The sequence below is a fragment of the Puma concolor genome, chromosome D2 (genome assembly GCF_028749965.1).
Source record: "Puma concolor isolate L17-30 chromosome D2, mPumCon1.1.hap2, whole genome shotgun sequence".
In the NCBI taxonomy this organism is placed as follows: Eukaryota; Metazoa; Chordata; class Mammalia; order Carnivora; family Felidae; genus Puma; species Puma concolor.
In genome coordinates, this window is record NC_141677.1 from 61,041,164 (window position 1) to 61,549,432 (window position 508,269).

At 45.8% G+C, this 508,269-nt stretch overlaps 12 protein-coding genes, 4 long non-coding RNA genes, 1 other non-coding gene and 3 pseudogenes across 40 annotated transcripts in view; 8 read left to right on the top strand and 12 right to left on the bottom strand.

Annotated features, from left to right (window-relative positions):
• Positions 1-20,368: 20,368 nt before the first annotated feature.
• Positions 20,369-28,416, bottom strand: POLL (DNA polymerase lambda). Of its 2 annotated transcripts, none has more exons than XM_086680688.1 (9): positions 28,358-28,416; positions 27,398-27,559; positions 26,596-26,890; positions 26,246-26,408; positions 25,569-25,886; positions 24,629-24,802; positions 23,946-24,074; positions 21,721-21,889; positions 20,369-21,276 (listed from the first exon to the last, which is right to left on the bottom strand). In XM_086680688.1, the coding sequence occupies exons 2-9, from the start codon at positions 27,507-27,509 to the stop codon at positions 20,912-20,914; spliced, it is 1,725 nt and encodes a 574-aa protein (XP_086536814.1). In that variant the 5' UTR covers positions 27,510-27,559; positions 28,358-28,416; the 3' UTR covers positions 20,369-20,911. The 2 variants fall into 2 exon arrangements, with proteins under 2 accessions (XP_086536814.1, XP_025773719.1); XM_025917934.2 differs by having other exon boundaries at positions 27,398-27,531; positions 28,358-28,412.
• A 26-nt stretch (positions 28,417-28,442) lies between these two features.
• Positions 28,443-58,626, top strand: DPCD (deleted in primary ciliary dyskinesia homolog (mouse)). 5 transcript variants are annotated; one of them, XR_015241795.1, is made up of 8 exons: positions 28,443-28,590; positions 33,750-33,830; positions 38,415-38,539; positions 38,873-39,006; positions 45,546-45,648; positions 46,039-46,129; positions 46,436-46,633; positions 55,962-58,626. XR_015241795.1 is itself a non-coding variant. In XM_086680690.1 (7 exons), exons 1-7 carry the CDS (start codon positions 28,527-28,529, stop codon positions 56,024-56,026), a joined length of 663 nt encoding a protein of 220 aa, XP_086536816.1. In that variant the 5' UTR covers positions 28,443-28,526; the 3' UTR covers positions 56,027-56,632. The 5 variants fall into 5 exon arrangements, 3 of the variants coding, with proteins under 3 accessions (XP_086536816.1, XP_086536817.1, XP_025774173.1); XR_015241796.1 differs by lacking the exon at positions 55,962-58,626 and adding an exon at positions 51,343-53,113; XM_086680690.1 differs by lacking the exon at positions 46,436-46,633 and having other exon boundaries at positions 55,962-56,632.
• Positions 46,956-128,292, bottom strand: FBXW4 (F-box and WD repeat domain containing 4). 6 transcript variants are annotated; one of them, XM_086680687.1, is made up of 13 exons: positions 127,375-128,288; positions 109,040-109,135; positions 105,975-106,160; positions 105,379-105,511; positions 100,403-100,497; positions 59,377-59,443; positions 58,070-58,138; positions 56,750-56,764; positions 54,591-54,596; positions 48,977-49,113; positions 48,355-48,495; positions 47,799-47,940; positions 46,956-47,661 (listed from the first exon to the last, which is right to left on the bottom strand). In XM_086680687.1, exons 1-13 carry the CDS (start codon positions 128,172-128,174, stop codon positions 47,542-47,544), a joined length of 2,007 nt encoding a protein of 668 aa, XP_086536813.1. In that variant the 5' UTR covers positions 128,175-128,288; the 3' UTR covers positions 46,956-47,541. The 6 variants fall into 6 exon arrangements, with proteins under 6 accessions (XP_086536813.1, XP_025774172.2, XP_086536812.1 ...); XM_025918387.2 differs by lacking the exons at positions 48,977-49,113; positions 54,591-54,596; positions 56,750-56,764; positions 58,070-58,138 and having other exon boundaries at positions 59,378-59,443; positions 127,375-128,283; XM_086680686.1 differs by lacking the exons at positions 48,977-49,113; positions 54,591-54,596; positions 56,750-56,764; positions 58,070-58,138 and having other exon boundaries at positions 59,378-59,443; positions 127,751-127,848.
• On the top strand, positions 127,372-141,299 carry LOC147576126 (uncharacterized). The gene is made up of 2 exons (XR_015241797.1): positions 127,372-127,508; positions 136,959-141,299. It is a non-coding gene; the product is annotated as an uncharacterized LOC147576126 (long non-coding RNA).
• A 43,237-nt stretch (positions 141,300-184,536) lies between these two features.
• Positions 184,537-190,445, bottom strand: FGF8 (fibroblast growth factor 8). Of its 2 annotated transcripts, none has more exons than XM_086681309.1 (5): positions 190,377-190,445; positions 190,235-190,271; positions 189,199-189,346; positions 185,893-185,999; positions 184,537-185,045 (listed from the first exon to the last, which is right to left on the bottom strand). In XM_086681309.1, exons 1-5 carry the CDS (start codon positions 190,406-190,408, stop codon positions 184,755-184,757), a joined length of 615 nt encoding a protein of 204 aa, XP_086537435.1. In that variant the 5' UTR covers positions 190,409-190,445; the 3' UTR covers positions 184,537-184,754. The 2 variants fall into 2 exon arrangements, with proteins under 2 accessions (XP_086537435.1, XP_086537434.1); XM_086681308.1 differs by having other exon boundaries at positions 189,199-189,379.
• Positions 184,823-188,386, top strand: LOC147576128 (uncharacterized). The gene is made up of 3 exons (XR_015242012.1): positions 184,823-185,142; positions 185,927-185,974; positions 188,000-188,386. It is a non-coding gene; the product is annotated as an uncharacterized LOC147576128 (long non-coding RNA).
• Positions 190,446-195,803: 5,358 nt separating the features above from the next.
• Positions 195,804-197,897, bottom strand: NPM3 (nucleophosmin/nucleoplasmin 3). The gene is made up of 6 exons (XM_086680693.1): positions 197,742-197,897; positions 197,357-197,442; positions 196,984-197,103; positions 196,768-196,861; positions 196,273-196,390; positions 195,804-196,175 (listed from the first exon to the last, which is right to left on the bottom strand). Exons 1-5 carry the CDS (start codon positions 197,857-197,859, stop codon positions 196,278-196,280), a joined length of 531 nt encoding a protein of 176 aa, XP_086536819.1. The 5' UTR covers positions 197,860-197,897; the 3' UTR covers positions 195,804-196,175; positions 196,273-196,277.
• A 1,055-nt stretch (positions 197,898-198,952) lies between these two features.
• Positions 198,953-228,513, bottom strand: OGA (O-GlcNAcase). Its single transcript, XM_086680692.1, has 16 exons — positions 227,877-228,513; positions 223,965-224,016; positions 223,187-223,284; positions 221,426-221,556; positions 219,762-219,933; positions 217,333-217,431; positions 216,205-216,489; positions 213,816-213,974; positions 212,735-213,348; positions 211,838-212,012; positions 208,339-208,424; positions 207,266-207,370; positions 206,489-206,574; positions 206,016-206,208; positions 203,611-203,770; positions 198,953-201,055 (listed from the first exon to the last, which is right to left on the bottom strand). Exons 1-16 carry the CDS (start codon positions 228,073-228,075, stop codon positions 200,919-200,921), a joined length of 2,751 nt encoding a protein of 916 aa, XP_086536818.1. The 5' UTR covers positions 228,076-228,513; the 3' UTR covers positions 198,953-200,918.
• A 5,287-nt stretch (positions 228,514-233,800) lies between these two features.
• Positions 233,801-252,151, bottom strand: KCNIP2 (potassium voltage-gated channel interacting protein 2). Of its 6 annotated transcripts, none has more exons than XM_025918329.2 (10): positions 251,809-252,150; positions 238,634-238,729; positions 237,673-237,726; positions 236,895-237,019; positions 236,416-236,485; positions 236,187-236,257; positions 235,948-236,055; positions 235,659-235,763; positions 235,463-235,525; positions 233,801-235,163 (listed from the first exon to the last, which is right to left on the bottom strand). In XM_025918329.2, exons 1-10 carry the CDS (start codon positions 251,879-251,881, stop codon positions 235,116-235,118), a joined length of 813 nt encoding a protein of 270 aa, XP_025774114.1. In that variant the 5' UTR covers positions 251,882-252,150; the 3' UTR covers positions 233,801-235,115. The 6 variants fall into 6 exon arrangements, with proteins under 6 accessions (XP_025774114.1, XP_086536824.1, XP_025774115.1 ...); XM_086680698.1 differs by having other exon boundaries at positions 235,645-235,763; XM_025918330.2 differs by lacking the exon at positions 237,673-237,726 and having other exon boundaries at positions 251,809-252,151.
• Positions 252,152-253,768: 1,617 nt separating this feature from the next.
• On the bottom strand, positions 253,769-429,869 carry ARMH3 (armadillo like helical domain containing 3). 2 transcript variants are annotated; one of them, XM_086680694.1, is made up of 26 exons: positions 429,739-429,869; positions 415,984-416,096; positions 413,507-413,563; positions 413,216-413,362; positions 410,324-410,431; positions 406,483-406,575; positions 405,420-405,494; positions 405,214-405,300; positions 400,496-400,552; positions 399,371-399,414; positions 397,806-397,866; positions 395,223-395,269; positions 394,620-394,695; positions 392,938-393,031; positions 389,500-389,601; positions 385,751-385,809; positions 382,776-382,841; positions 381,823-381,892; positions 380,688-380,748; positions 375,240-375,328; positions 359,824-359,906; positions 358,521-358,647; positions 346,416-346,491; positions 290,036-290,114; positions 257,740-257,856; positions 253,769-255,490 (listed from the first exon to the last, which is right to left on the bottom strand). In XM_086680694.1, exons 2-26 carry the CDS (start codon positions 416,083-416,085, stop codon positions 255,398-255,400), a joined length of 2,070 nt encoding a protein of 689 aa, XP_086536820.1. In that variant the 5' UTR covers positions 416,086-416,096; positions 429,739-429,869; the 3' UTR covers positions 253,769-255,397. The 2 variants fall into 2 exon arrangements, with proteins under 2 accessions (XP_086536820.1, XP_086536821.1); XM_086680695.1 differs by lacking the exons at positions 253,769-255,490; positions 257,740-257,856; positions 290,036-290,114; positions 429,739-429,869 and adding an exon at positions 349,442-349,522.
• LOC147576129 (uncharacterized) lies at positions 263,166-264,698 on the top strand. The gene is made up of 2 exons (XR_015241798.1): positions 263,166-263,252; positions 264,424-264,698. It is a non-coding gene; the product is annotated as an uncharacterized LOC147576129 (long non-coding RNA).
• LOC147576130 (uncharacterized) lies at positions 266,007-277,646 on the bottom strand. The gene is made up of 2 exons (XR_015241799.1): positions 270,723-277,646; positions 266,007-270,485 (listed from the first exon to the last, which is right to left on the bottom strand). It is a non-coding gene; the product is annotated as an uncharacterized LOC147576130 (long non-coding RNA).
• On the bottom strand, positions 276,656-276,762 carry LOC112854924 (U6 spliceosomal RNA). Its single transcript, XR_003222997.1, has one exon. It is a non-coding gene; the product is annotated as a U6 spliceosomal RNA (small nuclear RNA).
• On the bottom strand, positions 277,878-278,820 carry LOC147576131 (small ribosomal subunit protein uS14 pseudogene; annotated as a pseudogene).
• LOC112854470 (cytochrome c oxidase assembly protein COX20, mitochondrial pseudogene) lies at positions 333,863-334,152 on the top strand (annotated as a pseudogene).
• On the bottom strand, positions 360,374-361,621 carry LOC112854694 (10 kDa heat shock protein, mitochondrial pseudogene; annotated as a pseudogene).
• Positions 429,870-433,329: 3,460 nt separating the features above from the next.
• Positions 433,330-436,064, top strand: HPS6 (HPS6 biogenesis of lysosomal organelles complex 2 subunit 3). The gene has a single exon (XM_086680699.1). The coding sequence runs from the start codon at positions 433,520-433,522 to the stop codon at positions 435,926-435,928; it is 2,409 nt and encodes an 802-aa protein (XP_086536825.1). The 5' UTR covers positions 433,330-433,519; the 3' UTR covers positions 435,929-436,064.
• A 27,546-nt stretch (positions 436,065-463,610) lies between these two features.
• LDB1 (LIM domain binding 1) lies at positions 463,611-476,099 on the bottom strand. 3 transcript variants are annotated; one of them, XM_086680701.1, is made up of 11 exons: positions 475,837-476,099; positions 467,572-467,674; positions 467,405-467,449; positions 467,210-467,285; positions 467,005-467,107; positions 466,659-466,831; positions 466,050-466,172; positions 465,734-465,817; positions 465,518-465,641; positions 465,171-465,313; positions 463,611-464,432 (listed from the first exon to the last, which is right to left on the bottom strand). In XM_086680701.1, the coding sequence occupies exons 1-11, from the start codon at positions 475,859-475,861 to the stop codon at positions 464,202-464,204; spliced, it is 1,230 nt and encodes a 409-aa protein (XP_086536827.1). In that variant the 5' UTR covers positions 475,862-476,099; the 3' UTR covers positions 463,611-464,201. The 3 variants fall into 3 exon arrangements, with proteins under 3 accessions (XP_086536827.1, XP_086536826.1, XP_086536828.1); XM_086680700.1 differs by having other exon boundaries at positions 465,165-465,313; XM_086680702.1 differs by lacking the exon at positions 475,837-476,099 and adding an exon at positions 470,234-470,365 and having other exon boundaries at positions 465,165-465,313.
• A 12,306-nt stretch (positions 476,100-488,405) lies between these two features.
• On the top strand, positions 488,406-502,941 carry PPRC1 (PPARG related coactivator 1). 4 transcript variants are annotated; one of them, XM_025918045.2, is made up of 14 exons: positions 488,407-488,611; positions 492,325-492,513; positions 493,058-493,204; positions 493,325-493,426; positions 493,541-496,442; positions 496,765-496,818; positions 497,651-497,708; positions 498,484-498,554; positions 499,505-500,228; positions 501,425-501,580; positions 501,694-501,760; positions 501,879-502,000; positions 502,249-502,400; positions 502,687-502,941. In XM_025918045.2, the coding sequence occupies exons 1-14, from the start codon at positions 488,459-488,461 to the stop codon at positions 502,788-502,790; spliced, it is 5,001 nt and encodes a 1,666-aa protein (XP_025773830.2). In that variant the 5' UTR covers positions 488,407-488,458; the 3' UTR covers positions 502,791-502,941. The 4 variants fall into 4 exon arrangements, with proteins under 4 accessions (XP_025773832.2, XP_025773830.2, XP_086536829.1 ...); XM_086680703.1 differs by having other exon boundaries at positions 493,325-493,417; XM_086680704.1 differs by having other exon boundaries at positions 488,407-488,593.
• Positions 502,942-504,547: 1,606 nt separating this feature from the next.
• The window catches only part of NOLC1 (nucleolar and coiled-body phosphoprotein 1), a 9,311-nt gene continuing 5,589 nt past the window's right edge, over positions 504,548-508,269 (top strand). The window contains exons 1-5 of one of the 2 annotated variants that reach the window (XM_086680707.1): positions 504,548-504,737; positions 506,914-506,969; positions 507,082-507,221; positions 507,324-507,451; positions 508,105-508,269. The exon at positions 508,105-508,269 is cut by the window's right edge and continues 1 nt beyond it. In XM_086680707.1, coding sequence (XP_086536833.1) covers positions 504,618-504,737; positions 506,914-506,969; positions 507,082-507,221; positions 507,324-507,451; positions 508,105-508,269 — 609 coding nt within the window. In that variant the 5' untranslated portion in view covers positions 504,548-504,617. Of the gene's footprint in view, positions 504,738-506,913; positions 506,970-507,078; positions 507,222-507,323; positions 507,452-508,104 lie in introns of both variants that reach the window. The other variant, XM_086680706.1, reaches the window with a different exon arrangement.

A 508,269-nucleotide genomic window follows, 5' to 3' on the forward strand; every position in this document is an offset into this window, starting at 1 on the left:
GCTGGCTCTCTCAGCTCCTGGTTGGCTATGTGTGTATTTAAGGATCAGTGCAGTAAATGGCATTATAAAGCGTCCCTTCCCCTCTATCCTTTTCTCCTCTTGGACACTGAAGGAAAAGACCAACAAGGAGGGTTAGACCTTTGGGTACCAAGGAAACTAACACCTTCCCAAATCACTCAAGCCCATTCAGACTGTTCTGAGCGACGTTCGTTGGACTTCAGCTATGGGGCAGGCCTGCCTGACGAGTGTGAGCTTCCCTGAGAGCTTTTGATTGGCTCAGCCCTCTGTTCTCTAGACTCCTAAGTACTGACTGCTTTGACTTCTGTGGTTATGTTATGGTGATATGTAGTCGAGGTACCAATATGTTCACAACCTAGGATCATGGTAAAATAGTGTGTTCTGGTTTTTTTTTTTTTTTTTAACTGTTCAGAAAAAAAAAAGTAACTTAAATTACAAATATAAGATTAAAGTGAGTTTTCTAAGTGTCTTGTCTCTTTGCCCCAACATCAAGAGGACAATGAGTTTCGATATACAAATTGAGGGCATGCACAGATACCTTTTAAGATAATCTGATGTGAGAAAACAACATTTAGAGAAGTCAGGGCCAAATGGTGTGAATAATTATGGGACCCCTGGCAGACAGTGTTCCAAAGTGATACCTAATTTGGGAACTGGTCACCATGGCCTCAGCCTGCCCCATCCCAGCCTGAGCCTAGAACTTAGGTTTTCCTCTGCCTCCTTAGTGGGTGAGAGGACAGGTTTCCCCTGCATCCCCTTCAATCAGTTTCAGGAGAGGTGAGCTCACATTCAGGAGCAATTTCCAGAGAAACTCCCAACAAACTACAAAAAGGAAGGGAGTGGGGCAGAGTGCTTGGCTGTCTCAGTCGGTAGACGATGCAACTCTTGTTCTTGGGGTTTTAAGTTCAGGCCCTACGTTGGGTTTAGAGATTACTTAAAATCTAAAAAAAAATTTTTTTTTGAGAGAGTGTGTACATGAGGAGGGAGAGAAGAGGAAGAGAGACAATCCCAAGCAGGCTCAGCACCACCCAGCACAGAGCCCAACATGGGACACGATCTCACGACCGGAAGCATTGGCCATCTGGGGCAAAACTGCTTCTCCAGGTGAACCCATCCCTCTCTCTCCTTAAACAAAACCTCGGGGGGAGAAAAAGAAAATCTTGGGAGAAGGGTACAAGGTTATAAGCATGATGGACTCTACTCCCTCTTGCTTTACATTTGGGAGCTTTTAGAGGTCGTGCTCCTCCCTGTTTGACTAGACTCCCTGGATCTGTCAGCCTGTGATCTCAGTGCTTATACCTAGACTGAGACTGTGCTCCTGAGAGCTCTCTCAGACTGTTAGATATCAGGGCCCCAAGTGCAGAACTACACTGCTAGAACTGGAGACACGTCAGAGCCTCAGGTGCACCGGCATTTTGCAGGCGGGGAACCTGAGCAGCAAAAGGGGCCTCCTCACATTGCCTGAGACCACACTGGAGTTTCCTGCCGAACTACTAAGGACAGGGAGGGAGGAGCCCACAGAGACCAGGCCACTGGTCAGTTGTCACCAGCTAGGTTCCTGAGCCCAAAAGTGAGCAGAGGCTGGGCCTGGATTTTATGGGTCTCACCTTCAAACCAGTGTCAAGAAGGTTGGGGTCTTGTAGGGCATGCCCTTGGAAGACTCAGCGCTGAAGTCACTGTGTCCTAGAGCGAGACTGGGCTTGGAATCCCTCTCCCTTTGAAACCTAGAGCTGCCCCACCATCAGCAATGACTAAGGGAGGAGACCTCTCTTCCCCCTGATTGGCTCTTGCCAATTAAGAGCATTTTATTAGGCTGCTAATTAAAGGCACTTCGTTAGCAGCGGGAGAGGCCGGGTGGGTGCCTGGTGAGATGGAGCTGAAGCCAGGAGAAATTGTTTTCCTCCCCCCCGTGGAAGCCGAGCCTCTCAGGGAACCCTCTCAGTCCCCCAACGTTTCCTGCTGCGCCTGCCACACCCCTTGCTTTCAATTAGCAGCTCTGAGGGGAGTGAGGTCATTACCAAGCCCAGGTGGAGAGCTTCCCCTGCCTAAGGACACATGAGGCCCTCAGGTACTGTGCCAGTCTGTCCGGGCACCTTGTTTGGAGTGAGCCAGGGAAGGAGAGGCTAGGCCGCCCCAGGGCTTGTGTTCTCCCCAGTAACAAACGGCCCACACCAAGGCTATTGCTAGTGGTCACCTGGTGAACAGGATGACCGGTAGCTTGGTCACATGGTGTGAGTCTCCACGCCCCCTTACTCACCAAAGGCTCACTATGTTATTAGCAAGTGTAACCTTCCTACCGGTCACTTTGCAGGAGCTGCACCCACATAGACCCAGAGTGGGTCCGGGACGAGGAAGGGCTGATGGGTTTACAATCCCAGCCACACAGACCCTGAGAGGACTCTAGTCCTGAGCTCATCACACAGCTGAGGCACTTCCCCTGCGTGGTCCAAGTGAGCCTAGGCAAGCCCTCCAGCCTGGCTCTGACTTGGCACATGGGGGCTGGCATGCAGGGTCAAAGTTAGCCCCTCTCCAGAACCCTCCCTGTCCCGCCTTGCTGCCCTCTTCACCCCCTCACTTAACTGCAGAATTAGCACCAGCCCAGACTGGGAGGGCAGATTTATGGCTAGGCCTGCCTCCCTCCATTTAACCCAAGGCCGGCCCTGGCTCCAGACACTAAATTAGATTTTTGACAATTAGAGAGACTAATGGGCACATAGCCATCCCCAGAGCCAGATATCCAGCAAGGCCGTCCTTTAATATCCACCACTGCCCAGCCAGCTCCTCCTGGCCGACCTCCTCTCTTCCCAGGTGGGCATTTCTCTCCCAGGCCCTGTACCCCTCTGCCCGGGCTCTGTGTGCACCACTGAGGTTCCTCTGGTTCCTTCTCCCTTGATTTTCTTACCCCTCCCTCCTTCCCACCACTTGCCCCGTGCCAGCTCTATTCTGGGGCTCTGTCCCTCCCATCTCTCCATCTCCGCTTTCACCAGGGCCCATCCCTCTGCAATCTTTCCATCTGTGCCTAGTGGACTGCAAGCCCCTTGAGGGCAGGTGTTTGTGCCCTATCCGTATCCTACATGCTCAGCCACCAGCGGGTGCTTTAGTAAATGTTTCCTGAACCTGCCTCCCGCCCTCCTCCCCCTGAGCTCCTAGACCTCCAAGGCCACCCACCCTGCCCTCCTGGCCCCAGTCCCAGCCCTGCTTCTGGCCCGGCTCTGCCCCAGCACAGGCTGGAGCCCCCTTCCCTGCCGCCCCTCAGCTCTGGCCAGTCTTGGGCTGGGCGGGTAATGAGATTGCAGTAAGTGGTGTTGGGGGGGGGAAGCTGCTCACATTCACTCAGGCAGACTCATAGCTCTGTCAGGCTGATTGGTCCTGAGTGGAGACGCAAACGGCCCCCCACGGACACGCTGAGATTGGTTATAAAATTACAAGCATTTGTTCTGCTGTCAGTGGCCTTCCCTCCCTCCCCTCTGCCTGCCTGCCTGGGCTCCTCCTTGCCTGCCCCCCCCCCCGCCCTATCTCCCCTGGGGTCAGCCCACACACCCTGAGGGACCCTGGCCAGGGGCCACCACAGCAGATGAGGCTGAGGCCACCAAGCTCCCCATCTAGGCAGGCCTTCTTGCCTTGACCCCAGGATGGTCAAGCTTAGGCTGGCCCCAGAGTGACCTGACCCTGTGCTCAATGTTTCCTATTCCCTGAGAGTGCAGATGGGGGCCCAGGGCAAATAGGCCTTGGAATCCAGATGCTCAGACCCCAAGTATGGGAAGACGTCCTGAGGCCAGGCATCCCAGACAGCTGGTGCCCACAACTCCTGAGGTGGCCCTGGGTAAGGGTAGGGGGTGTGTGGAGGGCGTAGTCAGAGGCCTTCCCTCCTGAAGATCACTGGGAGGAATCCACCTCTTTTCCCTTCGTGTGGCCAGTCCCCTGCCCGGTACCCTGACCCCATATAAGGACAAATCAGCCCTCAGGATAGTACCCCCCCACCCCAGTCCCTGATACCTGGGACAGACCTAAGATCCAGTATGGCCCACTAGATGCCCCAGTGTTGTTACCCTATACCAGGTGAGTCCTCTTGGCCTGGCCCCTGCACTCACCCTCTAGGGCCAAGGATCAATGACCATGAGCCCAATTACTCCCCAAGCTGGTATGCCTTGAAATTCTATTTTGTGCTCTGGTGATACTCCCGGAGAGATACCTGCTCCTCACTGGCCTTGCTCACTTACCTGCCCAGTCCCTCTCGTGCCTCTTCCACCCTCCATCGTCCAATAACCTTGGCTTCCTTCCACCCTCAATCCTCCAACAAGGCCCCAGCCCCTGGCCCTTGCCTGGCCCCTCAGGGCCTCACTATCTGCCTTCCTGTCTGTCACTATCCTGTCAGGAGGCATCAGGACATCCTATAGCCAGCTACGGAGTGCTGCAGAGGGGGATGGTTCCCTAGCTTGGACGAGGGAGCTTTTCGGGGCAATGTGTCCTGGCTGCCGGCTACAAGGTGCCTTCCTGCCATCCGTCATTCATTCTCAGCCCGGAATGTATTTGCTGTAATTACATCTTTAATTAGGGTGGTGACGGCTCATTGTTCACCAACAATGATGGATCAGATCCTCCTGCTTGCCATCCTCCCTCTGTCCAGCACCATCCAGGTCAGCTCTCCCCCAGCTCAGGTGGGGAAGAATGCAAGAACTTGCTCTCATCTCACTGAGGCCCATGAGCTCCATTCCAGTAGTGATTATGTCCTTTTAGACCCCTGGGGATTCCCAAAGGACTGCTTAGACTCTGATCCCTCCACCCAGGGCTCTCTTCAAAAAGGCAATGCCACCGGGTGTCTCCTTGGTCCAAACTGGCCAGGGAGGAGGTGCTCTGTTGCCCCTCTCCATCCCCAGGCTGGGCCCTGAGCCACCCATTCCTCATCCACATTCTGGCAAGCACAGAAAACCTTCCAACTCTAAGCTGTGGGACATGGGTGGGCATTCCTATCTCCAAGCTCTCCTGTGCATTAACCAGGTCTCCAACCAAGGCCTCCACTGCCACATGCTTACACTCACCAAGACCATGGGTTCAGGCCCAAGTCTGCACATGGTGGATGTTCGATGACTCAAATGAATGGATCAGTGAGGGGAGATGTGTTCTGGGAGGATGGGGCCTAGAGATCCTCATTGGAGGCCATGGGCTGCTTGAAGCCCAGGCTTCACAGAGGGGCCAGGATGGGCAGTTAAGGCCCAGGACTCTTGAGGAGGCCTTGTGGGGGTAAGAACCCTAATCTGGGTTAAAATTCCAGCCTGGCACCTTCTGGCTATTATATGACATTGGGTGAGTTCCCTAACCTATGTCTCAGTTCACTCTATAAAATGGAGATAAAAGCAGTGCCCTATTTCATAAGATGGCTGCAATTTCATTGAGATACTGCACATAGAGTCCAGGCTAAGGTGGTAGCAGCTGCAGAGAACTCATTTCTGTTGTGGCACCAGGAGCTAGGAGGTAACCTCCATCTTGGTTTGGGGAAGGCCTCTCCTACTCCAGGCACTGTTGGGCACAGTGAGCAGGGCTGAGATAGGGTTGGTGTAAGGCGCACAGTAGTTGCTCAGGACGTGCTTGCTGATACAAATTGGCCAACCTCCTTTCAGAACTACAGGGCCTTTCCCCAGTGTGGTCAGAATCTGGTCAGAGTAGGGGTCCTGCTGAGAGAGGCCACCGTGCCCTGGCCTGATACAGAAGGAGGGGCTGGAAGGGAGATCCTGGGGGCCTAGAAGGGGAGCCTAGCCTGTACCTTATCTTTAACGGTGCTGAGCTTCAGGGAGGGGAGAGGAGGGAGGGGAGACAGATGGAATCCACCCTCTGCCCCTTCTACCTTCCAGCTCTAAAATTCTATGACTTCCCTCCCTCTGTGGGGCCTTGTCTTCTTCCACAGAGCCTCCCTACTCCCAGGGGTGGCCCCCTCTGCAGTCCCTCTTCCCCAGTGACCCTCTCCACCCTGTAGGGACCCCCCCCCCCCAGGCTAACTCCAAGGCACAGGCAGGAACGATGAGCCGTACCTAGCGGTAAGTATGCGCAACATTACATATGTATATTGGAGAGTAAATAACCCCAAAAAGCGCCTTGTAAATAGACTCCGAGTTTATCCTTTATTAATGAGGCACCGAGTGCCCTGCTGTTTTAGAGCAGCGAGACTTTCATAATATCAAAACCTAAATTACACTTGCGTCTCTCATCCCAGAGACGAGCATCTTTAGGCTCTGTTTGCAGAGTGAGTAAGCAGGGATCCCTCCCTGCCTGCCTGGGATTTGTTGACACCTTTCTCCTGGTTGGAGGGAGGGTGGATGATGTGCACCCACACTGGAGTCCTCAGAGGGCTCTGTGTCTGAGGCTTCGCGGTCCAGTGGGTGAGGGCCACCAGGAATGCCGGCCTTCATTCTGTGTACAGAGTTTACAAGATCGAGGGGTAGCCTCAGGCTCTGGGGTTCAGAGGCCTGGGATGAGGCAGTGGACACTTAATGGCAGGCCCCGTGGCCAACTTACTCCCCGTCTCTCAGCTTCAGTTTCCCCATGTGTAAAAAGGGGACGGCATCTTCTTCATAGGCTGGTTGTGAGGAGTCAGTTAATGGGTCAGAGGTGGGGGTCCGTGCATAGTAGGTGCTTGGTAAATGTGAGCTGTGGTGGTGGTGGTGTAGACCCAATTCGCTCCCTTCTTTAGAAGAGGACACCATTGTCTCCTCTTCATTTCCTGGATCAGACCACGTGTGGGGCCACAGAGCTCCAGCCGCATCCTGGCACCAAGGGCCTGTGCTGAGAGGGCATACCAGGGTCACCCCAGCATGATCAAGATGTGACCTACCATTGCCCCCCAGCCCTGCGCTCAGCCGGGGCAAGGAGCCTGCACCGTCTTGGCCCCTGTGGTGGCCCAGGTCCAAGGCCCCTCTCAGGCCGCTTGGGGATTGTGCCCACCAGATGCCAGGCCTGAGCCAAGCCAGGCTAGGTCGGCAGGTGGACAGGCAGGCGCTGTGTGGGCAGGATTTACAGCCTGGCCGGCCAGGCTCCTGGTGCTCTGGTGGGCGTCATGTCGAATCTGTCCCATTATATGGACAGTTGAGTTTAATAGTCATTGTGTGCTTGCTCAGAGCCCAGCAAACATCACGGGGCGACACCCCCTCCATGCGAGCCGCCCGTTCCCCAGCCACACGGCCCATCCGTACAGTAAATTAAAAATATGAATCACTTCTCCCCACTGCCTCCCCAAACGCTCATCTTGTCAGCCTCTATGTTGCCTTCATTTGTATTACCTTAATTTAATGTTAATTATGGTCTTCATTTACAAGGAACAAGCGAGCCCTGCTCTGCCAGGGGACCTTGCCCCCACCCTCTCCCCCTCAGCCCAGGAGGGAGAGGCTGGGGGAGAAGGGGAATTTGGGGGGCTACAAAAGAGTGAAGAAAGGAGTTAGGGGGGTGGGTGGGAGATGAGATCGGGTCCATCAGTGGCTGGTGGCCACTCAGGGAGGGACTAGGAAGACTCCCCACCTCCACATACCCTGTCTTCAATCATTTATTCATTCAACAGCTATTTATTGAGCACCTAATATGTGCCAGACAACTAGGGACTAGCAAGATTGGGGAAGGAGATGTCTCCCTCCCTGATAAGGGCTAATGGCGTCCCCTACACCATCCTGAAGTGAATATGCCAAAAGGCAGCATCAGGAACACATTATCCATGCCCCAGGTGAGCTGGTACCTGAGCCAGCCAGGGGGCATAGGATATGGGCAAGAGATGTTCTCGCCCTTCCAAACTCACCTCTTGGCTACCAGTGCCATGCCTACCCCAAACTGCTTCGCACCCTTTTCAGACAGGAAGTTCTTTCTGGAGTCTTTCCTGAATCCCTCTTGCTGCAAATCAGCCTAGGCTCAGAGCCTGAGTAGAGCCAGGAGTGGAAGGGTGTCTCCCCGGCTACACTGTCTCTGGAGGGTTGGAAGGAAAGCATCATGAGGACCACCACCCATCATCCCACCATCCACCATCCCACCACCAAACATCACCTCCATCACCCCAGGACCCCCACCATCCAGCCCCGCAGACTTGTCCAAAGTCCTTGGGTCTGAGAAGTCTGGGAGGCCTCAGAGCAACCATGTGGCTGTCCCTGCACTGCCACACTCTGTCAATAGGACACACAGTCACACACAAGCCTGTAGAGCCTGCAAGGGGCTCAGTAAATGTTGGTGGCTGATGTCACACATGTGCACACAGGGAGCTGGCAGAGGGCCACCTGCACTCAAGCTGCCATTAACCACGAACCAGCCCCTCCCCCCAGCACATGTCTCCTCAACTGGGGAAGAGGATCTCCAGCTGGGAATAGCTGCTTGACAGATGAGGCTGTTCTGAGTGTGTGTCTGCATGTGTGTCCGTCTCTGGGGAGCTTTGATCCACACATAGGGGCATGTGTCCCTCCAGGTTCGGTGTGCCCGTTTGTATGTGCAAGAGCGTGTGTCCAGCAGGACCACAAGCATGTGTGCGCGCCTGTGCTCATGCACACGACACCCCGCCCGCCCCCCGCCCCCCGCGTCCGCCCCGCCTGTCAACGGCGCTGATGACATTGGCGCAGAGGAAAGTGATGACAAATGCCCGTTATCAGCGAACGAGGCCGATGACAAATGGGCGGGCGCCCGAGCAGCCCCATTACGCTGTAATAACAGAAGATGGATGGCCTGGCGCCCCCCCACCCCCACCCTTACCCCCTGCGCCGGTAACGGGAGCCGATCTGGCTCCGCCCGCCCGGGAGGGAGCCATGCTACCCGCCTGGCCGCCAATCACGAAGGGCCCGAGCCGCCCAGGCCTAGGAGCCAGGAGCCCACGCGGCCGCCCGCGGCGGAGGAACAAAGCGGCGAGCTCAGCGGGAGCGCTAGGCGCACTGGGCAGGCCTGCCGGCGGCCAGGACACGCAGCTGTGCACACACATGGTCCGCACACGCGCCAGCCGCCTGTGTCCTTGCACAGTGCACCTGCAGCTCCTGTCCAGGCACAACCCCCACCTCACAGGACCAGAGACGCATGTTTTTGTGCCATGCATGGGCATACATCTGCCATCCAAATCTGGGTGCATACCCACCAACATAAATCCATGCACCTGTGGTTAGTACACACGCCTACAAAAACAACACTTACCTCCGTGCACATGTATGCCCCCAACATGCCTGTACATCCATGGATATGGAGGTATGTGTACACATAAGCAGAAATGCTTGTTTGTGGACACAACCCCTACATACAAGCTCTGCGCACACAATTCAGGGTTTCCAGACACACACACACACACACACAGCTGTAACAACAAATATTAACTGAGCCCCTACATGTCAGCTAGGTACTGTGGAATTTACAATGATGAATATGACATCATCCCTGTCTTCCAGAATTCTAAGTCTATGAGAGGCAGCAGACAAATGGCTATGAATGAAGGCAGAAGATGATTTGTGCTTTGACCCAAGTACTTAGTTGTGACGTGAGATCTCCAACAGAAAAATCAGAAAAGTTTTCCTGGAGGAGGTGGCTAAAGGAAGAATGATTTCTCAAAAGGAATTGAATTCTGTTTAAAAAAAAAAAAAAGGTATGAAAATGGGAACCTGTAGGGAGTGTTTGGGGCCGAGGAGTCTAAGGGGCCAGGAGTGCAGGCAAATGGCACTGGGTGAGTGTCAGCGAGAAGTGAGGAGACTTGTCATCACATAGACAAGAGTCAGGAGGCTGCAGTTGGGAAGAGCCTGGAGGCTAGAGGGCCAGCAAGGAGCCCGAGGCAGGTCCACATGAGGGACCTGTGAGGCCTAAGTCAGCACCAGACATAGAAAAGGGGAAGGCAGGGGCACCTGGCTGGCCTGGTCAGAAGAGAATGTGACTCTCAATCTCTGGATTTTGAGTTTGAGCCCCACGTTGAGTAAAGCGATTACCGAAAAAAAAAAAAAGAGAGAAAACCAAGAGGTCAATGAATGGGAAAGGGCCAGCCAGGGACAATTTTACAGGCATATGAACAGTGCAGTCCCAGGGGGCCCTGCATTTAGAAGGGCCCCGTGCTTGGTTTAATGCTGTCTTGAAATTCTTTATAATTTTATAATAAGGAGTCTGAATTTTCATTTGGCCATGGGGCCCCAAAATTATGTAGCCAGTGCTGGAGCCAGGCTGATCAAGTAAGACAGTATAAGAAGCAAGTTTGATATGTGAGAGTCTGGATGTGGATTGAGGGGCTGAGGTGATGGGTAATGATTAGTGTCTCTATCCCCAGAAGTTGGTGCCTTGCATCTGCCTCTGCTCATGCTTGGTTCTGCTCCCCGGGGAATCCACTCACTGCCAGACACCACAGACATACCTATTCTGTGTACTCCCTTCGCTAGACTATAAGCTCCCCAGTGCTGCCCCTATGTCCCCAGGTCACCGCACATGATTGCCACTCAATACCTGTTTGTTGAAGGAATAAGCAATAGCGTGAATGAACGAGCACACACAAGTCCATATATGTACACCCACCGGGAGTCTGGTCCCCAACATGAGGGGTACATGCAGGCCCATTCCCCATTGCCACCACCCAATACTTCCTCCAGGGTTGTTCTGTTACCCTGTGTCTACTCTGGGGAAAGAATGCCCTTGCCTCAGTGGCCTCCTCACTGGGTGTCTCCTTTGCAAACAAAGCAGGGCAGGAGTTCAGGATGAGCTGATGGGGCAGGAGCCCAGGATCCTGTAGTGACCGGGAGGGAAGACGCTATGATGTGGAGCCAGAGGACGTGAATTCAAATTTCAGTTCCTCTCTCTGCTGACTATGCTTCTGAGCTCCAACTTCTTCATCCACAAAATGGGACTATAAGGTGGAAAAACATTTATATAGGCACCTTGATGCCAACAGAGATTATTAGGGGAGATTTTTCTATCAGGTCAGGTATTGAGAGAATTACTTCCTTCCTTTCAACTCTGGGGTTCCTGAGGTGTCAAAAATAGACTGGGGACCCAGAGGATGACCCAGGTGACCTCAAATAGGAGGAGGGGAGTGGCCAGACTGGGAGAAGAAGGCTTTGGTCCACTATCAATAGGAACCAGATGTGGTGCCTGGGTGGCTCAGTCAGTTAAGCGTCCGACTTCGGCTCAGGTATGATTTCGCGGTTTGTGAGTTCGAGCCCCGAGTTGGGCTCTGTGCTGACAGCTCGGAGCCTGGAGCCTGCTTCTGATTCTGTGTCTCCTCTCTGCCCCTCCCCCACTTGTGCTCTGTCTCTCTATCAGAAATAAATAAATGTATAAAAAATTAAAAAAAAAAAAAAAAAGGAACCAGATGACCTAGGAATTGAGACACGGACGGGCCCCTGCTTCCCCAGCCCACCTGCAAGCAGGGACACAGGCCGAATATGAGGTGTCCCCAGGACTGAAGTAAACACCCTCCCTTTGGGTAGCTTGGAGTGAGGGGAGGCAGAGGACATGGGCCAAGGGAGGGAGCTAGGTGGAGGTGGTGGAGTAGAGGGCACCCCCTCCCTATTTTCTGCACTTTCTCCCTATTTCTCTCCCTGGGAGAGAAAGGCAGGTGCCCTGCCTTCTGCCTGACAGGAACTGACCTGCTAACTTTAGCTTCCCAACCTGTGACCTACTCCTGTCTACAGAATAGGGGGAGTGGGAAGTATTTCCCGGACAGGGCACCTGTCTCCTTCACCCTCATATGACCCATTTTGGGTCTCTCTAGTACGTTGAGGTCCCTCCTCCCCTTTTCCTGTTTCAGCTGTGTTAACTGTCACCTTTCAGACCCATCAAGAGGCCCTGGGGAAAACCCCAGCAAGGAGACTGCAGTGAGAGGCACCAGGATTAGAGAGAAAATGACGGCTAATGGGCCTCGTCCCTCCTCCCTTACCAGTTCACGTTTTCTGTCGCGTTATTGACCCGTCATTAGTTATCCGTCCAAGGTCGCTAGGCCTGGCCCAGCTATAAATCATGGCGGCTGGAGGGGGCCTACAGGCAGAGCGACGGTTCCGGGATGCAGCGGAGAGCTCGGCCCCCAGCACAGCCCAGAGGAGTCACAGATTGCCCAAGAGCTGGGAGAGCTTCCGCTGAGAGGTTAGGCCCCTCTTCCTACCCACCCTAGCCACCCTCCTCCCCCCCCCCTCCACTCGCCCTTTCCATTTGCTTTCCCCAGCGTCACCTCTCCCTCCATCGCTCTTTTCTCCTCTCCTCTTTTTCTATTTCCTCTCAAAGCTCAGCTACAAGGTTGGGGAGGGATGGGGAGGGTACTGGTTCCCTCTTACTGGTCGTCTCACCCCACCTGGTCTCCCAGTTTATAGCTTCCAGTAGCAAGGACAGAACTCACCCAGGGGGAAACTGAGGCACAGAATCCTGACCAGAGGTGAGTCTGGGAAAAGGGTCCCCAGCATACCACATTAAGGTAACCAGTCCAGGATCCTGCTCCCTGCCGGGTGATGCAGAGGGTCTACCCACCCATGGAGGGGCACTAACCCACATCCCCCAAGGCATCCTCTGGAGGAGGAGGGAGGGGCTGCGTAGCGGCAGCGCATTCCGGACCCTTCCAGCCCCAACCTCCTACTCCCCTTCCCCGACCTGGGAGAGAAGCTCCACTAGGCGGTTCCTCCCCGTACCTGGCGCACTCTCTGCCACACCCCCATCCCGGCCTTCGCACACCGCAGGGCCGCTTCGCCCGTCCTCTTCGTCGGTCCTCGCGCGCCCTCTGCTGGCCTGTTCCGGGAAGTGCGCCCGTCGACCTCAATACCTGTCCCATCCCTCCCCCTATACACCTGGCAGTAGCGGCCCAGCCCACCCCAAGGCTCCGCCCTCATGATACCCATTTTTGGCGACCCCCCTGTCCCTGAAGATGACCCCTGGAGCATTCCTGTGTCTCGCCATCCCTGTGCGTCGGAGCAGCCCTTCCCTTTCCAGATCCCAGAGAGGCTTGATTGTCTGTTCCTATCGGGTAGAGGGAGTGAGGTCCAGAAAGATAGAACTTGAAACATGGAGAAGAGAGCTTTCCTCTTGCCTATGGAGCCAGGCTCTGGAGGGATATCTGTGGTCTGAGTCTGTACTTCACAGTAAAAACTGAAGCTGCATAGTTGCATAGTATAGATTGGGCAGCAAGTAGGGCTTCTCTAGGGCATCTTCCTGGAACCTTCCTCCTTTACTTGATTCTGCAGCTTCTGTACGCACTTGGGTGGTGGAAGGCTAGGGAGGCCCTCAAGGTGGGGGTGGGGAACCTTGGCTCTCAGAAGCTCTGAGGTGGGGGCTGCAGTCCTTGGCCCCTTAGGTGAGAAACGAGCTGCCCAGCGCTCCAGGACTGTTCTCCATCAGGGAGAAGAAGGGCATGGCCTCTGAGGCCTTCTCTCCTCAGGTCAGACACTAAGGGTGCCAGGCTTTCTCCCCATTAGGCAGCTTGAGGGGAAGAGGAACAGGCTGGGGGGGTGATTCCTTTCCAACGGGTATGTGGTCTAGCAGGTAGGTAGGGTAGCCTGACCAGAGGCCCTTGTCAAACTGGCCCCAAAGTGCTCCCAAAGTCCATTGAGTCCAAAGTCACAGTGATGAGAGAGGATTTCTCAGGGGAAATCTGGAGCTGGGGGAAGGTGGTGTCTCAGGCCAGTCTAGGCACCCATCAAGCCCTGTGTGGAGCCCATGTGGAATCAAATCAGGCATGTGTGGGGCTGACAGGTAGAGATCAGGTATGTGCATGGACATGTGTGGGGACCACGTGTCAGGAATGTATAGGGATATATGTGAGCTATAGAGCCAGAACCCCTGCTTCTAGCAGGGTTAGAGCTTAGAGTCTATGTCCCCCATACCACTGGTTCTGGAGGTTAGAGGTCAGGAGCTCCCATCTCAGGGCAAGTGGGCATTTGCTGATTCAGAACTCCAGGTTTCAGGGCCATGGGCTATGACTGTCAGCATCAGTATTAGGAACCCTCCACATACTGAAAACTTAGGTCTCTTTGCTTTAGATACGTGGGAGAAGGAGAGAGAGGGAGGGAGGGAGGGAGAGAGAGAGAGAGAGAGAGAGAGATTAGAAAGCCCAGTGAGATCCAGCTACAGCCATTCCCAGAAAGGAGCTCAGGAAACCGAGGTGCAGAGGAGCCTCTCTGCTCCTCCCCCACTCACACTCTGTCTCTCTCTCTCTTTATCAAAAATAAATAAACATTAAAAACAAAACCAAAAAACTCTGGGATGGGAAGGGAATCTCTGTCTGCAATTGCACTGAATTAGCCTGCCCCTACCCACATCTTGGAAGGCTTTGCCTGAGCAAATTCCATAGAAGTTCCTCCTGTCAAGGACCCTTTGCTATGAGAGGTGAATCCCTGCTCCTCATAACCCTGGGGTTCAGGCTCCACCTTGCAAGAGTCACAAATTTAAATGTTTGCAAGGGTTGGATCCCAGGTAAAGCAATAGGGAGATGTGATGACTTTGGCAGCTGGGGAGCAGCTCCAGTCAATTGTTGATATGTGGGAACATGGGGGGAGAGAAATGGCATTGGGATAGAGACCCAGACCTCTTCCAACTTTATCTCCCTCCTTCCCATCATAGGAGTCTCCTAAGACACCCTTCCCCTAAGTCTGTGTATTAGCTTTCTATTGCTGCATAACAGATTTTCACAAATTTAGCCCCTAAAAACAAAATCCATTCATTAATGGTCTCAGCTCTTTAGGCTGGAAGTGCAGGAAGACTCAGCTGAATTTCCTGCTTCCAGTCCCACACAGCCCAAATCAAGGTGTTGGCCCAGGCCGAGTCCTCACCTGGAAGCTCTGGGGAAGATCAGCTTCTTTTTTTTTTATTATTTTTTTTTAATGTTCATTGATTTTTGAGACAGGGAGAGATAGAGCGTGAGCAGGGGAGGAGCAGAGAGAGAGGGAGACACAGAATCCATAACAGGCTCCAGGCTCTGAGCTGTCAGCACAGAGCCCCACGTGGGGCTCGAACCCATGAACCATGAGATCGTGACCTGAGCTGAAGTCGGATGCCAACAGACTGAGCCACCCAGGCGCCCCGGGGGGAGATCAGCTTCTATGCTCATTCTCACTGTTGGCAGAATTCAGTGCCTTGTGGTTATAGGACTAAGGTCCCCTTTCCTTGCTGGCTGTCAGCTAAAGGCTACTCTAAGTTTCTCCACGACTCTCCCTGGTCCTTGCACGCAGCCCCCTCCATCTTCAGAACCAGCAAAGGTGTGTTGACTCCTCATGCTTGGACTCTCTTTGACTGCCCCTTTCTACTAGCCAGAGAAAACTCTGCTTTTAAAGGTCTCATGGGCTTAGCCAAGGCTCACCCAGATCATCTCCCTTTTGCCATATAAGGTAATATTACCACGGGGGGAATAATACCTCGTCATAATTGAAGGCTCCACCCACCCTCAAAAGGGAGAGGGTAAAGGTCACTGAGGTCTTCCTTAGAATCCTGCCCACCACACCCAGCCTCCAGAGGGGGTGAAAGCATCCCTCACTCCTGGTCCCAACCCCGCGTGACACCCTGGGCTAGTCACCACCCATCTCTGCTTCTCAGTTTCCTCATCTGTACAATAGGGCAAGGAGCTGAATACAATCTAAAGCCCTCCCAGAGCCCCACTGAGAAGAGCAGGCCTGCATTCCCCTCCAGGCAACCCTGCTGCAGGGTTTGGGAAAGGGCCTCACCGAGGAAGAGCAGTAGCTGGGGCAATCACACGGCCCAGCCAAGGTACCCAGTTTCAGAGTGCCAGCCGCCCAGCCGTCCTAGGCTGTAGGGAAGTGGAGGCGCCACTTCTGCTGGTCAGAGACCAGAGGCCGGGTCCCACTGGAGTCTGCCCAGGGCAAGGTGGCCTGCACCTAGTCAGCAGGGGTGTGGGGCCAAGGCCAGGTCAGACGGGCAGCGGAGCCTTCTCCTCCCCCCACCTCTCAACTGGAGCTAGCCTTCAAAATCCATCTCCCAAATCCATCCTGTTTTCCCTCTTCCAGGCCTCTGGGTCTCCAAAGGGGCCTCTCAGAGTCTTCCGGCCCCTCCTCGCAGGGGGGAGTCGATCTTCATTCACACCCTGGACACTCTGGGCTGTTCCTGCGCAGGAACCAGCAGGGGGCCTCAGGAGCCCCTCATCTGAGAGTCCCAGTCAATCACCCTGAATCTCCCCCTCCCACCTCCCCACGGTAACAGAGGCACCTCTTCTCCCAGGCTCTCCTCCCCCCACTCCCCAGGCTGCGCTTTCTTTTCTGCTTTCTTTTCGGGGGTCCCCACCCCCTCAGGCTCCCACTAAGGCCTGGCCACGGGGCTGGAAGGAGCCCTGCTCAACTCCATCCAAGCGCGGGAGCTGGGTGAGAGGCGGGGAAATGAATATTAATTTATCATGATTAGGCAAATCCGGCAGGGAGAGCCGATTCCGGAGGAGGCTAAAAAGATGAATTTCAGCAATAAAATTAAATAAGGACGGACGGGCAGCCCCTCCTCCCTCCCGCTTTGCTGATCTCTCTCTTTCTTACAATTTATGAGGCCAATTATGAAGATGAGGTTGGAAGTTCCTGGAACTTCACTAAATGCAAACGGCGGTCCCTGCTGTTCCCATCAAATTAATTAACCGCGCGCTATTGATGGCCGCTCAAGGCTGACGCAGGCGGCCCGCCCTGCGGCCGCCTCCACGGACACGAGGACCCAGAGTCCAGAGCCAGCCAGGGCCCCATCACGTTCTGCAGTCCCTGCCGGGCACTACAGGGGACTCCGCGGACCGCCCTTCCAGCCCCCAGGCCCTGCCTGAGCCCTTGACAACACAGGGGCGTGCTAGGGAGGGAGGTCTACATCACTGCGCACACCCACACACACGTGGGGCTGCCCACACACATACAGATACAAAATCCCGAACTCGTAGTACACAAACATGGGCCCAGAATGCACATTAGACACTCAGGCGAATGAACATGGAGTCGAACAGCCTGGGGCTCAGCTTCTGCACTGACTCCCAGTGTGTTCCCCTGGGGCTTGTCGAGGCCCCGGTTCAGACAATGGGGATGAAGCCTGGCCCAGAGTCCAGGTCAGCTTTGGGTCTTCGGCCCTGAGGACCCCCCTGTTCCAGGGCTCAGAAGCAGGGCTGCCCAGTGGCTCATGGATTCTGGAAAACTAGCTGGCTGGTGCCTGGAATGAAGGGCAGAATGGACATGGGGCTAAAGGTCTTGGGGCTGAGCCCAAGGCTTAGAGTAGCTCCCGAGTGTCTGCAGAGTCTGGGTAGCAGCAGGTGCCCCAACAGCTATAGCTTCCATGTGAGGCTCATCTCTGAGATGGTGGGAGGGGCTGAAAGGGGCTCTCCTGTTGGAGTGAAGAAAGGGAGTGAGGCCAGTGTCTTCTCCATGTTCTGGTCCCTAGTCCTGGCAAAAGGCAGCCCATCCCATTTAAAGGGACAGGAATCCCATAACTATCTTGGAGAAGCAAAACAAAGGGCCTGGGTTCTCCATTCCCAGCCCTTGATACCTGGAGGGTAGGACATGGCTGGACTTGCCCACCTTGTCATGTCCACTTCAGGCCAGGAGGCTCTTGGCCCTGTGCCCACACCTGCACCACCCCCCCCCCCCCCCACCATGAGCATCCAGAACCCAGGAGGAGAATTTGGCCTTATCTTGTTCCACTTTCAGTGCAAGTCTGGGACCAAGGCCAATGTCATCCCACCCAGGCCCTGGGAAAAGATAGGGCTCCCAGCGTGGTGGGGTTGGGACAGAGCAGCCCAGAGAGATCTGTATTTGGGGCACAAAATGTCAGAGGGAAACGGAAATTAAGGAAGGCCCACACTGAGCAGGTGGCAGCCAATTGGAGAGGGCTGGGGCCCAGGGCTTTGCCTGCCATCTGACCCTCCCCACCTCCAGGCATGTGAGGCTCCCACCCTTCCCCACACCCCAGCTGCGCTTGCAGGGGCCTCCTGTGCCTCACGGCAGGTCCTTCCACTCACTAGAAAGGGAGAGGCCAAGACACGCCCAGTCTACTGACTCTCTATATTGTTGCGGTAACAAATCACCACACACTCAGTGACTTTGAACAACACAGTTATCACCACACAGCACTCCTGTTAAGGAGTCTGAGGCAGGTCTCACCAGAAAAAAGTTGAGGTGTTTCCAGGTCTGTGTTCCATTATGGAGGCTCTAGAGTAGAGTAGACTCTGTCTTCTCACCTCTTCCAGTGTCCAGAGGCTGCCCACATCCCTTGACTAGTGCCCCTCTATCTTCAAAGTCGGAAACATCACATCTCTCTGACCTTCCTTCTGTTGTTACATCTCTCTGTGTAGGTTTTCTGCTAAGGACTCATAATTAGATTGGGCCCACAGGATCATCTCTTCTCAAAATCTTTAATCATATCTGCAATGTCTTTTGCCAAGTAAGATAACATACTCGCAGGTTCTAAGTTTTAGGATGTAGACATCTTTAGGGGACTGTTATTCTGCCTACTGTACATGTGATCTGGCCAGGAACAACTCTGGCTCTGAGACAGAGTGACGACAGCTGGGATAGGGGTGAGAAGCAGGCTTGTGGGCCCTTCTCCTCCTCTTTGGGACCAGATGGTGATTGGGTGGTAGTTTTGGGGTACTCAGTTGCTAGACAGGATGCCAGTTCCCACCAGGGCTCCAAAATTCAGTCTCCCTTTCCGGCAGAATGGGGCACTGGGCTGTAAGCCTACCCAGAAACCAAGTTCAGGCTCTGAAGTACCTGGGGATCCTTCTAATACACTTTTTGCTTAGCTTGGACTCGGAAAACCAGCCCCTCCTCCAAACTGAGCAGCCTTTCTCCAGATAGAAACACTTCCCTCAGCTTTTCTCCCAGGCTCCTGTGTCAGACTGAGTGGCCAAGAGGATACCACCTCCAGAATGGGTCTCTCAGGAGGGTGTGGGTGCTCTTCTTTCTTTCCCAATTTCCTGTTGTCCTTGCCAGGAGGTGGGCCAAGGAGTTGACTTGGTTTGAAGGTAATCTTTGGAATTCTGAATCTCTTGGGAGGAGGTTGAGGGGCCAGGTCCCTGTTTTCAGACACAGAAGGCAGCACTATCCTTCTCTGTAGTTCTGGGGATTTTCTGTGTATGGGAAGTGGTTAATTGGCCAAGTCACCCAGTGACCCACTGGTTCCCTCTTGCAGCCCTGGAGGCCCTATTACTGTGGGCCCGGACAGGATGCCAGGGCATTTATGTGGGAAGCAAAAGGAGAGAAGCAACTTCCACATTTGGACCTGGACACTCCAGGCTTTGGGTTTCTGCCAGCTCTGACCCTTGCTGGGAATGATGGCAGACATTGGGGGCCTAGTTCAGAGTAGACCTGGCAGAGCTTGCAAGCAGGGTCCAGAAGCAGCCTAAGGGGCCAGGAATTTGCCTGGCGTATTCATTCCGGGCCCCAGTCAGCCACACCTCCCTGGGAATAGAAGCTCCAAGGGACTCACCCCTCACGGAGGCTTCTAGGCCTTTGACGTGGCTGTCTCTGGTTGGTACTAAGCTGTGAAAAGGGTTCCCAGACTCCATGAGCTTTAGATTCCTTCCCCAGCATGCCCCGTGCAGGTGGGGCCCCAGGGCTTGGGCTTGAGTTCTGAACTAGAGTCAGGATCCCTATGCCAGGATGCTGGCATCCCCTGACCGAAATCAGGCCAACAAAGGCCAGCTCTGAGACTCTGCAAGTTACTGACAGAGACACAGGACGTAGTACCTGCCCCCCCAGCCCTGCCTCCCAGCCAGCACACTCAGGCTTGCGCCCATCTCTTCAGCTTCCAAACCCCCCATGCCAGGAGGCCTCTCCAGGCCCCTTGCTGCTCCTCCCAACACAGCCACCTCCTCCAGCCCTGTGCACATTATTCTTCATAGTTGGTATGTCCAAACCTTCTTCCCCACCCCACCACTCCCCTCACCAAACTCTCCATCCTGCGAGGTCCAACCTCCAAGTGCCATCCTGGTCCCACCAGCTGGACTTGCTCCTATCCCCTCTATCAAACTGACCCCTTAGCCCGACTCCCAGTCCTCCACCAGCCTTGGCATACAGCATCGTCTCTAGAGTAGGCTCTTTAGTTTTCCCCAAACAGGCAGGCTATTTCCCTGCCAGCCTTCCCCTCCCCTCCACGCAACCTCATCTGACTGCCTCAGCACTGCTGGTAGCACAAGTCACCAGTTCCTAGTAAGTCTTGTCACCTTTGTTTATGTCCTGATAGCCTGTTCTAGGGCAGGGCCCACAAGAGATGCTAATGCGGAGACAGGCACTCCTAATGCCTGACTCCATGAATTCTCCCTTTTACCCGTCCATCTCTGCCCCCCTTCTGAGCTCAGGAGTGGACTTAAGCCAGCCCTTCTGGAGAGCAGTTAACTTGCCTTTCTGGGCTCCCATTTGGCTCCCATCTCCATCCCTGCCCGGGTTGAAGGCAGGCAGGGACTGCAGCAGTTCACAGACACCAAGCAGGCTGAATGTCAAGTGCACTTTACTGGGCCCCTGGGCCTTCAAATGCGATCCTCCCCAAGCCTGGTCACCCCGTCCCCACACCTCCAGCTGCACAGGAAGCGGGCTAGGGGGAGGGAGGACATGTGAAACGGCTTGTTCTCTTGCTCCAAAGGGTCTTAGGTGATGCTCAGCTACAGCTGCTTGCCCCTCCCCTGCAGCCCCCATCCTGCCCCCAGCAGAGAGACCCTCCTTGGGCAGGGAAGTGGGGGTGTCTGGGCCTTCAGCACAGGAAACTGGCTTCACACCAGCAGCTGTTCTTGCTTAAAATGAGGCGGGGGGGGGGGGAGGGAGGGGAGGGGGCGTGTCCAGAACTCCACCAGAGGCAGTGGTGAGGCAGAAGGCCAGCAGTCTGCTCTTGTTGAGGAGAGGGCTGGACAGAACGTGGGAGCCAGGCTGGCCCTTTCCCTCAGGCCCAGGCTGTTGAAGTAGTGAGGTTCAGCCCACTAAGGCTGGAGACAAGCACTGGATGGCCAGGTGGGGCAGTCCCCCTTCCCCCCAGCCACAGGTCACCAGTCCCGCTCGGCTGGCTCTCGGTAGGGTAGGCCTAAGAGCCTGAAGACATCCTTCTCAGTGGGAGTGGGCAGCACTCGGCCAGGCCCCACCTTGCGGCCTCGGCTGTCCCGGACCACAGCGGTGCTGAGGGCATGCTCCGACAAGCTCATGCTCTTGGTCTTGGCCAGAGCCCGCATGGAGCGGTTGAAGTGGGCAGAGCCAGTGAAGTAGAGCAGGGCGCAGGCAAACTCGCTGTAGGGCACAACGATGATGTCCAGTCGTCGGTGCCGCCGCCCCGGCCCTGGGAGCTGGCACACACCCAAGTACTTCTGCTGCTGGCCGTTCTCCTCCTGGCTCACCAGGTCATCCGTCAGGAACCCTGGCGCAACATGGGAAGGCTGCTGGGAGGGCAGGGAGCCAGGCTTGGGCTGCCCCGTCCTCCCAGGTCTCTCCTGTTCATCCCTGGGTCCTCCATTCCCTGCGCGTGAATTTCTTTGCTGGGCAACCTTGCCCTCTCTGCACCTGCCTCCTTAAAACACGCATGGCCATTCCTCCCCATGTCCCCTGCAGTGTCACAGAAAGGTGAGATCAAGCAATTAACCTGCGGGCAGTATTGAGCACCTATTACTAAGTGGAGGGGTGGTGGACTGTTTCATCTCTGCCCTGAACTGGCTCTGGCCACAAGAGAGAGGTGGCACTCTCACGAAGCCACCTTCCCCTGCTTCCTGCCAAGAGCTTGCAACTCTGAGGCCCTCCCTCCTGGGGGTCGGCTAGCCTCGCCCTGCCTGGAGCCAACCTGCTCACCCAGAGATGGAGCTTATACCTTGCTGCCGAAGGCTGTCAAGGAGGCGATTGAAGACGCCCTGGTGAGACCGGCCATCCGGGTGAGTGAGCAGCACATCCACATCACCACAAGTTGCCTTCCCGCGTCGGTAAGAACCACATGCCACACACAGCAGCCCAGGGGTGAAGGCCTGAGCTGATTCCCGGACCTGAGAAAGAGCAGAGGGGCAGGGGGGAGGGCCTGTGGGCCTCAAGCCCTGCAAGGAGTTCGTCCCCCTTGACAGCACAAGAGCCTTCCCCGACCCAGGAGCCCACACTTCCGGCTTATGCCCCGAACCAATCCCTGGTCGCATCACACGAGCCTGAGGGAAAGACTAAAGGAGGAGATGTCAGAGATCTACCCTGGGGAATGGCAGTTCTCCAGCTTCCCTAGGACAGAAGAGAAAACCTCGTGCTCATACCACCAGAGGCGGCCTGAAGAGGGATCTAAGAGGTGTATGCTCTGATTCTGAGGAAAGACACTGATCTTTCCTCCTGGAGCTCTTTAAAAGCGGAGAGACACCCCTTCTCTTGGCCTCGGCCCCAAACCCTATGCCTGGGTATGTCTGCTTAGGACAAAGGGCCAGGTGCCTGGAAGCCCTCCAAGGCCTGGTATGGATTTGGAGCTTAGAGCAGAGTGTGAGTTGGGGCTTGAGGCTTCATCAGGTGGCTAGCGGGGTGCCCCAGGCTGAGGCCTGGGGGGAAATGGAGCCTAGAAATGCAACCGCACCTGTAGTAAAGAAAAAGAAAGAAAGCAAAGAGGGAGGCAATTCTGAGCCAATACTCACACCCTTACTTGGAGGAATGGGCTCGGTGCAGAGGGAATCAAGACAGGGGGGCTGTCAGCTGAAGGATCAACCCTCACTGAGAGGAATAAGCCCATTAGCCTCCACCCCAGAGACACTGAAGCCTTTCATATGCAGATGACCTCCACGCCTCTACCCCAGGACACTGAGATTTCTGGGGCCCTGGATACTCCAGCCAGGACACCTCAATTCTCCTGACAGGCATGGCTCTGCTAATCCTCTCAGTCCCTTCTTGAGCCTCCCAAGAGGATGGGAGGAGACCTAGGATGAGTAATCCCATCAAAAACTCCTAAAGCTGGAGCCCTTAAGTGGGGGGAGCAGGCCAGGTGGGAAGCCACTGCGTTCGAATGGGTTGGGGGCTGGAAGCTCACTGGGACATTCTCTGTGCCTGGACACCGTGGCTGAGTGACGGCGTCATTACTAGCACCAAGGTCTGGTGATGGGTGGACAAAAGGGCCTGTCCATCTATCTTGCGCCAGTCTCATAGTCCCGTGGCCTAGTGGCCTGGAGTGGAGCTGGAGGCTAATTTTAACTAAAGTGGGCCAGGGTCTCCACAGAGTCCTACCTGATCAGAATCTGACTCCAAAGTAGCAAACCTTGCCCACAGCAACCACCCCATAATCCTGAAGCTGACTGAACAAATGATATATCTAATCCTAAATACACCCTAGTCTCTCTCTAATCTAGGTTTTATACGAATTTACTCTCTAATCCAACGCTAAACCAAACCCTAATGTTGGCCAAATCTTATTTCTAGGACAATGACAAATCTTAACTAAAAGCATCCAATGTTAAGAAAACCCTACTCTTAATTCGGGCCTAACCTTAACTCAACCTAGCTTTTCTCTAACCCCAAAGCTAACTGTACTGGCACTGTGCTTCTACACCAACTTTAACCCACACCCTGAACCAGTCTCAGGTTGGTGGGGGAGCCTTCAGAAGGCCCTTACCTCTGGAAAGAGATAAAAAAAAAACCAACTTTGTACATTTGTACAAATTTTGGAGAGAAAAGAGTCTATAGTTTTCATCGGGTTCTCAGAAAAGTTTGTAAATCAAAAAACATTAAGTACCTCTGCCCTGACCCAGACCTGGCCCAGTTCAAACCCCAATATCCTCAAGTAGTTCTGACCATATTCCACCTCTAATCCAGCCCAAACGTTAACCCAGTCCTAACATCATTCTAGCATCTCTGCCCATGTTCACTCTACCCTAATCCAGAGACCTGGTGTTGCAGCCCTTCCCTACCAAAGCCACCCTCCCCTCCAGCTTCAGTCTCAACTTGCTCTTTCCTCACTGGTCCCAACCTCTGCTGTTCCACAGCTTCTTCTGACTTCCCGGCTGAGGGATCAGGTGTTCCTGACTTTCAGCCAGGCCATGAGCTTATAGCAAGGCTCCTCACTGCTCTGGGGCACCTGCTTACTGTCTGTTCAATCTCTGCAGCCTCCTCCCTGGGTATGCGTTCCAGAAAGTCATCATAATGCTTCAGGCCAATGGTCTGCTGGGTAGTCAGGGAGGCCTGGCTGCGGATGTCTTCTAGGGTCCGGAAACCCTGGAAAAAAGAAGCCAGATGAAGAGGCTGTGAGCAGCCAGGACCAATGGAGAGGCAGTGAGTGAGCACATACACAAGGCTACCATCACCCCCAAACTCCAAGGAAGGTTTGAGGTAGGACCAACCCCAGGAGTGGTTGGGTCTCTAATCAGTGGGACTCAAGAAAGGTAGGGAGCACAGGAGACACACCCCAATCCAGCCCTGCCACAACCCTAAAATAATGGTTCATGAATCCATCGGTCTGGGGGATTCCGGGCATGGCCAGATTGGGGAACCATTGATCTGGATACTCAGCCCTGAGTCCTGCTCTTCTCAGGAAGGCCCTTGCTGGTCTGGGAGACAGAGAAACATACTTCTTATCTCTGCCTACACAACAGATTAATGCCTCAAGGCTACCAAGCAACAGGGCAGTTCTGGAAGCCAGGAGACCTAATCCCCTTGAAAAGTGGTCTCACTATAGTCTGGGTTCATTCCCATCAGAGTACAGGGTATGAGAACTGTGGGGCAGGACCTCTGAGAAAGAGCAAAACTGAAGTAGGTGCAGGGACAGGTACCTGCTGGTACCACATCTGGGCAGTCTTAGCTCCAGCTCCCCAGATGTTGGAGAAGAGCTCCAAGACAGGCACGCTCTCACTGATATGGTCCAACTTCCGCAGATGCCCGCTTTCCAGGATCTCTACGATTTTCTCGGCCATCCGCTTTCCAATCCCGGGGATACTGAAGGCTTCCTGGGGAGGAGGAGGCAGAGGTAGAAAAGAAGAATGAGAAGATGGCAGGTGCGGAGCCAGTGGTAGGCTAGCAGACTCCTTCAGCAGGTATCTGAGTGAAGGCCAACCTGGCTAGTTGGCAACTGATGGCTGTGTAAAGCCTGGGCACAACTGAAGATGAGAAGTTAGGATAGAATGGGCTGGGAAACTTGTCTTTTGGTTCTCAGAGGGATGGAGGCGAGCACAGGAAGTAGAGAAAAGGCAGTAGTGACGATCCTAGTCACCATTGCCCTCGCAACAGTGAGGGCAGACATTTACTGAGGTCTGACTGCGTATCGGGCCTTACTGCACGACAGCGAGCATCTCATTTGGTCCTCATGGGAACACCTGAGTTTCTCACTCTTCTTACTTAGTTCCTTTTCCTTGCTCTAAGGGTTTAAGTAACTTGCCTGGAATCACACAGCGAATGATGGGAACCAGAATTCAAACTCTGGTCTGTTGGCCTCCGGAGTCTAAACTTTTTAAAAACTATTTACTATGGAAAAAATTCCAAAATAGAACAGTACAATGAGCCCCCAAGTACCTGTCAGCAACTTCTGTAATTATCAAGATTTTGTCAATCTGCTTTCATCCATATCCCCATTTTCTTTTGTGGAAGTCTCAGACATCATAAAATCTTAAGCATTCCACCCAATCCCCCTTGTGACTGGTGCCACCACCAACCTCTGGCCGGTAAACAGAAGGCCCCCCCCATCTCCCCGCATACCCTGCACTGGCCCCCGGGTACCTGGTAGGAGGTGACAGGCTTGTGGAAGCTCTTGAGGGCATTGATGGCCTTGGCATAGCCCAGGGCCCTCCACTTGTCTCCCTGAACATTGTAGGCTTTGGCCAGCACTTCCAGCTTCTCTGTGATGTGGGGGTTGTGGTTAGTTGTCTTCTGGCTCGAAGGCTGTGCACAGACCCACTTATCCAGGCCCTCAGGGGCTGGGCTTGGTTCATCATCTCCCTCAAGGGGTGTGGGGTAGTGGCCACTGATAAGGGCTTCCAGATCAGCTGCGCTAACCTGGTTCTCTTCCCCATCACTGGTTTCATCATCAGAGCCAGGCTTGAGGGGGAAAGAGATGAGACAATAAGTTCACGCCCCCCAAAGAGCTCCTCAAAGGTGGGGGCTGAGCCTCCTAGTCAGACCCAGGGATGAGTCAGACCTGCACCTCCTTAAGTGTGGGGCCATGTTCCACCTGGCTTCCCCCAGTGCCCAGTCCTAGAATTCCCAGTGGTATGTGGTAGATGTGGCCTGGCCAAATGCAGACATGGTGGATGTTGGGAAGAGCCAAATGGCCTCATAAGAAAGAGGTCCTTCCTCTTTCAGGGGTCTAGGACTTTCTGAACCACCACCAGGCCCTGCCTGTTTATGTGACCTAGTTCCCAGGGGAAGGGAGCTGTGAGGGCTGGGAGGCTCCTGACCTGGGCTTGGGTGCTCAGGGCCTCTTCTGCCCTCTGGGGAGGAGACACAGGCCTCGTGGGAGGAGAGGGAGGAGAGAGGGCTGTCCTGAGCAGAGCCTCATGGGCTCCAGGAGGAGCAGAAAAGTCTTGGTCTGCCTTGCTGACGTGTGGTTGGTCCGGGTACCTGCAGGGATGGTGATGGCAAGTTAAGATCCCAAAGGTCTGGCCCTACCTCTGCTCCTAATACTCTACTTTGAGATCTTGGTTTTCTAATGTGTCCGATTAAGACAATGAAAGTTATTTTGAATAGCCCAAGAGGAGAGCTCAGGATGCTGCCAGAAAACACTGAGGAAAGACTGGAGCCAACCCACCTGTTAGGGATATAGATGCTGAATCCTGCCGTGTCCACCAGCCTCCTCTCCTGCAGGCACAGGCTTAGCCAGGTGGACTTCACCAGCTGAGCGCCCTGGGGCAGCCGGGGCAGTCGAAGGAGGCGGAGGGCTCGCTCACAGTCCATGCCTTCATCCACCACAATGTGAGTGACGCCTGGGGCCTGGGCAGTGCATATCTGGCCACCGTGCTGGATAATCTGCTTCTCAAAGAGCTCTGCCCGGGCTCGCCCAATGCCACTGGGCACAACATGGGCCCGCAGGGAGCTCAGCCATTCTGTGTAAGGGACATCCAGATGCCTATTGTCAGATATGATAACTGTCATATATGTCATAACTGTCAGATATGATCCGAATGAACCTTTTACAGTCCTGTGCCCCCAAACAATCATTTTTCTTCCATCTAGACAGCCAGCCTTCTGGGGAATTCTGTCACAAACATACAGTTAATTTTCCCACGGACCATCACTTGATGTAAGGGGCAAGGATTTTGATATGTCCTGTTCCCTCATGTAATCTAGAACAGTGTCTAGCACACTGTAGGTATCCTATATATCACTTCATTTATTTATTCTTTCAACAAGTATTAACAGACACCTACTATTAATAGACAGAGCAAGTAGCCTGTCAAAGACTGGGGCCCAAGCCTTGTGCAAGGGAGATACAAACCAACCTGTAGTCCGTGGGTGGGCAGAATCAGCTCTAATATCCGAGTCTAGACATGAGCAACATAGGAATCCTAAGGGTTCAAGTACATGAGGGTTCTGAGGGTGAGTCTGCTCACCTCCTGCTTCTCCATCTTCTTGCTTGGGAATCTTTGCAAGTGCTTTTGATGATGGATCGGCGTGAATTTTCTTCCGCTTGGGAAATGCCTTCAAGATGCCCCTGGGGTCCATTGAGGAATGGCCGGATCCTGGCCTTTAGGTTTTAGATTTGATCAGGGCAACTATCACGTGGAAACCCAGAACTGAGGTTACCCAACCCTTTGCCTATGGAGGTGGTGTCTCTAATGACCAGGGTTTGGGGGCAGTAGCCCAGTTCCTTGGGGTATCTCAAACCCAACTGAACTTTAGCAGTGTAGCCTAGCACTCACCAGCCTTTCAATGTCAGAGTACTGGGGAAAATAAAGGGAAGGATGGGACTATTAAGGAACTTCTGAGTGGTACAAAATGATATTCCTCGGAGGGGTTGCTCTAAAGATTCAGCGCAGTGTCTGCCCTGCTGCATCCCACTTTGAAAGGGCTCTACCAACAGGAGATGCTAGGCTAGGAAATGGAGCTACATCTTTACTTGGGCTCCCAAGAGGATTGACGGACTGGGGGGAATCTGCATATAAACCCCACATGATCTTTCTCTACCCCATCACAGACCCGCATAGGAAACCCTGGGAGAGCAGGGTGTTAGGGAGGCGGGGGAACGCCCTACACCTGCCCTGGTCGCGGACCTCCCGTCACGGGGGTGCTCAGCCCCGCAGGTGCGGGGAGACAGGGCAAGGCAGCAGCAGGTGTGGGGCGCCTTCCGAGACTAGAGGAGTCGCGGCCTCACAGCTGGGGGTGGAGACGACAGGCAGCTGTGGGGCACCCGCCGCGAGCGCAGCTGGCGCGCGCCAGGCACTCCCAGCTGGAGGCCAGAGGAGGGCTGGAGTGTCCGCACCCTGACCTAAGGATCCCTGCCCATTGCAGTGATTCGGTCCCAGGTGGGGTCAACTTCAGGCCCCGCGGGTGGGCTGGAGTAAACCACTTACCAGGGCAGCCAATGAGAGCGGACGAAGGGCGTGGTGGGTGGGAAGTCGGGGGCCGGAGGGGTGGGGGGAAGGGTAAATGCTCAGAACATCTTCCGGGTCAGCCGGAAGTGACCGTAGGAGGAATGGTTGCCATGGCAGCGGCCGGGGCGCTTGGCTGGGCGCAGGGAAGATGGCGGTAACCGGTTGGTTGGAGAGTCTCCGGACCGCCGAGAAGACGGCGCTGCTGCAGGACGGTAACTCGAGACCCCTCACGAGCTCCCTAGTCCTTTTCCCCCAGGGTCCAGCCCTCCGCGCTGGCACCTCCGCGAAGGGCCTCAGAGCCTGGGACGCTCGAGCTGGAAGGGCCGCGGCCGCCAGACAGGCCCAGTCCCTCATTGGCAGATGAGGAAACTGAGGCCCAAAGAGATGACGTGACTGGAACACGCGTCTCTGGACACCTCCTAGTTTCCTCTACACCACTTCGCCCAGCTCTGAATTCTGTTACTAATAAATAAGTTCCTTCACATTCGTTATGGCATTTGCTCCCTGCAGCTGCCCGAGAGGCTGTTAATTTTCCACCCCATTTTGTAGAAGAGGAAGCTGAAATCCAAGAGTGTTTTAGACCAGCCCTAGCCCTCCCCACCCCGTCCAGTCAGCGCGGGTTCTGTTACTGAACGCAGCCTGGCGTCAGGAAGAGGCGGGAGACCTAGGATCTACTTACCACTCTGCCGTTAAATCACAGCCTCTTTACTTGCTTGGACCTCGTTTTCCTTCTCTGTAAAATGAGCTGGATGGGCTACCTCTGAGGTCCTTTTCAGCTGTAATATGTTTGTAAGTGAACTTCTAAATGTTTTTTCTGTAGCGAAAACAGAGCGAGGGCCCCAGGACTGTGCCTGAAAAAGGTGGGCATAGGGGTATGGAGTCTTGACTTTCTCTCACCCTAGGATTGGCGGATATAGGACCCCCAGTGCTTCAGAGCCCTTTCCTGGACCCACTTGGCAGCCAGAATGAATTGGATCTGAATTTTTGTAGCTTTTAGGATACCAGTAGAGGCGCACATCTGTAGGCAGAGGCCAATCAGGGAAGCATGTAAATTAACATCACCTGCTCATTTGCTCGTTCATTCACGCAGCATTTAGGGAGGCTTTTACTATGTGCTGAGGTATGTACTAGAGCAGAGAGGGGAAAAAATGTAAATAAATGAGAGTGTGTGTTAAATAGAAGTTGGAATCTTTTATAAAGTGCTATGAGAGCACAAAGGGGGGAATGATCGTTTCTTTGAAAGAAGACCTGACAGAAGAGGTGATGTTAATACGTCCTAAAGAATTAATATGTGTTTGCTAAGTGGAGAAGAGGGGATGGCTGTACCAGGAGGAATGACTCACATGTAAAGAAAGGTGTGGCAGTGTGAGAGTATATGCCTCATTAATAGGGGAATGACAAAACATTCAGGGAGGCCGAAGCACTCACCCAGTCAGAACGACCCACCCCCCCCCCCCCCACACTTTGTCAGGTGCTAGGATGCAAGGGTGAATAAAAGTGCTCTTTTCTCAAGGAGCAGTGAGGAGAAATGGTGGGGCATGAAGAGGGAATTTAGATAAATTGGAGTATGTTGTGATAGATCTCCTATGCCGAGCTAAAGATTTTGGACATTATTTCATACAGCAGTGGTTTTGGTTTTATTTTAAAAACTAGATATGGGGCGCCCGGGTGGTTCAGTTGGTGAAGTGTCCAACTTCGGCTTAAGTCATGATCTCACGGTTTGTGGGTTCGAGCCCCCGGTTGGGCTCTGTGCTGATGGCTGAGAGCCTGGAGGCTGCTTCAGATTCTGTGTCTCCCTCTCTCTCTCTGCCCCAACCCCCCCCCCATGCTGTGTGTGTGTCTCTCTCTGTCTCAAAAAAAAATAAACAGATAACATAGATTTTACCATTTTAACCATGTTTAAGGATACAGTTCTGTGGCATGAAGTATATTCATATTATGGTACAGTCATCCATCCATCCATCTTTAGAACTTTTTCATCTTCTTCAACTGAAACTCTGTACCTGCCAAAAACGAATTCCCCCATTCCACTCCCACTTGTTGCTTCCACTTGTTTAGCTATTGTGAATATTACTACTGTGAACATGGGTATACAAATACTTGTTTGAGTATCTGCTTTCACTTCCTTTGGTCACAGGACAGTATCTAAACAAATATTTCATCATCTAGGATTTTGTTTTTTTGTTAGTAGCATCACAGAAAAGTACAGATAATTATATAATCTTTGGGTAAGGGAGGATATTCTAAGCACAACTCCTGGGTAGTAACCACAAAGGAAAAAAACAGTTGACTATAATAAAAATTAAACAATCGTTTGGGAACACCCACTTTATTTTTTTTTTTTAATTTTTTTAACGTTTTTTTTTTTTTTTTATTTTTTTTTTATTTTTTTTCAACGTTTTTTATTTATTTTTGGGACAGAGAGAGACAGAGCATGAACGGGGGAGGGGCAGAGAGAGAGGGAGACACAGAATCGGAAACAGGCTCCAGGCTCCGAGCCATCAGCCCAGAGCCTGACGCGGGGCTCGAACTCACGGACCGCGAGATCGTGACCTGGCTGAAGTCGGACGCTTAACCGACTGCGCCACCCAGGCGCCCCTACGTTTATTTATTTTTGAGACAGAGCATGAACAGGGGAGGAGCAGAGAGAGAGGGAGACACAGAACCTGAAACCGGCTTCAGGCTCTGAGGTGTCAGCACAGAGCCCGACGCGGGGCTCGAACCCACGGACCATGAGATCATGACCTGAGCCGAAGTTGGACGCTTAACCGACTGCGCCACCCAGGCGCCCCTACGTTTATTTATTTTTGAGACAGAGCATGAACAGGGGAGGAGCAGAGAGAGAGGGAGACACAGAACCTGAAACCGGCTTCAGGCTCTGAGGTGTCAGCACAGAGCCCGACGCGGGGCTCGAACCCACGGACCATGAGATCATGACCTGAGCCGAAGTTGGACGCTTAACCGACCAAGCCACCCAGGCGCCCCTGGGAACACCCACTTTAAACAAAGTTAAGGGGCGCCTGGGTGGCTCAGTCGGTTGAGCGTCCGACTTCAGCTCAGGTCACGATCTTGCGGTCTGTGAGTTCGAGCCCCGCGTCAGGCTCTGGGGCTGGTGGCTCAGAGCCTGGAGCCTGCTTCCGATTCTGTGTCTCCCTCTCTCTCTGCCCCTCCCCCGTTCATGCTCTGTCTCTCTCTGTCTCAAAAATAAATAAATGTTAAAAAAAAAATTTAAACAAAGTTAAAAAGCAATTGAAACAGAATATTTGCAACATATATGATTCAGGGTTAATATAAAGTTCAATCAGATCAGTAAAAAAAGATGAATACCCAAATAAAATAAGCTAAGACCTAAACAGGTAATTCACTAGAAACGACCAATAAACCCTTGGAACAGTGTTCAACCTTAAAAATATTTAAAGCTATGCGCATTTTCCTAGTATGTTACTAGAGCATGGATTTTGGCCTCAAATGAGCTTAAGTCCAGGTCTGTCATTTCACAGCTTTATGAGATTGGACAAGGTGTATGACCCTTTTGCCTCAATTTTCCTCATTTATGAAACACATAGTGGGGGCACATAGGGTCACTGTGAGAATCAAATGCGATGAAACATGTAAAGTGCTGGCCACTAGTAAGCACTGCACCCTGCCTGGACTCAAGATGGACTCCAGGGGGAGAAGAGGGTCAGGCCACACCCTCAGCTACTCACAGGCAGCACCTTGTACCCCACTCCTGACAGGAAAACCCTTTCCAGCTCTATGAGCCATCCAGATGATTGAGGGCACTATAATCTTAGGGGCATGCTAAGAGGCTCTGCAAATATGGGGGTGAGTTTCCCCAGAATACAAGTTAGGAGTGACTTAAGGGAACTGTGTCCAGAGGAGTGAATTAGATGGGAAAGGGCTTGGGAGATCAGATAGTGACTCCTTTAGCTGCTCAAGGTCCCTGGGGCTCCTATTCATCAAGTGTAGGTTGGGTACCTGTCCCCTGTTATTAGGCTCACTAAGGAACCTACTTCTATCAGCTTATGACTATTATATAGGTGGAAGAGTTGGGCTAGGAGACTCTCCTGGATTCTTGAATTCTTTTTTTTTTTTTTTAATGTTTGTTTATTTTGAGAGAGAGAATGAGAATGTGAGTGGGAGAGGAGCAGAGAGAGAAGGAGACAGAGGATCTGAAGTGGGCTCCCTGCTGACAGCAGAGAGCCCTCACGTGGGGCTCAAATTCATGAACCTCGAGATCATGGACCTGAGCTGAAGTTGGATGCTTAACCGACTTAGCCACCCAGGCACCCATGGATTCTTGCATTCTTTCAATGAAAGTTGAATCAGTGTTCATTTATTCTTTCAATTAATATTTAGTTGAGCTCCTGGTATATCCCAGGTACTATGCTTGATGTTAGGGAAACCATAGGCAAGAGGGATGAAACCTATCTGATAGAGACAGGCAGTAATCAAAGAATCACACAAATGTAAATCATAACCAAGGTAAATACCGTGAAGAAAACATATAAGGACTAACATTATGTGGCTGTGTGCTAGGAATGGCCTAGAGATGTGTAGAAGGCAGAGCAATGGCATGGCTAGAAGGAGTGCTTGGTCAGGAAATCCACTTAAATATTCTGAGCACATAGGCTTGGTTTTTTTTTGTTTGTTTTTATTTTTTTTTAATGTTTATTTATTTTGAGGGAGAGAGAGAGACAGAGTGTGAACAGGGCTGGGTCAGAGAGAGAGGGAGATACAGAATCTGAAGAAGGCTCCAGGCTCCAAGCCGACAGCACAGAGCCCGATGCGGGGCTCGAACTCGTGAACCACGAGATCATGACCTGAGCCAAAGTTAGATGCTTAACCAACTGAGCCACCCAGGCGCCCCCACATAGGCTTGGTTTTAAGAACTGAGGAGAAAAAGATAAATGTGGCACTGTTCCTGGGGAGACAGGATGCTTTTTTTTAAAAAGTATACTATGTGATAAATACTCCACTATGGATATGAATAGAATACTAGGGAGGCACAAACAAATAAGGAAGTGATGCATTTTGCCAAGGTGGCTGAAGACTTCCCAGTGGAGTGACATTTGAGTTGGATTTTGAAGGCTGAAGAGTTCAACAGATGAAAAGAAGGATGGAGCTTTGCTGGTAGAGGGAACAGCAGAGCAAAGACACGTTCAGAGAAAGCCGCGGAAAGGAAATACATCCCCATACATGTCTTAAAGTAATGGTGGGCAATGGTTGGCAAGGAGTTCATGGAGCTCTGGAAGGGTTTCTCATGTCCAAGCCCAAGGCTGTTGGTGTTTCCCAGGTAGATCCCTTGATGTGCAAGGTGCAAGGCAAGAAGCGGCTTGGGGGTAAGCGACTCTCTCTACTTTGTGCATAGGGAGAAGGAAGGTGCACTATTTGTTCCCAGATGGAAAGGAAATGGCCGAAGAATACGATGAGAAGTCAGGCGAACTACTTGGTAAGTGACAAGGGCTCCCAGTGGGCCCTCAGGAACACTTGGGGTGACCTAGCACAGGTAAACACTTCCAACCTGAGGCAAGATTGTACCTGAGAATGATGTGATGTCAGGGCTGGACACCAGAGGTGGAGTGGGTGTCTGCTGGACTAGTAAACTCCACCTGACCCCCAGACAAATGAGAGCATAAGTCTCCTGTAGGGAAACTGTCGGTGAGAACTATATAGGGAAGACAGAACCGGAAGTGAGCCTTTTATAGGCTGAGTGAGTAGAGGTAAGGGTAGGCTTTAACTGTAGTTGTTTTGTTTGTTTGTTTTCTGAAGCCACATCAGGAGCAAGCCAGCATCAGAGGCAGCAGCTACTCATGTGGCCACAGAGGTGGCACTGTGAAATCTGACCCTTACCTTGGAGAATGCCTGAATCAAAAGGGGTTGGGAGTTGAAATGGGGATTTTGCAGCATTGTTGTTTTCATTCCTGCAACTCTTTTCCTCTAAGACTAGGCTCACGAATAGGGGCTCCAGCTCAGATTTCTGGGAGGTATTTGATTTGTTCATCCTCTGTGCCCAGGTATGCACATCAGCATTAACTGACTTCCCAGAGCTAGGTAGCTGCTTCTTTGACCCAGGGCCTGAGGCTGTCAGCAGAGGGAGTTGGTCTCTTTATTAAGTTCCACCTGAAATGCTAAGACCAGTGATGGAATCATGGGTTGGGTTATTTTATTGACTTTAATTTCTTCCTGGGCCTGATCGACAGGTAGTATCGACAAGGGAATTTCGTTTTCCCTTTTTCTGACAGCTCATAAATGTTGAGAACCGACAACATGGATTACACTGGTTTGCATTTTCTTAGTCTCCAGTCTTAAAATGTGTGTCCTGCGCATGTTCAGTCACAGAGTGAAGTGTTGATCCCTCCTTATTATGAGCTGCTTGGGCTCCAGTCCCAATTGGTTTAGTCTGGTGCTATTAAAAATCTTGATGTGTTTAGCATATGACACTGATTTGGTGGAAACCAATACAGTAGTAATATCCTTACAATGCATTGTAATTTATAGCGCTCCCAGGGGGTGACAGCCTTGGAATGCCTAACAGGGGCGAGCTTATGAAAGCAGAGGTCACGTGGGCTAACCACCACCATTGCCAGGCCAGAGACTAGCTGGAGTTACTCTCCCCCAGCCCCCGGCACCTCCTCTCTCTGCTACTCAGAGCAAATAAAACAGCTGTAGCTGCTGTGGCCATAAAAACAGGCAAACAAATAACCCCAGGCCTCTTAGTTGTGCTTGGACGTGAAGTTAAAATGAAAAACAAGTTTAGGTGCCTTCATCTGTAGCATCCCACGTTAACCTGTCACTTCTCCTCTTGGCGGGTAGGGAATAGACAGTGGCCTACAAACTCCTTTTTTCTTAAAAGCAGAAATGGAGATTGAGAGGAGAACGTTGTTTGGCTGAAGTTGACCTAATAATGGTATTAATACCATAACTTTTATTGGGCACCCTGCTAAGTGCTTTACGTGAGTTATCTCACTGAATCATCCTCATGACCACCTGATGAGGTGTGCGCTGTTGTCCTCTTTTACAGTCAGAAAAAAACGGAGCCTCTAAGAGGTTAAGCACCTTGCTCAGAATTCCATAGTTGGTTAGTTTCTGGGTTAGGATTTAAGCCTGAGTCTGCCTGGTTAAGAGCCCATGCTTTAATCCACAATAACATAGTATTGGGAGTTGAGGATGTTTAATCCTGCTTTCTTTCCTTCTTACTAAATTTTGTTTTCCCCGGAATGACCGGAGTAGGGGCTGGTAGGAGCAGAACAGAGATGGACAGACGGGAACACCCCATTCAAACCACTGGGCCCTTTTTGAACAGCCGATCCTTTTCTTACCCATCTCCAACCACTCCACCTTACCCCTGCCAGCTGCAAAATACTGTTTATTATTCATTTTTAAGTATAAACAATCTCAGGGCCTGAACTAACATCAGCTTGAGCACTCTATGAAGTAAAATATGGACAGGGTTATTATAGCCATAAATGGGAATTGTTTCCATTTTTCCAGCTAACTATACAAATTTGATAATTGGATAAGCTGGTTTTCTGTTAGAAGAATGCAGAAAGTAATTTGCCAATAGCGCATCTGTGTAGGATAGAGTTCTTCCAGTCAGTGTTAATAAGCATAGTAGTGTCATATTTTTTTCAACCCTCTCAATGCTATTCATTCCCACCCCGCACAATGCGTGCTGTATGTAGTCATAGAGGAAAAACCTGAAGGGCCCCATAACAATGATCGGAACATCAAACCAGCCCCAGAAGAACACAGCATGTCCAGGGGGGCAGAGGCTGAAGGGCAGGCCATCCCCCAGCGATTACATTTGGATTACCGGCTTAATCTGCTTTGGTATTTGACCGCCAGCCTAACCACCCCAGGCTGCATTTGGAGGATATTGAGCACTTTCATCCCCAAGCACTTCACCGGCTTTATAAATGACCCACTCGATTCCCTTCAGCCTCCTCAGGGATGGGACGTGGCAGCTGTTTAATAGCCACAGAGCAATGTTGCAGTGTTTTAGGGCAGAAAAGAAGAATCCTGCATCCAGTTTAAGCTGCAGGGAGTATTTAGGAAAGGGGAATGTAATTATCCATATTGGAAGCGGGCCAAAGCTTGGAGCTTTGGGGAAAGAGGCCTTTAGGACCTCTACTTTCCAGCCCACCTGAAAGATGGGGCTCCCTTTCAGCAGTCTAGGACATCAGCCTGCTTCCTGCTGATTTAAGAAAAAGCCCCCAGGCACTGCCTCCTTCATCTATTCCCTATCAGACCCTGTAGGGTCATTGACAGTCTCCTTTCCAAGGACTGGCCCTGGCTCAGCTGGGAAGATAGTTGCACACACTAGTTTGAGTTTAACGTATAATCAAATCAGAGTGACAGCAGGTGGAAACAGTCCTCTGTTGCCGCAGGAACTGTCCTTGAGTTCAGGAACAAAGACAGGACAAGAAAGATGAGACAAAGTGTGTATTTGCACGTGTGCATTCATGCCCATGTACATGGGGAAAATAACAAGGACTCCACCAAAACTGTTCATTGGCTCTTGTCTCATAAAGGAATGAGTAGGAAGACCTTCTTCTACATTCTAGCAAAGAATTTAATCCCAAGGTGTCTTTAAAAAAAAAAGAAAGAAGAAAACGGTGAGACAGCCAGAAGGCTGGTTTCCAGTTAAGCGATGTATTACATGAATAGATTTGGATACACTCCCGGTCACAGCCCATTCACTTAAGAGAGTAGAAGTATTTGTGGGAAAAAAAAAAAAAAAAAGTTGCCTATAAAGCATATTTCCAAGTTTTACTCTTCCTTATTAATTTTCATTATAAACTTGGAAATGTGTTTCTAGGGAGAATTTTTGGCCCTAAGACGTAATAAAATCACACTGCAGAATGCAGCAGACCTTATAAAAGCACATATTCAAGGGAAAATTCTAATTTTACAGCACACTTTTGTGTTCAGCTTGCGTGCCTTACTTGGAGCAGGGAGGGTGTTTGGGTTTGGCACGGCCGCTCAAAAGGTCTCAAACCCATCCTGAGAATCAAGACGGCAGGTCTCACCACCCCCCAGTCCAGAAACAGGAGCGGACAGGAGTAACTTCGGCAGAAAATCAGGGACTTTTTGAGTTGTTTAGCTCCATACGACGCTTCAGGAAGCCTGCTGGCCTTTAGTGCCACTTAAGCTGGCCAAGGACCCCGGTGCAGCAGGAAGGGGAAGGAGCCCCTGCGTTAGAGCTCGGGAAGGCACCCCTGCAGGGATGGGCTCAGGGGCTACACCATGACGACATGGATGAGTGGGCTTCCTGAAAGTCCTGGCAGGGGGCTTCAGGTAATGTCCACCAAGCTAGTCTTTTCACTTATGATATCCATACCGTATGCGCCTTACTTGGAAGAAAAAAAAAAAAACACTTATGTAAATAGGTGGGTTGTGAAACAAGGTAAAATAGAAATGATTGATTGCATTATAAAAGGGTGATCCTGCTCTCCAAAAGATTTCACATTAGATCTTCTGTAAATAATGCATTTAAAATATGGCACGTGCCTAAAATTTTGTTTAAATACAACTTGGGCTGTTGTTGTAAGCCAGGTATACCTGAAATGAGTGAATTTCTATATTGGACTTTCTGAATCAGGAGACAAATCTGTCAGCTTTCACCCTCTTAATTTTTCCTTTGCACATTTGTAGAGGGAAAAAGTACGTCTCAACTCACACTTCTTGGGATCCAAATGTTCCCCGTTACCAGTAGCTACTCTTTTCTTAACCTGCACATCCCTCCCTTACTTGAAATCGCACCTGGAGGATTCTTAACTCCACTTAGCTCCTTTCAGAGCTTTGTTTCAATCCCTTTCGTTTGGGTATCCATGATGGGGGATTTCCGAGTTATCCAAAGCTGACATGCTCTACTGAGTAGTTGGGAGGTCCTGCCTGGGTGTGCAAAGCTGGTGTAAAGGCCTGTCATGCCCACTTTTATCCTCTACCAGTTATCTAATATGAGGTCAATGATTCAGCGGGTAAGAGCGGTCCCTTCCTTCCCTGTAATCCCATTGCTTCCTTCTCTCCTCAGTGAGAAAGTGGCGTGTGAAAAGTGCCCTGGGAGCCCTGGGCCAGTGGCAGATTGAGGTGGGAGAGCCAGCACTCCCAGGAGCAGGGAGCCTGGGGCCTGAATTCATCAAGGAAAACAATGCCAACGTATGTCTATCTGTCAGGTGTCTTGGGGAGGCTGGGGTGGGAGTGGGCTGCTGGCTCTTGAAGGCAAACACCATGTCTTCACCTTCTTGTCTCCAGTGTACCCACCTGGACGCAGCCCTCTAGAAGTGTTTGCTTGAATGAAGTCCCAAAGGGTTTTGGTTTGGTCATCCCAGGAAGAGGGCTCCAGGCCTGGAATGTCACACAGTGGCAGCATCAGAAGGGAGCTATGGAGAGGAGAGGAGGGTCTCCTGTTGTGTGCCCTGGGTAGAGCAGGGAGCCATCCCTTCCCACCCTCTCCAAGAGCCGTCTTTAAGTTGGATTTGTCTTGTGCAGCCCATCTTCATGCGCAAGGACACCAAGATGAATTTCCAGTGGCGGATTCGAAACCTCCCCTACCCTAAGGATGTCTACAGTGTCTGTGTGAACCACAAAGAGCGCTGCATCGTTGTCAGAACCACCAACAAAAAGTAAGTGGCCTCAGGAGCCTGCCTTGTGTATGAGCACAAGGTGGGGAGGGGTTTGACCTTGGGTTAGGGCTCCGACTGCTCCCTACCCCAGAGGGAGAACAGCCTCCTCTTCCAGCTCTGAGGGAGGGAGGTGGGCTGCACTGAAGCCCTGAAGGTGCTGAAAGCTGAAGGGGTTCCTTTCTGCAGGAGCAGCTCAAATAAAGTAATCAGCTTCATCAGGGCAGGGAAATTTGAGCAAAAAATGTCTGGTCTGGTACCTGGCACGTACTGGGGTTGAGGAGGGGGTGAGGGAATCACCTGGCTGTTAACTTGTGATCTTAGGTGGTTCTGCTATAAGATTATTAACCTTGACCTCCTGGCTGGATCCAATCCTTGGTGCACTTGGCCTGGTGACAGACATCACTGTCGGGGCTATCAGGGAGCCATAGCTTGGAAGGCACACCCATCTGAGGTGGCAGTTACAGGACTTCAAAGGACTAGTCTGGGGCAGCACACCTTATCCCTCACGGGATTGAGAGGCAGTAGGCAGGTACTTTGGCCTCCTGGAAGTCTCTTATATTCTGCTTTAGAAGGGGTACTCAACTTCCCTTTGTTTTTCTCAGTGTGTTCTGGTGGGAGGGTGGGGGGCAGGTAGGTAAAATGTGGGGTTGAGGGGACAGAAGGTGGCCAAGAAGGAGATTTGATTCAGGCAGGGCTGCTTCTGGGTTGACCATCTTGGAAATGCAATGATACTGTTTAGATTTCCAGAGCTCTGAGTGGTCACAGGAGCAGAGCCCTATAATGGTTTGGTCTTGCCCTGGTCCAGAGGGATTGCAGTATAGGAACAACTCCCACGAAATACATTTGGGGCATTAAATTGGAGGGTTTTACGAGTTACTGGTCCACAGACTGTGAAGCCACCCAGCACGCCTCATGGGTGGCTAAGCTTAGGCCACTGGTGCCACCATCCATCCATCCACTGCTTCACATGCATAAGGAGGACCCAGCTCTTTGTCCTTCTCCTCAGGTGGTGTGGTGCCAACCTCCCCTCCCATCTCCCTCAGGTCTGTAAGGCCCATGGGGAACTAGCAAAGCTCCCAGGCTCCCCCAGTGCAGCCGTGGGTCTGCCCTCCGCTTCTGACCCCCATACCCTCTCACTGTGGCAGGGTTAAGGGGATGGGGAAGGGGTGGAGATGAATGAATTAATTTCAAGATTATTGCTCTACATGCAGCCAGCAGCCCCTGCAGTGGGCCTTGTCTATAAATATAAAGTCATAATAATAAGGGTTTGCGTTTATAAAGCACTTTGAAGCCCTCAGATAAAAGGCAGTTTGTTCCCGTTATTGTTCTCATCATTAACGGGAGTCGGTGCCTAAAGTGGAATTTAGCAATTTCAGACAACAGAGAAATTGCCTTTAGGAAAACAAACTCCGTGCTTCAGCAAGCATTCCCTGGCGTAAGGGGCCCTGGGTCCAAACTGGGAACAAAAGTGCTTCTGATAGCACTTGAATCTGCAGCCTAGCAGTTTGTGGAGCTGGCTGCTGCCTCCCTTTTGTCCCCCAGAGGTCACTGTCGAATACAGATATCAGGCAGAAATGTGATTACCCGGGAGTGAGAGAGGAGAGGCTAGCTAGCTCACCAAAAAATTCATCTGCGGGCAGTTCCGCTGGGTCCCATCTGCTACACAGATCCAGCCGTAGGTGGCGCTGTTGGCCAGGAGCAACATGGCTAGAAGCCCGCTCCTGTGCTCAAGGCAGTGGGGAGACATTTTTGAACTGATGGGTGAGGCCAGGTGGGATGGGAGTAGTGCCCCGAGAGGGGCAGGGGTTGGGGAGAGAAGTATGTGAGTGCCCACTTGGGAGCCCGCACTGAGCCTCTGGTCCAGCTGCCCTGCCTGGTTCAGACTAGTCTTCCTCAGGTCCTTCTGCCCGAGGTAGGAGAGAAAGGCTGCTAAATCTTTAACTGGCTCTTTCTTGAGTCTAGTGGCATTTTCATCTACCAGGAGCAGTAATGTGTCTTATATCTTTACTACCACTGATTGGACTCAGTGGCTGTTCTTTTGAGCAGGATACTCTCAGCTTTTTCAGGATACTTTAAAAATATGTTTTCTGGGGCTCCTGGGTGGCTCAGTTGGTTAAGCTTGATTTCGGCTCAAGTCTGATCTCATGGTTCTTGGGTTTGAGTCCCTCATCGAGCTCTGCAGTGACTGTGCGGAAACTGCTTGGGATTCTCTGTCTCCCTCTATCTCTGCCCTCCCCCACTCTTGATCTCTGTCTCTGTCTCTCTCTCTCAAAAATAAATAAATTTTTAAAAAGAGATAATTTTAAAAAGTCTTTTTTTTGATCATCACACCATCTGGTGTTGGGCAGGATACATATTTTTATTCTTGTGTTATATGTTAATAACTATATCACTGCGTCTATAAAGTCAGCATGATGAACTGACTTGCAAAGGGAAAGTTGGTGACTGGATGCCCACCCAGGCATCTGCAGTTTCCACCACACTGTGGCATTTCTGATTTGCTGCCTTCTTTCTCCTGCTGGTTCTGTGCCTGCCCCAGTTCTAATACTCAGGAATGTAGTTCCTACTAAAAATCAGAGTTCCTTTGTCCATACCTGCCTTGTCCCTGAAGTACTGGGTTGGCCACTTTTCTGGAAAGAATTGATTCCAGTATATCATGTCCTTGGCCTCAGGTATTAGTGAGGGGTGAATCAAGGAAGAAAGAAAGTGCTTTTCCAGAATCCCAGTGTGGCACTGCCTATTCCTGATAAGAGTGTTTATGCAGAAAGAAGATTCTTAGCCTCAGCCTTGAAGCTGGCAGCTATAAGTGTAATGAACTAGGGCACTGGAGTGGGAAAACATTGGCTTAAATCTGGTCTCTGCCACGTACTAACTATAGTATTTTGGGCAAGGTTTTCTCATGTATCACAGGAGAATACTCCTGCCTGCCTCACAGATTGCTTGGGCAATTTGATGAAATCATACGTAGACAAACTTCCAGCACAGTGGCCAGCCCGAAGCATGTCTTCAGCAATTCTTTGGGAATTGGGACTTGGCTGATTGGACATTGGTGATGCTAACACGGTGGGAGGTGTTAATAGGCATCACTAGAAAAAAAGGGATTCCATGGTCAAATAAATTCAGGAAACTGAATCAAACAAGTTTCTCTTTGGTAGGACTTCCGACAGGCTTAGTAAGGTGAATGTGCATCGTGAGTCTAGGAAGGGCTGCTTCAGGCAGGGATGACTGGTTTGCCTGGAGCTGTGATGTTTAAGAAAGAAGGAAGGTTTGCCTGCTGATTTTCTAAGGGCTGGACTGGCTTGAGGCTCCTGTGGGCCACCCTGGCGAAGCCTGTGTGCCTGTGGGCACGGCCCGTATGGCTGTTCACAGCAAAGCCTGCTTCTACTTTCCGCCTCTCTTCAGAGTCTCTTCCTAAAGGCCTGGCATCTTGTGCCCTCTCTCAGTTCCCTGCAAGGGAGAATAGGTTGGGAAAAGACTGGAAGTTGGGAAAGGGATACAGTAGGAGAGTGGTGGGGTACCATAGGTCATTTCTGAAATAGCCAAAATGAAGGAGCCATCCTTTCAGCTCAGGGTTGAGAGAGGTAGAGTTGTCCTGTTCTTGTCCTTTCACTTAAAGTTCATCTGGTTCAGTGACTAAAGTTCATTCAGCTCCTTTATTTGAGGAAGGAATTTTCAGGAAGAAAGTAGGGCCCAGAAGTTAAGGGGCCTGCCTAGGGTCACAGGCTGGGACCAGGCGCTATCGTGAGAGCCTTTGCTTCCCCGTGTCTTTGGAACACTTTTGACATTCAGAAAGGAGAGCTACTGTGTTACAGTGCCCAGAGGACGTGCAGAGTGGTTGAGGCCCAGAGGAGTCCATCCTTGGACAGAGCGAGGAATCTAGCCCAGGGGGTCTGTTTCTTCTGGAGAGGATGTGGAGAGAGGGAGGGTCAGGAGGTTTGGGGAATCATCGCTTGTAATAAGGGCTTCTTCGTGTACCAGTTTTGTGACTCTGGCAAGATACCTAACTGTCCGTATCTCAGTTTTCTCTTCTGTAAAAGAGCATAATAAAAGCGATCAGCCTGAGAGAGTTGTTTTGAGGATTCAGTGTGTATAGAGCAGTGTGTATCTGGGCTTATTCTGGCCCAGAATAAGCATTTACAAATGTCACTTTTCATCGTGTGACTGAGACTAAAAACAGTAATGGGAGATGGGAACAGGGAGTGTCATGTGTCCTCCGAAACCCCAGGAACCACTGTGCTGTAAGGGTTTAGCTTTCAGGCAGGGATAGGGCCTTCTTTCTTCTTCCTCCTCAAATCCCCAGCTCACAGCTTAAGGCCTGGGGCACAGTTGATGCCTGAGACATGTTTGCTCCCTCCCTAGGGCTGCCTGAGGCTGAGCATTCTGACTTTTCCAGAAGCACAGTGGGTCCCTCTCTAGTCCAGGTACTGATGAGAAAGTCAAGTGTGGTTCCTTTCAAGGCAAACCCCCAAGGCCAGGGAATGGGGGCGAGAGGGGGACGGGCTGCCCCGAGGAAAGAAAGCGGATGCCCTGAACCTCCTTGAACACTGCCCGGCAGGGGCCTCTGTGGAAAGCTGTGTAACCTCAGCCAGTAAACTAAATGCTCAAGACCAAGCTGAGCCTCCAAACCTCTCTGCCTCCATGCCCTGGCCTCATGGTGAAAGGTGGGGAGGTAGACAGAGAGGAGGCAAGCCACGCACCTCAAGTTTCCTTTGATCTTGTCATTGTCACCATTGAGGCCAAGCTGCCTGGGTTTCTTTTTTCAGTCTCGATGTCCCAGCCTGGGGAATGTGCCCCTCTGTCCCCGGCCCCCCCTGGCACAGGACAGGTGGGCAGAAAGGATGTCCCCGTGCCCTGCACAGTAAGGCCTTATACAGGCCCTGCGTGTGCTTGGGCTGCTGCTCCCCCAGTTCTGTTTCTTGTGTATATTTGCAGGGAAGATGTTAACACTTCCTAACAAGCCTTTGTGTTCATCTAATCTCTGCTGTTTAACCTTTGACTCCTCCCTATTATCAGTGTCTGCCACCTTTGCTGGCCAGCCCAAGGGCCCCAGGAAGAGCCCTTAGCCCGGGCTGGCTAGGCAGAGGATGAGGCAGCATTCCACCCCAGTTTGCAGGCAGATGGATCGCCTTTCCCTGGGGCAGAGCTTTGGAAAATAAAGCAAACTTGTGGTGCCATTAGGATCCCCCAGCCCCCACTCCTTTTGAACTGTCAGCCGTTAAGTAAACATTCTTTTCCTGCCGTGGGTCCCAGCACCTTGGCGGGAGCAGAGGACCCGGGAGGAGGGCCCCCCACCCCGGCCCCCAGAGCCTCGGCTAAACTCTGAGGGATTTGGGCAGGAGAGCAGGACAGAAGTGCACATTGATGTCAACTCTCTGAGTCCCTGGGGCATCGGGGCTTTTGAAGTGGACTCGGGGTAGCTGTCACCACAAGGGCCAGGCCCCTCGGAAGTATTAAAAGCCCCATCCTCTCCAGGCCCCTCACTTGTTTGTCTGTACCTGCGGGCAGCACTGCCCTTCCCGGCCCACACGGCCACTGCAGCAGCGGTGATGCCTGGGCGACGGGTATGACAGCCACTGCCGGGGTCTCGACTACACTTCCATTGAGGAAAAGGCCACACAGGCCTGTTACTAATGATGAGGTGCTCTGGTGTAATAAGCACCCATGCAGGAGGGAGGAACTTTAATCCTGACTCCACTGACCACTGGCTCTGAAGCCAGGCCAGACAGTTCACCCTTCTGAGCCCGAGTTTCCTCTTCAGTAAAGAAGGTCAAATTTCCTGTAAAACAAAGTCCAGTTGTACACATTATGGGCTAGATGTTGTTCTCTGGGTTTTTTGGTTTTGTTTGTTTTTACTGAAAGGGATCATTAGTCTCCGGGCTGACACCTGCAGATGATAGGGACCGTGTGTGAAAACGGAGGAGGGGGGGTCTCAGGGCCAGCAAAGTAGTCCAAGTGCCAGAGATCCAGCTTCTGAGATGAGTCACATGATTTGTCCTCTTCGATGTCTCCTTGTCCATATACTTCTCTCTTAGAGTCAGGCCAGCAGGGCCTTCAAGACCGCAAAAGAGGAAAAAGTAGCTGAGGCTCTCAGTGGAAGTCCCATGTGAATGGCAACTGTTGGTCCCAGCTTTGGGCCACATCTCTAGATATACTTATTCTGTCCCTTGTTACCATACATGTTCCCATGTTCTTGGGGTGCAGAGGAGGCCTGGCCTGCCCTGCCCGAGCTGTGTATTACAGGAGGCTTCTTCTGCGTATGTTTGGGAGTCCTGAGCCTGAAGCATGGGTGACTCTAATCCCTGGTCCGATCAAGGAACCATGACGGGTCCTGCTTTTAAGCTGCTGGCCTGGCCAGAGGCCTTTCATTCTTTTCTGTCTAGGGCCACTAAGCTCTAACATACCGGTGTCCTGACTGGCTTCCCTCCTTCCTCTGTGGCTCTGTGGAAGAACTGTGTAGAAACTGCACCAGAGGTGCCTGCTGCCCAGTTGTTGGGGGTCACCTTGCCAGATGTGCCCATGACCTCTTGGTGTTTCCACAGGTACTACAAGAAGTTCTCCATTCCTGACCTAGATAGACACCAGCTACCTCTGGATGAGTCCTCGCTGAGCTTTGCTCATGCCAACTGCACGCTGATCATCTCTGTAAGATTCACTCAGACTTCTTGGCCCCTGCATCCTTTTTTTCCCTGCCCACTTCCCTTCCCATAGGGGCCCCCCGTTCCATCCCAACCCCTGGAGTGTGCTTGTTAGAGTACAGGCACCTCTACTTCAATGTGGGGAGAATGGGGGTGGGGGCGCTCAGGGAGGGTCTGAGCTTGTAAATCATAGCTGGAAGAGGACAGAGGGTGATGTGGAGGGGTGGAAATCACAGGACTGGGTGGGGTTTTGGTGGTAGGCTCCTCTCCAGCCACGTGACCTTGAACAAAGCCTTCAACCCTATAGGCATCAGTTTCCTCATTTTCAAATAAAGACATCAGAGCAGGTCCCCCCAACCCCGAGGGGGGATGTGACTGAATTATGTTCCGTCCACAGTACCAGAAGCCAAAGGAGATCCTGGTGGCTGAGGCAGAGCTTCAGAAGGAGCTAAAGAAAGTGAAGACAGCCCACAGCAGTGATGGGGACTGTAAGACCCAGTAGCAGCTCCCCCCAGGCCTACACCTCGGGGGCATGGAGGGGGTGAGACTTTTCCTGATGGCCCATGAGACTTCGAGGCTTGGGCCTTTCTGGTGCAAGAAAGCTCCTTGCAGGAGCTATCCAGCCTCTGTGAGAACTGGGCCTTGGGGCGCTCTTAGCCCCCACATCATGGTCTTATCTCCTAAGTAAAGTCATTCTGAGTCATTGCGGGTAGACTGCCCTCTTGTCCACCTCTCCATGCTCCTGTCACCAAGAAGGGTGCTGGTGATGACATTCCCTTCTCTTCTATCCTTAGGGACCTCCAACATTAAAAGCCTTTCGCATAAAGGGAGGCATGAGTCTTAGATGGAGCAGAGGTGGGGGAAGCTCAGAGTTGACACAAACAGATTGGGGAAGATGCCCGCTCGGCGCTGCTGGGCTCAGAGGAAGACTGGGCTGGAAGAGACCCTGTGCCACCTTAGCTTGCAGAAGTGGCCCAGATGAATTCCCTAAGGTAAGAGTGAGTGAGGGAGAAGTTTTAAAATACAGTAACCTTGGAAACAGGCCAGAATGAGGGTTGTAGCAGTGCAAAGAGTGGGTGTGTGTTGGAATAGGGTGCTGATGGATGGGTATGTCCCCCAGCCATACCTGACAGGTGACATCCTCCCCACCACTGGGGCCAAAGGGGTGAGTAGTACTGAGAGGTTTTCCTGAAGGAAAGAAACGAGCCACGAGACAGGTCTTCCCTTTCCCCAGCATGCCCATCCCTAAGTTTGAATGTGTTCTTCCCTCTTTTGGGGCTTCCCAGGACTCCCCAGCCAGAGAGGAACCAGATCTGTGACCAATCAAGCTTTATTTTTACAAAAATGAACATTGTAGCATGTCCCAGCAGCCAGCCTGCAATTGGGCTGGCTCAGCGCTCACTCAACCCTCTTCAGTTTCAAAGTGGGACCAGGCCACAGTGTCCCAGGACTGAGCCCCAAGAGCTCAGTCAAGGGGAGGGGCCTGAGTGAGGAGGTGGGGGCCGGTGCCAGAGCAGGATAGTGGCAGCCTCACCCCTCCTTCCGACGACGGGGCAGAAAGGGACCAGCTGGAGCACCTCACCTCCCTCAGAGCTGTCACGGCTCTAAGAAAGGGCGAGGGGCACGGGGGGGCCCATCCAGGCCAGATCCTTGCTCTGGCCACCCGAGAAGCAAGGGCCGGCCGGGTTCAGCCATTCTCTCAAAGCAGTAGATCCCTGCTCTCCAGCTAGGTCCTGGGAGATAATGCCAAATTTCTGAGAGTCGGCAGCCTTTACCTTACGTTGCCCAAGATAGGTCTAGGAGCACAGGCACGGCGGGGGAGGAGGTATCACTGCACCCTCCAGGCAGGAGAGGTCCCTGAGTAGCTGGCTTCCCTGCCCCACAGGCTGGGGTGGCCCTGTCACGGGTTTTGAAAGTCCAGGACGTGGAGGTTGTAAGACAGCGCAGCATAGAGATGCTTGGTGGTGAAGCGCAGGCAGTACACGGGACTGCTGAGCGGGGTCGAGGTCAAGGGGAAGGCCTGCAGGGAGGGAAGGTACAGGAATGGCAAGCGCGTCCCGAGGCGGAGAGGGGGAGAGCCCTACCCCAAGGTTCCCAGGCACAGCCCCTAACAGGGAGTCCTGGCATCCTGGAACAAAGGCTGGGCAGTGCTCTTACGTGTAGGCAGGCCCGCTGGCGCCGGTCCCACAGCCGCACGACACCGTAGTAGGAGGAACCGGTAGCCAGCAGGTGGTTCCCATCTGTCTGCAGGCAGTACAGGGTGCTGTCGTGGGGTTCCTCCCACTCCATGACGCACTTTCTGTCCAGGAAGAGGCAGTCAGAGGGAAGCGCAGGGGTGCCCTCTACCCCCATTTCCCCAAGGGTCTTAGAAATCCATTCTGGCTGGGAGACAGAAGCTGAATCAGCAAACTCTTTTGAAAAATAGACTTAATGGGGGAAAGCCTCCTCTGTATAGGTCCCCAGGCCAGATCATGCCCTCATCATCCCAGGACTTGGGCAGCAGGTAACTAAGGCAGGGAGAACGCTGATGACTCCCAGGCTCTTAATCATGGCCTGTAGCTTAGGGTCTCCCAGGCCAGGGCTGCCAAGCTAGGAGTCTCAGCTTGATCTGACCTTGCTGGCTGCTCCTACTGGCCTCCACCTGTCCCTTCTCCCGGGGGCTCACCCAGAGGGAGGGCCGGGACTGCGTCCCACCTCCTGCCTAGACACTCACCGGACGCTGGCTCGGAGGTCCCAGTAGCGAACGTAGGTGTCATAGCCACAGGACAGAAGTGTGGAAGGGGACTCATACATGACATCCAACACCCCAGCTCCTGGGGGGAAGTCACTGCCCAGGTGCATCATGAGCTGCCCACTGGGGAGAGAGCGGAGGGTAGAGGATGAGCGGCCGTCCCCTCCCCTTCGCCCCCACATCTGCTTTTAACCCAGTGGCATCAGTCCCTGAGGAAATGCAGCTCTCGCTCCTGAGCTAAAATCAGGCTCCCTTAGGAAAGGGCCAAGGGAGGAAATGCCTGGGGTGCCCACTGTCACCCCAGTGCCTGCCCCTCCCCCAGCTAAAGGCCTCAGCCCAGCAGCTCCTGATCACACCTGCTCGCTGCCTGGCTGCCGCTCCTCAGGAGGAAGAATGGGCCTGGCTGAGGGGCCAGCCCCCCTTCCGTGCACACACACACACTCGGTTACTTTATACTTCTTGATCCTGCAGGTCAGGCGGTTCTGAGCTGCCTGAGTCCAATGCCTTAATTCCCGCCTGTAATCTGGGGCTCAAACCTCATTGGGGATAAAGACCACACAAAGGGAGAAGGGGAGTCCCAGGAGATGTTAAAACAAGTAAACACCTTTGTGTCTGGGGAGAGAAATCGCTGAGAAAGCAGCTTAGCGGGCTGGTCCCTGGTGTTCCTGGCCCGGCTGGCCCCCAGCCCGCGGCTAGCACGCCTGTGTGATCACAGCCCCCAGCCTGCTGGGCTCCAGCATGCTCCCCCACCCTCGCCCCTCCCGGTGGCCGAGAGCAGATTACCGAGAAGAACAATTTCTTTGTGACTGTGTAATTCCCTCCGTGACCGCGGCAGTGGGCAGACCCCTCGCCCTGATGCCAGACCCCTAGCAACCATGTAGGGGGGCCTTCTGGCCCTAGCAACCACCCCTCAACATCAAGTGCACCCGCTAATCCCTGTGGCTAGGGAACGGGTAGAAGCAGTGAGTTTCTGCCGAACGACAGAGGGGAATGAAGAAGAGGGGCACCCTCCAGGCCCTATCCCTCAGTTTCACCCAAGAGATACTAGGCTCCCTTGCATGCATGACAAGAGAAACAAGGCCCTGAGCACTTCCCAGGGACACCCAGGTAAGAGGCCCTGGGGGGGGGGGGGGGCGGGGAGGAGGACGTCGTGGTCTCACAAGCAGTGTTCACCAAAGGGCTGAGGCAGACGCTGTCAGCCATGTGTGTGAAAGCGGACTTCAGCTCCAGGCCTCTCGGCTCACACAGACTCTGACCCTCAACCTCCCTTCTCCTCAGTGGAGCCACCATCTTCCCTAGAGGCTGAACAAATAAAGGAGGAGGCTGGGGGTTCCTTTCTGCCCGGTTTGCCTTGCCCCTTGAGCCCTGGGCAGCGAGGGGACCTCCAGCAAAGGGCACTGTGGCAGTCAGAATCCTTGCCCCCAGCCTCCTCAGGGAGGTCTTCCTCTTACGGTCTAGACTACATCAGCCTCTGCGTTGGGGAACCCTGAGAGGGATCAGGCAGAAAGCCACTGCCCAAAGATCCCAGTCTCGTATGGATCACTGACCTTGGCTCCCAGGAAGGGCCTGCCTTCCCAGATGGGCCACCAGCTAGGATTTACCCACCCTGGGCAGGCCAGAGCCCTCCCACCCCTGCACCTCTCTTTTGAAGGTACTTCTGGACATTTGTACACACCGGGTGGGGGCTGTTTTGCTCCACAGTTCTCCCTCCTTCCAGATTTGGGGGCCCTGCCCCTTCCATTAGTGAGGCCTTCAGGAATGACTGAGGAGCTCTCCCCTTTAATCTGTAGAAGTAATTTCATGTTTGTTTGAAACAGAAGATGAAAGGCAGTGGGGGCTGGGGGCCTGAAGCCCAGCGTGGCTCTGCCTGCCTACCCCTGGTCCCAGGGTTTAGAAGGAAAGAAAGGTGGGCATCCATGGACCGGGCAGGGTCAGCAGGATCAGGACCAGAAACATCAGGGCAATCAATACCCAGTTCAGATTGCCACCCTGGGCCCCCTGCCCCAGCATTCAAGCCACCACTGGAAAGCACCATGCCAGTGTCTGCAGTAAACAACCCTGCTTTCTCGAGGAGACGCCAGGGCCGGAGTGAGCACCAACCCCTGGAGGCCAGGACAAGTCCCGAAAGCCCCTAGTCGGCCAGCCCAGCCTGGCCAGGGACGGAGGAGTTTCTTTCTGCTGCTGCGCTGTTCTCCGATTCTCTGAAATGGCCACACACACTTTAAATGGCCCAATAAAAAGATACAATTTCTTTTGCCTCTGGGCCTGGGACCCTCAAGACTCTGTTGTGCAGTGCCCGTGAGGTTAAGTTCAGAGCATAAACTGACACACCAGGCTCTGGGAAATGGCCCGTCTCTTCAAATAGCAGCCCAGCAGTGCCATAGGAGCCCTGCTGGGGCTTTGATTCGGGAAAACAAACAGAAATGGCACCGTGGGCCCTTCGTGGCCCCCACCCTAAGACCAATTTAACTAGAAAACTCTAGCTCAACAGCGCCTGTGAAGGGAGCAAGATCAGCCTGACAATAGCCCCAAACTTTGGGGGAAAGGGGGACAAAACAAGCTGTCTCCTCAGCCCCTCCTCTTGGGCTCCTTTTCTTACTGCAAGTGTGTTCTTGTAAAAAACGATTAGATTGTAATTTGTATAACATGGTGACCCCCAAATTCAGACGTTTCACCCCTTTTCTCTGGAAAGAATGTCAAGAATGCTTCTCGGCCTCTCACGGTGGGGGGCGGGAGGGGGGTGCAGAGCCTTGGCTATCACACAACTTGTGTGGGAACAGGACTGCCCCTCAGAGCCCTGGGCCAAGACAGGAGCAAGGGCCGGCTCTGTCACTCCAGAGGGCCAGACAAAAAGTCCATTCCCTTCCAACTCCTGCGCACAAAGCCTGGGCCTCCAGGAGCCGCTGGGGTGGGGGGCTCCACACCCCAGCCTCCCCCGAGCCCGACTCCAGCAATTCTCTCTCCACCCAGGGAAAGATAAAGACAGATGGGGCCACCCCTGTGAGCCTAAGAAGGAGGGCAGGCCTGGGGCGGACAGCCGAAAGGAGACATGGCCCTGAGGCCAGGCTGTGTGCAGCATTCCCTGGGAGCCCCCCGAGTGCCTGGGCAGAAGGAGCAAGCAGAGGGTGGCCTCATCCCAGGGACCCTTGAAGGGGGTGATCAGATGAGGAAACCAGGGCTCCCTGGCCCAACCCACCATGCTGCACTGTGATTCTGTCTAGAGGGAAGAAGGGGCCTAGGGAGGAGCTTCCTGACAGAAGGAAATTTAGTAAGACCCTGACTCCTCCACCACCATCTTTGTAGGGACAGCTCACTGGAGGTAGATGCTGACCCTGAAGGCCCCGATGTCCCAGCAGGGAGAGCCCCCACCCCCACCCCCCTTAGTCTGGGCCCTGCTGAGCCAGAGTCCTCTGGTCCCATCCTCCACCTGCCTCCCTCCCTGTGCTCCCAACACAAGCCACAGCCCACAGAGAGCCCTGTGCTAAAGGGCCCTGAGATATGAGAAGCTGTATCCATCCACCTCCCAGCCTGCACCTAAGAATGCCTGTGACCCCCACACCATTTTACAGCCACCGTTAACACACTGGGTACCTGGGGATGTTCCCTGGAGATCCTGGGGGTTTTTGTTCCTACATCTGTCCCGGGTGTGCGGCCCCAAAAATGCAACAGTGGCTTTCAGGGGAGGGAAAGGATGGGAGAGTGACAGTCCACCTTCCCACATCGGCTCCCATGGGGACAGAGGGCCTGAAGGTATAAGCTGGGCTGAACACGGTCAGAGAACGGGAGGCTTTTCCTCCTTCCCACCCTCCCCTCTCTCTTCCTTTCTTTGAGCAACAGCCATTTAATGAGCTCCTTCTGTATACAAGGCATTGTGCCAAGCAGGAACTATGGGGACATGTCAGATCCAACTTTGAAGGAACGATCCCTGTTCTCAAGGGGTTTTCCACCCAGTGAAGGAGGGAGTCTGTCATGTATCCAGCTATCAGTATGAGGGGTGACTGAGTCAGTTCCAGAGGAGAAATGAAAGTTTTTTATAAAAGGACAGATAAGGGAACATTTCAGCCTGTGGTATGGAGTGATTCCTCAGTGAGTGACAGGAGCAGCAGGAGGGCCGAGGCGAAGGGCCAGGGTAGAGCCGGGGCACCCGGCCTGTGTTTTCACCTGGCAGGCACTCCGATATGCCCAGGATCTGGCTTCCAGACCATGGTGGCCTTTGGGTGCGTACTGCTCAGCTGGTCTGAGCTCCGGGAGGGGCAGGGAGGCGCTGTCCTGGTCCAGCGCTCAGGTGGGGAGGGTGGGAATGGAGGAGGCACATAGGTCCCAAATGTAACCACAGGGTGGCAGAGACCAGGAGAAGCCCATGGATGCTTCGCCTGCCTCAGCCCCATCAGGTGAGAGGGAAGGGCCCTGCCCGAGCACACAGCCGCTCGCGTGCATGTGTGTGCGCGTGCACAGCCCCCGGCGCCCGCCCGCGCACACGTGTTCAGACACAATGGCTCAAAGGCCAGGCAGCCGGGCAGCCCACTTTGTACTGCTAACAAGGGGACCGTAATTACAGGAAGGGGCAGCCGGGCAGATAAAAGGATACAAAATTTCAACATCTGTTGCCATAAAGGGATAAGGAGAAGTGAAACGCAAAGTATCAGTTTGGTGTCAGCAGGCAGAGAGCCAATTTCAAAGAGTTCAGGGGGACAGAGGGGACAAGAAAGAAAAAGGAAAGGGGGGAGAAAGAAAAGAAAGAGAAAGAAATTACAGGGTTCCTTAAAGAGGTAAAGAAAAAAGAAAATGAAAAAATCTGTCAGTAATACTTTCAAAGGAGAAGGCAGGTACTTTAAAGAGGGCAGTTCCCGTAATCACCCTGACTGAGGGCCACCTACCCCCCCCCCCCACCCCGGGGGTGGAGGTGGAGGCAGGGGCAGAGACAAAGCCACACCTGGGCCAGATGGGCACTACTGGTGCCCTCAGAGTGGCCCAGTCTGTGCTCAGGACACCGATGCCTTCTGCAGACAGCTAGAAAGGGCTGCAGCCAGGCCCCCCTCCCCCTTCTAAATGCCACTAGATGCTCTGATGCGCATCTCCTGTGCTCAGCCTGGGGTCCCAAGAGAAGTTCCTGGCACATGGTGACTGACAGGGCAGCCCTAGGAGCGCTTGAAGGGTTACCAACTCCAGCCACAGGAGCTAGGATCAGGGAGGGCTTTGTGGCAGAGGTGCTGTTTACACGGAAGAGTAGGCAGGACAGAGGGGGGGTAGGTAATCCGGGCACCATGGCAGCCAGAGCAAAGGCTCCAGGGGAAGATAGAGGGCCCCTGTCAGAATGTGTGAGAAGCCTACCTGCCCTACCTTTGGTGAGAGAGAGGATGTTCGGGGGTTTAGGATAGAAACGGAGGAGGAATGGGGAACCAGGGAGGACTCTGGCCAGAAGGAGAGATAAGGGATGTGCGCAGGGGCACACGCATGATCACACGCATACAGGGCAGCACAGAGCCTAGCTGAGGACTCGAACCCTCAGCACCCTAGGCGTAGCCAGGTCCAGAGCCCACCCCTAGCCCCTTCCCTGCCCGGTGGTCCTGAGGCTGGCTCAGGGCTATGGCTGGACCCACTAGGATATGTCCAGGTCTGGGATCACGGGCCTCTCCATCCTGATGCTAGACCCAGCTCAGATGCCCTTGGCAGAAACATACAGCCCATAGCAAGAACAAGCCTAGGGAGGAGGGGTGTATAAGATGTCAGGTCAGGCAGACCTCCCAGGCCTCTCGGCAGCTGCGAGGAACGCCCCGCACAGACAACACCTTCCCCGGGACCCAGCCGAGGTTTCTGCTCAAATGCACGCAGAGTACCAGGCTCAGAAACAGGATGGCTTTGGCCTAGTACCTCAGGCCTTGATGGGATCACAGGGCCTAGCGAAGGTTACTTCAGGGATCGGCTGTTGACACTATCTGTCAAGATGGAGCCCCTGGAGCCGGCACCTGGGCCCAAAGACCACCTACCCTTGGAAGCAGGAACACTCTGGCACCTCCAAGTTGGGTCAAGAACTCCATCTTTCTCTCTGCCTGGTTTAGACAGGTTAGAAATTCCCTGTCCTTGGGCCCGGCCCACGGTTCCCAACTCCAGGAGAAAGAAAGGCAGAGAAGAAAGGAGAGGGACGGTCAAGCTCCTTGCTGTCTAGACGATGGCTGTATGCCATGGCTGCCCTCGAACCCGTGTGCTCCAGCCCGCACCTCCCTCTCCCTAACTCGTAGGGAGAACAGAGTCCAGAGGGGTCTTGATGAAAGGAAGGGCTGAGGGAGCCCGGGTAACTCTGAAGGGGTCCCCAGGCACTGTGGGAAGCAGCCTAAGCTCCCAGATAGCGGGGACCTGAGAGGCAGCAGGAAGCAGACGTGCGGAGCAGGGCACCTCCACCTCCCAGCTGTGTCCCAGCCCCCGCCATCATCCTGAGGGCGGCCCCAGAGGGGGGTTGCTCGGAGCACTCCTTCCCCCGCCCAAGTCACAGCACACACATAAAAGAGAAAATCCCGGTGCTCCTCAGGTTTCAGTGGTGACAGGTTAAAAGCAAAGAATCCCCCCAGCCCCGCACAGCGCCCCGCCACCTAGTCCTGCGGGCGGTGCTGCCCCACCTTCCAGATTGGCCTGTCAGTCAGGCTTTGGCGTTATTGAAAGATCAAACTCTGTCCTGCCTGTTCATTACCTTAATCCTATTTTCTACATGGCTTTATTATCTGCTTGGGCTTCTCTGGGAAAGACAGCTACAGACAGTCACCCTGTCCATCCACTTCCTCCCACCAAAAGCAGATGCCTCCACCGGGGCATCTCTCCTCCGAGCCCCGCACCACTCAGTCCTCCGGGCTCCCCTGGGAACCAGAGGGCTATGGAAACGCAGCCGGCTCCTCTCAGTGGCGAGGAGGGGCGTCTGTGCGCCAGTGAGAAGGCAAAGCCACATGGTGCCCAGGGCGGCCCTGCCACAGGCTGTCCAGGGGATGCAGTGGCGGCTTCTCATCTGGCTCCGGTCAGGATCCCGGCCGCAGCCATCCTGTGCCTATGATCACTCGGGTTCTTCCCGGGTTCTGTAAAGACCCAGTGTTTGGGGTTAGTGACGACTAACCCCATAAGAGAGGGCCGTTCAAGGAGTTGGTGGCTTAGAACTACATCCCGGCCATAAATCTGTGCCCAGGAGTAGCCCCACCAAGGAAACCCCAGGCAGAAGAGGCCCTCAAAGGTTACTCAGCTTTTGACACAAAGCCGGGCCACGGTGGTGCACCCACCCCACCCCGGGCGCAGGCCAGTGAGGTCGCCAGGCACGAGGTCCGGCTACAGGATGAAAACGGACTTTTCGGCAGAAACACCTGTCTTGTGACCTGCAGCCTTACTTCCTGTCATGGGCCTTCTCTAGGCCATGAGGTCAGCAGGACCACTCCGCCCCCAGTGGTCACAAGGCCACAGGTATTTGGAGAATCTCTAAGGTACTACTATGGAAGGCAGCCGCAGGGGAGGAAAAAGAAAGGGAGGGGGACAGGCACCGTATGGGCTCTTGTATAAAACAATTGGTTTCATACTAGTTCTGTTAAGTACAGATCATTAAATCTCATTTACAGATGTGGAAACCGAGGCTCAGAGTGCCCCCCACCCATATCACAGAGCTAAGAAGCGGCAGAGTTAGTTCGAGAACCCAAGTCTGTCTGACCACACAGCCTGTGTGCCCTCCGTAGCTCCTCACAGCCTCCCATCACACACCAGAGGAGGGGTTCCTTGGCCTCAGCCCCACGCAGAAGCAAGAAGTTTGCCGGTGGCAGGAGTTTGGCAGGGGAGTCACGGGAACGACATTCACAGACTGCAGGCGCTCCAACGTCCCAGAGGCTACAGGACAAAGGATCCCTTGGAAGTTTTAGCTGAGCTGTGCCGACAACAGTAGGATGTGACCATCAGCTACACTAACAAAAGCAAAAGATCTAGAATAAGGAGGGGATAGCACCTGCCACTCATCATCTCACACCCGGCACGTTCAGTACTCGGTTACGAACATCCCATTTCAAGAGGGATCCAACCAGATAAATGCAAGAAACTTTCAGGTGAGAATGGTCCTAAAACGAGTGTGAGACCCACACAGTAGGGTCACCCTCCCAGCTATTCCTCATTTACTTTCTTGCTGACCCAAATCTCATTCTGTGCCCACCACTCCCATCCTCCTTGCCACTATGCACGTGGGGGAAGCTGGGCTCTTCCCCAGACCCAGGTCAATCTTGACTGGTGATTCCATTTCCCTTGCCACGGTTTGGTTCAGGGTGAGTAACGGAATACACTTTTGGCTCACTCAATATGAGGAGTCTGCTTGGGGGCTCCTATAAAAGGACTCCCCATCTTAAAAAGAGACCCAGGTAGGGACAAGTCCTCTTCCTTCCTTTCTCCCTCTGGGTATTTTGCCTCATGAGCAGGTAGAGCTTTTGTGAACAAGCCTGAGGATAAGGGCAAAACCCACGTTGACAGAGGGGGCAAAGCGGAAAGCTGAGAAGATGGGCCCTCAGCCTCTCACTGAGCTACTGCACCCGTCAATCCTGGAACCAGCGAAGCTTCCAGCTCCTGGGGACTCCTTGTCACTTACGATAATAATAATCTCTTTATTGTTGGAGCCACTTTGAAGTAGGCCCTCAATACTTCCAGCCAAAAGCACCCTAACTGATGTACTATGTGTATAAGCAACAGCAGAAGGGCCTCAGACTTTCGGCCTGATAAAGAGAAGACACTGGAGAAACAGGACCAAAGATTTCAGATATTTAAAGCCCTGTCTTCGGAGGCAAGGTTCAACTTGCTTCTTGCCTAGAATCATAGCTCCTGGAAGCAGGTCAACTCTCGATGAAGGACAGGTGTGATAACTCTCAGGGCTCTCCAAAGATGTAATGTGGTGTCTGGGAGAGTTGTGAGTTTCCTATCCCTGTGGTTGGATGACCGTTAAGAGAATGGTGTAGAAAAAACCATATTTAACTAAAACAGCTCACGTGTTAAAAAAGAAAAAACCTTTTGGAAAGACTGACAATACAATGGATTTTTCAGGGGGCAAAAAGATGGGTACCACTTTCCTGGGGATACAGAGAGGAAAGGAGACATGCTAGAGTCACTGAGGCAGGAGACAGACAAGAACAGAACATCCTCGCTGCTGCTGTAGATCGCGGTGCTGAACCAGAGCACGGGACCTGGGGCCAGGTGCAGACGGTCTTAGACTTGACCCCACAAGCACAATTGACAAAAAAAAAAAAATAATAATTTGGACGCCATCAAAATGTAAAACTTTGGTCTTTTATCCTGTTAAGAGGATAAAAAGACAAGCTCCAGACTTAAAGATAGAGGCAAACCACATATCTGAAAAAGGATTCATTTCTAGAATATATAAAGAACTCCCCAAACTCACCAGTGAAAAAGCAAACTGTTCAATTAGAAAATCGCCAAAAGACATGAGCAGAGATTCCACCAAAGAGAACATACAGAAGGCAAATACACACACGAAAAGATGTCATTGGCTATTAAGGAAATTCAAATTAAAGCCACGAGATACCACACCTCTTAGAATAGCTAAGACAAGAAAGAGCAGCAATTCCAAATGCTGTCAAGGATGGGAAGAAACTACATCTCTCATACCCTGGAGTTGGATTATAAAATGGTAAATATATTCACAATAGTTTGACAGGTAAAAAATTAAACACACACTTACCAAATGACCTGGCACTTGGACTCTGGGGCATTTATCCCAGAGAAATGAAAACATGTGTCCACACAAAAGATTATATGCAAATGTTCATGAGAGCTTAATTTGCAATAGTCAAAAAATTGAACATAACCCAAATGCCCTTCAGTGGGTGAATGCTGTTCAGTGGGAGAGAACTTTGGGGCGTCCACACCAGGGAATACTACTGAGCAATAAAAAGGAAGGCGCCATTGATACATAGGACGAGTGCTATGGCTCTCATGAGAACTATGCTGGGTTAACGGGGGTGGGGACCAAATCACAAAAGGTATTCCACTTATATAACACCTCCAAGCTGCCAGAAGTAAAGAGGTGGAAAACACGTAAGTGGCTGCGAGAGGTTAGAGACGAGGGAGTTTAAGAGGGCAGGGGAGGAAGATGGTGTGGCTGTACGTGGGCAAGTGGGGAATCCGCCAGTTCTGTATCCTAACTGTTGTAGTAGTTACGTGAATCTACACATGGGATAAAATTGCAAAGAACCACACACACACACACACACACACACACACACACACACACACACAGAAATGAGTGCAATCTGAATAAAGGTCTGTGGATTATACCAATGTCAATTTCCTGGTTCTGATTATAATATAATATAATATAATATAATATAATATAATATAATATAACATAATATAATATAGAAATTACTTATAAATAATTGATATCAAATTTATATTTATTATATTATCTAACGTAACACAGGTACCTTGCTGTCCTATTTTTGGAACTTCCTATGAATCTCTAATTATTTCAAAATAAAAAGCTTAAAAAAATCCAACGGAATGGTAGACAATCTGATGGGAACGTGTCAAGCTTACCAAGGCAGAGAGTTGTGAATAAAACCTGGACGTATTTTAACTGTTCTGTGTAATTCTTTTTATGGCTCTGTAGGCCGCTTCCCAAAGTTCTTTATTTTAGAAAAATCATCTCCAAGGATAGATGGGATTTTATGTAGCCACATAATCGGGCACTCCTCAGAGAAAAAGTATCGTAAATCCAAATTGTTGTTACCCTGATTTCTAAGGGAAATTACTGACCTATTATAAATTACTTCCAACAGTCTCCTCAGGCTAACTCTAACGACGCCAGGAGAGAGCACGCACCTTGCAAGCTGCCAGTGAGTCGGGCCACTGGGTTCTTCCCAGCCTCCCCCTGGACCACTTGGTGGCCCACTGGAGCCCGGGCTGGCCCAGCCAGCTCTGTGCTTTGCCTCCCTGGCTGCTCTAGCCGCACCCCATAGGAAGCCGTGGTGGCTCAGGAATCTCTTACCTGTTGAGGTCCCAGATTCTTAGGGGTGAGAAGTGCCCACAACAGGCCGTCCCTGTCACAAAAGAGCTGCCAAACAAAAGGAGAGTGGAGTCAGGGCTGGCTTGTCAGAGCCTGTGGCAGAAGGGGGATCACGGAGGTGAGACAGGATGAGAGAAATGGCTACGGGGCCATCGGAGAGGCCGAGGCCGCAGGGAGACGACCGGAAGAGTGCTGAGGGCTACGACCTCCCAGGGGCCCCCAGGTTTCAGGACGGCTGAGCTCGCCACTCAGAAGGGTCTCGTGGTCTCTGCCCACCAGGAAAGCACCTCTCCAGACGTGCAGCCCTCAGGTCAAGACAGAGCACGCTTGCCGGGCTGCAGAAATGGTCTCCTGGGAACAGGCTGCCGGGTGCCGGAAGGGGATGCCCTGGTCAGAGGTAAGGGCGATGGGGGGCACGACTGACAGTTTTAAGAGCTGGGGGGCACCTGTAATGTGCAAGCGCAGGGCGGATACGATGGCACCACACTGACCAGAGGGAACCATCAAAAGCGAGTTACACATGAGAAGACGAGATGGGTAACGTGCTGGGATGTGAGGGTGCAGAGAGAGTGGAGGCCCAGGCTGCTGGGGCTGCCGTGGAGTGGGACGGCGGGCAGGCAGGCAGTTTAGAGGACAAGGACACACCCCATTTCCCAGAGGATCTCTTAAATCCCTAGAAAGTTCAACACGTGCCATCTGCAGAGTTTCATTTTAGGTGGAGGCCCCAGGCTGGCAGGCAGGTTCCGCACGGTGAGCCAGGCCGGCCGGAGCACCGGGACTGGAACTGGGACCTACGTGCCAGACCCCACCTTTGTGGGGGACTTGCTGGTGGGGGTGAGGGAGGGAGGCCTGCAGGAAGCCTGGCTAAAAAAACCTAACCATGAGCAAGAGAGTCAAAAATGATTGTGTCACTCGGGAGCCCTGGGGCAGGGAAGGGCAGGTCCCTACATGTCTGGAGCTGGGGGGTGGGGGGAGCAGACAGATTAATGACACCTTAGCAGTGTGGGGCAGCAGCCCATCCTCCCTGGCCCTGCCCAGCACCTGTGGCTCTCTCGTCCCAAGCGGGTCAGTGGGGGGACAGATTTCTGTAGAGAGGGCTCTGAAGAAGCCAGGGGCTTTGGCTGCGGGAGGCAGCCTGCCGGTCGCCGATGGGGGAGAGATCGGGGCAGGCGTTGGCCGACCCACCGATTTACAATAAAAATGGCAGAGCAGGTGTCTGCTTTTTGACTCCAGGCTGATTAAAAAGGCCACACGAGCCACCCTGGGGCTTCCATGCCTCAAGCCAAGAGTTTCTTAGGGACATGCTCCATCATCCCAGCCTCCTCTCGACCCACTAGAGTGCCAGCAACCACTCACCCGGAATGGTGTGCCAAAACAGCCACTCCATCATGACCCAAGGGACTCCCAGCCTGGAAATCGGCCACTGGACACTGAAGCCCCAAGCTACAAAGCCAGGAGGTGCTGTCCTCACCTCCCTCCCCTCAACATTTTTCTCTGGAGGGTAATCCATTAATAACTGGTAAAGCCAATTACCTTGGGTTGGAAACATAATAGCCACTTGGAAAGCATTCAAGCAGGCAATTGGGCTCTTCAGACTTTCGAGGAGCGCGGGCCAGGTGAGGCGCGCCAGCATGGACGCAGACATCTCTCAAGGAGGCCTCGGATGGGCCACAGGTGTGACTCAGTGAGCAAGTAAGTCAAGAGGGAGGGAGATGGGAGGAAGCATCTGGAGCACCTCCCAGAAGGCTGGGGCGGGGCTGCCAACACCTGCTCCAGGGACTCCCGTCCTCCATTCCTGCCCCCCTGTCACCAGTCCCACCAGGAGGACTGCCTCTCACCTCCGTACCCCACGAAGGCCTTTCATGATTGTCTGGACACGACGCCCAGAAACGTTTCTTTCCAAAAGCTGCCCCCTTCCCTTGCCCAACTATGCAGTGCAGGGAGGAGGAGGGGGAAGGAGAGAGACACCCCCCCCAGCACGTACGAGGACCTAAGAGAATAATCAAATTGAACACTCAGTACGGACCCTGTAAGCAACGGTCAAGCAGCTTTGGAGCCAGGTCCTGCTGGGCACACACACCAGGACGCACACCCCGACCGTGGGGACTGCCAGGACTCGGGGTGAAGCTGGCTGCGGGCACGGCACCGCACACCTTGCACTGTTCCTCCCTATACGCGGCCACACTTGCTCCCCACCTCACCCCTCAGCTCCCGTGGACTTCAGAAAGCAGAAGGCAAGAGCCACAGACCAGCCATGTTCAAGGTCAGAAGATTAAAAGGCGTGCCCGAATGCAGGACACACCTGGTGCAGGGGTGGGAGGAGATGGAACTCACTGTCCCGGGACACCCAAAGGATGCCTCACATGACACAGCAAGTTCCCAATGGAAGCGATTATTCCCACTGCACAGAAAGGGAAATGAGGTGACGGCCAAACTTCTACAAGTTTTCAGGAACTCCTTCAGCATACTCGCCCGCTTCCCGGGAGCCCCACCAGAAAAGGTGCTCCAAATGGAGGCCGGTGGGGTGGGGGATATGCACCCCAGGAGGCCTCCCGCCCCCACGAGCTCAGCCTCCACCACGCCGTCTCGCCCACACGTAGTGCCATCCCGCGCCACGCGTGCCAGCCCGCCGTCGTCCTGCACCAGATCTCCCCATGCCCTCCCTGTGCCGGGCCCTGTGCCACGCGGGCCAAAGGTTCTCCTGGAATGCTCGGAGATGCCCTCGGCGAACACGGGTACCACCCCGCCAGGGGCGCCTCCGAAGCGATGACTCAGAGTCTAACGCATTAAAAGGTCTTTGCTACAATCTCCGCTTAGAGTCTGCGGTCACTGAAAAAGCCAGCTCTCCCCAGAAAGAAAAGAAAATGCAAATGGCTTTTGCCCTCACTCCCTCTCTTTCTCGGGGGTATCCTAGGGATGGGGAAGGCAAACCTGTGAATAGACAGAGGCAGAAGCTGCTGGCTCCTCAGGTGACATGACCACCCTTCCTCCAGGTCCCTACCACACTTGATCTTGTCCTTGGGACAAAGGGTATTTGGGGGGTTATTTCCCCATCTTCCCTTTGAGATCATGGACCATATGGGGACTCCTGTGTCCTCTGGTGCCCAGCACAGCACCTGGCCCGAAAGAGGTACTCGGCACAAGTCTGTGGCACCAGACTGCAAGGGCCTTCCAAGCTCATAGCCAACCAGGCTGGGGAATCTAGTCATGTGGGCTATGAAGGGGGTCCCTCTGCTTCTTAAAGAAATAATTCCCAAATCACTGGACTGAATGACACACGACACAGTCATACATCGTTGGTTGGCAGTGGAATCCCTCATAAGCACCACAACCAGATAATAGATGAGAAGTACCAACAGTACCTACAAATTAATAACACACACACACACACACACACACACACACACCCTCTTGCACAAGTACACACCCACGCTCTCAGCTTGAGGGTCTAAGAGGCATTCTGACTCTATAAACTCTGCTCTTTTTGGATGAGAAAGCCCTGATCAGAAGCTAGCCCTCTCCAATTTCTCATCTTGCCCCCAGACCTTGTCCAGGTTCCCAACCTACCTTCCTGGCCCCCTGGTCTGAGCTCAAGCAAACCTGGCACCACAGAGATCATCATCAGGCCCAAGAAGCAGACGTGGGAGCCCCATATCAGAGAGAGACGCCAGGAGAATTAGGGGTTCAGGTGCTCAAGTTGAGGAACAGAAAATAACAAGAAAAAGATGAGAGGAGAAAGGGAGGAAGGAAAATTATTCAGGCATGAGCAGGGTGAAAAATAGAGTCCTGCTGCCTCTACCTTCATTCAGGCCCTCTTAATTACATCAGTCATTTATTGAACACTTACTATGTGCCAGGTGCTGAGGAAGGGTTTCACAAACATCATCCCATCTAATCACTGGAACTCTGCGCAGGTACCACTTTCCCTATTTTACAGATGGGAAAACTGAGGCACCCTGCTCTGGCTCCCACAGGGAGAACTAGTAGGGCTGGAATTTGAACCTACCCTTGCCCAGTACGTTCTCTCCCCAGCACCTCGTACAGTGCCTGACACACACTGAAAACTCCAACCCTTGTTGAGTGAACAAATGGACAACCGAACAAATGGCCCCACCCGGGAGAAGAAAGGAGAGTCTGAGTGGCTCTGAGGAGGCAGCACAAGTGGCGTGCTTAGCAGCTGTGCCCCGCGGCTGGCCTGGAGCCACCCAGCTGGCCCAGGCCCCAGCCGCCTCCGAGCCGGGGCTGACACACTTTGGCAAGGGAGGCCACCAGAGCTGTCACATCATTCACCAACATGCCCATCAAGTGTATTCAGTTCTCTTCAACCCGCATTGGCATTTTAATTACTGTTGGGTAAACTAATTTGTACAAATGAAGGCCGGGCTGCCTAATAGAATATGCAAGCTCTCTGACCTCTGACAGGCACTGACACGAGATACAAAGGCCGCCGAGGAAGGCTTTTTATCTGAGCCTTATTACTCTCTATTACTCCAATTAGTCAGGCTCCACTGCTCCTAATTGGAGGAAAAATTGCAATTAAATCAATTTTTGATGGGCTGCAAGTGGGCTCCCGAACCGCCCTGCTTGTGAAACACTGATATTATAGCAGCAAAGGTCACAGGCCTCATCGGCACCTGGGGGCCCCCGATTTCCCTTGGCCCCCTCCTAAAATGCCTCGAGGAAACCCCTGCCCCTCCACCGGCTTGGCCGGCAAGGGTGGAAAGGAGGGAGTCATTAGAACATGTCAGGTCTCATTGCTGCGGCCGCCATCTGCTAACCTGTGCCACTGACATCATTACGGCGGCTAAGTCCCGAAGCTTGAGTGCAGTGCGAAGGTCACACAAACTCACTCGCTGAGGGGAGGCCAGGAGCAGTAGTGCAGGGACAGCATGGTGAGGGAGGGACCAGTGGGGTGGGAACAGGAGGTCAGCAGAAGTCGGGAAGGGGACAGACACAGGCTGGGGTAGGTGAAAGTATAAGGCAGCCAGTTCCCAAGGTCCAGCCCACAGGGCACCCCAGGCCACCCAAGGGGAAGGGAAATATATGTGTCTGGGAAGGAAAAAAAAAAAAGAGGCCAAGAAATCTTGTTTTCTCTCCAGCAAACATCCCACACTGCAGTTGGGGACACGTCCTCCTGAATGCAGACCAGAAAGCTGAGGGTCACATCAGTGATGGAGCAGGAGCCCTCTGTGGGGCCTACCATCCACGGCAGCACCTGCCCATGAAGGCTGGGGGGCGCCCGAAACTAAAGCTGTACGGTCGGGAAGGGGGAGGGAAAGACAACATTGTTCATCAAACCAAAGGATAAGGAGACCGAGGTGCCTAGCCGAAGCTTGAAGGAGTGAAGTTTAAAGCAAAGAAAAAGAAGATCCAGTTCACAGAGCAACTGGCATACCGTCACCTCAAAGAAATGGTGCAGACAGAAAATATAAATTCAAAAGAACTTTAGCCAGCTTCGTGGATGATTGAACCAAAATGGGTTAACAAAGAAAGGAGGCCTTCAAGGGGTCAAGACCAAAAATATGTTAAATAAATGATGGCTCATCGGCTTAATGGAATATTACACAGTCATCTAAAATAATGCTCCCAAAGTACAAGCAACAGTCTTAGGATACTATTAGAAGAAAAAAAGTCGAGAACAAACAGCCTTGTACAACTATTTTTTGAAAGCCTGGAGATAGAAAAGGAAAGCGTGGGGGGCGCCTGGGTGGCGCAGTCGGTTAAGCGTCCGACTTCAGCCAGGTCACGATCTCGCGGTCCGTGAGTTCGAGCCCCGCGTCGGGCTCTGGGCTGATGGCTCGGAGCCTGGAGCCTGTTTCCGATTCTGTGTCTCCCTCTCTCTCTGCCCCTCCCCCGTTCATGCTCTGTCTCTCTCTGTCCCAAAAATAAAAAATAAAAAATAAAAAAAAAAAAAAAAAAAAAAAAAAACGTTGAAAAGGAAAGCGTGGAAAGAAACATACTAAGACACTGAAAGTGATTATGTCTGGGCAGTAATTAGCAATTCTTTCTTTTAAATTTGATTTTTCAGGGGTGCCTGGATGGCTCAGTTCGTTGAGCATTAGACTCTTGGTTTTGGCTCAGGTCACGATCCCAGGGTCGTGGGATCGAGCCCCCACCATGCTGGGCTCTCTGCAAAAAATTTTATTTTCCAATCTTCTTTAATAAGCAGGTTCCACTTTTTACAGGGAAAAACATTATTTATGCCTTTTAAGGGAAAACACAACATAACCAGACACTCCTGTCTACAGACCCATGGCCAAGAACAGGTGGACCCAACAGTGAACCTCCTGCTAGAGCAGGTGTCAGTCACGGTGGCCCTGACACACCTCGGACTGAAGCTTTGGGACTGACCAGTAGCCCAAGGTTAGTCAGGAAGCCCAGATCAGAAGTGAGGGCCTCCCCTGGCCTCTTTATCCCAACTACGTACTGGTGAACAGGGAGCAAGACCAACTCCTGACTCCCACAGCTGGCAGAGGCCTGGAACACCCCCCTCAGTCTCTCTCTCTCTCACACACACACACACACACACACACACACACACACACCCCAAACCTCTCTGAGCTCACGTGCATTGGGACAGGATGGTGCCAGTGGCCACCTAGAAGGTCAGGTTCTAGACAGAGCACCCAGAGGCTGGGCTCCAGTGTTCACACTCCCACTGCCATTCTAACAAACTCCAACAAAGCAAGTTTGCCGCTGCGCCATGGATGAGTGCAGTCCAACAGCTGGGAAATGCCTCCCATCTTTCATATTCAATTTTATTCAAAAACTTGCCGCCAATGGTAAAAGCTCAGTCTGACCAAGGATGTATGATCCTGGCCCAGGTGACAGAAAAGGAACTCACTCCACTCAATAAGTAGACTTAGAAACGCGAACAATGGAAGGACAGAATTAACGACAGAGGAAAAATTAAGGATACCAAAAACAAGAACTCACTGTACAATCTGAGTTTAACAAGATGTGCTGGGGGCTGCAGGGAGAAGAGCTTCGATGCTCTACTTTCCATCTGCACGGCCTCTAAACACAAGAGCTGCCCCATCCGATCGTGAGAGGAAGAAATGGCAATGTGCTCCAGCGCAAAAGGAAAAGTCGGCTGGGTCAGACTTACTGAGAAACAACGACATAATACACCGCTGTGTGTCTGACAAGAGGCATTGGAAAAGAAGAGATCAAGACGGCCATTATTTGGAGACAATATAACTGTCTGAGAAAATCCAAAAGACTGAACTAAAAGTTATCACAACGGGGGTGCCTGGGCGGCTCAGGTGGTTAAGTGTCTGACTTCGGCTCAGGTCATGATCTCACAGGTCATGAGTTCGAGCCCCGCGCCAGGCTCTGAGCTGACAGCTCAAAGCCTGGATCCTGCTTCAGATTCTGTGTCTCCCTCTCTCTCTGCACCTCCCCCACTTGCACTCCGACTCTCTCAAAAATAGACAAACATTTTTAAAAAAAATTTTTTAAGTTATCACAACGAATACTGGGGTTAGCATGCCCTGTGCAATAGGGAAATGGAGTGCGGCCTTAGGGGTCCTGGTTCTACCACCTCATTAGTATGTGATCTTGGATATTATTTTACCTCTCTAAAACCCAGTTTCTTTCTCTGTAAAATAGAAACAATTAGGGGCGCCTGGGTGGCTCAGTTGGTTAAGCGTCCAACTTCGACTCAGGTCATGATCTCACGGTTTGTGGGTTCGAGCCCCATGTCAGGCTCTGTGCTGACAGCTCAGAGCCTGGAGCCTGCTTTGGATTCTGTGTCTCCCTCTCTCTCTGCCCCTTTCCCACTCACACTCTGTTTCTATCTCTCAAAAATAAAGAAAAATGTTAAAAAAATGTTGTTAAATAGAAATGATTAAGATACCTAAGCATAGACTTGTTGTAAACATTACAATGTTTACAGATGTTTGCTATTATTACATACCAGCCATCACCAACCGAAATGTAACCAGAGATCCATTCACACAAAAATTAGAAAACCGTAAAATAGCCAAGGATAAACCTAACAAAAAACACCACCAACGAAAGGCAAGACAGGCCCATATGAAAAAACAAAAACAAAACAAAACTATCAAGGTTTACTAAAGGACATAGAATTGCTGAATAAAGTAGAAAGATCTACGGTGTTCCTGGATAGGAAGTGTCAAAATCATAAAACTGTTACTTCTCCCTTAATTAATCCATAAATTCACTATAGTCCCATCCAAACAAGATTTTTTAATCAATTGATTCTAAAATTCATCTGGAAGTGGAAATGTACAAGAATAACCAAGAAATATTTTTACAAGAACAATAGAAGTTTGGGGGTTTTTAAAAAGATTTTATTCTTAAATAACCTCTATACTCAATGCGGGGCTCAGACCCACAACCCTGAGATCAAGAGTCGCATGAGCCACTGACTGAGCCAGCCAGGCGCCCCAAGAAGAAAGTTGTTCTACCAGGTACCAAACGTACTCTAAAGCTGCAGTATGATGTTTGTGCTAGAACAAATAGATCAATGGATTAGAATAAAGAATCCAAAGCCATACCTATATATTCGTAAGGAATTAGAAAATCCTAAACGTGACTTTTAAAGGCAGCAGATTAAGTGCGAACCAGTCATTAAAGGGTAGAGACACCACAGGATACACGTTTGGAAACAATACCAAACTCGGGGCACCCGGCTGGTTCAGTTGGTGATGCGTCCAACTCTTGATTTCTGTTCAGGTCATAATCTCACAGTTCAGGAAATCGAGTCCCACATTGGGCTTTGTGCTGACAGCCCAGAGCCTGCTTGGGATTCTCTCTCTCCCTCTCTCTCTCTCTACCTGTCCCCTGCTCTTACACATGCTTTCTCTCTCTCAAAAATAAATAAACATTAAAAATAACAACAACAACAAAAAAACTAGAGCACTACCTCAGAGCAGACCTCAATTCCACTCGGATGAAGGAGGTAAACATTTTTCAAAACTACATGAAAGACCACAGAAGTATCACAAGGAAAGGCAGGAAGATGCTTTTACCATCTTGGAGTGGGAAAGACATTCTTCAGATGAAACCATAAAGGTAAAGATGACAGAACTTCTCCCCAAACAGCCAAACGTCCACACGACAGAAGATGCTGTAAACATCAGCTGAAAGGAATTACCAAGTATTCATAACAGTCAAAATGTTCATACCCAGAACATATAAAGAAATCTTATAAATCACCAGAACAGGTAGATTAATGAGCAAAAATCTTTAAGAAATTATTTATGGAAAAAATACACATGGCCAAGAAAACATGACAAAATGTTAAACCTCCGAGTAACCAAAGAATTACGAGTTAGACCAACGACAAACGTTGCTACATACACTTAGCACTTCCTGCCATTCACTGAGGACCGGGTACTGTTGCAAGCACATTATATGTATATATTTGTTCATTTAACCCTTAAAACATTCCTATGTATTTGATGATAGTTTTCCAGATAAAATAATAGGAATTAAATTTTTAAAGCATCACCATCTTTCAGAATACACATCGAAATATGTATTTCTATGCTTGATGTTTGCTTCAGAAAACTAAGGAAGGGAGAGTGTGGGGAGTACTGAAGAAGCAGGAGTGGCCAAGAGTTGGAAATTATTGTACTTCTGTATATTTTGAAATTTTCCATAAGAAAAAGTGTCTTTTTGAAAAAGTTTTTTTCACAGTTACTATGAGGTAAGAACTACCAGTACCATTCCCCTTTCACAGGTGAGAAAATTAAAGAACAGAGGGGATCCGTGATGCACCAAGGTCACACTACTAGCATGTGGGGGGCTCATAACTTGACCCCAGCCAGGTGGGCCCGAGTCCAGCTCATACTATAGTCACTCTTCTATAACCACTCCCCAAATGAGGTAATTTTTTACCCAAGAGAGAAGCAAAAATTTTCTTTAAAAACAACAACAACATGGGGCGCCTGGGTGGCTCAGTCGGTTAAGCGGCCAACTTCGGCTCAGGTCATGATCTCGCGGTCCGTGAGTTCGAGCTCCGTGTCGGGCTGTGTGCTGACCGCTCAGAGCCTGGAGCCTGTTTCAGATTCTGTGTCTCCCTCTCTCTCTGACCCTCCCCCGTTCATGCTCTGTCTCTCTCTGTCTCAAAAATAAATAAATATTAAAAAAAAAATTTAAAAACAACAACAAAAACCTCTTCTTACCTACTACAGACAAGTCTAAGAGGAAATAGGTACTTGTACCCATCGTTCGTGGGTATCTATATACCAACACTGTCCTAACTGGAGGGCAATGTGGCGGCATCTAAGAACTTTTACATGCACTTACCCCTCAATCCAGCAAGTCTTTCTGAAGATCTTTCCTAGAAAAACCCCTAACCATGTGCACAAACAGGCAAGTACACAGGTGTTGTCTCAGGCATTGTTTATAATAACAAACCACGAGGAACCACCCAAGCGTCCATCAATAGCAGGATGTGCTATGGGGCACGCATATTAGTGTGAACTAGAATGCGGCCGTGAGAATGTGCTAAAGTTGTGTGTTCTCCCAGCAAAGGCCCAGTGAACCACATGGACAGAGGAAGAATTCAAGTTGTAGAACAAATGCATGATGAGCCCAAAACAAAGTAAAACTCGATGTGTGTGTGCGTGTGTCCATACACACATACATACATATACCATTAAATTATATGATCTATTTGCTCCAAATAAAAGATGTGGAGAGACACATACCAGACTTCCTATAAAAAGGAGTGGGGGGGGGGGGGATGGGCTACTGGAAACCGAAGGGGACTTTTTATTTTATGTTTTATGTATTTTAGTGTTTGAACTTTTTACAACCAGAACACATTTCTCTATTACTTATGTAAAAACAAAACAAAAGAGAAAATGAGAAATTAAAAGGAAGATGGTAGTAAGAATATTCATTTTCAAGTTGCCTGGAAGATGGGAGGTCTATCGGTGGCACACTGAATTCTGAGCAACTCCGCATTTGCCACAAACTGCAGTCAGTGTCTCTTGGCCCCATCCCGGACCTGGCTGGCACCCTCTGACCCAGACCTTTCACCTGGAGGCCTTCTGAGCAGTTAAGTCCTGGGAACAGTTTGCCTATGAGAATTTCATAATTTCACCCCTGCTCTTATAGAACCTTTCCTCTAAACTCCTGCATCCTGACCACTCTCTCTATAAAGAAGTCAATGACAAGCTTCTGCACTCCACTGGGGGCCCATCAGAGGCCAAGGCCATGGCTGACCCCCCAGCAGTGCCCTGCATGGAGTAGGTACTCAAATAACTGTTGCTGCTATGACCAGCTAAGCCTAAAGCACACAATAGATGTCCGATTTCAAAACATATCACTTTTTCCTTTTAGGCGGCCCATTTTGGCATCAAGGTAGTGGTTAGGCCCAAGGCCTGGGCTACCAGGCTGCTAATGCCTTCTTCTGGACATGGGTGGCCCACATGGTCTGGTGATCATGGGGGAGACTGAGGCCAGACCAGATCTGGTGTTTGTTCGGGTTTGCTGAGGAACATGAGTGGCTGGCATTTGAAGAGGGGCATGAGGTGGGAGGACGATGAGAACCATTAGGATGAACAGGGGCTCCACAGACAGGAGAGCAGAGCTTGCCCAGAGACTGCACAGATATGCCGGACATAAACTCAACATGTTTATTTTAAAATCTGATTCTTTCTAAACATACCCACATTAACAAGCCACAGAAGGCCCTTGAAACTCAGAGCTGATCCAGATATTGGCAGGCGCATTAAGTGTTTATAACACCAACAGAGAAGAAGAGAAGGTCAGGTCAAAGAGAAACCTATGTGACCTATGATCCTAAGACCTTCTATCCCCATTCACTGTCATATTTAGGCCCAGCAATGGAGTCCCTAAGAAATTGACGTGGATCTTATTTTTATTCTCAATGTTCCACAAGCACGAATGAGAGGCAGTCTTTTTCATGTGACAAACATCAAAGCACAATTAAGACCTTCTCAGGTTCTTTCTGATAAAACAAAGGTCAGGGAAGCCCATACACACAACCCACCACAGGACCGTGTGGCCTTTCCTCATCCAGTGGCTTCATAACTCTAGCAAGGCTTAAAGAGAGGCCCTAATGATCCACCAATGAAAGAGTCCCACAGTGACATCCAGCAAACTAAAACCAGAGAGGCAGAGGGTGTTAATGTCGACCTTGGATTCACTGCCACCAACCACATCCCTGGACCTCTTGCCTTTCATCAAAACAAGACAGGAGTGGGGCACTTGGGTGGCTCAGTCAGCTGAGTGTCTGACTTCGGCTCAGGTCATGATCTTGCAGTTCATGGGTTCAAGCCCTGCATCGGGCTCTGTGCTGAGCTCAGAGCCTGCTTTGGATCCTCCGTTCCCTCTCTCTCTGCCCCTCCCCCACTCAAATAAATACATACATACATACATACATACAAGATAGGAGAAGGAGAGGTGAAACTCTAAACTCCTCAGCCTTGTCTGATTGCTGTGGCACATTCCACCATTACCCTGAAGGCTACCGGGCAGGGGTGGGTGGAGTTGAGGAGAAGGAAGGGGGTGTCATGCAGATTGACAGGTCAGTAGGGCCTGCTATGCATCATAAATTATGCACAGCAAGGCTTCAGAAGTAGGACTCATGACAAGAGGAAAGGAGAGGACGAGGTGTCTGTGTGCACAGCAGGCAGAGACTCTCCCTCAAGAAAGAAGGGCTCCCTTACAGAGGAGGGCCAGGAGCAGACCTTGGTGTGCAAAGCCAACCAGTGACTCGTGTCCATTCCTTCCCCGTGACAGGAGACAAGGGCCCCGGAGTCCTCTCTTTTGCCATACAGACTGAGGCTTACATTATGGGGGGAAGTGAATAATCAGAGTGAGAGACAGTAGAAAAGTAAGGGCACCAAAGTCCCTTCCTGCAAGACTTCCACTACAGGGCTTTCCAGGAAAGTGAAGTTCCAAGGAACCTCCCTGTTCCCAGCTTAGCTAGCAGCACCAGGCATGTTGACCTGAACTTTGCTCCTCCCCAAGATTCCCTGCCCTCTTGACAATGGCACTAAGGAGGGAAGAGGCAGGAGTCTGTCTTCCATTCTATTCCGTGAGGTAAACTGTACTCCTTGAGGGTCATTCGGGCCTCCTGCTAGTTGTTTCTGTCTGGAGGAGGCTTGGCCAGGTCAGGCCTGTGCCATCCCAGGACCTGGCTCTAGACTCTCTCTGCCCCATTGGCTGAGCCGCTCACTGTTCGTGTGTCCAACCTCATGTGTCTGTAGCCGGGTCCTTCCTCCTGTGCAGGTCACTTTAGGAAAGTGGTTTTTGTAAGGACACCATTAACAGCTAGAAAGGAGGAATCGCTCATCAGAAGACCAGTAATAATGTGAGGAAGAGGAGGTAAGAGGCTCCAGTTTGACAGTTCTCTCCATATTCTGACTTTAAGAGCCGGTAGCCAAGGCTGTGAGCTCAGTCACTACCCACATACTGATGCCATTCACACAGACACTTCGGGGCTGGATGTCACAGCATAGTTTGGCCTTTATGAAACTAGTAGACACCTATTGTTTGTCAGCCCTACAACCTCCTTCCACACGTATGATTCCTGAGCGACTTCCCATGTTCTTACACACTCTCCCTCCTCAGCCACCCTTAACGGATCAAGGGGCGGGCAACTAACCCAAGCTGGGCCAAGGAGTCTCTGAGCTGGGATTTTTGGAAGCCAGTCACTCACCATGAACTTAAACTAGGAGTCGTTAAATTCAGGGGCTCTTGGCAGCCTCCAGAATAAGCTGGTAAGCTAGGGAGAAGAAAGGAGTGGAAGTCCAGGAAGAAACAAAGCCAAGCACCCCAAAAGGATAAAGTTCTGGCAGCACTGTGGCCCCTGGGTCTAGCTACTCCTGAGGCCCCTGTATCTGTGCTCCCCTGGGGCTTGGCTGTTCAGCCTTACCCTTGGATTTCATGAACCAAACATTCCCAGTTTTATTTAAGTTAGTGTGTATTTTATTTCTGTTGCTTACAACCAATCGGTCCTGACCCCGCCATAGCCTCTGTTCCGTAGCTGCCAGCTTCTCCCCCATTTGAATGCTCTTCACTGACAGATGCGCAACAGGCTTTGCCAGGCACCTACTGGACACCTTGAGGCCTGGCTGAGGATACCTCAGCCGCGAAATCAAGAGCTGGTGTGTCTACGAGGAGAGCAGATGGAACAGGGCAGCACAGGCTGGCCAGCAACTTCAACAGGGGCTGAAGTGCTCTCTTCCCCCAAGGTCCGAGGAGAGGGCCAGGGAAAAAAATCTACTCTCCCCCTCCCAGCAACGGGGAGGGAGGCAGGCCGGACAAAAGCACATAATAAGGGTGCCTGGCTGGCTCAGTCAAATAGAGCCTGCTGCTCTTGACCTCCGGGTCATGAGTTCAAACCCCATGTTGTACATAGAACTTACTAAAAACCAAACAAAAAAACAAAACAGATAATAAAGGTGTGCTTGAGGGACTGGATTATCCAAGGAGAGCACAAGTTCGGCCAGAAGACACCTCTGACGGGACAGCGCCTGGGACCCCTGGAATGCCAGCTCCCTCGGGGTGGCCATTTAGAGATGTGATCCCAGCACCCATCTGACCTGAATTAAAGAAGCACCCAGAACAATTGGTAAGACGGAGATAAGGACGTGGAAGTTAATTCTACTATTTTCTCTTTGTGTTTGAGAGTTTTCAGAATTAAACATTTGAAAATACACACACACACGTAAAACTTTATAACCCCAAGCAACCCCTTTGCTGCAGTTCCTTTTATCATTCCCCCCCCCCCAACCCCGACTCAAAACTAACAGCCCCCAAACCCAGTGGAAAAAACTCCAGCCGGATGAGCAAACTCAAATATCCCACTGCTGGACCCCTTTGAGTGACACACAAAACAGTGGAGGAACCAAGCGGGAAATGCACACATAGCGGGCAAAAGTTTCTTTTTCTTCAAAAGCTAAGACCAGAAATAAAACAATGGCATGCATACCTCAAGCAGTCCCCCAAAAACCTCACACTCTCTTTAATGAACCTGGACCTAGGTCAGAAAACCATATAAAGTCATAAATCGGAAACTAGGTATGAAGAAACCAAGGCCCAATCACGGAAAACCACATTCTGGAGCGTAAAATAATAAACGAGATCATCGGATATGTAAAAACTCTACAAACACATCACTATATATTATGTAAATAGACACCTGTGTGTGGGCTTGTACATACCTATACATACATACAAAAAAATCTGAAGCAAAACAGGACGTGTATTTGAGCTTCATGTTCCTCTGAAGATGCATCTCCTTACAGGCAGCCACCATGTGGAGCCCATCACAGTGAGCAGCCCCCCATTCCTTCTGCTCTCCGAGCTCTTCCACACCCTCCCCAAGACCCCCAAAATCTAACCAGCCCTTGTTCTCCATAAAACCTCACCTCCACGCTCCTGCTCAGGACTTTGTCAACAGCCCTCACCTCCCCACTGCCAGCCTGTAGGCACCAAATTCTACCTCCTAAGGCCCCTTGGTAGGCAAATAACTTGGCATATTTGTTTTCTGGGAAAAGTCAACCCCACGATGTTTAATTTCACCTCTTTGGAACATTGGAATCATGTTCCAATAATAATAATCATGAGCCACAGGGAAGCGCCGAAGCCAGGGCAGTACCTGACTCCATGCCATGCCCACCATCAGCGCCACCAGGCCCTCCTTGAAGTACCAAGATGTGGGGCAGGGCAGCGTGTGGTACCTATGCTACCTGTGATCTGTGGCTACACACGTGTATCCGCACCTGTAAATCACCAAATTATCAACTTCAAAAGTCTACCGCCCTCCCCACCATCTTCCCCAGATGAGATCACCTGGTCTTTCTACCTTGTGTTTCTCATCAGAAATCGGGGGTGGGGGAGGTTGCCAACTGGAGACTTCTGCCATAAGCTACATCAGCCAAGTTAGATACCAAGAAAGCACGTGCCAAGCCACTGATTTCTTTCCTGCTGAGTCTCCACACCTCTCCCGGCCCCCACCCAAGCAACATGGGGAAGAACACGGTGATTAGCATGTCTATCCATCACTCCCCCCAGCCCATCCCTAGCCCAGGGCCAGCAGATGGCTGCTAGCCATTCAGCCCTCAGTTGCCTACTGTCCAGGGCGGAAAGCTATGCTATGGCTCAACTCCCAGGTGCTGGTATTTGGCTCCTGGGAGGAGAGAGAACATGGGCCCAGTCACAGCCTTGGGAAGAGGTGCATGCCCAGCTGGGTTGTCTTAGCCTTGCCACCCTTTGCTGAGAAGGAACACGTAAGCACACACATGCACACACACAGCCTGTGTTTGCTCCCTTTGGTAAGGGGGCACCCACGGTGCCACACACATACACAGATCCCCCCACTGCCACTACTTGATGTTTCCACTCCTGATGAGGACAGGAGAGCAGGTCCATGGACACATTCCTGTCCCACACACTATACCCCGCCACACAACCTGGGTAAGCACTGTGCCTGCAGGAGTCTCTACCCAGTCTTGTGGGGCAGTTGTGATTTTTAGCCAGCCCAGGTGTTAAGCCCCTGCCATTTTTCATCCCCCCTTTGGCCTGTGTTCCTCCCTCTGCCCTCCCACGGTAAGCGCTTTCAGGCCACACAATGAGTAGGAGGAGGAGAGACACTTCTATTGAGGAAGGCGTTTTGTTGTTTCATCCCAAGGTGGGGGCAGGGATAGGGAAGGGGGGGTCCCACAAAATTTCTAATAAGCAGTTTCTCTCCTCAAAGCTAAAATGATTTTCTTTAATTGCTTGGTGGGAACAGTTTATCATGGGGGTCTCTGCCCTCCCCCCACCCCAAAGCCTAATTGACTTACTGAAGTTTAACAGGGGCTTTCACCTGGAGAGACTGCAATTACTCCCCCCATCCCACATTCGTACCTGGGCTCTCCCCACAGGGGGCCTTTGTTCCCCCTAAATACAGCAGTGACACAAATGTCCTCAGCAGCAGGGGAACACAGGGAAGTGGTAATTTTCAGCCCAACGCAATTAGCTGAGGGCTTTTCAGCCTTCCCAGTGAATGGTAGGGAAACTTCGGCATGTGGGAATGGTGAGCCAGGCTGCTCTGTGCACGTCAAACAAAAGAGGCCTCTGAATCGGGCCCCATGGTGAGCTAGACCAGAGCTGGTGGGGGCAGCTGGGACTGGGGCCTGGATGAGGGACCTACACCATCACCTACCCAATCTGAGTCTTCCAGTCAGAGCCAGTGGCCCCAGATAGCTTTCTAGGAGGTGGAGGCAAGCAAGACGATACTGTTGGCCTTTACCTAGCACCAAGGACCTGTGTTTATGATGCAAAGAACAGGGAAAGGGTGGTAGACTGAGCTGGGCAGGAATGAGGAAGGCTGGAGGGCTACAGTGCTGTGTCCGTCTGTCTCCAAAGGGCCCGGGGCTGGAGCTCACATTTCAGTTTGGGCCTTCATGGACACCTCTGAGTAAGGGAGCTTTAGGGAAAGAGACTCTCCTGGGGCCAAGACAGGGGGACTCATGGCTCTTCAGACACTTAGGTCTATTGGTGCTGCCACAGCAGCCCCTACCACCCAGCTAAGCAGAGGAAGCACAGCCCCTCTGCTCGGGGCTGGCTTTGAGGCTAGAGAGGCACAAAATGAAGGCAGCCCAGGGCTTATCTGGGGTCAGCGCTGAGGTGTCCCAAGGCCAGAAATGTGGGCTCCAGCAGTGGAAATGACCACCCGGCCAGCAGCAGCAAGGCCTGCAGGCCTCTCATGACCAGCCCTTCAGAGAGCCTTGATCTGGAGCCAGGAGAGAAAGAAGCAGTTCTTGAAAGAGTGAAAAAATGAGAACCAGAAACAGAAAGGCTGGTTGACAGATGAGCTGTGCCTGGGTGAGAGAGACAATGAGGAGGTGAGGCTGTTGCCAGGTGAGAATGCCCAGAACACAGGCCAGGGCAGGCACCAAGGCAGGCATCGTTGTGGCACGTGGGAAGGTCCAGGAGCTGGGACGCGGGAGGCCAGCGTTCAGTGCCAGCTTGGCTGCTCACAGGCCGGCTCACCTCCAGCAAGCCTGCAACCTCCCGGGACCTCACATTTCTTGTCTGTAAAAGGAGGTTTGCTACCTTTTTTAAAAAAGCAACAGAAAACGTGTGAAGTAGCATCCCTGATAGATTTATAAAACAGGAAATGGGGCAGCGGGTGGGAGGGCTATTCATTTAAGAAGTAGGGGATAGGGGGAGCCCTGTCCCTGTGGCCTCTAAACGTTCTGCCTTGGACTCAGACCTTCAGAGCCCTGCCTACACACCCCAGAAGCAGATCCTCTCCAGGACTCTACTCCACTACTAATACTGCAACCCAGTGGGACCCGGGACCGGTGAAGACGAACGAGGCTGAACCACCCACAGCACACACCTTTCTGTGCAGCCCTGCCTCCGGGCTGCACTCCCAATGCAGAGCATGCCGGCATGGACCACCGTCGCCATACATAATGGAGTCTGAGAGCCCAGGTGAACTCTATTCAGGGGCAGCCACAGCTGGGGGCAGTTGGGACAGTTTAGCGGATGGCTTATAGGGTATGGTCGGGTCAGATGTTGTGCGTGTTTATCCAACATCAAGATCTAGCCCCCAGTGCTATTACAGTGTCATGCTATGGTCACCCTGCTCCTCCACTGGTCTGGGCTGGTAGGAACTAGTATTCCCACCCTCAGGCCCTGCAGCAAAGGTTCAAAGTGATTCTCTACAGAAGAGTCTACAAAGTAAAGGGTGGTTAGTCCAAACACCCAGAGTTCAGAGACATGAACGCAGACCTTCCCATTACACCCCACCACTCCTCAAAGAGCCTCTTCCCTCTGGGAGCAGTCCAGACCAACAGCAGGGGACAATCAACCTTGTTGCTCAGAACAGCTGGCTTGGCCCCAGCCACATCTGGCCTCGATTCTGTCTTGCCATCTTCTCCTGCACGTTCCCCTGTCCTGTGCCCCACCTACATGGGCCCCCCTCTCCCCACAGAGGGGAGCTCTTGCTCTGGGACTCGCCGGCCCTTTCATCGAACAATGCCTCGCTTGGGCAATTCCTGAAATGGAGGCAGCAACAGGAAGCCTCGTTCCTTCAACAAGCACCTGAAGGCACCTAAGCCAGCCCTGTGCTACAGGTGCCAGGGTGTTCAGGAAAAACAACTCACACGGGCCTGCCTGCCTTTAGGCAGCTTAAGGTCTGGCCAGAGAGTGAGGTCTTCAATTAACATTACAAAAAAAAATTAGAAGCAATTCAAGACCATCAACAAGTTCTAATTCCAAATGTGAGTGAGATCCCCACGGGCTGCAAAGGCAGACAGTGTAGCACTTAAAAGTCATGAGCTCTGGGAGCGCTTGGGTGGCTCTGTTGGTTGAGTGTCAGTCTCCTGATATTACCTCAGGTCATGATCTCATGGTTCGTGAGATCGAGCCCCTTGTCAGGCTCTGTGGACAGTGCGGAGCCTACTTAGGATTCTCTCTCTCTCTCCCCCTCGCCCGCTCACATTCCCTCTCTCTCTCAAAAACAAATAAATAAACTTTCTTAAACAAAAGTATGAACTCTGGAATCTGATGCCAGGGCTCAAACCCTGATTGCCTCGATTACCAGATTTGACTTGGGCATGTTAATTAAGCTCTCTTGGGCCTCGTTTCCTTCTTTGTAAACTGACGCTGGTGATAGTAACAGTCTGGGGGGTTCAATGAGCTATAAAGTGTCCAGCGCATTTAGCTGGCATCACCATCATCACTGGCTGGGCAAGAGAGTGCACTAAGGACTCCTGAACAAGAAATGGCCTGTAAGGGGAAACTCCGTCACTCCCCTCCCAAAGCACCAAGAACTAGGTAAGACGAGAGACCGTGGATTCCCTATCCCTATTCTGCAGACTACTTCAGAAAGTTGCTGTCAGTGCTGATGACAGACAGGACAAATTTAACCTGGCCAGGGCCACAGGAGATCTTGAGCCAACCAGGAGCCCTAAAGGGACAGACTGGAATTTGTGCCCCCTCAAACTGACCACAGTCCCCTTCATCCTCTCCCGCCCCTCATTCTACCATCAGCCTGCTGGCTGGAATGCGGGGGCCCCTGTGCCAGAAGGCCCAGGCCAGGCAGGAGGCTGGGAGGCACAGGTGGTTCTCAGAGGAGATCCCTGGGCTCCAGAAATCAGTTCCCCCACAGGCGTAACAAAGCTGGGGCTTGTTGTTGGTCAAGGCGCCTTTGCTTGCCTGGGCTGCGGCCCAGACGGTGAGGCGGCTGGGGCAGGCCAGGGGACGCAGAGCTGGGGAGGCAGCGGCCAGCCCTTTTGGCACCAGCTTCCTCCTTCCCCGGGTTTCTCACTTTGTTCAGCATAGCAACCCAAAGGAGGCTGGGGAAAGCACTTTTCACTACCCAGCAAATAAAGCCACAGGGAAAGGGAAAAGGATGAAAGGTTCGGGGGTTTTAAATTTTGGTTTTGGGGTATTTAGTTGGTTTGAAAAAATAATAAAAGGAAGTTGCTTCTGCAATCCAATTAATTTCAAACCCAGGATTCAGATCATTAACAGCCAACAGCGATCCCACCACACCTAGCATTATCATCCCTCTTCTGAGACTTCGAGTCCCAGTGGATCTAGCGTTGGGTCCCAAGAGGCCTCGAGGGGCGTTTTTTACCTCTTGGTTGGGGGTGCTTAGGGAGGAGGTACAGTATGGCCTCAGTCCCACCACAAAACCCCCTGGGTCCACACAGAGCCATGCTGTCCTGCCAGTCACAAACATGCATGGCTTTCAAACAGAGCCCTGACACCAGGGGCTGCCAGAACCCACTCGTTCCCAAGAATCACACCCTCCTGGCCACAGGCTTAGGCAAGGCCCCTACAATGTGTGCAGGAGATGCCAGTGACCGTAGCCCGTTTCCTTGCTATCTCTAGGATTGGAGTCTCACCGACAGGTCATTCAGCCTCTGTTAGCTCCCTTCCACTGGGCCTCCGAACACGGACTCTAGACCTTCCCTGGCCCAGCCACCTTAGAGCGTGAGGGGAAGGACTATTCTCATGGCTGTCTGGCCTAGGAGAGGTTTTCACCTCGCCTCTCAGGAGACACCGGCCCCGGGAGCCCTTCCCGAAGCAGCGCCTTCACAGCCCACCTACTTCCTCAGGTTTAGTCCAACCCACTCACGCCACACCCCTACTGCTTGCTTTGAGACAGGGATTTTCTGGTGGTGTGTTTTTGTCATGCATTTTTGGAATTACAAACTATAAAAAGCATGGATTTTTCTTTTGGGAAAAACATTAGGATACCAGGAAGCTGCTTTGATTACAAGTTTCCTGTCTTTCTCACTAAGCCACTTGGGATGGGATACCAATCTTCTAGAAGAATGAAAGGCAGCATCACAAGTTTGCAGACACAGCTGACAGTAGTGTGGGCTCCTAAATGACTGGCTGGGTGGCCCCCTCACTTGAGGCTTTCATTGCTACACTGTGCCTGTGCCAAGTACCGAACCCTGTTAGCTGCTGACTGGAAATACCCTCAAGTCAAAGGTCTCTAGAGAAAACCAGCCTCCCCCACCCCCCCAACCCAGCATTCCACTCCCTCCATTGAAAAGCCAAGGAGTTTCCACCCTGATGATAAACTGCTCAGAAGCCTCGGTCGGCTGCAACCTGCCCAGGCCTCGGCCCTCTGCCAACCGGACAGCTCCCGCCACCTTCTCTGTGCAGGTTCTGCGTTCTCCCATGCGCCCACAACCACCTGCTGTGACCTGCTTGAGAAGCACACGGCTCCTTCCAGAAAGCATTTCCTTGCTCGCTGCCACCAATAGGAGGAGAATTCACAGAAGAACTTCAAGAAGCCTGGGCAAAAGATAAGCTAGAGGAAGGATGGAGCTTCAGGATACAAGGTGACTGCCAGAAACTCACTGACCCTCCCAGCCCCTCCTCCAGGCTCCAGGGGAAAGAAAACAGAGGAAGCCAGTGGCTTTAAGAATCCACGTAAGAATCACTTATGCTGAGGTGCCTTTTTGAGGCGATGGGGTCCCAGGAGAAGCAATGACATCAACAAAAAGCAATGAGAGCAAAAGGCAGAGGATCCCACAGGTATCACTTCAGGAGAGGTTGTTCTCGCGTGGCCAGGAAACACACCCAGAGACCAAGGAATCTGCCTGCCATCCTGACACACCCTTTCAGACACAGACTCAGAGACAGGTGACAGACACACACAGAGCTGGGAACGCAAGGGCACAGAGTTGTGCCTGCCAATAAAAAAAATCAGCTCTGGCTACCTCTCACTCAGCTAATGGCGATAAGGTGCCAACCGCTTCCTCCAATCATCCCTTCTCCTCCTTTTTGGGAAGTGGAAAGTGCACAGAGGGATACCTTTCCCTCTGTGGGAGGGGCAGAAAGGGGGGGTGGGCAGGAGAGGGAAATAGCACCTCCTACAGGTGCTCAGTGAGCTCCAAAGTCTCAGGTTCACCCAAAAGGCAGAGAGGTCCCAAGCCTCTGAATGAAGGGATCGGGCCTCCATTAGGAATTAGGTCTATCAGTTCCAGGAAACAGGTTATGTACTCAAGTCCCAGGAACCTCAGGGAAGCCGAGCTAAGCAGAGACTCGTGGCAAAAGCAAAGGATGGTTTGGGAGAAAGCGAAACCTCCAGGCCTTTCATGCAATCACGATAAATGAGATTTTTGTACTTCTGCTCTTGGTACGCCAGCCAAGGAGAAAACTCCCGTGACAAAATGGGATCTTCTCTCAGCTTCCCTGAGAACACTGAACACAAGATAATCTAAGTGATGAGGCAAAACCTAGACTAGTCACTTCTTTGAGCCAGTAGTCCAGACCGGGGTTCTTTTGGGATGGATCATCCTCTGGACAGGAGCCCTGGGGCAGCAGGGGCAGCAGCAGGGAAAAGGTGTCAGAACTGCAAAGCCAAGCTCACCTGACGGAGTCAGGTAATCCCCCATGGACAGAACCAGCTGCCTTCTGCCTGGACAGAAGCACATGCACTTCACCAGGCCCAGTGAAAGGCCAGCCTGCCCCAGCCCTTCCCTGGCAGCAAAGGGGACAGTCTTGTGCATCCTGGAAACAGCGGTGTAAGACCACCGCACCAGAATTCCACTGTTCTGGACTTCTAATTCAAAAGTTAAAATAGTCAAGCATCAGGTCTCCCAGGAAGGCAGGATTTCTAGTCAACATTTTTCTGATCATTCCAAATTTCTCAGTCAGTTCTACCAGGGCCTTTTCACTTCTTTACGGTCACAGAATGAGGGAGGCCTCTAAGCACCTTCCTGCCATCTACCTCTCCCTTCTACCTTGCTCCAGACTTGGCTTTAAATCCTTGGGTACTCCACGAAGTCACCAAGAGCAATTCCTGCCTCTTCCCCCAACCTCAACCCAATTATACTTTTAAAGGGAGAAAAGCCGCCTGGGGATCCCCAGAGAGGCCTACTGCACTCGTCCCCCTCTTGTAATGAAGCTTCATAATGAAATGCCCTGCACTCCAGTTAGTAAGAAATGCTCATTGTCTCCAGCTGAACACCCCCTATAGATAGATCTAATTTGTTTCCATGTTTCTACCTCTTTCCTCCATCGAGTTTGCATTTAAAGGTTATGATCTGTTGTACCCTCCTGGCCAGGCACTGGCAGGAAAGCCTGGGGAGGCAGGGAGAGGGGATGGTATTTCCTACAACCTTGGAGTCCCAGCCTGACCATCCCTGACACCCCTTCCCTCCGTTATCACACCCATTCACATCAGCTCTGTCTCTTTTAGGCTCTTTAGGAGATGTCCACAAAATGGAAGAGAAGGGAGGGGAGAAACAGCGTTTGGAAAAGTTAAAGGGAAAGAACAGTAAAAGGAAAAAGGAAGGGGTGGGTATTGCCGGGAGTGCCTATTTCTCCATGAAAGAAATGTTCTCTGCCACATGGTGGCCCAAAGTAGGAGCTGCCCCTTACTGGTGGCCCCTCTGGGACTCAGGCCCCTCGAAGGCCTTGGAGTTCCAGCTTCTTTCCCCTCGTCAGGTCTGGCAGTGGCACTGGCACCAGTCCCCGGGACAGTCTGAAGGGCGCCAACAGCAGCACAGAGGAGACGCTGTGCTCAGGGAACCTGGGCGGGAGGCCTCCCCAGGGCCACCTCATCTCAGGGGCCAGCCCACATCTCTGCCTTCTGATCTGCATGGAAAGTGAGGACACAGTCCCTTTCTAAAAACCCCAATTCCTCAGTGGAAGGCCTCTAGCGCCACATCAGATGCCAGGGCCATGGGCTGGCCATGGTGGGGGTTGGGGCATGTCCTCCGTCACTGGCTCCTCGACTCAGAGGTACCCCTGCGCTTCCCCTTCCCCAGAAGGAGAGCAGGCCACATCAAGGCTGATGCTCCCAGAGCCTCCTCTCCCAGAGGCATGCGTACACATCTTGCCTCTCAGCAAGACCAGGAGCTCAGAACGGGTAAAGACCCTTTCCCCCAACCCCTGATGCAGTGAGGTGAATGGTAAAGACAGAAGACATCCTGTCAGACAGTCCCCAGTAGTTGTACCTATGAGGGGCCCCAGTTCTCCTCACTGGGGAAAATGCCTCCCATCCTGTCCCAAGGTTCTCGGGACTCCTCCCTCCAGTGCTGGAGAGGAACATTTGAGATTTGCAGATGTTCCCCCAGACACTTTGCCTCTTTTCTGGCTGGTCCTGTTCGCTCCTGACCCTTATCAATCGCTAGGTAGTCGTCCACGGCAGACTTGTGCTCTCCCAGCGTGCCCCCTGCCTGCCCCCACCTCCCCAAACCCCTGCAGACAGGGCCCCGCCCTGACTCCCCAAGGCTCACAATCTGTGCTTCTGCCAGACTCAGTCACAAGGGGGGTGTAACTCGTTTCAAGCTGGCAGCCCTACATGGTAGAACTAACTGCCCCCCTCAAGGGGCGGGGGGGGGGGGGGGCAGGCAAGCGTGTGCCCAAACATCCCAAGGTGCTCTTGTTTTCTAGGCACCCCATGGTGGTCTGTGACAGACGCATGGATGGGGGGACCCTCTGCCAGCTAGAGTTGGCATCTCACCCTACCTCTCAAATCTGCCACTTGCCTCCAGGGCCGAAGACCCTCCAAGAAGAAGAGCCCCTGCAAGACAAAGACCTGCGCCCCCCCCCCCCCCCCCAGCCTGGCCTCTCGGCCCGACACAGGCCCGCATTAAAATCAACACTCCGTGAACACACAAAACTGACAGGGCAGAGGGGGAGCACACATCAGATACAAAGATCGGGCTCTCGGGAGACGCGGCCTGTTGGTCTCCCATGTTAGCTCCAAGCCACTAAGCGCAGGGTGGGAAATAACGCCATCACGGTGGCCAAAGCTCCCGCCTGGGCTCCGAAGCCCGGCAACCTTTTCACAGGGAAGATGCCTCTGCCTAGAAAAAAAAAAAAAAAAAAAGCGAGCATTGTGTGGGGACCATTAATGCATGCGCCTCTGCACATTCCTTCGAGAAGCAGGAGCACACTAGTCCCTGAGCCCCCGGCCCTGTGCCCCAGCGATTGTACAGGCCTGGAACACACTGCACATGCCACCTGGTCCTTCCCCCCAGGCCCCCGGCTCTGTGAGCGGTGGGAAGGGGCCCGCCAAACACCCTGGCTTCATTGTGCCCCAGAAAGAGGGGACTAATTACTCGCCTACACTCTGGAGCGCCCAGGGAGAAAACAGAGGCCAGTGGGGTGGAGAGGGTGGGAAATGGGGGTGGGGGGCTTGAAGAAGGGAGAGAGAAAGCCACAGGATACATTTCAAAGTTTCTCTAGCAATTTGGGGGTGGGGGAAAGAAAGCCTGGTCCTGATGTGAAATCATACAGAGGTCAGGGCTGGGTCTCCCACCCTTGTGAGAAAGTGGTGAATCAGGGACGGTTTATCAAACGATCATTTTTTTCTTTTGAAACCGGGAGGCAGCAGCCTGGACAATTCTGCAGATGTGCTTGATGAGTTAGGGACAAAAATGGCCCTTCTCTGCCCCCCTCCTCCCCTCCTTCTATAAGGGCTCCCCTCGGGGGTTGCTTCTCCCTCCACTGCCTCCCAGGCCCTCCCCTCCCTTCTTCAGTGGTCAGCTGAGACCCCCACCCACTGCTTGCTTTTGTACTCTTGGCCTTTGGACATACTGACAGGGGCCTTTATGAGACCCCAATCAAGACCCCCGTGTCACAGGTACCTAGTAGAGACACCAGACCTTTTCAAACAAGGGACAACAAGGAAAATCGGCGGGCCCATTGTCTCTCCTCTGTGCTAAGTGAGATGAAAGGGACCCGCGGCCCCCTCCCCACAGCCCGCCTGCCAATCACCTCTAGTTATTAAGGTCACAATGTGTAAATTCTTTTGACCTGCACCTAATCAAAGATTCACCGGCCCTTTCAAATCCGAATGGGGAGGAGGGGAGAGATTCCCTCCCATAAACCCAGCAAACTCTCCCTCAATAAAATTTCTCTCTCTGATTCCTTCTCTGCTTCCCATCTCCACCCCCTCGCTTCTCCTCACTCCGCCCTCCTCACCACTAGCTTCAAACACAAATGACAAGCCCCATGGAATTACTACCCCCAAAGAACCTGAGAAGGATTTGAAAGTTTCTATTTAATTCCCTTGAAAGAAAAAGATTTCAGACAGGCAGAGTTGCCCAAGCAAGCCCAGAACCTGGGCAGCCCCGGCGGCCCTGATGCCAGATTGCTCCAAATGGCAGAGTAGTCGGCTGGCTTCTTACTTTCTCCTCAATCGGCCTCTCTCTCTGCCCTGAACACCATTATACATGGAGCAAACAACATGGGAGAAAACCAGAAAGGACACCCCCTCACTTTGTCACTTAGGTCCTCTAGCTCAGCTGCTGACCCTCCAAAACCCAACTGGGGCTGGGTGGTTCTGTGAGCTGAGGGGAAAATTACCAAGCCCACAGTAGGCCACCCTCAAGGAAAACATCCATGGGGTAGAACAACAGAGAACAGAACAAGAGCCAGAGGATAGAACTTGAGAGAAAACAAAACTTGGCATTTACCGTGCTTTGAAAAGTACGAAGTGCTTCAATCCAGCAAGGAAAAGAAAATGCTTGCAAATCTCTGTGCATCAATATCAAGGCTGTGCACTTTTACCCTACGTATCTTGTCTACCACATCAAATGGGGAGGATCAATTCATGTACGTAAGTTGTCCACCACCCACTTTTACCGAATGCGCGACTCTCTCTCAGCTCCTACTTTTCCTGCCTCTCTGATGGTACCTTTGGCCTCTTGATTTCTCCTGGCCCAGCTGTCTTGATTTCTGAGCTTTCCTTTGGTGCTAATCCCTCGTGGTATTTCAGCTGTTGTCTCCATGCTGATGCCTTCCACGTCTCCAGCCCATGTCTGAGCTCCAAGGCCACCATCCCTGGCTGTCGCTGGTCACAGCTACCTGACTTGTCCCATTACTGCCTCAGACCCACATGTCTAAGACAGAACTCAGTTTGGTCAAAACCAGGCCTTCTTGGGGCGCCTGGGTGTCTCAGTCGGTTAGGTGTCTGACTTCAGCTCAGGTCATGATCTGACAGTTTGTGAGTTCAAGCCCCATCGGGCTCTGTGCTGACAGCTCAGAGCCTGGAGCCTGCTTCAGATTCTGTGTCTCCCTCTCTCTCTGCCCCTCCCCTGCTCATGCTCTGTCTCTGTCTCTCAAAAATAAACATTAAAAATTAAAAAAACAAAACAGGCCTTCATTTATCAGGCAGGCTCAGAGAGGAACTCATGTGGGTCCCTTCCCTCTCCACCACGTGCAGTTGTGACCACTGAGCTCTTCCTAAATCCAAGGCTGTCTTCCTACTCTCCCTTCGAGCCCAGACTCCTCACTTACAAACCATACTCCTGGAAAAGTATCCAAAGAGCATCAGTCTCTCCCCATCCAAAGAATCCCATGTACCGTTCAACCACATTAATCCTGTAACTGCTTTAATCTGGTCACAAGTCTTCCAAGGGTGACCTTCCATCTTCAGGTTAAAGTCAGACTGCTCCTCAAAGCCCCCCAAACCGCACCCCAAATGTCCCCTCCAGACTCACTGCCCACCACTCCTTTACAAACCCCAAGCCAGCCAGCCAGCCAGATTGGTCTGCTCTGAACCCCCAAGCTTACACTGAGCTTCCCCATTCCTTACCCTCCCTTTGCTCCACTAGTCCAGTGCCTCAAGTTCCCCTCTGCAGTGTAAACAGAGCCACCCTTAAGTCCCACTTCAAATTCCATGCCACCCAGAAAGCTCCCCTAGTTCAACTAGAAGACTACTACTGCTTTTCCCAATTTCCTGTTAATAATCCTGGCAGATGATGGCACTCACACTGCATGTACCCAGGAATAAATTGTTGTCTGAGTACACGCGCTGTTGTCCCTACTGGACTATAAGCTCCTGGGTAGTAAAAAAGGTCTCTTGGGCTTCATGCTTCCCATGTGACCTTGCACACAGCAGCATTCTCGAAACATCCATAAGGCAGGCACTCAGAGATGTGCATTACACAGAAAAACCGTTCTGATATACTACTTTTTTTTAAATGCCAATATTTTAGCTTCTTTCCCCACAAAAGGTCCCAAGCATGAAACCATGTTTAATGCTGCAAATGTAAAGAAGGATCTTTGCAGGGTGATGGAAATATTCTAACCTGAACTGTGGTGATGGGTGTACAACTCTGTATATTGACCAAAATCATGGAATTGTATACTTCGATTGAATGTTAAAATGGACAAATTTTATGGCATGTAAATTATACTTAAAACTTTAAAAAAAAAAGGGGCGCCTGGGTGGCGCAGTCGGTTGAGCGTCCGACTTCAGCCAGGTCACGATCTCGCGGTCCGTGAGTTCGAGCCCCGCGTCAGGCTCTGGGCTGATGGCTCAGAGCCTGGAGCCTGTTTCCGATTCTGTGTCTCCCACTCTCTCTCTGCCCCTCCCCCGTTCATGCTCTGTCTCTCTCTGTCCCAAAAATAAATAAACGTTGAAGAAAAAAATTAAAAAAAAAAATTTAAAAAAAAAAGCTGTATTAATTTGAGATAGAGCGTGCACCTGTGCACACAAGCGGGGAAGGGGCAGACAGAGAGGGAGACATAGAATCCGAAGCAGGCTCCAGGCTCTGAGCTGTCAGCACAGAGCCCGATGCAGGGCTCGAACCCACGAACCACGACATCATGACCCGAGTTGAAGTTGGATGCTTAACCGACTGAGCCACCCAGGTGCCCCAATATGGCCGTTTAAAATAAAAAACTAAATGTAGGTCTATGAACCCTTAATTTAAATAACTATATAAAGAAAAAAAAAGATTCTGTCTATAGATGCCGGATACTGAAATTGACATTTAAATGCACTTTACGTTTTTGCTCATTATAAAAAACTTAAATGCCAGAAAAAAATGTCAGCACAAATCCATTACATAAGAAATTAGTCTGAAGCCCTAGTCAAATAACTATTGTATTATTTTGTGACCTTGTTTTCATTTAATAATAGGTCATGACATCTTTTGGGGTCAATAAACATATCTATATCATCCTTTCAATGGCTACGTGGTCTTCTATTGAGTGAATGTACCATAAGATACTTAACCAGACCCCTATTAATGGACATTTATGTGTCCTTAATGTTAGTCTTTACACATGCATCTTGCACACTTGTCTGGCTGTTGCCTTAAGATAAATTCCTAGATGTGGAATTTGTGTGTCAAAAGGTTTTCATGGTTTTATTTGGGCAGTCACTGCCAAACTAATGAAGTTTTAAAACTCTAACTTTCCCTCTTATTCCTGGATCCACCCTTACCCGCCTGCAAAGGATTTTCCTGGCCACAGACCTCTAACAAGTGGAAGAATCCTTTGAATAATCTGTATTTTTTTTCCTGTTAATTTTTTATTTTTATTCTCAACCACAGCTCACCCTGGATATTAAGGAGATTCAAGCTGGCTGGGAAAGTAGGGTGTTTCAAACACATTAACTCATGTGTCCCTCTCTCTTGGCCATATGTAACAGATCTCACCCATGTCCAGCTGACCTTTCTCTTGGGTCATTCACCATAGGACCCTAGCCCAATCCCTCACTTGATCTCCTATTTAAGCCTAAGTAAGAAGGGGCCCAGCCTTGGCCAGGACAGCTAAAGATATGACCTCAACAGGCAGAAAGTTAACAGGAGGAAAAGAAGCACCTGCATGAGAGTCCTCAGGAAATAGACAGGAGGTCACATGCTCTGAGCTGGATCCTCTCCATAGCCTCTGAAGGCTACGGTGCAGCAAGTTCAGGGTGAGGAGCACGTGCTAAGCGGTGGCTGATTAAATCTAGAAGCATCCTATAGGGGGACTGTGCTCCCGAGACTCCAGAGTTTTGCCCAGGTACCACAGGACTGACCCAGGGCAAGACAAGCTAATCTCGCTTTCAAAATCCCCTAACCAATGAAGAAGGGACAGAGGAACACTCATGGTGGCCACAGCAGAAAGGGTACATTTCACTTTACCCAACAGAGCTCAACTTTTCCTTCCCTATCTGTTCAGCCAGTGTTTGTAACATGTGCAAGAGAGCCACACAGAAAGGAGGGGAAGCAACCTCAAAGTTGCACAGTGTCTCTACTACTGGGGCATATTTGTACTTGAAAAGCTCTTGCCTCTGGCCTCTCTTTGTGACTTCCTGTCTAGCTCAGCTCCTAGAAAAAAGCCAGTCTGAAGCTTCCCACCTGACCAATTAATTGCTCTGCCAGCATAATGAAAGTCATGCTCATTCCCTGCCTATCCCCACCTCCACCATCGCCAAAGTATCCAGAGGCAACTAGACATTAAGTGTCTCCAGCCTAGAAGCAGAAAGCCACACCTCTCTAGATGGGACAGATGAAGCATAGGAAATCAAGAGAGAAAAAAGGCCCAGTGACCGCACATTATACTTCATCAAGCTTACTAACCCCAGGGACCCCACGTTATACTTCGTCAAGTGTACTCACAGTGTAAAGAGGGCCAGAGAAAGCAGAAGCTGAAGAGCCTTGGCTTTAACGCCTTCTCAAAGTAAGCAAGCTCCTGCCTTCAAGATGCGTGTTCTTCAGCCCGCACATTTCCACGGCTCCAGTCCCCAGGAACAGTGTGCACGTTGTCTGAAGTGCACCAACTTTAGATGGGGCTGCTGTTTCCAACCTGCTGTGAAAACCAAATACTATACCATGACCACCATGACCATTGCTCTAAAAGCTGGATTAGGACTTGGCTGTAGGAAGGAGCAGAGTTGCAGACAGCAGCATAAGCTGAGCAAGAACAGACGAGTCTGAACACAAGAACATGGAAAGGATATATGTATGTGTACCTATTTGGGGAGGGGAGCGGGTCATAGCAAAATAGGATTTATAATTATTTTAATCTCCTACAAGTTTCTCTCTCCTGACTTGAGATTCTCTTTTGCAATTAAGACTCTGCTCAAGATTTTGGATGTTATCACATCCAACTGGCACTCCATCTGCGCCCCCTGTACTTTTTTGTGCACCATTCAGGTTTTAAATTTGCATTGGAAACTATGAAAAAGGAAAGCTTCTGCAGAAAGCAATTTCCTGGGCCAGCAGCTTTTGGACTAATATTCCCTTTGCAATTACCATGGCTTCTTCATGCACATACTCCCCTCCCACCGCCCTCCTCCTTCCTCCACTTTTCCCTCTCTTGCCAGCACCTTCGGTCTGAGCCAAGCCAATCCGACAAGGTACCACAGACCAGGTCACCAACTACCCCTTACGAAAGTGCCCTGGTCAGAAAAAGGAGCATTAACAAGTGGGAAAGAGGGCAAGGATCTTGAGGAGTCAGCTTAACAGAGCACCCCAGGGGTGTGGGGGTTTCATCGGTAGCACACAGGCATAGCACTCTTACACAAGACAGGAAAGAAAACCCCAAAAGTTCACAATCTGAAACTTTGAGAGAATCCTGTTCAAGAAACCGCTAGAGAGACGCAAGGATTAGATGTCGAGTCCACACTGCCAAAGTTCCCTCAGTGTCCATGTGAAGGAAGAGCCGAATATATCAGTTGGCTTGCTGAGGCATAAAGCATCTGTTAGTGTTGTCATATGTAAAAGCTCTAGTCAGCACAGCAAATTTAGAGTCAAAGTCAACACAGGCCTTCTAAGCATCTTTACAGGCCGTTCCTCAGATCAGTGGTGGCAACATATTCCACTGCTGCCATATACATCGGGGTCTCTTCTTTTTCTGATGGTGTGAGGAAAATGTCCCAGTTCTTAGGTCCCCAGCTCCTAACCCCCCAATGGAAGTACTAGAATAAAGGAACTGACACACAAAAACGGTCATGAGCAGCAGAAATCCTGTTCTCGGGTGGGTCTTAATCCCACGACCAAGTAGGGCCATGTGGGACTGTCCTGAACTCGGAGAAGGAAGGAAATACAGCGGATACTGTGGACTGCCAGCTGGAGAGCCCAGGAACAGGACTCTGGTAGATGGAAAGGTGGTGAGGGAGAGAGGGACACCTTTTCAAAAAATGTGGTTTAAAATGAAAAGGAAAGCAAGGAACTTAAGACTTGACTCCAAACTGAATACCAAAATCTGCCCCAAATGGCCTGAGAGCCACCTACTTACAGGAGGATGGGGTGATCCTTCCCCCTGACTTGACCCTCCTCCCCCAGTACACAAACATACATTATGCTACTGATCCGGCCACATCCCATCAATGCCTTTTTCACCTGGGCCCAGTACAAACCCTACCCCACCCCCTAATCTGCTTACAAGTATAAGTACCATTGGCCTAAGAAACTAAAAGCACAGAGATTTCATGAAGGTGCCTCTTTTGACTGATCTGAGTGTTACAGCTAACAGGTGGGGAAATCTTCTTAAATATACGAGTATTATCATGACAGGGCCATTGGAACGGATCAGTGCCATAAGTCAGACAGGGCTGGAAGTTTCCGCCCCACCATCAGGTTCCTCTTTAGCCTTGACAGATCAAACTCAAGCCGAAGCAGGCTACAGAGATCAGTTCAGTGTCCGAGCCAAAGGTCTTCACAGTGAGGGACCAAAGCTGCCCTGGCTGGGCCTCTGCCGGCCCGTGTCCCAGATTAATCACCACCAGGCGGGGCCCGGACACCAGCCTGCAATCTGAGCCCAGCAGCACCTGCACAGGGGTCGCCCCTGCTCCTCCCGCACTCCTCTTGGGCAGGACTCCAGGCATGAGGGTGTCCACCTGTTGACGAGGTTACCTGGAACAGGAGGACAAGACACTCGACTATCTTGAATCCTGCAAATAAGTCACGGATGGTTTGAGTGGATTCGTGAAGGAAGGAGCAAAGATACGGCGACTCAAGCAAGAAGGTCAGGGCTCCAAGGGAAAGAGGATTCTCAGCCTCTGAACAGAAGGAAAGACACCCAATGCCCCTCTTGACACTGTCTAGAGAGGGACTCCAGCTGGCGAGCAGCAGCTATGAACTAAGGAGATGCTTTGGGGTGTTTGGGACACATTCTCATCATCTACACATCAACAGGATGCTGATAGGGAGGACAGAGACCAGAGCAGGGATGTCTTTTCAAAACACCCTCAAATGCTGCCAGATATACCAGTATGAAAGGAAGCTTAGAAACCACTCACTCTGGCCGCACCTGGGTGGCTCAGTCGGTTAAGCATTGACTTCGGCTCGGGTCATGATCTCACAGTTTGTGGGTTCGAGCCCCACAACAGGCTCTGTGCAGACAGCTCAGAGCCTGCAGCCTGCTTCAGATTCTGTGTCTCCCTCTCTGTCTCTGCCCCTCCCCCGCTCATACTCTGTCTCCTTCTCTCTCAAAAATAACATTAAAAAAAAAATTAAGAAAAAAACTCACTCCGTTGAGAGTGTAGAAGAGCTTCCTTCCTCTGAATGCCAAAACCTTGGAGAACAGGTCTCAGACGGTCTCCTAAATCAGTAAGCTATTTCAAATGTGTACACTCAGAGCTAACAACTACATACGGTATCTGTCTGTGCTAGAATGCACTTTTTAGGAGCAAAGGGCCCTATTATAAATTCTTCTCAGATGGCAATCTCTTTTATATTGTTGCTTCTCTGAGGAGGAAGTATTCTGGACGCGCGGGCATGCGCGCCCGCACACACATACACACACACAGACACACACACACACAGACACACACACACACAGACACACACACACAGACACACACACACAGACACACACATCAAAAGGAGGAAGATAAGCATGAAGATCTGTATCTTAGAACCATCTGTCCCAGGCCCTAACTTGTGATAGAAGGAGAAAGCACTTATGGGTGCACCCTTTCCCACACACCCTGTGGCCCCAGGGAAGGAAGGGGAAGGAGGGGTCAGGGTCAGATTGAAGTGTGTCCCTTGAAAGAGCAGAAGAAAGCACAGGTCAGACCAGAGGAGAAAGAGCTCCTCCACAGCACCTTCAGCTCAGAAGGAACACCCACATCCTGACTGTTACACCTTGTTCCTCCAGAGCTCCATCTCCAGGAATTCCCTTTGAACTCCGGCTGCAGCCCAGTTAGGACAGAGCAGTGGCTACAATTACACACTTGCGGGGGGGGGGGGGGGGGGGGGGAGACAGAGGAGGAGGGGGTGCATGTGACAGGCCATGAAAGGTCCCAGCCTATAAAACAGACTGGAAAACAAACCCTTAATTTAAATGTTAATGAAAGTGCTGTGGAGACATCAGAGGCTTCCCGGCTGCTCAGAGAACAGCTACACCAACTACAGAATTTATGGCTCCCCTTCACCCTCCCGCCTCCCTCTCTGCCTCATCACCCACTAAAGTTTAAAGAGTATTAAAAAAAAAAAAAAACAACTAATTTTAACATTAACTCCGTGCTTCCACCTTGGGATGTGATTGCTAAATTATCTGTTGGCAGAACAGTGATCAAAGGCGGAAAAAACACAGGCACGCTGCGCGCACAGCCCGGAGAAGTCAGCTGTGGCTGAGGCAGGGAGAGGACATGGTCTCTTCCTGATGAGGGAGGACTAGAAGAAACAGCGGTACAGGCGGGGACCCGAGCCAGGAGGGGCAGGCAGCGGGAGAAAGGGAGGAAGACCTGCCCCTCCGATGTGCTGTGCCCCCAGCTGAGGTCACACAGTGCTGTCTAGTTCACTGTTGCTTCCCCAGGGTCCAGCACATAACAGTGCTTAGGTATGTAGACAGAGAGAGAGAGAGAGAGAGAGAGAGAGAGAGAGATAGGGAGGGAGAGGGACAGAGACAGAGAGATGGAGAAACAAAGAAGTTAACGGAGACTGAGGGACGGAAATGTATCCCTGTCAGGACAGGTAGGGTCTCAATGCACGACTCTGCACCTGCAGTATCCCATCTTCTGCAGTAGCCTCTGTTTCTATTTGTGGTGTTTTATTTAAATCAGCTCTTGACAACTGAGCCAACCTTGCTGGCCAGGGAAGCAGTGGCTCCCACACACAGGTCCCGGGCCAGCCAGGGCTGGTTGGGTTGCTGGTCTCAGGCCAGCAGCTCAGCACATGAGCCTCCCTGTGCCCGTCCTGCCCTGGGTAGTGGCAGAAATCCAGGGTCTTGAGGAAGTGAAACCCACCCCTGTGGCATCTCATCTTTGCTACTGATGGATACACTCGCACCCGCCAGAGAGGCTTGGCTCGGCACGGGCAGTGAACTCTGTGCGGCACCCGCCACCCTAGAGATTCAGCAGGACTAGACTCCGATTCAACTGGATCCCTACACTGATCCTTTTCCAACTTACAGTCATTTCAGGCTGGACCAGGGGACCCATCTAGTATTACGCAGAGCTTCCTCCTTTCTCCAGGTGTCACACCTCCTGTTCCAGCCAGCCCCTGGCCCCTCCCTGGTGTCTTTGTGCCTCTGACTCTCTCATCCAGGACCACCACATGCAGGAGGCTCCCTCTTGTGTGCTCCGAGCCTGGCAAAGGAGGACACTGAGCCGTTCCTTGCTTAGGGAAGGTCTCTTTTTCCTAGACAGGCCCCAGAGGAAGCTTCCCCCTGCCCCGGTCCTGGGAAGGCAGGATGCAAAGATCAAGTCGGCCACAGGCCAAGCCACAACGTAAAGCAAGACAGTCAGCCAGCCATCAGAGTCTTTCTTCAGGTTATCAAGATTAGGAATCCTCTTCACAACCCAGCTCTCCATCGCCAACCAGAAAAGGCAAAATTCAGAGAGACAACCTTTACTTTTGACTCATCTTCCCCTAAAAGCTCTGTTATGAAGTCTAGGGCCAAAGGATTGCTGAGCCACTGGCAACCAAAAGAATCCAAACTGAAAGTTGGCTGTCTCTTTTTCCAATCTTTCAAACCTCTCGGTCAGAGAAAACGCCAGATGCAATTACTTTTCACTAAAGAAAGGTGTATTTCAACAGGCTGGTGAATATGCGTTTACCACACACACAACACACAGTAAACCCTGTAGCCACTGGAACAAACACCCTGCTCTCCCCAGAAACCCACCCTCTCCCCGAACAGTACACAGTGATTGCTTTCCTTCCAGACTCTGCCTCACCTCTGGGAGAAATGAAGCAAGAGGGGGCCGCTCTTCCATCAAAACCCCCCAGAGGCCTCAACTCACTTTACAAATTTGAATCGGTACATTTCATGCAGACTTGGACTATTCCCCCAAAAAACAAACAGGCCACCACAGTGAGCAAAGTTACACAAAATTATATTGTATATTTAATAACACAGCAAAGTCAATTTTCTACACCTATACCACTCATATATTTCCCCAATGACAGAAACACGAGAGAAGGGATTAAAACCCAAGTGTCCTGGGAAGCCTTCCTGACCACACTCACTCACACGATAGCAAGTGTTGTTGGGAGATGGGGAAAGGATTCTGCGCAACACCTCCTTTCTCCTGGAGGGCAATAAAGATGGTGTCTGCAGAGGAAGGGGGAGCTGTGGGCTCCTTACTCTTCCCCTAGCAGGCAAACAGGACAAGTGGGTCTCTGGATTCATTTCACCACTAGGGTCCCACCCCCGCTGTGCAAACCGAAGTTCGACGAGCGCTCACACTCCTGGGATGGTACAAGCACTCATGGCTGCCTGATTGAGCCCAGGCCTCGAGGACGTAGGGCCTTCCCCCACCCTTCCACCTCAACTCGGGCCTCGAGGAAGAGCGAATGTTCTTCAGGCCCCAAGAGCCTTTCAAGGGCCACAACTTCCGTCCACCGTGCCGGTGGATGAAGGCACAGCAGCGACCTGGGGCCTGCCTTGTGGCCATCCCTCCGCACCACAGTACGGGCCACAGGCTGGGGGCCTGAGCACCAACTGCCACCTCTTCTGCCCCATGCCACGTGTGCCCTGAGTCCGCCTTCCCTGGGCCTCAATTTCTCCCTCTGTGGGGGAGGGGCGTGGTGGTACCCCCTTCCCCCTCAACCGGAGATGGCTGAGTTTTGAGCACTTAGTATCAGCTGGGAGCCATTACAGCAACACGCCCATCTCATCTCACCTCACCGCGCCGCGCCCCCCCCCCCCCCCCCCCCCCCCCACGGAGTAGGATCCTCACAGGAGCTTCCACATACCAAGTTCAGTCATTACACAGGGAGTGAGGAAGGAAAGAAGGAAGGGATAGAAAGTCAGAGGGAAGGAAATGGAGTCTTCAACAGTTCTGTATTTCCTCACTCTTGAGTGTTTGCCAACTTTATTCAGCTGGAAATAGTTTCCTTTTGGAAATAATTTTTAAGTGGCAACAAAACTTATTGCACATTTTTAAAACTCTGCGTTTCTGTGTTACTCATGGAAAAGTGCTCAGAATCCAACGTGACCTGGGGAGGTTGTTTGTGAGATCCTCAGTCATACCCAGACATATACCCTCCCACCGCAGGTGAGCCTCCCACAGCCCTTCTCTCACTCATCAAAAGCTCCAGGCTGGGCCTCCGCTACAGGAGGGCTTCACCTGTAAGTCATGAATCTTAAAAACAGGATTATTGGCGTCAGGGCAAGAAGACGGGTAGGAGGGCACACAAGAGGTAGAGAAAAAGGTCCTTGTCTGCCACCCTCCTGTGGAGACTACTGGTTTTCCTTCTGTGGTTTTGAGTACCTAAACACAGCTTTAAGCACATATCTGGTATTAAATATCACCCTCCATGGCTGTTTATGGATCAAGAACTCAAGGTCATGGAAGGAAGGAAAGGTGACATGTGGACATGGGACGGAATACCTGCTTTCTCCCAGCAGGAGCACCTCAAATAAAGCCGGAGGCTTGAGGCTTCCTGCTTCCTGCTACAAGTGTCTAAGCACACACATAAGGAAAGAAGGCAGCCAGCCCCAGCATCTAGATAAATACGACGCAAAGCTCTCACAAATGGTTTTCAACAGAAGAAAGAGATTGAGAAAAGGGATGCGGCGGGTCTCCTAACCATTCATGTGTCTTCTAGAGAGAGGTACAAGGGAGCAGTGAGAGACTGGGACATCGTCGGGTAACCCAGGGACACCTGACCCAGAGGACAGCTGCTGCCCACCTCCACTCATGTTCTTCATGAGAAGTTCATGGTCACATCCTATTAGTGGCCACACTTGTGACCATACTCATACATACCAACGACCATACTCAACAGAGAAGGTGGCAGGGAGGGGAAGAGAAGACAGCGAGGACAGAAACACTATGGGGGGGGGGGGAAGGAAAGAGATTCCTGCAGAGTTCCTACCTCAAGAAGACTGCTGAGGAGGAGGGGAACTCCAGGAGGGCCAGGAGAAGCCCCCGGCAAAGCTGGAGATGTGAGAAACAGCAACTAAAGCCTTGAAACAAAGGCTTTCCCCAAGAGGAGAGATTCTGGTTGCCATAAGGAGATAGCCCTTCTGGCTTTGCAGAGCATTTTCTTACTCATTATTTCAGGTCATCTTCACAATAATCTAGTAAAGCCTATAAAGGAAACTGTATTCTCATTTAATAGTTGGGGAAACAGGCTCAGAGAAGGGCATGGCTTCCCGAGGCTACCCTGCTGGTGGTGGGAAAGCAGAACCCCAGTGTTCCAGCACAGACCCCAAGGCTAGGAGGCAGTGTCTCCCCAGACTGGGAAAATGGATGAGCTCATTGAAAGGTTCAAACTCATGGACGCAGGGAGAAGAAATGGATCTAATAATAGGATGAAACATCCCTATCCCAGTACTTTTCAGGGTAAAAGAAAATGGGGTAGAGAGAACAGCAGCATATACCATGGCCCTCTAGTAAAGACAGAGCCCCAAGTGCAAACTATTTTCAAAGAGTCAAGCTGGGGAAGAGGTCATCTCAAACAACTATGGTCCAGTTGGTAGTGAGTGAGCGTCACCCTAGGGCCAAGGCAGGACACCAAGAGGACAAGAAGCCTCTGAAGGAGAATGAGAAAACAAAAGACCCAGGTTTTCACTGAAGATGAAGCATATCAAGGACTCGGCAAAGGTCCTGGCACAGGGCGAATGGCGAATGCTCAGCAGCAGCTAGTAGTGCGGGCTGTGGTAGATTAATGCTAGTACTGTCAGAAAGCTAAGTCCTTCCTCAAAGCCAGTCTGCAGGTTGTGGCCAAAACAAAACTCCATTTACTGTATTCGAAAATGCTTCTTAATGACGGGCTAGACTCTGTCCTCAACCTCTTTCACAGACACGATCTTCAACTGTTAAAGTGAACACGTGCTTCAACACGTGCTCTACTGTGAAAGGGTAGCCTACCACATTCCAGAGAGGTGGCCGGAGTAGAGGACTAAGGGATGGGGTGCTGAGAGGGCCTGGCCGTGTTCTTTGGCCTAAATCTCCAGCCCTGAAGGGTTTCCCCTCTACCACCGGCCCCACCCCAGCTCTCCCTAGTCCAAAGCCAGCAGAAGTCCACAGGACAGTCACCAGCCCATCTGCCACCTCCCACAGGTCCCTTCAGTCCTCACACATACCCAGCCCACAGGCCCCCAAGCCTGACCAACTGGCTTTCAAACGGGCAGCAGTGGAAAGAAACTGCGGAGAGGACAGTGCTCAACAGCTCTGTTCTCCGCCCTCCGCTCCCACACACTTAGGCCTCTCTACTCCCTGCTGGTCTTGCCTTCCCGCTTTCCTAGGATTGCTAGAATGATTTGTTCTGAACAGCGACAGGTTTATAGGTTAGCCGACACCTCCGCTCTGTGGAATTTTAATTAACTTCTCTCATCGTCAATATGCTAAGGAACGGGGTCTCCATTCTCTGGGGTCAGCAGTGTGTTTCAGGTCCTGCTATATCAGCCGTCAAATTGAAGAATTAATGACGTGGCTAATCGGCTCTAATTCTTTAGAAAGAAAAAAAATTTGAAAGGGAGTTGCAGAAGGGGGCAGGAGGAGGGGTGCAGGCTCCGTGGAGTAAGGAGGAGGAGGCTGAAGGGGGCTGAGCAAGGTGGGGAACCCACTCTCTCATAAAACGAGCGACAGACTTAAACCCAGGGCAGAAGAGTGGCAGCCCCCCAGCTTTCCCACTGCTCGTTAGGTGGGGAGTGAGGGACGAAGGCAGTGAGGGGGAAGACCCTAGAAAAACAAACCGTCTGACGGAGCAGGTGCAGGAGAGAGTCTATGTACCCTGCTGGGGAGGAGAGCCTTGGTTCAAGAAAGCCTGGAAAGCAGAAGTCAGGATGCAAAGCTCACTCACTTAGAGGTGAAGCCACAGAAATACAGACAGGCCAAGGGGGAAGGTAAGGCTACCACCAAAAATTTGGCATGTCTGCTATGATGCTCAATCTACCCCACATACATGTCTCTGGATGAGGGCCCAATTGGACATGGGCCCCACGCCTCTCCGGATGACTCAGCTCTGTAAGCGATACTCTAGAAGACATTTTCCAAGGGGAACAAACCACAGATGTGGGTTGTGAGAGCAGGTTGGCCGGTGTGGTCACTTCCCAGGAGTGCTAACAGGCCTCTGCTTTGGAAGCGACTCCAGAGAGCATATGCTCCAGAAGGGGCACTCTTGTAACAACTGGAGTCAGTTACATTTTAACAGTATCTTTTCCTTCACCGTTTCTGGGGTAGACGCCCAGGAAGTTAGCCCCTGGGATGTTGTCTCCACCTCACACATATATGATGTGAGCCACACACCTTAGGTCTCTGGAGGATTTTCAAAATCTCCAGGAGAGAGGCTTAAAGCAACCTGGAATATGCAGGTGGACGAGCTTTCTAGCCCACCCAACCTCATAAAATAAAAGCATTATTATACAGGACAAAACCATATCCAAAAACGTCTCCCTTACCTGAGTAATGGGCTGATAGCAATGGACCAGACTCGGTCTTCGGTCTGGATGGTGTGTAAGCACTGCCCCAGCCGGCCTGATGCCAAAGGCCATACCTGGAAACAGCAGAAGAGATGCTCTCGTCAGCATTGCCTGGGATTGGGACGTGGGGTGAGCATCCCCAGGGCGGTGGGGAAGTGGAGAATCCTCTCTGTCCTGCAGACACAGAGCTCAACGTATGAGCGGAGGGGCTTCCCCAGCCTCCGGCTCGCCTACCTGACTCCCAGGCAGAACCGCCCTCCTCAACATCCACTTGAGAGCTCTCTTCACCACCCAATTTTATAGCAGGGAATCAGGAGCTCCACACTCCAGCTGAGACGTGACGAAGCCGGGTGAGCAGGTGCGGCTTGCCTCTCTCAACAACCTCCTCATGCTGGTGGGTTTTCCTCTTTCCTATCTCTCACCCAGATTTTCCTTTGGGAGGTAGGGAGAAGGAGGATGATCAAGGCACAGTATGGGGGAACAAAGACAGAATTACAGCAGAATTAAGAGAGAGGAGCAGAAAGGAAGACACAAGAGAAGGGGAGAACGGAGGAAGAAGAGAGGCTTCAAGGCACGAAGGTGGTATGTTCTTGTTTGTTTGTTGATAATGCCCAGGATCCAGTGCTATTCATGTCGGCAGGGAATTTAGCACCTAGTGTCACCAAAAGTAGCAGAAAAGCTTAACTCTTTTAAGCTTCCATATCTCCTACAGGTTAAAAATATTGCTTGGAGCACATTATCTGGTCCCTATCAGTCAGGAATGTACATTAGCAGCCACTCCGGGCTTAACTCTAATCAACACTCAGGGAGCCCTCTCAGCAGCCAGTGCATTTAGAAATCTCCCATTAAGCACAAGGCCCCCCTCACCTCACCCAACCCTAGATGACACAGTCAGGGAAATAAGCCTCTAACCAAACAGAAAGGAAGCCTCAAATGTACAGGGCTGTCCCAGACAGCAGCCAAGGAGGGATCCTGGGGCAGCCAGATGGATCAATGACCTCTCAAGGTCCCTGCCGTGCTATAAGGGGAACACACAAAAGCCAGTCAGGACCTTAGATGGAAGAACTTTCAGGAAACATTCCTTGAATTTAAGGGGCAGGTGATGGAGTGGGGGTGGTCTTGCCTTCTTGGGGTCACATGACATGTCTTCCCCATAAAAGGAGAAAGTGTTTTCGATCTTGTGTATGTATAAAAGGTATATATGAGTTACTTCCAACACAGGGAAAAGAAAATAAACTTAAGAAGATTCTGAACAAGGAGGGGCAGAAAACAAAAGTGAATACCACGACTTTCCTGGAGTGCCATGATTCTGGCTTACTCTTCTGGATCTACAATCAGGCCCCTTTGCTAGTAACTAGAGGCGTTTCTACTGTCTTCTTTCAGATAGTCCAGGCCTGGAAGAGTGGTTTGCCTTTCCTCAGATGCGAACTCCCCAGGAGGCGGGTTGGAAGGTGAGGAGACACTAAGGACTCTGATTACAACATCTATGGGGACAACTCCAGTCCTGGACTCACCAGTGCCACCCCCTCCCCCCGGGACGGGCTGGTGGATTCCAACACCGTACAAACCACAGAACAAGGTTCCTGGCCTCCGGGAGGCATGTTGCCAATTCTGAGCGGATGTTGGGAAAGCCACAAACCCGAGTGTCATGATGCCTGAGGGACAGGAGTTGACAACAATATGCTGATCACACTTTCACCCTCAGTGGTCAAATCCAAAACAAACCCTTCCCTGGAAAAGACATATCTCAGCGGAGGTGGGCATTTACATAGTCCTTTTAAGAAGCAGTTGACAATATGTATCAGGACCCTTAAAATGCCCGAAGCCTTACACTCAGTAATTCTCTTGCTGAGATTCTATCCTAAGAAAATAATTCTAAAACAAAGAGAAGCCTGTGTGGTAAAAATATTCCCTGCAGCCTATGGTTGCAGAAAGAGCACGCATGGGCTTTGGAATCAGACCCATTTGGGTTTGAACCCAGTTGTTACTTATCCTCTCTGATCTTAGGGATATTTCAGGACTTCGTAGCCTCAGTTTCCTCGTGTGTAGAATGGGAAATAATACCTATCTTTTGAGGGCTACAGAAATGTCAAGATATGTATAAAGCACCTGGCACAGTAATAGCACAGTGTTTGGAAGGTATTAGGCACCCAACAATGGTGGTTCTTATTACTTATTAAGCCATTAAAGATGACACAAATAATTTGTAATAATAATAGGAAACTTTATAAAATAGATACAGTAGGGTATATTGGCTATCCACAATATATTACAAGCATAATTATGTAGGGATAAAATTAACCTAAAGGATAAACGGAGAAAATGAACAAATGTAAAGGGCTTAGCATTGTGCCTGGTTACAGTGTATACAGTTACAAAACAAACAAGCAAATCTATGCGTTGAAAAATAACTAAAAGAAGAAAAAGAAAAAACAAACCCAAGTTCAAATGTTCCCTCCTTCATAAATTCTCCCCTTTCAAGGCAGATGTGATCTCTCCACCCCTGAACTCTCTGGCCCTAGAGGCTTACACTTGACAGACCTGGCCACTTGCGCTCAGCTTCACAGCCACTGCACACATGTTTCAGCCCCCCCTTAAAAAGAGGGGCAGTCTCTTCCTTACCTTTGAAAAACCCTACTGCCTTGTACACTAAGCCTTGCATACAGTTGGCACTTAAAAGAATGAATGAAAGAACAGAGAAATAAGGGGCAATGAAAGAATGGTCAGAACCAGCCCAGGCCCACGAAGAATATTCCTACATTCCTATCACATCTCAGGATGGGGCTGGCCTCACTAAAGCCCAGAGGGGCAATCCAAACAGAGTCTCAATAAGCTTGAAAGTAGGGTTGGCAGGGGCGGGGAGGGGCAGGGAGAGGAAGAATCTGAGCAACCGCTAACTCAGAACTCAGAAGTCTTACGAAGAAAATGTTTTAGTTCCTTTCACCCCAATAAAACAATCTCTTTCCTAAAACACAGTAGCTATTTGGGGGAACTCCCAACAAACAGGCTATAGATCTTTACAGGCAAACATGAGTTTGCCTAAGTTCTTGCATAGGTTTGGGCATATTAGAAGCAGCTACAGAACTGCAGAAGCCACCGAAAAGCCGTGGAAACCTGGCTAGAAAAGACTGGCTGTGGGTAGTGTGCAAATGGGTCAGGAAGACGAAGGCGGCTAGAGGCAGAGACAACCACATGGTGGGAACAGAAGCAGCATCCAGAAGTCTGAAAAGATGAGCGGGCCCAGAAGTCACCAGGGAGCCCGTAGACAGCCGACCAGTTTTCTGGAGGTGAAGAACCCGGGGGGAGAATTCCGTCACTGTCTTAAAAGAAATCCTCAAAAGGAATACGATGTGCTGCAGTGACAATTTTAGAATTTAGAAAGTACCTGTTTTAACGCTTAAAAAAAATCGAATCCACTAAATGGGGTTGCGTTAGTACTTCAAACATGAAACAAATCCAATATCCCAAATAAAGATGCTGTCCCTGACTAGAATAGCAGCCCATCCCCCTGAATTGCCACCTGCGGTCATAAAGCTTAGTTTATGCTGCTCTGGGTATCAGACCACAGAGAAGAGACTAGAAGAGACGTCACTGAGAAGGAGGAGCCAGGGGAAGCTCGAAGCCATGACAGGAAGATGCCAGGAGATGGGAATAGTTAGGCCACATGTGCCAAAAAGATTTTTATGCAAATTTATTTCTGAGGCATACAGCAAGTTAAGGCCAGTGTCTTTTCAAGGAATGGTAAAACGACAGCGACCAATCAGAACCCTGAAGTAAGGATAGGGTGGACGGAATGGGAAACAGGCAATAGGAACTTCAGTTTCCGAGTTGGTTCAAAGGTTTTCTGGATTTTTCTCAGGCTTCCTGTGCTGGTGTGCATGTCTCTCTGACAGAATGCAAAGTGTTAGGAAGAAAATAGCCAAGGGAGGAGAAGCTTCCGTAAATAGAAAGGAACATACGTAGCCCTTCTTTTTATATCAATTGGTGGCATGTATATAGGAAGGAGTAATCACCAGAGGGTACGTGGAGTCAGAAAAGCTAGTGAATAAAAAGTGCCACTGCCCTCTCCTGAGACCCTCCCTAGGTGTCTCAGAGGCCCGTTTGCTGACACGAACAGGCATTTTGCTCCTGTTGGTGCTATGATCTCCAGATGCTGAGAGGAAACAGGCGAGTAAGATACTACCAGGCCTCCTGCACCTCAGCTTAATTGTCAGCAGAGTTCCCACAGCAGCCCCAAAGGACCAGGCGTGTGCGGGCCCTGCCTGGGGCTGCGGGACACAGGGATGGAGACAGAAGTTCTTCTCTGTGTCATGGGTGGAGGCCTGTTTGACCCAAACGTGGGTGAGTGGAGTCCATAAAGCAGAGGTCACACTACTTCTCAACCTCATTCTGTTTTGCCTTGGCAGAAGTCTGACCGTAGACCAGGCAGTTTGGCAATGACGCACCAAAAACGCCTTTCTCTCCTCGTCTTTCTACTGCTTACTGACCACATCACTCTCCAGAGAAGCAGTAAAAACACATTTTAATTATCAGCCTGATTGCTTATAAACAAGGTGGTGAAAAATTAACCTCCCTAAACAGAAAGCAAGCAAAAGGAGGGAGATTTTAAAATAAAATATTGGGGTCAGAACTCAACCCACAAACTTGAGGAAATTCAGCTCAGGGAGGAAAAGCTGGCCAGGCCCTCTGTTTTTGAGTTCACGCCACATTTCAAGTGAGTGGCAAGCTTCCCAGCCACTGTCCACTCCTTTCTCAGGCCAGCTGGCAGGGATGTAGCCTGGCATGGCCAGCCGCATGCCAGAGGCACATAAGTGAGTCCTTTATCGTGTTGTCCCCCTGCTGCCCCCACCCAATGCCCTCAGCCAATCCCAAGACTCAAGGCCCTATCCACCCTCTCCCACCCCACTCCCTATAGACAGGAGGGAATAACAGTACCTAAGGGGGACACCACTCACCTTGGCCGTCCTGTCCCTGGAGCCGCTCACGATGATGCCCCCTCTGCAATCCACACAGTTCACCTCCTGTTCATGAGCCGAGTACTTGACAGTGAAGGTGCTATGAATCTTATGAACACCAATCTTCCCATCTCTAGGAGAGAAATAAGGAGCCCATTCCCAATAACCAATTATTCTCTCTGTCGGAAGAGAACAAAGCTACGGAAGCAGCCCGAGTCTCTAGTGATGTCCAAATCTGCTAAGTTTTAGGCAACTCAGCTCAAAATAAGGTGCTGAGCTTCGAGATAACTTTACTTCCTCAGTACACTTGGGGCTGAACAGAGCTGAGAGACAAAACAAATTTCCCCCTCGAGAGTATCAAAACCAGCTTCACTTTTCATTAAAGGCTCTTCCTGTTTTCCTTCTCTGGCTAACCCTATTAAGTGCCTTTGGTAAATCTCTCTGCTTCAAATGGAAAAAAAAAAAAAACAACACTCCCTCTTCTTATGGTCTCCCTCCTCATCCCTTTGGAGTTGAGACAGAAAAGTGAGAGGCAGGAAGGCAGAAGTTCCCTGAAGAATGCTAAGAAAGAAGGAGGAGAACTCTGCGGCACTTACCCTCCTGCACTGATAATATGCGAGTTGGCCAGCACAAAGTGGCAAACGTCCTCATCATGCCCAGCAAAGACTCCCAGGGGCCGACGGTTCAAGCTGGCACCATCTGGGCGGAACTGATAGGCCAGGATGAAATTAGCCTGGGATATGTACAGAGAATCACCTTCTAGCTGCATCCAGGGCATCTGACTGCAGAGATATAAAACACAATTTAAAGATCATCAAGATACAGCATGAAAAGTTGACTCCAATCTTTAGAGAGGCTGACCGATTCTCAACATAGAGAGAATAACCTGCACTTTACCCCCCTCCTCTCCTTTAAAATTACCTCCCCGTAGGCTACCCTCAGACAACTAGAGAGACTGAGCTTTGTAGTAACCTAATCTTCTCTGGACTTTCTAAAACAGAGTCAGAATTAAACGACCAATTAAATATCACTTTTAATGGGAAAATGGTCAAGACCTGAATTACTGGCAACTTAGATTTCTTTTGGGTAGGTAGAGCCCAGCGACTATAATGACTGGGGCATGGACAGGGTCAAAAACAAATCTCTACCCAGAGAAAGTGATTTTCTTTCATTACACATCCTCACTGATTTGAAGTGTTAAGTGATAAGTTTCGAGGTTCCAAGACTCCCATACATACCTCTTTCCCAACAGAGCAGATGGAGAAAAGAGAAGAGTGAGCCCTGAGAAGCCCCATTCCCTTATCCCGCTAGAGCAAAGGGGCCATTTATAAGTGAAAGGAATAAAGCCATTTAGGAAAGGATGCTAATGTACTGGTTACATATCCAGCTCCACACAGGGGATATCTCCGTTTTGGTATTAGAGGGTAAGTGGGGCAATGGAAAAACGGCTTCGCAGCAGTCTGCTACAGTTCGGGGGTTATGGAGAAATAGTCAGCTCTCCCAGGCAGCAGATAAGAGAACTCCACAAGTAGTTAAAGATTCCCTCCACAATCCAGCAAAAGGAAGAAAGCTTAGAAGCCACAGGCCAGTCCCATGGCACAGAGTGAGCCTCAAGAAGAAAGAAGACTCTGCCAGACCCCAGGCTCTCTGGTGGGGACTAAGCCCCTTCCCCAAGGCAGACATCCCAGCAGCCTGTCCTACTCTTTGGAGTAGTTCTGGAGCTACCAGGTCCCAAGCAAGGCATAGGGACGGCTGATTCATCCCCATTTACAGAGACACCATCTCCCACTGCCAAGCCTGTCTGAGCAAACTGGGCTGTGTTTCTTCCCCAGACTCCTTAATACAAGCGTCATGGGAATGTGGAAAAGTTCTGCAAATTGACTTGACGGGCCATTAAATGCAGCTTGGACTTTGTAGTAGCTGAGTTTCTGCTCAGGAGGTTTTTACAAGTGTGTGCATATATTATATAGAACATGTGTTGAGTAGGTAGCGATGCCTACATTCTCACTCATTATGCACTTCCCTCTTCAACATCCCCTTGCACGAGTTTGTGGCACACTCAAGTAGGGAGCAAACAGAAGGGGTTGGAATGCATGTGTTTAGAGCCATCTGGTAAACAGCCATTTGCCGAGGACAAGAAACCAGGTTCATGCCAGGTGAACGGTGGAGAATCCCGGGGCAGCCTGGTAACGGCTTTGTGTGTTTATTTGCCAAACTGCTTTGAAACCAGCCCCAAAAAAGACGTCAGGGACAAAACCTTGATAGAGAAATAAACTCTACTTTCTGATATTAAAAGGCAAAAGCGGGAAGCAGAGAGTACAGTTTTTCATCATAAAAATCTGTCTTTCTCCCTAGTAGTTTCTCTACAGTCACCACCATGACCAGTACCCCCGCATAATTCACAGCCACCACCAGCCATGAAAACAGCAGGAACTGGACACAAGCAAGAGAGAAGGGGTCATCAGATGAAGAAGCCCGTCAGCATCTCTCAGCACAAGCACAGGTCAACCTGGAATGAGGAACCACGATGCTCCTTAACCATTCCGACCAATCATCGAGGAGCACTTGCTTGGCAGGGAGTCAGATGATAACTATGAAATAATGTGGCATCAATGAAGCATAAGATTTGTGGCATTAGCAGTCCAAAGCCACTGTCTAAATTTCCTAGCAGTTCTGAGTTCTATCTCCCGTAACATCTACAGCCAAGCCTTTAGATCCTATTTTGCCTTCTTAATAAAGTAGGGGAGAGGGCTAACAGACACCAGGAGTGAAGCGTAACTCTGTAGAGTAGATTTAAAGAAAAATAATTATAAAACAAGATGGGTTGAAATACTGGCTTCATTTAACTCTTTTGATGAGGTAAGTTAATAGGGGTTACCTCTGAGTGGTTGCATTACACGTAAGTTTTATTTTCTTCTTTAAACTTTTCTATTTTTTCAAATCTCTAGAATAAACATTTGTTATTTTTATAATCATAAACGTGTGGAATTTGTTTAAATAAAGCACATTTGATGGCAATTCTTACCAATGTGAAAAAAATTGTCCCTCTGATGCCTGCTTTGTGATGTTTAAAGGATCACCAGTGCCACACCACCCAAGACAGGCACATTTACACTCTAGCTAAGACCAGATATTTTACTTCCCAGCATGCTTTTCTGTCCCAGGTAGCTTTGAAAGAGTCAAGGAGTACCTGGGTGGCTCACTCGGTTGAGCATCTGACTTTGGCTCAGGTCATGATCTCACAGGTCATGAGTTCGAGCCCTGCATCAGGCTCTCGGCTGTCAGCGCAGAGCCCACTTTGGATCCTCTGTCCCCGCTCCCCCCCCCCCCCCCCCGCCCTTGCCCCACTCACGCTCTCTCTTTTAAACATGAATAAACAATGGGGCGCCTGGGTGGCGCAGTCGGTTAAGCGTCCGACTTCAGCCAGGTCACGATCTCGCGGTCCGTGAGCTCGAGCCCCGCGTCGGGCTCTGGGCTGATGGCTCAGAGCCTGGAGCCTGTTTCCGATTCTGTGTCTCCCTCTCTCTGCCCCTCCCCCGTTCATGCTCTGTCTCTCTCTGTCCCAAAAAATAAATAAACGTTGAAAAAAAAATTTAAAAAAATAAATAAATAAACATGAATAAACATTAAATTAAAAAAAAAGAATCAAGAGGCTACTTACCTGCATCTCCACTTCAGCAGAATCCCCTCTCGGCAGCGCCCCAACCTCCAGTTCTGAGACACCTTCACCCGTTCCTTCACTGGGACATTGGCCATCCTGTGTGCAGACAGAACAGATAATCCAGTCACTACAACTCATTGCCAACCAGAGAAAATTCCATAGGCTTATGAGGTAGAACTTGGGAGTATCTGGAATATATCTAGATATAAGTGACAGGGTTAGAACATGAGAAAGGATTAACTTTTCTCTCTCCACACTGGGATAACCAAGAAAGCCAAGGAGAAGAGCCTGTCCTTTACAGTGTCTATAGTGATGCCCAAGCGATCTAATGGAGACAGGATAACAGTGCTGGAACTACTGGCTATCCATAAGGAAAAAAGTAAACTCTGACTCCTACCTCACACCATACAGAAAAATTAATTCAAAATAGATTTAAACATGAAATCTAAAACTATACAGCTGATAGAGGAAAATATATCAAGATATTTCTGCAACTTGGGGCCTGGGAAAAGGTCTCTTAAGACACAGAAAGCAATAGCATACAAGAAAACTCTAATGAATGAGACTTTATCAAAATTTAAAATTTTTGCTTACCACAATGAATATACACACCACATTCTGGGGAAAAATGTTCACAAAATATATATCTGACAAAGGGCTTATATCCAGAAAATACTAAGAAATTATAAATACATATGTATAACTGTATACATATGTATATGTATATATTGTATATGCATTTATATATGTATATATAATTATACACACACACACATAAATATATATATATGCATATATATTTTTTGAAGGCCAGTAAGGAACTCTCCTACAATCTTGGTGGCAAAGCAAAATGGTAGAGCCATCATGGAAAAATGTCTGACAGTTTATTATAAATCCAAACATATACCTACTCTATGACCTAGCAAATACCCAGGAGAAAGCATACATCCACAAAAAGACTTGCACAAGAATGTTCACAGGAACTTTAGTAGTAAGAGCCCAAAGTTGAAAACAGCCCAGGCAGCCATCAGAAGAATGGCCAAACACCCCATGATGTATATTCATACAATGGAATGCTACCCAGCAATAAAAAGGAAAGTACTATTGATATACACAGTAATGTGGGTGAATCTCAAAAGCTGAATGAAAGCAACCTTACACAAAAGAGTTCATGTTGTATGATTCCATTTATGTGAAGGATATTGAGAAGGATTATTATTATGTGAAGAATATTGTGAAGCATTATTAAGAAGGATAACTAATCTATGGTGGAAGAATCAGAATAGTGATTACCACTGGGAACCCTACCACTGGGAAGGGGACTGACTGGGAAGAAACATGTAGAAACTTTCTGGAGCAACATTCTGTGTCTAAATCTTAAAGGGATTTGGGTTACACAGGTGTATATGCATTTGTCGAAAAATGCATCAAATAGGAAAAAAAATGCCCCAAATGATACACTTAAGATTAAAGTTTGAGCATTTTGCTGTATATAATATTAAGTTTATTTATTTATTTTGAGAGAGAGAGAAAGAGAGCACGTGAACAGGGGAGTGGCAGAGAGAGAGGAAAAGAGAGAATCCAAGCAGGCTACGCACCGTCACGCTCTGCACTGTCAGCATGGAGCCCGATGTGGAACTTGAACTTACGAAACTCAATGAGACCATGACCTGACCCGAAGTCAAACGCTTAACTGACTGAGCCACCCAGGAGCCCCTGTATATAAACCCATAAACTAATATATATACCAGTCAATTGTATGCATGCATACTGTAGTGTTTACAGGTGGAATGTACTGATATCTGCAATTCACTTTGAAATGCATGATAACACAAATACACTAAAATGTTCATTGTAGAATCTAGGTCGTGGGCATATAAGTGTCTGTGGAATAATTCATTCAACTTTGCTGTTTTAAATTTTTCATTTAAGAAAATGTTAGGGGTGTCAGTAGTACTTTCTGGGTGAGGAAAATAGAGCAGTCAGGAATACGAGAGCACATTAGCGTAGGAATGGTGTAGTCTGTGACTGGGTTGGAGTGGTAGGGGGATAGGGAGAAGAGCTCAAAGCCACTCTGAAAGTAAACTTTGGGACAGAATTCTGAAATTGTGGGCAAGAATTTGAAAATTTCATTTTAGGGGGCGCCTGGGTAGCTCAGTCGCTTAAGTGTCTGACTCTTGATTTCAGTTCAGGTCATGATCTCATGGTTCGTGGGATCAAGCCCTATGTGGGGCTCTGCACTGGCAGCATGCAGCCTGTTTGGGACTCTCTCTCTCTCTCTCTCTTTCTGCCCCTCCCTCACTCTCTAAACAAACAAGCATTTTTTTAAAAGAAAATTTTATTTTAGGCCCCTACAGCTCCCCTGTGTTTCCTTGGCCTGCTCCACTGGACAGTACAGGGTACACTGCTTGGGACACGGAGTGGTAACTACCAGGTGTATGGAGAAAAGAAGAGAGAAACATGCATTTCCTCCCGTCTCTGCTATGCCTTCACACTGACTACCCTTTACCAAAAGGCAGCCGTGAAGTCCTGCTTACAAGATTATGACAAATACAGATTAAAAAGGATAATTTTGGTAGGCAGAAAGAGAAGATACCTAATCCGTTTCTGGATAAATAATACTCTATCTACCTCCTGATCTCATCTCATTTGTTCATTTGTATAAACTAATTGTTTTTGATTAACAAAATGATACATCCACAGGGTAAAAAAAAAATGCCAATAGACTGATAGATACTGTAGATGCATTTATATTGGTATGTATTTATACATATACCCAGTTTTTAATTTAAAAAAATAGTAAACTATTTTACTCATTGCTTTCTTCACTTAACAATACATCTCAGGAAGCATTCCATATCAATACATTAAGATCCATCTCATTCTCTTTAACAGCTGCATGGAATTCTATTGTGTAACTCAATCATCATTTGACCAGTCCTTTACTGATTCACATTTAAAGGGCTTCCAGACTTTAGCTATTATAAATACTGCTGTTATAAATGTCCTTATATCTCTATTTAGGTGTGAGAACCCCAAGCAGGCTCCACGCTGCCAGCGTAGAGCCCAACATGGGGCTCGAACAGAGGAACTGTGAGACCATGACCTGAGCCCAAACCAAGAGTCAGACACCCAAACTACTGAGCCACCCAGGTGCCCCGATATTTTTATTTCAGACCTTACTATGGAAAATCTTTCAGCATAGTAAATACAGTTTAGTTAATCCCATTGAACACTATTTTAAAAATGATTTAGAATGTTTCAATCTCTCTGGATCATAATTCCAAAGATAATTTATTTAACAAACATTTAATGTGGCGTTTATGATGTGCCAGGAACTGTTTTCATTTACCTAATGCTTTATGCATAGTAAGTATCAATAAGCATTTGTTGATAAAGCAATTGTACTTCCTGTATTCTATCCAATTAGAAGACGTCGGGGGGAAAAAAAAAAAGATGACATTGGAAATAAGCAATAAGCAAACTGGCTGATACTGCAATTTAAATACAGAAAGCCAGAAATGACCCAAACTGATATAAACCAATATATAACAAACAAAGTAAAGTTTTAAAGTAAGGAAAGAAATCTCTACTTCATCAGTGCTATTGGGTTTGTATACCATGTTCCCAACCTATGAGAAAGAAGGAGGAGGAATATACATGCCTAGAAAGAACATGGGAAGTATATACTCTAAAATAGTTAACTGTGGGTAGCCAACTTCGGGTGTTTTATTTTCTTTGCGTTTTTACATATTTTCCAATTTTTCTACAATGTAATATTTTGGTGAACAAGAAAATACCCATTAAAATAATAATGCTGGTGATAAAACTGGAAATCAATAGATTAAAAAAACTGATTTAGATTCTTACATCTCATAAATAATATAATAAATCCTTGCAAAATGAAAGTGAATTTAAAAAATTTTTTTTCAACGTTTATTTATTTTTGGGACAGAGAGAGACAGAGCATGAACGGGGGAGGAGCAGAGAGAGAGGGAGACACAGAATCGGAAACAGGCTCCAGGCTCTGAGCCATCAGCCCAGAGCCTGATGCGGGGCTCGAACTCACGGACCGCGAGATCGTGACCTGGCTGAAGTCGGACGCTTAACCGACTGCGCCACCCAGGCGCCCCTGAAAGTGAATTTAAAATAGCTTTTCGGGGCTCCTGGGTGGCATAGTCAATTAAACTTCCAACTTTGGCTCAGGTCATGATCTCACCATTCATGGGTTCCAGCCCCACATCAGGCTCTGTGCTGACAGCTCAGAGTCTGAAGCCTGCTTCGGATTCTGTGTCTCCCTCTCTCTCTCTGCCCCTCCCTTGCTCACGCGCACGCACTCTCTCTCTCTCTCTCTCTCTCTCTCTCAAGAATAAACATTAAAAAAAATTTAATAAAAAATAAAAGTTTTTTAACTGGAAGATTTTAAAGTGTTTAAATTTTATTTGTATTTACTTATTTTATTATTTACTTATTATTTTTTGAGAGAGAGACAGAGCGTGAACAGAGGAGGGGCAGAGAGAGAGAGAGAGAGAGAGAGAGAGAGAGAATCCAAAGCAGGCTCCAGGCTCTCAGAGGTCAGCTCAGAGCCTCATGATGAGGGGCTTGAACCCACGAACTGTGACATCATGACCTGAGCGAACTTGGAAGCTTAACCAACTGGGCCACCCAGGCGCCCCTAAAGTGTTTAAATTTTAAATACTATCCCAAGTGGGGCACCTGGGTGGCTCAGTGGGTTAAGCGTCTGACTCTTGATTTTGGCTCAGGTCATGATCTCATCATTTGTGAGCGTCTGACAGCCCAGAGCCTGCTTGGGATTCTCTCTCTCCCTCTCTCTGCCCCTCCCTTGCTCATATTCTCTTTCTCTCTCTCTTTTCTCTCTCTCTCTCTCTCTCCCCCCCTCCCTCCCTCCCTCATTCTCTCAAAATAAATAAATAAACTTAAAAAAATCAACACTGGGGTGCCTGGGTGGCTCAGTTGGTTAAGTATCCAACTTCAGCTCGGGTCATGACTGGCGGTTCGTGAGTTCAAGCCCAGTGTCGGGCTCTGTGCCAACAGTTCAGAGCCCGGAGCCTGCTTCAGATTCTGTCTCCCCCCGTTCTCTCTCTGCCCCTCCCCCACTCATGCTCTGTCTCTCAAAAATGAATAAATGTTAAAAAATAAATACATACATACATACATGCTGAGCAGAATGTTAAAGAGTTTAAAATGAAAACAACAGAGTATGGGAATATTAACAATTAATACTATAGGTACAAGTTGTACCTCTAAAACTTTTAAGGGGCAGATAAAGATTTACTGGAATTACATCCTGTCTCTAATACCCTGTCAACCATACCCAACAGCAGGTAAGAACAATCACATGGGGTCCATGTGACGAAACACTGGGGAAACATCCCACAACATTAACACATACACGCATATTAAACTAATTATTAAAGTGCCACTGCACATTTATTATTACATGGAAAAACCAGAAACTGGCTTTGGTTTGATAGAAAGGTTTGGGTTTGGTTATATATTGCTAGTAGCACACTGGTACAGTCTTTCAGAAAGGAATTCTGTCGAGAAAAATTGTTAAATGACAGCTTCTGACCCAGCATTCCTGCTTTGAGCACTAAATCACAAAGAAATAACTCAAAAGAAAAATATATTTTTACAAAGATATTTATAGTTGTGGCTATATATTTGAGCTAAAACCTGGAAATAGCCCAAATGTTTGTCTGTGGGGGAGACCAGTATACTAATGCAATGGAATATATTGCCACTAGAAATGACAAATGTGGGGACTGCAAAACATTTTGGAAATGACTATAGCAAGCAATGGTAATTTTAAAGCTAAGTCAAATTTATAAAGGTAGAGGTGAAGAGACACTACAGAAAATTATGTCTCTATAAACAACATGTCAGAAGAGGTAAATAGATGGTACTTTGGATATATATATATATATATATATATATATATATCACATAATATATTTCTGTATCTGTCTCTCACATAATTGTTGATAGTTAGGTCTCTCAATTTACCTTTAACTAAAGAGTAGAATAAATGAAGTTGTGGGAAAAGCTCAAAAGGCACACTTAGGAAACTAAGATCTAAATCCCAGTTCTGCCTGTTACTAATTATAAAATTCTGGTTACTTAACTTCTCTAATGGTCAATATCTTCCCCCAAGAAATGAGGATAGTATTTCTTACAATTGTTGTTTTATTTATTTTTTTTACAATTGTGGTTTTAAAATGACAACTAAAACAAAGTACAGTTGGTCAATTCTTTAAGGATAAGTATATGTAGTAGTTAATATCGATTAATGGTGTCTTCCCTGAAGCTAATTCAATAATCATTTATTTTTCTTCTAAATAATTTAATTACAACTATTAGAAATTGTTCTTCTAATGTCAAACATTAGTCCTCTTTCAGGCTGAATGATTAGGGTTTGGGTGTACACACGTTAAAGCTAAAATGTATTACTGAATTTGTCCATTGGGTGAATTCAGTCCCTGGTTTCTCACATTGCTAGAGAGCAACCCACACCACCAGGTGGATGAAGCACTAAGGAAAGTAAAAGACAGTTAATAGGATGGACCAAAAGAACTTAACTCTTAATGAGAAAGATTAGATTCCCTGTCAAATCTTATCTGCAAATCCCTCCCAGATATAAAAGAAGACATCCTGTGTAGTTAACCTCTCCTCTTGAGTTAGGTCTAATTTAATACGTGGAAGTGAAACCAAAAATTGAATATTCTGGATCATAGCAGGAAGGAGGCAAGGAGGAAAGAATCAATATATTTCCTGAACTGGGTTAAGGACAACACTTCTCTCTCTAGTCACTTAACTACCATTTAGTGACACTTTACTAAGGGTCAAAGCACTGCCCTGGGGGCCTGATCACAGCAGCAAGAAACTTTCAAAGTTGAACTTTAGAAGCTGCTACCAAAAGGCAGGTGCAGATGTCCTCTCCCACAACGAAAGCCATAATCACAGTACTTGGCTCTGGCCCTTCAAATCAAATTTGACTTTTTTAAGCCACTCCTTTTGGCTTTGACTTGAGAAATAGTACCACTTTGTTGAAAGCCGCTTAACAACTCAGCTTTTTCATCCCTTTTGTGCATTCCATCATCTTTGATGGTTAGTTTCCCTAGCTGGTGGCAGGATCATATGTATATTCTTATTAGCACCTGAGAAATCAGAAGGAATAAAAAAAATCTTCCTCTGAAAACAGGTACCCCTCCCTCCCTGTGGGACCTGTCACAGTCCAGTCAAAGGGGTCGGCGGAACTAGGCAGCAGATGTGCCTGAGAAGACAAGAGCAGGTGCCCCTTGGAATTCTAGAAGGACCCTTGTTCCCCTCTTTGAAATGCTCTCTGGTTGGCTGTTTCTCCAACACCTTGCTAGTGTAAAGTGGGGGTGCTCCCCCCAAAACGATTAGTGCCCTGTAAATAAACCTCTCACGGGGCTGTTAACACTCAGGGGAAGCTCTAACCGGCCTGTGGGCCTGGTGGAACTTCCATTTTCCTAGCCCTCCTTCTCTTGCCTCAGGCTCATTTCCCACTTGTGCCCCCTCCCTCTCAGCTTTCCGGCAGGCACCATTATAGTTTGACTGCATTCCTGGGCGCATGACCTATTTTAAACAAAAACAACACAACACGCACCCATGGTAAGCTATCAGGCCCCTTAAAATCTTGGCAACAAGTTGAGTCCAGAGGGACAGAAATTAATCTAGGCAGTTATCTGGAGTCCACTTTCATCTCACCTCTCCTCCTTCACACCCCAAACTCAAAGCAAATAAATAAACCTAGTCTGAATAAAAATGCCTTGGGGTGAGGGAGGGGGAAGTGTGGGGATATCAGAGAGGTCTTAAACCTGCACGGTCTCGAAGATCAGTAAACTCCTGGATCACAACTCAGTTTCCCTCCCTGCCCCATCCTGCAGTTTGGTTCCCTTTGAGACGCCACGGATGCTGCCGCCCTCATGACTGGCACGACTTCCGTAAGCACAACTACCTGCTGATTTGGGAATTGGGGAGAGAAGGGGACCTGTCCACAAATGTAGAGCAAGGCCATCTCGGGGTGCACTGGGCTCAGGAGGGGAGACAGGGCTGTGCAAAATGATGCTCGGGGCTTGCACTTTTAACACTGTCTCTTGATTTATTTGATTTTGCTTTCCAGGAAGATTTTTTGCCTGCTGTATTGCGTATACCTCCAAGTTCTTCTACCAATACTAAGAATTTGCCTTTAATATACACGTCTGTCTGTCTTTCTTTCTCTTTCTTTCTTTCCTTCTTTCTTTCTCTTTTTCTTTCTTTCTAAAAACATAGTCCACTTTATTCTTCTTAAGCCACAGTATATCATCTTTGGTTGTACAAACATCACTTGTTACAGTCTTGCCAACAGATCCCAGCTGGGGAGGGGGCAGTTAATCCACTGCCAAGACTCCTGAGGGGTCCCTTTAAAATGGTAACACCCAGGATAGCACGCTAACACTGAGGGCAAGGGTGGTAGTACATCTGGCAGTGTACAAGAATTTAAACAGCCCAAGACAAGAAACTTCTAGCTCTTCATTTATACTTGCGTTAGACTAAATCCTCCAATGGCCTCAAAAACAGAGGTCTATCATTAAGATTTTTAAAAAATCAAAGAAAAATCATTATACCATATTAAACTGGTTACCCTTCTGGCCAGGAAACAGGGGAACAGCCCCGACACCCAGGGTGGAGTGAGATTGTTCCCTACAATGAGCACAGGACCATGCACGAGGAAAGCAAAGAGCAGACCCCACCAGTCCCTTGAAAGGCCTCCAAATGTCAACTCACCTTATTCATTCAACCTCACCTCCCATTGTCCCACACCATGCAAGTGAACTCCAGCCAAGTCCATCTCTTCTACCTTCGTTCCTACACCCACACCTTCTCCTATATTGCCGGCACCAGCCTACCTTGTCCCTGCCAAACGCTTGCCTCCTTCTTCTGGGCACCAGCTTACACCTCTACTTCCCTGAGTCCTGGAAACTGTCCTCTCCCCCCCTTGTGAACCCCCAGACTGAACCCCCAATACCCTAAACTGAGGCACTGTTAACTTTTTTCAGCTGTATGTCTTGTTTGGCCAATACGGTCATAAATTCTACAGGATCAAGTCTTAACCTCTTAGCACTTCTAAAGGTACATCCCAACCAGCACACTGCAGAGCAGTGGTATACCAGCAACCCTGAATAACTGTGCTATCAAACTTCAATTTATAGAATTCACTTTCATTCAACGCAAGATCCACACTTTCATGAAGATTGCTGTCAGACCAACCACTGAGCCACAATGTGGCCCATGACCCCATCTGCTGCAAATAAGATGAAGACTGTGTGTTTGGAGGAACGTATATGAACTTCACCTCAAAGGATATAAGAGAACAAGGTCAGGGCAGTAAATAGTTCACCAAACAGTAACACACCAGATGGTAAATAAGTAAATGCACAGGTTTTTCAACTTTCTAAAACTTGTTTTACAAAAAAAATTACCTTTTAATCCTTTAACGTACTACCAAAAATTCTCACAGCATACAAATGTCTTGGACACAAAAGGGGAGAACCCTGGGCCTAGCGTGATTGGTATTCTGATAGATACTGCTTAGGCATTGCTTACGTTAGTTCTCAAAAGTACAATTCTCCCTTTGGTAAGTCACACTCTCAACAATACCCGTAGCTTTTCAGGAGCCTGGACATGCTACCTTCTAGCTCCAAAGGCCCTTTGTAAAATGTATAATATACCACACCTTCAGGAATGCAACCAGAGCCCCCAAATTCTTATGCTAGAGAGGCTTGAAGGAAGGAACTTGAGCAGATAAATTACCTTAATGTGGTACCACATGTCAAAGCTGTCCAAAGAAGTTTCAGAAGCACTAGGCATAACACTAATTCATAACCCTGAGCAGAGGATTTAGGAATGTGTTCACACTCACATTCATTTCCTCCTACTATTGGTCAAGTTCTGTATTTGACCATGTATGCTTTCCAAGATGTTAAGAGATATTAAGCAGGTAGCAAAATTTTATGATCAAAACGCTTTAGACAACACTGACCGAAACAAAATTAAACAGGTCTCTCTATCACAGGACTTCTCAGTGCCTTTAATCTACCAGTGGGCACTGTGAACCCCTAAGAGAAGGGATGTGGAGCATAGCATTTCCTGCACTCATTTCATCACAGAATCAGTTTTTCAAGAATCCCGCAGCACAACTTTCAGAAAGGCTGACCTAGCAGTTTCTGAGAAAAAACAACAGCAAGAAAGATGCCACTATTTTTTGTGAACAGGCCGTCCTCTCAGTGAGTCATGAATTAGGCACTAGCAGCTTCACAAGTGGACTTTGTTCTCATACCTTGAGAATGACTTTTCCCTGGGCTCTCCATCTGAAATGTAAGGAATAATTACACTGCTCTGCTTCTCGGGGTTGTTTTTTATTGTTTTTAATCTTGCAACTGTGTTCCATATTAATCACTAAAACAGGTTCCCAGCCCAAGTAGCCAGGCTTGAAAATCCCTGGTGCCCTTCCAGCCTGGATGAAGGGATGGAAAGAACATGAACCAGACACCACCCAGCAAGTTTTTACATCTCTAGTTTCTAGGCCATTATGATAAAGTCAAACTACAGCCAAGATAATGGATAAATGAGAGGTTCTTCTTTAGTAACTCACATCTAGACAGAGGCCCCTCTTAATGCACACACAGCACCCGTATCTGACTCTCGACCCACCTTTTCAATCATGGACTTCCTGAAAAAAAAAAATTCAAAGCAACATGGGAGGTCAAAGCTGGAGCTACAGGAAAGAAAGAAAAAGATGTACTGGAAGAGGACTATTTCCCTTTCTCTGCAGGGAAAGAACCCATTACGAGCTAGTGAACAGGGGGAAATACCATTCTTTTTGGTGAAAAAGCTTTCCAGGAAAAGTATCTCAACATATTTACTATAAAACAATTTAATTTCCCTGTCCCATCACCTGCCACCCCATCCCCATTCCCCCCAAAAAGCCCACAGATTGTGGATTTCCTCTCATTCTTGGCAGAGTTACCAGAAGAAATATAATACCCCCTTCGGACTGCTCCCAACAGCTGCTAGAACAAGATGGGGAGCTGGGGGTAACCTTCCTAAGCTGCCTCTAAAAATGACCATTCCCCCTGCCAAACCATGCAGCCAGTGAACATAAGACCTCTCTTTCTCTACTTTCTTAAAGCCAAGACCCCAAACGCCGCAGTGTCCCCTAGTCAAAAATACTTGCCTCCACCCATCTGATCCCCTCAACTTGACTATAAGCTGAAACTTCTACAGTCAGCCACCACTCTGTTTCTTCCCTAACAGGCATTTTCTTGAAATAATTCTCTACTTCACAGGACTAGTATCCTTTATTTGTTTGCTTAACCCACCAATTTCCAAGTTTGGATTTTTACCAAATTCCAATTTGGTGTAATTTCCTTGTCTCTGTTCACCTCCCCAGTACCACATGCCTTGTACACACACACACACACACACACACACACACGCCCCTCCTTTCAGGTCAAGAGCCTTGCAAAACAAAAGTCTAGGAACAAATTCAGCAATGACTACACTGTATCCCAGCCCTTTTGCCCTACCCCAACATCATCACACACTAAATGTGCTTCGGTTCTGTTAGAAAAGCCCCAACACCAGGCAGCAGAGAGACTTCCAGTTAGTCTTCGGCCTCTCAGCTGAGACCACCAACAAAGAAGTTCATGAATGTCAACTGGGGGCAGAGGCAATATCTCTCTCTGCCGAGGAGAAACTGGATGGAGCCTCCAGCATCATTCCCCAAAGGTGACAGCCGGGGTTGAGTGAAGACCGTGAAAACTGTACAAGAGCTGGAGGAGAAAATATAATGTAAGGAATGATTTGGAATCAGGGGCAGAAGAAGGCGGAGGGATGAACTGGCTGACCCCAAATGTCTTTTCCATCTCTAACTCCTATGATTCTTTGACCTCCAATTTTGTGCTGCAGACAAGGAATGGAAAGTCAACAGACGTGGTGATGTTTTGAAAGAGCCTGGCAGTCTGCTCTTGTCATTTAGTGGCCTTTGCATGTATTTTTTAAGGTGTCTCTAAGCCCTGTCTTCATTTCACAGTTGTCACCTTTCTCAGCAATTTGAGCTCATGTCAAATACCAAAAAAGAAGGAGAAGAAGAAAGAATGTACTGGCAATTAATTGTGGGCTAAAGAGGGGCAGGCCCATTGGGTGGCCCAGACTTCCAGGGAGGGCAATGTGGATGGTTTGGATATAATGAAGAACTGACTCAAAGTTGAGACAAGGCAGCTAAACACTAACAAGAGGTAAATTCTTTCTCCAGATAGTCTCATCCTCCGCTTTAGATACAGCTCAGGCGTTCACATGATTCAGGATTCATGAACATATTCTTAATTAGTACAACCACCTTGTTTCAGAGTTCCATCTGAATCCTGTTCAAATCTAAACAAGACTGCTGAACAGAAAGGACAACCAAATCTTTGGATTCTCAACCTCACCTGATGGTTGATGTACCTGAGATAAATTCTGGAACTTAGCAAAAATGTGTTCCTGTGGATCAAAGTGAAGGATATGCCAATTTTCACTGAAAATTCAATACTTGGCTTTGTCCTCATTTTTTCCAACAGTTGACCTCATCTTAAATTTTCAAAATGTACTGGTCTTAAGAAGAGTCTGCCTAAATACTCCCTGTTCTATCGTTATGACTCGTAAACAGAACTAATCCAATGCCAGGGTCAACCCAGAGTTAAGGTTGTCACACAAAGGTAATTTTACACCAAACACTCCAAAATGTTTTTTTTCAAAGACCTGTACGCTTCCTCAGTAACCTCATTGTCAGTTTGATTTCAGCAGCTCACAACCTTTACCTAAGGTGAAGGTACCAGACACAGAAAATTCAAAGTATGATGTATTGAAATATTTTCTGAGATCGCATTCCAATAGGAATTGCTCATCTTAGAAACGGTGAAGACTTTGGGTTTCTCCGTGTTTCTGCCTTGAATGCTAGAAAATTCATCCCCTACTATTCCAGTTTTACAAGACTGTAAAGGATACAAGCAGCTCTATATTCTCAAAGTCTTGGAGGAAAAGACCTTCCATTCTTCCAGTTTGCATTTGGAGATGCTAACTGTACTAAGCCTGCTTCCACAGGTGTATTGTTTTATTTATGTTAAAAAGCACGTAAACTGAACTCGACTTTTATTGACTCAACAAAACCATCAAATATAAGGCCTTTTCAAAACGACTACAGTTAAATACATCCACCTATGAAACTTTTCAGTCAACTAGAGAACAAGTAAGGGACGCCCCTTCCTAGGCAAGGCAGAAAGGTGAAGGAGAAAGCCTAAGCTACTTTAAGTTGCTAATTGTTTTCTGAAAATCGCTGTTTAGACCTTAAATGTAACCAGGCAGCAATGCCTTCTCCAGGTCAGAGTTAGGAAAGGAAACTTTATGCTTTCTGGGCCAAAAAAATGCTCTTAGGTGCAATCATTTTAAAACAAACAAACACACTCTGCTTATCTGTGTCCATCTCCCCACTCTGGACGTTAATCATCACTGAAATAGATACCCCGTTCCCCAGCCTCAAAGAGCTCCAAGCCTGCAAGACCCTGGCTGAGGAATGAATATACATGCCAGGGCAAACGCCTCAGAGCCTCACTTCCTAAACACCTATTGTTCATTCTAGGCAATTCTACCACAAGCAAATGCAAGAGAGCACCCAGGCATTGCTCAAAGGATATTTAAAATGAAATTCAAGTTTGAAAACATACTGGACTTAATTTGGGAGGAATTAAGATTGGCAAAAGTATTTTTAAAACCCCCACAGATGTACATACACAGGTATATTTTATTCTTTCTGTTCTCGGCTCGTTAACATTTTCACTATTCGAACTTGCAGACAGTACCTCTGCTCGTCCACCTGTCATATAGTCTGTCTACTTCTTGCTTTCAACCTTCATTATAAACTGACAGGGTTAAATTTCACTGTTTTGTTCGTGAAGACTAAACTAAGTTAGTTTTCCTCCTACTCTTCAGGGAAAATTTAAAAGATTCCTATATGAAACATTTCCTTTATTTTTATATTGAAGATCTTTCTATTCCCCCAGGCTTCATAAAACCTTCAAACGAAACTGATTTTAAACCAGATGACTGACTCAAACTGTCTTTGTGCTCACTTTTTTTTTAAAAAGCTCAGGATCCCTACCCATGTTCACTGTTTGGGCAAGAGGCCTAAAGGGAAGCAAATTATTTGTTTGTGGTTTTAAAGTGACCAGAATGCCTTCAAGCACAAGTATAAGACCATTAACAAATCACAAGGAACCAAAGCAGTTCATCTTACTCAACAAAGCTATGATCAGGTTAGGAACAGCCAAACTGAATGGGACTTGCCCTGGGCCGGAAGGTCAGTAAACCTTAGCAGTTTGTGTTTCTGACCATCAAGAGGCTCTCCAGCAGGGAGTGCAGACCCTAGGCCCACAGGTTGTGCTGTCATGCTTCCAAAAACATTCCGGACAGGTGACAGAAACTAAGCTGTGTGTGTGTGTGTGTGTGTGTGTGTGTGTGTGTGTGTGTGTTTCCCCCCACTTCCTGTCTGTAAGCAGCACCGCCAATTCAAACCATCTCCACTTTTGCTATATACAGACTGATGAGAGGAGAAACCAGGCAAGTAAAAAGTTCCATTTTACGACAATTTCTCGAGTGCCTACTGTGTGCCGAACACTGCTCGTGCTTACACATGAGTACGTTTAAGCCTCATTTTACTGGGTAGGCCATTCCTGTTCTTAGAGATGATAAAACTCAGGCCGGTGAGTTTGTGTAACGTGTGAGAAAATGAAGTTTCGTGTTGTGCTCATAGAAATATCCCACTGTCCAGTCTGCAGTTAATTAGCCCAAACCATCAACTATAGTCCTGCCACTATCCAAGCAGCCATAGTCTCTTTATACTTTGGGCCCAGGCTCCCTGATGCCCTACGAGGACTGGGCTGTGTGCTGTCTCCCTCCAGGGATGACAACCACCTCTCTTGGTGGCTTATCACGCCTCTGCAGCTGTCCAGAAACAGACCACACTGGTAAACATTCTCTCCACCTGCTGTAACCCACATAACTTCTTCCCTCAACTCAGAAAACACGAGCGGTGACCCTGCTCTTTATCAAGTCTGTGGTAAAACAACTTCCCTAGAATGTCGGAGATACCTCATCCCAGGACACAGGCAAGAAATCAAAACACACATGGCTAATAAATAATAAAGCCATATTACTTGACAGTCTCAAAGCAATTTATACTACAAACTCATTTCATTTTGTTGTTAGTGCTTACAAATGAACACTCATTCTCATAATCTCTCTTTAGACCATTTGAAAAAGAAGGAAAACTGAACATCAATTCTTTCATTCATTCATTTAATCTCTCTAAGGAAAGAAAGCTAAGCTTTGCCTTAGCTGGCTTGGGTTCCCTTAAAGGTCAACTGATAATTTTTTTGAAAGAATTCTTCTTTTTTTTTAAATATTTTTAAATGTTTATTTATTTTTGAGAGAGAGAGAGCGAGATGGGGAGGGGCAGAGAGAGAGGGAGACACAGAATCTGAAGCAGGCTCCAGGCTGTCAGCACAGAGCCTGACACAGGGCCCAAACCTACAAACAGTGAGATCATGATCTGAGCCAAAGGCGGACGCTTAACTGACTGAGCCACCCAGGTGCACCGAAAGAATTTTTCTTATAAGAAACAAAGCTACAAGACCGCATGCCAAAAAATCCCAAAGAATCATTATCATCATACTAGATAACCAATTTGACAACTGGATAACCAGACAAAATCATACTAGAATAAAAGTTAAGCAAAATGATCAGGTTCAAAATTTACAAGAGATTATAGTAATCTTATACATCATTAATAATACCCAGTTGGAAAACATACTGGAAAAGAGACTGCATTCACAAAAAAAAAAAAAAAATGCATAACACATTTAAGAATACTTAGGAATAAATTTAACAATAGATATATAGGAACTTTACATTGAAAACCACAGAAACTTTTGAAGAGGCACAGAATTTTTTTGCTGGGGAGTTGGCTGGGAGTGGAGACATGACACACATTTAAAAAAAAAAAAAATCCAACAAGGAGGGGTGCCTGGGTGGCTATTTCAGTTAAGTGTCTGACTCTTGATTTCAGCTCAGGTCATGGTCTCACAGTTGGTGAGTTTGAGCCCCACATCAGGCTCTGTGCTGACAGCATGGAGCCTGCTAGGGATTCTCTCTCCCTCTCTGCCCCTGCCCTGAGTGCTCTCTCTCTCTCTCTCTCTCTCTCTCTCTCTCTCTCTTAAAATAAATAAATAAACAAACAAACAAGTTTTTAAAAATCCAACAAGGATAATATAACCTTAACAGATATGAGACTCTACCAAAAAGCAACAATATTACAATAGTATGAGATGGAAAAATATATCTGTGGAATAAAATGGAGTTCAGATGTACATACACACACACACACACACACACACACACACACACACACACACACTTAATAATTGGCAACATAAGCTTTCTAAAACAAAGGGAAGGAGCATTATTTAACAAAAAGTATAGTAACAACTAGGCAGTTGTTTCGGGAGAAAAAAAAAGTTGAATTCACCCTTGCCCCTAAACAAAACTGATATTGATGGAAGTGTTAACTATTTTTAAAAATCAAATTGTAAGAAAGCCAGCAGAATATCAAAATGATTTATCTGGTCTGTGGAAAAATTGTAAATTTCTCAGCTTTGGGGTAAAAGAAGAAAAAAAAATCACAAAAGACTGAAAGATTCTGATATACTGAAGTGTAAAACTTCTATACACTAAGATAGTAAAGTAAAAAGGACTGGGGAAAATATTTGCATCAAAGATGACAGATGAGAGCCTAGGATCTATGACCCACAGGATTCCAAATTTATGAGAAAAACATCAAGACCCCAATAATAAATGGGCAAAGACTAGGTACAGACAATCTCACAGGTGAAACAAACACATGGGAAAATATTTATTGGGGTCAGTGGTTAAAAAAAAAAAGCAAAATCATAAAACAACAAAACTTTGAGACACCATCGTATGCCCACTAAAATAGCAGAGTTTTTAAATTTTCACATGAAATTGGTTAATCCTTCTTTGCTGGTGCCGCTGTAACTTGGTACAATTTTACAAACCATAACCTTTGATCCATGAAGCCAATCTTGAGCGACATATGTATGGTATGTAACATATGTCAGTAAAGCTATCACCCAAAAATGCTTTATTCATTATCTATAATAGCAAAAAGCTGGACACATCATGAAAGTTTAATATTAGAGGAATGTTTTTAATCTCCGTTTTGGTAGAGTCCACAAACATTTATTATGCACCTATTTTGTCAGGATCAGTAAGACAGCAACTGAGGGATGGGTGGGGGGTTATGCAACTGAAAAGTCATTTTAAATCATGAGTAGTTGTCTAAGGTGGTGGTATTATAGCTCTTTATGTTTTAAAAACTTTCTTTAATGTTGTTATACTGTTTCATAATTACCGTTTTGGAAACCCATATTGGATGCAGTTAGGTGCAGTCTGAAAGCTTTTACTCACCCAATGCTATATATTTTCTTCCCTTCCTACTTAATAGCTCAGGTGGTTCAAAGTTTTCCACGCACAGGTCTCAGATCCCACCCAAAACAGGTCAAAATGCAATACCAAACAAACCTTCGTATACCACCTACACCTAATCCAGTCCCCTGCCATAAGCAGGCACCCCTTTTTGTGTGTTCTGCCTGTATCAAGCCATAAACTATGGGTGACACTTGGACCAGGGGCCTTGTCAGGTCTGAGCCCTTTTCTCCACATTCGATTCCATCCGAGCCCTGCAGCCCAACAACCTTCAGAAGAGGGTGAGCGGATGAACGTCCGTCCACAAAAACGTTCTGACAGACCACATGGCGGACATGGGTCCTACACCTGGACCAGAGGAGGCGTGCGAAGCCTCAGGCCAGCTCGGCTCGTGGGGAGCTGAGGAACCAGGACAGTCACCCTCTTAGAGGGAAGACACGATTACAAGCTGAAGGCAGTGCTTAAGACGGGCTAATTGTGAGAAGCCGCCCAGGGAGGGTGCCGACTGAGGGATGCTCACGGGAGGCTTCTCGGATGGGGGCCTCCGACAGGAGAGGGGCTCTTGGGGAGGGGTCCGGGCACAGGCCGGGTCCGGGCCTCGGGCGGCGTTCGGGGTGCGACACAGCCCCGGCCGACCAGGCCGCGGCGCCCCGCCCTTTCCCGGGACGCCGGCCGGCCCGGGGCGGGGAGCGGGCGGGCGAGCGGGCGCTTACAGGTCGGTGCCGAGCCGCGTGAAGCCGGAGTTGAGCGAGGCCCGGGCTATCCGGCGCCAGAGCAGGTCGCAGCTGGTGAAGCGCCGCAGCCAGCGGCACACCTGCGCCAGGCGGCCGAGGGCCCGCATGTCCAGGTAGGAGCAGATGAGCAGCAGCAGCTCCTCCGGCAGGCGCAAGAGCGCGGGCCCCGCAGCGGGGCGGCCGGCCGGCTCCCGGGCCGCCGCCTCCTCCTCGGTCGCCGCCGCCATGGCCTCCCCCGCCGCCCCAGCCCCCGCGATGCAGCCCCAAGCCTGACCCCCTCGTCCCTGTGTTCTCCCCGGCCTGGCGTCCTCCCGCCGCCCAGGCCTGACCCTCCATTCCTCCTTCTTGCCATCACCTCTTCCTCTGGCCTCCTTCCCCGCCCCTGCGCTCCCCGCATCTCCGCGTACGATCCTTCTCTCCCTTTCCTCCACGCTTCCGCAGCCCTCTCCTTCCTCCCCCGGGCCTGCGCTAGCTCCCGCCTCGGCCCCCAGCCCCGCTGCCTCCTTCGCCTTCTGCGGCCCCGGATTCCCTTCCGCCCCGCTTCCTCTTCCGCCTTGCCCCGCTCCCGCTTTTCCCTTCCCCTTCCCCTTCCTTCGCTTCCCCCTCGCGACCCTCCCTTCCTGCAGTTTCCTCGCCTCCCCGCCCTCGCCCTCGCCGGGCCCGCAGTTCCCGGGCGGCCCCGGGTGGCCCTGGCTGCCCATGAGCGGCCGCGGGCCCGGCCCGACGCAGAGCCGAGCCGGAGCCGCCGCCGCAGCCGCCCCGGGAGGAGGCGACACCATGTCGGACCGGGTCACATGGGGGCGGCGCGGGCCGAGGCCTGGACCCGCCCCTCACACCCGCGGCCCGTGGAGCCGCTGCGGGGTGCGGGCCGGCCCAGGGAGCAGACCCCCTCCCCCATCGGCCTGGCCGCCGGGAGCGCTGGGTGGAAGCACATGCATCCACTCGTCTGGCATGTGAGGCCCTCCAAGGGCCAGCGAAGGCCCCAAGAAGAGCTTCCGCCTTCCACGAATCTGCCTGTTTGGAGCCTCTGCCCTCAAGAAGCATCCATTTGGGTGGCCTCCCCTCCCTGGGAGCCATCCTCTTCCTTGAGCCATGCCTCCTTTCCACAGGCCACCTGCCACTGCCCCTGCCCCGTGAAACCGTAGCCCTGGAACTTGGCACTTTCCTTAGCCCTGGTCCTCCTGTAGGGTAGGAACCGGGTCCTGATAGTGAGTTGGGATTTTAGATCCTGAGTCCATAACTCCCCAGCCATGTTATCAGGAAATAGCAAAGCTAGGGCTTCTTACTAGTCACCACAAAAGTGCAAGTGGATTCTGCCAAGGTCACCCAGGAGTCCTTCTCCCACACCACCCACTCTTGTGGGTGAATTCCATTCACAAGGGCACCAACCTGAAGGGAGAGCTAAGAAAAACCGACTAAAGTCTGGAAATGCTCTCTGACATGACCCACGCTAGTCACGTGTGGCTATTGGGCATTTAAAATGTGGCTAGTCCAAATTGAGGTGTGGGGTATGAAATAGACACCAGATTTTGAAGACTTCTAGGAGAACAAGAATGAATTATCTCGATATTTTTATATTACATGTTGAACTGACGACATTTTTGACACATTGGGTAAATAAAATGTATTTTAATGTAACTAGGTAACTTAAAATTATGCATGTGACTTGCATTTGTGGCCCCAATTGTTTTTCTTTCCTCTTTTTTTAAATTTTTTTTTTAATTTTTTTTTTTCAACGTTTATCTACCTTTGGGACAGAGAGAGACAGAGCATGAACGGGGGAGGGGCAGAGAGAGAGAGGGAGATACAGAATCGGAAACAGGCTCCAGGCTCTGAGCCATCAGCCCAGAGCCCGACGCGGGGCTCGAACTCACGGACCGCGAGATCGTGACCTGGCTGAAGTCGGACGCTTAACCGACTGCGCCACCCAGGCGCCCCTTAAATTTTTTTTTTAATGTTTATTTATTTTTGAAGGAGAGAGAGGCAGAGCAGGAGCAGGGGGAGAGCAGAGTAAGAGAGAGACACAGAATCCGAAACAGGCTCCAGGCTCTGAGTTGTCCACACAGAGGGGGCTCGAACCCACAAACTATGAGATCATGACCTGAGCCGAAGATGGAGGCTTAACCAACCGAGCCACCCAAGTGCACCCCCCCCCCAATTGTTTTTCTATAGCACAGCACTGGGCTAGGCAGCCAAGATTTGGGAGGGAGGAAGATGACTATCCCTGTATATCCTGTACCCCAAATCCTGTTTCATTTTGTATTTACGTCTTAAGACCCATTTTCAGGGAGCAAGAATGAATGAGAAATCATTCAATTATTCAATACCTAGGATAGCCAAGGGAGACCTAGGAAAGCTACTACATTGCATTATGGTGCTGCAGAAGCATCATGTAACAAGGTCAGACCGGAATCTGGCTCTGCCCTAGAATTACTTTTTGATCTTAGCAAAACAACAACAAAAAACCCCACCTATCTTGGCCTTTTAGTGTTCTCAGTTTATAGTGGAGATAATGCCTCTGCCTTACTTTCGAGGGATAAATGAGATGATCCCTGTAAAATGCTTTGAACTCCTCTAAGAAAATTCTCAATAATAGTTACAGGTCAAATCCTGTTACAAAAAAAAATACCCTTACAAAAAAAAAAAAAAAAATACAACAAAGGCTTTGTGTTGAAAAGATTCCCAAACTCCAACCAGTGGTTTACTTCATAAAAGAAATATTTGATATGACGTTTCAGTACAACTAAGGAATTTAGACCATCTCTTAAAGATCATTATAGAGAAATTTATTTATTCACAGGTTAGAAGGCTATTGAGGTAGGAATGCTGCAAATTGAGGTAATGACATCAACTCAACATTTATTGATTTTGCTACATTTGTGTACTGTGAGCCACTGTGGAAGGAAGACCCAGATGAATACAGCATATGGTTCCTACATTTTGTGTTCAGAATTGTGTTAGACGTGTTTGTAACTTCTTACTCTTTAACTATTTTTTAACCATTCCTCTGTAAAGCTGAGAGTTTTTCCACATGACCTAGTTTTTATGGGAGTATTAAAGGCACAAAAAATTATTTCATTAACCCAACATAAGTCAGTGTTAAAATCCACCCTCACACAAACGTAACTTACTCTTCACCCTATGTTACCTTTATTGATGGAAAAATTAAACTATCACTTAAAAACATTAAGTCACCCTCTTTCACATGCAAGCTAGAGATCAAGTGAGCTGTTTGAACTGGAATTTATGGTGTAATGATTTACCATACATACATACATATATACATAAAAGCCAAAGTTACTCAGTATGGAGAAAGGCAAAGCGAAAATGGGAAATGGGCATATAATCTGTTATGTGGTGGTAATGTGTACCCCTAAAATCCTGAGCATGAAAAAACAAGAAACAAAAAAACAAAAAACTATAGTCTTTTTTTTTTTTAATTTTTTTTTCAACGTTTATTTATTTTTGGGACAGAGAGAGACAGAGCATGAACGGGGGAGGGGCAGAGAGAGAGGGAGACACAGAATCGGAAGCAGGCTCCAGGCTCTGAGCCATCGGCCCAGAGCCTGACGCGGGGCTCGAACTCACGGACCGCGAGATCGTGACCTGGCTGAAGTCGGACGCTTAACCGACTGCGCCACCCAGGCGCCCCCAAAAAACTATAGTCTTAACTCAGAGAGGTAGCTAGATGTTTTATTCTCAAAATTTTGGGGCAGTGCGGGGGGGTACTGAATACTTTTTAAAAAATCAACTATGGCTGAAAGATGGGTTTATAATGAAAGTAAATGAGTGTGGAGCCTATTTAGGATTCTCTCTCTCTCTCTCTCTCTCTCTCTCTCTCTCTGTCTCTCTCTCTGTCTCTCTCTCTCTCTGTGCCCCTATGTGTGCATGCTCTCTCTCTCTCGCTCTTGCTCTCTCACTCTCTCTCTCTAAAAAATAAAAAAAAATAAAGAGGATTTTTAAGATACAAATCTCTTTGTGTATGTCCATGTAAGTGACGTGCACAGTAGCAATTATTGCTGTGATAGGTAGAACATAACGTATGCTTAGGTTTGTAAAAACACTAGAATTGTGTGTTCTGTCCATTCTCATACACATAGGTAGCAGTTTCAGACAGGAGCCCATGTACCCACTGGTGAAGCACTCAGAGCCCCAATCTTTAACTTTAGGAGTGAGCAAATTTAACAGGGAAATTAATCTGAGATGAATTAGAGAGAAAGAGATTATTTTGTGAATGACAGTTTTCAATGTCAAACACTGGCTCAGATGCTCACCATTATTCCTGTTTAATAAGAGCTTATATTTATTAAACACTATTTATCAAGCACTATTATAAGAGCTTTCAATGTATTGTCTTATTCCTATCAACAGTCACATGAGGAAGATGCTATGAACCCAGTTTTTTGCAGGAGATGAGACTAAGGCCTGTGGTCACATGGTTCCTAAGTGCCAGTCTACCCCCAAAGCTATACTCTGAACCATGCCTATGCCATACACAGCAGAAAATGAAATAAGGCATTGAATTCAGGGTCCTCTAAGATCCCTTGCAACTGATAAAGACACACTTAATAATATTATACTTTACCTCAGACCATCAAGCAGTTCTGGTTTCTAAGTAAAAACTGCTTCTAAGCATTAAAGTAGCTCCTTTCATATCTTCATTATTTTTTTTATTTAAATAATTTTTTAAGTTTACTTATTTTGAGAGAGAGCACAAGAAGTGGAGGGGCAGAGAGAGAGAGAGAATCTCAAGCAGGCTCTGCAGGGTCAGCATAGAGCCTGATGTGGGGCATGAACCCACAAAACTGTGAGATCATCACCTGAGCCAAAATCAAGAGTAGGATGCTTAACCAACTGAGCCACCCAGGCACCCCTCGGTTATTTTTTAAGAGTTCACTATGTGGACCAACAACCTCTTAGTGATATTCATAGTCTTTCTGCAAAACTTCAAAGGGATTTGTAGGAACTAATCTATCCTGCAAAAAGAACATTTAACCAAAGTTTAATAATTTGCTTCATTTTCTTCTGTTAAATATAAGTAATGATGTATGTATGGCATATATTACAGGAGCCTTTTTTGTAAATTTATCCTTATTTGTAAATTTGCAAACAGATTTTGTGAAGTGATGTTAATAATGGTTATTTCTATGCCATATGATCTAGTAATTCCACTAGGTATTTACCCAAAGGAAACAAAACACTAATTTGAAAAGATATATGTATCCCTATGTTTATTTCACCATTATTTACAGTAGCCAAGATATGGAAACAACCTGAGTGTCCATCAATAGATGAAGAAATAAGGAAGATGTGGTATATGTACACACACACACACACACACACACACACACACAAAAACACACAGAGGAATATTATGTAGTCATAAAAAAGGATGAGATGATACCATTTGCAACACCATGGGTGGACCTAGAGGGTATTATGCTAAGTGAAATAAGACTGAGGAAGACAAATACCGTATGATTTCACTCTGAAATCTGAAAAACAAATGAATAAACAAAAAGTAGAATCAGACCTATAAATACAGAGAACAAACTGGTAGTTGCCAGAGGGGAGTGGGGAGGGAGTTGGGCAAAATGGGTGAAGGAGAGTGGGAGACACAGGAATGTGGTAAGTCGCAGGAATAAAAGGCACAGCATAGAGAATATAGCCAATGACATTGGAATAGCGCTGTATGATGACAGATGGTAGCAACAATTGTGTGAGCATAGCACAACGTACAAAGAAGTCAAATCAGTATGTTGTACACCCAAAATTAATGTAACATTATGTGTCAAAAAGTTTTTTGGAAAAATAATGGTTATTTCTAGGTAATAGAATCTTTGGATTTTACTTTGTACTTCTTTGTAGTTCTTGATTTTTTAATAAGAAGCACATATCACCTTTACAAAATCAACAGAGTCTCTCAAAAAGAACAATCACATTGCCATGAGTCCAAACACATCATGCAAAAAGAAAGTTGGGGATTTGAAGCCTAGATTATTGCCAGAGTTTTTAACTAGCCACCTAAGTTTCATTAAACTTTATTTATTCCACTTAAAAATGTGTATCATGTACAAGTGAAAGGACAAATTAGAGTATTAGAAATAAGAGGCCTAACAGTGAATACTATATCTAGAAACATGTGAACATCTCATAAATAGAAGAGTGGAGCCTAAAGTTTTGTTTTCAGGAATCATATATCGTGTTGGTAGGTTTGTATTCTGCTATCATGTTAGACATACCACCAAGATCTTCTGGTTTTTTTATGAATCCACTGTCTTTGTCATATTCAAAGATAAAATGTTTTTATTTCACATGAAACAATTTAAAGCACTGTTTAAAAATAGGGGCGCCAGTCGGTTAAGCATCCGACTCCGGCTCAGGTCATGATCTTGAGGTTCGTGAGTTCAAGCCTCACATTGGGCTGTGTGCTGACAGCTCAGAGCCTGTAGCCCATTTCGGAATCTGCGTCCCCCTCTCTCTCTGCCCCTCCCCCGCTCATGCTTTGTCTCTCTCTCCTTCAAAAATAAATAAACATTTAAAAACATTTTTTAAATAGTTACTTTATGGAAAAAAAAAACAGAAGGAAATATGACCAAATGTTAGAAATGGATGCCTATGAGAGGCAGAATCATGGATAGTTCTTTTTGCCGTTGCTTTACACTTTTCTGCATCTTCTAAGTTTTTTGCAGTGAACATGTATTATAGAAATAATCAGTTTTTTAAAAATCCTAGTTTATACCTAAATGTAAGAAATAATTAAATTAGTTCATTTAATATTTTTAGAAATTTTTTTAATGTTTACTTAGTTTTGAGAGAGAGTGAGTGAGTGAGTAAGTGAGTGAGAGAAGGGTAGAAAGAGAGAGACACAGAATCCAAAGCGGGGTCCAGGCACTGAGCTGTCAGCACAGAGCCCGACACAAGGCTTGAACTCAGAAACGGCGAGATCATGACCTCAGCGGAAGTTAGATGCTTAACCTACTGAGCCACCTAGGCGCCCCCATTTTAATATTTTAATATTAGTTCATTTTAATACTAAAGTTCATTTTACACATCACTCATGCAGAAGAATTCCTAATAATTTGTTTATACTTCACCTTTACCAAGGCAAAGCATAACTCTAACCCACACCCACTCCTAAAGTGAGGGCTGCACATAGGGATTCCATCTAAAGAGTACAATATGGAAAGGCAGGGGAGAGTAACTTTACAGTGGAGAAAGCTGACAAACACTATTTCAGCCAGGTGATCAAGGTCAACATCAACAGTGATCAGTCATGTTGATAGTAGTTACCCTTGATATATCTTGATGAAAATGGTACTTTACCTCTGTGGCCTTCCTCCCCAAAACCTATAATCCCAGTCTAATAATGAAAAAAAAAAATCAGACAAATTCCAATTGACAGACGTTCTACAAAATACCTGACCAGTGCTCCTCAAAAATGTCAAGACCATCAAAAATAAGGGATGTCCGAGAGATTGTCACAGCCAGGAGGAGCCAAAGGAGACATGACAACTAGATGTAATGTGCTATCCTGGAGGAAAAAAAAAAAAAAGAGGACATTAGGTAAAAACTAAGGAATTCTGATCAGCCCATTAATTGTTACAAATGCACAACACTACTGTAAGATGTTGATAATGGGAACATACAGGAACTCTCTCTACTGGCATCACAATTTTTCTGTAAATCTAAATCTGTTCTACAATATAAAACGGGGTTTTTTTTTTAGTTCATTTTAGCCTTTTGTGACTCTTACAGAAAATCTTTGCAAAAATCATAATGCATGTGAAGGCAGTGTGTTTCCTGAGTTATAGAGACTCGTGATAGGAAATGCTATCCTGTCACCACAAATGCAAAGAAAGGTGGCTCACTTGGTTAAGCATCTGACTCTTCATTTTTGCTTAGGTCATGATCTCACAGTTTGGGAGTTCAAGCCCCGTGCAGGGCTTTGCACTGACATCAGAGCCTACTTGGGATCACCACCCCCCCCCCCCCACCGCCTCTCTCTCTGCCCCTTCCCTGCTTGCATGCTCTCCCTCTCTCAAAATAAACTTTGTTTAAAAAAAAAAAAAAAGAAAAACTAATGTCCCATAGGTTATCTCAAACAAAAACCTCTAGTCACCCAAATTAATAGCTGTACCAGGATTCATTTTCCAGAAGAAAAGATGTCATTCCAAGATACTGTCCTGACTTTACATTGCGAGAAAATAGCCATTGGCAAGCACCAATTTTTATAGAAATAATATATATGAATTGAAATATATAGAATGTAGGGGGCACCTGGGTGGCTCAATTGGTTGAGTGTCCAACCCTTGATTTCAGCTCAGGTCATGATCCCAGGGTCATGAGATGGAGCCCTGTGGGGCTCCACATTGAGGATAGAGCCTGCTTAAGATTCTCTCTCTCTCTCTCTCTCTCTCTCTCTCTCTCTCTCTCTCTCTCTCCTTCCCTCTGCCCCTCTCTCCCACTCCCACACCCTCCCTCTCGCTCTCAAATTTAATAAATAAGGGGCACCTGAGTGGTTCAGTGGGTTAAGCATCCAACTTCAGAACTTGTGATTTTTCTGATCTCTGTCAGCAGGAAGACTCATTTGGCAAAAGTGGAAGATGGAAGATATAAACCTTGAAGATGAAGGAAACCACAAAAACCTTGTGAAATTTTCATGATCAACTAGGGATTTTTTAAATAAATATACACTTACAAACACATATGCATACAAACATACACAGACAAATAAAAATAAGGTCATCATTAAGATAGAATACATACAAACATGATCTTAGGAGTTCTCTTCCAGTAAAAGAGTGATAGTTAAGCTCTAGAAAAAAAATTAACTTAAGTATCTTCAGTACTTCTAGAAGAAAGTGCCAGGTCAAATATAAAATTCTTGGGGTGCCTGGGTGGCTCAGTCTGACTTTGACTCAGGTCATGATCTCACGGTCTGTGAGTTTGAGCCCCGCGTGGGGCTCTGTGCTGACAGCTCAGAGCCTGGAGCCTGCTTTGGGTTCTGTGTCTCCCTCTCCTCTGCCCCTTGCCTGTTCATGCTCTGTCTCTCTGTCTCTCAAAAATAAATAAACATTTTTTTTTAATTTTAAAGAAAAGTTAAAATAAAATTCTTATATCTGATTCTATAATTATTTCTATTTAAGAACACCTAACATCAAGCAAATTTTTTCATCTGAGACATTCATTACACTGAATGAAACCACAGGATATAATTTATTTATCTTGTCCTAGGTTTGGGGTCTGTTGAAAATGAGAAAAACACAAAAAGTAACTTTTCTGGAGTACCATTCAATTGCATTATTTTGAACAGATGGTGGGTTGTGTTCAGTTGCTAAATATGAACAAAGTTTGGATGTGAATGGAATAAGGATAGGTCTTCTTTAATTTTTTTGGCTTTTACTTTAGTAAAAAAAAAATGCGTATATACACACCCATACTCATATGCTACTAAACAGCAGTTATGACCTTTGTACCAACGTACTGTTCTTTGAAAACCTGTGTCACTGCTTCTTAAAAATTATGTATTCTATATAATGTGCCTTTTCTCCTTTCTATAGCAGCTGTTTCAAACACAAATGCAGAGATGAATGAGGAAAATCCCCTACATTTAAAATCCACCATGGCGAGAAAAGCAGGAAGAGGGCCAAGCTAGCCCCTGGGGATTTTCCCAGGTTCAGTAGATTGACCTGGAAACAAGGAGTACAGATTGAGCTCTTCTTCCTTGAGCGGCACAAGCACTGGTCAGAGAAGTTTCCAAACACATGGAGCTTAGTGAGACCACCTGCTCCTAACACAGGACAATGGCTACTAGACCACCAACTCTGTTGCTTCGAGTCAACACCAGCTCTCCTTTACAACAGATGACAGGCTTTCTGCCAGAGGAGTCTGCCGGTGAAACAGCGAGCAAAGAGAGGCTAAACTTTACATGTGCGATAGAAGCTCATAAATTAGGAACCAAATGGACAGATGAAAAAAACTGAAATTGAACAAGGTCGGACAGTAGAAGCAAACAATACTCACATGGATATCAGCTCCGGCAAGGCAGAGCTAAGAGTTCAAATCCTCACTTGACAAGGGCTTGAGACTCCAAATGCCATGGAGGCCCCAATATGCGGAGAGAAATTTTTGCCCAGGTTCTCATGCATGCCGTCAGCATGACCAGTCTCAGTGGAGGTGTGGCACAACCCAGGGGATCTAATCTATAACCTCCCAAGATCTTCATCTCTTAGACGACTCAACAATAGGAAAGGAGTCGCAACAGTCAGGCCCCATAGCTTGCTTTGCCCTCCCCAAAGAACTGAGGTCAACTAGAAGTTCCAATTTCCCTGAAGTCATGTATGAGATAGCATGTCAAATTGGTTTTCAATTAAAAGTATATAAGAAAATGTTTAATATATTTCGTAGGTTAAGGGAATTAAAGTTAATACCAGCTGCTGGAAGGAAATTCTCAATACAGAATCCTACGTTAACCCATATAGGAAAGTCAATGAAAAATGGAATTTTAAATTTTTAAGCAGGTAGGTCATGACACAGTCCAGGAGGGATCCATGATGAGACTGAGAGGAAATAATTCAAAAAATAATTCAAAGTCTTGGCACCACATAACTGCCATAATTCTGCTTGTTTGTTTGTTTTTTTGAAAACTATAAACCCATATCCCTTTGGGTAATTTTTTCAGTTTTTAAATGTTTAGAAAACAAAATTTTAAAACTTGTTCAAGAGCCCTCCGGGTTACAATTCAGTCACTTATTTACGGTACCTAGGATAGAGTCACAGACACAACCTGTGAGGAAAGAAGCCACGATTAGAGAATAGAAGCGTTTGGAACAAATGTATTCCAAACTGTTTAAATAAACCATGGAACACCTGTAGAATAGGATACTAAACAACTGTGAGAAAGAATGAGGAAGACCATGCGCACTGCTATAGAACAATCTCTAATATACATTAAGGGGAAAAGCAAGCTACAGAAGAGTGTATATCATACGTTGCCATTTGCAGGGGAAACTACATGTGTGTGCTTTGACTTTTGTACGCCAAAGATCTCTGGAGAGATACACAAAAACCTAGCACCAAGGTCTGCTTCTAAGAAGGGGAACCGGGTGCCATGCTATTTTATACCTTTTGAATTTTTAACTATTAACTATTTGTTATGTATCATCTATCAAATAACAAGCTTTACCTTTAAAAAAGGGGCACTCTTAAAAAAGTGAAAGAGCATTTTCAAGCATGTTTTGGGCAAATGGGAGAGGCCAAAATGAAAGAAATTGCCATTATTTTGCAATAGAGAGCTATAGTTGACAAGCGCGGGGGGGGTGGGGGGAATGTGCAATCTGTTCACTGGGATGTCAGAAGATAGATCAAAACGAATACCCAGACTGTGAAAATATGGTTAATTACTGACAGAAGGAAAAACCATAAAGTCCATCCCATTGCATTTAAGTGAGCAGTGATACGTCAAAGAAAAGGGACTAAATAGGAAGAAAATACTGGAGTTCAACCAAAAATATAAAGAGAAAGAAAATATAAAGAGCAAGAAAATCATTTGTGAAACACAGTTTCAGAATGTTGTAATATCACAGTAAAATGTATAAAGAAATTTTCAAATGAACTCTGTCAGATCCTGAAATCAGTAAAACAATTTCACTTTCTTAAAATACTTCCACAAACACACCCCTAAAGCACACACACATTCAGACACATGCTGAAAGCAGCCTGTGGGACCATTAGGACAATTCTGGACTTTATGGCTATTTCTTTTTTACGGGTCATTCTTTGCATTTTTACTGCCCTAAATTTACCTCTTAAGTCACAGCAATGCAGATTGAGCTTGCTTTCTTCTTTAGTTTTGTTTCCAACCAAATCTTTTGTACATTTCTGGAATTTAAGCCACCTCAGTTACCGCTACTTATCTATAACACCATTGCTTTGAGGGATTAAAGCAGGTTTCTTGTAATACACTTAGATCAAGAGTTATCTGAGTTGAGAAGAATATCCTGTTTGAGTTGGGGATGGGGACTCTTTTTTTATTTTTATTTTTTATTTATTTTTTTTGATCTTGAGTTGTTTTGATTTCCCCTGAGAGCCGTAATCTTCAGCAAGTGATATTTTTTAAAAAGCCCCCAACACACCACAAAACATTCCAAGTGATTTTAACTCCTGAATGAGGTTGGGCTACCTGAGTGATTCTCTCTCTTCTCTTCTTTGGCAGAAAGGATTAGAAACCTCCACAGAACTTGCTCTCTATTAAAGTGGAGTGCTGTGCATTCATTGGCAAGAGGTGAATTGTTTTCAGATTACATGTGAAAGAGTGTGTGTGTTTCTTTCCCACATCAAAGACTTGGATGGAGGCAGTTCTGAGTATTGCCAGGGATGCAAGAATTGGTGCTAAAGTGATTAACAAAATTGCTTTCCTGCAAAAGAAGCACAAAACATTACCTAGGGATTAGAGGAGGAGAGGGCAAGATTAAAGGTGATGTTGAATTTTGGGTGGAATATCTTATCCATCTTTTTCAAATCATGCTTCAAGGATTCTGCAGCCCCTCCTCGGGGAAACCTGAGCAAATCAAGGGCTTGCTTTCTCAAATTTTGTACACAGGGGCTCCGACAGGGTAAAATTAAAACTACTAACATAAGCAGTACTCACTCGTGACCTCCACATCTTCATCTCACACTACAAATATATTTGGATTTGGGATGGATTTTACTCAGCACACACCAACGACTCCGGTGATCAAAGATTCTTTCATTTGTAATTGGTACGTGTATCCACCTGTTGGATTTAAACGATAGTGTTTTGTAGAGTTTCTGGAGTTGTCTGGTTTTAGCAAATCTTGACCTGATTAGTAGAGCATCCCTTGTAAAACCTACTTTCCCAGTGAAATCTCCATCTAGCCAAAATGTGAAAAAAACCAAACCAAAATAATAATAATAATAGGACCTATATTCCAAATAGTGAAGGAAAGATAATAATCATGCAGTAAACCTCACAATTACTAGTTTAGGAAATTATTTTAAAGGGTATCTCTAAAATGCCCTGTGACATTCTTTGTCATGTAGCATTTTTTGATCTATTCTAAAAACTGAATTTAGGCCACCCTTCCTCCAAGAAGTCCTCCTGACTTTGGTCTCCTAATCAGAGACAGGCAGAAACATATAGGTACATGTAACTGTTCCAGTGTGAATAAACTTTTCTTCCTCTTTGCTTTCTTCCTTTAAAACATTAAGTCCCCAGAAGGAACAACACACATATCTGGATAGGTGGGGAAAACGTAAAGTTGAGTGCAATTGCAAAATAAATAAATTCGAAGCAATGCATACAGTATGATGCCATTCATGAGAAAAGTTAACACAAAAAAACAGTATCTTAACTCTTGAGAGAACATATGTATGTATAGAAAAGTACAAAAAAGAGAAAAGAATTATCAATCTTAAACTCATGCTGGTGGCTGCCTCTGGGAAGGAAGGTGGGAAATGAGATTGGGGTCGTGGTTAAAGAAAATTTTAGCAACATCTATAACATATATTTCTTTTAAAGGGAAAAAATCCCATTAAGCTAAGATGATTCACTTAGGCATAGTTAGGGGATGTGAACAGTCATTGAAATTGTTACCTAAACACACAGCAGAGGTTTGAGATCTCATCTTTGTCCTCTTCTGTTTTTTTGGTTTTCTTGGTCAGACACAAGTTATGTCTCACTTCCTTTACAACAATAAAACCTGTTCCAGATTGATTAAATAATTCAGAAGAGTTGTTATCTTCTCTTTTCCCACAATAACATCATCCTCGCAAATTTACGTGCCATGGTGATGGAACTTGATCTCTGCAGGTGTTCTGTAAAGAGGGTGACACACTGTGAGTCCTCAGTAAAGAGAATAAATAAATGAATAGATAAATAAGCACAATTTGCTTGCCACCCCGCAAGCAAGAGTTTGTGGGTGTTTTCATTTTGAAAAGTTGTTTCTCAAGGTTGCCTGTGTGACTTCTTCGCTTTCAGGAACGTGTTGAGAACAATCATTTTTTATCTGTCTTTCCCTCGGGGTCCCGTAAGGTCACTGGACATAAGATAGCTGTGAAATTTGACATTGTTCCAATTTAAATGCTTTACTCCAGCAAGTGCAAGACTGTGGGCGCGTCGGTGCGGGGATTGCCACGGCCAGGCCGGTGCTGAGACTCGCCAGCCCTCCAGGCTTCAAAGCCTGCCATCCTTGATCTCACTAAAGAATGTTTTTGAATTCTGTGTCCATCTAGTGGTTGCCTGCAAAGATCTACTTGGCTTTTTCTTTCTTCCTTTTCTTTCACACTTGATCAGTGAGATTCTGTTTGTGATGGGGGTTTTGCCCCCCTTGGTCTTTAATTCTTTCACAGGTGGTTTCAAAGTGTCTATCCTCAGCCACTGCTTTCTATAAACAAGCAGGAATTCATGAACCCCAGTTACTGATGGCTCTCCTCACAGAGCAATTCTTCTCTCACTTTGAAAATGAACTGTTTTGTGGACAGTAAAGTACAGTTCTTTTTCACAGATGAGATTAGAGACTGGAGGGGAGACTAAAGGGAGGGGAGGTTTTTTCTTTTCCTTTTTTTTTTTTTTTTTTTTAACTGGAGAGTCTTTTCATTGTAACTTATTTTAGCAAATGCAAGAACTTTACTTATTTTACACTCAGTTGCAACTTAGTGAAGGGTGCTGGCAATTGCTGATTTCCTCATCGATCCCATCGTCTCCAGCATCCCAAGTATAAGGGTAGGAGTTGAAGATCCGGTGGTTATAGGAGCTAATATGGTTGCACATCCAAGGAATCAAATGATCTCAGTTCCATTGGAGAATTCTGATGTGCCACAAGGGTGGCCATATCTAGCATCACTTCCTCCCCTCTGTGGGCTGAAAAGTCTGTCCCCGAGCCTCAGTTCCTCTGCTTTGAGGTTTTAGATGTAGTTCAGTGCTTATCTGTAGCAGCCATTGGTCATAATGGTTTTCACATGGATCCTGAAAGTTGGGGAGCTCATGGATTTATACTATTCTGAATTTTGTGAAAAAAAAATAATGGAGGCCAAGTTTCCCAACACATTAACAGTGAAAGAGCATATGTGTGTCTTGGGCCACCCTGGCCTCTAGGAAGATGGGGACACACACTGAATTAAAGTCACTGCCTTCATTCCAGCTCAAATTAAAACAACAGATATTTTTAATATTTTAAAATACTCTTTCTCTTTATAAATGTAACACACTTTATTAGAATCAATTAAAAAGACATAAATTGTGTTTACCCGAAATTGCTTATAATAGCAAAAAACTGCAATTAAACAACCTAAATGTCCATCGATGGGCAACCAGCTAAGTAAACCATAACATGACCATCTCTGGAATAATATCTCATCACTTAAAAGTGTGAAACTGGGAGCACCTGGGTGGCTCAGTCAGTTAAACATCCAACTCTTGATTTTCGCTCAGGTCATGGTCTCAGGGTTGTGGGACTTAGCCCCACATCAGGCTCCACACTGAGCATGAAGCTTGCTTGGGATTCTCATTCATTCTCTCTCTCTCCCTCTCTCTCTCTCTCTCTCTCTCTCTCCCCACACACACACACACATTCTGCCCCTCTTCCCAGCTCATCTGTGTGCTCTCTCTAAAAGAAAAAAAATAAATGGGGCGCCTGGGTGGCTCAGTCGGTTAAGTCTCCAGCTCTTGGTTTCAATTCAAGTCATGATGTCACGGTTCATGAATTCGAGCCCCACATCGGGCTCTGTGCTGACAGCACAGTGCCTGCTTGAGATTCTCTGTCTCACTCTCTCTTTATTCCCTTCCCTAGCACTCTCTCTCTCTCTCTCTCTCTCTCTCTCAAAGTAAATAAACTTTAAAAAATCCAAGTTATTTAAAAAAATGAAAAATTAAATTAAAAATAAGTAAATAATATAAAATTATTAAAAAGTCAAAATAAAAAATAAAAAAGTGAAACTGGAAAGGAGTGACATGGAAACATATCTACGAATGATGGTGAGTGAAAACAAAAGTTGACAAATTATATTACAAAAATGATATGTATAAAACAATCCTATATACACGTCAGGTACATGTACATATGGGATTGAGGGAGGTGATCTAAGGGGACTTTAACTATATCCGTATATTTTACTTTTTTACAAGAAGATGTATGTATGTAATCCTCATGTACTTAAAAATAATTTTTAAATGATTTTAAAAACCAAATAGAAAATAACTAAAAAGAAAATAAATAAAATCACCTTTAATCTGCTACCCAGCCTTCCATATAGTCTTTTGTATATATAATTTTCTAAAAATTGTTTTATTGTGGTACTATATACATACAGTAAAATTTACTGTCTTAACCATTTTTAAGTGTGCAGTTCAATGCCGTTGACTACATTCAAATTGTTGTGCAATCATCACCACCATCCATCTCCAGAACTTTTCCATCTCCCAAACTGGAACTCTGTCCCCATTTCCCCCTCCCCCAGCCTCTGGCAACCACTGTTCTACTTTCTGTCACTATGTATTGACTACTCAGGTCCCTCATATAAGTGGAACCATACAGTATCTGTCCTTTTGTATCTGGTTTATTTCACTTAGCATATAACGTCTTCAAGGTTCATCTGTGTTGTAGCATAGGTCAGAATTTCATTTCTTTTAAAGGCTGGAAATTTCCACTGTATGTATACAGCACATTTTGTTTATTCATTCAGCCATCAGTGGACACTTAGTTTATTTCCACCTTTTGGCTATTACAAACAATGCTGCCATAAACACTTGTGTACAAATAGCTGTACAAAATAGTGTACAAAAAGCTGTGAGTCCCTGCTTTCAGTTCTTTCGTGTATATACCCAAAAGTGGGATTGCGGGATCAAATGGTAATTCTATATTTAATTTTTGGAGAGGCCTCTGTACTGTTTCCCACATTTGGCTGCACCATTTTGTATTCCCACCAGCAGTGCATTAGGGTTCCAATTCCTCCACATCTCACCAACGTTTGTTTTCTGGTTTGTTTGTTTATTTGTTTGTTAATCATAGCCATCCTAATAGGTGTGAAGTGATTATGTACTTTTAAAAATTAAAAGCTGGCCTCAACTGTAGCTTAATATAACCCTGACATTTTCCTATACCATTAAATATCCTTCAACAATATCATTTTAATGCCTGCATAGCCTTCCACTGAGTAAGATGTACCTTAATTTACTCAACCAATTCCCTATTCCTGGAAACTGAAGTGTTTCCAAGTTTTTGGTATTATAGAGAATGCTCCATATTCACATTCTTGACTTTGTTTTAAAGTTGCTTATAAATTCCTAACAGTCATAGAGCATATACTTTTTTAAGCTTTGAAGATCAACATCCAATTTAAAATTCAATTAAAAAGAGGGATTGGAGGACAGAAAGAATTGCCACACTGCTACACACTTAAAGACCCCAAGCAAACTACTACTTAATCAGTTGAGAAATTCACTCACACAATGTAAAGAGTGGGTATTGTCTGTTAGCCCTCCAGCAATTCGCCTTTCACCATTGACCTACATCGAAACCTTCTGCTTAGAAAAAGAATGTAGAAGCCTCTCACTTGGAAGGCTTGGCTCAGTGGTACTTGGGTGCTACAAGAGTCTGTGTGTGAGCACTTTCATCACTGGAGTCCACTACTGGATCCAGGACCGATCTGAATCTCTTTGACTCTGCTCCTTACTGAAATATGATGCTCTCTCTGGGGTGGCAATTGCAGAAGTGTTTAAGAGTACCCAGGACTAACACAACGGAGAAAGTAAGTTCAAGAGGAAGAATCACCCAGGAATGCATGACAAGGTGGTAGCTTTCTCCCTCCTGAACCGCCCAGTTAGTAGTTGGCACAGCCTAGGCCCCCAGAGCCTTGGGCAAACTTAAGTTATGTCACTCTGCTACTCAGAGACCTCTGCCACCCACAGGCTTTGTAGTCAATCTAAAGCTCTTCGCCTGGCACTCAATACTCTGGTTTCCCAGGACCTCTCTCCATCCTTATTGCCCCAGCACGAATTCTTCCATTCCACCCAGACTGACTATTTGCTACCCCAAGTGGTTCACCATGTGAAAAGACCTTTGGACTTAGGAGTGAGACAATCTGGGGGCGCCTGGGTGGCTCAGTCAGTTAAGCATCCGAGTTCAGCTCAGGTCATGATCTGGCGGTTCATGGGTTCAAGCCCTGAGTCATGCTCTGTGCTGACAGCTCAGAGCCTGGAGTCTGCTTCAGATTCTGTGTCTCCCTCTCTCTCTGCTCCTCCCCTACTCACACTCTGTTTCTCTCTCTCTCAAAAAATGAGTAAACATTAAAAAAAAAAAAAAAAAAAGTGAGACAATCTGGATTTGAACGCTGGCTCTGCCATTTCCTTAGTAGGTGACCTTGGGTGAAATACTTGACCTTGTTGAGCCTCAGTTTCTCATCTGCAAAATGGGGAGGACAAAGCCTCATTTGCTGTATGATCGTGTATATGTTAAACAGGACAACAGCATGTAAAAGAAGTTCATACAATGCAGAGTGTGTAGTGAGTGTTTGATAGGTGACATGAATGTCTTGTTTTTCCTGGACTCTGAGCTTTCACTCTTACCTGCTCTCTTTCTAGAAAAATTCCCCCTCATATGAATCCCACCCAGCCATCAAAACAAACTCATGTTTTGGCCCCCTCGAAAGCTCTCCCCTGAAAATCCTTAGCACTCTCCAACTAGACTATTCAATTGGCAGTAGTCTAGACTGGCTGGTATTGGCCCCACTTCTCACCATGTCCTTCTTCTCCAGATAGCCTGTCAAAGGACAAAAACCATGCCTACTACCCACCCCTTCCTCCCTACCCCACTTTTGTCCCTCTGCATCAAGAACGTTTTACACAGAGTAGATGGTAAATAAATAGTTGTTGACTGACCCTTTTCACTTCCCCTGACCTTCATGACCTGCCTGTATCAGTATGTCCGTGTCAGTCCTTCTAAATGGATTCTCCCCTGACCCAATTTTCAGGGAGCACAGATTCCAATTTTGCCCCAATAATAATCATAATTAATGTAGAGCACTTCCTTGCGTACATTAGCCTATAAAGTCAACAGAATGGATATTCTTGTTATTATTATCCCTATGTCTTAGAGATTCAGAGAGGTCAAGCGATTTGTCCCAAAGCCACAAAGCTAGTGTATGGCAAAACTAAAACTAAACACAGATCTACTGATTGCAAAGCTCGTGCTCTTGGCCTCACATAATAAAACCTCTCTGTATACTTATTTTGCTTAAGTTTACTTATTTATTTTGAGAGAGAGCACACACATGCGCGCACACACACACGAGTGGGGAAGAGGCACAGAGAGAGGGAGAGAGACAGAGAATCCCAGGCAGTCTCCATGCTGCCAGCGCAGAGCCTGACATGGGGCTCAATATAACAACTGTGAGATCACGACCTGAACCAAAACCAAGAGTCAGATGTTCAACCGAATGAGCCACCCAGGCAACCCCGTCTCTCCATATTTAACTGTTAATGAATATTGGTCCCTCTGTGAAATAGTATTATCATGGAATTTTAGGCCCTTGCCTAAGAAAAAAATGGTGGTGTTCTTGGCTAACTTCTTTATTGTTTGCAGAGGCATGGAAGAAATGCACATGATATGCCAGTTCTCAGTGAAACGTTCCAGGTAAGAACCTGTGTAAATTATTTCCTTGGGACCCAGAAGGAAAGCTGGGCTTTGATGGGAAGGCATCTTTTCCACTATACCTTAATTAATGGCAACTCAGAGCATCTCTCCTTGAAATGGTTCCCTCACTATCCTTCTGATCTTCTTAAGTGACCTTCTGCCCACACCCCTCAAGGCTCAGGGCTTCTGCTCCAAGGCCTTGGCTCTGGCTCCCAGAAGTTCCTGCAATCACCCTCCATGAATTAGGGCTCCTCCAGCAAAGGGCACAACTCGTTAACAACAGCTCCAGGACATCATAGGTGATCCTGATTAGAAGCGATGCTAAGAGATCCTAGCACTACACGGTCCTCCAGCACACCAGCAGCGTCCCCAGTTATGCATCTCATCGGCTGACAGCTCAGCGGACATTCTTTAAATTTAGGGAAGATATGAACCATCTGTGGTTCACCTGCAACCCAAAGCAGATCCGTGTCTCTCAGCTACCTCTGTCACTGAGTAAGCAACAACTTAGCATCTAGAGTGTTAATCTACCTGTTATCCCAGTAAAAACAAAACAAAACAAAAACCCTGGAAGCCACATAAATCTTGACTTAACTGTTACCCCAGATTCTGTTGGTAATAGTTGCTTAAACTCTTTCAGCAAGTTCCTCTTTCTTCCTTATCCCACCTTGGACACTTGGGCACTAAAGTCAATTGGCTGAGCTGCCTCCAGAATTGTTCAATATACATTGATTGAGAACAATTCTCCATGTACCTTGCTAGGCACTGGGGGATGCAAAGAGGAGGGGTGACTAGAGAGTCTTCTCATGTTTTTCTCAACTCAGTTTCCACCACGAGCCTCACTTTCTCCCAACCAGTAAGACTCACATCCTCAACAGACCCCTAGTTTTACAGGGACTGTTCACATTCTCCATCTTGTTTTCTGAGATAAACACTGGCATGGACATGAGCACAGCAATGGCTTGATTATGCTCTAATTACTCTGGGCCAAAAGCAGGAGTTAGGTCTCAATTCACATGCTCTCTGGTAGACTGTCACATGGGACCCCAGGCATAATATGCCTTCATCTTTACTCACATAGCTTGGTGAAGCCCTCTCTCCCTTTCTCACACTGCTGTAGCCACCGGTTTTCCCACACCCACCATTCTGTCTCAAACACTAAGAGTTCAAACACTGCTCCTCCAAAGATCTTAACCTTGAGACTTAGACATTGTCCCTTGTTCCTCAACAGCACCTCCTCCCTCCCTAGCTGCTATTCAAATGAATAAACAAATATTTATAGAGTGAGGAAGAGGGGGGAGGTGGGGAGGGGACAGCTGTGATTACTGACCCATCCTGCCCCAGCCTTCCCTCACTCAGAGTGTCTTTGGGAACGAGCTCAAAATGGAAGTTAAGAAGATAAATTCTAGTTTCTTGTGCTCTCCTGAAGACCAGCAATGAGCAATTCAGATTTGAAATGTTAAAAAAAAAAACATTTACAATAGCATCCAAAAAAACCAAATACCAGCTATAAATCTAACCAATCATGAACAGGGTCTACATCTAGAAAACTATACAACACCAATGAAAGAAATAAAAGGCTTAGATAAATGGAAAGAGAGTCTGTGGATAAGGTCAGTATACAAAAGTCAATTGCTTGCATAGCCCAGCAATAAACAAGTGGAATCTGAAATTTTGAAAAAGATACCATTTCAAAGTCTTCTTTCTCAGAGTCATGTGTTGAGGCGATAAGCAGTTTCAACTTGACTATGTCCTTTAGTCAGAAGTCCTGGGGTTCCTGAGACCTTCCATGTAGTGGCCCAGATGTCACCTTCAGCTTGAAGTCCAAGCTGTCCTGTGATTCTGACCATTGCCGGATTCCTCTGACGCACTGTTGTTTGTTGGGTTCTTTTTTTTTTTTTCCTCGAAGCCTCTTTCGTTTAGGCAGCCACACTTTCACCAGAGGTTTCCATTCCTCATTTTCAAACCTCCCCACCGCTCTTGCTTCCAGCTGGTTACCGAGCTTTGGTCTGCCACTTCCAAAGGCATCTCCAACCCTGAGCAAGTCTCGCTGCCTTGGGTCCAGTTTCCCAGCTGTCGTCTGGCTTCTCTGTTCTTCGTTCCTCTTTACCTCCAACTCCTTCCGTGCGCTTCCCCAGGGTACAGGTCAGTCTTTCGGGAGTGTACTTACCACGTTAAATCATTTTCTCTGAAACAAATATTTGCATATGCAAGCCCCACATTTGCCATATGGTTTTCCCTACTTCCCACCCAGAGGAACTCTCAATCTCATATATATTTGGGGAAATGAAGTCTTCCCCAGATGGTCTCTCCAAAGCAAGGTCAGGGTTTTTGCATTCCTTCAAAGGTTCTGGGCAGAGGTTAGAATGACGCATGTTTTCTTGGTCCCGTCAGCAGCAATCGCCGCACCTGATAGTGAGACATAACCTGACTCTTGCGTAGCTAAAAACACACCAGAGTTTGAGGGAGATGTTGAACCATAAACTCTATCCCCACAAGGAAGGGCAAGAAACCTGCCCAGTTGCTCAAATAATTTCAAACCAAATCCCCTAAGAATTCTTCCACGGGGAGAGAAAAAGAGCATGAATATTAGAAAGATGGTGAACCAGGTGTGCCGAAAAGGTTTCTTAGTTGTTCTTAGCTCTGGAAGGGGGTGGGGCAGCCCCACATCTCTACTGGGAAACATATTTCCCCTTTTAAATCAGGAAAGAAAAAAAACAACAACATAACCCCAAATAGAGAATGTTTTCTTTTGTAACTGGAAGCAAACATCGCTGATGGCTTTAACAGCTGCCTGCCAACATGGCCTGAGAAGCAGGCAAGCTCAAACATTTTTTGAGATCAACACATGTACAGACATACAGTATATTAGGTCAAATTATAAATCCAGGAATAAAAGAACAAATAAACAAGTTTCAGCTTTCTCTAGGCTTCTGCGTCCAACACCAGCTAAACTAGACTCTGAGGCAGAGAAATCTAGATTCCAAGAAGGCTGGTCTCCCAGGAGTTCAAGTCAAACCTCCCTCTGGTAGGAAAAGAAGGTGCCGTTGTAGATTAACTGGCTGACGGCTGACCAGGTCCAGGCCGACCGCCCTGCCTAGCCCAGGCTTCCTCGTGTCGGCCAGCAGATTCTGAGGATGTGTGGCGGGTTAACTATAGACCTGCCATTGACTTGATCTTTGACCCCAGTAAATCATTTAATATGCCATGTGCCTTTGTCCATATGTTAATGTTTGGTGTAATTTGGATGAGAATTCCAGCAAGTATAGGGGTGCCACCCATTAGGGCTAAATCTTTCCCTTTAGAGTTTCTAGGAAGAACCTCCTGGACAGCTGCATTGCAGAGAGCCAAGGTATCTGGACGGACTAAATTGAAATGCCTACAGATGGTGAGACTGGCATTGCCTTAATTGTGGCTGACAAGTAGAAGAACAAATTTGTTCTTTGGTTATCAAAACAGACACAAGGGGCAAGAAATCCACCAGAGTAGAGTAGGTGCAAGAATACTGGATTATTTCGTGATCCTACCACTCTGCTAGCCAGGTGACCTTGAGCAAATCACTTAGGCCAAGGTTGTTCAGACATTAGTTGGTCATGAAATCAATGGGAATCACTTCTCAGCCTTTTGGCTAAGATCAAGTGCATTATCTATGAAATAAATGTAGGAACTACACATTTTCTAATGAAGTCAAGTTGAATAGAGGAGAAAAATATCAGTGCTTAGTCTACACTAAGTATAGGCACTATTGCATATTTGTGTGGATGTGTGTTTCCTGGGGTCATGATGAACACTAAATTTCCCACTGTGGGTAACAAACAAAAAAGTTTTCCAGCCCACAACCTAGGATTGTGAACACAGGGTTTTGATTGCCCATCTATTGAGTGGAAATTTTAGACATATATATGTATATATATATATATATATATATATATACACACATGCATATTCATATTCACATATGTATATAATGAGCACCACAGTATGTCAGGCACAGAGGCATATGACATAAACAGGCACAGCAAGGCCCTGTCCTCATGGAGCCTCAGCTAGCAGGGGAGCCAGTCATAAAATAATTATATAATTATTTAACTACCATGCATGAGAAGACCCTACAAAGGGAACAACAGTGTCAGTCCTACCTCAAAGACTTCCGTGAGGACCAAAGGAGAGAGCAGTGGAAACACTTCATAAACCATAGTATTATTCAAATAGGGTGTATTCTTATTTAAAACACTGAATATAAACATGACCTAAAGATGAGCTTAGTTTCCCTCATGCATCCATTCGATGACTAGCTGAACACTGCTCAGAGCCAGACACTGTTCTAGGTTCTGAGGACACAACAGTAAGTAAGACAGGACCACTGCCCTGGGAAGGTTCCCTTTCAGAGAGACAGACAGACAATAAACACATAAACTGGTAAAGTCAAGAGCGGTAAAGTGGAGCAGAGGAGTAGAGAACAATGGAAGTGGGGAGGTATTTTAGACAGGAAAGCAGTGCTCTCTGCGGGGGTGACAACCAGATCCAAATAAAGTGACCTTGGATGCATCACCGAACACTTCAAGACTCGGTTTTATTCATCTGCTAAATAAGGCTACTTATGCCCATCTCCTAGGACTTCCTTGAGGATTAAATGAGATAAAGAATGCAAGGCCTCCGGGACAGTGCAAGCATGAATAGGCACTTAACATTTGCCCAATTGCTGAGTGTCTGCTGGTCTATTATTCAAGGTACTAGGAATATGTTTAGAACGATATAGAACGACAAGAAGGAACAAGCAGGCCTACTATTTTCAGACCAGGCTGCACAAATCCCTCAAAAGGAGTAATTATTATATTCAACTCTGTGTCAGTTGGGTCCTCCAGGAAGTGGGTGCTGAGACACAGTGAGGTGTGCAAGCCAGCTGAGGGGGTGGGGATGGTGGTAAAGCCTGGAAGGATAAAAGAAAAGCCAGATTGGGCAAGAAAAGATTCTGGAGGAAAGACTGCTGGTTAAGAGGAGTCCTACATGGGCAGAAATGGCCAGGCCCCGGCACCCCCACCACGTTCAGTCATTAGCAAGGGTTGCCTATGAAGAGCATGGGCGTGGCCCAGAAGGGCAGCCACATGGCAAGTTCTTCTTTGAAGGGAGATTGGAATGGTATGCCGCCACAGCTGCCACAAACTCCCAGCCTCAAACTGGGAATCCTGTAGACTTTTTGCGGTCAACACAACAGTGCTTTCTTGGGAGAGGAAAATACAATTTACTCTGACTTGGGGAAGCTTCACAGAGGAAAAGCACTCCGAGGGCCAGAGAGGCCTAGTCCTGATTTTATGATATTCTGTATCTGTTAGGATGTCTTTGGCCACATGCCAACTCAAAATGGGTTGAGCAATAAAGAACCTTTATAATCTCCTATAAGAAGTCTGGAGGAAGGAGGGCCCAGGGTTGTTTAATTTAAAATTCAGTGATGGCGGGGTGCCTGGGTGGCGCAGTCGGTTAAGCGTCCGACTTCAGCCAGGTCACGATCTCGCGGTCCGTGAGTTCGAGCCCCGCGTCGGGCTCTGGGCTGATGGCTCAGAGCCTGGAGCCTGTTTCCGATTCTGTGTCTCCCTCTCTCTCTGCCCCTCGCCCGTTCATGCTCTGTCTCTCTCTGTCCCAAAAATAAAATAAAAACGTTGAAAAAAAAAATTTTAAATTCAGTGATGTCATCATTGTGCATCTACCCTCCTGTGCATCTCCTTTTTATCAATGAAGAAACTTCTCAAAAGCCCACCAGCAGACATGCCCTCATATCCCACTGGCCAGAATCAGACCACATATCCACAGATATACAAGTCACCAGTAAGACCAATGAGATCGGTCATGACTGGTGGGCCTGCAGGCCTGGGATGACGAGATTAATAAAGTCCTTTTTACTTTTATTCTTAATATGTGACTTTATATACATATATACATACATATGCTAGCTATATTAAAATATAATTCCATACTGACTTGTGACATTTTTGAACTGAAAAAAAAGTGTTGATCATCAAGTTTTTAAAAATTGTGGTAGAACACACATAACATAAAATTGACCATCTTCACCATTTTCAATTGTACAGAGAGTGGCATTAAATTCATTCTCATTGTTGTGATACCAATACCACCATCCATCCACTTAACTCTTCATCTTACAAAACTGAAACTCTATACCTATTAAGCAATAACTCCCCATTCTTCTTTCCCCCAGCCCCTGGCAATCAGCATTCTAATTTCTTCTGTCTCTACGTATTTGACTGCTCTAGATATCTCATATAAGTGGAGTCATACAATGTTTGTCCTTCTGTGTTTGGCTTATTTCGCTCAGCATAATGTCCTCAAGGTTCATCCATATTGTAGCATGTGTCAGAATTCCCTTCCTTTTTTTTTTTTTTTAACGTTTATTTATTTTTGAGACAGAGAGAGACAGAGCATGAACGGGGGAGGGTCAGAGAGAGGGAGACACAGAATCTGAAACAGGCTCCAGGTTCTGAGCTGTCAGCACAGAGCCTGACGCAGGGCTCGAACTCACGGACCGCGAGATCATGACCTGAGCCGAAGTCGGCCGTTTAACTGACTGAGCCACCCAGGCACCCCAGAATTCCCTTCGTTTTTAAGGCTAACAACATTCCATTAAAAGTATATACCACATTTGGTTCTTCCATCTTTTGGCTATTGCAAATAATGCTGCTATGAACGTGGGTGTATAAATATCTTCTTGAGACCCTGGATCCAATTCTTATGGGTATATACCCAGAAGGAGAATTGTTGGATCAAATGGTAAGTCTTTTTTTTTTTTTTTTTTTTTTTTTTTGAGGAACTGCCATACTGTTTTCCATGTTAGCTGCACCATTTTGCATTCCCACCCACAATGCACAAGGGCTCCAATTTCTTCACGTCCACACCAACACTTGTTATTTCCTTGTTTGGGGGGTTTTAGGTGTTTTTATATAGTATCCATCCTAAGAGTTGTAAGGTAGTATCCTACTGTGGTTTTGATTTGCTTTTCCCTAACAATTAGTAACATTGAGCATCTTTCACGTGTTTATTGGCCATTTGCAGATCTTTGGAAAGCTGTCTATTCAAGTCCTTTCCCCAGTTTTTTACTGGGTCGTTTTTTATTGCTATTGAGTTGTAGAAGTTATAGAAGTTCTTTATATATGTCAGATAGTAACGCCTTATCAGATATATGATTTGCAAATATTTACCAGTCTCTGACCTTTTTTAAGTTAAAAGCTCAGTCTATGGAGCCCACTGCTTAGATTCAAATCCTAGTTGTGCCACTTATTAGTCTGGGGGGAAGGGTAAACAATCACACAACATCCAGGGTCTGCCAACAAGAAAGAAAGGGGCAATGGCAGTTAAGTATCGACCAGCACAGCAGAGTCCATTACACAGCAGTAGATGTCAAAGGCTGGTAGGTGTGAGTGGGGCTTATTTCAGTTTTCGAACCAAGAAGGATAAATGTCAAGTTATAACAGAAGATAGTATTTCATTGAGCGCTGACTGTGCCAAGGCCACACCAAGTCCTTTACATGCCATTTCAGTTACTCATTCACAAGTATTCGATGAAAGCCTAATATGAACCAGTGACTGCTGAGTAAAAAACAAAATAAAACAAGAAACCAGACATTGTGCCTGCCCTCAAGGAATTTATAGACTTTGGTCAAAGAATCAAACAACTTACAATGATGCTAAGCGTTACAAAGGATGGGTCCACGGTTCCAGGGAAACTGAGCTGGTCAGGTAGGTCAGGGAAGACTTCTCTAGAAACAGAGCAAACGCAGCTTGAGTTGAGGTAAGAAAAGGTAGGCGTGAAGAGCTGGATGTTACAGACTCATCAGCTCTGTGAGGTAGGTACAACTCTCATCCCCACTGGAATGGAAGCTCTGAGAGTATAGGGCCACGTCTATCTTATTCACCAATATCTCTATTGCCTAGAACACGGCCTGACACAAAACGGTTCTCAGGAAACGTTTGTCGAATGAATGTATCCTCATGTTACAGATAAAGAACTCGAGTCTCAGAGAGGGCAAGTAACTTAGCCACAGTCGCAGCGCTTAGTAAGTGGCAGAGCTCAGTGTGAGGCCAGGCAGCAGGCTCTGTAGCTTGAGCTTTTGACGTTTTAAAAAGTCACCTTAACACTACATGTTAACTAACTTGGATTTAAAAAAAAAAAAAAAGTCACGTTAAAAAAAAAAAAAAAGATGAAGTAAAAAGACTTAAGCCCATCATCCCAGGCCTGTAGCAGGTATAAGCCTTCTCTTCCGTGGCCTCCAACTTGCTAGTATGGCCCGTCACACATCGTGTTGTAGTTGCTCTCACACATGACTGTCTACCTCCCTCCTTCCCAGATCCAGTCTTCTTCCCTCCAAGTAACAGTAACCTGTGAGCTACCTCAGGGACTGAATCTACACACAGTGCACTACTTGAGGGGGCAGGCGCCGCGTTCAGCAGACCTGTGGACCAAGCCTGCTTCTGCCGCTTACCAGTTCCCTTTCTAAGCAACGGAAGTTGCTCACTCTGTAAAATGGAGACGATAATAGGACCCACACCTCTCAAAGCTGTTGGAAGAATTCATTGAGATAACGCCCATAAAGCACGTAGAATGGTGCTGAGCCCAAAGTAAGAACGCAATCAAAGTTTGCCAATACTCTACACTGGAAAAAAATAAAACCAACATCGACACCATCCCACACTCAACTGGAAGAAAAATTACGTGGTGTTTTTTTTTCTAGGGCAGGGATGGATAGGCAGGCTTCAGCTACTTGGCTTTTCCTCGTTCCAAATGCACTACTGGCAGCATGAGGCACGGTCTCGTGTGGAAGGAAGGGATTGGCCAGCAAGGGGGTGACCCAAGAGGGTCCCAGAATCCCCAAGTTACTTTCCCCTCCCCAGCCCCGAGGGGCCGTGCTGCTTCTGCTCGGGCCCCCGCCAATCCTCCACCTCTTCCTTTCTGGTTTCCCATCCCTCCCTCCCCACTCCAAACCCTGGGAAAAAAAATGAAGAAAAGCACACCAACCAAGAAGTCTTTTCACTTCATTGTGTTTTCCAGCTAGACCTGAACAGACAGCGATCAATTCAACGCTCTCTCACCCTCCCTCCTCTCTCCTTCTCTCTTCTCTTGTCCTCTTTGTGTTCTTTTCCTCTGAGACTGTGTCTTCAGGCTTAGGAAAACGCAGTTACCTCCCCACCGCATGAGGATACCAGAAGCATCGGTTGCCAGTAGCAAACACAACATGATTATAACGGGTCTCCATGGCCCTCAGCGCTTAGAAAGGCAGAGAAGCAGGGGATCCCGCACGGAATCTCGGAGAAATGCCTCAGTTTGATGGCTTCTCTCCCACCCCAGGCTCAGCTGCAACGAGTCACACAGAAAACCTCAATCTCCCTCTTCCTCTGGCCAAGAACCTTCTGAAGTCCACCCCATCCCAGACATGGAGTTTGCATTCCGAGTTTGAGTAAACCTGGCCAGTTGGACTTGGAATCAACGAGGATGAAGAAAGAATACACCTTTTCCATTTTCAAAGCTGCCTAGTGGGATTTTGTTTTTTTCCAACAGGGTAACTCCAAATTGGCAGGACTTTCAAAGCTACAAGTTTCCATGTCCCCAGCCCTCACTGAAGAAAAATTTCCTGGTTAGGTTGGCATGTGCAAAGGTTCGGGGTGTGCAAGTGAGAAACATTTAACAAATAGTTAAACCTGAGCTATGAATCAAATTAGTCTAAACAAGATTCTCCCCATCCCCATGCTGTACTAGTTACCCTGCTTAATTCCTATCTCGAACTTATATTAAAAAATAACTACTATTTATCAAGCGCCCAGTAAGTACCAGGAACTGAGCTAAGTATTTTATTTACTTATATTGACTCATTTTATCTTCCCAACTACGTAAGATAGGAGTTATTTACTGTTTCCTCTCTGAAGCAGAGACAAGGGGCGCCTGGGTGGCTTAGTCAGTTAAGTGTCCGACTTTGGCTCAGGTCATGATCTCACAGTTCGTGGGTTTGAGCCCCAGGTCAGGCTCTGTGCTGACAGCTCAGAGCCTGGAGCCTGCTTCGGATTCCATGTCTCCATCTCTCAATCTCTCTCTGTCTCTCTCTCTGTCTCTCTCTCTCTCTCTCTCTCTCTCTCAAAAATAAATAAACATTAAAAAAACTTTTTTTAAATAAAAAAGAAGAGACAAGTAATGTCCCCAAAGTCACGCACTTAATAAGTGCCAGGACCAGAGTTCAGATCTCATCCCCAACACAATAACATGGATGAATCTCAAAATCACTGCAGAGTGAAAGAAAGAGCACCTACTGTATGAATCCCTGTACATAAAATTATAGAACATGCAAACCCATCTATGGTGATAGAAAGCAGACCAGCGTTTGCCTGGGGATGGGGTAGAGGGAAAGATGAATTACAAAGAGGAGTAGGTTGTTTTGAATTGTAGCAAATCTTATTTCTGGCTTCATAGGTGACATGATTCTCATATTTGCTTCTTCATTCAATCTGTTGCAATAAATGCAACAACCTGAATGCAATGAATGAAGCTTTTCCAGAAGCTTCACATTCTGTAGCTTCTGGAAAATTCCACTATATTATGTGTGAGAGAATGAGAGTGAAAAAAACAGTATCTTAGTATAATATTATTATGAAAATAGTTTGACCCCTGAAAGGATCTTGGGGACTCACAGAGGTCCCCAGGCCATGCTTTGAAAATTGCTGATTTAAAGTGCTTAGAACTGGGGTGCCTGAGTGGCTCATTCAGGTAAGCATCTGACGCTTGATCTCAGCTTGGGGCTTGATCTCGGGGTTGTGAGTTCAGGCCCCACACTGGGCTCCATGCTGGGCATGGAGCCTTCTTAAAAATAAATAGATAGATAGATAGATAGATAGATAGATAGATAGATAGATAGATAGCTCACTCGCTCAGAACCAAAAACTATTCATCCCGGTTTCAATGTTACCACCTCCATTATTTTACCTCTCCTACCCAACACCTTGTGAAATCCTGAGAAACAGAGGAAGAAACTGGGGCGTAGAGGAGCATCAGATGGAAGGTTGTACTGATAACTCTCCTTCAAAGTTCTTTCCAAACCTGTGCATCTCTGACATGGGATATTTTTCTTTTAAACAAAATCAAGAGAGGGGCACCTGGGTGGCTCAGTCATTTGAGCATCCAAATCTTGATCTCAGCTCAGGCCATGATGTCACAGTTCATGAGATCGAGCCCCACATCAGGCTCTGAGCTGGTGGTGCTGAGCCTGCTTGGAATCCTCTCTCTCTCTCTCTCTCTCTCTCTCTCTCTCTCTCTGTCCCTCCCCTGCTTTCACTCTCTCTCTCTCTCAAAATAAATAAATAAACTTAAAAATTTTTAAACAAAATCAAGAGAACCAAAGGTACAGCAGGACCTAAATGCACAGGACCAGGGGACTAAAGCACAACAGTGGAAACATCTCAGTTTCTTTGTGACCCCCTCCCAGAAAGAGGAACGGCTGTCTCCTCTCATGGCCTTGCTCTGGTTCATCCCATAGTGGATGTCACAGGAAGAACCTGGGGCCCTGAAGAAATTTCAGACAGATCTGAGCTCTCACCTGTTCCCTAAACAAGTACCTGCCCAGTCTGAGCCCAGCTCTTGCCTGAACCCTCAATTCAGATAAAAACTCTGCCCTGGAATGGTGCAGCAAGCAGGGGCGGGGGGGGGGGAGGGGGGGGGTGGGAGGCGGGCATAAGTTTAGGAATGAATCAATCAGGGTGTGAATATTGTTTCTCCTTCCAACAGGCTATATAATCTTGAGTAACTTATGGAACTTTGCTGAACTTCAGCTTCCTCATCTGTAGACGGAAATCATCTTAACTTTCTGAAAGGATTACTATACAGACTCAGTGAGATACTAATGGACAAATCCCAGCTGAGTACCTGGCACCTAACAGAGGCTCACTCTTAGTGACTGTTACATTTTTACAGAAACGCAAAGGGCAAGATGGAAATATCACAGATTCTAACATAAGACACGCCTGGGTTTGAATCCTAACCACTCCGATTTGGGGCAATCATTTCACCCACCTTGCAGAGTTAGTGTGAGGGCTGCCTGAAATAATGTCTATAAATTGCCTGGCATCTATCCCATGCCCTTTAGATAGTCACTGTTATTATTTTGAGGCATTTGCAGCTGTGGCTACAAGGTCACTATTTCCCGGGGAGAACTGCTCACCCTCAGGGATAGCCACTTGTGGTCCAGCCCTTGGTATTCCTGGGGACAGGTTAGGATATCTGGCTCTCCATCAGGCCCGATGGGCCTTTTCCAAGTGAGTTAACCCAGTCCTCACTTGGCATCTCCCTTCTCCTAAATATCCCAACAGGGGACTTTGCACAGAGGCCATAATAGGAGAGTTAACATCTAGAGCAACTGTTCCCAAGTCAGAGGGAGAATAGACACTGCATGTAAAGTTTATTTATTTATTTTGTGGTGGGGAGGGGCAGAGGGAGAGAGAGAGATTCCCAAGCAAGCTCCTTGCTGCCAGCACAAAGCCCCATGCAAGGCTCGAACTCATGAACCGAGAGATCATTACCTGAACCCATACCTGAACCCAAACCAAGAGTTGGACGCTTAACCAACTGCGCCAGCCAGGTGCCCAACACTGCATGTAAAAACCACCCCACACAGGGGAGAGGCTGCCCAGAGCCCTGGAGTCAAACTTGGATTCAAATCCTGGCTCTACTACTTCTTTATTAACTGCAAGATCTAGGGCAAATTACTTAGCCTTGTTGTAAGGCCAGTTTCTCACCTGTAATTGAGAATAATGGTAGTAGAAAAGTGTAAGCAGCACTTAGCATGGCACACATAGGAAACATCAACACATTTTATCTATCATCATCACTTCTATTACCGTTACAGCAGGATTCCATCCTTTTAACAATCACGCATGCGTAGCTCACATTCCCACCCAGACACTGAGATCAGGGAGCAGCAGCATGGCAATGGAAGAAAATGCCTGTTTTCACTTTTATGTACTTTCAAGTTTCTTTAGCAAGTACCAGTGACTAGAATAGCACGGAAAACTTAACATAGAGGAGAAGGAGTAGGAGAAGTTTTAAAACAAACAGAGCTCACCCACATCGCAAAGTACCGGCCCCAGGCCTCAAAGGGCGGTGCCAGGTGACGGCGCGCGCCTGCGCGAAAACAGGCGATGGCGCTAGGGAATCCCGGGAGGCCCGACCAATCAGAAGGCGTTCCGGTGAGCCCGGTCTTTCTATTGCTAGGAGGCTCCTGTACCCTGAGAGGCACGCGGCAGGACTTGGCGCGGTGCCGGCAGAGCCTGCGCAGTGAGGCTCTTGCTTGAGGCGAGGCCGGAAAAGAGTTGGGAAAATCGGAAGGGAACAGGAGAAGAGTAGAGCTGGGAAAAGGGTGGGAGGTGAGCAAAGACAGGGCGACAGCATAGAGGCAGCCTCTGCAAGTAGAGAGAAAGGATGCGTCTTGGAGCGCGGGGAGGAGGGGAAGGTATGAAGGAAAGATCACAGAGGTGACTGGTGCTTCGGTGACCTGGGGGCAGGGGTCTCCTACTCTCCTCTCCAGTGCGCAATTGAAAAGGATAGGAGTGATTACTTAACGTTTAATCCTGTAAGGGAGGCCTAGTAACCTAGCTCATAGTGCCACGGTCGTTAAGTGACGGAGCTGAATTTCATCCTCAGATCTGACTCCTAGATCCTTGGCTGTCTGCTGTGAGAAGAGCCCAAGGACGCTCCAACTGCACGCACTTAACACAGGATACCATGAGAGAAAAGACGGGAAGAGGAAAAGCGCAGGGAGGTGACGGAAGGAGAGAGCTGATATGGAAAAGAAGTGAAGAGTTTGCAAATGGGAGGGAGAAAAAAGGAGAAGAGACTAAAAAGGGATGGGGTTGGGGCACCTGGGTGGCTCAGTCGGTTAAGGGTCAGACTTCGGCTGAGGTCATGATCTCAAGGTTCGTGGGATCGAGCCCGGCATCTGTCTCTGTGCTGACAGCTTGGAGCCTGGAGCCTGCTTTGGATTCTGCATCTCCCTCTCTCTCTGTTCCTCCTCTGCTGTCACTCTGTCTCTCTCTCTCTCTCTCAAAAATAAATAAAGATTAAAAAAAAAATTTTTTTAAGGGATGGGATGTGAGGAGGAAAGAGAAGGGTGAAGGGGCAGCAACAGGGAAGGAGAGGAGAAGAAAAGATGGAACCATGACTGAGCATGGGCTTAAGCCAGAGGAAGGCGGGGAGGGGATGAAGGTGGTCCTGGAAGAGTCAAAATCACCTGGAGCATAATCCTAAAAGCTGAAGGAACAAGGGTTGGAGTTTGGTAGGTATTTATGCTTTGTTTTCTCTTGCTGTGAAAGCGTGGAGCCTGGGGATGCTTGCCTATTGACCTGGCAACTGGCTAGTCAACTCAGCAAGAGACTCTGATGGAGGCAAGTTGGAAGTGAGGTCAGACTCCTTCTGACCTGTGCTGTGGGGGTCTCTAAGCTGCAGCTGGGTTGCCATGTTCATTATTAGTGCACCGAATGGGCTCACCCAGTATACTATTCAAGAGTCATCAACAGTTTGATCTGAAATTTACCCTTCAGACCATGTTGTGGTTTGTGGGTTTTTTGGTTAAAGAGAGAGAGAGAGAGATTTTGTTACTAAGGTAATGATTTCAAAAAGTCTTTATCTCCTTTTTTCCTCTAAAGATCTGAGCAGATCTGGGGCGCCTGGGTGGCTCAGTCAGTTAAGCATCCAACTTCAGCTCAGGTCATGATCTAATAGTTCATGAGTTCCAGCCCCATGTCTGTGCTGACAGCTCAAAACCTGGAGAATGTCTCTCTCCTCTCTCTCTCTCTCTCTCTCTCTCTCTCTCTCTCTGCCTCTCCCCTGCTTGTGCTCTGTCTCTGCCTCTCTCTCTCACTCAAAAATAAATAAAAACATTAATTTTTGTTTAATCTGAACATATCCTGTGTTTGATCTTAAACATTTTAGACTAAGGGGTGCCTAGTTGGCTTAGTCGGTTAAGCGTCCGACTTCAGCTCAGGTCATGATCTCATGGTTTGTAAGTTCAAGCCCCACGTTGGGCTCTGTGCTGACAGCTCAGAGCCGGGAGCCTACTTTGGATTCTGTGTCTCCCTTTCTCTCTCTGCCCCTTCCCTGCTCATGCTCTTTCTCTCTCTGTCTCTCAAAAATAAGTAAATGTTTTTAAAAAAAGTTTTAAACATTGTAAACTAATAAGGACAGGTTTTTCTTTCCCTTCATGGGTTTTTGTTGGTGCTCTGGGGTTCAATCTCTTGAAGGGAAGGTCTTGGAGGAAGGGAACGTAGCACAGAGGCAGGAACGATGGAATATTACTCAGCAATAAAAAGAAATGAAGCACTGTTACATGCTACAAGGATGAACTTTGAAAACATTATGTTAAGTGAAAGAAGCCAGTCACAAAATACTATACATTGTGTAATTCCATTTGTATAAAACGTCCAGCAAAATTCAGAGACAGAAAACAGATCAGTGGTTTGGGGGGCTGGGGGAGCATTTTGGGGGCTGAGGACGACTGCTAAAGGGAATGGAGTTTCTTTTTAGGGAGATAAAATGTTCCAAAATTGATTGTGGTGATGGTGCACAACTCAGAATACACTGAAAACTATTGAATTGTACAACATTTTCGATGAATTGTATAGAAAGTGAACTATACCTCAATAAAGTTGTGAAAGAAAGAAGGAAAGAAAGGGAGGTGAGGGAGAGAGGGAGGCAGGGAGAGAAGGAAGCTGTGAAGAAGGGAAGGAAGGAAGGAGTGAGCAAAGAAACGGAGGTGAAAAAGATTGTGTCTAACTTAAGGGGCATAGAATGGATCTGTGTGGTTGGCATTTAAGGAAGTAGTGAAGAGTAAAACTAAGACCAAAGAACACAGGGCCTAGAACTTCATGTCAGAGTTTAAACATGATCGTACAGCTCCAAACTATTAGAGTAGCCACTAGCCATATGCAGCTACTGAGCACTTAAAATGTGGCTAGTCCAAATTGAGATGTACTGTGGGTAGAAAATACACACCAGATTTTGAAAACTTAGTATGAGAAAAAAGGAATGTAAAATTTCATTAACTTTTCTATTGATCGCATGTTGAAATGAGAATATTTTTTATATTGGGTTAAATAAATTATTAGTCTTACTTTCTAAAATAACTTTGTTAGGGGCACCTAGGCAGCTCAGTCAGTTGAGCATGCAACTCTTGATTTTGGCTCAGGTCCTGAGCCCAGTGTTGTCGAGCATGGAGCCTGCTTGAGATTCTCTCTCTCTCCCCCTCTTCCCCTCTCCCCTACTTGAACATGCACCCGTGCTCTCTCTCAAGTAGAAAAAGGTAATAATAAAAAATCAAGCAAAATAACTTGGCTACTAGAAAATTGTAAATTACATATGCGACTCCCATTATATTTCTATTGGACAGAGCTGTTATAGATTAGTGGGTAGCCACTGAGAGTTCTTGAATCAGCACAGGGGTTGGCAAATGTTTTCTGTAAAAGGCCAGATGGTAAATATTTTCAGACTTGAGGGCCATACAATCTCTGTAGCAACTACTCGACTCTGCTGTTGTAGGATGAAAACAGCTAAGGACAACGCGTAAACAAACAAGCAAAGCTGTATTCCAACGCAACTTAATTTATGGATGCTGAAATTTGAATCCCGCATACCTTTCACATGTCATAAAATATTCTTCTTCTCTTTATTTTTTTCCCCAGTCACTTGAAAACGTAAAAAACATTCTTAGTTTGTGAGCCCTACAAAATCAGGCAGTGAAAGAGATTCAGCCCATGGGCCATAGTTTGCCAACCCCCGATTAAAGAGTTCAGCTAGTCTCTGAAAATCTCTTGCAACCACCCGCAGCATTGGTAGTCTCCCCACACACAGGCGCACAGTGCTTGGAAAATTCCTTCTCTGCAAACAGCATGGATTCACATAACATTTGATCTGGAAGGGACAGTAGGGATCATATGCTCCTACCTTCTTATGTTACATTTGAGGAAACTGAGTCTCAAAGAGGTAAACTCACATAAACAAGGTCACGTTGCAGTGAAGAGGTTCCAAATAATAGGAGTAAGTGCAAGACTATCAGGCAGCAGCTGGCAAAAAAGGAAGGGTCTAAGGTCAGACTGTGTACCTAGGCCCCACTCAGGGACTCTAAATTCTAGTTTTCCATCCATCCATTCACCAGTTCTCCCATTCATCACTTATTTCTTGAGACGGCATGGGTGCCGGGCCCCGTGCGAGGCTCTGAGGAACCAGACATTAATTTGGTCAGTGACCTTGAGGTGCTCAGTATAGAGAAAGATATTTTAAAACGTATATACTGGGGTGGGGGAGGGAACAGATTTCCTGGAAGGAGAGGAAAAAGGACCTCTGAGGAGGTGTAGCCCAAGCAATGATCAGAAGGACAAGTAGGAATTAGCCAAGTAAAGGAGAAGGTGGGAAGAATATCTCCTATGCAAAGACCTGAAACAGAGTGCCCAAAATGTTTAGGGAACTATAAGCAGATCCCGGGCATGGAGCATTAAGTAGGAAGTGGAAGTGGGGGAAGGGAGCCTGGAGATCAGTGGGACCCAGAATAGGAAGATCCTCTGTTTGAAGTTAAGATACTTGGTCTTGATCACATTAGGTGGTGAGGAGACACAGAGAGGTTTTAAACAGTGAAGTAAGACAGATTGAGTTTTAGAAAACTCACACTGGCAGTTTGCCAGGCAGAGCGGAGAGAAGATTCCATGTGGAGGGAATGGCCTGAGGGAAGGCCTGGATACATACAAGACCTGGTAACAGCGAGTGATCTGGTGTGACTCAAGCAAGCAGTACATGACAAGGAGTGAGAAGAGAGAAACTGAGGAAAGGACTCTGTGCAGATGGTAGAGGGTCTTCAAATCCCAGCTGAGGAGTTTGGCTTTGATTTGATTCTTCAGGTACAGACATTGGTAAGAACCCATGGGAGTAAGTTGGAAGGTAGAACACAGACTTAAGGTCAAGTCGTTTTAGCTCTGCCATTTATTAGTTAAACCTCCATTTCCTCAGAGGTACAATGGAGGTGATAAAGTAATGAGAATTGAGCGACATAACTTGTAAAAAGTGCTTATCACTGTTTAAGAGCCTGATACACAATGAGCACTCAAAATATTAGCTCTGAAACCCACATGGAACGCATCACATGAAAGGGCTCCCCGTTCCTCCCTGAAGGAGGAGACTCGGCTAGGAGAACACTCTGGGGACGGATGCCCCTGACCTTTTATTTTTTAACTTGAGCTAACTTTCCCTTTTTTTTTTTTTTTTCCACGTGGAAAAATCACTGTGAGACCACAAGTCCCCACATTTTGGGGTAGTTTTCTTTAAGAAGCTCAGAGGAACTCATGCACCCGACTCTGGTCTTGTGCGTAGCTTTTTCCAAAGTAGGGCCCAGAAAGCCAGCAGCTCGGCTTGAGAGTGCTGAGCATTCTCCCACGGACCCTGTGACAACCTTTGCATTCCTCTAGCCCTCCCAATGATCATTATCTGTTAATGAATCATTATCTGATTATCTGTTAATTTCATATTCATTTTTACACTGTATGTGCAGTGTATATATATATAGATATTATATATATGATATATATAACACTGTATTGCAGTGCTATATATATCATATATATAATATATACCTAATATGTGATAAAGGAAAAATATGTTATGTATATGTTTATAAGTACATAGAACAGCTCTTAAGAACCTGGTAACCGGTCTTCTCCAGGATAAGGAATGGTGTGCATTGGGGCGAGACTTACTCTTTTGTGCCTTCTGAAGAACCATGTATGTGTATTATCTATTTAAACAAATCCAATGAATTTTTAAAATTCAAAAGAGCATCTCTGTTTTTCTGTAATAGAGGTATACCAGGTCCACTGTTGCTTTAGCCTCAAGTTTTGCTTTCCAGTGCCTTGCTCTGTAGTCCAAAGCTGGAACAGTGAATGAGAGGGTGACAATCTTGGTTTCCATCCCCCACTGCAGGGGTCAGAATCCTTCTGTGACCCAGGCCTCCCAGCTGGGGAATGGGGAGAGTGGCACTTGCCACATTCTCCACAGGAGTAGCATTGAGAACTAGCTATCTGTTGGTAAAGGATTTCAGGATCTGGGAATGAAAGAGAATATATTAACACAAAATACTCCTGCTTTTTAACCCCACATAGTTCTAGAGAAATCTAATATAAAGGCTTCAGATCCACTTACAGTTGCTGCACTAAAGATGAATGTTAATTAGTGACATTGACAATTGTCATTTTCTTTGTAAACCTACTTGATGGCTGGGAGCTGCAGGAATCTTTGCTATATGAGCCTTCTCTCTTTGAACAACAAAGTCTCAGGCTGACCTACCTGAAACAGACAGGAAACCTGCCCACCTCAATTACAGGTCTCAGCTGAGAGGCAGTGTTTGGTGTCCACACAGTCTATCTAGACAGCATTTGCCTAACCAGGTCCAGTGACTGCGGCTTATCTTTTAATGAGGTTCTCCATTCCATTCCTTCTCTCTCTAGTGCCCTCATCTAGAGTGAAATGCACAGAAGGCATTTAACAAATAATGGCTGAACTAATGGCGGGCTGACTTCAAGAGCACCCTCACTTTATAGACAGGAAAACAGAGTCACAAAGAAATGCAGTGCCTTGCATGAGTTCCATGATATAAGGGACCATTGGTTCAGGCAGGAGTCCCAGTTCAATCCCTAAAGCTCCTCTCTTCCACTCCCTGAACAGAGGATGCCTGAGAAGCTCCTGTATTTCCATCTTCACAGTCAGGGAAACAGGAGAAGCAGCTGTGTGACCAGCCCTGGGTCCAGACAACCCGAGGAAATGGCGAAGCCACCATCCCTCCCCAGATCTGTTCCCCCCATCTGTAAAATAACGGCATGGCAGGATAACCTCTCAGGTCCCTCTGCATTCACCAGCCACCTTGGACGGCCCCTTCCTCCAAGTTGTATTTCTTGAATTCTTTGAGTTTCCCAAGAGTTTCAAGGGGGCGCTGTGAAGCTGGCTACTCGCAGCCAGTGGGCTCTTCCTTCCCTGGAGCTGCCTGAGTGCTTGGTCTCCCTGCTGGTAACCAAGCCCTTGTCTGCCTTTCGAGCAACCCGGCCCTTTCTTATTGTTGCTGTCTGTTTCCATTTGCTCCTTTTATTCTCCGGGTTTTCCTTGACTCTGATGTTTTTCCCCCTGCTGCACAACAAGCCCTTCTGATCTCTGTGAAAGGCAAACCCGTGTCATTCTTCCAAATCATCATTGTATGACATGTTTTTATATCAGCCGGACAAAGGAGCTATTTGATCAGGGGGTATGGTGTGTGATTGTAAGAAATTCAGCTAGTCGGTGGCAACCATTGTTCCCCAAGCGGCTCCCTGACCCCATTCTGTTCCAGGAAAAACTCCCTGAGAGTGGCCTCTATTCATGGAGTAACACCAGTCCCCAGCCGCGCTCCAGGAGCATGCTCAATTCCTAGCGGTGTCACCGATAGCTGCCCGCAGCCACTCTTTAACTCTTTCATCAGCATTAGGTTTCCAACCCCACAGCTGTTATCACGGCCGCAAGCTCAGGGGGTTAGAGATATAGGCATGCTCTCTGCTCTCCCTCTTATCTTGGAGAAATTCAACCTTCCTTTGAAATGGTCATTTGGAAATTACCCGTCTGCTGCTTTCAGCGCAGCAGGCCTGGCTAGCATGCCCTGCCCTCCTCAGTTTTCCCCTGAGGACAGCCTCCCCGCCTCTGCCAACTCTCAGCCCCTGCTGCTCCGGGGCCTGCGTCCCGGTATGTAGACTAGTGGCCCCTCGAGGTGGTTTCAGATTGGCATCTCAGGTGGAACTATGGGGCCCCTCACCTTGACCCCCAAATCTTGGGCAGATTGCCCATTGGTCCCCCCAAAGATGAGGGAATACTTCCACACGCTAACAAACGTTACCTGCTTAGTTTTCCCTTCCTTTCCTTCTAGTACACATGGGGTCCCTACACGTGTAGGGTCTTGAGTTGGGTATTGCAGGAGGGACAGAATTGTATTAAAATTGGCCATTGGCCCTAGAAACTCAATGCATTAGAAGAAATGAGACAGGTGGATATGTCTCCGAAGAAACATCCATAGCATTCCCTCAGCTTTAACCCTGTGCCATTAAAACAGTATGAGGGAGGGGCGCCTGGGTGGCGCAGTCGGTTAAGCGTCCGACTTCAGCCAGGTCAGGATCTCGCGGTCCGTGAGTTCGAGCCCCGCGTCGGGCTCTGGGCTGATGGCTCAGAGCCTGGAGCCTGTTTCCGATTCTGTGTCTCCCTCTCTCTCTGCCCCTCCCCCGTTCATGCTCTGTCTCTCTCTGTCCCAAAAATAAATAAACGTTGAAAAAAAAAATTAAAAAAAAAAAAAACAAACAACAGTATGAGGGATACCCAAACCATTCTGGCCTGTTTAGCACATCAGCCATCCAGATGGCAGGAGTACTCAAAACCATGCACAGTTGTGAGCTATATATACCTTTCTACAGGCCCAGCCTGCCCTGAGTGTGTGCATCTTAGCATTATACATCTACAGAACAGCCCTGAAAACACCAGAAGATTCTGGGAAATGTCTTAAAACCTAATAGCTTTGGGGTTTTCCTTATTGTCGCTGCAATCATTTTACAGACACTAGAAATGGAGGGCCCGGTTTGCGGTCACCCAGGGGCTGAGCAAGCACGCCAATCTGGGGCCTGTTGTTCATTTCTCCCCCGGTTCATCTTTTAATTCATTAAGTTCCGCTTTTGTCCAAAAAGCTGGCAACAGATTAGACTGTTACCGTTTCTCTGTGACTACTATCAGGGAATCAAGGACCTCAAAGCCAATGAAAATGCCAACTCAAGAATCTAAAATCCTAAATGAGGTTCAGTCTCTGCCTTGTCCCCCGTCGGTGTTTCTTTGCCTTGAGTCAAACGAACGTCTCCTCCAGCAAGAGAATCTTAGCCTGGCTCCTCCACCTCAGTTCCTCTTTGGCCCCCAGGGAACATCCATGGTGCAATAGCTACAATATTAACAGCTATATGTATGGTGACCAAATAATTTATCGCCCAAGTACTAATTCATGTAACAACATGGATGCACCTTGAAAACATTATGCTAAGTAAAAGAAGCTGACACAAAAGACCACATAGCATATGAATCCAGACACGTGAAACGTCTAGAAAAGGTAAATCCATGGGGAAAGGAGATTAGTAGTTTCCAGGGTCTGGGAGGAGGGAGGGTACGGAGAGTGACTGCTAATGGGGATGATGAAAATGTTCTGGAATTAGATAGTGGTGATGATTGCACGTCTTTGTCAATATACTGAAAACCACTGAATTGTACACTTTAAAGGGGAAATTTTTGTGGTGTGTGAATCTCAACAAAAAAGAAAAAAGAAGGGGAAAATACCACCTAAAAAAGAAAGTTTGTCATCCAAGCCAGGATCAAGACACTTTTGAGGTATTAATAATTACTCTGGGAAATGTGTATAAACAAGGACATATACGGGCGCCTGGGTGGCTCAGTCGGTTAAGCGTCCGACATCATCAGCTCAAGTCATAATCTCATGGTTTGTGAGTTCGAGCCCCACACCGGACTCACTACTGTCAGTACAGAGTCTGCTGCAGATCCTCTGTCTCCCTCTCTCTCTGCCCCTTCCCTGCTCTCTCTCACTCTCGCTCTCTCTCAAAAATAAATAAACATTTAAAAAAAAATTTTTTTTAACAAGGACATATGGCCTAGATTCTACCCAGGCAAGAATTCTGCGGCCACTAGTGCCTCCAGGAACCATGCGGACTTGTGTTCTCAGCTCCTAAATCCCCCAAGCCATTTGAGATTCTATTTGTTCTTGAATGTACCTCTTCTTTTGTAATGAGCTTTAAAAGTTTGCTCGGTGACATCACACCTCTTCCTCCTCACCTGAGATTTATCCATTCATCCGTTCATTCACTAATCAGCTACGAGGTACCTATGACGCCAGGCAGTCAGGATAGGGGCTGAGGAACATAGACAAAGAAGTCAAATTTCTTTCCCTCCAGGAGGTCACTTTCTACTGAGAAGGGTGACATTCAAGTCAAAGGAAGTGCATTTGAGATAGAAGAATGTACTGGGTACCAGGAGGCCCAAAGAAGGCGAAAGTTAGCCCTTCCTGAAGCTGGGATTTTCTAGACGCCCACCCACTGCTTGGCTTGCCAGACGGACTGTGATGGGGCCTACTTCTGACCCCACTGGAGGAAAGAGGAATGTCTTCTTTGTCTTTGGTTTTCCTCCCCCATTCACCATGGTCCCCGCCGTTCAGTGGTCTCTCACGTCCAGCACACATTGGGGTACCACCACTAGGGGTCTGGAGCTTCTTTCCCACGGGTGACCTGTACTCCAGCTCAGACTCCCACTCTCTGGTTGTCACTGGATCTTTCCTTCCTAAGTACATTGTGTTTCTTGCCCATTTTTCTGTCCACTCATGAGGGCTTATAAGGTTAAACCCCTTGACCAAGGTCACGCAGCTGGTTAGTAACAAAAGCCAGACTAGAACCCACGTTCAGTCCTCGAAGTGAAGTCCTTTCGGGCTTCCATCAGGGGGTTTTATTTTTCTAACAGAGTGCCCATAACTTGAAGAGGGAAACTCCAATCAATCCTAAATCGGTTTTTTGTTTTGTTTTGTTTTCTAATTTTTTGCTTTAGCCGTCAGCCTCGGCCAGTAGCGGGAGCAGTCATAAGTAAATGATTAGTGACCCCCCCAAGGGTGCGTGTCACAGTCTCGGCACAAACATCGGGCTGGAACTTCTGATCCCTTACAGCCGTCTGTGTAACCCCAGTCCCTATGCCGTGCAGCTCAGAACCCACATTCCAGTGGTGTTTCTCACTAGGCAGGAGGGAAATGGGAGTCAGTTCCCCTTAATACAGTAGAAGTTCGGGGCGCCTGGGTGGCGCAGTCGGTTAAGCATCCGGCTTCAGCCAGGTCACGATCTCGCGGTCCGTGAGTTCGAGCCCCGCGTCGGGCTCTGGGCTGATGGCTCAGAGCCTGGAGCCTGTTTCCGATTCTGTGTCTCCCTCTCTCTCTGCCCCTCGCCCGTTCATGCTCTGTCTCTCTCTGTCCCAAAAATAAATAAAAACGTGGAAAAAAAAAATTTAAAAAAAAAAAAAATACAGTAGAAGTTCACACCTGGAGGGGTCAGAGGCAGAAAAGCTTCAAAGTTAAGAACTTGGGTTTTAAAGGCCAGCAGATCTGGATTTAAATCCTGGCTACGTAACTGGAAGGAGAATGGTCCTTCAGTTTCTCCGGCTGTAAAATGAGAATAACCACTCATTTAGGGGATAAGATCCTCACAGGGATAACAGCTACCGCAGCGTAGTGTCATGAGGGTGAAATGACATGAGGCATATCAAGGACTTCGCATGGTCCCTGGTAGATAGTGAACACTAAATAACGCCAGCTAGTGTTATTACTGTCCTTTCTAACACCGCCTCTGGTCTTCAAAGGGTCCCAAACTCTGGAGATTGTTGGTCAAGTATCCTCAGAGCATGCCTGCTGCCCTCTTGTCTGCCCCATAATGGCAAGACCGAGCACTAAGGCAAGCAGATGGGACTTCATTCATTCATTCATTCATTCATTCACCAAAACTAATGAAGCACCTAGTATATTCCAAAACCACATGAAGAATTATCATCCTCAATAAGTAGTTATAACAGTGTTATACACGCAGGATTGTCCGGAAGAGACAATTCTAGGTTTTGAAGGGTATGTAGGAGTTCGCCTAGGTAAACAGTATGCGAAAAGGCAAATGCATGGAAGGGCATGAAGTATTTGAGAAACGGTAAAAAGATCTGTTATTGCTAGATTCTCCCACCAACGTGGAAGGAGAGAAGCTTGGGAACTTGTGGCCAAATTGGGAAGGGCCTCGTGTGCCTGGCTGAGGAATTTGAATTTTAGCCAGTGGCCATCGGGCAAGAGTGGGGACTTTTTAGCATGCAGGTGACTCGAAACAGTCTTTGGCTTGGTTTAGAAATTTTTGTTCTGGCTGCTCTGTAGTGGAAAGAGTGCAAAACGAGTCCCAATCTTTGGGGCAGGGAAGGTGATCCTGACCCACCAGAAAGGAGGGAAGTACGGCTGCCACCCTGGCCCCAGGAGACAGGCCTGTTTCCCTCCGCTCTTCTACGAGATTTGACTTCAGCCAAATTTCACACAGGTTCTGAGGGGCTCACAAAAAAGAGAATTCTTTTCTTTAGCAGAACAGGACTGAGGTGAATTCCCCTCAAAGTTTTTGTTGTCGGCAGTAGTCAAAACGGGTACTGACCTTGGAGTCTAGACACTGGAATGTTCCCTCTAACTCCTGACGAGTGCCGAGTGCTGGCCGTTGGCCGTGTGACCTTGGGCCAGGGGGTCTCTGTTCCTCAGGGCTTCCTCCCTCCCACCAGGTGGGAACTCTTCCCTCTTAGAAATTCCCTAGCACCATGCTGGTACCTGTTTAGTTCACTTTTTCCATTTCATTCTGTTCTGCATTATTAGTCATGGGTGTGCTTTGCAGAGTGGAAAGACTAGAGTCTACAGATCTGGCTTCCAATCCTGGCTCAGCCATGTGCCAGCTGTGTGGCTCAGAGACATTCTTTTACCCTGCCGAACCCTCGTGTCCTCCTCTGTAAATCTGGAATGAACGCCAGAGAGTCGTTAGGTCGATAGAAGGAATAATTGAAATAAAGGATGTAAACACAGTGCCTGAAACATAAAGCACTCACTAAAGAATATTTACGTGAACATACTACAGACACACACACACACACATACACACTGTGGTCTTGATACTTAAGCACTTAGCTTAAAACATTTATGAGTATGGACTCAGAATCGATATTGATATTGCCTTTATGCCTTGATTTTCTTACGTTTAAAAGGTAATGATGCTATCGGACTCAACCGCACTGAATACTTGGAATAAAATTGGAAAGCACACCCATTTGTAGTTGCCTATTTGACGTCCAACCGTCATTTGTATCTATAGTTTCTCTCACGAGAGTGTAAACTCCCTGGGAACAGGAACAAAACCACTGCTCTCTCTGTGAATGAGAAGTGGAGGGGAGCCCAGGGCTTGGTACATGGCAGTGGAGAGAATCATTTTTAAGCCCCTAGAGTCGGTGCCCAAGCCAGAAGGTACCATCTACACAGCCCACCAGCCGTTCTCAGTCGCCACCTTCTGCTGACTGCACAGGCTCGAGCATCGGCATCACAAAAGTTGACTTCTTAGCCTGAGCCCCAGTCACTAGTGGCAGCCAGAAGCCAGGCCTTGAGATGGCCAGGTGTTGAGGAATTGAGCAGGGACCAGCAAGGGTCTCCCTCTACCTGCGGGGCAGAACCAGTCCTCGGTGCCCCGGGTGCCGGCCCCAGGGGATAGTCGTCAGGGAAGTCGTCAGGGGGATAGTCGTCAGCCTCTGGCTAAGCTCCTGGCCTTAGCATGGCAAAGGTACTCCTTCTCGGAGTCCAAAGCTGCCTCCCACTCCGCAGGACCACAGGGGGTCCCACACCTAAACAATGTCCCAGACTCTGGGACTCAGCCCAACTGCCTTACCTTGGCCTAGGTTGGCTTACTTCCAAGGATTCTCCGAAACGGAGCGTTCTGCTGGATTGGGACTCGAAGTCAGCCTTCAGAACCACACCAGGGCAGACTCGTAGGAGTAGCTCAGCTAAGCGGCTTATTTGCGTGGAAGACCTGGGGGCTCCCCCACCGGAGGTCGTGGAGCTGGGAGGTAGGAACAGACGTTTCCCTGTTGGCTCCCAGAATACCTGTGGTGCCTTCTAACCTGGAGGGAGGGGGTTGGGCTTCAGATAATCCACCCGGCCTGGTGCAAGGCTTGTTCCTCAGGGCTGTCTAGGCAAAGGGGACAAGGACTTCTTCAAATAACAATAATAGCATTTATTGAGCGCTTCCTCTGTGCCCAGCACTTTCTAAATACTTTGTATGTGTTACCCTTGGCCCCCCACCTCTAAGTAGGCACTCTTATGCGTCCTATTTTACAAATGAAGAGGCGTCAACCCCAGAGAAGCGAATCACTTTCACATGGTCACGGGATCCAAGCTAGAGAGAGGACGACTCACAGCACTTCCTTTGTCTCGTACCATGACCTGAAGAAGAGTTTATTTTTGAAATAACTAGGGTTCTTGGGCTCTGATGAGGAAGTTCATGACTGCGGAGTGTGGTGTGGCAGAAGTTGCTCTAAGACTTCAGAGTCCAAAAGCCCTGGGCTCAGATCCTAGGTCAACCACTAAACAGCTCTATCACTTGGAGCAAATTGCTTATGTTTTTAGCCCGAGTCTCCCCATCTGTGAAATGGGGCCAGTAGCGCCCACCTTGCAGGGCTGTCGCGAGGCTTAGAAATAACATATGCGGCCCGCCTGGCACCTGCTGGGTGCTTGACAAATGGTAACCATGGCTATGACCCTCCCGTGCCTTGGGTGTGCTGGCAGCCCTGTGGCGGACCCATCCGGCGGCCCACTGGAGTAAGTGGAAGCAGCTGGGAGGGGGTGGGGGGAAGAGGGGAAGGGAGAGGCAGCTTGAGTGACTGCAGGCCAGCCCTGAGGGCCTCGCAGGGGATATTGGCCCTAGCCACAGGTGCACCAATTACTCTCCCCTCACGCAGCCTGGGGGTGCACTTCCCCCTCGCTTTCCCACTCGGCTCGGCCCTGACCTCTGGTTCTGCAGAAGGGCAGTGGCAGCTCCAGAGCACCAGTCCGCTGGCTGGTCGTTTGTCTTCAGGTTTCACGGCCTCCCTGAGGCTCCCACTGCTTTGCAAGTTTTCCCTCCCTTTCCCAGCCACTTCCCAGTTAGCCTGGGAGCCTCTCAGTGGTAGCTCGGGTTTCATTCCTGGGAGCTTTGTTCCGAATGGAAGTTTCTGGTTGGGATAATCCCTGGGTGTGAGTGGTCAGTGCAGGAAGAGACGGGAGCCTCTCTGAGAGGCTGTGGGAACAGCCTCGCTGGTCCAGGTGCTCTGAGGAGGGAGTGGGTTTCACCGCTCCTCTTGGAGGCACCTTCCCCCGCGGTGGGGCCCAGGGGGGTGGCCCTGGACAGCAGGTCTGCAGCCCACACAGCCCTGCCTCTCTGGGGGGTCCCTGCCAGCATCGTCCCCTGGGTGCCTGAGAGAACCCTGAAGGACTCAGACCCTCCAGCGCCTTCCCCACCTGCCCCAGTTGAAATGTCAGACTCGAAGGACGAAATTGAGAGGATGCCAATCCCTGCGCTGACCCAAGCAAATATTGTCTACGTCTAGTTTATGAAATAGACTTCTACGCAGGGTTTCCTCAGGAAATTAGGTTCTGCTGCTCAACTTTTTTTTTTTTTTCCCCCTGAAACAAATAATCTGGTTCAAACCTTTTACCTTCTAGATGAGGAAATGAAGGTTCAGGGAAGAAGAATTTCCCTGAGGATTCCACAGCTGCTCCTCTTGATTCATCTTCTCCGGGGTCGCTTTCATGATCCAGTCATGGGTACGCGGCGCTAACCCACGCATTGCCCACGCCACGTGGTATGGCGGCAGGGGGTTTACTCGTCTGTGAACTCCAAGGCAAGGGGTGCAGCCTGAAGGCGGGACCTTGCCTCGTCTACCCCTTCATCTCCAGCAACTCTGCCCTCAGTGTGCACTGAACCGAGTCGGGACTGAGCTGAGCTGAACTCCACCGGGAGCAGCCCAGGGTCCCTGCTCCCACCCGGCTGCCTCTAAGCCAGCATGGCCTCACGTCTGAGCAGTGTGCCCCCCTCGGCCCCGGACCTCTCTTTCCTCACGCACCCCGTGCTCCTCCTCTGCTTCAGCCTTTCCCACACTTCATCGGCACTGACGGGCGAACCGTGGCCATCTGCACTGGAAAGGAAGCTTCAGGACTCGCGAGTCTATCTGACTTGCTCACCGTTGCTTCATAATACTTGCTTCGATGGCTGGCACAGAGTGGGTGCCCGGGAAGCTTGGCACGAATCAGTGCAAGGCCCCCGGGAGAGGAAAGGCTTGGCATTGGCTGGGAGGAAAGAGGTGAAGCCTCGAATATCGATTCTCCCCGTTCTCTCTGCTCCTCCTTCCTTCCATTCTTCCAACTCCAGACAGTGCAGACAACTGTCTCCCCAGCCCCTGCTTTGGGGGTTGGGAGAGGGGAGGCAAGGCTGGGTCTGGGCAGCAGGGTGGTTAAGACACACACTGGCCTCTAGGACTGAGCTGGAAGACCATCCCCCTTTCGGGACACCACCACACCTCCCCTCTCAGCAATCCCAGGCCTTCAGGGGCTCAGGCCTTTGGCTGGCATGTCCACCTGGAAAAGTGAGCAGGAGCAGACAAGGTTAGGCCTTCTGTGCATGAAGGGCCTTGCCACTCATCTCTGGCTTCCTGGCTACCTTGGGCCTTTGAGTCGCTAGAGATGTTTTCCCAGGAAAATAGCCTCCCTGGAGACTCTGCCTTTCTCCTGTCCTCATGGTGCCTCCTGGATGACATCACTGGACAAACCCAGGCTTTCGGGGACCTCACTCCACCGGCCCAACCCCTTTCCCAGAGTCCCTCCCCACAGTAGCCACCACTCGTTAGGAACCGTAGTTAAGGCACTCTGCTAGACAGCTCACCCGGCTCGTAAACCCTCACCCGTATGACAACTCTGTAAAGGGGAGTATGTGGCCCATTTTGCAGGTGAGGAAGTTGAGGGTTAGAGAAGTGAGGTGACTTACAGTTTACACAGTTAGGGAGCACCAGAGCCAGGATTCAGGATTAGTTCTGTCTGACTCCAAAGCCCTGACTCCTAACATCACACTGAGCCGCCGCATCTGATTTCTGGTTGCTGCTGCTGTAGCCATTTTACTGAATTCCTTCTCCGATTTGGTTAGGCCTGGCTGGGAGGGGGAGGGATGGGCACATCAGTGTCAGAGCAAATTCCAGGGGTGTTGGGAGAGTAAGAGAAGATTCCTTTTCCCTTCTCTCTACCTGCCCCCCAGGTGTGATGGAAGTGCCCCCACACAGAGACCTGCCCCGGATGCTGTTCCCTCCCTTCTTCACACCGGTGCACAATCCTGTCTTACCGAAGGCTTAGGCTCTGACCCTGTTCCCCTTGTCCCTCTCAGCACAAACCTCTGGCTTTTGGTCACAGCTCATCTCATCTTCCAGCTACCAGTCATGCCTCACTTAGGAGCACCCTTCGAAGCCACCTCTCCGTCCCCAGGGATGCTAGCACCTCTACCCAGAACCCCCCCCCGCTTCCCCCACCAGAGAGGATCAGGCCTGGCTTAATGGAAGGGGCTGGAACTTGAGCCCAAGATGGAGAAGTCAGCCCAAACCCTCGGAAGCCAAAGACCCAGCATCCTACTGACCCAGCCTCTCCTATCGGAACTGAGATCGGGCAGGTCCTACATGGTGTATTACCCATGATGAATGTTTTATGGGCTTGTTCTTCATTCCTGAGAGCTGCGGGAGGCAGGGAGGGGAGGGTGCGCAGAAAGCCCAGGGAGAGACTAGGCAGGACAGTGAGGCAGGAGGGCGTGCAGTAACCCAGCATAGGTTGTGATGGGACAGGGCGAATTGCTCTGTGAGGAAAGATTTAGCAAGAGTTGGTGATGTTTGTCAAGTTGAAATGTTAAATGTCGGAGACTGGAAACAAGGAGGAGGCCAAGAAGGCAGAGGTTTTGAGCCCAAGTGTTTGGAAGCTGTGTGCCTGTGGGCAGACAGGGACAGCTGGAATTTGGTGTTGGCCCTGGCCACTCCCACTCTTGAAAGTCACTGGCTGGTTCTCCAGGCAGTTGGCTTTGGTCTCAGGGCCTGGTGCCCCGGCTCCTCGAGGGCTTGCCATTCTGCCACTCCCAGGCCCTGGGCCCAGGCATTTTCTGGTTCTCTGGACCCAAGGTAGTGGAAGGCTGCAAAGCACGGAGAGCTCTGTCCAGGCTCCTCTTTGCCTCCTCAAAGCAGAATCCAGTTCTGGCCCCCTGTTCTGAGTACCTCCAGCCAGGCCCCAAACTAGAGCCCAGCTGATTCTTCACGACTGGGGGCCTTAATCCCCCAGTACCAAAGCTTCAGACCTTGGTTGGCATAAGAGAATGCCTGACTCTCCTCTTCACCACGTGCTCCCTCCAACCACAGCCCAGGAAGGAAGGGAGAAGAAACACAGCTCCCAGACTGATTCAGCGGCCTGAGCTTGCTTCACTGAGAGAGGGGTTGCAGGGGGTGAGGTTGGCGGGGTTTGGGTTGGGGGGGGGGGGGCAGTGACGGACTGCAGGACTGAGCCCGAGCCCTTCTTAACATTTGCCAGCCAGTAGGAGGAGCCCACGCATGAGGGTCAGCTCTGCGGCCTGCCCAGATGGACAGTTAGTTCTTGAGGGTCAGCAAGAGATCCAGATGGGGAAGCAGGGCAACCAAAAGCACCTTACTGGCACCACCCTCCACAGTTCCATGGGACTTGGGGTTCCTCCGGAGTTCCTGCCAGCTCCCCATCTGTCTTGCTACCACTTACTCCTCCTCTCTTCTCTGCTCTCTGGCTCTTAATTCCCCTTCACTCTCCTTTGAAGTCCCCTGGTTGCTGTGGAAAGTCAGTGGCAGGGAAGGAAGCAGAATTTGGGGGAGGTTCTGATATGTCCATCCCAACAGGCCCTGCTTAGATGCTCATTTGTCCAGGCTTTGGAAACAGGTACTGCAGCTTGAGAAAATTGAGAGTGAGCCTGGCTCAGACAGCCTTGGACCTCCTTTTAATAAGACTGTGCATGTCAGGATGAGCTCCAAGGGTCATCTATCATAGGACCATCCTCAAGCCTCCCCGACCTTCAGGCATTTCAAGACTGACTCAGCTCTGGATACAGAGGACCCCCAACCTTCCGTGTCCACTCAATAGCCCCTCAGTCTGCTCTCATTCTATCAGTTGATCGCTTCCACCAACATTTACCAAAAACCCACGACGTGCCAGGCACTGGTTCTGGCACTGGATAGTAAGCAATTCAAAGTCTCTGCTCTCTTGGGAGGGACAGACAGAACAAAAGCAAGTATATGAAAAACAAGATAATATCAGGGGCACCTGGGTGGCTCAGTCGGCTAAGCATCTGACTCTTGATTTTGGCTCAGGTCATGATCTCACGGTTCGTGAGATTGAGTTTCTCATCGGGCTCCACACTGACAGTGAGGAGCCTATTTGGGATTCTCTCTCTCCCTCTCTCTCTCTCTCTCTCTCTGTCCCTCCCCTGCTAGTGTTCTCTCTAAATACATACATACATAAATACATAAAAACTTATTTAAAAAGATAATATCAGATAGTGATAAGGGTAATAAAGCAGAGAGTGACAGCAGAGATCTACAGAATGAGCACTCAGCCCTGCAAGATCTAGAGGAAAGGCACTGCAGGCAGAGGAAACAACATGTGCAAAGGCTCTGGGGCAGATGAGAGCGTGGCTCGCTTGAAAAGCTGGAAGGAGGTGTGGCCTAAGTGCCACGGAGAAGAGGGAAAGTGGTTAAGCCCTAAGGTTATATAGGCAGCAGGGGTCAGAGCGTGCAGGGGACTGTGCGGGCCATGGAAAGGAGTCTGAGTTCAACTCTAGATAAGGTGGAGTAACACGATCAGATTTGTGTTTTGGAAATTCTGGCTGCTGAGCACAGAAAGCATAGTCAGGGGATATGAGAGGAACCAGGGAGAGCAGTTAGGGGCTGATTCCCATAAGTCAGACAAGAGCTAGTGACGGCTTAGAGCAGGGTGGTCGGGTAGAGAAGTCAAAGAGTAGGCGGACTGGAGTTGAGTTAGGTTCTGGAGTAGAGGCAGCAGGATGAGAGGCAGGGGGAGGCTGACAGAAGAGCCCAGAAGATTCCCAGGTGAAACCACCCTATTGTTGGCTACTCGCTCTCGGCCCTGGGGTCGGTCAGGGGTAGGGCACTTAAAGCTTCGGGCCCAGACATTATCTTTGTGCTACATCATCAGGACACCACACCGTATTGGTTTTCCTCGCACGAGCCTCATGGGCCACACATGCTCGATCTCCTCGGCTGACTCCCCCCACCCCCTGACCTCTCCATGTTTGGAGTGTGCCAGGGTCAGGCTTGGGGCTCCTCTCTTCTCTAGCTCTGCTCACCCCCCAGAGGAACCCATTCCATCTCCTGCTTTAAAAAACACCTGGGTGCTGAATACTCCCAAAGTTGTATCTTCACACTAGACGTCTCCCCCGCTCTCCAGACTCATCTCCATTTGAGTGTTTACTTAGTCAGCAGAGATGTAACATATCCAAAACCAAACTGCTCTTCCCCTCAAAATCTGCCCCTTCTGGAATCTTCTCTGTGTCAGCAAATGGCCCCTCCATCCTTTCAGTGGTTCAGACCAGAAACCCTGGAAACCCCCTCAGCCCATCTCTCTCACAGCCCACGTTCAAACCCATCAGCAAATCTTGTCATCCCCACTTGCAAAAACTGCCCCAAATCCCAATCCCTTCTCCCTGCCTCCAGTCCGCTATCCTCTCTCACCTAAATTACTGCGGTGACTTCATAACTGGTCTCCCTTGCCCCCGAGCTGTCTGTCCTCTGCATAGCTGCAAAGTCATCTTGTTAAAACTTCATTCAGAGCCTGTCACCCTATTGCTCAAACCACCCCCCCCCACCCCCGCGATGGTCTGCTGGCTCATTCAGAATCAAAACTAAAGTCTTTTCAACGGCCCCATGTGGTCATCGGCCCTCCACTACCACCCCTTCCATTTCTCTGGCCTCACCTCAGCTTCTAGCCTTCTCCATGCCCCCTCCCCACCACACACACCCGTATCCTCCCTACTTTGCCCCGACTTCACTGGCCTCTTTCCTCCTCCCCTAATGCAGAAATATTTGCACCTGCTGTTCCCTCCGCCCGGATGGCCCCTGGATGGCCCCTCCCCCACCTCCCCAGTGCCTGAATGCCTTACCTTGGTCAGGTGTCTGCTCAAACATGAAGATTTGAATGAGGCCTTCTCTGAGCACCCTATTTAAAATTGCTACTCCCCTACCCTACCTTTCACACTCATTTCCTTCTCTGCATTTTCCCCCATATGGCTCTCAGTGTCTCCTATACTATATACTCTTTGCTCTGTCCCCCTACCCTGCTAGAATATGAGCTCCTTAAGGACAGGGGCTTTTGTCTCCTTTCCTGCTTGTCCCTCTACCCACAATGGAGCCCAGCCGCCAATAGACAACTGAATAAATATCAAATGAATGAATGAATGGAATTAGGAAAAGACCTACAATCCTCAAGAGGCAGCCTGGGTCTGGAAATTGATACCTGGTTTCTAGTACAGGCTTTGGCCCTTGTTATGTGGTTTTCGGGCCCTATGTTGTCTGTCTATAGATGATGGGGGAACTCCTGAGGTCCTTTGCTGCGGCAGCATTCTAGAATGATGCTTGGCCATGAGACTGGAGGAGAAGGTAGGGTTGGACAGAACCCCGAGGAGAGAGCCCTCACTCATGCTTTCTCATCCAGGCTTGGGTGGAGTCTTCGCTGACCTTGAAATGAAAGGTAAGGTTCTGGTTTGGAGTTGGCAGGGTTCTGGGAGGCTCAGGTAAGAGAGAAATGGGTGAGCGGGTCCAGCCCCACCTGCTGGGTGGGGACAAGTGGAGGCCTGCCCACTAGGCTTGCCTCCTCCTCATGGGGAGTTGGTCCCTGTGAGGGTCTCATGGACAGTACTGCTATTAAAAAAAAAAAAAAGGAGAGGAGGGATCGGAATGAGGTAAGAACTAAGGAGAAAGGACTGGAGAGGGCCTTCCGTGTGGGTCACCTGGGCCTGCACACAGGTCCTGAGTGAGTCCTGGGAGGTCAAGCCTCGTGCAGACCTCAGGCAGGCCCCAGGGCCCTCACAGCCAGCACCCACTCTAAGAGCAGCAGACCTTTTGGCCGAGAAGAGCCCAGTTCTCCTCCCTTTTCTGGGCCTTGCAACAGCTCCCTGCTTGTTTTCCCCGAAATAAATGGACTGAGCATATTGGGCCGGCAATAACCCCTTGAAATCAGTTGTTATCACAGTTAACAACCAGTTTGGCTTCAGTTCAGGCTGTTAACTATCAAACCACTAAGTGCCGGTAATGATTGATTCTTGGCCAGTTGCAGCTTGAGTGGGCTGTAAAACCCCATTAGCGAGGGCTCTGTGGAGGCAGCAGGGCAAACATAAACAAGGTGGTGGGTGCTCCAGCCCAGCCTAGCCACACCACTCTGGGCTCCACTCCCATGGGTCCCTGGCCTGGGCTCCTGCTGGAAGTCAACCCCTTCCCAAAGGCCCAGGAAGCCTCAAGGAGCATATCCCCACCTCCTGTCCACCTCTACACCCCTCCATCCCCCACCCCCAGTCATCTCTCGCCTCTCTGTAAAGCAGGTCTGGCTCTCTGGACAGCTCACCTCTTCTCCCTCCAGCAACCACGGCACACTTCACCTAACACCCTGGCGTACTCAGGCATCCCCAACCTGGGGGCTTCAGGAGTGGCTTTGGCCTAGCCAGTGACCAGCCTTGGCCCAGCCTGGCCCCACTTTGTGGCCAGGATCCCAGGCAGCGAGAGCCTGACATCCCACCCCCACCCCAGACTCCCTCCTACCCTATGGCTTCCCCCAGGAATTGCTCTCAAACAAATGAAATGTGGGCAATTACTGGGCTGGGGGCTGGACAGGCGGCCGTGCAGATGAAAGCGTTTCCTGGACGGTCTCTTCATTTGCATGGCATCAGAAGCTGCTCAGAAGGTGTGACTTTTCCCACAGTGAGACCCTAGTTCCTTGCACAATAAAGCCAGGCTGCTCACCCAGAATTAATTAAAGGGGGAGGGGAGGGGATGGAGCAGAGGAGGAGGCACTAAGAACTGGGGGAGCAGGAAGAGAGATGTCTAGAGCCCCTCCCCACATCCCAGGTGTCTATGCGCCAGAAGACACCTACTCTATCCAGAGCCTCTTGCCCCCATAGCAAGCCAGACAAGGTGGCACGGACAGAGCCCAGGGCATCCCCAACCTCTCTACCCCAAGGCCCTCGAACTCCTGGTCCACCTGGATGGCCTGGCACTGGAACTTGCAGCTTCAACTCCGAGAGGCCCACGTGGTTAGGAAGCCTTGGGGTGCCCTCCCCCCACCCAATGGAAGTGCCAAGGAACAGAGGCCCAGAGGGAAGAGGCTTCTGGATTGGGCCAATGACTGGACCATGGGACCAGTCCAAGGACACTGTCGAAGAAGGCAGCAGAAACAGCCAGAATGGGAGGCCTCAGTTATGAAGACTGGGTGAGCTCTGCCCTCAGGAGACCTACCGCCTCTGGGCTTGGACTCTCCCTCGATGTGGCATGATGCCCATCTCACAAGTCCACACACACACACACACACACACACACACACACGCACGCACACACACACACCTCTCCGCCCACTGCAGGCCAGCCCCCGTGTCCCCACCATGACCTGCTCTGCCACTGCCATGGCACGGCCTGGTCCTCCTCCTTCCACAGCTGTCTTCCCTCTCAGGCCAGTCCTCCTGACCTATGAGCTGCTGCCTGGTCCTCCAGGCCAGAGTCTGCATCCTGCTCTCCCCCCACGAATTTTCCCCTCCGGTCCGGCCCAGTTCCTCTCCCCCGAGGCCCCATCTCTCCAGGGTCTGCGCTCCTCCTACGACTGTGGTCTCTGGGCCCTTTGGCAGCACCTGAGCTCAGCACCTTCTGCTCTCAGCTCTCGAACCAGAATCCTCAAAAGTCAACACCTGCTCCACGTTGTGACTGTCAACACCAGTCTTGGTGGTCTCCCCTCCAACGTACCCTCCACCTTGGGCCCTGGCAACTGCTCTTTTCTTTCATTCTCTGGAGGCTGCTCCTCAGAAAGAGCCAGCTCTGGCATCTCCAACCTGTCTCCCGCACAGACCTAGGCACACACACAGAGGCACTTTTTAACAACTCACGGAATCCACGAACGCAGTTCTGGTCCTAGCAGAGCCATCATTTCTGCCCCAGAGGTGGCGGGGGAAGTGATGGTAGTGACTCCTGTTAAGAGCTAGGAGGTCCATGTACGAGAGCTCCCAGGACCAGCTAAGCAAGTGCCTCTTCTTGCCCCCTTCCCTGCTTCTGTCCTATCCGGAGAGCACCTCTGTGACAATGATGCGGGCGCGGGACCTAAGTCAGGCTGGAAGGAAGCTACAGTCAGAACTGGGGTCTGATTTGCCTCATCTCTCATCTGCCAGGGCAGCTGGGGGAGGGGGTGGAAGCTGACCACTGGCAGGACTTACTCTCCAACACACGTTTTTAATACCCAAGTTAAATAAATATTCCAGTCATTTAATAACAACTAACACACATCCACCCCCCCCCCCCACTGACACCCACTCTTAAAAGACCTGCCCTAGGTCCCCAACCTCCCCTCCCTCCCCACACCCGAGGGGTGAGGTAGAGTCACTGGCCGCCTGGCCAGCTTGTCCTACAGGTGCTGGGAGCACCTCTGCTGGGCTAGAAAAGCCCCCCCCACTCTGGGTGAACCCCGGCCGGAATCCCAGTCTAGGCCGCTGCCGGGCCTTCCTGAAAGTTAAGAAGACAGACACCACAGCCAAGTGGAATACAAAAATAGAGCCTCTCTTTTGTTTAAAAAAAAAAACAAAACAAAACAAAACAACAACAAAAAGCCCAACAGCAAACAATTATCAACAGCTAGCACCCGGGGCTCCCCCAGCTCCTCCCCAGCCTTCAGCAGCGCAGACCTCGCTGGAGGTTCTCTGTGCTCGCGCAAGATGAGCCGCTCCGCGCCGGCGGCGGGGAGGGGCCGGCGGCGCCTACCGGGGCTCGGGGGCCCAAGTCCTCTGGCTGCCGCGCAGGCTGCGCGTGAACGGCGGGTAGTTGAGGAACTCGAAGCGCAGGCTCTGCTCCGTGGTGTGATGGCCTCGGGGCAGCCGCTTCATGAAGTGGACCTCGCGCTGGTGCTGCCGCGTCTTGGAGCCCTTGCGCGGCCGGCCCTTGCGGGTGAAGGCCATGTACCAGCCTTCGTACTTGGCGTTCTGCAGGGCCGTGTAGTTGTTCTCCAGCACGATCTCCGTGAAGACACAATCCTTGCCCTTGCCGTTGCTCTGCAGGTGGGGGGTGGGGAGGGGGCAGACGCGGCGTTACTGGGCTCTGGCCGGAGCTCCCCAGCAGAGGCAGAGGGCAGGCGGCCCCAGACAGCAGGTGGGCACCCCAGCAGATGGCAGGGTGGGCACGAGCTGCAGCCCCACCCCCGCCCGGGCACCCGCTCTCTAATCCCTCACAAGCCGCAGCCCACCCGGCAACTTCCTGTCCTCCTGGGCAGCAGTGACACATGGTTGTCTCCGGAGGGGCCGGGCCCCAACACAGAGGGGCAGAGAGGGGGCCCAGACCCTGCCTGCCCTGGCCTCCTGCCCACCAGTCTGGCCGAGCTGCTGGCACCAGTTTCCCCAGCTGCCCCCCCTCAGCCCCTCAGGACCCCAGGGGCCCCAGGGCAGCCACCCCATGGGGGAGGGGAGACCTGCGGGGAGACTCGGAGCCCCAATCCCCAGAAGCCCAGGAAGCAGGGAACTCGAGGCTGGAGAAGAGCCGTGACTAATGGGGCCATTTCAGAGCTAGGCCGAGGGGCTGGGCCTGCGGCTTACTGAACATTCCAAATGCTGGTACCATGTAATTGGACATAATAGCAAAGCAATTTGGCGATTTGTTAAAAAGATATATGGAATTTACCAACCCCCCCGCCAGCCCCTACCCTAGCCTTCCTTCTTCCTCCTTTGCCTTTATAGCTTTTCATCTCTCAAGCAGTTTCCTTCTCTCTCACCTCCCCCCCCCCCCAATCATTAGGTAACCCCAAGGTGGCCCTGGGTCTCTCTGCCCACCTTGTTGGGCTCTGGCTCTGCCAGCCCAGCTACTCCCCAGGCCCTGGGGGGCCCTCCCTTCCTTCTGGGGCCTCACCTTGGCAATCAGCTTCCCCTTCTTATTCATGCAGATGTAGAGGCCTGTCTCAGCTCCTCGGACTCGAACCCGGCTGCCAAAGGTATCTGTCTCCACAATGAGCTTTGCTGTCAGGGAAGGTGGGGGGATGGTTATTGGAAGCTCCCTGACCCCCACTGTACCACATCGTCACCCCAGCTGACCCACAGACCTGTCACATCCCCCCAGCAACTGCTCCAAGAGCAGGTATCCAAGATGTGGGCTCCGGCCCCAGCCCAGCTGCCAATATGCTGTGCAACTTTGCGAAAGATCAAGTCTCCTTTCTGGGCCCCAGGACCCTCACTTGGATTTACATAAGGGGGTGGATAAGATCATGGAGTACAAACGGTTCTGCAGAGAGATCTTGGGGCCATCAAACTGAAAAGACTCTCTTTTAGAACCAGATAGTATTGACTTTTATGTCAAGGCTTCATGACTAGAGCTCCACTCTTATCAAAGATCTCGGGGGATCCTTCAAAGTCAAAATATTATGTGTCCATGCCTCACATATCACTACAAACTTCTGGGGGTACAACAGTGACATCAGCTGGGAGGCCAAACATTAAAGCATCTCTCCTGTTTCTGGCCCCTCAGGTTCTAACTCACAGCCTTCACGACCCCCTCACCCCACCCCTGCTCTGCTGAGAAGATGACCGCTCTCCCTACACACACGGCCCATACATAGCCAGCTGCTCTCCCAGAACCTCAGACTCCAGCTGGGAGGATTCTGCTCTTCTCCACGCTTCCCAGTCACCACTGTCCCCAGCCCCAGTGTCCAGAAATCAATGACTCAAATAGTCTTTTCTCTTTCAACCTCCATCACAGCTGGGCTTCTCACCCCAGTGACCAAACACTTACTGCGGGTGAGGAGGCGAGGAAAGCAGGCATGCTTGCCTCTCCGTCTGGAAAGCCCTGAGACAGGGAGCTGAATTCTGTGCCTTCTTCCCCTGCCCCCTCCCCTTAGACAGCCAACTTGCCACAGAAGTCCTGGTCCCCGTCTACTCTTTGTGTAACTCCTCCCTTTGAGGCTGTCCCCAAGAAGGGAATGAGGGCTGACTTAGCTGCTGGGGATAGGACAGAAGAGGCTGGGTCTCCTATCCTCTCTACTGCGGAGCCCAGAATTTTCCCTGCTTGAGAAGGCAGTTCTGGGACTCCCAGAGCTGCCTCCCAGCCTGCCCTAAGAAGGCAGCACCTTTTTTGTCCTCAAAACTAAACTGACTAGAGGTCAGTGAGGCAGCCCTCATTGCCCAGCCTGTGACTACCCCACCCCTTCGCAGAAGCACAGAGCGGGGACCCAGTGGCCAACTCCCCAGTCTGGCTCCGAGTCAGCCAGGGAAATGCAGCTGTCACCTCCCCTCCCACCCACCTCCTCTTGGACCCAGCCGGTCTGCTCATCCCTCTCCTGATCTGCCTTCCAGAGCAAGGAGTGGCTGCTGTTAAGGGCCAGGAAGGACACTAGCTGGAGAAGGGGCAAGAGGACTCTGGCCAAATGGGGCAGACAGGGATGGAACAATCCCTCGGTTCCTTCCTGGGACCCATAAGGAAGCAACTAGGACTTCTCTGCTATTCTCCCCCAGACTCATACTGTGCTGGCTATACACCCTAAGCCTCTCTGCTCTTGGGCCCTCCAGTTCCCACCCCTGCCTGGCAGGCAGGGACCAGGGAACCTGGAAAGCTTCCTACATTTGTAAGGACAGAAGTGGGCATGAGACTTCTGAGGTCTGAAGATGAGTTCACCCACGGCCAGCTTAGCCTCTTCTTCCGTCCCCAAAACCCAAGGATGCTGGACCATTTGCTCCAGTGGAGCAAACCCAGGAGGAGCTAAGCATTCGTTCCCTTTCCTTGGAAGCTGAGAGGAGAAGCCAGCAGCCAGTTCGGAGGGACAGAGGGACAAAGGGACGGCAGGCTGGCCCTGCCAGCGCAGCGGGGGAGCTCGGCCACCGGGCAGGCCGCCCCCCACCCCCACCACGGAGAGCCCCCACTCCCCTTCCTGGATGGATCTGGGGAGCTGGGGCTGCAAGTTTACAGCGGCTTTCCCGACCGGGCTTTTGGAAAGCTTAACATTTTCAAACCTATTCTTCCACCCCAGTGACAGATTTATCCCGGGAAAATTATGTCTCCTTCTCCAGCTTTGAAGGGAAGTCAGCTACGTCGATGCAGAAAAAATGCAGTGAGACATACTCGATCCCCCAAACTGGCTGGAGAAGAGGAGAAAGTATTCAGGAAATGTTAAAAAAGGTGAAAGTAAGAAGAGTTTTAATCGCTCTGCCAGACGCGGGGGTCTCTCCAGAGATTCATAGAGAACAATCTTGAACCTCTTTTTTAACATTTACAGACTTGCAACTCCTTTCAAACTCCACATCTGAAAAAAGGCTCGTTCTTTTTCTGTTTTATATCATTCTTCATTTTTCTTCTTAGCTCTTAAAATGCCTCACCTTTTTATTACATTTTAATAGAGTCTTCCCCTCTCCTTTCATGCTTGTTTAACTTGGTCATTATTTAAAGGTTTTTAAACTCACAATAATCGCTCTCTAAAAACAACACCAGCCGCCCAGAGGGCTTGCTTTTCTCTTGGTACATCCAGCACTCTAGAAATTGGCCTTGTTTCAAGGCAGGAATATTGAATGTTTTAGAAATCAATCAGTCCTCAGTCTCTCTGACCCGCAGTAGCTCCCTGGACTCACCACCCCACGGACAGCCAGGAGCCCAGCTCTGACCACCACCTGGGTTCCTGGGTCAGTGGAGTGGAGAGGGCCCCTTCCCAAGCCTAGTCCCCATGTGCCATTGGCCCTTCTGATCAAAATATTTAAAGGTTCATGGCATACCCCCTCCAAGTTGTAAGTTTTGGGGGGGTTTTGCTCCCTTCTCTTTCCCAACTCTCTCCTTTTGTGGGCCCTGGCGACATATCCTCTTTCAAGAGCTTCCCTTAAACCTGAGGCCCCCTCCCGCTGAACCCTCTTGCCTCCACCTGCAGTTGGGGAGGGGTGTGTGAATGGGGGAGGTGGAAAGGGAGACTCCTGGATTCATTCATCTGCTGGGCAGGGAAGGGGCACCTGTGGGCCAAGTACTCCCCGAGGTCCCTTCGCTGGCCCTCTTTTCTCCCGCTGACCCCAAGATGCTTTTTTTTTTTTTTTTTTTTTTTTTTTTTTTTTTGGCCTTAACTCCTTCCCTACAAGCCTCCTGCCGGTGCAGATGGGGCTGGCAGGTCCAGTCACAGCAGGCCAGCCAGGGAAAGGGGGGGTATGTTCTACAAGCTACCTTTACCCTGCCCAGTGCCGGTGGCCTTACCGAAGGGGTCCCCGTCCTCTGCCATGGCGTTGATGCGCTTGTTGGCCAGGACCTGCACGTGCTTCCCGCTGGTGCGGCTGTAGAGCTGGTAGGTCCGGATAAGGCGGCGGCTGAGCTGATCCGTCACCAGGCTCTGCTCCCTCACATGCTGTGTAAAATTAGGTGAGGACTGAACAGTTACCTTTAGGAAATTGAAAAATACACAACACGCCATTATAATGCTACTCTGCCCAGGGGCCCAAGTGGCCCCCATCGCCCTGCACGCCCCTCCACTGCCCCAGGCAGCCGGCAGGGGCTGGGGGATCCCCCCAACATGCCAGCTCAGGCCACGACACCCCACCCAGGAAAATAGGGCAGCCTCAGCCTAACATCGACGAGCCCGGAACGATCTGGACCTACCTGTTGGGAAACACCCTGGGACTCCCGGCCAGCTCCGCACAGGGAAGCAAGCTCCCTGCCCAGCGCAGCCCCCCTCACCCCGCCCCCCTCACCCCGCCTTCCTAGAAAAGCAGGGCGCTTGTAAGTAGGGAGGCAGCGCTGCCCGACCCCTGACATTTATAAAGACAAATTTACGGAGCAAATGTTGAGAGCGCAGAGAGCCTAGGCACCTGATCTTTCGGCCAGACCCGCCACAAGTGTCCCCAGAGAGCCGCGGAAGAGTCCCTGCGGCAGTCACCGGGACTTCTGACAACGAATGCTCCCGGGCCCCAGCTCCCCCCTTACTCGGCAGCCAGGTGTGGCTGGCCCTAGAGTTCCCCCCATCCACCCCAACCTGGCTAGAATGCACCGGAGACGGCGCTGGACTCCGAAACCTTGCGTTCGAGTCTCACTGCACACTAGCTGTGTGACCTGAGGCAGGGCACTCCCTCTCTGTTCCCTAGCTCCCTCCTCGGGGAAGTTCGGGGCTGGGTTTCTAAGGTTCCTTCCAGCCCTGCAGCGCTGGCCGCAGGCTCGGTCCAAGGGCCCCTGCCCGAACTTGCCAATCGGCGGCCCCCGCCGGCCCGCCCGGGCCCCGCCGCCGCGCAGTGCGCCTTACCTGGGCTTGGAGGCAGAGAACCAGCAAGTGCAACAGCCTGTGGGAGACAAAAGCGGGCGGGAGAGAGAGAGGGCGCGGGGTGAGCGGAGAGGGCGCGGCGGCGCGGGCCGGGCGGGGACGCGGGGGCGGCGGCCGTACTCACAGGCAGCTCAGCGCCGAGCGGGGGCTGCCCATGGCGCGCGGCCCGGGGAGCACCGAGAGCCCCGGCGGGATCACGCCGGCCCGCGGGCGGCCGCGAGGGACGAGCCGAGGGCGGCGGCGGCCGACCAAGGCTGGGGCGCGGGAGGCGGGCGGCGGTCCGGCCGCGGCTCTGCGGGTCCCGTGGAATGTCGAGCTCGCCGCGCCACGCCGTGCCGCGCCGCGCCGAGTCGCTCTGCCGCCGCTGCCGGAGCCGGTGGCCGCTGGCTGCTCAGGAGCCGGAGCGGGCGGGAGGGTAACGGGCCGGCAGGGTGGGTGGGTAGGTGGGAAGGGAGGGGGAGGGGTGAGGGCGGGGGGCGCCGCACCGGGCGCGAGGGGGGAGCGCGGGGCGGGCGGCCGGAGCCCGCAGCCCCCGGCTGGGAGCTGGGGCCCGGACGCAGCCCGGGGCGGGGGCGGGGCGGACCGGGGCGGGGCGGCCGGCGGGTCTGGGATTGGGGGTCTGGGCTAGGGGAGGGGTCTGGGGACCGCGGGAGGGGCGGGGGCGGCCGGCGGGGGGCGCCTCCCCCCATCCCGGGCCTGACCCCCTCGCGCGCCCTGGGGGTCTGGACCCGTGGGGATGGGGGACGCCTCGGGCTGGGGTTTCCCGGACCGCGGGGTGCGCCGGGGTGGGAGAGTGCCGGGTCTCCACGGTGAGCCCCGTTGGCTTTACGCCTCAGTCTAGGCGGCAGGTCTCCGAGCCACCTACTGTGTGCTTCGGCCGCGTGTGCCCCCTGGAAGTGGCCTCTGACGTGGGAGTGAATGGCTGTGCGCTCGGCTCTCGGGTAGTGCGTGCGTGTGCGACGGCGACCCGACCTCCCCACCAGCTTTCTGCTGAGTAACCCTTCCTGCCGGTTTCTGGTCTCTCCTGTCTCGTCCGGTCTCCAAGAAGACCCTGAGAGCGAGAAGAGTCCCCTCCCCCATTATCACCATCACCCCTGCCTCCGTCCCACATACACTAGCCTGAAGTAGCCACCTACGTGGGAGAGGAGCCCAGAGATCCCTGGAAGGACCCATAGTTGCTGCTGCTCTCCCAGAGCCGCAGGCGGAGGGGGGCAAAAATAACTTCTGTCCCCAGCTTTTCCTGGGGAAGAGACTTAGATCCAGGCCGCCTAGCCTTTCCCTCTCAAGGTCTCATTATTTGTGCACTTAGGCATTTACACACCTACTGTGTACTAGACATGGACTGGTGTTTTGTGTCAAATGTGAGGGGCTCGGTGCAGGGAGAGGGGAAACCAAAGGAGGTAGGGACTTGTCTAAGCTTCTCCCAGCCCCTCATTGCTTCCCCCAAGGGGCTTCTGGAACCCCTGAGCCATGGTGCTTCCTTAGGAGCAGCTTGGGTGGGCAGAGATGCCCTGGGACAGATACTTCTGAGGAGCAGGTGGAACCACTGATGCCCTACACAGCTGCTGCATCCACCTATGACCTCCCCTGCCCCACTGCCCCCACCTTATGTCCTTGGGGTTGGACTGGAGCGGTTGGGGTGGTGCCAGGAAGCCATTAGGCCAGAAGCAGTACACAGCACAGCCAAGTTCTACCTACCTCCCCTTTCTCTGTGCCCCACCTGTCCCTGTGCCCCACCTTTTCCCACTTCCCAGCCATAATAACACTGAGCAATGCATAGATAGGAAAACAGAGTACTTGTCCCAAGACCTCATCCTCCCTCAGAGAAGGAGACTCCTTGAGCCTACGTGTTACCCACCTCCAGGAGTCTGCTCACTCTGCCAGTTCTTGCACACACAGACCTCCAGACAAGGATCATGTCTTTTAGACCAGAACTTGCAGCTCATGGCACAGAGCTGGGCAAGGTTGTTCTGCAGTTGGTATTTGATGAATGAATAATGAAGAAATTGGCCGAGCATTTAGACCTCAGCTCATGAGTGGCTTCCCCAGGAAGACTTGGCTTTTCTCTCCCCACTACCCGCCCCCCCCCCAACAGATTATAATCACCACTATTTATTGAGCACTTGTATTTGCTAAAGGCTGGACTGGCACTGTCTCCTCTCAACTAAGAGGTGAGCCCATTAGAAGGGAGACAGGTGACAGCCCAAACCAGCCCTTTTCCTTACTATGCTCTTCTGCCTTAGAGCCCTGCAGGCCACTTGCTGAGTGTCTACCTCCCCAGATGCACTGCTTCAAACAGGCGGGATGCTCACCATTTTAACTTCATGCCCTGCACACAGTAGGCCCTTGAAAATGGGGTGTGTGTGTGCGCGTGCGCACACGCATGAATGAACAAGTGAATGGAGAGATGGAGAGCAGAGGGTGGGAAGGGCCTTCTCCCTACCAGGGACCCAGCCCTCTGAAAATAGTCTGATGAGAACAGCATAGAACAGCACTCAGGCAGGGGTCATGGCAGTCCAGCCCACCCTTAGTGTGCATAGTCTTGGAGCCACAACCAGAGTCACTCTGGGCACCTGCCCTTCTCTGGATAGAGGCCAGAGTATCTGACTCAGGATCCAACTCTGGTTCTGGAGCTCCCAGAAGGTTCTGAAGGCCTTGAGCTGAACTTCAATGATCTTAGCTCACTCTCCTCCCTCCCCCAGAGGAGATGGGCATCCTAGAACCTTAAAGTGGGAGGTCAAGGTTTTAGTACTACACTTTAACCTCTATCAAGGGGCCTCTCTGTAGGAAAGAATTCCTTTGCAATTGGACAACTTTCTCCCAAACTAGAACGCTCATCAGTTTGGGAGATTCTTCGCATCTCCCCAAAAGTCTATGGCTTGGGGCAGGGGTGGGAAGGGGAGCAGATGGGGACACCCTCACATTGGGTGCCAGGTACTGCTCCATCAGCCCTTTGAGTGACAGATGCAAATATTCTGCCGGGGCCCCAGCAGGCCGCTCTGTCCCTCCCTCACTCGCTTGCTCGCTTCCCGGCCAGCTCGCTCCTTCCTTTATCTTATCAAAGCCCCGTAATTACAATTGCTATTTTGTTTCCTCGAATCTGCAATCAGAGCTCCTTGGCCCTGATGAGGGAGCGCCTGTCAACCTGATCGCTGAGTGACAGCCGGGCCACCTTTCCTGGCCACCCCCACACTCCGCAAACACAAACATACACACACACACACACACACACACACACACACACACACCCTCGCCTCCTGCAAACACAAACACACACTCCTTGCCAACACAAACAGCCCCTCTCCGCAAACACGCCCTCGCGGGGACCCAAACACACACCTTCAGCCTCTTTCCAAACGCATCCCTCGCCCCAGGCCCACCCTGGGCCCCTCAAATCCACACCAGCCGGCGCGGGCTGCCTGGATTGAAGTTTGCTCCTACTCGCGCCTCCTGCGCCCGGCGTTCAAAGCGCCGCGGACTCTCCACCGACTGTTCAAATGCAAATCGCCGAGACTGCGTTAAGCACTTCGGACCCCGCCAGGGAGTCGTCTCCCCTCGCACCCCAAATAACAAGGCTGCCCATCCTCCAGTGGTCTGCAAACCGCGGATGTACGCCTTCATCCCTCGGCGCTCCGAGGCCAAAGTGAATTGGCAGTGCTCCTACTGTGCGCTGAGCTGGCAGAAGGGGCATCGAGGAGAGGCGGGAGCGGGGAGGGAGAAAAAACAATCCCCAGCTCTGTCCGCGGGGTGCACTTTTGGGCCAGGAAACTCCTGGAAGAAGGGGGAAGGTGTGGATTGGGTCCCCACTGCGGGCAGGAGCGTGCTAGGCGCCGGCCTGGGCTGCACGGAGACCCACGCAGGAAACAGTCAAGGCTTACAGTGAGCGCTCACTAGCTTCGCAGGGGGTAAATATCGGGACGGGGCCACACGCAGGGGGTAGAGGGGTTGACTGGGGAGGCTTCCCCTAGAGATGACTTCTCTGCGCTCAGCCGGTCTCCTGAGTCTCCAACCAAGCACATGCTGAGGACTCTGGAGGTTATAGGCGAGAGGAGGAAGGGAAGGGCTCTAACAGGACCTCTTCTAGCGAATCAGTCAAAGAACGAGTGAAGTCAGCCTCAGTGACTTACTCCTCGCTTTCTGCCTAAACTTAGGCGGCCCAGACCACTCACCTAGCCCCCTGCGAGGCGGCGTGGGGAGCCGCACGGCCACAGGTGGTTTCAACCTCGCCCACCAGAGGGCGCCAGCTGCATCCCCCGCCCCCCCCCCCCCCCCCCCCCCACGACCACAGAAAGGTGAATGGTCTCGAGCCTGACTTCCCCCACCACGCTACGCTGGTTCCTGATGGAAGCACCTCAGTCGTCCTGGAGAGGAGAAAGGGGCCTACGACCCTGACCACTGCAACCCAGAGAGAAATCATCTTCTTTTATCCTTAACTTGAAGAAAAAGGGAGGTTAGAGCTTGAACCTCAGCTTCTCACCAGGAGGGGTGGGGAAACCTACTCCAAGGATGTGTTGAAGCAGGGATGCTTTTCCGTGTTGTGGGACGCTCTCTCCAAAGTTTACCTTACCTGCCCCAATACCAGCCCCTTCGGGTTATCTAGAGATCCCTCCCACTTGTTCACTCATTTGCCCAGCAGCCAGGGTGGGAGGGAGTGGGCCTGGCCCCACCATCCCACCAGGCACTGTACTCTGTCCATCCTCAGCATGTCTGGCCCCAGGCTGTCTCAGGAGTTAACCGTTTGTTTGTTTGTATGTTTGTTTGTTTGTTTGTTTGTGGGACATTGAAATACTGCCCCCCTCCCACATCAACACAGCTGCTGAACTGCTGACCTCAGAGTTGGTCACATACACACTAATGCTCACACCAGGTACTTCCCTTTCTCTTCCTGGCATAGCAGCACCCACACCCCAGAACACCTGATTACAGGCACCAGAGATTCCCCACACCAGGCGGTGTGCTGGGGGTCAGGAACCCCTTAGCCCAGGAGGTTGAATCCCAGGGGACCCTCTCTGCCCCCATATGCCAGGCCACCCGGATTCTGGTTTCCCTGTCACCCAATCTGGCCAGTCCCCTCCATCTGGCCCCTGGAATCAGGTTTCTAAGGGCCCAGACCAGCTCAGAGACAGCCTGCAAGACTGGAAGGAGGAGCAAAGACTAGCCTCTGCCTTTCCCCTCACAGGCCCTGTCAGGGCCTGAGCCCCCTCATGGGGCTAGGGATGCACATTCCTTGGACTGCTTAAGCCCCTTTATCTGCCCCCTGCCCATCAGCCTGAGTGCTGACAGAGGCCCGGGCCCCTTGTTTGGATGCTGATAACCTCCTGGGATGGCCCTCCCCCACCTGTAGGGACTGAGAATGGGCTTGGTGTTGGGAGGTCCTCTTTTAGTAAGGCAGTTGGGGCCCAGGCCTTGCCTGGCCCCTGGGGTCCTAGGGATAGCAGGATCCCACATTTCCTCACCCTCCCCAGGCCCAGGGCCACCCTCGGTGCTGCCACAGTGCCACCTGGTGGCCCCTAGGGGAATGCCAACCCAGCAGGTAAAGAAGCCACACAAATGAGTTGCAAAAAAACCTCCACATCACTTTATTACAGCCTTTATCCAAAAATGTAAAAAGTATTAAAAATGTGTAGTCCTGAGCTTCAGATGCTGACCTCCAATCTCACAGGCAAGTGGGGAGACAGGGTCAGGAGAGAAGTTCAGAGTTCCTCCCACTCCTGGAGAAAAGGGAAGCCCCAGATATGGCATAAGATTAGAGAAACACCAGGGCCCTTATGAAGAATAGGACCACCCTCTCTCCAAGCACCAGCCCAAGACCCCACCCACCCACCCATCCATCCCTCCTCTTCAACGGAGAAGACACATTTAAATCTCTTGAAACTTGTACAGGAACATAGTGCATGGCACACGTAGCAGGCAGCTAGCTGACCTGAGGGAGAGCAAACAAGGGGTCAACATCAAGGCCGTGTTCACGTGCTCCTCCTGCCCCATCCCAGACCTTGCTGGACACCCCTCTCCCCACTCACCAAGGCTAGGGCCTGCCCCTCTGCTTCTTGGCAGGTAGGATGGGGCACAACTCAGCTTCCTCCTCCTCACTCCCTTCTTCACTCTCTTCTTCCTCAGAAACGTCATTGCTTATAGTAACTGGTAGATACATAAGCAGTAAAAGAGGAGGAGGTTAAAGCCAGACCCCCTTCATACCACATGTCATTTATTCATGCCCTGTGGTGCCAGGGATCCTGATCTCCCAGAGCTTATGGTCTAGGTGGGAAGAACTTCAGATACTAAATGAGAGATGACAAAGAGCCAAAGAAGACCACGTTAGTGCAGGTGGAGAAGCTGAGACAGGTTTCATGCAGGAGGTAGGCTTAAGTAGGACAAAAAGTGGAGGATACATCACACATAGTCTGTATGGAAGCTCCACTAGGAGATAAGGATAGGATGGGGCAGGAGTGTAGAGGGCGGCGGTGGGAAGAGAAACTCGATGGCAGAACCCACTAGACAAAGGAGAAGACTCTCACCAATCTGGTGCCTCCCAGTGATGCGCACAGGGCCAGAACCTGACTTCAGGCGGAAGGTTACAGGTGGCTGGAGCTGGAAGTCATCCAAACTGAGCTGGAAGAAAGACAAGGATGAAGGCCTGGCCCACCCCATTTTGTGTCCTTGGGTCCTCAATTCCTAACAACCACCACTATCACTACCGCCACCACCACCTCAACATATGCCTGAGAACTCACCATGGGTTGGCAGGACAACTTGAGATTGGCCACAGGGACTGCAATCTCCTGATGGTCATGATTCCTGGCAACGACTTCTACCACATTACACTCATCTTTGGCCCCCTCGGTGAGGCAGAGCTGGGAAGAGTACACAGAACCCTGGGGTCTCCCCAAGCAAGGATTGACACCACAATCCTTGTGGAGGCATCGACCCTATAATTTGCCCCACCCCAGTGATCCCTGGATCACTCAGCCAGGAAAGCTGCCCATGTGGGAGTTAGGCAGAGGAGCGAACTCCCAGTAAAGGGATTGGGGGTGGCGGTTGGAGGCCCCCCCGAGTTGCCTGCTCAGGTCCAGCGATTCACCACCACCACCTTTCCCCGCCCCTCACCATGGTCAACGCCAGCACATGCTCCGATTCATCCTCTTCCTCTACCTTGAAGGTGAAAGAGCGGGTGTGGCCGGAGAGCTCACAGCCTGGAAGAGGGAACAGTGTGAACGTGCCTGAGTGTGCGTGGGGGGCGTTCCACCAAACCTCTGTCACGTGCAGCCATGGTGTGACCGGCCATTTACGCACCCACTTCTCAGGAACACCAGGGGCGCTCTGTCCTGGGCTCCGCCCGGCACATCTGGGACAGCGGTCGCGCCACCCCCTCCCGCTTGGTCTGCCGCGCACCGGGCCCCCTCCGCCTCAACCCACGTCGTGTACTCATCTGCATTCCTGTTCTGCCCCTGACCGCCCTAGCACCACCCTCTTCCCCTCTTTTCCTCAATACCGAAGAAAAAACTGTCCATAGTGACCGGAGCCGGGACCCGCAGACCCCCGACCCCCCCGGCCCGGACTCGGCTCTCCTGACTCAGGAACGCTAAAGCGGCGGCGGCGCCGGCGGCCATGCTGCTAGGGCCGTCTGGAAGCTCCGCCCCCCGACACGTATAAAGCGAGGGACTCGCAGCGTGTTCCGGCCCCGCCCATTAAAGGAGCCGCTGGCACTTGAGAGAGGAGGGACGAGGCGCGACCGGACCTAGGGCTTTCTCCCCCGGGGGCCGGTGGCCTCTGGTCGAATCTGTGTGTCGGGACTGCATGGAAGGGTCAGAGAAGCATGGATTTCTTAATGTTAATGTCCTTCCGCACTTCCATGACCACGGCTCTCTGAGGGCGGCTCCTGCCTCCATTTTCTCTAGCTCCTCGCACCCTCTGCTGTCTCCACTCCCCCAATCCAGGGCAAGTTTTCGTCAAAGGGAGAATACAAAAACAGAAACCTTTCCAATTCCCCTAGTAAAGGCGAGTTTCAAGGCAGCGTTTTCCTCATAAAAGCAAAGGAAATACGCTACTTGCCTTGCCTTTCCTCCAAGAGAGCCGAGGCTCCTGAAGGAAGACTTTTTACCCATGGGTTTATTTTCTACTGGAACCATGGAACCACTCGGCCCTCTTTCCAATATGCGTCTATGCTTCCTGCTCTTAACGACCAGAGAAGTTCACTATCTAGAAGGCTTCTCTTTATTGAGCTTAATATGCTGGTTGGAGGCCGGCGCTTGCTAGGAAAGGATGTTAGCTTCAATGTGCAGATAGCGGCTACTTCTGGCAGACGTACTTTGAAGCTTATAATTGCAGCCCAGAACACCCTTCCACCATTAGTATGTCCCATAATTTGGGCAACTCCCCCACCCCCACCTCTCACCTTTTGACCAATCAGGCAAAGTGTGTTCCTTATCCTACTAGATGGGAGGGAACGCATTCAAACTAGCGGCCCTAACTCCCACCCAGGATATAACTGTGGGAGGAGGGTGGCTTGGCCGAGAACTAGTCTTCCTTTTTTACCTTGCCATGAAGAAAATCTGGAAGGAAGTTTTTTACTGGAGACGGGAATAGGAAGGTGCATCCCCCAACGTGAACGGCTATGGAAGATGCTTGTGAGACATGAAAGGCATGAGAAAAGGTACAGAGCAGAAACAGGAAGTAGGTTTACACAGTACACCACCACACACATTCACTTCAAGTTTTATTTTGCCTCTTGCATGGTCTTCAGATAGTTTTACAGTTCGTTTTCTACAGGAACTGAGCTGTGATCTGAACAATCAATGAAATGTCATTCCAACCTTAATAAATATTCATAACCATAGAAGAGAGCATAGCACTTTACCATCCTAGAATGATGAAGGTACAGGCCTGGACATCTGTTTCATGGTTAGCATCTGTGACCAGACCAGCCAAAATGATTATTATAAGCCAAGATAAAACCACAAGCAAACTTGCTAAAAATCCTGATTCCATAGATTGACACTGAAATCCTCCAAATAAATGCTAGAATTGTCCACTAGAGTACAAAATGTACTTAAAGAGAAAACCAAGTGACTTTAAACTGTTTTATACAGCATCTTGTAGAGCTCTTCCCTTCCCCTTAGCCTTCTTAGGTCTTCTATCAGTTAAAGGTTTCTACCCTAAAAATAAAGAGGCCTCCTTCCTCCTCTCCATTCATCTTACCAACTCAGTGCCCACTCACAGGCCCTGGTTGAAAGTCACTAGGTACCACTAGGCACAATGCTTTAAGATTCAAAGCCCAAACTGATGGAATTTCTTCCTGAAGGAAGATGCCTTTTCCTTGCCCCTCCCACCTCAGCTCGAAGTAAAACAGCTGATAACAAAACTGCAGGGAAGCAAGATAACAAAATACTGTTAGGAATCCATGATGAAAAAAATGAATCCTGCAGAGATTACCTGTTAACCTCATGCTCAGAACCCCTAAAAACACCAAATCTAAATTAAAATACATGAAGCTTTCAGAATCTGGTTAAAGGAAAAAGAAAAGGGTAACCTTAAGTCATTGGTTAAAGTGTGCTCATTTTTTTAAAAAAATTAGATACAAACATGCAATTAAAGACTCTGATTTAATAAAACCAGTTGTAACAGATCTTGAAATTAAAGGACAACTGATCTCCGGGCCAATGGGACCAGTAAGTCCCTGAACCCTACTTGATGTCAAAACTAACATTTCACATGCTGACCTGCATTGAGGTTAATTTCCAGAAGTGACTGCACTTTGCAAGACTGAGTCCCATGAAATTAGACTCTCATACCCAAAGTGGTCATGGCCTAGCCCTAGGTGGGAGGCACTTTAAAAACAATAAAACTTCTTTAAAAAAAAAAAAAAAAAAAAGACAAAAGTAAAGAAAATCCATCTTCCACTGATTTACATTATTCAAAGTGCCATCCTGAACCACACACCCTTTCATTTTCAAAAGGAAAAAAATTACAAAAACAGTGAACACAAAGGATACTCAGGTTACAGCTAGTTTATATACAAAAAAATTTACAAGTCTGCCATTTTTAGGCTTTTGCCACAAACAAATGCACATTTGTCCCTACAAAGCACAACATGCCTGAACCAATGGTCACTACAAGAGACAACTGGCCATGGCTTTACAAAGAGCAGAAAAACTGCCCCAAATTAAAATCATTTACTCAGCTTAAACTATGCCACAACCATCCCACTTGGAATCTCTACCCTGAAGCCTCTGAAACCCACTAAATCTTTCTCATCTCTGCCATGTCTCCAAAGAATGAAAGACATTTTTCATCCAATAAATCAAGGAGGATGACAAATGATTCTAATTACTCTTAGGTGAGAAATGCAACCACGCTGGATGCAGAACACAGTGCTGACTACATTTATTGAAGACCCCCTCCCTATAAGCCCATGTAAGAGGTCTTGGCACCTAACACAAGCCCCACAAAGGAGGCCCACATCTGTTTCAGACAGGATTTGCATCAACACAACCTTCCAACCAGTGAGTAATCTCAAAGTGTGATGGGTGAGTTTTACATAGTCTTCGTTTCCAATCCAAATTGGCTGATTAATTTTGCCATTCCAGAGGCTGAACTGTATGAAGACCCCAACCACCACCGACCAAGTGAAGTTCAGAGACTTTCGGACAGTTCATAGTGCCAACAAATTTCACAGGCTCCGACCAAGTATAACCACATCCTTTGGAAATCCTTCCATTTTTGCAATTTCAAAACAGCCTAACTTGCTGTAAAATTCCAGAATTCTTTTATCATCTGGTCTCACTTCACAGAAAGCCCCCCGGGAGCCTAGAAATAAAACAAATATTCAAAATGTAAATGTCAACTGGAATTATGGATAGGAGTTGTCATGAATCTTTAATATATTTCAAATAGGTGACAGTAGGAGCTTATCTATACCAGTCCCTAAATTTCATACCACAATTTTTAAAATTCATATGAATATTCAATGAATATTAGTATTCATCAATACTGAATACTGCAGCGGCAACTATCTTAAATGATGGATATGTTAACTAGCTTGAATGTGGTAATTACAATTATTTCAAATCATCAAACTGTACACCTTAAATATATACAGTTCTTAATTCTCAAAAATACCTCCATTAAAAAAACTCAGTGAAGCCATTTGCAACTACGTGGATGGAATTGGAGGGTATTATGCTAAGTGAAATTAGCCAGTCAGAGAAAGACAAAAATCATATGACTTCACTCATATGAGGACTTTAAGAGACAAAACAGATGAACATAAGGGAAGGGAAACAAAAATAATATAAAAACAGGGAGGGGGACAAAACAAAAGAGACTCATAAATATGGAGAACAAACTTAGGGATACTGGAGGTGTTGTGGGAGGGGGAATGGGCTAAATGGGTATCTACTCCTGAAATCATTGTTTACACTATATGCTACCTAATTTGGATGTAAATTTTAAAAAATAAAAAAATTAAATTAAAAAAATAAATAAAAATAATAAGTATTATAATAAATAATAAAATAATAAAAATAAAAATAAAAATAAAATATTACTGGCAAATAAAAAAAAATTCAGTGAAACTCTTCCCCAGAAAATCTTTTGGGGAAGAGGATGTAAGAAACCTCAATGCAAAAAATACCTCTGTTTAATGTTTTAATACAAAGTACCTTTGAAGAGCCCACAGGGCAAAGGCCATTCCAGTTTATGTCACAAGCCAATATAACCAGAATATGTTGTACATTCTAAGACATACCTCCTATACCTGCATGATTCAGTTCTAAGCACAACACTAAGAATTATCCTATCTTCAAAGAGTTGTTTAAATTATTCCACAAGAGGGATACCACTGACTCAAATGATACAAAGATGTAACAGTTAAGTGCACTCCCAAGTAACAACAACCCTCTAAAGAGGTCTCAAACAAGCTGCCCATTTTTGTACTGTCCAAGGGCTAAAAATAGTTTTTTACATTTTTTAAAGGCTGTGTAAAAAAAAAAAAAGTATGTAGGAGCAACTGGTTGGCTCAATACGTACAGCATGCGACTCTTGATCTTAGGGTCGTTAGTTTAAGCCCCACAATGGGCACAGAGCTTACCCTAAAAAAAATAAATTAGGAGCACCTGGGTGACTCAGTCGGTTGAGCATCTGGCTCTTGATCTGAGCTCAGGTCATGATCTGTTTCTGACTTCAAGCCCTGAGTCAAGCTCTGTGCTGACAACACGGATACTGCTTTGGATTCTCTCTCCCTCTCTCTGTGCCCCACCCCCATGCTTGCACTCTCCCTCTAAATAAATAAACATTAAAAAAATTAATGTATGGTGGGGGGCACCTGGGTGGCTTAGTCAGCTGAGTGTGTTTGACTTCGGCTCAGGTCACGATCTCACAGTTTGTGGGTTCGAGCCCCGCATGGGGGTCTGTGCTGATACCTCAGAGCCTGGAGCCTGCTTTGCATTCTGTCTCACCCCCGCCCCACCACTCCTCCCCTGCTCACACTCTGACTCTCTAAAAATTTTTTTCAAAAAAAATTAATGTATGGAACTTAATTTAAAAAAGAATATGTAATTAAAATCTGTATGTGGCCACTGGAGTGTATTTATTACCTAGACATTTATAGAAAAAATTTTCATACCACGAATATAAAGCAAAATTATTTCTGTAGGCTGAGTTTAGAGAACACTCAAAACAATTTGTCAACTTGGGGCACCTGTGTGGCTTAGTCGGTGAAGCGTCCAACTCTATTTCAGCTCAGGTGATAATCTCAGTTTTTGACATACAGCCCCAGGTCGGTCTCCACACTGAGAGTACGGAGCCTGCTTGGGATCCTCTCTCCCTCTCTCTCTCTCTCTCTCTCTACCCCTAACCCGCTCACTTGTATGCTCTCTCAAAATAAACTTTTAAAAAAAGGCAACTCTGCATTCCTTTTTTTTTTTTTTAAAGTAGGCTTCATACCCAGTGTGGAGCCCAGCACTGGGCTTGAATTCACAATCCTAGGATCAAGACCTGAGCTGAGATCAAGAGTTGGACGCTTAACTGACAGAGCCACCCAGGAGCCCATCAACTGTGTATTCCTAAATGAAGCTTCTTTTGAGGGTTCATTTAATTTCCAATTATCACAGTGAGTCTCCTGGCAAAATAAATTTAACCTCATGTATTCACTTCTCATTTAAATGGGGCTCAAAATAAGCATTCATAGTATAAAAGATCAACATTTTCCAATGATTAATATACATGCAATTCTTATACCACTAATTATTCAGAAGCCAAACCATACATGGTAGGGAAGGGAATGCGAGTTCAGCGTAATTCATTTCTTTCTATCCTGTCTCCACCTAGCCCAAACACCAGCAACTACACAAATATGTACTCACCATTAGCCTTCAGTGAAGACAGGAGGCAAGCCATCATGCTTTTGGCTACACTCGGGTCAGTTACTTTTTTATGAATATCCATCTTTATCAGAGAAGGGAAGTTGGCAAGGAAAGTTTCTGGCAACACTTCCTGCTCTTCATGGAAACTCAACATTATTTTCTGTAAAAATTTGAAAGAATCTCTTGATTTTCAGTAACTCATTATACATCTATATCCCAACTACAGAAACCAGCAATAGGAAAAGGAAAGCAACATTCAGTAACTCTTCCAGTCATTATGTACTTATCACATAAAGAATTAATTAGCTTATAATTCTAGCCGAAGCATTTTCACTTTTAAAACCATTTGTCTGAATGTAATGTGGTATTCTGAATTCGATCCTGGAACAGAAAAGGACATTAATGGATAAACAAGTGAATAAAGTGTGGAGTTTATAGTACTGCACCAAAGCTGGTTTCTTAAGACTTGGACAAATGTAAAAAATGGGTGAGGGGTAATAGAGAAATTTTGTATTATCTTTGTTAAATCTAAAAATATTCAAAATTAAAAAAAAAATTTAAGTTTGTATTGCTTACACAAAAATGTAAATGTAAAAGAGGTTACAGTAGACCCACTGGTCATTCTTTGTATGTTCCTATGCTAAAAACTGTAATTGTCAAATATAAAACAGTAATGCATCAACAGCTCAATCACCAGCACACTGTAGTTAATATCTATGTAATTACAAGTAAGTGAGGCTACTCCACATCAGCCTCTTATTACACAGCCATCTGGCTAGAGGAGAAGGTAAAAAATAGGAATAAACTCTAGAGAGAATATCAGTAAACTGGTATGGGAGAGAGAAGAATTTCAGAAAAGGCTAAAAGGAACAACATGGAAGAAAAAAGCCATGTCACAAATGAAAGAGTCCAAATATATCTCTACAAGTATTTATTGGGCATAAACATTATCAAGAAGGAACTGTTGTTTTTTTTTTTAATTTTTTTTTTTTTTTCAACGTTTATTTATTTTTGGGACAGAGAGAGACAGAGCATGAATGGGGGAGGGGCAGAGAGAGAGGGAGACACAGAATCGGAAACAGGCTCCAGGCTCTGAGCCATCAGCCCAGAGCCCGATGCGGGGCTCGAACTCATGGACTGCGAGATCGTGACCTGGCTGAAGTCGGACGCTTAACCGACTGCGCCACCCAGGCGCCCCAAGAAGGAACTGTTTTTTTAAATGCATATGCTAAAATAAAATGCATATGCTGATGCATAGATCAAAATAATCATAAATTATATACGAAAAATTCACTGAAGTTGGGACAGGGCAGACATATGACAAGAAGTACTCCTATCTGCAAACAGACTCTCAGGGCAGCTCACCTCTATTATTTTTTTTATTACAATGAGAAATACATTACTGAGAAGGCAAGTGAGCCCCCTACAACCAAGCAAATGAAAGATTTTAATTAACTTGCCCTGAGTACCCAAAGAAGAGACCATTTAAGTTTGGGTACTTCACAACAGGGTAGGCCAAAAAAAAAAGGTTCTTTAGTTGTCTATATTCTGTTTTTACTTGAGAAGTATTATAACAATGTTTCCAAATAAAAAAAAACTCCTAATGCTGAGGAAACAATGGAATATGTCACGCTTAAGAATAAGTAATGGGGTGCCTGGGTAGCTCAGTTGGTTAAACGTCCAACTTTGGCTCAGGTCACGATCTCACGGCTCGTGAGTTCAAGTCCTGCACTGGACTTTGTGCTGACAGCTCAGAGCCTGGAGCCTGCTTCGAATTCTGTGTCTCCCTCTCTCTCTGTCCCTCCCCTGCTCACACTCACTCTCTCTTTCAAAATTAAACATTAAAAAAAAAAAAAAAAAAAGAATAACTAATAAAAGGGGTGCCTGGGTGGCATAGTCAGTTAAGCATTTGACTCGATCTCGGCTCAGGTCACGATCTCACAGTTCGGGAGTTCGAGCCTCACATAGGGCTCTGCGGATAGCACAGAACCTGCTTGGGATTCTGTCTCTCCTTCCCTCTGCCCCGCTCCCACTTGTGCTATCTCTCAAAATAAATAAAACTGAAAAATTAAAAAAAAAAAAGTAAGAATTCTTTTCTGTAGAGAATTTAGAAAGCAATGACATTTTTTTGACAGCATGAGAGAGCATGCACACACAAAACTGGAGGAGGAACAGAGGGATAGAGAGAATCTTAAGCAGGCTCCATACTCAGTGTGGAGCCTGACAAGGGGCTGGATCCCACAACTTTGGGACCATGACCTGAGGTGAAATCAAGAGCTGGACACTCAATTGACTAAGCCACCCAAGCGCCTATTGAAAGTACTGAAATTTTAAGATATCTCTGCTTACTTTACCTTAGTAAGTACTTTAAAACTACTGTAGTATAATTCTAAACCTGCTATTACCTCAGCCTCGGAGAGTTCTTTGTCACCATTTGGCTTGGTATACTTCTCCTGCATGAAGGGGATCCAGGAAATTTTACATTTTTTAATGAAGGGGGTCACATCTACAGTGCCCAAGGCATAACCACATATGCCATCTTCGTCTTCTAGGACAAAACAGTAATCCAGGCTAAGGGAAAGCAGCCCTCCTACTAACCTGCTCAGAAGAAAAGAGGGTAGAATGAGTTTTTAACCCCAAATTTTAGACTTCAGTGACGTTAAGGCCTTAACGTACTTGAATGGCAACCTACAGAAACTACATTGTAGTTTAAGAAAAAAACCAAAAAATACACACGTGTAAATATTCACATTTAATTGTAACTAAAGTGGAATTTCTAGAAAACTTTATTTCTAGCCATCACCTCCCCTTAACCTGATAAACGTGGCTATGAAATGTTACTCCCAAATCCAACAAATCCAAACACTTCATCACATACTTGTCTCCAATAAGGTCAGGCTGACTTTGAAAAGGTAAACCCACTCCATCGTCATACATTTCTCTGCAAATCTTGTACACGGAAGCCTGAAAATATAATCTAGTTAAGCAACACATCAAGAAAAATCGCAACAGAAATTAACAATAGGACTCAGTGAGTCAGACTGGACTTCTAGGACAGAGTAACAAAATGCCTGGCCTGTCATAAATATCCCCTCTGCTTTAATATTTATTCATTGAATCATACTTGTAAAATCAGTAGAAAACAGTATGGTATAGTAAACACTGAGAATTGTTTCAAAGGAGATGGTTTTAGGCAGTTAAGAAGTAGATTCAAAATGCTGCAAACTATGCTGCTGAGCCTCTCAGTTTTGTATACATCCAAAAATTTTTAAACATGTTAATGGTCTTTAAACAGGCTTGCTGTTTCCTGTAGCTGTCAACAGCGGGTAGATACTTCACAACTGGGAATTATAAAATACTAATATATTAGAGAAAATCAGCCAAGGACCATACCACTTGGACACACCCTAATACCTTTCAGCTGATTTTCATAGAGGAGGACTTACTTAAGGGATTTAGCTCAAAATGTTTATGAGTCTAACGTCCTTATTAGATTCTCCCTTAAATATTAACCCTCACGTGTTCAATGTTTCAGTTAACTTTCTCCACCTAAAGTTCCTATTTGAAAGTACCGAACAGATTCTCTTAACAAGGGAGTTCAAAGGAAACTTGTGAGCACCATAACCATATACCAAGTTGGTAGGTAGACAATTACCTCATCTTTAGGAAAATATGGTCTGATAGTATAAACTTTGGAGGTAGGAGTCAGTGGGGGTGGTTGAAAAAAGAGATCATTTGCCCCATCAATTGGCAGCAAACGCTGTGGGAAGAAACAAAAGGAGATGGATTAGTGTTGGGAAGAGATCCATTTCTTTAAATGGGTGTGCACTGCAGATTACCAACTTAACATTAACTGGCTACTGCAGGCAGACCTAAAGAAGAGGGGTGTACTATGCTTTACTAAAACAAACACCTCTTTGCTGGGGAAAGGGGGTGCTTCTGAATAGAAATTACCCAAACGGAGTTACATAGCTTTAGTGGCATATTAATGGGGATTTAAACTTATAGTAAAAAAATAAATAAAAAATAAAAAATCTATTCCAGTATCACAAATCTACTTTTTTTAAACCAATCTCATATAGACCATCTCTGTACTAAAAGATGGCAGAACAGAATGTCAGGAGGAGAGGTTTGGTCTGAAGAGGGTTATCTGTCCAGGAGACGCTTTATCCCCAAAGCAATGCGCTTCAGTTTGCTGTGCGCAGCAGAGCACCTGTTGGGGGGAGAAAAGTAGAGCACCTGAAAAGTCCATGAACAAATTCCAATCCAAAAGTTTCTTATTTTGTTCAAATTTTCATTCACAGACTGTTCTTTCAAATATAAGTTTTAGTTGTAAAATAATCGGGAAAGTATCCAAAAGCCCTTTCACCATTCACTTGCATAATTATTCATCCTTTTTGCTCATGGAGTTTCCACTGGCAGACAAGCATGCGCGCATTGTGCATTGCGGGCGCAGATTAAAATGGTGTGCGACCTGCAAAGAAACAATGTGAAGTGTATACCTAGAGCCGCTGCGCTTCGCAGGCGCGGGGGGAATTGGCAGCATCTCCTTCAGAAATTACTGTGAAAGAGGAGGAAAATTTGATTTAAAATCCAGCTATGTAACTAAATTGAATTTGGGACTAGAAAGCCTTCGGCAGACCAATCCTTCCAGCCATCTGATGCGCAACATAAGGTTTCTCATAAAACAAAGAAAATGTCAATTCAGTTGTGAATTCATATTGATACCTGGAACTCTCCTGCTAGACCACCTCTAAAGGCCCAGGGTTCTTGGTCTCCAATTAAGAACTGTGCTGAAGAATGACTACGACACCCTGTTGAGATCAGATCCAAGCGGAGAACGTTACGAGAAAGGGGATTTCCTGGGGTCTCAAACGTCCAACAAACTAACAAACACTTTGTGGAAATAACTCTCTAACAATAATAATCCAGGGTTTCAGGACAAGGCTGTGATAATAGTTTTTTTAAATTTGTGATAGAATTTCAATACTGATGTTTTTTCCTTTGATTCATGAATAATCACTTTAAGAGTTCTACTCTTTAATTATTGGAAGAAAAGCCAGTCTCAAGTTTGTCTGGGCCAAATCTGTAATATTCCCTAGATACAGCTATAAAAATCAAGCCAGCTGTTTGCTCTGTAGTAAAATCACAGTAATTATGAAAGTGAAATGAATGAGATAGATAATGAGACATTTTATTATCACAGCCCATGAAGGAATTAAACCTGTCTGAAGTCACATTTTACATTATGAGGAAGGGTACAGGAAGGGAAAAAGGGGAAGGGGAGGATTAATCTTGTCAGAAAACTAAGGTCAACGGAATAAACAAAAGAAATTGTTCAGTAAGTAAGTTGACATCAAAACACAATGAAAACTTTATTTTTTCTAACAAGGACGATCCAATTTAGACTTGGCTAATAGTAATGGTAGTCGGACAAATTCTGAGCACTAAGGAGAGTCGACTGATGCTCCTAATTTATCCACAGCTAAGACATACTTTTCTTAAAAGTATGGTAGTATCTGGCTCCTCTGATTGACGATTATAATTTTTGCAGTGCACCGAACACAGGCATGGAGTAACAGGGTTTGAGGTCCAGAAGTCAGCATTAAGATTACCACGTAACCAACTTCAGAGGCAATAAAGGAAGCTAACAAGAAATAGTTAAAAGCAAATATTTGGAGGCCAAATCAAAATCACCTGCCTAGTCTTCTGACAAGATAAAGCAGCGCAATATAGTTCTTTTCCATTGGAAGACAGCATTCTACCTCCTGTTCAAGTTAACAGTCTCATCAGTACAATATATAGTGTGCTAGTCAGACAGTCCCAAAGCAAACCAATTTTTTTGTTCACAATTCAGGCCCATTAAGAGATTATATCCAAGTTTGTCATTTTTTAGGGGTAGGGGTATTTTAAGAAAACATACATAATATGTAGATTTGTAAAATAAATATGAAATAGGGTCAAAATTTAGGCTAAGAGAACCTGCCCCATTCCATAGGTCAGTGTAAATTTACACTGCAGGAAAAAACTATACTCTCAAACTTTAAGATCAGCCAATTTCCCCTACCCCCCACTTTGAGACTACAACATAACTAGCACTTCCAACTATTACAATAAAAAGCTGCATGTACGAAGAGCTGTATAAATGAAAACATGGTTAATGCCTCAGTCGCTGCGCAAACGTGACTTCAGTTCATGCCTACTGCCCTTAAAACTGAGCTACCTCACAGATAGACCTTTCAATTTAAACTAATTAATCATGACGCGCTGTGAACATCTGCCGCTGTCCATCCAATAGTAGTAGACACTTGTGCTGAGGATTCTCCCATCTGTACACAATGGGGAAGAAGATAATAGAAGTCGTTAGTAATCAAAAGTACTGCATAGCCACATTCTTTAAAGGACTGAATGCCAGCTGGACTGGAGAGAGGAGGAAAACAAAGGGCTCTAAGCAGTAACTCCCTGATATCACTACAGATCTATGAAAATACTCTACTTGTCGTGAGCTTTTTCTGAAGCTATGTGCATGCCAAGATAATTATTTAAAATTTCTAAGATGCTCTGAACTTGAGATGTACAATAGCTACCTACACAATTTGGGAAAGCTGCTCCTGTAATTGCACAGTACAGAAGTAAAATCTGAGAGTAAACAAATACTGTACATAATCAAAAATTAAATTTTTAATAATTCTTGAATTACAAGAGGAGTATCAAATGTTTTAAATGATACTTTCCCAAGCCCAAGAAACCAGATTTCAGGTTGGAAACTTAAGATTTAAATCCCTGTGAGAAATTATAACCCCTTGGCCAGAAGCCTGGAAAGCAAATGCTGTCATCCAATAACCAATGTAGAGGTATTTCCTGAGCCTAAAGGCAGATATCTATCACAGAAAAGAGGTGTCTTGGAGCCTTTTAACAATAGGTCAAAATTCTCTCTTCTAGGGGTGCCTGGATGGCTCAGTCAGTTAAGGGTCCAACTCTTGGTTTCAGCTCAGGTCATGATCTCACGTTCATGAGTTCGAGCCCTGCACACTGGGCTGCGTGCTGACAGTGCAGAGCCTGCTTAGGATTTTCTCTCTCCCTCTCTCTCTGCCTGTCTCCTGTCCTTGTGCACACAAGTGCGTACATGCTTGCTCTCAAAATAAAATAAACGTAAAAAAAATTCTTCTATCTGTTGGGCTATACATATATATACAGAAACCCAAAGTTCTATATTTTCAAATTAACAGAGACTCTACATTTGGCTGATAATTAGCTGTGTCCCAGGAAAGCTATCATTAATATTTAAGAGTCCAAAAGTATGTAGGCAGAAAGTGAGAAATCTCACTGTTACTACTCCTTAATCTCAGCTCACAGTATTTCACATATCTATTTCACAAACAAGACCAGGTAACCCATCACAGTGTTTGTGACTACTATGAAAACTATGACATGTCAGTCAGCCTTGCTGCCTGCTGTGTGCTGTATGTACATCCATTACATATTCCTTATAGCTGGATTGAAAACCTGGAAATGAAATGAGGTCCCTGGAGAAACTTGGCCATGCTGGTGCTTTTTACCAAGTTTGAGATTTTCCAAAAAAATCAATTTTGAAAAGAAACATACATAAGTTAATTTAATGAAGGAGTTTTTAAGGGATTGCAATTTTCATCCCCTGCTAAAACCAATTACTTGGTAGAGGAATAAAGAAAAAGCCATGTGAAATAACACCAAGTAGCACCAGAATAGCCTTATCACTAAAGCTCGCATGCGCACAGGGCTGGGAGGATGGCTTCCTCTTGCCAGGCCCTTTAGGTCATTTCAGCAATTGTTCTGTTAAACACAGCATTAACGTTATCAAGACCCAGCAAGCAGCAGAGAGCTTACACAGTCACAATTCATAGTGTCTCATCTCCAAATCGGATAAAAGTGGTATACAGGATTCCATCCAGGAAGCATTCAGTCAGAGCAAGTTAAAGTCAGTACTTTCTAACACATTTTCAAGATATTTATGTTGAATTAGCCCAAGGGAGAAAAATCAATGTGCTTGATGTATTTACTGAGACTTGCACCTCAAGTCAGCCAACAACGGCTGTACCTTTGAAAGAAATCTAAGCAAAGAATTTAAACACAGTTGGAATTTCACCAATTCCCTAAATATTTTTCTCCCTGTGGGATAATCTTTTTTTTTCTTCATTTTTAAGGGACAATATATCTGAGGAAAAGAGATTATTCCTGGTGTACCTACCTAACCACTGTACAAAAGACTTCACCATAGACATTATACTCTTGATATCCCAAACATAGGAGTACATGTCATAAAGGATTGTCCTGTTGGCACAATTGGAGAGTCGAGTGAACATTCCCATCACCAGTCCACACATCTCCTCAAACTTGGCTGCTCGTGACCGCCATTCTTCAATCTATTGAGGATCAATAAAAATATGACTCAAAAACTGCAAACATAACAAAATAAACTGCTTATATTTTCAGGTCCCTGCAATTTATCCTAAACATTAAAGGATCACTGGGCTTAAACTCTTTATTTTATTTATTTATTTTTTAAAATTTACATCCAAATTAGGTAGCATATAGTGAAACAATTATTTCAGGAGTAGATTCCTTAATGCTCCTTACCCATTTAGCCCATCCCCCCCCCCACAACCCCTCCAGTAACCCTCAGTTTGTCCTCCATATTTATGAGTCTCTTCTGTTTTGCCCTCCTCCCTGTTTTTATATTATTTTTGTTTCCCTTCCGTTATGTTCATCTGTTTTGTCTCTTAAAGTCCTCATGAGTGAAGTCATATGACTTTTGTCTTTCTCTAATTTCACTTAGCATAATACCCTCCAGTTCCATCCACATAGTTGCAAATGTGGGCTTAAACTCTTTAGACAAGCAATAACAGTCTGTGTCTCCCCAAACTGACAAGTATTTCTGAAATAATCAACTGTGCCTTTCCTTCATTTTTCACTATAAGGTCAAACTATGGAACTCTATGTACCGGAATCCAAAACCACTTTCAAAGCATATTCTAAGATGTGGTCAATTTTCTGCTAGTTACCAATATATTCATTTAAGATGTCATATCATCAGCATGGGGATGCACCCAGGCTAGAGAAGCAGATATAAATCAAGCATACTCACTTTTTCAGAGTCTTTTCCTTTGCAATTGACACTGACAACACTGCTATTTGCTCGAAGCCACTGGAATTCCCGTAACATCTGCGCTCCTTTGGGTCCATGCTCATAAGGAAGGTAGAACAGGTCAGCAAGCAACTGCAAATCCTCCAAAGTCACTGGTTCCACAGTATACAGAGGCTTTTCATTGGGACCTGGCACAAACTGTTCCTTGTTTGTCTGTTCATCAGTCTGCATGGGGGCAATATCACTAATGCAATCTTCCTGCATAGACATCTCTGGGGATTTTGATTCAGCTATGCTCTCTTTATCTGTGTCCATTGGTTTCAATTCCTCAGCCATTTTAGCTTCAACAATTTCAGTGAGTATTTGATTGTCATTCTTGTGGTCTGTTTCTTCTTGTTTTTCTACTACCATGTCCATGGGTTCCTCATCTGGCTGTTTCTTTTCTTCTTCCTTGGTCAGAGCTGTAGGTTCACCACTCAAGGCTGCTCCCTGGCTCATAATGGGCTCCTGATAAACTGTTGTGACTACAGTTGTGGCATTTAAAGAGGGTGCTGCAACTAAGGGAGTCCCATCAACTACACTTGCTTTAGCTCCACTGTGTGCAACTTGCCTACCTACAAAAACAAATTGCCACAAAGATAATCAGAATTAGAAACAGAACAAATCAGATCTAGAGAAATGTTTTCTTATTGTATCTCTAACCTCAATTTGAGATTCCAAATATTAAGCCCTGAGAAAAGTGCAATCCCTCTAAACCCCAGGGAGGTAGGGAGGGAAGAGAAGAGAAAAGAAACAAATGATAAACATCCCCTAAATATGCCAACATGTATTATCTTCTCTTCTGAAGATCTAGATGTAAAAATAATTATTCCAGAAAAAACATTTTTAAAACAAATTAGCATTCCATCATGATAAAAGCTACCTCAGACCAAAAGTTAAGATTTTAAAAACCTTATTTCTCTAGATCCCTTCCCAAATTTTACTTTGTTTTACGGGCCTATGGTAGGAACATCAAAATGTTCTTTACTTTACGATTCAACCATGTGACCCAAACCCCCTTACAACAAAGGGCCAAACTCACTGCTATACTGATGAGGTACACCAAACTCCTGCAACCACTCTGTTAAAGCTAACTTTAGAGCCATCTGTGGACTATAGAGCACATCAGTTTCAATATCTTCATCACTGCCTTCATTTTCTAACTTTATCTGGATCGATACAGTACTGTCTTCACTGTCAGCTGCAAAAAAAAAAACAAAAACAAAAACAAAAAAAAACAGAAACACAAAAAACAGTTTTGATTACAAAAGCCTCCTGAAAAGTGAGAGGAATAAATGCAAAACACCAGTTGTTACAGTACAACTAGAGAAACAAGGAACAGGAACATGAACAAACCTTAAACATAAAAACACAAACACAACCAAGACCCTTAACTGAACCACTTCACCTATAAGTCATCTAAATGCATTGCTAAATGTAGGGGCACCTGGGTGGCTCGGTTGGTTAAGGGTCTAGACTTCGGCTCAGGTCATCATCTCATGGTTCCTGAGTTCAAGCCCTACATCGGGCTCTGCATTGACAGTGTGGAGCCTACTTGGGATATTCTCTCTCTCTCTCTCTCCCTCTCTCTCTCTCTGCCCCTCTGACATCACACGCTCCCTCCCTGAAAATAAATACCCCCCCCAAAAAAATTGTAAATGCATTGCTTAATGTAAAATCGCAAATGAAATACAAAACACTAATTTCAGGGGCTTCTGGGTGGCTCAGTTGGTTGAGGATCTGACTCGATTTCAGCTCCAATCACGATCCCAGGGTCGTGGGATCGAGCCTAGCCTCAGGCTCTGCACTGAGCATGGAGTCTGCTTAAGATGCATCATTCTCTCTCTCTCCCTCCGCCCCTCTCCCCCATTTGCATTCTCTCTCTAAAAAAAATCAAATAAATAAATTTTGAAAATAAAAAATTTTTAAAGCCACTAATTTTAGAATCACTGGAAAAGTCAGTCATAAATGTTCAGAGTGCCAATCGTTGGGAATGTGAAGTTAAAGGCATATGATTTCCATAAAGATAACATTCCCTACCCTTGAGGGGCTTATAAATTAATGGGAAAATCATTACGAAAACATACAAGCAAATTAGTAAGTATATTGAGGGGGAAAAAGAAAAACCAATAGAGAACCCACATATTAAGCACAGATAATAAATAAGCACATAATGAAACTCTAAACCAGCATAGTGTTAGAGAAAATGAAGTCTGAACTCTGGCTTAGTATCCAAAACCTTCTACTCTTAGCTTTCCTTCATATTTCCCTGCACATGGCCCAGTTTGGCTACCACTCAATGTGCTTCATGCTCTGCCTTAAAAGCGGTAGGAGGTAGATGCCACGTACCCAGAGGGAACTGAGACTATATTTTGTTGGTTTTTTTTTTAATTCAAGGGGGTGATCCACAATGATTGAGCCTTAAAGGGAGGCATTAATCCAATAAACAGAACTAGAAGGAGTACAGAACTGAGAAAGAGAACACAACTATATGACTACATACCATACCCAAGTACCATGATGTGACATTCCCATACCCCCAAATGAGCCCAAATTCAGATAACTTCAAATTTTCAACGTCCAGCGCTTTTATCTCTCGTCCACCAACCCTTTCATGCCCGGCACCTCTACTCATACTGTGATACTCGTAAGTATCCTCTCCTCTAGGAAATGGTTTCTTAGCACTTTTGCTTAGCAGAAATAATCATTCCCTCCTCTGTGTTCCCACAGCACTTTGTAAACAATTTCCTCAGCATTTATCAAACAACAGCACAGTCACCTATATGCTTTATCCAAAACCAAACCATGTTCTTCAAAAGCGGGGACTACTTTATTCTTTGCATCTTTAGTGCCAGGAAGGTGCACTTGCCAAATCTTACTAAGTGTTTAAATATAATGAATAAACAACTAGCCAGCATTCTTACTTAGAAACTCAACTGGGAATTTTTCATGAATAAAAAATCAGTAAGCCAATGTCTAAAATGACAACACAGAATATGTTCCATTAATATAAGCTGAAATCTAAATGATATATGAAGTAATTCAGGTAACAGCTAGTGATCTAAAATACCCCATTTAATAAAAATCACCAGAAAACATAAATTGATTGGGAATAATCCCAGGAATAACAGGAACACTAAAAAACTACTTTGTCTAGTGCTCCGATTTCAAAGTCACATTTTAAAAGTAAAGAACTGGGGGGGGGGGGGGGGGGGGGAAGCAAAGAACTGAGGCCAAGAAGTTATTAAGTAGTTTGTCCAAAGCCACTCAGCCCTCTGATCCCTCCTTCTCTCACATATACACCTCACTCATAGGACTAAACAACATACTTCAAAAAATCTCTTAAATTATGATGACAAACCTGCACTTGACAATAGCTCTAGTTAACCCCAGGTCTCCCCGCAAGGTCAAGGATTAAGCAGTCTACTTACTCATCACTACATCTTTTCTCACTCCATTCATGTTTGATTTGTACCAAGTGGCAAGGGTGTGGATAGCAACATAGTTGGCTTCAAATTCACAATTTGGATTAGTAAGGACTCCTTTTAACCGTGGGATGAGTTCTGTGGATCTTCCTTTGTATGGGCCCAGAAATAGTCTCTTCTGATCATAATCATTAGCATGAATGTTATCCCAGATTACTGGAGCTCTCTTAATAATCTTAGAAACCTCTTCAATAGACTCCACTGGAATTTCTTTAGAAACAACTTTCGGACCTAGAAATAATGACAACCATTTGTTAAAAGACCCTCAAACATGATTCTTCAAAATATACTGAATTCAATTTTTTATTGTATTTTGTTATTTATGTACTTTCTGACAATTTTTCTTTTCAAAGTAACACAGCAACATGTCTTTTTGAGTGTTCAGTTTTACCCAACCCCTCCCCAATATTTCCTCAGGTCAGATTTCTAGAAATGGAATTAGTAGTAAAAAGATATGGATATTTAAGGTTTGGGCAGGCTTCCTCAAACTGGTATGTTATAAGGAACAAATTGTTGGGGTGCCTGAGGGGCTCAGTTAGTTAAGCATCCAACTTTGACTCAGGTCATGATCTCAAGGTTCAGGAGTTCCAGCCCCACACCGGACTCTGTGCTGACAGCTCAGAGCCTGGAGTCTGCTTCAGATTCTGTCTCTGTCTCTCTCTCTCTGTCCCTCCCCTGCTCACCTCTGTCCGTGTCTCAAAAATAAATAAACATAAAAAAAAATTTAATGTAAACAATTTTTTCCATTATAATACAGCTTGTTGATTAATAACTGTTAATTCGGCAGGATAGCTTTCATTTTATAAAACACTCTCCCCCTATGGCTGAGATCAATACTCTTTAGCCCAGTTCCCTACACATCTATTATTTATCAGCAACTGATACTCAGATTCACTGCAAAATCCTTAAAGATGTTTTTTATACTAAATGAAGAATGTATACTTCATAAAAGGGAATTTTAACAACAAAGTTTTCTGGTTAAAGTTGTTTTCAAAAAGTATCCAATTAACCAGAAAAACCAATTTCTAAGTTCTAGTTAACTAAAGTTTTACTGTATAAATCTTAAAGACTTACCTGTCCAAAGCACCTCAATTCCAGGGAGAAGCTTTTCACCCACAGTCCTTAAATAAGGAGACTGAGACACATTTGGGTAACAGAAAGTGCCACAATATTCTGAATGTAAAAAGGAAAATTAAGTAAAATAGTTAGGAGTGAAATGGTCACGAGTTTTTAAATGGGGGGAAAAAATGTCTACCAATTCTAAATTCTTTTCATACAAATGATAAAGAGCTTCCAAGTCGTATCTCAAAGGAATTAAACTCAAGTGGATAGTTCATTAAAGAATCAATTAAAAATAAAGAAAAATAAGAATCAATTCATAAAATCTGATACTCTTCCCCCAATAATACATATCAATCCTTATAATCCTACAGTCATTAGAAATACAAGTTTACTAAAGAAATAATTAGAATGTTTAGTATTTTCTACATACTTTGAATTGGCTACATTTCTCTTACAATTAGAGGCCAAACAAAATGAATTGACAATATCATAACAGACAAAATGCAGTATTATGTGCCATGTTATTAAGACTCAACTGCAACTAAATAGTAATTTGCAGCTTCTGCACTGCAAAGAAAACAATCAGCAAAACTAAAAGGGAACCAATGGAATGGGAAAAGATATTTGCAAATGACATACCAAATAGTTAGTATCCAAACTCTATAAAGAACTTAACAAACTCAACACCCAAAAAACAAACAATCCAGTGAAGAAGAAATGGGCAAAAGACATGAATAGACACTCTTCCAAAGAAGACACCCAGATAAACAGACACCTGAAAAAAATGCTCACCACCACTCATTATCAGGGAAACAGAAATCAAAACCACAATGAGATAGCACTTCACACCTGTCAGAATGGCTAAAATTAACTTAGGCAACAACAGATGTTGGTGAGGATGCAGAGAAAGAGGAACCCTTTTGCACTGCTGGTGGGAATGCAAACTGGTGCAGCCACTCTGGACTACAGTATGGAGGTTCCCCCCAAAATTAAAAATATAACTACCCTACAACTCAGCAATTACACTACTAGGTATTTATCCAAAGGATACAGATGTGCTGTTTCGAAGGGGTACATGCACCCCAATGTTTATAGCAGCGCTATTAACAACAGCCAAAGTATAGAAAGAGCCCAAATGTCCATCGACAGATGAATGGATAGTGGCACACATAAACATACATACATGCATACATACATACATACATACATACATACAATGGAGTATTACTCGGCAATCAAAAATGAAATCTTACCATTTGCAACAACGTGGATGGAACTAGAATGTATTATGCTAAGCGAAATTAGAGAAAAATACCGTATGACTTCACTCATACGTGGAATTTAAGATACGAAACAGATGAATATAAGGGAAGGGAAGCAAAAATAATATAAAAACAGGGAGGGGGACAAAACCTAAGAGATTCTTAAATATAGAGAACAAATTGAGGGTTGCTGGAGGCGTTGTAGGTAGGGAGATGGGCTAAATGGGCAAGGGGCATTAAGGAAGACACTTGTTGGAATGAGTACTGGGTGTTATATGTAGGGGATGAATCACTGGATTCTACTCCTGAAATCATTATTTGCACGATATGCTAACTAACTTGATGTAAATTAAAAAATAATAATAATAAAGCATAATTTTAAATTTAAAACAAGTAAACATTTCAGAAAACATTAAAAAATAACAAATAGTAATTTGCAATGAATTAAGTAATTCCCAATATAATCTTATTAAACATTATTTGAGTACTCCTGTTATATCAGACCTCTGAGATAAGGTTCATGGCTCACAGGATTCTCAGACATATACACAAAGTTAAATAATTCAGACAAAATTTCTTAGAACAAATTTATTTATCTCTTCCTGAAAAAGAAGGGGAAATTCCTTATAAGCCTAATTTTGAGAGGCAACTAAGAGAGGCTAATACATTATCAATGGAAGGAACCAGGGAGGCAAGGTGAGAGAGGAAAAGTGGGGCGGGGGGGCGGGGGGGGCGTTATTTAGCAAGTTTTCTATGCTGAGTCCTGGAATTCCAGAAGAGCCCAGATGGAAGTAGGAGGCGTGAAAAAAGATACAGATATGCATAGGCAAAAAAAAGGAACAAGTAGGAGGAAATGAGAAGTGACTAAGTTAAAAGCAATGTAAATTTGTTTTCTAGTTTTACATTTGATAATACTATCCTTCCTTTAATCCTGAAAATGTAAAGTTCATACACTTCCAGTACTAAAAAATACATGAAATCTTTTGCCTGTTCAGTTGCCATTTATTAGTCCCTAAAATTTCTCAAGTGTAGGACCTTGAGAAATGTCTTCTAGAAAAAGAATTCCTACTTTTATACACCAAAGGGAGAGAGGACAACACAATAAAGGCCGTATATAGTTCTTTGAAAATGATGTATTTCAAGAAGTCTAGTTAAATATAAAGCTATTATATACAATACCTGTGGGACAGAAGAGGAAAGTTTCTGGCTCTCCTAGGTATTGATAAATTTCATTTGTAATGGAGACCTGGGCATGAGCAAAAGAACTGAATACCTCTTTGTCTGCTGCACACATATTATGGTCAATATCATCAAAAAGCAAGGCAAATGACCTGCACCCAAACTGAGAAACCTAGGAAAAGCAGGGGGGGGAAAAAAAGATGATTCAGCGGCTCTTTTTAAGTAAATAAACACCTGGCTGGATCAGTCCGTAAAACATGCAACTCTTGATCTCAGGGTCATGACTTCAAGCTCCACACTGGGCACAGAGCTTACATAAAAAATAGGATTAAAAATATTAATGTAGACACTTAATAGCTCTATCTAAAAGTCAAACATTTTTCTTAGTAGAATGTTCAAAGCCACACCAATTTTTTTTACATTTTCTATGTTAAACAGCTAGACAAGTTGGAACCCATTTTTCATTTGAGTTTGAATGCAGTATGTTCCAACAAAGCTTCAACGATATTGCCTATCCCTACCTCCCTGGCTGCTGATTATAGAAGACCAGACAGACAGAAAAACAGAAATAGTAAGTGAACTCAAGAGATGAAAAACCTAGGCTTGTTCTAGTCCCAAAGACACACTGATCCTAATTAATCTCTGCACATAAACCTAACTAGTCCATAAATCAGAAGGAACATAGTATTTGATCAGATAGGGAGACAACCTCTTAAAAAGCATATTCATGGAAATTAAACCTCCTTATTAAATTTTTTACCATCTTAATGCCATCAATAATATAAACCTTTGCCTAAAGAAACACGCAAACATATATATGTATTATGTATCAGCAAATTTACTTTACCAGAAAAAATGTGCAGCTTTTATGTTATGCAGAATTTAGATTCCAATCAGGCTTACCAATAGCTTATTTGTTTACCTAGTCTGTTTTCCTTCTGATCTTTGGAAACCAGTCAACCATATGGAGACTGGATTATACCTCTTGTCCATATTAACATATTACATGTAAAGGCACTTACATCTAACAGGTAACACCCTGTTTCTATTAACCTCAATCACAAATTCAGTCAAGTACCCAATAATATACAGAGCTTCTCAAAATGCGATTCTGGACAACCTGAATTTTTAAAAATTTTTTTTTCTTTTTTTTTGAGAAAGAAAGGGAAAGAGCGGTATCACATGCACAGGGGAGGGACGGAGGGAAAGAGAGAGAGAGAATCTTAAGAAGGATCAGGCCAACTGCGGAGCCTGACTCAGGGCTCAATCTCACAACTGTGAGATCATGGCCTCAGGCACCCAGGCACCCCTGGACAACCTGAATTCTAAAGTAAGTCCCCACTCCCAAGTCTGTATTTCCACCCCAAGTCAGTTTAAGAATCTCTGGAAATGAACCCTATTAGCAACTTTTTAAGCATCACTTCTAAGCATTTCTTCTACAGCAGTTCTTATGCAAACCAAAGCCTGAGAAGCACTGGTACCTCCAGTAAAGCTCTCTTGACTCATGTTAGAAAATATCCTCTATCAAAAGCATGAAGGTAAAAAAATTGTACAGAAGCAAAGAAGTATAAATTTGGCGTCCTTTTAACATTATTAAAAGCAACTCAGAAAACTTTGTTTCCGGTATACCAAATCAGGGGGAAATAATGAAAAAGTAAAGCTACCTGGTCCAGTTTGCGTTTCAATGTAGATACTTCCTTGGGGTTAGAAAAAGTAATATCCAATCCAGGTGAGATAGCATAGATGAACTCTATCTCATATTCTCGTGCAGCAGAGATGAGTGTCATAAGTTGCTCTGAAGAAGAGAGTCCACGTTTTTAGAATGTAGCACAGAAAACTAAAAGAACCTTCACCTTTCAACTAAAGACAAGAGGTCATTTTCTCCAATTTACGATAGGTCAAGAAAGGAAAAATCCCTGAAATTTTACATGTTGGTCATGTCCAAGGTGATAAGTCATACAAAATGCCACAAACCTCATGTGGCTTAATGTCACCCTAAAATCAATAAAGCATTCTCTTTCTTTCATTGCCATTTCTCAGAAATATTGAATTAAGCATTACTTCTCTTACTGAACATAAGCCATTTTTATTTCCTACATTGTTTGAGATGTATGGTTTTATTTTTTGCAGTCTCTGAACTGCAATTCTTATATAAAAAAATCTACATATAACTACTTTATAATTTGGAAGAAAAGAAAAATGTGTTCTTAACAACCAGGGTTAAGTGACAGCCTTAACAATCCTTGTCTTTATAACTACAGAAAATACTCATTACAAATCTGAAGTTTTAAAAATGTGACAATTTTCCTAAGTAAAACTAAATTCTATTCTATACACCACTAGACCTATCTTTACATAACTTTCAGTGGTATCTCAAGATAGTCATTTGACTATATTTTGATTATTGATCACATAAAATTTCATTACCAGCACCCAAAAAATAATTAGGTTGAACACACACTTAAATTATATAGAGTAGTAAACAAAAACACTAGATGGAGATGGGATACATTTTAATTGCTTCTTTGTAATTTAAGAAAACTTTCTGCTTTCAGTGTTTTGGCTGCACTCTATAACCAAGTTATCTTATTAGCTACGTACGTGTACCATTTTAATTCCAAGTATGAAATGTTTCCCCGTTTGTAAGTCCCCAAAGAAAAGCACCACTTGTCTAATTTATAAGGAGGTTCTGTTATGTCCTACTCTATTTACTATGTATTTACTATGTATTTACTATGTATTTACTATGTATTTACTATGTATTTACGTATTTAACTTAACATTAAGAACACACATAACAAGGATAGTTTGTGATGGCTTTTCACTTCAGTATAAGCCTAGACTAGGGTGAGGTCTTTATTTTAAATAAAGACAAAACCAAGTAATCAAGTGATCAAGACCAAGCCATTCTTGAGTCTGAAGCAAAAGGACCAGTAATACTGATCCTGTCTTTACTTAAAATTTTGGTATCTTGTTCATGGATTTTTTTTTTTTTTTTTGCATTAATCTTGGTTTAAAACTTGCATAAGATACTATTTATCTTCATCACTGATTTTTTTTGGAGTCCCTTACTTAAACTTTGTACCCAAGGCAGGCATCTCACTTGCCCTGCCCCAGGCCTAGTCCTGCTTTAGTACCTCTTTGTTCAATGGCCCACTGTTTAGACCACTGACAGAAGTTAAACAGTATAATTTATGATTACAGAACAGGTGGGAGTCAGACTGCCATAACCATGAATCACACCATGGCCGGCCAACATGAGTACTTCTTTCAATCCACACTAACTCACACAGAATTTACCAGATAATAAAAATGGAAACGACCTACAAAGAGAAAATGAAATATTTAATAAAATTCTTATAATGTACATTACAGCTCTTTTCTTCCCATATTCTGAATTTATGGATTAAAAAGAAAAAGATTACCAGCTTCTTCCACTGAATACATCTCTCGCCAAAACATCCTATGTTTGTAGTCATCTTTTGGGGCATACAAGTATGTATTTAATTCCCATTTCTGGAGCCTTAAGGGGAAAGAAAATTACATATGTATAAATAGGCAACATGTAAAGGCTGTAAATCCCAAATTTTTCCTTTCCTTGGAGCATCTCCATCTCTTTTTTTTTTTTTTTTTTTAATTTTTTTTTTTCCCAACGTTTATTTATTTTTGGGACAGAGAGAGACAGAGCATGAACGGGGGAGGGGCAGAGAGAGAGGGAGACACAGAATCGGAAACAGGCTCCAGGCTCTGAGCCATCAGCCCAGAGCCCGACGCAGGGCTCGAACTCACGGACCGCGAGATCGTGACCTGGCTGAAGTCGGACGCTTAACCGACTGCGCCACCCAGGCGCCCCCATCTCCATCTCTTAAAAAGCTAGTAATATTCTGGGACAACAGCTTTTAACCTTTTTGTAATCTAGCGGAATTGTAAAAAATTAAAATATTATAAGGAATGCCAACAAATTAAAGTCTTAAATAAAAACAATAGCTCTGAATGACACAGATAAAGCCCAAAACCTATTCAGCTTCCCCAGAAACTTTGAAAACCCCTGGCCTAGGTGAAGGAAAGGTAAAAGACCAAGGTCAAATAACTTCTGCAACTGAGAAATCATCAAAATTCATATGGCCTATTCAGTGTTAGTTTATCTTCAAATAAAAGGAAATATTGATGGTTTAAGACTACTTCACAAAGTAAAAAATTTACCTTCTAAAGAGTTCTTTTCTCTGTTCCATAACCCAAGGTCTTCCATAAAATCCTAGATTCAAAGTAAGAATGAAATTATTTTCAAGTTTCAAAATGTGGTAAACAATTTATTGACAAAAGCAGATTACAAAACATACAATATAATCCCATTCTGAAAAAAAGTGTGTACAATATATCCAAAGGATATTTAGTAAAATATTAAGATGTCTTTGGGGAAAAAAAAAAAACTCATTAAGGTGTCTCTGGATAGTGATATCAGAAAATGACTTTTATTCCCCTTTTATTTAGGTAAATTTTCTTATTTTTCTACCATTAACACTTATTACTTATGCAATATTTAAAAAAAATTTTTTAATGTTTATTTTTGAGAGAGACAGAACATGAGCAGAGGAGGGGCACAGAGAGAGGGAGACAGGCATCCCAAAACCTAACTTTAAAAAAACTTTTTAAAAATAATCTCCACACCCAATGCCATGCTGGAACTTATGACCCAGAGATCAAGAGTTAGATGCTCTGACTGGGCCAGCCAAGTACCCCTAAACCTAACTTTCTTTCTTTCTTTTTTTTTTTTTTCAATGTTTATTTTTGAGAGACAGAGGCAGAGAGAAAGGGAGACTGAGGATCCCAAGCAGGTTCCAGGCTCCGAGCTGTCAGCAGAGCCTGCACTGGGCTCAAACTCACCAACCAAACCCTGAAATCATGACCTGAGCAGACTGAGCTACCCAGGTACCCCTAAACCTAACTTTTTAAAAGATCTCAATCTTACAATAGAGGAAGGGGAAGCAAAGTAATCCCAAACCACTAATAATAACAATTACTACTTGAGAGAGGAATTGAATTGCCTTTAGAGTGGGAGATTTAAAAAAAAAGTAGGGAAAAAAACAGGAACAGAATTAGGAAAGAATCTGACTGAACCAATTTTATGATCGCCTTATTTTTTTTTAAAGTTCCTGATACAATAAAAGGGACCAAAAATGCCTTAAACTATATTCACAGCAAACTCAACAGTGGAACTGGCCCAAAAAGGAAACTCTTGAGGAGTCTCAATTCCAGAGCAAAGGTTTGAACAACTGGAAATCAAGAATGTGACTTGCTCCACTGTCCCAGAAGGGAGGTAAATCACTAGTAGTGCATAATGCAGGAAACAAACCAGCAGAGGAATGACTTCAGTCCTGATATAAGCACCAAACTGGTACTTCCAGCTCCACTGTGTGCGAATCACACCTTATAGCTTGCCTAACCTTTATTTTCCACCCGTCTCGGTCTAATCACCTGCAAGAGAGAAGGACAGGGGCGCCTGGGTGGCTCAGGTCATGATCTCGCGGTCTGTGAGTTCGAGCCCCGCGTCAGGCTCTGTGCTGACAGCTCAGAGCCTGGAGCTGCTTCGGATTCTGTGTCTCCCTCTCTCTCTGCCCCTCCCCTGCTCATGCTCTGTCTCTGTCTCAAAAATAAACATTTAAAAAAAATTAAAAAAAAAAAAGAGAGAGAGAAGAACAGCCCCTCAGGAGTACCATGAAGATGGTTAACATATTATGAACATAAAATGCTATTCTCTCTCACACACACACACACGCAGAAAAAACACAGTCTACTTAAGACTACCTAAAACTGACATTTCTGTAAGGTATTAAACTCGTCTCTAGACACGATGGTTATTCTGCACAGCAAACATGGACAAAGACAACAAAACAAAAACTCATTGCATACTATGTATGAAACTGCAGCACTTTCCATCAATAATTCAGTTACCTTCTTACAAGTAATTTAGGGGCACTTGGATGGCTTAGCGGGTTAAGCGTCAGACTCTGGCTCAGGTCATGATGTCCTGGTTCGTGGTTTCAAACCACCCTGTGCTGACAGCTCAGAGCCTGAAGCCTGCTTCAGATTGTGTGTCTCCTCCTCTCTCTGCCCCTCCCCCGTGCACGCTTTCTCTCTCAAATAAACATTTAAAGAATTAAAAAAATTTTTTAACATTAGGTAAATTTTATACGTCTTTACTGCTTTCCTACAACATTTAGCATTATCATTTTTCTCTCCAAGGAATAGGCATTAAACACTCCTTTAGAGTTGCTTCAATGTATAAAAGAAACATTTTTATCTTCAGAAGCCCTAACTTTGCTCTGAGTCAGGTTCATGGTTTTGGTTAACTGGCACCACAAAGAGGAAGCAGTGCTATTATGCAAGTTACAACCAACAAAGACTTGTGAGGGAAAGAAAAATTTTAAAAAGGAATCCTGCCAATCCCTACGTTATTTCCTTTCTTCATTCATTTTAGGAATACCAACTTAGGAGTACTTAAAAAAAAATCAGGTGCTCAGTCACCAAAAAAATACAGAGAGATATGGAGGGAGGAGGAACAATAGATAACAGACAACTCTATTCTCTGAGTAGTTCCCTTTCAATACTATTCTGAAAAAACAAACCAACTTAAACCACAAGCTTTTCTCCATAATTACTGAAGATGTAATAGACAAAATTTCTTTAACCTTACTCTCGTCTAGCTCTAAAATTTCTATATCCTCCAGCACTCTTCAACCCTCCACCCAAAGATCCCTGATGACAAAAGACTTTTTCTAGAATCTCCATGCACGCAAACAAGCCCAATTAAATACACCAACAGATTAAGTCACACAGAGCAATCATGTTTCCACAAACATGGACTCCAAATACATAAGTAGCTTTCCATTCTGTCTTCCCCCCAAATTCTACAAGACCTTTAACTCTGCAGAACTGTTTCACTCCTTACTGTAGCTACATAGTAGTCTGTTTTCTCCTCCAATTAATTTATCTAAAATACCACAACCACGACCCACCCTTCAAATAAACACTCTTTGTAGGCTGACAACACTAGAAAAGCTGAAGCTCTCAACGTATAGGGAAAACCTTTCTACTTCTCCATACCTTTTTGGTCTTTTGTAACAACTAATTCTTATACAGTGTTACTCCCATGCATCCCATTACATACAGGAAAGAACTAATAAAGCAAACAACTAGGAAACTCTAAGTAGGCCAAAAGACTTCAGAAAATTAAAATATATGCTGTACTCAAGGAAACAGCAATAAGGCAACTGACTCATGCTTCCACAGAATACTTGGTCGAATATTCACTATATTCATAAACTGCGATACAATCTTCAGGTCATTTTCCCCAACGACAAAAATAAATAATCAAATTAAATAATTAAATAAATCCTGCATTCTTTTTAAATGGGAAGTGAGAAAGTCAAAAAAAACATTTTAAACCTCTTCTGCAGCTCCTAAATTAAAATTCTGTACCCCTGATAATATCTAAGTCAAAGCTTCATCTCCTAGAGCCAAAGCACAGCAGCTGGCAAAGGACAATTTTGTAGGCTGCAAGAGAATCTTCAAAGGGTGGGGGGCAGGGACTGACTACAAAAAAAAAAAAAAAAAAAAAAAAAAAATCTAAGCAAACGGGAATTTGTAAAATCATAGCTCCACTGTGCTTCTCTTCGCTCCCGGAGTACAACAAGCACATCCGTGTGGATGTTATTTTCCCCCCCACGGCTGAGGACAGCAGGACTATACACGTTTTTCCATTTGAACATAGACCACCCTACGGAACAAGATCCCAAAGTACAAAGACTTGTAACTCAGAGCCTAACACTAGGCTCCTTACTACCGCCTCCGCAGGAGCCAGGCCTGGCTCCAGCCCAAGGCGGGTGGGGTCAGGCATGTTAATAGCCAGAGGGGAATTCAACGCTGCATAACAACGTGAGAGAAGACTTGCCCACCATCTCGCCTCTCCCCTCTCCAAAACAGGATCAAGTTTCAGGACCCAAAGAGTGACACCTTTTTAGAGCCTCCTAAAGTATCCCCCACACGAGCAGAGAATGTTACTGGGACGGAACGGGAAGGAGGACGTTCTCGCCCAGCCCGCGCCAGAGCGCTCACCTTCCACTACGCCACATAGGAACCTCCGAGCTCCTCCTGCCGCCCCAGCCACCGCTGCTCCCCCGGCCCCGGCTGGGTTGTCTTCTCCGGGGGCCGGAGCTGCTGGCGGCTCCAACGATGCCCCCGCGGAAGCAGCAGGGTTGGAGTTCAGCTCGCTCTCCCGCTCCTCCAGCGCCGCCTGGCTCTCCTTCTGCACCATCCTCCTGCCCCCGGCCGCCGCCACCTCTGCAGGTCCTCCTCGGCCTCCGTCCGTTGGGCCGCCGGCCCGGAGCCCTGGAAAGGGCCTCGGCTCCAAGCGCGCGCCCTTCGTGCTCCTTCCCCTCCCCCTCTGCCCTTCCCCCTCCCTTCCGCAGGGACCCGAATGCCCGGATGAGAAGGGCGGCGGCACCGGCGCGAGCCCTTTGTCAGCCGCTGCCTCAGCCTAAGCTGGGGAGCCGGAAGCCCAAGCGGAGGGCGAGGCCGCGACCTCTCGTTCTCTGGAGGCAGATAGCCAAACCTCCTTTTCTTGGTCGCAGTTAGCTTCTGCTGCTTCCCGATAATCTTAGCTCTTCCGCTGTTCCCCCTCAAAGCCCCCTAGGTCTCCACCACCGCTGCTTCTACCGCCCGCTTCCTGTTTATCCGCACTGCGCCTGCGCTGGAGACCGGCTCAGACCGGTCCCCTCAGCCCGACTCCCCCGCCTTCTTTTGGGCCAGCCTATTGCGCTTCATTCGATAGGGGGAAATAGAACAGAGGAGAAGCGAAAAGCGAGAGATAATGAGGGCGATGGAATGTACCATTTGTGCTCACCACCCTCTAGGACAAAGCAGGCGCCCTGGAACGGACCATTACCCCTTCTGAAGAAGGGGAGTATGGGAGGAGGCTGCAACCGGTTGAGGCAATGGGGAAGGGGGATGAAAAAGAGAGGTGTTTACTCTTTCAATGCGCAAGCGCGGGAACGAAGCCTCTAGTTCTTAAAGAGATACGAAGAAACTGACCTATTTTCTATTGAGATTCTTCTAATAGGTTGGCTCATTACATCACCCTGACCCAGGATCGGTTCTGTGAAGATAACATTCCAAGGAGCTCAGCTCACCCCTCTGCCTTGAATCATTTTCCCCAACCCCCAGTTTGGCGCTAATCCCTTTAAAAATTAAGTCTTTCGTTCATTCCTTCGTTCAGCAGACACTAATTGAGCTTGCCACTTGCTGGGCTCTTGGGTCACTATGAGCTCACAGTATGGCGATGGAGACAAGCAAGTACATACACAATGCCCGCACGGTGTGCCCAAATGTTACGGGACCCCAGAGGAGGGACTGACTTAATCCTCCTTTGGAGAGAGGTGGCAGCCATGGTTTCGCTTTTTGAGCTGGAACGTAAAGGATGAGTAGGAGCTAGAGTAGGGGAGAAGCAAAGAAAGAGAGCACTCCAGGCTTATGGAACAGAGTACAAGTGTAGCAAGGGTTGAAAAGGCCTGGCATCTTTGGGAATGGAGAATGTGAACTGTGTTTAAGGGAGAACTGAGATCCCTTGGGCCTTAGCATAAATATCATTTCCTTAAGGAATCCTTCCCGGGGCCCTAGATGGGCTTAGGTCCTCTTGCTGTTGTTTGTGCTCAGAGTTCCCTGTAGCCCTGTCATTAGGCGCTGTTTACATTTACGTCGGTTGAGAGATCTGTCTCAGCTTGCGAAGTGTGTGAAATGAGCAGCTCACGCTCATTCTGATCATGAAGACTTACTTAGTATCGTCCGTTTTACATTTTGGTCTCATATTCAACTCCTTCAGCGGTAGCCCAACTTAGCTCTCATAGTCCCTCTTCTTTTTAGTCCTAGAGCATTGAGATGGGGGTTACAGGCAAACATTTTCTTAGATATCCTTGGAGGATCTGGGGTTATCATTCCAGCTGACCCCAGCCCTTGGTCTCATGACACTTTCCCCTTTGCCTCATGCGGTGGCAACTGCTATCAAGTCAGCCACAGTTTCATCTACTGTTCTGACTCTGGGGTCCACGGCCCAGGCAAGATCCACTTTCCAGATCTGCACCTCTCAAACTTGAAGGGAAGTTCTTGCTACACATCTCTACCCTCTAGTACCTACAACAGGAACCAGAGGTTCGTAGGCCTATGGTAAATACCTCTGGAATGAATGAGATACATTCATTCATTTTAAATTCTCAGTTTAAATTCTGGTTAGAGAAACACACAATAGCAAATTCAGTACATACACAGGGACTCAATTTGTAATAAGTGCTATAAAGGGAGGAAATCTAATGATGTGATAGAGTAACCACAGCAAGGAAAGGCTACTCCAGATAGAAGAATAAGTAGCAATCTATGAGTGAATCATGATAGTGGCTTGGCCTAGGGAATAGCCGTGGAAACGTAGAGCTGTGGTGCATCTTTGGTGGTGGCAGTAGAATAGAGGGAGGGGGCAGCTGCCCCAGTTGGTAGAGCCTGGGAGTTCTGAGAGTTCGAGTGCCATGTTGGACATAGAGATTACTTTTTAAAAATAAAAAAATAAAGGAGTAGAGGAAGAGGAAGAAATGAAGACTACTAAATTTTATTACTTCTTAAAATATTTTTGATGTTTATTTATTTTTTTTTTAATTTTTTTTTTTCAACGTTTATTTATTTTTAGGACAGAGAGAGACAGAGCATGAACGGGGGAGGGGCAGAGAGAGAGGGAGACACAGAATCGGAAACAGGCTCCAGGCTCTGAGCCATCAGCCCAGAGCCCGACGCGGGGCTCGAACTCCCAGACTGCGAGATCGTGACCTGGCTGAAGTCGGACGCTTAACCGACTGCGCCACCCAGGCGCCCCTTGATGTTTATTTTTGAGCAAGATAGAGGGACAGAGTGTGAGCAGGGGAGGGACAGAGAGAGACATACACAGATAATCCACAGCAGGCTCCAGGCTCTGAGCTGTCAGCACACAGCTCGACGCTGGGCTCAAATACGAACCGTGAGATCACAACCTGAGCCAAAGTCAGATGCTTAACCAACCAAGCCACCCAGGTGCCCCAAGACTACTAAATTTTAACCTGAGCAACTAGGTAGATGGCGTCATTTATTGAGCTGGGGAAGACTGAGAAAACATGAATCAAAGTTCTATTTTGAACATGTTAAGTTTGATCACTACAGGTCCATATGAATATGTCAAGTAGGCAGTTGAAGATATGGATCTTGAAGCTCAGAAGAGAATTCTGGGGATATAAACTTAGGAGTTATCTGCATATAAATGGCATTTAAAGCCATGGGACTGGATGTGATTTGGAGAAGAGACTCAGGTCTGAGCTATGGGGCTCAACGTTTAGAATTCCAGTTGAGAAGGATGAGTTTGTAAGAGAGTGCTAAGAAGCAGTGGCCAAAAAGGTAAGAGGAAAATCAGAAGAGTATGAAATACTGGAAGGCATGAAAGAAGTGGTTTTTTATTTATTTATTTATTCTTGAGACAGAGAGAGAGCATGAGTGGGGGAGGGACAGAGAGAGGGAGAGACACAGAATCCAAAGCAGGCTCCAGGATCTGAGCTGTCAGCACAGAGCCCGGTGCGGGACTCAAACACACAAACCGCAAGATCATGACCTGAGCCAGAAGTCAGACTTTAACCAACTGAACCACCCAGGCGCCCCAAGAAAGGAGTGTTTTGAGATGGAGCAGTTGACAACATTCAGAATCCAACCAGCGGCCAGGAAAAAAAAGATCAGACTGCCAACCTACTGATTTTTTTTTCTGAACCCATTTATGTGTCTTGGCTCTGGGACACTTCTCACCTCACTCAACCACAGACTTCAGCTTCCTTTAAACTTGAATCTACCTGGGGCACCTGGATGTCTCAGTCGGTTAAGTGTCTGACGTCGGCTCAAGTCATGATCTCATGGTTCGTGAATTCAAGGCCGGCATCAAGCTCTGTGCTGACAGCTCGGACCCTGGAGCCTGCTTCAGATTCTGTCTCTGTCTCTCTGCCCCTCCCCTACTCGCTCTCTGTCTCTGTCTCTCAAATATAAAAAATAAAACATTAAAAAAAAAATTTTTTTTAAAACTTGAATCTACCCTAAAACATAGAGACCATCTCTATACCTAAGCGAGATATGTACACACACTCACCATACTCATTCATCCAATCATACAATCATTTACACAATTGTTGAATATCTATTATATGCTAGGCCTCAAGGATAGGATCATCAGTGGGGCAAGAAAACCTAGTCCTGGCTCTCAAAGAGCCCTCAGGAGTTTGTATCAAATAAGACAAATAATCACTCAAATAAATATATGATAACAAACTGAGAAGTGCCATGAAGGAAAAGTGTAGGGTCCCACAAGAGCCTGTCACAGTGTCGCTTTGTTTAGACTGTGTGTGATATGGATAGCATCCAAATCTTTACTATATTCCAAAGCTTTACTATATCCCAAAGCCACCCTGGACAGAGACTTGGGAGACTGGGTCTAGTCTCAATCCTCCTATAAACTCACTAGGTGACCTTGAGCATGTCCTCTCCCCTCTTTGGGCTTTTTTCCTTTCCTGTATAATGGAAAGCTAGACCATAGGTTCTTAACTTCAGGTCCATGGTCGGACTTCAGGGATACAAAAATGTGTGGAAAAGTGTACATGTTTTTTTTTTCTTCTGGAAGTAGGCCCACAACTTTTATCAGATCTTTTGGAGGGGCTGTGACCCAAAGAAATCCAAGGACTTATGAAGCAAATAGTCGAGGGAGAATGTGAGCAGGAAACACAGATGACAAAATGATGGGATTCTGGAAGTAAGTTTCCCTTTCTTGAACACCATATTCCTCCCTTTACCTTGTCAATGTGTACAGTGATGGAAGGCCTGATCCCCCTTCTATGGAAGGTGAAGCTTAGTCACCACATACTGGTGCCCCAGCAAAAGGATAGGTGGAACCTACCACTGGTGGCCCCTCTCCAGAAAGAGAGCAAGGCCACCATTCCACACAAGAAGTCTCTACTCCCTTTGTGTCACTTGCTCCATGGTGACCTGGGTCCACCCCATATGGTCCCTCATCATTCTTGGCTGGAGTATAAACACAAACATATGTCCATATTGGAGGCAAGGTTAGGATGTTTACACAAAGGAACTTTCATTAGAAACTAAAGGGAACCCCCCCTCAAAAGAAAGCACACTGACAGGCACCTAGGTGGCTCAGTCAGTTAAGTATCCAACTCTTGATTTCATCTCAGGTCATGATCTCACAGTTTGTGGGATCCAGCCCCACATCGAGCTCCACACTGACAGTCCAGAGCCTGCTTGGGATTCTCTCTCTCCCTCTCTCTCTGCCTCTCCCCTGCTCGCTCATTCCCTCTCTCTCTCTCTCTCTCTCTCAAAATAAATAAAAACTTTAAAATGTTTAAAAAATAAAAAATTTAAAAGAAAAGTCATTTTGAGATTAACTAAGATGACTAAATTAGAAATTCTTTTTTTTTTCAGTTTATTTATTTTGAGAGAGAGAGAGCGTAAGCAGGAGAGGGACAGGGAGAGAGAGAATCCCAAGCAGCCTCTGCACTGTCAGCACAGAGTCCGACATGGGGTTCGATCTCACGTACCCCAAGATCATGACTTGAGCCGAAATCAAGAGTCAGGTGCTTAACTGACTGAGGCACCCAGGCACCCCTGTAAATTAGAAATTCTTGATTCCACTTGTAAGAATGTCTAGCCAAAAGACAGCTGGCTTGGCATAGTCTTCACGACATTAATATCCTGTCTCTTGTCTCCTCTAAGGAGATGGGAGAGAGATTCACATGGGGACCTCTCTGAGGTCACGTGAGTTTCCAACACTTCCAGAACCTGTATCTCAATTTTCTGCCAAGGGTTGGCCATACTATGGGAAAGAGAGGTACTTTCTTTGGGACCTAAAAGACTACAGGTGCAGGGGTTAGGGTTGTGAGGTATGTATGGAGTGGGAGGGACAAAAAGGCAGAGACAGCAGCCTGTGCATAGCCATTGTGTTTTATTGGATCTGGTATATTTTTTATTTTACAAAATATACAGAGGAGCCAAAAATGCAAAGCAGTCAACAGTGTTCTGATGGGAAAGGGGCCCCCCTTAGGGCCCTAACCCTCAGATCCTGACTGACTGGGAGAGTGAGCTAAATGGAACGAGCAAGTATATTAAAGGGTGGCAGCATGGCAAGAGTGGTCCCTGCCTTCTAGGTGTGTTCAGGGGCATCTCTGGGTAGACTGAATAGAACAAGAGGACACCCTAAGTAGGAACTGAGGAGGTTATGTGGGGGGTTAGAATAGAGCCTGGGTAGACCAAAGATTCTAGTGAATGCCCCCACACTGGTTTCAGATGTTATACATGCCTCCCTCCTTCCCCTTTCTTCTAAGGCATCCACTGACTCACTCCATGCCTCCAAGTCTAGAATAAATGGCAAATAAAAACTTAAGTGGCAGCCATCAGAGAGGGTAGGCTGAAACTTTGGCAGGTATCAGCTGGGACGTCTCCCACCCATATTCCCCTGCTGCTGCTACCACCCACGCAAACAGGAAGGAAGGAAAGGAAGGAATTCCAGGGATGAGCCAGACATCAAGATCCTAAGCTCTCCTGGGATACTGAGGAGAGTATGGAAATTTCTGGGGCATTTCCTAGGAGACAGAGTCTTCTGGAGAGCCTAGAAACTCATGTTATGATAGCCTGGGGTGGCAGACCTATGGAGCTTAGACCTATAGTCTGGCATGCCTGAGGTGTTACAATCTCCAGGCCTTTCTGCACTCTATCCCAGCCACCTGTGACCTAAACACCCAGCTCAGGCCTAAGATTTCTGCCTTTACATTCTTGTCCCCCTCTACAAGGCTCTCAAAGGCCCTGGTCTAACAGGCTAGTCAGTGCCATTGACAGAGTAGCCTCTCTGAGAAGGAAATCTTAGAGGAAATGCATATGAGATCAGAGATAGGGGAAGCACCATAGCAGGAGACATTTTGTCTAGTGTTGTAGTTTCTAGAGTAGGGATGGAAGGTGGAGAACCACTTATTTCCTATTAGCAGGGGCACCCTCAGCACTGAGTGTTAGGCAGGAAGGGGGTGGGAGCTGTTGGGAGTTGGGAACACTCCACAGGTACACTCTGCCCACTCCCTGGCCCCTTTAGCTCCAGCAGTCTGGAACACTGAATCCCCAGGCTCTTGGATTCCTACAGCCCCCAGGGCAGGGCTAGAATGAGGACAGACCTGGGAAGAGAAGGGTGAGTTCCACCTGGACTAGAGCTAGAGCATGGTCCCCCCAGGACAACTGACCCCCTCTCCTGGGGAGCTAGATGACATTGTCAAAGAGTTGCATGGACCTCATGATGTTCTCGTCCTGTAGCCATGATGTGAGAGAAGCAGATTGGAGAGAGAGAGAAATAAAAAGAGCTTATCAGAGACACAGAGAGGGACATTCATTCTGAAATGGGAACATTCAGAGACAGAGGCAGCAAGGAAGGAGACACCCAGAGAGACTTGTAGGGAGGGGCAGGCCTCCCTGAGTTGTGAAGGAATAGGACTCAGGAGTGTGGGCAAGTTAGGGAGATGATAATCTGCCCAAAGGAGCTTTCTCCTACATCACTGAATCGGACCCTGAGTCCAGACCAGGGAAGTATGGAGCGCAGGGACTTGTACCTTCTGGCAGGACTCAATGAATTCCTCAATGGTCACCACGCCATCCTTGTTCCTGTCCATCTTCTGCAAAAAGATAGTCAGAGAGAAGAGAAGGGATGACAGGAGAGAGGCAGGCAGAACTCAGGTAAGTTCTCTGCTGGGACCTTGCCTCCTTCCCTTGACTCCAGGACCCTCCAGCCTACCCAGTCCCAGGCACCTGGAAGAAGCTCTCCACATGCTCCCTTGGGGCCTCCTCTCGGAGCGCAGGATACGTATACTTGCCCATCATATCATAGATGGATTTCATGATATCAAGCATTTCCTGTTAGGCAAGAGAGAAAAGGATCCCTCCTCAGAGCCTCCAGCCTCCAAACCAGGAAGACTAGAGCCTAGGGCAGACCTCACCCCTTGCTGGTGATGCACGTGTGGGTCACATTTTCCTCCTAAGGGCTCTTTGAACCTCCCCTCACACATAGAAGCTCTCCAACTCTTCAGTCTCCCCACACCTCCTTGGTGATGCAGCCATCCTTGTTGAGGTCATACAGATTGAAGGCCCAGTTTAGCCTGTCATCTATGGTTCCCCGAAGAATCACCGACAAACCAGCCACGAAGTCCTGGGAAGGAGAGAGGAGGGAACTGGTTCTTCAGATACCCTTAACCCAATCCCCTCTCTGGGTTTGGCCTGTGGATCTTGGCCCTGATGCTCCAGGAAACAGGCCTCCCTGACCCACCTCCTCCAGCTCACCTCGAAACTGACAGAGCCATCATGGTTGGTGTCAAAGGCATTGAAGAGGAAAGTGGCATATGTGCTGGAGTCTGTAGGGTAAGCGTGGATAAGTTTGGCTTTCAGACAGGAGAGGACTTCCTACCCCACACCCCTCTTTATCATTTGGCATTCCTAGCCCCTCCAGAACCCTCTCCCCAACTCAGCCTAGAGATGGACAGCTGCTTCCTCTCAGGCCTTGTCCCCTCACCTCCTTGAGGAAAGAACTGAGAGTAAATCTGCTTGAAGTTCTCCTCGTTGACAATTCCGCTGGGACATTCCTGGGGGGCGGAAGGGGGGTTAGAAACCAGACTGAGAGCAGAAACAAAACCCCCTTCCACTCACCACCACCTACTCTATGCCAGAGACTCCCAGAGAAGGAAAATCTTCCTGTCTCCAGGGAGCTCACCATGTAGTTCTCTTAAGGAAGGCAAGACTTCTCTTCAGCGCACAAGTTTAAAAAAACAGAACTAACCAGACGGCCAGTCTACAGGCTCCGCCTCGTCTCAAATCTGCTAGAGCTTCCTGCTAGAAGTTTGGTCAGCGGGGACGCGGGGACGAGGGGCCGCTCCACCTCCCCTTCCTTCTCTTACCCCTATAAGCACCCAGGCCAATCCTTCGGGGAAGTTTCGGATAGGCCCCGCCCCCTTGCCCCACCCCTCACCCTGTCTGGCCTGGCTCTGTACTCACATTCTTGAACCCCCGGTACAGGACCTGCAACTCTTTACGTGTGAACTTGGTTTGCTCCTGCAGCTGCTCCAGACCCTCTGGCCGGTGACACACGGTGGACAATTCAAACTCATCCTCCACGCTGTCTGCGGGGGGGTGGGAGGGGACGAGGGGGGAGGGGACAGCCGCGCCTCAGGCCCAGCCTCCAGGACCCCGCTTCAAAACCATCCTCCCCATCTCCAACGCCAGAGACCAGCCTGCCAGTTCCCTTGGACCCCGGTCCGAGGACATCAAGGCAAGGAGAGAAGACGCTGGTCAGCTTCCAAGTCTATCAGTTGTCCGGGCCCATGGGCAGGCCTGGCCCCACAGCCAGGGGTCCGACTCATCGCTGCCCTGGGCCCTTGATCCCTGGTTGAAGGAGAAGGCCCCCCAGCCCCATCTTCGTCCCAGAAAGGGAAGAGTAGAAAAAAAGGGTTCAAGAGGAAGCGTCTGAGGGTCCAGGCTCCGGACCTTCCCTGACCCACTCAGATCCATGGAGCCCCACACTTGCCCCGCCCAGATCCTTTTCTCCAGCCAAGCCCCACCTATCCCAGCCATGCTCCAGCCATGCCCCGCCCAGCCCCAGCCAAGCCCATCCAGACCCCACCCCTACCCTGCTCCCAGTAAACCTTAGCGAAGGCCACATCCCTGGCCCCATCTCAGTCCTGCCCCAGCTCCCAACATCCAGTCCCCAGGCAAGTACCCCCACCCCACGCTCTCCAAGGCACCCGCCACCGCCCCCACCAGGACAGTAAGTCACCTGGGTCCAGCGGGCGGGGTCTGTGGGGGCGGAGGGAGGCTGGGACTGCTAATGCTGAAGGGAGCGAACTGTCACCGAGAAAGTGGAAGACCCGGCCAACTGCAGACACACACCTCGCCCCTCACACTCAACAGCAAATCTCACAGACCTGCGTGTTACAGTGCACACACCCCAGCCCCGTGCACAGTGGCACACATAACGAACAAGCACAAACACACACGAAACAGACCCTACACACATATGCTTGGGGGACTCACGCCTGTCCTTTTCCTGAAGCTAGCCCCATGTGGAATCAAACACAATGACACTCTCAAAAACTACAAAGTGGGCCTCTGTGGCTTGCAACATTCAGTATGATCCCTTGAGACGGGCAAGGCCCAACTGAGGAAACAGGCCTGGAGAGAAAGCGAGGCCACTCAACTGGGGACCAGGCTGGGACTAGAAAGCCCAAGTATCCTGGCACCTGGAGGAAGGCGGGCTCCATCCTCTGCACCTGCATCCATCCAGTCGGGGCAAGGGCAACTTGCATCTCGAGGCCCAAAACATGCCCAGGGCAGGGTGGGCGGCCACAGCCGCAGACACTAACCTAGTTAAGCCACGACAGACCTCGCAGCAGTCTGGTTTCGCCCGGCCACATTGGCCATACCCACACAGTCTCAGGTCTCAGCCCTGCCACACTGGCCACGCCCAAACACCCGGGGCTCACTCGTTTTTGCTGACCAGTGAGGCCCACAGGCACTTGGGCCCCGCCCCCAAAACTGGCCACGCCCACACATTCCACAGGCTCCGGGTTCTATAGCTACACCCTCCTCACACTCGGGCCAACCAGCGCCCACCCCCACCCCCCAAGCCACATTGGTCACGCCCACACACACACTCACACTAGCTGGCCCGCGCGGGTCACACAGGTCACACCCCAACACAGACAACCCGCCCCCGGAAGCACAGGAGAGGCACTTGCTTTCACTGACTGAGGGCAGGGCTTGGGGCCCGCAGCAAGGCAGCAGCTTGAGGAACCGCTGCTTCAGCGCTTTTTTAGTGGGCCCTGGAGGGTGGCCTGGGAAGAGAGAAGACCCCAGGAAGGCACATTAACCCCCACTGTCCCTCCGATCCCCTCCCCACCATCACAAATCAACCTGACGGGAAGCCGGTGTTGGGAGAGGACGGGAGGAGGAGAATGGTGAGAGTAGCTGGGGCTGGGTTAGGGAAGCCCAGTGGGGTTCACAGGCATATAAAGTCCACTCAGACACCTTGCATAATGGGACACAGCCGGGGACCGTGAGGCCACCGAGGGGAGATGGCATTGGCCTTGGTGCCTGCTGACCCAGTGCCCTTGGCTCCAGTGCTATAGCTGGACCTCTGAGGGTGATGTCCAACCCAAGGACTGCCTAAGTAGGAACACCTGTCTCTGCCTCTCTCTCACACACACACAGTGACAAACGTGTATAGTGACACACAGGATGATAAATCACAGTGATGGAGGCCATACAGCGACAGCTTGATACCCAGGAACACACTCAAAACCAATGGCCTAATTTTTTAAAGTTTTATTTATTTAATCTCTATACCCAATATGGGGTTTGAATTCACAACCCCGAGATCAAGGGTCACACACTTTTTCAACTGAGCCAGCCAGGCACCCCCCACAATGGCCTAATTAAGCAGGCCCCAACACATGCACACACACACAGGTACACACACACACACACACTTTGACACAGTACTCCTTAATACAAATATATACAGATGTGGCCTAGGAAAAACATGACACATACATATGAAGACCCACATTGGCCATTTTCCATGCAGCATGAACAAACCATACAAGAATACATGGGACAGCATGACACGGTGTGTTAAGGACACTACAAACACTGTGCCACTATAACATGACACATATCAAGGTCACCAGGACATATAATCATATATTGTGACTTAGGTACCCATGGCACCCCAGATACCTAAGACTGCACCTCACCAATAGAACCCATGTTTGTTCTGCCTACCTTTCCTTCCTATAACCCCTCATTTCAGGGCACTTAGAATCTCCCTGTCAGGGGAACAGAGTTCCTCATCAGCTAACCCACCCACTCTAAAAGTGTGTCCCCTCCCAGTCCTTTCGTATGGCTTGCTCTTTGAAGGTGACATGATAGCAAACTTTGAAGCAATAACAGACCTTCCAGATGAGCATTTTGGTGTAATGTGGGGCTATCCAGAGCCGATGACCACAGTTCCTCTCACTTCCCCTTATTTACACCCCTGTCCTACAGTGCCAATTGCACCCTAGGGAGAGACTCCACGTTCTTGTGCCTGTCTCCTGGCTGCACCCACCTCCAGACTCCAGAGCCAGAGCTCACAGAGACCTAGCACACTGCTTGAAACTGGCCTCAGTCCATTCCTGGAGGGGCCCAATTTCCTTGGGTTGTAGGTTCCTAGGGCACCCGACATCCCACGCAGGCCCCGCCTCCCCTCAGGCAGGCTCCGCCCTTCAGGAAAAGGCTCTGCTCCCAGAGGGTAATTGAAGTCCATGCCTTCCCCTCCAATACGTCCTTTCTCCCCCTCCCCCTCAGAGCTATTGAGAGGTAGGAGGGAGACGGGAGGGAGAGGTAGGAGGGTGGGCCGAGTCGGGATCGATGGCGGCCTGGCCCCCCGCCCAGGGCTCCATTAGCCCGGACTTTGGTTTCCCGAAGCCGGATTGTGCCTGGGGCCTCCGGTGGTGTAGTCGCAGCTGGACTGGTAAGGGCTGGGGGGGGGGGGGGGGGGCGGGAACACGACACCACCCCCACCCCCGCCTCTCCCAACCTCCAGCTGTTCACACATCCACTTCCCTCCCTGGTCCTCCCAGGAATCATTCTCCTCTGCCTTCAGCCTACAGGACACCTGGGTTTCCTGGATGACCCTCTTCCCATCAAATAGTCTAAAGGGGATGGATGGCAAGTCAGAGCCAAACTGACTTCATCTTTTCAGGATTGGATGAGCCCCTGCTCCCCACTCCACTCCGATAAATGTAGCAAAGGATGGAGGGTGGGTTAGGGGATTCCTGCTCTTACTGAACCCCTGAGTAGGCAATTCATTGGCCCTTCCACGTTTCCAGTTCTCTTCACATCTTTGCAGTTCTCCCTGGTGTCTACCCTATAGCCCTCCTATCATGGTTCTTGCCTACTTTCCTGTCCCTTGTGGAACTGGAGAACAGCCATGCTATAGAGCTGCACAGTTATTGGTGTGAAGAGGAGGGAGAGGCCAAACCTCTCTGGGGGAGGCAGAACCTGCTCTCCTCTCTACCTCCAATATCATTCTCCCCACTAGACTTTGGGGTGGGGTGGAGAATTCCCAATGCCTAGGCCTTGAAGATCCTGAGAGAAACTGGGAGTGGCAAGGGGGCTTGGGAAGCAAGGTCCCTGATCTGTTCCACCCCTCACCCTCCTGCCAGAGCTGATTATAAATGTCTCATTCCCAGTGTTCCCACTCCTACCCCTCCAGAACCCACCCCCATCCCAAGCCTTGACTATGGAGCTGGTATTTTCTCAGGGAACTCTGGGAACAGCCATACACACAATCTAGTACCCAAAGAGGCCCAACTGCACAACCAGTCCCCCTCAGGCAGTCATATCCACATCTCACAAAGCCACACACCCGGTCCCTCTACACATTAAATCACATCCTTGTCACATGCAAAGGCTCATACAGTCACACACTTTATCCTTTTTCACATAGAGGAACACACAGTCACACCCCCTGTATCTCTCACACAGAGTCCACATACACCACACTCTGTAACCTACACCTGCAAGGATGGAGGTGTGGAGAGTCACACACATCTTCAGGGCCATTGTGGATCCCTGGCCCCAAAGGGATACCCCAGAAGTCTGATGTTACCTCAGGATCCCTCAAACCTCCTTCCTCTACTCTAGATAGCCCTGCCTGTCTCCAGACCTCTCCTCATGCTCCGAATGGATTCCCCTCATCTCCATACCTTAGTCCTCCCATGCTGTGCTCCTCTCACCACCCCCCCGCACCCCCCCCCCCCCCGCCAAACACCCTAGCCCCCGGCCCTCTCTCTTCACTTCCCTCAGACATCCAGCCCCCAGATCCCCTCCTCACCTCCCTCAGACACTCTTCCCCCCACCCACTCCTTGAATTTCCCTCTTTACCTCTCTCAGATGTCCTGTCCCCCAAGCACCCCTCCTCACCTCCCCTAGATGCCCTGTCCCATTACTAACATGCTCACCCGTGACCCCAGTCATAAAATCAGAGTAAGCCCCTCCCCAGCGCCGCTCAGGCCAGCAGCCCAGACACACCCAGACACCTGGGTTACCTTCCAAGGAGACAGGCTCGAAAAGGCCAAACTGCTCCAGGACCTTGACAAACAGAGCGAGGACCACGAGCACAGCCACCATCTCCAGCCCTTCCAGGTTCATGGTGGGCCTGGGGCATGGCCCCCACCAGCTGAGGGTCAGACACACTGGAAGCTCTCCTCACACCACCTCCCCCTCAGGCTCCCCGGGCAGGAGTAAGAGGACCGCCTGCAGCCTCCCTCACCCTCCCCTCCCAGGATCTCCTCCCTCTCCCGCCCCCTCACCCCGCCTCTGCCCCGCAAGCCTCCCAGTCACAGCCTTTTCCTCTTCGCGGGGCCACTTCAGCCTACAGACCAGCATCTCCTCAGGAGCCTTTGGCGTGAAGGATATGGGACAAAACAGGCCAGGCCGTAAGAGGAAGGCAGCGACCTGCCTCTGTCCCTGAGGACAGCTTCCCCCAGACACCTTGTGGCTACTCTGTGCCAAAGGGAGGGGGTAGAGGGAGGAGCTGTGCTTAGGGAGAGGGCAGGGAAGGGCAGTGTGTGTGTGTGTGTGTGTGTGTGTGTGTGTGTGTGTGAGAGAGAGAGAGAGAGAGAGAGAGAGAGAGAGAGAGAGAGAGAGAGACTATGAGCTACACGTGTATAAGGAATAGATATATGAGTCAGAAATTATAAGTGTCTGGGCATTTTCTTGTGTGTATTCCCGTGTCTGACTATATAGAGAGTATGTGTTTCTCCTCTTATGTGTGTCTCTGTGTGTGGTTTGCACATGATTGCGTATGTGTCTATTAGGTGTGTGTCTTGTGTATGGGAGTAAGTGACCTGGGTGTCCATAGTATGTGTGTGTGAGTGCACTGGCGTATGTCTGAGTGTGTGGGGGGCATGAAGTGTATGGGTTTCAGCAGGGCTGCGGGATAGAGGTCTGAAGACTGGTAGTATAGCTGTGTCCTATAATTAGGAGTATGGGTCTACGGTGATTGCATAATTGTATCTGCACGGAGCTGTATGAGAATATAAGCTGGGAGAAGGCAGTGACCTCCCCAGTCAGGAGGACACCACCAACATCGATCGCGGTTGTCATAGAGACAGTGAGGCGGGAAGCACTCTCTTTCCACAGCCCACGGACAGGGAAACTGAGGCCCAGGGGAGGGAGGATTAGGTCCAATAGCCGGGGCAGGAAAAAGGCTGCTTAGCCTTATCATGACCCTCTGGGGAGGGGACTTATGGTGGCTGCCTTTGGGATCCACTGATTCAAGTTCTTTGGAAGAGGAGAGACTGAGCTCCTCCCTTCCTCTCAGCCAGGATCTGCCAAAGCCTTGCCTGCTCCTGAACTGTTACTGGGCTGATGGAGAAGAATGATGGAGAGTAGGAGGGAAATCTGAATCCTCCAAGGGAGCCATCCACCCTCACCCCCTAGAGCATTCCTGGAGCCTCTCCCCCATCTTCCCAGCTCCTTCCCATTGCTGCTGTTGCTGCTGCTGCTGCTGGCTGTGTGTCTGTGTGTGGGTGTGGGTGTGCACATGTGTAGGGGTGGGGAGAGGCCTGCAGAGCCAGTGAACCAGAAGACAACTACTGCCATAGCTGGCTGACATTGATTGAGCACTCACTGTGTGCTAGATAATATGCTATGTGCTTACAGACATGGTCACAGTTTTTAAGATTTTATTTTTTAAGTAGTATCTACACCCAACGTGGGGCTCGAACCTATAACCCAGAGATCAAGAGTCACACGCTCCACTGGCTGAGTGAGCCAGGTGACCCCAGACATGATCATATTTAATTTTCACAGTAAACCTATGAAGGAAGTACCATTATCCCCACATTGCAGGGAGTGAAACTAAGGCAAGAGGAGGTTAAGAAAATCACCAAGATCAGTAAGTGTCAGAGTGTTAGTTTTAACCCAGTCTGACCCTGAGCCTGTGCTCTAAACCATCACACTACGCTGGCTCTTGTTAGACAGCTTGCCCACTCAGGAGGCCTCGTTTAGGGAGACTGACTCCAGAGGGAGCCCTCTCCTTTGTCCAGCTCTGGGATGAACGTGTCTCAGCCCAATAGTGGTGTAGGAGTCCCCCTGTCAGGCTGTCCCTGCCACTTCATTTGAGGATCACTGCTCTGCAGTTCCACATGGCCACCACTGGGGGTCAGGCATCCACCTTACTCCGTATCTAACCCTTCCCTAACCCTTACCCCATCCCACAACAACCTGGGAAGGTGGGAAAGGATGGGAAGAAGGGTATGCCACTGGCAGGCTTGGTCCTCTGCTTGCCGCTCCACCCCCTCCTCCAGGAAGAAGTCAACTTGGGGACTGCTTTTGGTTTCCCATACCCTAGAAGTTACAGATAAACAGATGAAACCAGCAAATATCTCCCTATTACTGTCCAAATTCCACATCTGGCATTTAATTCCCTCTACCCTCATCAGCAGATACCCTTTCCAACCATTTTGGCCTCTTCACTGTCCCCCAAACACACCAAACTAGGTGCCATTTCTGTACCTTTGCTCCTGTTATGAATGCCCTCCTTTCTGTTCTCCTTCTGTTCTACAGTTCTCGCCTAACAGGACTTCCAGGCCTCAGCAGAATTTCTAGTGAACTCACTGTTGGGCCCTCAAAACTTAGCACCTAATTCTGTAATGTTATTAAATGGGAAAAGTAAAAGGAGACAGCATAGCATGGTATGTAATAGTGAGGGCCAGGGTGCCAGATTCCCTGGGTTCAAATCCCGGATTTGTCAGTTACAATTAACTGGGCAAGTTCTTAACCTCTATGTGCCTCTGTTTCCCACCTCATATGGTTGCTGGAAGGAGTAAATGAATTAATACATGGAAAGCTGTTAGAATAATTCCTGGCACAGAGTAACTGTGGAAGTGTTTTCTACCATTGTTAACAACATGACATCTCCCGCGCCCCTTACATTTCTATAGCTCTCAATTAACAAAGCATTTCCACAAACATTGTTATCTTGATGGCTTCTCATGACAACTCCATGAAGTAGGTGGAGTGAATAGTATTGTGCCCATTTCATTGATGAGGTAAAGGAGGCCCAAATAAAGGGATTTGAGAGAAAGGGATTTGCTCGAGGTCACCTAGCTAAGATGAGAGGTTGCATATTTGAACCCAGATCTTTCTGGATCAGTCCTGTTTCCTCAACTAGATTCCAAGCTCCTAAAGGGCAAAGAGTTTAAAAATTGGATTTATATAGGAGCGCCTGGGTGGCTCAGTCGGTTAAAATTGGACTTATATAAATTGAATGACAGGTTCTGATCTGGTGCTTGTGGAACAAAGGTGAACTAAACAGGGGCTTCTATTGGGTAGGGAGAGAAAGCCCACTAAGAGAACCTTAAGGCTTCTATTCATTCATAAAATATTTATGTGCTTACTATGTGGTAGGAACTGTTACAGGCAGGCCATGAAATGAGCTATAAAAGCTCATTTAGGAGCACCTGGGTGGCTCATTTGGTTAAGCATCCAACTCTTGGTTTTGGCTCAGGTCATGATATCACAGTTTTGTGAGTTCAAGCCCTGCATTGAGCTCTATGCTGACTGCGTGGAGCCCGCTTGGGATTTTCTCTCTCTCTCTCTCTCTCTCTCTCTCTCTCTCTCTCTCTCTCTGCCCCTCTCCCACTCATGCTGTCTCTGTCTGTCTCAAAAATAAACTTTAAAATGCATTTCCTTAATGACAAAACAAACAAAAAGCTCATTTAACTGTAAAAGCTCTCTAACTGGAAGGCCAGGAAAAACTTGGAGAGGTTATTTTTTGAGCTGGTTCTTAAAAGATGGCAGGGCACCCAGGTGGCTTAGTTGGTTGAGTGTCCAACTTCGGCTCAGGTCATGACCTCATGATCTCTCATGAGTTTGAGCCCCACATTGGGCTTGCTGCTGTCAGCATAGAGCCCACTTCAAATTCTCTGTCCCACTCCCACCCGTCCCCTGCTTATGTTCTGTCTCAAAAAAAAAAAAAAAAAAAAAGATGGCGAAATGTCAACAGTCTACCCTAACAAAGGGGTCAACATTTAGTGAGCACATTTTGTGTCCTGGATACTTTACGTATATCGTCTCACTTAGGCCTTATAATAAAAATGAAAAATGAAAATATTACTCCTGTGTTTACAGCTGACATGGTCAGAGTGAGTAGCAGTATGCCCATTTTTGCAGATGAAAGAATTGAGGCTAAGGGAAATAATTTTCCCAAGATAAAACAGATGGTGAAGGATGGATCAAGACTTGAACCAGGACCAATGATCTACCAGTCTGCCCTTCCAATGCGTGTGGGGATGCCAAGGAACCTTGGATGACTGTAGCTTAGTTAGTGCCGGGGGAACCATAAGTGATAAGACCAATGGTCAGATTCCATGGAGCCTTGAACACCAAGCCAAACTATCTGGAAGGAAAGAGGCAGCACAGCCACATCTCTGGCTCTCTGATGCTGATTCACAGATGGAGAGACTGACAACCTTGCACCCAATTGCCCTGTCTCTACACCCTCCTCTTCTCTCTCTCATCCCCACCCTTAACCTTCAGAGACCTCGACCCAGCCTCACAGGGACTCAAGGTCCTAACAGGCCTCTGGTGGGAGGGTCTGTAAGAAGTGAAACAGTGAGTTGTTTTCCAGGCTCTCCCTTCTCCCCACTCAGCAACCTCTCAAGTCCCGGGGCCCTATGAGAGACTCGTCCAGATCTGTCCTCCCTAAGCATCCTGGTGTCACTTAGCTCTTCACTCAAGGGAGTGAAGTCTTAATGGAAGCACTTTAGGCAGAGTGAGAGCTCAAAGGTACACTATCTTAAAACATTAGGTAGGCCCTCCCTAAATCCCTCAAACCTCACTGCAGAGATACTCCTATCATTTAGTTGTCTGTCTCTCACCCTTGGAACCTGGAATAATACTGCTTTATGAAGGGACCCACCCTATGTAGCTGTCCCACTTTCATCTGTCCATGATCCCCCAGTGAAGACCCCAGCCAGTGAAGACTGCAGAGTTCTTCTCTCGGTCCCCCAGCCCCACTCCATCCCCAGCCCCGCCAGAAGACACAGCAGCCCCCAGTTGCACTAGGTGATTAATGACTTCCCTAGGCCTTGGGGCTATTTTGGGGCCTGGAAGTCATGCCTGCTATGATTGAGAGCTGGTCCTGCCGGGCTCCAGCCATCTGTCACTGGAGACAGGTCCAAGAAGGGGGCTTGAGGGACACAGGCTCCCCAAGAGACTTCCAAGCATGGCTCTGGCTTAGCCCCATCTCCCTGCCTTCCTGGGAACACATGGCAAGGAGAGGCCAGCCTATACTCCAGGGGCTCAAGAGGATACCATGGAGAGAGCCAGAGAACTACAGATCCCAGAATGCCATGGGGTGAGGCTGTTTTGGTCTCTCCAGGCCAGGTAGTGAGGTGATGCGAGGTTCTGTGGGCCTTGCCCAGGCAGCCTTAAGGAAACTCAAGTGGAAGTGTGTGTAAATCTCAGCAGTGCCATGATATGATATTCACAATCCACATGTCATAAACTCCACACATCCCACACCAAGGTACAAGCTTGTGAAGACTATACAACTAACTTAGTGTGACTCAGGAACCCCCTACCCAACTCTAAAGCGTAGAACCCCAGGCACATGCCATTTCAGTGTCATAGAATCCCAGTGATATGCAACCCCAAGCATGCACAGTTCCAGTAGTCACAACCCCAGTAATGTATAACCCGGTTCATACAAACTCCCAGGGATAGACAAAACGGTGACATACAGTCCTTATGCCACACAAGTCTATTCATCCCATCATTCATGAACTCACTAGCTGAGTTCATGTTGGTCCAGTCTCGCCTCAGCATTTTTTCCTTTTGGACGCTGACCCCAGTCATCTTAAGATCCCATTAAATTAAGCAATTCAATAAGCCCTTTCCCTGCTCCCCTGCAAGTTTCCTCCTTTTATCCCTTTACATCCACTTGCTTGAGGCCCCCTCCTCTGCCCTCAGTGAGAAGTCCTGCCTCATCCTCCACCATCGTGAAGGACCATGATGCCCCCTACCCTTTCCTCTTTGAAGACCCCTATCTTCCACCTTCTCTGTAGGAGACTCTATTCCTAGCTCTACTTTGTCAGGGATCTTGCCCTTTAAACGCTTTCCATTGAGGGATCCAGCTCCCTCCATCTCTGTGAAGGGCCCTTCCCTTTCCCACCTCTGTAAGGCTCTTATCCCACTTCACTCACTTTTTTTGAAGGGTCCAGGCCCTTCCTCCCTTCCTCCCTTCCTCATACCTGGCGACAGCGACCCAGTCACTAGCTGGTAGAGGGATCGTGCTGCTTGCCCCAACGGGCTCCGGCACCTGCGGGGGCATCGGTTCATGGTTCGGCTGAGAGTGCACTGGCCAAGCTCCTCCCCCAAGGCCTGGGGCAGTCAGGTCTCCGCCTCCACCCGAGTGGGCCCTGCGTGGGCGGCGCGGGAGGGCCGGACCCGCAGGACCAGAACCAGAATCTCGGACAACGGAGTCTTCTTCTGCTTCCTGTTTCCTCCGGGCCGCAGGAGGGGAACTTCCCCTATCCCCACCATCTGAAGCTCCCGTCCTCAAAGTTTCTAGACTGGGCGGGGCGGGGGTGGGGGTGGGGGTTGGAATGGGAGGAGTCCTCACAGCCAGCACCGGGAATGTTTTCTGATATTCTGGTGGGGAGGCACCCACAGGTTTTGAAAAAGGAGATGGGGAAGGGGATAATGAACCTGATACTTTACTGCCCCTCTTCAGCCCTTTCTTCTCTGCCGGTAGCAACCTCCTCCTACCAATTTGGCACTGAGAAGCAAGTGGGGGGGGGGGGGTGGGGGGGAAGTAAGAGGACATAGTTGTCATGGCAACTTCTCACACTTCCATACTTCCTGGACCAATGGGAGAGAGAGCTGGAGGAAGGAGGAGGAACTGGACCGCGTATTGGGATGGCAAAGAAGAGGCGGCTCCGAATCCCTTTCTCTCATAACTTTCTGTTTTGTGTCCCTTTGTCTTGCTCCAGTGGGTTCCCAGATTCTACCATCATATGTTGGTTGCCAGCCAAATGCATGAAGGAGAAGCTCCCCTCCCCTCAGTCTCAGCCCTGACCCTTTCCAGGACTCATCTCCATCGGGTTGTATCCAAAATAAACCCTTCCAGGACCCACTGATGCCTTCAAACCACCGGGACAGCCTACAGGAGAGACTTAGTTCCACTCCTCCGACTGGGATCCTGTCTTTTTGGCTGAAAATTCTACATTTATGAGACAAAAGTCACGTTCGAACTCCGTGCAAATTTTGCCACTAGATTTGGCCGCGACATCCCCTTTCGGAATCAACTACGCAAGCATGGCTGCTCTAAGACCACACGAGGGCGCCCTAGACTTGGGAAAGATATTTTATGGCCAGAGGGACCCGAGTTCAGGCCTTGGCCAGATTCCAGCTGTCTCCTCACTGTCCCCAGTCCTTTCTTTGCCTCCGGCTTGGACAGGACTGCCACGGATTGCTGCCTTTTCGCACCACGCTGCACTTCCAAACAGACCTGCCAGGCTTGGAAGACCACAGGGGGTAGATCTGGGTCGGCTTGGGGCTCAAATTCTCCCCACCCCCAAAAATCTCCCCCAGCTTTTGAGTCCAGGGGAGTGGGGAAGAAAAGTGATCGGGGGTACCCAGGATGCCCTGAGGTATGACTTAAAGACTCCCTCTCTGTCAGCCTGATGGACCAGAAAGATACGAGCCAAAGACTACCCCCATGTCCATCCCAGGAATCCCGACTGCACAGGGAAGGAACTTTGGGCACAAGGGTGGCCCCATGGTACCTCCGCCCCGACCGCTCTTCAGCACCGCGGACAACGACTCCCCTTTTGGCTTCCCCTCACGCGTTTCAGAGCGTCCCAGCCTCTTGTCTCTTGCTGTAAGACAAGCCCTCCTCTGAAAGGAGATCTCCTGGTAGTGCTATTTCTATTTTCCAAGTCCTGTGTGGAGCTCTCTAGATCGAGGTTGCTGCTGCCGAAGAACACCATTCTTGATGCTTGTCAACATTGGACCTATTTTTCCTCGCGAGGTAGGCAGGCAGGAAGTAGTATTCTCCATTTTAGAGATGAGAAAACTAAGACCCAGAGACCAAAAGTAATAGAAAGCCCATTTCTGCACCTTCCAATACAAGTGCTTCCCCACCTTCACTCAATCTCTGATTTAAACAGCCAAGTGGGGAGGGGATGATTCCACTAAAAGAGAGAATCAATTAAAGCAGAAGCAAACACTGACTAATGTGATGCTAATGAGTGCCCTGGGGCCTTACTACTAGCAAGGATCCTGAGTTGGTGAGAACACAGTTCAAAGCAGAGCTGGACCTTTGGATTCCATCCCAGGCGGAGCCACATCTAGGGCACACCTGGAGCCTACTTGAGAGGAAGGGCCCTCCCTTCTAGGAGTCTCAGCATAGGAACTAGGATTTCCCCAGGGTCAATGAGTAGGGGAGACACTTTCTCAAGGCATTAGATCCTAGTTCTCTTCCCCACCGCCAAGTGTTAACCTCACTCCCCTCTGGACAGACAAGGATCATGGGCTCCTTCCACCTTCCCAGCTTGTTTCTGACAAGGAGACAGTCTCCCTCCTCCCTTTCACTGTTGGAGTTCCTGGGCAGGCTGCACAATGAGACAGAAAACACACACACACATGGAAATGTACACAAGGTGACACAGGCCCCCACACAAACACGTGGGTCTGCCTACCAAACCCAGGAATATGTGCGGGCACAGATGTACTCCCCACTGTGGGAGAGAGAGCATGCCTGGGCAGCAAAGTGGTTTGGGGAGGCTACACAGCACCTTCCAGGTCAAGAGCTTCTAACTCTGGGTCTGGAGTGGAAGCAAGAGGGGGTGTTTTCCTTCAAGACTGGGTGAAGTTCTGGGAGGGTTGTTGAAGATTTAAGGAGCTTCAGTTGAAAGAATGATCTGAGTACTTTTGCAGGGGGCAGGGCGGTGACCAAACACTAACCAAAGCCTCCCCGCAAGGGCCAGGTGCTGTTCCTGGGAGCCAGGCTGGGCGGCTGGACACTGAAGTCTCTCCTTGGGTCCACCTGGTCAGTTTGTGAAAAAGTTGGGGGGAAAGTGGTGGGCAGTAAAGGCCTCCTTCTGCACCGGGAACCCAGAGAGGCAGCAAGGGTAAGACACATCATAGACACTCGCAGATATTGCCACATGAAAGTACACAATCAGCACGAAAGGCCAAATATAATGTGCATAGTCTCACAATCACAAAGCACAATACAATCTACTTTAACAAATGCTTGCCCCAGGAGGTTCAGAGTCATAAGTCTTACAAAGAGACATACACCATGAAGTGAAGTCCTGACCATTCTGATAGTCTCACACAGAATCGCACACTCCAAGCACAGAATTGCACGTAAAACAGAGGCACATGGTCAAAACAACTTCATTTATACAGGGTCCTAACACAACGTCACTCAAACATCTGATAAGATCATACAATCGCACAGCCAACAAAATCACACTCACCCTGTCACCAAGCCTAGGGCACATGGCAACCAGCTGAAGGAGACCGTGCGTGCAGGCACACACATATACACACACAGGCACACACAAAGAATGACAGGCGCTCACGCACGTAACACCTCCCACTCCAGACACTCTCCTAGCTTTGTGTCACACACGCCCACACCTGCTGCTTCTCCCCACCTGCCCGCTAGTCCCCCCCCCCCAACCCCCAGGGGACCCAAGGCTCTGAACCCCCAGTGTCCTGCTGCCCAGAACAGCCTGGAGGGTGCCTGGGAATGGGGCAGAGTGTGAGCAAGGGCCTGGCCAGGGTCAGATAGGGTCTGGGGTTGGAATCTACCCTCCCTCCTGCAACCCCTGAGTCCCTGACTCACCTGTGAGCTGGTCATAGGATCCGTCCAGGTCTCGGGAATCGGACAAACTCTCCTTGCGGCCCTGGCCCCGCATGGCCCCCGGCGCCCCCGTCCCGTCCCGCTTGGGCCGTGGGAGGGGGCGCCGGGTAGCCAAAATAGGGTGCTCACACGGCGCCCCCTGGCGGCGTTGCACGCTGCCTGGGCTGGGGCTGAGTCTGGAATGGGCTGGGGTCCCGCCTGGGGTCCTGGGGCAGGAGCGGGAGGTTTGGGCAGTAGGTGAGCGCAGAGCCGGAGGCAGAGCCGAGCTAAGCACAGAGCTGGAGCCAAGCCGCCTCTCTCCTCCCGCCCCCTCCCCGCGGCTGTCACCGCCGCCTCCCCCCTTTGGCGCTGCCGGGATTGGCTCCCCCTACCCCCGCCCCCTCCTCTTAGCAGCTTGGGGGAGGATCCCGGTGAAAGGGTGAGCTGGGAAGGGCGGGGAGGGAGACTGGTTCTCCAGCAACATTACCCCCTAAACCTGGAGCTGTGGGTCCTGATGGTGGAAGATGGAGCAGGGCCCGAAAGGCCCCGCTGTAAGGAAACCCCTGCTCCAACCTTCAGGCACTCTTTCCCCCACCATCAGTACGGGCCAGGGGAAGTCTGTAAGTGCCCTGTCTGGGTCAGTCTCCACGTCAGCCCCTATTTTTTATGTTCTCCTCCCATGTATGGGTCTCTGTGGACCCCTGCCAGTGCCCGCTTTGCTCGGAGGGGGTTAGGGACTAAAAGCAAAGGTCAACCCAGCCTCTATCAGGCTCATCTCAGGTTAAAGGTTTCACATAAAGACTCCAACCCTCACCCACTGCAGAACCCGGTCTCTGGGCCCCATTCACTGTGAGGGTGCCTTCTTCTGGGATCTAATGACCCCCATTGGCCCACTGGAAAGAACAGGAAAACAGGCCGGTTTTTCAAGACTTTTCTGGTTCTTTTGTTCCCCCCCCCCCTTTCAACTTTGCTGCCCTTCTCTTGTCACCTGCCCTGTCCTAGATTCCTTCTGTTTTCCAAATCTGAAGAGTGACTGAAGGGTGTGGGGACCCAGGTGAGGATACAGCGTGGGTAAGAAATGCCTTTGTTATTAGGCTTCCTTCCCTTAGAAGGATAAGCTCCTTTTCTGAAGCCGGGGGCCATCACAGAGCTGGGCTGCCTCCAGCTTCCAGGAACTGAGTGACTAAGCCTATTTGACCTTTTCCAGGCTCGTTACTGGACTCCTAGCCCAAGAGCCCCCAACCCACCAGAAGGAAGAAGGGACAGTGTCTAGTGGGTCTGGGTGGTGTGGTGGCAGTGTCCCGTGTATCCTCCTCTCTGCCCAATGGCTCCTCTGGAGGGATGACCTACTGAGACTGAAAGCTTCAGCTAAAGTGACCCCAGCACGTTTAATGTCTTCAATCGGATTTAATTTCCAAGCACTTGATTCAATTAACTCAGCAGGAATTGTGGTAGGAGTTCAGGCGTGAGAGGGGGATAAGCAGCTAAAAGAAGGATGGTCTTTGGGAGCAATGCCCTGCTTCTAGCTCTCTCCTGCTCTGGAGGGTCCTCCGGAGGACATAGCATAGCTGCTGGGGCATGGACAGACATGGGCAGCTCCTTTTGTGGTTGAATTCTAGGAGATGATGGGATTCCCATTTGGAGTTCTTAGAACAGGTATATGTAAATGGGCCAAGAGATGGGCTTCTACAATGGAAGACAAGGAGTCCTTCACTACTGCTTCATGCCCTTGTTCATTTCATAGGCAAGGAATCCATAAACAATGAAGGCAAGGGAGGCTACACCTGTCTGAACCTAAGTGGCTTCTACTAGAGCCAGGAGACTTAGGAGGAGAGTGAGGATAGGTAAGGGTCCCCTAGCCAAATGGGAGCAGCACCTGGGAGATCACCTTAACCCCGTCTTTGGGAAATGAGTTCTGAGTTAACAGAGATGAAGAAAAACAAACAAAAGACACTAAAAAGACTCCCATACAAATCAGTTTTTAATAACTCCAACTCGCTACCAGCTTCCAGCTTCAACTCCTCTGGGGTTTATCACTGTGGAGAACACTAAATGCCCCAGGCTGAGCTACCCATCTAGTGATCAGATGACCCAGCCCCTGATCTCTTAGGAATCTGCATCTATACATGGCAGCATGCTGGTGGATCCTCTGGAACTAGTGCACATCTGCTCAATGTTGGAGCCAGAACTCTGTGCCCAGGGAAGGCAAGTATCCTAAAGAGATTTGAAGCTAAGTGGAATAGCAGCCAGGGAGGTCCCAGACCTGCTGTCACTGCTGGTTTCATGCCCTTACTCCCAGAGTCTTCTTATGGTGCTTGTGTCCTGCCAGCCTGAGAGCTTTAGAAAGTGCTTTAGAAGGTGGGAGTGGGGGGGGGGGGGAGGGGAATCTCAGACCAGCAGCTACTTTGAAGGCAGCTGTGGGGTAGGGAAAGCCTACAGAAGTTCCATGGAGTCTGTCCAGAGGAGGAACCATGGGCCAACTTCCCAAAGGCCAGGAGACTGGCCTGTGGCTCCACCCAGAATAGACAGAATGGCCTCTCCATGATGCGCACCTGGCCCCTTTCAGATGGAGGGCACCCTGCCCCCCAGCAAGTTCTCTCCCTTCCAGGCACCAGACCACAGCAGGAACAGATTCCTCCCTAGAGGAAATTCTTAGGCAGGCTGGATGTAAACAACAGCCGGGTGAGGGGGTGGAACACGTGGAGGGGAGCTCAGCAGAGGCAGGAGAGGCTCCCAGAGGAGAAGGTGACTGGGGAGGTGGGGAGGCTGCTGGAAAGGGAACCAGCAAAGTAGGCACCTGAGGGCTGCAGAAAACCTGTCAATGTTTATTTCACACACACACCCTAAAGACAGTTTAAACCAGATTGAAAATTAAAAGCTCAGGTTGTGACCCTATAGTGCTGAGGAGTCAACGGGTTGGAAGGCAGGGGAAAGCTAACAGGCACTCTTGGTGCCAAGAATCAAATCCAGAAAGTGGTGGCTGGACAGCAGGGCATTGGGCAGATTCTAATCTCCAGTCTCCCAGATGGAGAAGGTAGAAAAAGGTCTTCAATTCCCACCCTACCTTGAGCTGAGCTAAGGGTCCTCACAACTGGACAGTGCACCATCAGGGGCAGGGGACACAGATTTCAAGCTCAGCTCAGTTCCAGGCCCAAAGAAAGCAGAACTGGCTCCATCTACATCTGAGAGTTAGTCTGTTTTCAGAAGCCTCGGACAGCCACTGATCCTCAGGATGCTGGCCTCACCCTAAGACTTGCCCCAACAACCCCTGAAAATCAGTCAGCAGCCACAACTTGTAATCTCAATTGAAAATGTGAGGGGTTGTCCAGCTTCCATGCTGGAAGTCCCCACATTCTTGAAGGCTTCTCCCTGTGCCCCCCCGCAATCCCTCCCCAAATAAGATTCTATTATCCCTGGTTTGCCCCTCCTGGCCCCTGCTGTCCAAGCTCCACTGAAGCGTGGCCTTCACCGAGAGAACTCGGTATCTGTGTAATTCTCCAACCTAGGGGACGGCCCCTCTCCCCTCAGTCCCCCTCCAGCCCGGGAGCCTCATGGGTAAGGGCAGTCAGCAGCTGCTCAGATTCGTGTGGCCTCAGGAGATAGTGGAGAACTCCTTGAGCAGGACTTCCTGGCTGAGTGTGTGGAAGGCCAGATTTCTCCTGACGTTGGTGCTAATGGATCGAACCTGGGAAAGGGTGGGGGAAGGTAAGAGGGCACAGGCAGAGAGAAAACAAGGAGAGAGTTGGTTACAAACAACAGAGGGCAGTGCCTGAGGGACAAGGCCGAGATGCAATGCTAGAAGTTTCTCTCTTAGGAAATGAACCCTTAACAGCTATCATCCCTGCAGGCAAGTGAGCAAATAGTTCAGTGATAAGCTGATAAGCGGAAGAAAAGCAGGGCTGAGAGGCAGATGTGAGAAGAGTACATGTGGGCACCTGAAGAGGCAGAAGTAAGCACAGACAGGGAAGGAGGGTGAGGGCAGGCCTTTGTCCTTGCCTCGGCCATGCAGTGGGAGACTGGTCTGGTCAGTGGTCTGATAGAGGAGGAGAAAATGAGGCCAGGGAATGCATTTCTGATCTCCTCACTCTCTCTATTTATCTACTTTCCTGGGTTGGAAAGAACACCTGGAGACACAGCCCCTGTCTGGCATAGAGGGCAGGAGTACGATCCAGAGGCCAACGAAGAGGAGCAGGTCATACAGCTTGCGAGTCCCAGGCTTGGAAGCAGGACCCAGGTTTCTCAACTCTGAGTCCAGAACTCTTTCCATACCACAGAGAAGCCCCCTGCTTTAAAGGAAAGTCTGGGGCATATCCCTGTTGTGTCCCCACTACTCCCTTCATGCTTTCTCCCCATAGATGGAGAGCCTTGCAGGAAGTGTTGCCTCTGTCAGTGGGGGAAAGGACTGTGGAGAAGGGGTCAAAGGGCCAAACTCTCTACTCTGACTGGGTTCTGGGAGGAATCCAGCACACTCTGGAAGGAGTGCTGTTCATGGGCAACAGAAGTGAATGTTGTTTAAGAGACAAAGTGGGAGAAGGAGGAGAAAAAGCATGTGTATCTATCCTGGGCCCCAAAGACCAGGGAACTTTCCTTCAATTTCTGCTTAGCTATGGGAAACATAATGAAGTCATCAGGCAGGAGGCAGAGGCAAGGGCAGCACGGCAAACAGCGGGCGGCTCAAGCTCATTACCTCCAAGCCCAACTAGACCCTCTTTGCTCCCTGGTGCTAGAGGTAGAGATATAAGGAGAACTGAGTCAGGTAGAGGCTAGTACCAAGAGAGCTCCCCTAACTCCTCCACAATCTTTTCCTCTCCAATTACTTACTCTTTGTGAAGTCTGGGCCCCCAGTAATCCCCCCACAACAACTTAAAGACTTGCCATAAATATACTTGACCCCATAAACATACTCGACTCTGCTATCTCTTTATATCACTTGTTTCCCTGCTCCCAACTCACTCACTTCCAGAGCAGATCTCCCTCACCCTGGGGAAGTCCAAAATCTCAGGAATCTCATGTCAGGGTCAGAGCAGGGCTGTGTTCAGCATAAGACAGATAATCTACAACCCAGCACCTTCATCATAAACTTGGCATAGGGAAGTAAAAGCTGGGCTGAGGTGAGTTCTGTCCCAGCAGTGCGAGGGCTGAGGCTATGGGAAGAAGTATAGCGTGCTCTGGTCTCAACTCACAGCCACGACATTCGTGTACACCCAGGCTGGAGGGGCGGGGGGGGGGGGTGGGGGGACGCGGCAGGATTGAGATTGGCAGGCTTCGCTCTTCCTGAGAGCAGCTCTAAGCACAGGGCAGCAGAGAGACGATCAACGGGGAGAGCCCAGTTCTGTGGCAGGGCTGACTGGGAGACTAGTAGGAGGCAGAGCAAATGCTCACTGACTCCAGGTGGCCAGGGGTAGGGGCTGCAGGAGGCTGAGTGACAGGAAAGGGGGGCGTGGGGTGAGGAGTGAAGACTGGAGAACTAGATCGGGAGGGCACTCAGACCAGGAGCCAGTTAGGAATTTAGGAAGAAGTGATTGCATAAGGAGGAGAAGAATCAATGACTCTCATTAGCTGCTGGAAGACAGGATACGGGGTAATGAGCCAGAGCTGCCACTGGGAACACACGTCAAACCCCAGGCCCAGCTGGAGCTGTGCAAGGGCCGTCTCCATGGCTGCAGAAGAGAGATGGGCAATGCTGCCTCAGGCTTCTCACACTTCCCCACCTGGCACCAGTACCCTGGGGAATATCTTCTCTCACTGCCTGGTCCTGGGCTGCTTCAGGAGACAATTCGCACACCCAATCCCAGCAGACTCCTCGAGTCTTATTTCATCAGCCTTTGGCAAACTGTGGTTGTTTCCTTAGATGCCCACCTGCACAGTACAATGCACCGGCTGGGAAAGGGCCCTCAGGAGACACAGGCAGAGGTGGAGGCGGGACAGACTCACCAGCTCCTTGAAGAAGGCAGCTTCCTTGTGCTGCTCCGAATAGCGCTCATACTGGTCCAGGCCATCCTGCAGCTTCAGTGTGAGAGTGTCATAGTTGGCTCGTACTACCTCCAGCACCTGCAGGAGGTCAAAGGCCAGGCAGGGCTTAGGCCATTCAAACCCTAGGTCACTTGGTCCCCAGGCCCCTCTTGCTGCCCTGCTGGGTTGGATTCAAGCTGGGGCAACACCTCCAAGAGACCATGCTTACTACTTATCACCCAGAAAAAAAGCCTGGTCACAGAGCAATTCCTCAGGTTTCTGGGACCATTTTCTAACCTCTTCTATTCCTGGCTTTTCCTGACCCATCCAGCCTGGACACCAGGGCTGTTTACTCTGGGTATGGTAAAAGAGCACGAGAAGAGGTGACAGAAGAGTGAGTGTCTGAGCTCAGCAACATCCCCAAACCATAAATGTGTTCTCAGCCATATCCTGCAGCTTTCTTTGGCTAGGCTGTCACAGTTGCTGAGTAAGATTTTGCCAATATCTCCTTCCTTTTCCCTTTCTGGGAACCACATTTCTTCAGTCCCGGGATGTTCCTCAGCACCATCTGCCGCTTGTTTTCATCTCTCAGTGCCAACTGTCTTCCTATCCACTGCCTGGATCGAACTTTTGGGCCTCCCAGCCTTGTGATGTAGGGGACACTTTCTTGACTAAGCTAGAGCTAAGCGCATGTTTTGTTCTGATGAGGGGTCTCTCCCCTTTCTCTTACTTTCTATGGGGGTGGGGTGGATTCAGACCTCCACGGACTCCAGGAATCTTGGATCTCAGTGCTTCCAAAGGAAGTTCTGGTAGGACTTCAGTTGATAAGACCATGAATCAAAGCCAAGGACAACCAGGGGGAAAGGCACACCATTTAAGTTAGAAAGGAGCTGGGCAGAAAGGAGAGACCAGGAGATGGAATGACTGTTCACTGTGGTAATCTGGGTGGTAGCTATTTTGCAACTTGACCTGACAGAAGTCTATGACATCATGAAGAGCTCCCAGCTCAGTAAGGAGCTTGGGAGGAATGAGTGAGGCTTAATTCTTTTTTATTTATTTATTTATTTATTTATTTATTTATTTATTTATTTATTTATTTATTTATTTTGAGAGAGAGAGAGACAGAGAGAGACACAGAGAGAGAGAGAGAGAATCCTAAGCAGGCTCTGTGTTGTCAACACAGAGCCCAACTTGGGGCTTGATCTCCCAAACAGTGAGATCATGACCTGAGCTTAGATCAAAAGTCGGATGCTTAACCAACTGAGCCACGCTGGTGCCCCAAGACTTAATTTTAACAGAAGGTAGGGGAGGGTGAAGAGACTAAGCTAGAATCAGGACTGGTCAGAGGGACTGAGGATGGCCTCCTGAGGGGGACAAAAGTACCTCTGGGCAGTTCTCACCAATTCAATCTTGTGCCAGGGCACATGTCACTTGGTAGAAAACACTTCTGCCTGCCAACAAATTCTGAGGGGAGAGTACAGATGGAGAACACAAGGAGGGCTTGTGTCCTCAAGTTTGGTGGGGGGACGGACAGCTAGGGCAAACGTCTAGCCTAGGCTCCAGGCTCAGTGTCCTTCCCTCCAGACACCCAGCTCCCCAAGGTCACTCTGCCTGGCTGTGTCCCACATACCCTAGTAGGGGCTGGCTCCTTTGCTTCTAATTCCATTTATCAGCTCTGTCAGCAGGAGGACCAGTACTCAGCAATGGCTGTCACTCACAAAGTAATCCAGCCCTCTCATGCATGTGGGCTGTGCTTGTAGCTAAAATACCTATAGACAAGGTCTTGGCTCAGAAGTGAATGGCTCAAAACCCCATAAAAAGCAAAACTCCAAGATGGAACTGGGCCCCCAGGAACCAGGCGGAACAGAGTATTACATGCTTTCTCTAACCCTGAACTCTGGGCAGCCTCAGCAATGCCTATGAGCCAGTATCCTGGGCTCAGTCTTCCCTAAGGGGTATCAGGTAAGACAAATACTATGCTAAAGCGAATTTTGAGAAGGTGCAGCCTGTCAGAGATGCTACATCCTGAGAGCCTCAGGCCTCAGGCAATGCTGCCTTGATCCCTGGGCTTTCTCCCCTTGCCATGGCCAAGTGGAAGGTCTAAAAACAGATATTTTTCATTCCCAACAAAGTTGGCTTTTGGCAGAAGAACTCAGTTCTGTTTCTGAAAGGAAGGCAAAACAGAGAAGGCCTTGGAGCTATCAGCTCCTTGGAAGGAAACCAAAGGCCTGGCTGGACTCCGTGCATGATCTCAGCTCTCCTCTTGTCCAGACCTTACTTCCTTTCTTTCTTTTTTATTCAAGGCAAGCTGCCCTTCAGTTCACCCATCCTCTGCCATCTCCTGCCCTCATCACCTCTCTTAGATTTCCAAGAGAAGAAGATATTCTAAGTTCAAGTCTGGACTCCAGTCCATTTGGGACTTTGGAACATTAGGGCTACTTCCTATTCTGTGACTTCGCTTTCTGGAGCTTCAGACATTAGGAACATGTCCCATTTGGGCCTCACACTCCACACTGGCCTGGGACGTGGCAGAGGGCAGCAATGAGGCAGAAGACAATCTCCAAGACTGCTTCTGTCTAAAGACCTTAGGTTTTACAATTTGCAGCTTCAGTCTCTGGCTCCTGGCCATTCCAAAGGTACCTCCTAGGCTGAGGTCTCTCCCCAATCCATCAGGTAACAGTCTATTTCCCAAGTGCAAGCCCACTTTCTTTCATCAGCTGCTGGGCTTGTGGGCTTCCTAGAACCATGTCCACCACTTTAGCTCCAGGCAGGTTCAAAGTCAGAAAAGCACTGATAAGCCACATGTTCTCTAAGGAGTCCTTACACCCCCACATATGGCCCTCAGTAGACAGGAGCCTGGGTGCTGGCAAGGGACCTAATAGAGAACTGAACTGGGAATCTCACTCTTACTATGGATCTCAATTTACCTAATGAGCCTCAACCCGTCTCTCTATAAAATAGAATTTGAACTCACCTTCCTAAAAGGACATGGAATAAACATTTTGATTCCTGAAAGTAACATAACAACTGACAGAAACACTGTCATCCCAGTAGCTATACAGCTACCTAGACAGCTCCTGGGATTCCAGAATAACTGTCTTCACAGCCCAGGAAGTACTTACCTATTTTGAACTAACCCAAAGAGCCTATGTGCATAAATAATTCTTCACCACAAAGGAACATCTTCTGGATTTAAGTGGAAGACACAAACGGCCTCAGTTTCAAAGATTCTATGCCCTCTTCTTTGCCTTGAAACACTTTGCCTCAGGTGAGAGAAGAACAGATTGGGGACTGGGGTGTGAACCTAAACCCCTCCCCTGGAGTCTCTGGAGGAAAAGCACCTGACATAGGCTTTAAGGTCGGAGAGACATTTTGGTCCCAGATCAACCACTAGCAAGCTATGTAAACTGATACACATCACTTAATCTCTTTGAGCCTCAGTTTTCTTATCCTATCTATACTATAACTGTATAAAGCTCATATACGGATGACATGAGATGACTGTCCAGTGTCTTGCACACAAGGAATAGTCAGTAAGTGCTTACTAATTTTACAATGAAAAGTTATTTCTGGTGACAATAGGCATTTGGTAGTTCTTATCCCCAGATAGTTCTAACCATAAACCAGGAGCTACGGCCTTGCACATCTTTATTCAGATTCTGGTGAAGAAGAAACCTAATTTCTCTATTCCATATGAAGCAGGCTTTCCATAATGACCCCACTATCCTGAGTGTAACAGGTAATGTATCAGCCAAAAGTCAGGGAATGTCCAGTATCCACTGCTTAACAGTCCTGGTGTGGTGCAAGGGGATACAGGTTATATTAAAGAAAAACTGAGCAGAGATGCCCACAGAGGCCAGTTTTGCATAACACAGGTTGTGAAGCTCTTGGCCATATCAGGATCAGGAAGGAGAGAGATCCCAGTGCACAAAGTTAGTTCAAAATTGATGAGGTTTTAGACATACATACATACCCTTCTCCAAGCATGTACAATAGGCATTCCCTAAAGACTATTCAGTAGCCTGTGCCCCATATTTTTAGCAGAGCCTTTGAAATGGGAAATAACTTCTGGCCTAAAGACAGCAGCAAAGGAGAATCACCAATGGAAAAGTTCTTGCAAATGGCTCTCCTATCTAGATGTCAGAGGGCTTTGCCTTGTGCCTGAAAAATTGCTTAGTCTCAAATCTCTGATGGACTTAATTCCCAGAAGGAGAATTAGCAGACAACTAAGTAATAGGATATGACCTGACAGCAAACTTGTATTCACTGCTTTCTCAATTTGAACTGACATCTACAGTATAACCTATTTGGGGAGAGTATGTAAGGCTGCCACCAGCCCACTTCCAGCCAGGGCAACATGCAGGCCTTCCCTAAAGCCAGGCTGCCAAATGAGGATGAAACCACAAATAGAGAACAGAGAAACTATTCTCTCCAAATAGAGAAACTTAGAGACTTTTTATAGAATAGGAAATAAACATGGAACCTATCAAGATTGCAGTGGGATATAACAGAAAGAGGCTACAGAAGGGTGCCTGGGTGGCTCAGTCAGGTAAGTATCCGATGCTCGATTTCAGCTCAGGTCATGACCTCACCATTTGTTGAGTTTCAGCTCTGCACAGGGCTTTGCTCTGACAGTGTGGAGACTGCTTGGGATTCTCTCTCCCTCTCTCTCTGCTCCTCCCATGCTCTCTCTCAAAATAAATAAGCTTAAAAAAAAAAAAAAAAGGTGTTTTGTTTTGTTGAAGAAAGAGGCTACAGAATTATAGAAACCTAGGGTCAAATCTTGGCATCATCATTTAGTACTTATAGGACCTTGACCTAAGCTTTAGGTTCTTCATCTTAAAATAGTCATCATCATACTATTTTCTTAGAATATTATGAAGATTAGAGATAATATATAAAATAAACACAAAAATATAAATGATAGGATCTCACCAATAGAAGAATGAAGGCTATTGAGACGGAAACAAAACAAGAAATGGAAATAGAAAATACTTGATGTAGGGGTATCTGGGTGGCTCAGTCAGTTAAGCGTCAGACTCCTGATCTCAGCTCAGGTCATGATCTCATGGTTAGTAGGATCAAGCCCTGCTCTGTGCTCACAGCACAAAGCTGCTTGGGATTCTCTCTCTCTCTCTCTCTCTCTCTCTCTCTCTCTCTCTCTCTGCCCCTCTACTGCTTGTACTCTCACGTATGTGCGTGCGCTCTCTCTCTCTCTCAAAATAAATAAACTTTTGAAAAAAAATTAAAAAAAAAGAAAAAATACTTGATGTATTTAAATAAGATGAATGCGGTGGCTGAAGGGCAGCTGGGAGGTCTGGCATCATCATTAATATGTAAGAATAGTGATATGGAAGGCAACCTTACCTCTTTTTGCCAATGTTACCATGGTGACAGAACCATAGAAATAACAGTTCTGGAAGGAACCTTTGAAATCACCTACCTAATCCATGGCCCTCATTTCACAGATGAAGAAACAGATGTCGAGAAAGATTGTAAGTTATCCAAAAACACAAAGCAGGGATTAGACAACAGAATTTTCTGACTCCCAATCCAATGTTCTTCCTGTATTGGCAGGCTAGTTTAACCTGAGGCACATTCCTTAGTTTACAGGCTAAACTTAATCTTTCACAGAGCATTCAAGGAATTCAAAGCTCACTCCTAAGAAGTGGGAAGCATGATCTGTGGAGAGCTGTAACCTGGAGAAAAGCTTGGCTTGATGTTTAAATTTTCATTATTACCAGGTCCCTCAGGGCTCCAGGGCATGTCAATTTCCACCAATAGAAGCCAAAGATCCTGCTCAGCCTTGTTGTAGTTGGGTGTCAACCACCACCAAAACTGTACAGACCACTCCAAACTCATTATCAGCAAAATCGAGATTTGGTTGCTATTTTAATTACTTAGTACTCATTGAGAAGCTTGAAATACAAAGGTCTTTAATCTTCAACTGGACATCTTTATTATTTTTTGTAAAGTTTATCTATTTATTTTGAGAGAGAGAGAGCACACGCACAAGCAGGGGAGGGAAGAGAGAGAGAGAAAGAATCCCAAGCTCACAGAGTGGAGCCCAATGCAGGACTCAAATTCACAAACCACGAGATCATGACCTGAGTCAAAATCAAGAGTTGGATTACCCAGGGGCCTTTTCACTGGGCTTCTTTGGCAGCAGCCGTCAGGAGGTCTCCAGGCTTGGGGTGGCTGGAGATGAATGCCTCCTACCGTGTGACCTTTTTTTTTAAAGTAAACTCTATATCCAACATGGGGGTTGAACTCATGACCCCAAGATCAAGAGTTGCAGGCTCCACTTACTGAGCCAGCCAGGCATCCCAGAATACACTCTGCAATGAATGCTCATACCTCAAGGCCAACCTTCCATTCTCTGAGAGTGTAACCACTCTGTTCCCACTTCCATGTCTTCTGCTTTAACCCTGCCAAACCCCCTAATCATAGGAAAATTAATCTCTGGGTGATAATTAATCTCTGGATGATTTGAAACAGATAAAGTAATTATAAGGACGAAAGATGATAAAGGCTTTTTAGAGGATTTTCATGATAATCTCCATCTATCTCTCCCACTGGGCTCTGGCCATTTCCTCTATTTCAGATGTTTATTCACTAGTTAGAGAATATGATTTTTTTTGTCTCCATTTTTTTTCCCCCACAAAGCAGGAAAAGACAGCTTGAGAGATCCAAGCTCTGAAGCCACAAACATGAGCATCACCACCCATAAGCCTGCATATTGCCTTTGCTTCTCTCTCCCATCCGTTAGAGGGAGTTGACCAGGTACTGCTTATTATATGAGCTGACGATGGAGAAGTAATGAAAGAACCACAAGCCACTGGGAAATGAAGTTCATCCTTCACAATGGCTCCAGACTTAGGACAAACCTATCTTGGTGCTCAGAGAACCAAGAAGGTCTGAATAAAAAGGTTTGCTCTCCATGCCACCTCTCTAAACTGTTCCCTGCTCCACTGTAATGTCTTATCTCTAAAGAAATGGTGCTGAGCAGAGTAGGTCTTCAACAACACTCAGCGGCAAATGGGCTGCTAGAGCAGAGAGCAACTGCCAAGTAGCTGCAGACAGTTTTTTAGTTTTATTTATTTATTTTGAGAGAGAGAGAGAGAGAACACATGCATGTGCTCGCACTAGCAGAGGAAGGGCAGAGAGAGAGAATCCCAAGTAGGCTCCACGCTCAGCACTGAGCCCGATGGGGTGGGGAGAGGGGGACTTGATCCCACAACCAATTGTGAGATCATGACCTGAGCTAAAATCAAGAGTTGGGCACCTAACCAACTGAGCCACCCAGGCCCCCCTGCAGGCAATTTTTATGATAGATGCAGACTGAGCTCTCTCTCTCATTGTCTATGGAAGAACAACACAGTCAAACACAGTACTTCTCAGCCAGGCAGGCTGAAACCTTTCTCCTTCTACTCAGTAAATTTCCTCAAACTCAACGGAAGATACCCTTTCCTCAAAAAATGAGAATGACTGACTCAAGGCATTGCCTAACTCCCTTTTCTGAATTTGTCATAGGGCTGTAATGCTCTGTAAATTTTGGCAAGAGACTGAAAAGAAATCGGAGGTCACATCCTTCATTTTTCTCTGGAAGGAGCTAATCTAGCCTCCCATCCTTCCCCTACTTTCTCCAAACCAGACTTTCCCCAGAACTGATGACATGTCTCCCAATGAGGGACAACACTCTCTTCTCCCAGAAGCAATAAAAATCTGTCCCTAACCTTGCAATTTCACCAGTGTAAGGACAACCCACAGAGGCACTCTTACAGTTAAGCGGTGCTCTGCTCAGGTGTTGGACTGCATGGAAGTGGAATTCTGATAATAAAGAAGCAAAAAGACAATTCTTCCTCCTCCATAATCCACATTTAGTCTTCAAAATCAAGGCTAGCTAAGCAAGAAGCACTGCATAGATGTTCTCCAAGTAAAGACCTTGGTGGGTCACTACTGGATCTAGTTGTGCTTAGGCCCTGAAAAAGAGTTTCAACCAACAGCTAATAATTTTTAAAATAACATAGTTAGAAGTATGGCTCTATTTCACTCATATGTGGAATTTAAGAAACAAAACAAGAAACCACAGAAAAAGAAAAGAGACAAACCACAAAACAGACTCTTAACTAGAGAGAACAAACGAGTGGTTACCAGAGGGATGGGCGGATAGGTGAAGGAGATTAAAGAGTGCACTTATCTTTTTATTATTATTTATTATTGCTATATTTAAATGTTTATTTTTGAGAGAGAGAGAGAGAGAGCCAGAGCATGAGCGGGGGAGAGGCAGAAAGAGAGGGAGACACAGAATCTGAAACAGGCTCCAGGCTCTGAGCTGTCAGCAGCACAGAGCCCGACGTGGGGCTTGAACCCACAAACCACAAGATCGTGACCTAAGCCGAAGTTAGGCACTTAACCAACTGAGTCACCCAGGCGCCCCAAAGAGTGTGCTTATCTTGATGAGCACTGAGTCATGTATGGAATTGTTGGATCACTATATTATACACCTGAAACTAACATAACACTGTATGTTAATTTAAAAGAGTATGGCTCTAGAGTCAGCCTGCCTGGACTCATCCTAGGTCTACCACTTACTAGCAGGGTAGAGCTGGGTGAGTTTCAGTTTCCTCAACTGTAAAATGCGAGTTATAATAATGTTCTTTAGAGAGAGCTAGTTGTGCAGATTGAATAAGGCAACAGATACAAAGCGCCAAGCATACTTCTTGATACACAGAGAGTGCTTCATTATTATTATTCTCTTTCATTTTAATGTAACTCCACAAATAACTGCTTTTTAGAACCTGAAATTCCAAGGCTTGCCATAAATTAGCAAACTCTTTCCTCCCCCGCTTTCTGGAAGGGATGTGTCTTCTACAGGCTCCTCAAAGAGGGATTTCCTATGGTGGAAAGAACACACTGCTGTAGAGTTCATGCATTAGTAGATGCAGACAAGTAGGGTGGCAGGCCCTCTCCTGGAGAAACAAACATGCTACTACCACCACTGATTTCTTATGGAAACTGTGTCACAGCAGAATTCTTAGCACCCTGGAGGAAGAGACCCAGGGTTACATTATAGATTTTCCACAATGCCTAACAGAGTCCTAAGAAGCAGTGAAACATTCAACACGCCTGTGGACTAATTTAGTAGCACTCAGGCCCAACCAAAAAGGAAAGGAATTTCTCAAGGTCACATGGTAAGATTAGAGTCAGGCCATCACAGTACACCCAGCGCTCTTTTCAGTATTCGCATAGGGTTTCTAAAGCCCTCAGAGCCGAGTCCTGCCTTTAAGGAGCTAATAAGCAAAATGGGGACTCAAGATAAACCACAGTGGAAGGACACATCCACAGACATAAGCACATACTGGGTGGAGCCAGCAGTGCTAAGTGTGATTTGGAATCAGCTACATATCTGAACAGAGATTGAGTGGCCTGGTTGAAACAGTGTCACACCTTTTAAAAGAGGGAAAATAAGTTATCCAAGATCTCTTCTATTTTGTCCACCCTTCCTCCACTTTATATCACTGCCACCAGTTAATTCTAAGTACAAAATTGTCCACCAGTGTAGTAGGGCCCCTGAGACAGCAGCCGCAGCAAGGGCCATTAGCTCTGATAGGTCTGTGACTGGCACTGACAGCTTAGGCTCCGTCAGGTCCCATCACGTGAGGGACAGACTGCTCAGGTTCAACCTTGATGCTGAGAAAATAAGTCCTGCACAAAAGATGGGCCAAAGGTTAAAAGGGTAGGAAAGAGTGTCACTTTACTTCCCAATCATACAATCTACAATTTCAATTTCTCAGAAATCAGGTTTGATCCATTCTAGAATGTCCTTTCGAGGTGTGTTCAATTTAGCAATGGATTTCAACTGCACAAATTCAGCTCAACTGTGCAGGGTACTCATTAGATAACTGTCCAAAACAATCTAGGCAGATACACACTGTGATCTTTGAATAGCCAGGTTCAAAGTCTTGCTGAGTTATTTTTGGCACTTCTTTGCATACAGTAACTAAAAGATTTGCACCTCAGAAGATGAGAAGAAACAATTAGGTTCAGGGGCTCCAAGACTAACTGGTACCCAGAGAGGACAGGGTTTACTTCCTTCAGACACTGCCTGCTTGAACTCTTCTTATACAAGACAAAGCTTGTCCATCTAAACATGGCCAAAAAGGAACAGAGTGATCAAGCACCCAGTTAAAAGGACAAAATACCAGCTACACAAGAGCTTCATGTTTCAATTCTCCATGCTGTTTTGAGAGATTTGAGGGTGAGCCTGTGTAAATGATCAGTGTAAGGCTGGGATCTGGGCCCAAGAATAGAAGGGAAAAATGGGGAAAGGGAAGAGATAACTTTTAGTGTATTGTATTAAAAATAATATTAAAATGCTTACTATATATATTGTTTCCAATATCTATTCAAGACTCTCCCCTCCAGTGACTGACAGAGGAGGAAGGAGGAGAATGAAGTAAAATGGGACAATATATATGAATAGTTAATGCAAGGGAAGGTTCTCTGAAAAGTGAGTGAAATTTTAAAAAATCAGCTGAGTAACTCTGGGTATATTGTAATTTTTAAAAGTAGTTCAGGACTTCCACTTCCAGTTACGATGGAGTAACTGAGAACTGTGAAAGATATAACTCTTCAGACACTGGATAACAGGAAGTGTAGGACAGGTATGTGGAGAGATTAAGGTGAGCATGAAGGTCTTGCTAGGCTAAACAGACACACTGGATTTCAGGAGGGAGAGGCGACTAGAACTTGTAGGCGGACTACCAGAGGAGGCAATGAGGCAAAGAAAAGAGCTTCAGAAATCTGCATAGTGTTCCTACTGAATCTGTTGCTAATACTAAGGATCACGTATATAGGGTAAAATTCAATCAGATCAGAATAAAAAAAGACTGAGAATCCGCAAGCTTGCACCACTGAGAGGTGTTTGAATTTTGACCGACCAGAATCAAAAGCACCTGTGGAACACCTAGGGCATTCAGGGAGACCCCAGAGCAGTCACACCTCAGTAGAACTAAACTAGCCCTGGAGTAAAGGCTATTCTGAACCTATTCAAAGGAAGATTAAAAAGAAGTTCCATGTATGAGTTTGGTCAAAAGGTACAAACTTCCAGTTATAAAATAAGTACCGGTGATATAATGTACAATATGTTGACTATAGTTGACATGGCTGTATGGCATATTTGAAAGTTGTTAAGAGTGAATCCTAAGAGTTCTCGTCACAAGGAAAAAAAACATTTTTGCCCTTTCTTAGGTACCTATATGAGATGGATGTTGACTAAACTTATTGTGGTAATCATTTCATAATATATGTAAGTCATGTCATTATGCTATAACCTTAAAACTTAGTGCACAGCAATTGTATCTCAATAAAACTCGGGAGGCAGGGTAGATGGAGATCATGACCAAAAAAAAGGAAGTTTCAAGTGGATCATTCTATTCCAGAAAGAATTTACCTGTCTTCCTGAACAAAGTCCAACACTGTTTAATAAAGACAACAAAATCTAGCACTCAACTACCTAACATTCACAATGCCCAGTATCCAATAAAAAATTGCCAGAAATGTAAAAAAAACAGGAAAATGTGACTCATAGCCAAAATAAACAGACCCAGAAATGAGATACCAGAATTAAAAACAAGGACATTTAAAGAGCTATTATAAATATGTTCAAGTATTTTAGAACATCCACAAACATAATAAGGAGCAAAATGGAAGATATAATGCACACCATAATAAAACCACTGAAAATTCGTGTGAGAGAATATTAAAAGCAGGCAGAGGGGGGAAAATAGATACAGAAGAAAAAAAAAGAATTCACATTTCTTAACAGAAACCCTATACAAACCAGAAAACAATAAAATGCTATCTGTGCCTCCCCAAAATTTACTGTTAACCTAGAATGCTATATCCAGAACACATCCTTCAGAAATGAGGGTGAAATAAAGACCTTTTCAAGCAAACAATATGAGGGAATGTATTGCCAACAGTCCTGCACTACAAGAGATGTTAAAAGAAGTCCTTTTGGCAGAAGGAAAATTACATTATCTGGATCTATAAAAGGAATGAAGGAATGGTAAACACATTGATAAACATAAAATATTTTTATCTGCATTTAAAAATGAGGAAAAAGAGGGGCGCCTGGGTGGCTCCATCAGCTGAGCGTCCGACTTCAGCTCTGGTCATGAATCTCACGGTCTGTGAGTTCGAGCCCCGCATTGGGCTCTGTGCTGACAGCTCAGAGCCTGGAGCCTGCTTCAGATTCTGTGTCTCCCTCTCTCTCTGACCCTCCCCCATTCATGCTCTGTCTCTCTCTGCCTCAAAAATAAATAAACATTAAAAAAATGAGGAAAAAGATAACTGACTCTTTAAAGCAAAAAATAATAGTAATGTGGGAATTTCCATGTCTGTGTGGGCTCCCCCATATACCTAATGTCCACCGTTAAACTTGGTTTTCTTCTCCTGTTTAAATAAAAATAATAATAGGGGCACCTGGGTGTCTTAGTCGGTTACGCATCCGACTTCAGTTCAGGTCATGAACTTGTGGTCTGTGAGTTCGAGCCCCAGGTTGGGTTCTATGCTGACAACTTGGAGCCCAAAGCCTGCTTCGGACCTGTGTCTCCCTCCCTCTCTGCCCCTCCCCTGTTTCTCTCTGTCTCTCAAAAATAAATTAACGTTAAAATGTTTTTTTCTTAAATAATAATAGCAATGTATTGTGAAATGTATAAAACCTAGAAGAAGGGGCGCCTGGGTGGCGCAGTCGGTTAAGCGTCCGACTTCAGCCAGGTCACGATCTCGCGGTCCGTGAGTTCGAGCCCCGCGTCAGGCTCTGGGCTGATGGCTCAGAGCCTGGAGCCTGTTTCCGACTCTGTGTCTCCCTCTCTCTCTGACCCTCCCCCGTTCATGCTCTGTCTCTCTCTCTGTCCCAAAAATAAATAAACGTTGAAAAAAAAAATTTTTTTTAAAACCTAGAAGAAAAATGTATGACAACACTAGTACAAAGGACAGGAGGGGACAAATAGAAATACATGATTGCAAGGTTATTACATGCTACATGAAATCATAGGACATTATTTTGAAGGTAAATTGTGATAGGTTAAAAAGCAACCACTAAAAAAATAAAATGAAGAGGTATAGCTAAAAAAGTCAATAGTGGACATAAAATGTAATACTAAAAGATATCCAGTTAATCCAAAAGAAGGCAGAACATAAAAAAATGAATAAAGAACAGGTGGGAGGAAAAGAAGAAAAAAAAAACCAATACAGGAGATTTTAACACAGCTATATTGACATATAAATTAAGTGTAACACTTCAATTAAAAGACAAAGATTGTCAGACTAGACCTAAAATTAAGACGCAACTATGGGTTGTCTAAAAGAAATTCACCTAGAGGCACCTGGGTGGTTCAGTCAGTTAAGCATCCAACTTTAGCTCAGGTCATGATCTCCAGTTCATGAGTTCAAGCCCCGTGTCAGGCTCTGTGCTAACAGCTCAGAGCCTGGAGCCTGCTTTGGATTCTGTGTCTCCCTCTCTCTCTGCCCCTCTGCCACTCACACTCTGTTTCCCTCTCTCTCTTCTCTCTCTCTTTCTCTCTCTCTCTCTCTCAAAAATAAAGAAACTTAAAAAAATTTTTTTTTAAATAAAAGAAATTCACCTAAGTTCAGCTCAGGTCATGATCTCACAGTTCCATGAGTTCAAGCCCCACATCAGGCTCCGCACCCTCAGTTCAGGGCCTGGCTGGGATTCTTGATCTCTCTTAAAATAATAAACTTAAAATAAAATAAATTCACCTAAAATATAAAGACACAGATAGGCTGAAAGTGAAAAGATAGACAAAAATATGCTTCTGAAGACACGAATTAAAGTAGAATTGCTATACTAACATGTGAAAAAGGAGACTTCAAAACAAGGAATATTATCAGGAGTAAAGAGAGAAATTTTGTAATGATAAAGGGGTCAGTTAATTACAGATATATATATGTGTATATATATATATATATATATATATATATACACACACACACATACACACACATACACCTAATAAGACAGTTTCAAAATTCTGGATGAAGCATAACTGACAGAACAAAAGGAAGAAATAGAAAAGTCTACTATTACAGCTGTAAGTTTCAATACTCCTCATAACTGATAAAACGATTAGACTGAAAATCAGTGAGGACAGAAGATTTAAACATTACCAACCAAACTGACCTAAAGTCATTTATAGAACATTCTATTCAATAACAGCAAAGTATACATTCTTTTAAAATGCACACAGAATTGGGGAGCCTGAGTGGCTCAGTCGGTTGAGTACCTAACTCTTGATTTCAGCTCAAGTCATGATTCCAGGGTTGTGAGATCAAGCCCTGAATCTGGCTCTGTGCTGAACATAGAGACTGCTTAAGATTCTCTCTCTCTCTCTCTCTCTCTCTCTCTCTGTCTCTCTCCCTCTGCCCCTCTCCCCGACATGTGCACAATCTCTCTCAAAAATAAAAAAATGCACACAGGAACATTTAACAACATAGAGCATATGCTAGACCATAAAACAAATCTCAATAAATTTAGAAGGACTGAAATCAATCACATGGAGTATATTTTCTGTCTACCAAAGGATTAAGTAAGAAATTAATAACAGAGGGGCACCCGGGGGGCTCAGTGGGTTGAGCAACCGACTTTGGCTCAGGTCATAATCTTGAAGTCAGTCAGTTTGAGCCCTGCATCTGGCTCTGTGATGACAGCTCAGAGGCTGGAGACTGCTTCAGATTCTGTGTCTCCCTCCCTCTCTAACCCTGCCCCGCTCACGCTCGGTCTCTGTCTCTCAAAAATAAACATTAAAAAAAGTATATTAAAAATAAGAAATCAGTAACAGAAATTTATCTGGAAAATCCCCAAGGGGAACCTGGGTAGCTCAGTCGGTTAAGGGACCGACTCTTGGTTATTATGGTTCAGGTTGTGATCTCAAGGCCATGAGATAGAGCACCAAATCTGGCTCCCCACTGAGCATGGAGCCCGCTTGGGATTTTCTCTGTCTCTCTGCCCTTTCCCTACTCGTGTGCATGTGTACTCTCTCTTTCTCTCTCTCTCAAAATAAATAAAAATTAAAAAAAAAAAACAACAAACATCCCCAGGGGCACCTGGGTGGTTCAGTGAGTTAAGCATCCGACTTCGGCTCAGGTCATGATCTCCCAGTTTGCAATTTCAAACCCCGCATCAGGCTCTCTGCTGTCAGCACAGAACTCATTTCGGATCCTCTGTTACCCTTTCTCTTTGTCCCTCCCCCACTGGCTCTCTGTCTCTCTCTCTAAAAAATAAATAAACATTAAAAAGAAAAAAATCCCCTGGGGCGCCTGAGTAGCTCAGTCAGTTAAGCCTCCTACTTCGGCTCAGGTCACAGGTCACGATCTTATGGTTTGTGAGTTCGGGCCCCATGTCGGACTCTGTGCTGATGCCTTGGAGCCTGGAGCCTGTTTCAGATTCTGTGTCTCCCTCTCTCTCTGCCCCTCCCAGCTCACAATCTGTCCCTGTCTCAAAAATAAATAAACATTAAAAAAAATTTTTTTAATTAAAAAAAAAAATCCCCAAATAGGGGCACCTGGGTGGCTCAGTTGGTTAAGTGTCTGACTTTGGCTCAGGTCATAATCTCACAGTTTGTGAGTTTGAGTCCTGCATCAGACTCTGCTGTCAGTGCAGAACCCATTTTGGATCCTCTGTCTCCCTCCCTTCTCTGCCCCTTCCCGGCTCTTGTGCCCTGTCTCTCTCTCTCTCTCTCTATCAAAAATAAAAGAACATTAAAAAAAAAAAATCCCCAAATAATAGAAACAAAACAACACATTTCTATTTTTTTTATTTAATTTATTTTTATTTGTTTTGAGAGAGAGACAGCATGAGTGGAGAAGGGGCAGAGAGAGAAGGTGACAGAGAAACCCAAGCAGACTCCACAGTGTCAGCATGGAGCATGATGCCAGGCTCGAACTCATGAACTGTAAGATCATGACTGAGCTGAAGTCAGACGCTCAACCAACTGAGCCACCTAGGTCTCCCAAAACAACATATTTCTAAATATCACTAAAGATATGAGAAAATACTGTGAAGTGAATGAAAATGAAAACACAACTAACCAACATTTGTAGGATGTTGCTAACAGAGGGGAAATTTATAGCACTAAATTTTTATATTAGAAAATAAGATGGGTGCCTGGGTGGCTCAGTTGGTTAAGCATCTGACTCTTGGTTTCAGCTCATGTCACGATCTCACAGTTTCATGAGCTCAAGCCCTGCATGGTCTGTGCACTGTCAGTGAGGAGCCTGCATGGGTTTCTCCCTCTCTTTCTGTCCCTCCCCACTCACACTATCTCTCAAAATAAATAAACTTAAAAAAAGAAAAAAAAAGAATTAAAATTAGTTATCTAAGTTTCTACCTTAAGAAATTAGAAAAAGAAGAGCAAATTAAACCAAAGCAAACAGAAGGAAATAACAAAGATAATCATGTAAATCAAACAAATAGAAAACACAAAAATAACAGAAAATGAATGAAACTAAAAACTAATTCTCTGGAAAGATTAATAAAATTTTTGATAAACCTACAGCCAGACTGGTCAGGAATAGGAGAGGAAACATACACATTATTCATCATGAATGATAAATCTTACAGGCATTTAAAAGAAAAAAGGATAGGGGCGCCTGGGTGGCTCAGGTGGTTAAGCATTGACTCTTGATCTCAGCTTGGGTCATGAACTCATGGTTCAGGAGTTTCAGCCCCACATGGGGCTCTGCACTGACAACATGGAGCCTGCTTTGTATTCTCTGTCTCCCTCTCTCTGCTCCTTCCCCACTTGGATGCTCTCACTGTCTCTCTCAAAAATAAATAAAATAAACATTAAAAAAAAAAAGAAAAAAGGATATACATGAACAAATTTTACCAATAAATTTAACAATCCATATTCCTGAAGACACAAATTACTAAAACTGGCCCAAGAACAAGTAGGAGACTTGACTATTCCTAAGTCTATTAAAAAAGCTGAATTAATTAAAATGCTTCCCACAGAAGTATACTGATATATGCAATTTTACTTTGAAACGCATAAAAAAATAAAATAGATTGATGGAGCGCCATCCTATGGATCAGATATGTGAAAAAATATGGTAAATGACAGAATCTAGGTGGTTTTATCAGTATTTGCTATGTAATTTTTCATCTTTACTATATGTTTGAAATTTTTCATAATAAAATTTTAGGTAAAAAATTCTTCTCGCAGGGGTGCCTAGGGTGGCTCAGTCAGTTGAACATCTGACTCTTAACTTCGGCTCAGGTCATGGTCTCTTGGTTCATGGGGTGGAGCTCCACATTGGGGTCTGTGCTGACAGCGTGGAGCCTGCTTGGGATTCTCTCTCTCTCCCTCTCTCTCTGCCCCTCCCCTGCTCTCTTTCTCAAAATAAATAAATAAACTTAACAAAAACATTCTTGGGGCACTTGGGGCACTGAACTTTAGCTCAGGTCATGATCTCATGGTTCGAGAGTTCGAGCCCCACAATGGTCTCTATGCTGACAGCTTGAGCCTGAAGTTTGCTTCAGATTCTGTGTCTCCCTCTGTGTCTCTGCCCCTCCCCAACTTGCACTCTGTCTCTCTCACTCTCAAAAATTGAATGAACATTAAAAAAAATTTTTTTTAATTAAAAAAAAATTCTTCACAAGGAAAACTCTAGGCCTGGATGCCCTCAATGGTTAATTCTATTAATCATTAAGCAAGAAATAATACCAATCCTACATAAACTTTTTTTTTCCCTACACAAACTCATTTTTAAAAAATGGAGAAAGAAAAAATAAAATAAAATAAAATAAAATAAAATAAAATAAAATAAAATAAAAATAGAGAAAGGAAGGAATATGCTCCTGTGGTAGGGTCTCCTCCCTATTGAAAAAAAAGAAAAGGAAAAGGAAAAAAAAAAAAAAACACCTCAAGGCAACCTAGTTATACGCAAACATGATAACATCCCATGATAACGCAAACATGACCTTGTAACATGAGACCACTTAATCGTATGTTACCATATATGGGAGATAAAAAAGTAAAAAATACATTAAGAAAACTAAAAAATACATTAAAAACTATGCCACGTGACATTCGGGGCTCAGTTCTTCAGGTAGGAACCCAACTGAGCAGTGCCAGCAGGAATAAAGTTACTTCCTGGAAAGAAAAGCCTCAGTGTCACAACTCTCTGTGAGAGAATCCTGCTACACCCCAACTTATTTTATAGGGTAACATTACTCTAGTATTAAAACCAAACAAAGACATCACAAGAAAACTATGGACCTAACATCCCTCATAAACACTGATGCAAAAATAATCTACAAAATATTAGCAATTCAAGTTCTGTAACACATAAAATAAATACTATTATCATGATCAAGAGGGGTTTATCCCAGGAATGTAAGGTTAAGTTTGTATTAAAAATCAATCACTGTAATTCTATATCAGAATAAAGAGAAAATCCATGGGCGCCTGGCTGGCTGGTGGTAGAGAATACAACTCTTGATCTTGGGGTTCTAGAGTCAATGCAATTCCAATCAAAATTTTAGCAGGCTTTTTCTGTAGAAATGGACAAGCTCATCTTTTTTTTTTTTTTTTTTTTTTTTTAATGTTTTTATTTTTGAAGGAGAGAGAGACAGAGCATGAGCCAGGGAGGAGCAGAGAGAGAGGGAGACACAGAATTCGAAGCAGGCTCCAGGCTCTGAGCTGCCAACACAGAGCCCGACGCGGGGCTCGAACTCACGAGTTGTGAGATCATGACCTGAGCCGAAGTCAGACACTCAACCGACTGAGCCACCCAGGCGCCCAGATGAGCTCATCTTTAAATGGAAGGGCAAAGGACCCTAGAATATCTAAAACAACTTTTTTCTAGTAAAAATATGGAATGCGTCCTGAATTTGCGTGTCATCTTTGCGGAGGGGCTGTGCTAATCTTCTCTGTATCGTTCCAATTTTAGCATGTGTGCTGCCAAAGCAAGCACAAAACAAGTTTTAAAAAGAACAAAATTAAAGGACTAATATTACCCGACTTTAAGATTTACTACAGACTTACAATAATCTAAACAATATAGGGCATAAATTTAGACATGCAGACCAAAGGAACAGAACCCACATATATATGGTCAATTGATTTTTTACAAATGTGCCAAGGCACTTCAATAGGAGAGAGAACAGTCTTTTCAACAACAACGGTGGAACAACTGGATATGTGAGGTAGGGGGTGGAGGGGGGTAGAATGAACATTTACTCATCACACACCATACAAAAGAATCAATGTAAAAAAAAGGCAGAGGAGTGCCTGGCTGTCTCAGTCAGTAGAGCATGTGACTCTTGATCTTGGGGTCTTGAGTTTGAGCCCCACATTGAACATAGAGATTATTTTTTAAAAAAATAACGTGAAATGGGTCATGGAACTAAATGTGAAAGCTAGAAGTATAAAACTTACAGAGGAAAATATAGGTGAAAAATTTCACAGCTAGGAGTAGGCAAAGATTTACTAAATAAAACACAGAAGCACAAATCATTACAAAAAGATTAATAAATTTATCTTCATGAATGTTGAATTAAATTAAAATTAGTTGTTATTAGGGGAGCCTGGGTGGCTCAGTAAGTTAAGCATCCAACTCTTGATTTTGGCTCAGGTCACGATCTCACACTTGGCGTGTTTGAGCCCCACATCTGGCTCTGTGCTCACAATGTGGATCCCAGTGCTTGGGATTCTCTTTCTCCCTCTCTCCCTGCCACTCTCCTGCTTGTGTTTGCTCTCTCATTCTCTCTCTCAAAATAAAGAAACTTTAAGTAAGTACTAACTAACTAACTAGATATAGATAGGTCTTCATTAAAATGTCTGGACTATAAAAAACATCATTAATGGGGCGCCTGGGTGGCGCAGTCGGTTAAGCGTCCGACTTCAGCCAGGTCACGATCTCGCGGTCCGGGAGTTCAAGCCCCGCGTCGGACTCTGGGCTGATGGCTCAGAGCCTGGAGCCTGTTTCCGATTCTGTGTCTCCCTCTCTCTCTGCCCCTCCCCCGTTCATGCTCTGTCTCTCTCTGTCGCAAAAATAAATAAATGTTGAAAAAAAAATTAAAAAAAAAAAACATCATTAAGACAATGCAAAAGGCAAGCCATAGACTAGGAGAAAATATTCACAATAAATATATATGACAAAGAACTTGCATCCAGAATACACAAAAACTCTTAAATAACACACACACAAGACAAATGAACGGATTTTCAAATTCAAGTATTTATTTACTTTGAGAAAGAGAGTGTGTGCACCATGGGGGAGGGACGGAGAGGGGGAGAGAATCCCAAGCAGGCTCTGTGCTGTCAGTGCACAGACTCACACCGGGCAGGCTTGATCTCACTAACCGTGTGGGATCATGACTTGAGCCAAAATCAAGAGTCTGACACTTTAACTAACTGGGCCACCGAGGCACCCACCGATTTTTAAAACAAGCAAATAGTCTGGACACTTCACAAAAGATATATAATGGCCAGTAAGCAAATGACAACTGCTCAACATCACTTGTCATAATGCAAAATAAAATTGATAGTAAGTTAGTTGTTTTTTTTAAGAACCATAACTGAAGTATTTTTATTTTATGTAAAATGAGTTAGCATTAAGCTAGGTCTCTTAGATATCCACCATCAGGTAGGTATCTTGGATGACCCATTCAAGGAGGTTCACTTAATCCAACTTAATGAAGCCTATATCCTTTGTGCACTGATGAAAATACAGCCGGCACATATCGAGGCTGTGTTTCTGGATCAGACCATGTGGGTTTGAACAGAACAAGAACCCTGGCCAAATTTCCTCAAATGGCTCTAGGAGAGCTGCTGGTGACCCATTTTGGATGTGACACATCTTGCATGCGACAAGGCAAAACACAATACTAATTTTTTAAATTGTAATGTATGTAATATAATGAGAACACTGCATACCCATAGAATAAGTAAAATTAAAAAGACAATTCCAAGTGTGACAAGAATATGGAGTGGCTAAAACTCTTACTCATTGTCAGTTGGAATGAAAAATGGTACAACATTTTTGAAAACGGTTTGGCATTTTTTAAAAAAGATCTTTACTGAGATATAATTTATATGCCATAAGATTAACTCATTTAAAGTATACAATTCGATGCTTAAAAATTTTTTTAATGTTTATTTTTGAGAGAGAGATAGAGACAGGGCATGAGCAGGAGAGGGGCAGAGAGAGAGGGAGACACAGAATCCAAAGCAGGCTCCAGGCTCTGAGCTGTGGGCACAGAGCCCAACACAGGGCTCGAACTCACGAACAGCGAGATCATGACCTGAGCCGAAGTCAGATAATCCAACGACTGAGTCACCCAGGCGCCCCTTAATACTTTTAGTGTATTCACATGGTTGTACAACTATCACTATGATCTAAACTTAGAACATTTTCATCAGCCCTTCAAAAAATCTTGTACCCATTAGCAGCCATTCCCCATTCTGTTTCCCAACCCTAGCCATGGGTAACCACTAATGTATTTTCTGTCTTTATAGATGTGTCTATTCTGGACATTTCAAATAAATGGAATCCTTTGGGTCTTTGCGTGTGGCTTCTTTCACTTAGCATATGTTTTCAAGAGTCATCCATATTGCAGCATGTATCAGTACTCTATTCTGTTTTATGGAGGAGTAATACTCCATTATATGGATGTATCACATTTTTTAATCTATTCAGTTGCTAATGGACATTTAGGTTGTTTCTAGTTTTTAGTTATTATGAATAATGCTACTATAAACACTTGTGTACAAGTCTTTGAGTGGACATATTTTCATTTCTCTTTCAGTAAATACCTAAGAGTGTCATAATATAGATGAATCTCAGACACAAAAGAGCACACAGAAAAGACACTGGTGGTTGATTAGGGCCCAGACTCATGGTTAAGACTGACCACAAAGGAGAACTTTTTGCAGGGATGGAAATGTTCTACATGTTGTGGGGGTGGGGGTGGGGTGGATAGTGGATATATGTATTTGCATGATATATATCATGTCAAGTATACCTCAATAAAGTTTTTAAAAATTCAGTAAATCATGACTAGATTAAAAACAAAAAAGATGGGGGCACCTGGGTGGCTCAGTTGGTTGAGGGCCCAACTCTTGATTTCAGCTCAGGTCACGATCCTAGGGTTGTGGGATCGAGCCCCACATCAGGCTCCACACTGAGGGTGGAGCCTGCTTAAGATTCTCCCTCTCTCGGGGTGCCTGGGTGGCGCAGTCGGTTAAGCGTCCGACTTCAGCCAGGTCACGATCTCGCGGTCCGTGAGTTCGAGCCCCGCGTCGGGCTCTGGGCTGATGGCTCAGAGCCTGGAGCCTGTTTCTGATTCTGTGTCTGCCTCTCTCTCTGCCCCTCCCCCGTTCATGCTCTGTCTCTCTCTGTCCCCAAAATAAATAAACGTTGAAAAAAAAAATTTAAAAGATTCTCCCTCTCTCTTTCTCTCTCTCTCCCTCTTCTGCCCTTCTCTCCCATTTGTATGCTCTCTTTCTCTTAAAGATTTTAATTAAAAAAAAAGACGTACAACTATGGCAGTAAGCTTATGTCTTTTTTTGGTATTACTATTCCATTTTTGGTTGGGGCAAGAATGATTCAGACTGATGGCAAGTAACTAAGTTAGGAATTCTCAGTATTTTGACAATGCCAAGGATTCTCCTCATTGTGCTCCTCCTTTCCACTCCTCCCTCCACTCCTTGAAATCCTCCCTGACAAATTCAATGGACTCTGGGCAAGGGTACCTGTGTGGCTTGATTTCAACTCTTGATTTCTGACTCTTGATTTTGGCTCAAGTCATGATTTCAGGGGCCCTGTGTCGGGCTCTGTGCTGTATGTGGAGTTTGCCTAGGATTTTCTCTCTCCCTCTTTCTGCCCCTTCTCTATGCTCTTCCCCCCTACAAATAAAAATAGACAGATAGATAGACAGACAGATGGGCTCTGGGTGGCAATCAACAGTGTCTGGAATACTTTTCAAGTGGACACTAGCTATATGAGGTTTTTATAAGTGGCTGTACTTACCTGGACCTTCTGACAAACTCAATAATTTGCCAAGCTTGGGGGTTTATAGGGTCCTTCCTGTCTTTACCAATCTAATGAAGGTTCTGATTTTTGCCTTTTTAGTGAAACTGAGGCAAAGATAAAGATATGAAATGATCATGGCTCTCCTTGTGGAAACTCATTCTAAATAAGGGTCACTGGCCAACATTTATGGATTCCTGAGGCAATATTTCTCTAGGGTACAAGGAGACCAGGGAGGTTTTATCTGTCCTTAGGTTTATACAGGGTCAAGTGGGGCTGCTGCAAGCATGCCGCATACATCAGCTGAGTGAGGTCTACACAGGCAAAGGTCTAACCAAGAAGTAGTGATACTGATTCTTACACTGTGAAGTCTTCAAGGCAGGCACAATCTTTGCATTTTTATAGCCCCTGGCTTGGCACATAGCAGATACTTCCATACTTGTTGCACCGAAGGAAATTACTCTGGGGAACTTGAGGCTAGGGTACATATTCCTTGTCTTATTGCTCTAACCAAAGACACTCAAAATCAGAGAATTCTTAGACCAAAGGAGGTTCTTGAGGGTTTCCTTGAGAGGCAAGGATTGGTTGTTTTTTAAAACACTTTAGCTCAAAGTGGCTGAAAAAAAGAAAACAAGCCAACAGCCCAGGAACTAGAACAAATAACAGCCTGGTAACAAAAATCACAGGCTCTGTTGAGTGAGCACTTCTCCCTCTACTGTGTGCTTACAGTGACTTTCTATCCAGGATAACCTGGATATCTCTCCGGGGCACAATTATCCAATATAATTGTTTGGAAACAAGGATCCAAAAGGTGAACAAATCTCTTAGGCTAAAAAAGATGATGCCTTTTAAAAGGTAACTGTTTCCTCTATACAGCTACCTTGCATATAATACGTAGAAGTTTCTCCCCTTTTTTTTCTATTTTCATCTCCTATACTTCAGGATTAAACTCAATTTCAAAACCAATATAAGTTGGCCAATTCTCCCAGTCCGTCCATGTCTTTCAAGCCTGCTACCAAAGGGCTTTCCACTTCCCTGAGATTTATTGATCTGACAGACTGGCTCTGCCCTTCAGCAAGGTGGATCAGATAATGAACCTCACAGTGGTGATTAGTGAGAGGCCATCAGCTGGTTAAAGGAGTGGTGACAGTGACTTTCTTTAATTTCCCTGGGCAGTTGCCCCCACCTCCCTGACTTTATTTGGCTGAAGCCCTAGACAGCCCTTGTAACGCTTTTCTTTGCACTAATTACAGATCCAGTGTGCCCAGTGCCCAGGCCCTTTCCCTCCACAAGCAAGGCACGCAATCACGCTAAGAGGCAGCCAAGGAAATGAAGGTGGGGCGAATCATGACACACAAATATTGCATCAGGCGTTCTCCTTCTCTGTGGCTTATTATAGGCAGGCCACTCCCCCCCGCTCAACCCAAGAGGCAAGTGTCTCTGTCCTCCCCACCTGAGGTGTCTTTCTTTGGAAACATTATCACGGAGGGAGAGAGAAAACATCATCTCTGCTCCTAACTCACGAGCACTGTGACATGGGGTCTCTGCCTCCCTGCCAGGACTCACGGATCTATCCCTCCCTAAAAGACAGAATTCTTTACCAGAAATCCTAGTTGTGAGCTATCCACAGTTTCTCTTCTAGTTGAGTGGGTCATTTTTAAGACTGCAACCTCCTTTGTGCAGTTATCACTGCGAAAAGTCAAAGTACTGTTATGGTACCCAGCAAAAACATTTACCGTTAGCACAACTTAGAAGAGGTAAGTTTGCATGGCAACACTTGAGGCCTCTGATGTTACCACAGTGGCAAACTGTGCTCTTTCTAGCACACCTTATAGAGTTTTGAGCTACCTCCTGAGGAAAGGGTTGCAGTGGAAATAAAAGTTCCCGGAAGATCTATTTGGGAGGAAAGAGGTGACCAAAAAACAAACCAAAGGGGGAAGTCTTACTTGTACACTCTCATTTAATAATTGGAATAAAGGATCCTTCTTAGATTAAACCAAGAAAGCAAGGGCTGCTGTCCCCTGTAACCTCTGGAAAAGCCGACAAATACTGCAATTCCTACAAGCTCCAACACTATTCCTCTATTCGCTGCCAATGAAGCTTCAGTGGCAGTGAAGCCTGACTGAGGAAGACCAGAAGTTCATGTAATGCACATTTCACAATTCATATTTAATTGGAGAAAATGCTGTCAGTGGCAGAGATGAATAATAAGCTGAGCTCTTCACCAGTGACCTCTGCATTCATCTAGCTTGGCTGTGGGACATTAATTTTGAAAGTCTTTGTTTTGTTGTTGTTTTAACAAAATGGAACTACTACTTTAAAAACAATTAAAATTCAGTATGCTTTTAGATTTTGACCCATATAAATATATTGTCTATTACAAAAAAATCTTTTTATTTTTTTTAAGTCGCCTTTGGTCTGTGGAAAAGCTTTATTTCTCACAGTAACTTTGCTGACATGCTTGATGGAATAAAGAGACTCTTTCCTCATTTATAAAGTTATCATACTGTGCCAGAAGCCTCTACTCAGGCATTTCTGTCTGGCTGACAGGCAAACTCTCCAGGCCCCTGTTCAGTACTTTCTTTCCTCAACTGAACGGTCTCTTCCCAAACCAGGGCCTTTTCCCACCCCCCCAGGGATGAGCCCTATTATCTGCACTGTCTCTGCTTCTCCCCCCACCTTCCTTCAGAATACCTGGCAAGCTCAAGCTGTCACACATGCCTTGGCCTGATGAAGTGGAAGGAGCTCAGACTTCAGTGTCAGACAGACTTATGTTCACATTATGGCTTTGCACTAACAGCTGTGTGACCATGGACAAATTACTTAGCCTCATTAGCATCCTCATCTATAAGAGAGCTGTACCTATCCCAAATAGTTGATACAACAATGAAGCAAATAACCTATATAAAAGTGCCCAGCTCAAGCCTACTAGCTTTTCCTTTCCTTTTATCTATTTGTGTCCTCTTAAAATCCAAGAGGACTCCCCTTTCTCTGGCAGTGAAGCCCACCTCCTGGTCCAAGTGAGACCACGGCCATCCTGGCAGCACATCATCAGCTTATCCTCTTATCTGGACTTTCTTAAGATGCCCTATATAACATAAAGTTGATTTCCGAGGTTAAGCAGCTTGTAAGAAAATCCTTCTTCCACTGACTCTGTCTTTCCTGTTTTAGTGAATCCAGTTAACAAACAACCCATATTGAACTTTTTTTCTGCCAAACAGGTCAACATTCAGCTGGAGTCTAAGCAAAGGCAACAAGGAAGGCAAGGTCTCTGACAGCCAATGCTGTGTCCCATGTTTGCACTCAATAAGAGTTCACACAGCAACCATCACTCAGGGTTATAGAGAGGCAGTGCAAAACTACAGGCTGTTGTGGAAAAACAACAGGAAACTGAGTCATGGCTATCATCATAGGAATCCTAAACCTTAGGTCTCCAGCAGGTGTCTCTGTCAAGGCTGCTTTCCATGGTGGTTAAGGCCCTACTCTAAGATGAAAAAACATCACAGGGACTCTCAGAGTGGAATATTCAGAGATCTCAACTGTCCCAGGGAGAACTTTCTATCAGTGGCTCTCATGGGAAAAGTGAGCTACACTCACTCCCTGCTCAGAAAGTCCTGCCTCACAACTTTACAGCCTGCTTCTCCCAATGCTCCTCAACAACTAGTAATGTGCTAGAGCTGGCTCATACATAAACCGTGAGATCATGACCTGAGCCAAGGTCGATGCTCAACCGACTGAGCCCCCGCCGGCACCCCAAGATTTCACTAGGATTTCTCAATGCCTAGCATTTATTTGTAGTGGCTCTTATCTTAGGATCAGGAGAAAATCAAAAAGGTTTAGAAAGATTACTAATAGGTATACTAGCTTCCAATGTAACCTTCAGATGTGAAGCATCTCTTTTCCCTAATTTACTTTAATCTAATCCTATAAATAAGTTATATTCTTTGCTTTGTCACAATACTTTTAAAGATATCTCTTGCAATATACAATATTATTCGTGCCTCCTCTGAGTCCAAAATCCAAAGCCCACAGTGAGAGTGGAGACTTAAAGAGATAATGGGAGGTAAAACTCCATAAAATTCCGAAAGTAGAAAACTTAAGAATCTGGTTACATTGTCCTATGGTCCTGTGACATATGGGGATGCCAGCAGACCACCTTGCTTATCCTCCTGGAAAATTGCTAAGCCTCCCTGTAGAGAAATGTCTGGTAGTCTCCTCAGCCACTTGGATGAAAGGAACACCAGCTTCAAGAAAGGTTTGCCCACTCGGAAAAACAAAGTAGAATAGTGGTTGCCAGGGGTGAGGAGGAGGTGGGAAAGGAAGTTGTTCAATGGATAGGGGTTTCGTTTTGCAAGATGAAAAAGTTCTAGAGATCGACAGTGCAATGATGCACACATATCAACACTGGTGTACTGTACACTTAAATGGTTAAGATGGTAAATTTTGTTATGTACTTTTTACCATTTTTTTTAAAAGCTTGGTTTGCTCATTAGGCCTTATCACATGCCTAGCACTGAGGCTGGCTCATACTAGGCCTTTGATTAACACTTATGAATTGAATCAAAGGCAGTACAATTAGGTCAGGGAGGAGAGTCAGTACATTGTGGGTTATGGGGTCTGTGATGACAACTGAAATGACAGAATTGTATTTCTAAGTCATCCAGCCTCTGGATATCCTGTGATCCAAGGACAAGGGTTACAGAAACTCTGGTACTCTTCTCCTTTCTTTCTGTCCTTTTCAGGTCCTCGCTTTGAGTACATTTTACAATCTCTGCCTCTCTATTGACCCAATTTGTATCCCTGCTCTTTCAAGGCTCAACTCAATTCTTCTCTCCTCCATATGGCCTTTCCTGACCACCACAACCTGCAAAGGTCTTCCTCTAACAGGAGTTCACAGATCCCACTGCTAGTACTGGTCAGCTATCGATAAGCTGTGTTAAGCCATCTCTTGAACTTATTCCATCCTTTGAGAACAAAGGCCCTTTATCACACTTCTCTATTCCTCAAATGCCTAGCATAATCTGAAGCACAGAGCAGGTGCTAAATGCTAAAATACTGATAGGTGAATGAAGGCTGAAGAAAGCAAGGGTGGGGCAACCATTTATTTGCTTTCCCATGGGATATTTCAAAGTCACAAAATTGGTCATGAATGTGACTAAAAGCTTAAGGAATCAGGCACTCAGAGAAGGTTTTGACTTGAATCCTAAATTGTGACTACGTACTCTAGATATTCAGAGCTCTAGAGAATCTTCCGTAAAATTCTACCATGAAGTCCTTCCTCTCTTGTCTATTAGGAAATCAGAGCTGATATAAATCAATATGTCACAGCATTTGTAAACCAAAACAAATACTGAATAGCTTAAAAAGAGCTCAAGATCCTCAATGGGCATTTTCAAAGGTCTGATGGCATCAGGAACAAGGAAAGTATAAGGTACTTACTACTAAAGGAACTATGCCAGTGATTCTTAAAATTTGGAGGGCGGTGGGGAGATGTCAAAGACTGGTTAAGAATTTTAAGAAAGATGGACTTTTTTTTTTTTTAAAGATTTAATTAAAAAAAAAACTTTTTTTTTTTTTTAATTTTTTTTCAACGTTTATTTATTTTTGGGACAGAGAGAGACAGAGCATGAACGGGGGAGGGGCAGAGAGAGAGGGAGACACAGAATCGGAAACAGGCTCCAGGCTCCGAGCCATCAGCCCAGAGCCTGACGCAGGGCTCGAACTCACGGACCGCGAGATTGCGACCTGGCTGAAGTCAGACGCTCAACCGACTGCGCTACCCAGGCGCCCCCCCAAAAAAAAACTTTTAAAAGTAATCTCTACACATGGGGCTCGAACCTATAATCCCCAAGATCAAGAGTCACACATTCCACCAACTGAGCCAGCCAGACACCCCAAAATGGACCCTCTTTAAGAAAAAAAAAAAAAAAAAAACGGGGCACCTGGGTGGCTCAGTTGGTTGAGCGTCTTACTTCGGCTCAGGTCATGATCTCATGGTCTGAGTCTGAGCTCCACATTGGGCTCGCTACTGTCAGCCTGTCAGCGCAGAACCCACTTTGGATCCCCTGTCCCCCTCTCTACTATTTCCACGTTTGAGCTCTCCCAGAAATAAACAGATATTTAAAAAAAAAAAAAAAGTACATATATAGAGAGAGAAAGTAAAACAGTGGTTACAGGGGTGGGGGGAGGAGAAACGGGCAGATGGTGTTTAATGGGCATGGGGTTTCAGTATGAAATGATGAAAAAGTTCTGGAGGTGGACGGTGGTGATGGCTGCACAAAGATGTGAATGTACTTAGTGCCACTGAACTCTACACTTAAAAATGGTTAAAATGGTAAATTTTACGTATATTTTATCATATACATGAAAAGGAGTCAAAACGAACAAGCTTCACCATCAACCTTGGACAAATGTGACATGTGTATAAAGTTATAACAATGCATGCAGTTTATCACACTAGATAATGAACAACTATTCTGTCACACTGAGGGTACTGACTGATTAAAAAGCTCGGCCCTCCATGAAGCCAATGAGAAGTAACAGAAAAATGTCATGTATCTTCTGGAAATCTGAAAAGAAGCTCCAGTGTCAGAAAATGGGCTTTGTTCAGTAAGCAATAATGAATTTACAAATATCAGTTTGAAATGCCTCAAACAGAGGCTGGAATGTGTCTGGATGCTGTCGGAACTCAAAAATTCACAAATCTCTTGCCAGAAGAAGATGGCAGGCTGGGCAGGCAGATCTATCAAAGAGACTTCTCTTGTCTGCTGTCTTACTAAGTGCTATAAATTCCAGTTAACACCTATCCATAGTCTTCAGGGTTTCTTTTTTTTTTTTTTAGGGGTACTTTATTTATTTATTTATTTACTTACTTACTTACTGTTTATTTATTTTTGATAGAACACAAGGGGGGAGAAGAAGAGAGAGAGGGAGAGACAGAATCTGAAGCAGGCTCCAGGCTCTGAGCTGTCAGCACAGAGCCTGACATGGAGCTCGAACTCACAAACCATGAGATGACGACCTGAGCTGAAGTCGGTCGCCCAACCGACTGAGCCACCCAGGTGGCCCCTAGGAGTGCTTTAGAATCTACTTGGGGATTAATTTCCTGCTTTTTTTCTCTCTACTTAGTTTGCTGCTAACAACTACAGGGCCCAAATGGATCCCATAGCCAGCTCTTTGGGAAGCTGTGAATACACTTAACATTAAGTGATAGTAGCCATTTATATGTTCAGAAGTGGAGGGGGAGAAGTGCTCCAACACATGTTGGAGATTAACAAGGCGGTCAAATACTTCTAATCTGATAGTGCTAAGAATAAAACCAAGTGCACCCTAATGCTGTCATTTAGAGCCCTTCAAAGTCAGCTAGGGAAGAGAAGCAACAACTATTTTAAGGGCAGTTTTGAAAAGGGTCCTAGAATAGCAACACCCTTCCCCCACTCCCAAAGTGAAAAGGATTGCTAAGAGAGCTAGTGTACAAAACTCTGTGACAGCAAGGACTACACTTAGATTATTCACCATGGATCCTCACTATACAGCACCACACCTTGCAAACGGCAGGCATGTAATTACTTGTTCACTAAGTAAATCTTTCAGAGCCGTTATCTCTTCTCCATTCTTGAATAGGACTGTGTACTCTCCCTCCCCACAGAAATCACCTCATCTCTGGCTTGTGGACTCTTTCTGAGAGGCACTTTCATCACTTCATTTAACTTTGAGAGAAGTTGGAGGAGGGTGAGGACACGTGCTTGCTAATCATCCTTTTCCAGATTGCCTCGTGCGCCAGAATGGATTTTTATTATTGGTCTGTGGCTGCTACTGCTGTAGAAAGATTTCAGCCTGACCTTCCCAAGCTGCTGGGGAATGAATACTGCACGTGGCTGACAGGGAAAATGTGCCTTCCTTTTTTCTTTTCTTTTTTTTTTTTTTAAAGCTTTTAGACTAACCAGAGCTCACTGTGGTAGGAAAGTCACCCTTTCTCTTATTATACAAAACTCAGGATGTTGAATTCTTTTGCATAAAAATGATATAGTAAAACCAATCTGAACTGGTCCAACAGGGAAAAGGTAGCATCTTGAAGTACCTCACAGAAAGCAGTGGCATCAAAGAACAGGACTTGGGGAAAAAAGAAAATGAAAGCTATTTACAAAAGCAGTTTAAATAAGAGGATGGATTCTCACAGCTGGCCTCACAAAAGAGAACAAATATGTCAAAGGGAACAACAGACTAATAGAATCCTATCCATCTGGCTGAGGAAAGAGCCACTGGTGAGAATACTGAGAGGCCTGTTAGGGACAAGGCTTGCCTGGTGCCTCACTGAGCTGGCTGAATAGCTTTTAGGAACACTGGAACACTCGCTCATACCACTGCTGGTTGGCTCTTCTAGCAAAAGATTCAGAGAAGGGTTTCACCGATATACTGGCAAAAAAGGGAGAGCATATTTTATTGGTTTGGAACTTATACCTTTACTCTCGACTCATGACTACCCCGGCCCTCCAGCTGGGGAGTCAGGTAGGAAAGAAAGGAGACTGTGTAAATGGGATGTCTCAGTTGGTGCTTTTAAAAACAGAACTCAAGAGTCTCATTCTGAAACATCAAGTTCAATCCCATGCCACGCTAAAGCCCCATCTGTACTTTTATATAATGCAGAGCCGAGTGCAGGCACTTAGGGAGAAGGGGAAATCAGGCCAGACTCAAGGAAAACAAACACATAATGCTATCTGCATCTCCAACTCAGTCCATACCACAGAAAAACCTGCTCAGAAATAACTGCTCAAGGCAAATAGAACTCAATTACTAAGGAAAATCTGCCCCAATGAGGGCTCATATTTTAACAAGCCAAATAGCATCAAATTAAGCTGAACTCAGGGTTTTTCTAATTGGCAGTTTTATCCATTTCTAAGTTCTCATTTCTTATTTTTAAAAATAAAAATGACTCTCTGCCTAAAATTAAAAAAAGAAATGCCTATCACCCACTCTAAAATAATAATTCACCGAATTTTCACCTACATATCTTCTATACAATTAATGAACCCCTTACATGGCACAAAAGCAGAAGCCAGCACTCTATTTAAAGTACTATCAACAAATCCCTTACTAATTGCTCTTAGCAGCCTGGCTCCTGCCACCAGATGCTCAGTCACAGAATACCTCTGCTATCAAAGAGAGGACAACTGCTTGATCCCTGCCACCAACTCTGGGGAGGGTTGTGGCTTACCTGCTCCTCTGACAGTTGGGATATGTGATTCACAGCAGCATAGGATTCAATTTTGGGGTTAAAGTGATTGATGATGGCCCTGAAAAAAAGAATTAACATTAATATGGCATCAGATGGAAGAAGCAGATAAATAAGTTAAAAATAAGTACCAAGTACCCTCTGGTTTAGAGTGTGAGTACGTGGGAGTGATTGTCAGAGAGTAACTATCTTTTTATTGACCATGAGGTCACATGGTGGGGAACGGATAACTCTGAAATGAGAAGTGTTTACAACTTATTAAAGAGGAGAATCAAGTATCTCTGTTCTGCAAATGAACCAGGGGGAAAATCTCATAACCAAACAAAAAACAAAACCAAGCCTCCTTCAGGCAAGAAACAAGACCCAGGGGGCTCTCCACTAGGGGGCCCTGATGTTTCAGTCAGAAAGAAAAGTAGTTTTCTCTGCTCTGACTTAGGAGAACAGGGCACTTGGTAAAGCTGGACCAACATGTAGGCTAAATACAATCTCTGAAGAAGCTGAGCTTTATCAAAGCCTAGAATCAACCTTCATACTTGTTAGTTAATAATTTCAAACCATAATGTTATTTCCAGCCATTCAAAATCTGAGTGTCATTTTCAAACACTTCCTTTCCATCACCTTCACATTCAAGGTCACCAAGTCTTATCAAATATAGTTCTTAAAAATCTCTGAAATCTGGGGGCGCCTGGGAGGCTCAGTCGGTTGAGTGTCCGACTCTTGATTTCAGCTCAAGTCATGATCCCAGGGTCGTGGGATTACGACCCACATTGGGGCCCCATATGGGGCTCCACACTGAGCATGGAGTTTGCTTAAGATTCTCTCCCCCTGCCCCTCTCTCCCCCATGAGTGCTCTCTCTTAAAAAAAAAAAAAAAAAAGTCTGCCATCTGAAATAAATAAAGTTCCATGAAACCAATACTTCGGTGTATATACAGGTCCTTGTCACTTCTTATCTCGTGTAGCAGAAAAAGCACAGGTTTCAGATCAGAGTTTAGCATAAGTCCAAATTGATACAAAAATGATTAAATAAATGGGAAGAGATGAATCTTTCTTTCTTTTTTTTTTTAGAGACACAGCATGAGCAGGGGAGAGGGGCAGGAGAAGAGGGGGAGGGAGAGAGACACAGAGAGAGAATCTTTTTTTTTTTTTTTTTTTTTTTAATATATGAAATTTATTGTCAAATTGGTTTCCATACAACACCCAGTGCTCATCCCAAAAGGTGCCCTCCTCAATACCCATCACCCACCCTCCCCTCCCTCCCACCCCCCATCAACCCTCAGTTTGTTCTCGGTTTTTAACAGTCTCTTATGCTTTGGCTCTCTCCCACTCTAACCTCTTTTTTTTTTTTTTTTCCCTTCCCCTCCCCCATGGGTTTCTGTTAAGTTTCTCAGGATCCACATAAGAGTGAAACCATATGGTATCTGTCTTTCCAGAGAGAGAATCTTAAGCAGGCTCCACACTTAGCACAGAGCCCGACACAGGGTTCGATCCCACAACCCTGGGATCGTGACCCGAGACAAATCTTTCTAACAGAACAATTTCAAATAGTATGTGTGGATACTCTCCCCTTTAGGAGTTGGAGTTAGGTTCCCATTCCCACTGAGAGTAGGCTAGACTTAGTGACTTATTTCCAAAGAATAAAATAGAGTAGTAAGAGAGGAAAATGGTAACTTTACAGTAAAGAATCTTGGAAAATACTGTATTATTAGCCAAGTGAAGACGGTGAACATTCATGTGGCATGAATCTAGTATTCACGTAACCTTTGGTATGATCTTTTGAGAAGGGCACTTTGCTTCTGTTATATACTTCCAAAATCCATAACCTCAATCTAATCATGAGAAAAACATGAGATAAAACCAGGCTGGGGGCATTCTACAGAATACCTGGCCAGTACTCCTTAAGACTGTCAAGGTCATGAAAAACTATACTTGAGGAATTGTCACAGACCAGAGGATCTTGAGAAGACATGACAACTAAATGCAACATGATACCCTAAACAGGACCCTGGAACAGAAAGAGAATATTAATGGATAAACTGGTGAAATCCAAATAAAATACGGAGCTTAGTTAACAGTAATGTACCATTGGCAGTTTCTTAGTGTTGAATAAATGTACCATGGTAATGGAAGATGCAGGAAACCTGGTTAAGGAGCATGTAAGAACTCTATGTATTATCTTTGTACTTTTTCTATAATTCTAAAATTATTCCAAAATAAAAACTTTATTAAAATTTGTGTGCATGTGCACCTGCACATGCATGTGAATGTATGGTAGCACAATTGAAATCAATATATTCTTTTAATATAATTTACTGATAGTATAAAATTCTTGAACCATTTAATCTAATATGGGTAATGAAAGTATAAGCCAAAGCTTAAATAAAAAAAATCATGGTTTGGCCATTTGTTATTTTGGGTTTTTGGGATGCTATATGTCTCAGAGGAAAAAAAGTGGGAATAACACCTACCTTAGCACTTAGTACAGTACCCAGGAATAGTACATTGTAGGCATAAAATAAATGTTTGTCGAAAGAGTGACTAAATCTTAAGAGGATTCTTGCAACATTTATATAATAAAGCAATGTCAAACATCTACCACAGTGCCTGGCACACAGCTGGTACTCAATAAATATTCAATGAATGAATACATCAAACAGGACAGTAATGGGTCAGGAACAGAGTAAAATTCTGGTAACTTGTTTTTCCAGAGACTACCAAAAAGGGTAGAGATGTTATGTGCAAGTTAAGGTTGTAGCTTGGTCTAAATACAAAGTGGGAAAGAATTTGGACCAAGTAGGGGTCAAATAATTTTCTCATCCAGAAGGTGAAATTTTGAGGATATTGGCAGGGATGACAACAGTCCAGGAGCAGAAAAGGAAAACCAGGAGCCTAAATGCAATGAGAAGACAAGGGAGGAGGTTTAGAGAAGAATTGAGAATCCCACCAAACCTAGCAGCAGTACCAAGTTAAAGTTAATCCAGTGTAGAGTGTGATCATAGGGTCTAGCATCCAAGAGCTAGGATTAAGAAAATAAAACAAGGATTAAGAAAATAAAACACGGTAACCAAATCAATCTACTGATAAATCTTAGTTATTTTAGGAAAAAGAATTTGAATTCTGTAAATACATTCATTTCACGGTTTTATAGTGGTCTTTTTTTTTCTTCAGGTTTTCCTTAAATTTCTCAGTAAAATTTTTTTGAAAAAAATGTTTAAAAAAAACCTGACTCAACTGAACTAACTAGGGTTGTTTGTTTTTGTTTGCCTAGGTTTGGAGAACAGAGAACTCCAAAGTATTCTAGTGTCCGTCTGGGTGGGAGAGTAGCAGCCATGGGGGCCCAGTTGGCAACCCAATGAAGCTGGTAAGGTCTGGACAATGAAATAATCCCTGGGAATGAAACTGATGGGGATGCTGTAATTCTGTTCCCTTTCTACCTAAGGAATTCTCTCACTAGGAAAGAAAGTAAGGAAAAAGAAAAGAAGGAAAAGAGGAAGGAGAAAGGGAAAGAAGGAAGAAGAAGACAGGGGAGGAAAGGGATAGAGGGGAAGTGGGAGGAAGGGAAGAGAAAGGGAATGAGGGAGAGAAACGAAAAACCTGGAAGGCATTCTCAAAATGTATACTTATTTCCTTCCCTTCCCAAAGTTATACCCGTCAAGTGTCAGCTGGGTCTATGCATGGTCTGTATCATCAGGGCATATGTGCTGATATTGTCTGAGCAAACTCATCCTGAGGGTATGACAGATATGCCACTTTGGAAATTTGGAATGAGGATAAGATCATCCTCCAACCTCCCCATGACACTGCCATCCCAGAGCCTCAGATCTCAGCAGGCAATTAAAGCCTCTCACCAGGCATGGGGAGGGACTATTTAGAAACCTGAGAGAAGGGGAACCTGGGTGGCTCAACCAGTTAAGTGCCTGACTTCCGGCTCAGGCCATGATCTCATGGTTCATGAGTTGAGTGCCACATCAGGTTCTGCACTGACAGCATGGAGCCTGCTTGGGATTCTCTCTCTGCCCCTGTCTCGCTCACTCACTCTCTCTCTCTCTCAAAATAAATAAAAACTTAAAAAAGAAACAAACAAAAAACCTGAGAGGTGGAACAGTGTAAATTCAGTTAGCAGTCTCCAAGCCAGTAAACCACAAAGGGCATAGAGTACATATCTCTGCTTTACTTTTTTTGCTGTCTCTTTGAGACAGTTACCTGTAAAATCTGAGTACTAATCTGATCTACTGGAGATGCCAGGCGCAGGGCACTAAGCCTAAGAGGTAAGAAAAATAGTCTGACACTGGCTGTTCTCTTTCCAGGCTCTTTAGCAAGGAATTTCAGAGAGGGCTTGGAAACTTCCTATTAAAGTTCTCAGGACTTCATACTGCTGAAATGGAAATTTCTTCTGAGATAGCAAAGAGATGACAAAACACTGAAACCAGGCTAAGTCCGCCCACACTGAGTGACACATGCCTCTGCAGTAACTGAAATACTTAGCTTCTCCTTCTCCAGCAAGTTTGCAGCCTACTAGGGCTCACCTGGATTGTGATTCCACACTGCCCCACCTGGCCAGGTCCTAGAATAGGATTTATGCCTGAGCAGTTCTCAGTGGTAGAAAGATGAGGTACTACATTTATAAGTGAGGAGCCTCTCTTTTCTTTAGGCTTCCCTTCCCACCAGTATCATCTCCAAAGGGATTTAATACTATCTCCTCTGAACATTTTTTGGTGGGGAGGTGGCGGGGGGGGGGGGGGGGGAGGGTCTTCTGATACATTCTAACAGTAGCTTTCTCATTTTACTGACCAAAACCTAACAGATAGCAATTGTCTAATGCTTAAGTCTAAAATTTGAGTGTTCCAGAAAGAAGATATGGCAATTCCTCTCTGTCTCCTTCTTCTTCCCTCTCTGCCTCCCTCCACCATGTAAAGGCACAAGGCAGAAAGCAGCTGTGAGCAAACCAGGAAAAAAGTCCTCACCAGAAACTGACCCTTGCGGAACCTTGATCTGGTACTTTTGGCCTCCAGAACTGTGAGAAAACAAACATCTGCTTTTTAAGCTACCTGGTCTATGATATTTTGTTATGGCCATTGAGAAGACTGTACATGGATATCTACTCTCCACTGGACCCTGGCATTCGGGCAAAGCAGACTCCAAGCCAGAGTCAATCTTTAGCAAAGTAGTAGAGTAGATAAAGTCTGCTTCTCATTCTGCAGGTTACTTCCTCTCTCTGAAGCCTTCATATTGTGGGTTATTATTTCCTTCTCTTCTAGAAGAGGATCCTGAGGTTCCTGTGTGACAAAGTTCCAGTCACAAAAGCCACACATGTAGCTACATGGATTACCAGTTTCCCAGGCAGAGTGAGCTGGGCCCTTTAGCCTTTACTAAGTGAGAAACACAGACTTCAATAAAGAAAGATCTTTTTAGGGGTGTCTGAGTGGCCTGTACCATAGAGAAGGCACACACAGACTGAAGACATACAGTGTCTGAAAAAACAGTAGGTTAGGCCATACATGGCCAAGAAAGAGATGTTCATTTTTCCTTTCATTTGCATCTTGAGATTGATTTTCATCTAATCACAGCCTTTCAGGTATTTAAACAAAACCAATCTTATGCCAGCTAAAAGTTTTTATGCTGAAAAGTATTTAAAAATTTTTTTTAATGTTTATTTATTTTTGAGACAGAGAGAGGCTGAGCATGAATGGGGGAGGGTCAGAGAGAGAGGGAGACACAGAATCTGAAGCAGGCTCCAGGCTCTGAGCTGTCAACGCAGGGTTTGAACTCACGGACAGTGAGATCATGACCTGAGCCGAAGTCGGACGCTTAACCAACTAAGTCACCCAGGCGCCCCATATGCGGAAAAGTATTTTAGAAAAGAGGACTTGAAAGGAAGAAGAGGAGCATGAAGAGGAAGGTTTGAGTGGGCAAAGAATGAGAAAACATAGCCATTATGAAAAAATTAACATATGACAAAGATGACCAAAAAAGATGTCCCTTTGACATAGTGGCAAGACAAATGGGAAAAGAATAGTCTATTCAAGAAATAGTGCTAGCAGAACTGGATATCTACATGCAAAAGACTGAAGTTGGCCCCCAACTCCACACCAAATACAAAAATTAACATAGAAAAGATCACAGATCTAAATGTATGATCTAAAAACTACAAAAACCTTAGAAGAACACATAAATCTTTGTGACCTTGGGTTAAGCAACAATTTCTTGGGATACCAAAAGTGGAAGTGAAAAAACAAAAACTAGCTCAAGTTTAAAAATTTTTGTGCCATACATGAAACCATCAAGAAAGTGAAAAGACAACTCATAGGATGGGAGAAAATCTTGGCGAATCATACATCTGGCAAGAAACCTCAATGAAATACCATTTCACACCAACTAAAATGGCAATAATCAAAAAACCAGTAATAAGTGTTGGCAAGGACATGAAAAAATTAGAACTCTCATATATTGCCGGTGGGATTGTAAAATGGTACGGCTACTTTAGTGGTTTGGCAGTTCCTCAAATATTAATGCATAGAATTACCATATGACCCATTCTCTATACTGACAAGAATGAAGACATTATGTCTACACAAATTTGTACACAAATGTTCACAGTAGCATTATTCATAATAGCCAAAACACAGAAACAACCCAGATGTCCATTAACTGAAGAATGGATAAACAAAATGTGGTATAGCTGTAATAGAATATTATTCAGCCATAAAAAGGAATGAAGTACTGATCAATGCTACAACATGGACTAACCTTAGAAACATTATGTTAAATGAAAGAAGCCAGACACAAAAGGCCACATATTGTAGGATTCCTTTTTTTCTTTTTAATATTTTTCCTTCAAAGCTTATTCATTTATTTAGAGACAGAGTGCATGCATGCGAGCAGGGGAGGGGCAGAGAGAGAGGGAGAGAGAGAACCCCAAGCAGGCTCTGTGCTGCCAGCGCAGAGCCTGATGCAGGGCTTGATCTCACAACCACAAGATCATGACCTGAGCCAAGAGCAAGAGTCGGATGTCTAACCAACTGAGCCACCCAGGTACCCCTGTATGATTCCATTTATAGGAAAGGTACAGAAGAGGCAAGTTTATGAAGACAGAAAATAAATTAGTGGTTATTTTGGGCTGAGGGTAGGGTTAGAGGAAGAATGGGGGCTGTCTGCTAATGGGTATGGAGTACCTTTGTGGTAGGAACAAAATATTCTAAAATTAGATTGTAGGGATTATTTTAAAATAACGAGTCGTATATGTTAAATGGGTGAGTTGTAATACATATGAATAAAGTTGTTTTTAAGATTAAGGCCACCTTGACTCCAGCAGTTCTTAAGTAAGCCGCTTTCCCCAGGAACCAAGTCTACACAGAATTCACAGATCCCAAGGTGTTTCACTCACCAAGATAACTTTCCTAGAGCTCACATACGCTAGTGCTGGTGGCGGGAGGAAAAGGAGCTCACTGAGTCACTGACTAGTTTGCACATTACAAAGCAGAGAGAGTTTGAAGAACTTCTGTAGAAGCCTCTGTGGTGGGTGCAGTGCCACATGAAGTAGAAGAGATGTGAGTGAGACTGGCAGTGGAAGTCACATGTGCAAGAGAGGACCAACTCTCCTGAGAGATAAGAAGAGTTCAACTCCTGGTAATATGCTTGAGATCTTTATTTTATTCTTAAGTTTTAAATGTTTGTTTATTTTTGAGAGAGAGAGGGAGGAGGAGGGGGGCAGAGAGAGGGAGGGAGACACAGAATCTGAAGCAGGCTCCAGGCTCTGAGCCGTCAGCACAAAGCCCGACACAGGGCTTGAACTCACGAACCATGAGATGACCTGAGCAGAAGTTGGATGCTCAACTGATTGAGCCACCCAGGCACCCCTCAATAACTTTAGATTAAAAGGCCTGCATTTGGCAAATGTCAACTTTTGGCTACTGAACAAAAAATTCCCTGGAATAAAACTTTGGGGGTAGACTGGTAGGGAAGAAGGAAGGCTCTCTTATTCTCAACACTCTTGAACACTTTTTTTTTTTTTTTTTTTAATGGCTGGAGCTGCCCACATTACTCAGAGACAGCCATCCATCCAGGACTAGCAAGAAAATTTAAAGAAATAAGTCCCAAGGAAAGGGAAAGGAATCTGGAAGTAGAACTTTGTGGGGAAAGGGAATATAATTTCTAACCAAACCCCCAGCTTTATTCAAACTGGAACTAAATGCTCTATGAGAGCAGGGTCCAAATTTATGTTACTCACCACTATATTTCAAAACTTTAGCAAAATGCCTGGTGTACTGGGAGATTCAATTTTTAAAAATGAATGAATAAATCAAAGTCTAAGAAGGTTTTTGTTCAGTCTTACCACAAGTAAGGAGGTCTGTGATCACCAGCTACTCTCAAAAAGTATGAAAATAACAATAACAATGTTTTATGCCCATCCCAAGAGAAAAGGTGACTTGGACATGAACAGCTGTCCTTCAAAGAAGGAACAAAAGTCATCACTGAAGACAGTAAAGCTTTCTCTTCCTCTTAAATCATACCGGGAGGTCAGAGAAAAGCTCTCTGGCAATCCTTATTAAAGTAATCTAATATCTTCTGAAAGTAAGCCTAGGTTTTTGTCTGGGGTAGCGGAGTAGGAAAGGAGCAGGGGAGTGTGTTATACTCTGTTACTGGGTCTCCTAATGCCACTGAATTAGGAAGTCCCAAAGAGGAAAGGCAAAAGAGACAGTGTCATAGTAATGGGAAATTGCTAAAGTCAGCCAGAGAGAGATAGCTCTGCACTCAAAGCACCTTTAAAGGCAAGAATCTGGGCCACCCTCTAATGCAATTGCCAACTTCTGACTGTCAAAGACAGGGGTCACTTATACAAACTGAAGCAAAAGGAAGCGGACAGATGGAACAGCAAGGCTGAGCCACAAACTGGCTAGGGATTTCTTGCTCCATTTTTAACTTATTCTCTCTGACTCATGGTTCTGCAAAGCAGCTTTCTTTTCCCTAGTACTGGGTGGATGATGGCTGAGACACATAGTTAATGCCCAGCTTACTCAAGAAATGCACAGGAATGTTACCTTAACCATGAAGGCAATGTAGCTTAAGAGAAAATGTAAATTCTTTCTCATATCCAGAGGGAATCTAAAGCAAATCCTCCAAAGATGCAAATTCTCACAATCCCAGCTATCTCCCATAGCATCTGAGGGTCTTTTATGAAACAATAGATAAATCACAGTTTCAACCAGAAGCCCAGAACATGGTGACTGTTTCCTTACTGAGATATTTGAAGCAAGCAGCCTACCTCTAAAAGCTGCTATGTAAATCCTTCAAGCAGAAAGGAGAAAAACAGACAAAGGTTGCTTACAGGAAAAGTTTCCGTAGCTCTCATTCCAAGGAAGGAGGAAACATAACTGGTATACTCAAGATGGTACACACTGAGAATATTCTTAGAAGTTTCACTCTAAAATTATTCCTATAAGGCTACTAGATATATATTAAAGAGTCTGAACATGGGTGCATATCTGAAGCCTGATAAAAATAAATTTGGATCTCAAGCCTCAACATCATAAGAACTATAGTCTTGTATTTTCAAATACTTGCTAAACATGTACATCTGGATGTCATGCTTTTACTTACATGGTTTTCTTCACAGGGAATGCTATTTTTCTTTACGCCTAAAAAGCGTAAGTCTTATTTTTCCCTTGACGGCCCAGTTAAAATACCACTGCTTCTATGAACAACATGGTATATATGAAATGAAAAGCAAGGCTTTAGAGGCAGTAGACCCAAGTTAAACATCCTGGTTCTTCCACTTCTAGGTTGTATGACCTTGGGCAAGAGACCATATTCTCTAGTACCAGTTTCTCCATTTGGTTGGATTTCCTTTCCAAAGTTTTCCTCTGTGTTTTCCTATATAACATCTAGCCTGACCTAAAGGGAACTTTTCTTTTTCCCCACAAGTAGCTTCCCCTTACCTAGACCTAAAAGAGCAGTCCAGTGATCTATACTACAGAGCATATTCTCAGATATCTGGGATTAAAGACAAGAAAACTATATAATTGCTTCTACCTGGGAAATCTTCATATAGGTAAATGGCTGGCTTCTGAGAAGGGGTAAAGGTAGGACTGAATAGTATGAGGCAGCAGATAAAATAGTTCATCTGAGGTTGAGTTATTTAATTTTTTTTAAGTTTATTTATTTTTAAGTAATCTCTACCCAAGGTGGGGCTCGAACTCACAACCCCGAGATCAAGTGTCATACACTCCTCCAACTGAGCCAGCCAGGCACCCCGAGATATTTAATTTTAAACTATCATTTCTTTTCACCTTCAGAATTGTCTCCCATACTCCCATTTCATGCAGTAATAAGCTTCCTTCTTCATGGAGTCAACGAATCTTCAGCCCATCCCGTTCAACAGCAACAAAAAAACTCAATTTCCCTTGATGCCTGTTAACAGCAGTGCATTACAAGCCTCAGAGACTCTGCTGATTAACATTAAGCAAAATAAAATCTAAAGTAAGAATACCTACTAACCTTTTCACTTTGAAACTATATAGTCTAAACTTCAGCAACTGACCCTTTAAAATTTTTTTTTTTTCAACGTTTATTTATTTTTGGGACAGAGAGAGACAGAGCATGAACGGGGGAGGGGCAGGGGCAGGGAGAGAGGGAGACACAGAATCGGAAACAGGCTCCAAGCTCTGAGCCATCAGCCCAGAGCCCAACGCGGGGCTCGAACTCACGGACCGCGAGATCGTGACCTGGCTGAAGTCGGCCGCTTAACCGACTGCGCCACCCAGGCGCCCCTAGCAACTGACCCTTTAGAGTGTTCCTTTAACTCATCTCCTATGTACTAGGCTTTAACCCTTTCATGTCTATCCCCTTTCTTATACCGCTGTTCCTGGGGCCATTCTTTTCAGGACCAGAGACACAAACGTGGGTTCATTTCAACCTTACCAAAGAAGGCATTTTGGCAACCACCAAGAAGGATGAGCTACTACTGGTCACTGCACCGAGTTGCTTACTTTACCCAGTGATCCAACTACATAAACTGGCCCTCTTAATTACTAAGGAGAACTTGACTTATTTGTGTACACAAGTTTATTAGTTGAAGGGAGTGGAACAAGAAATGTGTATCATTGACTACAGCATAGTAATCCTGATATTTCAACTTAGGGAATGATTTGGGTCAACATTTCTCTTGATTTCTAGGTGAAAAACAAGTGACATACAAGGTAAGTTATTCACCTACTGGACTACATTTTCATCCAGCCTCTGCACTGAACAAGTGAACATTCACAATTCATTAACTGGAGGGAAACAAGAAAGAGTTAATGTGTATGAAATGTATGTGCACGTGGCCTGAGGGGCAGCTGCCTCATTTTCTGAAGCTGTGTGCATGACTATGCATTTTGGCAGTTTGGGCTTTCTACCTTGATGCATGACTTTACCCAATGTAGATTTCCACCTCATCACCTGCTGGAAATTAAGCAATTGGTTATAGCTACTTTGCTTGAAAAATGAGCTAATTTCTACTTACTGTGGCCCCAAACCATAGATTTAAGCCAAGTAAAATGCCATGGGCTGTACACTTTGGCTAAATTATCTCCTCTAGCTCTGTTGTAAGAGAGGAATGGAATTCTTTCCTGCTTTAGATACCAGCCTGACATTTTTCCAGTTTCTACAATCACAATGAATGTAAATGGAGAAGAACGAACCATAGGAGTTGAAGGAACCACAAAAGTAAAATGAACCATCTACATTTCCATAAAAGACATCACTTAATCCATTCCCCTTAGGAATGTCTACTGTTTATTAAACCTTTCTCTCAATAAATGAACAGAGGCTCCAAAACTTTCTGAGGGATAGAACACCTACAAGATTAGCTAATCTCTGCTCAGATCCCATTACTCTGTGCTTCATATTCCTTTATACTGTCTCTAGCTGCAGGCCAGGAGTTGCTGGCAGAGTTCCTGGGGATACAGAATGCAAACCCTGATAGAAGTTACAAATACTTTAGCCCTGGATTTCCTATGTTGAGAGGCAAGGCCCCTCTACATTCTCAGAAACATCTAGTAAATATAAGGAAACAAAATAGGCCATGTGAAAGGTCTATTAGATTTTCTATCTCACTTCAGGACATAAGAAAATCCTAATATGTACCTGGGAAGGCTTCTGAGGCAGTGGGAATCAGCTTAAAACTCCAAGAAGTGATCTAATGTTAATTAACGGTGAAAGTTCCAATCCCTTGAACGTGACTCAAGAACTTTTAAAAACCAGGCATGAGCCAAAAACCTGAAATATTTTAATTACACATCATTTCCATTAGCCCAGTTAATCAATTACAAGATATTTAACTTTTCTTTTTAAAGATTTTATTTTTAACTAATCTCTACACCCAACATGGGGCCTAAACTCACGACTCTGAGATCGAGTCACATGCTCCACCCACTGAGCCAGCCAGGTGCCTCAAAAGATATTTAACTTTTAATTTTAAGCACAGGGGAGGAGGGAGCAGGAAGACAAAGGAAAAAAAATCAGCAATTGACTAACTTAAGCTTCTTTTTCTATCACATCAAAAAACAGAGGGAAATTGTTTTCGTGGATCACATGCTAGACAGGAGAGGGAAATTTTCTGTGGATCCCATACTAATTAGAGAAAAAGACACACACGGAACCCTAACTAAGTTAGAAGAGTCGTGCATAGACCTCAGTGACGGGGAAGGAGGATCGGGGATCTCATGCGGACAGAGGAGGAAGAAGGCTGTCAAGATTTCTGAGTGGTCCAGTGTGGGCCATATGGACACCATACTAGAAAGGAGTGGTCCTGATGTTTGTGCACAGGAGAGAGGGGATGGTGGCCATATGGATCACATACTGGTTTTCAAGTACTCCAAGTAAAGAATGAAATTAAAAGACATGGAAAGAGGTTTATGTTCCATCCCAGGGGGACCTTTTAGAACTCCTCAGGAAAGGCAATCAGCAAGTCTGCCAAAGTAATTAAGCAAGCGAACATTTACCATAAAGCCCACATCAGTTAAGTGAACAGAGATGAATCTTATTACAGTGCACTGTCAGCTCTGAGCCTGCAGGTGCTAACCACTGAAACACCATGTTACTTGGCCCTGTCTGTTTGCCTGCCCACTGTGAAGGAGAGCTTTGCCTTTCTTGGCTGAAAAAGCAGGCTGCTTTCACTGGCTCTGGCAGTGACTTAAGTTGCCTTCGGAGAGGCCCTAGCACAAGTGGTTTCCCATTAAGAAGCAGGGGTGTGAAGAGTCGGGGCAGGAGATGGGACTGGCTCAAGAAAGAAGCCCTGTGAGAGAGGACAGGTATGAGAGAAAGCAAGGGAGCTGGGTAGCAGTCCGGTTGTAAGGTAAGGAGAATGAGATCGTTTAATAAATCAAGAAGAGAAGAATAAACAAGCTGCTCAAAGTATTCAGCCGTTCTTCTTAAGTGGAGTTGACAGTATCTCTCTCAATGAAAAGAGAAAAAGTTAAAATGTCACTGCAAAATACTTTCTCCACAGGAAAAGGAATGCTACTAAGGAACACTGCTTTTGCAATGTTAACGGCAGCCTTAAAATCAGCTTTACTCTGAGTTAACTCCATAGGTAAAGAGCCAGATTTTCTCAACAACCTAGCCAGGTTCTGTTATTGAACAAAATTCACTGTTTGCTAGAGGAAATGAGTATTTACCAATTATCCTAAGATTTACAAATGGCACCTGGTACATCTTTTAGCCCTATTTCTTTCTGCAAATAATTGTGAGAGTCAAAACGAAAGCCCCCGAGCTGACTAAATGCAGCCTCCTATGTCAGAGACCCAGATAGCTTCTCTTCAACAGAAACCTCATGGGAAGAAGGCTCCTAAAAGTACCTGTGAGGACAAATTCAAAAACCATATAACATTTTCAAAACTCATCAAAGGCCATGTGTCTGTCACTCAAAAGGAGTGGATAAGAGTGGACAGCTAAGTAGGTAAGGCTCCTGTGTTCAGAAACCAATAAATCTCTAATTCATTATGGAGAGGAGGTCTGAAAGACATTGCTGGGAGACAGGTATGACCAGCCAACTGAGGAAACGAGAGGTAATGGGCTTGAACTGAAATTGACGGAGATCTCAAAGCACCTGAGCAGGCACTCCCAGGCTTGAGCTTCTCTCTAGGCCCAGGACAAGAGCAAACAAAGAGCTGTGGTAAAAAATTATTTGCAACCTTACTTTCTACCACAGCTCTTTGTTTGCAACAGGGCCTGTGGCTTCCTTACATTCAAAGGCAGTGGGAGGCAGGAGGAGGAGGGGAGACTAGAGGACTACTACCCAGACCCAAGCAGCGCTACCCAGGAGAGGACTTAATGGGAGGATAAATTTGGGGCCTGATTCTTTGACAGCACCTCCAGTAATAGCTAGTAAAGCAGTGAGAGCCAGGGTGAGAGCCAGCTCCAAACATTCATCATAATAGTGCAATGAGTTGACGGTCTTTGGGGGAGAGTCTATGAAATTCCAGAGTAAGAAAATGAAGCCCGCGTGGAGAGGGTGAGGCGGTTGGCTCTGGCAGATTGTCTCTACAGGAGGCTGGGTATAATTGTTTTATGTTCACAAAGAAGTTATTAGCTGCTTTCTCTCTAATACACCAGAAATAGTGCTAAGATTTTCCCCCTCCTGAAAAGGTGACACTACCAAAAGGAGAATTTTAGTTTGAAAGTGATTAGAGGGGCACCTGGGTGGCTCAGTCGGTTAAGCCTCCAACTTCGGCTCAGGTCATGACCTCACATTTTGTGGGCTCGGGCCCCGTGTCGGACTCTGTGCTGACAGCTCGAAGCCTGGAGTGTGCCTCGGATTCTGTGTCTCCCTCTCTCTCTCTGCCCCTCCTCTGCTCACACTCTGTGTCTGTGTCTCTCAAAAAGTAAATTAATGTCACAAAAAAATTTTTTTTAAAGTGATGAGAATTTTGTTTACCCTATATGCAACATTTTATTTTTTAATTTTTATTACGTTTTTCTTTAAAGTTTATTTATTTATCTTGGCGGGGGGGGGGGGCGGGCAGGAGGCAGAGAGAGAGGGAGTGAGACAGAATCCCAAGCAGGCTCTGCACTGTCAGCACAGAGCCCTATGCAGGGCTCAAACTCATGAACCATGAGATCATGGCCTGAGCCAAAATCAAGAGTCACACACTCAATGAACTGAGCCATTCAGGTACCCCATACATGCACCATTTTAGAAAGAAAATTCTATTTACTCTTCCCTTAGCTGTCAAACTGACTGCTTTCCCACATAGTGAAGGACCACTCTGTCCCTAGAAGAAAAGTCTACAGTATCTGAAGCTAAGGGTCTGCTAGCATAGTCTGTGACTCAGTAGTTCAGTTTGTTTGACAAACAGTTAAATACCCACTACATGCAGATGCTATGCTAGGCAGTGGGGGAGGTGAATGAAATTTGATTCCAGATAGCAAGGGATTTACGGACTAGTGGGAAGACACATACTACAGACAGATAATTTAATTACAATGTGCTAAGGGCTAGACAGACAAAGAGCAAACAAAATGTCTCATGGGAGCACTGAGGAGGGATATTCTGCCCAACTTGGGGGCTTAGGAAAGGCATCTTAAAGGAGATGGTGCATGAAGGGAGCCTTGAAATATTAATTTAATCAGGCAGGTAAAGGTGAGAAGATCCTGGTACATTTTCTTATAGGATCAGAGACTCATACCCAATTTTTACTAAATCAGACTAGAGAAACCTTACTAGATAAGTTACATTACGTTCATGCATTCAAAAAATATCCAGCCAATTTTTTCCGGAACACCAAAGAGAAAAGTTATAGATTCTTTTCCTAGGGCCGTGTTTTAAATCTTTTCCAGCAGGATATCTTTGTGAAAGTCATGAGACCTTTGCCTGCCAGGGTCCTGTTTGCACGGTTTTTGCTCAGTGCTGACTCAAAGACGCTCATGGCAATGGGCTATGGCAGGCTCTGTACCTCCTCTTCACTAAATTAAATGTAAACACAAAGCAACTAAGCTGAAGGCAGGCCTTTCAGTGTCACGTGGGAGTGAATGGATCTCAGCTGCGTGTGCCCACCCTCAACAGGGTGTCAGTCTCCAGCTGGTGATGCAGCTGCTTCACTTAAAGCCACACTGAAGCCTCTATTCTCTCATCTCCACCAAACCATACTGAAGGGACTAAATGGCTCTGCTTTGCAGCTGCCTGTTAATTATAGCAGCTTCCTCAGCTCTCTTTTGGCTTATAAGACATTAATATACATTTGGGAAGGTCCTCTGTAAGAAACACACAAGAGAACTTTTAGCCTTATGAAGAGCTTGAAAAAACACCTTACTGCCAAGGGCAGCAGGCATCCAAACACCTAAAACAGTGGCATGTGAAACAGCATCAGAACACACAGATTCCTTCAGCAGGTCCTCTGTTTTACATAAAGAACAGCAGCCCATCACTCAGTGAGAGGATTTTTTAAGGCATCCTTAAAATCATCTTTAAAATTCAGTGAATCTGCAACATAAAAATAGCATTAATTGCCTTGACTTGTTACTTAAAAAAAAAGGAAGAAAAACAATGCATAATGCTATCAATAATTCATTTCAAAGTGGCTTTAGTTGTCTCAAAGCCCCATTTCATATAATTAAAACCTTTTGGCTGTCCTATTGTTACCCTGGAGGGAACTAGAAGTCAGTAAATTCTATGGTGTTGGGATAAACAATTCAGCTCATCATTGAGAAAGGGGTCCATCTCTCTTGGCAACAATTCAAAACATACTTCCTGGCTATACCAGGTCAGTTCAGGGGCTGGTAAGACTGTATTTCCTGTTGTCTATTAGGATCTGAAGCAGGCTTTTATAACAGGGCTACACAGATGCAACTGGGGAGCACAATCAGAGGGACAGCCTTATAAGCACTTCTTAGGCATCTCAATATCCATTTCCTAGCTTAGGACCCTCAGGTCAGCTGATAATTCTGGGAGAAAATGGTGGCAATATAAGTCCTTGGAAGATGGAACCATTCATTCCAGGCATCCCTTCACTCACTCAACCAGTATTTATTGTACCATACTGTACTTTGCTAGGGGCAGAGATTATAGAAGAAAAGCATGGTCTCTGTCTTAGGAGCTCACCATCTAGTGATGGACATACATGTAAACGGCCTTACCACAGTGTGATAACTGCTCTGAGAAATAAATGTACAAAGTCCTGTGGCAATGCAGGTATGAATCATTCGGCCTCAAAGAAGCTTTCAAGGAAGGTGACATCTAGGCTTAGTTTTGAAGCATAAATAAGATTTTGTTAGATAAAAAGAAGAATGGGAAGACATTCTAGGTAAAAGCACAGGCACTGTGCAAAGGCACAGAGGTATGGAATTTGAGACTCTGTGACTATGTCTAATTTGGCCAGATCTTAAGATACATGGGACAGTGATAGTAAACAGAGCCAGAAAGGTAGGCTAGGGTCAAGGTGTCATGTGAAGGAGTTTGGACATGATCTGATCCCTATCAATGATGGGGAATCACATAAGATATAAAATCTGGTGATTTTTCATAGGCATCCGGGTGGCTTAGTTGGTTAAGCATCCGACTTCGGCTCAGGTCGTGATCTCACGGTTCATTATGTTCAAGTCCTACGTCAGACTCTGTGCTGACAGCTCAGAGCCTGCAGCCTGCTTCAGATTCTGTGTCTCCCTCTCTCTCTGCCTCTCCCCACCCCCCCCGACTCTGTCTCTCTCTCCTTCAAAAATAAATAAACATTAAAAAATTTTTTTTAATCTGGTGATTTTTTCTAATAAAATATTTCAGATATTTAAAAAGGTGCAGAAAAGAATATAGTGAATGTTTGTGTACCCTATATCCAACTTAAAAAGCATTATAATTACCTTTCAAAACTTCCATGTACCTCTTCTTCATTGTATATGGTCTCTCTCTTGCCAGAGATAAACACTCAGCTGATTTTGATACTTATCATTCTTATACACTGCTTTACTCTTTTACTAAATATGAATGTGTCTCTAAATAACATTTTTTTTGTGTTTTTAAACATTATGTGCATATTATCATACATGCTGCAATTTACTTTTTTATTCAATATTATATTTGAGATTTTTATTCCTTTGGGAAGCTCTAATCCATTCTCAGTGTTGTATAATATTTAATTGTGCAAATATACCACAATCCATTCTGTTGATGGAAATGAAATGTAGGTGGCTCCCAATTTTCATGGTATTAAAACAGTACTTAATAGGGGAGCCTGAGTCGGGTTCAGCCAGTTAAACGTCTGACTCTGGATTTTGGCTCAGACCATGATCTCACAGTGGTGAGATCGAGCCCCACGTTGGGCTCTGTGCTGGGCATGGAGCCTGCTTGAGACTGTCTCTTTCCCTCTCCCTCCCCTCCCCTGCTCAAGCTCTTTCTCAAAACAAAATAATAAGTGTTTTTATTTATATACCCTTGAGATCATTTGGGAAAGTTCCTCAAGGAACAATATCTAGGAATGAAATTACTGTGTCATAAGGTTTGGGTAAGTTGGACTTTACCAGATATTATCAAACTGCCTTCAAAGTGATGGTACCAATATACACTCCCAAGAGCAGTGTCAAGACACGCACTTCTGAAATTGAAGTCTGCTGAATGAATAAAATGAATAGTGGCTGCTATGAGGGAAAGACTAGGAGCAGAGAGAATAGTTAGGATGCTCTTGTTATGAGGACTTGAACTAAAATGGTGGTTGTATAAATGGAGAAGAATTTACTTGAGAAATATTTAGGAGTAAAGGTGAAAGAACCTACTGACCGGGTGAAGGAGAGAGAAGACACTAAAGCAAACTTAATATTTTTACTTAAAAATTTTTTTAATGTTTATTTTTAAGAGAGAGACAGAGCATGAGTGGGGCAGGGTCAGAGAGAGAGAGGGAGACACAGAATCTGAAGCAAGCTACAGGCTCCAAGCTATCAGCACAGAGCCCGACGCAGGGCTCGAACTCACAAACCATGAGATCATGACCTGAGCTGCAGTGGGACGCTTAACTGACTAAGCCACCCAGGCACCCAAGATTTTTACTTTAGGCAAATGACCAGATGATGATACCATTGAGATGATAAATGTAGGAGATGGCTCTTAAATTGTGGAGGGAAGGCAATAAGGCATATTCTTTGGAATGTCAAGTTTGAGGTATTTGTGAAATCTCTGGGTAGGGTATGAAGTTCAAGAGGCAAGACCATGCTGGTAGTAAAAACTATGAAGCTTGTTTACCCAGGGAGCTACCATAAATCAGATATCCAGGCTCAAAAAGGTTAAGAAAAAAAATAAATAAATAAAGAGAACAGCACTTTCTCTACTACTTAACACTGGTTTCTCTATTCCAGGAAAAAAAGTCAATTTATATGCCCCATGATACAAGGTAGGTACCCTCCCCTTAAATTAATTCTATATCTGAATTTCCACCTGTCTAGACTAAACCCTTCAGCTTAAGGTAGAACAAGCAGGGATGAAAGAAGACAGCTTCATAACATTAGACCTCAAAGAGCTACCAAGCTGTGCTTTAAATGTTATTACCAAAGGGGAGACAACCTGACATCCTGTTTGACAAAGAAGAAAAGGTTTAGCTCCTTTGAGTGTATCCTACTCAGATACACTTGAGCATTTCTATAATTTGCTCTGTTTTGAACTCCTTGCTCTTCCCGATCTATGGGGAAGTGCTTTTCAAGCAAGAAGGAAGTATTTAGTAAGAAGTTATGATGAATACTTCATTCTCTGCCTGATTTCACAAAGTGTAAATAGAAGCTCAGGAAATGGGATAATAGTTGTGGACCAGTAGTTTCATCCATAGGATACAGGAACAGTTGGCAATCTGTTATACCACTAGTATCAGCCTTGTTTTTCAGCAATAACTGACCTTGGAAAATGCAGGATTGAAAACCTGGAGTTATATTCTAATAAAACAATGTTCAATGTTGGTCTATTTTTACAAAAAAAGTAGAGCTACAGAGTGGCTACAGAAGCCAGGTTAAAATGCCACATACATTTCAAACCCTAAGGTGAGTAAGGAGTCAAGTGTCCCCACTCCTTGCCCTACAGTCTGAGGATGAGTGTTAGTCAACCCATCATGTCTAGAACTGTTCTCGAAGATTCACATGTAGCTATTTAGTACTTGAAATGTGGTTAATGCAACTGAGGAACTGAATTTTTATTTTAATTAATTTAAAAGAAAAAAAAAACTAAAGCAGGATAAAATATTATTCCATTAAATACAACGTTGTTTAGGAAGGACTACATTTCACTTTAACCATTGTATTGTATAAAATATTATTGCTGTTATTACAGTGCATGTGTGCTGTTTCTAGTACTACAAATAAACTCATTAACAGGGTGCCTGGGTGGCCCAGTTGGTTAAGTGTCTGACTCCTGATTTCGGCTCAGGTCATGATCTCATGGTCGTGGGATCAAGCCCCACACCAGGCTCTGCACTGGCCATGTAGCATGCTTGAGATTTTCTCTCTCCCTTTCCCTCTGCCCCTTCCCTGCTCACTTGTGTGCACACATGCTCTGCACTCTTTCTCTAAAAAATAATAACAATAAAAACAGTTTTAAAAAAAACCACATTACCAATCTGGTTGATGTCAATGGACTGATTCAGTTCAAATGACTTACTATGTATGGATTTCACAATGTAATGTATTTATTTACTTTATGCAGACAGCATGAGTTACAGCAGAGTTCCTTTACCTAAGCACTACTGATATTTGGGGCTGGGTAATTTGTTGTGGGGGACTGTCCTGAGCACTGTAGAATGTTGAGCAGCATCTCTGGTCTCTACCTACCAGACACGAGTAAGCACTCCCCTACTTCCCCAAGTTGTGAATACTAAAACATGCCAAATATCCCATGGAAGGCAAAATCGTAACAGTTGAGAACCACTGAGTTACAGTGATACCATAAAATCAGAATTGGCAATTACAGTAATATATTTATCTTTTTGAAATTATAATTAGATTATATTTCTAGTTTTAAGAAGCAAACAGAAATAGATTTTTAAGTTTAAAACGAAGGCAGGGGTGCCTGCATGCCTTAGTCGATTAAGCAACAGACTCTGGATTTCAGCTCAGGTCATGATCTCACAGTTTGTGGGTTCGAGCCCCATGTCAGGCTCTGGGCTGGCAGTGTGGAGCCTGCTTGGGATTCTCGCTTTCCTCCTCTCTCTGCCCCGCCCCTGCTCACACTCTCTCTTTCTCAAAATAAATGAACAGTTTTAAAAAATAAATAAAATAAAATAATGAAATAAAGTGAAGGCATACTACTGATTCAGAATTGAGTGGAGATACAAATGACAGTACTGTATTGGAACACTAAAAAAAAAGAGAGAGAGAGACTGGAAAAAGGTATATTGCTAGTTTCATGATCAACAGCAAATGCAATTTGCTTCAGCAAGGCAAAATGAAAAACCTGTTTGTTGTGTAAAAACCCTTTTCAAGATAATGAAGGAAACACTATTAAGAAATGTTGGCAAATGTATATAAAGTGAGTAAGAAATTTCTTCTTAACATTAGAACAGTAAAAATGAATGAATAGGGGCTCCTGGATGGCTCAGTTGGTAGAGCATGTGACTCTTGATCTAAGGGTTGTGAGTTCAAGCCCCATGTTGGGTGGAAAGACTGCTTTAAACAATAAACTTCAGATATTGAAAAAAATAAAGAATAAAATAAAATAAAATCTTAAAAAAAACCATACATACATACACAAACACACACACACACACACACAGTGTGTGTGTGTATACACATATATGTGTATATATATATACACATATACATATACATGTAATAACTAATGAATCAACAAAATAGGTTGTCTGAAATCAGAATTTCCAACAAAAGGGGCACCTGGGTGGCTTACTCGGTTAGGTGTCGGACTTTGACTTAGGTCACAATCTCATGTTTTGTGAGTTTGAGTCCCATGTCAGGCTCTCTGCTGTCAGTGCAGAGCCCACTTCAGATACTGTCTCCCTCTCTTTCTGCCTCTCCCCACTCTCACTCTCTCTCTCTCTCAAAAATAAATAAACATCTTAAATAAATAGATAAATATCCAACAAAAAATTTTAATGATTTTTAATAGGATCTGAGCTTGTATTTTTGGTCACTATACCATTTTTTAGATGGAAGTATGGTAAAAGAAATTACTATTTCAGCTATGGATATTCTCTCAGAAAATTATGAGGAGAAGACTAAAAAAAGAACCACTTTATAAAAAGTGAAAGATCTTCAAATTAAACCATCAATTTGCCTGTAGCATATAAGACATTTCTAATGATATCAAGGGTCAGGTGATTCAAATGTAAATGAAAAGTATTAACAAGAAAAAAAAATACAAGTACTTTTCTTTAGATTTGGATGATATTGCTCAATTAATACTCTGGGTATACTTTGTCTCAAAAGACTTGCAAACATACAAAGAAATTTTGTCAATTTGCAGACTGAAAACCTGAACTCATGTCATCGATATTTTTTATCTTCTACATCTGTCAATGAAGAATTGGACTAAATTTTTTTTTAAGATTTTTAAAGTAATCTTTACACCAAACATGGGGCTCAAACCTACAACCCTGAGATCAAGAGTCACATGCTCCACCGACTAAGCCAGGCAGGCACCCCAAATCTGACTATATTAAAAAAAAAATTCTATCACATGTATGGTGCTCCAGCTATATGGTCCAGCACTTATGGTCTTTTTTTTAAAAAGTTTGTCTGTTTATTTATTTATAGAATGTGAGCAGGGGAGGTGCAGAGGCAGAGAGAGAGAGAGAGAGAGAGAGAGAGAGAGAGAAAGAGAGAGAGAGAGAAAATCCCAAGCAGGTTCCACACTGCCAGTGCAGAGCCTGATTCTGGGCTCTATCCTACCACCACGAGATCATGACCTGAGTTGAAATCGAGAGTCAGACATTCAATCAACTGAGCCATGCAGGTGCCCCTACTGTCATTTTTAAACAAAACTGAAATTTCCACTCTGCTTCATTCTACTGTATGGTACAAATTAAAAATATGTGTGCAGTTTTCTAAACCAGATTCTGTAAATGTCATGGATACAGTACTAAAATCATTTAGTATATACCTGCAAAAACTATGAACATTACCAGTTTATGGAACAGCTGAGAGAATTTAAAGACAATGTAATGATCACGAATTCTTTGCCAGTGCTCATTGGTTCAGGTGAGGTTTACAAAAAATTTACTATACTGTTATTTTCAACTCAAAATCTTCCTAAAGGAATGCCTTCAAGTATTCAATAATTAAAAACTAAAAAAAAAAAATTTTAACGTTTATTCATTTTTGAGAGACAAAGAGAGACAGAGCGTAAGTGGAGGAGGGGCAGGGAGAGAGGGAGACACAGATTCCGAAGCAGGCTCCAGGCTCCCAGCTGTCAGCACAGAGTCCCGTGCAGGGCTTGAACCCATGAACCATGAGATCATGACCTGAGCTAAAGTCAGACGCTTAACCAACTAAGCCACTCAGGTGCCCCCAAAACTTTTCTTTTAATTAATGAGTTAAAATTGAAACTTCAAGAAAAGGAAAAGCTTATTGTGTGACCTACCTGGCCAGGTATTTACGTTAAAATTGAAGCTTTCCATAGTATCATTAACACATTTTTCTAATGTGAATCAATATGGATTTTTTTTAAGTTTATTTATTTATTTTGAGAGAGAGAGGACATGCATGCATGCATGCACATGCGAGCGGGGAAGGGGCAGAGAGAGAGAGGGAGAAAGAATCCCAAGCAGGCCCCACGCTTTCAGCATGGAGCCATGAACCATCAGACCATCACCTGAACCAAAACAAAGACTAGGATCCTTAACTGACTGAGCCACCCAGGTGCCTCTATACGGAGTGGATTCTAATTGTAACTGACAGCACTAACTAGCTTCACACACTACAAGAAAATTTTGGAAAATGCTTTGTTGATACTGATAAATGTACAATTTCCTTAACTATTTATGCCATACCTCTTTGATTTTGATATTAACACAGAGTTAGCAAGTTTCCTTAATCTGGACAGATGTAGCTTAGAAGTTAAATAAATTCTAAAAAAGATGAACCAGATTTATCAATGTGGATGCAAATGTTAAAGGGGAATGATTTTTAGGTACTCAATACAGTTATTGGAAAACTTTTAGGTATGTATGGAACAACTTGGGTATATGACTCTTACTTTTTCAAATGTAAATTCTATGAAATCTAAATATAGATCAAATATTTCCAATGAAAATATATCATCTAAATTGAAATGTGTAAGTGTAAAATATCTACCTAACTTCAAAGACTTTAAATATATAAAATATACTGAGAGTACGAAATATCTCAGTAACCATTTATTTTTTATTTTTTATTTTTTTAACGTTTATTTATTTTTGAGACAGAGAGAGACAGAGCATGAACGGGGGAGGGGCAGAGAGAGAGGGAGACACAGAATCGGAAACAGGCTCCAGGCTCTGGGCCATCAGCCCAGAGCCCAACGCGGGGCTCGAACTCACAGACCGCGAGATCGTGACCTGAGCTGAAGTCGGACGCTTAACCGACTGCGCCACCCAGGCGCCCCCCAGTAACCATTTTTTATATTAATTATAGGTTGCAACAATAATTTTGGGGTATGCTGGGTAAACAACATTATTAAAATTAATTTCACCTGTTGGAAAATAAAGCTATACACAGCTTATAATATACTTATACTAGACAAGCTGTGTAGACCTTGCTGCAAATGTTTCCCATCTTACTGGTCTACTGGCTCTTTCTGTGGTCTATACTTCAATGTAAAAAATCATTACAGGGATGGGCACCTGGGTGGCTCAGTCGGTTGAGCAACCAACTTCGGCTCAGGTCATGATCTCATGGTTTGTGGGTTCTAGCCCTGAGTCAGGCTCTGTGCTGACAGCTTGCCCAGAGCCTGGAGCCTGCTTCAGATTCTGTCTCCTTCTCTCTCTGCCCCTCCCCTGCTCATGCTCTGTCTCTCAAAAATAAATAAATGTTAAAAAAAAAAAAAAAGTTTTTTTTAAATCATTACAGGGAATGCAAACTGGTGCAGCCACTCTGGAAAACAGTATGGAGGTTCCTCAAAAAATTAAAAATAGAACTACCCTATGACCCAGCAACTGAACTACTAGGTATTTATCCAAGGGATACAGATGTGCAGTTTCGAAGGGGCACATGCACTCCAATGTTTACAGCAGCATTATCGACAATAGCCAAAGTATGAAAAGAGCCCAAATGGCCATTGATAGATGAATGGATAAAGAAGATGTGGTATCTATACACAATGAGTATTACTCAGCAATCAAAAAGAATGAAATCTTGACATATGCAACTATGTGGATGGAACTAAAGAGTATGATGCTAAGCAAAATTAATCAGAGAAAAACAAGTATCATATGACTTCACTTATATGAGGAAGCTAAGATACAAAACAGATGAACATAAGGGGAAGGAAGCAAAAATAATATAAAAACAGGGAGGAAGACAAAACATAAGAGACTCTTAAATATAGAAAACAAACAGAGGGTTGCTGGAGGGGTTGCAAGAGGGGGGATGAGCTAAATGGGTAAAGGGCATTAAGGAAGACACTTGTTGGGATGAGCACTGCGTGTTATACATAGGGGATGAATCACTGAATCTACTACTGAAATCACTGGTGCACTGTATGCTAACTTAGATGTAAATTTAAAAATAAATTAATTTAAAAAAGACGATATGGTATACACACACACACACACACACACACACACACACACACACACACACACACTGGAATATTACTCGGTGATCAAAAAGAATGAAGTCTTGCAATCTGCAACAACATAGATGGAACCAGAGTGTATTGTGCTAAGTGAAATAAATCAGTCAGAGAAAGACAAATATCATATGATATCTGGTGAAGGAAAAAGAAGATAAAAACAGAGAGAGAGGCAAACCATAAGAGACTCTTAAATATAGAGAACAAACTGAGGTTGCTGGAGGGGAGATAGGTAGGGGGATGGGCTAAATGGTTAATGGGCATTAAGGAGGGTACTTGTTGGGATGAGCACTGGGTGTTACATGTAAGTGATGAATCACTAAATTCTACTCCTGAAACCAGTATCACACTATATGTTAACTAACTGGAATTTAAATTAAAAAAAAAATCATTATAATAATGGGGTCCTGGAAAATTAAAAACACTAAAGGTTGAAATTCCCTTCAAAATGTTTAGTCTTTAGTGAATAAAGAAATGATGTATTTGATAGATTGCTGCTGATACTAACAGGAAGAATTAAAACTGAACTGAGGGGCACCTGGGTGGCTTAGTCAGTTAAGCGTCCGACTTTGGCTCAGGTCATGATCTCATGGTTTGTTGGGTTCGTGAGTTCAAGCGCTGTACTGGGCTCTGTGCAACAGCACGGAGCCTGCTTTGGATTCTCTGTCTCTCTTGCTCTCTGCTGCTCTCTCTCAAAAATAAATAAACATTTGGGGCGCCTGGGTGGCGCAGTCGGTTAAGCGTCTGACTTCAGCCAGGTCACGATCTCGCGGTCCGTGAGTTCGAGCCCCGCGTTGGTCTCTGGGCTGATGGCTCGGAGCCTGGAGCCTGTTTCCGATTCTGTGTCTCCCTCTCTCTCTGCCCCTCCCCCGTTCATGCTCTGTCTCTCTCTGTCCCAAAAATAAATAAAAACGTTGAGAAAAAAAAAAATTTAAAAAAAAATAAATAAACATTAAAAAAAAAAGAAAAGAAAAGAAAATGTTAAAAAAAAAAAAAAACTGAACTGAGCATCATCTCTGGAATTTACTACCAAGGGAAAACAACCTCACTAAACTCACTCATTTTAGCAGGTGTTTTTTTGTTGTTGTTGTTTTTAACGTTTATTTATGAGAGACAGAGCATGAGTGGAAGAGGGGCAGAGAGAGAGGGAGAGGAGACACAGAATCCAAAGAAGGCTCCAAGCTCTCAGCTATTAGCACAAAGCCCGATGTGGGGCTCGAACCCATGAACCGTGAGATCATGATGTGAGCTGAAGTTGGACGCTTAGCTGCCTGAGCCACCCAGGTGCCCCTTCTAGCAGCTTTTTGTAAAGTCCATCAGGTTTTCTACTTGGACAGACATGTGGCTGGAGGGTGAAGACAATTTATCTCTTTCTTTCCAATCTAAATGCCTTATGTTTCTTTTTTTGGCTAGAACCTCCAACACAATGATGAATAGAGTGGTGAGAGCAGACATCCCCACTTGGTTCCTAACCTTAGGCAAAAAGCATTCAGTCTTTCACCATTAAGTATGATCGCTACACCAGACTTCAAGCTGTATTACAAAGCTGTAATCATCAAGACAGTATGGTACTGGCACAAAAACAGACACTCAGATCAATGGAACAGAATAGAGAACCCAGAAATGGACCCACAAACATATGGCTAACTAATCTTTGACAAAGCAGGAAAGAATATCCAATGGAATAAAGACAGTCTCTTTAGCAAGTGGTGCTGGGAAAACTGCACAACATGGAGGAAGATGAACCTGGACCACTTTCTTACACCATACACAAAAATAAACTCAAAATGGATGAAAGACCTAAATGTAAGACAGGAAGCCATCAAAATCTTCAAGGAGAACACAGGCAAAAACCTCTTTGACCTTGGCCGCAGCAACTGCTTACTTAACACATCTCCAGAGGCAAGGGAAACAAAAGCAAAAATGAACTATTGGGACCTCATCAAAATAAAAAGCTTCAGCAAAGGAAACAATCAGCAAAACTAAAAGGCAACCAATGGAATGGGAGACATATCAGATAAAGGGTTAGTATCCAAATTTGCAAACAACATATCAGATAAAGGGTTAGTATCCAAAACCTATAAAGAACTTATCAAACTCAACACCCAAAAAACAAATAATCCAGTGAAGAAATGGGTAAAAGACATGAATAGACACTTCTCCAAAAGAGACATGCAGATGGCCAACCGACACATGAAAAAATGTTCAACGTCACTCATCATCAGGGAAATGTAAGTCAAAACCACAATGAGATACCATCTCATACCTATCAGAATGGCTAACATTAACAATTCAGGAAACAACAGATGTTGGCAAGGATGCAGAGAAAGAGGATCTCTCATGCATTGCTGATAGGAATGCAAACTGGTGCAGCCACGCAGGAAAACAGTATGGAGGTTCCTCAAAAAATGAAAAACAGAACTACCCTATGACCCAGCAATTGCACTACTAGGTATTTATCCAAGGGAATGCTGTTTCGAAGGGACACATGCACCCCAATGTTTATAGCAATACTATCAACAATAGCCAAAGTATGGAAAGAGCCCAAATGTCCATCAATGGATGAATGGATAAAGAAGATGTGGTGTGTGTGTGTATATATATATATATATATATATATATACACACACACACACACACATACATACATACAATGGAGTATTACTCGGCAATAACAAAGAATGAAATCTGGCCATTTGCAGCTACGTGGATGGAACTAGAGGGTATTATGCTAAGCGAAATTAGTCAGAGAAAGACAAATATATGACTTTGCTCATATGAGGAGTTTAAGATACAAAACAGATGAACATAAAGGAAGGGAAGCAAAAATAATACAAAAACAGTGAGGGGGACAAAACATAAGAGACTCTTAAATATGGAGAACAAACAGAGGGTTACTGCAGGGGTCGTGGGAGGAGGGATGGGCTAAATGGGTAAGGGGCATTAAGGAATCTACTCCTGAAATCATTGTTGGCCTATACGCTAACTTGGATGTAAGTTAAAAAAAAAAAATAAATTAAATTAAAAAAAAAAAGTATGATTGCTCTAGGTTTTTCATAGATGTTCTTTATCAGGTTAAGGAAGTTCTCTTCACTTGCTAGTATGCTGAGAATTTTGAATCAGGGTTAGATGTCAGATTCTGTATTTCCCAAATGACTATAAACAAACAAAAATCCCAAAACAGAACATACTTCTACATGTAAATATTATTTCTGGAAGCGTACTCAAGAGGTGGGGAAAGGGGTTTCTTTTATCTAGGATAAAGCCCTTGCTTGAAAGATCAGACAGAAGGAAGAACATCAGTCTCAACCAAAGTCAATGGCCCCTAGACTCTAGTGGGTAAATGTGCTCAATACTCCTGTTTGGTTTAGTGCTGAGAGTGGCCTCTTCCTTCCTGGAGTGACCTTCATGACTGCACAGGAGAGAGGGAATGCTTCAGAAACTCTCCAGAAGCAAATAATGGATGGTAAGCAGTAGTCTGTCATCTCTTGGAGCTTTTCAAATGAAACACAGCTACCCTGGTCACATTCTATCTCAGGTACAACGTGATTGTACCTGGGCCTTCAGATGTTCTTCCAGAGTCTTAACTGCCATGCCATCCCCCCTATGAAGTTTTGTCATGTGGTACTATCTACTAATGCAGGTCAGGAGGCAAAGGCACAGAGATGGTTCACAGGAAACACATTATAAGTAATCACGGACTGGGGCGCCTGGGTGGCGCAGTCGGTTGGGCGTCCGACTTCAGCCAGGTCACGATCTCGCGGTCCGGGAGTTCGAGCCCCGCGTCAGGCTCTGGGCTGATGGCTCAGAGCCTGGAGCCTGTTTCCGATTCTGTGTCTCCCTCTCTCTCTGCCCCTCCCCCGTTCATGCTCTGTCTCTCTCTGTCCCAAAAATAAATAAACGTTGAAAAAAAAATTAAAAAAAAAAAAATAAGTAATCACGGACTAATTAAGAGTTGGCCGAAATAGACCTGCATTTCCCGCCTGGATGGAGTGCTGTGTATCTACTATTGTACCGTCAGTAAATTACCCCTTAAGTCCCTTTTGGACAGAAAGGGCATAAAAATGCAGTATTAAGGCATGATACACTGCTGCCATAAGCTTTATCTCATAAGGTTTCATTTATCCAGTCAAAAATTGTATATGTTGTCTTACGATTTCTTTCCCTACTAAAAGCTTTCCTTTGTTACAAGGTTACAACTTTTTAAAATCGCTACTTGCTACACCCTGCAAGTACTGGTGAACATGCCAAGTCAGAATAAGAATATGCTACTTGATATAGATGGTGATTTGAGAAAGTCCTATTTCTGATTAAATTAGTTTATTTCAACCCTAAGCAATATGATTAGAGTTCTGCTCCAATAGCAGACTTCATCTAGTGTATCTGCATTATTTATCACACTAGGAGGAGAAGAAGGGACAGATTTTAAAAAATAGGGATACAAATCAATATGAGGTTTTCCACAGATGCAGTCCTGGTGGGGGAGCACAGCAGCCCCTTCAGGTCCAGTGCTGAAAATCATTTAGCTGAAAACACTGAAAGACCCAGCGATGTTGGCTCAACAAGTCACTCCGGGAATCAGCAGCTTGCTAAATGTAATCTGCCTGCTCTCGGCCAGAATGATGGCCACACATCGGCTCGGGGGTAGTCAGCATCTTAGCACACTAAGCTGCAGCCACATAGCTGTACTGAGTATTACTGCTATAAGTAGCGCAGTAAGTCTACCACCATATAATTTCTGCCACTATATAATTTCCCCCACTGGACTATTTTTAGGGACAGTGAATAGATTATCAAATAGTCTGGCATTCAGGGAGGTGCTCCAAGTTGGACATGAGAAGCAAGCACGATAAACACAGTTCAGATCACTGGAGACATGGGGGAAAGAGAGGAAAGAGGCATAGCCATTATCAGCAATGGCTCAGCATTTGTGGTTCACCTATCCCTGGGTCCCTGACATTGTACAAACCTGTTTTACAAAACTCATAGCATGACAAAGCTTCTTGCTCCAGTCCAAAAGCAGAGAGGCGTGGAAGTTGTCTCGGAGATTAGCTCTGGGACAGAAATATCTCTGGGCACTATGTAGGTCTAATAACAATTCCACAGTGGGAGGGCCCAGACAGAGCAAGTAAACAAAACCTAAAACTAAATCCACACAACCTCAAATAATTGGATTCAACTCATAAATTGGGCAAATGATCCTCTTGTCTATGTCTCATGGCTATCAACAAGGTCCAAGAGCTCCTTATCTATGATTTCTTTTTCAAAACAATCTTATCAGGGCACATGTTTAATTATGCTAACATCCAAGGAAAACCAGCACAACCCACCCTCCCTCTGCTTCCACTCAAAAATGAATAAAAACTCTTGGAATTTGGAAGCAACATGAAGAAAATCCAAGTCCTCTAATTGTAGCTCCTGTTACTCAAATTGTTTTCAATAAGTTGCCACATGAAAAGTATGGCAGCAATGGTCAAAAGCTAAGTTTCCTACCCTTCCTTGTGAAGACATCTTTTTTCTAATTAAAAACAATTTTTTTTAATATTTATCTACTTTTGAGAGAGAGACAGAGAGACAGAGAGAGAGCAAGCATGAGCGGGGGAGAGGGAAGAGAGAGAGGGAGACACGGAATCTGAAGCAGGCAGGCTGCAGGCTCCAGGCTCTGAGCCTGAACTGCAAGATCATGACCTGAGTTGAAGTCCTACACTTAACCGACTAAGCCACCCAGGTGCCCTTTTTTTTTTTTTTCTAATTTTTAAACTAAGGTATAATTTGCATACAGTAAAATTTACCCTTTTTAATGTCTGATCTACAAGTCTTGAAAAATGCATACAGTCATGTAATCAAACACCACAATCAAGATACAGAACAATTTCATCACCCAAAAAGTTCCTCTGTGCCCTTGGTCCCAACCCTAGCCCCTGGCTGATCTGAATTTTGTCCCTACAATTTTGCCATTTCCAGAAAGTCATATATATGGAATCATACACTATGTAGACTTTTTTTCTTTTTTTAAGATTTTATTTTCAACTAATCTCTACACCCAATATGGGGCTCAAATGATCTCAGGCTCACAACCCTGAGATCCAGAGTCCCAAGCTCCACTGACTGAGCCAGCCAGGGCTCTGCTATGTAGCCTTTTGAGTCAAGTTTCTTTCATACTGTATAAAGCAACTGAATTCATACACGTTGCTGTATGTATCAGTAGTTCTTTCCTTTTTATTGCTAAGTAGTATTTCATTATATGGGTAGACAAGTTTATTTATTTAATCCCTAGTAGAGGGTCATTTGGGTCATTTCCAGTGTCCACAGAATGTGTGGATAAAGCCACTGCAAACATGTGTTCAATCCAAGTTTTCATTTCACTTGCGTTAAGTACCTAGGAGTGGACTGCTGGAAGATCTACTTTTGAAAACATCTCCCTGGGGGCACCCGAGTGGCTCAGCTCTTGATTTTGGCTCAGGTCATGATCTCATGGTTCATGAGACACAGCCTGCATCGGGCTCTGCAGTGACAGCAACAGAGCAGAGGCTGCTTGGGATTCTCTCTCCCCTCTTCTCTCTCTGCCCCACCTCCCCACTAGTTCATGTGCATCGCCCACGCTTTCTCTCTCTCAAAATAAATAAAACTTAAAAAAAAAAAAAAAACCTGCCTGGTTCTATGCATGTCATTTCTACAAAGCAGATATGCATTTTCCCGATAGAATAACTGTGATGCTTCTCTTCCGGGTCCATCTATATCATTTCTCCGCCCTCCTGGGTACAGGAAATATCTCCAAATCAGGACCACTTACAAACTTCATTAACAGTGTTTATACTTTCAGCCCTGGATCATTAATAAAAATGTTAAATATGCCTGATTTCCTCACTGGCCCCCTGCAGCAGCCTAGGGAACAAACTCTTTCTACCCCCACACACTAGCATTTAGCTTTACACTTGGTTTACACCATACATTGCATCAGTAGCTTCTCCTCTATATTCTTAATCACTTTTCAATTGAGCCAAGAATCTTCAGTATATCACCTTTAATAATTACAGGGAAACCAAGCAGAGCTCTTCCTGACTCGTTTGCAGTTAGTGCACTTTCTGCAAGTCACAGATACAGACAAGGATCGGTAGAGAGCACACAAAATTTGAGGTCTTACTCTTTAATACCAGCCTAAAAGCTACACAGGGCTTCGTTCTTCCTAAGATAGTATCCCATCCCAAAAACAATCTTTCAAGTATATGCTGTATTAATTAAACTAGAGAAGAGGAAAAAAAAAATGTCAGCATAATTAACATACAAAGCAACAGTATGGCCTAATTAATCACCATGAAGAGCAATCGAATAAAATACTATGCATTTTTATGGAGCAATTTAATCTGGCAAGTAATTAATCACAGAAACACTAAGCAAAACAAATGGATTTCCCTTTAAGGAAGTCGCATTTATCATCTGTAATGTATCTCAAACTCTAATTTGTTATCCTGACTCAAAATTATCCAGGAGACAATGAATTGTCAGCCTTAGTAGAACACTGATTTCTGAAGAAAAAGAACACCGAGCTTTTCAAATCAAATTACAGTCCCTTGAACACCCAAAGAGCCAAGGGTTATGGAGCTGAGGTACATGTCAATAGGCATGGAGGTCTTAACCACAAGAGTTCTAAATCTAGGTCAGTTTAGTGAAATCCATAAATAATTGCTAAATGACTCATGAAAAGAAAACAGCACTAGGAGTGACAATTGTGGGTCACAGATATTACCAAAACCCAAGGAGAAGATCCTCAATAATTGACAACAGGGGCAAAGAGAGCTTCTGATTTCAGAATAAGCAAAGGGTAGAAGGGAATGCACGTATCACTGTAGTGAAACTTAGCTCAAAGAAACCTTTATTCCATCCTTCTCTCCTCTCCCTCCTTTCTTCATTCCTTCTTTAAACAATGACCCATTTTCCCTAGGCCCCAACAGCTTCACCAGTCTGAAGAATACCAACAGGCTGATAATTCTGAATGCCTTCAATTTTCAAAGACAAAGTGATATACACTAGCTAAGGAGGTATAAGAAAGTTATCTTCTTATCTCCTCCTTCCCAGCCACCCTCTCTGCTTGGCCATATTTGAGACCAGAAGAACTGCCCTTTTCTTTGCAAAGGAAGCTCACGGCACTTTAAGTCCTTCCCTTAATATTCCCATTTCTAGCTTTTTTTTTTTATTTACTAGTCTTGAAGGGCTCTCTTTCTCTCTCTTTTTTTTTAAGCAAACTCCTATAAGTTAAAGCACGTGACAGAGTCCCAGGCATCTGCTGGCTGTATCAAAATGGTTTTCTCTTTACTGACCTGCTTGACCTCCAATGATGGATCCCATGAAACATTCAACACTTATTCAACTGTACAGAGAAAGTCATGCTTTTCACACTTCACCCTGACTATGCTCACAACTTGAGAAAAGCTGTTGTAGACACCCTATTTGGCCTAGGGCATTTTCCTCTAGATTTTAATCCTTACCCTCCTCTCCAAACCTTTTTGCTCTATTATCCCTGGCTTGCACCTATGACCTGTTTCTGAACTCTTTCACTCTGGCCTTCAGTCCATTTCTCTTTTGGAGAGTCTGACTGGCACTTTTGTTCAGTGATTCTCTGAAATGTGGTCTCTGGATTGTTCTATGGGTTCCCTCCCAACAGTAAATGAATTAATATTCATCAGCCCAACAGTAAAGGAATTAATATTATTCCCAGCCCATTCCACATCAGGCCCAGCCAGTATCCTGAATACCCACTTGTCTAAAAGAGCAGAACTCTGTTTATAGATCTATGTTCAACAGATATTCAATGAACACAGGCACTGTGTTATGGAGTTAGACATGGATGCTGCCTGCCTTCAAAGAGCTCACAGCCTAGTAAAAAAGATACACAAATAGTTATTACTGTAGGATGGATAGACCTGGCTCTAAAAGCAATGATCAACGTGTACTATTTCAGGAGGTAAGCTGACAAGCTGGGGAAGGACATCTAAGGCAGGGAGGAAACGTGTGTGTGTGTGTGTGTGTGTGTGTGTGTGTAGGGTCTGGAGTAGGAAACTGTTTGTCCAGACAACTATAAGTGTCATTGTTTTGTCCAGAGAACTCTATGTGGTCTGGCATAGCTGTGGTGAAGACACAGAGTCCAGAAAGCATATTAAGAATGGAACTATGGGGTGCCTGGGTGGCTCAGTCAATTGAGCATTGACTTCAGCTCAGGTCATGATCTTGCAGTTTGTGGGTTCTGTGCTGACAGCTCAAAGCCTGGAGCCCGCTTTGGATTCTCTCTCTCTCTCTCTCTCTCTCTCTCTCTGCCCCCCCCCACTTGTGCTTGCTTGCTCTCTCGCTCTCAAAAATAAATAAACTTAAAAACATTTTTTTAAAAAGAATGGAACTGTATGCCATGCTACAGAGATTAAATTTTATTCTGCAGGTATTAAGGGAGCCAGTGAAGGGAATGAACACAGGAAAGAGCAAGAGAAAGAAAGAAGCACAGAAGATAACAAGTAAGACTAGAAGGTTAGAGAATCCAACTGATAAAGAAATGGGGAGAGGGGCGCCTGGGTGGCGCAGTCGGTTAAGCGTCCGACTTCAGCCAGGTCACGATCTCGCGGTCCGGGAGTTCGAGCCCCGCGTCAGGCTCTGGGCTGATGGCTCAGAGCCTGGAGCCTGTTTCCGATTCTGTGTCTCCCTCTCTCTCTGCCCCTCCCCCGTTCATGCTCTGTCTCTCTCTGTCCCAAAAATAAATAAACGTTGAAAAAAAAAATTAAAAAAAAAAAAAAAGAAATGGGGAGAATAAACTGTGTTATATTTACAAAATAAAATACTACTCAGCAATAAAAAGGAATGAACTACATATACTAGATCTTTGCACACCCATGTTCATAGCAGCATTATTCATAACAGCCAAAATGTGGAAACAACCCAAATGTCCACCAACAGATAAATAAACAGAATGCAGTTTATACATACAATGAAATGTTATTTAGCCTTAAAAAGGAAGAGAATCCTTTCATATGATCCAACATGAATGAACTTTGAGGTCATTATGCTAAGTGACATAAATCAGTCACAAAAAGACAAATACTGTGTTGATTCCACATATATGAGATATCTAAAGTAGTCAAATTCATAGAAACAGAAAGTAGAATGGTGGTTGCCAGGGACATGGAGGAGGGGAAATGGGGGGGGGGGCCTGTTTTTTTAAATGGGTATAAAGTAGATGAAAAAGCCTTAGAGATCTATTGTAGAACAATGTGAAAACACTTAATGCTACTAAACTCTATACCTAAAAACACTTAAGATTGTAAATTTTATATCTTTTTTTTACCAGAGTTCAAAACTGTTTAAATTTGGGGGGCCCTGGCTGGCTTGAGCAAGCGACTCTTGATCTCAGGGTTGTGAGTTTGAGCCCTATGTTGGGTGGAGAGATTACTTCAATAAATAAAACTTAAAAAAATAATAAAAATGTTTATATTTTTAAAAAAGGAATGAAATAATATGCACAACAAAGTGGATGAATTTCAAAAACTTATTGAGTGTGAGAAGAGAGTCACAAAAGAGGATTTTCTATATGATTCTGTTTACATGAAATTCAAAAACAGGAAAAACTAATTTATGGTGAAAGAAGTCAGAAAAGTGCACAATTCTGGGGAAAAGGAGAGTCACGAGGCACTTTCTGGAGCAATGGGAAGGCTCTAGGTCTTGAACTGGATGGTATTACAGAGGTATATACATACGTAAAAAGCTGTCCAATTACACACCTACGATTTTGCACATTTTACTATATGTATAATTAAAATAGAAAGGTTTTCAGTGAGTTGGTAACATTCTATTGATTAGCGTGAGTGGCTCACAGATATTCATTTTAGGATCAAGCTTTATTACAAATACACATTAATATAGTACTTTTTAGAACTTATCAAATAGTTCACATTTTTCAAGTAGGAAATTAATTCCGATTAAATGGGCAAAGGAACAGTCTTTAATCCATCCCTATCTGAATCCCAGTTAGAAAATTATCCCATAAGGAAGATGATGCACAGTCAAAACCCTAGTCAGAAATCTTTCACTCCCTTCTACCCAGACTGAGTTCCAACTACAGGTAAGCAATCCTGCTGCCTTTTCAAGGATGTCACCAACATGAATAAAGGAAAGGGGAGATCAATGAGAACCACTGTCTCTGGAACTTCCTTGAGATCGAGAATTTTCATTAGATGAAAATAATGTCAAATGAGAGAGAAATTAATGTTTTTTGGTGTTCAGGGCAGTGAAAATACATTATTGCACCCTGTGTTTGACATCCCCCTCACATGTTATTGGTTTTAAAAGAAATTATATGGAAACCAATTAGAACAAAAAATCTCATTAAACCTCTTACAATAGAAGCCCACTTTGCTAGAGCATGCACAATATCTGGGCCCCAGGGAGAAATGCATAATCGAGGTAAAATTAATCAAAACCTACACATAAAAAGAACAGCAAGAGACAGTTTAAGAAGAAAATCTTTCTTCAGTGTTAGAAATTCCTGAAGTCTGATCACTGAGTGCATAATTCTGCTTATTATTATCTTCCACTCTGTAACACTATATATGTAATTAGGCTGATATCACAGTAAAATGACAGTAAAATGCAGACACAATTCATTTAACAATTAATGTACTGAAGCTAAAAATTCTTACCATGTCATTAATTGCCTGCTTAAAACGCTGCCTCAGTTTCAGTTTTAGATGATCACACACCTTCTTTAAGAACCCAGGGGAAAGGCAATGCACAAGGCACGGCTTGTTTAGAGGAGAAATAGCAGGCAGCAGTGAGTTTCCTTCTCTCCCTATGGACCCCAACTCAGAAGAGCCTTTACTGTGACCACCAAGCTTACCAAGCTTACTACTAATTAAAAGAGAAAACAGTAAAGAGCATCTTCTTTCTCAGTAAAGCTCTCCCACAACCCTCACTCCAAACCGCCTCTTCAATGTTCTGTTAGGTTTTAATTTCTCAATATAATAAGAACTAACACTTGCAACAATCTTTTTTTCCTTCTTTTTTTTTCTTTTTTATGTTATTATTTTTTAATTTATTTCAACTGGTAAATTCCCTCTTGGGGTTTTGGGAGAGTAGGAGGACAGAGGAAGACTTGAACCATTCTATGAAGATTGTTGTCTCTGATTTTTCTATAAAAGGATTTTATTTTTCTAGTCTGGCCCTGGCTGATGATTCCCCACCCACAGTTTTTTCTTCACAAATTTATTCTTTACAAAGAGCTTTGCAGTTGATTCTTAAGGAGGTTTTTTTTTTTCCCCCAGTTTTTGAGGCCATTTTATATAATAGCAGCAAGCCAAAACCCAAAAAGGAGAGAAAATATTCCCAAATCATCCACCAAATCAGTAGCAGAGTCAGGATTAGATCAAAGCATCTGGACAAAAATTTAGAAGGCATAGTTATCAAATGTGCTGATGATACAAAGCTGCAAAAGAAAACCAATACACAGTATGACATCATCAGGACTCAAAAAATATCCTGATAAACTAGAATGATGAGCTGCAATGAACAAGATATATTTAATAAGGATAAAGAGTGGAGCGCCTGGGTGGCTCAGCTGATTAAGTGTCTGACTCCTGATTTTGGCTCAGGTCATGATCTTGTGGTTCGTGGGCTCAGCCCTGTGTCGGGCTCTGCGCTGACAGCAGAGAGCCTGCTTGGGATTGTCTCTCTCTCTCTCTCTGCCCCTTCCCTGCTTGCTCTCGCTCTCTCAAAATAAATAAAGTTAAAACAATATAGTAAGGATAAAGAGTTTCATTTAGGTTAAAGAAAAGTTCAGGGGTGCCTGGGTGGCTCAGTTGGTTAAATGTCCAACTCTTGATTTCGGCTCAGGTCATGATCTCACTGTCTGAGATGGGCGTGGAGCCTGTTTAAGATTTTCACTATCGGGGCGCCTGGGTGGCTCAGTCGGTTAAGTGTCCGACTTCGGCTCAGGTCATGATCTCACGGTTTGTGAGTTCGAGCCCCACGTCGGGCTCTGTGCTGACAGCTCAGAGCCTGGAGCCAGCTTTGGATTCTGTGTCTCCTTCTCTCTCTGCCCCTCCCCAACTTGTGCTCTATGTCTCTCAAAAGATAAATAAATGTAAAAAAAATTTTTTTAAATATATATCTAAAGGACAATCACAGTATGCCAGATATTTTAAAAACCATGACAAACGAATAACAACTGAAGGAAGAAAGGATAGTACAGAAAGGCAGTAGTATACATCTTAGCCCTTTGAAGAAGTTAATATATAGAAGACAGAGTACATTTTTTGGTGTTACATCTAAAGGTTCAGGTTATAAAGAGGAAGATTCCAACATGAGGAAAAGATTCTCATCATTTTTACAAAGATTTTGTTTTTTTAAGTGATCTCTACACCCAAAGTTGGACTCGAACTTACAACCCCAAGATCACAAGTCACATGCTCCACCAACTGAGCCAGCTAGATGCCCTACGATTCTCATTATTTAAAAAACTGAATAGTCTATATCCTAAAGTATTAAGCACTATTTTCACTAAGTATTCAAGGAGAGGCAGGCTGTGACCCCAATAAGTGAGATTTCTGCTTTGGGAAGCAGACCAGAGTAGATGGCCTCTTCAGTTCTTTTAGCTTTTAAGGTTCTGTGATCCTGGCACCACTAATCTGTAAGATCAAAGTCCCATAGAAAAGACGAAGTATGGTATGCGGTATCTGGTATAAATCTGAGAATTTAATTAGAGTGATCACGCTCCTACGGAGCCCAAAACACTCCTCTTTTTGTTCACAATAATCCAAAGAAAACTAAAATTTCACCTACTGAAGAGAAGCCTGTTGGCTGACCAGGATGATATATTGTTACCCAATTGTAATAGGTTCTAGAACCCACTAACAGATTAACAATCTACTGTGTTCTACGGAGTTAGAATATCTGAGTTATATGACCAGAGTTCCAGCCCAATTTTTCGGAAAGAAAAATGGAGAGGGAAAATTAAGGGATAAGGTAAAGAACTGCCCACAATTTTAAAAGACTTTTTTAAGTGCCCTAGATGTTGGATGGAAAAAGGAAAGGAATTAAGGATCTAAATTATGCCTATTGATCCCATTTGTGGCTAGGATTTATAGAAGTTACAATTAGAAACCAGCATTTGTGAGGAGCACCTGGGTGGCTCAGTCAAACATCTGACTTCGGCCCAGGTCATGATCTCACGGTTCATGAGTTCAAACCCTGTGTTGGGCTCTGTGCTGACAGCTCAGAGTCTGGAGTTTGCTTTGGATTCTGTGCCTCCCTCTCTCTCTGTCCCTCCCTCACTAGTATTCTGTCTTTCTCTCTCTCAAAAATAAATAAAAACATTAAAAAAAATTTTTAAAAACCCCAGCATTTGTGAACTAAGTCATGATTAAGTGTCTATACTTCCTACCTAGTGAGAGTTCCTTTTCAAGAAGAAAAAAAAAAAATCAACCTTTTCTCAAGTGAAAATGAAACTTTTTGTCTTACCTTGGGATCAATGACAATTAGGGAGCAGCACATCCCTAAAGGACCAAGGACAGTTGTACCAGCAGAAGCAGGCCATCTCCAGAGAGCCAGAGAAGGAGAAGAGCTGGCTGGGAAAGAGCAAAGGCCCAGGAGTGACAGATAGGCTTTGGACTGCTATAGACTCTAGCCCCTTCCCAACCCTCTGACCCAATTATCTAATGAATCAACTGGAAATACCTTTCTTCCTGACCTACTAAAACAGCAGTAATTCTAGGTCATCTTGACTGCCCCTCTGGTTCTCAACTCCTAGCATTTAGAAACAGATGTAAAGACAAGGAAGCAGTGACAGAAACAGAATAAAGAAATGTTCCTAAGACCAGAGGCTTCTAAAGAAAGGATCTCAAGTCTATCTCACACAAATATACCACCCTTTCGCTTACTCATTCTTTCTCTCTCTGAATCTCTCTCTTCCCAGGTTTTTGATGCTTACGTAATAAGAAACTGGAAAAGGCACAGGGTAGGATCTGCTGATTAAAAGACTAGCAGAATAAAGGACATATGTCAGATGGCTCATCTCCGAGAGCCATAAAAAAGTTAATGCTAAGTTTAAAAACCTAAAGTTAATTTACCACACCACAGAATTATAGGAAAGGAGATCCAATTAATTACCGGTGGCACAAGCGCAAACAACAGGACTTTGCTGTGTATATACACATTTAGAGAAACAGAATGTTGAAGGACTGTGGACCTAAAAAGAGGAGAGAATCTGTTCTCCTACCACGTGGGGGCCATTCACTCACACACCTGGGACCAAGGGCTAGAACACTCTGGAAGAAACTGCCAATTTCACCTACAACTGTCTGCTCAGAATCAAGCCCTTTCAACTTACCTCAAGGCCCAGGACTCTTAATTACCTCTAGTCACCCAGAAACAGCTACTCTAGTATTACTGGCTCAGTCACAAAAACAGTCCCTCCAAACCACCTCCAAAATGTTCAAGTTAAGTACTTGCCATAATTCATTAAGAAAGAGAAAAATAGGGGGGCGCCTGGGTGGCGCAGTCGGTTAAGCGTCCGACTTCAGCCAGGTCACGATCTCGTGGTCCGTGAGTTGGAGCCCCGCGTCAGGCTCTGGGCTGATGGCTCAGAGCCTGGAGCCTGTTTCCGATTCTGTGTCTCCCTCTCTCTCTGCCCCTCCCCCGTTCATGCTCTGTCTCTCTCTGTCCCAAAAATAAATAAACGTTTGGAAAAAAAAAAATTTAAAAAAAAAAAAAAAAAAGAAAGAGAAAAATAGGGTCACCTGGGTGGCTCAGTCAGTTAAGCATCCAACTTCAGCTAGGTCATGATCTCACAGTTTGTGGGTTTGAGCCCCATGTCAGGCTCTGTGCTGACAGTTTGGAACGTGCTTTGGCTCCTCTGTCTCCTTCCCTCTCTGCCGCTCTGCAGCTCGCACTCTCTGTCTCTCTCTCTCAAAATTAAATAAACATGAAGGAAGGAAGGAAGGAAGGAAGGAAGGAAGGAAGGAAGGAAGGAAGGAAGGAAGGAAGGAAAATATCGTGGCGCCTGGGTGGCTCATCTGTTAAGAATCCAGTTTTCAATCTCAGCTCAGGTCATGATCTCAAGGTTTGTGGGTTCAAGCCCCATGTCAGGCTCTGCGCTAATAGAGCAAAGCCTGCTTGGGGTTCTGTCTCTCCCTTTCTCTACCCTTCTCTCTCTCTCTCTCTCTCTCTCAAAATAAATAAACTTTTTTAAAAAAGAAGAAAAAAAAAGAAAGAGAAAAACATCAATGTAATTAACAAGCAAAAAGACTAATTGTTTTCCAAAAGAGCATTCAAAATAAGGTCACCAGACATGTATAAGATCTCTTCCAACTAACTCACCATTTACAAGGTTCCTTAAGTTGGCTATTCACATTCCTATAAAACCCAGTGTTGACAAAAGTTGAGGCCCCACACCTGGGAGGCCTCAATTGACACTCTCAGAGCATGCACCTGGGGCCCACTAAGGAGGTCCTGTTTTACAGTCCAAGAGCTTGATTCAGGACAGAGGGCTGAGCTCAAGGTTGGCTTCTTTTCTCCTAGGAGTCATATGCCAGAAATAGTCCCTTATCTGAGTGAATAAAAACAGCCCACAATTAGCAGCCCCTACCTTGGTGGGAGAAAATGAGATGCAAAAGATGGAGCACAGGACAAGATGATTTTCCACAAATCAACACTGACTCCAGACATAAATGAACACACCTTCATCCATTCCACATCAAACTACTGTGTCCTTCTCTCAAAATTACATTTACCAATTAGTGCTATTCCTTTTGCACCATACTCTTTATTTGTTACAAAGCTCAACATGCAAGCATCAAGAGACAGTGAGCTCAATACATTTTGAGCCGTAGGCTATCAGCTCACCGAAGAATGGAGCAGGATCTAGAATGCTGTGTTTAACACCCACCTGTGACAGAATCTCTTAACAAAATGTATCTAAACTCTAAACAGACTATTTCCCCATTCTCACCTAGTCTTAGCTCCAGACATGATAAAGTAAATAAAATTAGGGTCCTGTTTCTAATGCATCCTTACTTCCTCAGGAAATACATGAAATTCTCCTTTTTAGTGTGCTTTTGGCAAATAAAGTTCACTGAAGTGAGTGTTGCATGTGTATGTTATTTAGAGCTACAGAAGAGTTATGTTTCTGTATCTCACTGGAATTTAGTATAATCTAAACAGTTTGTGATTCCAATAAGATGTTTATGTATATGGTAAACCCTACAGCAACCACTAACGAAGTAAGTAAAAGAAACAGTGAAAAAAATCGTTAAAGAAATCAAAGTGCTACATTGAAAAATATTTACTTAATGCAAAAGAAGGCAGTTAAGAAGGTGCAGAGAAAAGGCACCTGGGTGGCTCAGTTTGTTGAGTGTCCAACTCTTAATTTTGGCTCAGGTCATAATCCTAGGGCCATGGGATGGAGCCTGCTTAGAATTCTCTCTTTCTCCCTTTCTCTCTCTCTCTCTCTCTCTCTCTCTCTCTCCCCTCCTGCTTCTCCCCCACTCATGCTCTCTCTAAAATAAAAGTTTTTTTTAATTAAAAAAAAAAAGTTGGGGCACCTGGGTGGCTCAGTCAGTTAAGCGCTGGACTTTGGCTCTGGTCATGATCTCACAGCTCGTGAGTTGGAGTCCTCCATCAGGCTCTGTGCTGACAGCTGACAGCTCAGAGCCTGGAGCCTGATTCGGATTCTGTGTCTCCCTCTCTCTCTGCCCCTCCCCCACTCACACTCTCCCTCTCTCTCTCTCCCTCAAATATAAACAAACATTTAAAAAAATAAAAACAAAGGTACAGAGGAACACAAATTCATGAAACACACAGCAAACTAGAAATGAAATGGCAGACATAGTTCAATTATATCAACAACAACACTAAATGTGAGTGGAATAAATAACCCAATCAAAAGGCAGAGACTGTCAGACTAAAGTAAACAAGATCCAACTATATGCTATCCACCAGAGACACATTTTAGATTCAAAGATACAAATAGGATGAAAGTAAAAGAATGAAAAAAGGTATGTCATGACAGAAATAAAAGCTGAGGCAATTCAACAATAAAAATTGGGTACTAGAGCCCATGGCCACCACACCACTGCCTGGCAAACCAGCAAAGCGGAAGCCCTTTAAGCTCCTAGGAATTTTAGATGTGGAAAACATTCCCTATGCATGGGATTCAATATTATATGGTTCATTAGGATCTTCTGTGGCTGGCCTTGGGCATTTTAGTAGAATTAGAAGATCATGTGATGTTGGAGTAGGAAGATTTATCTTGGTGGCTTTAGGAAGCTGGTTCCATTTTAAGTATAATTATGCAAGGCTAAAAATCGAAAAAAGAATTGCCAGAGAAGGAACTAAAAATAAGATTTTATATGAAAGTACCCACCTTGATCCTGAAAGAAAACAAACCAACAGCAACAGCAGAAATCAAGCAGTCTCAAGCACAGAAAACCCAAGTACAACTCACTGGAGTCAGTGTGAACAAAACTGAGGTCAATTCTATTAAACCTGGTATGTACCATAAGGCTTTTAGTGAAGTAAATAATGTTATGTGTTAGTTATAAATAAAATAAAAACCTAATAAAAATTGGGAGACTTTAATACCCATTCCTTAATAATGGCTAGAACAACTAGGCAGAAGATCAACAAAGAAACAGAAAACTTGACCACCACTAAAAATCAGTTAAACCTAACAGACATCTAGAAAAGAGTACACTCAACAACAGCAGAATAGATATTTTCCTCAAGGACATATGGAACATTTTCCAGGATAGATAATATGCTAGGCCATAAAATAAACCTCAAAAATTTAAAATGACAGAAATAATACAAGATATATTCTCTGATCAAATTTCTTTTTGTTGTTCATTTTTAATTTCATTCTATTGGGGTCAGAGAATATACCTTGTATTATTTTTTTTTTTTTATTTATTTACTTTGAGAGAGAGAGAGAACATGAGGGAAGGGCAGAGAGGGATGGAGACAGAGTCTCAAGCAGGCTCCACACTCAGCACAGAGGTCAATGGGGAGCTCAAGCCTATGACCCTGAGTTCATAACCCAAGTTGAAATCAAGAGTCAGATGCTTAACCAACTGAGCTACCCAGGCATCCCCACCCTACATTATTTCTACCACGTAAAATTTGAGCATAACATATAGACGTGTTGTATAGACTTGTCAATCATTATATTGTACACCTGAAACTAATGTAACATTGAGGGTTTTTTTTTTTATGACGTTTAAGCCTAAAATAAGCAGAAGGAAGAAAATAATAAAGAGTAGAAATTAATGAAATAAGGAATAGAAAAACAAAAAAGAAAACCAATAAAACCAAAAGCTGGTTCTTTGAAAAGATAAACAAAAGTGACAAACCTTTTAGTTAGACTGATAAAAGAGAAGAAATTCAAATTCCTAGAATCAGAAATGAAAGAATATTACTACTCACCTTACAGAAACACTAAAGTATTATAAAGTACCATTATAAACAACTGTATGCCAATAAATTAGACAACTTAGATGAAATGGACAAATTCTTAGGAAGACACAAATACGGAAACTAGGGGCGCCTGGGTGGCTCAGTCAGTTAAAGAACTGGCTCTTGATTTCCGCTCAGGTCATGATGTCACAGTTTGTGAGTTTGAAACCCACATTGGGCTCTGTGCTGACACTGCAGAATCTGCACGGGATTCTCTCTCTGCCCCTCTCCTGCTCAACTCTTTCTCTCTCTCTCAAAATCAATAAATAAACATTAAAATATTTTTCAAAAAACAAGAAAAAAAACCCAAAATTATTGAAACTAACTCAAAAAGAAACAGGCAATCTGAACATACCTATAAAACAAGCAAAAAGATTTAATTACTATTTTTAAAAAACTACCTGTGATTACAAGTCCAGGCTCTGATGGCTTCATGGATGAACTATACCAAAGATTTAAAGAATCTCTAAATCCTTTAAAGTCTTCTAAAAAAAAACTGAAGAGAGGGACCATTTCCCCAACTCATTCTATGAGGCCACCATTACCTTGGTGTCAAAACCAGACAAAGACCACAAGGAAAGAGAACTACAGAGCAATCTCTCTGACGAATGTGGGTACAAAAATTCAGCAAATACTAGCAATCTGAATCCAGCAACATATAAAAAGAATTATACATCTTAACCAAGTGGACTTTATCCCAGGAATGCAAGCCTGGTTTAACATGTGAAAATCAATGTATATAGTTGTATCAATAGAATAAGAAACAAATCATCTCAATAGACACAGAAAAAGCATCTGACAAAACCCAATACCTTTTTATGACAAAAAAAAAACAAAAACAAAAACAAAAAAAAACAACCACTCAATAAACTAGGAATAGAAGGGAATTTTGTCAACTTACAAATAAAGGGTATCTAAAAAAAAAATCCACAGCCGAATGTTTTTAATAAATTAAAATGTAAGAAAAAATTAAAATATCTATAATCCCTCCAATCAGACATTAGAACACATTGATTAGTATCTTTGCAGTTATAAGCATATTCCTTTTGGGCACATTCTCTTTAACCACATTAATGGGAAGAAGGAACTGTTAAAATAGTAAAGCCAAAGTTTCTTGGTCAAATATCTCCTCAAAGGGCTGGAAGTGAGGGAAAACATAAACTCTCCCTGTCCAAACTATTTTCCCAATGATGATGCCAAGATACAGACTGACAACCTAAGTTCCAATGGGGCCCCTGATGTCAGGTTGTAAATGGTATCATTCTATATTTCTGGTCCCTTCTAAGTCCACATGAGTAAAGCCAAGAGAAATGAATACAGTTGGATATGGAAGGGGGTTGCTTGTCTAGAATGAAGTCCCATGCAGATCATTAGAACCAAGGTTGGTAAGACCTCCAGACTTGCACCTTAAGAACAACTTTTTAAGAAGATGATAACAATGAACACTTATATAGCACTGATGGTATGCTAGGCACTATTCCAAGTGCTTTACATATATTGTCATTTAATCATCTCAACAACGACCCCCATTCCATGAGGAAAAGCAAAGAGTGGTTAAAGAATTTGTCCAAAGTAAGTGGTAGAGCTTAGACTCAAACTCAGACAACTTAACTCTTAAGAGACCCTACTCTTAATCACTATGTTATGCCACCTCTAAACAAGCAGAGGAATGAGCAAACCTAAAACACAAAACACAACAGATGCATACAGAAAAAAATGTGGAGTCTCCATTTCTGTGCTTACAAGTTAATTCAGCCTGATTCAAATTAAGAAATCATAACTATGTTATATCAAAAAAGCAAAGTGGGTGCTGGGTAGACTCCATACCCACATGCAAAAAAATGAAGTTGGACCCTTACCTTGCACCATATACAAAACTTCCCTCAAAATGTATCAAAGACCTAAATGTAACAGCTAAAACTATAAAACTCTTAGAAGGAAACATGGGAAAGCTGCAGGACTTGAATTAGCTATGATTGCTTGGATATAACACCAAAAGCATGGTCAATAAAAGAAAAAAACAATCAGCTGGACTTCATCAAAATTAAAAACTTTTGTGCATCAAAGGACATGATCAACAGAATGAAAAGGCAATCCATGGGAAAAAATATTTGCAAACCATATACCTCATAAGAGATTGGTATCCAGAATATATAAAGAATTCCTAAAACTCAACAACAAAAAACCCAAACAACCCAATTTAAAAATTGGTAAAGGATAGGAATAGACATTTCTCCAAAGAAGATAGACAAATAGCCTATAAGCACATGTAAAGATCACCAATACTACCAGTCATTAGGGAAATGCAAGCCAAAACTGCAATTCAATACTACTACTTCACATCCATTAGGAAAGCTATTATCAAAAAATAGAGGGCCAGGGTTCCTGGGTGGCTCAGTCAATTAAGCCCTGACTTCAGCTCAGGTCATGATCCCACAGTTTGTGTGTTTGAGGCCAGCGTCGGGCTCTATGCTGACAGCTCAGAGCCTGGAGCCTGCTTTGGATTCTGTGTCTCCCTCTCTCTCTGCCCCTTGCCCACTTACACTCAGTCTCTGTCTCTGTCTCTGTCTCCCTCTCCCTCTCTCAAAAACAAACAAACATTAAAAAAAAAATACACAAGCATCTGCATTGCTCAGTTGATTAAGCATTCAACTCTTGATTTCAGCTCAGGTCATGATCTCAGGATTTGTGGGATTCAGCCCCACACTGGGCCCCACAGCAGGGGACAGACTGACAGTCTCCTCTCCCTCTGTCCCTCCCCATTTCATGCTCCCTTGTTCACTCACCCACTCTCCCTCTCCCCCCTCTCTACCCCTCCCCCAACATGTGTGTGCATGTGTGCACACGCACACTCTCTCACAAAATAAATCAATTTTTTTAAGTTGATTTATTCTGAAAGAGAGAGAGAAAGCACACACACGCACACAAGAGGGGGAGGGGCAGAGAGAGGGAGCGACAGAACCCAATCAGGATCCACTGCCAGCGTAGAGCCTAAAGTGGGGCCCAAACCCATGAACCATGAGATCATGGCCTGAGCCAAGATGAGATCAAGGGTCAGATGTCTAACGGGCTAAGCCACCCAGGTGACCCAATAAATATTAAAAAAATAAAAAAATAAAAAATAAAAAATAAAAAAATAATAATAATAGAAAATAATAAGGGTTGGCGATGATACGGAGAAATTGGAACCCTTAGGCATTGTTGGTGGGAATGTAAAATGGTACAGCTACTGTAGAAAAGCGTTATGGTGATTCCCCCCAAAATTAAATTACCATAGAGCGATTCTACTTCTGGGTAGAAGAAAAGAAGAAAAAGCTAGGGCACCTGGTAGGCTTAGTCAGTTAAAGCCTCGGACTCTTGATTTCATGGTCTCACAGTTTGTGAGTTCAAGCCCTGTGTAAAGCTCTGTGCTGACAGCATGGAACCTGCTTAGGATTCTCTCTCTCTCTGCCCCTCCCCTGCTCTCTCTTTCAAAATAAGTAAATAAACTTTAAAAACAATAAAATAAACCTAAACACTAAAAAAAGAAGAAAAAGCAGGTTCTCAAATAATTGTACACCAACGTTCATAAAAGCATTATTCACAATGGCCAAAGAGTAGAAGCAAAGGGTGCATCGATGGATAAGTGGGTAAATAAAATGTGGTATACATACAATGGAATATTATTCAGTCTTTAAAAAAAATAGGAAGGAGGAGCTCCTGGCTGGCTCAGTCAGTGGAGCATGTGACTCTTGATCTTAGGGTTTTGAGTTTGAGCCCCACATTGAGTACAGAGATAACTTAAGAAAAAAAAGGAAAAAAGGATATTCTGATACATAACACAACACAGAACCTTGAGGACATTATGCTAAGTAAAATAAGTTGGTTATAAAAGCGCAAATATTGCTTAATTTCTCTTATATAAAGTTCCTATAGTAGTCAAACTCATAGACACAGAAAGCAGAATGGTGACTGCCAGGGGCTGAGGGGAGGAGGGAACGAGTTACTGTTTCAGTTTCAATTGAAGAATATGAAAGAGATGGCTCATAGTGATAGTTGCACAACAATGTGGGCTTACTTAATGCCACAGAAACGTAGACTTAAAAATAGTTAAAATGGTAAATTTTATGTTATGTATATTTTCTTGAAATTTTCCTTTAAAAAGGCAAAGTGGAAAAAGACCCCAAAGAAATTTCAGATTGAGGTAAGGAGGGGTTTGATACACTAAAGTCGCACTTACCTAAAATCACAGCAGCCCCAAATAGTAATCTTAATATTTCGTTACAAATATCTGAATCTGCTCAACAAAGACTTCCTTACCGCATTGCAGTTCACCAAGCCCAGCTATGACCTAATGCAAAACCTCACTTGGCAACACAAACCGAGTTAGGGCAAAACAGATGATTAACCACATGGGATTCAGTGTTGGGTTTTTTATTTCTAGCTGTAGTCTTAAGAGATTAGGGAACAGCAACTATTAGAATAATATGTAATACTCCCAGTCACTGGGGAAACGATATTATAGCAGCCTCATTTTGGTGCTTTGTTTTAATCTGCATAATGCTTTTCATTCTCTGTAATGGGGGATCAGCAGGGTCTGATTAACACAAGAAAGGTCATTACTGATCAATTCTAACCCAGGCGATAATGCAAGCCTGCCGGTCTGCCACTTCTGAGCAGACAACTGGACTAGAAGCTTATTTTCATGTACTTCTTGCTACTCAAGAGTCATCAACCAAACTTGCTTTTGTTGAAAAAAAAAAAAAAAAAAAAGAGTCATCAGCCCAGTGCCTCTGCTCCTATCATTTGATTGCTTCGGTCCATATATACTTTTCATTAGACTAACTTGCATCCTTCAGCTGAAGTGCTTTGTGTCAAACCGTTCTTCCCCTCAACTCATCAGTACCCTTTCTGATAAAAGAACTGTGACTAAGGCAAATTCTGTAGCTCAAACAGGGTCATGGGCAAGAGGATTTGGGGGGACTCTGCCTGGCTGAGCGAGACCTTACATTCCCTTTCCAACCCTAACTCTGGACATCAACAGTGAATGTGCTCTCCCTGATTACTGCCTGAGGTCTTTTTTCCCATGACATTCAGAATTCTATATGCAGCCTGCTCCAAAGGGTGTTATGCTCAATGAACCCCCCTATCTAGAGACGGCTGAGAGCTATTCTTGTTCCCTAGCCTCCCTAGCACAGTGTACATTTAAAGCTTTCCTCCTCCTCCTCCTTTTTTTTTTTTTTTTTTGGAGGGAACATTTTTTAGGGTGAAGGAAAACAGCTACATAAGCACATAAGCAGGAAGTAGGGGGAGGACGGCTTCAGCATTGAAACAAAAAGATCATGGAGCAAACAGAGGGAGGAGAGGCAAACTCACAAGGTGAACAATTATGAGACTTACAAAGAAATGCAATAAATTCTCATTCCAAACCCCAAGCTTGTTACTAACCACAGTAATATCTAAAAAGTCATTCTTGGGGTGCCTGGGTGGCTCAGTCGGTTGAGCCTCCGACTTCAGTTCAGGTCATGATCTCACGGTTCTTGAGTTCGAGCCCCGCGTCGGGCTCTGTGCTGACAGCTCAGAGCCTGGAGCCTGTTTCAGATTCTGTGTCTCCCTCTCTCTGACCCTCCCCCATTCATGCTCTGTCTGTCTCTGTCTCAAAAATAAATAAACATTAAAAAAAAAAAATTAAAAAGTCATTCTTGCCAGTCCTGGAAGCCTAATGGATAAAAGGTCATCATCAAAGAAAAACTAAACTTTAGGTTAATGCATTCCAAATAAAAGAAAAATATAATATATTAATCATTGAGTTAAAACTTTATCCACCTTAAGAAAATTACAGATCAGAAGAAAAACCTATTTGCAGTGATTCAGCCACTATTTCTGTGAGCAACCAGAGAATAGGATTGTGAACTTGGTGCTAATAAAATGCTAATTAAGTGAAAAGCATTAAGATGTTAACTTGAATAGATTCATTAAAGGGCTTCAAATTACTTACCTTGAAAGTTGGTTAGATGAAGGTCAGATTTTAGTCTCACATTTTTCTTTTTCTCTTTTGGCTAATTAGGTTAATAGTCAGCAGACCTCATCCTAAAGTATATGACCTCACTGGGGTAATCTGCTAAGTGGTGGCAGGAAATATTTAGCATAGGTGTCTCCAAGCAGAACTTCCCAAATGCCTTCCTTCCAGTCCTGTACGTGGCCCCTCAGACTATTTTTCCTTTGTGGCCCAGCTGATGCGTGAAGGCATTTGAAGTAACAATTACACAAAGTGGATTTTCTTTTCAAAGTGGTATTTTAAAGATGGAGCAATAATATTTTATTTTCTTGAGGCAAAGCAAAGAACAACCTGCCCATGGAAAGGAACAAACACAGGGCTCTGTATGTTAATGACCTCAGGTGTTCTTTTTTTTTTTTTTTTTTTCCAACGTTTATTTATTTTTGGGACAGAGAGAGACAGAGCATGAACGAGGGAGGGGCAGAGAGAGAGGGAGACACAGAATCGGAAACAGGCTCCAGGCTCTGAGCCATCAGCCCAGAGCCTGACGCGGGGCTCGAACTCACGGACCGCGAGATCGTGACCTGGCTGAAGTCGGACGCTTAACCGACTGCGCCACCCAGGCGCCCCTGACCTCAGGTGTTCTAACAAAGTCAGTAGTTTCTCAAAAATACTAATTTGAAAAGATATATGCACTCCTATGTTTCCTGCAGCATTATTTACGTTGGCCAAGATACAGAAGCAACCCAAGTGTCCTTCAAGAGATAAAGGGATAAATTTGTGGTATATACACAAATACACTCTCACACAATGGAATATTACTCAGCCATAAAAAAGAATGGAATCTTGTCATTGGCAACAACATAGATGAACCTAGAGGATATTATGCTAAGTGAAATAAGTCAGAGAAAGACAAATACCATATGATTTCACTTACATATGAAATCTAAAAAACAAAACCAAAAAGCAAATAAACAAAAATAGACTAATAAATACAGACAACACACTGGTGGTTGCCAGATGGGTGGGGTTGGGGGATTGATGGTATAGGTGAAGGAGATTAAGAGGTACAAATGTCCAGTTATAAAATAAGTAAGTCACGAGGATGAAAAGTACAGCACAGGCAATACAATCAATAATACTATAATAGCTTTGCATGGTAACAGACGATAACTACACTTATCATGGTGAGCCCTGCACCATGAACAGAACTGTCAAATCACTATGTCGTATACCTGAAACTGATACAACATTGTATGTCAACTATAATTCAATTCAAAAAATAGCAGTTTCTAAGCAGCTGCATTTTAAGAATCTCTCTGAAGGATCAAACAGGAAGAGAGAGACAAATTGTTTAAACACAAATAACTCTGACAATTAAAGAACTAGCATGACTAAGCCACGAAAGACAAGTGAAAAGCAAACAGACTGACACTTGAGCAAATTTAGGCCTCCAAGCATGTGGAGGCAATTTTAATTTTCACTGTCACAATCTAAACTCCAAAGAACAGAAAAGTCTGCAGACTTGCTTTTCACCTGCTGGTAAGATACTATGTTAATGTTGCTGTTAGATGTATTGCATTCCAGAAGATCTCAAAGACATAACTTGTAGTTGTCATCAACCGCCAAACCTGTTTGAGACCCTCTCAACTGTTAGATGTCTGAAAATTTCACATGCAGCCCAAACCCTTCCCCTGGTTATCAAAGAACATACTACAGGAGAGGTGGCTAAGAGTTCATTCACTCTTCCTTAGAAATCCCTTCCAGGTATGGGATCAGCACAAACAATCTTTATGACAACAGAAGTAAATGTTACACACTATCATAGTTTTACTGCTAAGCCTTTATATACCCTTGATAATAAACTTGGTGGCCAATAGTTAAACATCCCACAGTATCCTTGGGAGACCCAAGGGGCCAATTTTCTGACACGTGTTGGGCTCCATGCTGATAGCAGGGAGCCTGCTTGGGATTCTTTCTCCCTCTCTCTCTACCCCTCCCTCACTTGCATGCAGATGTCCATGCACATGCTCTCTCTTAAAAAAATAAACTTAAGGGGCGCCTGGGTGGCTCAGTCGGTTAAGAGTCCGACTTCGGCTCAGGTCATGATCTCGCAGTCTGTGAGTTCGAGCCCCAGATTGGGCTCTGTGCTGACAGCTCGGAGCCTGGAGCCTGCTTCCAATTCTGAGTCTCCCTGTCTCTCTGCCCCTCCCTCGCTCATGCTCTGTCTCACTCTCTCTCTCTCTCTGTAAAAAATAAACATTAAAAAATAATAATAATAATAAACTCAAAAAAAAAGTCTGCCCACAAAAAAAAAAAAAGCAAAACATCTTTTAAGGTTGTTAACATCTTAACTTTTTATACAAGGGACAAATGAAGACATACTCAGGAAACATTCTAAGGAAGGCTCAAAATGCTAGACCTAAAAACAGTATGCAATTCCTCAAAAAATTAAACACAGAATTATCACATGATCCACCAATTCCACCCCTAAATATATTCCCAGAAGAAGTGAAAGCAGGGACTGGAGGGACTGTACACCCATGTACAAACAACTAAAAGGTGGAAGCAACCCACTTGGGATTTCATCAGTAGATGAATGGATAAACAAAATGTGGCATATACATGCAATTGGAATATTATTCAGCCTTAAAAAGGAAGGAAATTCTGACACTTGCTACAACGGAGAAGAATCTTAAATATATTATGCTCAGTGAAATGGCCAGTATCTTAAAAGTTGACAAAGTGCTCTCACATACATTACATAATTCTCACAACTATTTCCCTGTGAAACGTGACCTCCATTTTGCAGATAGTAGAAAGAGGTCCAGAGAAGATAAGTAACTTGCTCAAGGTCACACATTAAGTGGTAGCCACAAAAATTTTAAATCCAGTTTCTCTAATTCAAATTTCCATGCTCCTTTCAATACATCATACTGAGTTTTCTGTTTACCTCCATGGCAACTCTATAGGACCATTACCGTACAGAAGAGCGAGCCCTGGAGCACCAGGCCGGCTCTGCTGGTGGAGTGTATGGCTCTTGATCTCAGGATTGGGAGATCGAGACCCAAGTTGGGTGCAGAGATTTCTTAAACATAAAGAACTTCCAGAAGAAAGAGCCCTGAGTCCTGGACTTGGGAGTTAAAGGACTTATGATTCTCAGCTTTGCCAAATAACAACTGTGGGACTTTCTGCAATTCACAATATCTTTGAGACTCAGTTTCCTCATTGGAAAGAGTGTATTTTTAAAAGTTTATAATATACTCTTTAGAGTTTGAATATCGAAGAAGAAGACAGTATATAAAAGAGCACAAAGTTTAGCACTTGGTAAGTGAAAATAAATGTCAGAAAGAAAAAAAAGTAAACTTTAGCTGGCTTAGCATCACCAGTATTTTGCCCTAATCTGGCCTTAGTGATAAGTGACATCCAAACGCATTTTTCCTGTATTCTCTTGAGAAAAATGACTGGATCCTTGATACTTCTGACATATACTCCCAAGTGAAATTCATTAGCAACAGTGAAAATGATGTAACTATTCTCTGCAGCAAGTTCATCAAGGAAATGTGAGGAATGAAAGTCAAGGTATAGGCCTGACAGACACTTGCAAAGAAAAGAAAGAGGTCATGGTTATAGGCATCTGCTCAAAGTTCAGCCCAATGCTTTCTGGGCTATTCAGAAAAGCACAGGCCAAAAGCTTCAATCAGCTATTTGACGGCCCTTGGGAAGAATAAGGACAGTGGCCAAGCCAGAAGCCACTGAAAGGGAAAGCAACAAAGTAGAAGATAAAGCAAGCATAAAGGAATGTGATCAAGGAAACAGGGCCCAGATGAAAAGGAGCTGCCTGGAAAGCCTAAGTAAATACATGAATAAATAAACACAACATAAATTATACTGGTATGAACTTCATACTCTAGCCCAGAATCTGGAGCTTCTTTCAAACACCCACATTTGTCATACTGCCCTTGGGTCACAAAGGGATATTTGGGAGAAGACAGTTTGTAATTCCTGATTCTTACAGAAAATCACATTTATCATAAGCCCTCACTACAGTATCTGGTTTATTTGCTAGGTACGGATATGCATTTGTGAGATTTATAAAACTGTGTTTGCGGCAAAATGTCTCTGGGGTCAGGTAAGGCAGATCAACCTTCAGTGCAATCTTGTTAGCACATCTCACCCCCATGCCCCCTCATTCCAGCTCTCCCAACACACACATTTCACACTTTTCCTTTTGTTCCCAGACGTGCCAAATACTGCTGTAAATCACTAAGGGACATTTTACCTTTAAAAAAGGGAAAGAGAGAGAGAGGAAAAAAGAATAGAAAAGAAAGATACAGAAATAAACACTAAATCCCAGCTCTGTCACATATAAGAATTTATACCAAGTTGTAGACGTGCATTACTATTGCTGGGAATGTCTGGCAAGGCTTACATCTGGAGCTAAATCAAGTTTCCCCATCTGTTGGGTTTGCCTCTTCTACTTAGTGTTAATTTTTCAATTGTTTGCAAGAACAATTTAATAAATGTTGAGAAAATGGGAAATGATAGGCACAAAGGGAGTGAGGAATGTAAGGAAAGTGAGCTTGAGATTTCATGATACATACTGAAAGCACATTCTCTCCATTTACAAACAGCTCAATCCTATGAGTATGTGGTATTTCCTCAAGACCCTAAACCAAATTCCATGCCTGAATCAATTTTATCCAATACATATAGCACTCTGTAATTGCCTTGCTGTTTCATAAGGAAACTAAAATAACTTAGCCCCATGAGCTCCATTTGCCTCTGTTTACCACAAATAGAAAGAGCCATGTAAAGCAAAACGTCAAAGTTCCAGATCCCCATGAGTCATTCACTGAACTCATGGAGGATGGCAAAAAAAATTTTTCAGAGAAAATGGCCTATACACAGAAAACACTTTGGCAACAGCGATGCTTGAAAAGGGCTTGCAACCGTCTCTTGGTAAGAAAATTCATAGTACAGCACTGTGAGTTATTTCAATATGACAATATGAAAGTCTCACGCATTCCTGCTTTTCTTGATCAAGTACGACATTTCTTCCACTCCTACAGGCATCAGGGTTTAAAATAGCAGTGGTGTTCAACACACTCCACTCAGAAAGGTACAATAAACCTCAAGATGAGCCAAGGAGCTCTGAGAGGGGTAAATTCTCATTCCTTACCTGATATTAACCAATGCATGCGTCACCTTGCTAGCTGCTTCTTTCCATTGGCCTGCATTGGTAGAAAGCCTCAGAACTGTAAGGAAGAAAAGAACAAAGATCTGTCAGATTCCTGGTACAAAATACAAATATGAGGGATAAAGACACATCTCAGAAGAATACTATTAGAATAACCAAACGGAGTCTATACCAAGGTTCTGATTAAACATCCTCATCTCAGAGAAAAATATAAGGGCTTATTCTCAACTATCTTCACCAGGATTTTTTTCTTCTCCAAATTTTTTTCACTTTCTATCAAAATACTCCTCTTCTACACTGGGTTCCCCTCCATCTACTCCCTACCAACAGGTTTCCATACTTGGTTTTTACATTCGTTTAAAATATACACCGAGGTGGTAATATGAGGCTAACCTGGCTGCCACAGTTATCATTTCCATATTTGCTGGGGCTGATTCAATGGAAGTGGCTGGCTGATTAAGTATCCCCTCCTGCTCCATACATATCTTTCTCCCAAAGGTCTAAGCTGGGTCAAACAGAACAAATAATCTTGCTAGATAGAGGATGGTCATGTTTCAAACAAGGAGTAACCTGTTTGGGGCGCCTGGGTGGCTCAGTTGGTTAAGTGTCTGACTTCAGCTCAGGTCATGATCTCACCGTTCAGGAGTTCAAGCCCCGCGTGGGGCTCTGTGTTGACAGCTCAGAGCCTGGAGCCAGAACTCTCTCTGACCCTCCACTGCTCATGCTCTCTCTCTCTCTCTCTCAAAAATAAATAAACCTTCAAAAAAAAATTAAAAAAAAAAAGACGTAACCTGTCTTAGCTCTTCTGATTTAACTGTGTGACCTGCAACATGAATCAACAGGAATATTCTTCCCTTTCTGACCAGATTCTATCTCTTTTCCACACTTACCAATAGGAGGAAAGACGATGGAAATATAGAACATCCTCTATCATGCTGAACTTCAGGACCATACAGTACAGTACTGATATAATTTTAGAAAAGAGACAAACCAGCACAACTGCACCTTGAAAGAGCAAGCACATGGTGGGCACTCCACGTACATGTGTTTAATGAAGGAATAGCTAATAAGAGCTAAAGTTTACTATGTGTCAAGAAGTGAACCAACTTAGGTTATATGCAATATAGCAAAGAGATGAGGAAAACGGAGACTCAGAGGAGCCAATTGATCTAAGTACATTCACTTGTATGTAACCAAGTTAGAGTTCAAACCTGGAGGGTATGACTCTAGGGCATGTGTGTATAGTGAGTGGTTATGAGTATTAACCCTGAAGCTAACTGTCAAAAGTCCAGTTCCAGCCCCTGCCATTTATGAGACAATTATAGCAATACTTACAGGGAAGAATTATTGTGAAAATTAAATGTTAATATATATAAAGCCTTAGATCAGTGCCTGGCACATAGTAAATGTTATAAGTATTAGCTATTATTATTTAAATAAACTGCCTCCCAAACAAATGAATGAATATATCTGAGATTTTCCCAAAAGAATGAAAGAGGAGCCTAACAACATTAAGAAATATGTAATCAATTTGCCCAGGAACTTTGTTTTTTTTTTTTTAAAGATTTATTTATTTTTGAGAGAGAGAGCACAAGTGGGGAAGGGGCAGAGAAGGGGGGACAGAAGATCCAAAGCAGACTGTGTGCTTCAGCAAGACCGATGCAGGGCTCAGACTCACGAATCATGAGATCATGACCTGAGCTGGTCAGATGCTCAACCAACTGAGCCACCCAGGCGCCCCAGCACAGGAACTTGATACCTGAGTACCATCACTACCTACTCCTGCCCAAGATTCCAGCAAGGAGAGCAGCAGATCTATCGGAGGGAAGGCCTATGGCTGTAGCAGGGAAAGGAAACTCATCTTGCTGCTCTGCATCTGTTCCAGCAATACCTCATTTTTATAAATTCATGCAATTTTATGAAAGAGAATATGGAAGCCTTAATAAAACATATTATCAGAACACTGATTTTCTAATTTACAAGATTTGGTGCAGGGGAAGTTGGTATAGTTCCAAGTTAAAGCTCCTCAGTCTGAAATCCAGTTTCACCCAGTGTACATGCAAATTTATTCATGTAATGAACACAACTGTTACAGCAAGTCAGACGTATCTTTTCCAACTCAACTGTGGAACTAATGAGATAGCTTTGCTTTTCACGAGATCCTCTACTAGATCATAGATTCTCTGATGGTGGGGACCAAAACATATATGGAACTGAGCTGAATCTTCTGCTCTTTATTTCAGAGAGGTATTTAACTCTGTACATGGATTATTTCTCTGTAACATTCTGTCAGCTCTGTTCCTTAGTGAACAAGCGCCAGATGACATCATCAATGCATTTCCTTTGGAAATGCCACAGGCTTTTATATTCTTTTCTAAGTTACCAAATTTAAACACAAAATTATTTCAAAATGCCCTAAAAGCCTCAAGCTAAGGTAATCATTTATGTTGTAAATTATGGTTCACAAAAATAACATATTACACAGTCATTTTAAAAAGAGACGTTAAGTAATAGTAAAAACTGGAAACAACCATAATTTCCATGAAAAGAATAAATAAACTAAACCCACACTATACAAAAAAAAAGAGAGAAAGACTTAAGAGAATTACAAAAGAAGGAAAATATTTTATGACATATAGTTTTAAAAAACATAAAATAGAAGGACAACATGATTACTACTATGTAAAACTATGCATATATGTAGGCTAATATGTAACTATGAAAACAATGGTAGTAGTAGAAAAAAGAGATTGTAAAAGTTTTTAGTTTTTCCATCTTGCTTTTTCTTAAGTATTTGTAATAATCTTTTTTAATAAAAAAAAAAGTTCAAAATATGGTATCATTCATTCACGGTTCAGAGCAGCTCCTGTGGAGGGCCTTCCTATTCAGTGGACTTCACTGCAGAAAATTATCATAGGAATATTAAGTGTGTGCTTTTATCAAAAATGTTTCAGTGAGCCTTCCTCTTCTAGCATGACAGGAGAACAAGACATAATCTACCCTCCTACCTTAAATAACAAAACAGTAGATGAAATATATGAAACAACAATCACCAGACACTGGACAACAGACATACAGAACTGTGATCCCTGAAGAAAAAAAAAAAAACAACAAGGTGAGCCCCACTATTACCCCAGCTTCCTGCATGGAGAAGTTTTCTAGCCTGTGGGGCAGGGAGGAGGAACCTAAAAAGAATCCATAAGTCATGCCAAGCTGAGGACATAGAGATCAACATTTGGAGAGGCCAAGACACCTAGAATTTGTGGGTGAGAGTACTATAGAAGAGGGAGTTTGACAGAGAGCTCTGGAGGTCTACAGAAGGGTCCTCTTACACCTTTAACTGAATATTGATCCACATACATGGAAGAGGAAAATACTCAAGGCTGGGCACAAAGAACCAGTGGAAAGAAAAAGAAATTGTAAAGCTCATGGAGGGTACCACAAATAAAATAATTTGTCTTACCACCACTCATACATGGGTTGTCAGACAGAATCTGCAGATGAGTACTGCATTAGTAATGGAGCCAAATTAGTCCATATGAAAGATTGCTCTCAACCGCCCCTGACAACCCTTAAATGCAAACCTAAAAGGATAAAACTGATTCCACATAACGCAACCCCACTCTAAATTTTTTTTAACGTTTATTCATTTTTGAGAGATGGAGAGAGACAGAGCATGAGTGGGGGAGGGTCAAGAGAAAGAGGGAGACACAGAATCTGAAGCAAGCTCCAGGCTCCAAGATGTCAGCGCAGAGGCCGACGCAGGGCTCAAACCCATGAACCACGAGATCATGACCTGAGCTGAGGTCGCACGCTTAACTGACTGAGCCATTCAGGCGCGCCAAAACAAGCCCATTCTAAAACAAAGGTTAACATTATATAAAAATACGTCACAAAATCTAGCACTCATAACATTAAAATCACAATGTTCAAAATCCAATTTTAAAATGACCGGGCATTCAAAGAAACAGAAAAACATAAACCATAAAGAGAAAAATCAGTTAATAGAAATAGATCTAAACATGAAGAAAAATAGCAGAATTAGCAGAAAAGGACATTAAAACAACTATTGTAAATATGCTCCATATTCTCAGGAAAATTGAGGAAAATACAAATACAATGAGGAAAGTAATGGACATATTAAAAAGAAGTCCAAACAGAACTTTTAAGGAAGAAATAAACCTTGTGGAATGCAAACTACACTGGAAAAAATGAACTAAGATTACTGAGATTAATGGCATATTTAAAAAATACAGAAGAGGCATCTAAATTGGGAAGGAAGAAGTAAAGCTATCACTATTTGCAGAGACATGATACTATATACAGAAACACTAAAGACTCCACCAAAAAACTACTAGAACCAATACATAAGTTCAGTACAGTAGCAAGATACAAAATTAATATACAGAAATATGCTGTTTTCATACACTAATAACTAACAATCAGAAATAGAAATTAAGAAAACAATCTCATTTACAATTGCATCAAAAAGAATAAAATACCTAGGAATAAATTTAACTTAGGAGGTAAAAGACCTGTACTCTAAGAACGCTAAGACACTGATGAAAGAAACTGAAGAGGACACAAATAAATGGAAAGATATACCATGCTCATGGACTGGAAGAATTAAATCTATTAAAATGTCCATACTACCCAAAGCCATCTACAGATTCAATGCAATCCCTATCCAAATACCAACAGCATTTTTCACAGAAATAGAACAAATAATCATAAAATTTGTATGGAACCACTAAAGACCCTGAATAGCCAAAGCAATCTTGAGAAAGAAGAGCAAACCTGGAGGTATACTGCCCCCCAGATTTCAACTTTTACTACAAAGCTACAGTGACCAAAACAGCATGGTACTAGCACAAAACAGAGACACAGATCAATGAAACAGAGTAGAGAACTCAGAAATAAATTGACGTCTATATGGTCAATTAATCTACGACAATGGAGGCAAAATATACAATGGAGAAGAGACAGTCTCTTTAATAAACGGTGTTGGGAAAACTGGATAGCTAAATGCAAGAAAGAAGAAAGAAAGAGAAAGAAAGAAAGAAAGAAAGAAAGAAAGAAAGAAAGAAAGAAAGAAAGAAAGAAAGAAAGAAAGAAAGAAAGAAAGAAAGAAAGAAAGAAACTGGACCATTTCCTTACACCATACACAATAAACTCAAAATGGATTCAAGACCAAAATGGAACACCCAAAACCATAAACCTCCTAAAAGAAAATATAGGCAGTATTGATTGGAAGAACAAATATTGCTAAAATGTTGATACTACCCAAAGCAAGATACATATTCAATGAAATCCCTATCAAAATAACACCAGCATTCTTCACAGAGCTAGAACAAACAATCCTAAAATTTGTATGGAACCAGAAAAGACGCCAAATAGCCAAAGCAGTCCTGAAAAAGAAAACACAATCTGGAAGCATCACAATTCCAGACTTCAAGCTGTACTACAAAGCTGTAATCATCAAGACAGTACGGTACTGGCACAAAAACAGATAGATAGATCAATAGAACAGAATAGGGAACCAAGAAATGGACCTACAAACGTATGGCCAACTAATCTTTGACAAAGCAGGAAAGAATATCCAATGGAAAAAAGACAATCTCTTCACCAAAAGGTATTGGGAAAACTGGACAAGCAGAAAAATGAACCTGGACCACTTTCTTACATCATACACAAAAATAAACTCAAAATGGATGAAAGACCTAAACGTAAGAAAGGAAGCCATCAAAATCCTAGAGGAGAAAAAAGGCAAAAAACTTCTTTGACCTCAGCTGCAGCAATTTCTTACTTGACATGTTTCCAAAAGCAAGGGAAATAAAAGCAAAAATGAACTATTGGGACCTCATCAAGATAAAAAGCTTCTGCACAGCAAAGGAAACAGTCAACAAAACTAAAAGGCAACCGACAGAAAGGAAGAAGATATTTGCAAATGACATATCTGAGAAAGGGTTAGTATCAAAAATCTATAAAGAACTTACCAAACTCAACACCTGAAAAATGAATAATCCAGTGAAGAAATGGGCAGAAGATATGAATAGATATTCTTCCAAAGAAGACATCCAAATGGCTAACAGACACATGAAAAGATGCTCAACACCACTCATCATCAGGGAAATATACATCAAAACTACATTGAAATACCACCTCACACCAGTCAGAGTGGCTAAAATTAACAACTCAGGAACAACAGATATTGGCAAGGATATGAAGAAAGGGAAACCCTCTTGCATTGCTGGTGGGAATGCAACTGGTACAGCCACTCTGGAAAACAGTGTGGAGGTTCCTCAAAAAATTAAACATTGAATTACCCTATGACCCAGCAATAGCACTAATAGGAATTTATCCAAAGGATACAGGAGTGCTAATTCAAAGGGGCACATATACCCCGAGGCTTACAGCAGCACTATCAACAATAGTCAAATTATGGAAAGAGACCAAGCGTCCAGCAACTGGTAAATGAATAAGGAGATGTGATACACACACACACACACACACACACACACACACACACACACACACACACAGGAATACTACTTGGCAATGAAAAAGAATGAAATCTTGCCATTTGCAATGTGGATGGAACTGGAGGGTATTATGCTAAGTGAAATAATTCAGCCAGAGAAAGACAGGTATCATATGTTTTCCCTCATATGCAGAAGTTGAGAAACTTAACAAAGACCATGGGGGAAGGGAAAGAAAAAAATATATATAGTTACAAACAGAGAGGGCTGCAAACCATAGGAGACTTTTATTTTTTCAACGTTTTTTTTTTTTTTTTTAATTTATTTTTGGGACAGAGAGAGACAGAGCATGAACGGGGGAGGGGCAGAGAGAGAGGGAGACACAGAATCGGAAACAGGCTCCAGGCTCCGAGCCATCAGCCCAGAGCCTGACGCGGGGCTCGAACTCACGGACCGCGAGATCGTGACCTGGCTGAAGTCGGATGCTTAACCGACTGCGCCACCCAGGTGCCCCCATAGGAGACTTTTAAATACAGAGAACAAACTGAGGGTGGAAGGGAGTGGGGGGGGTGGGGGGCAGGGCAAATGGGTGATGGGCATTGAGGAGGGCACTTGTTGGGATGAGCACTGGGTGTTTTATGCAAGTGATGAATCATGGGAATGTACTCCTGAAGGCAAGAGCACATTGTATACATACAATGTATGTTAACTAACTTGACAATAAATTATATATAAAAATTTTTTTAATAAATAAATAAAACCCACATAAGTGATAAAGGACTAGTAGGCAAAATATACAAAGAAATCTCACATCTCAAAAATAAAAAAACAACCAATTCTCCTTATAGAAGAACTCTAGGGGGGGCTAGGTGGCTGAGTCGGTTAAGCATTCGACTTCGGCCCAGGTCACAATCTCATGGTTCACAAGTTTGAGCCTGGCCTCGGGTTCTGTGCTGACAGCTCAGAGCCTGGAGCCTGCTTCAGATTCTGGGTCTCCCTCTCTCTCTACCCCTTCCCCACTTGCACTCTTTCCCTCTGTCAAAAATAAAAAAACATTAAAAAAAAATTTTTTTAAAGAACTCTAAATAATTTATGGAGATACTCTCTCCCCCCAAGGAGGTGGAGCTTAACCTCCCCACAGCTAATACCAACTGTAGTGCTAACTGCATTTACTGACTTGCTTCCAAAAAAAAGAGTACAGAAAGGGAGGAAAAACCACAACTATGCACCAGAGAAACTTTGCAAACACTACCCTAACCAAGTGATAAAGGTTAATATCACCAGTGGTAAGTCATGTTGATAATATACACCCAAATGTAATGAAAAGACCACTCTGACTTTGTGGCATTCTTCCTCAAAACCTAGAACCCCAGTCCAACCCTGAGTAAATCATGAGACAAACCTAAATTGAGGAAGATTCTCCTCAAAACTGTCAAGGTCATGAAAAACAAGGAAACACCAAGAAACTATCAGACAAGAAGAGACTAAAGAGACATTAGGACTAAATGTAACATGGATGGAATCCTGGAATGCAAAAGGGACATTAGAGGAAAAATTAGAATCCAAATAAAGTCTAGGGTTTAGTGTGTGTGTGTGTATGTGTGTGTGTGTGTGTGTGTGTGTTAAGAAAACACATATCATAAAACTTACCATCTTAACCATTTTTAAATGTATTGTTCAATAGTGTTAAGTATACTTACATTGTTACAAAACAGGTCTCCAGAACCTTTTTATCTTGAAGAACTGAAGCTCTATACCTATTAAACAACTCCTTTTGCACCCTCCCCCATCCCTTGGTAACCACCATTCTTTTTTTTTTTTTTTTCAAGTTTACTGATTTATTTTGAAACACAGAGAAAGAACGTGGGAGGAAGAAGGGTAGAGAGAGGGAGAGAGAGAGAATTTCAAGCAGGCTCTGGGCTGTCAGCACAGAGCCCAATGTGGGGCTTGAACCCACGAATCGTGAGATCATGACCTGAGCCTAGATCCAGAGTCAGATGCTCAACCGACTGAGCCACCCAGGTGCCCCTCTACTTTCTGTATCTATGAATTTGACTACCTTAGATATCTCAAGTAAGTGGGAGCATACAGTATTGTCCTTTTGTGACTGGCTGGTTTCACTTAGCATGATGTTCTCAATGCTCATCCACACTGTAGAATGTAACAGATTTCTTTCCTTTTTAAGGGTGCACAGTATTCCATTAAATGTATATGCCACATTTTATTTATCCATTCATCCATTAATGGATGTCTGGGTTGCTTTTATCTCTTGGCTATGGTGACTAGTGCTGCTATGAACATGGGTATGCAATGTTTTTTTAAATGGACAAAAGATCTTCAAAACTAAAGAATATGGCAAAAAGAAACAGGAAAGATGATCAACCTCATTATTCATTAGGGAAATGCAAATTAAAACCATAAAGAGATATTGCCACACACCTGTAAGAAGCCAAAAACAACCAACCAAACAGACAAACCAGTACTGATTAGGATATGGAATGACTGTAACTCTTGCATACTGCTGAGGGGAATGTAAAATAGGTCATCTCTTTGGAAAACAGTTTGGTGTTTTCTTTATAAGAAACATATACTTGGGGCCTGGGTGGCTCAGTCGGTGGAGCGTCCAACTTCAGCTCAGGTCATGATCTCACTGCTCGTGAGTGAGCCCTGCGTTGGGCTCTGTGCTGACAGCTCAGAGTCTGGAGCCTGCTTCGGATTCTGTGTCTCCCTCTCTATGCCCCTCCCCTGCTTGCACTCTGTCTCTCTCTCAAAAACAAATAAACATTAAAAAATTAAAAAAAAAAAAAAAGTCAGGATGCCCAACCAACTGGGTTGAGCACCCCATTTAAAAAAAAAAAAGAAACATATACTTAACCATGATAGCCAAAAATCCATTCAGAGGTATGTCACCAAGTGAAATAAAAGCTTGTGTTCATATAAAACCCTGTACAATAATGTTTACAGGAGCTTTATTCATAATCGCTAAAATCTGGAACCTCTCAATGTCCTTCAACCTAGAAATGGATAAATCAAGCTGGCATAGTCTTACAATGGGATTTATTCTATGATAAAAAGGAATAAACTACTTATATATGCATCAACATAGATGAATTTCAAATGAATTACTGTGTAAAAGAAGCCAGACCCAAAAGACTATATGACCTCATCTTTGGGGTTTTTTTGAAAGAGCAAAACTATGAAAAAAAAACAAAAAACCCCACAAAACTCTGGAGTCAGGGAACAGGTTAGTGGCTACTACAGGTTTAGGATGAGTGAAGGAGCTGACCTCACAAGAGCACAAGAGAACTTTCTGGGATGATGACACTCTTTCACTTCTTCATTTTTTTGTGATAATTATACTTCCACACAGTTGTCAAAACTCAGAACTATACATTAAAAAGGGTGCATTTTACTATATATGGAAGTATACCTTTAAAAACCTGACTTAAAAAACTAAATGTTTTTTCATCATACTTTACATAAAATGGAAAGCACTGAAACATGCTCTGTTGTATTTCATTTAGTGAAATTTCTCATCTTCCTATTTGCGCTCACCTGGTTAACATTTTAATTCCCTTGTCAGATGTGAGCATGCCCAGATATCTCCTATTATCTTGTTGCTGTAGCTACAAAGGCTTACCTCATTTGACTGTGCACATGGCCCAGCTGAGTAGGTATGTCAGGCTTCTATAAAATATCTCCCCCACTCCAACTCTCCTTCCTTTCCTCACTGAAAGACATCTTTATTCATCTATTAATGGTTGCTAAGACCTCTGGGGTAGCTTTTCACCCTCAGAAAATTCCAAATTCTTGAAAACAAGGATATAGATAAAGCTGGGCGGACGCAAACCCCACAAGGAACACTGAGCACATTTGACAATAGGAAGTCTGCTAGAGGGTTCTCATAGAACACTTAATAGCTCCTAAAAAAAAAAAAAAAGACCATGTGTCTTGATGTGACAACTGGAACTTGCTATCCTCAGGGGAACTGACCTGATGCTAAAGCTGTTATTCTGAGAATAAGAGAGGAGAAACAGAAAACACCTGGTCCTTGCAAACACTGAGCAATGGATCACACCTTTCTGGAGTTGTCATTCCTTAGAATTCTTGCCAGGTGAAATAATCTTCCTATTGTTTAAGGTAGTTTAAGTCAGTTTTTGATACTTGCAGTTGAAAACATCCTACTGATACAAGGCCTTACTTCCACTGCCAAAGATATCACAGCAAAGCTATACACGCCTCTCAAAAGTTTTCCTCTACTGCTCTAAAAAATAAAATATATTACAAAAAATTTTGCTCCTCCTGGGCAATCCTTCTTTTCTACTGTTTGCTTCTACTCTTTCTCCTAGTACTTGTTCCAAATCCCCTCTAGTTTTCTCAAGATATGAGAGTTTTCACAAATAGTCTCAACAAAAGGGATAAAGCAAACCAATCTGTAGTGACAGGAAGCAGATGGGTGGTTGCACGGAGACAGAAAGCAAGGGATAAGGGTGGTAAGAGGTGGCAGGAGGGACATACAGGGATATAGGGAAACTTTTGGTAAATGACAGATATGTTCATTATCTTGTTTTTTCCTTTTTTTTTTTTTTAATGTTTATTTATTTTTTGAGAGAGAGACAGACATAGAGTGCAAGAGGGGAAGGGGCAGAGAAAAAGGGAGACACAGAATATAAAGCAGGCTCCAGGCTCTGAGCTGTCAGCACAGGGCGCGATGCAGGGCTCAAACTCATGAACCGCAAGATCATGACCTGAGCCAAAGTTGGACGTTTAACCGCCTGAGGCATCCAGGTGCCCCAGAGATGTTCATTATCTTGATTGTAGTGATAGCTTCAAGTACATATATGTATGTCAAAACTCATCAAATATTGTATACTTTCAACACGTGCAGTTTATTATATATCAATTCTACCTTAATAAAGCTAGTAAATTAGGTTTTTGAGTTTTTTTTTAAATAGCTCTAGTGAAGGGCTTTCTGCTTCTGTGCAATCTATAGAAACCTTTCCTAACCTTTCCAACTCCAGGTAGGTCTGACTAGACTCTTCACTCAAATTGACAGGGATACAAGTCCTCTTTCAGAAATAAGTTATATTTACTATGGCCGCAGAGTAAATTTTCATTGAGCCAATCACCAAAAGGTTTGCAAGAGCGATTTTTATCTAATGCCCACTTCCTCTTGTATGTTATGCTAAAAATACATAGGTACATTAAAACTCTTTAAAATCCTGTACCTTCTCAAATCACACAATGTTCCTTTGGGATTCAAGCTCTTCTATTTATGCTGTCAATTTCCACCCACTCTTTCACTCCCATCTCACTAACAGTCACTAAATCCACAGGCCTCCCTATTCTCTCTCCCTCTCTCTCTCTCTCATAAACATAAGGGCTACAGGGCTGCTAACCAGCTTTCTACTGCAATCAGCTTTGAGTGCCTAAAAGCAAAGAACTGCACATACAACTTCCTATTTACTGAGAAGAGAAGACTTCTGTATTTCTATGCCAAGCAGGGCACCAAGCAACCAGAAGAAAATCTTTGATAGTTTTTTTTCCTCTTACATGCCAAAAACCACAGCTGACAGAGAGAGGAGAACAAAAAGAAAAGACAGCTTACCCATAGAGTAGAGGTTGTCAAAGCTCTGGTGCATGCGGATAATCTCGTAGTAGAGTTCATCATAGCTGCTGGGAGTGGGCAGGAATGTGTCACCGTATGTGATAAACATATTAAACAGGTTCACAATCTAAAAAAGAAGCAAAAGCCCATACACAGGCATCAAGCTATGAAGACCAGAATGGTATTATCAGTAATATGCTGTAGTCAGTTCTTACTGGCTCGTAAGAACAAGAACTGACTGTTACATTTTCAGAAATTTTGTGAGCTGGTTGTTTAACAAAGCCATTATTAAAAATTAACATATAAACTTACATTTCAATAAATTATATTAAAATGAAGGTAATACTCAAACTCACAACTTCCTAATTACTTTCTATCTTTTAGTATTATGTTCTTGAGATTCATTTACAACTCTTATACCTGTGTGGTAGGACTATCATAGAATGGTGTATCATTGATCATCTCCCCAACTCTGCATTCAACAATGTCACATAGTTAGCTTGAAATTGGCCATGGTGAGAGTAGTTTTACCACAGAAATCCACAAATGCTACAAAAATCAGGGCTTCCTCCCCACCCACATGTTAAACATTTATGAACACCCTGGATAATATCCTAAAAAGATAGTCAAAAGGCACAATGACCTCCTTCTACCCCAAATAACTAGTCTGATAAACAGGAATATGTAATGTTCCTCTGAAACCAAGTACAGCCATGATGGAACCACTCATCTGGCTGGGACACCTCTCCAGGCTTTGCTCTGTACCAACACAGAGACTACAGCAGTCTAGTAGTCTCTCACCTGGGACCAAGGTTCACAGAGACTGACCCATACCTGCCCCTGCCAGACAATATACTCTCATGAAAAAGAGTCTCAAGTTTTCCAAAGACATAGGTGAGAGTGGGAAGAGTGGGGAGCACCAGTCTAGAAAGTCTAACCCAAAAGGAAAATAAAGGCCTGGCTCCGCCAGTGGCTCAGTCCCCATAATACCAGCTCCTATTTCAAACTGGCCCATCTCGATTTTAGGATGTGGCTTCAGAAAAAAGGAAAAAAATTTTTTTTTAATTTAAGTACAGTTGACACACATTACATTAGTTTCAGGTGTATAATACAGGGATTCAACAAGTCTATATGTTGTGCTGTGCTCACTGCAAGTGTAGTGACCACCTGTCACCATGTAACACTATTACAACACCAACGACTATACTCCCTATACTGTACCTTTTATCTCCATGACTTAATCTTTCCATAACTAGAAGCCCGTATCTCCCATTCCCCTTAAGAAATATTTTTTGTTACTCACCATAAGGGCTAATGTAAAAATGTTGTGTTTGGCCAAAAGTACGGTCTCATTTGACATAAGGAACTTCAGCAAATTTATCAAGGCTTAAAAAAAAAAAAATCAACAAGCTATTCAAAGAATAATCAATAAAGTTAAATGAAAGCAATGAAAATACACTTAATTCTAAGAAATCCAAATAGGTCTAGAATGAGTAAGTCACAGCTACCAAGAACTTTTTAAAAACAGGTAAGGTAGGGGTGCTTGGGTGGCTCAGTTGGTTAAGCATCTGAATCTTGGTTTCTGTTCAGGTCATGATCTCATGATTCATGAAATCAAACCCCATGTCAGGCTCTATGCTGACAGCACAGAGCCTGCTTTTGATTTTCTCTCTCCTCTCTCTGCCTCTCACCTGCTCATACACACATACTCTCTCAAAATAAATAAATAAACTTTAATGAAATAAATAAAAGCAGGTAAGGGAGATATATTTGAAGCAAGCACTGATCTTCCCAAGCACATATCTGCTTATCTGCCCATAGAAGGTTTCTAAAAATCTACTTCTTTGTGCCACTTTTTTTTTTTGGATACCATTAATTTATTATAAAACAGAAACATGAAAATTATTTACATGATGAAATATTTAACAACTTTAATGGCAGCTTCACTTGATGCCATTTCAAAAATGATTTTTTTTCAGTCTACATACTTTCCAAGAACGTTACCATCTCTAAATAAGAAATAATCCTTGTCATCTAGAACTACTTTAGTGCCTCCACATTCTGAAAGAACTTAGTCTCCAACTTCCTAGTTGGATCTCTAACTAGTTGAATCTCTCCAGCCTTCCCTTTAGAGCCGGATCTAACAGCTACCACTGTTGCTTGTAATACTTCTCCTGGAGATTGTTCTGGAAGTATAATGCTTCCATTGGTTACAGCTTTGGTTGCCCTCCTTTCAACTAAAACTCAAAGGGAAGGAAACTTTCTAAAGGCCTGTCCTGCTGCGACTCCGGGCACCGCAGTGTGTACTCTGCTCTGGAGCTGCCACGTCTCAAGGAGACCCACAGTCCCACCTCTTCGTGCAACTTCTTAAATAGCAAGTAAGCTTGCAAATCTGACTATAAAAAGGACATCTTAGTATTCCAGATTTACTTACCACATTTGCTCAATTTATAGATTAAAATGAAGATCCCCCTCTCACCCTACGTGGCTAGCATGTCACGTCACTAAGTTTTAGTTATACATTTGTTTCAAACACCATGGTTAAGAGGGACATCTTTCAATTCTAACTGGTCACCAGAAATGCCAACGATATTGGACTTCAGCTCTAGACAGGAAAACAGCTCATGAAGAGAAAAAAAAAAAGCCCTTAACTATTCAAACAAAAGTACAACTTGCTCTGTCCTCTCTCAACCATGACAACATTTACCTAAAAGGTCCCCTTTCTGTCTGGTAATTCTTAATGAGGATTAAAACCCAAGCAACCTCAGCTAAAAGACTGACTGTTAAGTCTCTAGCTTAACATGTAGGTATAAAGACATTTTTGCAAATAAATATTAAGCATAAATCACCAGTCGCCTTGTACTTTTTCACCCGTAATCACGAAATAAATCCTACTTCTGTGCCCATCATGACTACTGTCCCTGTACCTACCTCCCCTACCTGATGGGAAACCTTACAGAAGGAGCTCAGCAGCTGCAAGCAATCGGCGGTCCTTCTGTCTTCTCCCCCTCAAGCCTCTCTACTCCCACAGATATAAAAAAAAGGCTTGACCTCTCCTTTTCTAAGACCATACCTGCTTCTTTGCCAGCAAAGAAGTCCATTCTCCCATGCTGTCTGAGCTTTGTGTGAAGTTTACTACCCCTCGAGAAAAGATATTAGCTTTGATTTGAAACAGCAGGCAATGATGAGTAGGAGTAAGACTCTCCAGACACTTGCCACCTGCCACACAACACCCCTTACTCTCAACCTCTGAAATCACAGGTACAGTAAAGAAACAGCAGGCAAGGAAAAGTACAAGAGCCTGTCTACGTTCTGTTTCTAAAGCCTGAATCTTCCCCTCAAATAGCAAAAAAGCCTTGCTAGAGATGAAGGTGATAGGCATCCTCATTTATGAACTCTTCACCCTTACACTGACTCCAGTTCTCGGAGATTTCATAATGTAAAGGCAAATGACAGGCAGGTGGCCCTTTTGATGTTGTCTGTTAACAAGCAATCTGTTGGACTAGACCCAAAAAAAGCTCCATAGGAGCCCATTCTAGATCACACAACCTGCTTAACTCCTACCAGGAGCTCAGAGAATGAAGGGGTCTAGCTGAAATCCACATAAAAATGACTAAGCTAGCCCAAACATCTATCTTCAATGAAGATCATCTTGCTGAGTTATTTAAGGATTGCCCACACCACTCCCTACCCCCAGAGCTCGGACAAGCCCTGTTTATGGATAAATAACCTGACAATCAGACTCTATAAATTCACAAGAGACAAGAGAAAAAGATGGGTAGAGCACCTGGCACTCTACAAAACATAATGGTTGGAGAGAGACAAAGCAGCTTTTGCACACATCCAATCAACGAGGACTTTTGTCCCCAACACACACAGCAAAAAGATGCAGCCTCAGCAGTGGTTATGTGGTAATTAAGGGGCAGAAAACCTGGAGAAAAGGAAGTGGGAACAATGATTTATTGCTTCTCTGCTGGACTACAGCTAGTCTTGATCTCTGGGATTCAGAGCCAGGGATGACAAAGTGATAAATACAAGGGGAGGAAGAGAGCAATTCTGCCACAGACCAAGAGGCACCCTGTGTTCCAACTACCACAGACATCAGTGGAGCCAAACAGCACTGAGAAGGAGAATCCAGCACTGCGATACTGTCAGCACCAGGGAGAACCCGCATTCTACCCCTGATAATTCAAGCAGACCCCGACCTGCCCCCACATCCCAAAAAGGCCAGGGTCTTCTCACCTGGAGGTAGTCATTCTCTAGAGGAAATTTAATAGGCAGAGAAAATGAACAAAGCAACCTTAAAATTGGCTCCCACAAACCTCTGACATCAGGGACCACAATTCCTCAAGAGGGGATGCCCCAACCTCCCGTGGAATAGTGCTTTCTTTCTCCTTCATCATCGCCCTGACTTTGCACTCACTCTGTCAACTGTGTGGTGTCCCCTACAACACACACATAGTGTGCTATCCTCTGACCTGATGTGGTGGGAGTTCTAAGTCTGTGAGGTTTCTTTTTTTTTTTTTTTTTTTTAAATGTTTTTATTTCTTTTTGAGACAGAGAGAGACAGAGCATGAGCAGGGGAGGGGCAGAGAGAAAGGGAGACACAGAATCTGAAGCAGGCTCCAGACTCCCAAGCTGTCAGCCCAGAGCCTGACGCAGGGCTCGAACTCACAGACTGTGAGATCATGACCTGAGCTGAAGTCAGACGCTTAACCGACTGAGCTGCCCAGGCGCCCCTGTGAGCTTTCAATATAGTTGATTTTTGGAACTAGAAAGGACCCTGGAGATCATGAATCCAGTTCCCTTGTTTTTGGATAAGAAAACACTTCCTCCCCTCCCCACCCACCCACCCCAAGGAGCTGGTGACTAAGCTGGGACTAAGACCTGGTCTGCGGTTTAGTGTTCTTTCTGCCATTCCATTAAAATTAAATAAAGGTGGATTAAATAAACTCCAAATGGAGTTTTATGTTAAAGGAAAATACACTTACCTATAAATGGTATGCTTAGATTTGCTGACTACACTGTTCCCAACACTTCTCTAGACTCTAGTTTATAACTTTCTCTACCTACTCGCTATTCCAGGTTATTTTCACATTTTTGGTCCACTTTTTCTCTTGGTCCTGAGGTACTTATTAGAGTACAGGTGTTTAATACCTCATTATTACCTCTCTACTGTCCATTTGCAACACTAAGACTCCCAAGCAGCTTCTCTCAGCATCAAACGCCTTAGCAGGACCTCTGTATCTGCTCTCAATTGTTCTCTACAGCTCACCTCTCACACACCTCTATCCCCTCTTCTCTGTTTCTGCTTCCTTTGTAGTATCTTGAAAAAGAAAGAAAGAGAAAGAAAGAAAGAAAGAAAGAAAGAAAGAAAGAAAGAAAGAAAGAAAGAAAGAGACGGAAAGACGGAAAGAAGGAAGGAAGCCAGCATGCAGGGGGACAGAAGGGGAAGGAGAAAGAGAGAGAGGAAAGGGAGAAACATCACTAACTGTCAACTAAAACTGTGCCTATACCCCTCACTCCTCACTCAGCTCTGCCCCCTTTAAAATTAAATACTGAACATGGAATGTGATTGGATCTGGATTTTAAAGGGAGCCAAGATCCCCTTTCTTTATGCAAAATCAGAACAGAAACAAAACAAAAACACTGGTATAAATAATTAGCAGCCAGGCTCATTCATAAGCTGTTATGGTATAGAGTTATGCACAGGATTTAACTGCAGACCAAAGAAGAGAATAGCTTGATGTCAGCCAGGGACAAGTTCAAGGACAGTAGAGAACTGGCACTCGGGATCTCAGTGCCAACACATAAGTAGCACAGAGCTCATGCTGGCTGGCTCCTGGTTCACCACTCTTCACACACATACACATATTTTTAGAAAACTGCCCTTTATATCTATCCACTTGTCTACTTGGTGTCGTCTGGGCACATGACCAGCCAAACTGTTCCACAGACAGTCACAGAAGTAGCAGTACATAGAGAGAAGAGTTAAGATAACTATAAAAGATAAGGGGTTGGTTGTATAAACATAGCGTTGTTAATTAGTCTTTGTAAGAGTTTGGTATCAAGTACATGTTGTAGTCATTGTGGAGATAAGAGGGGAAGGATGTACTTAAAAAAAAATCTAACCTTTTAGTTTATCATGTTTCCATCTTTTTAAGGTTTTTATTTATTTATTTTGAGAGAGAGAGGGACAGCAGGGGAGGGGCAGAAAGAGAGGAAGACAGAATCCCAAGCAGGCTCCGTGCTGTCAGCACAGAGCCCAACGTGGGGCTTGAACCCGTGAACCATGAGATCATGACCTGAGCTGAAACCAAGAGTCAGATACTCAACCAACTGAGTCACCCAGGTGCCCCCATGTTTCCATTTTTTAAATAAATAGTTTTTGACGGGGGAGAAGAGACTACACCACTCTTCCTTACCAAAGACTTGACCCTTAGTCTAAGATATTTCCAAAGAAGAAGGGCCCACATTATAATAACTCAACACTGTGTAAATAGTTTTGCCCATTTGAAGAGCAATGGTTGTTCATCCCCACAAAACAGAAGGGCACAGCTTTTGGATGCAAAGTGAAAAAAGTCAGTCACAAAAAGATAAATACTAAATGATTCAATTTATATGAGGTACCCAGGTTGGGCAATTTACGGAGACAGAAGGTAGAATGGTGGTTGCCAGGAGTGGGGGAGGGAGAAATATAGAGTTATTATTTAATGGGTACAGAGAGTTTCAGTTTGGGAAGATGAAAAAAATTCTGGAGATGGAAGGTGGAGATGTTTGCAACAATGATGTGAATGTACTTAATGCCACTGAATCATACACTTAAAAATGGTAAATTTTATGTTATGTATGTTTTACTAATTAAAAGCAAATAAAAGGTCAATGTTTTTCTTTCCACCAACACAAGCATGAGCCCTACAAACACCCATCAAAACTTTCTATGTACTCAGCATAAGGGACCAGCCACACTTTACATCACAATACATATATATAGTATGGAGTACCCAGCCAAGCATGCAAAGATGTTTCCTCTTGGATGGGTTAAAGAAAAAGAGCCAAATATACACAATCAACAGAGAACCATGGACTCTTGGGCAGGAATGAAAAGTCAAAATGAATCCTGAGTAGCCTTCAAGATAACACTATGGCAGTCTCCAGAATAATGATCAAAGTTCACAATCAAAGCTACCAATGCACTTAAGTACCAATAATATTCTAGGAAATCCTCAGGAATCCTGGATTAGACTCCTAATCTTTGCTAACACTACAAAAGGAGGATCCAGATACCTGGCTCCAAAAACTCTTAACCTACACAGAGTGGAAAAATAGAGAAGTTACGTCAGTGAAATACTTGAGGTATTATATTACACATCCTATATGTTTTAGCTGTAGGGAAATGGGTGCTCCATACACACTTGTTTCTTCATTGGAAAGTCTTTTCCACCAGGCACTTTGAAAACTTTGTTTCTGGGCTCTTTTTCAGGAACTACAAATTGGCTGCAACTGCTGCCTCTTTTAACTCTACTAGAGGGGCCTGTCAGTCTCACACTTAGTTTTGGCCCAAGCTCCCTCCCTTGGGGAGTCTTGTGCATCAAGTATGGCAAAGGGGAATGAAGTTCTGACTTCTGTATGAGACACATGTGGAATATAGGAGAGTGTACAGGTTCTGGGACTATCCACCTGAGAATCCTGCCACTGCACACAGGCCTCTCCCACCCCACAAGGAACCTGGTTTGCAGAGCTGCTCCTAACATTAATGTACCCCACATAATGAGGACTTGCCCAGATTTTTCCCTAAACTGCTTTGAATTCAAGGAGAGAGTAGCAGCAAACTGTGTTGTCATGTAGAAGAGTAGAATGAATAATGGATACGGGAACTTCTCCAGGACTACAACCTGTCCCCCACATTAAGGTAAACCAGGTGCAGAGAACAAGCCAACTACAGGAAGACACAATTAAGTGGTAGCTCAGATGCCTGCCTCAGAGAAGCAGAGGGGAGGTTTAATCACAAAACCAAGTGAATGAGATTTAAATAATATTAAAAACAGGAAGGAGACAGAGAGCCTCTAGCAGAGTACAAATAAATGTCTCAAAAGAATCAGGTCAGAGAGCTCTCTGCCCGTTTGAATAGCTTAAACATACTATGAGAAAAAAAGAGATAGAAAGCAAAGACAAGACTCAACGAGGCCCTTATTTTCTGGCCTGGCCTGGAGTTAGGATGAGACTCCACAGATCCAAATCAAACCAGGTTCATTTGGGGAAATGGGTAATTTCACAGTGACTGATAAAAGAGCAATATTAGCATCTCACTTGCTTAGAAGAAAGGCAGAGGAACTCCAAGGACAGGCTAGAAATAGCACTAGTGTAACAAGCCAATGCCTCCAAAACCCCAGAGGCACTATAAACTCTAGCCAATTCCACCATCTCTGGACAAAATCACCGATTACCCAAGGACACTGACAAGAATCAGCAGGCTCACTGTCAATGAGCAAAGTGGCACCGGAAGGACTTAGAAGCCAATACCTACCAACAGAATAATTTTAAAATACACCAGGTGGCCTCTCAGAATATTGGCATCTGTCTGGCTGCAAACCCAAGCACCTCACTAAAAGAGACCAATGAATCAAACAAGAGAATGAAATGGCTTTGGTTGTGCATTATGAGCCTCTCCAGGTGAACAGAACACAAAAGTTAGTATATCCAGTGGGAGGACTCTGGGAAGACAGCACAGTAGAAAGTACCAGGAAACTCTCTCCCTACCTAGACAGTAACTGCAGTAGCAGAATTTGTCTGATGTTAACTACTGTGGAACTCTGAAGTCTGGTAGAAGTTGGCAACTTCTGGGGAAGACCTGGATGGTGAGTTTTGGTTAGTTTTGGGCAATCTGAGCTCTTAGCACAGAAGCAGCTGTCCATTCCCCACTTGCTCCCCACCAGCCATGTGGCAAGCAGCTATGCACTTGGTCCTGCAGCAGTCTATAGGAGCTAAGGTGGGCAAAAAGGACCCTGTCCTCCAAATACTGGGGATCTGTGCTCTGATAGATGATTGTTGCTTCTGATTACAGAGATGCAGAGAAAGCAGGCAGCCATTATTGTTGTACCTCCCCTCACTGATGGGCAAGCCCTGCCCCATGCAGATAAATTAACATCCACAAGATTTAAAGGGCCAAGTGCCCCTTTTTTCTCCACCTTCATTTCTTTGTCTTTCTCCTTTTGGGAGCCAGACATTAAAGACTAGAACATTCAAAAACAATCACATAGGGGCACATGGGGGACTCAGTCAGTTGAGTGTCCAACTCTTGATTTCAGCTCAGGTCATGATCTCACGGTTTGGTTCAGGGGACTGAGCCCCATATCAGTCTCAGCATGTAGCCTGACTGGGATTCTCTCACTCCCTCTCTCCCTGCTCCTCTCCCGCTTATGCTCTCTCTCGCTCACTCTCTCAAAATAAATAAACTTAAAAAAGTAAAACAACTGCATATACAGGGAAAATTAAAAAGTGACTGCACATGCCCAAGAAAAGTGTCAGAAGAGAGTGAAGAAGACATAACGTTTATACTCGGGCTGATCCTGGGCAGAAGCAACCTACAAAAATAAAAATAAAAATAATAAACAAAAATAGTAACAACCAAAAATGCCAAGTCTGAGGGAGAATCTGATTTCTTAAGCCTGAGGACATTATAGTAAGTGAAATAAGCCACTCACAAAAAGACAAACACTGTAGGATTTCATTTAGTTGGGGTGCTTAGTGTAATCAAAATCATAAAGACAGAAAGTAGAATGCTGGTTGCCAGGGGCTGGCAAAGGAAAGAATGGAGAGTTCTGGTTTAATAGGCATAGAGTTTTCGTTTTACAAGATGAAAAGAGTTATGGGAATAGATGGTGGTGATGGCTGCACAACAATGTGAACATTTAGCATCACTGAACTGTACATTTAAAAAGTTAAGATGGTAAGCATTATGTGACTTTACCACAATAAGAAAAAAAAAAAGTACATCAATAGGCTGCACAGCTGAAGACTCCACAGTCCTCCAGATGAACTGGAAAAAAGAACAAATCCTCTCTTTATCATTTTTTTAAACTTTTATTTAAGTAAGCTCTACTCAGGACCCCGAGATCTCCACACTCGTGACCCCGAGATCAAGAGTGGCATGCTCTTCTGACTAAGCCAGCCAGGCACCCCTACAAATCTTCTCTGGAAGTGGAAATTAGGTTCTATCTTATATTTTCCTTGCTGTTGAAGTGTAGTCTGCTTAGAAGGGAAAATAAGGCTCTCAACTATCTCCAAGTCTCCGTTTACTTGGGGACACTGCAATTCTTCCAGTTACCACACACCCTCTTCTTTACCATGAAAATGAGCCCTTAGGTGAAAGTTCCCAGATGGAACTTGGACTCTGGGAAATGCAGGATCCCGTTCACCTCATTCCTGTGCAGCCGCCTGTAACCTTGCTCAGAAGCCACTGCCTTCTAGGGTCCTATACCACCTGCTTATTTTTTCCAGCACTGCCTAGCTGAAAGGTAGCCAAAATCATCACCCTTTAAGAAATCTAATAGTCAGTGAGACCGTGTCTCAGTGGGGGCATGTGATGTGGAACCAAGAACTTTACCTGCCAAAATGACAGAAACCAGTCACAGACCTATCCTGCTCACTGGAGATCTAGAAACAATGGCACCTCATGAAACCAAATGATATGTTCCTTTAGAACTAGTACAGGCAAAGCAACAAAAGCACAGCTACTCCTTCCTCTGTCTCTTTTAGTTGACAAGATGCTAATGGGCCTGTAAGAGTTGACATTTCTCTGGATAGGAAGTGACTTCATGTGCAGAGAAAAGAACAGAGATTTCTCACTCTTTTTAGGGGCTTTCTGGTGGGAATCTTTTTCTCCCTCTAACAGGCTAAACCTGTTAGAAATTCTTATCTTTTGCTTCTGCCAAGTTTCTGAGGGGATGAAAGAAAAGAGTCAAAATAGTATAAATTTCAGATTTAGCCAAATGTGGTGATTTGAAGGAAAAAAAGAGTTTCCTGGCATTCTTTTTCAGTCCTGGGGCTTTCTACGCTGCTGTACAGAATCTTTCGTAACCAAATTATGGAAACAGAAAAATGCGTTCTAATGACCCTGTATTAAAACATTCTAAGAGGAATTGATTATCCACAGAAGAAAGAAGCCTCCATCTTTTTGCACATGGAAGCTAGAGCACTCTTAATTAGGCACATCAAGCCTAGAATACATCTTGTAACATCTTCTCCTACATCAGAGAAAATTTGGGGGAAAGAGGAAGAACAATTTAAAAAGCAATTTTAAAAACAAAATAGCAACAGCAGCTGCCAAAATTCCTCTTCCCATCTACTCTAGCTGTTTACTGCTTGTCCTTCCCTCCTCCCTACACCTTCTTCAAATCTAAAAGAGGCAATATTGTAGAGTTATATAAGATGTCACCATTGGAGGAAGCTGGGTGAAGGGTGCGAGAACTCGCTATACTATTTTTGCAACTTCCTGACTCTATAATTATATCAAAATTAAAAATTTTTTTAAATTGAAAGTTTAAAAAAGAAACTAAACAAGAAAAAAAAAAAAAGCTGATAATTAAAAGTTCAAAGGATAGTTTCCCCAAATCAGGAAGGGCTGACAAGCTGTCAAAGTTATACAAGAATGCACAGATCTACCTAAGGCTCAGGTCAGCCTTTCTCTTGAAAATTTTCAGTCCTGTATGACAACACCTACAATATAACAAGCTTCCAACAAAAGCCTCTCAATTCCCAGTCTCAAGGTATACCTAACCATGAAGTCACAGGCTTCTGCCAGCGATGAGAAAGCCAGCTGGATCCACAAAGCTGTGACACTCTCTGGGTTTTCCATATCTCCCAGTAGGTATCTAAAAGGTCAGGCCATGTACAATTTCTCTCTTTTTCACAAAGCTGTGAAAGCTCTGGATGCTATTTAGCACAGTGAAGCTGAACAGATTGTTTTGGGGGCTTTAGGGGCCTTTCTTCCTGCAGGGAGGCAAATGTTGCCTAGTGATCTGCGTCTGAGCATAGGAGTCAGGAACTCTAAGTTCTAATCATGACTTTGCTTAGTATCTGGTTCCATGATCCTTAGCAAGGCACTTACCCTTCTACACCTCCACTCCCTTCCCCAACAAATGGTGATAAAAATAATGACATCACCAGGGATGTGGCAAAGTGAAAGGGTAAGAAGGACTGTGATCCATAGATAAATGTCGAGTAGAAAATGTCAGTATAAATCTGCCTTTAAATCGACCCATGTTTTAGGACTATGGAAAGCTACACTGTTTAAATGCAGACTGCCTCCCCACTGCCCCTTCCGCCTGCAGAGGAAGTGAAAAAAGCTGACTCCACCCATGAAGCTTTGTTCAGGTCTTTTCCTCTCTAACAACTACATGCTTCTCTCTAAACATTCTGCTCATTCTTTGGTTAATGGCTTAGAAACCAACAAAGTTTCCATTTTTACTTAGTTAAAAGCAATCCATGTATCTGTAGGTAAGGAAGAAACAGACAAAGGAAAGTGAAATCACCCACCACTCCCTGTCACATCAACAATTCAAATAAAAAGGTGATGAAATCAGCTCAACAGAAACATGACAACAAACATCCTACTGGGTTCTATTATTGTTATCATTGTTGTTGTTGTTTTCAGGCAGAGACATAACACCACGCTACTTTAAGAGAATGTTGATTCATCAATTATGGAAATTCCACATGTCCACTTACCCATTTATTTATTCATTCAAATGTTTTCTGAACGCCTATTATAAGCCAAGTAGTGTGCTCAGGATAAAGCAATGATAAAAACACAGGCCTTGCACTATAGGAACTTTAAGAGGAAAGAAAGATATTTAAATAAATCATTATACAGACTTATGCAAACACAGCAAAACAATACAGAATGCTAAAATAGAAACCCAAAGTGCTGTAGGAAGACACAGAAACTAAGACATAGTGACCAATGTGCTCTTTAGCCTAAGAAGTTCAGAGAGGAGACTGTAAAGGTAAAGTTCCCAGGAGGAATACAGTATGATCGGTAAATGAAAAATATTAAACCAGATAGTAAGATGTTCTGTGAAAACGGAATTAATTAGGAGGCCATAAAACCTAAAATTAAGACCAAGATTCAATTTTTTTTTTTTAATGTTTGTTTATTTTGAGAGAGAGAGAAAAGGGAGTGTGCTAGCGGCTGGGGGGGGGGGGGGGGAATAGGGAGACAGAGAGAGAGGGAGAATCCCAAGCAGAGCCCAAGGCGGGGCTCGCACTCACAAACTGTGAGATCATGACCAAGAGTCTGCTGCTTAACTGACTGAGCTACTCAGGCACCCCAAGACAGGGATTCTTAGCAAAGGATCATGGATGGCTTCAGGGGGGCCATGAATTCTCTAAAATTATATGCAAAATACATATGCACAAATGGGCATTTTTCTGGACACAAAGATCATTTTTCATTATATTCTCAAAGGTAAAGACCTATCTCCTAGAATCTGATCATAAAACCTAGTTTTCTATCCCTATAGAGAATAGATTTAAGACCTAATCTTTTACCTAAAATAGGAGATCTAGGCAGTCTAGAGGTCAGAGAAGGAAGAGCTTTTGAACTTTCCGTAACTTAGGGAAAAATAGTGATTGCTAAAAAGAGGGCAATGAGAGAGGCAGGACTTATCCCTTTCCCTATTCTATTTGAAGTTAGCCTAAATATATTTCCCCACATACTCAAATACCATGGTGACAGGCACCATATAAATAGACAGTGGCAGCACGGAGTAGGTCAGGGCTTATATATGCAAAACCAACATATCAGGCAGGATCAAACCCCCAACTAATACAGCTGCCTTCTTGTCAACAAGACCAAGCCTAGGAATTCCATATGGGTATCTGGAAGGGGACCTCTGGCCACCTGCCCAATAACAAAGAGCAACTGACTATAGTCAAACAGCATAGGGATAAAATCACCATTCTAAGCACAGTGATACTACACACCCACATTCCAAACGACAAAAGGCATTTGGGCCCTAGCCAACTATTTCCGAGACACCCAACGGCTTCTGTGTGTCCAATCTAACAACACATGTCTTATCAGTTTTACTTACAAATAAAATTCATTTAAGTTTGCAGCACATGTATGTCAAGCATCTATACACATCAGCATATTTTCCAGCGTGAGGTTCAAACATCTCTAGCAAATCCCTAAACCTAGAAGGCAAAGAAAGAGTAAAGCATGGGCATACCAACATATGAGGGGTACTGCCAGCCAAGGAGTGGGTGGATCCACCACAGCCACATTTATATTCACTGATTGCAATATTATACATTATTATGGGCTCTGATGCCTCAGATTTAGTGTAGTATTTTGCAACTTTCCTTAACACCTGCTGCTCTCCATCTCACTGTACACTCCGTGTATGAACACACGGAGCCAGGGTTCCAGGAGGCTCACCCAGTCTCTATAGGAAAAGGACCTAACCTCATTTGGCAGAGAACTCTAGTACAAGTCCTATGCCTCAGGAACAAGAAGTCGTCCAAGCATTACTACAATGACCCTCATAAACATCTCCTCTGAACCTATCAAGGACCACAGAATGCCAATCAATCAGTCCTGGGATAGCACATAATTCGGACCGGAGCTGCACGTGACAAAGTACTCAAAGACTTAAAGTCACTGACCAACACAGAATAAAAGTGGTCTCCTGCCTCACAATTTCCTAGCCAGAATGGGGAAATGCTAAGGTCAAGAAAAGATAAGTATAAAAGACATTTTTAATCTCTTTAAAAGATAGCTGCCTCTTTTTTTAATGTTTATTTACTTTTGAGAGAAAGAGTGCACAGTCAAGTGGGGGAAGGGCACAGAGAGAGGGAGACAGAGTATCTCAATCAGGCTCCACAGTGTCAGCACAGAGCCTGATGCAGGCTCGGACCCACGAACTATGAGATCATGACTTGAGCCAGAGCCAAAACTAAGAGTCAGACGTTTAACCGACTGAGCCACACAGGTGCCCTGATAACTGCCTCTTTAAACAAAGAGGATGGCAATGTATTTTGGGGTTTACAACATCTGTACAAGTAGAATGTATGACAGCAGTGGCACAAAGGACAGGATACAAGGTGGAGGAAAGAGAGTAATGGAAGGCCCCGGGCCCCAGGGAGACAGACTAGGGTGAACAGTAAAAGGCAACATGGAAAAGGCAATGCAACGAACAATGAGGAAGAGGACCACAGGTGATGAGGATGGGAGAAAAGCCAGAGAGATCCCAAGGACCAGAGACGGGATGGCTAGGATAAAAAATAAAGCAGAAAAAGAGAAAATCAAACCAGGAAAGAATCAAAAGCAGGCAAAAACTATTGCCACCAACTCGTTAATATTACAATGGGTAATTTAACCCCAGTTACAGACATAAGCCATTTGTACTCGTTGTAAGTCCTACAACTGTACCAACATCCATAGATTTGTATCATGTTTGTGTTTTCTCTTTAAACCTAACTTTTTAGAACCTAACAGTCATATAACTATCCTATAGGCAACCACAATACTCCTGTATATTAAAAAGAACTGTTTCTACCCAGGAGATTCTACCGCCTTTTAGTCATTTCAATCTCTTTTGATCTCTTTAGACCGTCTGATATTCCCTCAATCTCAAACTTTCACACAATCATACTCTTTTCTCCTAAAATACAAAAATGCCACTATTGCCACTTAGTGTTTTTCTCCTGTTCACCCTTCACCACCATTGGCAATAACTGCAAAGAACTTGCTAATCCATTAATTAAAGATCTCTACTTCCCATTATAGAGGACTAAATTTAGAAAGCCAAATTGGGTTGGGAGGAAACCATGTGTCACAACAAGTGAGATGAATTCCATGGGAGGGGGTGGAGTTACTGGCCTGTTTCTCATAAAGGCTCTGACACTAACACACCCTCCTCTGTTGAGAATACAGAGAAGCTCTCATGGGTGGGGCAACCATTCATCCACTGTAATCATCTGAAAAAGACTTTATTGTACCATCAGGTCACAAAAGTCACAGGACCTATCAGCAAGCAAATGCCTCGGGGAGCATGTCTCCTCTGCTTTCCTGAAACCTCCAATTTAGTTACACAAAAGAAAGGGGTGGCAAGCCAGCATTAATTGTACGCTTAGAGAAGAACCACTTCCCGCCAGCAGGGGTGGCTGTGACTTTACTGGGCTACCAAATGGATACAAAGACAAAAGTAAACACTGTAATTTGCTGTTTTTGTCTCTGGCACAGGGGGAGTGGTACAAATGACACTGTCTGTAAACAGTAATAACGCCAGATGTAACACAAAGAACAGGATTCCCCCCATCTCTCCACCCCCTCCCCGCCCCCTCTCCCTATGACATTCCTCCTGAGATTACTCATCTTGAGGAAACACAGAAGACTCCCTATAGTCCATATGCTGCTACCACATGGAATGGAGGGAGAATCCAAGTTTGTACGGACTCCTCCTACCTCACTCTTACTCAAAGCAAGAATCATTAGAACTCATATATATTCAATTGTTTCTACTGGCTAATTAAAAAAAAATATGGGGGAGAAGGAATTTGAGAGAAAGTATGGAACAGATATGTGGCATTCCCAGGTCTCGATTAGAAGCATCCTAAACAAACTAAAAAGTTAAAAAAAAATTCATCTGTGCCTAGCCCTAGAGGCTCATAAAAAACACAGAGAAAGAAGATGAATTCAGAAGAGAAAGTTACCTGACCAGAGTTCCCGCCAGGTGTAATGCAGGCGTACTCTACACTTCTTCTGGTAGCAAAGTAGTTTATGTACTACCTGAATGCAGCGTCTGTAACAGAGGAAAACTGGGATAAGCCTAAGAGTCTGATGCAACTCACCGCAGATACCCTTTACTTTGGCAAGACAGCTTTGCTAAGGCCACTAAAGACGCTGGATATGAATTTGTACCATGTCAAAGAAAGACACTTTAGCTTTTAAACTGTTCTCCCCCAGCCAACCGCGTACAGTGCTTGTGCTAATTCCCTTTATCACTAGGAAAAGGGGGCTATAATCACATATAGGTCAGCCATTCATTAGGCATTATGGATACCATTCCCTTAAGTTATCTTTCCCCAGAGGAAAGCATTTATCAGTGAAGCAGAATTAGACCACTCCGTTCGATGTTGCAAACACAGGATACAAAAATAAAAAATTAAAGACCTTAAGTCTTCAGATCTATTTAAATTTGTTTTTAAATTTTAAATTAAATTTTGGCTTAATTCATAATTAACTTAAATTGTATTTACATTAAGAGTTAAATTAAAAATTCATTCTTCACTTGCACTAACCACATTATCAAACACTCAACAGCCACATGAGGCTGGCGGCAACAACACTGGACAGCACAAATATACATAACTTTTCTATCATCACTAAAACTTCTACTGGATGATACAATTCTACATCACTGGAATATTCAATATTACTCACATCACAATAACATATGTTTGGGGGAGTACCTCCAAATAGGCAGCAAATAGGAAAGACATTTTTAAACATTATAAACCTAGGGGCGCCTGGGTGGCTCAATTGGTTGAGCGACCGACTTCAGCTCAGGTCGTGATCTCGCAGTTTGTGAGTTCGAGCTCAGCGTCGGGTTCTGTGCTGACAGCACAGAGCCTGGAGCCTGCTTCAGATTCTGTGTCTCCCTCTCTCTCTACCCCTCCCCTGCTCACGCTCTGTGTCTCTCTGTCTCTCAGTAATAAATAAATAAACGTTTAAAAAAATTTTTTTTAAATAAACATTATAAGCCTAACAAAAAATGTTTTTTCATCTCTGACTGGGGGACGGTTTTGAAAGCATAAAAAGCCATGGAGGAAAGTACCAAAGTTGAATACTCATGAAATTTACTTCCTAAAAATGAATACCTTGTGTGATTTTTTTAAATTACATTAAAGCCAAACCGTATGGGAAATTATACTTGTAGCAAAAGATACCAAAGCATTACTATGCTTAATGTGTATGTCTATACAAATTGATAAGAAAAAATAATAACGCCCCTAATAAGAAAGATGGGCAGTGCTGACTTGGTGGCTCAGTCGGTTAAGCATCCAACTCTTGATTTCGGCTCAGGTCATGATCTCACAGTCATGGAATTGAGCCCTATGTCAGGATCTGTGCTGAGCGTGGAGTCTGCTTGGGATTCTCTTCTCTCTCTCTCTCTCTCTCTCTCTCTCTCTGCTCCTCACCTGCTTGTGTGCACACGCACATGCTCTCTCTCAAAGTAAACATTTAAAAACAAAATTTGTAAGTGAATGTTGGTGGTAGCATTATTCATAATAGCCAAAGATATAAACAACACAAATGTCTATCCACTGATGAATGGATAAATAAAATGATGTCACACATCCATACAATGGAATATTAATCAGCCAGAGAAGGATCAACCATGCACAGTACATTCCTGCACACCAGCACCTCTCACATGGCCCGGGATCTGGACAGCCTGAACCTCGGCTCTGTTGACAATGCCACCCAACATGGAGCCCCTGCAGAGCAGCAGGGAGATACTACCTGTGCCCCCACTTCTGCCACCACCCTCTGGTTCAAAGGCTATGACACTGTTCCTGAGCTCTGCTCCTGCTTCTGCAGCCACCCAACAGGTGACAACACCAGCCTGGTGGTCTCAATAACTTACACTATTTACCAAGCAGAATGAAAATGTTCACAACTGTTACAGCCTTAAAAATACTGGCTGAATTACTCTAAATGTACTACTTCTCTGGGGCATTTTGTTTCCTGTTTCAACATGAGACAGTTCCACTCTAGCCTGAAGTCTTCTTGTGGGGTCCACTGACGTCTCTACTGTCTTCCAGAGCCTCCCCCCAGGTTTGAGAATCTCTTATTGAGAAAGTCCTGCATGTAAGAGAAGCTTAAAGGAAACATTCTCCTCAGAGACTACTTCTCCTCCCTCCCAAATCCTGTGGCAGCAGTGGGGGTGGCAGCAAGAATCAAGAAATACAGTCAGGAATAAAATTAATTGGTTAAGTTTCCCCACCTCCTACTGCTCCAGGCAAGACTTGCCTTTTCTCTCTTTCTCTCTCCTTTTTTATAAGTACCTTTCTCCATTATTACTTCACCTACAGCATTCATACACAGATGTGAAATTGTTTCATTTTTGACCCAGATTCTGGTTTGGAGTATTAAGGCTTTCCACACTCTCTATTTCTTCATATTTTACCAGGAGGATTATAAACTTATCTGAAATGGTAGAAATTCATTTTGCTTTCAATTTCTCACTCTGCTGTACGATGCTGAAAAGCAGTACATAATGAGAAGTGAGAACAGCAACCTGGCCTGATGCCCAGCTGGGAGCAGAGAAGTTCACCTAAAAAGGACTTGATGCTCCAAATGCCAAAAGCTGGGAAGAGGGCTGGAGGAGGGGGTGGGGAGATCTGGAAATATGCCCACGGGTAGTAATGAAGAAAGTGGATTCAGCCTGAGGGTGTGACCTTCTGCCCAGCCGCTGTCAGCTTGATGCCTCATTATCTCCTCCATCTTCCCTAACCTCAGGACATTCAATTAGGGAACAGGTGGAAAAAGCAACTGAGAAAGCAAGGCAATACCAAAAAAGTTAGAAATGGGGGCGGGGGGGGGGGGGGTGGGGAGGCGGGCAGGGAGGGAATTAAAATATTTATGTAGACCAGGGTCATTGGCTGGGATGTGAGGATTTGGGTAGACAGCTACATACCTGTAATTCTACATACTGAACACCCAATCTTATGTCATCCCACTTTCAACTGTCCACCATCAGCCACTTAGGCAGCCATCTTTCTACTCTCCTATGCTTCTTCCATGCACTCTACACTCTAATCATCCTGAATTACTTTCTACTCTCCAAACATGCCACACTTTCAAGCCTCTGAACATGCTGGTACCCTGCTTGGTGTGTCCCTCCCTGACTCCTCCACATAGAAAACTCCCACTGTTTCTTCATGACTCAGGTCAAATGCAACCTTCTCTGTTATCTTCTCTCATGCCCCAGTCAGCATTAGTCACCCTGTACAAATCTTTCCTTTGTCACTTATCGCAGTAGTAGTTAAGAGTACAGTCTCTGGGGTCGGAGAGACTGGAGTCTGAATCCTGGTGATGCAACTTACTGGGTGTGTGACTATGGTAGTCGGCCTGCAAGATGGCCCCAGTGGTCCCCACCTCCTGGCATATTCATATCCTTGTGTAGTCCCCCCACACTGTAAAAGGGTTGGTCTATGTGCCCAATAGAAATGGTGGGTCATTTGAGATCAGGTTATAAAAGACACTACGGCTTCCATCCTAGACTCTTCTCTCTTGGATTACTAGCGTTGGGGGAGGCCAACTGCCATGGCAAGCAACCCTATTGTGAGGGCCACATGGCAAGGAACTGAGGTTTGCCACCAACCATGTAAGTGAGCTTGGAAGCAAATTCTCAAGCCCCATTAGAGTCTTGGATGTCTGCAGGCCCAGCTAACACTTTGCAGCCTTGTAAGAAACCTTATGCCAAAACTACCCAGCTAAGCTGCTCCTGGATTCCTGAGCCACAGATACTGAGATAACAAATATTTGTTTTAAACCACTAGGTTTGGGGTCATTTGTACACAGCAATGGGTAACTAATACACCAGAGAAGGGATAGCAATAGCCTAGAATTTACAGTAAGAAAAGCTGGCTTCAGGAAAAGGCAGTGGTGCTTACTAACAGAATAACCCTGAGCAAAGCACTCCATCTCTGGAGTCTAAGTTTCCTTACCTGGAAAATGAGAAAACAACAACTATAATAATAAACTACGAAGTAAATAGCATATCCTAAAACTAGAACATAAGATAATCAAGTAACAAATAAAGTTGTAGTATAATAAATCTGACCCCTAAGGTACCAAGGTTCAGAGATACACCTAAAATGAGCCAAAAACTAATCTAATCAGCATTAAAAAAAAAAAAAAAGCAGCTTCCATGGTCTTTCAATTAAAATAAAGAATCAGGCTCACTTTCTTTCCTCATTTTCAAAAGAAAATGCAAATAGAAAAATGCAAACTGCAACCTACTTAACCTAAACGTGAAATTTGTAGCATTAATTTAGACCTAAGAAGCCAAGACTACATGACATGACCTACGGTCTAAAGAGCTGGAGGACTACTCTATTCAGAGTAAAATCCTTTATACCTCCTAGATCCCAGGCCTGGCACTGGAGTGAGGTACACTGACCTTGCTGTTCACGAAACAACTCTCCTCCTGAAAAAAATGGAAGTACTGATTCTGTTGTCAGACTCAATTTAGATTTTTTTTTTTAATGTTTATTTACTTTTTAAAAGAGAAAAAGCACGAGCAAGAGAGGGGCAGAGAGAAGAGGGAAACACAGAATCTGAAGCAGGCTTCAGGCTCTGAGCTGTCAGCACAGAGCCCAACGCAGGGCTCGAACTCACGAACCGTGAGATTATGACCTGAGCCGAAGTCAGTCACTTAACCAACTGAGCCACCCAGGCACCCCTCAATTTAGATACTTTTTAAGGAAAAAAGATAATATACATATTTGGGATCACACTAATGTAGCACAGCTGTTCTTGGGCACTAAAGAAGAATGAAGAAACATCAAATGAGAGAGAAAGCCTAAAGGCTTAAACTTTATTAAAATAGGATGATTTTCAGTTGCCTCTAGTTGTGCTGGTTTAAAGAAATGGGATAAACAATCTGATCTCAGGAGGCAGGAATCTCCCAACCAGGACACTACATACGTAATTTACCTAGCTAACATGGTTCTGACTAGGCTGCTGAGGACAATGTAGGCTAAGAAGCTCTATCTCTCTGGCCTTTTCCTACATCCTAACTACTTCTGACTACTTTCATGCCAATGCCTAGGGATGACTAAGTGGCCTGCTGGTATTCTGTATCTTTGGATTACAGCAGCCACCCATGATCACTACTTCAGTGCACCAACCTTGTTCTCCATGCAGTGTGCCTAAAGGGATAATGAAGATATGTGCAGAATCCAAACTGTGGTTTGTACAGTTTCTCCCTTCTGGAAAGATGTATAAATCCAGGCCATAAAATGCTCCCTGACACTCATACACAAGTGTGTTTTTCCTGAAGCAAAGTATATAGAAATGTGACTACAAATTTCCTATCACTCAATTCTATAAAATAGATTTGTACACATTAAGCAAACCGTGATACTTACACATACAGATCCATAGGAAACTCCTTCATCATGTGTGTTACAATAAACTCTACCATCAGGTCTGAATGGGAAAAGGATAACAATTAGATGAATCAGAATGAAATGCATTCCATGCCTTTGAGTTGGGAAAAAAAACCTGAGTATACCTTGCTCTCATGCTGAATGGCAACCGCTAACCACGTCTTTATTCACATACACTGAAATTTATTTTATATAAGGCACTTTTCACAACACTTGCACTACCTGCCACTTGTAAAGTAACAATTAGCTCACTCTCCTACTTCCAGAAGGATACCTTGACCTGCCAATAAATTCACGTACACAAGAGATTTCACTGCACAGATATTTTGTACCATGGCACTGAAGCAAAATGCCACAGGGAAATCATATTCTGAGAACCGAGCAATGAGGCAAGTAGAGAAGAAATTATGGATCGCATTTGTACAACTCGAGACTCCACTTTAAAGAGATGTCAGTCTATCTCATCTCACAATCACGCTCAGTTTGACAGATATTGACTGAAATGGTCTGTGGGGCTTTGGGTCAATGGGGGCTTATTATATAGTCTTCATTACTGTTTCTAAAATCAGGTAGATTTAGGAACTAGGGCTGAAAATCCAAGTGAAATGGGATTAAGAGTTCATATTATTCCCCTGAGGAAAATGCAGAATTCTGGGCAGACAAAATTCCCTAAATTACAACCCCCTACTGTCAGCTCTGTCAGCCTCATCTCAGCTTAATTTACTCAAAGGAAATTTTTGTATAGCTGAACCTTGAACCTCAAGCCTCCTGGCCAGCTGACACATCAATATGAACCAAGAAGAGAGTGAAGAATTTGAAATCTTGATCAGGAATAAAACATTTTACAAATTTAAATCATGTACCAGGCTTAGACTTACCCATTTATCTCCCTGGAAAGATCTTTCTCTTTGAACAAGAGAACGCTTTAATTGAGCAATCTAGTCACCGGAGTTGTTTTACCAAACTGAACAATAAACATGGTTTCTTACACCAGAGAAGAAACGTAACTAGTAACTTCTTTGAGGGAGAAGCACATCAACCAGGATCTATCCCTCCTCTTAATCATGAAAATCCGTCACTGGCTCAGGAAAATGCCAATTTTGATAAGACTCACCCAGTACTGCACATACTAAGGGACGGCAGGGAAGGTTCTTGTCTGCTGCCTTCTTCCTGTGTCTCATCGGCTGCACACAAAAAAGAAATGAAATTAGCGGACACATGAACTGACATCCAATGGCTCATCATCATGTTCTTCATGCAAATAAAATCACTCTGCTGACATGCTACCTTTTCTTTCTTTTTCTAGTGATGGGGGTGGGGTGGGGCAGGGAGGACTTATAAATGCTTCTCAGTTATCAATGCAGGCCTGTGACAAAAACACAATTCACAGCAAGACAACAGCCCCAATGGACACTGGAGCATACTACAATGGGAAAGCTGTTGTTTTTACCTTGATTTTATCTATACAAGGGACATTACTAAGAACAAAAGAGACATACTGGTATCTTTTCTTTGATAAAATAATTAAGAAAAAGAAAAGGAGCAGGTAACTGTGTAGAGGCAGCAACAGTAGCAGTTGCAAAAAACAAAAGTTAAGTTTGAAATGTAAACCTCAACATGATATTTTTAAACATATCTCCAAGTTCTAAGAAATTCCCTGATCTTCCAAATTCAATTTCCCCCACCTCTCAGATAAATAAAGCAGCATGTGGTCTTAACTTTCAAAGGTCAAAGGGCATTTTGCAAATGAAAGGCTTAGACCCATCTCCTTGTGGAAATCTACTGATTTCTGATACTTCTACTGATACATTCTAATATTACTGCCATGAGAATATGGTTGTGGATCTTTTCATCCTCTCTTGAGTAAGAAAGAGCTCCATGACATGCAAAAAAAAAAAAAAAATTCCAACAACAGGCATGGGCCTGTTGAACAGCAGTTAAGCAAAAGTTCTTTAGTACAACATTCCACCCACATTTGTTCTAAGTAGGATCAATTTCATCCTCCCAAATCCTGCCAACACACCAAAAATTTCCTCTAAGAAAAACAAGAAACAAAATCACACCTACCATTCTATGTAAGTTTACTCGAAAGTTCATATTGTCGTCATGCAAAAATGCATTGGCATACTGATCCTTAAAAAATAGAAATAAGGAGAAAAAGTAAGGAATGAGAGCTATATTTAGGAAACTCAGTTTATAATCTATCACACTTGCTATAAATCCTTGGACCTCAAGAACTACTACTTTCAAGGACCAGTTGAAGAGCTAATGAGATGAGCCTAGAATCTTAATGTCAAACTCTACTTAAGCCAGGAGACTTTACTTAGATATAATTCCACAGTGTGTCTCTAACTGGTCAAAAATCTCTCAGCAAATTACAAACAATAAAAATTAAGGCACAGGGACTTGAGGCGAATGCTGAGAGGAATCTGTTTTCTTATTTTCTCTTCCTTTCCATCTGCCCAAGGAGCCTGCTCTATTTGTGACAGCTTGAAGGTTTTCATCAGGGCTGCAGGATACATGTGCAGACTCCACATGAGGAGCCACGATTAGGAAGAAAGGTCTGTACTCCACTGGGAATGGGCTTGGCACAACAGGAGAAAACTGCTATGCTGGCAGCAAGGCAGTAGGGAAGACCCTGTCTATCTCTGGCCTTGCTCAAGACTGACGGAAAATCAAAAACTTCTCACCGGTGGATCAGTAATAAATATCCCTTGGCCCTTTCCCAACACTGTTTTTGAAGATCTGACAGACTCCAATTACTAAGAACTGTTACAATTTGTGAAAAACAACTCCTTTAAAGATAGAAAGATTTCTGAAAAGCAATTACAACCAGCCCACTGCTAATAAGTAGCTCTTGTAGCGGCACCTGGCTGGCTCAGTCAGGAGAACATGCGGCTCTTGATCTTGGGTCATGAGTTCCAGCCTCATGCTGGATGGAGAGACTGAGAGAGAAAGAGCACAAGCCAGGGAAGGGGGCATAGGAAGAGAGAGAGACAGAGAGAAAGAGAATCTTAAGCAAGCTCCACACTCAGCATGGAGCCCAACTCAGGGCTCAATTTCAAGACCTGGGATCATGACTTGAGCCGGAATCAAGAGTCGGACATACTCGTCCGACTAAGCCACCCAGGTACCCCAAGATTACTTAAATAAATAAAACCTAAAAAAAAATAATAATAATAACAAGCAGCTCTTCTATAACCAGCAACCCATAACCTGGTGAAAAGTACGTCACCTTTTCACAGAGAATATAAAAAGGGAAAAAATGAGCAAGATCTTTACTCCATGTGGACCACCTTTACTATTTTTCTTAAGAGAGAAAAGATGAAAATAAGGAATAGTAAAGGAGGAAACTGAAGAGAAAATTTAGCTCTAAATTGACTCAAGTCCTGCCCATAACCAGGGATCAGCCTAAGTGAAACCATTTGGGTCCTGTGGTTTTTTCTTTACACCTTTGTTGCCACCAAGATGCAGGGTGAGTTCAAGCCTAATTAATCCAACCAAAAGAGCCTCCTTATAAAGCACCTTTTATTTTTACCCTTGGGTTCTTGTTCTTCACCAAACTGCAATCAGCCCAACTTTACTCAGGTTCTAATTCCTCTCTTTGGCTTTTCTCTCCACCAACTCCCCACAGGAAACTTGAGCTCCATTTTTTTTTTTTTTTTTAAGTTTTTTATTTTGAGAGAGAGAGCAAGTGGTGGGGAGAGTGGGGTGGGCAGAGAGAGAGGATCCCAAGCAGGCTCCTCATTGTCAGCTCAGAGCTAGACGTGGGGCTCGAACTCACGAATCATGAGATCATGACTTGAGCCGAAGCAAGAGTTGAACGCTTAACCAACTGAGCCACCGAGGCACCCTGGGCTCCTTTTTTCATTTTGCTAAATGCAAAAAACCCAACATGGGCAGCTTCAAAGGGGCATTATCATTTTTTCTACAGAGGCTTAAGTCTGTTATTTAAAACTCTTTAAGAGCTCGCTCTCCTTCTCTCTCTGCCCCTCCCCCACTCATGCTCTGTCAAAAATGAATAAACATTAAAAAAATTTTTAAAAAGGGGGGCACCTGGGTGGCTCAGTTGGTTAAGTGTCCAACTTCTCACAGGTTCATCAGTTCGAGCCCCACATGGGGCTTTATGTTGACAGCTCAGAGCCTGGAGCCTGCTTTGGTTTCTGCGTCTCCATCGCTCTCTGCCCCTCCCCCACTCATGTTCGCTCACTCACTCTCTCTCTCAAAAATGAATAAACATTAGGGGCGCCTGGGTGGCGCAGTCGGTTAAGCGTCCGACTTCAGCCAGGTCACGATCTCGCGGTCCGTGAGTTCGAGCCCCGCATCGGGCTCTGGGCTGATGGCTCAGAGCCTGGAGCCTGTTTCCGATTCTGTGTCTCCCTCTCTCTCTGCTCCTCCCCCGTTCATGCTCTGTCTCTCTCTGTCCCAAAAATAAATAAACGTTGAAAAAAAAAAAAAATTAAAAAAAAAAAATGAATAAACATTAAAGCTCTTAAGAGCTCACATCTTCTAGTCTGAATTATCGAAGTTATAACACCACTCATTATTAATTAATCCAGTAAATACTAATTGAGCCTCTATTACATGCTAGATGCTGAGAATACTGAGAACACACTGGTGAAGGAGACAAAGTACTTGGTATCAGAGTTTACATTCTTTTTTTTTTTAACTTTATTTATTTTGAGTGAGTGAGTGAGAGAGAGAGAGAGAGAGCACGAGGAGAAAAGTGACAGAAAGAAAGGGAGAGAGAGAGGATCCCAAGCAGGCTCTGCACTGCCAGCACAGAGCCTGACATGGGGCTCAAACTCAAAAAACGTGAGATCGTGACCTGAGCCGAAACCAAGAGTTAGAGGCTTAACCAACTGAGCAACCCAGGCGCCCCTCACAGCTTACATTCTAGTGGGAGGAATGTAGGGAGACAAACAAAGAGGAAAGAGTTTCCCTCCCAAGCTTTAGGAACCTAAAAGTCAGGAACAAGAAAAGGGCAGAAAAAAAGCACCCAGTAAGAGATGGGCTACTATCAGAAGGCTAGCAGCACCTACCTCTGCAATACACGTAAGTATAATCAAACAGAGTTTGCCACTGTGAAGTCGGTGCTCATCTGTAAAGAAAAAATAAACCCTTCTCTCCATATCATCCAAACCATGTTTCTATACAGAAAAAGATATGTATCATCAAAATGAACGTTTCTACTTTCCCCTTCTTTCACAAAATTCCTGAATGAAAATCAAGGCTCTACTTGCGTTAATTCTTGCTTTTCTACTTGGCAAAAGAATTCCCCCAGAAGATTTTTTTTCTAAAATATTCTGGCAGTCTGATGGACCACTAACCACCTTCCTGAGAGCCATCTACTTAATATAATGGTTCCTACTGTCATGGCCCACATTAGGGCCATGCCCTTTGTTTCCATATCAACCCTTTGCTTCTAAATAGTCAGGTCCTTTCCCCACCCCTCCCACCTACCAGCTAGAAGCACCACCATCTATATCCACCTCCCACAAAATCTGGAAAGGTTTTATAACTGTACATAGCAAACTGGCAGTGGAATCAGAAACAAATTACTTGAAGAACAGGGTCCACCCCCTGCCTTTCCTTGTACTGTGCACACTATTTATGATCAGAAAAGCTGTGAACTCTTCATCACTTTTCTTTCCTTCCTGCCAAAGTTATTCATTCTACAAATATTTACTTAGTACCTACTATGTGGCAGGCACTGTGCTAGGCATTACAGATACAGCACTGAACTAAACAAAGGTCCCTGGTCTCCCAGGACCCACATTCTAGTTATTAAAAAAGAAGGTAACCGGGGCGCCTGGGTGGCTCAGTCGGTTTAGCGTCCGACTTCGGCTCAGGTCATGATCTCACGGTCCATGAGTTCAAGCCCCGCGTCAGGCTCTGTGCTGACAGCTCAGAGCCTGGAGCCTGTTTCAGATTCTGTGTCTCCCTCTCTCTCTGACCCTCCCCCGTTCATGCTCTGTCTCTCCCTGTCTCAAAAATAAATAAACGTTAAAAAAAAATTTTTTTTTAATAAAACGAAAAATAAAAATAAAAAAGAAGGTAACCTCAACAGCAGGGCTCTAGGCCCACACAAATGACCAAGAAAGAACTACTCCATCACTGCCAATTACCAGAACCATGAAAGCTTATTTACTTTCCAAGATCTTTGTGGGTGAGGAGGTGAAATGGAAGCAAAAAGAGGGTTCATGCCAAGATATCCAAAAAGGACAAATGGTTTATGATGTTTCAAATTAGCTTTAACAGGACCCGGATTGAAGTCCATTCCGAGAGAAGATCTATTAACAGATTACAGTGCTATAGAAATGAGCTAAGAGAACTCACCCTGACATTAACCTGCTACTGCCTCAAAGATAAAATCAACTAAAACCTGACAATTAGAAGGCATAATGGGGGTTGTAGTCCAGAAATACATTCATCTCTTCTCATAGACAATGCAAATACAGTAATAATACTTACCTGACATTCCCCAGAGCTTACATCAGAGTTCCTAGGCAGCCAGAAGAGAAATGCCCCTGCCTGTGCAAAACTAGATTCATGAGACTCTTCTACTATCTGCAATTTCTCTGGCACTATCCTCCCTTTCCTCAAAAGCTGATAAGCAACTCCTGTAAAAAAAAGCCTACAGCTATCTCTCCACTTAAGAAAAAAAAAGTGTTTCTGAATACAAAACGAAGGCATATTTCATTATAAACTTTTTTAACTCAGAAAAGCACAAAAAAAGGACAACAAAAAACAAGTTTAATCACCCCACCCATTTGTCCTAACTGGTAAAATTTTGGTGAATCAACTTTAAAGTCTGCATAGATATACATATATACACATATACATTTTAGATATACATATATATTTTTAATATTTTTGCCTACTGTCTATTTTTATCTTAGAGAGCAAGAGCACACGTGCACGAGCAGGGGAGAGGCAAAGGAGGTGGCAGGGGGCAGAGGGCGATTGGGAGGGGCAGAGGGAGAGACAGAATCTTAAGCAGGCTCCATGACCAGTGCAGACCCCAAGGTGGGGCTCGATCCCACAACCCTGGGATCATGACCTGAGCCGAAATCAAGAGTTGGATGCTCAACTGACTGAGCCACCCTGGCATGCCCCGCCTAACGTCTATTTTTAAGATTAATCAGATACTCCTTCAAGGTAACAATACCCCAAATTAGAAGAACCTCAGGAGAAAAAGGCTTTGAAAGCAGAGCTGAATCAAAGGAATGATAAAATTTTGGAGAATGGAGAGGAGAGGAACAACTGGGTAGAGGACACACAGGTAGCTTCAAAAGCATGATTTCTTCAGGTTGAGTAGCAGGTTTATATATGTTTGTTTTATTATGCTTCATAACTTGTGCTATTTGTTATGCTTACTATAAGCCTCATAATTTAATATTCATACATATAAGAAGTATCTTTTTATAGGTATCAAATAATATATAATAAAGAAGAAAGAGCTAATATCTGGATAGGGGGACAGAGCAGAGCCAAGACTAAGTTGCTTCTATTGCTCCTAAAATCATAATGAGATCCTATCAGTCAGGGCATACAGAAGGTCAGGGGATTAACACATAGCAAGAGCTGGGCCAATGTAGCACAGGAGACATTGTTCTTCTTCTGTTCCTCACTCCCTCAGCCTCACAGGAGCCATGTTTGACGTTAATTCTCCATCATACCTAACACTGCCCCTTGCCATATTTAGGCTGACTGTTGGCAAAGACCAATCCCAGCCTGAGTTCAGAGAGACAGCCTGAGACCACGATGCTACCATTAATCTGCCCTCAACTTTGCCTTCTATTTTATGTACGACGAAGTGACCAGGACAAAGAAGTTTATAAAATCATTAGAGCTGAAAGTAAGTTCCACGGGCCTCAGTTCACTGTTACATAGCAAGCAAAGCTACAAGTTCATTTGCAGGGTCCCATCTATACAGTCTTTTCTGTGGTTGCTATGACATTTCTAGAGAAAGGAAGAGGTTATCTCCCTCCACAAAGGAGAAGCCAGGGCCCCAAGAAACATAAATACACAAAAATCTTGTTATCCTGGCCTGCCAGATCTCACCTGCTGAGTCTCAGAGGCCCACCAACCATCTCTGCCGCTCCGCTCAGAGCGGACTGAGATACATACTGGATAGAATCTGCTGGGTTTCCTCCCAATCCCCTCTCACGCCTAGCCCAACTATTACCCTTCCCTACTACCAGTTAAAAGACTATAGATGTAACAGATGAAGAACAGGAGACCAGAGACAACAAACTCAAACTTTTCCAACAGCCACTCCCCTCCTGCTTCCACTCTACATCTCTAGATGGGTAAGGACACTTCTGTTTTAAGCGTTAAGGAACACTGTCCTTCTCAATCTCACCTCTTCCTACGGTACTCAGTACAATAGTCCACGAATTCTCACCACAAGCTGATGCTTCCAATTCTTGTCCTCAAAAGGGAAGTCCCTGATGCATGCTAATCCCTCCCCTTCCCACACAATAGACTTTGCATCTACTTACCAAAATCTGCTAAAATCACTTGCTAGTTTTTGTAAAGACCAATTTTTTTTTCCTGTTCTATTTTTGAAGTACTCCCCCTCCAGCTCCAGGTTTTCCCAACACCACCTAATTGCCATCTGGCAGTGAGAAATCACTGTTTTCCAGTAATCAGGACCATCACCCTGTACAGGAGGCCCCAACAGTTCATCCAAAGTTTCAAAGTATTAATGCTGCTCCTTGATTCTAGCTAAGTAGCTGCCTGCCACACCTCCTGCTTCCTGAGCCCCCGAAGTAGCCTGCCTTACCTTTGGTGTCCTGCATGACAATCGAGCTGTACTTTAAGAAGGTTATGAGTAGATTACTGGTCTGTACATCTGCATCCAGTGGGAGTTCCACAGAACTTATAACTGGAATAGAACAGATGAAATGTATTTAGCCTATAACATATTCTAAGACTTCTACTTACATAGCCAATTTGCCAGCAGACAAAAAATCACCAAATAAACTTTTTCCACGAAAGAGGGAGGACCAAGTGCTTCGCATTAAACCCTTAGCTACTGTTCCTAGGCCTCTAGAGCCCTTCCTACTCCCATGATTGGTCCCAAGACCAATACCTTTCCTGTAATATAGGAGAGCAGGTCTCCGGGAACAGTGCTTTTCTCCCAACATCCTAAAAAGGGTCTTTTGATTCTGCTTTTAGCGTCAAGTAACCCAAAAGTGTTCAGGGCCCTTCTTAAAGGCACTCTGATTTGTACCTAAGGGAAAGATCTGTATTGAATATAAATGAGCCTTGCTTTGATGAGTCTCCTGCTTAAAATAAATGACAATTCATTCCTAATAAGGAGAAATCTTGCTCAGTTTTAAGAATAAGACTTTAGGCTAGAAATACCCAAGATGGAAGGGAAAAAAGTTAAGACAGAATTACATGCAAATTCTACTCCTTAATCTCTTCCCCTGCCCCGGCCCCCTGAAACGGAACCTGAAAAAGAATACTGAAATACTGAAAACAGGTGGACACTATTGATTGGGATAGCCTGGAAACTGAGTTTTATACACCCAGCTACTTATTATTTCCAAGAGAAATTACCCCTTGTCCCCACTCTCTGAGCCACAGTTGTAATGAACAATGAGGGACCAAACCAGGGCTAACCCACACAGAATCGTCTTTCTGTTTTTGTTTTTTGTTTTTTTTTTTAAAGTAGGCTCCACATCCAATGTGGGGCTTGAACTCACAACCCTGAGATCAAGAGTCTCATGCTCTATCAACTGAGCCAGTCAGATGGCCCCAGAACAGTCCTAATGCAGATATATCAAGTTTCTAAGACTTTAAATTAGACTTAGACATCTTGTTAACTGTTTTTACACTAAGACATAATATAAAAGCAAAAGGAGGCTCATGATGGCTCAGACAAGCTAGAAAATCTATAGCTTTCTGCAGTATTTTCACCTGTGAAGACTCAGCTGAGTTTGGGATATTACTCATAATATGTATTCACAACCATAGTGGATCCTTCTGGAGTTATGATGATGTATGCTGAGAACATTTATTAACAATGGGAAACATTTGCATATAATGGTTCCATAACACACAACAAGCACAACAGAAAGCCTTATGAGAAGAAATTAGCATGTCCAATCCTTGGCTGTTTTCCCACAGTTCAGCCTCCCAAAACTAATAAAAGACAAATATATTTTTATGTTCAAATACTAAAAGGTCTTAATTCACGTTATGGGTTAATGACCTGAGACTACTACTACAAGCCTATTTTGAAGCTCAGAGCCCATAATCATTCCTTTGTCCAAAACAAAGAGAAATCTAACTGGTAAGTGGGACTTTTTTCCCCACTCACACACAGCAGTAACTGGAAAAATGTCTTATGTAATATGCAGAAATATAGAAGTATATGTATTTTTAGTTTACCAGAAAGTCCTCTCATGCCAAGGCTGAGTTGTCAAATGTCAAGTCTGAGCTGGGAACAAATGTTACATCTAAACTCCTGGCTTTTAAAAATAATGGCTTCAGTGACATACCTTTAAATATAACTGGGCCACTGAGCACCACTATACATAATTAAAGACAAAAACCTGGAAACAAGGTTATAACGCTTAGGATCCCTATAGATAGGAAATGAGTTAGGAGAGAGGAAAAAGGACAAAATAGAAGAAATAGAATAAAATCCCTCATAAATTAAAATCCCCTTCTTAAGGAAGAGTTATTCCTTGATCTTTGGCTTCGTAATTCTTCCCAGCAGCCTCTGACAAGGGAGACAGTCATTTGAAAGTGGGCTGACTCCGTCTTCCCACTAGAAAAAATGAAAGCTCAACTGGTTGTAGGTAAGTAAGCACAAATCCTGCCATTGCATAATCAAGTGTGTGGGTGGAATGTTCACAATGAACAGTTTGAAAGGCAGTTCTCTGAAGCATCCAAACCCCAACATCACATGGAATTCAGATATATGGATATATATATATATATATGGCTTTTGATATCCATGGTAACCAGGCAGGCTTCGTCCTTAAAGAGAAAGAACAGTATTTCCATTGGATTATTCAGTGACCTGAAAAAGCAAAGACAAGTAAGCAATCCTTACTACTTGCTCCTTCTCACTAAGATATTTTGGAATTTGGCTTTCAGTTCCAAACAGATCCAACTTGCTACCATAGACCTGAGTACGAATGGCACCTTCCTGACACTCTTCTGTACCAACACCACTTTTACTACCTTGAAATGCTACTGCCACAGGTGCTATATGAAAATTTCAAGGAGAAAAGGCAGATCAAACAAGATCATTTCTCGTACAGACAGTAGAGAGGCACAGAGAAAGGACCAAAGTTGGATTTCCTATATTTCTTTACCCAAAATTCAGTAAACATTTCAGGTAAAACATCAAGTATTAAACAAAGATTATTTTTAGGTTAATGTACTCTATCAAACACACTCAGGTGACAACAAAGCTTATTGGGCAAAATTCATAACTTCTTTCCTGCTACCTTTTTCTAAGTTCCAGCCATAAAATTTATAAAGTGGAAATTTGTGTGCGTGCGTGGGGTGGGGGGTGGGGGGGGGTTAGGGGTAGAAGTCTTAAATACCCACCAAATTCCAATTATAATACACTCAAAACTTGATATTTTCCCCCTGTGAGTGCTGGCAGACACATATCAGTATGTAATATCTTAGGGTTCACTTTCTCATGCATGTATTCAACTAATATTTACTACGTAGTGACCATGCCAGGCACTACACTGGTCAGACAATAGTGAACAAAACAGACATGGTCCCTGCCCTGACCCATGTCCTGGATCTTAGTCTCAACTCTCACTAACAGTAGGTGAACGATTTATTTCTCTGGCCTCAATTCCCTCATTTGACCAATGGTAACATGAGATAACATTACTATCTTACATTTATTTCAGAGAGACCTTCATAAAGTATCTCATCAGAGCCTCACAAGTATCCTGAGAGTTTGGCAAGACAGGCATCACTGACCTCAGAGGTCCCTTTCAGATCTAGCACTCCATGATTCTACAACCATTTCCTGAGGGCAGGCTTCTAACACAGAGAAAAGCACCTGACTGTCTTTTCCAAAATTTCCATTGGAGCTTCAGAAGTCCTAAAGGATATCACCTCAGACAATTTCTTAAGTGAAAGAATTAACAACCGTGTTCTTTGTTCAACACAGCTACACTCACCCTGAAGGATTCAAGATCGTATTAATCAAGAAAACATGAGGTGGTGGGTTTACCATCAGAGGAGGGTGGTGTGGTCCCAAGTGGTGTGGCTGGGGTTGTCGGAGCAGGACTGACAGGGGTTGTCACCAAGCCCATCTCTGGATGACTCTGAAAGAGAACAGAAGCAGGTAAGAAAAGACATAACCTAGTTCTGAGTAGCCTCCCCACAACAGTCTTTCTGGTATTCCTGGCGTCATAATTAGATGGAATGCTCACTGAGGAGGGACCGCTTCTGCATTGAGTTCCCGTGAGAACGTGATTCCTGTTGATGCTTGCTAAATTCTAATAAGAAGCTCTGTGGGCAAGTTTTCTTTAAGCAACTAAGTTCCCATTACATAAGTTTTCTGCAGAACCATGCAAATAAAAAACTGGGGTAAACAAATACCTGAGATTATTCTACCAAAAAGAGGGCATCTACAGTCCTAACTGAACCTGGGAAAGGACTCCTCTCATCAGATCAACCTAAAACACATACATAGACTGTCTTGATGACCACACAGTTGACGAATAAGTACAGGCGAAGCAAGTGGATAAGAGGTGTTATAAAAAGAGCTAGCAGACAGCAGTCTCCCTGTTCCACAACCAATAAGAGTGTACAGTGTGGAAGCAGAGACGTGGGGGAGACATCCACTGGGACCCAAACAGATGACTCCTCTGTCCCTGACCTTCCTTAGCCACCTCTGTCACATTAGCTCTTGAGAATTAAGCTGAGGGGCAGCTATTCCCTTCTCCTCCCCAACAGCTTTTCCAGCCTTTCACCTTCCTCATCCCTCCTTTAACATCAGTGACAGACACCAGACAGCAGACAAACATAATGAGAATGGTGGATAAAATCTCTCATGTTCTCAGTCTTGATAAATAATAAGTGTCCTCATAGGCAGAGCCTAAACCAGCACACTACTTTTTAAGCATGGCCTCATTTTGTTGTTGTTGTTAAATAAAACTCCATCAGTGATTCCACCCATACACATCTGCCCTTTGAGACAGAAAAAAGCATAAACATAAACAAACGTCCTTTTAAAAGAAACCTGCATACATATTTTAAACATTCTGACTCTAAGATACAAACACTTTATCAATTTTTAAAGACAGCTTTCATGGCCAGCACTTGAGCTCCTGGCCTGTTTTAGTCCCTCTCTACCAACTACCGAAGACATCCCAAGCTAGGAAGTGACCTAGCACTCAGGATCCTGTGACTTCCTGCTTTCGATACGCATAGACCATTTTTTCTCCTAACAGCTAGCCTTATGCTAGATACGATACTTTTTACTTTTGTACTCGGGAAATTGGTGAAATAATAAGACAAGTGACTTGGCCTCTTTTATCTCTAGTTGCAATTCCACAGTGGTTTAGGAAGCAGAAAGCCTGACATGAAAATCCATATGGGAATTGCCAGTGAGCAAAATGAAGTAATCTCAACTTGTCTGGGTTAACAGAATCAGTAAACTGGTCAAATGAATTAGTAGAGTGGTCAAAACCATTGACTTTGCATACTATCAGACCCGCTTCAGCACTAGATGGAAACATACATAATTGAGGACAACCCGATACAGAGGCAACTAATGCACCTCTTTGTTATTACCACTTACCAATACAAAGCAGGGGTTAAACGGGCAGAGCCAGCGAGGCTTTTCAATGGAGTGAATCTGTATGAAATTCAGGGAGAAGAAGGATTGGAGTTTTTAATATAACCAACCTGGGCTAACACTGTGATGAAGTTGCGATTTAAATGAACAGCTTCATAAAGTGCCAGAAGGATGGCCTCATTGGTTCTAAAGAAAGAAAACAAAGAGAACAAACTGGAGAGGCTCTTATAGTGGAAGAGTTAAAACACTATGACCAACAAGATAAAATTTCACCCAAGTTCCTCATTATCAATCCCTTTGAGTTTCTAATGTTCCCTTTATTTCCTTGTTGGGTTTATGTAAAGGGTATATAGGCAAGGAGTCAGGGCTTTAATTTTAATTCCTTAGAACTAGTTTTTATTCACTTCATTTTCCTTCTCATTTTTCTACCCCAATTCAGTTAAGTCCTTAACTGGTTCAGACACCTAGCCCCCCTTCATTTCATTCCAGAGACAGCTGAGAACCATTTTTCAGCTTCTTAGGGCTCAACAGACATGTCCAAAGGAGTGGTTTCTAAGGGTCCATTATTGTTTACGACCCAAGAAACATCTTATAAATCACCATAAAAGTTTGAATCCATAAAAGATTAACAAGAGGTAACGTTTCACACTCCTATCCAGCCAGATAGCCCACACTAGAGTTCAAGTCACCGCACAAGAATGTCAGCCACTTACTGTACTGAGATTTTCTCATGGGCATCTGCTATGAACATGCTGCCCACCTGTGGAAGGAAAGAGGAATTGCAGATTTATAGCAGGGAAATGTGAAAGGGGCTCTGTGCCGGTGAAGCCTTTAAATCAGTGAAAGGACAAGCTGCTTGCAGCCTGAGGGAACAGGGAATTGGCCCTCCCATCCTACAGACGAAAACCAGCCCACTTTAAAGATCTTCAAAGAATCACAAGAACTCCACTAAATTGTCTTTCCTTAAGGGGCCTTAAAACAGAACAATCAGGACTTTGGTCCAGCTCTCCTCTTCAATGTGTAAGTTCAGTAACCGCTGACAGCAAGTAAATGGTAACCTAGACCTCCTTGTCACTCTGCATCTTTCCCAAAAGTTGCTTATTTGAAGTCAGAAACTAACTTATAAACAACACCACAGAAAGCACACTGATTTCATCCAACATAGAGCCATCTTCGGAGGAATATTTGGGTTTCAGACCAGAAATGTCTATGTGAGACCCACTTTCAGATCATAAAATCTTTAGTCTGTGTTGTAGGCAGGGCAGCCAAAGAAGTAAATGGAGTAGGCTATCTCCAATATGTGTGATATCAGAGGCACTGAGAAAGATGCCCATCCCTCTAAAAATACTTTTCCATCTGCCTACTGATGCTCCCAAACTATGCAGCTCAAACTTCCTTTGTTTCATACAAAACTTTTCCTTCCTGGCTAAAAGGCCAGGATCCCTGGGAGCAGTATAATTATATCCAATTCATTTAACCAAATACCAACACAGTGCTCATATTGCTCTGACCTCTGAGAAACTTTATTCACTTATGCTTCAGAGTTAAAGAGCTTATCAGATCCTTTTCTGAGAGTAGACTCTAAGAAAAAAGAAGGGAAGATGACAGGCATTGAGGGGAAAAAGCTGCCTTTTCGGGGATAGATGGATGATTATTTTTTGCAGTGAACTCAAAAACTGTCTTGCCCTACAGCTGATCACTTGAATACTAATGTCCAAGAAGAAAGACTTTCTAAATCTGCCTAGATTCTAAGACCTGCGAGATTTATCTCTTAAAAATTAGTCCCAGCAGGAGCACCTGGGTGGCTCAGTAGGTTAAGTAACCAACTTCGGCTCAGGTCATGATCTCATGGTTCGTGGGTTTGAGCCCCGTGTCGGGCTCTGTGCTGAGCACTTGCTCGGAGCCTGGAGCCTGCTTCAGATTCTGTGTCTCCTTCTCTCTCTGCCCCCTCACCCCCCTTGTGCTAGAAGTCTCATTCTGTCTCTCAAAAATAAATAAATTAATTTAAAAAAAAATTTAAAAACAAAATTAGTCCCAGCCATTCGCAATTATGTGGATAGAACTAGAGGGTATTATGCTAAGCAAAATTAGTCAGTCAGAGAAAGACAAATATCATATGACTTCACTCACATGAGTACTTTAAGATACAAAACAGATGAACATAAGGGAAGGGAAGCAAAAATAATATAAAAACAGGGAGGGGGACAAAAACAGAAGAGACTCTTAAATACAGAGAACAAACAGAGGGTTGCTGTAGGGGTTGTGGGAGAGGGGGATGGGCTAAATGGGTAAGGGGCATTAAGGAATCTACTCCTGAAATCATTGTTGCACTATATGCTAACTTGGATGTAAATTAAAAAATAAATAAAATAAAATAAAATAAAATAAAATAAAATAAAATAAAATAAAATAAAATAAAATAAAATAAATAAAATAAAATAAAATAAAATAAAATAAAATAGAATAAAAAAATATTAGTCCCAGGTTACCTGGCCCAAAATGACTATGGTGCCAAGGTTGAGAAACCTTATTCAGAAGTCTTGCAAAATGGACCAGTAACTTTCCTAAACTATGGACCTCTCAGTCCATTAAATCTTTAGATAAGTGGGTCAAATCCACTGCATCAATCCCTCAACTCCAGGACCAGCTATGAGGGATCAAGTGGCCACAGCAGACAGCCAAGGGGCACTCGGGGCTGGGCTCAGATCTAAACTTTCCTATTCAATATTCTGTAGGGTCAGTCCTCAAACATAGCCAGCTCTTCAGGAAGCAAAAGTCTGGCTTAATGTGTACCCTTTTTTAGCTTTTATAAAACTGAATTAATTAATTTGAAAAAAATCAATCCCAGAGCAATCGGAGCTCTCCTTTCCTTATCTCACTTGGATTTAGGAATCAATAAAAGAGATACAGCTCTCAAAAATATCTGTTCTTTGGGACTTCTGGGTGGCTCAGTTGGTTAAGCGTCCAACTCTTGATTTCCACTAAGGTCATGATGTCATGGTTCATGGGATAAAGCCCCGCAACAGGCTTCTCACTGACAGCTTAGAGCCTGCTTAAGATTCTCTCTCTTTCCTTTTTCTGCCCCTCCCCCTGCTTGCACCCGCCCTCTCTCTCTCCCTCTCTCTCTCTCTCCCTCTCTCTCTCTCTCAAAGATAAACATTCAAAACTCTGCTCTGAGCCACTCTCCCCTCATCATGCCATCATCTCAAACATTTGAACTTCTAAGTACAGATTTGTCTACCCCTGCAGACGCCTTAAGACTGCTGAGCAAGACAGAAAAAACAAGTCGGACTTACCATATTTGTTAAAGCAGAGAAAAAACCACTCTGGTGTTCTTCTTCCTTGTCTTTATATTGCCTGAACAAAAATAACTAAATTCAACTTTAGTATTATTTATCAAGTATGTCTCCATCCTTGGCATTCTATATAATCAGGGCAGGGCACTCTTTGAATTCAGTGACTCCAGAAAACAAAAGCATTATGACAATGTAGCCACTCCAGTCTCCCCTGCCAGATAAGAGGCATGCATGCCTCTGCTCTTGAGGCGGAATGTATCAAAATGCCTGGCTACTTTGGGAGAGAGGCAGAAAGCAAGCTGCAAACGTGTGAAACTGCTCTAACATATGGCTGATCCAGTTATTTCCCAAACAGACTATTACTTGAAAAGTGTAACAGTGAAATTACTTTAAGGCTGTAGAGTGAAAATCTTGTTTGTTTTTGAAGGAAGAGGAGGGAAATCTGTGAGCTAAACTATTTGTGGAGATGGGGCAGATTTGAAATTCCACATCCAATTGTGTGTGAGCAAAGTCTGGAGAGGAACAAGAAAGATACTGCCTGGCCCTTGCCAGGATTAGGAACACTTCTGGTTTCCATTCACTGAATACCAGATCCTTCTTCATCCAAAGCAAAAGGGAAAACAAGCATCAATGAAGAGATGCCCTCAGAAAAGACAGGGACTCTGGGAAGCTGCGGTTGATTCCTGATGAAAAAGAAGTATCCACCAAACTAGAGCTAATTCAATGTGTTTTCTCCTTTTATTTATTTTTTAAGTGTACAAAAAAGTGGTGCTTCGTAACCTTTTTTACATAGAAAATGACTTGTATGATACATCGTGCTAAATGGAAGAGCCTGCTTGTGGCTGGAAAACAAGTTAAAATACCCTGCAATAAAATACCAAAGGTTGCAAAAAAAAAAAAAAAAGTGTCTAATTGCTTAAATAAAAGATGACACTAACCTGGTGGCTACTTTCCCCCTGGTATTAGAAACAACTCCTGCTGGGGCACCTGAGTGGTTCGTCAGTTAAGCGTCTGAGTGTTGGGTCTCAACTCAGGTCACGATCTCATGGTTTGTGAGTTTGAGCCCCATGTCAGGCTCTGGACTGAAGTGCAGAGCCTGCTTGGGATTCTCTCTCTTTCCCACTCTGCCCCTCCCTTGCTCATGTTCTGTCTCTCAAAAAGAAGGAAGGAAGGAAGGAAGGAAGGAAGGAAGGAAGGAAGGAAGGAAGGAAGGAAGGGAGGGAGGGAGGGAGGGAGGGAGGGAAAGAGAAAGAGAGAAGGAAAGAAGGAAGGAAGGAAGGAAGGAAGGAAGGAAGGAAGGAAGGAAGGAAGGAAGGAAGGAAGAAAGAAAGAAAGAAAGAAAGAAAGAAAGAAAGAAAGAAAGAAAGAAAGAAAGAAAAAAGAAACAACCTTTGCTAAGGCCATCAAGCTGAGCTTAGAGCAAATATGTCTACCAGAAGCTAAATCTAAGAATACTCTTCTAGGATAGGTAAGGGAAATTCACCCAAGCACTGGAGCAAACCTGTTTTCTACTCAACCAATTCAAACGAAAATTAGACCCTTCCCTTCTGGAACAGTGGACTTACCTATTATACTCAGATAAAGCCTGGGCAATCACAAGTCCCATTCCCTAGAAAGAAAAAGGATAGCACAGGTGAAATAAGGGGCTGGTGGTGATACCACGCCAGAGAAAACACTAAATACAGTCCTGGGGTCCAGATTTTCCTGATCTCACTATCTTAATGTTACTTTAATAGAGTAACAAGGGGGTGGGGGACACAAAACAGACCAGCCCAGATCACTGACAATTTCACTGGGATCATTTTCACCTCAAAAGATAAGACAAAGTTAGAATCTTCAAACAAAAAGCTCTCATGTCTCTAAAACAGTCACAGTAAGAGCGACAATGAGTCTCACGCTAAATGAAGGTGCTTAGAGACAAGCCACTCTCTTTCAGGCCACAGGAAAACAGGAAGGTACCAGGAAGATGCATCCATCTTCTTATCCACTTTCCCTTTAGAACCCGCTAATAAACATGACACAAAGATCAAGTAAGGCCATGGGATGAATCATGTGTGCTTTTTTTTTCATAAGATAAATTAGAAGAATGAAGAGGGCAATATGCCTGACACCTGGTCATCTTCTTCCTCCCTTAGTCAGAGATCAGATATTCAATCCCAAACTTTCAAGGACATATGTAACAGATACAGAGACCATCCTCCATGCTTCAGCTTCACCAAGTTGGGCTGCAAATGCCATCTAGCTAGTTCTACAAGAAGGGATCTCCCATCAGTTAGTCTTCTAAGCCTCACTGTGTCTTTTTTTTTTATTTCATCTTTACTGACATACAAAATTGTAAGATATCTAAAGTATATACATCGTGGTGATTTGATATATCATCTAAGCCTTCTTATTCTTGGGAATGTAACTTACTGACTCTATAGGATCATCAACCTCAGCACACTGTAACATGAAACATAACCAACCATTTCATCATGATTAGCAAACAAACGTCTCTTCACACCTTCCTTCCATGATGAGAAGATTAAAGACAATAAAATAGTCACACTGATGCTCTAAAAGGAAAAGACCGATTCCCTCTTTATAGCCAGATGAAATTAACACAATAGCTCTCTGCTCTCTGTTCTAAATATCAAGTACTTAAACAAACATAAGTACTTAAAACAACATACAAGGATCTAGATACTCACATTGAGCGTAGCCTCATCATCCACGATAGACAGCTTCACAATATAAGGATTCACAGACTGTTAAATAAGAGAAGAGATTCAAGGTGAGTTGACTTAGTTAATAACCCATTAGTTATTTAACAAAGTGTTAACAAAAATGGTTCTATAAGGCCCTCTCTCTATAGTGATGCTCCTAATACCCAGATCAAACCCATTCTGCCAACTGACTCCCCCAATTTCCAGTAAATCTCTCAGTGTGCATGGGCAATCACCACACACACACACACACACACACACACACACACACACACACCCCAGTTCTGTTCTACTTGCATTTTCCTCTAGGCTGGATCGGTCCAGGCCTATGTCTGCCACTTCTCCCTTCTTTCCATCTTATTTATTTCTAAGAAGTGAACACTCCACAAAACTCATTTCGTCCTATCCTACCAATAATCTGAGTCCATAGGGACAGCAGTCTTGGGGGAACATAAAAGCTTCTTTGCCATAAGGCACAGATGTATAAGTTGTTAACTTACAGTCTCATCCCAAAGGCTCCCTAACCATTCCACAAACTATATGCAAGGACTGATTCACCCACCCGTAAAACAAAGCCACCTTGGGGGTGGAAAGTGGCAGCTGCTTAACAGCCAGAGAGGCCATTTATGGATCTGATACCCAAATAACACTGCAGGGGAACTGAAAAAAAAGATGTAATTACCCAAACTACAATCTGGTCAGAACACTGGGATTTAATGATTGTCCCATCACTTACAACATTGGAAGATTTCTTGAGTTTTCCCAGACCCAATCTCAGCTGGGCAGCATATGGAAATGGACATATATTTAAACTCATTATGCAGTTGGGCCATATCCTACCAGTGGAATGAAAACCAATGACCTGCTCACCTTAAAAACATCCCACACAAGGGATGTAAGGAAAGACCTCACATAGATCAGCCACCAATTTTAACCCAAGGGAAGCAAAGAACAACATTGGTAGTTTCTACAGCACCCGAGAAAACTCATCACTGAGAAACTTGGAAACCCCCCACATAGACTTTATTTAATCAAGTTTCTGAGGGTATCTTTTGAATGTCAACTGGGAATAGAAAAAGAGACAGCTTTACTTTCTTAAGAGCCCAAATGTTTACAATGTTTTCTACAACAAAACCCAAGGAGGTAAAATCCACTCCATTTGCCACTTGATCTGAAAGAGGAAGACTCTCTACACTGCTTCCTATAACCAGTAGTCAAATCCTGCTGATGCTGCAGATGTCAGACAAGGTCCAATGCAAGTGGGTCCTTGGAAAAGAAATTGGCAGTAGGCTGACTTAGAGATGCCACAATGAAGAGAACAACACTAGAAGGAGCAGGCCACTGTTTCTTGGCATAATCTTTAAAACATCATTGTCACTCACCGTCCCAAAAGTCCAGTTTTAGGTAATAATAAAGATCATCTGATTACCAAGAACAACCTATCTTTAGCAGTTGAGGAAAAGGGAAGGTGGCTAAAAGCAAAGGTTTGGGTTCTAGCTCCTCTACTTACTAATTGTGACAAGTTAAGCACCTTTATTAACCTAAGCTCAACTTCCTCATCTTCAAAATGGGGACACTATTTTCTTTCTCAGGGTTGCCATAAGACTTAAAAATGAATTAAGACATGTAAAATCCTTAGCATAGTATCTAGCATACAGTGAGGGCTACATGATCGATAACTATGTATTTGCTTCTTCAACATTTTTATCATGTTTGAAGGAAAACTCTTTAAGAAAAAAAAAACGAGAAGGATCAATTTGCAACTGGACAATAAACAAGTCTGTAATTTCTGGGAAACATCATGTCCAACTGGGGAATGAGTCACGTCATTACAGGAGACTGGGCAAACCGAGAAGGCCAGGATCTTAATGCTGTGAAAATTTCTATTCTACCAGATACTGATTTTCCTTAACACTATATGCCTGTTGTGCTGGTCACGTTTTTTAAACTGAAAGCAATCTACTTCTCATCCACAAGACAGAATTACAAACTCTGTGAGCCTATACAGGATCACTCTAATAGGATTCTGCCTTTATTTGATCTAAACCATACCCATCATTTTTCATTGGCTTTTGCGGGGGGGTGGGGGGGGGAGGAACCTCTTCTATCCCCTTAGATGAAATAACAAAAATGGAATGCACTATTTCAGGTGATGAAGAATTATTTACATTTACTACATGATGTCTTTTCCATCACTTCCATTCCTTAAGTCCAACCTTATCTGCCTTCTCTGTGTTTAGGTGGGTGCCCAGTCTCCCTGGAGCCCTCTGCACCTTGCTAAAAGGTTGCAACTTTCCCTATCCATCATGGGATGGATTGTGGTGGTAGCTAGAATCTGTCCTCCCCAGCATGCATCCTCTCATACTAGTTTGCATAAAATTTTACCAGCTTTTGGTTTTGCTATGTTCATCTGGAATTCCTCATGTGCCTGTCAAAAACCTTCCTGCTCCATGGTCACTAGGTTTCCTTAATGGTTTCTGATGAGCGACTTCTATCAAAAGCTGCAAAGCCCAGATAAATTATGCCCACTAGCTTGCCCTTGCCTACTATACTAATTCTTCTGAGGCTTCTGACAGACTAGAGATGCATACCTCACTCCAGAAATATGATTTTCTCTAGTTCCTTGTCCCTGTCTAATTTTTCAGGCTGACATTTCAAAGAGCCCTACTGGGCTGAACTAGGGTTCAGTTCACATTTAGAGAAACCAAGCCATTGCCTCAGATTGGCCTGCATCCAGCAGAATGTTCAGAAAATATTCATTACTGATGAGGGCGCTTTCCTATAACGTACAACTCAACTTTCATTAACTATCTCCAGCATTTTTCCTCAGTTACTTCTCTTGCTATTGTAATAAGGCCACAGTGGCTTTTACACATGACAGAGATCAAAATGGCTACCATGCCAACCCCCCCATATCACAGTAAAACAGGTGTTGGTGATACATTACATATTTATTAGTAGCTCCACACACCATTTGTAAGTTACTCCAAGAAAATTAAAGCAATCAACTCCTGGGATCCCTAACACAGTAACATTGCTCCACATATTCCAGTCCCTCTTTAAGTATTCCTTTCTCACAGCCTCCCCTTCTTCCATACTTCTCCTTATAAGAATAAGCTCCAGATTTTGTTGCCCATCACTCTTGACTTGACTAAGAACCATCTCAGAAATCACTAAGTGGGGCACATGGCTGGCTCAGTTGATGAAGCATGTGACTCTTGATCTCAGTGGTATGAGTTTGAGCCCCACGCTAGGGTAGAGACTACTTAAAAATAAAAAATTTTAAGGGCGCCTGGGTGGCTCAGTCAGTTAAGTGTCTGACTCTTGATTTCGGCTCAGATCATGATCTCCCAATCATGAGGATCAAGCCCCACCTCAGTCTCCGTGCTGAACTGAGCATGAAGCCTGCTTAAGATTCTCTCTCCTCTGCCCCTCTCCCCTTCTCCCGTACATACACTCTCTCTCTCAAAAATAAACAAACATTTAAGGGGCACCTGGGTGGCTCAGTCAGTTGGGCATCCGACTTCGGCTCAAGTCATGATCTCGTGGTCCGTGGATTTGAGCCGCGTGTTGGGCTCTGTGCTGATAGCTCAGGGCCTGGAGCCTGCTTCAGATTCTGTGTCTCCCTCTCTCTCTGCCCCTCCCCCATTTGTGCTCTATCTCTCTCTCCCTCTCTCTTTCTCTCAAAAATAAACATTAAAAATAAATTAAAAATTAACATTTTTAAAAATTAAATTACAAGAAAAGAAATCTTAAAAGAAAATCATTGACTGAGGATCCAGAAGCTCACAAACGAAAAGCCTCCCTCCAGCTGGCTCATTTCTCATAGCACTGCTACTCGCTAAGTGAAGAAAGTCAGGTTACCTCAAGGCAGCTCCTGGATTCTGGGTTCAACCCCTAGTGTCCAGAGCCCAGTGCCAAATGCTCCCTATCCCTCCAAAGCAATCCCCAGTGAGGCCCCTGGTCTTCCATGAGCCCCACCTTCCTTTTCCGTGTGTTCTCCCTTTTAAGAAGAATCAAGTAGAGGCATAAAATCAAATACAAATCTCTGAGTTCTGCTCTTCATATCAAAAACTTGTAAATCTGTCCCTGATTAACTCAGGAACAAAGAGAATTCCAGAACTGACATGAGTAAGGCTCTGTCTTCAATTCTCCATTAAAATCAAAAAGAGTTCCCAGACCAACAGTGATACTTACACAAGTGGACCACATTAAGGAAATCCAACATACAAAAGTCCAATCTTTCAAAACAGATGTGTTAGGTCAGTGGTTCCCAATCCTGGCTAATCATCATACTCAACAGGAGAATAAAAAACAACCACCACCACCACGAACAACAACAACAACAACAGATTCCCAGTTCCTACCTCCAAGAGATTTGGATTCAGTGTGTCCAGAGTAAAACCCAGAAATTTCTTCTTTTTGAAAAGTTCCTAGGTGATTCCAATGATAAACTAGGTTTGGGAACCACTACATTAAGGGATATTCACTCACTTTATTAGAAGTTGTACCACGGGATTCCTTTAAATGGCTATACCCTCTGCCCCAAGCATTTAATATAGAAGTTTTAGAATTTGGTTAATCAAAGTTAATCTATATACCATTTACCAAGAACATGTCTTCTATGTTAAAGTCCTCTAGGAGTGGCCACACTTAGGAAGATTATAGAAAGATTATAAGTGTCCGTTAAGGGGCCCACTCACCTCATATTTTCTGTAATTCACCAACAAAGCCAAGAGGACAACAGCATCATACCCATGCTCCCTGCGACTTGGGGGGTGGGAGAGTATCTGTAACATGAACCAGAAATGCATGAGTGCTAACTCCTAGTTCCTAGGAATGCTGACAGAGAAGATTTGAGGAGGCGGTTTACCCAAAAGAGAAAGAGAGGATGGGGGAAATGACCTACCTGTAAAATTGCTTCAAATATGCTGTTGATCATCACATACTCTAGGATAGTGTTCTGGCTGATGTTATCTGTCACCTAAATGCAATAAAAGGCTTTTTAGGGGTGCCTGCGTGGCTCAGTCGGTTAAGCATCTGACTTTGGCTCAGGTCATGATCTTATGATTCAGGGGTTCAAGCTCCACATTGCTCGCTGCTGTCAGCACAGAGCCCGTTTCAGATCCTCTGTCCTCCCCTCCCTCTGCCCCTCCCACGTTGGTTTTCTCTCTCTCTCTCTCTCTCTCTCTCTCTCTCTCTCTCTCTCTAAGATAAATAAATATTTTTTTAAAAGGCTATTACTGAGGCACTCTACTATCTCAAGTATAACTCCTCCCCCACTAAGAGAATCAGAAATGTTAAAACATTCTACTAGATACTTAGTAGACTTTTAATAAGCACCTCTGAAGCTGCCAGAGCCTTAATAGTCAGACACTAGAAGGGTAAGAAATGAGCAAATTAAAACTTCCCGAATCTCTGAATGTACTGTTTCTCTCACACCCTCACTTAAGCATTTACTTCAGTTTTGGGGGGGTTTCATTCCTCAAATGCACAGAAAGAAGTTTTTGATCCAGAAGACTTTGAGTGATGGCAGGGAAAAGGAATTACTTGAAGTAAATGAACAACACCCCGCCCTCCTCCCACTAGAAGGTACGGGCCAGCTTCCAATTATGTCAAAATCAGAACAAATAACTATTCAGAATCACAAAAACTGTTTCCAAATGAGACCTGATGAGGAGCAAATCTGACAATTCAGAAGACAAGAATTCTGCAGGGGTAGTACCTCTAAAGTGAGAAATATCATGTATCCCATAGGCTAAAAATGCCAATGGTTGCAAAGAGCAGTTTCTAGGAAGTGAAAGCCCATTCATCTAACTTCCTTCTACACATTCACACGCAATGGAATGATATGATGCCCCAGCAGAGAATTTTTTTTTCCTCTTTTCCTTTCTAACTTTGGGCTCAAGCATTCAAATAAGCTTGCTCCTACTGTAATACCCTTGATAGAGAAACATAAATGGGTCACTTACGGTCACTAAGCAAAGGAGAAGTTTCAGACATAAACTCTTCAGACTTTCAGAACCTTCTGCACAAAGCAATGAATCCAAACTCTCCATCAAGTTCTGAGAAAGAGATCCATTAAGTATTAAAACATACCAAGTAACGTCTCTACTGTGTCTCTGTCCAACTCTGGGTTTATGTTACACAGGGTAATGTGTACAACATTCAATGAAGCAACCATATCACTCCTTCAGGCCTAGCCCTTGCAAGATCAGACAAAGAAAAGTAAGACTTCAAAGTGTAGCTACTTGGGGAAAAATGCTTTAGAACAACAGCACAGAATAATAAAGAATTCACTACTTCATCAAATGAATGTTTGCAACCTATCATTCTCATGACCTTTAGAATAGAATGAAGTAAGGGTGCCTGAGTGGCTCAGTGGTTAAGCATCCAGCTTTGGCTCAGGTCATGATCTCATGGTAGATGGGTTTGAGCCCTGTGTTGGGCTCTGTGCTGACAGCTCAGAGCCTGGAGCCTGCTTCGGATTCTATCTCCCTCTCTTTCTCTGCCCCTCTCTTGCCTGCATGCTATCTCTCTCTCTCTCTCTCAAAAATAATCTAAAAATTTTTTTAAATGTTTAATAGAAGTAAATTTTTTAAAGGCTAATAACAGTGGTTGAATAATAAAAACAATAAACTAATTCAATTAAATTAATTCAATTACATTAGGAAAAAATAAGTGGTTAAAAAAAGTGGTTAAAGACCAATAATGGTTAAAAAAGATTAATAATGGTCAAATAACTATAGATAAGTTTCACTATCTGATAAAATATATCATTTGATGGAGGCACGCTGAATAAACAACAAAGAGACAATATCACTACTAGCCATCACTGGCCGTATACACTATCCAATAAAACTAGCTGTGTCCACCTTGGTCGATTCTACTAGACAATGTGACTGGAGTATATCACTTGTACTAACAACCAGCTCTCAGACCCAATGTAATCAAAAGATGAAACCCTCACACGCTACAACAGAAGGAATAAGAAAAGAAATATTTTACATTAAATGAAGGAGGAGAATGAATGAAGAATAGGATTTAGCATGCTGAAAGCTCAAGTGAAGGTTCAAAATTAGTTACTTCAATTCAACAAATATATGGTGAAGGTCTACTATATGCTAAATATTGTGCTTTCAAAGAATTCAAGAAGAAAAATTAGATAATGGCCTCTGCTCTCAAGGCATTTTTAGTCTACTGGAAGAGAAAAATAAGCAGTTTTAATTGAATGGTTACTATGACAGAAATATACATGGAAAAGGGGAATTATCTCAGAAGTCACCTATTCCAAGACTCCTAAGGGGTGGGTTATATTTTGGAAAATCAGTAGGAGTTAATTAAAACTTGATGAGGAAAAGAATTCTAGACAGGCAATAGCATGATCAAAGACACATGAGGAATGAAACGGCCCTGGGTGTGGAGTTGGAACACAAGTAGTTTATTATTATGAAAGTACAGAGGGAAACACAGTGGTGAGAGAGACTAGAGAAATAAATAGGGAGCAGGTCATGAAAGCTATATAAAGCTAACTAGGGAGTTTGGTCTTTATCCTGTTATTGATGGGAAACTAATGAAGGGTTTTAAGCAGCAGAGATTTGAGTGTAAGATACATCACTGTGGTATCAGTGTGGATGACAGATTTAAAGATGGTAAGCCTGAAGGGAGGGAGACAAATGAGGACTAATCTAGCAATTTTCTGAAGAAGCTGCCATGTCTTATTTGCCTGTGTATCCCCTGTGCCTGGCACATTGGAGCCTAACCAACATTTGTCAAAAGAATGAATGAAGGCATCACTGAAATGGTTCTGGTGAGAGATAATGGGGACACTGGCAGTAGGGGAAAAAAAGCAAAGACAGGTATGAAAAATATGAACTGAGGCAAAATTAGATGAACATGGTGATCATCTGGATATGAAAGATGAGAGGAAGAGTCAAGGATGACTCCAGCTTTTGGCTTGGGTGACTGAGATGACAGGAGAGCCCATTCTAACAGGGAATGAATGAGGAAGAACAGATGAAGGGAAAATAAGGAGTTCCGTTTTGTAGATGTCAAGCAAGAGGTACTTTAGGGATGTATGAGTGGGTAAATTCAGCAACTGCTTACAGAGTATACAACTCTGAGCCTCATGAGGGGATGTTAAGACTAACAATAGAGACTTAGTAATCAGCAGCATATAGACAATAGTGAGAACTACCAGAATGAGAGCGAGATCTGAGATTTTACCATGATATATACATAGGAGCAGTAGAGGCTTGGAAAACTGACTCCAAGTACTAAGTCTTCATATACTTACAACTATATGTTCATAACTTGTAAAAAACAATCTGATCGCTATAAGGATTCTTTGTCACATAGATTATTTCAAATTCAGAGAATGACAGAAGACTAGTTCTTCAAAGTTCATATTATAAACAACATTCACTCAAGATAGTGTCAAACATTACAAATCAGATATCTGATAAGGGACTTCTATCCAAAATATATAAAGAACTCCTACAACTCAACAATATAAAACAAATAACTCAATCTAGAAATGGGCAAAGGATTTGAATAAATATTTCTACCCCCCCAAAAAATATATATATACATATATATATATACACATATATATATGAGAGACAAAAACAATTGTTGACGAGGATGTGGAAAAACTGGAATGCTTATACACTGCTGATGGAAATGTAAAATGGTATACTAACTTTGGAAAACAGTTTGGAAGCTCCTTGAAATATTAAACATAGAGGTATCATATGACCCAACAATTCTCCTCCTATGTATACACCCAAGAGAATTGAAAACATACATCCACACAAAATCTTGTTCATGAATGTTCACAGCAGCATTATTGATAGTAGCCAAAATACTGAAATATCCCACATGTCTATCAACTGATGAATGAATAAATTTGATGTGGTACATTCATAAAATGAAGTATCAGCCATAAAAAGGAATGAAGCACTGACACATGCCACAACACGGGTGGACCCTGAAAACATTATGCTAAGTGCAAGAAGCTAGACACAGAAGACCACGTATGATTCCATTTAGATGAGATGTCCAGAATAGGTAAACCAATAAAGACATAAAGCAGATTAATGGTTGCCAGGGGCTAGAGAGAAGGGGGAATGGAGAATGACTGCTAATGGGAACATGTATTCTTTTTGGAGTGATAAAAATGTTCCAAAATTAACAGTGAACATACTAAAAACCACTCAATGAGGGGTGCCTGGCTGGCTCAGTCGGTAAAGCATGTGACTCTTAATCTCAGGGTTGTGAGTTTGAGCCCCATGGTGTTGGATATAGAGATTACTTAAATATAAAATCTTAAAACAAAAAACCACTGAATTACATACTTTAAAAGGGTGAATTGTATATGTGAACTATCTATCAATAAAGCTATTACTTTAAAAGTGTCAAACAGTAGAAATAAAAATTCTGGTAAAGCCATTATGTAAATAAGAAAACTTAAGTTTAGAACTAAAGTTACCCCTGTATATTACATTACCCTTGTTATATATTATTTGAGTTCATAAGTGTTTTTAAGAACGTATGAGCACATGATACAAATCATAAAATAAACTGCTCAGTCTTTATCCTGCAGGGGAAGGATACTTCAAATTTGAATTTCAAATTTTCCTCTATTCAGATAAACAAATTTGTAAAACAAAAATATCCAAATTCAAGAACAAATTCAACCATTTCTATCCACCTGAGTGCCAATCTTCTAGTACATTAACTGTCTGCAGATGGTATCCGCAAACAGCTATCAGAAGCAGCCATCCACAAGCACATCTACAACTTACGCCTCACCTTCATGCACAACTCTGCCTTGTCAAAGCCCATCAGCATGTTGATGATGTCAAACCCAGAGGTAGATTTATTCTTTTGATGGACTCCTCGAATGAGTGCACACAAGGTCTGCAGAGATTAGAGAAAGAATTCTTTTGTAGAAAGGAAGTCTCAAAACGTGAAGGGCACTGGATCTGTCGCCTCACATTGCCACCTCAGAACCTCCTCCTTACACAGCTGACATTCAATTGCTCTATCACTCTAAGCTTCAAAACAGTCGGAGTCTTACTACGTGCAAAATCCAGACATTAAAAGAGGAACAGCACTTGAAATTGTTGCCATCTTTTTTGTTGTTGTTTTTTAGTCATCCTCTTTTCAAAAATTGCATTGCAGACAAAGACTGGAAGGTGAATTCAAAAATAACAACAGTTCTTGAGCTTGAGTCATGGGATTGGTGGAGCTTTTTTCCTTTACTTAAAATCATTACCGTATTTACATTTTAGTTTATAATTCTTAGTATTTTTTAATAACTACAAAAGTTATTTTGGTCCATATGATAACAACCAGTTGCTTCAAATCTTAAATTCATGGGGCGCCTGGGAGGCTCTGTCAGTTGAGCGACTGACTCTTGATTTCGGCTCAGGTCATGATCTTGCGAGCCCCACGTTGAGCTCTGCGCTGACAGCGTGAAGCCTGCTTGGGATTCTCTCCCTCTCTCTCTCTCTCTGCCACTCCCCTGCTCATGCTCGCTCGCTTGCTCTCTCTTTCAAAATAAATAAATAAACATGAAAAAAAAATCTTAAATTCATTATAATCTCCATTCACTACTGACTAGCTGTGTAAACCTGGACAAGTTAGTTAACTTTTCAGTGCCTCAGTTTTCTCATCTATAAAATGGGAATGACAATAATAGCACCCATCTCATAGGGATGTTGCGAGAACTATGAGAATTAAAACACTTGGAATAGTCCCTGGAACTTTATTAATGCTCTAAGAATAGTGCCTGAAACTTTTTAAAGCTCAACAAGTATCAGCCATTTTAATAATATACTATATTTTTATGGGTTACCAAGTGACTTAATGTCAATTTACTTCCATTGAACTAAAAACAGTTTACCATTCATGCCTCTATAGTGAGCTACTGCAATTATAGGAAGTACAATTTCCAACTTTCATTTCAGCTTTCAGTGAAGCCCTACAACTGCAATACCCAAAATGCAGAATCTACTGTTAACTTTGTTAACACAACTAAAGGGTAAACATGGTCCTTCTTTCTGGGACATCAGCTCAACAGGTAATTTCTACAATCTACAGATGAGAAAACTGGGGCTCACAAAGTGATTTGCCCAACTAGGAAGTTAGAAACTTAAACCCAATCTATCAAAAGTTCCAGGGGTGCCTGGGTGTCTCAGTTGGTTGAGCATCCAACTCTTGATTTCAGCTCAGGTCATGATCCCAGGGTCATGGGATTGAGCCCCACATCGGGCTCTGTGCTTAGTAGGGAAACTGCTTAAGATTCTCTTTCTCTCACTCTGCCTCTCTCCTCCACCCGCATGTTCTCTTTCTCTAAAATAAAAAAATAATATCAAAATTTCCAATAAAATCCTTTATGTTGTCATGGATTCTTCATATTCTAAGCTTGTCAATCACTGCCCTAGCTACTCAGCCTGATCTAAGATGCACCGGAGTTACTGGACTATAAACTTAGAAATTTTGCCCATGATTCATTCAATAAAAATTTACTTCTAAAGTCCTACTTGCCAGGCACTGTACTATACACTAGGAACAAAGTACTGAATGAAACTAACAAAGTCTTTGCTCTCAAGAAACCTGTAATGTATCCCCACTATCCCAATGCCTGGCACATAACAGTCATTCAAGAAATAATTATTCAGTGCATCTTTCCCATGAATATGTGACTTAGCATTAAGAACAATGATTCTTGGGGCGCCTGGGTGGCGCAGTCGGTTAAGCGTCCGACTTCAGCCAGGTCACGATCTCGCGGTCTGTGAGTTCGAGCCCCGCGTCAGGCTCTGGGCTGATGGCTCAGAGCCTGGAGCCTGTTTCCGATTCTGTGTCTCCCTCTCTCTCTGACCCTCCCCCGTTCATGCTCTGTCTCTCTCTGTCCCAAAAATAAATAAACGTTGAAAAAAAAAAATTTTAAAAGAACAATGATTCTTAATGTTTTCTGAGTTACAGACCCTTTTGAGAATCTGGCGAAAGCTCTCTTTTCAGAAAAAAATAGCCACATACACCTAAAATATTACATATAACTTCAGGGAGTCAAGGACCCTCTGAAACCTCAAATTAAGAACTCCTGATCTAGTGAGAAAATACTGTTTTAAGAATAATCTCTTCTGGGAGTGCCTGGGTGGCTCAGTCGGTTGAGTGTCCAACTCTTGATTTTGGCTCAGGTTGTGATCCCAGGGTCATGAGGTCAAGCCCCTCATCAGGCTCTGTGCTGAGTGTGGAGCCTGCTTAAAATTCTCTCTCTCTCTCTCTCTCTCTCTCTCTCTCTCTCCCTGCCCCTCCCCCCCCCCCCGTTCATGCTCTCTCGCTCTCTCGAAAATTAAAAAAAAAATTTTTTTTAAATCTCTTCTGATTTTTGCTAGACTAACTATCCCTACCTCATAGTTTCCCCTCTATCTCTTCCTTTCCTCAAATAATCAAGAATTCTGTCCATCTGTCTTGGCTTTAGATCAAATCATACAATGAACAAGATGACTAGTATAAGTGTCAATTTGTTTAGCCAGGAAGCTGGCTCAACAAACATGGCATAGATGTTTATTATTTAAAGGGGAAAAAAAAAAACTTCATACCTAAGGGCTATTTTAGGTTCCTCAGGTCCCAACAGATGTATTATAACTCCTTTCCCCTATTAAATAGGACTTCCCCAGTCACCCAGCTATATACCTGTAGTGCATTGACAACTCGAATTGGATGTTCCTCTCCCAGAGCTTGGATACAGTGTTGAAATAAGCAATTAATATTGTCCTTGATCTTCATTAACTCCTCACCATCAAGAGATTCCAGCTTGCCTTCTAGGTACTCTAAATTCACCTACCAAGGGAACAACAGGGATATTATTTTTAGTAACATTTTCAGTGTACTGTATTTAATGTGAGTGCATTTTAGTGTCGCATGTAGAACACAGGAGAAGGCAATTTCGTTAGTAGGAAAATCCAGAGATACCATCAAGTTTACCTTCATAAGGAAGAGCTCCTCCCAAAATCGTGGACTGCACTTACTGGGGTCCTCTGTCTGAAATCAGAAAATAAGCAGTTCAATGTCCCCAGCTAACACCAAAGCATTAAGAACACATCTGAAAGGGTCACTTACACCTAATCAACCTTATCTTTCAAAATTAACTTTGAAAATGCTTGGTCATTCTAAACTGCTATAATAGGGAACAACAGTTTTGGAGGTTTTTTTCCCCCAAATGGAAGATACTGTGCATAGATATATATTTGCGTGCCAGAAGTTAAATAATGGCTCAAAGAGTCTCCCCCCAAATCTTTCTCTTCTAGCAAGAAGTAAACCTAACCAACTGATTAAGATAGTCACATTATGATGTCCCTATCGCATCTGTATGTTCTGCAAAGCCCTTTCACATAAATGAAACACAATGGCCCAGAGAGCCAGGTATAGTAGATACTATCTGTATCCTCCTCTTAGAAAAGAGGATCCACAAAGTTAAGTTACTTACACCCATACAGGATCCAGAACCTGAATCACATCAGCAATACCGCATGGTTTTACAACATCTTGTCCTGACTGCTTCTACTTGCCCTCCTGTATGCATTTAGTCCACTGTACAGAGCTTGTAATATGGTCTTCCTTAATTCAAATTGGTCCAAAAGGTTAACAAAAGTATAGTGCTAAAATCCAAAATTTCTTAGCAATAATTTTCAAACAGAAGTTCTAAAGAGTCAGAGGCTTCTGGTTCAGGAGCAAAATAAGAAAAAGAGAACCTCAACTTTAAAGGAAAACTAATGACATAAAACCAGTAGATCAATCGCCCACTATCACCCATAAGTTGACCTTTTAAAATTACTACCAACTAATATATTCATTAGTTACGAACGCTTGATCTATTAAGAAAATACCATACTAGGAATCTCTTCTGGACTTTTAACTAAGAATGACACAGAGAAGCAACATTTCTGGCATTCTCATAAGGTTCTCATTTAGTGATTTCTTTCCATCCCCTTCTCCTAGGAGGGGTCACACACTGCCTCTCACACTTCAGTGATGTCATTTTGCTATCTATATATGAAACTCAGACTACTCATGGTGTTGGCACTCCCATCCTCAAAGCTCACGCAATCAACAATTCTATGTATGCCAACCCTACTTCATATAGAGAGAGCTCTAACAGGACCCAAGTACCCACTCATTTGCTCCATACTGTGCTGATCTGCGCAATTCTGTATTAATTTTGTGCATATCAAACGGTCTCTAAGGTTTCCCAAGAGTTAGATGTTTTACTTGATCACATTATTTATTCTGGGCCATGTGACAAAGTTGAACAAGTAAGGGCCCTAGAGTCAAACACTAGGGTTCAAACCATGGCTCCATCACCTTCCAGCTGTGACCCCTAGTTTCCTCATCTGTGAAATGCTCTTTTACATAGCATATGTAAAACATAGCACTCTTGCAGCATTCTTGTCAGAATTAGAGATAATGAACTTAGTAATGCACTTAGAATAATGCCAGGCACATAGTAAAAATTCAATACTTAGTAACTCTTTTTAGAAGTATTATTCTGTTTTACATATGCTAGCTATGATCAGAATTTCAGAAGGTAAGTACCCCTGCAGAGTATCTAATTTACTCTCACCTTCCCTGACAGGGTAAATTTTAAAACAAAGGCTTGGATCATGGTCAATCAGCAGTTATGAAGACCCAAAGAAATCTTCCACCTAATCACTAATAATTCATCAGTTATCTTATAGAGTTGGACAATGAGAGAGACTAAGCAATTGTTCCGTCCACTAGGTACTTGAGATGAAATGTAACAGTTCATCTTTTTTTTTTAAGTTTATTCATTTTGAGAGAGAGATTGAGAGAGAAAGAACAGTTCATCTTTTAGAATCATAGAACTCTAGGACCAAAAGGAACTTCAAGGAATATTTAGGATAGAAGAGTCTGTAAGTTGGGTCATGCGGGTGACAAGTTTCTTAAAGATATTCAGAAAAAATGGGTGCCTAGGTGGCTCAGTCAGTTAAGCGTCTGACTCTTGATTTCAGCTCAGGTCACGATCTCATGGTTTGTGGGTTCAGGCCCTGCATCAGGCTCTACACTGACAGCGTGGAGCCTTCTTTGGATTCTCCCTCTCCCTCTCTCTGGTCCTCCCCCACTCACACACTCTCTCTCTCAAAATAAATAAATATTAAAAAAAAAAAAAAGATATTCAGAAAAAAAAGTTCCCGAGGTTTCTTCCCTCCTTTCAATTGTTTTACCCGGCTCATGGCAACAATCTGTAAGAACAACATAACAACAATACATATAAATTAATACATGATCATAATCTCCACCAGGAGAGAGCTCACTCTCATCCTCACCCTCATTCTCCCTCTAAAGAACTAGAAGGTAGCAGGCAGAGGTGAGCTTATTTCTCATTTTGGTACAAGAAAGTAAGGAGTCAATCTGTGCAGAATTGTCAGAGCTCCAGGCCTTACCATGAAGATCTCATCATACATCAGCACCACTTTTTCCTTCAATGGTTTTTTGGAAGCTGAAGATTTCCGGAGCAAACCCCCTCTTTTCTCCACCTGTGCCATGGTTAGAGAATCTGTGAAACGAAAGCCACAGTCAGTGCTCAAATGCTCTCCAAGATGCTGGATGGTCTGTTGAAAAGCTCTCAATGGGAACTTTTCTAAGAAAAAGAAAAAAATGATAAACCATGTAATAGATCTTGTGCATCTGTCCAACACCCCATCCCCTGACCAGGTAATTTCAAGGCTTAAATCATTGCTTGGCCTACAGCAAAACACATTTTACATCTTTAAAACCTGCCAGTGGACAAGGCTTACACCAGATCCAAAACCAGGAAAGAAAGTGTAACTAGCTCCAACTAGAATAGATCTGGCCATATATCTGAGGTTGATGGAAGGAAGGCTACAAAGCACACATTGCCCACAGACTGATGGTGAAGTTAAATTACAAGTATTGATTGAGCTCAGGACCATTAAGGCAGGAAGTGTGCTGCAGACTGATGTGCTCCATTGATTTCCCCAAAGTAAGTAAGTCCTCAGCACTGCAAAGTACTTGGCCTTCACTGCCTCATAAATCACACTGCACTTGACTGTCTTCAGAAATTCCTCTGGAAAGAGACCCAAGGCAGAAAATAGCAGTTATAAGGACAAAAATTAAATCTGATTTCAAAATAACCAAATATAACAATCTACTTCTGTCAAATCTAATTATATATATAACACTATTACAGATGAAACTTCAAAGTATTTTTCAATTCTTTTATAGAAGCAATTCCATGAATCACGCCCAATTTCCCCATCTTGTTTAAAGGAATTTCAAGTTTTTACAAGGGAGAACTTGAAATCCCACAGGTCTCCACTGTGGATTTACACATCTCCCCTCACTTCCCAGATTCTTTCTACTGTTGACAAAATTCCTGTCTCTCTCTTAAATTCTAGGCTCTAGTTGTGAAACTTAATCTCATCCAATGGCAAGTGTGGGCAGTAGCAAGGAGGCTGATTTTACTTCCAGACAAACCCAAAGCAGCAGAACAAAATTAATTTTGTTCAGTGACTTTTGGAAAATATGTGCTATGTTTCAAATCAAAGTCAAAATTTTATTTAAGGAAGAGATGCATCCAACACCTAAAAGACTGTATCTCAGACATGGCCTTTCTCTAATATATATAGCCAAAAAGGAGATTTACCTTTGAGCACAAAAAACACAAAGCACAGGAAATTTCTCCAACTAGATATCCAGCATCTTTGGCACATCTTATCCTTTTTTTATAAGCACTATGGTCCAGAGAAAACTGAAGGAAAAAAAAAAACTAACAACAACAACAACCAAAAAAGAGAGAGAAGATTCTTTGGGGCAATTTATACTATATTGATCATGGCTTTACCTTAAAGCATGAAATACAGCCTCTGTTCAAAACATTCTTGTGTCTTTTAAATAGGTTGTCAAGAGGAAGCTGTCCTTATCGGGGGAAAATAAATTGGAAATCAGCAAGATCCTATTAAAATAAATCAAAAGCAATGCAATTCTAAACTTAGTAGATACAGACCTTTCATGTGTTCAGCTTCAACCAGTTGATTAGCGGGAATAGCAGGAACCACTAGTTTCTGGGTGTGAGAAGCAACTGTTTACAAACATGCCCCTCTGAGGATTTATAATTGGGTTACAGCTAATCAATGTCCACCCCAAATCTAATAAACTCACTTTCTCTATTTCAGAATCAATACTTTCTAATAAGCAAAAGGGAATAGGAGAGGAGGGAAAAACAATTCCATCCAAAGTACCAGATTTCCTAAGAAGTTAAATTCTTTTCATCACTCTTCCTCATTTGGAGCAGGGGGGGAATTCAGCCAAGAGCCTTGTCTCATTACTCTCTGTCACCATCACAGACAATTGGAATTTACCACCCAAGGTGCCTGAAGTGTGACTGGAAACTGACAAGAGTCTCCTTCTCCTGCCAGCACTTCTAACCCATGGAACATAGAAAAAATTGCTTCTAGGGTTGAGGACTGAGAGAAGTGTAGAACTCTGTATTACAAAGTTTGGGGGGGGGGGATTTCAGAAATTAAGCCTCTGCTCTTAAATTTGAAAGTAAAATATCTGACTGGTAGAACACATCCGTAATGTGAGTGTAATTTATTTATGTCTTCTCAGGGTTTTTCTCCCTTTTGTAGAAAACCCCTCCTGTTTGTAGAAAACCAGTAGCAGCTAAGGAGCAGCAAGGCATTATGGACCAACCAACCAGCAAAACTGAGACTGGAACGCTAGGTTCCAACCACCTAGATGAAATGGAGCAAGTCACTGTGTTTCCCAGTTTCCTTACAAGTAAAACAAGGCCCTGGACTAGACATATCATTGAATAATTCTCTCAGCATCACTGAAATACCACAAACACATAAGAAACACCTAGGGGCACGTGGATGGCTCAGTCGGTTAAGCATCCAACTTCAGCTCAGGTCAAGATCTCACCATTCGTGGGTTCAAGCTCCACGTCAAGCTCTGTGCTAACAGCGTGGAGCCTGTCTTGGATTCTCCCTCCCTCTCCCTCTCTGCCCCTCCCTGACTCGCGTTTTTTCTCTCTCTTAAAATAAATAAACTTAAAAAAAAAAAAAAAACAGGGGCGCCTGGGTGGCGCAGTCGGTTAAGCGTCCGACTTCAGCCAGGTCACGATCTCGCGCTCCGTGAGTTCGAGCCCCGCGTCGGGCTCTGGGCTGATGGCTCAGAGCCTGGAGCCTGTTTCCGATTCTGTGTCTCCCTCTCTCTCTGCCCCTCCCCCGTTCATGCTCTGTCTCTCTCTGTCCTAAAAATAAATAAATGTTGAAAAAAAAAATTTAAAAAAAAAAAACAAAAACAAAAAAAAAACAAAAAAATCTAAATGTGGTTAAGACACTAATTTAGGCACTATGGGGTTACAAAAATGAAACTACAGAGCTGATCCTCTAGGATCTTTCAATCGATTGGCAGAGACAGACACATCAGACACATGATAACCCCACAGCACTAGGCGAATCATGCGAAACAGAGTAAAAGTACAAAGAAAATGCTATGGCATCATGAGGAAGGAAAAAAAGCATTCTGCGACTACACTATGACCTCTGTTGATCCGGGCTTTTAAATCCTTCTGGCGAAGCAATAAATACAGCAAAGCCACTGTAATCCCACAGAAATGCCATCTTAGGCTTTAACACAGTTTCTCAGAAATAAGATATAATAGGCAAAATATAAAAAAGAATAAGGCAACATATCAATCCTAATTTCACTTACCATCAAATTTAGGAATGGTTTCAAATCCCCCAACCCAACAGTAAATGGTATATCAATGAAGTCTTTTATTACTAAACCTCAGGGACTGCCAATCCCATGACCCACAGAACAACTTCTCTCTGAAAGACTCAAGTCATACAACTTTTAAGAATTCTATCTTAAGGCAATCCAGCCACGACTGTCTTAAATGCACATCATTTCACATCCCTTCAGGGTAAAACAACCAAATATCAAGATTTTAAAACCTAAAGCCAAACTCTGCCATGCCTAATACACAAGAAATGCTAGTTACACTAAGCAAGTTAGTTATTCATTGACTTTACTGTCTTCTTGAGCACAATACATGCCAACTCTAGTAGCAGAAAATTAATTTAAAAGAAATTCACTCTAATTTCCAGAGAGTTTCCAGAGTTAATCTATCAAAAGTCTTGGTATTGTATCTACATGAGATGACAGAGGCTAATGAAACCCGAGGTAATCAATTCACAATATATGTAAATAAAACCACAGGGGTGCCTGGGTGGCTCAGTCGGTTGAGCGTTGAGTGTCTGACTTCAGCTCAGGTCATGATCTCCCTGTTCGTGAGTTTGAGCCCCGTGTTGGGCTCTATACTGACAGCTCGGAGCCTGGAGCCTGCTTTGGATTCTGTGTCTCCCTCTCTCTCCCTGCTCCTCCCCTGCTCACATTCCGTCTCTCTTTCAAAAATAAATAAAGATTAAAAAAAAAATTTTTTTTTTAAACCATCATGCTGTTACGCCTTTCATACTGATGTATGTCAGTTATTTTTCAATAAAACTGGAAAAAATCTAAAAGCAAAACAGCTTGGGGCGCCTGGGTGGCTCAGTCGGTTGGGGCATGGGCATCCGACTTCGGCTTGGTCATAATCTTGCAGTTGGTGAGTTCGAGCCCCACGTCGGGCTCTGTGCTGACAGCTCGGAGCCTGGAGCCTGCTTCAGATTCCGTGTCTCCCTCTTTCTCTGCCTGAGAGAAAGGCACTCTACCCCACTCCCATTCTGTCACACTCTCTCTCTCTCAAAAATAAACATTAAAAAAAAGTTTAAAAAAATACTAAATAACAGCAAAATGTCTTGAGTTTTAGCCCCAATTCTTATACACTCATTCTATAAACTTTAATTTCCTTTCCTTCCCTGGGCTTCAATTTGCCAATCTGTAAAAAGCAGCACTGGCAAGTGTGTTCAGAAAAGGGAACCTCTGTACAGTGTTGGGAATGTAAATCAGTGCAGCCACTACAGAAAACAGTATAGAGGTTCCTCAAAATATTAAAAATAAAACTATGATATGATCCAGCAATCGCACTTCTGTGTATATATCCAAAGGAAATGAAATCACTGTCTCATTAAAGAGATACTGGCATCCCCATGTTCACTGCAGCATTATTCACAATAGTCAAGCTATGGAAACAACCTAAGAGTCTTATCAATAAATGAATGGATAAAGAAAATATGGTATACACATAAAATGGAATATCATTCAGCTACAAAAAAGGAAGGAAATCCTGCCATTTGCAACAACATGAATATGCCTATGTGAGATGATAGATGAATGGTGTTTTTTTTTTTAATTTTAATGTTTATTTACTTTTGAGAGAGAGAGAGAGAGCAGCAGCAGCAGCAGCAGCAGCAGCAGAGGGGCAGAGAGAGATGGAGACACAGGAACTGAAGCAGGCTCCAGGCTCTGTGCTCACAATACAGAGCCCAACGCAGAGCTAGAACTCACGAGCCATGAAATCATAACCTGAGCTGAAGTCAGACGCTCAACTGACTGGGCCATCCAGGTGCCTCATGCATGAATGTTTTAATTAACCTTATCATGGCAATCATTTCACAATGTATATGTGTATCCAATCATCACATTGTGCACTTTAAAATTATATATCGATGTTATATATTAATTATAATCTCAATAATATATCAATTATATCTCAATTCAATAAACCCGGGGGCCAGGGGGAGGCCATGGAACAGTTCTCTATAGGCTTCCAAATTTAATGGACTGGGGTTCTAGGTTCATACTGGTAATGGACTGTTAGCAAGTATCACCCTCTCTTCACTGGTGAGTGAAGCTCCAAAACACCACCTATAGGTAGATGCTGAGGTAAACATCCTACAACATTTCAACCAGTACATAAGAAAAGAAAAAGGAGAGAGAAAAGGAAAAAGGAAAGGAGAAAAAAAAAATGAGTAAAAACCAATGTGCCCATCTTCTAGAAAGAAAAAACATATGCACAGATCAGGCATTCATTCATTCTACAAATATCTGTTGAGCACCTTTTTGGTACCAAGCACTAGGGATACAGAAGTTAACATGACAGACAAGATTTCTGCTTTCAGAGTTTTCATTCTAGAGTGGGGAAAAGATAACAAACAAGTGATAAGTACCTTGAAGACAAACTATATAGGGGGACTACATTAGACTGAGAGATTAAAGGCCTCTATGACAAGTAGTATGTGGGCTGGAACCAAAATAACAGGAAGGAAACAGCCACATGAAAGTCTTGGCAAAAGTGTTAGAGGGAAAGGCATAGAGGGAATGGCAAATGCAAAGTCTCCAAGATTTGAACATACTTGGCGTGTTCGAGGAACAGAAGAGCCAAAATGCCTAGATTATAATAAACATTTCTTTTTTGAAATGTTGAAGGGTTTCTGAAGTGGGTATTTTGTGTTTTTTGTGAGTTTTTTCCATACATAAAAAAGAATTCAAATGTCCATCAGCAGAATGGGAAGATTATAATTTATTCGTAGAACAGGGTACTACCCAGAAATTTAAAAGAACAAATTACTGAAAAAATACTGATCGCTTTCACAGATGTTGAATAAAAACCTCTGAAAGAAAAGAGTACAAACAAATGATTCTATTTATATGAAGTTCAAAGACAGCAAAATTAATCCATGGTGACAGAGGTCAGAACAGTGGTTACCTCTGGTGGGGAGATGAGTGGGAGGAAGTGGCACAAGGAAGCCTACTCAGGTGCTGAAAATGTGCTCTATCTTGATCAGAGTGGAGGTCACACAAAGAAAAGAAAGAAAATCATCAAGTTGTACACTTTCCATTACGTAAGCTATTCCTTGAGCTAAAAAAAAAAAAAAAAGTCTGGGGGCCCCTGGCTGGCTCAGTCAGTTAAATGCCCCCAACTCTTGACTTTAGTTCAGGTCATGATCTCACAATTGTGGGATGGAGCCCCACATTAGGCTCTGCACTGACAGCACAGAGCCTGCTTGGAATTCTCTCTCTCTCTCTCTCTATCTCTGCTCCTCCCCCACGCACTTGCACTCTCTCTCTCTCTCAAAATAAATTTTAAAAAAACTTTAAAAAATAAATTTTTTTTTTAATTTTTTTTTCAACGTTTATTTATTTTTGGGACAGAGAGAGACAGAGCATGAACGGGGGAGGAGCAGAGAGAGAGAGGGAGGCACAGAATCGGAAACAGGCTCCAGGCTCTGAGCCATCAGCCCAGAGCCTGATGTGGGGCTCGAACTCACGGACCGCGAGATCGTGACCTGGCTGAAGTCGGACGCTTAATCGACTGCGCCACCCAGGCGCCCCAAAAATAAATATTTTTAAAAAATAAACATATAATAATTTTTTAAAAAGTCTGTGCGATCATACATATATGAAAATTAACAGCACCCATGCAAAACACTAGAACTAGCAGGGACCCCAACTTGCACACTCAGGACACTAATCAAAAATAACAACCAAAACATTAACATTTGCTTAACATTTACTATGCACCAGGCACTGTTATAAGCACTTTGTATACATTAATTGGTTTTATCCTCACAGACCTATGATCCTGGAACTTTACCATAAGAAAACTAAAGCATAAAATGGTTACAAAAACAAACAAACAAACAAAATAACAAAAAAAAACTTGCCAGTGTGAGAGTAGGGACTCAAACTCAGCCACATGTTAGAATCCCTGCTCTTAAACACTATGCTACCCTGTCTCTCAAAAGGCAGAAGAGTGGGCAGAAGTGGTGTAACCTATATATAAACAAAGCTGAGGATCTGCAGAGAAACTGAGATGATGTTCCAGGCCAGTTCTCAATGAACAAACTTTAGGATGTCCAGATATCTTGAGTTTCAACACTCTAGTTTGCCAACGAGTAGAAGTGCCACCGTAAGTAGTAAAAGATACATATGCGTGTGTCTGACACATGCATATATATATATAAATATTGTATATAAATATTGATAATGGTAAAGTGAAAAAGACATACAAATGAATGGAATGGTAGAAAAACTTGGAAGAAAACACTGGAAAGGAATCTCTCTAGTAAAGTTGATAGATGTATCCAATAATGGTAATAGAAAAAAAAAAAACAGCTGAAACTCAGTAATATCCACAAAAAGATTTAATGGATAATAACTTTTTTAATGTTTATTTTTGAGAGAGCGAGAGAGAGCGAGCACAAGTGGGAAAGGGGCAGAGAGAGAAAGAGGGAGGCACAGAATTGGTAGCAGGCTCCAGGCTCTGAGCTGTCAGCACAGAGCTCAATTCGGGGCTCAAACTCACAAGCTGCAAGATCATGACCTGAGCTGAAGTTGGGACACGTAACTGAATGAGCCACCCAGGCGCCCCGATAAAATTTTAATTGAGCTTAGTCAGTGCTCTAAGGATAATTCTCCACCAAAATTTGATAATGAACGGAAAGATACAGTAAGGTAAGACAGAAAGATGAAATGCAGAGCAAGTCAAGTATAAATCTATACAGCTCTCAGCTTAGGAACGATTATACTTTGCTACCACTGAGCTGTGATCACTTGTTTCAGAACCTCCTGAGGTGCCTCCTGAAAATGTAGATCCCTAAGCTCCCTTTTCCCACTACTGAAACAGACTTTTCAAGATAAGGACTAGGGGTCTAGATTTTTTTTTTTTTTTTTTTTTTTTTTTTTTTAGTACAGTTGACACTAGGGGTCTACATTTTTAATAATCACCCCAGGTCAGTGGTTCTCAACTGTGGCAATTTTGCCTTCCAGGGGAAATTAATGACTGGAAACATTTTTGTCTGTCACAACTGGGAAAGGAGATACTACTATCATCTACTAGGTAGGGGAAAGCTAACATTCTACAACGCACTGGACAGTCCTCACAACAAAGAATTATCTGGCTCAATATGTGAAAGTTAACAAGGTTGAAAAACTTTATCCCAAGTAATTCTGATACTCACTAAAGTTTGAGAAGTACTCATCAAAGCGTTGAAACTCATCAAATGCTTTGAAAGGAACATCTAAACATAGGACCATTCTGAGAGGATGAATAAAACTTGTCACCTCTAGCAAAGGCACTGGAGCAGCCCTCACCTACTCCCAGCTCATTCTCCCCACACTAACTCACCAATGGCATCCCCTCCCTTAGGACCTCAGCCCCAGTTTGTCCATCTGTGATAGATCACTACAAGACACACTGACTACAGTAATCTAAAATGCTTCAAGTGAAGGAGATAAAAATCCTGTCTCCCCAGAAGCTGTGGTTAGCTGAGTCAAATATTATCATTGTCCAGGGGCGCCTGGGTGGCGCAGTCCGTTAAGCGTCCGACTTCAGCCAGGTCACGATCTCGCGGTTCGTGAGTTCAAGCCCCGCGTCGGGCTCTGGGCTGATGACTCGGAGCCTGGACCCTGTTTCCGATTCTGTGTCTCCCTCTCTCTCTGCCCCTCCCCCATTCATGCTCTGTCTCTCTCTGTCCCAAAAATAAAATAAAACGTTGAAAAAAAAAAAATTAAAATATTATCATTGTCTGATCACTGGCCATTCACTCAATACACAAGAAGCAGTATGTTTATAAAACCAGAAATATAGTCTCCTGCCCTGGCTCTCCTAAAAGTCCACAATTTCTCCAGAAGCATGGGTATACATGTGTGTGTATGTGTATGTATATGTGTGTGTGTCTAATCCTTAGGCAGAAGTTATCTGCTCCCTAAATTCTTCCGAAAGGCATACCACACTCCTTAAAGGTAAATACTAGCACTATAAACATTTAAGAAAATGTAGAGGATTTCTACTTCAAACTCCAACCCTTACCTTCTCAAACCAGTTCCTAACATGCCTCTTTCTTTCTGAAGGACCGAGGATTTAGTTCACTTGCTGGATTCACATCCTACTGTTCCACGTGGTTCCTCGCCACAGCTTCTCTCATAGCATGGGACACTGGTTCCCCCAATTCCACCCCACAGACTGTCTCTGAAGCATATAATGCCTTTCCATTTTAATGGATTTTTAGTGCTAGTCACTCCAAGTCTCTCTTATCTCCAAAATAAAAACAGAGTGAGGTCTGCACTCATGAAGCCACCTCTTTGAATTTCTTCATGGAGAGCTAAAGGATAGGCCACCATCCCCTCAGGCTATCACTTTTCTTTTATGAAGTCCTGGGGAGGGAACTCATCACTCATTCCTCCAAATCTTTCAGAGCACAGCCTTCCAATCAAGGTGATATATGATAAATAACACTACTGAATACTGACTATATAGTTGGCACTGTTCTCAGTGCTTTAAATATACTTTATTTAATCCTTTAAAGTAGATAGGTACTATTGTAGTAGGTACTTAATTACCATAATTTGACAATGAAGATTTCACTTGCCAAAGTAAAACAGCTATAGAAAGTGGTAAAGACACTAAATCCTTCTCTGGTAGTCCTTTGTCCTAGCAGAATATCCCAGTAGTGCAAAAAATCAGGTGTTGACTAACGGAATACTCAAAATCCAGATTCAGTTAAAGTTCTGCGGAAACTCCAAACTGACATCCATAATATCAACGTTCCCACCTTATCCAAAAAAAGTCAGTCAAGTCAGGACATTGTCTGACAAGCATCATCCCTATTTTCTACTAGGAAAGAACCAGCCTGATTCAGTAGGCACATGAGCCACTATGGGGCAGCATTCACATCTTGCATGTGCTCTACAGGGCTCACCTCAGAATGGGTGTTTAGCTTACACTTGAAAGTAGAAATAGGGGCGTCCGGGTGGCTCAGTCAGTTAAGCGACCAACTTCGGCTCAGGTCATGATCGATGCTGACAGTTTGGAGCCTGAAGCCTACTTCAGATTGTGTCTCCCTCTCTCCTGCCCCTCCCCTGCTCATGCGTGCTCTCTCAAGCGCGCGCTCTCTCTCTCTCTCTCAAAAATAAATAAATACATACATACATACATACATACATACATACATACATAAAGGGGTGGGGGCGCCTGGGTGGCTCAGTCAGTTGAGCATCTGACTTCGGCTCAGGTCATGATCTTGCAGTTTGGGAGTTCGAGCCCCACATCGGGCTCTGTGCTGACAGCTCAGAGCCTGGAGCCTGCTTCAGATTCTGTGTTTCCGTCTTTCTCTGCCCCTCACCCACTTGCGCCCTGTCTCTCCCTCAAAAATAAGTGAACATTTAAAAAAATGTTTAAAAGAAAAGAAAAGGAAAAAGGAAAGTAGAAGTAATTCAGGGACTTTCCTAAGACTAAGCAGCAAATGGCAAAAACAGGAATTTCCCAATCCTTACTCTAGGTATCAGCCACTGTCTGCATCCGCTAGAGGTGAAGTAGCTTCACAGAAGAGAATTCAGTCTGGTCCCAAATGAATTTACTGAGTCTGCCTACTTGCACAAACTAATAATACAGATGAAGAGGTTTAAATAAACATGACTACCTCAGGTTCCCTTTCAAATTATTTTATACAAGAAGGAACACGCTTGCACCTTCATAAGGAGGACCCAACTCCAAACTGACAGGCTTTCGGGAAACTTTGACTGAAAATCACATTTTTCTGACATCTCCCAGAATGAGAGTTCATTGTAAGAACCTCTTCTCAATGAGCTGGAGCCTCCTGTAAATTAATACTGTCCATCTCCTGTTCAAGCCCTGAACCTCCTCAAGCAGCACGTCACTCATATCTTCTTCATTTCCTTTCCTGTTCAACCATACAAGCCTCATGAATACCACCGAAGTATAAAACGAAAATTCTAAGACAGACTCTCATAATCTTCTTAAAACCCAACAGGTAACTGCAACCTTACTAAGTAAACGGATTTCTTGCTGGCTTAATAACTAACATTTATCAAGACCTTATAATGGCACAGGTAAAGCATGAGACAAAAAGGGGACCCAAAATTACTAAGTTATGGTACCTGCCTTGAGAAGCTCACTGCTGAATGGAAGAAGTGCAGATTCCAATTCTTCCTTATCAACAAACAAAACAGACATCATTTTCCCCAGCATTTTTTCATATATGGCCTCACCTACAGAGAGCTATGGCCAAGATACTAAGCTCGCCAGGCCTCCTTACTTCCAGCTGTCTCCTAACACTTCCCTGTGCACACCCCACAAACAACTTGATCTCAACAAACCAGATATCCCCCTTATACCTGTTTCCATAGTCACCCCAACCCTTAAAAATTTGCTCTACTTTTTCTAATCCACATCCTGGTCAGTGAAATGCCCATTCACCCAATCTCTCAAATTACAAACCTTAGCCTACTCTCTCCCTAGTCACTAAGTTATGTTGCATATCTCAGAAATATTTGTAAAATCCATACCTCTCCTCTTCGTTCCCAATGCCACACGTTATTCAGACTCTAGGTAACTAGTTCACTGACACATTTCTCATTACTTTAATTCATACATCTGTCACTCCCTAACATAAATAACTCCAATGGCTCCCTACTTTCCTTTCAGTCTTACCTCATGGCAAGTTCCCCACCAAACATCCTGCTTAGGACAAATTTCTAATACTTAAACATCATGTTATTTCTTGTCGTCACACTTTCACCATGCCTTTGTGCATGCTGTGCTCTTGAACTGGAACACCTTATTTGTACAAGCTCCTACTCATCCTTCAAAACCCAACTAAAGTAACTCCTCCTTGCAAAAATATCCTTGACTCTCCCACACAATGGCAATATTCCCTTCACACTGTATAAATTTCTTTATATGGATATGTAACAGTGCACTATAATTTTCATATGAATGTTTCTCTGATGTCCTTGAGAAAAGATACTCCTATTTCTAACCACAGGGCCAGTTACATAGTATCTACTCAATAAGTGTGTGTTGAATAAACAGTTCACCTTCATATATCCTGGACCAATTTGTGATTGGCTGTTTTCCCCAAGTTTTATGATTTCTGAACTTGACTCTATGTGAGATTCCAACTGTCACAACTGCTTTGAGTTTTCAAGGGTTTTTAAAAATTCTATTACACAAATGTTGAACGAATGAGTGAATTATAATGCCTAAACATCCAATGAAATAGTCTTGGGGCACCTCGGTGGCTCAGATAGTTAAGGGTCAGACTCTTGATTTCAGCTCAGGTCTCAATCTCAGGGTCCTGAGTTCAAGCCCCAGCTTTGGCTCTGAGCTGGGCCTGGAGCCTACTTTAAAAAAAAAAAAAGTCATAAACGCTTCCCAATTGACTAAGAAGAGTGGGAATCCCCCCTTTACAATCCTAACAAGAAGGATCCACCTTTCCCTAGACTGATAGACTTGATATCCCAAACACTTTCCCCTAGGAAAGTACTGTGCACACAAATCCAGCTGAAGACACACCCAAAATAATTCCATTAACTTGTGCTTAAGACAGGAACACAAACCATACTTGTCCTGGTTTACAAAGTCACTGGGAACTCAGAATAGCAAAGAAAGCATCCTCACTAAGCTCAAAACTTTTTCTGGAGAGAAAGAAATGGGGAAGGTCTGATGATCCAGAAACATTTTTCAGTCTGGCCCAAGTTCGCACTTCCCCAGTCTCCAAAGGCAGCATTCCCTGGCTTCTGATAGCTCTCCTTCCTCAGAGAACCTGCTTCTTTTCCTCTATTTATTTCTTCCCCACGCCTGCCTGGGAACAGGTTCATTTCCCAGGCTTGCACCAAGTAACCCTGAGAAAACACGGTCGCTTCATTGATTCTGGGTGTAAGGTGGACTGCAGCCCGTCAGAGACTGAAAAAAGGGGCAGGATGAGGGGCCTTCCAGGACAACCGGGCCTGCCTCTAACCCTTCTCAGAGGTCCTGTCCAAGGGCCCTCATCCCAGGGCCAGGCTGGGCTGGGCAGAAGGCCTCCCTCGAGTGGGGACAAGCTGAGTGGGAGAGGCTCTGGAGGCAGCTTGAGGCGGCAGGATCAGCCCCACGCTGGGGTCAAAGGTCAGCATCTCGGCAGCTAGGAGGACCCAGCAGGGAGTGGGAGGGCCGTGACCGGCACCGGAAGGTCCGAGGGACCAGCCGCTGGAGGAGCGAGCCGCTTCCAGCCCCCTCCGCCGCCCGGGCCCAGCCTCCTAGCCGCACGCAAACTCGGCCCGCCTCAGCAGCTGCCCTCCCCCTCCCACCCGTCCCCCGCCACCACCTTCGTCCCCAAGGCGAGCGCAGGCCCCGCCCCCAGACCGCCTCGGGGCCAAGGCCTAGTCCGACAGGAGCTGCAGGGGTTGGTCAGGTTCGGGGACCGACCCGGGCCGGCGCCGCTTACCGAGCCCCGGGCTCCTCCTCCACCACCCGCGCCGCTCCCGGACCCGCTCGCTCCCGACGCCACCGACGCCGCTGTTACTCTCGGCTCACGGACGCGCTCCCGACCTCCCCCGACCCTTCCCCCGGCCCACGGTGCCCCGCCGGGTCCTAAAGCCCGCTGTGTGATAGGTACGTCCACGCCCGTTTCCTGAGCCTGGCTCAGACCATGGTTCCCAGCAATCATCGCAAAGACTACAACTCCCGAAATGCACCGCGAGAAATAAATTAGCCAAAGAAACATCTATTGAGAGTCTACTGGACACAAGCTGCAATAGCAGATTTTCAAATATGGGAGAAATATACATACACACTTTTTAAATATAGCGGACTCTGAACTCGGCAATTCCATTTATAGGAATAAAGATATATGTTCCAAGATGTTTATGGCAAGTTTGTAAATGAAAAATTGGAAACAAATCCATTCAACAAACAGTATTTTGTGCCTAGTGTGTTCAAAGTAACATGGGTTAACTGGGCAAGTAACTCCTCTGAGTCTCAATTTTCTCTGTACAAAATGGAAAATTTAAAAAAAGATAGGCTGCTGGGGCACCTGGGTGGCTCAGTGGGTTAAGCATCTGACTCTTCCTTTCAGCTCAGGTCATGATCTCAAGGTTCCCAGGATCAAGCCTTGCTTTGGGCTGCCTGCTGATAACACAGAACCTGCTTGGGATTCTCTCTCTCTCCCTCTTTCTCTGCCCCTTTCCTGCTTGTGTTCCCTCAAAAATAAGCATTTTAAATAAATAAATAAATAAATAAATAAATAAATAAATAAATAAATAAATAAATAAATAAATAATCAGACAGTGAGTTATCAAGGGCAGGCTTAGGAAGGCTCAAGTTATAAATGCCCTGAAAATTCAGAGAAGGGAAAATTCCATGTCAATCTCTGGAGGCTTCCTGGGGGAAGGTGAAGATGGGGCCAAGTCTTAGAGGAGAGGGTATAAAGGTGAAGCAACATAACACACTGTCCATGCCTATGTCAAAGAAGTTAATTAAATACAGATTCAGACAAGGGTTAAGTTTAGAAGGCCATACACTGAGTAGGTAAGAGCACAACCTCTGGAATGCTGTGAAAATGAATCCTAAAACTGCTACCTATTTGCTGTATGTCTTTGGACAATTACTTGAGCCCTTTAAACCTTAGTTACAGGGTGCCTGGCTGGCTCAGTCGGAAGAGCATGAGACTCTTGATCTTGGGTGGTGAGTTCAAACCCTACATTGAGTGTAGCAATTACTAAAAATAAATATACTTAAATCAATAAATAAACCTTTGTTTCCTATCTGAAAAACAGGGATAATAAAAGGCCTATGTCATATTGTTTTGATTATCCAGCCTTGAACCCTTCCTCTCATATTCTGAGGGCCTCTTCCTTTGGGTATATTCTTGGTAGAAAACCAGACCTTGAGCAGCCAAAGTAAGTGAGTTCATATGACCTGACTTTGACCACTAGGTGCAGCCTCCAAGGTTTTGACTCTTGGCCAAAAGATGCAAAAATGAAGGGATGGTCAAAATTTATTCATAACAAGTATACCCTGGCCAGATGATTCCTGCTGAAAAACAGTCGTGCTTCCTATTTCTCGGCCTTCAAAGAGTATCTTGCTTCCTGCTCATTTTCCAAGCCTTCTCCTCCCTTATGTTCGAATAAATTTCACTTTTCTTAAGAGGGCCTATTTCTATAACTATTCTGTAACTCTTAGCCAAAAGTTCCCTCCGTGATATCACACACACAGACATGTGGCCACTCAAGCTTATTCATTCCTTCACCAAACATCTATTGAAGTCTTTCTCTGTGCCAGGCTCATGTCTAAAAGTGAGGATACAAAGATGAAATAAATCCTGTGACAACTAGAAACAAATGGAGGAGGACAAATTGGGGAGGAAGGTGATGTTTAGGACATGTTGAGATTGAAATGCCGTGAGACATTCAACCAGAGATATTTAGTAGACATGTGGGTACCCTTTACTGGAGCTCAGCAGACATATCTACTGTAGATAAATATTTTTGAGCCATTAACTTAGTAGTAATTGTTCAAACCATGAGAAAGGAATGGGCTAAGAAAAGGACAACAAAAAGAAAGAATGAGAGAGAAAAGAGAGAGAGAGAGAGATCAGGCCCATAATAGAGTTTAAATACCAACATTTATTGATGAACCAAGTACTATCTAAAAAAGAGGAAAATAACAGGAGAAAGATGCCATGGAAATCACAGGAGGGACTATCAAGGATGTTGTCAAGCTTCTTAGAAAAGGAAATAAAAATATCCTTGAAGACATCAGGAAAATCTACTTCAGATAAGTAGTGATTTGAGGAATGAATAGAAGGAGAGAGAGTGGAGGCAGCAAATGCTAGAGGATCTTTGCAAGAAACTTGATTGAAGGGAAAAGGAGAGGAAGCCACTGTGGGGTGGGTAGTGGGGAGACGAGGATGAAAGAGTGAGTTATAAGACAGGGCAGACTGGAGAGTGTTTCTATGCTGAGAGCAAGAGGACAGAATGAGGCTGATGCAAATTCTCACTGAAGCTGTTGGGGGAAGGAGGGAGAAGCAGACTCATGAGGAGGGACTGGACTTGGAGGGAGAGGGAATACCATATCATCTGAGAAGGCAGTCAGGGGTGGAAAGGACCCCTGCATATCAATGCGTAGGTGTTGCTAGAGAAATTACATACACTCGGTGCCTCTAAAGTATGTTTTGGGGCGTCTGGGTGGCTCGGTCAATTAAGCGACCAACTTCAGTTCAGGTCATGATCTCATGACCTGGTTTGTGAGGTGGAGCCCCGCCTACGACTCTGTGCTGACAGCTCAGAGCCTGGAGCCTGCTTGGGATTCTGTGTCTCCCTCTCTCTCTCTGCCCCTCCCCCGCTCCTGCTCGGTCTCTCTCTCAAAATTAAACATTAAAAAAAATTTTTAAGTATATTTTAATTTTGATTTTTAGCAAATTCTTAGTTTGGGTAATAAATTGTTGATATAGTAAAGAGGTATGGTGCAAGGACTCAGGATTCAGATTGCTTGTGGTTGAAATAGCTGTGAGAGCTTGGTCAGTTTCCTTAATCTCTCTGCGCTTCATTTTCCATATCTGTGCTAGGGGCTTGTTGCTGGGTGGGGGTTGGTGGGGGAGTTACACAGCAAGTGCCATAGAAGTATTAAACTGTTATTATTTTCCACTAGATTGTCAATTCCGTGAGGTTGGAGTTTTGTTTGGTTCAAGGCTATCTAGTCAGCTGGGCACTTAGTAGGTGCTCAATAAAAATTTCATGACTAACTGAATTAAGGAGTTGGGGTGAGAGAGAGGCTTGGGGGGGAAGAAAAGCCTTGGGAGTATGACATGTTCACTTCAGGGCTCAGACTGGGAGATTCCTGAGTAAGGCTCTTGGCTTCTTGGGGCCTGGGGCATTGGGCCTACATCCCGACTCAACGAGCTTGCGTAGGGCTGACAAGGACGGACGCACTGAGACCCTTGGGTGCTCGGGAGCCTCATCCCCCCCCACCCCCCCCGCCGCCGCGAGACTCCCGTGGCTCCTCCCCTGGCGGGCGGGGTCGCGCCGCCGGGGCGTGAACGGGGCGGAGCCATGAGTTAGCCTGGTGGGGCGGTGTGGAGCCGCCTCTCAGGCCTGGCGTCGGCCCACCTCATCGACGGGGGACGGAAGTCTCAGCCCGCCTCTGTCTCCCCCGGGAACCCGGACCGAGCGCCGAGCCTTGCCCCACGGGGCGGCCAGGCCCGGGCGTGCTCCGGCACCGGCGGCACCATGAAGCGTATGGGGACTCTGCGCCAGCTTTCGGATCTCAGCCACTTTAGCGGCGCGGCCCGGCTCCGGGAGTTGCTGGCCGCGGACCCAGCCGTAAAAGTCCGCTGCAGCCCAGACGGCCGCCACCTGCTGCTCCTCCGATCCCCGGGGGCGCCGTGCCCACAGCTGCTGGTGGCGGTGCGTGGCTCCGACGCGGAGCTGGAGCGTGCCTGGCCCGCTGGCCACCCCTCACCGCTAGACGCCTTCTTCCTGCCGTGGCCGGCGCGACCGGCGCTGGTCCTGGTGTGGGAGAGTGGCCTAGCCGAGGTGTGGGGCGCCGGGGTGGGGCCTGGCTGGCGGCTGCTGAGGAGTACCGAGCTGTGTCCAGCCGGTGGAGCCTGTGTGGTGGCCGTGGCGGTGCTCCGAGGCCGCCTGGTGTGGTGCGAGGAGCGTCAGGCTGGCGCGGAGGGCCAGCTGGGACCGCCTGCTGCTTTCAGCCATTGCGTGTGCTTCCGAACCCTGGAGCCCAACGGAGAGGGCGGCACCAACCTGGGCCGCACACATGTCTTGCTGCACCACTGCCCCTCTTTTGGGCTGCTGGCCTCCCGCAAGGACCTCTTCCTGGTGCCCACTGCCACCACCTGGCCTGGTGTGGGTCATATTCTGCTCACTTGGAGCCCAGGCAAGGGCAAGGTGATGGTGGTTGCCCCATGTCTTGGCCTCTCCCACTGTAAGAGCCTGAATCCCGTACGAGGGGACACATGGGACTTCCGGACACTGCTCCGAGGCCTTCCTGGGCTGCTGTCCCCCATGAAGCCATTGACTGTACATACCTGGGCCCCAACTCCCCAGGGCCTGCTATTGCTTGACTTCAGGGGCACTGTGAGCCTGGTGCAGACCCATGGTGGTACCCGGACTGTAGGCACGCTGCAGGAGGCACCTGTAGGCCTGGCAGGGTCTGCAGCACTGGGAACATTTCATGGTACTCTGGCCTGTGTGCTGGGCTCCACGTTGGAACTGCTGGACATGGGCAGCGGGCAGCTGCTGGAGAGAAAGGTCCTAAGTACAGACCGAGTACATTTACTGGCACCCCCAGCCCCTGGCATGGAGGATGAGGAAGAGTTGGAGACCCGAGGGGGTCTTCGTTTGCTTTCAGCCTTGGGTTTGTTTCGAGTAGGCTGGGAAGCCCCACAGGGCCTTGAAGTGCCTTCAGCTGAAGACCTGGTGTTTGAGGAGGCCTGCGAGTACTACCAGCGGCGGAGCCTACGGGGTGCCCAGCTTACCCCAGAGGAACTGAAACACAACAGCACATTCCGGGCACCTCAGGCCCTGGCCTCCATTCTCCAGGGACATGTGTCCCCATCTACACTAGTGACCACACTGAGGGCTGAGCTTCGAGATTACCGGGCCTTAGATCAGCTCAAAGCCCACCTGGTGGCTGGGGATGATGAGGAGGCTGGCTGGACTGAGCTGGCAGAGCACGAAGTGGCACGTTTGCTGAGGACCGAGTTGATGGGAGACCAGCTGGTCCAGCTCAACACTGTTTTCCAAGCCCTTCCTACAGCAGCCTGGGGTGCAGTCCTCAGGGCCCTGCAGCTGCAGCCAGATGGGAATGGCAGGCTGAGGTCCCATGCCCCCCCTGATGTGTGGAAGAAGGTACTGGGGGGTACTTCAGCTGGAAAGGAACCCCCCAATGGGATACTGCCCCTCTTTGAACTCCTGTGCCAGTGCCTCTGCCGGCTGGAGCCTCGATGGCTGCCACCCTTTGTGGAGTTGGCACAGCAGCAGGGTGGGCCGGGCTGGGGAGCAGGGGGCCCAGGGTTGCCCCTGTATCGCCGAGCCCTGGCAGTACTGGGTGAGGAGGAGACCAGGTCTGAGGCCCTGGAGCTGGAGCTGCTCTTGGGCAGTGGGCGGCCCAAAGCTGTGCTCCAAGCTGTGGGCCAGCTGGTGCAAAAGGAGCAGTGGCAGCGGGCCCTGGAGGCAGGCCTGGCCCTTGGCCCCTCCAGCCCCCTGCTTCGAAGCGAGATCTTCAAACTGCTGTTGGCCGAATTTGCCCGGCACCGCCGACTTGATGCTTATCTCCCCCACCTTCGCCGCCTATGCCCACCAGACCTAACTCCAGCAGAGCTCCTGCTTCTAATACGGACACACCTCCCAGATGAGTTGGAGCCCCCCACCCCATTCCCTAAGCCTGGGACAGAGCCCCCTCTCACTGTGGGGTTGCTCAGAGCCCTGCTGGAGCAGACTGGGGCTCAAGGACGGCCCTTGGGCCCGGTTCTAAGCCTCTATGAGGACATCCTATGCGACCCGGGCACTCCACCCCCCACCCCACCTCGGGGACCCATGACTACCCTCCAGACATCAGACCACCCAGTCTTGGAGGCCTGGGCACCATCTGGACAGGGCCTCTGTGTGACTGACACAGGCTAAAAATTATTTCTAGGACACAGCAGTCGGGAAGGTGCCTAGGAGTTGGCGGGGACCAGGGTGGGAGTTCTGCGTGCAATAATACTCTTCTCTTCTGGAACAATTAAAAAATATATACATAATATATATATGTATTAAATATTGTCTAAGCGTCTAAGACCCTTGGAATTTCCTAAGTGATAGGAGTCTTTTGTTATTCATAAGGAGCCTTTTTAGATCACACCTGCACATATGCTAATGAGGTAATTTAGGGTGGGGACACCCAGCCTAAGGATGGGACTGGTCACCTGAAAGACCCAAGTGATGAGAGGGTTGGCACTTTTAGCCCCATCCCCAACATCCTGGGAGGGGAGTGGGGCTAGAGATTGAAATCCATAAAAATCCTGAATGAGGGGGCGCCTGGGTGGCTCAGTCGGTTGGGCGTCCGACTTCAGCTCAGGTCACGATCTCACGGTCCGTGAGCTCGAGCCCCGCGTCGGGCTCTGGGCTGATGATGGCCCAGAGCCTGGAGCCTGCTTCCGATTCTGTGTCTCCCTCTCTCTCTGACCCTCCCCCGTTCATGCTCTGTCTCTCTCTGTCTCAAAAATAAATAAACGTTTAAAAAAAAAAAAAATCCTGAATGAGGAAATTTGGTAAAGCACATTAAAGTGCTGGGAGGGTGACTTACTCAGAGAGGGCTTGGGAGCTGCACACACACATACTCCCACCCTGTACTTTGCCCTATGCATCTCTTCCATCTGGCTATTCCTAAGTTATATCCTTTGCGTTTTGGGGGGTTTTATTCTTTTTTTTTTTTATGTTTATTTATTTTTGAGAGGCAGAGACAGACCATGAGTGGGGGAGGGGCAGAGACAAAGGGAGACACAGAATCCAAAGCAGGCTCCAGGCTCTGAGCTGTTAGCACAGAGCCGGACACGGGGCTTGAACCCACGAAACGTGAGATCGTGACCTGAGCCAAAGTCAGATGCTTAACCAACTCAGCCATCCAGGCACCCCTGAGTTGTATCCTTTGTAATAAACTAGTAAACGTAATTAAAGTATTGCCCTGAATTCTGTGAGCCATTCTAGCAAATTGTCAAACCAATTTATAGCATGGAAAGTACCAGTGACTTGCAACTGGCATTTGAAGTGGGGGCAGTCTTATGGGACTAAGCCCTTAATCTGTGGGTTCTGTGCTAACTCCAGGTAGTTAGTGTCAGAATTGAATTGACATGTAGGACACCCAATTGGAGTCCACAGAGAATTTGTTGTTGGTGTTGGAAAACACTCTAGAAATATACACACGGTTTGTATGTTTTTGAATAGCTGAGGGCTGTGGGTAATGGAGGGAGTGGTTGAATTTGAATTTGTTGGCTAAACTGGTCACTTCCATTAATGGAAGTAATTAACATTTATGAGTACTTAATATATGCCAGGCACTCTATTGGTCTTTAAAAAGTCCCTCATTTGGGGCATCTGGGTGGCTCAGTCAGTTGAGCATCTGACTCTTGATTTTAGTCCAGCTCATAGTCTCACAATTCCTGATATCAAGCCCCAGGTCAGGCTCTGCACTGACAGCATGAAGCCTGCTTGGGATTCTCTCTCCTCTCTCTGCCCCTCCCCTGCTCACTTTCTTTCTCCCTCTTTCACTCTCTCTCTCAACATAAATAAACATTTTAAAAGTCCCTCATTTAATGCTTCTAATAACCTCATCAGAAAAGTACTAATAGTAACCCCATTTTACAAGTGAAGAAATAAAGGTTTAGAAAGATTACTTGACCAAGGTCAGTCAACTAGAAAGTAGCAACTCTAAGACTTGAATCACCTCACCATACAATCCAGTAGCTGCTACCTGCTTGGGCTTGAATGCACTTCTCATTTTTGGCTCAATGCTAGCTCTCTCACCTGTTGTGAGGACGGGGATCTGCAGAACTGTGCCCTTTCTTTCCCCAAGATTTCTGAAACCAAGTAGGAACTGTGATGGGCTCTGGGCCCATGCCTGTCTCCCCCAGGATTCCTGGAGCAGCCCCTGGTTGGGAGGAAGATTTGCCACAGACAGCAGAATTACCTGCAGAGCCCTTTGGCCTAGTAACAAGAGGCATTGAAGTGGGGTTGCTTGGAGGTCCCCACATTGCTGCTGACTCCCTAAGCAGAGAAACAAGAGCATCTCCAGCACAGATATCTGTTATCTGGATTTAGTCAGTAAGACCACCTCCCTAGAGGTCTTTGCCCCAATCCCACTTGAACCCAAGTGACCCCTCAGCCTGGTTCTGGGCTTAGGGTAGGCCCCTGGGTGCTGGGTGCTTACTCACCATCATTCCTGGGCCCCCAGCCATCCCTTGTCCAAGGCTTGGGACCAAGGTAAGGACTGCCATCAGCTTTGTCCTCAGCTGAGACCTACAGCTTAGATTCTGCTCTTAGGCTCATATGGGATTAAGGACGGTTCCCCAGTCTCTCTGGGAAGGGGTCAGCCCCTCAGGCTTATCCAGGGCTACTGATACTCTTCAGCTTCATGGAAGTCCTGAGGTGACGCATCTGCATGGCCAAGTCCTGAGATGGCTCCTCAGCCTCATTAAAGCCTAGGAATAATACCTTTGCCTCATCCAAGGACTTGGATGGCCTTTGTCCTAACCCTCAAGCAAGGTTGTCTACCAACATCAGGACTCAAGCTACTGGCCCTTAAGCCACTGCTCTTCCCAGAGGCCCAGAACTGGGGACTGGTCATCCTTGGCCTCTACTTCAGCCCCTTCCTGCTTGGGAGGGGCCCCTCCTCCTCTTCTACGTTTTGAAGCTGGACCCATTCTGGATCCCCAGAGAGAAGCTGGAAATGGACAAAAGCGGGAATCTGTTTTGTATTCACAATCCTGCTGACTCATGGTTGTTTCTTCTCAGCTTAAGATTTGGCTTGGGTATCCATGCTCAGAGGAGAAGGAATTATACTTAGTAGGCCCCTGGGGGTATGGACAGAAAAAGGGGACCAGATTTTTCATTGGAGTTGTATGACTCAAGGAAGTTCCTCAGGGCCACCCACAAGAAGAGCCTTCAGGTAGGGAACTACCCAGCCTGGAAACTCCTAGGGGAAAAGTAGGCTTAGATGGAAAATTTCACCTGCTCTTACAGACTGGGCACTTATTTGCTGTTGTCTTTGTTTATGCCCTACCTCCAGTGTAGGAGGGGTAAGTGATCCCAAACCATGTGTCAGGACTTTGGAGAATAGCTTAGGGATGTAGATATCATCGTGTGGGTTCTGGTGGAGTGTGTGAGAAGGTCATCAGAGAGACAGCCCAGTGTGGTCTTCCTGAGTAAGAGGACTCTGAATAGGTACATGGAGATCCCAAGTCTGAGGTCTTTGGTGGGTAGGGAGTGTTCTAGGGCCAGAGATAGAGAAGATCCCTGAACAGGATGTTGGGACCTGGGGAAATGGGAGATCTAAGAGTGAAGTCTTTGATCTTGGGCATCTAGGTAAAGAGGGTAGTTCTAGGGCTAAAGGTTTTGAGCAGTGGACAAGGTCCCAGGTCCATAGCCCCTAGAAGGAGGAGGCAGGAGGGCCTGAGGTCCCTGGGTAGGTGAGGGATAGGACCCTAAACCAAGGGTAGGAGCATTTCCACAGGGATGCCTCACCTTTGGAGATCTCTGACATTCACTTGGCAGTAGCCCTTAGAAAGATTGAAGGTGAAGGTAAAGGTAGGCAAGACCAGAATGCAGTCTGGGCAAAGGAAAGAAAGCAAAGCCTCAGGCTCCTCTATCTGTTTATGTATGGGGACCAATCCCTTGTTCATCTCCCTACTGCCTACCCATATTCCCAGCCCCAGCCCCATACCTCCCCTCCCTCACCAGGGGATCCACTGTTTGAACACAGACTACAGGTTCTATGCCACCAATGACGGACCACAGGACTAGAGCGACCGTTGTCTTCTCCAGCCAACAAAAGCCAGAGACCAGAGCCCCACACCTCCTTCTCCATGTGACCTGTAGGAAATTGGACCTCATGTCTAGGGTGAGCCAGTGTCCAAACCACTCCAGCTTTCCTCCCATATACTAGTCTAGCCCTAGGCCTGGTCCTGGCCACCTGTCACTGAGACTGTTAACAGTGGGTTCCAGGGGCACTTGGGTGGCTCACTTGGTTAGGCGTCCAACTCTTGGTTTCAGCTTAGGTCACAATCTTACTATTGGTGAGTTCGAGCCCTGAGTTGTTGGGCTCTGCACTGACAGCGTGGAGCTTGCTTGGGATTCTACCTTTCCCTCTCTCTCCACCTCTCTCTCTCTCAAAATAAATAAATAAACTTAAAATTAAAAAAAAAAAAAAACAAAAAACAAAAAACAGTGGGTTTCAAGGTGGTGTCCCTGTCTCCTCAAATCTAACCTTGCTTGTCCAGAGTACTATAACAAGCAAATCTAATCAAGCTCAATATTCAATGTAAAGGCCAAACACATCTCTTTCTTCACAACTGGCCCTGCCTCTCCTTCCAGCCTTCTCTCCAGTCATTTCCTCCTCCCACTCTCTGAAGAATATATTATGCTTTGAAATATTTGTAGTTCCTTGAACTCACCAAATTCCCCTTCACTCTGTCTCGTGCTTACCAAGTTTTTCACTCTCTTCTCTGCCTCGCCTAAACCCTTTAACATATGCTTCGAATGTCACCCCATCTCCTAAGACTTCTCTACTTACCCCTGATAGATTTAGTTGCACCTTCTCCTGTTCCCCCACAGTTCTTGGCACACACTTCTAAAACAGCATTTATCAAACTATCTTGTGATTTCCTAGTTATTTGTTTGTCTCCCTGATTAGTATATAAGTTCCTAGAAGGCCAAGACCATGGTTATTTGTATTTTTGTATCCTCAGCATGCATCACAGTACCAGGGGCATAGTAACTTTGATTATAGATGCAGGAACTGACTGGTCCCTATGGCCTAGGGTGAGAAGGGATTAGTTTATAGCCTTTAGGGATTCTCTGACTTTCTTCCCTTCTTCTCATAGGCCAGACTCACTGTTTGGTTGACCCAGACCTGAAATTGATGGAAATAGGTCAGCTGGATCTGAAGGAAGAATAAGACTACCTGGGGCAATAGGGCCGTGTGGGGTGGGGGTGGGGGGAGTCACTGAACCAGGCCTATCTTGGGAGTTGGGGTGAAGGTGGAAGGAATGGACGTCACTGTATTACCCAGGGCCCCCTGATCCCTAAACCAAGAAAGGAAGGTAGTGGGAAAGCCTGGGTCAGTGAGGTTTTCAGGGAGGGATGGGTGACAGGGACTAGTGGGGGTTGTAGGGTAAGGTAAAAAAAAAAAAAAAAAAAAACAACTGAGGATTAATTCCCACATTGAACATGGCCATCAGGGAACTTGTCCTTAGGAAATGTGCAGATGTACCAGAATTTGGTTCACAATTCTCTGCGTGGTCAGGGAAAGAGAGGGAGTCAGAGAATGAGCAGCTCTGGACCCCCAGGTCCATAGGGAGCCCCCCCACCTCCCATCCCCCGCCCCTCAAGCTGGAATGCCTGGCAGCTTTACTGCTCTGGAAGAAAGGGAAGAAAAGTCCTGAGTGGCCCCCTTATGCCTCTAGTCAAGTGTCTTCTTAGGCACAGGCTCCCCCTGGTGGTTACTCTTATCATCGCCATCTCCTCCTCATTACCTTCAAACATGCACACGCTTGCCCATTTATTGACTAAGGACTAAGAAAGCCTCTGGAGGTGGTAAATTAAGAAGGAGAAGGACGCGGGGCGCCTGGGTGGCGCAGTCGGTTAAGCGTCCGACTTCAGCCAGGTCACGATCTCGCGGTCCGTGAGTTCGAGCCCCGCATCACGCTCTGGGCTGATGGCTCGGAGCCTGGAGCCTGTTTCCGATTCTGTGTCTCCCTCTCTCTCTGCCCCTCCCCCGTTCATGCTCTGTCTCTCTCTGTCCCAAAAATAAATAAATGTTGAAAAAAAATTTAAAAAAAAAAAAAAAAAAAAAAAGAAGGAGAAGGACGAGAAGATCAGGGTAGAATTCAGGGAGCAAAATCATGGAAAGAGAAAGGACTACCTTGGACTTGTAATAGGATAGTATCATTCAGAAGAGGTCCTGAGTTGCCAGAATGCTTCCTCTCTAGGATTGGAACACTGCCAGCCTGACCTGGATAATTTAGTCCAATTGGGGAGGAAGTTGAAGACACAGCAGAGTTTCCTGGGAAAGCACAGTAAGGTTATATTTTATATGAATTTGAAATATAGGAATAAGATGTCAGGCCTTATTCAGAACCAATAGTTTTACTTTATGCACAAAATGTGAAATGGAGGTGAATCTCCCCAAATAAAAATTTTTTCAAGAATCACAATTTCATAGCTAACAGATGGTGTGAATTGCATACTGTGCTTATTTACATCGTTACCCCCATGGGTCCCCATTTCTGTCAGTAACCAAAATTCAGGTGGGGAAGGTGGCTGAATCAGGCCGTGAGATCATGGCTGAGTGGCCAGAGTCACTCACCAGTTGTAGGTAGAAGTCTTGGAACAGCTTTTCCTCTAATTGCCAGAGGGAAGGCCTGGGTCTGGCTCTGAAGTCTCTGCTTTGGAGCAAGAACAAAGATAAGGAGAGACAGCCAGAGAGATGAGCAAGAGGGTGGGACTGGAGGATGGGATTGGACCAGGAGACAGACAGATGTGAATGGGGAAAGAGGCCTGGGAGAGGCAGGGAAATGCACTTACTCTGGGGAGCAGAGGAAGCTCTCAGTGTGAATGGTGTGAGGATTGAGGAAGGGGCAGTTAGGGGCGTCTCTTGGAGCCTCTTGCCAGAATTATAACCAAAGTGTAGAGCCAGCAAGACAGCTGGTCTAGGTCTGATCTCTGAGTTTTCCATTATCTGGTAAATAAAGGAAAAAGGGAGGAACTGGGATGAGCCAGGGAAGGGGAATGAGAGGGTGACCTTCTCCAATGAGGATGGCCCACCTCATCCTGCCCCCCCCCCCCCCCCCCCCAGCTGAAGGTTCTGGAGGAGCAGACTGCCCAGGTCTTTCATAAGTCTCAGGTCTTCAGGCTTCAGCAACCTGATTCCAAAGTGACATGAAGTGATCCTAAAGTCTCTATTATCTTTGGTTTGTAGTGAGGAAAAATGGGGAGAAGTGGACATTGCCTCCAGAAACAGCCCTATGCTGGCTCCAGGAGCAGCCTGGAGCCTTGAAATGAAAGGACAGGGTTTCCGCAGCAGAGGTGGACAGAGCCTTGATGCTGGGATTGGAAGGCTACAGTGGGGGAAAGGAATGAAAGGCTGAGAGGAGTTAGAGGGGCAGACAGGATCCAGAGCCAGGTCAGTGTGCTGGCCTTGGCCCAGGACACTGACCTGGATGTAACTGAAATCATTGTCCAAAGGGGACCATTGTCCAAATCAAGTGACCACTCATCACTACCTAGATTGGCTCACTGTTCTCATGACCCCTTTAGGGATAGTGGAGGGTTAGTGTGAGATACAAAATTTATGAGGAGCTTAGCAGAGGGAGAAAGGATACATCAGTGACCCACTTTCCCCATCTATTATACTGATCAGGCCCTAGAGAGTTCCCCAGCAAGTAGGTCTCCCATGTAAATGTTGGGAAAGGGAAGGACATAAGGTGGCCTTTACAGGGTATAAGGGAAGGGCTGCTTCAGAAGAGGAGATGGAATGGCTCCAAAGTAGAAAGTTTGGAAGTGTATGGCCAAAAGGGATCAAACTAGAGGACACTCAGCGTGGCAAACATGGGTTGGATTTCCTAGAATTTTGTGGTTTCTCCAATAAAAGTTTTTCCTTGCAGAATGCAGCACCTTCTCAGGTGACCCTAGATATTTCTGAGACCTTGAGGGGTTGTATGTTTTGTTTTAATGACAAGTTTAACTGAAGGTAGGAGTAGGCTCTTGATTCCATATTTGTTGTTCCTGTTAGTCTTGTCCATCATCCGCTTAATTATCAGCAGTCAGACCCTTAACTCAAACAGGGTTCCTGTGCTCGGCGTGAGCGAAAGCCAGGAAGAGAATCTGTGGTCAATCCATTTCTTCTCCTGTGAACAGTATTTTGGAAGCAGAGCTCAAGGGGTCATGTGGGTGGGGACAGCCAAGGAGCCATCAAGATAGCAAAAGGAGAGCAACTCTCAGTCCTAAGTCTGCTCTGTCCTTCCCAGCTCTGTCCCCCAGCTTCTATTCTCCATCACCACCCTGTCAAGCCCTGGCCACCCCTTTCCGTTCCTCACATATCTCACTCACATCACTCCTCAGTCTCTCAAAGTCATGGATTTTAAGCTTGTGTATACTGATGGTCAAACCCACTGATTCCACCAGCGCCCTGAAATTCTTCAAAATTGAATGCAGTAACTCCTCTGTATAATAAACTCTGTTGATGTCCCAATATCCTCCAGCTGGGTATTCACAAATGGGGTGGTGGTACAACAGTAGGATCTGGAGCCGGGGGTGGGGGCTGGGGGTAGCCCATTCCACATCTGCCACAATGTCTGTGCCTCCTTGTCCACTATTTCTGGGATGCCACAGAGAAACTGTGGGTACCCTAACGGTATTCCAAGTTTCTCTGATTCCAAATCCACATGACTAATTCTAGGAAAGGGGGAATTAGGAGTTGACCCTACTAGGACCTCCTCAGAATGAGATCCCTTGTGCTTAGTGGCTCTTTTAAAAATCTTTCCCTAAGGGGGCTGTTCCTGCATGAGACTGAGGAAACAGAAGTGAGAATAACAATTGGGAGATGCTCAGTTTCAGCCATCTCAGAGGTAAGGAGAAAACTGAGTGGTTGCCCTGGTCGATATCTTCAAGCCGACCTAAGAGGAGAGGAGACAGAGCCAGGCTGCTGGCCGCCCTTTCATTCTGTGGACCAGGGCTAGAGAAGTTCTCCAGGTTTCTGAAAGTTTCAAACCTTCCCCAGACTGGTAACTTGGTAGCATTGGGTCTCTTTCCCCACAGGATCACCCATACAACATTTAGAAGGAAGATGCCATGCAATTGTCTTTAGAGAGATGTTAACAGGGGAAGCAATGAGTGTGGTGCCCCACTCAGCGTCCGCTCTAGAGGCATGAGAAGCCTGGAGAATGGGTAGACAGTCGGCAGGCTGAGGCTCTTCCAGCCTGTAGGAGGGAAGAAAGTGGGCATGAAGGATGAACAAGCCTTGCATGGCTCCTGGTTCAGGAAGAGAATCCTGAGAGAGAGAGAGAGAGAGAGAGAGAGAGAGAGAGAGAGAGAGAGAGAGAGAGAGAATCTGAATTGTTAGGCCCTTGCAAGAAAAGAGAATACAGAGCTTAGAGAGCTAGCTTAGGATTCAAAAAAGGACCCTTCTGGGGGCTTCACCCTGATGGCTTCCCTAGCATAGTGAAACACCTCTCAGTGCCACTTTATGATCATATGGGGGTTCATTTTCAAAAAAGTGTTTAACAATGATATTAGTTCATTAACATCTGGGAGCTAGCAGAAGACAAACGGGAGTGGGCAAAACTGGAACCAGGCACCCTGCTTGCCTCACTAGCCTTTGAGGCTGAAACTCCTCTGCCCTCCCCGCTCCAAATCCTGACATGAACTGGACACAATGCCTTCATTCTGTTCTATAGAGAACAACGGTCTGGATTCCGCTGATGCTGACCCTTCCCTGCCCACCAGCATTTGTACACCTGTTTCAATTTAAAGGCTCTGTGGGGACCAGGCTGGGAATTAAAGGTCTTTACCATCATACAGGAGCTTCTTAAAGTAGAGACAGATTTCTCCTTTCAGAGAAATTAAATTGGAGGCACTTGCATTGTGTCGAACCCTGGTCCCCAAAAGATACATCTATTGAGAACCTCAGAATGTGATCTTATTTGGAATAAGTGTCCTTGCAGATGTAGTTAAGGTAAGGATCTCAAAAAGAGGTCATCCTAGGCCAGGATAGGCCCTAAATCCAAGAGGAAGTAGGCTCCTAAGACAGAAAAGGAGAAACCACAGAGATAGAGAAGGAGAAGCCTATGTGAAGACAAATGCGGAGATCAGAGTAATAGGTCTACAAGCCAAAGGACACCAAGGATTGTTCCCAGCCACCAGAAGCTAGGAAAGAGGCATGGGACAGATTCTCCCTTAGAGCCTCCAGAACAAACCAACCCTGTGGACACCTTGATTTTGAACTTCTGGCCTCTAGAACTGTGAGAGAATAAATTCCTGTTGTTTTAAGCAACAAAGTTTACAGTTAATTTGTTACAGCAACTCTAGAAAGTTAATATACATCCAAAGGATGAGATCAGGTCTCCCTAAGGATGAGGTGTATAATTTGGGTGGAGGCTATCCTTTTTGTGTCAGAGTCATGACAGCAAGAAAGTGAGATAATTGCAGGAGACTCCCACCAGGCTAAGGCTGAGGTCAAGCCTTAGGCCATGAACTTGACTTGCTGGCAGAGCTGCTCCCTGCACTTGCCCAAGGTGGTCTAATGCTGCTGCCCAGGATCTGAACTCTTAGTCCAACTGGTCCCTCTTCTTAGGAAGCTAAGAGACATTGCTCTGCAGAACCTTCTTCGAAACTTTGGTTGCTAGGAGAGGAGCCAGGAACAACAAAGAGGACCCAGGCCTTGGTGTTGACCGTGGGAAAAGGACCCGGCTTTGACCTCCGCCCAGGAAGGCACTGCTCTGCCAGGCCAAGCTGAGGCCACAATCCTGGGGACTCCTTGGATAACTTCCACCCTTCCCAGTGCGCAAACACACACACACGCGCGCGCGCGCGCACATACACACACACACACACACACACACACACAATGGGAGAGCATTTCACATGTCAAAGGACCTCCCTATCAGTCACTTCATCTCATGTCCCTAACATCTAAAGCCCACAGGACAGGGGTTATGGTGCCACATTACAGATGAGAAAACTAAGCTGCAAAACTGGCAAGCTGGATCCCTGGATAATAAGCAAGAGCCAGGACTATAAAGGAGACGGGTCTGCAGGCTTTAGGCCAGTGCCCTTCCTCTTCCCCCAGGAATGTGGGTAACCCCTTTCAGCTCCAGGATAGGATCCCCCAGCCATGAGTGGAATACCCTAGCAGCAGAATTTTAACTTTGGACGTGGGGAAGAAGTCCCTAAGGTGTATGAACAAAAGACTAAGAGCATTGAGATATGTAAACCAAAACGGGTACATGTAAAATTACATCCCTCCATTTTAATTAGACCTAACCTTCAAGAGAGCCTGCCTGCCCACTCAGATTTGTGGCATTCCTCTACCCTTTCATGCACTCTGAACTGTTTGAAGTGTACCTGGAGATTCCCTGGAGTCTCCTTGTGGAGACTCACAGGGATTTAATCCTGCCTTCACCACCTATTGCCTGTGTGTGTAACCCTAAATAACTTTTATAACCTCTCTGAGCCTCAACTTCCTCAGTCACAAAATAGGAAAAGTAATGGTATCTGCCTTATAGGATAGTTTTGAGGATTAAAAGAGAGAATGAATGTGGCAAAAACTACTGTAAATTGTAAATTCTATACATAGCACTTGGAGGGTACTCATAGTTAGGAAACTCAGGGATCTCTAAGGTCAGTTTCTCTAACTCTGTTTTACACAGAAGGAAACTGAGGCTTGGAGGTTAAGTGACTGAGAAAAGTTCACAAAGTACAGCAGAATTGTATCATACAAAGGGGTTAGGTTCTAAAGTCAATGTATTGGTCAAAAATTAAATATAGTTAAAACATGAAAATTCCTTAAATCATCCATAAAATAAAGCCAACCTCTCAATAAGTTCCCCTCAGCTAGTTTGGAACCAATTGCTGCTTCAAAGCTTAAGCACCAGATTTGGAATTTGGCTTGCTTTTAGGGTCCATATTGTGTGGAAAATGCTTGAATCAATGAACTCACACTTAGTATGATGCCATCTTCCTTCTCGCCCTGCCAGTTATTTAAAATGGAATGGCTCATGGGGTGCCTGGGTGGCTCAGTTGGTTGAGCATCCAACTTCAGTTCAGGTCATGATCTCACAGTTCATGAGTTCATGAGTGTGAGCCCCTCATTGGGCTCACTGCTGTGAGGGCAGCACCCACTTTGGATCCTCTGTCCCCCTGTCTCTCTGCCCCTTCCCCACTCAAGCGTTCTTTCAAAAATAAATGAAAACATTTTTAATTAATTAATTTAAAATAAAATGGAATGGCTCTCTGCTCAGTGCGCATAGCTGTACTGGCCTTCAGTTAAAGCCCATGGCGCAGCTCCATTGTGGTTAAAGCAAGATTCAAACCTAATAGCTATGCCTCCCTCCCAAGCATTTGTTCTTCCAGCTAGGGTGTCCTGACTGTCACCAGTGTGGGCCTTCTTTTTCCTGAGTCCGCTTTGGGTCACTCACCCACTCACAGCCACTCCCCAAACCCATCCCTCTCATTTTCAATCAGCTCAAACAAGGATTCCAGCACCAGCTTTTGATGCTCTGATAATCTAATATATAAAAAGAAATAAATAGTTGGTCTTTGTCCCCATTTCTGGCACAGAGCTCCTAAAACTCTTGGAATTTCCTAAGTGATAAAGAGCAGTAAATGTGTCTTGAGATTCATAACAAACCTCTTTCAACTACACCTGAGTTTATGTTAATGCGGTGACTTCTGGAAAGTACCTAAGGCTGAGGGCTGGTTGCCAGGGGAACCAGCCAAGTGACTGGAGGTTGGCACTTTCTGTCTCCCCCCCCACCTCCCCCCACCACCACCACCGCCACTAGGGGAGGATGAGGAACTGGAGGTTGAATCAGTCACCAATGGCCAATGATTTAATCAATCACACCTCAGTAATGAAGCCTCCATTACTTTTAGTTTGGTGAACTGGAATGCATCTTTGTGCCAGGAAGGTGATGTACTCCAAACTCCACCGGGACAGAGTTCTTGTGTTCCAGACTATTCTGGACTTTGTCCTATGTGTCTCTTTATCTGGCTGTTCATTCATATCCTTTAATATCCTTTGCCATAAACTGGTAATCTAGTAAGTAAACTGGTTTCCTGTGTGCCACTCTCACAAATTAGTCAAACTGGAGAGAGGATCATGGGAATATCCAATTTATATTTAGTCTTCTAGGTATTAAAAAAAAAAAAAAAAAAAAAAGGATGGGAGGGCCTGGCTGGCTCAGTCCACAGAGCATACAACTCTTGATCTCAGGGTTATGAGTTCAAGTCCCATGCTGGGTGAAGAGCTTATTTTAAGATAAAATAAAATACATTAAGTATAGCCAGTCCATCAGAAGGACAGGTTAACAACCTAGACTTTTGCCTGGTGTCTGAAATGGGGGGCAGTCTTGTGGGACCAAACCCTTAACCTATGGGATCTGATACTATCTTCAGCGAGATGGCATCGGAATTGAGTTGAACTGTAGGACACCCAGCTGGTGTCATAGAATTGCTTGGTGGGGTTGAAAAACAAACAAAACAAAACAAAACAAAATAAAACAAAAAAACACTTAATGAAGATGACCATGGAGGGCAATCTAATGTTGATCCCCCAGCAAGGACCTGAAGTCTCGGGGCGACAGGATGATAGCACACCACTAGAACTCCTCAACCCTCCTAGTTCCACTGCAGGCTGCCTCCACTTTGCCTAGTAGGTTGGATTGGACTTTTCTGATGAGATCCCATCCATAGAAAGTGTTTATATCCATGTCCTAGGAGGTAAAAGGAGTAAGATCAGGATACCAAGAATAAGGAGAAGTTTGAGGGAAAGCGTTTCCCTGACCAAAAATGATCCCTAGGGAAAGGGACAGAGAAATGAGATTGGATGGGCTGGGGTCTTACATCTGTGACTGTGATGCCTGGAATCTGAGTGTGATGAGGCTCTCATCCCAGGAGGCTGGGATTCTGGAATGGGGATGGGATCTGAGTCTGGGACACCAAGGGAAACTCTCAGGGATGGAGGGAGAGGGAGAGTTGAGTCTGGAGGATGGACTTGGGGAGGAGGGAAGGTTTTACATGTTATTTCTGAGGGAGTAGCCACCGTAGGAAATGACCTCATGCAGCTGCCTATTGCTTATGAAGCTGCAGATGTTCTAGCCCCTGGGGAGATAAGGCAGGAGGACAAGGGGAAGAGAACTCAAGGCCAGGTCATAATGCAGAGAGGTTCAGAGAATCAGGGGAGGAGAATGGGGTAGAAGATAGGTGGAGGTGAGGGAGTTAGGAGGGGAAGGGTGGAGATGGGGAGTCAGGGATGAAGGAAAATGGAAAAGGGTCACGGGCAAATGAGAAGAACCAGGTTATGGGCAGGAGTTGGGTTTGGGGAGCTCTGGGTAATGAAAGTGGGTGGTTCTTGGAGGAATGAGGCCCAGACAGTCAAAGTGAGGAGCAAATTGCACAAGGTATGGCAGAGTCACGGGATGGGATCTCTCTGAGGAGACCAGAGGTGGCTTCTGGCCTCAGGGACCAGCTTTTGGATAGGAGAGGTGGACACTGGGTAAGGGAAGGGCAACAAGCAAAAGGAGTATGGTCATGGCCACCAGGAAGCAGGCAGGCAGGTGGTGCTGGGAACTGGACTGATAGAACAAACAGCCCTGCAGAACTCACAGAGCAGCCAGACAAGCTGAAATCAGATAGGAAGAGCACCAGACTGGAGATGAAGGCAAATGCCAGGCCCAGTTATGTAGCCAGCCTCAGATTTCAAGACCTGGGAGAAAGATAGGAGGGAATGTGGTCTGAGCCTTCAGCCAGACATCTTGGTAGCTCCTCATAGTCCTCCGTCCTGTGTGTGCAGGGCAGGGAAGGGCGGTGGCAGGGGAGGCCTCTGGAGGCCAGAGCTCCCTTTATCTTCCTGTAGATGTCCCACTGGCTGTCCTTGTTTTTTATGCTGTCAGCAAGTTTAGGTCTAGGTGGCGGGGGAGGCAGAGTGATGAGGCAGAATGGACCCAATTAGCCAGCACCTGTTGAGGAAAGAGGGGACAGTCTGCCCCGTGCTCCTTCCTTACACCATCCAGAAAGCATCCTAATGCCCTGACATGGGATAGTGGGGTGCTCCAGAACCCTGCTGCTTTGTTGCTAGACTATCCAATGTAATTCACAATTTCCTAGTTCCCAACTCTACTATCCTCTACTCCAGTCCTCCCACGTGTCCCATTTCAGGGTCCCATCCATTCCCACTTCTGTGGGCCTCGAAGCATCCTCTAGGGCAACCTCCTGGCAATGAGCTAGCTGGGAGAGGGAAAGTGGAGGGACTATGTCTGATCTGACGGGTGATGGGGACAGAGAAGTCCTAGCCACTACCCACCCATCCTCACCCCCAATCTCCCAGACTTCTGGGCATATCAAATGGCTCATCTTTATTGAAAGCTTACTGTGTACCAGGCATTTTCTAAACTCTCTTGTCAATTCATCCCCCTAACAATCCTCTAAGAGGTGCTGTTATGATGCCCATTTTAGACATGAGGAAACAGGCTCCAAGAGGTTAAATAACTTGTTCAGTTCGGTTACCTATAAGTGGATGGGCAAGGATCCAAAACAGCGGCAACTATAGCAAAAGCCCATGCTCTGAACCACTGTGGTGTGTTTACTCCAAGGATCCCTGTTTTACTTCCTGACACCTGTGTCCTCTCAGTTCCTCCAAACCTCAACAGTTGCCTTCCATCCTTCCCACTCATCACTCCCCATATTTAGTGAGCAGCCACACTGTATCTATTCTCCTCCTTCTTGACCCAGTCCTACCACAGGTGCCCTAATTCAGCTCTAATCAGGTCTTTGTTACTTCCCACCAGGAGTCTGTCTCTTTTGTGGTTAAGTGTTGTTAGAAAGGTAGCATGAGTACATTAAAGGAAATTTGAAAATAGCAAAGAGAAGAAAAATTCAGTTAGAATCCAATCATCTTGGGGTGCCTGGGTATCTCAGTCAGTTAAGTGTCTAACTCTTGATTTTGGCTTAGGTCATGATCTCCCGGGTCATGCGGGGTGCCTGGGTGGCTGACAACACGGAACCTGCTTGGGATTCTCTCTCTCTCTCAAAATAAATAAACATTAAAAAATATTTTTTTAAATAAAGAATCCAATCATCTTATTACGACCATTGTACATTCTTCCCATGTGTTTTTCCAAGGCATAGGCCTTTTTACATAATTATAGCCACTAGTTTTTATCCTACTTTTTCAGTTAACATTTATCATAAGTGGGGTTTTTTTTTTTCACATTCTTTTAACCTCTTGGTAAACATAATTCTGATGGCTGTGTCGCATTCCACTATTAGGATGTCTGAGTTAACCAAGCCATTCTCCTACCCATCACTGTCTGAAGTTTCCCAATTTTCTGTATTACAAGTGATGCTGTGGTTCCCAGAAATGGAATTAATGGGTCAAATGATGTGCACATTAACACAAGTTGCTTTTCTGGGAGATTAGCTCACTCAAAGTGTATGATATTCTAGTCTCTTCACATCTTTCCCAGCATTAAGACTGTTGAACATCTTTGCTTCTTTCGTATGATCCCATTTATGTACTTTAAAAATAGGCAAAAACAGTCATGGGGTTAACAATCAGTACAGTGGTTACCCTTGGAAGAGAAGGGTCATGAGGAAGACTTCTGGGGTGTCTGTAATGTTCTACTTCTCGCTTTCAGCGCTGGTTACAGAGTGTGTGCAGTTTGAGAAGATTGTCAAATTGTACATGTATGATATGTGTACTTTATGTTATACTTCAATACAAAGTTTACCAAGCACACCAAAAACACAAGCAACAGTAAACAAAAAATGATCATTTGGATTTCATCAAGGTATACAACTTGTGCTTCAAAAGACACCCTCAAAAAAGCGAGGGGCACCTGGGTGGCTCAGCCTGTTGAGCATCTGACTTCAGCTCAGATCATGATCTTGCAGTTCATGAGTTTGAACCCCGTGTCTGGCTGTCTGCTGTCAGCCTGTCAGCGCAGAGCCTGCTTCTGATCCTCTGTCCCCCTCTGTCTGCCGTCCCCCACGCTTGTGCTCTCCCAAAAATAAAGAAAAATATTGAGAAAAAAAAAGTGAAAAAACAACCCCCCGGAATGGGAGAAAATATTTGTAAATCATATATCTTGAAAAAGACTTGTGTCCAGACTATATAAAGAACTCTTAAAACTCAATAATAGAAAAACAACTCAATTAAAAATGGGCAAAAGGTATGAATAGATATTTCTCCAAAGAAAATGTACCTATGGCTAGCAAGAATGACAAGATAGATGCATCATCAGTCACCCAGGGAAATGCAAATCAAAAGTACAGTAAGATACCACTGAGCACACTCCAGGATGGCTATAATTAAAAAGACAAATTAACAAGTGTTGAGGAGAATATAGAGAAATTTGAGCTTTCATACATTGCTGATGGGAATGTAAAATGGCACAGCCACTTCGGAAAGCAATCTGGCAGGTACTCAAAGGTTAAACATAGACTTACCATATGACCCAGCAATTCCACTCCTAGGTATACGCTCAAGAGAAATCAAAATATGTGTCTACACAAATATGTGTACATGGATGTTCACAGCAACATTATTCATAGTAGCCAAAAAGTGAAAACAACCCAAATGTCCATCAGCTGATAAATGGATAAATAAAATGTAGTATATCCATACAATGGAATATTACTCAGCAATAATAAGAAATGGAATTCTGGTACATGCTACAATATGGGTGAATCTTGAAAACATGCTAAGTGATGGAGGCTAGTCACAAAAGACTATATATTGTATAATTTCACTTATACTACACGTCCAGAATAGGCAAATTTATATAGACATAAAGTAGATCAGTAGTTGCCTGCAGCTGGAACAGTGGGCAGGATATGTTGAGTGACTACTAATGGGTATGGTTTTCTTTTTGGAGTGATGAAGATGTTTTAAAATATCGCTGTGGCGCTGGTTGTACAACACTATGAATATACTAAAATCCACTGAATTATACACTTTAAAGTTTATTTATTTATTTTGAAAGCGAGAGAGCATGAGCAGGAGAGGGGCAGAGAGAGAGGGAGAGAGAGAATGGCAAGCAGGCTCCAGGCTGTTAGCACAGAGCCCAATGTGGGGCTCAACGTCATGAACCCATGAGATCACGACCTGAGTCAAAATCAACAGTTGGACACTTAATCAACTGAGCCACCCAGGCGCCCCTGAATTACACACTTTAAATCGGTGAATTGTGGGGTGCCTGGGTGGCTCAGTTGGCTGAGTGTCCAACTTCGGCTCAGGTCATGATCTCACAGTTCGTGAATTTGAACCCCATGTTGGGCTCTCTGCTGTCAGTGAGGAGCCTACTTCAAATCCTCTGCCCCCCTCTCTCTGCACCTCCCCCACTTGTGCATATTCTCTCTCTCTCAAAAATAAATAAACATTTAAAAAACAAAAAATAGGGTGCCTGGGTGGCTCAGTTGGTTAAGTGCAGATCTGACTTCAGCTCAGGTCATGATCTTGCAGTTGATGAGTTCGAGCCCTGCGTCTGGCTCTGTGCTGACAGCTCAGAGCCTGGAACCTGCTTCAGATTCTGTGTCTCCCTCTCTCTCTGCTTCTCCCTCGCTCATGCTCTCTGTCTCAAAAATAAATAAACATTAAAAATATTTTTAGGGGCACCTGGACAGCTCAGTCGGTTAGGCGTCTGACTTCAGCTCAAGTCATGATCTCATGATTTGTGAGTTCCAGCCCCACATTGGGCTCTGTGCTGACAGCTCAGAGCCTGGAGCCTGCTTCGGATTCTGTGTCTCCTTCTCTCTCTCTGCCTCTCCCCCACTTGTGCTCTGTCTCTCTGTCTCTCAAAAATAAATAAATGTAAAAAAAAAATTGAAAAAAATTTTTTAAATTATGTCTCAATAAAGCTGTTATATACATATATATCTATATAGGTACAGATATACTTTGTTTTAATGTACCAGGAAAAACACCTTCATTAGTTTAATAGACAAAAAAGAGCCATATTATTTTAATACACATTTATTTGATTGCTATATTTCTTCTTCTTTTTTTTGATTTTACTTATTTAAGTAATCTCTACACTCTATGTGGCGCTTGAATTCATGACCCGAAGATCAAGAGTCACATGCTCTTCTGACTAGGCCAGCCAGGTGCCCGTACTATATTTATTTTTAAGCTTATTTACTTATTTTGAGAGAGAGAGAGAGGGAGGGAAGGGCAGAGAGAGAGGGGGAGAGAGCATCCCAAGCAGACTCCATACTGTCAGAGCAGAGCCCGAACTTATAAACCATGAGATTGTGACCTGAGCCAAAATCCAGAGTTAGACACTTAACTGAACCACCCAGGCGTCCCAAAGAGAAAGAGAGAGAGAGAGAGAGAGAGAGAGAGAGAGAGAGAGAGAGAATCTTAAGCAGGCTCCATACTCAGTGTGGAGACTGACACAGGGCTGGATCCCAAGACCCTGAGATCATGACCTGAGCCAAAATCAAGAATGGATGCTCAACCAACCGAGCCACTCAGGCAGGCATCCTGTCTCTACTATATTTCTACGAGGTTTAGTCTTCATACTTCCTCCTCTGAAATTGTCCTTTACCTACTTATCTATTGAGAAGCCTCTTTTTCTTTAACTTATTTTGCATTAATTAGTTATACAAAAAGTTATAACTCATCATGTTTGCATAATATGCATAAATATGTATAATTTGTATAATAGTGCATAAATACAGATTTTCCAGAGTATCTGCTTTTTTTGCATGGAGGAGGGGGAGAAAGGAATCTAGTTTGCTTTTTATTTATACACACACATACCAAAGTTGTAAATTTAGTCTGTATGTAGTGAAATTGATCACTCTTGGGACGCCAGGCTGGCTCAGTCAGTGGAGCATTGGACTCTTGGTCTCGGGGTCATGAGCTCAAGCCCCATATTGGTGGTAGAGTTTATTTAAAAAAATAAATCAGGGGCGCCTGGGTGGCTCAGTCAGTTAAGTGTATGACTTTGGCTCAGGTCATGATCTCACAGCTTGTGAGTTTGAGCTCCACGTCAGGCTCTGTGCTGACAGCTCAGAGCCTGGAGCCTGCTTGGGATTTTGCATCTCCTTCTCTCTCTGCCCCTCCCCCGCTTGTGCTCTGTCTGTCTGTCTCTCTCTCTCTCAAAAATAAACATTAAAATTTTTTTTTAATAAATTAAAAAATTTGTAATTGGTTACTCTTGAGTCCATTTGTTTTTTCTTTTTTATATTGAAGTGAAATTCACTCTTTTCCTTTCTGATTTCTGTGGTATTTAACCTTGCAAGTTTATCCTCCCCACACATACTCTTAGAAGGCTAATGAATACCATTTCATCTATTTTCTTCTAATTTTATTTGCTTGCATTTAATTATTTAATCTTTAATTTTATGATAAGTTGGGATCTTTTCGTTTTGGTTTTCTAAGTTGCTAGCTAAGTTTCTAAGTTGTATGGACTTCATTGCCTCCTAAGTGGTTCCCCTTCTCTAGTCCTATACACCATGCCAAAACTAATCTTTTTAAAAAATTTTTTTTCAACGTTTATTTATTTTTTGGGACAGAGAGAAACAGAGCATGAACGGGGGAGGGGCAGAGAGAGAGGGAGACACAGAATCGGAAGCAGGCTCCAGGCTCCGAGCCGTCAGCCCAGAGCCCGACGCGGGGCTCGAACTCCCGGACCGCGAGATCGTGACCTGGCCGAAGTCGGACGCTTACCCGACTGCGCCACCCAGGCGCCCCAAAACTAATCTTTTTAAAAAATAGATCTAACTAGGTCACTTCTCTGCTCAAAAACTGTTGGTGGCTTCCCACTCCAATAAAATTAAGTCAAACTTCTCAGCCTGTCATTCAAAACTCTCTACAATTTAAGAAGACTTGGAGGGCAGTCTTGCTGATGCCTTCTCTGCCATCCCTCCAAGTACACACTATTCCTTTTGTCGACACTGGAAACGGCCACAGTGCCTCCTTTGCTGCTACAGACCTACTTAACTTGCTTAGTTGTCTTCTCCCTAGACCCTCCTGCTTCAGTATCTTCCCTCAATTTAGAATGTCTGTAGGTCCTCACCAAAATCACCTGCCACAGGTCCACCTCCCTTCAACAATCACAACCAATTTCGCCTTTAGCAAGAAGCCTTTCCAGATCTCTTAGGTCAAAACAAATTTCTCTCCTTATAGGTCTTTATAGCACTTTGTAGGTTTGTAATGCTGCTCCCTGATGTGGGCTTTTTACTCATATTATGGCAAGGTCTAACTTTCCCCTGCTCTGGGAGTTTCTGGAGGGCAGGGACCAGGTCTTAATTATGACCTGCTTTACTGACCTTCACTGACATTTACATTCACTTCCCATTACATTTAGATGAAATTCAAAATCCTTGCTGACTCTATGATCTTGGGCAAGTTCATTGGCTTCTCCTGGCCCTTAGTTTTCCCCCTTAGTTTCTGGCTCTTAGAGTTCTCCTGTTAATGGGAGATAACAACAGTGCCTAAACACAAAATTGTGGTTAGCTTTTAATGAGATCACTGATAGAAGGGATTTCTCACAATACCTGGTACAGAATGGACGTTAACTGCTATCATCGTCGTCGTCGTCATCGTCATTGTCGTGGACCCCACGGTATTGTCCCATATGGCCTTAGCCTCTCTCTTGTGACCATTTCCCCTTGCTAACTAGACTCAGAACCCACTGGTGCTCTATTCTTCCAACCTGCCAAACACTTTCAGCATCAGAACCCGTTTCCTCTATCTGAAATCCTCTTCCCTACGCTCTTCACCTGGTGAAGTCTTCCTCGTCCTTCATGTATTAGCTGATAGAATTTGGAGAAGACTTCCCTAACACACCAGTTTAAATCGGGCCTCCCTATTATGTATTTATCCTGATCTGTTCAGTTATATCATAAATTGTAACTGCATATATATGTGAACTTTTGTTTAATATGTTTCCTCACTCGGGGTGCTTGGGTGGTTCAGTTGGTTAAGCATCCGACTTCACTCAGGTCATGATCTCGCGATTTGTGAGTTCGAGGCCCGTGTCAGCCTCTGCGCTGGCAGCTCAGAGCCTGGAGCCTGCTTCGGATTCTATGTCTCCCTCTCTCTCTTTGCCTCTCCCCTGCTCATGCTCTGTCAATCTCTCTCTCAAAAATAAATAAATAATGGGGCGCCTGGGTGGCTCAGTCGGTTGAGCGTCCAACTTCAGCTCAGGTCACGATCTCTCGGTTTGTGAGTTCGAGCCCCGTGTCAGGCTCTGGGCTGATGGCTCGGAGCCTGGAGCCTGCTTCCAATTCTGTGTCTCCCTCTCTCTCTGCCCCTCCCCCATTCATGCTCTGTCTCTCTCTCTCTCTCTCTCAAAAATAAGTAAACATTAAAAAAATAAAATAAATAAATAAATAAATATTAAAAAATTTTAAAAAAATGTTTCCTCGCTCAACTGTATGTGCTAAGTTGTCTTGTTCACTGTTCTATCTCTAGTTCCCAGCATGTTGTAGATGCTCAACAGCATCTTGGCTGCTGAATGAAGAAATAGACAAAGTGTTTTATATAGCAGGTACTCAACACATACTTGAACTTTAATCCAAGTTAACCTTAGACCCTCTGCCATAGTGAAAGCACTCAGACATGGGCTTCAGAGTTGCAAACAGTTTGCAGAGATCATATCTAAATACATAACCAGGAAAAACTCTTCACATGTACAAAAGAAAATAGGGGCACCTGGGTGGCTCAGTTGGTTGGGCATCTGGACTTCAGCTCAGGTCATAATCTCATGGTTCGTGGGTTCAGGCCCCATGTCGGGCTCTGTGCTGACAGCCCAGAGCCTGGAGTCTGTTTCAGACTCTGTGTCTCCCTCTCTCTCTGCCCCTCCCCTACTTGTGCTCTCTCTCTCTCTCTCTCTCAAAAATGAATAAATATTAGAAAAAATTAAAAAAAAAAAGAAAATAGGAACAAAAACATTCATAGAAGTGCTCTTCATGATAGTAAAATCCTAGAAACAACCCAAATGTCCAGTGACAGAAGAATGAAGACCTGTGGTATAGTCCTACCATAGAATATTACACAGACCTCAAGACGAACCACAGCAATACATAATAGGAACCTTACAATATAATACTATGTAAAAATAATAAGCTGCCAAAAATTATATATAGCAGTATTTCTTTATAATAAGTTAAAAAAAAACCTAACATTAAAAAAAAAAAGTTTTAGGAATACAAGTATTGCCCGATTTTCAAAAGTTCATGTTATACCACTTCGCTTTTATGAAAGACCTACATTAGGACCTATTTTCAATAACAGAAAAAAATCTGAAGATTTTCACTTTTATGAAAAAAGGAAAAAAGAGAGTTCAGCGTTTGTTTTGCAGTAAGCCATTAGAGGCAACACACACCCAGGGCAACAAGAGTGGCCCCACCAAGAAGCTCAGTTCCTGGGAACGACACTCAGCTTCTCTGCACCAAACCTCCACAGGTTTGAACTGTGTCTGAGCATTTGTGCTTTATCTCTATTTTGTGCGTCCCTTAGCAAGATGTGTCCTGGGGTATCAGAAAAGCCTGAGTGTGAGTCTTATTTTCTGAGTCTGGGAATGCTCAAAATGTTTTCCATATAAATTAATGGTAATTGCTTCTTTGCTTTACACCATTTCATGTTACAGGTTTCATAGGAATGCTCTACTTTCAGATAGTGGGGGAAATCTGTACATATAGTGAAGATAAATATATAAAAAGGATAAAAGAATGACAGAATGATGGGAGGGGAAGGGAGTGGGATGGGGATGGACCACAGATTTCAGTTATTGCCAAGGTCTTCACTTTCGTGTGATGAGTTTTGAGGACAGTGTCCTAAATAAATAAATGTGTCTTGTGCATGAAGAAATGAAAAGAATGTGTCATGAACCAAAGTCATGATTGATCTAACTCTGTGCATCTGACATCTTTAAAGGAAAAGGGGAGAAATTATGCTTACCTTCTCCAGACAGACTTACTTGTTTGGGAGCAATGGGGAAAAGATTCTTCTACCTCAATCCTCTCTGTGGGGTCTTTTCTCCAGAGACAGTCTCTAGGTTCTCCTCCTGCAGAAGTGAGCCGGTGGGGCAGCAGGGAGGGGAGTAATCCAGGGTTTGGCTACTTCAGGAAAAGGGTCCCGGAATTGGTGGGAAAATGGACCATTCCCAAGGCTGGAGTAGGAACCTAGAGATGTGGGGCAGCTTCCATTCCTATCCAGCTTCCCCCACTCCCCAGTCTAAGAACTGCAGGTGAGTAGGCTTCCACTCATTTCCTGTTCTGCTTTGTCAAAGACCTCAGGGTGGGGTTGGGAGGTGGGGAGGAGCCTCAGAATTGAGTCCTGAGAGATGAGGCTGTGGCCACATGGTAGAGAGTTGTAAATATTCTGGATACTGGGGAGCTGGGACCATCAGTGGTCAAACCCAGCATCTTTGAAGTTCAGCTTGGAACTAGGGGGCTGCTGAATCAAAACTTCTTACATATCCCTTTCCTTTCAGCCTGGCCCAGAACACTCCTGGGCCATTCTCAGCACTTTTTGTAATTCCTTTGCCTGCTTTCCCTGCTCATCCCTTCTTCATCCAGGCTGTAGTTCCAATCCTGTACCCTCACCTGAACTTCTACAGTCCCTAAGATAAGGCCCTATTTTGTGAAATAAAGGTTAGGGAAGGCCCTAGGGGAACAGTTTAAGAGCTTTTCACTTTATGGGAAGGGATCTGGGGTTAGATGGAACCAGACAGGGCTGGCTGGGCTGGAATCTTACCTTTGGGGAAGGGGTTAGAGGTCAGGCTGGACTGGGCTAAGAGTATAAAAGAGGTACTGGAGATTGTGCTGGAACTCCTAACAAAGGGGCTGGAGGTCAGGTTGGATTGAGTTAGAATAGGAAACATGGGGAGGAAGCTGGGCTCAGGCTGAGCTAGGGGGTCTCAGGGTTGAGGGCCTGTGTCTGCATTGGGGCTGGCTGGAGTACACAGTTGGGCTGAAACAAATTTTTCAGGATCATGCTGGGACCTGAGGCTGGGCCTTAAAGGGCCTTTTCCTTCCCCAACCCTAGCAATTCCTCCAGACCAAGGTCTTCCCCAGAGGGGCTGCTGAGGCAAACAGGGAGGAGCCAGATCTGGGGCTCCAGAGGAAGTCGCTGGCCACTATGCTTCCTGAGTTTAAAAAGTGGGTTCCCTGTCTCTCTGACTCACTCCCTTCCCTCAAGCAGGGCAGAGTCCAGGCCTGACAATCTACCTTTTCGCTAGAACACTGCCTCTTCCAAAACACAAACACCCACACACCCACACACCCACACACGCCACACATACAGGATATGAACCTTGTCACACAATTCCTGGCCCAGCAACCCCATAACCCAACACAATACCGCCAAGCCACACATTCAACAACATATTCTTATTTATGTACTTGTAGCCTCTCATTCACACCCAGTAGTCACGCCTTTCTGCTTTGTTCAGCACCATCTCTCTAGTACCTAAAGTTTGGCCTTGCACCTAGAGAAGGCTCAATGAACATTAGCTGAATTAATGAATCCACCAAGACACATCCCACAAACAAATGCATAGATAAGCCGACATACATATTCACACATGCAATGCTTCCTTACACACCCATATCCAAGCCCTCTCCCAGCCCAGTCACATACATACCCTGGCACACACTCAGGCAAGAAAGCCAGATGTACACCTAGTTACAAAAGCAGACACACCACAGGTAGGTGTTACCTAGCACTCCCAGGTAAGTTGGTGGTAGCAGCTGGCTGGTCAATGTCCTTCCATCAGGTCAGGCCTGCAGAGGAGTGAAGTGGGCATGTGCACAAATGCAAGCCTTTGGGGTCCTAAGGCAATGGGCAATGAGGAGCTGGGCTGGCAGGGCCAAGGTAACCATATGGATTGGAGAGGGGTGGAATGGGCCATGTAGTCCTTTCCTCTGGTTTCTTCCTGCCAGCTGGGGAGGTGAGGGTAGAGGTACACATCTATGAGGACTTGCTTCAAATCCAGAGAATTTAGTGGGGGAATAGTCTGAAAGGCCCGATTACCCTCCCTGGAATGAAAATGGGAGTCTGGATAGGGGGATTTGGTAGGTGCTAAGATTCCGTCCCCAATCCACAGCAGGGTTTCCCTATCTTGCCAATCTTCTTTAATGGTGGGAGAGGAGGGGACTTGGGGCCGGGGGGAGTAAACACCTGGAAAGGAATCTGGAAAGCACCCTATTCTTCCTTCCACCTAAGGAACTTTAGGCATCCTCCTGTGTCCCCACCCAAAGTCAGCAAGGGTACAATCAATCAAGCTACTCTTACTTCCCCACCCAAGACCTAACACCAGGGAATCCTAGTTCAGACAGCTCAGCTGGGCTGGGCCCGATAGGAGCAGGAGGCTGGAGGCTGGATAGGGGCAGGAATCTATCAAAAATAGGACCAAGTCTCCCAGTCATTCTAACCACCCAAAGCTCCTCAAACCCAAGCGCCCTCCTCCGCAAGGATCCCTCCCCCTCCAAAAGCCTGATCCAAGGCCTTCTGTCCCAGGAACCCTGCCTCAGGGCCACCTGTCTGGCAGCCAGGACAGCTAGGGGCAAGGAACAACAGCCCCAGAGGGTGGAAAAGTCAACTTTTGAGGGAGACAGGGCCAGCCTGGGACAGGAGGAGCAACGGTGGAAGAGTGAGGGGCATTGTGAGATGAGACTGAAGGGGGATCCACAAGCTTAATTCCTACCTCCTTTCCAATGACTGGTCTTAGGGACCAGTCATTGTCCCTAAGGGACTGCATGAAGGAGGGAGAAAAGACTGCCTGGAACTTAGTGGTTATTAGGCAGCAATGACCAACCAAGACACTCTCAAACCAAAAAGTCTCTTTATTGATCGGTACCATACATGACTCAAATGGCCCAAAAAAAAAAAAAAAAAAAAAAAAAAAAAAAAAAAAAGGCATTACATTTGGGGTGGGACATCCATCTTCCCCACCCCACCCCTCAGCTCCTGACACAATACCCTTCCAACAGTGGCAGCTGGAGTTAAGGAAACTGGGTGTGGGGGACCCGAGAATCCAGAAGGAAGAGTGGGGAGAGAGGTGGTGCTAACACTTCTGGAACTGGCCACAGGAAAAGGCAGCGAAGCCACAGAGCTGGGCCCAGACCTACGGGACCCTGCTCCTGGCCTCACCCTGGGCCCAGAGCATCCATGTGTCCAACTGTGAAATAGAGCTGAGGATCCTGGCTGCTTCCCCACTCCCTTCTATGAGGAAAGGGATGGAAGGGATATTGGAGATGAAGACCTTTACTTCAGCTGGGGGACACAGGTCTATTGCTCCCAGGTGGGCTTAGAGCTGGGCCATCCTCAGTGGCTCCTTCCCCTCTGTGGAGGACAGGGGAGGACCAGATACACAGTTTGAGGAGTTGGGGAAAGAGAGTGCTGGAGAGAGTGGACGAGCCCCTCCCCCTCCATCCCATGCCTGCCCAACTGAGACAAAACAAAAAAACAGCAACAAACAAGGTTGCTCCCTTCCCTCCACACTTCCTAAGGGAGGGAGCCTCCCTTCCCCCCATCCAAGACAGCTGCTCTAGTGGAGGACTTGTAAAGAATATACACACCATGGGGGAGGGGGTTGGGGCTGGGAGGGAGTCACAAGCACTAGGAGGGCAGGCCAGAGTCCTGGAGGATGGGAAGACAGAGACAACAGCAGGGGGTTGTCACAAAGGTGAGGCCATCAACGGCCCCCTACCCCAAGGCATGCCTTCCCCAACTCCAGTCACCCAGAGGAAAAGGGAAGAGAGATGGCAAAGTATCTCCTTGGTCTGAAGCTCTCAAACTGTATAAAATGTTAATGCATACCCCCCCCCCACACCCCACACTCACCTCCACGTGGGCCCTAAGCCCCGGATTTGCCTGGAGTAGGGAGGTAGCTGGACTTTTAATAAGGGGAAGAGGGGGTACATGTGTGACTTTTTTTTTTAAACTTACATTTTTAATAATATTATTTTTTAAAAAACTTGGGAGCTGGGATAGGTGGCTGCAGGGAGGAGCCAGAGGTTTACCCCTCTACTACCAGCCACCTAGGGGAAGGTTTAGGAAAGGGGCACTCAACCAAGCCCCATAATTTTAAGTCCCTAAGGGCTGTGGAATAGACAACCCCAGGCTTGAAGGGGGTGAAGTCAGGAGGATTGGGAACCCAGAACCTGGGGTGAGGATGGATGCAAATGCCCTGGGGGGTGATCAGGACATTTCTCAGAGGCCCAGGGTCCATGTAGGCATCCACATGAGTACCCCCTTCCCCCAAAAAGGCTCTGCAGAGGCCAGGCCCCGCCCAGGGCCACTGGGGGGCAAATCTTGGCACCTGCCCCCAGCGAGTCCAGTTCCTCCCTGAAGTGGGTGGATGGAGGCTGCCCATTTTAGATGCTCAGTCTCTTCATTCTGTCTTCTGCTCCCTGGGGCTGCGAGGGGTGGGGCAGGCAGGCAGAGCGCTGGGTGGCCATGGAAAGGCCTTTACTGGGAGGCCTGTGACGTGGGGTTCTCCGATTTGCTTTCTTGGCTGGATGGAGGCTTGCTGTTCCAGGGGCTGTTGGCGCCCAGGGCGGGGGAGTTGTTAAAGCTGTCCTCGTCGTCAATGCCGTTGGCCGCGTCAAACTGGGTGTTCTCCAGCCGGGTGATGAGCCTCTCGTCCTCGTCCCCGAACTCCCCGCCCATCAGGGTGGGCTCCCCCACCACCATCACATCCTGAGAGTGGCGGAGGTCCCCAAACATAATCGGGGCAGGGGCTCGCCCGGCCCAGGGCAGCAGATACCCCCAGAGCCCCAATACCCACCCAGGAAACTCAACACCCCCAACCCCTTCTCATACCCAAGTTTAAAACCCCAAATCCTCTGACACCCTCAGCCCCTGGAATCCTTCCCACTGAAGGACTGCAGAGCATCACAGGCTTTGACCCACACGTACTAGATTCTAGAAGTCAATCTACTCCCCTAGCTCCCTAGTTCCTCTCCCCCAAACTTCAGGGGGCTCCTAAACTTCTGTCCACATATAATAGGGAGGGAGCAGATTAAAAGAAAAAAAAAAAAGAAAAACACCAATGGGGAAAGCGTGTGCATGTACATATGTGTATTCTAGATTCGCACACGTTCAAATTTATGTGTCCCTCTGTCAGTGTGAGTGTGTGGGTCTCTGATGGTATGTGTGCCCCTAAGCTGTCTATCCTGAACACCCAAATGGTCTCATGGCTGTCTGTGAACCTTTATGTCCTATGTTCTGTCTGAGTCTGTGATCACAACCATGGCATTTGACTGACAAGGACTCTCATCAGTGACAGGAGCCAGCTCATGCTGGCACATTACACCAGGAAAAACTGTTTTTGCTTCTATGCCTGCTAGTGAGCTCAGGCTGGGACAGGGTCAAGGGTCAGGGGTCAGCAGTAGGGCAGCCCAGAAGAGAGAAGAAAGCCGAGATGCTTACAGGTACCTGGCTGGAGAGGGCGAAGGTGCTGGCTGGGCTTTTCTTCTTGCTGTTGCTGTTGTTGGTGTTGCCACCCCCCGAGCTCATGGTGCTGCCCCCTGACATCTTTCGTTTCCGCCGTTTGCTGGGCTGCTGCCGCGCGGGCTCCGCTGTGCCAAGGAAAAGGAGACTCAGGAAGGGCAAGGCCCTGGGTCCCTTGTTCCCCATTCTGGCTCCTAAGGAGCCTGAGCCTACCCTGATCCCAATCTTGCAGACCCAGGAGTGAGAAAGGGGCTTCATGAGGAGACAGAGAGAGAGCGTTGGGGAGCTTCATCAGATCCTGGTTAGAACAGGTGCAGGTGCAAGGCACTCACCGGGGGGTGCTACCATGCGCTGCCACTTCTGGAAAAGGCAGGTCTTGAGGCAGTCACGGGGGCTGAGGCTGTAGGTCTTGTGGCGGGACATGAGCTCCTGCATGGGCTCGAGTATCACACAGAGCTGGGGGGAGATGAGGAGGTGGCTTGTCAGGAGAGAGACATGGAGCTGACTCCAAATGGGATGGGGCAGAAACTGGGTGATCAAGGACTCACTCGGAGGTAGTTGAGAGTGGAATTGGACAACCCACACCGGGTGATATTTTTGGAGAGCTGATCCAACATCTGGGGGTCCTGGGCCTAGATGGGGAGAAAAAGACTAGAACCTGGGTTGCATCTGCTCACCTGCCCTATCACTGAGCCTCATGACACTCCAGAGAGAGAAGAGGGGCTGTTATGAAACCCATTTTTCAGATGGAGATACTCTAACCCTCTGTCTGAGGTCACTGTCAGGAAATGGCAGACCTTATTCCATCCATTCTTCCCACTGCCTGCCCTCACCCTTGCATTTTGGGTCCTGCCCACAACTCACATGCATGGCAAGGATGCTGCGGGGGATGAGCTCTCGGTGCTGCCGGATGCTGAAGTGCCACGTCTTTATCCGCATCATGTCGTCAAACATGAACTCTAGGTACAACCGGCCCTCCACACACACCTGGAGACAAGCTTGTCACATCTCTGCCCTCTCCCCACGTGCCTGAAAATATACCTGCTCTCCCGTTTGCTCACAACTCTCCCACTGAACACACTTCTGCCACTTGCACATAAATCTGGGTGCATAACTGACAAAGACCATTCCCTCATCCACCTGTCACACCCCTGGCCCTTACACACATACACACACAAAGTGGAAATGCTTTAACAGACCCTTGTCCTCTTCCCAAGTAGCTAGTGATACACTCATCTGCTATAAACTCTATGAGGGCAGGCTCTCATTCACTGGTGTGCCCCTACAGCCCAGAAAACTGTCATGTACAAACTTAGTACGCATCTGATGGATGTTGCACCATGCCTGCCCCTCCCTTCTGGTCTTGCCACTTCCCCTTTTGCCTCCCTAGGGAACAGCTCAGTACATTTTGGGAGAAAGGAGGGGAATCAAACCCAGGTGCTTCAGTATTCCACATCCAGCTGGGTTGCTGACCTGGGTGAACATGGGTTTGCCATGCTGCGTCACCATGCTGCCTTGGTCACAGTCAAGGGACACAAAGTTGCTGTGGAATGCCTCCTTGGGGTGCTTAAGCACATAGTACAGTTCCGTAGCACCCCCTTCAAAGATGCTGCGGAAATAGCGTGGGATCAAGGTCCGGCCAATGGCTGTAGAGATGGGACAAACTCATTAGAACAGAAGGACTTGTAAGAGGGTCAGGCAGATGCCATAACCGCCAAGACAGATCCCCGGAGACAAATACCTACTCCCAGTCCTTAGAAGGACATAGGAAGTATATGCTCTCATAGCAGAACCAGCAGGACCCCCAAAGGCCACTCACTGTATCTCTTTGGTCCATCCTCCAGGCAGAAAGTGATGGTTAACATGGCATCATCCTCAAAGAACTCAGTTGTGAAAGCATCCCACCAGAGATTGTCACACTCCTAAGGAGCACAGGGAAAGGTGTTTGTGTGTGTATGTCAGAAGACATCCCAGGGGTTCCCAGATGGCCCTCCCCCTTCCCAGCCGCTTTCCCCTTGCCATACCTCTGTCCAGTTTTGAAGCCGTTTGTTAAGCTCGAATATTCTGTAGTCAGTTTGGTTGCCATATGGTGTGTGCCTCCTGGGAAAAGTGAAGAAGGGAGGTCAATAGAAAGAGGGTCTCCCCACTCCACCCCACCCCCACTTCTGCCTTCCCCCATGTAATGGAAAGCACCTCCCTCCTCACTGGACTCCACTTACCCAATCCCGGGCTCCAGATACGTAGGCGGGTACATGGGAGTTGGGCTGTGTAAGGGAAGAGGCTATGAGAATGGGAGTGGAAGACAGGAATTATTGGGGGTGTCACTCCCTCCCCCTTTCAGGCAGGATCCCATCTGGAGAAGGGATGGGAAGTAGATAAGACTCACCCCACATCCCGATCTAGCATGGTGCCGGGATGGAAAGGAGGGAAGGCGTTGCCGTTCGGGGGCTCCTTCGGCGAGTACAGCTTGAATGACTTTGAGGAACAACCTAGAAGGGAAAAAGAGAAGTGGTGCCCTGAGTCCCAGGGAGCTTTCCTGGAAGTCTACTAGATTGTGTGGAAAGGGACTGGTCTTCCAGAGCACCCAGAGTGGGTGGACTAGGGGAGGGGGACTACCCTATGGAACACCTACCTCTGCTGCTAAATCTGCCTCCAATTTTATTTTATTATGAAACTAGAAGTACTCAGCCCTAATACCCAAGACCCCATTTCTTCATGTGCTGAGCCCTGGATGATAGAATTGAAGCAGCAAAGAAATGTCAACACCATAGAATAAATGAATATCCAAACATTACAATTTAATTTTGATAAATTCCCTTTACATCCACCTAGTATTGTTCACTCATCACAACAACCTTGTGAGGTAGCAGGGTCAACTATAAAATCCCCATTTTACAGATGAGGCAACGGAAAGCTCGAGGGGACTTGCCAAGATCACAGAGGTAGCAATTGGCAGAGCTAGGACTTGAGCCCAGATCTGATTCCCATATCCTATAGTATTTCCACCCCTCTAATGCCCTCTGGAGACCAAGCTTGGGGAACGGAACCGGAACCGGGATTTTGCCAACTCCCTGCCCCTCCTCCACCCCCAGGGTCTCAGGAGGGCAGGGGATAGAAAGATAAAGGGGAGTGGGTGCCTGCTGGGTGCCTCCCACCAGATAACCAGTTGGGCCTTCTGCCTCCCCCACCAACGGCCACTCCCTTATCAGCCCAGCCCCCTCCCCCACAGCTACCATGGGTCTAGTATTGTCTCCAAACCAGAAACCCAAAGCCTCAACCTCCTCTCACTTCTGAGACTTGCAGTGGGGGAGGGAGATAGACAGGCCTCCAATGGATTCCACTCTACTTACAAACCTAGGTCTCGGAAGGAGGAAATCTAGGCTCCAGGGGGATTAGTCTAGGAGGCAAGTGGTAACTAGACAGGGGTCTCTGCTCACGTGTCTCTGTGTATGTGCACATGTGTCACCTCTCCACCTCAATGAGCAGCACACTGTTCCTGGTATACTATTTCCTGACTAGAAGTATTACATTCATAGTTGGGTACGAGCCAGGCACCCCTACAATTCTATCTTCCCCCTCCCAACCAGATAGGAAGGGAAACTGAGACACAGCACCAAAGGTTCTAAACCCAGTCATAGGTGCTTCCTAGCCACCCCAAAACTTGTTTGCATTTGGAAGGGCAGCCATATTGGCCGTATCTAAGCCCCCTCCCCAAATTAAATACAAACTCTATTTTGTTCCTTAGGGGAAAGAGACAAAGGAAGACCCTGTGCCAACACACATCATTTAATTATCTCTCCAGGGCCCCCTCCTCACAATATGGGCAAACGGAGGGTCCCAGAGGGGCTTACGCTACACAGTTCCTGAAGGTGCCAAGACTCAAAGCTTGTGTGTGCCTGCACACGCGTGTGCCTCATCCTGCCTAGCAGGCTTCCACCCTCAGCTCGTTCCAACATGCCTACCAAGAGCTGGAACCCAGCAGCTCCAGGCAGGACCAGGGTGGCTGCAACAGGCCCTTGCCCCGTTTCATGCTCTCTCGCAGGCCACATCCACATGCTCCCAGCACAGCACACACAACCTTCACATGCCAGTTTGGACTGAATGAGGAGCCTGTATCCTTAGGAAAGAGACAGTGCCACCCAGCTCCAAGTCTCCCCACTCCACAGACAGGTATACTAAGGCCACATAGGAAGCCCAAACTCCCAAAGTCTACCAGAGGCTGGGTCTAGTCAATGAACCCAAGAGTCTAGATTACCAGACCTTGCCCTTACCCCCTAAGGAAGCCATCCTTTCCCTAAAGGCATCACTGGCCCTGCCCCACAGTCTCAGGGCTATCTGAAGAAATCTGTCAGCTCAGGACCCTCAGAAGGGAGGAAGCACACCTGGGTTCCTCTCTGATTCTGAAAAAATTTCAGAGCTTCAATTTCTCTCACCAGAGACCTGACAAACATTGCCTGGGGCTGGGGAACAGCTCTGAAGAGCTAAAGCCTGAAGCTCTGAGGCCTCTATTTATACCTCCAGTGAATGGACACAAACTCAGCATCTCTCCAGAGCCATAGCAACTCCCAGTAGCCCCAGCACAAGGGCTTGGGAGTGAGAAGAGAAGGGGAGGGAACATCACCCAGACCATCTGTCCCTGTTACTGCCTGTCCCCAGCAACAGGGGTAGAGAGAGCAAGGTGGGGGTGGGGGTGAAGGGGATGTGTCATCAGCCTCGGAGTCACACATACACCCCCCCCCATCCCCAAGCAATCTGGGAGCCCTTAGGAGGAGGGAGAAGAGAGGAAGAGCCCAGAACTAGTAAAGTTTCTCAGGATGGAAGCTGCATCCTGGGGCTGAGGGGGGCACCTCCAGCTGAGCATTTCCATGGTAACCAGCCTGACCTGAGGGCAGGCCCCCTTCCTTTGGGGGCTGACCATAGGTCAGCAAGCCTGAGAGCCCTGGCCTCTCTGAGCTGGGGCACCTCTGCCCCAGCTAGCATACCAGGCCTGGGCCAGACCCAGGATCTTCCGCCCACCCCCAACAGGCTTGCACGGTGCCCAGACTTACCTGGGAGAACTGAGGGGGCCAAGAGAGGTGCGGGGAGCGGCTGGAAGCCCAGCGGAGCCCTGGCAGGGGTGAGGGCTGAGGGGGCCAACTTCAGCCGCTCATGTCCCAAGTGGGACAGGCAGGCCTGGCTGAGAGCTCCACTCCGCGGGCCGCACAAAGACTCGCACACACAGCCTCGGCCCGCCCCGCGGCGGCCACAGCCCCGGGGGAAAGTTACAATGGCCACTGGGCCGGGGGCTAGGGGCCAGGGGGCCGGCCTGGGGGGCGGGGGGCCGCGGGGAGTCCGGAGCCTTCTTTGTTTGCAAGGTTTCCCTCAACAATGGCTGCTCCGCTCTTTCCTCTCTCCTCCTCCTCCTCTTCGGCTCTCCCCGCCGCCGCCTCTCGCTGCCTCTGCCTCCAAGCAGCCCGCCCGCCCTCCCCAGGCCACCAGGCCCCTCCGCCAGGGCACCAGGAGAGACAGGGCCCAGCACTCACACTCACTCACACTTGCACACGCACAGACACACGCAGCGCCCGCCGGCTCCCTGCCTTTTCTCCCTTTCTAGCCCTCCCTCCCCGCTCGCTCTCCGCTCTCCGAGCCTCTCTCAGAATGAGGCCCCAGGGCGGGCGGAGGGTGGAGCTGCCCCCACTGGCCCCGCCCCCTCCCTGCGAGGAAAGAGGAAGAGGGAGAGAGAGAGGGAGGGAGGGAGAGACGGAGGCAGGCAGGGAGGACTGCTGAGAAAAACAAAAGAGAGACAGAGACCGAGAGAGATGGGAGGGAGAGATGGAGACAGAACAGATTGGGCCTGGGGAGAGACCTGGATGGAGGGGAGGTGTGTGGGGCCAGGAATTGAAATGCCCCCATCCCAGCCCCAAGCTTGGTGCTCAGGGGTGAGCAGGAGGGCTGGAGCCACTGACAGGGATGGAGAGGAGTGCTCTCTTCCCTGGAGACTCCCAGTATCTTCAAACTGCTTCCCCAATGTCCCCTAAATCTCTCTTCCTCTCCCCTGTGATCTCTGGGGTTGAAGGTTGGCCTGAGCTGCCACCCTGGGCTTCAGCCCCTGGTGAAATCCCAGAGCAGCTGGGGGAAACCTCCAAGGGGTTATTTTTGACAGAGCCACACTCTGCTTCAACCTGTAAACAGTGATTGCAGGGAGGGGGGCACTCCAAGCTCCCTGCCCTCAACCCAGCTAAGTTCCTAGCCCCCTTCCCTAACCCCCACCATAAGAGTCGGGTGGGTGCAGGGGAAAGAGGCACTGTCAGAACTGGGGAAGGCAAATTTGCCCATCCAAGGGTCCCCAGAAAGGGCCTCGTCTGCTGCTGAATCCTCCCATCATCCCAGGGAAAAAAAAAGGTATGTGGTTACTGAAGTAAAGCATGTTCTCCAATGCAAGGGGGGGAATTCCCAAGAGAGGAGGTGTTTCCAAAACTTGGGTAGTGGTCCAGGTCTACTACCCGGACACATAGGAAAAAGGAAACACACACACACCCCACAGCACACAACACACGAGGGGGTGCAGCCATACAGCCTTCCTACTTCTTTGCAATTTGAGTCTCTGTTCCCTATGCCCCACCTTGCCGCGCCAACCACATTCACACAGCCCCATGACAAGGTTTCTCATGATAGACACACTGGTTGTGCAATAATATTGCATCTGGCTCTGTGAACATTCTCCTCACGTAAAAAACTCATTTTACTTTTACATAAATCAGTCCCTAATACACACTTCAACCTGCGATATACCTCAAATGCAAGATAAACCCAAACCCAGGACACACACATAGCCTATGACATACTTTGGCTTCTTTACACACTGGGACCTGTAACACATGCCCTTGGACCCCAATACACACACCCAAACTGCATTATACCTCCAGAACCTGTGACAGACTATTATGTGCACACCCTGGCCATTTGTTACCCAGAGACTTAACCCCATAAACCACCCTCCCTGAAACCTGCACACCATTCTCCACCACAGTCTAGCCATATGATATGCTCCAGCTTTCACAAACATACTGAAATCTATAACATTCAGCCAGACCCTGCAACATTCTGCCCAGAATTGAAACCACCAGGAACTGAAATATTCCACTGAGTCCCAAATTAACAGCACAACTCTAGGATGACTACACTTATCTTCCACTTACGGGACAATTCCTGTCGTTTGTTTCATGCCTTTAAACTTTCCAAAGTTCATTCGTAGGCCATACCTCAAGAGATTCTTACTGAATACAGGGCCAAATATTATGCTCACTCGAACAGATTATAGTGAGACAGGAGGGCCTGAGCTGGAACCCTGGACTTCTAACCCCACTCATACAAGCCCAGCCCTGGGGCACTGCAACCATTCCTACTCCCTTCCCCCTCCAAGGAATGGCCACTCCAGGCCCCAAATGACTGTCTACACGGGAAAGAGGGATGGGCGTGTGCTCGGGCTTCTGCCCCCAGTCTAGAGCTCAGAACCCCCACTTTGTCTCCTCAAATTTCAGAAGGAAGGGCCCCTAAATACCAAGATGTATCAAGACTCTGGCACATCATTCAAAACGGGGCCCTTCTTCTGGTTCCCCTTTTCTAGCAAGGCTGCTCCTCTCTCATTTCTGACTTAATTCCCCCATTTGCACAGGAGCAGAAGAGGTACAACTAAAGAAAGCAAGTCTGAGTTAGATGGCCCTAAAATTGGTGGAGCAGGGAGGGGAGGGGATGGAGGGGGCAGTGGGGAGAAAGCAGAGCAGCAAAGAATAACAAAGGTGATGAAAGAGCGAAGAGGAAGAGTACCCCTCCTGGAGGTGGGAACTCTGAAGGGCAGCAGCCTGCCCCAACCCACAGGATAAGGTACCAGCACTGCCCCCTGCCCGGGCCCCTGGGGCTCCCTGACCCAGGCCTCCAGTGTGCCTGCCCCCCTTCCTTTGTCTGTGCCCGGCCTCCCGTTGGCCTGGCGCTCTGCCATCCTCCTCTCCTGGCTCCCAGCCGCCACCACTGCTGCCTCCTCCCCTCCCCCTACTCCTCCCTGCCTTAACCCTTCTGAGCCACATGCTGCCCCAGACAGGCCCTGGTCCCCTCAGCAACCTGCCATGCCTGGGTGATGCCCCTTAGCAGAGGTTCTCCCTGCTCCTGACCAAAGCTTCAGGAGCTATTACCTACCCCAGGAGCACTATGGGAGCTGGGGGTATATATGTGTGTGTGTCTGTGTGTGTGTGTCTGTGTGTGTGTGTGTGTATCTTGTGGTGTTTCCTTCCGTGTGTGCATGTGTGTGGGTCTGCGTATGCTCTGGCTTCCTTCAGTCACATGTGTGGGGCATGTGCTGTCTCTGCTGGGCTGGGGGAGGAGGAGGAGCCGGGAGACAGCAGAGCACAAAGGAGAGACTCAGACAGGCAGGCAGGCAGCAGGCAGGCGGCCTGCCAGGGCGCCTCGGCCCCCACCCCAGGCCTGCTCAAGTTGGGGGGTGGATCTTTGGGCCTGTACTGTACATGCTGCCAGGATGCCCTTGTATTCAACCATGTGCTCCCACCCATCCATCCAGTCTGGTCCCCTCCCTCACTCCAACTCCTAACATTCCCCACCCCCAGGCCACTCTCAGTCCCCTCCCCATTTGGTTCTCCTTGAAGTCTAACCTCCATCCATTCTCAGTGGCATTAACCCATAAGACTTCTTCATATTAAGGAAAAAAGACCCCACTCTTAACCATCTTTTGCCCCCTCTCCTCTAGCCACGCCACCCAGACACACAAAAGGAACGTGTTTTGAGGCACTGATTGAAGCTGTCCCTCCTCACGCACATCTCTGTGCATGGGTCCTCTTCCTGTCCCCATGCTGCTCCCAAAGAAAATGAGGGAGAAACTTTATCCTTTCTCCTACTGGACCCAGGCACCCTGCCCCAACTTCAGGAACAACCTCTTATCTACCTCCAACCTGACAACCCTTCCATACCCATCTCCTACCCACCATTTGTAGGAACTAAGAATCAAAATTTAAGACTCAGGCCTCTAGCTTGTTCACAGCCTTAGTTTCTGCTATGTTTATGTGTGGTAATGGAGGACGAAGGCCATGAAGAGGACTCCGAGCATGGAAGGATCTGAAGGGGTACCCAGCATAGGGCAATTATAAAGAAAATACACATACAAACATCCACACCAAGCTGGTATGAGAAGGAATGATGGTGCCAGGCAGGATTCCAGCTTGGCAAGCTCTTCCCTTTCCTCCCCTCCCCACCCTCTACAAGCAGGAGTCAGGGGTTCCCACACCCAGATACTCCAGGATCCTCAGACTCTACTAGCCCTACCTCTGGGCCCCATGCCCCTTAAACATCAGCCTCAGCAGGCACTTTAAATGTGTGCCCAGCCCAGCTTGGCCTGTGTCACATGATTTTCAAGGAAGCTTCCGCACTGGCAGCTTCCCCTGGGGACGGGGGTGTGTGTGTGTGTGTGTGTGTGTGTGTGTGTGTGTGTGTGTGTGTGTGCGCGCGCGCGCGCGTGCATGTGTGTGCGTGTGTGTGGCAAGGGTTCAGTTGTGGAGTATGGGGCTCCCAGAGAAAAGGCATGTGGAGAAGCAAAGGATCCAAACCAGGCTAGATCCTGGGACACCTGACTTTCAGAATAAAGCTAACTCCAGCCTGGGACAAGAGGGGGTCCTGAACATAATGCAAGAACCCAGAGTCCTGAGAATGGGGATAGACAGTGTTTGGGGGCCCTCTGAAGACCACCTCTCCAGTCACATAGCCTCCCTCTTTTCTCCTGGCAGTGAGGTACAACCTTCTCCTTCCCCAGGAAAGAACTCAGACCCAAGCTGTCACTAGCAAGAGCTGGTAAACGTTTTGGGGAGATGGGGATCTGGGCCTAAGTCCTGTCCCAAGTTCTCACTTTGAGGTCAAGTACTGCTCCCCTCAACTCAATTCCCACAAACCACTTTATTTCCTAACTTGCTGGAGCTGCCACATTTCCCCCTCCCACTACGGTGGAGACGCCAGACCTGAGGGCCCAATTATCTGAGCCCCCCCCCCTCCCCAGAGTACCTCACGTCCCTCAGGAGGGCTAACCTTCCCTGGCAACAGGCAGGAAAATTTGGAGGGGAGCAAGATGGGCCCCAACCAATCCCTCCTCCCAAAAACAGTCCTCAGAAAGAGCCCTGAGGGGGGTATCACAGGATATGTAAAAGCGAATAGGCAGCAAGAAGGGGGGGGCAACCCAAACCAGCCAATCAAAACTCTATGGTGACCTGAGGGGGGGGTCAAAAGTCCAAACTCACTTCTGATTGGCTAACACCCTGGAATTCTGGGAATTTCAGCCCCCCAAACCCCTCCTCAATTAGCCTCCCCCACCAAACACACACACACACACACACACACACACACACACACACACACACACACACTCACACACACTCACACTCTCTCGCTCTCTTTCTCTCCCCCCCTCCACTAGCACCCCCTCCCCTGCCTCTATGCTGCTGCGCATTTGCAGTTGGGGAGAACCCTCCCCCGGACTAAGGCCCGCTATACCCCTCAGAGCCCCCGACCTCCGCCGTGCCATCGACGCCCCCCACACAAGTTCATGCCAAACAAGGGGTGAGGGATCTGCCGAGAGGGCTAGGGAGGGAGGGGCCGGGCGACCGCGCGCCCCACTCACCAGGACAGGCACAGCCCACTGACATCTTCACATCGCCCGCCGCTGGGGGCCCAGCCGAGTCACGGTGCCCGCCCCGCTCGGGGACAGGCCGGGCATGAGCCGCCGCCGCCGCCCGCGGCCCCGCTGCCCTCGCCGCCGGCCCGGCCCGGCCTCGGCCCGGTGCGGGCGGCCCCTGGCTGCAGCGAGGGGCCTGTCAGGCGCGGAGCAGACAGGAAGGAAGCCAGGCAGGAAGGCGAGCTGCCTCTGCGTGTGCGCGCGCGGGTGTGCGTCCCCGGAGTGTGTGTCCGTGTGTGCGCGTGTGCGTGTGCGTGTCTGTGCGCTCCCGCCGCCCTCCCCGCCGCCAACGCCGCCGCCGCTCGCCCCCCTCTCCCTCCCGCGTTCGCTCGCGCACTAGCTCTCGTAGGCGCCCGCTCTCCAGCCCCAGCCGGGCTGGGCTGGGCTTTATTAATATGCTAATTGCCTGCTAGTGGGAGGGGAGAGCCGTGTCAAAGTGACCCGGGCGAGCGCGCAGCGAGCGACGACGTGCGTGCGCCGCGCGGCAGGCGGGCGGCAAGGGGCCGGGAGCGTTCGGGGAACGGCATGCATGTGACGCAGCTTTTAAAAAAGGAGACGGAGGCAGAGACCCCAGAGGGGGAGGGCGGTGGGAGGAATGAGAGGCGAAGCCTCACACTCGGTGTCCGTCCTCCGGGTGCCTCCGAGTTGGGAGCGTAGCTGAGACGGAGCGGGAGCTGGGACTGGGAGAGGCGGAGCCAGGGTGGGCCTGAGGTGTAGCTCTCCCTCCACCCCGGCCACGCTCTGGGAGGGAAAAGGGACTGCCGACCCCCGCCCAAGCTCTCTGCTGAGATTACCGTCTTATTCCGGAGGGCCTTTATCATGTGCCCCCCACCCCAACCTGGGCGGGGAAAAGCACTATCCTAATTCCTGTAGCAACCCAACTCACCTCCTCCCTAAATTAACCACCCCTCCCTTGCCTGCTAAACCAGTTAGAACTAGAACCAAAAGGGTTAATTAAGTATGGTCCCCGCCCTCCCCTGCCCTAGGGCTGAGATCTGCGTTTTGCTGGGGGGAGGAGGGCAGTGGAATGACCATCAGGTTGGTCTGGGGAGGGGGTAATCTGCAGGCCATCCTTCCCCCTTGCGGGCTCTGACTCATCAGTCAAAACGCTCTCCTCCCTTCCCCCTTTTTCCATCCAGTCTCGGCCTCCCCCAACTCCCCCTCGCATGCAAGCTTCTCTCCTTTGAGGGCCTCGAGACTGGAGACAACAGGAAGCAGACCCCTCCAGTGCCCCCTACCCGTAGGGGCTGCGGGGTTGGTAGGGGGTAGGAGGAAAGATGATCTGGATGGTCAATGTAAGGAACACTCCTTCCCCAGGGAGGAGTCTCCCAACCTTCAGGCGCTCCTCAAGGACTCCCCAGCCCAGCCCTAGGAAGGAGAGGGGGGCGGGGAGAGCCTCCATCACCATCCCTTCGCAAAAGCCCAGCCTTAGCTGCCTCATAAACAGGAAATACCTATTAGCAGGGAAGAGGGAGGGGAAGGGAGCTGTCTGGAAGAAAAAGCTGGCCCCTCTCCCTTCTGGGGGGTCCCCAGCTGCCAGCTTAAGTTTCAAGGTTGGCTCCAAGGAGTAGACACTCTGGACCTGGGCTGGTGTCCCCTCTCTAGGGCATCTGGCCCAGACTAGGTAGGGGGTCCCCCTCCTCTTCATTACTTGGCGGGGGCGGGGGGGGGGGGGGCTTGATGGCCCCCACTCCTGCCCAAAGTTTGCACAGCTGGCTTGACCAGCTGTCAAGATGTGAAGGTTTAAGGTTTAAGTGTGAGACCCCTTCTCTTTATCATTGCTTTTGCTGAGGGAGCACGAAATGATGGACAGATGCATAGTCTGGGGATTGAAAAGACAGCCTACCCAGAGATGCTTGGACCCCCTCCATATGCTTAGGAGAAGATGGGGCAAGGGAGCTGGGAGCACAGCCACACTCTTAACTCCAGCATTCTCATCCACGCTGTGTATTCCCTTACCTCAGGGGCTGCAGGGGGACCTGACTGAAGCCATCCATACTTTATACAGGTATTTTGTTTGGCAGCATCCCCTGCCTCTGTCCACTTCCTCCTCACATTCCCCCAGGCAGAGGTCAGCACTAGAAGGATTAAGGAGAACCAAAAGCAACAGAACCCATGCCTGGAATTTGGGATACCTAGATTTGAATTACAGAGCAAATGACCTGAGACAACTGACTTCCCTACTCTGAGCTCTGGCTTTAACCTCTGTAATTGGTACCTGCAGCTTGGTGAGAATCACTAGACATGTATGCCCAGTCACCTAGCCTCATGCCAGCCGTGTAGTCAGTTCTCAATATATGTTAGCCCCTTCCTACTTTCTATGAGGTTATCTGTTATTTCAAGAGTGTCAATAGTGGTCTGGATTGGCTGAAGGATTAGAGCTAGTATGGAGAAGAGGGGCTGTCTGCTATGACCCCTTTCATTCTCTACTGTCCATGAAGTTGCCTTCCCCCAATCCTGTGACCACTTACCCCTGAGGCCACTCATTCCAAACAACTAGCTTAACCAGATTCCACGGTGATCACCAATCACTTGGGTGGACAAAGGGGCTTGTAACCCACCCTATAGGGGACTTTGCCTCCTCTGAATCTGAGGTTCCCTTCTAGATTACACAATGCAAGTTGGAAGTCAAGGAAGAAGCAAAAACAGCATTTGTTGAGCATACAGTGTAACAGGCACCGTGCTAAGTTTTTCACAAACCTGAGATCTCATTTACTTTTCATAACGACCTTTGGAGGAAGATGTTATTACCTCCATTGAACGAGCAAGAAAACTGAAATTCAGATTTATAAATTTGAACTTGTCTGTAAAACACTCTTCTCCCTCTTCTTTGCCTACTAATTAATTAATGCCTCCTTTAAACCTCAGTTTCTAGCTTCACCTCCCCTGGGAAGGAACCCCTCCCACTCCCATCCCAGCTGATCTAGTGGCCCTGTTTTCTTTAAGGAAATATCATCTCAGTGCTTTTGAATGAGTGATTAAAGTAAATGGTTTAAGTCCTTGAGGAACCAAGCTTAGGTAGGTTATGTATCTTGTGCAAGGTCACACAGTCAACAAGTACTCAACCTAGTACTCTTCCTCCTATCTTCTAGTATGGACCAGACCTGGGGAAGGAGAGAACATCTTTGGAGCAGCTTTGGGAACTGTGGTGAAGGCAAAAATAGGAAGAGAAGTTATAGCTGTGGAAGGTCTTTAATTTAATGACATGTCCTGGAGGATGGCAGGCTTAGCTGATTTGGATGGATGAATATGAGCACCTAGCTTTTTTTTTTTTTTTTTTTTGAGGTGAAATTACATGATACAAATTAATCATTTTAAAGTGAACAATTCAGTAGCATTCCAGTGTTTTTTTAATACCAGTCATTAGTGCAAGATGAACTATAGACACAGGGGATGAAGTGAAGTAGGAGGTACTGAGGAGAGAGGTGAGGTGAGGAAAGGGGGAGAGGAGCCCCACAGAGAGACAAGCAGCAGAAGCAACTGGGTAAGCTTGTTCCCAGAGAGAGGTGGGCTTCTGCTTCTTCTGGCTCCTAGAACCTGTCCCACACAAGTCCCTCTCCTGACCTTGACCGGTGAGAAGTAAAGGAGATGATTCATTTTCAGAAATACCAAATAAAAACTGTGCTGTCTAATTAATAGGTTTACCACCTGTTGGAAATACGTACGAAACCCCCCCACCTCCCCCCCCACGATGGAGTCCCAAACCCTTAAACACTTCACTGCCTAGTTTTTTTTCCCCTCTCCATTTCCCTGGCTTATTTTCATGGGCTTTGCAATGAGCATGCGCCAAAAGGAGGAGGGACTGAAAGTCTCTGTGTGACCTCAGGGAATGCACATTTGTTCCAGTCAGACTACTTTTTGCCTTACATGGGCATAGGTGACGTCTGGGTAAGGCTGTAACCTCTGTAGTACTCAGCCAATGAGGAACCAGGGAAAGGACTTGCATGCTAGGAGATAAATTGTCTGCTGTAACTGCCCTGAATGTGCCTGTCCATCAGACACCCACTCGTGCAAGAATGTTGATTAAAGCCCCCCTTCACTGTGTTCTGAGTCTCTGTGTCCCTTCTTTGATTGGGTCGACGGGCTTATTTCTAACAGACCTCGGCCTACTCTATTTTCTCCCACATTTCTTTACCCCTGAAACATCCACAAATATTATTGGCATCACTCTATTTCAAGGATGAATTTTCTTTTTCCACTGAGATGGTAGATGATATATATCTTATTGATGACTATAGCCCTAGCATCTAAAACAGAGTGCCTAGAACCTACTATGTGTCCTATAACTTTGTTGAATGATTATAAGAATTTTGACAGGATTTACCTTTCCCTGCCCCAACACATGACTCCTTTCCCTGTTCTCCATTTACCATCATTATCACCATCACCATGTACAACCACCACTTCTTTCTCTGCCAAAGGAGTTTCTTAAAGTGTGCAAAAAACTCTCAGGAAGGGGCGCCTAGCTGCCCCAGTCATTAGAGTATACAACTCTTGATTTGGGATTATAAGGTTAATTTGGGTGTAGAGACTACTTAAAAGTAAAATCTTAGGGCACTTGGGTGGTTCAGTCAGTTAAGCACCCAACTCTCGATTTTGGCTCAGGTCATGATCTTGAGGTTCTTGAGTTGGGGCCCTACATCAGGCTCTGTGCTTAACCACCCAGGTGCCCCTACGAGAGCCTGCATTTTAAAGAAGTTTCTCTGGTGATTCTTATGCATGCCAGTATTTGGGAATAATTTTTTTTTTTTTTTCCTAAAAGGGCCCCTGGCCTTCAGAGCATTCCCACCAAGTGGATGAAACTTATTCATTCATTTCTCTTTCCATAAGCAACTGCTTAGTACAGTGATGGAACCAATAAGCCAAAGAAAACAATAATTTGCTCACTGTGTCTCTATGAAAATGAATCAACCCTTCCTTAGCCTCAATTCCTTCCTCAGTAGAAAGGGGGATAGTAATCTTTGCTTTTCTTAAATTTTTTGTTTAATGTTTATTTATTTATTTATTTTTTTAACGTTTATTTATTTTTGAGACAGAGAGTGACAGAGCATGAATGGGGGAGGGTCAGAGAGAGGGAGACACAGAATCTGAAACAGGCTCCAGGCTCAGAGCTGTCAGCACAGAGCCCGATGCGGGGCTTGAACTCACGGACCGCGAGATCATGACCTGAGCCGAAGTTGGCCGCCTAACCGACTAAGCCACCCAGGTGCCCCGATGTTTATTTATTTTTGAGAGAGAGAGCACAAGCAGGAAAGGGGCAGGGAGAGACACACACACACAGAATCTGATGCAGACTCCAGGCTCTGAGCTGTCAGCACAGAGCCTGATGCGGGGCTCAAACTCACAAACTGAGGTCCTGACCTGAGCTGAAGTCCAACGCTCAACCAACTGAGCCACCTCAGTGCCCCTAATCTTTGCTTTTCTAATTCTTCTGGGGATATTGCAAGGATTCGATGATAGGTGATATGTGACAGCAAGCTAAAGAGTGTAAACCGTTCCTCAAAACTGGGTTTGGGGGACTAAAAATTAAGTGCTAAAAGAGATAGTGCCTGAAGGGTTGCAGCTCCCTAGCAGAATATCTGCAATCCAGGTATATTAATTATCTAATGCTGTGTAACAAGTTACTCTCAAGTTTAACATTTTAAGGCAATAGACTTTTATTATTTCACTCAGTGTCTGAGGGTCAGGAACACAGAAGTGGCTTAGTTGGTGTTTCGACTTAGGGGTTCTCACAAGATAAGTTAAGCTGTTGTCCAGGTCTGCAAGGTTTGACTGGGGCTGGAGAATCTGCTTCCAAGTTCACTGCGATGGTTGTTGGCAGGCCTCAGTTCTTCGACGGCTGTTGGACAGAAGCTTTAATTTTTTGCCATGTGGGCTCTCCATAGGCACAACATGGCACATTAGTTTTACTAGAGCAAGAGATGAGAGAAAGAGAAAGAGAGGGAGACAGACAAGAGCCCCTGGCTTGAAAGCCTCAGTCTTTTTGTAACCTAATCTCAGAGGTGATATATCATCATGTCTGCTTTGTGTTATTGGTCACATAGATAAACCCTGCCTGCTACGATTTGGGGGTGGGGCTAATAAGAGTGCGAATAATAAGAAGTAGAGATTATTGGGAGCCATGTGAGGGTTTCTGATCATACGAGGTCTGGTCTTCAATGTTGCAGACCTAGAGATCCAATTTAGGCAGTGAATCGGGATACATCAGTTTCAGGAGACTGAATCATACAAATTAAACACATATGAAACACTTTCTAGGTACTACTCTCATTCTTCTCTGGAATACTTTAGTTAAACTAGTCTTCCTTTTGAACACAACAAATGGATTTCCACTTCAGAACCTATGCACTGACTGTTCTTTTTGCTGCTCTTTGCTTTTATTTATTTTTCTAAGTTTATTTATTTATTTTGAGAGAGACAGAGAGAGTGCAAGCAGGGGAGGGGCGGTGGGGTGGGGGAGAGAATCCCATGTAGGCTCCTTGCTCAACGCAGAGCCCATTGTGGGGCTAGATCTCAAGAACTGTGAGATCGTGATCTGAGCCAAAATTAAGAGTTAGACACTTACCTGAGCCACCCAGCTGCCCCAACATATACTCTTTGAATTGCTAGGTCCTCCCTGTGCTTCTGGTCTTACTTCAAATGTCTCCTCGGAGGCCTTACCTGTTCACACCATATGAAATTGTTTCCGACTACCGTTTACACTCTCCAACTTGTTTATTTTCTGATAGCATTTATGGCCGATATTATTTTGATTCTTTATTTACTTGCAGATTATCTCCCCAGTAGAATTTGAGCACCACTAGGGAGGGTTTTTGTTTTTGTTTATTTGGTCTGTTTTGTCTTGCTGTATCTCCAGTGCCTAAAACAGTGCCTGGCACATAGTAGGCACTCAATAATAATAAATAAACCGGAGTGCTGATTTGTTAATTCTCACTGAAAAATACGTCATGCAAACTGGACATTTTGTCTCACTTGATCAACACACTTTCTCAACATAGAAAATGATATGGGAAGTCAGTTACTATTACCAGGTGAGTCTTTGGTGAGCATGGAGTCAGGCAAGGATACATGATTGGAGGTGCCCAGAGTTTGATGGCTTATGTTTCTGAGGTTTTCCTTTTTTTTTTTTTTTTTTTTAATTTATAAACAAAATTTTTTGAAGTACTGTCTATACCTCCAGCATGGGGCTCGTTGAGCACACAACCCCAAGATCAAGGGTCCTATGTATGCCCTATCAACTGAGCCAGCCAGGTGCCCCTGAGGTTTTTTATGGCTCTTAGAAATGTACCTGCCAAGGAATCAACCATGACACGCCTGTCTAGGTGTCATTGGAGATCCAAAGACATACTTATTTTTTTAGTAGATTCCATGCAGACATCATACTTATGTGAATAGATTGTTTCATTAGATGGTAAAAAAGCAAAAATGGCACAACTTTCTGCTTTAACATTAATCTTCTTCCCAAAGCCCAATCACCGAAGTAATAACCATAATTAGAGCCCAAATGGCCAGTATGTGCAGGGCATCTCTTAGAATATGTTTCTTCCATAGGGGAAGAATTGTACCATCCTGTATTGGTTGTTAATAATTTCTTATAGGCAAGTTATTCCCAGATTTATTGCAAATAAAATTTATTGTTGCCTTCATTTGACTATTTTATGAAAAAAATGTGAAAAGATTCAGTTTCTGAGTTTATGGCTTTTAAAAATGTTTATTTTTGAGGGAGGGAAGGGGGAGAGAGAGAGAGAGAGGGAGAGATTGTGGGGGAGGGGCAGAGCAAAAGAAGGACAGAGGATCCAAAGTAAGCTCTGTGCCTACAGCAGACAGCCCATGTAGGGCTCAAACTCACAAACCATGAGATCATGACCTGAGCCAAAATCACCACCCCATGAATTTATGGCTTTTAAAGCCTATATGGGAAGGGCACTCGGGTGGCTCAGTGGGTTAAGTGTCCGACTCTTGGTTTGGGCCCAGGCCATGATCTCACGGTTCATGAGTTCAAGCCCCACAATGGGCTCTGTGTTGATGGCTCAGAACCTGCTTAGGATTCTCTTTCTCTCCCTCTCTCTCTCTCTGCCCCTCCCCACTCATGCTCAATCTCTCTCTCTCTCTCTCTCCCTCTCTCTCTCTGTCTCTCTCAAAATAAATAAATAAACTTAAAAAAAAATAAAGCCTATAACAGAGGCCTCCCCTCTCATGAATTGTGTGTGTGTGTGTGTGTGTGTGTGTGTGTGTGTGTGTGAATGTATATTGATGCAGCCTTCCTAAAAGGCAGTTTGGCACTATCCACTGAAATTGCAAATGTATACCTCCTTTAATTCAGCAATCTTATTTCAAGGAAACTATCCCATAGGAAGAGTGTAAAAAAGTGCAAAGATACATGTACACATGTACCAGAATGTTCACTATAACTTTTTAAAAAATGTTTTATTATTTATTTTTGTGTGTGAGAGAGAGAGAGCACATGCAAGCAGGGGAGGGGCAGAGAGAGAGTGGGACAGAGGATCTGAAGTGGGCTCCACACTGACAGTGGAGAGCCCAATGCGGGGCTTGAACTCACGAACTTTGAGATCATGACCTGAGCTGAAGTCGGATGCTTAACTGACTGAGCCACCCAGGTACACCTGTTCACTGTAATTCAGTTTTTCCAAAAGTCCATTGACTGATGAATGGATAAAGAAGATGTGACACACACACACGCATATATATACACACACACACACATATATAATTATTAGTCATTAAAAATAATTAAATGTTGCCGTTTGCAATGACATGGATGAAGCTAGAATGTATTATACTAAGCGAAATAAGTCAGTCAGAGAAAGGCAAATACCATATGACTTCACTCGTATGTGGCATTTAAGAAACAAAACAGATGAACATTGGGAAGTGAGGGAAGAGAGGGAAATAAACCACAAGAGACTCTTTTTTAATGATTTTTTTTAATGTTTATTTATTTTGAGAGGGAAAGAGAGAGTGCGAGTGGGGAGAGGCAGAGAGAGAGAGAGAGAATCCTAAGCAGGTTCCACCCTTGTCAGTGCAGAGCCCATCTCAGGGCCCGACCCCATGAACTGTGAGATCATGACCTGAGCCCAAACCAAGAGTTGGATGCTTAACCAACTGAACCACCCCAGTGCCCTAAACCACAAGAGACTCTTAATGATAGAGAACAAACTATGGGTTGATGGAGGGAGGTGGGTGGGAGATGGGCTACATGGATGATGGGTACAAAGGAGGGCACTTGTAACGAGCTCTGGGTGTTGTATGTAAATGATGAATCACTGAATTCTACTCCTGAAACCAATATTGCACTGTACATTAACTAAGATTTAAATTAAAAAAAATAATTTTTAATAGTAAAAAATTGGAAATAACTTAAATATTAGTATAGTCATATAATAGAATGGATACTTACTAAAGTATCAGTAAGTAAGATCTCAGTAAAGACTATTATAGTGTTATATGAAAAAAAGCAAGTTGTAGAACCATATGTATGGAATGGTCACATTTTTTGTAAAGATTTATTCTTTAATTAAAAAAATTGTTTTTAATGTTTATTTATTTTAAAAAAAAAATTATTTTTTCAACGTTTTTTTATTTATTTTTGGGACAGAGAGAGACAGAGCATGAACGGGGGAGGGGCAGAGAGAGAGGGAGACACAGAATCGGAAACAGGCTCCAGGCTCCGAGTCATCAGCCCAGAGCCTGACGCGGGGCTCGAACTCACGGACCGCGAGATCGTGACCTGGCTGAAGTCGGACGCTTAACCGACTGCGCCACCCAGGCGCCCCTTAATGTTTGTTTATTTTTGAGAGACAGAGAGAGAGAGAGAGAGTGAGAGAGAGTGTGAACAGGGGAGGGGGAGAGAGAGAGGGAGACACAGAATCTAAAGCAGGCTCCAGGCTTTGAGCTGTCAGCACAGAGCCTTACACAGAGCTTGAACCCACGAACCCTGAGATCATGACCTGTGTCAAAGTTAGAGGTTTAACCAACTGGGCCACCCAGGTGCCCCGAGATTTTTTCTTTAATTTTTAAGTAATCTCTACACCCAGTGTGGGGCTCAAACTTTCAACCCTGAGACCAAGGGTCATATGCTCTACTGACTGAGCCAGCCAGGTGCCCCTGGAATGGTCAGATTTTTTTTTTTTAATGTTTATTATTTTTTTAATTTTATTTTTTATTTTTAAAAATTTACATCCAAATTAGTTAGCATATAGTGAAACAATGATTTCAGGAGTAGATTCCTTAATGCCCCTTACCCATTTAGCCCATCCTCCCTCCCACAACCCCTCCAGTAACCCCGTTTGTTCCCCATATTTATGAGTCTCTTCTGTTTTGTCCTCCTCCCTGTTTTTGTATTATTTTTGTTTCCCTTCCCTTATGTTCATCTGTTTTGTCTCTGTGAAGTAATATGAGTGAAGTAATGGTGTGAGTAATATGATTTTTGTCTTTCTCTGACTAATTTCACTTAGTATAATACCCTCCAGTTCCATCCATGTAGTTGCAAATGGCAAGATTTCATTCTTTTTGATTGCCGAATAATACTCCATTGCATATATATACCACATCTTCTTTATCCATTTATCCATCGATGGACATTTGGGCTCTTTCCATACTTTGGCTATTGTTGATAGTGCTGCTATAAACATGGGGGTGCATGTGTCCCTTCAAAACAGCACACCTGTATCCCGTGGATAAATGCCTAGTAGTGCAATTCCTGGGTCCTAGGATAGTTCTATTTTTAGTTTTTTGAGGAAACTCCATACTGTTTTCCAGAGTGGTTGCACCAGCTTGCATTCCCATTTTAATGTTTATTTTTATTTATTTTTGAGAGAGAGAGAGAGAGAGAGAGAGAGAATGAGCAGGGGCAGGGCAGGGAGGGAGAGGGAAAGAGAGGGAATCTCCAGCAGGCTCTGCACTGTCCCCAGGGAGGCCCATATGGGGCTTGAACTCAGGAACCGTGAGATCATGACCTGAGTCGAAGTCAGATGCTTAATGACTAAGCTACCCAGGTGCTCCCAGAAATGTCACTTTTTTTTTTTTTTAATGTTTATTTATTTTTGAGAGGGAGAGAGAGAGAAGAGTGCAAGCGGCAGAGGGGCAGAGAGAAAGGGAGACACAGAATCCGAAGCAGGCTCCAGGCTCTGAGCTGTCAGCACAGAGCCTGACATGGGGCTCAAACTCAGGAATCCTGAGATCATGACCTGAGCCAAAGTCAGACACAACCAACTGATCCACCCTAGTGCCCCAAGAAGGGTCACATTTTTGAACAACAACAAAAAAAGATCAGTGTGTGTCCATATATTTTTACATGCATAGAAAAAGTGTGGATGAATACACACCAAAAGCAACAAGGGTCAAATCTGGGGAGCAGAACTGGAATTTGCCAAGTGTAATTTTTAATATAATTTTATATATAGTTTTGCACTATTTGAAATTATTTTTAAACTTGAGTAGAAAACTTTTTTTTTTTAAAGAAAACAATAAGAAACATCTTTGAAATGACGAATGAATAGCAGTGATAGTGATAGTGATGGACTGTAGAAAATATACAGAGGGACCATGGTTGATTGCAATGATCAAAAAAGCTTTCCTAGATAAAAGAGGGCATGAAAGATATTTCCAAGTTCGAATATTCCAAACAGAAAAACAAAGGTAGGAGAACACCAGTTGTCTTTGGAGGACAGAAAGATAAAGTGCAGCAGCGGGAAATACATTTGGCAATGAGGTGCCAGTGTGGGTTTCTGAGAAGCCCTAAGGAGATCCCTCGAACGCGGTGTTTTAAGATTAAACTCTACAAACTTCCAGTTATTAGTAGTAGGTATGTAATATGCAACATTACATAACTAACACTGCTGTATGGTATATAGGAAAGTTGTTAAAAAGGAAATCTCATCACAAGGGGAAAATTTTTTTATTTTATCTATATACGAAGATGGGTTAGCTGAACGTATGGTGGTAATCACAGTACATGTAAATCAAACAATCATATAGCATAAGCCTTAAAGTTGTACAGTGATGTGTTAATTATTTCATTTCCTAATGAAACCAGAAGTTAAAAAAAAAAAAAAAAAGATTAAACTAGCAGGAGTGGCGCAGATTAGGTGAAGGTTAGTTCCGGGAGTGCGGGTGCCCACTCGGGGGTGCTGTTTCAAAACACAGGCCCACTTGGTCTAAGGGGAAAGGAAAGTACCGCATTATAGAACGTCAGATAAAGAGGGCGTTCCGACAGTTGGACAAATTAGGACAATAAAGAGATGCGCAAATGGTAACTCTCCTCTTATTACCTCGCGCTCCCCAACTAGGTTCCCCCCAGCGGAACACAAAATTAAGCATGACAGTATGTCTGTAGCACGTGCCGCTGGGCTCCCCTTAAAGCAACTACTACTCCCAGGCTCCCTTGCGAGGCCAGGGCCCTCTTCCCAGGTGCGAGTGGGTCTTGCCGCAAGGCCTTTTGGGATCCGCAGTCTTGCAGTGTCTTCCGGGAATTGTAGTTCCTTTCCCACAATCTGCTGGGCGAGGCAGTGCCGGCGACCAGAGCTGCGCTGAGTGTTCAGGGGCCAAGATGGCGGCGCGCCGGGGACGGAGAGACGGAGTCGCGCCGTCACCAAGTGGGGGCCCCGGACCCGACCCCGGGGGTGGAGTGCGCGGCAGCAGTTGGGGGAGTCGAAGCCAAGCGCCGTATGGGACTGTGGGCGCTGTGAGTGGTGGGGAGCAGGTGAGAGGCTGGCTGGCGGCCCGCGGCTGGCAGCAAAGCAGCGTGTGCCGGGCGATGACACGTGGACGCCACAGGAAAGGGAGGAAGCGCTCGGGAGGCTATGCGGGTGGCTGCGGAAGACAGGTTGGGTTGAATGGACCTGGGCTGTTTGCTGGAGGGATGCAGGCAGAGGCGGGGTCCCCATGGCCATTCCTCCGGAATGCTGGAGGGGCATAGTCGGGTGTTGGAAACGGCCCGTGGTGGGGGGTCAGGGATTCGGACTTGGAATCGTGGACTAAGACCTTCCTCTAAGGATGCCGAGTGGGGGTGCCCCTAGCACCGCGCCGCAATGCCTTTTCGGAGCCACGTGGGATTGGGGGGGGAGCAATTTTCCCGGGAGAACTTGTCGGCTTCCCCTCCCCCTCTAGGCGGCCCTGGCACCCACGTGGGTTGGGCTTCTGGTGGGGGGGTGGCCCTCGGGTCCACGTGGGGGCGGGGAGGGGATGTCCACGTGGCTCCCGCTCCAGGCTGCCCGGCATCTCGTATCGGCGTTGGAGCCGCACTGCTGGGAACTGGGTGTGTCTCAGCCCGTCCCGCCATCTCCGGCGGGGCTGGGGGGGCCCCTGGCTGGGAAGGAAGGTAGGGGCTGCTAGAGTAAACTTTGCGCAGAGCCTTGGAGTTTTTTTTTCTCGTGCATTGATCCACGGCGCCTCGACAGGGGATGGTGAAGGACTCTCCAGATGTGCGGGGAGTCAGTTCCCTGTGGATGTTAGAGTGTGTTGGGCAGTGTAGAAGGCTGAGGTTGAAGGGCTGTGAAGTAAGCTTGTGGCGGCTTCTGTCTGACCGGCTTGTGGTGGGTTGTGAGTCATGGACACTGGCGTTTTGGTTGCTTTCGGACCTGCTTCATTCCTGATTACAAGGGGCATGGGGAGTGTCAACATATACATGGGATAAGCCTAAGTAAGGTAAAGAGAATCCTTTCTCCTTCCCCCACTTTTTCCGCCAGTGTCTCTTTTGAGGCGGCGGCTAAGGCCTGCTTCTTTTATTGACACACACAAAATTGAGGTGGTCTGTATTTAAGCCTCTTTGGAATTTTGCTGGGGATGGGGAAAAGTTAGAGGCCATTTGAGAGCTATTCACCACTAGTTGAACATTTATTGGACAAGGGTGGTTTCTGTCAGATTCTATTGGCTTGGCCTTCAGTTCTCCATACTGAGAAAGTGTTATCACACTCCTCTGCAGAGGGCTTCTTAAAAGTTGCCAGTGGGCTGGACTCAGTCTGAAAGGTTATCTCTCTTAAGCAATTAAGCTGAGTCCTTGAAAGCTTTTGGGTTTTTTTGTTTTGGTTTTAGGTGGGAATTGGGCCGCAGGCTACCAGGTAATGTCAGTTCCAGCAGACCAGTTCGGGCCCATGATTTTGGGGACTGCCCACCTTGTGGAGGAGAGGCAGGAAGGATCCACGATCCAGCTGTAATCCAAATTAGGTGGTTATTGGTGGTTGGAGATGGTCTCATGGAGAGATTATGTATATCTCTTGCCTTACGTCCTCTCCCCAAAAGATGGGCATGTGAAAGCTAGTCAACCAACTATTTATTGAGATACTGTATTCAGACACGAGGGATGCTGTGGTAAAACCACACATGGTCCGTGTTCTCCAGTATCGTCCAGTTTTACCGTGATAGGCAATAAATAAATAATAAGTGGCACGAAAGGAAAAGTGCAGCATATTTGGGATTATATAACCAGCAGTAGTAATCTATATTGTGAAGTCTGGGAAGGGATATTTTAAGTTGAGGTGAGGGAGGGAAGTTTTCATCAGAGGAAATAGTATGGAAAGGCCTTGAAGTGGGAGGCTTCAATATGGCTTATTGAAGAAACAGAAACCTGTATGGCTGATGCATAGAGAGAGAGGCACAGTAGTAAGAGAGGACATACTGGAGAAGAGCCTAGTAGGGAAGATCAGGACCCCTGTAAGACATATTAAGGAGTTTAAACCTAATGCTAAGAGCAGTAAGCTGCTATTGGAAGGGTTTAGGAAGAGTCTCAAAGTGATCAGATGTGTATTCTTAATAACTTGTAGTTGTTTTTGAACCCTGTAGGGACAAGAATGGATGTGAGAAAGCCAGATGGGTTTCTCTGCTAGATGATCTTGGTATCTGGGAGCTGTGCTGTGTGAGGATTGAAGGATAGGTGCTGTCAGGTGAAGAGAGGGTTGTCTCTGACTAGGGCTCCAGTACCTGCCTGATGGAGGTGGTGAGTGGTTCCCAGAGCTGGGCATTGTCTTAAAGATTCTAGCCTGGTGGCTGGGTCAGGTAGGTGGCAGGGCAAGTTGAGATGTAGTCTCCTTGCTCACCCAGGAGGAGTGTTTGCTGAGCCAGGTGCTATTCAGCTGCTGGTTGTAATTATAGGATTGTGAAGGTCTGGGAGGAGTTAGTGCCTAAAACCTGCCACCTTTCACTTCCTCTCTGGACTTGGTCTCCTAAAGTGTATCTAGCCTTTCCTCTCTGGGCATTTGAACTCCTCAGCTTGGTTAGGGGGGTGGGTTTGGAAGGTATAGTCACACCTGTGTTTTTGTTTTTTGTTTTCTCTTGAAAGAGGTGCAGAGTTTCCCTTTGCTGAGTGGGGGAGGGAGGCTTGTATTTGTTTCTATTCAGTCTTTCCATCATCTGTTTCCTATAGTGGAGATACCCCTGGCTTTGGCCTCTGGCCTTGCCAGTCCCATTCCAGCTACTTCTGGCTCTGTCCACACCCACACTCTTGACAGGCCTGGGCGGGTGGCTCCCTGCCTGACAAGGCTGAAGATGTTGCTGGTTCCCAGGCAAGTAGTGGGGTGTGGCTTTTCCATGTACTGACTCAAGGAATCAAGCTTTCTCTTCTTCTGCTCTCACATGGTAGGAGTAGGGAGGAGACTTTTCCTTTGGGACTACCATTGAGAGGTTCAGTGGCACACTGTAGGGCCTTCAAAATAAAAGTGTGAATTAAGTGTGAATCACAGCTGTGTATAAGACATGGTGCTAGGCATCGCGAATAATTAGGAAGTATAAGAACAGTTTAAACCCTTCCAAGATCAAAGAAGGATATAGGCTAATATCGTACAAAGGGTTATTTTGCCCCAAAGGAACTTAGAATTTAGTTTTAGTAATGATGCTAGGACTATCATGGGGTGGAGAGGGGACAAGATGTGATTGCCACTGGTACAGAAACCCGAATGAATTCAGGGGTGTGAGGAGAGATCAGCATGGATTGGGGAAGCCTGAGTTATCTTGAAGAAGGTAGGGTTTGAGCTAAGCAGAGAAGAGAGGCCTAGGCAGGATTTGGGAGAGGGAAGGTGGTTGGAGCTGAAATTGCCTGTTTGCTGACCACCACTCTTTCGGTGTACCTCTCAGACTGTTTGACTCTTCTGAAAAATCTTGTTCTTTCTGATGTTTTTACTCCCTGGTTTAGTGATCTTCAGTGGCTCCAACTGTTTCTGGATGGAGTCCAGACTTTTTTTTTTTTTTTTTTTTTGCTCAGAAGATCCATGAACACTGCCATCCTGACTGGGGCTTTGTTTCGTGGGTTGTACTTCTCTCTGCCCAGCAAGTCCAGAGGTTTGGCTTTGTTGGGGCTCCTGCTGAGTCTGGGGCCATTGGTGGAAGCTTGGGCACCTGGTTTACAGAGCATATCATTCAGCTGCCCTAGGTGCCCCGTGCTCTGCAGACTTTACACCCTTCTGACTGTCCTGTTTGCCTCAGGTGCTGCTGCATGAGGAAGGGGACGATTCTGGTTTTGTCAGTCTGTCTCGGCTTGGCCCCTGTCTGAGGGACAAGGACCTGGAGATGGAGGAGCTGATACTACAGGATGAGACACTGCTGGGGACCATGCAGAGCTACATGGATGCCTCCCTCATCTCCCTCATTGAAGATTTTGGGAGCCTTGGGGAGGTGAGCTGGGACTGGGTTTGGAGGTCTTCAGGTGGGAGCTTTGCATTGGAGGCTATGGCCCGGTGGCTCTGCTTTCCCAGGATCTTGGCTCCTGGATACGCAAACTGAGTCCTTGAAGTGTGTTTCTTATTTCTCCAGAAGAATTGGGCTACAAGCTGCCAGATTATATCCCATGTGAACATGCCCTGGCAGGCTTGGACTGTAGTCCTGCATGGGCCCCCAACTTACATGTCCAGGGGGGTTCCCATCTGTGTTTTGAGTTCAATTCCAGCCTAGCCGAGGGTTGTCTGCTGAGCATCCCACATCTAGGGGTGGAAGGAGTATGTGAAACATAAGCCTAAGTATCAATTCTGACAGGCCTCTGTTGGCATTAGAGGGGTGGGAGATGGTAACGAATGAGATTAGAGCCCATGCCTCCTGGCACTCTAGCAAATTGAGCTGAACTGAGCCTGAGAGGCTGATTCTCTTGGCTTGCAGTCATTCTGAGTGGCCAGTAGACCATTAGGAATAATGGTAGGAACTTCCTTTTGTCTTTCTGGAGCAGAGCAGGTTATCTCTGGAGGACCAGAATGAAGTGTCACTGCTCACAGCTCTGACAGAGATCTTGGACAATGCAGATTCCGAGAACCTGTCTCCGTTTGACAGCATTCCTGACTCAGAACTGCTTGTGTCACCTCGGGAGGGCTCCTCTGTGAGTGTGGGACCAGGGGAAGAGGGTATGTGGTTGGTGCAAATGTTAGAACCATGACTGTGGGCCTACTTATATAGTTGTGAAGCACAAACTCATCTCAGGTCTTTTTCTCCCTGTCAGCTGCACAAGCTGCTCACCCTCTCCCGGACACCTCCAGAACGTGACCTCATCACCCCAGTTGACCCACTGGGGCCCAGCACAGGCAGTAATAGAGTGAGTGGGGTAAGCCTGACCTAGGGAGCCTCGGAGACTCCCAGGAGGGAGAAGTATGTGGGGACAGGCCTGGAAAAATATATCCTTGGCGAAAACATCTGTAGCTTCTTTTCTCTTCCGCAGGTTGAGATGTCCCTCTCAGATCCCCCTTGGGACTTCTCCCCACCCTCCTTCTTAGAGACTTCCTTCCCTAAGCTTCCTAGCTGGAGACCCTCAAGATCAAGAGCCCGCTGGGGCCAATCCCCTCCTCCCCAGCAGCGTAGCGATGGGGAAGAAGAGGAGGAGGTGGCCAGCTTTAGTGGCCAGATGCTTGCTGGGGAGCTCGACAACTCCGTGAGCAGTATTCCAGACTTCCCTATGCACCTGGCCTGCCCGGAGGAGGAAGATAAAACAGCAGCAGCAGAGATGGCAGTGCAGGCAGCTGGCGACGAGAGCATCTCCTCCTTGAGTGAGCTGGTGCGGGCCATGCATCCATACTGCTTGCCCAACCTCACCCACCTGACATCACTCGAGGATGAGCTTCAGGAGCAGCCGGATGATTTGACACTGCCTGAGGATTGTGTGGTGCTAGAGATTGTGGGCCAGGCAGCCACAGCTGGCAATGACCTGGAGATCCCAGTTGTGGTACGGAAGATTCCTACTGGACCCCAGCCTGTGCTTCTGGATGACTCACTAGAGGCCAGTCCAGCTTTGAAGCTACTCATGCCTACACTAGAGTCAGAGACAGAGGCTGCTGTGCCCAAGGAAAACCTCTGCCCTCAGAAAGAGGGGTTGTCAGAGGAAAAGCTGGAGTCAGTCTGCTTGTTAGAGCCCAAGGAGGTCATGGAACCAATGATGCCCAAGGAGTCTCAGAACCCACCAGCCAACACAATGCTGAGTTCCCAGAGAGCTCGAAAGGGCAGGAGGAAGAAGAGCAAAGAGCAGCCAGCAGCCTGTACAGAAGGCTATGCCAGGAGGCTGAGGTCATCTTCTCGTGGGCAATCTACTGTGGCCACAGAGATAACTTCACAGGCAGGAAATTTGCCTCAGGAGGAACTTAAAAGAGAGGTCGCACCTCCCCGTAGTAGAGGGAAGCCCCGGGCTTGGGCTCGGGCCTGGGCAGCTGCCTTGGAGAAACCTAGCTCTGGGAACTTGGAGAGTAGTGCTGGACAAGCTAGTGCTGCTAAAGAAGATCCTCTAGACCTTTATTCCAACCTGGTAGACAGCATCCACGCTAACCCTGTTCCATCTCCTCTCTCACTGGTTGATTCTGCTCCAGCTGACCCCATGCCACTTGACTCTGTTGAAACTAATCCCACTGCAGTTAACCCTGTTCAAGCTGACCCTGTACCTGTTGATCCTGCATTGGTTGACTTTGCTTCAGCCAACTCAGAGCTGGTTGACCCTCTCCCAGCTGACCCAGTCCTGGCTGACTCAGCAGAAATTGACCCTACAGTGGTTGTTCCCATCTCAGATGACTTGCCACCAGGTGACCCTGTCCCAGCCGACTCCGCACCAGTTGACTCTGTTCCCAGTGACCTGGCTCCAGTTGATCCTGTGCTAGTTAAATCTAGGCCATCTGATCCCAGACGTGGTGCAGTGTCTTCAGTCCAGGGGAGTCCAGCTCCCCAGTTACTTCTGGAGTCAGAGTCCTTGGACCCCCTAAAGGCCATCATCCCCGAAGTCCGGGAGGTTGTGGGTCCTTTGAAGGTAGAAAGTAGTACCAGTGCGACAACCCAGGAAGCCAGACCTCGGCCTCTTAGCCTATCAGAGTACCGGCGACGAAGGCAGCAGCGCCAAGCAGATGCAGAAGAGAGGAGTCCCCAGCCCCCAGCTGGGAAGTGGCCTAGTCTCCCAGAGACCCCCACAGGGCTGGCAGACATCCCTTGTCTTGTCATCCCACCAGCCCCAGCCAAGAAGACAACTCTGCAGAGAAGCCCTGAGGTTCCTCCTGAGGCTTGCTTTGTGCCTATGGGTCCCAGCCCTGCTTCTCCTAGTCCTGAGCCACCTGCAAGCAAACCTGTGGCCTCAACTCCCACTGAACAGGTGCCATCCCAAGAGATGCCACTACCAGCAAGACTTCCACCTCCTACTGTGCAGTCCATGCCCTCCACAATGCCCACTGCTTTGCCTTTTCCCCCAGGTGGGCTAGGCATGACTCCCATGATGCCCCTTCCTACAGGTGGGCAAGGGATCCCCAGTCTGCCCCCACCTCCCTTGCAGCCTCCCAGTCTTCCAATGTCTATGGGACCAGTGCCACCTGATCCCTATACTCATTATGCTCCTGTGCCACCCTGGCCTTGTTATCCCCCTGTGTCCCCTTCTGGCTATCCATGCCTCCCCCCGCCACCAACAGTGCCCCTAGTATCTGGTACTCCTGGCACCTATGCTGTGCCCCCCACTTGCAATGTGCCTTGGGTACCCCCTCCAGCCCCAGTCCCACCTTACAGCTCCAGCTGTGCCTATGGGCCCTTGGGATGGGGCCCAGGGCTGCAACACCCTCCATTCTGGCCTTCTATGCCACCACCTCCTTTGCCTCTGGCATCTGTTGGGAGAGCTGCTCCCCCACCCAAGGTGGAGCCCAGTGGCATCCCAGCTGGCCCTCCTGAAAGTGTACTTTCTGTGCCAATGGCTCCTCCTCTCAGTCTTGGGTCAACTGGCCAGGGAGCTTTGCAGATAGAGCCCACCAAGGTGGAGCCCACCAAGGTGGAAGTCAAGTCAGTGCCTGTGTCTCCTCATCTGAAACCTAAGGTGTCCTCCCCAATGCAAAGCCCCCAGATTAAGGCTCCACCGTGTTTGTCTGCTGAGAGTGTGGATGTTGAGGAGCCTGCATCAGAGAGGCTAAAGCCTGAGATCCAGGAGACAAGGCCCAGGGAGAAGCCCCCCTCTCCTGTTACCAAGGTTGTTCCTACACCCACACTAAAGCAGAGCACTGTAACTAAGGTGCCTGCTGTCCACCCAGCCCGTCTAAGGAAACTCTCCTTCCTGCCTACCCCACGGACTCAAGGCCCTGAGGACGTGGTACAGGCTTTCATCAGTGAGATTGGTAAGTGCCACATGGTTTAATTGATGTGAAAGGCATGGGGGTTGGATGGGGCGTGTCCTCCATAGAACACGATAAACCACTCTCATAGGGACTGGTCTTTGTCAGATTTGTTTGGAGGTTCTTTGTTTTTTTGGAGGGTTCTTGAGAGACAGAGCTCTGGGTTTGTTTGATTTCTGCTTTGTGTTGCTGCCTTGGTTTGCTTAGTACAGTGGTTAGGGACAGCATCAAGGGAATTGATTTGGGAGATGACTTGGGAATTCCAGGACCTGGGCACTCAGTCGATAGGGGCTGGATTCCAATCCTGTGTTGTGTACTTCCACAGGAATTGAGGCATCGGACCTGTCCAGTCTGCTGGAGCAGTTTGAGAAATCTGAAGGTGAGGGCACCTAGGTAGCTATGCTATAACCCCTTTTTATTGATGCTTTATTTGGGCCCAGCCCTGTAGTTGCTTAGGTGGAAGGAAGGGAACGGTGGAGGGGCGGTCTCAGTCCCAGAGAAGTAGTTTCAATCTGATTGCAAGGGGAAGACCAGGTTCATGGACAATACAGTCTAAGCCAGGGACAGGTGGCAGTAAGCATGGCAAGAATTATAAAGAGTAGTTGGATGTGGAGGTCCCGGTGGGTTGGGTTGGTTGGGGACATTTTTCTAGAAAACTGGCTCTTAGGCTGGGCTCTGAAATACAGGATGCGTGTGTAGTGAATAAAGGCAGAAGTATAAGGATTGTATGTTTGGAATACAGTGGATAGCTGAGCTTACTCAGTACAAAGCAAGGATCTAGGTGCTCTGGAGGATACTATGTCCTGTTCGTAAGGAGCTTATGGTCTAATAGGGGAGGAAAATTACATAAATGTCCCCTGAGTTAGTAACAAGTTATCTACAATACAAGGAAAAATGTAATATGGTATAAGTGTAGAACCAGAATAGACCAAGACTGGGAAGTTAGATCATATAGAACCTTGAACGCTAGTCTTAGGAGTTTGGACTCTATCTCAGATTCACTGGGAAGTTAACAGATATTTCTGAGCAGAAACATGATTAAAAATAGTACCTGGCTACCTACTAGAAGAGAATGGATCTCTCTGGGGAGAGTCCAGTGAAATATGTACACAGAGTGGATTTTTCTTCTTTGGGTCTCAAAGCCAGCCCTTCTATGCCTCCTCAATCTGGAACATCTGGTTGGCCTTTTAACTAATTTGGTTTCTTTGCAGCCAAAAAGGAGTGCCCTCCCCCGGCTCCTGCTGACAGCTTGGCTGTAGGAAACTCAGGGTGAGTATGGAGACATATGAGCGAGTTACCCTACAGCTGTTGGTCAGCAGCCGGCCGGTGCTTCAGGACCGTCAACTGGATGCCTCTGTTACAGGGCTTTTAGTCAGCTTTAGAGTCTTTCCCTGTTTCCCCCTCCCCTCCTCAGCTCATCACTACTGGGCACTGTCTTGGGTGGTAGGTAGGAGGGTGTGTACCATCCTCTGGCTGATTCCAGTCTGGGATTCCAGATGTCCTGGAGTTGCCTTTTGTCTTCTGGCAAATTGTGCCTTTGGGGATTTCTTTCCTTCCTTTTATCAAGTGTTAAGCTTGCTCAACACTAGTGATGATAAAAGATCAAGTGGGGTAAGATGTTGGTGGCTAGGGCTCTCCTGACTCCTTGGACGAAGTACCTTGGACCTCCTTGTTCCTCAGTCTTCCAGCACTGAGAGGCCTTTTTTCATTTTTCATGTTCATAGTACCCTATCCTGTTCTGCCAAGCATATTCCCATCCATGTTGATTTTGGGTTGGTTTGAGCTAGGCAGGCAAGTCTCCTGGCTTAAAGGAGGTGGGGGGTATTTAAGGTCATAGCCAGCCTGCCTCCTAGAATTGGACAGAGCTGAGCTGAGACCCAAACTACATTCAGTCAGTAAGTTCGCATTTGTGCTGGAGGAGAATGATAGGGGCAGTTTGTGTATCCTATTCTCTGCACACACCCCTCTCCCGTTGCTTTATGAGGAAAACATATACAAGATGTTGAGGAGGCAATGAACCAGGCTTTCCCTTTTCCCCCGCCAGCAACGTTGACACTCCCCAGGAGAAGAGGCCCCTAGACCGGTTACAAGCCCCAGAACTGGCCAACGTGGCAGGTGGGTTCAGGGTGGGGAATTCTGCCTTTGATTAGTTTATGCAGCGAATGTTTGTAGAGTCTGCCCTGCACTGGGTGTGTGTAGTTGTTGGGAATACAGAGATCTGATCCTCATCCTTGAGATTCTCACAGTCCAGGGAGCAGATGTATAAACGAGCATGTTGAGTATCAGAGATCGTATGTTAAAGGAGCCTTTGTGGTTTATAGTGGGATCTGAAATGGGTCAGTCAGGGGAGGGTCATGTACAGTTGGTGTTATCCCTGAGGCAGAGGTTTGAGAAGATCACTAATACCAATTAGATTCAGGGGATGGGGCATTCTGGGGAGATGGAGCTGCTGGAGAACTGAAGAAATGAAACCAGCCTGGTATGTTTTGGGGAATTATGAGTTGTTTGGTTTGACTGGAGTGTAGTGGCTGATGAGGGTGGTGGGCAGAACTAAAGCAAGAGATAAAGCTGAAGTGTTAAGTAGGAAGTCAGATGAAGGGAACTTTGAATGCCGTGTTAAGCTGTTTGGACTTTATCTTTGCATTGAAGAAGCAATTGGTTATGGGGTGTTCCCTGTAGCAGGAATGTAGAAAACAGGTGGATGGGCATGAAGCCCCAGGCAGGAGATCATTGGAAGGTGATTACAGGAGTCCAGGCAGATGCAGCCCAGGCAGTGTAGGGGGAGGGCTGGGTCTAAGAATGGAGAGGTAGACCATATAGGAGCTGGTCACTAACTAGGTTTGGGCAGTGAGAGGCTGAGGGGTTCAGGAGGACGCTAGCTGTCTGGGTTTATATTGCTTGGTCCCCAAGATGGGGAACTTGGGGGAAGGAATAGTTGCAATAGTGGGAGAAGTTGGGCTGTTGACCTTTGGTGTACTTTGTGACATGAGGTAGGGGTCTCTGGAGCCCCTGGAAGTGTAGAATCGGATCTCATCCTGCTATCTCCATCCTCCCTCCCCTCACAGGGCTCACCCCACCAGCCACCCCTCCCCACCAATTATGGAAGCCCCTGGCTGCTGTTTCACTGCTGGCCAAAGCCAAATCTCCTAAGTCCACCGCCCAGGAGGGAACCCTGAAGCCTGAAGGAGTTACAGAGGCCAAACATCCAGCTGCAGCCTGCCTCCAAGAAGGGGTCCATGGCCCTAGTCCAGTCCATGTGGGCTCTGGGGACCATGACTATTGTGTCCGGAGCAGGACTCCCCCCAAAAAGACGCCTGCCTTAGTCATTCCAGAGGTGGGCTCCCGATGGAACGTCAAACGCCATCAGGACATCACCATCAAACCCGTCTTGTCCCTGGGCCTGGCCGCCCCCCTGCCCCCACGCACAGCTGCCTCCCAGGAGCCACTTGATCACAGGACTAGCAGTGAGCAGGCAGATGCCCCAGCAACTTGCCTTGCCCCGTCCGCCTTGCTCTCCCCTGAGGCCTCACCTTGCCGGAATGACATGAACACTAGGACTCCCCCTGAGCCCTCAGCCAAGCAGCGGTCGGTGCGCTGTTACCGAAAAGCCTGCAGGTCGGCCAGCCCCCCAAGCCGGGGCTGGCAGGGCTGCCATGGCCGCAGCAGCCGTTCTATCAGCTCTGGGTCCAACCGGACCAGCGAAGCATCTTCCTCCTCATCCTCATCGTCGTCTTCCTCATCCCGGTCCCGGTCCCGGTCCCTCTCCCCCCCACACAAGAGGTGGCGAAGGTGAGCTCTGATGGCCTGTTAGGTCCTCTTCATTTAGGAAGTCCATGGGCTCTCCTCTGGTTTACTTAGAAAGCTTTTGCACATTGAGCTTGATGCTTTCAGGCATTAAGGCTTCTACTTCTGTCCTTGGCTTTTGTCTTCTCCCCCTTTCCTGGATTATTGAAGGAGGCAAGCTGTGAGAATTTAGCTTCTATACCCTGTTTGAGTTTGGGGATCACCGAGGTCTGCTGCTTCCTTGACCCCTGCCTTGGGGAGACCATTAGGCTTGCGTCTCGCCCGTGTTTGATCCTTTACATACTTTATCAGTCCTCACTTCTGCTCTTTTCTTGTGGGATGTTGGAAGGTGGGATAAGTAGCTTGTTAATGGCAGCTCTTCTAATCATCTGTCCAGGAAAGAGTCTGGGCAGTTTCTTTGGTTGTCACTGTGGCCTCATACGTTTTCTGGCAATACCTTTTTCTCAGTTAAAGACCAAGATTTTCCTACTTAATCCATGAATAATTTTTTGTTTTTAAACCAGAATAATCTCTTTTTTAAAAAAATTTTTTTAATGTTTATTCATTTTCTGAGAGCCAAGACAGAGCACGAGTGGGGGAGGGGCAGAGAGAGGGAGACACAGAATCCAAAGCAGGTTCCAGGCTCTGAGCTGTCAGCACAGAGCCCAATGTGGCGCTCAGCCTCACTAACTGTGAGATCATGACCTGGCTGAAGTGGGACGCTTAACCGTCTGAGCCACCCAGGTGCCCCTGAGCCAGAATGACCTCTTAAGAAATGACCTCTACTCCATGTCTAGCAAGTCACCTCCTTTTTACATCCTGGTCACAGTACTGCTATGAGACATGTTAGGGGAGCAGGAACCCAGAGACCCAGGCCTGGCATCCCCAGCTAGACCTAGGGCCCAGCCCTTTATTCCCAAGTCTCCATTTATTTTTCTTTGACTTGTTAAACGTTTTTGTTGTTAATTGCACAGTTGAAAATAACTATGATCTATGTGAGAACACTCTAAAACATTCCAAAAACGCCTAAAATTCATGAGGGCTCAGTTTGGTCATCTGTGGAGTTCTTCTAGATCTCTTTTCCTCTGCTTTGCCTTTGGTCCTGAGCTTCCGGACAGGGAGGCAAGGTTGGGGCCAAGGTGAGGTAAGCAGAATATATCTGCACCACTCCCAGCATTCCTACGTGCCTCTTTATTCTCTAGATCCAGTTGCAGTTCTTCTGGACGTTCCCGAAGATGCTCTTCCTCGTCCTCCTCCTCATCTTCCTCATCTTCCTCATCTTCCTCATCTTCGTCATCCAGTTCCCGAAGCCGGTCCCGCTCCCCATCCCCCCGCCGAAGAAGTGACAGGAGGCGGAGGTGAGTGTGTGATCAGGGAGTCTGTATCTGGGATGCAAATCCCAAATTTGAGAGTTCTGAGACTTGAGTTGTCTAATGTCTGGAGGGCTGATGGCACCTTCTTTTCATGTCAGGTACAGCTCTTATCGTTCACATGACCATTACCAAAGGCAGAGAGTGCTGCAGAAGGAGCGTGCAATAGTGAGTAGAGGAATAGGTCCTGGGAGGATGGGGCTTGCCCCTGAGCCATGAGCTTGGAGAGCCTTCTGCAGCAGTGGCCTTGGCTCATGGTGTGTCAATTTTCCTTGTCTCAACATAGGAGGAGAGAAGAGTGGTCTTCATTGGGAAGATACCTGGCCGCATGACTCGGTCAGAATTGAAACAGAGGTTCTCTGTTTTTGGAGAGATTGAGGAGTGCACTATCCACTTCCGTGTCCAAGGGTAAGGTTGGACCTATAGGTCAGAATGTCCTTTCCACCCCATTTGTCTACCTTGATGCTGCTTTGTCTTTCCCCCTTCCTTCCTCTGGTGTGTTAGGCAATGTAGGATGACACCTTCACTCCTAGTCAGAGGGTTGGCCATTTGGGGAAGAAGAACTACCCGAGTCTCTCTCTACCCTGGGAAGTATCTCTTCTCCTTGGCAAGTGCCTAAATAGCCATCCCAGCCTCTGCCTCACCTTCCTCACCAGTGACAACTACGGCTTCGTCACTTACCGCTATGCTGAAGAGGCATTTGCAGCCATCGAGAGTGGCCACAAGCTAAGGCAGGCAGATGAGCAGCCCTTTGATCTCTGCTTTGGGGGCCGCAGGCAGTTCTGCAAGAGAAGCTATTCTGATCTTGGTGAGTGGAGGAGACCCCGAGGCTTTGGTATACTTCATATTGTCCCCAGAAGGGTTTCCAGCCTTTTGAGAGTGGAGCTAGGTAGACTTGTCTCTATGTGACACACAAAGAACACAAAGGGGGTGGGATGAGAGGAGAAATGGGGGCTCTTTAGTCTTATTTACTTAAAACCAGGGTGATTGATGTTATTCCATCCATTATTGGGGTGGGAGGAGGCTGGCCATTTGAGGACCCTGTGATTGGGAAGTATTGTCAGAGACCTTGATGTCTGTCTCTATTTTTATAGACTCCAACCGGGAAGACTTTGACCCTGCTCCTGTAAAGAGCAAATTTGATTCTCTTGACTTTGACACATTGTTGAAACAGGCCCAGAAGAACCTCAGGAGGTAACCCTGGGCCCTTCTCCCCCTTCCCTCTTTCTTTGGAGGTGTCCAACCTCCTCCACCCTCCCCTCCCCCAATTTAGGGGAGAGAGCTGCTAGTGAGATGACTGTTTTATAAAGAAATGGAAAAAAGTGAAATAAAAAATGTGTTAAATCAGATTTTTGAAGGGTTATTTGTTTTTTTATAACAGGCATTGAAACAAGTTAACTCATTCCTATGTTAAGATGGGGCTGAGGGGTTCCCCTGTGTTTGGAAGTTCTAAGGCACTATGCAGACCAATAAACACGAACTACAAACAATTTCCAAGTGCTGTTGTGCTTCTTTCAATGGTGCTAGTGCCAGACATACTCACTTTTCCAATCTGAATACAATCAGGGACATGCTTACCTCCATTTAGTTCCTAGGACCCCTCTTTGGTTTGATGCAAAATCCTATTGGACTTGATACTTGTCTCCTCAGGTTGTGTTGTCTGTGAAATCAGTCTTCTAGGGCAGTGTTTCTCAAACTTTAAAAGGGATTTCTTCAGAATGTAGATTCTGACTTCTGGGGTGGAGCCTGAGATTCTGCATTTCAAACAAAGGGATGCTGATGCTGCAGTCTCAAGGAAGGGATTTCACCATCAAGAACCTGGAGGAAGTTTGCAGTTGTTCCAAATGAAGGATCTCTAAACAGAAACTTCTGTGTACATGTACCATTTTAGCTTGAGCACGCTTGGTACACAAGAGGTACTCAGAAGAACACATGCATGTGGACAGACCTCTGGGAAAGAGGGAGTTGTAGGAGTTATATCTGTTAGCAGAGTGCCTATTTTGAGAAAAGCAAAGGAGACATGGGTCCCCTGAGAAGGTTTATTACCTTACCCTTCAGAAGGTTTATTAATGGGAAGTAGTCAAAGGGTAGTGGGTAAAGGGATTGATGTCTGCTAATGTGAACTGAAATGTGATAAAACTTGGAATTAACTTGGCAGGCCTGGGCATTGATTTTTGAATATCATGACAGACACTTGGGAGGGTTTTCTAGTTCTCCCACAGGGAGAGTTCAGGTGTGAACTGTGACTCGGGAGGTAGGAGGATTATTTCCAGGATTATAGATTTGAAGAGATTGCTGCTGCTGTATTGCTCAGGGTTGGTGCAATGGCTTTACATTTCATGGAGCTGACCTAATGCTGAATGAATATGTAAGAGAGGAAGGGGTTGTCTCATGGGCAAATCATGAGGTAGGGGCATTTTTGGGGAATCGTCCCTCTATTACCATGGATAAAATGAAGGATCCTCTGTATTTGAGGTGGGAGTACAGGGGCTGGGGTGGTATCTAACGGCCTCTTCTGCTTAGTGGAGACAGGGAAGATGGAAGGGTGGGAATTCTCTGGCCGTGCGAACGGTAGTGATTGGGAGATCCTGTGACCCTAGTCTAGAGAGTCCAAGGACCGCTCAAGCCTCCCGGCTCACTCTGGAATGCGAATCCCAGCTGCGGCTCCGGAAACCGCAGTTCTGAAAAAAAGTGGCTCTAGCAGAGCGCGGGAAGGCTGGAGATTTCCCGCCACTACCGAGGGCGGGACACGTGACGTCAGGGCTCCGCCTTCACAAGGTGGCGGACGAAGGGCTCCGCCCTTACCAAGATGGCGACACTTGTGGCACCGGAAAGACCTTACAGATTTCGCCTCGATCCTGCCTCCGAAGTGGAGGCGGAACTGCCCTGTGGGGAGTGCCCGCCCCTTCCGCTGTGCCCCCGCGCCGCGCGATGACGTCACAACGGATCCGCCGTCGTTCCGCCGGGTTCCCGAGTTCCTGCGTTGTGCGCGTCAGCAACGGTAGTGACGCGTATTGCCCGGAGGATGGCGGACGCCGGCTTGCGCCGCGTGGTTCCCAGCGACCTGTATCCGCTCGTGCTCGGCTTTTTGCGCGATAACCAGCTGTCGGAGGTGGCCAGTAAATTCGCCAAGGCAACAGGCGCTGTGAGTGCGGGCTTGGGGCAAAGGCTGGGGTGGGATGACCACAGGACTTCGGGCCCTGACAGGTTCAGGTTTGCGGGTACGGAGGTCTCTGGGGTCTGCCAGTGCAGTATCTGCGGACCCTTTGTGCTGAGCTCCTGGCGGTGAGCCGAGAGCCTAGAGCCTAGAGTCTCCGCACCTGGTCTCCCACGAGGTCTCAGTAGATAGCGCAGAGTCTTGTTGCTTTTTTCTGGTGAGCGGTGCAACGACAGCAGCGTGGGATCCTCGTGGCCCAGGTCACGTGGCTGGCGGAGTGCGGCGAGGAGGGAGCGTGGTGTCCTGCCGGAGGCATTGGGGGCTCTTGGTTTCTCCTTTGGGTTTTACGCTGGCTGATGCAAAGCGTGACTTGACCATAACTCTCAGAATTTACCCGGGACTCAATGATAAAATTGCTTTTATATATAAATGAAGGATGGGATTTTTCGTTAGTAAAGAACAAAATGAGAGTAGAGGCATGGTTCTGCTTTAAGGTATATTGAAGCAGAACTGAGCATCAAAGCCCTAGCAAGCAGTGGTCTTGGATCTTCGACTTGTGGAATCAGGCACATTTAGATTTGGGACCAGGCTCTGTCACTTTTTAGGATGTATAACCTGAGCAGCTTGCCCAATCTCTCTGATTCTGTTTCTATTCCTGTGGGGAATGTCATCATCCACTTTATAGGATTTTTGTGAATTTTAGTAACATGATAAATATGAAGTGACAATCTAGGTGCCTGATGCTCAGGAAGCATCAATGAGCGAAAGCTGTTATGAGAGTTATATTAATTAAAGATGTTTTAAACACATGTAAAGAGAAGGTGGCTAGGGAGGTGAAAGGTTTGGAATCTCCCTTTCAAGAAGAGCAAACATGAGAGTAGAGTGTAGTAATCTTTGATAGTGTTCTTAGCCTTTGACTAAGAAGATAGGTTTCTTTGTGGCAGAATCAGGCTGCACAAGAACAGAACCAAATCAGCTTTAGAAATGACTTCTTTAAGCTGGGACAGCCTGCCATGTGATCTCCTACAACTGCTTTCATATTGGAACTTTTAAAAAATTTATTTTATTTTATTTTTTTTAGTGTTTATTTTTGGGAGAGTGTGAGAGCGTGGGGGAGGGGCAGAAAGAGAGGAAGACAAAGAATCTGAAGCAGGCTCCAGGCTTTGAGCTGTCAGCACAGAGCCCGATGCAGGGCTTGGACTCACAGACTCTGAGATCATGACCTGAGCTGAAGTCCGATGCTTAACCGACTGAGCCACCCAGGCACCCCTCATATTGGAACAGTTTTTGAATTGACTGTTAGGGAGCCTGCAGAAAGTGTTTCCACAAGGGGCTGGGTGGAATTGGGCCTTTGAGAATCAGGATTCTTTTATGTGACAAAAACTAATCCTTGTTGGATGGCTTACTAAGTGCTACATGGTGTTTCCAGATACTAAGTCCTTTACGTATGCTATCTCTAATTCTCTAAACCACTTAATAAGATGTATAGTATTATCTTCATGTTATAGTGAAGAAAACAGTCTCAGAAAGATTAAATAATCTGCTCAGAGTCACACAGTAGTAACAGATAGAGGTGAGTTTCATACCTGTACTCGTCTGATTCTGAGCCTATACTCTTATTGATACTGTAATGTCCTGCCATTATGTTTTTTTTATTGCATCAACTAATAATCTATATCAGTGTAATTAATAGCTGAATGGAATTTTGTATTGAGTATATAGCTTAGCTTTTTAACCAGTTTTGGAAGCTGGGTTCCAGTGATTTGGTATTATAAACCACATTGCAGCAAACACTCTCGTATTAATGTTTGTGTTCTTGTTTCATGGGTAAGGATACGTTTCTAGGCAATGCATTGCTAAAATAAAGGGAATGCACATTTTCTTAAAAATGTGATAAATAGGACTGACTGGGAATAGATGGTGCCAAAAACTATATACAGGAGTAACCCAAGCTTTTGATGTCAAAAATTGGGGGAGTACATAAACAGGCTATTGTTCTCTTAATTTAAGCAAGTCGGAGAAGTCTTCCAAAGGTGTAACATTTACAGCAAATGCAGTAGATATAAAACTGGCTACTTTTAATGAGAGAATAAAATAAGATCTAATTTCCCCTGGAACAACCAGGATAAAATTTTCTTATTGACCTTTCTTTTTTCTTCTCTAGACCCAACAGGACGCCAACGCCTCTTCCCTCTTGGACATCTACAGCTTCTGGCTCAAGTAAGTCTTCCCTGTACCACTGTGGCTATTTTTCCCCCCAAGGGGTCGGGCTGTGTTCCTTGGTGTGAGAAGGTCCTGAGCCCTCAAAGGTTAGCCTCATCTACTTCAGCAGGTCCACCAAGGCCCCAAAGCGGAAGTTACAGGTAAACGGACCAGTGACTAAGAAGGCTAAGAAGAAGACTTCATCCACTGACAGCAGTGAGGACAGCAGTGAGGAGGAAGAAACCCAAGGGCCTCCAGCTAAGAAAGCTGGTAAGGGTGGGCAGGTAGTTGGGGTTAGTGGTTCCCAGAAAGGGATTTGTAGCCTGCCAGTACCCATGGCTGATTTTCACTGGTGTCTGTGCTTTTGTTCAGTTGTACCTGCCAAGCGGGCCAGTCTGCCTCAGCATGGTGGAAAGGCTTCAGCTGAAGCAACAGAGAGCAGCAGCAGTGAAGAATCCAGTGATGAGGAGGAGGAGGACAAGAAGAAAAAGCCTGTTCAGGTTTGCAACTTGGGAGAGGAAAGAGGTTGCTTAAGGAATTAGAAAAAACCTGAAATCCTGGCTTATAGCTTGGAACCAAGGGATGGCAGTGGTATATAACAAATGACCATGGAGAAGAAAATCTGAGGACTTTGAGAGAGATGATAGAAGTATGAAGTTTGGAAAGGATATGCGAGGTTGAAATTGTACTCTTAATCTAGAGGAACCCGTTTTGTTTTCCCAGGTGATATTAGGTTTCTCTGGGATACTAAGACTCCCAAGAGTAAGAGTCTGTTTTGTAGGTAGGTGTTGGGAGCTCTAAGTAGGGAATGGCAGAGACAGGGCTGATACTTTTGTTTCTTATGAAGAGTTTGGTGCTCTTTTCAGATGCTTGCTTGCTTTCTGTCTTTCTTTTTTTTCTGTTTCTGTCTTTCTCTAAGTAAACTCTGTACCACACATGGTGCTCGAACCCATGATCCTGAGATCAAGAGTTGCATGCTCTACCAACTAAACCAGCCAGCCACTCCCAGATGCTTTCTTGTTTAACTTCCCCTTGCTTTTATTGTTCTGTTAGTTAGCCCCTAAAAAATAGTCTAGGATGGTTTCTACCTTAGGATGTACTTTGGGTACCAGAAGTTTGCTGATACTCCCCCTTATTGTGTGTTTTCTCACAGAAGGGAGTTAAGCCCCAACCCAAGGCAGTCAAAGCTCCTCCTAAGAAGGCCAAGAGCTCTGATTCTGATTCAGACTCAAGCTCAGAAGATGAGGCACCAAAGAACCAGAAGCCAAAGACAACACCTGTGGCAGCTAAGGCTCAAGCTAAAGCCTCAGCCAAATCA

Bases quoted from the DNA above. Each gene is read 5' to 3' on its own strand.
- POLL (XM_086680688.1), bottom strand. From the start codon at position 27,509: ATGGACCCCAGGGGCATCTTGAAGGCATTTCCCAAGCGGAAGAAAATT. The intron at 25,887-26,245 runs GTCAGGAGCCTC...TTCCCCCTCAAG, and splicing joins CCCTGAGCACCCAAGCCCAG to CCTGGCTCTGATGATGAAAC. The intron at 24,803-25,568 runs GTACCCGGGGGC...CCTCCTCCCCAG, and splicing joins AGCCTGTCACCTCCTACCAG to GAAGCCTTCAGTATCCCCGG.
- DPCD (XM_086680690.1), top strand. From the start codon at position 28,527: ATGGCGGTAACCGGTTGGTTGGAGAGTCTCCGGACCGCCGAGAAGACG. The intron at 28,591-33,749 runs GTAACTCGAGAC...CTTTGTGCATAG, and splicing joins GACGGCGCTGCTGCAGGACG to GGAGAAGGAAGGTGCACTAT. The intron at 39,007-45,545 runs GTAAGTGGCCTC...GTGTTTCCACAG, and splicing joins GTCAGAACCACCAACAAAAA to GTACTACAAGAAGTTCTCCA.
- FBXW4 (XM_086680687.1), bottom strand. From the start codon at position 128,174: ATGGTGTCGCCTCCTCCCGGGGCGGCTGCGGCGGCGGCTCCGGCTCGG. The intron at 109,136-127,374 runs GTAAGCGCCCGC...GTCTGCACACAG, and splicing joins ACGCGGCTCGGCACCGACCT to GATGGCCAATGTCCCAGTGA. The intron at 58,139-59,376 runs TAAGAGATTCCT...TTTGCATATAAT, and splicing joins GAATCTGGGACCTCAACAGG to CTTTTGTGTGGACACATGTT.
- FGF8 (XM_086681308.1), bottom strand. From the start codon at position 190,408: ATGGGCAGCCCCCGCTCGGCGCTGAGCTGCCT. The intron at 190,272-190,376 runs GTGAGTACGGCC...TGTCTCCCACAG, and splicing joins CGCTCGGCGCTGAGCTGCCT to GCTGTTGCACTTGCTGGTTC. The intron at 185,046-185,892 runs GTGAGGCCCCAG...CCCCACCTGCAG, and splicing joins AGGGGAAGCTGATTGCCAAG to AGCAACGGCAAGGGCAAGGA.
- NPM3 (XM_086680693.1), bottom strand. From the start codon at position 197,859: ATGGCCGCCGGCGCCGCCGCCGCTTTAGCGTTCCTGAGTCAGGAGAGC. The intron at 197,443-197,741 runs GTATTGAGGAAA...TCCCTCTTCCAG, and splicing joins TATGGACAGTTTTTTCTTCG to GCTGTGAGCTCTCCGGCCAC. The intron at 196,862-196,983 runs GTGAGTTCTCAG...TCTTTCTTCCAG, and splicing joins AGTTGTCCTGCCAACCCATG to CTCAGTTTGGATGACTTCCA.
- OGA (XM_086680692.1), bottom strand. From the start codon at position 228,075: ATGGTGCAGAAGGAGAGCCAGGCGGCGCTGGAGGAGCGGGAGAGCGAG. The intron at 208,425-211,837 runs GTAGGTACACCA...TGATCTCAACAG, and splicing joins GTCTTTTGTACAGTGGTTAG to GGTGTCGTAGTCATTCTTCA. The intron at 203,771-206,015 runs GTAATAGCAGGT...AAATTTTTACAG, and splicing joins AAGAACTCTCCGAGGCTGAG to AAAATAATGTTGAGTTTCCA.
- KCNIP2 (XM_086680697.1), bottom strand. From the start codon at position 251,881: ATGCGGGGCCAGGGCCGCAAGGAGAGTTTGTCCGATTCCCGAGACCTG. The intron at 236,486-236,894 runs GTGAGTACAGAG...TCCGCCCCCCAG, and splicing joins TGTACCGGGGGTTCAAGAAT to GAATGTCCCAGCGGAATTGT. The intron at 236,056-236,186 runs GTGAGCTGGAGG...TCTCCTTCCCAG, and splicing joins ATGGCTCTGTCAGTTTCGAG to GACTTCGTGGCTGGTTTGTC.
- ARMH3 (XM_086680694.1), bottom strand. From the start codon at position 416,085: ATGGCACAGGTGGAGAAAAGAGGGGGTTTGCTCCGGAAATCTTCAGCT. The intron at 359,907-375,239 runs GTAACTTTCTCT...TTTTTTTTTAAG, and splicing joins CTGGCGGGAACTCTGGTCAG to CCTTGATAAATTTGCTGAAG. The intron at 290,115-346,415 runs GTAAGGAATGAG...TCTTTTTTTCAG, and splicing joins CATGCATTGGTTAATATCAG to GGCCATCATCAATCACTTTA.
- HPS6 (XM_086680699.1), top strand. From the start codon at position 433,520: ATGAAGCGTATGGGGACTCTGCGCCAGCTTTCGGATCTCAGCCACTTT.
- LDB1 (XM_086680700.1), bottom strand. From the start codon at position 475,861: ATGTCAGTGGGCTGTGCCTGTCCTG. The intron at 466,173-466,658 runs GTCAGCAACCCA...GCTTGTCTCCAG, and splicing joins GCAAACCCATGTTCACCCAG to GTGTGTGTGGAGGGCCGGTT. The intron at 465,642-465,733 runs GTGAGTCCTTGA...ATCTCCCCCCAG, and splicing joins CCACTCTCAACTACCTCCGA to CTCTGTGTGATACTCGAGCC.
- PPRC1 (XM_025918045.2), top strand. From the start codon at position 488,459: ATGGCGGCGCGCCGGGGACGGAGAGACGGAGTCGCGCCGTCACCAAGT. The intron at 496,819-497,650 runs GTGAGGGCACCT...GTTTCTTTGCAG, and splicing joins GCAGTTTGAGAAATCTGAAG to CCAAAAAGGAGTGCCCTCCC. The intron at 501,761-501,878 runs GTGAGTAGAGGA...GTCTCAACATAG, and splicing joins TGCAGAAGGAGCGTGCAATA to GAGGAGAGAAGAGTGGTCTT.